This window comes from Pseudophryne corroboree, chromosome 9 (genome assembly GCF_028390025.1).
Source record: "Pseudophryne corroboree isolate aPseCor3 chromosome 9, aPseCor3.hap2, whole genome shotgun sequence".
NCBI classification, from domain to species: Eukaryota; Metazoa; Chordata; class Amphibia; order Anura; family Myobatrachidae; genus Pseudophryne; species Pseudophryne corroboree.
In genome coordinates, this window is record NC_086452.1 from 345,308,872 (window position 1) to 345,885,587 (window position 576,716).

Sequence of the window (576,716 nt, forward strand, 5' to 3'; positions counted from 1 at the left end):
GAAATTCCTCCGTGGGGGCCTTCCTGGCCTCACACCACGCAACATATTTTCTCCAAATGCGGTGATAATGTTGTGCAGTCACCTCCTTCCTGGCTTTTACCAGTGTAGGAATGACCTCTTCCGGAATGCCTTTTTCCCTTAGAATTCGGCGTTCAACCGCCATGCCGTCAAACGCAGCCGCGGTAAGTCTTGGAATAGACACGGTCCCTGCTGAAGCAGGTCCCGTCTTAGAGGTAGAGGCCACGGATCTTCCGTGAGCATCTCCTGAAGTTCCGGGTACCAAGTTCTTCTTGGCCAATCCGGAGCCACGAGTATCGTTCTTACTCCCCTTTGCCGTATAATTCTCAGTACTTTTGGTATGAGAGGCAGAGGAGGAAACACATACACTGACTGAAACACCCACGGCGTTACCAGAGCGTCCACAGCTATTGCCTGAGGGTCTCTTGACCTGGCGCAATACCTGTCCAGTTTTTTGTTGAGGCGAGACGCCATCATGTCCACCTTTGGTTTTTCCCAACGGTTCACAATCATGTGGAAGACTTCTGGATGAAGTCCCCACTCTCCCGGGTGTAGATCGTGTCTGCTGAGGAAGTCTGCTTCCCAGTTGTCCACTCCCGGAATGAACACTGCTGACAGTGCTATCACATGATCTTCCGCCCAGCGAAGAATCCTTGCAGCTTCTGCCATTGCTCTCCTGCTTCTTGTGCCGCCCTGTCTGTTTACGTGGGCGACTGCCGTGATGTTGTCCGACTGGATCAACACCGGCTGACCCTGAAGCAGGGGTTTTGCCAGGCTTAGAGCATTGTAAATCGCTCTTAGCTCCAGTATATTTATGTGAAGAGACATCTCCAGGTTTGACCATACTCCCTGGAAGTTTCTTCCCTGTGTGACCGCTCCCCAGCCTCTCAGACTGGCATCCGTGGTCACCAGGACCCAGTCCTGTATGCCGAATCTGCGGCCCTCTAACAGATGAGCACTCTGCAACCACCACAGAAGAGACACCCTTGTCCGTGGCGACAAGGTTATCCGCTGATGCATCTGCAGATGCGATCCGGACCATTTGTCCAGCAGATCCCACTGAAAAGTTCGTGCGTGGAATCTGCCGAATGGAATCGCTTCGTAAGAAGCCACCATCTTTCCCAGGACTCTTGTGCATTGATGTACAGACACTTTCCCTGGTTTTAGGAGGTTCCTGACAAGTTCGGATAACTCCTTGGCTTTCTCCTCCGGAAGAAACACCTTTTTCTGAACCGTGTCCAGAATCATTCCCAGGAACAGCAGACGTGTCGTCGGGGTCAATTGAGATTTTGGAAAATTCAGAATCCACCCGTGCTGTTGCAGCACTATTTGGGTTAGTGCTACTACGTCCCCCAGCTGTTCCCTGGACCTTGCCCTTATCAGGAGATCGTCCAAGTAAGGGATAATTAATACGCCTTTTCTTCGTAGAAGAAACATCATTTCGGCCATTACCTTGGTAAAGACCCGAGGTGCCGTGGACAATCCAAACGGCAGCGTCTGAAACTGATAATGACAGTTTTGCACCACGAACCTGAGGTACCCTTGATGTGAAGGGCAAATTGGGACATGCAGGTAAGCATCCTTGATGTCCAGGGACACCATAAAGTCCCCTTCTTCCAGATTCGCTATCACTGCTCTGAGTGACTCCATCTTGAACTTGAATTTTTTGTATGTACAGGTTCAAAGATTTCAGATTTAGAATAGGTCTTACCGAGCCGTCCGGCTTCGGTACCACAAATAGTGTGGAATAATACCCCTTTCCCTGTTGTAGGAGGGGTACCTTGACTATCACCTGCTGAGAATACAGCTTGTGAATGGCTTCCAATACCGTCGCCCTGTCTGAGGGAGACGTTGGCAGAGCAGACTTTAGGAACCGGCGAGGGGGAGACTTCTCGAATTCCAACCTGTAACCCTGAGATATTATCTGCAGGATCCAGGGGTCCACCTGTGAGTGAGCCCACTGTGCGCTGAAATTCTTGAGTCGACCCCCCACCGCCCCTGAGTCCGCTTGTAAAGCCCCAACGTCATGCTGAGGGCTTTGCAGAAGCCGTGGGGGGCTTCTGCACCTGGGAAGAAGTTGCTTGGTGCACTCTCTTACCCTTTCCTTTGCCTCGGGGCAAATATGACTGTCCTTTCGCCCGCTTGTTCCTATAGGAACGAAAGGACTGCGGCTGAAAAGACGGTGTCTTTTTCTGTTGGGAGGGGACCTGAGGTAAAAAGGTGGATTTCCCGGCTGTTGCCGTGGCCACCAAATCCGATAGACCGACCCCAAATAATTCCTCCCCCTTATACGGCAATACTTCCATATGCCGTTTGGAATCCGCATCACCTGACCATTGTCGCGTCCATAAACTTCTTCTGGCAGATATGGACATCGCACTTACTCTCGATGCCAGAGTGCAAATATCCCTCTGTGCATCTCGCATATATAGAAATGCATCCTTTAAATGCTCTATAGTCAGTAAAATACTGTCCCTATCCAGGGTATCAATATTTTCAGTCAGGGAATCAGACCAAACCACCCCAGCACTGCACATCCATGCAGAGGCGATGGCTGGTCGCAGTATAACACCAGTATGAGTGTATATACTTTTCAGGGTAGTTTCCAGCCTCCTATCTGCTGGATCCTTGAGGGCGGCCGTTTCAGGAGACGGTAACGCCACTTGTTTTGATAAGCGTGTGAGCGCCTTATCCACCCTAGGCGGTGTTTCCCAGCGCGCCCTAACCTCTGGCGGGAAAGGATATAATGCCAATAACTTCTTTGAAATTAGCAGTTTTCTATCGGGGTTAACCCACGCTTCATCACACACTTCATTCAATTCCTCTGATTCAGGAAAAACTACAGGTAGTTTTTTCAGACCCCACATAATACCCCTTTTTGTGGTACATGCAGTATCAGAGATATGTAAAGCCTCCTTCATTGCCGTGATCATATAACGTGTGGCCCTACTGGAAAATACGTTTGTTTCTTCACCGTCGACACTAGATTCGGTGTCCGTGTCTGGGTCTGTGTCGACCGACTGAGGTAAAGGGCGTTTTACAGCCCCTGACGGTGTCTGAGACGCCTGTACAGGTACTAACTGGTTTTCCGGCCGTCTCATGTCGTCAACAGATTTTTGTAATGTGCTGACATTATCACGTAATTCCATAAATAAAGCCATCCATTCCGGTGTCGACTCCCTAGGGGGTGACATCACCATTACCGGCAATTGCTCCGCCTCCACACCAACCTCGTCCTCATACATGTCGACACACACGTACCGACACACAGCAGACACACAGAGAATGCTCTTATCGAAGACAGGACCCCACTAGCCCTTTGGGGAGACAGAGGGAGAGTTTGCCAGCACACACCCAAGCGCTATAAATATATAGGAACAACCCTATAGAAGTGTTGTCTCCCTTATAGCAGCTTAATATATATCAAAAACGCCAAAAAAAGTGCCCCCCCCCCTCTCTTTTTTACCCTGTTTCTGTAGTGCAGTGCAGGGGAGAGTCCTGGGAGCCTTCCTCGCAGCGGAGCTGAGCAGGAAAATGGCGCTGTGTGCTGAGGAGATAGGCCCCGCCCCCCTATTTCGGCGGGCTCTTCTCCGGAGTTTGTGAGACCTGGCAGGGGTTAAATACATCCATATAGCCCCAAGGGCTATATGTGATGTATTTTTTAGCCAGAACAAGGTATTCTCATTGCTGCCCAGGGCGCCCCCTGCAGCGCCCTGCACCCTCCGTGACCGCTGGTGTGAAGTGTGTGACAACAATGGCGCACAGCTGCAGTGCTGTGCGCTACCTCATGAAGACTGAAAAGTCTTCTGCCGCCGGTTTCTGAACCTCTTCGCTTTTCGGCATCTGTAAGGGGGTCGGCGGCGCGGCTCCGGGACCGGACTCCATGGCTGGGCCTGTGTTCGATCCCTCTGGAGCTAATGGTGTCCAGTAGCCTAAGAAGCCAATCCATCCTGCACGCAGGTGAGTTCACTTCTTCTCCCCTAAGTCCCTCGTTGCAGTGAGCCTGTTGCCAGCAGGACTCACTGAAAATAAAAAACCTAAAAACTTTTTCTAAGCAGCTCTTTAGGAGAGCCACCTAGATTGCACCCTGCTCGGACGGGCACAAAAACCTAACTGAGGCTTGGAGGAGGGTCATAGGGGGAGGAGCCAGTGCACACCACCTGATCCTAAAGCTTTATTTTTGTGCCCTGTCTCCTGCGGAGCCGCTAATCCCCATGGTCCTGACGGAGTCCCCAGCATCCACTAGGACGTTAGAGAAATTAGGGAAAGATCAAGATCCACTTCCACCTCGTGCTGAAGCTGCTGCCACTAGTCATGGCCGAGACGATGAAATGCCAGCAACGTCGTCTGCCAAGGCCGATGCCCAATGTCATAGTACAGAGCATGTAAAATCCAAAACACCAAATATCAGTAAAAAAAGGACTCCAAAATCTAAAATAAAATTGTCGGAGGAGAAGCGTAAACTTGCCAATATGCCATTTACCACACGGAGTGGCAAGGAACGGCTGAGGCCCTGGCCTATGTTCATGGCTAGTGGTTCAGCTTCACATGAGGATGGAAGCACTCAGCCTCTCGCTAGAAAACTGAAAAGACTCAAGCTGGCAAAAGCACCGCAAAGAACTGTGCGTTCTTCGAAATCCCAAATCCACAAGGAGAGTCCAATTGTGTCGGTTGCGATGCCTGACCTTCCCAACACTGGACGTGAAGAGCATGCGCCTTCCACCATTTGCACGCCCCCTGCAAGTGCTGGAAGGAGCACCCGCAGTCCAGTTCCTGATAGTCAGATTGAAGATGTCAGTGTTGAAGTACACCAGGATGAGGAGGATATGGGTGTTGCTGGCGCTGGGGAGGAAATTGACAAGGAGGATTCTGATGGTGAGGTGGTTTGTTTAAGTCAGGCACCCGGGGAGACACCTGTTGTCCGTGGGAGGAATAGGGCCGTTGACATGCCTGGTGAAAATACCAAAAAAATCAGCTCTTCGGTGTGGAAGTATTTCACCAGAAATGCGGACAACATTTGTCAAGCCGTGTGTTGCCTTTGTCAAGCTGTAATAAGTAGGGGTAAGGACGTTAACCACCTCGGAACATCCTCCCTTATACGTTACCTGCAGCGCATTCATAATAAGTCAGTGACAAGTTCAAAAACTTTGGGCGACAGCGGAAGCAGTCCACTGACCAGTAAATCCCTTCCTCTTGTAACCAAGCTCACGCAAACCACCCCACCAACTCCCTCAGTGTCAATTTCCTCCTTCCCCAGGAATGCCAATAGTCCTGCATGCCATGTCACTGGCAATTCTGACGAGTCCTCTCCTGCCTGGGATTCCTCCGATGCATCCTTGCGTGTAACGCCTACTGCTGCTGGCGCTGCTGTTGTTGCTGCTGGGAGTCGATGGTCATCCCAGAGGGGAAGTCGTAAGCCCACTTTTACTACTTCCACCAAGCAATTGACTGTCCAACAGTCCTTTGCGAGGAAGATGAAATATCACAGCAGTCATCCTGTTGCAAAGCGGATAACTGAGGCCTTGACAACTATGTTGGTGTTAGACGTGCGTCCGGTATCCGCTGTTAGTTCACAGGGAACTAGACAATTTCTTGAGGCAGTGTGCCCCCGTTACCAAATACCATCTAGGTTCCACTTCTCTAGGCAGGCGATACCGAGAATGTACACGGACGTCAGAAAAAGACTCACCAGTGTCCTAAAAAATGCAGTTGTACCCAATGTCCACTTAACCACGGACATGTAGACAAGTGGAGCAGGGCAGGGTCAGGACTATATGACTGTGACAGCCCACTGGGTAGATGTATGGACTCCCGCCGCAAGAACAGCAGCGGCGGCACCAGTAGCAGCATCTCGCAAACGCCAACTCTTTCCTAGGCAGGCTACGCTTTGTATCACCGGTTTCCAGAATACGCACACAGCTGAAAACCTCTTACGGCAACTGAGGAAGATCATCGCGGAATGGCTTACCCCAATTGGAGTCTCCTGTGGATTTGTGGCATCGGACAACGCCAGCAATATTGTGTGTGCATTAAATATGGGCAAATTCCAGCACGTCCCATGTTTTGCACATACCTTGAATTTGGTGGTGCAGAATTTTTTAAAAAACGACAGGGGCGTGCAAGAGATGCTGTCGGTGGCCAGAAGAATTGCGGGACACTTTCGGCGTACAGGCACCACGTACAGAAGACTGGAGCACCACCAAAAACGCCTGAACCTGCCCTGCCATCATCTGAAGCAAGAAGTGGTAACGAGGTGGAATTCAACCCTCTATATGCTTCAGAGGTTGGAGGAGCAGCAAAAGGCCATTCAAGCCTATACAATTGAGCACGATATAGGAGGTGGAATGTACCTGTCTCAAGCGCAGTGGAGAATGATTTCAACGTTGTGCAAGGTTCTGCAACCTTTTGAACTTGCCACACGTGAAGTCAGTTCAGACACTGCCAGCCTGAGTCAGGTCATTCCCCTCATCAGGCTTTTGCAGAAGAAGCTGGAGGCATTGAAGGAGGAGCTAAAAGGGAGCGATTCCGCTAGGCATGTGGGACTTGTGGATGGAGCCCTTAATTCGCTTAACAAGGATTCACGGGTGGTCAATCTGTTGAAATCAGAGCACTACATTTTGGCCACCGTGCTCGATCCTAGATTTAAAAACTTCCTTGGATCTCTCTTTCCGGCAGACACAAGTCTGCTGGGGTTCAAAGACCTGCTGGTGGCAAAATTGACAAGTCAAGCGGAACGCGACCTGTCAACATCTCCTCCTTCACATTCTCCCGCAACTGGGGGTGCGAGGAAAAGGCTCAGAATTCCGAGCCCACCCGCTGGCGGTGATGCAGGGCAGTCTGGAGCGACTGCTGATGCTGACATCTGGTCCGGACTGAAGGACCTGACAACGATTACGGACATGTCGTCTACTGTCACTGCATATGATTCTCTCACCATTGAAAGAATGGTGGAGGATTATATGAGTGACCGCATCCAAGTAGGCACGTCAGACAGTCCGTACTTATACTGGCAGGAAAAAGAGGCAATTTGGAGGCCCTTGCACAAACTGGCTTTATTCTACCTAAGTTGCCCTCCCACAAGTGTGTACTCCGAAAGAGTGTTTAGTGCCGCCGCTCACCTTGTCAGCAATCTGCGTACGAGGTTACTTCCAGAAAATGTGGAGAAGATGATGTTCATTAAAATGAATTATAATCAATTCCTCCGTGGAGACATTGACCAGCAGCAATTGCCTCCACAAAGTACACAGGGAGCTGAGATGGTGGATTCCAGTGGGGACGAATTGATAATCTGTGAGGAGCGGGATGTACACGGTGATATATCGGAGGATGATGATGAGGTGGACATCTTGCCTCTGTAGAGCCAGTTTGTGCAAGGAGAGATTAATTGCTTCTTTTTTGGTGGGGGTCCAAACCAACCCGTCATTTCAGTCACAGTCGTGTGGCAGACCCTGTCACTGAAATGATGGGTTGGTTAAAGTGTGCATGTCCTGTTTATACAACATAAGGGTGGGTGGGAGGGCCCAAGGACAATTCCATCTTGCACCTCTTTTTTCTTTCATTTTTATTTGCGTCATGTGCTGTTTGGGGAGTGTTTTTTGGAAGGGCCATCCTGCGTGACACTGCAGTGCCACTCCTAGATGGGCCAGGTGTTTGTGTCGGCCACTAGGGTCGCTTATCTTACTCACACAGCTACCTCATTGCGCCTTTTTTTCTTCTTTGCGTCATGTGCTGTTTGGGGAGTGTTTTTTGGAAGGGCCATGCTGCGTGACACTGCAGTGCCACTCCTAGATGGGCCAGGTGTTTGTGTCGCCACTAGGGTCGCTTATCTTACTCACACAGCTACCTCATTGCGCCTCTTTTTTTCTTCTTTGCGTCATGTGCTGTTTGGGGAGTGTTTTTTGGAAGGGCCATCCTGCGTGACACTGCAGTGCCACTCCTAGATGGGCCAGGTGTTTGTGTCGGCCACTAGGGTCGCTTATCTTACTCACACAGCTACCTCATTGCGCCTCTTTTTTTCTTCTTTGCGTCATGTGCTGTTTGGGGAGTGTTTTTTGGAAGGGCCATCCTGCGTGACACTGCAGTGCCACTCCTAGATGGGCCAGGTGTTTGTGTCGGCCACTAGGGTCGCTTATCTTACTCACACAGCTACCTCATTGCGCCTCTTTTTTTCTTCTTTGCGTCATGTGCTGTTTGGGGAGTGTTTTTTGGAAGGGCCATCCTGCGTGACACTGCAGTGCCACTCCTAGATGGGCCAGGTGTTTGTGTCGGCCACTAGGGTCGCTTATCTTACTCACACAGCTACCTCATTGCGCCTCTTTTTTTCTTCTTTGCGTCATGTGCTGTTTGGGGAGTGTTTTTTGGAAGGGCCATCCTGCGTGACACTGCAGTGCCACTCCAAGATGGGCCAGGTGTTTGTGTCGGCCACTAGGGTCGCTTATCTTACTCACACAGCTACCTCATTGCGCCTCTTTTTTTCTTCTTTGCATCATGTGCTGTTTGGGGAGTGTTTTTTGGAAGGGCCATCCTGCGTGACACTGCAGTGCCACTCCTAGATGGGCCAGGTGTTTGTGTCGGCCACTAGGGTCGCTTATCTTACTCACACAGCTACCTCATTGCGCCTCTTTTTTTCTTCTTTGCGTCATGTGCTGTTTGGGGAGTGTTTTTTGGAAGGGCCATCCTGCGTGACACTGCAGTGCCACTCCTAGATGGGCCAGGTGTTTGTGTCGGCCACTAGGGTCGCTTATCTTACTCACACAGCTACCTCATTGCGCCTCTTTTTTTCTTCTTTGCGTCATGTGCTGTTTGGGGAGTGTTTTTTGGAAGGGCCATCCTGCGTGACACTGCAGTGCCACTCCTAGATGGGCCAGGTGTTTGTGTCGGCCACTAGGGTTGCTTATCTTACTCACACAGCTACCTCATTGCGCCTCTTTTTTTCTTCTTTGCGTCATGTGCTGTTTGGGGAGTGTTTTTTGGAAGGGCCATCCTGCGTGACACTGCAGTGCCACTCCTAGATGGGCCAGGTGTTTGTGTCGGCCACTAGGGTCGCTTATCTTACTCACACAGCTACCTCATTGCGCCTCTTTTTTTCTTCTTTGCGTCATGTGCTGTTTGGGGAGTGTTTTTTGGAAGGGCCATCCTGCGTGACACTGCAGTGCCACTCCTAGATGGGCCAGGTGTTTGTGTCGGCCACTAGGGTCGCTTAGCTTAGTCATCCAGCGACCTCGGTGCAAATTTTAGGACTAAAAATAATATTGTGAGGTGTGAGGTATTCAGAATAGACTGAAAATGAGTGGAAATTATGGTTTTTGAGGTTAATAATACTTTGGGATCAAAATGACCCCCAAATTCTATGATTTAAGCTGTTTTTTAGTGTTTTTTGAAAAAAACACCCGAATCCAAAACACACCCGAATCCGACAAAAAAAATTCGGTGAGGTTTTGCCAAAACGCGGTCGGACCCAAAACACGGCCGCGGAACCGAACCCAAAACCAAAACACAAAACCCGAAAAATTTCAAGTGCACATCCCTAGCTCCTACAGCCACCAGTCCCCGACGCAATCCACTCTCACCCCCTTTCTCTCATCCCTCTCTCCCTATCTATCCCTGACACACAATCCCTCTCTCTCTTTTGCTCTATTCCTGGCACATTCTCTCTCCCACCCCCCTCTCTATCCCGTGCAACCTCTCTCTCACCCCCCTCTCTTTCTATCCCTGACACCCTCACTCTCTAACCCCTCTCTCTATCAATGACACCCTCTCTCTCACCCCCCTCTCTCTCTATCCCTGACATCCTCTGTCACACTCTTTGTTCTCTATCAATGAAACCCTTTCTCTCTCACCCCCTCTCTTTCTATCCCTGACCCCCTCTCTCTCACCCTCTCTCTTTCTATCTAACCCTCACTTTCCCTGACATCCTCTCTCACCCTGACACTTTCTCGCTCTCCCCTTCTCATTTCCTCACTTTCTCTGTGCTTATTAGGTTTTAGCAGATTTCAATGCTCTCTCATAGAGGTGAATGTTATAGGCCGCGGGTTTCCGGAAAAATAAAATTGCTGGAACCCACGGAGAGTTTTTAGGGAATTTCAGTGGAATGTAACAGATTATAGAAGGTCAAAAGAAAACAAGAAGATTCCCTGTATTGGGCACACTCGGACTATAATGCTTTCATCAAGTCAAATATCTGTCATGATAGATGACCACAAATTCTAAAATATAACTTTTATTAGGATCTTTTAAAACATAAGCGAAATATGGTGCATGTGAATAAAGTTGTGAAAAATAATAATAAAGTGAATTAAAAAGCTTAGCCACTGTGATTACAGGTTGAGTATCCCTTATCCAAAATGCTTGGGACCAGAGGTATTTTGGATATCGGATTTTTCCGTATTTTGGAATAATTGCATACCATAATGAGATATCATGGTGATGGGACCTAAATCTAAGCACAGAATGCATTTATGTTACATATACACCTTATATACACACAGCCTTAAGGTAACTTTAGCCAATATGTTTTATAACTTTGTGCATTAAACAAAGTGTGTGTACAAACACACAATTAATTTATGTTTTATATACACCTTATACACACAGCCTGAAGGTCATTTAATACAATATTATTAATAACTTTGTGTATTAAACAAAGTTTGTGTACATTGAGCCATCAAAAAACAAAGGTTTCACTATCTCACTCTCACTCAAAAAAGTCCGTATTTCGGAATATTCCGTATTTCGGAATATATGGATATGGGATACTCAACCTGTATTGTGTTTCTTCACTGTCTCCAGTATCTATACAATGTTGAAATATCTGTGGCAATGCTAGTTGCCTTATGTCTGGTAATGATACCTTTGTATCTACAAGTAGATGGCTCCTGTTACGATTTCATTCCGCCACCATTATTTAAAGTTCTATTCCATGTCTGCAGTGTGCGCATCACTGACTAATCATGCTTAAGTGGTGACCCATCCTTATGAGTGTCTACTTTTATTTACTAGGGACTTATTATTCTTAGGAGAATTATTATCCTTGTGCTGCTGCTCTCTATATATGAGACATGTAATGTTCAGGGTGCTCTGTTCCATATGGCAGTATACCTTATTTTATGGTTCATGTATCGACACCCGCTATACACACATGTGACGTATTCGGAAGATGTATCACATTCCAAGTAAATTTTTCAGTGCACTTATTGACATTAGAGCAGTTGTTTTATTGTTAGAATTACAATGCTCTTATTCAATGTGGTTTTAATCCACATTTATTAATTTATATGTCCACACCAATCACATGCACATGTGTGAGATGTATTATGGGGTTTTATGACACATCCATATATATGTCCCATACAGCTTTTATTCGCTACAAGCAGTGGGATATTCGTTTGATTTAATAAACAATATATGTATTGTCTTGTTCTTATATAGTGTGGTACCCTGTATTCATGCTCACTTATAGCAGAGGCACATCCTCATTCCCATTCTATTCATCATATATGTCCTCAATACAGTACCGATCACTATAATTCATTCACACACTTTTTGTTTATGGGTGTATACCCAATTGTGGGACCCCCACACTTTCTGACTGCGAAAAGCAGCCCTATTATATCACAGCGTTCAGCTTTCCAACGCCGCGTGTATCAGCAGGAAGCCGCTGACCGCGGCTCTCCTGTATGGGAGCACCCGCGTGACTCGGTGCAATCAGAGGGCTATTCTCAGTGCGGTATACATGCAGCTATGCTCTGCGGTGAGGGCAGCACCTATTCCCACACATAGACACAAGTACACAGGTCCCTATCAGACCGGCAAGATGAACAGTGGCTAAACTAACTGATGGAAAGGACACATAATGGTTGTGTCCGATCCCCTCCTAACGATCGTTTCGCATCTGCTTAATCATAGGAAACCCGATTTCCGGGTTTGAGGGAACTATATCCCCTGTCTCAGTCACTCATTCGTCAGTCCTTTTGATTGACAGATCCAGTAGCCTATCAATGGTTTTTAATATAAAATACTCTATATTCTGGTTTTATTTTTATATTTGTTTTGCTTGCTGATTTTAATACCAGAGTTGCTAGAGCCTAATGGCTTCAGGCAGATCTTCTCTACCCTTATGGTAACTATCATCTATATTTTAATGATATAGCATTCCATATTATTTTATTATAAGGTTCTGGATATTACCATATTTCTAAGATACTCAGAGCAAATATAATATGGTGTGACAGAATTCCAAAAGGGCAATCCAAACAATCTAGAGTACAGTGTAGTTGACTAGGAGTGTATTAAATTGATCATCTTAGCTGGGGGTTATCCTAGTCTCCATTTATACATATTTTCTCATTTTGCACAGACCCTTATTATTAAAGATAATGTTATTTAGTGTAAGGTTTACTGTAGCTCAAACTTCGAAGAGAACCATAACTTACATCCCCTCTGTATATGATCACAGATCCCTTGTCCCAAATATGCCCTTTTAAATTGATTCTGACCAAGGAATATTTATGATCATATCTCTAATTTCTATCTAATTCTTATCTGGAGATCTCTTGTTGTTCCCCTCCTTCTATAATTAGTAAGCTTATTGTTGGGCATATATCCCTCGGAGAGCCTTACATTCCCATTCATAAGATCTTAATTAGTCAGTATTATTAGTCAGTTAGTCAATTAGTCAGTTATTAGTGAATAAAATCCTTAACATAAGTGCTATATGTATACCCTTATCAAATAAAAAAGAGGGTATTATTTCCATTGCTGTGACATATCCCTGATGATACTTGTGAAACTGTTACTTATTTCATTATGCCAATTTTCTCTTGGTGTGTCCAAATTATACTTCAAAAAAAGAGTGAACTAATGTGATAGTAAAATACAAACCATAATAAAGGTGACATTTCCAAAACATTATAAAAGTATGAGTATAACGCAGTCCTTTAACCTAACTCCGTGATCATTTTAAAGTGATCATCCCTACCACTCTATTTTTTGGGGAATGTCTCATCTTTTCTGCCCATTATCCATCAATCTGTGTTTTCTTACTAATTATTCTATCCTTCTAGGAAAGCTGAAAAATGTATGTGTTCGTTAAGTCCATTCGGTTGGAGACCATGCAATAGAAATGTCCACCGACTTTCTCTTTTGAGCAATTCTTGGGTCAAACTGCCTCCCCTGATCCCCAATTGGACTCGTTCAATTCCAAAGGCTCTTAGGTCTGTTATATTGCCCACATGTCTCTCATGGAAATGCTTGGCCACTGTTGTTAGTTGTTTAAATTTGTTATGATCTTTTTGGCAGTTTCTAATAGAGCCCACGTGTTCCAACACTCTCTGTTTCAGGGGTCTGGTCGTCATTCCGACATACTTTTTACCACAAGTGCAGGCGAGGCAGTATACTACCCCCATTGTCTTACAGATTATATAGTCTTTAATTACATGCACTTTGCCATATTTGTCCCTGACTTCAGTTGTCTTCACCATGAATTTGCATGCTTTGCACTCCCCACACCTATGTGATCCTATAGTCGCTCTCTCTCTTCTCATGGTTCTGTTCTTTAGGCTATAGTGGCTGTGAACTACTTTGTCTCTAAGATTATTTGCTCTCCTCCAACTCATAGATGGTTTTGGTCCTAATTCTTTAGCCAGATCAGGATCCAATTTCAGAATTGGCCAATGTTTATTCAGGATTCACTGTATTTCTTCCCACTCTGAACAGAAGTCCCTCACAAATCTGATCACTTCAGGTTTTTTGACCTCTTTACGATTTGGATAGAGGAGTTGGTTCCTATCCTGCTGTTTTGCCTGATATCTTGCTTTTTTAATCGCTCTTTTTGAGTATCCCCTTTTGAGAAGTCTGTCACTGAGTTCCGTCACTCTCTGATCAAAATCACTTGCTCCAGAACAGTTTCTTCTCATTCTCAGGAATTCCCCTTTGGGGATTCCTTTGAGTACCGGGGGAAAGTGTGCGCTGGATTTATGTAAGACACTATTGGTCGCTGTATGTTTTCTATACAGATCTGTGCCAATTCGACCATCTTCCATCTTCTTTATTCTTAAATCCTTCTTTATTCTTAAATTCTTAAACACAATCACAGTGGCTAAGCTTTTTAATTCACTTTATTATTATTTTTCACAACTTTATTCACATGCACCATATTTCGCTTATGTTTTAAAAGATCCTAATAAAAGTTATATTTTAGAATTTGTGGTCATCTATCATGACAGATATTTGACTTGATGAAAGCATTATAGTCCGAGTGTGCCCAATACAGGGAATCTTCTTGTTTTCTTTTGACCTTCTATAGTTACTATATTCCTTGGAGCACCTCCCAACATAAAAGGTATATACCTATGTTACTGAATAAAAGGGAAAGGACATAAAACAATACATGAATATAATTAGATTAAAATAAATGTCTGTGCGACCCCTTATCCTTCCTTGTAGAATGTAACAGATTGTAAGATAAAGGTTAACTCGGCAACCATTTAGCGATGTGTAGCAGGTGAAAAAAACGCAGCTCACTGACATTCTATCTTGTATGCCGCATGTCTAGGCTGGTATAGGAAAAGAAAGTGCATGAGGACCCTCTGGGTCCCACCTGCCATATTGCCAATAGCACTTGGACTCCTCTCCATACCCTGATGGTGGTGGCTACAGAGGTAATTGTGGTTGTCCATTGCCACCATGGCGTAGCAGCCTCGCTTAGTCCAGTATTTCACCTGTAAAAAAAATATTCATTCTAAATGTATCTATTATCTCTCTACCACCACCTGGGATACGGAGAAGACCATTAGGGTCGGTTGTACCGAGGGTGGGGAAGAAGGGGGGGACATTGTTTTTGCTGGCCCCACTGCCTTGGGAAAACTAGCCTTAAGGCCAGTATTCACAGCCCGATGCAGGAGAGATGTGTGCTGAGCGAACCGTTCAGCACACATCTCTCCCGGCGCTCAGCACAGCGCGATCTGTGCTGAGCGTGCAGGGGGAGACGGGGGGGTGCTTATTTCACCCAGCGGGTGAAGTGAGCGACCCGCTAGATTGGCCTGCATGCAGGCCAATCTAGCACCAGCGATAGCGATGCGCGGGGCTGCGCATTGCTATCGCTGTTAGGGCTACACACGGAGCGATCTTGCTTAAAATCTAAGCAATCTAGTCAGATTGCTTAGATTATCGCTCCGTGTGTACCCCCCTTTAGTGTCAACTGCCTAGGGCTAAATAGAATCATAGTGGGTGAGGGTCCACTAGTCCTCGCTGGCCCAGCCTAGTGCTGCTGAAGGAAAAATTGGAGGGCCCATGAACTCCCCCCCCCCCCCCCCCCCCCAATTTTTCCTATACCAGCCTGGGCACACTCATTAGTGCTGGTTAACCTTAGAGGTAGGGGACCAAGGGCAGTGGAGAGCCTGGCTGGGCCCAGGTACAATACTTTTCAGGGTGTGTGGCCTAATCACAGGAGGCATGGCCATGCACCATTAGAAAAGAATAGAGAAAAAACAATGTTTCAAGCAAATGGTCTGAGGAGAAAAGCTGCAGCTGCTGCTGCCAGGTAAGAAGGGGGGAGGGACTTGGGCCAGAACTGGGCCCATGCTAGGTAAGGAGAGGGGACATGGGCCTCCACTGGGACCATCCATCAGACCTGGGCCAGGGTAATTAGTACCCCCCCCCCTCCTTTCTGTGCAACTGGAGGGTCCCCAAGCATTTCTTCCTTTTATTTTTTACATTACGTAGACAAGGAGCACAGCAAGATAGCTGCATTAGTGTGTACGGTGACTTAAACCTTGCCCAAAACTTGCGAGCTTCTCAAACTTGGACCCTATTACATTCCCTCCATAATCTCTAGAACTGCCCTCGTATTGTTTGATGACTCTACTTTCTTCTCAATCTACCTTAATAGGATTCCACCGAAGTGTCACAGATGACAATATGCTGCTGAGTGCTGCGCACTGACTGTGCATGATGGCTGCAGCAGCAGGAAAGTGGTAGGCAGATGACACTACTATAGGTCAGGATGACACTCTCCCACAATGGATGGACCTACTGAACAGGAATTCCTCATCCCCTGACACCTTAACACAAACATGCAATGAAAACCACTGAGTCATTATAATGTTTTATCAAAAAATGCATAATACAAACAATGAAAACAACACAAAACTTTAGACCTTTTCCACTCTAGCAGCATCTAAAACTCCTTCAATTGCTGAACCTAAAGTTATCTAATATTCCATAGTAATTGTCATGTGGTGCAAATGTGGGTTCAGCACAAATAATAGTGCAGTTCAATTTGTAATATCTGTATGTTGCTAATATCTCTGTTATATCCCATTATGGAGCAGTTTTAGTGCTGCAAGTAGATTTCTGTCTTTTAAACACATTAAACCTATTGATGTATAAACATGTACCATTGGCAGAGAATACCGTTTACTTTTTGTATTTTATATTATACAGCTTATTACTTTACTAATCACAGGAGACTGCCACACAACATCACCAGGGTGGTAATGGTAATGGAGGTACTGTACCAATATTGACTTGGAACTAGCAGCCTGAGATATTGACTAGTTCTTAGCGTACTGATAAGCTGTAGTCTCATGAATGTGTTGTGCAAATTTATGCACTTTTGTGCTTCCTTGAATCCTCTGTTAGAAAAAGCTGAATATTAAGAGTAAAATATTTGAGATGGTAATCAAGCTGAATGTTGTGTTTCAGCCCCGTCTTTTCCATTATTGATATCATGGACTATAACTTTGCCTTAATTTGGCTTTAAGAGGGAAACGAATCCCTTACACAGAGGTTTAGCTTGTAGTATACATATAGGGGTTCATGTGCAGTTCTACATATGCGTGTTCATGCAAATGTGACCAAGGTATCCTGACATAGACGCAAATGTACCTGTCAGCAGGGCCAGATTAACGATGGGGCGGATGGAGCTCCAGCTCCTGGCCCCAGATAAGAATAGCCCATCACAATAACAGCGTGACGATGATTAGCTGGCCACATAGTTGTCATTAATCAGAAGAACTAAAAATGTATTTCTAATATCCTCACAATGAGAAGCCATTTTTCTATAATTACATATTTTGGGAGACATTGGGGCTTATAGAGTAAGGAATGTACATGCCCATATGTCACTGGCCACACCCACACATCACTGGCCACACCCACACATCACTGGCCACACCTCCCCCACTTCTCACAATAGGCCCTTTATCATTATCAGCCCCAGGCCCATGGGACCTTATTAAATATGTAAACCCACTGAATTACCACAGCAGCTGGAAGGGGTTTGTCAGACCCCAAAGGGGATACACAATAGAAATAAAAATTACCAGCGCTATGAGTTGTTTCTCTAAAATAATCAAACAAATGGATCAGTTGCCATATTTTGCTGGATGGACTGGATGAAAAGGAGGTTTTTAAAGTCCTTGGAAATCCAAGTGGAAAACAGGAAAAGTCCTTATCTGGATCAGTCTTTAATGGTGGGAAGGTTGGGGTTCCACAGCAGTAACCTTAACGCGTTTCTCTGAGCTAGGTCGCTCAGCTTCTTCAGAAGTAGTACTGCTGAAGTAGCAAAATATGGAAACCCTTTCAAATATCTACGCAGACGAGACAGCTACCATCTCGTGGAACTGTGTGTGAGGTATAACCAGGGTATTACCAGCTGACTGTGCATTTATTCAATATTTAAGGAGTAGTGAATTTCTATACACCAAGTCCGGGATCACTAATTAATGGTTTGGTTCCTATCAGCAGAGTGAAAATTCTTACTATCTCAGAGCCAGTGCAAATAATGTTACTTATATATTATTTATTTTGATATAGTCTTTGTATGAAATGTTGACTATTTAGTCATTAATGTGGTTTTATAAACTATTAACCTTTTATTATTAGAATAAAAATTTTGTGCAACTGATCCATTTGTTTGATTATTTTGGACAAGCAACTCATAGCGCTGGTAATTTTTATTTCTACCATGTGACCTTATCCAGCTCTGCCTGTCAGGAGGCGTTTCTCTAGCAGATGCAAAATACACACTGATGATGACATTCGTCAGCAGCTTCTGAATGGTTGATTGAATCTGGACTCGTCCCACTGTTATTAATTAAATCAATAGTGTGGCTGCTATATTATATGAAATCACGACCATCTATACAAATTGTTTAATGAATATTTACATTCAGACAGTGTTCTTAATAACATTGCCCAGACACCATTCTAATAACATTCTATGCACCTGTAGTCTCTTGCTGTGCACCTGGCACATATTCTACGGTTCCAAAGCTGGATGCATCTTATTTTTGGATGCATTTTACACAAAATGTGTCAAACTCTATATGAGCCCTATAATGTGCTTTTATTTGGCTGTGGACTGCGACAGAGAGCTGCTAGTTTGCGGGATGGTGTGTACATTGTAATGATAACAGTGATAGCATGCCTATTTACTATGTAACAGCAATATCAATCATGCAACGGTTGGTCGGGCTGAGACTATTTCTAGTGGCAAAGTACAAGACTTATGGTTGGTGGAAGATAGGTTACAGGTAAGTAGGTATATGTTTACTGGTCATCAGTTCGGGATTTTGGAAAGGCCACATCTTCTGGTTATTACATTGACCCCATAGTTTAGGTTAGAAGGATGAAAAGCTAAGACAAGTGAGAGTGGGCATGGGGTGACACTATGAGATGTCCAAAACATGTCACCCTGTGCCTGGTCAACTAGACATTTAAATTTTCAGTGTAGTTTGCCATGGGCAGTGTAGATATATGGGCAGTGATATAAAATACTGACAAAGGGGGGTTCCACATGCATGATGCACAGTAAATAGAGTTGCACTTCATTCTCCAGCTTTATACGTGTGCCTATCTCCTGTCATACCTGGCTGAATGTCCATTAGCTCACTGTGATCATTCCACCACCCCTTGCCACATCAATGTGCTTATATTGGCATGTCCTTCAAAAATACATATACTATCACTTTGATATTTATGTGCAAGAGCAACCAACAATTTGTAACAGTCATAAATAATAAATGAAGGCCACGTAAGATGATGTAGAGATAGTGGTTGATGTTCCTGTCCATTCAGGTTGAGCCACGCAAGAGAATGTTAAAAGAGAATTATTTTGGCTACTACAGATTTTGATGATGGAATAAGCAAGTTCTTGGTCATTATTTAGGAAATTGCCTTTCAGAGTTACTTGAAGAATTGGTTTAACATGTAGGACAAACAGCTTTCTCCACATATGCTGGGACTTTATTAGGAGTGCAGGGACTGTACTTTAACATTTTCCTCCTCTGGATGTTTCTCCTTTGATTCTGTGTATGCACCAATAAAGGAACCATCCTCATTGAAGTGACTGTGTTCTCCGTCACTGTACTGTACAAGGCTGTCCACACTGTCATAGGTTTTAATATCGAGGCTCAACGAGTCCATGCTTCCATTTATTGCTTTCTTATAACTGGAATAAAGAGAAAAATAGGATTTTAATTACCTACCGGTAAATCCTTTTCTCGTAGTCTGTAGAGGATACTGGGGTCCACATTAGTAATATGGGGTATGGATGGGTCCACTAGGAGCCTTGGGCACTTTAAGAAATCAATAGTGTGCACTGGCTCCTCCCTCTATGCCCCTCCCACCAGACTCAGTCTAGAAACTGTGCCCGAGGAGAAGGACATATCCTGAGGAAGGATGTAACAGAACAGTGGTGAGATTCAAATCAGCACACAAAAAATAAGAATTTACTTACCGATAATTCTATTTCTCGTAGTCCGTAGTGGATGCTGGGAACTCCGTAAGGACCATGGGGAATAGCGGCTCCGCAGGAGACTGGGCACAAAAGTAAAGCTTTAGGACTACCTGGTGTGCACTGGCTCCTCCCCCTATGACCCTCCTGTAAGCCTCAGTTAGGATACTGTGCCCGGACGAGCGTACACAATAAGGAAGGATTCATGAATCCCGGGTAAGACTCATACCAGCCACACCAATCACACCGTACAACTTGTGATATGAACCCAGTTAACAGCATGATAACAGAGGAGCCTCTGGAAAGATGGCTCACAATAACAATAACCCGAATTAGTTAACAATAACTATGTACAAGTATTGCAGACAATCCGCACTTGGGATGGGCGCCCAGCATCCACTACGGACTACGAGAAATAGACTTATCGGTAAGTAAATTCTTATTTTCTCTGACGTCCTAGTGGATGCTGGGAACTCCGTAAGGACCATGGGGATTATACCAAAGCTCCCAAACGGGCGGGAGAGTGCGGATGACTCTGCAGCACCGAATGAGAGAACTACAGGTCCTCCTCAGCCAGGGTATCAAATTTGTAGAATTTAGCAAACGTATTTGCCCCTGACCAAGTAGCTGCTCGGCAAAGTTGTAGAGCCGAGACCCCTCGGGCAGCCGCCCAAGAAGAGCCCACCTTCCGTGTGGAATGGGCTTTTACAGATTTTGGCTGTGGCAGGCCTGCCACAGAATGTGCAAGCTGAATTGTACTACAAATCCAACGAGCAATAGTCTGCTTAGAAGCAGGAGCACCAGCTTGTTGGGTGCATACAGAATAAACAGCGAGTCAGATTTTCTGACTCCAGCCGTCCTGGAAACATATATTTTCAGGGCCCTGACTACGTCCAGTAACTTGGAGTCCTCCAAGTCCCTAGTAGCCGCAGGTACCACAATAGGCTGGTTCAGGTGAAACGCTGAAACCACCTTAGGGAGAAATTGAGGACGAGTCCTCAATTCTGCCCTGTCCGTATGAAAAATCAGGTAAGGGCTTTTACAGGATAAAGCCGCCAATTCTGACACGCGCCTGGCCGAAGCCAAGGCCAACAACATGACCACTTTCCACGTGAGATATTTTAAGTCCACAGATTTAAGCGGTTCAAACCAATGTGTTTTTAGGAACCCCAAAACGACATTGAGATCCCAAGGTGCCACTGGAGGCACAAAAGGAGGCTGTATATGCAGCACCCCCTTGACAAATGTCTGAACTTCAGGCACTGAAGCCAGTTCTTTCTGGAAGAAAATCGACAGGGCCGAAATCTGAACCTTTATGGATCCCAATTTGAGGCCCATAGACACTCCTGTCTGCAGGAAATGTAGGAATCGACCCAGTTGAAATTCCTCCGTAGGGGCCTTCCTGGCCTCGCACCAAGCAACGTATTTCCGCCAAATGCGGTGATAATGCTTTATGGTTACATCCTTCCTGGCTTTGATCAGGGTAGGGATGACTTCCTCCGGAATGCCTTTTTCCTTCAGGATCCGGCGTTCAACCGCCATGCCGTCAAACGCAGCCGCGGTAAGTCTTGGAACAGACAGGGTCCTTGCTGGAGCAGGTCCCTTCTTAGAGGTAGAGGCCATGGGTCCTCTGTGAGCATCTCTTGAAGTTCCGGGTACCAAGTCCTTCTTGGCCAATCCGGAGCCACAAGTATAGTTCTCACTCCTCTCCGTCTTATAATTCTCAGTACCTTGGGTATGAGAGGCAGAGGAGGGAACACATACACTGACTGGTACACCCACGGTGTTACCAGAGCGTCCACAGCTATTGCCTGAGGGTCCCTTGACCTGGCGCAATACCTGTCCAGTTTTTTGTTGAGGCGGGACGCCATCATGTCCACCTTTTGGTTTTTCCCAACGGTTTACAATCATGTGGAAGACTTCTGGGTGAAGTCCCCACTCTCCCGGGTGGAGGTCGTGCCTGCTGAGGAAGTCTGCTTCCCAGTTGTCCACTCCCGGAATGAACACTGCTGACAGTGCTATCACATGATTTTCCGCCCAGCGAAGAATCCTTGCAACTTCTGCCATTGCCCTCCTGCTTCTTGTGCCGCCCTTTCTGTTTACGTGGGCGACTGCCGTGATGTTGTCCGACTGGATCAGTATCGGCAGACCTTGAAGCAGAGGTCTTGCTTGGCTTAGAGCATTGTAAATGGCTCTCAACTCCAGAATATTTATGTGAAGTGATGTCTCCAGGCTTGACCACAAGCCCTGGAAATTTCTTCCCTGTGTGACTGCTCCCCAGCCTCGCAGGCTGGCATCTGTGGTCACCAGGACCCAGTCCTGAATGCCGAATCTGCGGCCCTCGAGAAGATGAGCACTCTGCAACCACCACAGGAGAGACACCCTTGTCCTTGGAGACAGGGTTATCCGCTGATGCATCTGAAGATGCGATCCGGACCATTTGTCCAGCAGGTACCACTGGAATGTTCTTGCGTGGAATCTGCCGAACGGGATTGCTTCGTAGGAAGCTACCATTTTTCCCAGGACCCTTGTGCATTGATGCACTGATACTTGGCCTGGTTTTAGTAGGTTTCTGACTAGCTCGGATAACTCCCTGGCTTTCTCTTCCGGGAGAAACACCTTTTTCTGGACTGTGTCCAGGATCATTCCAAGGAATAGAAGACGTGTCGTCGGGATCAGCTGCGATTTTGGGATATTGAGAATCCAACCGTGTTGCCGCAGCACTACTTGAGATAGTGCTACTCCGACTACCAACTGTTCCCTGGATCTTGCCCTTATCAGGAGATCGTCCAAGTAAGGGATAATCAAAACTCCTTTCTTTCGAAGGAGTATCATCATTTCGGCCATTACTTTGGTAAAGACCCGGGGCGCCGTGGACAATCCAAACGGCAGCGTCTGAAACTGATAGTGGCAGTTTTGTACCACAAACCTGAGGTACCCTTGATGAGAACGGTAAATTGGGACATGGAGGTAAGCATCCTTGATGTCCAGAGACACCATATAATCCCCTTCTTCCAGGTTCGCGATCACTGCTCTGAGTGACTCCATCTTGAATTTGAACCTCTGTATGTAAGTGTTCAAAGATTTTAGATTTAAAATAGGTCTCACCGAGCCGTCCGGCTTCGGTACCACAAACAGTGTGGAATAATACCCCTTTCCCTGTTGCAGGAGGGGTACCTTGATTATCACCCGCTGGGAATACAGCTTGTGAATGGCTTCCAATACCGCCTCCCTGTCGGAGGGAGACGTCGGTAAAGCAGACTTTAGGAAACGGCGAGGGGGAGACGTCTCGAATTCCAATTTGTACCCCTGAGATACCACCTGAAGGATCCAGGGGTCCACTTGTGAGTGAGCCCACTGCGCGCTGAAATTCTTGAGACGGGCCCCTACCGTACCCGAGTCCGCTTGTAAAGCCCCAGCGTCATGCTGAGGACTTGGCAGAAGCGGGAGAGGGCTTCTGTTCCTGGGAACTGGCTGTCTGCTGCAGCCTTTTTCCTCTTCCTCTGCCACGGGGCAGAAAAGAGGAGCCTTTTGCCCTCTTACCCTTATGGAGCCGAAAGGACTGCGCCTGATAATACGGCGTCTTCTTATGTTGAGAGGCTACCTGGGGTAAAAATGTGAATTTCCCAGCAGTCGCCGTGGCCACCAGGTCTGATAGACCTACCCCAAATAACTCCTCCCCTTTGTAAGGTAATACTTCCATATGCCTTTTGGAATCCGCATCACCTGACCACTGCCGCGTCCATAACCCCCTTCTGGCAGAAATGGACAGCGCACTTACTCTTGATGCCAGTCGGCAAATATCCCTCTGTGCATCACGCATATATAAAAATGCATCTTTTAAATGCTCTATAGTCAGTAATATACTATCCCTATCCAGGGTATTAATATTGTCAGTCAGGGAATCCGACCAAGCCACCCCAGCACTGCACATCCAGGCTGAGGCGATTGCTGGTCGCAGTATCACACCAGTATGTGTGTATATACATTTTAGGATATTCTCCTGCTTTCTGTCAGCAGGTTCCTTAAGGGCGGCCGTATCAGGAGACGGTAGTGCCACTTGTTTTGACAAGCGTGTGAGCGCTTTATCCACCCTAGGGGGTGTTTCCCAACGTGCCCTATCCTCTGGCGGGAAAGGGTATGATGCCAATAACTTTTTAGGAATTATCAGTTTTTTATCGGGGGAAACCCACGCTTCATCACACACTTCATTTAATTCATCAGATGCAGGAAAAACTACGGGTAGTTTTTTCTCACCAAACATAATACCCTTTTTAGTGGTACTTGTACTATCAGAAATGTGTAAAACATCTTTCATTGCCTCAATCATGTAACGTGTGGCCCTACTGGAAGTCACATTTGTCTCTTCACCGTCGACACTGGAGTCTGTATCCGTGTCGGCGTCTGTATCTGCCATCTGAGGTAACGGGCGTCTTAGAGCCCCTGATGGCCTTTGAGACGCCTGGACAGGCACAAGCTGAGTAGCCGGCTGTCTCATGTCATCAACTGTCTTTTGTAAAGAGCTGACACTATCACGTAAGTCCTTCCATAAGTTCATCCACTCAGGTGTCGACTCCCTAGGGGGTGACATCACCATTACCGGCAATTGCTCCGCCTCCACATCATTTTCCTCCTCATACATGTCGACACAATCGTACCGACACACAGCCCACACACAGGGAATGCTCTGATAGAGGACAGGACCCCACTAGCCCTTTGGGGAGACAGAGGGAGAGTATGCCAGCACACACCAGAGCGCTATATATATATATATAGGGATAACCTTATATAAGTGTTTTTCCCCTTATAGCTGCTGTTATGTTAATACTGCGCCCAATTAGTGCCCCCCTCTCTTGTTTTACCCTTTTCTGTAGTGCAGGACTGCAGGGGAGAGTCAGGGAGACGTCCTTCCAGCGGAGCTGTGAGGGAAAATGGCGCCTGTGTGCTGAGGAGATAGGCTCCGCCCCCTTCTCGGTGGACTTTTCTCCCGCTTTTTGCTGTATTCTGGCAGGGGTTAAAATACATCCATATAGCCCTGGGGGCTATATGTGAGGTATTTTCGCCAGCCAAGGTGTTTTTATTGCTGCTCAGGGCGCCCCCCCAGCGCCCTGCACCCTCAGTGACCGGAGTGTGAAGTGTGCCTGAGGAGCAATGGCGCACAGCTGCAGTGCTGTGCGCTACCTTGGTGAAGACTGATGTCTTCTGCCGCCGATTTTCCGGACCTCTTCTTGCTTCTGGCTCTGTAAGGGGGCCGGCGGCGCGGCTCTGGGGCCGGACTCCGAGGCTGGGCCTGTGTTCGGTCCCTCTGGAGCTAATGGTGTCCAGTAGCCAAGAAGCCCAAGCTGGCTGCAAGCAGGCAGGTTCGCTTCTTCTCCCCTTAGTCCCTCGATGCAGTGAGCCTGTTGCCAGCAGGTCTCACTGAAAATAAGAAACCTAAAACTAAACTTTTTCTTAGAAACTCAGGAGAGTCCTAGAATGCACCCTTCTCGGCCGGGCACAAAAATCTAACTGGGGCTTGGAGGAGGGTCATAGGGGGAGGAGCCAGTGCACACCAGGTAGTCCTAAAGCTTTACTTTTGTGCCCAGTCTCCTGCGGAGCCGCTATTCCCCATGGTCCTTACGGAGTTCCCAGCATCCACTAGGACGTCAGAGAAAACAAGAGGAAAGCCATGCTAATCAAACTTGAACAGGAACAGCAACAGCTGAACCAACATTACTTAACAAAGGAACAGTGCAGGAAAAACGAAGCAATGGGCGGGCGCCCAGTATCCTCTACGGACTACGAGAAAAGGATTTACTGGTAGGTAATTAAAATCCTATTTTCTCTTACGTCCTAGAGGATACTGGGGTCCATTTAGTACCATGGGGATGTACCAAAGCTCCCAAACCGGGTTGGGGGTTCCAATTTTCTCTTACATCCTAGGGGATGTACCAAAGCTCCCAAACCGGGTGGGAGAGTGCTGAGGTTGACCAAACTGAAGGTCCTCAGAGGCCAAAGTATCGAACTTATAGAACTTGGCAAACGTATTCGAACCAGACCAAGTAGCTGTAAAGCCGAGACACCCCGAGCAGCCGCCCAGGAAGAACCAACCGACCTACAGTAGTAGAGTGGACCTGTACTTTAGGAACCGGCAATCCTGCTGATGAATAAGCATGTTGGATAGTAAGCCTGATCCAGCGAGCAATAGACTGCTTTAAAGCAGGACGCCCAGTCTTCTTGGGATCATAGAGAACAAACATTGAGTCAGATTTCATGTGAAGAGCTGTCTGTTTCACATAGATCTTCAAAGCCCTCACGACATCCAAGGACTTTGAGGTAGGAGAGGTATCAGTAAGCACTGGAACCACAATAGGTTGGTTGATATGAAATGCAGACACCACCTTAGGAAGAAATTGCTGACGAGTTCTGAGTTCAGCTCTATCTTCATGAAAAATCCAATAGGAGCTTTTGTGAGACAACGCCCCCAGTTCCGACACACACCTTGCAGAAGCTAAGGCCAACAGTGAAACGGTCTTCCACGTAAGAAACTTTACATCAACCTCCTGTAAAGGATCAAACATTTCCGACTGTAGGAACTACAACACCACATTAAGATCCCAAGGTGCAGTGGCAGGCACAAAGGGCGGTTGGATGTGCAGAACCCCCTTCAAGAACGTCTGAACCTCAGGGAGGGAAGCCAATTGTTTCTGGAAGAAAATGGATAAGGACAACATCTGGACCTTCAAGGAGCCCAAACATAGGTCCACATTCACACCCGACTGTAGAAAAAGGAGAAAACATCCCAGTTAAAATTCCACTGCAGGAAATTTCCTGTTTTCACACCACGAGACATATTTTTTCCAAATACGGTGGTAAGGTTTAGACGTTACCCCTTTCCTGGCTTGGATCAGGGTTGGAATAACCTTTTTCCGGAATGCCTTTCCGGGCTCAAAATTTGATGCTCAACTTCCATGCCATCAAACGTAGCCATGGTAAGTCTTGATAGATGAACGGCCCCTGTTGTAGAATATCCTCTCTTAGAGGGAGAAGCCACGGGTTCTCTAGAAGCATCTCCAGTAAATCTGCGTACCAGGCCCTTCTTGGCCAATCCGGTGCAATGCGAATTGCTTGAACCTTTTCCCTTTTTATTCTTTTGAGAATTCTTGGGATCAGTGGAAGAGGTGGAAACACGTAAACCATCTGGTAGACCCATTGAGTCACCAGAGCGTCCACCGCCACTGCTTGCGGGTCCCTCGACCTGGAACAATACCGCTTTAGCTTCTTGTTGAGACGAGAGGCCATCATGTCTATTTGTGGAATTTCCCACCGACGTGTTAAGGACTCGAACACCTGCGGGTGAAGGCCCCACTCTCCCGTGTGGAAGTAGTGTCTGCTGAGGAAGTCCATTTCCCAGTTGTCTACTCCCGGAATGAAGATTGCCGACAGTGCCACCGTGTGTCTTTCTGCTCAGAGGAAAATTCTTGTTACCTCTGACATTGCAGCTCTGCTCTTCGTTTCGCCCTGTCGGTTTATGTACGTTACTGCCATCCCATTGTCCGACTGAACCTGAATGGCTTGATCTTGAAGAAGATGAATAAGCCTGTAAAAGGGCGTTGTATATGGCCCTTAGTTCCAGAATGTTAATTTGAAGAATGGCTTCCTGACTTGACCATTTTCCTTGGAAGTGTTCCCCAAGGGTGACTGGTCCCCAACCTCTGAGGCTTGCATCTGTGGTTAGCAAAATCCAATTTTGAATCCTGAACCTTCGACCCTCGGTCAGGTGAGAAGTCTGAAGCCACCACAGAAGAGAAATCCTGGCTTTTGGCGACATGTGTATCCTCTGGTGCATGTGAAGATGCGATCCGGACCATTTGTCCATCAGATCCAGCTGGAAGGGCCTCGCATGAAACCTTCTGCACTGCAGAGCCTCATAAGAGGCGACCATCTTCCCCAGAAGGTGAATACATAAATGCACCGATATCCGGGCTGGTTTTAGAACATCCCGCACCATCGACTGGATTAAAAATGCCTTTTCCAATGGAAGGAATACCTTCTGTTCCTCCATATCCAGTATCATCCCCAGGAATGGAAGCCTCCGTGTTGGTTCCAGTTGGTACTTTGGTAGGTTCAGAATCCATCCGTGATCCTGAAGTAGTGGGGTTGAGAGGGCAATGCTGTCCAACAACCTCTCCCTGTAAGGCGCTTTTATCAGCAGGTCATCTAGGTAAGGTATTATGTTCACTCCTTGCTTGCGGAGGAGAAACATCATCTCTGCCATTACCTTGGTGAATACCCTCGGTGCCGTGGAGAGGCCAAATGGCAGGCCTGAAACTGGTAGTGACAGTCCTGTAGTGCAAACCGTAGATAAGCCAGATGAGGCGGCCAAATGAGAATATTAAGGTACACATCCTTGATGTCCAGAGACACCAGAAATTCCCCCTCCTCCAGACCTATTATCACCACTCTCAGAGACTCCATCTTGAACTTGAACACCCTTAAATACGGGATCATTGATTTGAGGTTTAAAATGGGCCTTACCAAACCGTCCGGTTTCGGTACCACAAATAGGTTGGAGTAATAACCCTTGTTGTGTAGTTGAAGTGGAACTGGGACAATGACCTGAGTCTGTACCAGTTTTTGAATTGCTGCCTCTAAAGTCGTACTTGCTTCCGGAGAAGCTGGTAAGCCTGATTTAAAGAATCTGTGAGGTGGGAGTTCCTGAAACTCCAGTCTGTATCCCTGGGTGATAAGGTCTGTGACCCAGGGGTCCTGGCAAGACGTTGCCCAAACGTGACTGAAATAACATAACTGAGCTCCCACTTGCCTGTCTTCCAGACAGTGCAGACCACCTTCATGCTGAAGACTTTGGGCTAAAACACACTACCCGGCTTTTGCCGGCCGGGAAAAAGCCGGACGGCTTTTTCCCGTGCCGGCATTGTAGTTAACAGTGTGAGGGGTAGGGTCCCTTCACACTGCACGGCCCCGGCCCGGCTGCCGGGTTGCAGCCGGGTCTCACCACTGGAAGGTCCGGCTGCCGGGCGGCCGCCGGGCCGTCTTTGCAGCCAGTGAACCGTGTGTGTGAAGGGCAGCTTTCACACACAACGTTTTTTTCTGAAGCCGTGTCTGATGCTGCGCATGCGCACAGCATCACACACGGCTCAAAGCCGTCCTGTGTGACAGACACTGACGGTTTCTCCCGGATGGCAAAAAGCCGGACAAAGTTTGTCCGGCTTTTTGCCATCCGGGAAAAACCGGAGTGTGTGTTACAGCCCTTTGAGGAAGCAGACCCGGAGGTCTGTTCCTGAGAAGCTGCATCTGCAGGTTTTCTGGGTAATACCTCTATTACCTTTGAAGGCTGTAGAAGAACCTTTGGATTTGCCTTTGAATTTCACTGTCCGAAAGGACTGCAGAGTTGGAGCAGAGTAGGTTTTCCTTACTGGGGGTGCTGCGGAAGGAAGGTACATAGACTTACCCGCCGTAGCCTTGGATATCCACTTATCCGGTTCATCTCCAAAAAGGGCCTCACCTTTCCTGGAATCCGCATCCGCAGCCCACTGGCGTAGCTACAGGCCCCTGCGTGCTGACACTGCCATTGCAGTGGTACATGCGCTGAGCAAACCAATTTCCTTTATGGCCTCCACCATAAAGTTAGCAGAGTCTTGAATATGCTGCAGGAGTAAAACTATCTCCCCTCTGGGTAAGGTATCCAATCCATCAATTAGGTTACCTGACCACTTTGCAATGGCTTTAGTGATCCATACACAAGCAATAGTGGGTCTCTGGGCCACCCCAGCAGTAGTGTATAATGATTTGAGAGTGTTCTCAATCTTGCGGTCAGCTGTGTCCTTTAAGGATGCTGCCCCAGGAACAGGTAAGACTATCTTACGTGACAACCTAGATACAGATGCGTCCACAATCGGCGGGTTTTCCCATTTCTTTATATCTTCTAGAAGAAAGGGAAAGGAAGTAATTAATCTTTTAGGGATCTGAATTTTTTTGTCAGGGTTAGCCCAAGTTTCTTCAAACAGGGCATTCAATTCCTTTGATACAGGAAAAGTAGCTGAGGATTTCTTTTTTACATTAAAATAAAATTCCTCCTCTACCTCCGCCGTCTTGTCAGGAATGTGCAGGACATTTCTGATAGCCTCTATCAGGGCCTGTATTCTTTGTGACAGGACCACATCCTCCTCACTCGCATCCACTTCACCTTCCTCTGGATCTGATGTATCGTCATCAGTATCATCCTGCATGAGCTGGGCCAGAGAACAATTTTGTGGGCAAATGGCGGGGATTTGAGACGCTGGTATGGGAACTGAATCTTTATTCATCAGGTCATCCATAGACTGTCTTAAAATCTGCGTCTCTTTCTCATTATAGGATAATTTAGTAGAAATATTAGATATCATCCCTTTAATGGAAGCTAACCGTGGGGGTTCTGCCCCACTAGCTTGAAAATGTGCACTATTACAGGGTAGTGAGTCTCCGAGGGAGGAAAGACATTCAGCTGTGCAGGAAACACAGTCCCAGGACATGGTAACGTGAAAGGTGAAAACACAGTTTAACCCACACAGAGCCCTCAGGGAGACACAGAAATTGGAGCCAGCCACACAGAGCCCCTGTAACCAAGTAAAACTTAGCTGGGTCGCTACACTAAGTCCCTCAATAGGGCTTAGTATACTACAACACTCCCCCCCTTCTAAGACCCCCTGGTACCGCTGAGGAGTCTTTGTGGAGGAGCTGCGCTTCCCTGTGATTCCTGTCAGAGTAAGCTGCAAATGCAAAATGGCGCTGGTGAGTTGCTGGATCCGCTCATAGTGAAGACTCGCCCCCTCACTGGCGCTCGGCTTCCTGCTTTTTTATACTGGCTTGAGGTAATTTTTATGCCTAACAGAGGGTTAAAACCCTTGTTAGGTATGTTAGCCAGTGTGGGTAGTCAGTGGTGGCTCAGCGCGCCCCTCACAGGGGGACACACTACCCTGTATGTCCTCCTGAGCCCCCTGGAGCGCAGCCTGCACTCAGAGCTGCGCTCCTACCCTTGTGCCGCCATTCCTGCCGGCAACCCGCTAACCGGGACGCCGGCGCTGTACTCACCACTCTTCTATCTTCTGGCTCTGTTAGGGGTGGCGGCGTGCTGCGGGAGGGTATGCTTGCCGTAGTGGGGCTTGTGAATGACTTCCTCAGGAGCTCAGTGTCCTGTCAGCGGAGAAACTGAACCATTAACTCTTTTTAGGAAGTTGGTCCGTTCTCCCGCCTAAGTACCACGAAGCAGGCAGTCTGGTGCCAACCAGACCTGCCTCAAAATAACAAACAGAAAATAAATGTAGAAAACTCTTCAGGAGCTTCCCTAAGTGTGACCTGCTCCTCCGGGCACATTTTCTAAACTGAGCCTGGTGGTAGGGGCATAGAGGGAGGAGCCAGTGCACACTATTGATTTCTTAAAGTGCCCAAGGCTCCTAGTGGACCAGTCTATACCCCATGGTACTAATGTGGACCCCAGTATCCTCTAGGACGTAAGAGAAATTATATTAAACTTAAAGCAGAGGTTGGACTTCACTGACTATGATCAGTATATTGATCTATTATTAATGTGTGTTATAGTGTCCACACACAGTGATGACACTACCCATGCCATACCTCCCAACTGTGCTGATTTCAGCAGTCCCACCTGATTTCAACAGTCCCACCTGCGGACACGGGGCATGTTGGAAGGGGCACTCTGTCACACATATCATCAGCACTGTGCCAGGAGAGTCTGGGGGTTACCCAGCACCTATTGTAGCACTGGGAAAGCCCCCATTGTTACAAGAGACAGGAACGTGACGTGCTCACTCCTCCAAAACATCATGCACCAGGAAACATGGTGACACGGGAAGGTCATGTCCCTTTTGCATGATACATTTTAAATGTTGGGAGATATTCCCATGCTGCAGAGCTGATAGTATGCAATGAAGTGCGATGCTGAGTTACAGATGTGTCCTCATACATCTAGCCTCAGTACGCCATGCATTGCAAGTTGCCTGGCGTGAGTGAGCCGCCAGGTCTTGTGCATCTCTGCTTCCATCATATTAGTCGCAATCTGATGGGGCTAGGACGTACCAGGAAACTGTACTGATTACTTTGATATACTTTGTATATCTGTGTGCGACTGAGTCTGTATAGGAAACACAATGGAGTTTGGCATAGGGGAAAAGCCACTGCCGCTGAATTGTAGCACTTTGTATACAGAATCAGAGACTTCAGTTACTTATCAAACGAATCAGCGTAGTCTCCTGGTGCATCCTAGTTGCATCACGTTGAGAATAAGACATATGGGTGGTCACTCCGAGTTGATCGCTCGTTGTTTTTTTTACGCAACGGAGCGATTAGTCGCTAATGCGCATGCGCAATGTCCGCAGTGCGACTGCGCCAAGTAAATTTGCTATGCAGTTAGGTATTTTACTCACGGCATTACGAGGTTTTTTCTTCGTTCTGGTGATCGTAATGTGATTGACAGGAAGTGGGTGTTTCTGGGCGGAAACTGGCCGTTTTATGGGAGTGTGTGAAGAAACGCTACCGTTTCTGGGAAAAACGCGGGAGTGGCTGGAGAAACGGAGGAGTGTCTGGGTGAACGCTGGGTGTGTTTGTGACGTCAAACCAGGAACAACAAGCACTGAACTGATCGCACTGGAAGAGTAAGTCTCGAGCTACTCAGAAACTGCACAGAGAAGTCTTTTCGCAATATTGCGAATCTTTCGTTCGCAATTTTGATAAGCTAAGATTCACTCCCAGTAGGCGGCGGCTTAGCGTGTGCAAAGCTGCTAAAAGCAGCTTGCGAGCGAACAACTCGGAATGACCACCATTATTGGCAAAAAAGACGCCTGATGCTAACAGAGTCTCATGGGACCTGGACGCCAAGAGGGGCTATGTGGCGTGACTGCAGCAATGATGGGTGTGGACACATCTGTATACGCAACTGCACTGCATCTAAACTTGCAGCTGATGGCGCGTAACTTGGTAATAACAAGGTGTTTGTAAGTAGGCTAAGATTGGCAAAAGCGCCAAGGGCACAAATAAGCCTGTTTTCAGACAGATTTCTTGAACCAATGTTAGTGCCATGCAAGTTCACACTGGTAATGATTATGGCTATCAAACAAAGCACACAGATAAGTGTGGTGCAGTCATAAGTCGCATAGTTGAGTAAAACTGCAGACAGATGAATATCCGCATTTAGGGCCCGATTCAGACCTGATCGCTGTGCTGCAAATTACACTGTCCTGCGATCAGATAGTTGCCACCCAGGGGGAGTGAAAATTCACCCAGTGCAAGTGTACGATTGCAAGTATATGCCGTGCGAAAATTCCCCTCAGTCAGCGGACAGCAGCAAAACCGCTCGCATCACACTCACCATCGAATGTTTTTCCCATTCTGTGCGTAACTCAATATTTACTCCTCCAGTGTGAAGAAATCAGGCTTATTTGGGGGTGAAGCTGACGTCACACACTCGCCCTGAAAACGCTTGGGAATGTCTGCATTTTTCCAGACACTCCCTGAAAACGGGCAGTTACCACCCACAAATGTCCTCTTCCTGTCAATCACCTTGCGAACGGATGTGCGATAGAAATTTTCGCACCATCCTGTCACTGTTTGGTGACGCGCCTGTGCATTGCGGTGCATATGCATACGCAGTAGTTCGATAATCGCCCGCGCAGCAGCGATCAGGTCTGAATCGGGCCCTTAGTTCTGTGCATATAATATGGGAGCAATTACAGCCACTTGCCTTCAACTCTGCATCGGGGTCAGTCACTCATTTTTTTTTACATTTCATATGATTCCTGACAGTAAGACATCATGTCAGTCTTTAGTTCAAGTGCAACTATTTCTATTTCCTTTCCTTATACACAGTATACTGTTTTACTTCTACATACATATGCAGCCTGCTCTGCTGCTAGCTCAGTTACTCCATAAAACGCTATAAAATATGTCCGCCTTTTTGCAGTGTCATTACCCACATCCAAGACCTTTGTGTGCTCTGCCACCGTTACAAGTTCTGTGATGGTGACAATATGGAGTTGTAGCTTTTTCTGCTCCTACTAGTTGAGATCGACTGGAGGTATCAATCAAAGATACTTCAAATAACTCTGGGTACTTAAAACCCACATATTCTACTAGTTCTCTAGCAATATCAGCCCCATGGACTATGATATGGAATGGAATTTAAAATAAGGGTCACTCATCACTTTTTGGAAAGACATGATAAATAGAAGGAGAACGAATTGACAGAATAGGAGAGGAGTGGGTTAAACCTCAGCTAGTCTGGGGGCAGGATGGTAAGGCATTATGGGAGTTTCATTGTTAGCCAATAGGAATGAATGTTGGGGGTAGGTGGAATGGGTTCTTAAGCATGAGAAAGGGGCTGGGTCAGCCTCTTCTGCTTTTGTCGTGGTAAGGGTGAGTGCTCTTCCCCCCTTTTTGTCTCTTGCTGTGCTGCTTGTAGTAGTAGTTCTCCATCTATATATTGGAGTGCTGCTGCTGTGACTTTGTGCTGCGTACTGCCCCCTCTGTCCCCATTACCTGGGTTTATATTGTGGCCTCCATGCCCCGTCCCCGCCGCTCCTCTGCCCCCCCTGCCCGCTACCTTGATTCGGCTCCTGCTCGGGAGCCGGCGTCCGATGCCACTGGCCGGAGCGCTCTGCTCTCGGCTGGGATGGGGCCTGCTGGCGCTGCTGCGGGCGCCCGCAACGGCGCGCCCGTCTGCTCCGTCGCCGACTAGGCCTGGAGCGGGCAACCGGCGGGAGGAGCCCGCTGGAGGGCCCGCTTGTGTGGATTCCCGCCGGCTGCTGCGGCGCGGGGACGCGCGTCCCCGGAGCCCTCCACTGCTGAGAGTCACCGGAGGCTCCCCGGAATATGAGGGGATGGCCTCTGTGGATGTGAGGCCCTCGGACGGCGGCTCGTACACCGGCCGTCCCGAAGGGCAGGTGCTTCCCTTATCACGGGCGCGCGCGCGCGCCCGTGGGGCTGCTGGACTCCCCATGCGCTCTCCCCGCTCTGGCGGGGGAGGCTCCCGGGGGCCTGTGGTAGTGTCGACACGGGGCCAGAGGGGGGGGGGGGTGATGTTTGGAGGCGGAGGTCAGCGGGTTCTCCCAGTGGGGGAGGGGCCAGTGGGGGCCGGGGCGGCACTTTGGCTCGCGGTGCACCGCAAGAGGGAACGGGGGTTCTTAGGGCGGCTAGTGCCGGTCCCCGGCGGGGCCGGCCTGGGCGGCGCGCCGGCGCTGTTGCACCCATCCCTGCTTCGGACCCGGGGGCCGGGGGGACCTCTGGAGCTACGACTGCGGCTCCGGGTCCCTCTGCCGTTTCGACGGCACTGTCGGCCATGACGGCGGCATTCGCGCCGCTTTTGTCGACTTTGTCCCCGGGTGGCGTTTCCTTGGTTCCCGCTTCGGTCGACGCGGCCGTTCTCCCGGGTGTTTCTGACCCCGCCATGGCGCAGTTCCTACAGGCGTGTCACAGTCTGGGCTCCGCCGCTGCGTTGCTGGGTAGCGCTACCCCTTCGCCCGCAGGGGCGTCTGCTTTCATTCCCGCCAAGGGTGCTTCGGCTCCAGGGGCGGTTGTCCCTTCTTTTTCAGGTGCGGATCCGGATAGCGATCAGGACGAGGAGCCGGTCGTATCCGAAGTTTCGCCTTCCGGAAGCGGGCCCGCCGGTGAGTGGGACGCCGATACTGTTGCTATGTTGCTGGGGTCCTCTTCTCCCTCGTGCGGCAGTACGTCGAGTAGATCTTCTTCCTCTTCTTCGTCGTGCGAGTCTGCGGTTAGTAGCACCGCTAAGGCTAGGAAAAGGGCTATCAAGTACGCGTGGCGTGAGGCGCGGCACCGGGATAAGCGGTCTCGGAAGAGTAGTAGCAGTTCTCGCCGGGAAAGGAGGAGGTGTAATTTGCCGGGCGTGGTTCCCTGCGAGTACACGGCAGTCTTGCGGGGATTGCGGGAGAGTTGCAGGAGGAAGATTAGACGGGGGGAATACGTCGACCTTTTTACGTTGACCAAGAGGGAAGGTAAGGAAGCGCTCGAGAAGGGCGGTATTGGGGCGGAGGCCTTCCGCTCATATGACAACTGGTTGGCGGGTTTCTGTGTCTTCGCGGCGTGCTACTTGGAGGATCGCCCTGATGAACACATGAACGTCATCAGGTATATTCACCTCGTGCATGACATGCAGCGTCAGTATAAGGACGATTCGTGGCTGCAGTACGACAAGCAGTTCCGTCAGAAGCACGATTGCCTACACGTCATTGACTTCGGATGCAAAGACGTGGAGGTATGGCTTAGGGTCACACGAGCGCAGGATGTGAAAATGGTGGCTAAGGGGGCGTCGGTGGCGCAGGCCGCAACGGCGAGTCAGTTTCAACCAGCGGTTGAGGGTCCGCCGCGCCGCCCTTGGACCGCGGCCCGTTCTCCACAGCAGACGCCGGCGAAGGGGAAGTGTTTCGCGTTCAACAATGCCACGTGCCCCCTTGGGCAACGGTGTCGTTTTCGACACCTTTGCTTGCGATGTAACGGATCCCACCCTGCTTCCAATTGCTTCCGCGGGGGGAGACCTGGTGCCAGGGCGGCCGCTGGCCCAACCGGAAAAGCAACGGGTGGGCTTGCCGCTAGTTAGGGCGCCTACCCCAGTGCGTTTGGGGGCCATGCTAAAATGGTTAGGATGGTACCCATACACAGACGACGCAAGATTTCTGCGGGAGGGTTTTGCGTCGGGTTTTCGTTTGCCTGTGGTGGGGGATGTTTTAGTTCGGGCCGTCAGGAACCTGCAGTCTGCCCGGGATTTCCCTGACGTGCTTCGAGGTAAAGTGGAACAGGAGGTTCGCCTAGGGAGAATGGCGGGCCCCTTTGCGCTGCCGCCTATCGAGGATTTGATTATCTCCCCGGTGGGGGTGGTGCCCAAAAAGGCTCCGGGTAAGTTTCGGCTCATTCAGCATTTGTCTTATCCATCCGGGTCCTCGGTGAATGATGCCATTTCGCCGGAATATTGTTCGGTGGTGTATCAGTCCTTTGAGGATGCTCTGGGCTTGGTCCGGGAGTGTGGCCCTGGGGCCCTCATGGCTAAGCTGGATGTTGAATCGGCTTTTCGCTTGCTCCCTTTGCACCCGGAGTCGTTTCGATTCATGGGTTTCCACGTCGGGGGGGAATACTTCATTGACAAGTGTCTGCCGATGGGGTGTTCCGTTTCGTGTGCCTTTTCCGAAAAGTTCAGCACCTTTTTGCATTGGTGTGTGGAGTTTTCTTGCGGAGGTAGCGGGATTGCACATTACCTGGATGATTTTTTGTGCATGGGGCCCGCGCATTCTCCTCGCTGTGGTTTCCTGCTGTTCTCGCTGCGTGCATTGCTTAGGCATTTTGGCGTCCCGGTGGCCGAGGATAAGACGGAGGGGCCCCTCTCCTGCTTGTCCTTTTTAGGTATCGAGATCGATACGGTCACGGGGGCGTGCCGGCTGCCTCAGGATAAGGTCGTGCAGCTGCGGGAGTCCATTGCGCAGTGCTCGGAACGAAGTAAGGTTACGTTGCGGGAGGCGCAATCCCTCTTAGGTCGGTTGAACTTTGCCTGTCGGGTGATCCCCATGGGCAGGGTTTTTTGCCGGAAGTTGGAACGGTCCACGGCCGGGGTGTCCAGGCCGCACCATTTTGTCCGTTTCTCGGCAGAGATTAGGCGGGACCTCGCTATGTGGGTTTCGTTCCTGGCAGATTTCAATGGTGTGCGGATCTGGATGGCCCCGCTCGTTGACAGTTTCGAATTGCAGTTGTTCACAGATGCGGCGGGCTCATCGGGGTTCGGTTGTTATCTTGACGGGGCTTGGTGCGTGGCCTCTTGGCCGGAGTCTTGGTCGAGGGAGGGGCTGACCGGCGACCTGTTGTTGCTGGAGCTCTTTCCCATCATGGTGGCCTTGGAGGTTTGGGGGGAGCGACTGCGCGATCGCAGTATTCTCTTCCGCTGCGATAACTTGGGGGTCGTGCACGCGGTTAAAAACCAAAAGGCTAAGGCCCTGCGGGTCCTCCGAGTGTTGTCACGGCTCGTGCTAACCTGTTTGCGCTGCAATATTCTGTTTCGGGCGCAACACGTCCCCGGGGTAGATAATGGGATCGCCGACGTTTTGTCCAGGGGGCAGTGGGATAGGTTCCGTTTGTTGGCCCCCGGAGGCTGATTCGGTAGGTTTGCCCTGCCCTTCTTATGTTTGGCAGGTCATCATGGCGGATTGGAAGGGCTAGCAGAGCTGTCTTTGGCTCCGTCCACTCTCGCTGGATACCGTCGGGCCAGGAAGGAGTGGGAAGACTTTTCCCGTGACCAAGGGCCTAGAGGTAAGAGGGGTCAGAGCTTGTTTCTAGACTTCGTTTGGCAACTCTTCGTAACGGGGAGATCGAGGGCCGTGGTTTCTCGGTACCTTGCCGGGATATCCTTTTATTCTAAATTGAAGGGTATGCCGGATTTTACGAAGGGTTTCCTACTGGCAAGGGCGCTTAGAGGTTGGGCGCGTTCGGCTCCGGTGCCTCCCGATGGCCGACGCCATATTGATGCGTCCCTGCTTTCTTCCCTCTTAGGGGTGGCGGCGGGGGTGGCGGACTCCCGTTTTGAAACGCTCCTGTTTCAGCTGGCCTTTGGCGTTCAATGGTGCATTCAGGGTTTCTGAGCTGGTTGCGGCTTCTAAGAAAACCGAGGCCTTTATGCGGCGCGCGGATGTTATTGTGGGTGGGGGGTCCGTGCTGTGCAGGCTGCGCCGCTCCAAAACTGATCAGATGGGTAGAGGTCATTGGCTCACTTTGACACCATCGGGTGGTGGGGACTGTTGTCCGGTGGCATTGGCTGGTCGGTATGCGGAGGTCAGGCCCTCGTCTGAGGGGTCTTGGCTCCTGCATTACGACGGGTCGCCATTGACGAAGTACCAATTTACATGGATGATGCGGCGCTGCCTGTCCAGTTTGGGCCTCTCGCCTAGGGACTTTGGTTCCCATTCCTTTAGAATCGGGGCCGCCACTTACGCAGCATCTGCAGGGCGCGCTGTGGACGAAATTAAGGCTTTGGGCCTGGAAGTCGGCGGCTTATAAGCGTTACATTCGGCCCGTTGTTGCGTAAGCGAGTTTGTTCTACTAACATGTTGTTTGTGTTACTGCGTTGTGTGTTTTAGTTCAGTGTGTTCGTACTGTATTGTTTGTCTCCCCTGTCCTCCCTACTCGGATGGCTAGCTACTCGCCACTGCTGGCAGTGGGGGTCTGGAGTGCTTCGCGATTTTTTGCCTGAACTGACGAACTGATTTGGCTTAATTTATTCAATTCGGCTAATTGGCATCTAATTACAGGTTCCTCAGCAGGTGTTTACGTTTCACCTCCAGCCGAGTTATTCTGTGTTCCCCCCAAACCCCCCCCTCCCACCCCCTCCCAGCTCTAACCTCCCCCCCCCCCCCCTTTTGTTATTTTGTTTTTTCCTTTTGTGTCTTTCTGTTGCTTCAATTGGCCTGAAGCTTGTTCAAGAGGAAAGTTATAGTCCTCTATTCAATTTTTTCTTTTTGGCAGATCCTCGTTCTGATAGTTGGTTCCAATCTGGGCTGGGTTTGGTTTTATCTCCCATATTCACATTTGTTTATCTGTTTTTTCCCCCTTTTAGGTTGGCGGGTGGATGTGTGTGATGTGTGGGTGATTGGCCATTCCTATGTTTATTGGGCAGCCAATTTTTTGGCTACGGAAGGGGCTCCTTGCTTTGTGGGTTCGGATGATGTGCGGTGGATAGGTGTGCGTGGTATGCTTTGGCATGACCTGAAAGCGAAGCTTATGGAGCAGGTTCGGCGGTTTGGCATCCCCAAACTGTTGGTGATTCACTTAGGAGGGAACAACCTAGGTAGGAGGAAGGCAGTGAATCTTCGATTGGCCATTATTCAGGATCTGCAAGTGATTTTGGGCGCTTGGCCAGGCTGTAGGCTTATCTGTTCTTGTATGGTGCCGCGGTTGTGTTGGCGTGGAGTGGTGGATTGTCGGGCGATCGATGTGGCTCGCCGGAAGGTGAATGCCGCGGTGGCTAAGTTTGTGGTGGCCCATGGCGGTGCTGTGGTTTGACATCAGCGGATCAAGTTTCGGTACTTCTACTTGTTTAGACCTGATGGTGTGCACTTGACAGGACAGGGACTATCTATGTTTTTGGAGGATCTGTTTTCGGTGGTTGGTTCGGTAGGTTAGGGGTATGGTGGCGGTGCGTAGTTTCTGTGGAACAGAACTTCGCTGTTGGCGGGAAAGAACGGCAGGTTAACATTTGTTGTATTAAAGAGTGGATTGGAGGTCGTTTGGTTGTTGATTTTTAGGTGCGCTCTCCTTCGCTGATTGGTTTTACATCTGCTGGACCGCCTTCACGGGTGGCAGCCTCATCACCTTCATGGGTGGGTAGTCAGGATGGAGGTTGAGCGGATACCTATTTGTTTGTTGGAAGGTTTACGTCAGTTCTTTTTTACAAGATAGTTATCTATGGGATAGGGTTGTTTAGCCGTTCTTTCTGGCCACCATACTTTAGTTTAATTATTCACAGTTAATTGTGTAACTTAAATAAATAGCTAACAATTTCTGCCAAATTCAAGTCTCCGTGTCTTTATTTATTATAATTAAGTGTTAAGATGTTATAGTTTATGTTACGGACAATCCTCAGACTATATGAGGTTTAGGAGAACGAACTGACAGAATAGGAGAGGAGTGGGTTAAACCTCAGCTAGTCTGGGGGCAGGACGGTAAGGCATTATGGGAGTTTTATTGTTAGCCAATAGGAATGAATGTTGGGGGTAGGTGGAATGGGTTCTTAAGCCTGAGAAAGGGGCTGGGTCATCCTCTTCTGCTTTTGTCGTCCCACCCTCCCTCCCTACTGGTGGTGTTTGATTTATGTTGTTGCGTTGGCTATTTTCGTGCTGTGGGTTGTCACGGTTTGGGTTGTGGCGGGAAAGAACGGCAGGTTAACATTTGTTGTATTAAAGAGTGGATTGGAGGTCGTTTGGTTGTTGATTTTTAGGTGCGCTCTCCTTCGCTGACTGGTTTTACATCTGCTGGACCGCCTTCACGGGTGGCAGCCTCATCACCTTCACGGGTGGGTAGTCAGGATGGAGGTTGAGCGGATACCTATTTGTTTGTTGGAAGGTTTACGTCAGTTCTTTTTTATAAGATAGTTATCTATGGGATAGGGTTGTTTAGCCGTTCTTTCTGGCCACCATACTTTAGTTTAATTATCCATAGTTAATGGTTCACTTAAATAAATAGCTAACAATTTCTGCCAAATTCAAGTCTCCGTGTCTTTATTTATTATAATTAAGTGTTAAGATGTTATAGTTTATGTTACGGACAATCCTCAGACTATATGAGGTTTATGTGTTTATATTACTTTTCTCTATGAGCCGTCATTTGTTTTATACACCACCTGTATGAACAGGCGCTGTGCTTCTCTTTAATGATTACCCAGACCCTTGGAGATATAAACCATTTAGTTTTTATATATACTGTAGCTGCTATAGATCTTTTGTCTTTTTTTTTTTTTTATATCCACAAGCCTTGATTACAGATTGATTGATATCAGCTTTGAGTAGCACATTGCTGGAGATACCCAAAAGATATGACATCATCTATGACACACTATTTTGAGCAGCCATACAAACAATAATTCTGGCACATACACATGTACCCGCCAATTAAAGTTCTGACTTTGACACTCTCTCCAGCCAGATCACTATATAACAGAATCGGAAAAATAATAAAATACCTGCTGTCATCAAAGAACGGCTGATCTTTCACAGAATGCACTTCAGCTTCAGGGTGTAGTTCCTCTTTTTCCTTTACTGTAATAAAGTGGAAAACATTAAATTAATAGGTACTGTAGAGGAAGACCCAAAATTTGCTTCAAAAGTTGCCCTCTTCTATTTCTTTGTCCAGGTTTCCCCATTTCTATTCCTCTCACTACTGATCTTTTATACCTGGTTGACATCAATGTACATTTATCATTGCCCCCAACCCCCCCCCCCCCCTCCTTCCCTGCACTATGGGGGCTATTCAGTTGGCAATGCTACTGAGATGCAATCGCATCTCCCTGCCATCCGCCGCTTTGCGCACGTCAAGTCCTGCATGTGCTGTTATGTAAATGCCTCTGCCTGATTGACAAGCAGACTCGTTCGTGGGGCGGTATGGGGCGGCGATGTGGCATTGCAGGGGTGGTGATGTCACACGCGGCTGCAGCAACCTGGAAAATGCCCGTCCTACACCTGCCTTCGCAGCCTGGCTGCGGAGGCAGGTGGGCATCCACAAATCAGTGATGCGTTTGCAATTTAATTGCAATTGCATCGCTTCTGGCCATTTGCATGCTGGGTGCCCTTACCCTGTGCTGGGTGGCCCCCAGCATGCGATCGCAGCCACTTGCAGTTTTGCTATTTTAGCAAAACTGAAACCGAAGCTGAATCAGGGCCAAAGTTTATTATGCACATAAACACACTCGAACTAGTGATGTGCACCGGAAATTTTTCGGGTTTTGGTTTTGGAGTCTGTTCCGCGGCCGTGTTTTGGATTCGGACGCGTTTTGGCAAAACCTCCCTGAAATTTTTTTGTCGGATTCGGGTGTGTTTTGGATTCGGGTGTTTTTTTTACAAAAACCCCTCAAAAACAGCTTAAATCATAGAATTTGGGGGTCATTTTGATCCCATAGTATCATTAACCTCAATAACCATAATTTCCACTCATTTTCAGTCTATTCTGAACACCTCACACCTCACAATATTATTTTTAGTCCTAAAATTTGCACCGAGGTCGCTGGATGACTAAGCTAAGCGACCCAAGTGGCCGACACAAACACCTGGCCCATCTAGGAGTGGCACTGCAGTGTCAGACAGGATGGCAATTCAAAAAAATAGTCCCCAAACAGCACGATGCAAAGAAAAAAAGAGGCTTAATGAGGTAGCTGTGTGACTAAGCTATGCGACCCAAGTGGCCGACACAAACACCTGGCCCATCTAGGAGTGGCACTGCAGTTTTCTAGCGAGAGAATGAGTGCTAGATGGCATATTGGCAAGTTTACGCTTCTCCTCAGACGCTTTTAATTTAGATTTTTGGGTCATTTTACTGAACTTTTGTGTTTTGGATTTTACATGCTCTCTACTATGACATTGGGCATCGGCCTTGGCAGACGACGTTGATGGCATTTCATCGTCTCGGCCATGACTAGTGGCAGCAGCTTCAGCACGAGGTGGAAGTGGATCTTGATCTTTCCCTATTTTACCCTCCATATTTTTGTTCTCCTTTTTTTAATGTGTGGAATTATATGCCAGTATCAATAGCAATGGCCTACTACTATATATACTACGCACAACTGAAATGCACCACAGGTATGGATGGATAGTATACTTGACGACACAGAGGTAGGTAGAGCAGTGGCCTACTGTACCGTACTGCTATATATTATATACTGGTGGTCAGCAAACTGTGCAAAACTGAAATGCACCACAGGTATGGATGGATAGTATACTTGACGACACAGAGGTAGGTAGAGCAGTGGCCTACTGTACCGTACTGCTATATATTATATACTGGTGGTCAGCAAACTGTGCAAAACTGAAATGCACCACAGGTATGGATGGATAGTATACTTGACGACACAGAGGTAGGTAGAGCAGTGGCCTTCTGTACCGTACTCCTATAAATTATATACTGGTGGTCAGCAAAATTATGCACTGTACTCCTACTATATACTACAATGCAGCACAGATATGGAGCATTTTTCAGGCAGAGAACGTATAATACTGGTGGTCACTGGTCAGCAAAACTCTGCACTGTACTCCTCCTATATAATACTGCTGGTCCCCAGTCCCCACAATAAAGCAGTGTGAGCATAGATATATGCAGCACACTGAGCACAGATATGGAGTGTTTTTCAGGCAGAGAACGTATAATACTGGTGGTCACTGGTCAGCAAAACTCTGCTCTGTACTCCTCCTATATAATACTGGTGGTCCCCAGTCCCCACAATAAAGCAGTGTGAGCACAGATATATGCAGCACACTGAGCACAGATATGGAGTGTTTTTCAGGCAGAGAACGTATAATACTGGTGGTCACTGGTCAGCAAAACTCTGCACTGTACTCCTCCTATATAATATACTGGTGGTCCCCAGTACCCACAATAAAGCAGTGTGAGCACAGATGTATGCAGCACACTGAGCACAGATATGGAGCGTTTTTCAGGCAGACAACGTATAATACTGGTGGTCACTGGTCAGCAAAACTCTGCACTGTACTCCTCCTATATGATATACTGGTGGTCCCCAGTACCCACAATAAAGCAGTGCGAGCACAGATATATGCAGCACACTGAGCACAGATATGGAGCGTTTTTCAGGCAGACAACGTATACTGGTGGTCACTGGTCAGCAAAACTCTGCACTGTACTCCTCCTATATAATACTGCTGGTCCCCAGTCCCCACAATAAAGCAGTGTGAGCACAGATATATGCAGCACACTGAGCACAGATATGGAGCGTTTTTCAGGCAGACAACGTATAATACTGGTGGTCACTGGTCAGCAAAACTCTGCACTGTACTCCTCCTATAATACTGCTGGTCCCCAGAATAAAGATATGCAGCCCCCTGAAACAAAGTGAGAGGACGCCAGCCACGTCCTCTCACTATCATTTCCAATGCACGAGTGAAAAATGGCGGCGACGTGCGGCTCCTTATATAGAATCCGAATCTCGCGAGAATCCGACAGCGGGATGATGACGTTCGGGCGCGCTCGGGTTAACCGAGTCATACAGGAGAATCCGAGTATGCCTCGGACCCGTGTAAAATGGGTGAAGTTCGGGGGGGTTCGGTTTCCGAGGAACCGAACCCGCTCATCTCTAACTCGAACCCTACCGGACTTCACCACCCGAGCCCGGATCAGAGTCAGGCTCGAGTTTTTCCGCCTGACTCGGAAACCAGAACGAGGCCAAACATCATAATCCTGCTGTCGGATTCTAGCGGGGTTTGGATTCCAAATAAGGAGCCGCGCGGTGCCGCCATTTTCACTCGGTATTGGAGAGTGTAGAGAGAGGACGTGTCTCCGTCCTCACTGTCCTCAGTGTCCGTGTCTTGTGCTGTATCTGTCCAGTCACAGTGGTTGTGTCCTCTGCTGCCATATGTCCAGTGCTGCTGTATAAGTACAGTCCAGTGGTGTTGTGTTGTACTGCATCAGTTCAGTGGGTTCCGGTATGAATGGTCGACCATTTTATGGTCAACAGTCATTAGGTCGACCACTATTGGTCGACATTGACATGGTTGACATGGAGACATGGTCGACACATGGCAGGTCGACATGGATTTTTGAACTGTTTTTAGTGTCATTTTTTACATAACATGACTAGGAACTCCAAATAGTGTACCGCGTCCCCTTGCATGGCTCGCGGCTGCGGGCAAGGTGCCTCGTTCTGCTACTGCTGCGCTCGGCACACGTTACTGTTCCCAATCGTAGTCCACGTGGAAGGTACAGTATGAAAAATGTAAATATCTATTTAAAAAAAAAAAAAAAAGCCATGTCGACCTTTTCATGTGTCGACCTGTCATGTATTGACCATTTTATCGTGTCGACCATGTGTCCATGTCGACCATCTCAATGTCGACCAATAGTGGTCGACCTAATGATTGTTGACCATAACATGGTCGACCATCCAAACGGATACCAGTCCATTGGTGGTGTGTTGTGCTGCATCAGTCCAATTACAGTGGTGGTGTCCTCTGCTGTCATATGTCCAGTGCTGCTGTATAAGTCCAGTCCATTGCAGTGGTGCTGTATTATCCTGCATCAGTCCTCTGGTGGTGTCCATGTGCTGCCATATATGTCCAGTGGTACTGCCGTATATGTACAGTGGTACTGCCGTATATGTCCAGCGGTACTGACGTATAATTCCACTGATCCTGCCGTATAAGTCCAGTGATCCTGCCGTATATGTCCATTGATACTGCCGGATATGTCCAGCGGTACTGCCGTATAAATCCAGTGATCCTGTCGTATAATTCCAGTGATCCTGCCGTGTAATTACAGTGGTACTGGCGTATAAATCCAGTCCAGTGAGACTGCCGTATATGTCCAGTGAAACTTCCGTATATGTCCATTGATACTGCCGTATATGTCCAGCGGTACTGCCGTATATGTCCAGCGGTACTGCCGTATATGTCCAGCGGTACTGCCGTATATGTCCAGCGATCCTGCCGTATAAGTCCAGTGCTCCTGCCGTATAACTGCAGTGCTCCTGCCGTATAAGTCCAGTGATCCTGCCATCTAATTCCAGTGGTACTGGCGTATAATTCCAGTGATCCTGTCGTATAATTGCAGTGATCCTGCTGTATAATTTCAGTGGTACTGGCGTATAAGTCCAGTCCAGTGATACTGCCATATATGTCCATTGATACTGCCGTATATGTCCAGCGGTACTGCCGTATAATTCCAGTGATCCTGCCATATAATTCCAGTGGTACTGGCATATAATTCCAGTGATCCTGCCGTATAATTCCAGTGATCCTGCCGTATATGTCCAGCGGTATTGCCATATATGTCCAGCGGTACTGCCGTATATATCCAGCGGTACTGCCGTATAATTCCAGTGGTACTGGCGTATAAGTCCAGTGATCCTACCATATAATTGCAGTGGTACTGGCGTATAAGTCCAGTCCAGTGATGCTGCCTTACATGTCCAGTGGTACTGCCGTATATGTCCAGTGGTACTGCTGTATAATTCCAGTGATCCTGCCGTATAATTCCAGTGATCCTGCCGTATAATTCCAGTGATCCTGCCGTATAATTCCAGTGATCCTGCCGTATAATTCCAGTGATCCTGCCGTATTATTCCATATAAGTCCATATAATTCCGTATAAGTGCAGTCCCGTGGTGCTGCCATATAAGTTCAGTGTTGCTGTCCTGTGCTGTATATTATTTATTCCAAATAAAGGGGTTATTAATATGTGTGGTGTAGAGGTACGCTCTCATGTACCACATATTGTTATATAACTCCAGAGAAATAATGGAGAACAAAAATTTGGAGAATAAAATAGGGAAAGATCAAGAACCACTTCCTCCTAGTGCTGAAGCTGCTGCCACTAGTCATGACATAGACGATGAAATCCCATCAACGTCGTATGCCAAGGACGATGCCCAATGTGATAGTAGAGGGCATGTAAAATCCAAAAAGCCAAAGTTCAATAAAAAGACCCCAAAAAAAAGAAGTCAGTGTCAGGTTGTGAAACTTTGGGTAATAGTGTAAGCAGTCCTCTGACACCTAAATCTCTTGTTCCTCTTGTACCCAAGCTCCTGCAAGCCACACCACCAACTCCCTCAACGTCAACTTCCTCCTCAGTCAGGAACATCAGTAGTCCTGCAGGCCATGTCACAGGAGAGGACTCCTCAGTCTTACCAAACCCGGGATGCCTCTGGAGGATCCTTGAGTGGTACGCCTGCTGTTGCTGCCGCTGCTGTTGTTGCTGCTGGGAGTCGATCGTCATCGATCGTCATCCCAGAGGTGAAGTCGGAAGACCACTTGTACTACTTTAACTAAGCAATTGACTGTCCAACAGTCCTTTGTGAGGAAGATGAAATATGACAGCAGCCATCCTTTTGCAAAGCGGATAACTGAGGCCTTGACAGCTATGTTGGTGTTAGACGTGCATCCGGTATCCACCATTAGTTCAGTGGGACTTAGAGAATTGTGTGAGGTACTGTGTCCTCAGTATCAAATCCCATCTAGATTCCACTTCACTAGGCAGGCGATACCGAGAATGCACATAAATTCTGTTTTGACCATAGCCAAGAGCACAAAGTGTGACTTTGTAGCTTTGTCATCATGTTCTGTACATTTTTATGCCGCAATAAATATTTTATTTACATCATACCACACAACACATATTAGACCTAATGTAGAGTTCCATACAAGATTTGGAGTTGTTGATGACGATTATAGTTATTGATCTTTGCAATGGACACATCTATAGCCTAGATTTAAGACTGTACTTATCTTGAGAACTCAAAACTCAGACTTGGACAAGCAAACTTGCAGAGATGGATCTGTGCTCATACACAAACAGGACATCTTTATCAGGCAGGGGTATCAGACGTGAGTATCAGATGTGAGTATCAGGCATGGTTATCAGACATGAGTATCAGACATCGGTATCTGGCATGTGTATTAGGCATGAGTATCAGGCACGGGTATCAGGTCTGAGTATCAGGCGTGGGTATCAGGCATGGGTATCAGATGTGAGTATCAGATGTGAGCATCAGGCACGGGTATCAGGTCTGAGTATCAGGCGTGGGTGTCAGGCATGGTTATCACTTATCAGACATGAGTATCAGGCAAGGGTATCAAACATCGCTATCTGGTATGTGTATCAGGCATGGGTTTAAGGCACGGGTATCAGGTCTGAGTATCAGGCGTGGGTATCAGACAAGAGTATCAGATGTGAGTATCAGGAATGAGTATCAGGCAGGGGTATTAGGCGTGGGTATCAGGCATGGATATCGGGAGGAGGAACATGCATGGGTATCAGTCAGACATGGGTATCAGTCATGGGTATCAGTCAGACATGGGTATCAAATATTTTTTTTTTTTCATAGCGCATATAACTTATGCACTTAGATGTAATATGCTTTCAATACTCCATCCTGCTCTAAATGGGCATCCCTAAGTGATATGATGGTGATTATACACAGGAGTGCTTAACTGACCAGTTTGCATGTATATCTGTGTACTAGCCAGCTGTAGTAGGCCTATATCTGTGTACTAGCCAGCTGTAGTAGGCCTATATCTGTGTACTAGCCAGCTCTAGTAGGCCTATATCTGTGTACTAGCCAGCTGTAGTAGGCGCCAACATTAATCTGACAGAGTGTGAGTAAGAAGGTTACACACACAGCATACTGTGGAGGCAGAGCGTGAGCAGAGGGTATGCCAGGATTTCTCACTGATACAGTGGAGGCCGCTGATATGCATTGTAATGAATCAGCACTATGCGAGGTAGAAAGGGGTCTCCATGTATTGAGTTAGACTAGACTTTGAAAGTCAGCAGACCATGTCCTTTAGTCAGTATTATGCCCAACAATACTGCAGATTACACAAACTATGAAGACCCCACAGGTGATGAATACCCCGATCCTTACCTGCATATTTTCCTCCTTTGTTTCTTTGCACAAAGCATGCTGTTAGCATTAATAACGTTAGAAGAGCTACTGCACACATCAGTCCAATGAACCATCCTTGAGTAGAGAGGCCTTGGGATGCATTCGTATACGCTGCAATTTTAAACACAAATAAATAGATCTCATTTCACATTATAGTGTCAAAAAATCTAGTGAGAGGATATACCACAGCTGATCTAAATCAGTACATGAAGTTTATGATGTTTTTTATTTATAATGAGCTGGCATATTACACTGCGCTATACGCTGAGGCGATCATGATACACACAAATGACATACAATTAGGTGAAAAGAAGGTTTAGATGCCCCAAAAGACCATTCCATAACCTAAAAGGTGTGTGTGTGGGATGGGGGGATGCACTCAATACGTAAAGTAGCAGAATAATAGTCATGCAATTGTAGAAAAAGAAATAGGGTAATGATACTAGCCATTTATTTTACCCTTATACTTACCATTTTCTACTACACATAAATACAACTTATTCTACTGCTTTGGGGCACATCAGTATATGGGTCCAGAGAAACCCACATCAGTATATGGGTCCAGAGAAACCCACATCAGTATATGAGTCCAAAGAAACCCACATCAGTATACGGGTCCAGAGAAACCAACATCAGTATATGGGTCCAGAGAAACCCACATCAGTATATGAGTCCAGAGAAACCCACATCAGTATACGGGTCCAGAGAAACCCACATCAGTATACAGGTCCAGAGAAACCTACATCAGTATACGGGTCCAGAGAAACCCACATCAGTATATGAGTCCAAAGAAACCCACATCAGTATACGGGTCCAGAGAAACCCATATCAGTATACGGGTCCAGAGAAACCTACATCAGTATACAGGTCCAGAGAAACCCATATCAGTATACGGGTCCAGAGAAACCTACATCAGTATACAGGTCCAGAGAAACCTACATCAGTATACGGGTCCAGAGAAACCCACATCAGTATATGAGTCCAAAGAAACCCACATCAGTATACGGGTCCAGAGAAACCCATATCAGTATACGGGTCCAGAGAAACCTACATCAGTATACAGGTCCAGAGAAACCTACATCAGTATACGGGTCCAGAGAAACCCACATCAGTATACGGGTCCAGAGAAACCCACATCAGTATATGGATCCAGAGAAACCCACATCAGTATGCGGGTCCAGAGAAACCTACATCAGTATATGGGTCCAGAGAAACCCACATCAGTATATGGGTCCAGAGAAACCCACATCAGTATATGGATCCAGAGAAACCCACATCAGTATACGAGTCCAGAGAAACCCACATCAGTATATCATACCTCCCAACTTTTGAAAACTGGGTAGCGGGACTTTGTTCGCGTGCAAATAATAGTGGGCGTGATCTCTGGTCCACTGAGGCCATGCCTGCGGTGCGTGGCATTTTGGGGCGTGACCATGGTGCGTGCAACGTCCCCATTTCTCATAATGCAGGAGACTAGCCCACACGCCCCCACCCTCTTCCTGCACTGCAGAACAGTGCTGACAGAGTGGTCCCACAACTTCTCCCCTACGTCCACGGGACACTGTGGCCGTGGTTTGGATAGCGAGACACTAGCTGAAAACCGGGACTGTCTCGCTGAAGTTGGGATGGTTGGGAGGTATTGTATGGGGGTCCAGAGAAACCCACATCAGTGTATGGGTCCAGAGAAACCCACATCAATATACAGGTAAAGAGAAACCCAATTCAGCTAAGAGCAAACTGAATCTATTTTGATTTATTCATGCAGCAATTTCTTGTCCATTTACAAGCCATACAGGAAATGTATATGTATAGTTCAGGCTACTTTGTCATTATGCCACTGCTTCAGCCCTATAAAGTAATATTCAGGGCTGTAACTTGTATATCTGTGTGCGACTGAGTCTCTGACTCTGCATACAATGTTCTACAAAGTAGCAGCTGCAGCTTTTTTCCAATACAAGTTCCGTTCTGCTCTGTATACAGACTCAGGGCCTAATTCAGACTTGATCGCAGCAGCAAAATATTCCACTAATGGTCAAAACCATGTGCACTGCAGGTGGGGCAGATATAACACGTGCAGAGAGAGTTAGATTTGGGTGGGTTATTTTGTTTCTGTGCGGGGTAAATACTGCCTGCTTTATTTTTACACTGCAATTTAGATTTCATTTTGAACACACCCCACCCAAATCTAACTCTCTCTGCACATGTTATATCTGCCGCACCTGCACTGCATATGGTTTTGCCCATTAGAGAAAAATGTTGCTGCTGCGATCAGGTCTGAATTAGGCTCTCAGTTATACACAATATACTAGTGTTGCATATCAAATGAATCAGCACAGTCTCCTGGTGTCTCCGTCCTGATCACATCATGCTGTGACTATGATGCATTTTCGGCAAAAAAGACGTCTAACACCAAGAGAGTTGCACGGGAACTTGCGGCTCACTCATGCCAGGCATCTCACGCTTTGTGGCGTATGGAGGCTAGATGTATGAGGACAAATCTGTATCTATAAAATCCTTGATGTTCAACAGTCCATGGTAAGACAAATCTACATATATAAAAGCCAAAAACCTCTGACTGACTCACTGACTTATCACAAAAGCTCCGGAACCATGAGGACTAGGAACTTGACATTTGGACAGTAGCTTCGTTTTGTGACGTAAGCACCCAATAAGAAGAGATGTGTCTAAATTCCACCCCCAATGTGGTGAAAAATTATAAAATTAAAATTTTTGCATACAAACGTTACCAAATTAAGTGCCTAAGTACCTGTTGTGCTGCGAGGGACACGTGCCGACGAGGTGAAGGCACACCTCAAGCCATACTACATATGGCCAAGAGTCAACGTCCTTTCCTTGAGGACAATATGTGAGTGCACCTTAAAGGCGACTTGAAAGCAGAGGAGTTTTCTGAATTACTTCTGAAAATAGGGAATGGCAATTTGTTGGAGGAGGGGAGAAGAGTCCGTATTCCGGAAAACCTCTGTGATTTAGTCTACGACTTGAACGCTTTGACTGAGAGGATCTACCCGGCCTTGAATGAGAATGGAGGTAAAAGCTACTCTTGGCTGAGGGAGAAGGCTTTTCTCACTCCAACAAATAACTCAGCAGTTAATATCAACAACACTCTGTTGAAGAAGCTAGCTACTAATTTGGCTAGGTACGAGTCGGTTGATTCCGTGGTGGAGGTCACTACTCATTGCCCTATAGTTTTTGCATACTCTGAACCCACCCGGAATACCATCTCCTGTACTCTATCAAAAGGGCAGCGCCCCCCATAATGCTTTTACGCAACTTCAATCCACCAAAACTGTGCAGTGGTACCAGGCTGCAGGTGAAGACTCTGCCCAAACATGTAATTGAAGCGTCAAAATTCACAGGCGTCGGCCACCTGAGTGCATTGAGACTTCTCTTTTTCTCCTATGAGCACTTTCTATATACAGTTGATGGCTTTTTAAGTATACAGTATATGTGTTTTTATTAATGCATTATATTTCTATGTATATTTATTGGTGCACCTGTTTTGGGTGGTCTTCAGTATGCCGACTATAGGGATCCCGGCGCACAGTATACCGGCGCCGGAATCCCGACAGCCGGCATACCAAGACTTTTTCTCCCTCGTGGGGGTCCACGACCCCCCTGGAGTGAGAATAAAATAGCGTGGCGCGCCACTGTGCCCGCAGCGTGGCGAGCGCAGCGAGCCTGCAAGGGGCTCATTTGCGCTCGCCACGCTGTCGGTATGCCGGCGGTTGGGCTCCCGGCGCCGGTATGCTGGTCGCCGGGAGCCCGGCCGCCGGCATACCATACTACACCCCCTGTTTTATATGATAGTGCCTTTGTTTAAATTACATTTTTTATTATATACCACTATACAGGTGTTATTTGTGCATAATTAAGTGCCACTTGAAATTTGTGCAAACCTCTTATTGCAGTGGCTGCTGATCTGCATATTTGCAGACTAATGATAATCTACACAGCGCCTGTTTACATTTTTTTTGTCGGCCAGGGAGAAACTGTCTTCATACCACTGATCCCATTAGACTGCAATCTCCAGTTCAAACGGCTGCAGTTCCTGGTAAAGGTCTGCTACGCCATTAACAAAGCTCAGGGGCACAGTTTGAGAGTGGCTGGTGTGGATCTGAGGAGTAACTGCTTCTCCCATGGCCAGTTGAATTGAATATTGCCTGTTCCCGAGTCAGCTCCTCTGACTGCCTGGCCATTCTCCGGCCTGAAGGAAAGACTAACAGGAAGTGCTTCAAAATTAAAGTTACACGCACAGAAATACTTGAAATTCTGTAGCGAAGGACAGGTATTCAGCTAGTTGTCTATAAAAAAGAATGTTCAGCACTGTTGCCACTATCCCTAGGAGTGGCCGTCCTGCAAAGATGAATGAATATTTACCGACATCTAAAATTTCCTCTCCGGAAGATGGCCGAAGAAGAAAAGTAGGTGGGTGGTGATGGGGGCGGGGCTATACTAATCACATGAACACTGCCGCCTCTCCCCCTCCCCCCTGTGAAGAAATTGACACGATTGGCACATATTTACACAGGGGGCAGGGCCGAATGACCAGATTGCCATAGAGATGACTCATTAGGCCCCGTCCCCTTCTTGGACTGCTGTACTATTCTCCACATTCTGCACACTTCTCTACAGGGGCGTAACTAGACTTTTGTGGGCCCCATAGCAAAATTTTGCAAGGGCTCTCCAGCATTCCGCAAGGACGAAAGGGGATTTGGATCTAAAAATCAGAGGGGGAGGGGTCTAACAGTGGAGGGCGGGACTAGACAGGATGGAGACTGAGGCATCAGTTATACTAATACAGGTTGAGTATCCCATATCCAAATATTCCGAAATACGGAATATTCCGAAATACGGACTTTTTTGAGTAAGAGTGAGATAGTGAAACCTTTGTTTTTTGATGACTCAATGTACACAAACTTTGTTCAATATACAAAGTTATTAAATGACCTTCAGGCTCTGTGTATAAGGTGTATATGAAACATAAATGAATTGTGTGAATGTAGACACACTTTGTTTAATGCAAAAAGTTATAAAAATATTGGCTAAAATGACCTTCAGGCTGTGTGTATAAGGTGTATATGAAACATAAATGCATTCTGTGCTTAGATTTAGGTCCCATCACCATGATATCTCATTATGGTATGCAATTATTCCAAAATACGGAAAAATCCCATATCCAAAATACCTTTGGTCCCAAGCATTTTGGATAAGGGATACTCAACCTGTATATGTGTGTGTGTATATATATATATATATATATATATATATATATTATATTGCAGTGGAGGAGAGAAGGGAATCCTGCTTGCTGAAGATCGTCTGTGATAAGCTTCTACTCAGGGCCGCCCAAGCCAAATTATTCTCGTTAGCGAATATATACTTTGGCACCCCTTAGTGGAATATATAGGGGCATGATCACAGAATAGTTCTTATTCACATTACACATTGTACCAGGTCCAGGGGCGCACTAGCACACACACACACACACACACATTGTACACACACACACACACACACACACACACACACACACACACACACACACACATTGTACACACACACACACACACACACACACACACACACACACACACACACACACATTGTACAGGGTCCAGGGGCACACTGACACACACACACACACACACACACACACACACACACACACACACACATTGTACAAGGTCCAGGGGCATACTGACACACACACACACACACACACACACACACACACACACACACACACACACACATTGTACAAGATCCAGGGGCACTCTGGCACACATGCACACACACACACACACACACACACACACACACACATTTTACAGGGTCCAGGGGCACACTGACACACACACACACACACACACACACACACACACACACACACACACACACACACACACATTGTACAGGGTCCAGGGGCACACTGACACACACACACACACACACACACACACACACACACACACACACACACACACTGTACAGGGTCCAGGGGCACACACACACACACACACACACACACACACACACACACACACACACACACACACACATTGTGCAGGGTCCAGGGGAACACTGACAGACACACACACACACACACACACAAACACACACACACACACACACACACATTGTACAGAGTCCAGGGGCACACTGACATAAACACACGTTGTACAGGGTCCAGGGGCACGCTGACACACACACATACATTGTACAGGGTCCAGAGGCACACTGACACACACACATATTGTACAAGCTCCAGGGGCACACACACACACACACACACACACACACACACACACACACACACACACACACACACACACACACATTGTACAGGGTCCAGGGGGGGGGGGCACACTGACACACACACACACACACACACACACACACATTGTCCAGGGGCACACTGATACACACACACACACACACACACACACACACACACACACACACACACACATTGTACAGGGTTCAGGGGCACACTAACACACACACATACACATATTGTACAAGCTCCAGGGGCACACTGTCTCTCACTCACACACACACACACACACACACACACACACACACACACACACACACACACACACACACACACACATTGTACAGGGTCTAGGGGCACACTGACACACACACACACACACACACACACATTGTACAGGGTCCATTGGCACACTGACACACACACACACACACACACACACACACACACACACACACACACACACACTGTACAGGGTCCAGGGGCACACTGACAGACACACACATTGTACAGGGGCACACTGACACACACATTGTACAGGGTCCAGGGGCACGCTGACAGACACACACACATACACACTGTCCCCCTCCCCCGTCTCCCCATACTGTATTTCCACCCTCACCCTCTGCCCTGCTGGTGTTTTTAAATGGGTCAGTGGGGCCCGGGAGCCAGCAGCGCCACATGTGATCCGGGCCGGTTTCAGGAGATGGCTCCCTTGTACCGCACTGGCACTGCAGCTCAGCGTCTGTTCCTAAATACAGCACTGAGATACAGTACACATGTGAGGGGCGCACACAACCCCCTCCCCCCATCCCTGAACGAATAGTACCTCTAGCCGGCTGCGGTTGTCCTTGCACCTTCATGCAGGCCACTGGGGCCCGGGAACCGGGAGGCAGCAGCGTCGGGTTGTGATGTGGCCGGTGGTAGGAGATGGCGCTCTTGAGGGAATAGCACTGTAAGCGACTGTGTACTTTACCTAATGGGTTGGCTGCCGAGTGACACCTCCACACACACACCTATAATGATGTAGCTGAGCGGCACATTCCGGCTCTGGGAAGGGGTAGTGGGATCAACAGCAGTGGAGCACAGCGACCGGCCAACAAGGCTGCCTGTACAGCAGCAGCTCCTCCTGCTCCCCGCGCACCACATAGGCATGTAGAGGAACAGGAGCTCTGTAGTGAAGCCGCGTAACTAACTTGGTGTAGGGGGAGCAGCGGGTCCCGGGCCCCTGTGACAGCCTGGGCCCCATAGCAGCCGCATCCCCTCACCTATGGTAGCTACTCCACTGCTTTCAAAAAAGTGGGCAGAATGTGGGAGGGGTGCCCACTCTTCCGTGGGACTACTCGAAAAATCAGGGGGGCTCCCACAGAAACCAGGAGAGTAGGCAAGTCTGGCATTCTGGCAATTGTGGTGTTCTAAGCGCCAGCATGCCCTGTCAACCCTTAAAACTAGACATGACAGGACTAGCTGGAACTTGTGTTTCACCAGTAAATGTATTAAATATTAAATCTATTAATAGCTCTTTGTTATTGACACTAAGGCTGATTATAACCAGGAAAGAGATTTTAAGTGGGCCCAACCCGCCTGGGGAAGCCGCTGATGCCAACTGGCGTAGCGCTGGCTGGAACCTTTCCTAGCTGAAAAAACCTAGTGCTGGTTAGTGGGAAATTAGAGTGACCCCAGGCTTTTTGTCCCACTGATTTCTTTACAACTAGCCTTGGTTTAAAGGCCTAGGGCTGGTTATCAATGTGGGGCATAAACCACACTTTTTTAAAAATAAATAAATATTATCAATGAGTAGCCCCAAATCTTTTTCCAACTCTGTTTCCCCTAGGCGTTCCCCATTTAATATGTAGGTTGCGAGTTTATTTTTAGTCCCGAAATGCATAACCTTGCATTTGTCTGTATTGAACCTCATTTTCCATTTAGACACCCAGAGTTCAAGTTTAGATAGATAATTCTGCAAGGACTCCACATCCAATTCTGAGTTAATTACCTTACACAGTTTAGTATCATCTGCAAAGATTGACACTGTGCTTTCCAGGCCTATTTCTAGGTCTTTGATAAATATGTTGAACAGTAGTGGTCCGAGTACGGACCCTTGTGGTATTCCGCTGACTACTGGGGACCAGGTTGAGGACTTCCCGTTGACCACTACTCGCTGTACCCTGCTATCCAACCAGTTGCTTATCCATGAGCAATAGTTTTTCCTAGGCCAATCTCCTTTAATTTTATCATCAGTCTCCTGTGAGAGACTGTATTGAAGGCTTTTGCAAAATCTAGGAAGACCACATCCACTGCTTTTCCTTGATCAAGATTATTGCTTGTAGAAGCTAATTAAGTTAGTCTGACATGACCTGTCCCTCACAAACCCATGCTGGTTCTTGCTAATAATCCTAGCGGACTGTAGATACTCCTATATGCTGTCCCTTAGAATTCCTTCCAATATTTTCCCCACTATAGATGTCAAACTAACTGGTCTGTAGTTTCCCGGAAGATTTTTGGATTCCTTTTTAAATAATGGCACTACCTCAGCTAAACGCCAATCCTTCAGTACCATGCCTGATCTAACTGAACTATTGAAAATCAAGTATAGGGGTCATGCTAGTTGTGAACTAAACTCCATAAGAACCCTTGGGTGAAGTCCATCAGTACCAGGTGATTTATTAATCTTAATTTTGCTTAGTCTCTCCCGGACTACTTCTTCGCTTAAACAAGTATCTAACCATGAATCATTACTGCCACAATTATTATGCTCTACTCCCACCATCAGTTCTTCTCTGGTGAAAACTGATGAAAAGAATTTGTTCAGTATTTCCGCTTTTATTTCGTCATCATTTATCAATTCTCCTAATTCATCTTTTAATGGACCTATATTCTCCTTTTTTAACCTTTTACCGTTTATGTATTTAAAAAACTTTTTAGGATTGGTTTTACTCTCTATAGCGATTTGCTTTTCATTTTCCATTTTAGCTGCATTTATTGCTTTTTTGCATTTCTTATTCCTTGTAATACTTGAAAGACTCCTCCTTTCCATTAGATTTAAATGCTTTGAAAGCCTGCTTTTTTTTATCCATTTCTGCCTTAACCTTCTTGTTAAGCCACATCGGTTTGAGTTTACTACTCCTGCGTTTACTGCCCATGGGAATAAATTTATGAATATTGCTATCCAGCAACCCTTTTAAAACATCCCACATTTCCGAAGTGTTCTTGTTATTAAACAGAACCTCCCACTCTATGTCGTTAAGTGCACATCTAAGCATACTGGAATTAGCCTTCCTAAAGTTAAAAGTTTTGGTGGAACCCCTGTATCAATGTTTCCTGAAACTGATGTCGAATGTGATCATATAGTGATCACTGTTACCCAAAGTCTCCCAAACTTTAGTGTTTGATATAATGTCCACATTATTAGTAATTACTAGATCCAGGGTAGTTTTACCCGTAGTTGGGTCCTCGACTAATTGAGACAAGTAGTGATCCTTTAACATATTTAAGAACCTGTTGCCCCTCACTTTAGCACATGAATCGTTACTCCAGTTTATATCCGGGTAATTAAAATCCCCAATCACAAGGATGTCCCCCAATCCCGCAGCCGTTTTAGCATTTTCTAACACTAGGGAAACTAGGAAATCTGTGTTATCTATGTTCTATTTAAAGGGTCTGTCAGGAATTATTTGACTGCCCCTCATTTAGCAAAATAAATGGGGTATGGAGGAGGGGAGATTGGGTACACTAAACCCAAGAACTGAATTCTGCTGTAGCGCACAGTGCAATGCTATATGGCTTCCAGGTTCAGGTAGCATGGTGGGTTTTATTATAAGGAATCTATCTTATTTGCTAGAACAAAAAGGGTTCCTGCCATAAAATTCTGGCAGTGGGGGTGAGCGCAACAAAGCCCATTGCAAGCTTGCTGCGCTCGCCATGCAGCGGGTTCGGTGGCTTGCTGCGCTCGCAACAAGTCCTATTCCCACTCTGTGGGTGTCGTGGACACCCAGGAGTGGGAATAGTCCATGTTAGTTGGCATGCCGACTGTCGGGCTTTTCCCCGTTCAGGATTCCGGTGGCGGCAGTACAGTATATAGTGACCGGCGGTCACATAACCACTTCCCGAACAAAACACACACATATATATAATATATATCTAGTAAGTCGATCATGCCCAACAGGCCTAGACTTCTTCATATAATATCTAACAATCTGGAGAGACTTCCACTAGATACAGGCTACCAGTGGAAACTTTAGTTCTAATTATATTTAAAATAAAATAGGTTAATTCAGCAAGTACAGGATCAGAAGAGAAGCAGATGAGTATAATAGCAATTCCTTGCAATCTAGCTGGCATTAAGCATTGTAAAGACAAAATCACGTCCTAGACACATAATAAGCGTAAGCACAAACCTATAGCAGGAACTTTGGCAGCGAGAACAGGAGTGTGAGCTGGGGAAGAAGAGATAGTAGAGAATTCTGAAAAAGAAAGGAAAGAATTTGCTTATATTCTTAACTAAGAACACACAGCGGCTTTCTCGTCACTGAAGTGGTTTCTCATATTCACATTAATATAACTGCTGCAGACAATGCTATGGTCTGCAAAATATAGTTTCATCTTATCAGAATATACAGCACAATAATTAATAATACCAGAGAATAATTCAATTATAAAGGCTATTGTAACTAGGAATGCCAATACTATTACTACCCCAATTTTGTAATCCCGGAGTTGAAAAAACTCAAAATTCCAGGATTGTCAAGATTGAACTGTACGCTGATGTCACTACCCCCCATCCCCCTTGCTGGTTTTCCTGTCCAGGACCCCATTGGCATCCCTCTACCCCCCCTTCTTTCACTTACCATGGTCACAAAGTGGTTGTCAGAAAGAGCTTCTTTTGTTGGCAGTGAGCGTTTTCCAGGCCTCTCCCAGGCTCAGCTTTAGTAGAAGAACGGGAGTCCTATGATGCAGATGCTCTTAGTCACTGGCTGGGAGAGTGGCGCACAGTGGTGATGTCACTGCGCAGTGCACTTCCAGCCTATCAGTGAGAGTAACTGCATCATGGGAGAGCCTGAGAGGACCAGATAAAGCGACCAGAACCAGGAAGGTAAGTGCACACAGCCCAATCCAAGGTGTGTTTTGAATCCCTTAACACCCAAGATTTAATTGTATTTTTGGGATTCGAAAACCTCTGGGATTGACTTGCTGAATTGTTAACTCATTCAGACATAAAATTCCATGGACGAAAATTCAAAACTGAGCACAGGCCAAGAATGCCTCTCCAGGGGGAAAATTTAACAAAAGATCAATTTTGATGTAAATTGATCACATTGATAAACATTGATGTTGAGTTTCAGTGTCATTTAATCACACATTTCATAAAATGTTTCATCTTGGTAGTAAATGTGCAATTTATACCTGGGAACACAACATCAATGTTGATTTATATAAATCAATGTTGATTTATTTAAATCAATCAACATCAGTCTTTAGTAAATTTCCCCCTTGGATGTGGACTAACACAACAATGGAGACAAGGGAAAAAATTGTGTAAGAAAGAATAGGCATAATAAGTACAGAAGCTGGAGAGGAGAATCACTTGAGAATAAAATGCCAGGGAGATAAGCTAGGGAAACCTGAAGCACATCTAGTCCCTAAACAGGCCTAGCAAGCAGATGATTTGGTCTGGTTTATTTTTAAACTCCTTCATTCCCTAAGCTAGGTCTTGTAGAGTAGTTGTATCTCAGTGAGGGCCATGGCCTAAACAAACTGTAGTAAGTAGACTTGTATGTGAACCCAAAGTGTAGCTAGGGATTGGTGCTGGCTAGATAAGAGGCAGACAGTATAAAGGGCCGGAATGATGAGCTGCACTACGGCAATACACAGGTCACTATATTCACTAAGCAATAGGTGACTAAATATGGCATTCCCAACCTCAGTCCTCAAGGCACACTAATAGACCACGGGTGAAATTTACTAAAGGTCGATTTTTGTCAATTTGCGTTTTTTTGTGTGAAATAGATGTGATTTTGCAAATCTCTAATTTACTAAGGATTAATTCACATGGAAGTTGAATATCAAATGCGACTTTATACTCCAAATAGCAGAAATTCACCAACGGTGCAAAAATCATCCAAATAACATTGGTATCATTGGAAATTGCAAATATACTAAGAATCGTTTTTGTCAAAATCACTCTACTTCACACCAAAATCGCAATAAAGTCGCGCCTCAATGCACTAAATCAATGCACTGTTTTTTTTTTGAGCATGTTCACATGGAACAACCATTTTTTTGCTTAAAACTAGAGATGAGCGGGTTCGGTTCTTAGAGAACCGAACCCTACCGTACTTCACCATTCGAGCCCAGATCCAAGTCAGGCTCGGGTTTTCCCACCTGACTCGGAAACCAGAACGAGGCAAAACGTCATCATCCCGGATTCTCAAGGGTTTGGATTCCATATAAGGAGCCGCACGTCGCCGCCATTTTCACTCTGGCATTGGAGAGTGTAGAGAGAGGACTGTCTCCGTTCTCTCAGTGTCTGTGTCTTGTGCTGTATTTGTCCAGTCACAGTGGTTGTGTCCTCTTGCTGCCATATGTCCAGTGCAGCTGTATAAGTCCGGTCCAGTGGTGCTGTGTTGTGCTGCATCCGTTCAGTGGTGGTGTATTGTGCTGCATCAGTACAGTGGTAGTGTCCTGTGCATCAGCCATCAGTCATTCCAGTGACCAGTCACAGTGGTATACTCTGCTGCTATATGTCCAGTGCTGCAGTATAATAGTTAATAACAAGTCCCTTACAGGGTTGCTGTGTTGTCCTGCATCAGACCAGTGGTAGTGTCCTGTGCATCAGCCATCAGTCATTCCAGTGACCAGGCAGTCCCAGTGGTATACTCTGCTGCCATATGTCCAGTGCTGCTGTATAATAATTAATAACAATTCCCTTACAGTGTTGCTGTGTTGTCCAGCATCAGACCAGTGGTAGTGTCCTGTGCATCAGTCAGTTCAGTGATCATTCACAGTGGTGGTGTCCTCTGCTGCCATATGCCCAGTGCTGCTGTATAATTAGCTGTGTTGTCCTGCATCAGACCAGTGGTAGTGTACTGTGCATCAGTCAGTCCAGTGACCATTCACAGTGGTGGTGTCCTCTGCTGCCATATGTCCAGTGCTGCTGTATAAATCCAGTCCATTGCAGTGGTGCTGTGTTGTCCTGCATCAGTCTAATGGCGCTGCCATATAAGTTCAGTGGTGCTGTCCTGTGCTGTATATTATTTACTCCAAATAAAGGGGTTATTAATATTTAATCCAAATAATTTTTACAGGGTTTGCCCTGTGAGGTGTAGGGGTACGCTCTCCTGTGCCGCATATTTTGTTATATAACTCCAGAAAAATAATGGAGAACAAACATTTAATAGGGAAAGATCAAGAACCACTTCCTCCTAGTGCTGAAGCTGCTGCTACTAGTCATGACATAGATGATGAAATGCCATCAACGTCGTCTGCCAAGGCTGATGCCCAATGTGATAGTAGAGGGCATGTAAAATTCAAAAAACCAAAGTTCAGTAAAAAAGACCCAAAAAAATAAATTTAAATGGTCTGAGGAGAAACGTAAACTTGCCAATATGCCATTTACGACACAGAGTGACAAGGAACGGCTTAGGCCCTGGCCTATGTTCATGACTAGTGGTTCAGCTTCACATGACGATGGAAGCCCTCAACCTCCATTTTACTATTTAATTCCAGTGATTTGGACGTATAATTCCAGTGATTTTGCCATTTAATTCCAGTGATTTGGACATATAATTCCAGTGATTTGGACGTATAATTCCAGTGATTTGGACGTATAATTCCAGTGATTTTGCAGTATAATTCCAGTGATTTGGACGTATAATTCCAGTGATTTTGAAGTATAATGCCAGTGATTTTGCGGTATAATTCCAGTGATTTTGACGTATAATTCCAGTGATTTTGACGTATAATTCCAGTGATTTTGACGTATAATTCCAGTGATTTGGACATATAATTCCAATGATTTGGACGTATAATTTCAGTAATTTTGCAGTATAATTCCAGTGATTTTGCAGTATAATTCCAGTGATTTTGCCATTTAATTCTAGTGATTTGGACGTATAATTCCAGTGATTTGGATGTATAATTCCAGTGATTTTGCAGTATAATTCCAGTGATTTTGCCATTTAATTCCAGTGATTTGGACGTATAATTCAAGTGATTTGCCATTTAATTCCAGTGATTTGGACGTATAATTCCAGTGATTTTGCCATTTAATTCCAGTGATTTGGATTTATAATTCCAGTGATTTGGACATATAATTCCAGTGGGAATTATTTGTTTCGCTTGGCTTAGTCATACAGCTACCTCATTGCACCTCTTCTACATCTTTGCATGAGGTGTTGTTTGGGGCCTAGTTTTTGAAAAGTGCCATCCTGTCTGACACTGCAGTGCCACTCCTAGATGGGTCAGGTGTTTGTGCCGCACACTTGTGTCGCTTAGCTTAGTCATCCAGCCACCTCAGTGCAACCTTTTGGCCTTAAAACAATATTGTGAGGTGCGAGGTGTTCAGAATAGACTGGAAATGAGTGGAAATTAATGTTATTGAGTTTAATAATACCGTAGGATCAAAATTACCCCCAAATTCAGTGATTTTAGCCATTTTTATGTTTTTTTCAAAAATCATCCAGATCCAAAACCAAAACACGAAAAGGGTGGTTTTGGCAAAACCAAGCCAAAACCAAAACACGTAAGAGGAATTAGAACCAAAACACGAAAAGTGCCAGCCGCACATATCTACTTAAAACCCATCAAAAGCGCCACCAAAAAATCACAAAAATCGCACAAAAAATGCACCTCAATGCACCACTTCCAAAAAAGCAACATGTGAAATCCACAGTAATTAACACAAAGCCAATCAAAATGCTAATAAAAGCCTACCAGCTCACCTGTAGCACTCTCTGCTCTCAGCCGTGGCACAGGCAGGTTATGGAGCCTGGAAGCAGGCAGTGATTTCACGTGCCCTGCACCAGCTTACTGAAAGGGTCCAGGAGCAAGAAACAGAACAGAGGAACCAGCAGGCTGGAATGTGCTGAGGTAATTAGTAGAGATGTGCACCGGAAATTTTTCGGGTTTTGTGTTTTGGTTTTGGGTTCGGTTCCGTGGCCGTGTTTTGGGTTCGAACGCGTTTTGGCAAAACCTCACCGAATTTTTTTTGTCGATTCGGGTGTGTTTTGGATTCGGGTGTTTTTTTTCAAAAAACCCTAAAAAACAGCTTAAATCATAGAATTTGGGGGTCATTTTGATCCCAAAGTATTATTAACCTCAATAACCATAATTTCCACTCATTTTCAGTCTATTCTGAACACCTCACACCTCACAATATTATTTTTAGTCCTAAAATTTGCACCGAGGTCGCTGGTTGACTAAGCTCAGCGACCCAAGTGGCCGACACAAACACCTGGCCCATCTAGGAGTGGCACTGCAGTGTCACGCAGGATGGCCCTTCCAAAAAACACTTCCCAAACAGCACATGACGCAAAGAAAAATGAAAGAAAAAAGAGGTGCAAGATGGAATTGTCCTTGGGCCCTCCCACCCACCCTTATGTTGTATAAACAGGACATGCACACTTTAACCAACCCCTCATTTCAGTGACAGGGTCTGCCACACGACTGTGACTGAAATGACGGTTTGGTTTGGACCCCCACCAAAAAAGAAGCAATTAATCTCTCCTTGCACAAACTGGCTCTACAGAGGCAAGATGTCCACCTCATCATCATCCTCCGATTCATCACCGTGTACATCCCCCTCCTCACAGATTATCAATTCGTCCCCACTGGAATCCACCATCACAGCTCCCTGTGTACTTTGTGGAGGCAATTGCTGCTGGTGAATGTCTCCACGGAGGAATTGATTATAATTCATTTTAATGAACATCATCTTCTCCACATTTTCTGGAAGTAACCTCGTACGCCGATTGCTGACAAGGTGAGCGGCGGCACTAAACACTCTTTCGGAGTACACACTTGTGGGAGGGCAACTTGGGTAGAATAAAGCCAGTTTGTGCAAGGGCCTCCAAATTGCCTCTTTTTCCTGCCAGTATACGTACGGACTGTCTGACGTGCCTACTTGGATGCGGTCACTCATATAATCCTCCACCATTCTTTCAATGGAGAGAGAATCATATGCAGTGCCAGTAGACGACATGTCCGTAATCGTTGGCAGGTCCTTCAGTCCGGACCAGATGTCAGCATCAGCAGTCGCTCCAGACTGCCCTGCATCACCGCCAGCGGGTGGGCTCGGAATTCTGAGCCTTTTCCTCGCACCCCCAGTTGCGGGAGAATGTGAAGGAGGAGATGTTGACAGGTCGCGTTCCGCTTGACTTGACAATTTTCTCACCAGCAGTTCTTTGAACCCCTGCAGACTTGTGTCTGCCGGAAAGAGAGATCCAAGGTAGGTTTTAAATCTAGGATCGAGCACGGTGGCCAAAATGTAGTGCTCTGATTTCAACAGATTGACCACCCGTGAATCCTTGTTAAGCGAATTAAGGGCTCCATCCACAAGTCCCACATGCCTAGCGGAATCGCTCAGTGTTAGCTCCTCCTTCAATGTCTCCAGCTTCTTCTGCAAAAGCCTGATGAGGGGAATGACCTGACTCAGGTTGGCAGTGTCTGAACTGACTTCACGTGTGGCAAGTTCAAAAGGTTGCAGAACCTTGCACAACGTTGAAATCATTCTCCACTGCGCTTGAGACAGGTGCATTCCACCTCCTATATCGTGGTCAGTTGTATAGGCTTGAATGGCCTTTTGCTGCTCCTCCAACCTCTGAAGCATATAGAGGGTTGAATTCCACCTCGTTACCACTTCTTGCTTCAGATGATGGCAGGGCAGGTTCAGGCGTTTTTGGTGTTGCTCCAGTCTTCTGTACGTGGTGCCTGTACGCCGAAAGTGTCCCGCAATTCTTATGGCCACCGACAGCATCTCTTGCACGCCCCTGTCGTTTTTTAAATAATTCTGCACCACCAAATTCAAGGTATGTGCAAAACATGGGACGTGCTGGAATTTGCCCAGATTTAATGCACACACAATATTGCTGGCGTTGTCCGATGCCACAAATCCACAGGAGAGTCCAATTGGGGTAAGCCATTCTGCGATGATCTTCCTCAGTTGCCGTAAGAGGTTTTCAGCTGTGTGCGTATTCTGGAAAGCGGTGATACAAAGCGTAGCCTGCCTAGGAAAGAGTTGGCGTTTGCGAGATGCTGCTACTGGTGCCGCCGCTGCTGTTCTTGCGGCGGGAGTCAATACATCTACCCAGTGGGCTGTCACAGTCATATAGTCCTGAGTCTGCCCTGCTCCACTTGTCCACATGTCCGTGGTTAAGTGGACATTGGGTACAACTGCATTTTTTAGGACACTGGTGAGTCTTTTTCTGAGGTCTGTGTACATTTTCGGTATCGCCTGCCTAGAGAAATGGAACCTAGATGGTATTTGGTACCGGGGACACAGTACCTCAAACAAGTCTATAGTTGGCTCTGCAATAATGATGGATACCGGAACCACGTTTCTCACCGCCCAGGATGCCAAGGCCTTAGTTATCCGCTTTGCAGCAGGATGACTGCTGTGATATTTCATCTTCCTCGCAAAGGACTGTTGGACAGTCAATTGCTTGGTGGAAGTAGTAAAAGTCGTCTTACGACTTCCCCTCTGGGATGACCATCGACTCCCAGCAGCAACAACAGCAGCGCCAGCAGCAGTAGGCGTTACACGCAAGGATGCATCGGAGGAATCCCAGGCAGGACAGGACTCGTCAGAATTGCCAGTGACATGGCCTGCAGGACTATTGGCATTCCTGGGGAAGGAGGAAATTGACACTGAGGGAGTTGGTGGGGTGGTTTGCGTGAGCTTGGTTACAAGAGGAAGGGATTTACTGGTCAGTGGACTGCTTCCGCTGTCGCCCAAAGTTTTTGAACTTGTCACTGACTTATGATGAATGCGCTGCAGGTGACGTATAAGGGAGGATGTTCCGAGGTGGTTAACGTCCTTACCCCTACTTATTACAGCTTGACAAAGGCAACACACGGCTTGACACCTGTTGTCCGCATTTCTGTTGAAATACTTCCACACCGAAGAGCTGATTTTTTTTGTATTTTCACCAGGCATGTCAATGGCCATATTCCTCCCACGGACAACAGGTGTCTCCCCGGGTGCCTGACTTAAACAAACCACCTCACCATCAGAATCCTCCTTGTCAATTTCCTCCCCAGCGCCAGCAACACCCATATCCTCCTCATCCTGGTGTACTTCAACACTGACATCTTCAATCTGACTATCAGGAACTGGACTGCGGGTGCTCCTTCCAGCACTTGCAGGGGGCGTGCAAATGGTGGAAGGCGCATGCTCTTCACGTCCAGTGTTGGGAAGGTCAGGCATCGCAACCGACACAATTGGACTCTCCTTGTGGATTTGTGATTTCGAAGAACGCACAGTTCTTTGCTGTGCTTTTGCCAGCTTAAGTCTTTTCATTTTTCTAGCGAGAGGCTGAGTGCTTCCATCCTCATGTGAAGCTGAACCACTAGCCATGAACATAGGCCAGGGCCTCAGCCGTTCCTTGCCACTCCGTGTGGTAAATGGCATATTGGCAAGTTTACGCTTCTCCGACGACGATTTTATTTTAGATTTTTGAGTCCTTTTTTTACTGATATTTTGTGTTTTGGATTTTACATGCTCTGTACTATGACATTGGGCATCGGCCTTGGCAGACGACGTTGATGGAATTTCATCGTCTCGGCCATGACTAGTGGCAGCAGCTTCAGCACGAGGTGGAAGTGGATCTTGATCTTTCCCTATTTTTGGAACCTCAACATTTTTGTTCTCCATATTTTAATAGGCACAACTAAAAGGCACCTCAGGTAAACAATGGAGATGGATGGATACTAGTATACTTATGGATGACGAGTGACTGACGACACAGAGGTAGCTACAGCCGTGGAATACCGTACTGCGTCTGCTAGTATAGAGATGATAATGATATAAAAAATATATATATATCACTACTGCAGGTATATATAATATAATGACGGACCTGCTGGACACTGTCTGCAGACTCCTAAACTACTAGTATGAAGAAGATAGAAAAAAAAACCCCACCACAGGTAGGTATACAATTATGGACGAGCACTGACGACACAGAGGTAGCTACAGCCGTGGACTACCGTACTGCGTCTGCTAGTATAGAGATGATAATGATATAAAAAATATATATATATCACTACTGCAGGTATATATAATATAATGACGGACCTGCTGGACACTGTCAGCAGACTCCTAAACTACTAGTATGAAGAAGATAGAAAAAAAAAACCCCACCACAGGTAGGTATACAATTATGGACGAGCACTGACGACACAGAGGTAGCTACAGCCGTGGACTACCGTACTGCGTCTGCTAGTATAGAGATGATAATGATATAAAAAATATATATATATCACTACTGCAGGTATATATAATATAATGACGGACCTGCTGGACACTGTCAGCAGACTCCTAAACTACTAGTATGAAGAAGATAGAAAAAAAAACCCCACCACAGGTAGGTATACAATTATGGACGAGCACTGACGACACAGAGGTAGCCACAGCCGTGGACTACCGTACTGCGTCTGCTAATATAGAGATGATAAAGATGATAGAGATGAACAAAAAAAATAAAACACTACTGCAGGTAAATATTTATATAATATAATGAATGACGGACCTGCTGGACACTGTCAGCAGAATGCGTTTATAGAATAAAATAAAAAAACACCACAGGAGTGTTTAACTTTTTCAGGCAGACAATATACTGGTGGTCACTGGTCAGTCACACTGGCAGCAAAAGTGTGCACTGTACTCCTGCTATAACTGCACCCCAGTCTCCCCCACAATTCAGCTGTGTGAGCAGTGAGCACTCAGCACAGTCAGATATACATAGATGATATTATCATGCAGCACACTGAGGCTGAGCACAGATATGGTATGTGACTGTGTATCGTTTTTTTTCAGGCAGAGAACGGATTATATTAAATAATAAATAAAACTGGTGGTGGTCACTAGTAACTATCAGCAAAACTCTGCACTCTGAGTACTCCTAATGCTCCCCAAAATTACTAAGTTAGTAGTAAATCAACTCAAGTGTCTCTATCTATTCTAACGGAGAGGACGCCAGCCACGTCCTCTCCCTATCAATCTCAATGCACGTGTGAAAATGGCGGCGACGCTCGGCTCCTTATATAGAATCCGAGTCTCGCGATAGAATACGAGCCTCGCGAGAATCCGACAGCGGGATGATGACGTTCGGGCGCGCTCGGGTTAACCGAGCAAGGCGGGAAGACCCGAGTCTGCCTCGGACCCGTGTAAAAAGGCTGAAGTTCGGGGGGGTTCGGATTCCGAGGAACCGAACCCGCTCATCTCTAGTAATTAGTCCCATTTTCGGCAACTTGTGACGTAAATTAAGGTGTGACTTGTGGTGGGATTTGAGGTGCGACTAATGGTGCAAATTGCGGCATGATTACATTTGTGCTGGAGTGCGACTTGTGACGCATGCTACTGCGACTTCTGCAGCAACTTCTCATACAAAAGCACTGTAATCGCCACAAAGCGTACACTCCACAAAGCATCTAAATACACCATCGAAAGACAAAGACAAAAGTAAAAACAATTGTTAGTAAATGTGCGCATTTTGTTCTGTCAATTAGGGGAGATAGGGGCTATTAAGGCTATATACTTTAGCACAGTTGGTTAAATCAAATTAACTGAGGTACTAATTAAGTTACCTGAGCTCAAGCATGGATATTAAAACCTGGACTGTTAGGGCAGTTTTCAATTCTTTCTGCCCCCTTCCACACCTGTTCTATTTCTGCTGACGGGCGTGGTATCACCATTTCATCTCGCTAACCCCGGGGTAGCGAGACGCCCAGCCCTTTATGCAGCTAAACCTGATTACTATGGGCGCTCCTTTAGAAAGGAGATTGGGCGTGATATCATTTGAATACCAGGAGATTGGGCGTGATATATCATTTGAATACCACCCAAAGTGTGCAGTGAGGACCGAGGTTGGGAATGACTAGAATAGAGGAAACAAGTCAGAAATATTGTCCAGGTAAAATAGTTAAAAAAATGCTACAAAATTCAGATCAGTATTAGAAGGACAGGCTGACAATGCTTACATCATAAGGACTGTAAATACAGCCTGTTTCTCAATTGGGTTGGGTTTGACATGCCGGCGGTCAGAATATCGATCGTGGCATCCCAATGATCAGAATCCTGACAGGAGAAGGTAAGTATACTTACCTTCTCCCACTGGCCCCTAACCCGCCCTTCTAGCAGTCTAAACCTAGCCCTCTTACCCCCGCAGCCTAACCCTTCCTGGTGGTGTCTAAACCTAACCTCTCCCCGCAGTCTAACCCTAACTCTCCTGTGAGAGCCTAAACCTAAGACCCCTACCCGCAGTCTAAACCTAACCCCCCAGGCTGCAGCCTAACCCTAACCCTCCCCCGAAGCCTAAACATAATCTCCCCAGTGCTTGAGCCTAACAGGGTAAGAGCATATAATATTTGCCTATAAAGGCATAACTATACAAAATGCACATAGCTACGTGCAACTAAAAAACATGCCTGTCAAAGCATTGTATTAAACGGGTTCACTACGATATGCCGGTGGTCGGGCTCCCAGCGACCAGCATACCGGCGCCGGGAGCCCGACCGCCGGCATACCGACAGTGTGGCGAGCGCAAATGAGCCCCTTGCGGGCTCGCTGCGCTCGCCACGCTACGGGCAAGGTGGCGCGCTACACTAATTGATTCTCCCTCCAGGGGGGTCACGGACCCCCATGAGGGAGAATAAGTGTCGGTATGCCGGCTGTCGGGATCCCAACGCCGGTATACTGAAGACCACACATCTTACACTGTTCCTGATATTGTTATTGATTCTTGCTCCATAAACAACTCTAGACTGACTTCATTCATTCATTCATATTTTGAATGCAATACAATCCTTGCCTCGGCCTAGGGGGACTCACCTTGGCAAGAGACAGACAGAAATTAAAGGCACTGACAGATCTTGCCTTTTATTCTTTTTTTTATCTCCTTAAACGGGTGTGGTATGGTATGCCGGCGGCCGGGCTCCCAGCATACCGGCGCCGGAAGCCCGACCGCCGGCATACCAACAGCGTGGCAAGTGCAAATGAGCCCCTTGCGGGCTCGCTGCGCTCACCACGCTGTGGGCACGGTGGCGCACTACGCGTGCCACGCTATTTATTCTCCCTGCAGGGGGGTCGTGGACCCCCATGAGGGAGAAAAACTGTCGGCATGCCGGCTGTCGGGATTCAGGCGCCGGTATACTGTGCGCCGGGATTCCGACAGTCGGCAACCTGAAGACCACCCCCTTAAACTGCTGTGTGACACCTACACATTTTAGTATCCTGAAATGAGCACAGATGAGTTATACTACCCCAAATACAATTGTGTAAAACTAGTCCACGTTAAGAACCCTGTCCCACAAATCATAGGTCAAGATAATGAATACTAATTCCTGCTGCCTTCTCCAGAACCTGATGTCCCAGTTTACCTTGGGGCGGTATCCAATTAACTGTGGTAATTTACTGCAGCTAATGGTTTTGGCCGGGGTTATTCAATTAGCTGCAATATGCGGCACTTATTGTGGATTACGGTTTGGTTGCCTTAGGCAACCGAAGCACAGTCTGTGATAAACAGCCCTCGGAGCCACAATAAAACATGGAATTGGGAAGTTATCCCAGATCCCATGTGTTATCGCATGATTGCGGCTCTTTTTCCAGACGATAAAAATGTCCTATAATTGGATTGCGCAATACTTATCATGGGTCAAAAACTGTGCTATCAGGCTGTTTTTATCAGCTTTTAGAATCTCATCTAATTGGATACCCCACTTGGTGTGCAATGTCCTAAAATCCTTGTACAAATGATGACTCCCTAGAGAGGACAGATTAGCCTGATTGTCTGGATTATTCATTATTTTTTATGTTCTATATATCAGCATCTCACTATTTGAGTGCATGCTCATTTATCACATTGATTACAGATTAGAAAGAAATGTAGATTCAGTCATCAGGAATAAGATATTTACAAGTAAAGCAGAAATACTAGTATCATCCAGCAGTACGACTTACTTGGTAGTGACAGTGCCAGTCCTTCCTCACTCACAGGCTTGCTGCAGCCCATGCGTGTACATGCCTGTAGGTAGAATTTGTACTTTGTACCAACTTCAAGACGGGGAACTTTATGGCTGACTGCGTCTGGGTTTGTTATGGTGATATTACTTACAATTCCAGATACATTGCCTTCATTAACTGAAAGACAGAAAAGCAAAATTTAACTGGAAGCTTCTAAATAATCCACATACAAAGTGCATGCTTAAGAAAAAATACATGTGATCATCTTAGTACATCTTGCATACATATGGATACATTCAGTTATTTGATTCAAGAGATAGAGGGGGAGGGGGGTCCTAAGTATGAAATTCCCAGACATATAGTTTAGGTGCAGCCCCCAAATCCCATCTGATTCCCCATGCTGATACCTCAATGACCTGCCTCCATACAGTGGGCCTGATTCAGAGATGTACACAATGTGGATTGTACGCAGTGTAAAAAGCGGCACTGTGCACATACAGCGATTCCTTAGTGATAGCACAGAGAATTCATTCATAAACATGTAGTTAGTGTTTAGCGGGGGTAACGGGAGGAGGACGGTTGTTGCTATAAAAATGCAGGCATGTTAGGAGCATTTTTGGGCTCTAAAATCAACCACTGCGAACGTCATCATTAGTATAGGCACATGCACCGGAACCATGCAGCCACTGCGAATGTCATCATTAGTATAGGCACTTGCACCGGTCCCATGCAGCCACTGCGAATGTCATCATTGGTATAGGCACTTGCACCGGACCCATGCTGCCACTGCGAATGTCATCATTAGTATAGGCACTTGCACCGGAACCATGCAGCCACTGCGAATGTCATCATTAGTATAGGCACTTGCACCGGACCCATGCAGCCACTGCGAATGTCATCATTAGTATAGGCACTTGCACCGGACCCATGCTGCCACTGCGAATGTCATAATTAATATAGGCACTTTCACCGGACCCATGCTGCCACTGCGAATGTCATCATTAGTATAGGCACTTTCACCGGACCCATGCTGCCACTGGGAATGTCATCATTAGTATAGGCACTTGCACTGGACCCATGCTGCCACTGCGAATGTCAACATTAGTATAGGCACTTACACCGGATCCATGCTGCCACTGCGAATGTCATCATTAGTATAGGCACTTGCACCGGACCCATGCAGCCACTGCGAATGTCATCATTAGTATAGGTACTTGCACCGGATCCATGCAGCCACTGCGAATGTCATCATTAGTATAGGCACTTGCACCGGACCCATGCAGCCACTGCGAATGTCATCATTAGTATAGGCACTTGCACCGGACCCATGCAGCCACTGCGAATGTCATCATTAGTATAGGCACTTGCACCGGACCCATGCTGCCACTGCGAATGTCATAATTAATATAGGCACTTTCACCGGACCCATGCTGCCACTGCGAATGTCATCATTAGTATAGGCACTTGCACCGGACCCATGCAGCCACTGCGAATGTCATCATTAGTATAGGCACTTGCACCGGACCCATGCAGCCACTGCGAATGTCATCATTAGTATAGGCACTTGCACCGGACCCATGCAGCCACTGCGAATGTCATCATTAGTATAGGCACTTGCACCGGACCCATGCTGCCACTGCGAATGTCATAATTAATATAGGCACTTTCACCGGACCCATGCTGCCACTGCGAATGTCATCATTAGTATAGGCACTTGCACCGGACCCATGCAGCCACTGCGAATGTCATCATTAGTATAGGTACTTGCACCGGATCCATGCAGCCACTGCGAATGTCATCATTAGTATAGGCACTTGCACCGGACCCGTGCAGCCACTGCGAATGTCATCATTAGTATAGGCACTTGCACCGGACCCATGCAGCCACTGCGAATGTCATCATTAGTATAGGTACTTGCACCGGATCCATGCAGCCACTGCGAATGTCATCATTAGTATAGGCACTTGCACCGGACCCATGCAGCCACTGCGAATGTCATCATTAGTATAGGCACTTGCACCGGACCCATGCAGCCACTGCGAATGTCATCATTAGTATAGGCACTTGCACCGGACTCATGCAGCCACTGTGAATGTCATCATTAGTATAGGCACTTGCACTGGACCCATGCTGCCACTGCGAATGTCAACATTAGTATAGGCACTTACACCGGATCCATGCTGCCACTGCGAATGTCATCATTAGTATAGGCACTTGCACCGGACCCATGCAGCCACTGCGAATGTCATCATTAGTATATAGGCACTTGCACCGGACCCATGCAACCACTGCGAATGTCATCATTAGTATAGGCACTTGCACCGGACCCATGCAGCCACTGCGAATGTCATCATTAGTAAAGGCACTTGCACCGGTCCCATGCAGCTATTGCGAATGTTATCATTAGTGTAGGCACTTGCACCGGAACCCATGCAACCACTGCGAATGTCATCATTAGTATAGGCACTTGCACCGGACCCATGCTGCCACTGCGAATGTCATCATTAGTATAGTAGGCACTTGCACCGGACCCATGCTAGATGCAAGTGACCTGTCAGAAACAGGGTTCCCTAACTGTATACACAACTCAGAATCACACTGAGCTTTTCATACACACCCACGACACTCCTACAATATAGGTTTAATTGTTGTTACTAACCATGGAAAGTCAGATTCGGCTATGTACTGTACAACTCAGAATAGGACTGACATGCAAAAATGCATAAACTCACATATTGCTGTGATGATGGGTCTATTATTATGTAGAGGCCCGGTGCTATAGCTCCATCCGCCCCATTGTTAATCTGTCCCCAATTTTGTGTACAGAATAGTTCACACAGGGGTCAATTTACTATGCATTGGAGGTAAAGTGGACGGAGACAAAGTCCCAGCCAACCAGCTCCTAACTGCTATGTCACATACTGCAGCCTCTGGAAGCTCCGGAGAAACACCAGTGAGTAGTAGACAGACAGGCCGTATTGCAATGCCAGCTCTGCCGCACTCAGTGCCCGCTCCTGGGTCAGCACTGCAGCAGCGTCCTCCGCAGCAGGATCTGCAGGCCCACGAAGACGGAGGGGTAGAAGACAAAGTGGAACGGCAGGTGGTTGTCTGGGAAGCTCTTCCTCTGCAGCCCTGGATGTATTGGAAATCCTGAAATCCATAGTGGGACCGTAATTCTTTGCTTCAGTGGACTTACTAATTTGATACTGGACTGAATGGGTATGAACTATTTTATAGGAACTCATACTGGGGCAGATGTATTAACCTGGAGAAGGGAAAAAGAAGTGATGAACCAGTGATAAGTAGAAGGTGATAACGCACCAGCCAATCATTACGGATCTGAAAAATGACAATTAGGAGCTGACTGGCTGGTGCATTATCAATATCACCATGCGCTTATTACTGCTTTATCACTTCTTTAGCCTTTCTCCAGGCTTAATACATCTGCCCCAACTGTTTTGAAGTCAAGCGCCCATTACTTGTTTTTTTATTGACAAGTATACGTTTTACAGGTGTTCCATAGTGACAACTATTTTCAAGTGGCCTCTAGTTTTCAATTGAGCGCCTTGGGACTTCACTCTTTTATTGTTTAATGTCACAGGCTGTGTTTAAAAAATGACACTTAGGAGCTGGTTGGCTGATACTCTGTCCACTTTACCACCATCCAAGGCTTGATAAATAGCAGGGTTGTAACTAGGTGTGTGCGGAGTGTGCTCCGCACATAGCGCTGCCGTGTAGTGGGTGCTGTTTGCAGCACTTTCAGTTATGAATTATCTAATTACATTAATTTGCAGTTTCCTCCCTTTTTGAAGTCCAGCATCTCCTGACTACTCTGTGTCCTACCCCCACCCCTTTTGTCACTAATACCTGTACAGCATTCCTGGACTTGTTTTGATAACTCTTTGTTGTTCAGTCACACTGTTCTTTATTACATTTCGGGATGCTGATGTTCCCGGAATTCAAACCCGATGCCTATGACATTGCAGTCTGACACTGTATTCATTGAGCTATCTTCCCTTGCATAGAAAGCTAGAGCATTCCAAGCTGGAGAGTTTTAACTATTTGAAGCTTACCTTGTACTTAGTGAAGGGGTGATCAGCTTTTCGGCTGGGCAGATCTATGTAGTGTGTGGTTGCAAGGGATTGGTTGTGTGGCTGCACACTGCATGGATCTGATAGATTATGGTGCTGGTTATTTTTTTTACGGGGTACAGGTAGCTTCATATAGTCACAAATCTCATTGTTTCTATGCTGGATCAAGTGGTTCGGTGGGTGGGGTGTTGTATCCTGTGTCCGACACTCAACCACAGCATTAGAAAAAAATAAGAATTTACTCACCGGTAATTCTATTTCTCGTAGTCCGTAGTGGATGCTGGGACTCCGTAAGGACCATGGGGAATAGCGGCTCCGCAGGAGACTGGGCACAACTAAAAGAAAGCTTTAGACTACTGGTGTGCACTGGCTCCTCCCACTATGACCCTCCTCCAGACTTCAGTTAGGATACTGTGCCCGGAAGAGCTGACACAATAAGGAAGGATTTTGAATCCCGGGTAAGACTCATACCAGCCACACCAATCACACCGTATAACTCGTGATACAATACCCAGTTAACAGTATGATAACAACTGAGCCTCTCAACAGATGGCTCAACAATAACCCTTTAGTTAAGCAATAACTATATACAAGTATTGCAGACAATCCGCACTTGGGATGGGCGCCCAGCATCCACTACGGACTACGAGAAATAGAATTACCGGTGAGTAGATTCTTATTTTCTCTGACGTCCTAAGTGGATGCTGGGACTCCGTAAGGACCATGGGGATTATACCAAAGCTCCCAAACGGGCGGGAGAGTGCGGATGACTCTGCAGCACCAAATGGGCAAACTCTAGGTCCTCCTCAGCCAGGGTGTCAAACTTGTAGAATTTAGCAAAAGTGTTTGACCCCGACCAAGTAGCTGCTCGGCAAAGTTGTAGAGCCGAGACCCCTCGGGCAGCCGCCCAAGAAGAGCCCACCTTCCTCGTGGAATGGGCTTTCACTGATTTAGGATGCGGCAGTCCAGCCGCAGAATGTGCAAGCTGAATCGTACTACAGATCCAGCGAGCAATAGTCTGCTTTGAAGCAGGTGCACCCAACTTGTTGGGCGCATACAGGATAAATAGCGAGTCAGTCTTTCTGACTCCAGCTGTCCTGGAAACATAAATTTTCAGGGCCCTGACTACGTCCAACAACTTGGAAGCCTCCAAATCTTTAGTAGCCGCAGGCACCACGATAGGTTGGTTCAGGTGAAAGGCTGATACCACCTTTGGGAGAAATTGGGGACGCGTCCTCAATTCTGCCCTATCCATATGGAAAATCAGATAAGGGCTTTTACATGACAAAGCCGCCAATTCTGATACACGCCTGGCCGAAGCCAAGGCCAACAACATGACCACTTTCCACGTGAGATACTTCAATTCCACGGTTTTAAGTGGCTCAAACCAATGTGACTTTAGGAAATCCAACACCACGTTGAGATCCCAAGGTGCCACTGGAGGCACAAAAGGGGGTTGAATATGCAGCACTCCCTTAACAAAAGTTTGAACTTCAGGTAGTGAAGCCAGTTCTCTCTGGAAGAAAATCGATAGAGCCGAAATCTGGACCTTAATGGAACCCAATTTTAGGCCCATAGTCACCCCTGACTGTAGGAAGTGCAGGAAACGGCCCAGCTGAAATTCCTCCGTTGGGGCCTTCCTGGCCTCACACCACGCAACATATTTTCGCCATATGCGGTGATAATGGTTTGCGGTTACTTCTTTCCTAGCTTTAATCAGCGTAGGAATGACTTCTTCCGGAATGCCCTTTTCCTTCAGGATCCGGTGTTCAACCGCCATGCCGTCAAACGCAGCAGCGGTAAGTCTTGGAACAGACAGGGCCCCTGCTGCAGCAGGTCCTGTCTGAGCGGCAGAGGCCATGGGTCCTCTGAGATCATTTCTTGAAGTTCCGGGTACCAAGCTCTTCTTGGCCAATCCGGAACAATGAGTATAGTTCTTACTCCTCTTCTCCTTATTATCCTCAGTACCTTTGGTATGAGAGGAAGAGGAGGGAACACATAAACCGACCGGTACACCCACGGTGTCACTAGAGCGTCCACAGCTATCGCCTGAGGGTCTCCCGACCTAGCGCAATATCTTTCTAGCTTTTTGTTTAGGCGGGACGCCATCATGTCCACCTGTGGCCTTTCCCAACGGTTTACAATCAGTTGGAAGACTTCTGGATGAAGTCCCCACTCTCCCGGGTGGAGGTCGTACCTGCTGAGGAAGTCTGCTTCCCAGTTGTCCACTCCCGGAATGAACACTGCTGACAGTGCTAACACGTGATTTTCCGCCCATCGGAGAATCCTTGTGGCTTCTGCCATCGCCGTCCTGCTTCTCGTGCCGCCCTGTCGGTTTACATGGGCGACCGCCGTGATGTTGTCTGACTGGATCAGAACCGGCTGGTTTTGAAGCAGGGGTTTTGCCTGACTTAGGGCATTGTAAATGGCCCTCAGTTCCAGAATATTTATGTGCAGGGAAGTCTCCTGACTTGACCATAGTCCTTGGAAGTTTCTTCCCTGTGTGACTGCCCCCCAGCCTCGAAGGCTTGCATCCGTGGTCACCAGGACCCAGTCCTGTATGCCGAATCTGCGGCCCTCTTGAAGATGAGCACTCTGCAGCCACCACAGCAGAGACACCCTGGTCCTTGGAGACAGGGTTATTAGCCGATGCATCTGAAGATGCGATCCGGACCACTTGTCCAACAGGTCCCACTGAAAAGTTCTTGCATGGAACCTGCCGAATGGAATTGCTTCGAAGGAAGCTACCATCTTTCCCAGGATCCGCGTGCAGTGATGCACCGACACCTGTTTTGGTTTTAGGAGGCATCTGACTAGAGATGACAGCTCCTTGGCCTTCTCCTCCGGGAGAAACACTTTTTTCTGTTCTGTGTCCAGAACCATCCCCAGGAACAGTAGACGTGTCGTAGGGACCAGCTGTGACTTTGGAATATTTAGAATCCAGCCGTGCTGTTGTAGCACCTCCCGAGATAGTGCTACCCCCGACCAACAACTGCTCCCTGGACCTCGCCTTTATCAGGAGATCGTCCAAGTACGGGATAATTAAAACTCCCTTCTTTCGAAGGAGTATCATCATTTCGGCCATTACCTTGGTAAAGACCCTCGGAGCCGTGGATAGACCGAACGGCAACGTCTGGAATTGGTAATGACAATCCTGTACCACAAATCTGAGGTACTCCTGGTGAGGATGGTAAATGGGGACATGCAGGTAAGCATCCTTGATGTCCAGTGATACCATGTAATCCTCCTCGTCCAGGCTTGCAATAACCGCCCTGAGCGATTCCATCTTGAACTTGAATTTTTTTATATACGTGTTCAAGGATTTCAAATTTAAAATGGGTCTCACCGAACCGTCCGGTTTCGGTACCACAAACATTGTGGAATAGTAACCCCGTCCTTGTTGAAGTAGGGGCACCTTTACTATCACCTGCTGGGAATACAGCTTGTGAATTGCCTCTAACACTGCCTCCCTGGCTGAGGGAGTTGTTGGCAAGGCAGATTTGAGGAAACGGCGGGGGGAGACGTCTCGAATTCCAGCTTTTACCCCTGAGATACTACTTGAAAGATCCAGGGATCCACCCGTGAGCGAGCCCACTGATCGCTGAAATTTTGGAGACGGGCCCCCACCGTACCTGGCTCCGCCTGTGGAGCCCCAGCGTCATGCTGTGGACTTAGAGGAAGCGGGGGAGGACTTTTGCTCCTGGGAACTGGCTGTATGCTGCAGCTTTTTCCCTCTACCTCTGCCTCTGGGCAGAAAGGACGCGCCTTTAACCCGCTTGCCCTTATTGGGCCGAAAGGACTGTACCTGATAATACGGTGCTTTCTTTGGCTGTGAGGGAATATGGGGTAAAAATGTAGACTTCCCAGCTGTTGCTGTGGAAACGAGGTCCGAGAGACCATCCCCGAACAACTCCTCACCCTTATAAGGCAAAACTTCCATGTGCCTTTTAGAATCTGCATCTCCTGTCCACTGCCGAGTTCATAACCCTCTCCTGGCAGAAATGGACATTGCACTTATTTTAGATGCCAGCCGGCAAATATCCCTCTGTGCATCCCTCATGTATAAGAGTGCGTCTTTAATATGCTCTACGTTTAGCAATATAGTGTCCCTGTCTAGGGTATCAATATTTTTCGACAGGGAATCTGACCACGCAGCTGCAGCACTGCACATCCATGCTGAAGCAATAGCTGGTCTCAGTATAACACCTGTGTGTGTATATATAGACTTCAGCATAGCCTCCTGCTTTCTATCAGCAGATTCCTTCAGGGCGGCCGTATCCGGAGACGGTAGTGCCACCTTCTTTGACAAGCGTGTGAGCGCTTTATCCACCCTAGGGGATGTTTCCCAACGTGACCTATCCTCTGGCGGGAAAGGGTACGCCATTAGTAACCTCTTAGAAATTACCAGTTTCTTATCGGGGGAAGCCCACGCTTCTTCACACACTTCATTTAATTCCTCAGATGGAGGAAAAACAACTGGTAGTTTTTTCTCTCCAAACATAATACCCTTTTTTGTGGTACCTGGGGTAACATCAGAAATATGCAACACATTTTTCATTGCCTCAATCATATAACGTGTGGCCCTATTGGAAGATACATTAGTCTCATCGTCGTCGACACTGGAGTCAGTATCCGTGTCGACATCTGTGTCTGCCATCTGAGGTAGCAGGCGTTTTAGAGCCCCTGATGGCTTTTGAGACGCCTGGGCAGGCACAGGCTGAGAAGCCGGCTGTCCCATATTTGGTATGTCGTCAAACCTTTTATGCAAGGAGTCGACACTGTCGCGTAATTCCTTCCACAGAACCATCCACTCAGGTGTCGACCCCGCAGGGGGTGACATCACATTTATCGGCATTTGCTCCGCCTCCACATAAGCCTCCTCATCAAACATGTCGACACAGCCGTACCGACACACCGCATACACACAGGGAATGCTCTGACAGAGGACAGGACCTCACAAAGCCCTTTGGGGAGACAGAGAGAGAGTATGCCAGCACACACCAGAGCGCTATATAACACAGGGATCCCACTATAAATGAGTGTTTTTTCCCTTATAGCTGCTTATATAATATATACTGCGCCTAAATTTAGTGCCCCCCCTCTCTTTTTTACCCTTATGTAGCTTGACACTGCAGGGGAGAGCCAGGGAGCGTCCTTCCAGCGGAGCTGTGAGGGAAAAATGGCGCCAGTGTGCTTAGGGAGATAGCCCCGCCCCTTCTCCCGCTTTTTCTGGAATTCTGGCAGGGGTATTTTTACACCTATATAGCCTTCCTGACTATATATGGTGTAGATTTGCCAGCCAAGGTGTATTATATTGCCCTCAGGGCGGCCCCCCCCAGCGCCCTGCACCCATCAGTGACCGGAGTGTGAGGTGTGCATGAGGAGCAATGGCGCACAGCTGCAGTGCTGTGCGCTACCTTGTTGAAGACAGAAGTCTTCTGCCGCCGATTTTCCTGAACACTTCTTGCTTCTGGCTCTGTAAGGGGGCCGGCGGCGCGGCTCCGGGACCGAACATCGAGGTCGGGTCCTGTGGTCGATCCCTCTGGAGCTAATGGTGTCCAGTAGCCTAAGAAGCCCAAGCTACCACCAGTTAGGTAGGTTCGCTTCTTCTCCCCTTAGTCCCTCGCTGCAGTGAGTCTGTTGCCAGCAGATCTCACTGTAAAATAAAAAACCTAAATATACTTTCTTTCTAGGAGCTCAGGAGAGCCCCTAGTGTGCATCCAGCTCAGCCGGGCACAAGATTCTAACTGAAGTCTGGAGGAGGGTCATAGTGGGAGGAGCCAGTGCACACCAGTAGTCTAAAGCTTTCTTTTAGTTGTGCCCAGTCTCCTGCGGAGCCGCTATTCCCCATGGTCCTTACGGAGTCCCAGCATCCACTTAGGACGTCAGAGAAACAATATATATATATATATATATATATATATATATAAATATATATATATATACACATACACCTTATGTCCCTATTGGGGGGAAAAAGGGAGGAGGGGAGCAATTCTCTTTCTGGCAGAGGGCACCACAAAGTCCAGTTACAGCTCTGGTAAATAGACCCCACAGTTTGCTTTGAAAAAGGAAATAATTGAATGGATTTCTGAAAACGTATTTTCACTAGAGCGTTTTTATTTACCCAATTTACTTGGGGATGAGGAAATCATATACATACTTATCTGGTGCTGTAGTATGTAGCTTGTCAGTATCCCATTTATCCTCTTTGGTGGGGCCCAGGACAGTGTGAAAGAGTCCATGTCAGAACTTTCAATCTGAAGGAGCTGTGGCTGTTCAGGAACTATGAAACAAGAGATATGAGCCTTACCACATAATACCAGGAAAACGTTGTAAGTAACCAAAATCTTATTCCCTGCTGAGTTACTTATTAGCTGGATAAGATAACAAAACTGTAATGCAACACTTACAACAGATGGGTAACAGCAAAGGGCATATTTAACAATAATATGATATCTCTAGCATCCATAAGGGATATTGGGGACAGATTAGTACGATGCGTATAGACGGGTCCAAAGGAGACAGTGCACTTTAAATTTCTTCAACTGGGTGTGCTGGCTCCTCCCCTCTATGCCTCCTCCTACAGCTCAGTTTAGAAAAAAGTGCCCTCAGGAGAGGATGCACACTCTGCAAGCTCCAGAGTTTTTCTTCAATTTCTTTTTTAAAAGTTTTATCTATTTCGGTATGCTGTTTGGGCAACAGCATACCTACATCGTGGGAGTTAGGGGGGGAGACGGTCACCGGCCTCTTGAGGTGTAGAGCCTCATCCCCGCTGTCGCAGCCGCAGCATGCCACACACCCCTAATGCTGCCTGAAAGTGATCATCGGTGGTGAGTACCAACCAAGGGCCCCGCTAGCGGGGTCCCCTCATTTTACTGTGCGTCTGAAAGTACGGGTGTGGCGTATGGGTCCTTCCTGGGGGGGACCCGCTATAGCCCCTGCGTGACACTGGCTAAATATAGTAAACCAAGCATTTATGTGAGGTTGTACATATTGGGAGACATGGCCAGTATAAATATACAGAAGTAGCTCCGGCGCCATGGTGGGGGGTGGAGCTACACGAGAGCGGGCTCAGCGGCATTTTGGCGCCTTCCTCTGCATAGCAGCAGCAGCCTCCACATCTCCTCCAAACAGTCCCTGGATCGCTGGTGCCGGGTGTAGAGGAGGAGAGCCACTATACTAGTGCACAATAACATCCCTCTGAGGGATTTGATCATATTACAGTCTCACTGTGTTTACACATAAAAACGCTGACAGCCTCACAGGAACTGTGCAACGCTGGGTGCGTTGGGGTCCTCTCTCCTGTGTCTCCTCTCACATGCAATAGGACAGGCTTGCAATATATCAATATCAGGCTGTGTTGTATGTGTATTATACCTGTTTTTCTGATTCACAATGGTAAAACAGAAGTCATGCAGTGTATGTAATGCTAGATTCTCTCCTAGTTCATCTGGCTCAATATCATGTGAGCAGTGTAGTCAGCCATCTCAGAATGCTGATTTCAATGTGGGGGAGAGTCCAGAGCCCTCCTGGTTGGGGGCTATAAAAAATATGATGTCTGTTTTCTTTTCCATACACGTTTGACTTTATTGACGTGTACACCCCCCCACCCTTTTTGCTGTGTCCCCCCCGTCCCTCCTTCCTATTCTTTTCTGTACCCCCCCCCACCTGTTACAAATGTTTCTGTACACCCCCCCACCTGTTACAAATTTCAATAAAAATTATTGATGTTAAAAAACATATGATGTCTGATATGTCATCTTAGCTCACTACAAATGCAAATAAGAACTGCAACAAGCAGTGGCAAGTCTAGCTGCTAAACATCCCCCCCCCCCCCCCCCCCCCGTCTACTACAGGTGCACAAAAACGTGCTTTACCTGCACTCCTATCAGATACTGATGATGATATACAGGATGATGGGGATGATGTGGACCCCATAAGTGGGGATTCCACCCCTACCCAAGGTATTGAACCCCTCATATTAGCTATTGGGATGTGTTAAAGCTCCCCCTGGAGGATGCTACTACTCAGCAGTAATTTTTCCTCCCACAAGACAAACTGACAGTCACATTTCCTGATTCCAAGGAATTGGATGACTTATTTAAAATAGCCTGGAAGACTCCAGGTAAGAAATATCAGGTGTCAAAATGTTTTTTACATACATTCCCCTTTGCCCCTGAAGGCAGGAAATTCTGGGAGGAGTCTCCAGCAGTAGACGTCTCTTGCCTTTCTAAAAAGTCCCTACTCCGGGCTCCTTTACGGTAAAAGACCCGGCAGATAGGAAACTTGTAACCACTCTGAAATCTATAAACATTGCTGCAGGTGTTGCTCAAAGGCCGGTCATTGCAGGTTGCTGGATAACACATGCAATTCATTCCTGGGCTTATCAAATTAAGGAAGGTCTTTCGGGTGATATGACCTTAGTTAATACTGTTACTTTCCTGGATCACATTCAGAACAAGGCAAGAGTCCTCTGTGACTCCCTTAAAGAGATTGGCAATATTAATGCTAGGACCACGGCTATGGCTGTGTCTGCGCGCAGAGCCATATGGTTGCGTTAGTGGATTATTGATGCTGACTACAAACATAATGTGGAATCTCTTCCCTTCACAGGTGAATGGATCTTTGGAGGTGAATTGGACGCATTGATTTCCAAAGTTACTGCTGGAAAATCCACGTTTCTCCCTTTGGGAGCTCTGCCTGCTAGACGTACCTACCCGGGACCGTCTTCTCAGTCCTTTCTATCCTCTAGATTTTGATCTAGGGCCAGAGGGGCCTCCAACGCAGTTAGAGGCTCCAGAGGTAAACCTAAGAAACCATCCATTGCCGGATCTCAGGACCAGAACACCAGCTCTGCTTCCACTAAGACTTCAGCATGACGGTGCCCACCTACCCCGAGGGGATCTCGTGGTGGGAGCTCGGTTACGTCACTACAGCCACATCTGGGACAGTTCCTGCCAAGATGCTTGGGTAAAGGACCTTATCTCTCAGGGTTACAAGCTGGAGTTCGACGGTACTCCCCCCCAACGATGTTTCAAATCAAGCTTACCAGCTTTAGAAAATATGCGTGGTACGCTACTGCTGGCCATCAACAAGTTGGTCCAGTCCCAGGTCATTGTTCCAGTACCCCTACTATAACGAGGAGGACAGGGTTAATACTACAGTCTGTTCGTAGTACCAAAACCAGACGGGTCTGTGAGACCCATTCTGAAAATGAAGTCCTTGAATCCTTACCTGAAGGTTTTCAAATTCAAGATGGACTCTTTGAGAGTAGTTATTACAGGCCTGGAACAACAGGAATTCCTTGTGTCCATGGATATCAAGGACGCTTACCTACAAATCCCAATTTGGCCTCCTCATCAGGCCTATCTGAGGTTTGCCCTGCTGAACGATCACTACCAGTTTCAGGCACTACCCTTCGGCCTGTCTACAGCTCCGAGGGTGTTCACGAAGGTGATGGCGGAAATGATGTTTCAACTCAGGGTCCAGGGGATCAATGTTATTCCATTCCTGGACGTTCTCCTGATAAGAGCGAGCTCCATGGAGCTTCTATTGCTCCATAAAGATTGCACTATCCAACTTCTGCCACCCCACGGGTGGATCCTCAATCTGCAGAAGTCCCACCTGGAACCGTCTCAATGGCTCATGTTTCTGGGGATGCTACTGGATACTGTAGCACTGAAAGTGTTCCTCCCAGAGGACAGAGTAAGAACACTTCAAGAAATGGTTTGCATGGTGCTCCAACCTGCTTGGGTCTCCATTCATCTTTGCATAAAATTGTTGGGAACGATGGTGGCCTCGTACGAGGCGATTCAATTCAGAAGCTAGTATGTTCATGCCAGACCGTTCCAATTGGACATCCTGAACAAGTGGTCTGGTTCCCATCTTCAGATGCACCGGATGATTCGGCTGTCACCTGAGGCCAGAATCTCCTGTGGTAGCTACAGTCTTCCAACCTGCTGGAAGGTCAACGCTTTGGGATTCAGGATTGGATCTTCCTCACGATGGATGCGAGTCTGAGAGGATGGGTAGCTTTGTCACCAAGGGGGCGCAGTTCCAGGGCAGGTGGTCTGCCCAAGAGGCCCTTCTTCCGATCAACATTCTGGAACTTCGGGCTATCTACAATGCTCTGATTCAGGCATCCCCTCTACTCCGGGATCAAGCAATCCAGGTGCAGTCGGACAACACCATGGCGGTGGCATACATGAATCGACAAGAAGGGACAAAAAGCACAGCCTGCATGCAAGAAGTGTCAAGAATACTCCTCTGGGTGGAAAAACATGCAAGAGCACTGTCCGCGATCTTTATTCTGGGGGTGGACAACTGGGAAGCGGACTTCCTAAGTCGCCACGACCTCCATCCGGGGAAGTGGGGACTACACCCTCAGATGTTTCAGCAAATCATCGACAGGTGGGGATGCCCATAGATCAACTTGATGGCCTCTCATCTCAACAAGAAGCTTCACTGCTATTGCTCACGAATCAAAGACCCATAGGCAGAGGCGGATTGGCCATAGGGTTTACAGGGAAGATTCTCGGTGGGCCGTCGCACCCATGGGGCCTGTTTTGTTTGAGGACATGTGGTAATTTTTATAGACATAATGAATAAGATGCAAAATAATTTGCATATATGAAAATGACTTTGCTACTTAGCCTGTGATTGCAGATGATCTAGTGTATGCTCTGTCTGCCTGCTTGGCTGACATATAAGATTGAGTGACTAGTGATTGGAATACAGTTGGTGTAATAAGCAAGAAAATATATCTTTCTAAAGAATGATATAGTTTCCTAAATTCTGAAGGTGTATCATATAATGTGCTCATAATATTTAATTTTATTTATTTTTAATTCCCCCTTGATGCTGGACATGCCCACTATCTGGAAAGTCTTGGGGGGAGGGTGCTGCTGCCATGGCCCATGGCTAGACCTTACACCTCTGGTGCTGCCCATGTGGGGCCACTAGTACAGATTTTTCCAAAACCGCTTTTTGTTCCCAATCCGCCCCTGCCCGCAGGCGAGTGCAGTGGTTGCGCTGACATCACCTTGGCCTTACCAGCTGGTCTACCTGTTTACTCCAATTCCGCTGATCCCAAGGGTGATCAACCAGATCAGACATCATAGAGTGGAAGCAATCTTTATTGCCCTGGATTGGCCCCGAAGAACGTGGTACACGGCTCTTCTGGACATGGCCGTAGAGGACCCTTGGCCTCTACCGCTAAGAAGGGATCTTCTTCAACAAGGACCATTCGCTTACCCGAACTTACGGCGGCTTCGTTTGATGGCATGGAAGTTGAGCGGAACATCCTAGCTTACAAAGGGCTTTCCAAAAAGGTAATTGCCACTATGGTGCAAGCTAGAAAACCTGTGACATCAAAACACTATAATCATATCTAGCGGAGATATGTCTCTTGGTGCGAGGAACGCACATATCCCTCTGCAGAATTCAACTTGGAAAGGTTCCTACGATTCCTGCAGGCTGGAGTGGATGAAGGTTTACTTCTGGGATCCATTAAGGTCCAGATTTCAGCTCTTTCCATCTTCTTCCAGATGGCTCTCTTGCCAGAATTTCAGACCATTTTACAATGGGTGCTTCACATACAACCTCCATTTATGCCGCCTACGGCACCTTGGGATCTGGATCTGTTGTTACATTTTCTACAGTCCTCCTGGTTTGAACCTCTGACGACAGTAGAAGATAAGTACCTCATGTGAAAAACGGTGATGTTACTGGCCCTGGCTTCTGCTCGGCGTGTCTCAGAATTGGGGGCCTTGTCGTGCAAAAGTCCATACTTGGACTTTTACGTGAACAGAGCGGAGCTCAGCACTAGACAGCAGTTCCTGCCACAGGTGGTCTCCGCGTTTCACTTGAATCAACCTATCGTGATTCCGTCCAGTTCTGACACTTCTACTCCTCTGGAGGAATTGGGTGCTGTGCGTGCCTTGAATATTTGTATCAAAAGGACAGCTTGGATCAGAAAGTCGGATTCCTTGTTCGTGCTCTATGATGCGCAGAAAAAGGGTTGCCCTGCTTCTAAGCAGTCTATTGCTCGTTGGATTGGGCTTACTATTTAACAGGCCTATTCGTCGGCAGCCTTACCGGTTCCGCAGTCTCTGAAGGCCCACTTCACAAGATCGGTGGGCTCTTCCTGGGCGGCTGCCCGTAGGGTCTCCGCCCTGCAACTATGCCAAGCTGCTACCTGGTCGGGGAAGAACACCTTTGTGAAGTTCTACAAGTTTGATACCCTGACCAAAGAAGATACACAGTTTGGGCAGGCGGTGCTGCAGATGTCTCCGCATGTTCCCGCACGTTCTGGAAGCTTTGGGACATCCCCATCGTACTAATCTGCCCTCAGTATCCCTTATAGATGCTAGAGAAAATAGGACTTTAAATACCTACCTGTAAATCCTTTTCTCATAGTCCATAAGGGATATTGGGCGCCCTCCTCTGTGCGGTGACTTTCTGCAGGTTCTCTGTTATGTGTTCCTGATCAGCTGTTGCTGTTAATGTTGCCAGATGTTGCTGGCTAAGTTATATATTGGTGTGCTGGTGTGAAAATCTCACCACACTTTTGGTTGTTAAGTTCCTTCTCTCAAGTATGTCATTCTCCTTCGGGCACTGTTTACCTATAACTGAGCTGTAGGAGGAGGCATAGAGGGGAGGAGCCAGCACACCCAGTTGAAGAAATTTAAAGTGCACTGGCTCCTTTGGACCCGTCTATACCCATCGTACTAATCTGTCCCCAATATCCCTTATGGACTACGAGAAAAGGATTTACCGGTAGGTATTTAAAATCCTATTTTTTCCCTACAGTAAATCTGGAGAAAGTGGGTGTTTTTGTTGGAGATAGGACTTCTCCTTATTTAAGGTGACCGATATATACAGTGTGCAGCATGAAATACAGATTGCTCTCCGATGCACTTGAACATTATATAGTACATAAATACGTAATAAGAGAACTGATGACAAATGACACAGTCTGTCTCCTCACCTCCTTCTGGAGTTTGGAACGTGACAGGGGAACTCTTTGGTCCATCTCCTCGGGTATTATAGGCCACAACAGACACCTGATAGTGACTAAATGGATGAAGTTTTGGAATTATACCCCAGTTTCTCCGACCAGGAAATGACAGAACATGCCGCTGAGTGTGGTGCATTTTTTCATTGTCTAGATTTTTCACTTTCCAGTAAATTATCTAGAAAACGCAACATAACAAACATTTAAAATGAGCATTCATTCAAATGGGACAAAATTTTCTGTACAATAGCACCATGGAATGACATCAGCGAGACATGCTTACACCAATGAGACACAATGGAGGACTAGCCCAAACTTCCCATTATTTTATACTATAGAGTTTGTGCAAGCCAAGACCAGCAATCTTAGAGTCAAATGTAAACCACCCACAGCACTATGTGCTGCATAGCTGATATAATACACAGCAAACTGAATGCATCACACCGGACAGAATGTACAGCAAGCTGATGATATATTATTTGGAAAACCGAATGCATCACACCTTATATAATATACAGCAAGTGCCTGCACAATAGCTCATATTATATACAGCAAAAGAGCTGCACCACAGCTGATATAATATACAGCAAGACAGGGGAGAAAAAAGAAAGCTCTTATGATTGCAGTGATCTCTATGTGTTTCAAATCTCTGTACAGGTGTATTGCTTTTGTATGCAGAAATATTTAATCATATACATAATCTATACCAATATCATTTAGAGCAATTCTGCACACTATATGAATTTAAAGTTCAGCTGCTACTCTGTGATATCATCATTTTGTGTGCACCTCCCGACCTTTGAACAGTCCAAATTGAATCAATATATGGCTGTATTACTATTGCATGCAACATAGTAATGAAAGAAAATTGTGTTTTCTTTTTCATTACTTTTTCTTCCGTGGACTCTCATTTATGATCCAGGGACACAATACCACCAATGTGGGATTTGATGTTCTCTGCCTAACATGAAAAGCAGATCCACACTTTATTCTTGTGACTATAATAGTCACCTTTCCCTTATATAGGTGCACTCTCATTGGAGTCTGACCCACCCTCTCTACTATCAAACTGCACTGCTAATGCCCGATCTCGTCCGATCTTGGAAGCGAAACAGTGTTGGGCTGGGTCAGTACCTGAGGAGGAGACTCGCAGGGAATACCCAGTGTTGTAGAGCATCAATCATATCATATGATGTGTGGTATGTGACTTCAACAGCAGTATCACCACTTGTTTCTTAAATTTTACCTACTTTTCTTTTAGGAGGGTGCATATCCTAGGTTGAAGAACCAATCATAGTTCTCCTAGCATATATACAGCCCGAGCCTACCAATTGAAGTTGAGCTAATAACAGCACAAATCCGATATTGTCCTGTCAATGACAATAATCTCTTTTGATTGTTTACAAATTCATCACTCTAATTGATCAAATAGATCTCATTAATACAGATTGCCTGTACTGGTCGGGTTGAAATGGGCGTATGACTTCGCAGTGTCTACACCCTTTCTTATCTCATCTCTCTGAGGCAGGACCAGAACATTTTATTACATTTTTCCTATGTGTGTAAAAAAGTTTACCTTGGATCGGGCAATTTCATTGATCTTAATGAATACCTTAATAAAATTATGTTTTATCAGTATTTCATATGATTAATTGGATAATCACGATAAGTGATTACAATTAGATAAGAGTGCGCCCACACAAGAGCTTTCTTTTTTCTCCCCTGCCTTATATATGTCCTCTCTAGCTCTGGGCGCACCACCAAGCTGGACACGGAATTTATGATTTACCAATCTAATTGTCCATTTTTTGGTACCTCTTGATTAAATGTGTATTATCTATATGACCAGTGCCGGGTCGCTCCTTTTCTTGTTCTAGTCTGTGTTCTATGCTGATGTGAACATCAGCCTCTGACCCATAGGCACGGTCCAGCATTAACTTCTCATTTTCTCACCTTCAAACTACATAGCCCATTGATCCAACTTTTAACAGTGCATTCTTGTGACCATATATACTTTGTTGCTAATTACAGTAATATTCATACCATCTGTCAATTATATTTCGCTATGACCACCTTTTCTCTAAAAAATGAATTAACAAGGCGCCAAAATCCAGAAAACTTCGGTGACCCATTCTCAGATACATCTGAACTAACCTCCCTCAATACTGACTGGCGAACTAGTTTTTCCAAATTACAGAAGAACCTACAGAGGAGAGTTCGTTTGTCTTGGGATGTGACCACTCTAGAGAACTACATAAAACATAAAATTGTTCCAAGAGGCCTAAGACCCAAGATTTTCCCGTCTTTCCCACTCGCCACGGATAACCTGAAAGCAGAGTGGGAAACAGCCCTACTTAAATGCTCCAATGAATTGCTACATATATTAATAAAACATGACACTTTAATAATAGATCAGGTAGAAAAAGAAATTGTAGACCTGAGGAAGACTTTGGAGACCTGGGAAAAAGACTCAGCCTTTCAAACAGCCTTTGAGAAATTTAAAAAAGAAATTGATAACTATGAACATAATATTGTAGATAGAAAACGATGCAAGTTCATGCGAGATAAGAAAGATTTTCTGAGAGGAGATATTTTTAGGTGGAATCCTCCACCTCCCAACAATAGGAATAAGAAAACTCGGGAGGATCCAACGCTGTCCGAATTTGAATCCTCTAATAGTGGTGATTCGGCCAGTGAGAATTTTGACCGGGAAGACAGTGAAGAATTCTCCCCACGTTTTTTAGACCGAGGCCAGAGAGGGAGAGGCCGTATCAAACCAAGAGGAAGACAAGGCGAGGGGGACAGAAGAGAAAATCCAAGAAATTCAGATTGGGATATTCCCAGGAATCCCAGGTACCCGGTGCGACAGAGAAAGACGACACGGTAGATTCAGTCTCAACATCACAATTACAAGTTATCAATCTATCTGATAAAATCTTATCTCCCGATCATATGGCTGTACTTACGAAAGGACTTTCTTTTTCACCATCGAGGTCTTTTGATCGTTTCCTTTGGGAAAAAGACCTTAGACTCTATGGGAGAAAACTTCTCCTTAAAAAATTCTTTTCTAAACAAACACTTCTGGCAACAACACCAGATCCCAATCTTTCTATGGAGGCTCTAAACGCTCTCAATATTTTAGAGGAACTACACATGGAATCTGTTGGTAATGAATCACCAATATCCAGACCCAAATGCAGATCCAAGTCTTCCTTCTTTCCCCCAGATCAAAATAGCCCTGAAATTCGAGTCTTTCTCAATATGGTTTCAAAAGAATTTGATAATATACATGTCCAGACTAGGAAGGGCTTACATCGTTTTCCTACCAACTTAAAATTCAATGAGAGACAGGCATTACGGGAACTCCAAGGCTGGAGGGATGTTATCATCAAACCCTCGGACAAGGGGGGTAACATTGTTATCTGGCCACAGGAAATGTATATTATGGAAGCTCGACGTCAACTACACAATACCACCTGCTACAGGAAGCTTCTAAATAACCCAACTTCTGTTTTCCTTCAGTCATATACTAAGATAATACAAGATGCTGCAGCACAAGGTACCATTACACAACAAGAATTGAAATATTTGACAGTCTTAAATCCTAAAACACCCACATTTTACTTATTACCTAAAGTACATAAGGATGCAGTACGACCCCCTGGAAGACCCATCATGTCAGGCAACGGGGGTCTTCTGGAGCAACCAAGTCGGTTTCTCGACCTACATCTTCAGGAATTTGTACTTTCATTACCTTCTTATTTACAGGACACTGCAGATCTCCTAAGAAAGATTCACGACATACATTTTGAAGAAGATTTTCTTTTGGTAACCCTTGACGTAGAGGCGCTATATACTAGCATTAGTCACCAGCACGGCCTCACAGCAGTCAAATTTTTTCTGGACCAGGGAGGAGAAAGTGATTTTTCCAACTTTCTCCAACATCTGCTTCATTTCGTCCTTTCTAAAAACTATTTTGTCTTCAAAGACCAATTTTTCCTACAAGTAAGAGGGACAGAAATGGGCGCAGCTTGTGCGCCCACATATGCTAATCTCTTTCTAGGATGGTGGGAGCATTTCTTTGTCTTCAATTCCGCTAATGAGAAATACACCACACATGTCATCATGTGGCTCCGATACATCGATGATATTTTTATCATTTGGAATGGGGAAAGAGAATTATTATTGGAATTCATTGAAATGCTGAACACCAATGATCTGAAAATTCAGCTCACACACACCATTAGCTCGGAAACTGTTCCATTTCTGGATTTGAATATCTACAAATCAGATACAGGCTATTTAGCTACTGAATTATACCGGATGGAGACAGCAACAAATAGCCTTCTTTATCAGACGAGTTCACATTTCCCCCCAATCATTGAAAATATTCCGAAGGGGGAATACCTGAGACTGAGAAGGAATTGTTCGGAAGATCCTGTGTTTAAGAAAAAAAGTTGGGAATTAACAAATCGCCTCCAAGCGAGGGGTTACAGTAAACGATCCCTCAAACGTGCCTATTCAGCCACCAAGAAGATCAAAAGAGAAGATCTCATTTTTGGAAAGAGAAAAGGGAAACCCGAACCAGATGACAATATCAGATTTATCGGCACCTTCTGCCCAGAATGGAAAATGCTGAGGAATGCCATATCCAAGCATTTACCGATACTACAATCGGATCCTGACCTTGCATCATTTGTAAAAACTCCAGTTCAGATGAGTTGGCGCAGGTCGAAGAACATCAAAGACCAATTGGTCCGTAGCCATTTTTTGACCACAACTCCCAAGAAACCCACAATAACTGGCTCTTTTCCGTGTGGTCACTGTAAACTGTGTCCACAAATTGTACAAAAGAAGACGGTCATAGACAGACACGGGGAATCAGTCAAAATACAACGTTTTTTCAACTGCAACTCACAGGCAGTAATTTACTGTCTAACTTGCAGCTGTGATTTAAAATACATAGGTATGACCACTCGGAAACTAAAAGAGAGGATTTTAGAACATATGGGCAATATTAGAAATGCCCAACAAGACATCACTCGAATGAAACAACTTACCTCTGTTGCCAGACACTTCCATTCGGTCCACAAAGGATCAGCAAAAGATCTGAAGGTCTTCGGTCTGGATCACATTAAGCTGGGAATTCGTGGAGGGGACATCACCCATGAATTATCAAAACGAGAAAGTGAATGGATCTTCAGATTGGGCAGTTTGAAACCACTTGGACTCAATGAGAACATAAATTATGGTGTCTTTTTATGATTTAATAAATGCCTTTTATTTCTTTTTCTTTTTCTAACTATTAAGAATTATTCAACCTTTACCTCATCCTTTTCCACTCTCACTTCTTCATACACAATCCTACCCTACCTTCCCTCTACATAATTTTGTGTCATTTTATCCACATAACACGCCAATAATTATTCTTTCTTTTTTCTTTTTCCCTTTCTCTTTTATTTCTCTCTTTCCTTTATCTCTCTCCAAACCTGTTTCCTCCTCTCGTATAATTCCCCTAATTATTCCTTTTCATCAAATCACCCTTTTCCATAATCACCACTTTTTCTTTTTTTCACCTTAATTAGTAATCTTCACTCACTCCAACATTTTATTTATAGTTTCATCACTCCTGCTCATATCACCCAATATCGTGCTATCATGATTTCATACAATCTTTGTAAACAATTCCTATCCCAGTATACTACCTTCCCCAATCGTCACTCTATAACAGTACACGTCCCCTTTAATACACATCAACCTCACCCATCATACATCTTCCCCATTCCCATGACCTCCCTCACCCTAATTACTTTTCAGTTTATCACCTTTTAACGCAACTTATACCATTTGCAATCAGCAATCACATTCAGTAACAATCCTCTATACCCCAATGGGTTTATATCATTTCAATTACAACAATTGCAATATCATCCGCTTTTGTATACCTTCCATTCTGCTTTATTTTTATTTTATACCTAATTATATTTATATTTCATTTCTCACCTTTTTAACAATTTTTTCTATCTCATTATTGCTCCTCATAGCTATGATAATTGTATGTACTAATTTTTCATAGTATTCATTCCTTATTAACAGGTACTATTTCGTTACTACCAGAATCTAATGTTAATCTGCCCACACCGGTACCCTTTTTCCTTATGGCCATACATATCCTCCCGCGAGAATAAGTACTTTCAGATCTACTCAACAGCAGCCGCTGACGTCAGCGGCTTCTAATTATGTACACTTCATTAATAAATATAATAGTAGGCAGGCTCATCCCTAACCTATAACCGTTCATTACTCATCTTTGAAATTAACCCGCCCGTTACTTTACCTGGCGCCGCGACTAGCTAATAACTATATATTTCTTTACTAAGGGCATAATTGCCCTTTTCCAATATGGCGCACCTGACTTCCGTCTTTCACATTGCCTCCAATCCCCGGACCTTATTACCGCTGACGTCAGCCGCATCCGGGGATATGTAGCGCAAGTGTTACACTCCGTAATTAGCAATTAGAACTCAGCAATGATTGGCCCAGACGCCCTAATCAGGCGTTTTTAAACCGCCCGGCTAGACACATACAGACCCAGGAAGTGAACAAGCCCTATGGGGTGAAACGCGTTTTCCAATTCAGTACCTTTGGGTCCCTTCTATTTGGTCACACAGGATTCCTGGTCCTTGCCTCAAATTCATATTACTGGCCTCAGCCGCTGCATTAGAAAACTGCATTCTATCCCTGAATATATTCAGGTCAGGTATTCCATTATGTGGCTATAATTATTTTTCTGACTCTAGCCACAGTTCATAATAGTGCATTTTTTCACTAAACATTTATTTGCATACAGCAGCAGTAACAACTTATAGCCTTTGTCATTTTTTTTTTTTTTATGTGACCATGGTTATTTCTTAGTGTATTTTACTGAGACTCTTATTTAGATCCAAATTGATATACCAGTATTAGTAATCTATACTATCGTCATTTTATATGACTACAGTGATTTCTTTGTGCTTCAAATTTCGGTACAAGCTCCTTTGTGCTTAAATGTAGAAATATTCCTTGGTGTATTTTTCCACGAAGATTCAACTTCATGTACCAGCATTAACAACCCACAACATTGTCTTTATATATGATTGCAGTGATCTCTATGTGTTTCAAATCTCTGTACAGGTGTATTGCTTTTGTATGCAGAAATATTTAATCATATACATAATCTATACCAATATCATTTAGAGCAATTCTGCACACTATATGAATTTAAAGTTCAGCTGCTACTCTGTGATATCATCATTTTGTGTGCACCTCCCGACCTTTGAACAGTCCAAATTGAATCAATATATGGCTGTATTACTATTGCATGCAACATAGTAATGAAAGAAAATTGTGTTCTCTCTTTCATTACTTTTTCTTCCGTGGACTCTCATTTATGATCCAGGGACACAATACCACCAATGTGGGATTTGATGTTCTCTGCCTAACATGAAAAGCAGATCCACACTTTATTCTTGTGACTATAATAGTCACCTTTCCCTTATATAGGTGCACTCTCATTGGAGTCTGACCCACCCTCTCTACTATCAAACCGCACTGCTAATGCCCGATCTCGTCCGATCTTGGAAGCGAAACAGTGTTGGGCTGGGTCAGTACCTGAGGAGGAGACTCGCAGGGAATACCCAGTGTTGTAGAGCATCAATCATATCATATGATGTGTGGTATGTGACTTCAACAGCAGTATCACCACTTGTTTCTTAAATTTTACCTACTTTTCTTTTAGGAGGGTGCATATCCTAGGTTGAAGAACCAATCATAGTTCTCCTAGCATATATACAGCCCGAGCCTACCAATTGAAGTTGAGCTAATAACAGCACAAATCCGATATTGTCCTGTCAATGACAATAATCTCTTTTGATTGTTTACAAATTCATCACTCTAATTGATCAAATAGATCTCATTAATACAGATTGCCTGTACTGGTCGGGTTGAAATGGGCGTATGACTTCGCAGTGTCTACACCCTTTCTTATCTCATCTCTCTGAGGCAGGACCAGAACATTTTATTACATTTTTCCTATGTGTGTAAAAAAGTTTACCTTGGATCGGGCAATTTCATTGATCTTAATGAATACCTAAATAAAATTATGTTTTATCAGTATTTCATATGATTAATTGGATAATCACGATAAGTGATTACAATTAGATAAGAGTGCGCCCACACAAGAGCTTTCTTTTTTCTCCCCTGCCTTATATATGTCCTCTCTAGCTCTGGGCGCACCACCAAGCTGGACACGGAATTTAGGATTTACCAATCTAATTGTCCATTTTTTGGTACCTCTTGATTAAATGTGTATTATCTATATGACCAGTGCCGGGTCGCTCCTTTTCTTGTTATAATATACAGCAAGCTAATGATATAATAATCGGAAAACTGTATGCATTGCAGCTCATATAACATACAGCAAGCTGCCTGCACAATATATCATATTGTATACAGCAAAAGGGCTGCACCACAGCTGATATGATCTACAGCAAGCTAGTGATATAATATTCAGAAAGCCGAATGCATCACAGCTCATATATTAAACAGCAAGCTGCCTGCACAATGGTGGTCATTTCGAGTTGTTCGCTCGTTGCCGTTTTTCGCAACGCAGCGATTAGGTGGAAAATGCGCATGCGCATGGTACACAGCGCGCATGCGCTTAGTAATTTAACACAAAACTTTGGAGATTTACACAAGCTCGAGCGACGTTTTTTCATCGCTCCAGTGATCGTAGTGTGATTGACAGGAAGTGTGTGTTTCTGGGCGGAAACTGGCCGTTTTCAGGGAGTGTGCTAAAAAACGCAGGCGTGCCAGGTAAAAACGCAGGAGTGGCTGGAGAAACGGGGGAGTGGCTGGCTGAATGCAGGGCATGTTTGTGACGTCAAACCAGGAACAATACAGACCGAGGTGATCGCAATCTAGGAGTAGGTCTGGAGCTACTCAGAAACTGCAAGGAATTATTTAGTAGCAGTTCTGCTAATCTTTCGTTCGCTATTCTGCTAAGCTAAGATACACTCCCAGAGGGAGGCGGCCTAGCGTGTGCAATGCTGCTAAAAGCAGCTAGCGAGCGAACAACTCGGAATGACCACCAATATCTCATATTACAGGTTGAGTATCCCATATCCAAATATTCCGAAATACGGAATATTCCAAAATACGGACTTTTTTGAGTGAGAGTGAGATAGTGAAATCTTTATTTATTGATGGCTCAATGTACACAAACTTTGTTTAATACACAAAGTTATTAATAATATTGTATTAAATGACCTTCAGACTGTGTGTATAAGGTGTATATGAAACATAAATGAATTGTGTGAATGTAGACACACTTTGTTTAATGCACAAAGTTATAAAAAATATTGGCTAAAATGCCCTTTAGGCTGTGTGTATAGTGTGTATATGTAACATAAATAAGTTCTGTGCTTAGATTTAGGTCCCATCACTATGATATCTCATTATGGTATGCAATTATTCCAAAATACGGAAAAATCCGATATCCAAAATACTTCTGGTCCCAAGCATTTTGGATAAGGGATACTCAACCTGTATATACAGCAAAAGAGCTGCACCATATATGATATAATATACAGCAAGCCGATGATATAATATTCGGGAAACCGAAAGCATCGCTGCTCATATAATATACCACAAGCTGCCTGTAAAATATCTCATATTATATACAGCAAAAGGGCTGCTCCACAGCTGATATAATATTCAGCAAGCTCATACCCTCCAACATTTTACACATAAAAATCTGTACAAATTAGAAAAGAGGCGTGGCCACGTCCCTTTTCCTATACTTTCAATGTAAGTTTGGAGAGTCAAAAATCGGTACAGACCATAAAAAAAAGGTACTGTACCTATTAAAAAGGTACAGTTGGAGGGTATGCAAGCTGATGGGATAATATTTGCAAAACTGAATGCACCACAGCTCATATAATATACAGCAAGCTGCCTGTACCCAGGGCCGGCTCTACCATTAGGCAGGTTTAGACAGCTGCCGAGGGCGTCGGGATCTGGGAGCGGGGTGGGGATGGGGGGCGCCACTGGGTCTGCCTATCATAAACTTGAGGGTGTCTCTGAAAGAAACATCCTTGTTGTACTTAATGATAGTGGTGGCTGTGGAACCTATAAGTCACACTTTCATCTAAAGGGCTGGGAAGTGTCTGTTGGTGGCTGTTGTGGGCAGTAGCCTGAAGTTTTGACTAGGGTGCCGAGAAACCTTGCACAGACCCTGCCTGCACCATATTTGATATTATATTCAGAAGAAGTGCTGCACCAGAAGTTTAGATTTGCATAATATACAGAAACCATGTATATAGGAGGTCATTCCGAGTTGTTCGCTCGCAAGCGGATTTTAGCAGATTTGCTCATGCTAAGCCGCCGCCTACTGGGAGTGAATCTTAGCATCTTAAAATTGCGAACGATGTATTCGCAATATTGCGATTACACACCTCGTAGCAGTTTCTGAGTAGCTTCAGACTTACTCGGCATCTGCGATCAGTTCAGTGCTTGTCGTTCCTGGTTTGACGTCACAAACACTCCCAGCGTTCGCCCAGACACTCCCCCGTTTCTCCGGCCACTCCTGCGTTTTTTCCGGAAACGGTAGCGTTTTTTCCCACACGCCCATAAAACGGCCTGTTTCCGCCCAGTAACACCCATTTCCTGTCAATCACATTACGATCGCCAGACCGATGAAAAAGCCGTGAGTAAAATTACTAAGTGCATAGCAAATTTACTTGGCGCAGTCGCAGTGCGGACATTGCACATGCGCATTAAGCGGAAAATCGCTGCGATGCGAAGATTTTTACCGAGCGAACAACTCGGAATGAGGGCCATAATGTAAAAGGTGAGGCAGACATTTTGGGTAATCAGCTTTATTCATCCTAACCACGGAGGAGAAACAGTAACTTTAGGCACACTGCTTATCTAGGATTACAATGGACAGAAAGGGCAATAAGTGGAAGTGATGACACATATTGGGGGAGATAATACTAGGCAAGATACATGGTCCTTACAAAATCATCAGAACCAGTGGTGGTTGCTGCCCGTGGACAGACCACACACAGCATAGGGGTGGGGCTGGTTAACACATATAAACATATATTATACTGCATGTAATATGTGTGATGGCTGCCTGACCCCGAGGATCGGCAGAGCTGTGTGTATCCCAGCTGCGGCTGCACTTGCAGCATTCATCTTTTACTTCCTGTATAAGCCCGTCCCCAGACCCCCATAAGCTAGTTTTACAGGAATCTGGGGGACGGGCTTATATAGGATGGCATAGGCAAACGCAGGGGTTGGGGGTTCCAGTTGCCCGGAAACCCCTCCTTCTCTTGGCAAGTGGCTCAAATTATGACAATAGCAATAATATATAATACAATTACTGGAGCTGCCACCATATCATGCAGTTTAAGAGACATGACCAGTGGCAGAACCTTCTTCTACCAAGTGTGCTGTTTGTGTGGATCTGAGTCCTCAATCAGTGCACTAGACCAGAGAGTAGCTACCAGGAAGAAGAAACAGGAGCCTTACTATGAGGTGGGAGAATGTGTGCTTAGAAAGTGCAGTATTCTGCATATATAGTGTTAAATATTACTGTTTTCTATACAGTATACAGTGTATAAAAAGACCAATGTTTACATTAATGTCCAGGGTCATTACTGGGTTCTTATACTGCTCCCCCAGACTCCCACACTTGCTCCAGTGTTCTACAGAGTAGGATATTATGGACTGCATTTGGAAACCCCCCTCTAGAAATCCTGCGTTCGCCACTGGATGGAGAGCTGAAGCTGAATGCTGCATCCTGAGTGCAGTGGTGGCTGTGAAACACACAGATCTGCTGATCCCCAGGTGAGGCAGCCATCACACATAGTACATCCAACTGTAAAGGTATGTTTATATGTGTTTTGTTCTCTCTATTCATCTAAAGATATACTATACCTTGTAACCTGACAGATGTCCTCTTACTCTGTCCTGAGAGATTTCTGTCCATGTCACATTTGCTATGGAATGGTTTACCAGGTCTACTGACACATAAGATGGAGTTGCGTCAGGAGCTGAAATGAAATAATAAGAATTTACTCACCGGTAATTCTATTTCTCGTAGTCCGTAGTGGATGCTGGGTACTCCGTAAGGACCATGGGGAATAGACGGCCTCGCAGGAGACTGGGCACTCTTAAAATAAAGATTAGGTACTATATCTGGTGTGCACTGGCTCCTCCCTCTATGCCCCTCCTCCAGACCTCAGTTAGGGAAACTGTGCCCGGAAGAGCTGACATTACTAGGAAAGGATTTGGAATCCAGGGTAAGACTCATACCAGCCACACCAATCACACCGTACAACTTGTGATAACTATACCCAGTTAACAGTATGAACAACAACTGAGCCTCATTCAACAGATGGCTCATAACAATAACCCTATAGTTAAGCAATAACTATATACATGTATTGCAGAAAGTCCGCACTTGGGATGGGCTCCCAGCATCCACTACAGACTACGAGAAATAGAATTACCGGTGAGTAAATTCTTATTTTCTCTGACATCCTAGTGGATGCTGGGTACTCCGTAAGGACCATGGGGATTATACCAAAGCTCCCAATCGGGCGGGAGAGTGCGGATGACTCTGCAGCACCGAATGAGCAAACTCAAGGTCCTCCTCAGCCAGGGTATCAAACTTGTAGAATTTTGCAAAAGTGTTTGATCCCGACCAAGTAGCAGCTCTGCAAAGTTGTATAGCCGAGACCCCTCGGGCAGCCGCCCAAGAAGAGCCCACCTTCCTCGTGGAATGGGCTTTTACTGATTTAGGATGCGGCAGTCCAGCCGCAGAATGTGCAAGTTGAATCGTGCTACAGATCCAGCGAGCAATAGTCTGCTTTGAAGCAGGAGCATCCAGCTTGTTGGGTGCATGCAGGATAAACAGCGAGTCAGTTTTTCTGACTCTAGCCGTCCTGGAAACATAGATTTTCAGGGCCCGGACTACGTCCAGCAACTGGGAATCCTCCAAGTCCCGAGTAGCCGCAGGCACCACAATAGGTTGGTTCAAATGAAACGCTGATACCACCTTTGGGAGAAATTGGGGACGAGTCCTCAATTCTGCCCTGTCCATATGGAAAATCAGATACGGGCTTTTACAGGACAAAGCCACCAATTCTGACACACGCCTAGCTGAGGCCAAGGCCAACAGCATGACTACCTTCCACGTGAGATACTTCAACCCCACGGTCTGAAGTGGCTCAAACCAATGTGATTTTAGGAAATCCAACACAACGTTGAGATCCCAAGGTGCCACTGGAGGCACAAAAGGGGGCTGAATATGCAGCACTCCCTTAACAAACGTCTGAACTTCAGGCAGTGAAGCCAGTTCTTTTTTAAAGAAAATAGACAGGGCCGAAATCTGGACTTTAATGGATCCCAATTTTAGGCCCATAGTCACTCCTGACTGTAGGAAGTGCAGAAATCGACCCAGCTGAAATTCCTCTGTTGGGGCCTTCCTGGCCTCACACCAAGCAACATATTTTCGCCATATGCGGTGATAATGTTTTGCTGTCACATCCTTCCTAGCTTTTATCAGCGTAGGAATGACTTCATCTGGAATGCCCTTTTCCATTAGGATCCGGCGTTCAACCGCCATGCCGTCAAACGCAGCCGCGGTAAGTCTTGGAACAGACAGGGCCCCTGCTGTAGCAGGTCCTGTCGGAACGGCAGAGGCCAAGGGTCCTCTGAGATCATTTCTTGTAGTTCCGGGTACCAAGTTCTTCTTGGCCAATCCGGAACGATGAGTATAGTTCTTACTCCTCTCTTTCTTATTATCCTCAGTACCTTTGGTATGAGAGGAAGAGGAGGGAACACATAAACCGACTGGTACACCCACGGTGTCACTAGAGCGTCCACAGCTATCGCCTGAGGGTCCCTTGACCTGGCGCAATATCTTTTTAGCTTTTTGTTGAGGCGGGACGCCATCATGTCCACCTGTGGCCTTTCCCAACGATTTACAATCAGCTTGAAGACTTCTGGATGAAGTCCCCACTCTCCCGGGTGGAGGTCGTGCCTGCTGAGGAAGTCTGCTTCCCAGTTGTCCACTCCCGGAATGAACACCGCTGACAGTGCTAGCACGTGATTCTCCGCCCATCGAAGAATCCTTGTGGCTTCTGCCATCGCCATCCTGCTTCTTGTGCCGCCCTGTCGGTTTACATGGGCGACCGCCGTGATGTTGTCTGACTGAATCAGCACCGGTTGGTTTTGAAGCAGGGGTTCTGCTTGACTCAGGGCATTGTAAATGGCCCTTAGTTCCAGAATATTTATGTGTAGGGAAGTCTCCTTACTCGACCACTGTCCTTGGAAGTTTCTTCCCTGAGTGACTGCCCCCCAACCTCGGAGGCTTGCATCCGTGGTCACCAGGACCCAGTCCTGAATGCCGAATCTGCGGCCCTCGAGAAGATGAGCACTCTGCAGCCACCACAGCAGAGACACCCTGGCCCTCGGGGACAGGGTGATCAACCGATGCATCTGAAGATGCGATCCGGACCACTTGTCTAAGAGATCCCACTGAAAGATCCTTGCATGGAACCTGCCGAAGGGAATTGCTTCGTAAGAAGTTACCATCTTTCCCAGGACTCGCGTGCAGTGATGCACCGACACCTGTTTTGGTTTCAGGAGGTCCCTGACCAGAGATGACAATTCCTGGGCCTTCTCCTCCGGGAGAAACACCTTCTTCTGTTCTGTGTCCAGAATCATGCCCAAGAACAGCAGACGCATCGTAGGAATCAGCTGCGACTTTGGGATATTCAGAATCCAGCCGTGCTGTTGTAGCACTTCCCGAGATAGTGCTACTCCGACTAACAACTGCTCCTTGGACCTTGCCTTTATAAGGAGATCGTCCAAGTACGGGATAATTATAACTCCCTTCTTTCGAAGGAGTATCATCATTTCGGCCATTACCTTGGTAAATACCCTCGGTGCCGTGGACAGACCAAACGGCAACGTCTGGAATTGGTAATGACAGTCCTGTACCACAAACCTGAGGTACTCCTGGTGAGGTGGGTAAATGGGGACATGTAGGTAAGCATCCTTGATGTCCAGTGACACCATAAAATCCCCCTCTTCCAGGCTTGCAATAACCGCCCTGAGCGATTCCATTTTGAACTTGAACTTCCTTATATAAGTGTTCAAGGATTTCAAATTTAGAATGGGTCTCACCGAACCGTCTGGATTCGGTACCACAAACATTGTGGAATAGTAACCCCGTCCCTGTTGAAGGAGGGGAACTTTGATTATCACCTGCTGAAGGTACAGCTTGTGAATTGCCGCCAGTACTACCTCCCTTTCCTTGGGAGCAGCTGGCAAGGCTGATTTGAGGTAACGGCGAGGGGGAGACACCTCGAACTCCAGCTTGTATCCCTGAGATACCACTTGTAGAACCCAGAGATCCACCTGTGAGCGAACCCACTGGTCGCTGAAGTTCCGGAGATGCGCCCCCACCGCACCTGGCTCCACCTGTGGAGCCCCAGCGTCATGCGGTGGACTTAGTGGAAGCAGGGGAGGATTTTTGTTCCTGGGAACTGGCTGTCTGGTGCAGCTTTTTCCCTCTACCCCTGCCTCTGGGCAGAAAGGACGCGCCTCTGACCCGCTTGCCTTTCTGAGGCCGAAAGGACTGTACTTGATAATATGGTGCTTTCTTAGGCTGTGAGGGAACCTGAGGTAAAAAAGTCGACTTCCCAGCTGTTGCTGTGGATACGAGGTCCGAGAGACCGTCCCCAAACAATTCCTCACCGTTATAAGGCAAAACCTCCATGTGCCTTTTAGAATCAGCATCACCTGTCCACTGCCGAGTCCATAATACTCTCCTGGCAGAAATGGACATTGCATTAATTCTAGATGCCAGCCGGCAAATGTCCCTCTGTGCATCCCTCATATATAAGACGACGTCTTTAATATGCTCTATGGTTAGCAAAATAGTATCCCTGTCAAGGGAATCAATTTTATCTGACAGGGAATCAGACCAAGCAGCTGCAGCACTACACATCCATGCTGAAGCAATTGCAGGTCTCAGTATAGTACCTGAGTGTGTATACACAGACTTCAGGATAGCCTCCTGCTTTCTATCTGCAGGCTCCTTTAAGGCGGCCGTATCCTGAGACGGCAGTGCCACCTTTTTTGATAAGCGTGTGAGCGCCTTGTCCACCCTAGGGGATGTTTCCCAACGTAACCTGTCCGTTGGCGGGAAAGGGTACGCCATTAGCAACCTCTTAGAAATCACTAATTTCTTATCTGGGGAACACCACGCTTCTTCACACAATTCATTTAACTCATCAGATGGGGGAAAAGTCACTGGCTGCTTTTTCTCCCAAAACATAATACCCTTTTTAGTGGTAACCGGGTTAATGTCAGAAATGTGCAACACATTTTTCATTGCCGTAATCATGCATCGGATGGCCCTTGTGGACTGTACATTTGTCTCATCCTCGTCTACACTGGAGTCAGACTCCGTGTCGACATCTGTGTCTGCCATCTGAGGTAGCGGGCGTTTTTGAGCCCCTGATGGCCTCTGAGACGCCTGGGCAGGCGCGGGCTGAGATGCCGGCTGTCCCAAAGCTGTTACGTCATCGAACCTTTTATGCAAGGAGTTGACACTGTCGGTTAATATCTTCCACATATCCATCCACTCTGGTGTCGGCCCCGCAGGGGGCGACATCACACTTATCGGCTCCTGCTCCGCCTCCACGTAAGCGTCCTCATCAAATATGTCGACACAGCCGTACCGACACACCGCACACACACAGGGAATGCTCTGACTGAGGACAGGACCCCACAAAGTCCTTTGGGGAGACAGAGAGAGAGTATGCCAGCACACACCAGAGCGCTATATAACAGAGGGATTTACAATAACACAAAGTGAATTTTCCCCCAATAGCTGCTTATATCACCTTTTGCGCCTAAATTTATGTGCCCCCCCTCTCTTTTTTACCCTTCTTGTAGTGTATACTGCAGGGGAGAGCCTGGGGAGCGTCCTTCCAGCGGAGCTGTGAAGAGAAAATGGCGCCGGTGTGCTGAGGGAGATAGCCCCGCCCCCTCCGCGGCGGGCTTCTCCCGCTTTTTTAATAATGTTAATGGCGGGGGATTAGGCACATATACAGTTTATAACTGTATTATGTGCACATTTGCCAAAAGGTATACTTATTGCAGCCCAGGGCGCCCCCCCCCCAGCGCCCTGCACCCACCAGTGACCGGAGCGTGTGGTGTGCTGTGGGAGCAATGGCGCACAGCTGCGGTGCTGTGCGCTACCTTATTGAAGACTGGAGTCTTCAGCCGCCGATTTTCTCCTGGTTCTTCCGTCTTCTGGCTCTGCAAGGGGGACGGCGGCGCGGCTCCGGGAACGGACGATCGAGGTCGGGCCCTGTGTTCGATCCCTCTGGAGCTAATGGTGTCCAGTAGCCTTAGAAGCACAAGCTAGCTGCAAGCAGGTAGGTTTGCTTCTCTCCCCTCAGTCCCTCGTAGCAGTGAGTCTGTTGCCAGCAGATTTCACTGAAAATAAAAAACCTAACAAATACTTTCTTTTCTAGTAAGCTCAGGAGAGCCCACTAGGTGCATCCAGCTCTGGCCGGGCACAGATTCTAACTGAGGTCTGGAGGAGGGGCATAGAGGGAGGAGCCAGTGAACACCAGATATACCGTAGTACCTAATCTTTCTTTTAAGAGTACCCAGTCTCCTGCGGAGCCCGTCTATTCCCCATGGTCCTTACGGAGTACCCAGCATCCACTAGGACGTCAGAGAAATAAGAGCTTTAGGCATCTTTTTGTTATAGTGCATCCATTTACTGTGCCATACAGTCAGGGAAAACTTACATAAGATAGAATAAAACAAATAAAGCATAAAGTAGATGAGTGTACAAATCACGTGAGAATAGTTGTCAGGACAGTACGTATTCTCAGTGCAGGTGTAATCATACAGTACTGAGCTCGTGCTCCAAATCCTATTCACTCACACTCCCCCCCCCCCCCCCCCCCCCCCCAATATAACTGCACCTGCCCAGTGACTATACTGCAGCAGTAGCCATCTTTACTCACTAATTTCCCCTTTCCCCTACATGATGCTACTTGATTGAAGGAGAACGAATGCATCAGAAGCTGTAGATAAGTGTCACAATCCTGACTGAATTTCTCATGTTTTGTGACTTACCTCTGCCATCTCTCCTGCAGTTCAGTCTATCCTCCATGCTAGGTTTTAGCTAGCACACCGGATTCAAGTACTTCCTGACCTGATTGCCTTCAGCATACAAACTGCAGTCTGTTTTACTCACTCCCTTGAACTGCCCATCAGCTTCCTACGGGCAGCAGGATCGCATACGATACATCATGTGCAGTCCTTTTGCATACAATGTATCGTATGCGATCCCAGCCAAGGCTGCCTAATCTGAGAAATCTATAGTGAAGCCCTTGCGATCTACAGGCTCCGATCTGATGAGCATGGGGCCGCACATTGGATCGGATTCACATGCAATTTGCCACTTTTCATCCGATTTCTCGGACCTATGCATCTGAATCGGATGAAAAGGGCCTAAATCGCACTAGTGTATGGACACCCTTAAGCCACCTGAGTAGGAATTCCTACCAATACCTGGTTAAAGCCTCCTCGCTTCATTCACACTCCCTCTGTTCTGGCCCCACCCACAGACGCCTGCCCAAGCCAAACCCAACCTCTCTGGCGTGACAATAAGAGGAATAGCCTCCCATCAGAGGTGGTAGAAACTAAGACAGTAGAGCAATTTAAACATGTTTGGGATTGGTATAAGGATATAATTACAAAACCTGATGATCAAATAGGGTTGAGGTTACCAAATGGTAAAACAGGGCAGACTAGATGGGCTAAGAGGTTTTTAACTACCGTCAAATTCTATGTTTCTATGTAAGAGCTGATTACATGACTGGTAGCACAAGTGGGATGACATTTAGGAAATCATGGGGCACAGCTAATGCATAGTGAGTCGCAGCTGCCGCATTACCTATTATACTACTACTGATGACAATCAATGGACGCTAAGACAAATACATTTTTCCTTTACTGCAATATTTTAAAACGGATTCTTTAGTGACTGTTCACTTTACCATTTCAGAAAATGATACTCACTGTCCTCTCCTGAATACATCATTTGTAGCTCTGGTTCTGGGCCACTTCCCATATCATTGACAGCCTGGACATGGATGTCATATGGAACATAGGCTGGCGTGTTTTTTATAGTGAATTGGGGATGTTTAACTTTTTTATGATGCCATTCTGTCTCCACGCCATGGAGGCGCCAGCTGACGCTGTACTCCAGTCCTGGGCCGTTGTGGTCATCCAAACTCAGAGGCTGAAATAAACAGTAAGAACAATGTACCGTAGACCTGTGGGAATGTACTGAACTATCTAACAGCACAACATTGTCACATTGAGGGTGAATTCCCTCCCTATAGTGATCACAGAAACATGGTAAATATATGTCTGTAGAATATTTCTGGGGATTGAAACACACAGTATATCTAGTATCATACACATACCTCCCAACTTTGAAGGGGGAGGAAGAGGGACACCTGCGCGGCGAAACCGTGTGCGACCCAAGCAGCTGGGCAGCCCCCTGCTCCCCTCCCAGCATTGAATAGATGCCGTGCGAACTATTCAGTGACTACCGTCTGCTTTGCAGAGCAAAGCAGAGGGTGATCAAAGCCTCCCCCAACTGCCCCCCCCCCCCGCCCGCGGGACACTGCGACCCGCGGGCGGGACAGTGTCCGAATAGCGGGACTGTCCGCTGAAATCGAGACAGTTGGGAGGTATGCATACATACAGCAAAGATGGTCTGATCTAGATTTATTTACACTAGGGAAGAGAATATACAGTAAAGGGGCAATACACACCTTAACGTACAGTATATGTGACTGTAGCACAACATTGCCAATTTTCCTGCAAACCTCTATGGGGTGCATAGCAAAGTTATAATTGGCAGCGATGGTTGCCGCTCTAAAAAAAATGGCCACTGACAGCGCAGCCAGGCTGCGCTGTCAGGTGTCAACCCTAGATCCGATGCATTCGCAATTAGATTGTGGACACATCGGGAGGCTGGACAAGCGCAGGACTCATTCTGCGCATGTGGAGACCCAGGTGCAGGACCTGTTCTGCACTATAGCCTTGCAAGGCCCCCTTACAAACTTTTGCCTTGGGGTATACAATACATCTAGTTATGCCAGTGGACCTGATTAGTGTAATGTAGTATAATATATATTGTTACATAATATGAAACTGGGCATTGTAATGTGGCATAACATGAAGTGAAAGCACTATAGTTTGGCATTATATGAACTGGGGCACGGTAATGTGGTATACAATGAACTGGGGACACTGTATGTCATAATGTGAACTGGGGGTGCTGTGTTGTATAATGTGTACTGGCAGTCCTACAATGTGACATAATGTGATCTAGGGCACTACTATGGTTCAGAAAATAAACTAGGGCACAATTATGGGGCATGACATTAACAACTGCTGCAGAGAGGTGTCTCTCTCTAGAAGCATTGGAACAGGGCCCCTTCAAAACGTTGCATGGGGCCCACTAGTACCCCTTTTCCACTAGCTCAAAAAACATGGGTAAATGCACGGGGGCGCGCATTTATTTACCCGTGTTTTTGGCAAGTGGAAAAGGGTCAACCCGGATCAAGTGACCCGTGAATCCTACCCGGCTATTTACCTGGGTAGGACACGGGAATGATCCGGGTAGGGTGTAGTGTAAACGGGAGCCGTGTCGATGCGACACGGCTCCCGTTTACACTGTATGGATGGGCGGCGCTGGGAGATCATGTGATCTCCCTGCGCCGCCCCTGCCGTGTAGCTAGAAGCGTCACCAACCCGGCATATGCCGGGTTGTGACTGCTGATGGGAAAGGGACCGAGCACGGGTCGCAGCAGGGGGCAGCTCCCGTGTCAGGCTCCCGGCTGCGACCCGTGCTCGTAGGTGTAAAAGGGGTAAAAGTAATGACTACACCCCAGGACCAAGATTATGCAGCACTGCCATACATACTAACCTCCCATCTCACTGTCATTTCATCAGGTCTGATTGCTTCACCGTGCACAGAAAGTGGGTTATAGTCAGGAGCTGTAACATAAAAAGCCAAATTGTAAAATGAAAGCAATGATGGGCATAATGTATTTCTTTTTAAAAAAAAAAACCCTTCTGCTGAACTTAGTTGATGGAATGTATATCCTGTATGTGGCAGACATGACTACTTCTCGCTGAGTTTTTGTACAAAGAAACATAGAAAATGAGTTCTGTAGTAGATATGATGCATTCTGGGACCAAATGATACATTTATCAAACTATTAAACTTTATTTGAATTGATTAAAAACACAAAGGTAAATGGCACAAAGCCACCCAATTGTAAAGTGCAACGGAATATGCTGCGCTATATAAGAAACTGTAAATAAATAAGATAGACAGATGGAGAGGAAGGAGTGTCACAGATTTGCAGCCACATTTATGAAGAGAGGGGGCAAAGGCACATTATATAGGGGGAGCAGAGACACAGACAAGGGGGGAGCAGAGATACAGATATGAGGGGGCAGAGACACAGATGTGAGGAAGGGGCACAGATATGAGGATGGGCAGGGATATAGATATGGTGCAGCAGAAACACAGATATGGGAATCAGACACACAGATGTGGGGAGGGGGCAGACACTGATTTGGGGAGGAGGCAGAGGCATGAAATGTACAGTGGGCAGTGGGACTGACTGTATAGGTGAGAAATGGCAAAGGCACCTTTGTGCAACGCAGCCACAATCTGACATTTGCACCTTCAGTGCAGTGCATACTAAGGGCCCGATTCTGATTGCTGTAGTGCGAAATCGCACAGCGGACGATTATCGAGCAACTGCCCATGCATATGCACCGCAATGCGCAGGAGTGAGGCCAAACAGCGACAGAATGGTGCAAAAAATTTGATCGCTAGGTGTACACAAGGTGATTGACAGGACGCAGACGTTTGTGGGTGGTAACTGGCCGTTTTCTGGGAGTTTCAGGAAAAACACAGACGTGCCCAAGCGTTTTCGGGGAGGGTGTGTGACGTCAGCTCCGGCCCCGATCAGCCTGTTCTCATCGCACTGTAGGAGTAAGTCCTGGGCTACGCACAGACTGGAGAGTTAACAAATGACTCATCGCACAATTTAGTTCTGTGATGAGTCGTTCATATCACTCTCTAGCCAGCTAGCAGTTGTCCTATGTGAGCATGATTTATTAGCAATTAACTCTGCCAGCAGACAGGGGCCCTTGGCTGTCAGTCCTAACATTCCCCTATGATTTCGGCCCTGCATATCGTCATCGGCAATCAAAACCCCAGCTCTGGCACTCCAAACAGACCCACTGCTTGCAAGGGTCAATGTAGAAACTCTGCCACCAAAGCTGACTTCATTATCTTCTAATTCATCCTATCTTCTTTCTATACAGTAGATTTCTCTTTCGCTCCAAGAAAATCTTCTTTAACTTACTAAACCCTGTCCAATGATGTTGCCCCATAGCCACCACCAATTCGATTTCTCTCCGCCCTCCCCAACCACCAATTCCCTCATTGCCCGTGATTTTGCCACCTACTTCAAAGGCATAATTGACACTATTTAACAAGAATTCCTCTCTCAACAGATCCACAACCCTCACTCACCCACTCTCTTGTACTCACCTATTCACCCTCTGAACATCCTGTCCAAGGTCTCCACTCACTTTGTCTCCCATTTTCCTGTCTTCTTCAAGCATGCTCTCATCTCATGTATTGCCATGAAATAATATGTTGGCTTAACTTTTCTCTCCAGCTACTGCACCATCTCTGCTCCCCTTTGCAACCAAACTATTTGAAAGTCTTGCCTACTACTGCCTCATGCACATCACTCTTTTCTTGGCCCTTTTTAAATAGCTTTCCACCCTCTACATTTCTCCCAGAATGCCCTCAATAAATTTACCAATGGACTACTCTTGGCTAAGTATGTATTACTAATGCTAATTAAGTTAAATTCATACTGCTGTCTAGTGTATTAGTGGTAAGAATGGTCACCATTAAGATCCAAATCCATTAGGAGTAACCGAACAAATTTGCTGTCAGATGTAGCATGAAACTAACATTCAGGAAATAACTTACCATCTACATCTACTTACATCTGTGAACTAATGTACAGAATACAGCTATGGTGTGGTTGCGCCAAACACCCCCTGCTTGACAAGCCAGATCCTGAGAGACTCACGTCTGGCTTCTTTGCTGAAAATGCTTCACAATGCAATGTGATTAGGACACACAAAGAGACTGTGCTGCGTAATTTGATATTTGACATTATATGACATTTGTATAGTCTCTGAGTCTGTACTCGAAGTGCTACAAGGTAGCAGCCGCATTTTTTCTCCAATACAAGTTCTGTTCTGCTCCATATACAGTGTTATATATCAAATTAATTAGCACAGGCTCCTTGTATGACCTAGTTGCGTTGCTAGTAAGGGGGTCTATTCAGAACCGAATGCAGCCACATGTCTATATGCAGTGGCGGCATTAAGCGGGTCTGCGCACATGTGCCGAGCACAGTGTATGTGCACAACCCTACACCTTGCAGCATCATCCTGGAAGGGGCGGCGACATGGCATTGCAGGATCATGGCAGGCAAAATAGGGGCATGTCAGGGGCATTTTCGGGCGGGCTGCGTGACATCACATGCTGCCGGAAAAGTGGCGCCGGACCACCTGCCAGTGCAGCCAGACTGCGCAGGCAGGGGTCAACCTCAGATCGATGCATCCGCAGTTAAATTGTGGATGCATTGTGAGGCAGCGCCACACACATCAGCGGGAAGCAAGATCTACATACATCTCCGACTAACCCCCTAAGACACATTTTTATCAAGAAGAAAAGATGACCGACGTTAGCAGAGTTGCACGGGACCTGCCAGCTCACTCACGCCAGGCATCTCGTGCTGCATGGCGCATTGAGGCTTGATGTATGAGGACGCATCTGTAGCCATAGTAATAATAAAGGGCCTAATTGGGAGCCGCACGCATACATGGATACATGCAACTCTGAATCAGGGCAAAAGCAATCAGCATATGTCTGGGGTATATCAACGTGTTCCAACTATCATGTACAGATGCAGCTTAATAAGGTGTGTACATGCCGTCAAAATATATTTGTTATATTAAATAGTATCCCTTGGGTAACACTAAACCAAATTATTACCATAATTTACTAAATCTTGCACCAGTTGACATTAATGGAGTTACCTGCAGGTGGTGTACTGTAAATCTTTGAATGGAGACTTGGGGAACTTTTCCCTATTCCATTTACAGCAAACACACGGAATTGGTAGTTAAAATAAGGATTGAGTTGTAACAGAACTTTGGTGACATTTCCGGAGACTCTAGTCAGTTCCTCCCACTCCCTTGGTTCCTTATTGTCCTTTATTGATTGAATGATAAATTCTGTGGAAGACAGATGATCCTAGTAATATGGTAGCTATAAATGCCACTTATAGGGGGAAATTCAAATGTATGAAAAGTCGGTTGGGTGTCTGTTTTTTCCTGTCTATTAGATAGGAAAAAACAGACACCCAACTGAATTTTCAAACAATTGAATCTCCCCCATAGAATATATAAAAATCTTCAAAAGGTTTTCCATTTTACACAACCTTTCTAAGCATTTGCACAATTAGTAAATTAAGTAATTATAACATACCTGAGATAGGGCTATTATGGCTGTCACCTGCTGCCCAAGACAACATAACACTACGGTCCTGCTCTTCTGAAAAATGGAGATCTTCAGGGGGCATTGGAACATCTAATGTAAAAGACAATTTAGTGCTTGAAGGGCGGCTATTGAAAAATGTACTTTTTTTTCCTACTTTCAGAGCATCGTATAATTGTATAGTGTGTACAATTTTCAAATGACTCCAGCACCTAGCAGCCATGTGCATATGAAACCCTATCACTGCCCCTAGCAGTGGTTAATGTACACCCAGGTGCACCAGGAGAAAGAAGGGGGGGGGGGGGAGCGGGGGACATGTACTACTTACCCAGGCCAAGGTCAGCTGGATTGGCCCAGATCAGTAGCACATTGGGCAGGGAGAGGAAACTGCTACTGCTCAATTCCCACCCTTAGGGGGAGATGTACTAAGAAGTGATAAAAGTGGAGAAGTAAGCATTGACGTAACATTTATAATTTGCATACTATAAAAGTATACAGAGCAGCTGATTGGTTGCCATGGGCAACTTCTCCACTGGCTTACATCCCAACTTTTCTCACTGCTTAGTATATGTCCCCCCTAGAGTGTTAAGTATACTAACTCAGACCCTTTACCCTTCTGCTTCATTGGGGTTGATTCAATTCCCGAATATAAGATTTCTTCTCGCACTCCTCCTGGGGTGCGAGGAGAAATCCGACAAAACTACTGGCGTGATGCTGTTTTCTGCCCTTAGCGTGGCGAAAACAGCATCGCACCAGGCACTTAAGTTGGAGAATGGTGGCTCTCGCGAATAAACACCATGTTTAAGGCACAAATTCTGGCATTCTCCAACATAACAGTGCGCTGAACTGAATAGCTCCGTAACCTTCCTGGCACTATTCACTTTTCATTGAATTGAATCGAGCCCATGGGGTTTTCCTGTATTATTGCTCATTATTGGAGATGAGCAGTTCAGATTGGACTCAGTTCTTTTCACCAACTTTTCGCATGTTTGTATCTGAAAATGAGGCATTGACGTTTTTGATCTCCCATGGAGGAAAGTTGACGTTTAGCCTCGTTTTCAGATCCAAACAAATTCAAATCAGAACCACTGCTCTCTACTCATTATATGTTAAATTTGTCTCCCATATTTTACATTACTATAGAATATGTTGGCATTATATAAAGGTTAATAATAACAATAATTGTGGTGATTTATACATTATAAAGTACATATATAGTACATACATACCCCTCACAGCCAGCTGTGTCTCAGCAATCATCGAGTCCAGTGAGGTGTTTCCAATGCAATAATAGGTACCTCCGTCTTCCCAGGTTACGTTGTATATTGATAAAATGTTTTTTCTCACATGTAGTCTGAATGAGGGATGTAATAAAAGGTGAACAAATAACAAGTTTGCTATATTGGGAGGTATGGAAAGGAGCTGAAATAACAATATAACAAATACACAGGGCGGTATCCTATTAGCTGATTGTCATTATCGCAGTATCCAATTAGAGGCCTTTTTCATCTTCTCTGACTGAGTGAACTGCTGTAACATCTTTTATATGCCATTTCCCCTGGCAACAGGGAAGAGTCTTTTTTAAGGCTGTAGCAATAAACATCCCTGCCTTAAGACGACAATTGCCTTTCCATCTTGTGACGACCAGGAATGCCTGAAAGCAGTCCCGCTCTCCAGCTCTCCAGGGTAAACCCAGCGTCTCCAAGTTCAGCTCTCTGCCAGGCTACCGTGCAGAAGCCTGGTTAGTGACCAGAGGAGGTCAGCAGTTGCTAATCGGATGGTGTGACAGCAGAGTGGCTATGCATACACAGCGTGCCAATGGTAGGAGCCTGAGCAGAAACGTGGTTCCAGGTGCCACCGAAATAAGGAGCCTGGTGGTGGCAGCATCATACCTGCCCACTGCGCAGTGGGTGGAGTCAGTAGCAGGCAGTTACTGACAGTAATTGGGAATCCCCTATGGGCCAGGTCCCGTGTGACCCAAACCCATTCTGTGATTACAGGACACAGCCAGTGAGGGCTGGAAGGCATCCGATCACAGAAATAGCTTTTTTTATCAGCCAAAATTGGACCCGTGACTGCGATAATACATAGGATCAGGAGTAAGTACCCGATCCCATGTGTTTTCACGGCTCCGGCGGCCTGTTACTGCGGATCGGGGCGTGTGTGTCACCCATTGGTAGCGTCTACTTTACCTTCGTGAAGAGGACCTTTCCCATAACCCCGTGGGTCCATGTTACAATCTATTTGGAATAGTAAAGTGTGGCGAGCGAAGCGAGACACCAAGCCCGAAGCGTGGCGAGCGTCCAATGCTGCATAGAAAAAAAAATGACTCCAGACGAACCGAGAACGAAGAAAACATTTACGTGCTGTAAGGGCGGAAGTTCTCTCCTGCCCTCTCGTTTTGTCACTTCCAGGTCATGAGCACGAAGGTAACATAGACACAACCGTCACCCATTGTGCTCCCTGTGTGACAGTATACTAGTGGAGTCCGGCCGGGGATTACGTATTTCCGGTTTGCGTTCCAGGCTCCTCTAGTTTCTGGAAGCGCGTATTCCACCTCCTGGCAGTAACGGAGATTATGAGCGCAGCTGCCGGACTTAGATACTTTTGCTACTCGGTAATGTGTTTTTCTGGTACAAATATAAGTTGGTCACTTTATCTTGTTATCTATAGCCCTATATATGACTCTTGTTGGCACTATAGGTATGCTTAATTATGGTTGCTAGGTAGCTTTGGAAAGCCATTGGTTGACTGGATAGGGGAGTGGCCATGCCATGGTAGTTATAACTCCACAGGGACAGCCCACACTGACTTTGATCTGGTTGGCTGTGTAACTGGTCTTAAAAAAAGGTCCGTGCTAGTTACGAAACGTCGACCTACATGATGTGCTATATGAGGTATCATTAAAAGCCTTTTTTCTACAAGCAAGTCTGGTGAGTGCTTACTATTATGAAAACCTAATATTATGAAGACCCTGCCGAAACGGGTGGTCTTCAGTATGCCGAATGTCGGGATCCCGCCGCACAGTATACTGGCGCCGGGATCCCGACACCCGGCATACTGACAGCTATTCTCTCTTGTGGGGGTCCACGACCCCCCTGGAGGGAGAATAAAATAGCGTGGCGCGTGTAGCGCGCCACCGTGCCCGCAGCGTGGCAAGCGCAGCGAGCCCGCATGGGGCTCCTTTGCACTCGCCACACTGTCGGTATGCCGGCGGTCGGGCTCCCGGCGCCGGTATGCTGGTCGCCGGGAGCCCGGCCGCCGGCATACCATACTACACCCGCCGAAACAACCGTGTTGTCTGGAATTATTTGCACCCCAGCAAATGATATGATTATGAATTGTGAGTGCGGCTTTTATGATGTATATACAATGTATATGTACCTATTTTTTCAAAGGCATTTCAGGGAAATTGTGAAAGTGACACCTACTGTATAAGCGTGGACGTGTACTGCTACATCTGAGAGGCGTGTCATAACAATGACCTCCATCCCAATGTAAATGAGCCCCAAAGCAGTTAGTAATATCTACTTGTTGAGAAAAAGACACTGACACTATTCAGCCCTTTCTCATGTACAGTATTGTGTTTTACAACTGGTACCATATACTGTAAGTGGCCAGGAGAAACTTTATTTTAAAATGCATGTAGCCATAGGGATCAGTATGCCTTATAACCAATGCAGGGAAATGGCGCTGATGTTCCCATTTGAATGTATATAACTCCGATTTATTTTTCCCCCTAAAAAATATAAAAGTTACATAATGGGGGTAAGGTGCAATCAGGGAGATTATTCAGGGAATCAGGGAGATTGCTGCTATTTCAGAGTCTCCCTGACAATCAGGCGAGTTGGCAAGTATAATATCAGTCATTGGAATTCAGAATCCTTCTGTCAATGGGTGATGGGTCCAATGGCCATAATGAGTGGTTCCTGCCCCATGATCAGTCCATGCTTTGCACTACTAAAAGCAGATATTTGTTAAGTACAGTTGTCATGTGACATACCAAGGATTTCTATGCAGAATAGAAAGACTCGTTCTGAAAATAAGAGGGAGCTACTGAAGTCTGGGGTTTCCTCAAGGTTATGAGGCATAAATAATGTCCATGTATGAACATGTACACATGCTGCTCATGCAACTCTAATGCAAGTTGTGTCTGTCTACAAATGTACATAATCTTATAAAGCACAAACGGAATTGCAGATTCTGTGGCGAGGCAACTCCTAATAGGAGAAACTGGGGGGATAGGGTAGTTTTGTACAACACTTTTCCATATACTGTACAGTAGTACCTGAGGTTAAGGTCACAGTTGTTGGATCTAGCATCCAGTAAATCTACTACACATTGCTTAGGGTTTGCTTTTGAAACCTCTTTTGAATCTTTATATCAGTTATATTGCTAAAACCTTCCATTTCTTTCTGTGCCATAATCCAACAATTCTCCAAAACCACAACTAATCTCTTGTGCATGCCATTATTACATGTAATTTAGATTACTGCATCCTCCAGATAACCGAATTACCTCTTTCTCACATCACCCTCTCTTGAGTCTCTTCTTTATTCTGCAGCTAGGATGGTCTTATTCACTCAGAATTCTTTTAAATTCACTAATTTACCGGCTTCTCCAGCCTTTCCTTCCTATCACCCATTGCATACTCCAACCTTCAAAGCACTATGGGGGTCATTCCGAGTTGTTCGCTTGCAAGCTGCTTTTAGCAGCTTTGCACACGATAAGCCGCCGCCTACTGGGAGTGAATCTTAGCTTATCAAAATTGCGAACGAAAGATTAGCAGAATTGCGAATAGACACTTCTTAGCAGTTTCTGAGTAGCTCCAGACTTACTCGGCATCTGCGATCAGTTCAGTCAGTTTCATTCCTGGTTTGACGTCACAAACACACCCAGCGTTCGCCCAGACACTCCTCCGTTTCTCCAGCCACTCCCGCGTTTTTCCCAGAAACGGTAGCGTTTTTTCGCACACACCCATAAAACGACCAGTTTCCGCCCAGAAACACCCACTTCCTGTCAATCACATTACGATCACCAGAACGAAGAAAAAACCTCGTAATGCCGTGAGTAAAAAACCTAACTGCATAGCAAATTTACTTGGCGCAGTCGCACTGCGGACATTGCGCATGCGCATTAGCGACTAATCGCTCCATTGCGAGAAAAAAATACAGAGCGAACAACTCGGAATGACCCCCTATATTCAGCTAAGTCTCTGCTTATTGGGTAAATTCAAGGTTGATTGCAAAACAGCATTTTCTGCTAATGGGCAAAACCATGCTGCACTGCAGGTGGGGCAGATATAACATGTGCAGAGAGAATTATGGCCCCTACACACATACCGATCTGCCGCCGAGCTGACAGACGGCGGATATGGCCGACGGGCGACCCGGCGGCGGGGGGCAGTTTCTTTACTACCCCCGTCACCCAGCTCCATAGAAGTGCATGCTATTGCTAATATGGACGAGATCGTCCATATTGGCCTGCATGCACAGGCGACGGGGCACCGACGATGAATGAGTGCAGGGCCGCGCATCGTTCATCGCTGGTGCCTCCACACTGAAAGATATGAACGGTATCTCGTTCATTAATGAACAAGATCATTCATATCTTTCACTAAAATTGCGCAGTGTGTAGGTCCCATAAGATTTGGGAGGGGTGTGTTCAAACTGAGATCTAAATTGCAGTGTAAAAATAAAGCAGCCAGTATTTACCCAGCATAGAAACAAAATAATCCACCCAAATCTAACTCTCTCTGCACATGTTACATATGCCCCACCTGCAGTGCACATGGGCCCTCATTCCAAGTCGTTCGCTCGGTAATTTTCTTCGCATCGCAGCGTTTTTCTGCTTAGTACGCATGCGCAATGTTCGCACTGCGACTGCGCCAAGTAATTTTGCTATGAAGATAGTTTTTTTACTCACGGCTTTTTCTTCGCTCCGGCGAACGTAATGTGATTGACAGGAAATGGGTGTTACTGGGCGGAAACACGGCGTTTTATGGGCGTGTGGATGAAAACGCTACCGTTTCCGAAAAAACGCAGGAGTGGCTGGAGAAACGGAGGAGTGTCTGGGCGAACGCTGGGTGTGTTTGTGACGTCAAACCAGGAACGACAAGCACTGAACTGATCGCAGATGCCGAGTAAGTCTGAAGCTACTCTGAAACTGCCAAGTAGTTTGTAATCGCAATATTGCGAATACATCGTTCGCAATTTTAAGAAGCTAAGATTCACTCCCAGTAGGCGGCGGCTTAGCGTGTGTAACTCTGCTAAAATCGCCTTGCGAGCGAACAACTCGGAATGAGGGCCATGGTTTTGCCTATTAGAGGAAAAAGTTGTTTTGCAATCAACCTTGAATTAGGCCCATTGTCTCTTATTTCTTTATTTAAATAGATAATGGACTCTGCCCACTTAAACCTGCCTGCTGTTCCATCTGTACACCTTTCCCTAGCACTGATAGCTCGTACTATATAACTGTACCACTGATTAATCCTAACATATGGCATTTAGGGGTATATTTACTAAGCAGTGATAAGAGCGGAGAAGTGAGCCAGTGGAGATACTGTATTTCCCCATCAACCAATCAGCAGCTCTGTATAATTTTATAGTGTGCAAATTCTAGATGTTACTTCAGTGCTGATTGGTTGCCATGGGCAACTTCTCCACTGGCTCACGTCTCCGCTCTTATCACTGCTTAGTAAATGTCCCCCTTTTAGTCTATGTTCAACTACAGCAAAACCTATCCATGTAACACTACACATCCAAGCTGAAACAGATCCTTATAAATTGGTAGCCTTGGTTTCATTTAACTATTTGGAATACTAGCACTTGTTAACAAGGCCGGATTAAGGCTAGTGGGGCCCAAATGGTAACGAAGTTGTGGGGGCCCCCACTGGTAAAAGTGATGGGAAACCCTCAGCATCCCCTGTGCACTGTTAAAACACACACACACACACACACACACACACACACACACACACACACACACTCGCTTACTAGATGCAGTTACCCTGGACGCTGCAGAATCGTCTGTCCACGCTCCACACCACCTGCACACACAGCCGTATTACAATCAGTGTCTCGGGGGAATTTACTTCCCTATCCCACAAGACTCACTAGAGACCCAGGAGCTCCTCAGTGGCTGCTGAAGCTGCCGGAGGGGGAATCCTCCACTTTATACAGCAGTGTGTGGAGCCCCTAATCTGCGTGGGCCCGGGACGACAGCCCCTGTCGCACCTCCCTTAATCTTGCCCTGCTTGTTAACTATATTCCAAATATTAGTTCTTGCTGTATTTTGTTCTTGTTTTTATCCCAACATTTAAATTGTCATCTAAAGATAATCTATGGCTTCTAAATACATCATTTTTGGTCAAACACGGCATTATGTGTTTGAACACAGGGTCTATTCATAATGATAAAAGAGAAGGTTTCTGGGTACAGTATAGAAATTGGCATTGAAGGGTTGGTCCTCATAGGAATTCCACATAGGAGTGCAAAGCATCTGAGACTGACAGTAGATATAAGGTGACTGTATGAAGCAATACCTTTGCTTGTTCTCTCTCAGCTTCCGTCCATCCTTCATCCATGTGATCTTCAGAGAAGAACAGAGGTGGCTATCGCAGGAAATATGACACGTCAAGGTCATAGAATGCCATCGCTTTGCCCATGGATTTTCAGGAGAAACATACCCTCTTGTAGGTTCTAATTAGAAAACATATATAAGCATCTGGTGTGTTATATAATATACAGTATTCCCACAGCAAATTTGCCAGTACCTCGAAGGGTAAGGTGTGCCATAATTGCGGTGTTGCCTTTAGTGTTTGACACCTTACAAATGTATGAGCCAACATCCTGAGGTTCTGCCTCTTGAATATGAAGGGTACCATTCTTGTCTATTCTGTAACGGCCACCTTCAGGATGAATTATTGTTTTTCCATGATACCTGAAAAAATGTATAATTTGTATTGACTTTATTCAATGGCAGTCGATTCTATAGGAATACTCATCTCTTAGTTATGCAAAGATGTACACTACTTGTTTGGTTTAAAGCTTTACAGCAAAATAAAATGACAATATGAGTACAGTGATATACACTGGCTCTCTTACAGAATGCTATTTACACTGTTCAGCCACCTACAAAGCCCTCAGTGATACTTTTCCTTCATACTGTACATCTGTACCCTGATCCCCAGATACACTACTGGCTGTCCTCTCCACTCAATCTCTGACTTAATCCTCTATTCACCCCTGATCATCCCACTCTTGCCTCCAAGACTTTACCAGCATGGTGTCCCACCTCTGGAATCCTGTTTACCAGACCATCCACCAACTTCAGTATATATATATATATATATATATATATATACATACATACACACACATAAAAAGAACCAGAGTACGCTAAGTATAGTCAGACGGGATTATATCCTGTTATCGAATATTCAAAATTGAATGTCCATATGCAGAGCAATTGATTCTATGAAGACAGCTGTTCGTTTTCTTCTGTCTGAGAGTAAAAGGAACAGTCCAATTTTGAATAAGAAGGGAATCCTGTGGAAATACCCTCTCACCAGGAGAATCACCCCAAAAAAAGCCAAATGGACAATCATTAAAAGATGCCATATATATATATTCTCAATAAAAAGAAAAAAATCAGTATTTAAAATACAATAATTGCTTACAAATAGAAGTGAAATCAGTGGGCCACAGCCAATACAGGATGGATGGTACAAAATTCCACCTCCACAGTATTCAGGAGTGAGCTCAAGGAGGAATCCTCACAGAACTGGACAGTGGACATTGGACTGATAAACCCAACGCATTTTATCCTGAGGACTTCTTCAGGGGTAGGTACCGAAGTACAACTATAAATATAGGCACAAGGTAACTTATGTTCGAGATAACTTTATCCAAAATTGGGTTTCATTCACCAAGATTATAGATAAAAAAGAGCCACAATTGGCACTATGGGATGTAATTCAATAAGTGTTGGAAAGACGGCAGCTTCCAACAGGTTTAGGTCGGAAGGTTCCGACCTATTCAATACTGGCTGTTTTTTTCCAAGTTGGGAATTCCCGACTTGTTGGAAAACACGTGGATTGTTGGATAAGCCGTGGATCCACATGTTCCGCGGCCAAACCCTACAGGTTTTGCCCCCCCCCGGTTCTGACAATGTCAATCCGACTTTTTTTTAAAATCGGATTGACATTGTTGGAACTGGGTAGATGAGACGCGTGAGGAGGCCGGAGGAGCAGCGAGTTAGGCGACCGGAGGAGCAGCGAGTTAGGCGACTGGAAGAGCAGCATGTGAGGAGGCCAGAGGTGCAGCCGGTGGAGCTGGGGACGGCGAGCATGTGAGGTGAAGAGAGGGGACGGGTGAGTATTGGCAGTGGCAGCAGCAGCACGGACTGGTGCTAGCAGCTCACTGACCGTTGTCGGGAGTGGCCAAATCCAACAGTCGGATTTGGCCGCACCATTGAATACTGTCAAAGTCGAAAAATATCGTGCTTTACATTGCCATATACTAACCCCATGCACATGCCCGCTGCTCGTGCATTTAGTCTGCTGTACGTGCACATGTCCGCAAATTGCGTACGCTCGCTCTGGCGATTACACGCGGTATATGCGTATTTACGGTAGAGTTTATGAGCTTGTAGCGGGCGACTCGTTTATAGCATAGTTAACCTTTATAGTGTGTTTTGTAGATATTAATCCCCTTAATAATGTCTGCAAGTATGTTTAGTGTAAATGGTTCGTGGACATAGGGATTCCTCTTTGCATGATACGAAGGGTCTGACAAAGGTTGAACAGTGGTGTCTAGTACCTAACTGAAGAGTATTTTATTAGAAACAATCCGGTGTTGGTTAGGAAGAGATTAGTCGCTCCTGCGTATAGTTATGTTTAAAAGAAGTTTATGGACATTTACAGTATTTGCAGTTCATTATCCATGCGGCGGGAATCCTGAGGATTCCTCCCACCTGAGCAGTTTGAAATAGTCACAGCCCACCTGTTCGAATCCACCTATGACCTTTGGTTGGGACAGAGGGACATTCCTGTGTCCAATGAACAATGAGATTGTAGGGCCCTTTGTAGTGTACAGTATGCTGTGTATATAAAGACCCCCATAGCCAGACCAGCTCTCACTTCTCTCCACAAGGTTTTCCCCGTGATGACTGAGAGCTGGTTTCCAGATAGCGCATGCGATTCATTCCCACGTGTGTAAGTTTTCTCTGTGGCCATTTCATTACTCTGTGTGTATGCAATTCGTTCTCATCTTGTTATCCTTTAAGTGTTTGCCATTTTATTCTCTTTGTGTTTATTATATGTATCTGTGTTACGATCGTTCGCTATTGTCTATATTTCTATTTAGTTATTCCGTTTAGTTATTAATGTTAGGTTTGTAGTGTATAAGCTGTGATCTGTATTCTTTTCCCTTTTACTTACTAAAAAAATCATCTGGTAAGGTGTTGGAACCTTAACAAGTGTTTGTGTGATTCACCATATAAATGCTAAGGGTTTCAGAGCATCTCAATTGCTCAAACAGCTTGCATACTCACAAAGGTTCAGTGTTACACCATTATAGTACCACGGTATTAAGGTTTACAGTGTAAGCATATTCTGTGTTTAAAGTTTATAAAGGTTACTGTCTGTGTGTACGCTCGCTGTGTGTATTCCGTACACCCAGCGCAGCGTGTGTACGTAACTTGCGTACCACGTGTGAGGTCTTTGTACGCAAATAGCGTACGAAGTGCGTAGCACGTGCACGTGGTTTAGCGGCCATTACGGCTACACGGTATTAGTAAATAGCTTATGTTAAAAGGTAAATAATTAGCTTTATCAATTGGGGGCAAGTCCGGTCCACCTCATATCCGCAGTCAGGCGAAAACACGCAGACTTTATCGATCAGCAAAGAGCGGATAGGTAGATAGGTAGTATCTTGTAGTGCTGATCGGATGTGCGTCTGTGTCTGCTTCTCTTGGTTTGCAGGGATGCTGGTGGAATCCGAGGAAGGTAAGAACATACAGCTATTGTTTTAAATCTGTTTTCTCTCTCTCTCTCTCTCTCTCTCTCTCTCTGTTTGGCGCCAATACAATACACGCACACACACCTGCATTCTCATTTTGTGTATTTTATGCATATCTCACCATCCTGTTTGCCATTTGCATTTGATAACGTACTGAGAAAATTTGCTGCTATTTTAGTTAAAAGTAAACAGTAATATTTAAGGGTGTAATTATAAACAGCACGCACGCAGCATAGCAGATACTGTGTGGTGGTCGGTAAGCGATTATAGCTAAATATCGTTTACATTTATAGAAGTTTGTTATTTGTGTCACTGCGGGCGTATCCAAGCTGTGTACACGTGTCTCTCACCGAGTGCGAGTCAAGCATACGCGACGCAAAAGCGTACACAAGGAGCGTATATTACGCAACTTGCGTACAGATACGCCCACTAGAAACAAATCACACGATAACATTGTTTTAGTGTGGGCGGTATAGTAGCCACGTGATAATAGCACAAGTTCTTTCAGTTCCCAAAACTAGTTTTAAAAGGTTCCTTCTATTGCTGCATCTCCTCTGGGATTAACCTGTGTTACCTGAATGCAAGTAATTTTCTGTACAGAAAAAAAAAAAAAAATCAAAGTATATATGAAGTGATAGAAGCGTGTGTATGAAAGTAAATTTTTCTTTGGGGTGAACCTTGAGAAAAGTCGAGATCTCGTGGAAGACACCCGTGGAGTGAACACGTGGTGGCGTGGGAGAAGGCCATCTCACGTTAAAAGTGATTTAAGGTAAAAGGAGCAATTAGTGTTAAAGCAGACCAGAAGGTCGCTAAGTTTAAAGACCCTGACTTAAGAAAGGTCAGAGGCAGTGGGCGCAACCCACAGAGAGGTTGGCGCAAAACCCATATAGGCCCGTGTTAAGAATAAAGCTCCGGCTGAAGGTTTCACAGCCTAAATAATCGATTCCGCTGGTCGTAAGGCGTATAAATAATAGTTATTTATACACAGTGCGACTGTACCGCACGTAATTGTGTGCATTAGTTTGTTACCTTGATACCCACTAAGATTTACTGTGGGATCATAAACACTACTTGTACATTCTAAGATAGGTTTTTTTTATTTTAAGGGAGGTTCGCTGATCACACAGGAATTCTCCAGCAACTAATATTTACTGGGGAGGGAAATTGCTCTGCGGATCACTCCCACACGCTCCAGTAAATAGAGGTTCAGGTTGCAGGGGCCCTAGGTTGAGTACGCCAGCGTTACGTCAGAACGCGTGGGCGTATTGGTCGACGTGGGCGAGAGTGGGTGAAGGCACTCGTTGAACTTTCACCGTCGCCTTACCTCTGGGAACTTGGTTGTTTTTGTAGGAAATTTGCTGAAAAAGAAATACCTGCAAAATAATGGGGGCCAGTTGCTCAAGTAAGGGGCGATCAACCAAGGTTCAGGTTGATTCAGTACCCCGACCTGCTGGGTCGGCCAGGTACATAATGTGTGAGAAATATGGTTCACACGCCGAGGTTTTATGCAATGAATGGGAACGTATGACTGTGAATGATGGGGAAAAGTTCCCCAGGGTGGGCAGTTTTAATCCAGAGGTGTTGCACAATTTAAGAAGAAGGATATGAAGAAGGATATGTCTAATAAAGTCCGGGAAGCGAAGAATTAGCGAAGAATTAGACATTATGATTACTTACAGTTATGGCAACAGGAAGGTGAAATTCAAAGAGGATTAGCTCAAGCAGCTGGTTCCAATCCTATCAGGAAACTGATAGCTACCGCACCACCACCACCATACATAACAGGAGAGAAAATGGCTGCAGAGAATGGCACACTGGTATATGATAAAAATGTACTTACTAAATGTGTTAGTGATAAGAGTAAAGTGGATAAGTGTATTGATACTAATGCTAACCCGTGCAAGTTGTATCCCATCTTAAACTTCCCCCAGGATTGCGAGCAGGAAGATGAACCTACCACAATATCGGCACTCTCTCTAGCAGCCACCATAGCAGAGACTACAGTGGGCACGGCCCAACCAGTAAGAGGAGTAGTAAAGGCCCCTAGTAGAGGGACAGGTGAGGTCGTGTCGGCAGGTAAGTACGGCACAATACACTACGCAGAAACAGTTACACCACATATTGTAGAATCAACCCAGAGGGATGTTATTGAACTTAATCCTGTCAGGGTAATTGCGGTCCCAAATGGGAAAACTGACGCTTCGGGAGTCACTCCCGTCAGAAACATTGCAATGCATTGCCCCTTTTCCCGGACAGAATTAAGAGCAATTATGTCTGAATTCCCTGACCCTAGGAAAGATCTAGTTGCATGTCAAAAGTTCATTAGAGAACTGGGTAACTCCTCAGAACCCAATAACAAAGATTGGCGAGCAGTGTTAAGGGCATGTTTGCCCCCCAACATTGATTCTGTGAGATTTATCACTGATTGTGGGTTGGATGAAGAGGTGCCCCTCACTGATGAGTACAATCAGGAGAATGTGAGACATATAAATCTGCAGTTAGGAGCATATTTCCCAGCTGTTGTCAAGTGGAACAAAATCTTCACCATAAGACAAAAAGAGGGAGAAATAGCTGCTGATTATTTCCATCGGGCACTGCAGGAAATGGCTAGGTATACAGGAATAGAAGACAATAAGACAAATGTGAATCATAGAGAGGTAGCAGTTTCTGTGTTAATGGATGGTTTAAAGGAAGTATTGAGGACGAGGGTACAGACCACCCAACCATGTTGGCGAGGTTTGTCGGTGGCTACTTTGAGAGAGGCCGCTATTGACCATGATCGGAACATCATGAGACACAGGGAGTCACAGGGCGATAAGCTGATGGCAGTGAGTATACAAGCCCTTACAACAAAGCCACCTCAGTATAGGCCCCAGACCCCTGTGGGTAAGTCAAATGTAATAACATATTACAACTGTCAGAAAGAGGGACATATTGCACGGAATTGTATGTATAAAGACACACACAAGGTATATCAACCCCCTAGACAACGACAAGACACACGAAATTGGGACCAGGGACCGCAGAGACGGAGTTATGAGCCACATGCAGGGGAAACAAAAAGGTACCCACCAAAAAGGGACTGGCAAGTCTCTGATAATTCCCAGTTGCCCCCTTCACATGTTGTAGCTGCCAACGCACTCCAGGGAGGTCACCACATACAATAGGGGTGGGGCCACACCTGTAGTCTGCAGCCAGTGAAATTAATTGCGAGCCTTGGCAGTGAACCCGAGGTCACAATTGATGTAGCTGGTAGATCTCCACCTTTCCTTGTAGATACGGGGGCGGCCAAGTCAGTGATAAATTCAACAGTGGGTATAAAGACCACTGGTAAGACAATTCCAGCCATGGGAGTAACAGGAGTAGTACAACACTACCCTTTAAGCAAACCAGCAGAGATTACGATAGGGCCTTTGCAGACCAAGCACTCCTTTCTGCTAGCTGCATCGGCTCCGACTAATCTACTTGGTAGAGATTTACTTTGCAAGATGGGATGTGTCATATATTGTACTCCTGGAGGTGTGTTCTTAGATATTCCCGAGAATCACGCTCAGGAAGTACAGGATATGCTAGATTTCCCACAAAGATTAATGACGCATACTGCTGTTACAGATAAGTGTCCGTCCAAGGTAGAGGAAATGATTTCCCAGATACCGGAATCACTTTGGACCAAGGATGGACAAGACACTGGATTGATGGCAAATGTAGCTCCTGTAGTAGTTCAAGTAAAAGATGGTAGGATAGCTCCAAAAATCCCACAGTATCCTCTGAAGCCAGAGGTGGAGTTAGGAGTTTACCCAGTAATAGAGCGATTGCTACAACAGGGCATTCTGGTTAGAACGTCCTGCACTGCCAATAGTCCCATCTTCCCTGTGAAAAAGAGTGGGGGGAGGGGTTACAGGTTAGTGCAGGATCTAAGGGGAATCAACAAAATAGTTGAGAGCCAATTCCCCGTAGTGCCAAATCCAGCTGTCATACTTATGCAGATCCCTCCCACTGCCAAATTTTTCACTGTAATTGACCTCTGCTCCGCCTTCTTCTCGGTACCTCTGCACCCTGACAGTCAATATTTGTTTGCATTTACATATAGAGGAGTACAGTACACCAGGACTCGTTTACCACAAGGTTTCATCGACAGCCCAAGTATTTTCTCGCAGGCTTTGCATGATTGTTTACAATCCTTTCAACCTGAGAGCGGATCAATATTAATACAGTATGTAGACGACTTACTGCTGTGTTCTGATTCACTCGAATCGTCCTTGAGAGATACGAAACAGCTTCTGTTTCATCTTTCTGATACAGGACACAAGGTTTCAAAGGACAAGTTACAATTATGCCAAACCAAGGTAAAATATTTGGGGCATTGTTTGACCCAAGGACTGAGACACTTCACTAGTGATTAAAAGCGAAGACATAGTGCTAGGACACAACCTCACAATCCATACACCTCATGCAGTGTCAGCATTATTAAATTCGGCCCAAACCAGACACGTCTCATCTGCACGGTTTACAAGGTGGGAGTTAGCACTAATGGCTCCTGTAAACATCACCATAAAGAGATGCAGTGCACTAAATCCAGCAACGTATCTCCCAGGTGTGCCTGGACAGGCACAAAGAGTGGAGGATGAGAAGGATGGAGAGGGAGGATTTAGTACAGACACTGACTCACATGATTGTATGGAATATTTGACCCAAAATTTCACGGCAAGGCCTGACATCAGTGACAATCCACTGGAAGATGTAGATTTTACTTTCTACACTGACGGTAGTTGTCACAGACAGACGGACTCGGGAGACTTGTGTACTGGATACGCAGTCGTAGATGACAAAGGTACCATAGAAGCGGAACCCCTGGGCCCACCTCACTCAGCACAAGTTGCTGAGCTGGTCGCCCTAACCAGAGCATGCGAATTGGCTAAAGGTAAGTCAGCCAATATTTACACAGATTCTAGGTACGCCTTTGGAGTAGTTCATGATTTCGGGGCCCTATGGCGCCTCAGAAATTTCATGACGGCAGCTGGCACACCCGTGGCACATGCAACCCACATCAAAAGACTTCTAACAGCGATACAGGAACCCGACAGAGTGGCTGTTATCAAGTGTAAAGCTCACACGTATAGCCAAGACCCGGTATCACTTGGTAACAGCCGAGCAGACGAAGCTGCTAAATCAGCAGCAAGTAACCCCATACAAACAGACAGTACACAACTGATGGTATTTAATACTGTAAACACACAGAAAATTGTGTGAAATGCAAAACTTGTGTTTCCCGCTGGAAAAGACAGTTTGGAGGTCAAAAGGATATGGCCAGGAGTCCTCAGGACTCTGGACAGATGGACAGGGTAAGCCAGTGGCACCCAGAGCATACCTTCCAAGTCTAGCGGAAGCGGCATATGGGCTGACTCATCTAGGTAAAGAAGGAATGTGTAAGTTGGTAAGAGCTTATTGGTGCGCACCAGGATTTTTTTCCCATGCGGGTAAAAGAGCAATGACATGTCTCACCTGCTTGAGGAAGAATATCGGAAAGGCAATACCAACAGAGCCATCCCATATCCCTCCTAGAGATGGTCCTTTCCAGGTAATACAAATTGATTTCATACAATTACCACCTTGTAGAAATTTAAAGTATGTACTGGTTTGTATTGATGTGTTTTTAAATTGGGTTGTAGCATTCCCCGCTGCCACAAATACCGCTACGTTTACCGCAAAGAAAATTGTGCAGGAATTTGTGTGTAGGTACGGTATCCCTAGGATAATTGAAAGCGATAGGGGTACCCATTTTACAGGTGAAGTCTTTCAGGTAATGTGTAAATTAATGGGAATTAATAGTAAGCTGCATACTCCGTATCGCCCCCAGGCGAGTGCGAAAGTGGAAAGAGTAAACAGCACTATTAAGAACAAATTGAGCAAGGTGATGGCTGACACAGGATTGTTGTGGCAGGAAGCTTTGCCACTTGTATTGTATAGCATTAGAACCACCCCCAGGTCCCCTCTTAATCTGTCTCCTTTTGAAATTCTTTTTGGTCGACAACCCCATGTAATGATTGACCCCCAGGATGATTTGAAATGTAACAATGAAGTAACTGTAAAGTATCTGGTTAAGATGAGTAAGCAGTTAAAGAATCAAAATGATAATCTAAAGCTAGTGATTCCTGATCTGCCAGATAGTAATTGTCATGACATTGAACCTGGGGATTATGTAATGATTCGAAACTTTCTACGCTCAGGTTGCCTTATTGACAGATGGGAAGGACCATATCAAGTCTTATTGACCAGCACGACAGCGTTAAAGGTTGCCGAGAGAGAGACTTGGGTTCATTCGTCTCACTGTAAGAAGGTCGCTGATCCAGAGAGGTCCCGTGACAAAGAACAGACGGTAGAGGAAATTGTATCGTTAGAGTGTCTGTTTCAGGAAGGTTGAGACGGCACCTGAGCACTGAAAGCAATAAGATCGGAGGCGGTTGTCGAGCCAAGATTTCATTTTCATTTTTTTTTCTTTTCATTTTTCCCCAGTTCCCATCTCCCTCCTATTCTCCTCCCCCCTTCTTAATCTTCTCCTTTCCCTCCTCTAAGATGGACTTGCCCCAAGAGACTGTGTTCCGGATTTTCCTGTTGACCCTGTTGTTGACCAGAGCAGTCTGTTTCGGCGAGAGTACCAGAGAGGCCAAAGAGGGATCTGGAATGGGATCTGATGATCAGGATGGAGGCGTAGAATTCCAAGAGCAACACAATCACCAAGAAAAGGCGAGTATCAGAAAACGATCTGGTAGCCATGTTAGTAATAGACATTGTGAAGGATTGTTAGCTGAAGAGAATTGTATCTGTAGGAATTGTGACAACATAGTTGAGGACGGTTGCATCAAGGAATGTCAGTCCCGTTTTAATATCAACATGGACCGGCATCCATTGAGTGACTATCACTCATTGGTGGGTAAAGTGTAAAATCAGACAGACTGTTGGGTGTGCTCACAAGTACCTCAAGGTCATAGAAAGTCAGGACTAGTGCCATATCCTTTAACGGTAGAAGAGGTACTTGAGTTAAAGGGTGGGAGACCGGTGGACAAGATATTTAATATTTCTAGTCCTCCTAGTTTGAAGCTCCAACAATACCACGTAGATAGGTCCCTAATATGTTTTAATATTTCCAATCCCCGAAAGCCGGGAAATTGGGAGGTGTCATGGAACAACCAAACCATGACATTTTCGCACAGAGCCGACAGAATGCCCATAGATTCAGAGCTTATACGCCACATAGCCAACAGTGGAAAATATTTCCAGTATAGGTACACTCTAGGAAGTAGGATCATGCGAGTTGGAGAAGTATCACCAGGATACTGTGCACATGTCATACAGCCTGATACGTGTACTAGACAAATGAGAGAGTTAGGGATAGGACTGTTTTCATGGAAGGTTTGTAATATGGTCATGTCCTTTTCTATCCCATATGTTCTCCCCGATGAGTCATATTTCATATGTGGGAGAAAGGCGTATAAGTGGCTTGCCCCAAACTCAGAGGGATTGTGTTACGTTGGAAAAGTACTGCCTGAAATAATGACCATTACCCATAACAAAATGAAAGACATTCACAGCAATGCTCAAGCTCCTTACACTCACACTCATTACGAACACATTGTTAAAAGACACCTTGTAGATAGAACAGAGCATGCAGCCTCTGATTTGATTCACGAATCCACCGGGATTCAAGTCCTTCTCGCGATAGATATCACCCGTACCGCCAGAGGAGTTATAAATTATAGGTATATTAATGCGCTGGCGAACCTGATAGATAATATCACCGAGATGTACGATGACACCTTTAGGTATACTGGAAGAGAGCTTCAAGCCTACAAAACAGAGCTGGTCCAGCATAGAATGGTTCTCAATTACCTCACAGCGGTAACAGGCGGGTATTGTGTCACCCTAGCGACTCAGTATGGCGTGAAATGTTGTACATACATCACTAACAGCACTGAGGACCCAACCGAGGTTATAGATCGAAAAATGGATGATATATTGCAATTAAAGCGGGAGTTTCGAAGGAGGCACAACCTTACACTCGCTGCTGTGGGAAATTAATTGACTGGCTGGGTGTCTTGGTTGAACCCACGAAATTGGTTCTCAGGTTTAGGTGAATGGGCTCAGGGAGTCATCATGGATGTAGGAAAGTTCCTCTTGTGTGTTTTGGGAGTTATCGTACTGATTGGTCTGGTATTCAGATGTGTTCGAATTCTAACAAATTGCAAGCGTAGTACCAAATTGATGAGTCTGAGGAGTGAAGGCATTGTAACAACAACTAATTTGATATATGACCCGTCAATCGAGACAATGTTGTGATAAAATGTGATTCCACGGTCCGTTTCTTTCACCCGTTTCTCCTTTGATTTTCCCCGAGGTATCAAGAGATCAGCCTGGAAGAAGAATTTGATGACCATTTATACAAGACCAATGATGAACTGTGTCACAGACACCTGATGAGCTTTTAGAGACTGAAATTTCTTTTTGACACCTGATGAGCTTTTTAGAGACTGTAATTCTTCTTATGGACACTTGAAGAAGCTTTTTGTTTGCCAATAAACCTCAAAGCTACAGTAAAGACCCGACGATCCCAACAAGACACCAGACAAGACATCAACAAGACCCCAATCGGCGACTGTATACTAAACCTCACATAGTTATATGACTGCATTTAAAACGCTTGTTTCTTATCTTCATCTCTACAACCTCCAGGTAGTATCCCACATAGTCGACAGGTGATTTTCACATATTAGCATTCACATATTCTCCCCCTTCATGTATCATCAACTAATGTGCACCCCATTTGTTGTAACCAAAAGCCGGAAAGAGCTCGGTAGAGTTTGACAGCCCATCCACAGACCCTTAATACGGGATAAGAAGGATTCAAATGTATACTTCGCAATACCTCGAAGCTTGATTTAAAACACGTACGGCACAATGATACATGACCCCTCAGACATGGATCTCATACACACATGCTTTTATTATCTCACTAGGTCATATCTTTCCCACCTTCTCCTCTCCTCCCTCTACCCAATCATAAAAAGGTATTTACATGATGACATATATTTTTCTGTTTGAATTGTTTAGGAAGTGGCAGTTATTGGTGACTGCCAAAGTCGAAAAATATCGTGCTTCACATTGCCATATACTAACCCCATGCACATGCCCGCTGCTCGTGCATTTAGTCTGCTGTACGTGCACATGTCCGCAAATTGCGTACGCTCGCTCCGGCGATTACGCGCGGTATATGCGTATTTACGGTAGAGTTTATGAGCTTGTAGCGGGCGACTCGTTTATAGCATAGTTAACCTTTATAGTGTGTTTTGTAGATATTAATCCCCTTAATAATGTCTGCAAGTATGTTTAGTGTAAATGGTTCGTGGACATAGGGATTCCTCTTTGCATGATACGAAGGGTCTGACAAAGGTTGAACAGTGGTGTCTAGTACCTAACTGAAGAGTATTTTATTAGAAACAATCCGGTGTTGGTTAGGAAGAGATTAGTCGCTCCTGCGTATAGTTATGTTTAAAAGAAGTTTATAGACATTTACAGTATTTGCAGTTCATTATCCATACGGCGGGAATCCTGAGGATTCCTCCCACCTGAGCAGTTTGAAATAGTCACAGCCCACCTGTTCGAATCCACCGATGACCTTTGGTTATAATGCAGAGGGACATTCCTGTGTCCAATGAACAATGAGATTGTAAGGCCCTTTGTAGTGTACAGTATGCTGTGTATATAAAGACCCCCACAGCCAGACCAGCTCTCACTTCTCTCCACAAGGTTTTCCCCGTGATGACTGAGAGCTGGTTTCCAGATAGCGCATGCGATTCATTCCCACGTGTGTAAGTTTTCTCTGTGGCCATTTCATTACTCTGTGTGTATGCAATTCGTTCTCATCTTGTTATCCTTTAAGTGTTTGCCATTTTATTCTCTTTGTGTTTATTATATGTATCTGTGTTACGATCGTTCGCTATTGTCTATATTTCTATTTAGTTATTCCGTTTAGTTATTAATGTTAGGTTTGTAGTGTATAAGCTGTGATCTGTATTCTTTTCCCTTTTACTTACTAAAAAAATCATCTGGTAAGGTGTTGGAACCTTAACAAGTGTTTGTGTGATTCACCATATAAGTGCTAAGGGTTTCAGAGCATCTCAATTGCTCAAACAGCTTGCATACTCACAAAGGTTCAGTGTTACACCATTATAGTACCACGGTATTAAGGTTTACAGTGTAAGCATATTCTGTGTTTAAAGTTTATAAAGGTTACTGTCTGTGTGTACGCTCGCTGTGTGTATTCCGTACACCCAGCGCAGCGTGTGTACGTAACTTGCGTACCACGTGTGAGGTCTTTGTACGCAAATAGCGTACGAAGTGCGTAGCACGTGCACGTGGTTTAGCGGCCATTACGGCTACACGGTATTAGTAAATAGCTTATGTTAAAAGGTAAATAATTAGCTTTATCAATACTCACCTGTTGGGTCCTTTCCGATGGAAAGGACCCGACAGGTATTGAATACACCCCTATATGGCCAAGATGCATCTATAATGATACAAAAAAAACAACAATGTTTATCCAATGACAGCTTTGTCCAATAGTATAGATGAGATAAAGCCCACACTGGACCCTATATAACTATGGGTCCCTTACTATGTGTATACCTCAAAGAAGTTCACTGGTCTCCAGCTACAAGGCCTTCTTTGCTGTATAGATATAGAAGTCCTCAGGACGAAATGCGTGAGATCTGAATTTGGCATTCATAAAGCATATGCATGACTCAAAAACATGGGTAACTTTGGCTACAAAACATACCCTGACACACCCCTGACATGGTTTTATTGTGTGCGTTCATATTGTGGCCACCCATTTAGTGTCCGAAAAGAAATGACTGTGGTCCGTACGTCAAAAAATCGATGGATTCAGTCTCATTCCAAGTTGCATGCTCTCAGAATCGGGCCCAGAATATGTACATTTTTGTTTTTAAGTTAGTAGCAGGTCAAAGGGACATTCACTCACCATATAACATCTGCAAGGGGGACAGCAAAGGTATCACAAAATAAGGAGATATTGTGCCCCAACACTGTGGTGTATGTTCTGTTATCAGTAGTCAGTACCAATGGTGGGATGTCTGTAGGGAGAATAAAAGAGCCTGGTTACTATATACAATAACTTATGATGGTTAAGTGAAACTCCAAAGCATACTGTTTATGTTTCGGCTACATTAGGGGGGTAATTCCAAGTTGATCGCAGTAGGAAATTTTTTAGCAGTTGGGCAAAACCATGTGCACTGCAGGGGGGGCAGATATAACATTTGCAGAGAGAGTTAGATTTGGGTGGGTTATTTTGTTTCTATGCAGGGTAAATACTGGCTGCTTTATCTTTACACTGCAATTTAGATTGCAGATTGAACTCACCACACCCAAATCTATCTCTCTCTGCACATGTTATATCTGCCCCCCCTGCAGTGCACATGGTTTTGCCCAACTGCTAAAAAAATTCCTGCTGCGATCAACTTGAAATTACCCCCTAGATCCAGAACTCACACTGGACGTTTTGTGAGGAACCACTGAGGAATATGAGGACATGATTAATAAGGATAGAATTAACATTTAAAAAATATATATATAAATATACGTCTCTAAATGATAGAATGAAGGGAATCAAAAGACAATTTGCTACTGCTATTATTTAACAGGAAATAAAATGGAAAAATTAACAGAGACACATAGGGTTTTGTAAATGGAACATTATTTAAGTGGCAACAAAACTATAATTCAAGTCAGCAATTTGAAAATGGAAAAATAGAAAATAAATGAATAAATGACAGACAAATAAAAGAATTACATGTATTAGAGCTTTATTGAAGGCCAGATACTGAATACATCAGCCCTGGCTGTTGTTGACCTCAGACAGCATGATGCAGAGGCCAACAATAGGAAAGGAATTTAAAACAAACAAGGTTTTTGATGCAAATGTCTATATGATGAATAATACTCTAATAAAACATTCTAGGAATAAAACACTTCTAAATGCTTCCGTTCTGGTGACTAATACATGCGTGGGCTGACCAACCCGGTGTGCATTCTGTACTGTATATGATATTCATAGTGTAGATCGGCAGCAGTATGCCGAGGCCAGTTTAATGTCAGAATGTAAATGCCAACACCCGTTAAATGCTTTGACTGCATTTAAACTTTGTTGGTATAATGTCGGCAATGCTTGTCGACATTATGAATCCCAGGCAAGCTGCTTCTGGCTGCTAGCCACACCCCATATGTAACATGCCGTGTCTTCATTGTGGCCCACATACTAGTTCATGGGCTTCTATCAATGCATTTCCTTCATGCTCTAGTCCAACACTGGTCATCAATGACAGACACTGGGACCAAAGCAAATCAAAAAAATTAACTGTACATCTTGGCAAAAATCATGTTGCACTGCAGGTGGAGCAGATTGAATGTGTGCAGAGAGATTTAGAGGTCTTTTTACTAAGCCTTGGTTGGAGATAAAGTGGACAGAGATAAAGTACCAGCCAATCAGCTTCTAATTGCCATGGCACAGATTAGGTTTGAAAAATTACAGTTAGGAGCTGATTGGCTGATACTTTCGGGATATCTAATAAGCCCCGAAGAGACATCGGGAGTAAAAAAACCCTAATGTTTCTTCGGGTGTTGGTCGGGCTAGTCGCTTAGCACGTCCGTTAAAAAGTGCTTTTACACCCGTAAACACATAGGTTCAGTGAAACCTGTGTGTTTTCGGGTGAAATAGCCCCGTTTTCGGATGAAAACAGGGCCGTTATCGGGGATTTTATTTCGCCTGCCGGAGGAAGGTGAAACTAAATCCCTGATAAGCCACAGCATGCGCCAGTTTAGATAGCCCCCCCAGCGATAATTTTACACCCGCAGACGCTGCGGATAATTGAACATCCCCCATAATCTCCATCCACTTTATTTCCGTCCAAGGCTTAGTAAATAGACCCCTTAGATTTGGAAGATGTGTGATCTTCCTGCTCATACTGTATCTAAAGTGCAGTGTCAAAGTAAAGCTGTCCAGTACGTGTATTCTACAGTCAAAGGCAGCCACATTTACCCTGTATGTAAAAAAATAACTGTATATCCTACCTGTCTTCTGAAAAAGAGAATCCTATTGGGTGTTCACATTAAATACACTGGTCCCCATTTTGTTTGCTGCTTTTACATTACAACCTTGAATGGTGAGCTGATTTGCAAGAAGAAATTATTCTCATCTTAAATATGGTTTAGCAAGTAGCGTCATTGTAATAAAGCTTTATTGTAATAAATATCTACTGTTCCTGGAGGCAGGAGCTAATTAATGAGCCTATAATCTTTTTGTAACTTTAGGGATCAATGTACTGATATATATATTTTTGGGTTTTATATGTTATTTTATTCAAATACCTTTTATATATATTTTTTTATTTTCATTAATTTTATTTGGGGGGTAATTCCAAGTTGATCGCAGCAGGACATTTTTTAGCAGTTGGGCAAAACCATGGGGGTAATTCTGAGTTGATCGCAGCAGGAATTTTGTTAGCAATTGGGCAAAACCATGTGCACTGCAGGGGAGGCAGATATAACATGTGCAGAGAGAGATAGATTTGGGTGGGGTGTGTTCAATCTGCAATCTAAATTGCATCGTAAAAATAAAGCAGCCAGTATTTACCCTGCACAGAAACAAAATAACCCACCCAAATCTAACTCTCTCTGCACATGTTATATCTGCCAACCCTGCAGTGCACATGGTTTTGCCCAATTTCTAACAAAATTCCTGCTGCGATCAACTCAGAATTACCCCCCATGTGCACTGCAGGGGGAGCAGATATAACATGTGCAGAGAGAGTTAGATTTGGGTGTGGTGTGTTCAATCTGCAATCTAATTTGCAGTGTAAAAATAAAGCAGCCAGTATTTACCCTGCACAGAAACAAAATAACCCACCCAAATCTAACTCTCTCTGCACATGTTATATCTGCCTCCCCTGCAGTGCACATGGTTTTGCCCAATTGCTAACTTTCTTGCTGCTGCGATCAACTCAGAATTACCCCCTTGATTTTTACAAATTGCTAACTGTGGCTGTTATCTTGATTGATGTTAACTAGGACACATCTATCCTCTGTAGCTAGAGGTAAACCAGATTCCCTGTTGAGAAGGGAGACCTACATCCCGAACCCTCACTATCTTGACGGTCGGCATGCTGACCAACAGGGACTATTCCCACGACACCCATAAAGTGGGAATAGAACCTGTGGCATGGTGAAACTGCAGCATGGCGAGCACAGTGAGTCCGCAAGGCGCTTTGTTGCGCTCGCCCCCTCCCACCCGCCAGGCATCTAAATGCCGGGATCCCGCCATCGGTATTGTGACCGGCGATCTCCTGGCCGCCAGTCACACATAACCAACCCGTTGAGACATACTATGCTGGCTGGCACACTTAACAGTGAAGTCATTATTGCACATGACTTACCTAGTACATTGATGTTAGCGCTGCTGAAAATGGTTCCATGCTTGTTTGTTGCCTCACATTGGTACACCGCACTGTCTGATTGCTGAAGTGAGTGAATAAATATCAAACTCTCTTTCATTTGATGATTTTGAGGAAGTGTCTCCCCTTAATAAAGAATAAATATAGTTATCAAATTGTTCCACTTTGACAGAGACAGAAGAATGATCCACCACAAGATAAAAAAAATCTTAAAACATCAGGACATGTAAACTATATCGCTAATTTTTCCCCTCCTGAGCGATATAGTTACTTATACTTGCCTACTCTCCCAGAAGTTGCAGGAGGCTCCTGATTTTTGGGGTAGTCCCCAGCACACCCAGAAGAGCAGGTAGATCTCCCGCATCCTGCCCGCACCCTAGTGAAGTGGGAAGGATGGAGAGATAATTGCCGGCATTCGTGGATCTGTGGGTGGGGGCGGGGCTACAATTTACGGAATTGCAACATTTTAGCCACGTCCTCTTCCTACGGACCTGCAATTCATGACATTTTCCGAGGTGGAGGCAGGGCTTGGATATGTCAGTGCCAAGCCCCGCCCCCCCCAAAGTTTCCTGCTGCATTTTCCCTCCAGGTTTCTCCTGGACAGGAGGCATCAAAAGTAGGTCAGTATGAATTCATTATATCTCCGAGTGTGTATGCAGCTGACGGTGAGCGTTGCGCGGTCCCGCAGGTTAACGACCCTCTGTCTCGGCTGTGCATGCAGCTCAATTTGGACTCATCGTCCAAAGCTGCATGCTCCGGCGATGTGTATTCCCACCGTTAGGCGGCCCGGGCCGGGAGAGGAAACACTAGGCGATGTCACTCACCGAGCACATCGCCTAGTGTGTAACCACCTTAAGGGCCTCACGGGCCTGGGGATAAAAATATTCAAGGGCCTATTATAAGAAGCAGCAACTTCTACTGCATTCCCATTATGCACTGCAGCTCCCACTCCTAGCAACACAGTGGGCTGCAAGAGGAGCGCAGCTGTTGTATGGCCTAGTATTGTAGTACATATAAGAGTTTGTTTATCAAGTGGAAATTTATCAAAATCTGAATTTTGCCAGGGGTTGTTAAAACGTCAGTTTTATTAAAGCCAACACTAAAGAGTATGGTGTTTGGAAATGTTATTTTAAAAACCACCAAAACAGTCACAGAAAATCAGAGATTCTCATGACTGGCTCTACTTGATTAATAAAGTCTACAGTATCGCAGGTTGTCACCTGTGTGTGGTACACTGGGAACCATAGTATCACCTGTGTGTGTCGTGCACTGGGAACCATAGTATCACCTGTTTGTGTCGTACACTGGGAACAACTTTTTGCAGTTTGCAATGACAGTATCACCAGAGTTAATTAGGGAATATCACTCATGACAGTGGTCTATACGAGCATGTCCACCATTAGAAGGGTCTTACTGGATAATGTCCCCCTATTACAAGGTTCCTCAGAGGAATGCCCAATGGTCAGTGACTAATCCAGGGATCAATTGAAGATTACCCCCATTAAAGTGGTCTACAGAAGAATTCTCCAGGACAGGCACTCAGAGAGTTCTCCCGCCCCGTTGCAAGGGTTAACAGGAGAATGTCCCTGTGCAGTTTATCACAGAATGGAAATACAGTACAGGGGTCCACTGGAGTATTCTCATCAGAGGGGGTCCATAGCTTCACATCCCACTAATCACTATTTGTGAAGATACGTGTTTGAACCACACTATTCTGAGACAACTACGGTTACATCACATCACCCCTGAGATGTCAGCAATCCCTGTGAGCTTCATATAAATATTTTATGCAATTCAGAATGAGTTTAACATCTTCTGAGTATCACATAATTAATATGGTATGGAGGTTCTACAGTATTTAGGTCGACATTCAATCAGTCGAATCCAAATGGTCGACATGCATTAGCTCAACAGGTATAAAAGGTCAACGGGGTAAAAGGTTTACATGACAATGGTCGACACAAGTTTTTATGTTATATGTTTGGAATTATGTCACCACTATCAGTACAAAATTATACCCTCGCAGGCACGCTTCACTCGCCACGCTTCAGGCAAGGTGGCTTACACCGCTATCGCCACAGGTTACTATTCCCAATCGTAGCCCACGTGTATTATAAATAAAGCAAATGCTGCAAAAACATGTAAAAAAGAAAACAAAAACGTGTTGATCATTTGTGTGTCGACCATTGTCATGGTGAACTTTTTAACCTGTCGACCTTTTGTGCCGGTCGACCTTAAGCACTGATGACTTTTCATCTGTTGACCTAATGCATGTTGACCAAATGTTGTCGATCTATACACTGTCATCCAAATACCAATTAATATAGCTTTTTTTATTATGTTTTTTTTTTCTTTCCATTTTTTGGTCAGATATTTCGTTATTGCATGTGAATGGAACCTCTGTCCTGGGAACGGAATTGCGCCCCACCAGAAGTGACGTCATCGCGACTTCCGGCTGCATGAGCGGTGCCAGCTGGGGATATAACCACAAAAGAAGAGTGACCAAGCGCCAGAAGAAAAGAAGGTAGGATAGGGCCAGGTAGCCAGGGATCCACCTCCTCATCCACTGACAACTGATCACAACTGTGGACCCCTGAAAGGCACCACCAGGCTCTTGCTACAATTTCTCTCAAAAGACCTTAAACATTTTGAACTAATTTTTTCCTTTTCAGCTTTGCACCCACACACTAATTACCACAACCAGCGCTCCATTCCCTGTTATAAATGAGGGGTTGCTATGTTATACAGATGTTAGTACAATAATAAGATTTTACTTGTCAGAGGAATTCCATTTCTTAGCCATCGGATTTCTGGTTCTGGCTTCCCGGAGGCTGAACAGTTCAGGATAACCTCAGAGCCCACTCCCTGTATAGAGCTTTCCAGTTGCTTATCCCATCGCGGGTGTGCTACAAGTGTAATAAGATTATGTTATATGTCTGTTATTGCTCACCTAGCACAAGTACAAATATGTTTTATTGCAAATGATCATCATATAAACACTTCATTAAGAATTAGCAGCATATTATGCTGTCGGAGTAGAGGGGGTTTAACTGTGGTTGGGTGGGGGGGGCATGTCCTAACTTAACTGTAAGTCACAATGTAAAATGAAGCTGTCCAATATGTATGTGCTAAATGCAACAGCAGGCAATATTTTCCTTATTTGCAAACACAAATTGCATTTGTACTGTTTGAAACGCCATAAGCAAATTTACACCTTTTGACTGTTGTGATTTTTCACACTGAGCACGCTTCCTAGCCAAGCATATTCATTACAGTATAAGTAATGATGCCTGATTCAATGCTATATGCCTCTCTGCTCAAAACTGAATGTGTATAACTGGAGGGAACAGGGTGTTTGTGCATAGGCTCAGGACCGGCTCTACCATTAGGCAGCTTTTGGCAGCTGCCTAGGGGCACCGGCCTCTAGATGGCGCCACTGAATTTATCTAGCAAAAAACTGAAGGATGTCTCTGTATGCGACCTCCTCTTTTTACCACAGCCCTTGCTGTGGGACTAATCAGGGGCAGCCGCCACTATCAGGCCACTATCACATAGTTCCTCAGCGCTTCCTCCATGTAGACACATGTAACAAAAAGTCATGTGAAGGCACATAGGAGGTGAATGTAAATATGGCTCCCAAGAGGCACCACCGCTGCCACTCCTCATAGCCCTGATGCACTTCCTCCAGGCCCCTGGATCCCGGCTCTCCAGCAGCAAGCAGCACCTGCAGTGTCGCTGTCATTCTGCTGCCGCCTGCAAGAGGCACCCTGACAATGCAGAGGGAAAACAATGAAGCAACTTTTAGGTAAGTAACCCGTAAGTTTTTATTTAAAGATGAGCGGGTTCGATTCCATGAGAACCGAACCTCCCCGAACTTCACTACCCGAGCCCGGCTCGGGTTTTCCCGCCTGATTCGGAAACCAAAACGAGGCAAAACGTCATCATCCCGCTGTTGGATTCTCGTGGGGTTTGGATTCCATATAAGGAGCCGTGCAACGCCGCCATTTTCACTCCAGTCCCGGAGAGTGTAACGAGAGGACGTGTCTCCGTCCTCAGTGTCTGTGCAGGAGGGAAAGTGGGGTGGCGATTCCAGTGCTGTCTTGTGCTGCATCAGTTCAGTGGTAGTGTCTTGTGCTGCATCAGACCAGTCACAGTGGTGGTGTCCTCTGCTGCCATATGTCCAGTGTAGCTGTATAAGTCCAGTGCAGTGGTACCGTGTTGTCCTGCATCAGTACAGTGGTAGTGTCTTGTGCTGTATCAGTCCAGTCACAGTGATGGTGTCCTCTGCTGCCATATGTCCAGTGCTGCTGTATAAGTCCAGTCCATTGCAGTGGTGCTGTGTTGTCCTGCATCAGTCCAGTGGTGGTGTCCCTGTGCTGCCGTATATGTCCAGTGGTACTGCCATATAATTCCAGTGATACTGCCATATATGTCCAGTGGTACTGCGGTATAAATCCAGTGGTACTGGCATATAAATCCAGTCCAGTGATACTGCCGTATATGTCCAGTGATACTGCCGTCTATTTCCAGTGGTACTGCCATATATGTCCAGTGGTACTGCCGTATATGTCCAATGGTACTGTCGTATAAATCCAGTGATAATGCAGTATATGTCCAGTGGTACTGTCGTATAAATCCAGTGATACTGCCGTATAAATCCAGTAGTACTGCCGTATATGTCCAATGGTACTGTCGTATAAATCCAGTGATAATGCAGTATATGTCCAGTGGTACTGTCGTATAAATCCAGTGATACTGCAATATATGTCCAGTGGTACTGCCAAATAATTCCAGTGATACTTCCGTATATGTCCAGTGGTACTGCTGTACAATTCCAGTGGTACTGCTGTACAATTCCAGTGGTACTGCCTTATAATTCCAGTGGTACTGCCGTATAATTCCAGTGGTACTGCCGTATAATTCCAGTGATACTGCCGTATAATTCCAGTGGTACTGCCGTATAATTCCAGTGGTACTGCCGTATAAGTCCAGTGGTACTTCCGTATAATTCCAGTGATACTGCTGTATAATTCCAGTGATACTGCCGTATAAATTCAGTCCACTGGTACTGCTGTATAATTCCAGTTGTACTGCCGTATAATTCCATTAGTACTGCCGTATAAGTCCAGTGGTACTGTCATATAATTCCAGTGGTACTGGCGTATAAATCCAGTGGTACTGGCGTATAAATCCAGTGGTACTGGCGTATAAATCCAGTGGTACTGCCGTATAATTCCAGTGATACTGCTGTATAAATCCAGTCCAGTGGTACTGCCGTATAAGTCCAGTATTACTGCCGTATAATTCCAGTGATACTGCCATATAAATCCAGTGATACTGCCATATAAATCCAGTCCAGTGGTACTGCCGTATAATCATGTGCGCCAACAAAGAGACATTCTTTCTCTTTTTTCTTCTGTACAATACAATTGGTCTCTGGTAGCACCCCCGAATATCCAGTAATAAGTGGACGATTCATTAATGGACATTAGTCAGGGTTCTCTTTTCAAGTTAATACTAATTATTCAGCTGGTGCAGAGCACATCCCGTTCCTCCATTCCTTTTATGTACTGCCGTATAAATCCAGTGATATTGCCATATAATTCCAGTGATACTGCCGTATAATTCTAGTGGTACTGGCGTATAATTCCAGTGGTACTGCCGTATAATTCCAGTGGTACTGTCCTGTGCTGTATATTATTTACTCCACTTAGAGGGGTTATTAATATGTAATTAAAATAATTTTTACAGGGTTTGCTCTGTGTGGTGTAGGGGTATGCTTGCCTGTACTGCATATTGTTATAATAGCGCCAAATAAAAGGTTTATTATTATCCAAATTAATTTTACAGGCTTTACCATGTGTGTGTGTGTGGATTAGAGTACCCTCTCCTGTGCCACCAATATTGTGCGTGTATTACATCTGGCCAAATTCCAGCACATCCCATGTTGTTTGTGTCGCTTAAATTAGTCATACAGTTACCTCATTGCATCTCTTTTACTTCTTCGTATGATGTGCTTTTTGGGGCCTAGTTTTTTTAAGTGCCATCCTGTCTGCAACTGCAGTGCCACTCCTAGATGGGCCAGGTGTTTGTGCCGCACGCTTGTGTCACTTAGCTTGGTCATATAGCTACCTCATTGCATCTCTTTTACTTCTTCACATGATGTGCTGTTTGGGGCCTATTTTTTAAATCTGCCATCCTGTCTGACACTGCAGTGTCACTCCTAGATGGGCCAGGTGTTTGTGCCGCATACCTGTGTCGCTTAGCTTAGTCATACAGTCACCTCGGTGCAACCTTTTGGCCTAAAAACAATATTGTGAGGTGTTCAGTGTTCAGAATAGACTGGAAATGAGTGGCACTTTTCGTGTTTTGGGGGTCATTTCGAGTTGATCGTAGCTGTGCTAAATTTAGCACAGCTACGATCATTCACACTGACATGCGGGGGGACGCCCAGCACAGGGCTAGTCCGCCCCGCATGTCAGTGCCGTTCCCCCCCTGCAGAAGTGCAAAGGCATCGCACAACGGCAAAGGCATCCCCTCAACGGTCCGGCCACGCCTGCGTTGGCCGGACCGCGCTTTCTAAACGGCGGCTTAATGCTGCTGTACAGCCCCCTCCCGCCCAGCGACCGCCTCTGCCTCAGAGGCGATCGCTAGGCAATGACGGATGGCCGGCGCATGCGCAGTTCCGACCCGATCGCTGCGCTACGAGAAACTACAGCGAGCGATCGGGTCGGAATGACACCCTTTGTGTTTTGGCTCTGGTTTCATGCTCGTGTTTTGGATCTGGATTGGTTTTGCCAAAACCACCCTATCGTGTTTTAGTTTTGGATCTGGATGATTTTTGAAAAAAACATAAAAACAGCTAAAATCACAATATTTAGGGGTAATTTTGATCCTACGGTATTATTAACCTCAATAACATTCATTTCCACTAATTTCCTGTCTATTCTGAACACCTCACAATATTGTTTTTAGGCCAAAAGGTTGCACCGAGGTGGCTGTATGACTAAGCTAAGCGACAGAAGTGTGCGGCACAAACACCTGGCCCATCTAGGAGTGGCACTGCAATGGCAGACAGGATGGCACTTATAAAAAAACTAGTCCCCAAACAGTACATCATGCAAAGAAGAAAAAGAGGTGCAATGAAGTACTGTAGATACACGTTCCTACTGTCTCTGTATGACACCTGCACAGTATCACTTCTCTAATTCTGTATGAACAGTGTAATTATACTGCAGATACATGTTCCTACTATCTGTATGTGACACCTGCACGGTATCACTTCTCTCATTCTGTATGATCAGCGTAATTATACTGCAGATACATGTTCCTACAATCTGTATGTGACACCTGCACAGTATAACTTCTCTCATTCTGTATGATCAGTGTAATTATATTGCAGATACACATTCCTACTATCTATATGTGACAGCTGCACAGTATCACTTCTCTCATTCTGTATGATTAGTGTAATTATACTGCAGATACATGTTCCTACTATCTGTATTTGACACCTGCACAGTATTACTTCTTTCATTCTGCACGATCAGTGTAATTATACTGCAGATACACATTCCTACTATATATATGTGACAGCTGCACAGTATAACGTCTCATTCTATATGATCAGTGTAATTATACTGCAGATACACATTCCTACTATCTGTATGTGACACCTGCACAGTATCACTTCTATTATTCTGTATGATCAATGCAATTATACTGTGCATATATACGTTCCTATATGTATGTGACACTGCACAGTATCACTTCTCTTATTCTGTATGATCAGTGTAATTATACTGCAGATACATGTTCCTACTATCTATATGTGACACCTGCACAGTATCACTTCTCTCATTCTGTATGATCAGTGTAGTCTTATGCGGCAGCACTGGACATATGGCAGCAGAGGACACCACCACTGTGACTGGACTGATGCAGCACAATACACCACCACTGAACTGATGCAGCACAACACAACACCACTGGACTGGACTTATACAGCAGCACTGGACATATGGTAACAGAGGACACCACCACTGTGATTGGACTGATGCAGCACAAGACACTACCACTGAACAGATGCAGGACACTGAGGACGGAGACACGTCCTCTCTCTACACTCTCCAATGCCGGAGTGAAAGTGGCGGCGACTTGCTGCTCCTTATATGGAATCCAAACCCCGCGAGAATCCGACTGCGGGATGATGATGTTTTGCCTCGTTCTAGTTTCCGAGTCAGGCGGGAAAACCCGAGCTGGTCTCGGATCCGGGCTTGGGTAGTGAAGTGCGGTAGGGTTCGGTTCTCAGGGAACCGAACCCGCTCATCTCTAATTAATATATATATATATATATATATATATATATATATATATATACACACATATATATACACACATATACATACACACACACTTAAGTAAATACCTCCACCAGACCACATATGCAGATGCAGTGTGTGTATATATATATATATATATATATATATATATATAAAATAAGATTTTAAACCTACCGGTAAATCTTTTTCTCGTAGTCCATAGAGGATGCTGGGACTCCGTAAAGGACCATGGGGATAGACGGGCTCCGCAGGAGACATGGGCACTTTAAGAAAGACTTTGACTCTGGGTGTGCACTGGCTCCTCCCTCTATGCCCCTCCTCCAGACCTCAGTTAGAGAAACTGTGCCCAGAGGAGACGGACAGTACGAGGAAAGGATTTTAGTAAATCTAAGGGCAAGATCCATACCAGCCACACCAATCACACCGTATAACTTGTGATATACTATCTAGTTAACAGTATGAAAAACAAACATAGCATCGGTCCAAAACCGATGACACTATAACATAACCCTTATGTAAGCATTAACTATATACAAGTCTTGCAAAGGTAGTCCGCACTTGGGACGGGCGCCCAGCATCCTCTACGGACTACGAGAAAAAGATTTACCGGTAGGTTTAAAATATTATTTTCTCTAACTTCCTAGAGGATGCTGGGACACCGTAAGGACCATGGGGATTATACCAAAGCTCCAAAACGGGCTGGAGAGTGCGGATGACTCTGCAGCACCGATTGAGCAAACAGGAGGTCCTCCCCAGCCAGGGTACCAAACTTATAGAACTTTGCAAAGGTGTTTGACCCCGACCAAGTAGCATCTCGGCACAGCTGTAGTGCCGACACCCCTCGGGCAGCCGCCCAAGACGAGCCAACCTTCCTAGTCGAATGGGCCTTAACCGATTTTGGTAACGGCAAGCCTGCCGTAGAATGCGCCTGCTGAATCGTGTTACAGATCCAGCGAGCAACAGCCTGCTTTGAAGCAGGGCCGCCAACCTTGTTGGTTGCATACAGGACAAAAAGTGCTTCTGTTTTTCTGATCCTAGACGTTCTGGCCACGTAAATTTTCAAAGCCCTGACCACATCAAGGGACTCGGAATCCTCCAAGTCACGTGTAGCCACAGGCACGACAATAGGTTGGTTCATATGAAAGGATGAGACCACCTTAGGTAGGAATTGAGGAAGAGTCCGCAACACCGCTCTATCCATATGGAAAACCAGATAGGGGCTTCTATGTGATAAAGCCGCCAATTCCGAAACTCGCCTAGCCGAAGCCAAGGCTAACAACATGACCACCTTCCAAGTGAGATATTTCAACTCCACTGTTTTAAGTGGTTCAAACCAATGTGATTTAAGGAAACTTAACACCACGTTAAGGTCCCAAGGCGCTACCGGAGGTACAAAAGGAGGCTGAATATGCAGTACTCCCTTCACAAAAGTCTGTACTTCAGGTAAAGAGGCCAATTTCTTTTGAAAGAATATGGATAAGGCCGAAATCTGAACTTTAATGGAGCCTAATTTTAGGCCCAAATTCACTCCAGCTTGTAGGAAGTGAAGAAAACGGCCTAGATGGAATTCTTCCATAGGAGCATTCCTGGCCTCACACCAAGAAACATATTTTCGCCATATTCGGTGATAATGTTTTGACGTCACGTCCTTCCTAGCCTTTATTAGCATAGGAATGACCTCCTCCGGAATACCTTTTTCCGCTAGGATCCGGCGTTCAACCGCCATGCCGTCAAACGCAGCTGCGGTAAGTCTTGGAACAGACAGGGACCTTGTTGTAACAGGTCCTCCCTTAGAGGAAGAGGCCACGGATCTTCTGTGAGCATTTCTTGCAGATTCGGAAACCATGTCCTTCATGGCCAATCCGGAACAATGAGAATTGTTCTCACTCCTCTTTTTCTTATTATCCTCAACACCTTGGGTATGAGACTATGAGGAGGAAACACATAGACCGACTGGAATGCCCACGGTGTCACTAGGGCGTCCACAGCTACCGCCTGAGGGTCTCTTGACCTGGCACAATACCTTTGTAGCTTCTTGTTGAGACGGGACGCCATCATGTCTATTTGGGGCAGTCCCCACCGACTTGCAATCTGTGCGAAGACTTCCTGATGAAGTCCCCACTCTCCCGGATGCAGGTCGTGTCTGCTGAGGAAGTCTGCTTCCCAGTTGTCCACTCCCGGAATGAACACTGCTGACAGAGCGCTTACATGATTCTCCGCCCAGCGAAGAATTCTGGTGGCTTCCGCCATCGCCACCCTGCTCCTTGTGCCGCCTTGGCGGTTTACATGAGCTACTGCGGTTACGTTGTCTGACTGGATCAGAACTGGTTGATCGCGAAGTAAGATCTCCGCTTGACGTAGGGCGTTGTATATGGCCCTTAGTTCCAGGATGTTGATGTGAAGACAAGCCTCTTGACTTGACCAAAGGCCTTGGAAATTTCTTCCCTGCGTGACTGCTCCCCAACCTCGGAGGCTCGCGTCTGTGGTCACCAGGATCCAGTCCTGAATGCCGAACCTGCGGCCCTCTAGAAGGTGAGCACTTTTCAGCCACCACAGGAGAGATACTCTGGCCCTGGGGGACAGGGTGATCCGCTGATGCATCTGCAGATGTGACCCGGACCATTTGTCCAATAGGTCCCATTGGAAAGTCCTTGCATGGAATCTGCCATAGGGAATGGCTTCGTATGTCGCCACCATTTTTCCCAGGACTTGAGTGCAATGATGTACTGACACTTGTTTTGGCTTCAACAGGTTCATGACTAGAGTCATGAGTTCCTGCGCTTTTTCCGTCGGAAGAAAAACCCTCTTCTGGTCTGTGTCCAGAATCATGCCCAAGAAGGGCAGACGAGTTGTAGGATTCAGCTGCGACTTTGGAATATTGAGAATCCAGCCGTGTCGCTGTAACACATTTAGTGAAAGTGATACACTGTTCAGCAACTTCTCTCGTGATCTCGCCTTTATGAGGAGATCGTCCAAGTACGGGATAATTGTGACACCCTGCTTGCACAGGAGCACCATCATTTCCGCCATTACCTTGGTGAAAATTCTCGGGGCCGTGGAAAGCCCAAACGGCAACGTCTGAAATTGGTAATGACAATCCTGTACCGCAAATATCAGGTACGCCTGATGAGGAGGATATATGGGAACATGCAGGTATGCATCCTTTATGTCCAGAGACACCATAAAATCTCCCCCTTCTAGGCTGGAGATGACCGCTCTGAGCGTTTCCATCTTGAACTTGAACCGTTTCAAGTAAAGGTTCAGGGATTTTAAATTCAAAATGGGTCTGACCGAACCGTCCGGTTTCTGGACCACAAACAGAGTTGAGTAGTACCCCTTCCCTCTTTGAAGCAGGGGAACCTCTACCACCACTTGTTGAAGACACAATTTGTGAATCGCATGCAACACTATCTCCCTTTCCAGGGGGGATTTCGGTAGGGCCGATTTGAAAAACCGGCGAGGAGGCACCTCTTCTAATTCCAACTTGTAACCCTGGGAAACAATTGCCTAGGGATCCACGTGTGAGTGAACCCAGATGTGGCTGAACAGTCGAAGACGTGCCCCCACTGGAGCGGACTCCATCAGGGGAGCCCCAGCGTCATGCGGTGGATTTTGTAGAGGCCGGGGAGGACTTCTGTTCCTGGGAACTGGCTGTGTTGTACAGCTTTTTCCCTCTGCCCTTACCTCTGGCCAGAAAGGACGATCCACGTACTCTCTTGCTTTTATTGTAACGAAAGGACTGAATTTGATAATGAGGCGCTTTCTTAGATTGTGAGGGAATATATGGTAAAAAATTTGATTTACCTGCCGTAGCCGTGGAGACGAGGTCCGAGAGGCCTTCTCCAAACAATTCCTCACCCTTGTTAGGAAACAACTCCATATGCCTCTTGGAGTCGGCATCACCTGTCCACTGTCGGGTCCATAAGACATGCCTAGCAGAAATAGACATAGCGTTTATCCTGGAACCCAGTAAAGTAATGTCTCTTTCAGCATCCCTCATATATAAGACAGCATCTTTTATATGCCCTAGCGTCATTAAAATGGTATCCTTATCAAGGGTCTCAATATCCGCTGATAAGGAATCTGTCCATGCTGCTACAGCACTACAAACCCAGGCCGTCGCAATCGCCAGTCTGAGTAACGTACCAGAATGTGTGTAAATGGACTTCAAGGTAACCTCCTGCTTGCGGTCAGCAGGATCCTTGAGGGTAGCCGTATCTTGGGATGGAAGCGCTATCTTTTTTGACAAGCGCGTCAAAGCTTTGTCTACCCTAGGGGAGGATTCCCACTGTATTCTGTCCTGCGACGGGAAAGGATACGCTATTAGAATCCTTTTGGGAATCTGCAGTTTTTTGTCTGGAGTTTCCCACGCTTTTTCGCATAATTCGTTCAGCTCATGTGAGGAGGGAAAGTTGACCTCAGGTTTCTTTCCCTTATACATGTGTACCCTCGTGTCAGGGACAGGGGGTTCCTCAGTGATATGCAAAACATCTTTTATTGCGATAATCATATATCGAATACATTTAGCCACCTGTGGCTGTAATTTTGCATCATCGTAGTCGACACTAGAGTCTGAATCCGTGTCGGTATCTGTGTCAACTATTTGGGATAGTGGGCGCTTCTGAGACCCCGAAGGTCCAGGCGACAATGGGACAGGCATGGGTTGACTCCCTGACTGTACCCCAGCTTTAGCTTTGTCTAATCTTTTGTGCAATAAATTAACATTAGCACTTAAAACATTCCACATATCCATACAGTCAGGTGTCGGCACTGCCGACGGAGACCTTACATTCATACACTCCCCCTCCTCCTTAGGTGAGCCTTCAATCTCAGACATGTCGACACACGCGTACCGACACACCACACACACAGGGAAGCTCTTTTCTGAAGACAGGTTCCCCACCAGGCCCTTTGGAGAGACAGAGAGAGAGTATGCCAGCACACACCCCAGCGCTATATGACCCAGGAAAAAACACAGTATGTTTACCCAGTAGCGATTTTGTTATGTATATGCGCCAATTATGTGCCCCCCCCCTCTACTTTAAGACCCTTCTTTCACCGTGTGTCAAGCAGGGGAGAGTACGGGGAGCTTCCTCTCAGCGGTGCTGTGGAGAAAAATGGCGCTGGTGAGTGCTGAGGGAGAAGCCCCGCCCCCTCGGCGGCGGGCTTCTGTCCCGCTCAAATTTTCCAATAACATGGCGGGGGCTCTTTATACACATGTACAGTGCCCAGCTGTACATGTATATATGTGTATTTGCCATAGTAGAGGTTTATATTGCTGCTCAGGGCGCCCCCCCTGCGCCCTGCACCCTTACAGTGACCGAGGTGTGTGAGGTGAATGGGAGCAATGGCGCACAGCTGCAGTGCTGTTTGTTACCTCAATGAAGATCAAGGTGTCTTCTGCCGCCTCAGATGTCTGTTCCTCAATACTCACCCGGCTTCTATCTTCCGGCTCTGCGAGGAGGACGGCGGCGCGGCTCTGGGACGGACGGCGAGGGTGAGACCTGCGTACCGATCCCTCTGGAGCTAATGGTGTCCAGTAGCCTAAGAAACAGAGCCCTGAAACTCAGAGAAGTGGGTCTGTTTCTCTCTCCTCAGTCCCTCGATGCAGGGAGTCTGGTGCCAGCAGGCTCCCTGAAAATAAAAAACCTAACTAAAATGCTTTCTTTACAGGAAACTCAGGAGAGCTCCTGAAATGCACCCAGTCTCCACTGGGCACAGTATCAAACTGAGGTCTGGAGGAGGGGCATAGAGGGAGGAGCCAGTGCACATCCAGAGTCAAAGTCTTTCTTAAAGTGCCCATGTCTCCTGCCGAGCCCGTCTATCCCCATGGTCCTTACGGAGTCCCAGCATCCTCTAGGACGTTAGAGAAATATATATATATATATATATATATTGGGCAGTGGAAGTATGGCGCCACAGGTGTGTGTGAGATAGATAAATATGACAGAATCAGACACTCCTTACATAATTCAAGGCGTCAGCTAACCCTCAAGTATTAGGCAGGGATAAACTGCCTAGGTTAAATTGTATAAAAAAAAGGGGGGATGAGGGTTTCAGCGACCAACGGTGTCTAGTAAACTATAATAAATATGAAGAGACTAGCTGGATACTTAAAAAATAGTAGTATATTTATTAATACAAAAAATAAAACCAAGGTATAAAACCAATTATAATAAATGTCGCAGTGGGTTTAAAGGCCGGAGGGTATATGCTAAAAATTAATACCAACTAAAAGGATAGCTAAAACAATAAGACAAATAATATAAAGGCAATGATGATAAAATATCCAAAAAAAGAGAGAATGCTGCTTATCTTTTTAAGGTGGAGAGTCAATGGAGGTACACCCAACGCGTTTCGTCACTCTGACTTCATCAAGGGGTATGGGACTACTGAACAGGTACTCTTATTTATAGCACATGTAATTAGAAATGGATAGTTGTGACATCACTTCCTGTCTGGACTAATATTATTAACTTATGTGAGTTTTTTAACACTGGTATAACGGTAGCTTAGTGTATTAAAAAACAACCTCATAAAACTTTTCATACATGAAAAACGAGTATTAAATAGTATAAAACTTCATTAAAACAGTCCGGGGACGGGGCCGACGTCACTTCCGCCCCACTTCCTTTGTAGGAGAACTCGTATTGCGCATGCGCACAAGCGCCCCACTTCCGGTCAGTGAATAAGTCTGTTTATGTTTCTCGGTCTGTTCTTCCGTTATCGCCGTCGCGTCACTTCCGGTCGCGGGCGGGATCTTCATCTATAGGCTAGGCAGCTTGTCAGTCATCGCGGCGGCCATTTTGTGGATGATTTTGATTTCTGAAGCTTACATCAGTGCCGAGTCTCTCTCTTTGACAATAGTAGTTGTCCTTCATTTATGTGGCCATTTTGTTGGAGTTTCTGACATCCAGTGAATACAACAGTGCAGAATTCCGTTTTGGAAGCAGCGAAAAATAAAAATAAAAAGATGTATATGTTAGTGTCTATTCTATTATAGAATTTTCAATTATCATAATGTGATCTGAGACTTTTAATTGGGGGAGTTTTGAGAATGTAAATAACAATTGTTGCAAAAAAGTGATGTTTCTTGTTCAAACAGCGAGGTGGACAGAACATAGAATTAAACCATAGACCATATTTATACTAGTCAATTTGTGGCATAAAAAAGTTTTGAATACATTTTTTGACCTTAGAGGAGTAATAGATAACCTTGTATACATGGTATAGGCATAGGAATAATTTCAGAATGGTGATAGTCAGTGAGGAGATAAAAATATAAATATAAACTAGTTTCTGATATCAATTATGTGCATATGTGCTAGACAGCGTGGAAACATTTAGGATACGTTAGTATATTAATATAATATTACTCAGTCATATACTAGTTTCTGGTGGTATATATAGAAAAATAGTGCATATGTGTATGACTGGTTGTGAGAGTTGGTGATGTGTTAAATTGATTATTGCTACCAAGAACCTGTGCAATGGTGATTTAGCCGTCTATTAGTATTATTTTTGAGCCTGACAAGGCTCGCTCTTCTACAGTACCCAATATTCGCAAGTAGTTACCCACTTGTTACTGATTGGGCCCAACACTGCTTAGCTTCCAAGATCGGACGGGATTGGGCGTAGAACCAGTGCGGTATGACTGTAGCATATAATGGAATGAGTCAGGCATACACTATAAAAGATTTTTATTAAGATAATTAGTGACTATATACAGTGTTTTACAAATGGTGGTGATCGGAAAGTAAGTATGATGATGTGAACCAAGCTTGAAAAGAAGAGAATTGGCTTATCTGTATCCAGAAGATTTTGGAGGGGGGTACTTCTCTCATAGAAATGGAGCGATTTCATATCCCTCATTGAAGCCCATGGGGTGTGCAGTTTTTAGTTGGAATATCCAAAACATCTCTCTTTGAGAGAGTTTCTTGGCAAGGTCTCCACCCCTTTCGCCACTGGTCACGTGTTCGATGGCTTTGAAAGTCATCTCTTCTGGATTAGAATTGTGTTCCAGTTTAAAATGTCTGTACAGTAAGTGAGTCTCTACTTTGTTTTTGATACTTCGTACATGTTCTTGTACTCTAATTTTCAAGGTTCTTTTTGTTTTACCTACATATTTTTTGTGGCATGTACATTCCAACAAATAGATTACAGATGTAATATTACAGTTCATGAATTCTTTGATTTTGAATTCTTGTGTGCCGTCTGTATTGCAGAAGGTTTTTCTGTTGGGATTAAGAAATTTGCAGATGTTGCAGTGTCCACACTTGTAAGATCCGATACATTTGGGGAGAGAGTTGGAATTTCCCTCTAATGGTATTTCTTTTAGCATGCTGGGCGCGAGGATGTCTTTCAAATTACGTGATTTTCGGAATACTAGTTCTGGTTGTGGTGGAAGGATCTTCTTTAAGATGGGGTCCATTAAAAGTATGTCCCAGTGGGTTCTTAGTGAAGTCCTGATGGTTTGTTCATGAGAACTGTAAGTAGTAACGAAGGAAATGGACTCCTTTTGTGTCGTGTTTTCCTTATAGGTCAGCAAATTTTCTCTCTCCAAATTTCTTGTCTTGGTAACAGCTTTGTCTAGTATAGTTTTTGGATATAATTTATATATATATTGAAAAGATAACTGAGGCACTCAGGGTCTTGAAATGGACAAAATGTATTGAAGGTTCACAAAGAAACACCAACGTTTCGGGGTGTCTAACCCCTTTGTCAAGATGTGAGAGTCATCTTGACAAAGGGGTTAGGCACCCCGAAACGTTGGTGTTTTCTTTGTGAACCTTCAATACATTTTGTCCATTTCAAGACCCTGAGTGCCGCAGTTATCTTTTCAACATAGCCACCGTTCTCACTGAAGGCACCGGGGCATCTGCAGTTACGGAGGGGTGCCGGGCTTTGTCTGTTCTATATATATATATATATGTATAGCGAACAAAAAATCTGCAGCACTCAGGGACTTGTGAAAAAATGGGTTGTATTAGGACATCAAAGTGGTATCCATCAACGTTTCGGGGAATTAAACCCCTTTGTCAAGATGTGTTAGAGTATATATATATATATATATATATATATATATTCACACACACACACACACACACACACACACACACACACACACACACACACACACACACAATTCCTACCATGCCAGCTAGTGTGTATACATGCAGTGTGTCTCAATGAGCACAACAAACCATAGAGACCAGAGAGCAACTGCCAGCAAGACAACATGCTTCTTATTAGGTGGGATAATGTGTGTTTAGTATGGTAGTTTCTGCCTCCTACCAGTTATATTATATATGTACATTCTATAGTGTTAATTATTATTACTGTACACATATCTACACAGTGTATAAGGAAAAGACTATATACATGTACTGTATGTCCAATGCCAGTTCTAGGTTCTTTTACAACTCCCCCAGACTCCCAGACTCGACCCAATACTTTGCAGAGTAGGGGACATGGATTGTGAAATGGTGCCCATATCCAGAAAAAACATTAAGCTTGGGCCTGCCGACCCTACTGCTGCATCATTATTGTGATCGCTGGCCCTGTAATGTCTGGTGTATTACATACACTGCACTTTGTATGAGGCAGACTATAGCTTTGTTATGTAATAATTATGCCCTTATTCTAAAGTCAAGCATTGGGTAAACACTGTATCCTACTGTAGCATTTAGTATGCAGATATAGGCGCTGTCACATACAGAATATAGGCATGCCGCATAAGATTTGATCAACAAAAGCTGCTTGTGTGTCCTTTTTGCATAATTTTGCTAATAAAATGCATTTTAATGGAAAAAGTTGTGCGAAAGACGCTCTGCACTGCCCAGTCACGGTATGGCATGATTAGAAGGGCTGTTTAACGTGCAGGGAGGCTAAGTAGACACATCTGTACTATTTATGGCTATTTGATCTGCATTTCCTTAACCTGTGGCTGTATGTGCAGTATGTATGGGAGGATGTGAAAGCATGACAAAATTATTATTTTTTAGCAAATAATATTTCTACAGAGCATCTACAGATGTCTACATTTCTACAGAATTTTAAATTCTAAATACCTTCTACAAGAACATGAAAACTGCGCTGATCAGAGCCCAACTCATTTCTGGCTGCACAGTGGTATATCCCATGATCCTTTTCAGTAACATTTGTAATCTTCAGTACTTTTCCATAACTCTCGAACACCACATGATGCCTTAAGGAATTATCTTCTTCCTTTTTCCATTCAATTGTAGGTGATGGTCTAAAAACATTTCAGTGTGTTAGTAAGTGTAAAAAAACCTAAAGGTTTATTTTCTAAAGGCTGATGTTCATCTATTTTTAACAAATTCAAAATAATCTCAATCAATGTTGTGTTTCAGGGGCTGAGACTGATATTTACTAAAAGGTGATTTTTGATATTCATTTTTAAATATTAGTGAATGTGTGTTTAAGCTCTGGAAGTACAACATTGCTTTAGAACAATTTCCATTGATTTTAAAATCGGTGAAAAGCATCCTTTAGAAACATACTCCTAAATGTACTGTAACCTTGCAATTTGATTTACAATAGTGTGCTGGAAGATGTAGCAATCCCAAGGCTTGACATGGAAATTATATGAAGTCTTATATTTTCTACATAATCTAGCATACACAGCAAATCAAGGCAGATATAATATAACACAGTATTTATGGGAACACACATTTGAATCACAGAACTCAAGGACAAAAATGAAACAATTAGGCAATTTAGGAATTTAGCTTTGCTCGGGGTGGAGACAAAACAGATTGTTAAGCCTTCATCGACTTTACATGGTCTCTGTGCATCTTTCTGGTTGCGTTTTATCAGTTAATTCATACACACTCTTCATGGGTCTTAGACATTGTAGGAGTATTATACAATCATTTGATCAAGACAACTAAAGGTGGGTACACACTGATAGATATATCTGCCGATCAATTGATCGGCAGATATATCTATGGATGGATCGGGCAGTGTGCTGTGCATACACACTGCCCAATCTGTCCGGGACTGACGTCATGAACAGGGCGGGCGTGTACACACGCCCTCCCTGTTCAGCTATCAATCACCGCCGGCTGCCGCAGTATGTGTACGGGCGGTCGACTGGGCGCCCGTACACACACAGCGACGCGCCAATATATCGGTAGATATATTGGCCGTCGGCTGTGCTGCAGGGCCGATGCGATATCTGTGAACAACGGAGTTCACAGACATATCGCCCGTACACACTGGCCGACGGACCCGCGATATATCGGCCGTTCAAGAGGACGGCCGATATATCGGCCAGTGTGTACCCACCTTAAGACTTCAACACTAAACAATAAGATTGAAGCTACACTTGATTAGTGCCAAAATCTTCATTTGATTTACTGTAAATATTGTACCTTGATACTGAAATATTGTATATCCAGATCTTCTAGGTGACCTAGGTGGTCAAACAGGAAACACATAATGTACACCTCTAAATTAGCAGCATGAGAATATAGATTGTACACTCCACTGGGGCAGGAGCTGATCAGGGGCCTATTTATTAACATAATTTTTACTAAAATAATGTGAAAAGGGTGTTTTTACACCCTTTTCACATAAACCTCATATAGTCTGAGGATTGTCTGTAAACTTAAACCATAACAACTTAACACTTAACTATAATAAATAAAGACACAGAGACTTGAATTTGGCAGAAAATGTTAGCTATTTATTTAAATGAACCATTAACTGATGAATAATTAAACTAAAGTATGGTGGCCAGAAAGAACGGCTAAAACAACCCTATCTCATGAACAAAAAACCTATAGGTACAATAGGTATCCGCTCAACCTCCATCTTGACTACCCACCCGTGAAGGTGATGAGGCTGCCCCCGTGAAGGTGGTCCAGCAGATGTAATACCAGTCAACGAAGGAGAGCGCACCTAAAAAACCAACCACCAAACGACCTCAAATCAACTCCTTTAATACAACCAAAGTTAACTTGCCATTCTTTCCCGTCACAACAAAAACCGTGACAACCCAGACCACGGAAATAGCCAACTCATACAATACAAGAAAACAAACACAACCAGTAGGGAGGGAGGGTGGGACGATTACAGCAGAAGAGGATGACCCAGCCCCTTTACCTGGCTTAAAAACCCTTTCCACCTACCCCCAATGTTCACTCCTATTGGCTAACAATAAACTCCCATAATGCCTTACCGTCCTGCCCCCAGACTAGCTGAGGTTTAACCCACTCCTCTCCTATTCTGTTAATTCGTTCTCCTAAACCTCATATAGTCTGAGGACTGTCCGTAAACTTAAACCATAACAACTTAACACTTAACTATAATAAATAAAGACACGGAGACTTGAATTTGGCAGAAAATGTTAGCTATTTATTTAAATGAACCATTAACTGATGAATAATTAAACTAAAGTATGGTGGCCAGAAAGAACGGCTAAACAACCCTATCCCATGAACAAAAAACCTCTTATAAAAAACTGACGTAAACCTTCCAACAAACAATAGGTATCCGCTCAACCTCCATCTTGACTACCCCCCCGTGAAGGTGATGAGGCTGCCCCCGTGAAGGTGGTCCAGCAGATGTAATACCAGTCAACGAAGGAGCGCACCTAAAAAACCAACCACCAAACAACCTCCAATCAACTCCTTTAATACAACCAAAGTTAACTTGCCGTTCTTTCCCGCCAACAGCGAAGTTCTGCCCAACAGCAACTACGCTCCGCCACCATACCCCTAACCCAAAAAACCAACCACCGAAAACAGATCCTCAAGGAAAATACCTAGTCCCTGCCTAGTCAAATGAACCCCATCCGGTCAAACAAGTAGAAGAACCGAAACTTGATCCGCTGGTGCCACACCACAGCACCGCCAAGAGCCACCACAAACTTAGCAACTGCGGAATTGACCTTCCGCCGAGAGGCATCGATCGCCCAACAGTCCGCAACTCCACGCCAACACAACCGCGGCACTATGCAGGACCAGACAAGGCGACAGCCCGGCCAAGCACCCGCAATCGCCTGTAAGTCATGAACCTAGGTCGTTGCCACCTAAGTGTATCACCAACAATCTGGGCAGCCCAAAACGCTTAGCCTGCTCCAAAAGGGTAACCTTCAGATCCTGCCACAACATCCCCCTAACTGCTATCCACCTCACGTTATCCGACCCAACAAAGCCAGGAGCCCCCTCCGAAGCCACCAACTCGGCTGCCCAAAAAACATAGGCGTGACCAATCACCCAAACACTAAACTCATCCTCTCGCCAACCTATAAGGGAAAAAGACAGACAAACAATCGTGAATATACAAAGGAAAGCAAAAAACTCCAGACCAGAACAGAAACCAACTACAAGAACGAGGATCTGCCAAAAAGAAAAATTGAATAGAGGACTATGAAATTTCCTCTCGGACAAGCTTCAGGCCAATCAAAGCAACAAAAAGAAACGGAAGGAAAACTTAAAATAAGAAAAAGGGGAATTGGGGGGGGGATTGTTAGGGAGTGGAGGGGGGGAGTATGGGGTCACACAGAATAACTCGGCTTGAGGTGAAACATAAAAACCTGCTGAGGAACTTGTAATTAGAAGTCAATTAGCCGAATTGAATGAATGAAGCTAAATCAGCTCGTCAGTTCAGGCAAAAAATCGCAAAGCACTCCAGACCCCCACTGCCAGCAGTGGTGAGTAGCTAGCCATCCGAGTAGGGAGGACAGGGGAGACAAACAATACAAACGAATAAACTGCACCGAAACGTAGAAACAGTAAACGAACAAAATGTTAGTAGAACAAACAACTCGCTCATGCAACAACGGGCCGAATGCAACGCTTATAAGCCGCCGACTTCCAGCGGCCCAAAGCCTTAATTTCGTCCACTGCTCGCTCTGTAGCTGCTGCGGAAGTGGCGGCCCCAATTCTAAATGAATGCGAACCAAAATCCCGAGGGGAGAGGCCCAAACTGGACAGGCAGCGCTGCATCATCCAAGTAAAGTGGTATTTCGTCAATGGCAACCCATCATAGTGCAGAAGCCAAGACCCTTCTAACAAGGGCCTGAACTCCGCATACCGATTAGCCAACGCCACCGGACAACAAGCCCCATTACCTGAAGGTGCCAAAGTGATCCAATGACCTCTACCCATCTGATCAGTATTGGAGCGGCGCAGCCTGCACAGCACAGACCCCACACGCACGACAACATCCGCGTGCCGCATAATGGCATCCGACTTTTTAGAACCCGCAACCAACTCAGAGACCCTAAACGCTCCATGGAAAGCCATGGAAAAAGCCAACTGAAATAAAGCGTTTCAAGATTGGAGTCCGCCCTCACCGCCACCGCCCCCATGAGGGAAAAAAGCAGGGACGCATCGATAGGGCGCCGACTATCAGGAGGCACCGGCGCAGAGCGCGCCCAACCTTTAAGCGCCTTCATCAGAAGGAAACTCTTCGTAAAATCCGGAACACCCTTCAACTTTGAATAAAAGGATATTCCAGTGAGGTATCGAGACACCACGGCTCTCGACCTACCCGTCACGAAGAGTTGCCAAACGAAGTCCAGAAACAATCCCTGACCCCTCTTACCTCTAGGCCCTTGGTCACGGGAAAAATCTTCCCATTCCTTCCAGGCCTGACGGTATCCCGTGAGAGTGGATGGAGCCAAAGATAGCTCGGCTAGCCCTTCCAATCCGCCATGATGACCTGCCAAACATAAGAAGGGCAGGGCAAACCCGCTGAATCAGCCTCCGGGGCCAATAAACGGAACCTATCCCATTGCTCCCTGGACAATGCCTCGGCGATCCCATTATCAACCCCGGGGACGTGCTGAGCCCGAAACAGAATATTACATCACATACAAGTCAGCACGAGTCGCGACAACACCTGGAGGACCCGCAGGGCCTTAGCCCTTTGGTTGTTAACCACGTGCACGACCCCTAAATTATCGCAGTGAAAAAAAATACTGCGATCGCGAAGGTGCTCCCCCCAAACCTCCAAGGCCACCATGATGGGAAAGAGCTCCAGCAACAACAGGTCGCTGGTCAGCCCCTCCTGCGACCAAGACTCGGGCCACGAAGCCGCGCACCAAGCCCCATCGAGATAACAACCGAACCCCGACGAGCCCACCACGTCCGTGAACAACTGCAGGTCGAAATTGTCAATGAGCGGGGCCATCCAGATCAGCACACCATTGAAGTCCGCCAGAAACTAAATCCACACAGCGAGGTCTCTCCTAATCTCAGCCGAGAAACGGACAAAATGGTGCGGCCTGGACACCCCAGCCGTGGACCGCTCCAACTTCCGACAAAAAACCCTGCCCATAGGAATCACCCGACAGGCAAAGTTCAACAGCCCGAAGAGGAATTGAGCCTCCAGCACCGTCACCTTGTGCCGCTCCAAGCACCGCGCTATGGACTCCTGAAGCCTCGCAACCTTGTCCCGAGGCAGCCGGCAAGCACCTGCGACAGTATCAATCTCGATACCCAAAAAGGACAAACAGGAGAGAGGCCCCTCCGTTTTGTCCTCGGCCACAGGAACACCAAAATGCCCCAACAAGGCACGCAGCAAAAACAATGGGAAACCACAGCGAGGAGAATGCGCGGGCCCCATACACAAAAAGTCGTCAAGGTAATGCGCAATACCGCTACCTCCGCAAGAAAACTCCACACACCAATGTAAAAAGGTGCTGAACTTTTCGAAAAAGGCACACGAAACGGAACACCCCATAAGCAGACACTTGTCTACAAAGTATTCCTTCCCGACTCGGAAACCCATGAATCGAAACTACTCCGTGTGCAAAGGGAGCAAGCGAAAGGCCGATTCAACATCAAGCTTAGCCATGAGGGCCCCAGGGCCGCAGCCCCGTACCATGCCCAGGGCATCCTCGAAAGACTACCGAACAACACTCCGGTGGAATTGCATCGTTAACCGAGGACCCCGATGGATAAAACAAATGCTGAATGATCCGGAACTTACACGGGGCCTTTTTGGGCACGACCCCCACCGGGGAAATAATCAAATCCTCGATAGGCGGCAGCGCAAAGGGGCCCGCCATTCTCCCCAGGCGAACCTCCTGCTCGACCTTTTCCCGAAGCACGTCGGGGAAATCCCGAGCAGACTGCAGGTTCCTGGCGGCCCGAACTAAAACTTCCCCCTCCACTGGCAAACGAAAACTCGACGCAAAACCATCATTCAGAAATTTAGCGTCGTCTCTGTTTGGGTACCACCCCAAACGAACCGGGGACTGCGCCCTAACTAGCGGCAACCCCCCCCAGCTGGTTTTCCGGCTGCGCACCCGGCTGCCTTAGCTCCCGGCCACCCCGCGCGAAAGCAAGTGGATGCCGGGTTTGATCCATTACATCGCAAGCAAAGGTGTCGAAAACGACACCGTTGACCGAGGGGGCACGCGGAATTGTTGAACGCGAAGCACTTCCCCTTTGCCGGCGCCTGCTGCGCAGAACGGGCCGCGCTCCAAGGGCGGCGCGGCGGAGCCTCAAAGGCGGGCCGGGACTGATTTGCCACTGCGGTCTGAGCCACGGACCCCCCTTTCGCCACCATTTTCATATCCTGCGCCCGTGTGACCCGAAGCCATACCTCCACATCTTTGCACCCGAAGTCAATGATGTGCAGGTCATCGTGCTTCTGACGGAACTGCTTGTCATAATGCAGCCACGTATCGTCCTCAGACTGACGCTGCATGTCAGCAGTAGGTGAATGTACCTGATGACGTTGATGTGCTCATCAGGGCGATCCTCCAAGTAGCATGCCGCGAACACGCAGAAACCCGCCAACCAATTGCCATACGAGCGAAAGGCCTCCACCCCAATACCGCCCTTCGCAAGCGCTTCCTTACCTTCCCTCTTGGTGTCCTCCGTCAATGTGAAAAGGTCGACGTATTCCCCCCGCCTAATCTTCTTCCTGCAACTCTCACGCAACCCCTGCAACACCGCCGTGTAATCGCAGCGAACTACACCTGGCAAATTACGCCGCCTCCGTTCCCTACGGGAACTACTACCGCTCTTCCTAGACCGCTTATTCCGGTGCCGCGCCTCGCGCCGCGCGTACTTGCAAGCCCTCTTTTTAGCCTTCGTGGAGCTACTAGCTGCCGACTGCAACGAGGAAGAAGAGGAAGAAGACCTACTGGACCTACTGCTGGAAGAGGAAGAAGAGGACCCACGAGACACAGTAACTGTATCGGTGTCCCACTCACCGGTCTGCCCGCTTCCTGAAGGCGAAACGTCCGCCACGACCGGCTCCTCTTCCCGATCGCCACCCGCATCCGAATCTGAAAAAGAAGGGAAAGCCGCCTCGGATGCCGAAGCCCCCCCCCCCGGCAGGAATGAAAGCAGACGCCCCTGCGGGCGACAGGGCCACCCAGCAACGCAGCGGCGGAGCCCATAGTGCGACATGCCTGGAGAAACTGCGCCATGGCGGTGCCAGAAGCACCAGGGAGAACGGCTGCGTCGACCGAAGCGGGAGCCACGGACACGACACCCGGGGACAAAGCCGCCATCATTGCCGACATCGCTGCCGCCACGGCAGAGGGATCCGGAGACGCAGCCGTAGCCCCAACGGTCCCCCCGCTCCCCAAGTCCGCAGCATGGACTGCCCTCTCGTCGCCGCCGCGCTGACCCGGGCGGCCCTGACTGGGACCGGCACCAGACGGCCTCCGCAGACCCGCAAACACCTGCGATGCGCCAGCCGCCCCGTCCCCCACTGGCCCCACCCACCTGGGGAACCTGATGGCCACCGATCCCAGATCGCACCTCCCCTCTCCGGCCCCACACTGTGAGGACAGAAGAATCCGGGGAGCCCCGCCCGCTGGAGAGGGGAGAGCTCCCAGGAAGCACGAGCGCCAGCCGCAGGCGTGCGCACGCGAAACAGGAGCCGTCTGGAAGAGGCGGCCTGTGAATGAGCTCATCCACTGGCCGCAACCCTAAACACAACCCCCTCATCATCTGGGGACACCGGAGCGACTTTCAGCGGTGGAGGGCGCGGGGACCATGCGCGCGCGCGTCCCTGAGCCGCCGCAGCTGGAGAGGGATTCCCGCCAGCGGGCACCCCTGCTGGCTCTCCCCTCCGACCACCCAATCTCCTCCTCCGCCGCCCAGCGCCCCGCCCCTCACCAGCCGCCGCTGCGCCGGGAGAATCCCCCGGCGCCCGCGGCTCAGCCAGCGCGGGAGCGGACGCACGCGCCTGCGGACGGGAACCCGCAGCGGCGCCAGGAGACTGAGCCCCGGCCGTGACCGCAGCGCTCAGGCCCGGGGCCCGAGAGGGGGGAGCAGCAGCATAACGTGCAGGGGCACCAGCAGAGCGGCGGGGACGGGACATGGCGGCCAGCACGAAAAACCAGGAGGCAATGGGCAACAGAAAGGGGGACACAAGGTGGGCACAATATAAAATGCACCCAGGCAAAAGAAATAAGGGGCAAGCAGCACAAACACAGGAGAAAGGGGGGTGAAGAGCACTCACCCTTACCACGATTACAGCAGAAGAGGCTGACCCAGCCCCTTTACCAGGCTTAAAAACCCTTTCCACCTACCCCCAACGTTCACTCCTATTGGCTAACAATAAACTCCCATAATGCCTTACCGTCCTGCCCCCCAGACTAGCTGAGGTTTAACCCACTCCTCTCCTATTCTGTCAATTCGTTCTCCTCATTTTAGTATCACCTGAATGTATTAAAGGGCATTTAATTGTAATTTTTTTTTTAGTAACCCACATCACATTCCCCATTCTTATAATGTGAAATGTGATGTGGCCGAATTTACAAAAAAATTTTTTTTTTTTAAATACCGTAGTGAGCCCTGTGATAATTTCGCCAGCTCAGGCTGGCGAGATCACAGGGCAGCACTGTGATGTGCACCCTTTGCCCAGCTTTTTCTGCCCCCTGGAAGAGAAAGCTGTGCGGGGACCAGGCTCCAGTGATCAGCTATGTCCGATGCAGTAACAGTGTAAAAAAGTAAAAAAAAAAAAGTAAAAAAACCCCCAAAACAGTCAAGGGAGCCGATGTCCGCTGCTCCGGTGAGTGCTGCCGGGCACCAGATCCTCCATATGCTGCGCTGTGACCCCAGTGCAGTAAAGTGATGCTGCAAAATGGCAGTGCACTATACAGCACTGGGGGTCACACCGCAAAAGAAGGACCCGGCGCAGGAAGCATCCTGGAGCAGCGGACACCGGCTCCTGGTCTAAAATCCGGGGTGGACTTTATGCGTTGCGGGGGTAGTAGCGATGGGGGGGAACCTGGCGGCAGCATTAGCGACGAGCGGCAGGGCATGCGCAGCAGGACATTAGGGTATTTTTTAAGAAAAATGCCCGCTGATGCTGCAGAGAGGCATTACAGGGACAGAGCTTGCGAGAATTGATACATCCATGCGACGTACTCAATTATCGCAGTGCGAGTTTGGTCTAGTTTATCACCTGTCACCTGCATCATCAGATGCGGATGGTGATAAATAGACCTCTAAGTAGTATCTGTAACGCACTGTATAATAGGTGTGCTGCTATATAAATAACTGTTAAATACAAAAATGGTTTGCATATGCAACTTGGGGGCCAAACGACCTGATGTGTTTCTGTCATTACATTTCTTGCTGTGCTAGAATCTTGGAGTTGTTTATAAATTATTTAAGCAAAGATGACAGCGTGCTATAGGGGTCAGATTGAAGAGATGCTTAATTACATACAGTAGGCACATTTACTGAGCCTAATGCAACGCACAAGCACACAACAAGTATATATAAATTATATATAGAAGGTGATTGGCATACTTGAAAGTGTATCTCATTGCCAAGGGAAGTTTTATTCATGGTTAAAGGTGTAACCAGGAGGAGGCATCTAGTTATGAAAGCCTTATTAGTTTAGCGCATATACGTCTTAGCATCAGATAAAACACACTGGGTCTGATTCAGAGATGAACATTGCAATGTCAGTGTTGTAGACAGTGGAGCGATTGTTTGCCACTAGGGAGGCCAATCCCGGGCCATTTTTTCAATCCCGGGCATCGGGATTGTAAAATGGTCAATCCCGGGATACCCGGGATAGGCTTTTCCCTATGTGGCCTTCCCCTTCGCCCCGCCCCTCACACATTACTCACCATACACCGAGGACGGGCGGGTGGAAGACATCCTCTTCTCTCTCTCGGCGGCGGTCAGCAGCAGGTGATGGCGCAGTGTGACCTGTGACTGCACGTCATGCTGTGCGGGGGGAGCCGGGCAGCGTCTGAGCGTCTTGAGGACGCTCAACGTTGATCCCTCAATCCCCGGGATTGGAGCCTCCAATCCCGGGATTGAATCCCTGCCATTTTGGGCCTGGATCCCGCCGATCCCGGGATTGGCCTCCCTATTTGCCACTGTGTATGCATACAGTACAAGCCGCGCTGCACATGTGCCACGATGTCTGGCGATGGCAGTTGCAGTAAGGATACCAGGAAGAGTTTGTGGGAGGTAAAGGGTGAGGGGCAACTCATAGGAAGACGCATTGCAACTGTTTCGGGGGGTATGTTGGCATCTTTCTTCTGACTGCCATGCTGCGCATCCATAGAGTTATGCAGAAAACCGATAACTGACCGATGTGCATCCGATCGTTATGTCTTTGTACACAACAACGGATCTGAGACACCTCCAGCGGGCGTCTTAATACTATTTCCAGCAGCTGTGTAATTTTCATATTTGCATACAGCCGCTGCATACGGAGTAATAGATAACTCTTAACTTTCCTTTATAAAGACCCATATTGAGGAAGTGAGACACTTGCATGGGGAATACTCTCACAGAGGTCAATTTATTAAAATGCGTCAATAAGGCTAATTTTATATTGGCACTTATCACGACAATAGAAAGTCACCTATAACTGAAATTAACCACTAAAATCTCGCTAAGCCAGCTGAGTGTTACCGGCCTGGAAAAGTAAGGGTTAACTTACTGGTTGGCATGGCCATTATACAGGTATCTTTATTACTCAGTGGAACGGAAAATGCAGACTTTGGCTTTCAGTTCCACTTGGAGACTAGACATTATATAATTATAGATATATAGTCCCCGTGATCAAGTCCTAATACCGTGGATGGACAAAACGCGTTGAGGGATTCCTCCAGTTGGAATGTTTCCGTGATTTCTTGCTGTCATGCCAGCTACATACAGATAAGCTTCATATTTTAAACTTAAATGTATGCTTTGATATGCACTTAATAAATTATGTTTTTAATATTACCTAATTTTATGAGACCAGGATCTGCTATGAAAAACACTCTAAAAGTTGTGTTGTTTATTCACCATGGAGACTGTATTTATTGCTCTAGGAGGAGCTTTTTTCTTGTCACTTATTTATTTTATATATATATATATATATATATATATATATATATATATACATATAATCATCCGGAAATGGTGAAAGGATAAGGATTGCATCAAAGCAATCCATCTTATATAACCTTTGCATGGTGACACAATTTCTGGCAAGACTTGGAGAAACTTATCACTGGCAGGGTCACCATTTGTGATAGTAGACCTTTCATTGGCAGCACCACTTTGTATTGGACAAAGGCCAATCACTAGTGTAAACACCAATTTTTTTAAAAATGTTAATACAAAATGTAATCATTATGGGGTGTATTCAATTGATGTCGGATCCGACATTTCAGTAATCAATTAGCGACAATGCCATTCTGACTTTTTTTAAAGTCAGATTGACATTGTCGGAAATGGGACTAAAATTTGGCTGCAAATCCGACAAAACACGTGGATCCGCGACTCATCCGCCAATCCACGTGCTTTCCGACAAGTCGGATTATCTGACTTGTCGGATAAACGAGTTTAACTGAATACGTCGAATCTGGATTCGACCTAAAACTCCCATTTATCCGACAAGTAGTAGTAGGGTAGTGGATAAGTGGAATAGTCTCCCATCAGAGGTGGTAGAGGCTAAGACTGTAAAGCAATTTAAACATGCTTGGGATAGGCATATGAATATCCTTACAAAGAATTAAGGTTCAAAAAGGTTTGAGATTGCCTAAAGGATAAAAAAAAGGGGCAGACTAGATGGGCCAAGTGCTTCTTATCTGCCGTCAAATTCTATGTTTCTATAAGTCGGGAAATCCGACTTGAATTGAATACACCTGTATATGTGTGTAAATAAAAAACAAATTTTTATTTAATCTTAAGTTATTTTACAGTACAGTATACTCTTTTTATTTAACTCTTTACGTGTGCATACAGAAAAGCTATAGCTGTAAAGAAGCCTGTCCCTTTACTTACATTAATAACAAAATTAAGATGAAATAAGCAGATGCCATAATAATTTATTTGTAATGAAAATAGTCTGTGCTACTCCTGTTTGCAGTACTTACAATTCCCCCCTCCCCCCAAAGACCCCCCTTCCCCCCCAAAAAAACAACTTGGACGAAAGAGTTTCTGTTCACATAAAAGCGGCATGTTATACATGCTAACTACAGCGTTGAAAGAACTGCAAAATACCCAAAAGAGTCAATAATTGCCCAACACCCAAAGATCCAACAATTGCTCTACATCCAAGAAATCATATAAACACAAAGGATCAAGAATTCCTCTATACCCAAATTACCAAGAATGCTCTACAACAGCACATAAAAGAATTACACTGCAACCAAATATCCAATAATTCCTCTTCAAAGATTCAAGAATCCCTCAACATTCAAGGATCACTTTATACTCAAAGAACAAATAATTCTTCCATACACAAATAACCAAGAATTTCTATATACCCAAAGAACCAAAAATTAATCTATACCCAAAGAGCCGAGAACTATACTACGTTTTAAGTTGTTGCTGAAAGTGCTAAAATGATTTGTGCATGAAACTTACAATCCTTCAGCGATACACTCTAGCATCAGGACTTCTCCTTTCAGTGCTGTGATAGGCTTATCCATTCCTCCTTGAGTTGTTAATATTTTTGGCGCTCGGTTTTTGATTGAATCGCCTAAAAACACACACACAAATAATTACATAACAATATAAAAAAATAGTTTCTATTGTAGTACTACTACATTACTTGTTTATCAATAATGATAGCTATTGTAGACTTTAAAACATAGGCCCTCATTCCGAGTTGTTCGCTCGCTGCTGTTTTTAGCAGCATTGCGATCAGGCTAAAAATGGTCTGTTCTGCGCATGCGTATGGGCCGCAGGGCGCACGCGCTAAGTTCTTTTTCACAAAAAACTATGCAATTTTACACATGGCCGAGCGACGCTTTTCAGTCACTCTGCTGATCGGGGAGTGATTGACAGGAAAGGGGCGTTTCTGGGTGGTAACTGAGCGTTTTCCGGGAGTGTGCAAAAAAACACAGGCGTGTCAGGTAAAAACACAGGCGTGCTGGGAGAAACGGGGGAGTGGCTGGCCCAACGCAGGGCGTGTTTGTGACGTCAAACCAGGAACCAAACAGTCTGCAGTGATCGCAATCTAGGAGTAGGTCTGGAGCTACTCAGAAACTGCAGGGAAATATTTAATAGCAGAACTGCTAACCTTTCGTTAGCAATTCTGCAAAGCTAAGATACACTCCCAGAGGGCGGCGGCCTAGCTTGTGCATTGCTGCTAAAAGCAGCTAGCGAGCGATCAACTCGGAATGAAGGCTATAGGGACTTATTCTGAGATAGGAGCAAAGGAAAAAAGCAAGTAACTTTGCATATATAACAGACCAAGTTTCAATACAAGGGATGCACAGCACGCATTCAAGAGTATTTGTAAGCAGACAACATCCATCATATATTTGTGCATCTAAGCTTTAGGCAGCAACTTAAATGTGCAGTGTGAAAACAAACATTTTCAAAAGCTCTAATTGGAACGTGGTCACCAAAAAGAATCCACCTCCGCGATGAGTTGGAATATGAATGACAGCTTGTACTTCCTAATTAGGATCCAAAGCGCATCCAGTACGTGTCTTCGGCCTGCACATGAGTCAGTGAAGGCCAACGGAGAGGCATCCAGAAGATCTCCCTCCGTAAGGATCTGTGATATAGTAGTATAGTATCTTCAGATGGCATTATCGGAATTGGCTAAGCTGCTTAGTAAATCTGACAGTTCAGCAGTCCCCACAGAATCAGCCAAGGAGAAAGTAGGGGCTGTCAACTGTGGCAAAAGGGATTAATCAGTTTATCTGGACAGCCAAGGACATTTATCACAGCCCCCTCCTCCCTCACTGTTGTAGCCTCAGTCACAGGTACTGATCCCAGCTTCCATGCACAGTACCAGCGTTCCCTACATCATGTTCTTGCTCATAACTCTTGGATGTTCACTTCCATAGATGTCAGATCACCTGTGAGCACTCCTCTGTTTCATGCTCTAAATGCGTAGTCATAGTATATATATTGAGTTAGACCTTCTTGTCCAATCCACAGACCTCATTCCCAAATCTTCCAGAGCATGACATTTATGACAGACAGTGTTAATAGTGTGCAATATAGGAGGCTCTTGCTTTTCATTTACCCCTTCACAATGTAAAACCTTTAGAGCTCAATTTTTATTTTCTGTGGACCCCTAGCCATACGTTACCTCATGGTGTGTCTAACTAAACAATATAGACAACTCTTTCAACCTATTTATAGCCTTTTACTGAAAGTCACTAAAGAACATTTAGCTTGGTGTGACGCTCTCTGTATCTATTGGTTTGGTCGAATTAATTCAGTAAAAATTAACAACTTATAGCGCTTGCTATATATATTCTTAACATTTCCAATCACATTTCCATTACATTACCTTTGTTCCCTTCAGGCTCTCTATGGCAAGTTCAACTGGCAGGAGAAGAGATGGAGAAATAACAGGGCATGTCTTTGCAAAGCCTACCTCAAACGGTGGTCTGCGCTATATTAACATGCCACTAAACTCAGTTTACCATTCTTGATATTCAGGATTTGCAACCCAAAAAATGGGTCAAAATATAACACTCCATTGTAAAGGATCTAATTGTCTTTGGTAGTTGTTTTTCAGTCTATTAAATTCATCTTAGATTTATGGGACCAGCTGAACGTTAAACTTATCTGTCTATTTACTTTGACCCCATGGAGCTCGCTTTGGAGACATCTGCATTTATCGCATGGATGTACCGTAAGTCTATCTACATGTGCCCCTGAGTCAACTAAGGTATAAATGTCACTATCTCTTGGGCTACTTTGCACCTGTTCTAACCTGTGTTATACCTGTGTAATACTGTCATTGATCTTAGCTCTCAGCCTATATGATTGATATCACAAAAAACTCCTTGCCGGTCCTTCTTTGCCAACATTAGACCCTTTTAACACTCACACAGACCAACTTTTGGTACACATTCTCGATGATCGATAAACTTTTGATTGCCACCTAATGGAAGATACAGTCCTCCTCATCAACACAAATTTTGTGTGTGACCTCTATGGAATACATAACAAATCTTTTTCACAACAATTTTTTTGTAGTCAAAGGTTTTTCAGCTGACTCCTTGGGCCCTTCCCCTCAGGTATCTACTTAGGTCTCATTAGATTTATTGTACCATGCAACCAGTGAAGAGGGTCTACTGGAACATGACAAGTGCATTAAAAAGTGCACAATTAATATCAGAAATTCTTTTACAGGAACCAGAACAGCATAGACACTAAGGGTGGAATTCAAATGATATATCACGCCCAATCTCCGGTCTAAAATGATCCCCGTTATCATGCATATCGCGCCCATAGTAGTCAGGTTTAGCCGTGTAAAGGGTGGGTGCCTCGCTACTCCAAGGGCACCAAGCTGAAATAATGATACCATGCCCCCAAAGGCAGAAACAGAACGGGTGTAGAAAGGGGTGAAAAGAATTGAATCCCGCCCTAAATATGAAACTGAGGAACTTCAAAATATCCAGTAGCCAGTGTAGCCACTTTCACTGCTAAACTATCACCATCTGTTGCCTGGGGTAGCACAAACTGCATTTATATGACAAAAATATGTAAAAGTGACTTTGTTGTTGCAGCCATGTATTGAAATCTATACACTATTACCTGCACTTAATGACATGTACTTGTGAATGACAACAATCTAGTTTTATACATTTCAAAGATAATTAACTATGTGAAACTTACTGTGGCTCAAACCCTGACTGTCTAAATGTGATAATGGGACTATAAGATTAAATTACAGAGTCTAGAGTTAAAAACAAAAACTCCTTACCACGAGCAATATTGAGAGTCACTGGTGTCCTCTGTGCCATGTGTCTGATTTTGGAATATACAGCAACACAACAATACTCTATCTTGCTGTCCGTGTAAGTTACATGCGAAAAATATAATTTTCCGTCTAGTCCAACAGATACGCGTTTGCTCTGAGCAATCTGATGTAGATCTGAAATAAAACAGTTATGTGATAACCACAATTGGAGTACTGAACGGTATATATTAGAAAATATGGTGCCACACTTCCAAGGAGAACTCTAACCCATAAGGATATCTTCTGGCTAAACATGTGCCAAGGACATTTCATCAAGTGACCTGTACTTGACTTTTTATGTAACTTTTCAATGGCCATTAATATTAATTACGGCGTAACAGTCTTCTCTGACTGGAGAGCTGACCAACTTGGGTATAATAAGGGCATACAATGGGTCCACCTTAGTGTTATAAAGATACCTTTATAACACTAAGGTGGAGGGGCATTGCAATGGGTAGAGTTTTTACCGAGAGAAGTCTTCTGTTAACTGCACAGCACTTACAACAGTCACATTATATAACATTATAATTTGTTTATGATGATCAAACACCCTCCATACCAGTTTATTAGAGTATGATATATGTATGGACTAGTTTCCCACGCTACTTTAAACTGGACAGAGTTTTTATACTGGTCACAGAAATCCCACTTTTAATATTTAAAATAATTTATGCTACTGATTTACTTGTTTCTGAAATACCCAAGTCCACCTGATGACATCGTAACTCGGTATATATACAGATAGTAATTACAGTATAGTAGCTTATACATGCATTAACATCATTAGTAGTGTATTATAAAGGAATACACATTGTGAGAGATAAATACTGTACACTGTGTATGATGCAGAGGTGAATGCAAGTTATAACATCTGAATTTGGTAGGAGGCCATCTTTGCCAATTATGGTTTCTGTTCACTGTTTGATCGCCTTTTAAGTGCATTCAACTCACTAGATTTTGGATATTATATGATTGAAAAGGAGGATTTTGGTACTTACTGATAAATCCCTTTTTCGGAAGTCATAGGGGACACTGGCACAACTTCAAGACCGTGGGGTGATGATGGTGGCTTTACAGGGAGATGGCACTTTAAATAATCTAAGAAGTGAAACCAGCTCCTCCCCCTCTATCCCCCATCATCCCTCAGTTATGAATTAGTCAAGAGGAGACGGGAACAGGATAACAAAACTATACGATGAAAGAGAGCACATAACAATTAAACACAACAGAACAACAATGAAGGCAAGAGAACAGCAACGGGTGCACTGCCAGTGTCCCCTATGGATTCTGAGTAAGGGATTAATCGGTAAGTACCAAAATCCTCCTTTTTCTGTCAGCCACTAGGGGACACTGGCATAACTTCAAGACTGTGGGGACGTTTCAAAGTTTCCACTCTGGGCGGGAGATCGCTGTGGAACTAGTAAAACAAGACGGCCAAACAGTGAAGATGAATCCGCAAAAGCATCGAACTTGTAGAATTTAGTAAATGTATGAATACTGGATTAAGTGGCTGCTCGACAGAGCTGAGACATGGTAGCCCCCCTACTAGTGGCCCACAAAGACCCAACTGAGCATGTAGAGTGGGCAGCAATGGATAATGGAGGTCGTCTAGACTGGTGGATATAGGCCTGACGAATTGTCAACCAAATCCAGCGGGCCATGGTCTGATTAGTAGGAGGCCACCCCCGACATGGGAAATCATAAAGTACGAATAGAGCATCAGACTTCCGTAAAGATGCTGTACGATCTATATAAATCTTCAAAGTTCTCACTACATCCAGAGTAGAAGGAGTTCCAGAAATTTCCCGTAAGGATGGTACCACAATAGGATAATATGAAAAACCCACACGACCTTAGGAAGAAAGGAAGCATGTGTTCATAACTCTGCCCTATCAGAATGAAAAATCAAGCAGGGAGGTTTGAAATACAAGGCGCTCAATTCAGATACCCCCCGGGCTGAAGCTATGGCTAGTAGAAAAAAGTTTTCCAAGTAACATATTTAATGTCTGCTTCATCCAGGACTCACAATAGGATGACTGAAGAAAATCCAGCACCAGATTTAAATCCCAAAGAGCTGTAGGTGGAACAAACGGAGGCTGTACCCACAAAACAGCTTGTAGAAAAGTTTGCACATCTGAAACATTCAAAATAAAATTGATAAAGCAGATACCTGAACTTTCAGGGATCCTAGACAGAGTTCGGAATCCAAACCTGCTTGAAGAAATAGCAAGAACCGTGAGAGACGAGAGGAATCCAATGGAAACCCCTTTCGGTCACAGAAAGAGATATAAGATTGCCAGATGTGATGATAGTGGGCTGCTGTCACTGGTTTTCGTGCCCGAAACATCATGGGAATCACACCCTCTGGAACCCCTTTGCATTTTAGGATGTCTGCCTCCATAGCCATCCCGTTAAATGCAGTTGTGGTAATTCTGGATGCACGAAGGGTCGTTGTTGCAGTAGATCCGGACGCAGAGGAAGAGGCTAAGGATCGTCCGCCAGAAGAGAGCGTGGGTCTGAAAACCAATTCCTTCTTTCTGGTGCCACCAGGATCATAAGTGGCTCTCATTTGATTGTCTTGATGATCCAAGACAAAAGAGGGAACAGAGGAAACACGTATACTAGGTCGTACGGCCAAGGCACGGCCAGAGCGTCCACAGCTTCTACTTGAGGATCCTGTTTTCCGGAAATGTATCAAGGAAGCTGATGATTGAGTCGGGATGCCATGAGATCCACCTCTGGACATCTCCAGCATTGTATCAGGGCTTCAAACACCACTGGGTGAAGTACTCATTCTCCTGCATGGAGATCCTGCCGGCTGAGATAGTCGGCTTCCCAATTGTCCACTCCTGTAATGAACACTGCAGAGTGAATGACTGCCTTATATTCTGCCCACTGGCGAATGCGTGTCACCTCTAGCATCGCCATGCGATTGCGAGTTCTGCATTGTTTGTTTACGTACGCTACAGCAACCAATGGATTGAAGAATGTGTGCGGCTTGTAATAATGCATAGTAGATTGCTCTCAGTTCCAACACATTTATTGGCAACAGTGATTCTTGTGGAGCCCAGTGGCGCTGAAGATGGAAGTCCAACACAACCGCACCGCATCCTCTGAGGCTGGTGTCCGTCATTAGAAGCGTCCAGTCCCATATACCGAACCGCCTGTCTGCAGTGAGATTGTGCAGTTGGAGCCACCAACGAAGCGATATTCGTGTCTCTGGTTTTAGACGAACCAATAATTGAAGGCGCAGATTCGACCCCGACCATTAATGTAATAGGTCCAGCTGGAAGGGACGTGAATGGAAACGGCTGAACTCCAGAGTTTCAAAGGCCGCTACCCTTTTCCCCAGCATATGAATGTATAAATGGACTGATACCAGCCGTGGCTTGAGAACAGTCTGGACTAATCTTTGTATACTCAGAGCTTTGTCTTGCAGTAAGAAGACTCCTTGTAAGTTGGTGTTTAAGATCACACCGGGAAACTGGATACGTTTTGACGGCTGAAGGTCAGATTTCTGAAAATTAATTGTCCATCCGTGCTCTACCAACACATTGGATGTTAATAGAGCATGCTCCTGTAGAATGTGATCGGATGGATCTTTGTAGAGGTATAGTATTATTGTGACTCCCAATGATCTGAGGTGAGCAATCATCACTGACATGACCTTGGTAAATACTCTGGGTGCTGTGGACAGTCCGAATGGTAAGGCTCTGAACTGAAATAGATTTTGTAGAATCGCGAACCTGAGAAACACTTGGTGAGGATCCCAGATCTGAATGTGGAGATATGCATCCTTGATGTCTGAGATATCATAAATTCCTTGCATTCCAGGCTCGAAATCACTGAGTTGAGCGAATCCATTTTGAACCGGTAATAAGTCAGAAACTGAATTAATAATTGGAACAGTAACCCTTCTTTCGGCGAAGCAGTGGTTCAGGCATTAACACTGCCGATTCCACTAAGGTCTGTATTGCACCTTGAAAGGCTACGTTTGTCCAGAAGAATTGGAAGACACATTGTAAAATATTACTTTGGCGGCAAAGCTTCGAAACCTTGCTTGAACCCTAGGGAGGAAATTCTGAACCAGGCATCTTGAAATTTTTGAAGCCATGATCCAACCGTACTTGGGCCCTGAAGGGAAGGGAGACCGTCATGCCACGATCCTTCCTGTAGACTTTGGGTCTTGACGACAAGAAACGTCTAGTTGCTTCACGCCACCTCTACATCAGAAGTGTGTAGGTCTTCCGCGTTCTCTAAAAGGTTGAGTGGAACGAAAGGACCTAAAGGAAGTTCCAGCATAAGAGCGTTTAGGATGTGGTGGAAAGTAGATTTACCACCCGTAGCATGTAAAATTAACGTGTCTAGTTCTTTTCCAAAAAGAAGGTCACCTGTAAACGTAAGTGCTTCCGCTGCTCTCTTAAGGGCCCCATACTCTAGACCGAAAATGCCAGATTTCAGCCCAATTCGGGCATTCAGCCCGATATATTGGGTGAAATCGGGCATTTTTGGTGTGCTTTACCCCCGATCCGATGCGTGTTCCCGTGTGCATCGGATCGGATCCCCCTAAATCCGACATATCACGAGTGCTGCACTCGTAATATGTCGGATTCCGCAGTAAATGGATGGGAAAGTAAAAATAAGATTTTACTCACCGGTAAATCTATTTCTCGTAGTCCGTAGTGGATGCTGGGTACTCCGTAAGGACCATGGGGAATAGACGGGCTCCGCAGGAGACTGGGCACTCTAAAGAAAGATTTAGGTCTACCTGGTGTGCACTGGCTCCTCCCCCTATGACCCTCCTCCAAGCCTCAGTTAGGACACTGTGCCCGGAAGAGCTGACACAATAAGGAAGGATTTTGAATCCCGGGTAAGACTCATACCAGCCACACCAATCACACCATATAACTCGTGATAGGAACCCCGGTTAACAGTATGATAACAATGGAGCCTCTGAACAGATGGCTCACAATAACAACCTGATTTTTGTAACAATAACTATTTACAAGTATTGCAGACAATCCGCACTTGGGATGGGCGCCCAGCATCCACTACGGACTACGAGAAATAGATTTACCGGTGAGTAAAATCTTATTTTCTCTGACGTCCTAGTGGATGCTGGGTACTCCGTAAGGACCATGGGGATTATACCAAAGCTCCCAAACGGGCGGGAGAGTGCGGATGACTCTGCAGCACCGAATGAGAGAACTCCAGGTCCTCCTCAGCCAGGGTATCAAATTTATAAAATTTTGCAAACGTGTTTGCCCCTGACCAAGTAGCAGCTCGGCAAAGTTGTAAAGCCGAGACCCCTCGGGCAGCCGCCCAAGATGAGCCCACCTTCCTCGTGGAATGGGCTTTTACAGATTTAGGCTGCGGTAGTCCCACCGCAGAATGCGCCAGCTGAATAGTGCTACAAATCTAGCGCGTGATAGTCTGCTTAGAAGCAGGTGCACCCAGCTTGTTGGGTGCATATAAAATAAACAGCGAGTCAGTTTTCCTGACTCCAGCCATCCTGGAAATATAAATTTTCAGGGCCCTGACTACGTCCAGAAAACTTGGAATCCTCCAAGTCCCTAGTAGCCGCAGGCACCACAATAGGTTGGTTCAAGTGAAAAGCTGATACCACCTTCGGGAGAAACTGAGGACGAGTCCTCAACTCTGCCCTATCCATATGGAAAATCAGATAGGGACTTTTACAGGACAAAGCCGCCAATTCTGACACACGTCTGGCCGAAGCCAGAGCCAACAACATAACCACTTTCCACGTGAGATATTTTAAATCCACAGTCTTAAGTGGCTCAAACCAATGTGATTTCAGAAACTCCCAAAACCACATTGAGATCCCAAGGTGCCACTGGGGGCACAAAAGGAGGCTGAATATGCAGAACTCCCTTGACAAAAGTCTGAACTTCAGGCAGTGAAGCCAGTTCTTTCTGGAAGAAAATCGACAGGGCCGAGATCTGGACCTTAATGGACCCCAATTTGAGGCCCAACGTCACACCTGCTTGCAGGAAATGCAGGAATCGACCCAGTTGAAATTCTTCCGTTGGGCCTTCTTGGCCTCACACCAAGCAACATATTTTCGCCAAATGCGGTGATAATGTTTTGCGGTGACATCCTTCCTGGCCTTGATCAGGGTAGGGATGACTTCCTCCGGAATGCCTTTTTCCTTTAGGATCCGGCGTTCAACCGCCATGCCGTCAAACGCAGCCGCGGTAAGTCTTGGAACAGACAGGGTCCCTGCTGCAGCAGGTCTTGTCTGAGCGGCAGAGGCCAAGGGTCCTCTGCAAGCATCTCTTGAAGCTCCGGGTACCAAGCCCTTCTTGGCCAATCCGGAGCCACGAGAATAGTTCTCACTCCTCGCTTTCTTATTATTCTCAGTACTTTGGGTATGAGAGGTAGAGGAGGAAACACATAAACCGACTGGTACACCCACGGTGTCACTAGAGCGTCCACAGCGATCGCCTGAGGGTCCCTTGACCTGGCGCAATATCTTTTTAGCTTTTTGTTGAGGCGGGACGCCATCATGTCCTCCTGTGGTTTTTCCCAACGGTTTACCAGCATCTGGAAGACTTCTGGATGAAGTCCCCATTCTCCCGGGTGGAGGTCGTGCCTGCTGAGGAAGTCTGCTTCCCAGTTGTCCACTCCCGGAATGAACACTGCTGTCAGTGCTAACACATGATTCTCTGCCCATCGGAGAATCCTTGTGACTTCTGTCATTGCCCTCCTGCTTCTTGTGCCGCCCTGTCTGTTTACATGGGCGACCGCCGTGATGTTGTCTGATTGGATCAGTACCGGCCAGTTCTGAAGCAGGGGTCTTGCTTGGCTTAGGGCATTGTAAATGGCCCTTAGCTCCAGAATATTTATGTGAAGCGAAATCTCCTGATTTGACCACAGTCCTTGGAAATTTCCTCCCTGTGTGACTGCACCCCAGCCCCGAAGGCTGGCATCCGTGGTCACCAGGACCCAGTCCTGTATTCCGAATCTGCGGCCCTCTAGTAGATGAGCCCTCTGCAGCCACCACAGCAGCGACACCCTGGTCCTTGCCGACAGGGTTATTCGCTGTTGCATCTGGAGATGGGACCCGGACCATTTGTCCCACTAGAAAGTCCTTGCGTGGAACCTTCCGAATGGAATCGCCTCGTACGAAGCTACCATTTTTCCCAGGACTCGTGTGCATTGATGTACCGACACCTGTCCCGGTTTTAGGATGTCACTGACTAGAGATGACAACTCCTCGGCTTTTTCCATTGGAAGAAACACTGTTTTCTGGTCTGTTTCCAGAATCATTCCCAGGAACAGAAGACGTGACCAGCTGTGACTTTGGAATTGAGAATCCAGTCCTGCTGTTGCAGCACTTCCGGAGAAAGTGCTACCCCCTTACCAACTGTTCCTTGGACCTCGCCTGTATCAGGAGATCGTCCAAGTACGGGATAATTAAAACTCCCTTCTTGCGAAGGAGTATCATCATTTCGGTCATTACCCATGGTAAAGACCCTCGGTGCCGTGGATAATCCAAACGGCAGCGTCTGGAACTGATAGTGACAGTCCGGTAACACAATCTTGAGGTACTCCTGGTGAGGAGGGTAAATGGGGACATGCAGGTAAGTATCCTTGATGTCCAGAGAGACCCTGTAATCCCCCTCGTCCAGGATCGCAATAATCGCCCTGAGCGATTCCATCTTGAACTTGAATCTTTGTTATATGTGTTCAAGGATTTTAAATTTAAGATGGGTCTCACCGAACCGTCCGGTTTCGGTACCACAAACATTGTGGAAAAGTAACCCTTTTCCTGTTGAAGGAGGGGTACCTTGATAATCACTTGCTGTGAATACAGTTTTTTGGATAGCCACCAACACTGCCTCCCTGGCAGAGGGAGTTGCCGGTAAGGCAGATTTTAGGAAACGGCGGGGGGGAGACGTCTCGAATTCCAGCCTGTACCTCTGAGATACTGTTTGAAGAACCCAGGGATCCACCTGTGAGAGAGCCCACTGTGCGCTGAAATTTCTGAGACGGGCCCCCACCGTACCCGGGTCCGCCTGAGCAGCCCCAGCGTCATGCTGTAGACTTACCGGACGCAGGGGAGGACTTCTGCTCCCGGGAACTAGCTGTGTGCTGCAGCTTTTTCCCTCTACCTTTTCCTCTTGGCAGAAAAGATGAGCCTCTAGCCCTCTACTTTTCTGGGGCCGAAGGGACTGTACCTGATAATACAGTGCTTACTTTTGCTGTGGGGTAGCTTGTGGCAAAAGTTTTGATTTCCCAGCCGTAGCTGTGGAAACGAGGTCTGAAAGACATCCCCAAACAGTTCCACCCCCTTCTAGGGCAAACTTCCATGTGCCGTTTTGAATCGGCATCGCCCGACCATTGCGGAGTCCATAACCCCCGTCTGGCGGCAATGGTTTTACATAGCGCTTATTAGTGATGCCAGTCGGCAAATATCCCTCTGTGCATCACGCATGTATAAGACAGCGTCTTTTATATGCTCTATTTTCAGCAAAATATTGTCCCTATCTATAGTATAAATATTATCCGACAGGGAATCTGACCACGCAGCTGCCGCACTGCACATCCATGCCGAGGCAATAGCAGGTCTCAATATAATGCCCGTGTTTGTGTATATAGCTTTAAGGGTAGTTTTCTGCTTTCTATCAGCAGGTCCTTCAGGGCGGCCGTAGCCGTGACGGTAGTGCCACCTTTTTTAATAAGCGTGTAACCGCTTTATCTACCCTAGGGGTTATTTCCCAACGTGACCTATCCTCTGGCGGAAAAGGGTACGCTGCTTAGAAATTATCAATTTCTTATCGGGGGAAGTCCACGCTTCCTCACACACCTCATATCAATTCCTCAGATGCAGGAAAACTACTGGTAGTTTTCTGTCACCAAACATAATACCCTTTTTTTTTTTTTGTGGTATCTGGGGTATTATCAGAAATATGTAATACATTTTTCATTGCCTCAATCATGTAACGGGTGGCCCTATTGGAAGGTACACTAGTCTCATCGTCGTCGACACTGGAGTCGGTATCCGTGTCAACATCTGTGTCTGCCATCTGAGGTAGCGGGCGTTTTAGAGCCCCTGATGACATGTGAGACGCTTGGACAGGCACAAGCTGAGCAGCCGGCTGTCCTATGTCGTCAAACCTTATATGTAAGGAGTTGACACTGTCACGTAATTCCTTCCATAAGTCCATCCACACCGGTGTCGACCCCGCAGGGGGTGACATCCCATTCACAGGCATTTGCTCCGCCTCCACATCATTATCCTCATCATACATGTCGACACAGCAGTACCGACACACATCACACACACAGGGAATGCTCTGACAGAGGACAGGACCCCACAAAGCCCTTTGGGGAGACAGAGGGAGAGTATGCCAGCACACACCAGAGCGCTATATATCACAGGGATATCACATATAGAGAGTGTTTTCCCTTATAGCTGCATAATATATATATACTGCGCCTAATTTGTGCCCCCCCTCTCTTTTGAACCCTTTTCTGTAGTGCAGGACTGCAGGGGAGAGCCAGGGAGCGATCCCTCCAGCAGAGCTTTTTCGGCGGGCTTTCTCCCGCTATTGTAAAAGTTCTGGCAGGGGTTAATAAACACCTATATAGCCCCTGGGGCTATATATGGTGTCAGTTCGCCAGCCAAGGTGTTAATATTGCTGCTCTGGGCGCCCCCCCCCCCCCCAGCGCCCTGCACCCATCAGTGACCGCAGTGTGTGGTGTGCATGAGGAGCAATGGCGCACAGCTGCAGTGCTGTGCGCTACCTTGGAGAAGACAGAAGTCTTCAGCAGCCGATTTTCCGGACCACCTTCTTGCTTCTGGCTCTGTAAGGGGGACGGCGGCGCGGCTCCGGGAACGGACGACGAGGTCGGGTCATGTGTTCGATCCCTCTGGAGCTAATGGTGTCCAGTAGCCTAAGAAGCCCAAGCTACCACCACTTAGGTAAGTTTGCTTCTTCTCCCCTTAGTCCCTCGGTGCAGTGAGCCTGTTGCCAGCAGGTCTCACTGAAAATAAAAAAACTAACATATACTTTCTTCCTAGGAGCTCAGGAGAGCCCCTAGTGTGCATCCAGCTCAGCCGGGCACAGAAATCTAACTGAGGCTTGGAGGAGGGTCATAGGGGGAGGAGCCAGTGCACACCAGGTAGACCTAAATCTTTCTTTAGAGTGCCCAGTCTCCTGCGGAGCCCGTCTATTCCCCATGGTCCTTACGGAGTACCCAGCATCCACTAGGACGTCAGAGAAAGATACATCGTATGCAAAAAAAACTGCCTACGATATATCCAATACTATCCTGCCAACGAGGCTGCCGGGAGGTTGGAGGAAATCTTATATGACATGACGGACCATCATGTCGTATAAGTGTATGGGGCCCTTACGACTTCGTGTCTACCAGCCATGACCTTGGCCAAAGGGCTCTTCTGGCCGCAAAAGTCGATGCTGAGATCCTCAAATTCACATGGCTGATATCTCTAGCCGCTTCCCCGAAATATATAACCGATTCCTTAATATGTTCTGCTAGGATCACTACCTCTTCTAACAGAACACTATCTTGTAAGTCCTTCCAAAGCTGGTCTCAGTGAAACACCTGCAGCTGAATAAATGGATTTTTAGCATGGTGTCCAATTTCTGATCCGGCGGGTCTTTCAAGGAAGTTGCACCCGGAACAGGTAATGCTGTCTTCTTTGACAGCCTGGAGAGAGAAGTCCACTCGAGGTGACTTTCCCCATTTTGCCGTCATACTCGAAGGAAATGGATAAATACTTAGGAATCTCTTAGGCATCTAAAACAGTTTGTCTGGGTTTTTCCAGGCCTCCGACAGCTGATCATCCAGCTTGTTTGAAAAGGAATAAGTGACCGATGACCAATGTTTTCTGCCAAATAAGGCAATATCTGGCTAATCCGTGTAGTTTTAGAAATATTTAAAACTCATCTTATTGTCAAATAAGAGGTTCAACCCCCTGAGAAGATTCTGGAGAAACTTAGTCCTCTGTGTCAGTGATTTTGCCCGGGTTCACTACGGCTGGCCGGCGGTCGGGCTCCCGGCGACCAGCATCCCGGCGCCGGGAGCCCGACCGCCGGCTTACCGACAGCTTGGCGAGCGCAAATGAGCCCCTTGCGGGCTCGCTGCGCTCGCCACGCTACGGGCACGGTGGCGCGCTACGCGTGCCACACTATTTTATTCTCCCTCTATGGGGGTCGTGGACCCCCACGAGGGAAAATAAGTGTCGGTATGCCGGCTGTCGGGCTCCCGGCGCCGGTATACTGAGCGCCGGGAGCCCGACCGCCGGCAAACAGAAGACTACCCATTTTGCCCCACTCACGACCATCCCCTTCAGCTCCATCTCTCGATTCATCTGACTGAAGATTTGGTGGTACAGGACGTTCTTTACTCTTATAAACTGTCTGTGGTGCTTAGTGGACATACCCAAACGTTTTGTGAGACCCTTAACTGACTTGGTTAGTCCTGCTACCCAATATGTTTTGTAGAAATAGAAAGGGGAGTTAAATCATTTTGAGGGCTCTCCCTCACAGTCTCGTGAGTCCTTTGTAAGCAGCCACCTCAGTATATACAGTAATTGTGAAATGGTTCCTGTGGCTCTGCCACCTAGGGGGGAAAAATACCATCTTGGGACGGGTTAATTGAGACAACCTCCTAAACGCATGCTTCAACCAGGGAGGAATCAACTGTGTGAGGTTTTTTTATTTTTTATATTTCACACAGATAATCATTTTTGTGACGCCTTATACACTGGTCCCTTGCCTGCCATTGTGACGGACAGAAGAGACACATACAATTCACACGGGCATTCACAATAGTACAAACAGAGAGAGAAAGAGAGAGAGAAATATTAGAAGGATAGAGGGAGGTAATTCTAAACCTTCTCAGCCACCAGCCTGTATTTTATGTGCAGGCTTTCAAGTTTCTGACAGTGTGGAGGAATGTGCACCAGTCTTGTAAACAATGCTGATTCCTGAGGAAATATATAACAATGTTACCACTTACCAGTTAAAAATCTGCCTAGCTGAGAAAGGCACATTATGAAGTGATTGACAGGCTGAAAATCCCACCAACTCCACCCCCTCCATGTACTGGCGCCCAAGCTCAACTAGGTCTATAAACACCATCTTGAGTGGGTGCCTGAAAACTTTTAATGAGCTGTTCCTGTGTTTTGAGCTTAGCGTGTATATTGAAGCTCAGCAGCATTGCGCCTCCGCCGCTGCCAGCTGTACTGCAGTATCCAAACCCCCGCTGTGTTCCCCGTAACTGCGATCGCGCTATCAATGCTGTATATGGTAGAGCGGTAGTGGAGGATTTTGCGCCGCCACGACTGTGTGTACACCCGTGTGTGGACCCTCCAGTGAGCCTGTGGGCGCCAGTGTCCAGGAACCTGATGTCTATAGCAGCACTACTGAATACTGCAAGGCAGGAGGTGGGGTGTGCTGGCCGCTGTACCCAGGACGCGGGCACTGTGTAGGAGAGTGGATACTGCAAGGCGGTAGGGAGGGGGGCTGGCCGCTGTGTGGGAGAGTGATCACACTCACCTGTCTTCTGGAGCCTCAGGAGGATGCGGCTACTGTGGAAGGACAGTGCTTCTCCATTAAGTGCTGTACTCCTATGCAGCGCAAAGCTGCTGCTGGAAAACCCGGACCCCACTTCTCAAATTTAAGTGGCGAAGGGTCTCCTGAGGCTGAGGGAAACTAAGGGGGTCATTCCGACCTGATCGCACGCTGCTGTTTTTCGCAGCGCTGCGATCGGGTCACTACTGCGCATGCGTATGCACCGCAATGCGCAGGCGCGTTGTACGGGTACAAAGCGGATCGTTGCTGGGTGATGGATTTTATGAAGAATCCATTCACACAGCCGATCGCAGAAGATTTACAGGGAGAAGGCGTTTATGGGTGTCAACTGACAGTTTTCAGGGAGTGGTTGGAAAAACGCAGGCGTGTCCAAGCGTTTGCAGGGCGGGTGTCTGACGTCAATTCCGGGACCGAACAGGCTGAAGTGATCGCAGCGGCTGAGTAAGTTCAGACCTACTCAGAAACTGCACAAACTATTTTTGTAGTGCTCAGCTGCACAGGCATTTGCACACTTGCAAAGCTAAAATACACTCCCCAGTGGGCGGCGACTATGCGTTTGCGAGGCTGCAAAAAGTACCTAGCGAGAGATCAACTCGGAATGACCCCCTAAGTCCCTTATAGAAGAAAATCAGGAAATTAAAATAAAGAAAGGAAAGGTGATACTGAGCCGGAGCTCAGTCAGCAGTGACCGGCTCCCTCGGCACAAATTCAAAACTGAGGGATGATGGGGGATAGAGGGGGAGGAGCCGGTTTCACTTCTTAGATTATTTAAAGTGTAAAGCCACCATCATCACCCCACGGTCTTGAAGTTGTGCCAGTGTCCCCTAGTGGCTGACAGAAAAATAAAGATGGAAAGAAATTCCAATACTAGTTGATGGACGGTGTCTCATATACCTGTAAATCTGGTGACATTATACTCAATGAACTTAGTTATAACAGGTAAAGTAGACTACTACTCTTCTGATGAAGCAGGCTACAGGCCTGCCAAATGCACATCAAGCATCTCTACTCCATGGAGAATCATCTGACACTCTTCTGCTGATTTAAGGATATTTGTTCAAAGGATTTATCAATCTTATATTCTAAAGGATAAGAATGGATTCAAGCCATTGCTAATAATGTTTGCTTGTCCTTCAGCATTGTTGGTGCAAATTGTATAAGTTTCATTCTATGTTTTAAGTCCTGGAGAGAGATAAAGTGGAGTAGTTGTCCAAAGCAAATAATCATATTCTAACTGATAGAAGCTTTTGGCAACTTATCCACTTTATCTCTCTCCAATGCTTGATACATCTTCCCCTATGTCTGCTGGACTGCCAGTATTATACTGTTTTTTTCCCAACAATAAATAAAAAATCCAAGAAATGATCAAGTCTAGGAAAAGTTATTTATACCACAAATTTATCACCAAAATTAGGTAAGAACAATTTCATCTATATTTTTGTTAATGCTGAACTGATATAAACTAACTTACACATGTTTCAACTCTTTGATTTTACAAAGAATATGTCACTGCGTCTGGAGACCGATGGAAACCAAGAGAACTTGAATGAGATAACATGTATTTCATTTATAACCATTATCACGTGCCCTATAGGTGAGTAGTATATCTTTCCAATTTTAACTTTTCATTATTAGTTCATAAAGTATACAGTGTTGCCCAGATTTATCAAGCCTTGGAGAGTGAAAAACCGCACGGTGATAAATTACCAACCAACCAACCCCTAACTGCCATGTTACAGGCTGGGTTTGAAAAATGACAGGAGCTGATTGGTTGGTACTTTATCACCTTGCTATGGGCCAGATGTACTAAGTAGAGATGTGCACTTGAAATTTTTCGGGTTTTGTGTTTTGGTTTTGGGTTCGGTTCCGCGGCCGTGTTTTGGGTTCGACCGCGTTTTGGCAAAACCTCACCGAATTTTTTTTGTCGGATTCGGGTGTGTTTTGGATTCGGGTGTTTTTTCAAAAAACACTAAAAAACAGCTTAAATCATAGAATTTGGGGGTCATTTTGATCCCAAAGTATTATTAACCTCAAAAACCATAATTTCCACTCATTTTCAGTCTATTCTGAATACCTCACACCTCACAATATTATTTTTAGTCCTAAAATTTGCACCGAGGTCGCTGGATGACTAAGCTAAGCGACCCTAGTGGCCGACACAAACACCTGGCCCATCTAGGAGTGGCACTGCAGTGTCACGCAGGATGTCCCTTCCAAAAAACCCTCCCCAAACAGCACATGACGCAAAGAAAAAAAGAGGCGCAATGAGGTAGCTGTGTGAGTAAGATAAGCGACCCTAGTGGCCGACACAAACACCGGGCCCATCTAGGAGTGGCACTGCAGTGTCACGCAGGATGTCCCTTCCAAAAAACCCTCCCCAAACAGCACATGACGCAAAGAAAAAAAGAGGCGCAATGAGGTAGCTGTGTGAGTAAGATAAGCGACCCTAGTGGCCGACACAAACACCGGGCCCATCTAGGAGTGGCACTGCAGTGTCACGCAGGATGTCTCTTCCAAAAAACCCTCCCCAAACAGCACATGACGCAAAGAAAAAAAGAGGCGCAATGAGGTAGCTGTGTGAGTAAGATAAGCGACCCTAGTGGCCGACACAAACACCGGGCCCATCTAGGAGTGGCACTGCAGTGTCACGCAGGATGTCCCTTCCAAAAAACCCTCCCCAAACAGCACATGACGCAAAGAAAAAAAGAGGCGCAATGAGGTAGCTGTGTGAGTAAGATAAGCGACCCTAGTGGCCGACACAAACACCGGGCCCATCTAGGAGTGGCACTGCAGTGTCACGCAGGATGTCCCTTCCAAAAAACCCTCCCCAAACAGCACATGACGCAAAGAAAAAAAGAGGCGCAATGAGGTAGCTGTGTGAGTAAGATAAGCGACCCTAGTGGCCGACACAAACACCTGGCCCATCTAGGAGTGGCACTGCAGTGTCACGCAGGATGGCCCTTCCAAAAAACCCTCCCCAAACAGCACATGACGCAAAGAAAAAAAGAGGCGCAATGAGGTAGCTGTGTGAGTAAGATAAGCGACCCTAGTGGCCGACACAAACACCGGGCCCATCTAGGAGTGGCACTGCAGTGTCACGCAGGATGGCCCTTCCAAAAAACCCTCCCCAAACAGCACATGACGCAAAGAAAAAAAGAGGCGCAATGAGGTAGCTGTGTGAGTAAGATAAGCGACCCTAGTGGCCGACACAAACACCGGGCCCATCTAGGAGTGGCACTGCAGTGTCACGCAGGATGGCCCTTCCAAAAAACACTCCCCAAACAGCACATGACGCAAATAAAAATGAAAGAAAAAAGAGGTGCAAGATGGAATTGTCCTTGGGCCCTCCCACCCACCCTTATGTTGTATAAACAGGACATGCACACTTTAACCAACCCATCATTTCAGTGACAGGGTCTGCCACACGACTGTGACTGAAATGACGGGTTGGTTTGGACCCCCACCTAAAAAGAAGCAATTAATCTCTCCTTGCACAAACTGGCTCTACAGAGGCAAGATGTCCACCTCATCATCATCCTCCGATATATCACCGTGTACATCCCCCTCCTCACAGATTATCAATTCGTCCCCACTGGAATCCACCATCTCAGCTCCCTGTGTACTTTGTGGAGGCAATTGCTGCTGGTCAATGTCTCCACGGAGGAATTGATTATAATTCATTTTAATGAACATCATCTTCTCCACATTTTCTGGATGTAACCTCGTACGCCGATTGCTGACAAGGTGAGCGGCGGCACTAAACACTCTTTCGGAGTACACACTTGTGGGAGGGCAACTTAGGTAGAATAAAGCCAGTTTGTGCAAGGGCCTCCAAATTGCCTCTTTTTCCTGCCAGTATAAGTACGGACTGTGTGACGTGCCTACTTGGATGCGGTCACTCATATAATCCTCCACCATTCTTTCAATGGTGAGAGAATCATATGCAGTGACAGTAGACGACATGTCCGGAATCGTTGTCGGGTCCTTCAGTCCGGACCAGATGTCAGCATCAGCAGTCGCTCCAGACTGCCCTGCATCACCGCCAGCGGGTGGGCTCGGAATTCTGAGCCTTTTCCTCGCACCCCCAGTTGCGGGAGAATGTGAAGGAGGAGATGTTGACAGGTCGCGTTCCGCTTGACTTGACAATTTTCTCACCAGCAGGTCTTTGAACCCCAGCAGACTTGTGTCTGCCGGAAAGAGAGATCCAAGGTAGGCTTTAAATCTAGGATCGAGCATGGTGGCCAAAATGTAGTGCTCTGATTTCAACAGATTGACCACCCGTGAATCCTTGTTAAGCGAATTAAGGGCTCCATCCACAAGTCCCACATGCCTAGCGGAATCAATCCGTGTTAGCTCCTCCTTCAATGTCTCCAGCTTCTTCTGCAAAAGCCTGATGAGGGGAATGACCTGACTCAGGCTGGCAGTGTCTGAACTGACTTCACGTGTGGCAAGTTCAAAGGGCATCAGAACCTTGCACAATGTTGAAATCATTCTCCACTGCGCTTGAGACAGGTGCATTCCACCTCCTATATCGTGCTGAATTGTATAGGCTTGAATGGCCTTTTGCTGCTCCTCCAACCTCAGAAGCATATAGAGGGTTGAATTCCACCTCGTTACCACTTCTTGCTTCAGATGATGGCAGGGCAGGTTCAGTTGTTTTTGGTGGTGCTCCAGTCTTCTGTACGTGGTGCCTGTACGCCGAAAGTGTCCCGCAATTCTTCTGGCCACCGACAGCATCTCTTGCACACCCCTGTCGTTTTTTAAAAAATTCTGCACCACCAAATTCAAGGTATGTGCAAAACATGGGACGTGCTGGAATTTGCCCATATTTAATGCACACACAATATTGCTGGCGTTGTCCGATGCCACAAATCCACAGGAGAGTCCAATTGGGGTAAGCCATTCCGCGATGATCTTCCTCAGTTGCCGTAAGAGGTTTTCAGCTGTGTGCGTATTCTGGAAAGCGGTGATACAAAGCGTAGCCTGCCTAGGAAAGAGTTGGCGTTTGCGAGATGCTGCTACTGGTGCCGCCGCTGCTGTTCTTGCGGCGGGAGTCCATACATCTACCCAGTGGGCTGTCACAGTCATATAGTCCTGACCCTGCCCTGCTCCACTTGTCCACATGTCCGTGGTTAAGTGGACATTGGGTACAACTGCATTTTTTAGGACACTGGTGAGTCTTTTTCTGACGTCCGTGTACATTCTCGGTATCGCCTGCCTAGAGAAGTGGAACCTAGATGGTATTTGGTAACGGGGGCACACTGCCTCAATAAATTGTCTAGTTCCCTGTGAACTAACGGCGGATACCGGACGCACGTCTAACACCAACATAGTTGTCAAGGCCTCAGTTATCCGCTTTGCAGCAGGATGACTGCTGTGATATTTCATCTTCCTCGCAAAGGACTGTTGGACAGTCAATTGCTTACTGGAAGTAGTACAAGTGGTCTTCCGACTTCCCCTCTGGGATGACGATCGACTCCCAGCAGCAACAACAGCAGCGCCAGCAGCAGTAGGCATTACACTCAAGGATGCATCGGAGGAATCCCAGGCAGGAGAGGACTCGTCAGAATTGCCAGTGACATGGCCTGCAGGACTATTGGCATTCCTGGGTAAGGAGGAAATTGACACTGAGGGAGTTGGTGGGGTGGTTTGCGTGAGCTTGGTTACAAGAGGAAGGGATTTACTGGTCAGTGGACTGCTTCCGCTGTCACCCAAAGTTTTTGAACTTGTCACTGACTTATTATGAATGCGCTGCAGGTGACGTATAAGGGAGGATGTTCCGAGGTGGTTAACGTCCTTACCCCTACTTATTACAGCTTGACAAAGGCAACACACGGCTTGACACCTGTTGTCCGCATTTCTGTTGAAATACTTCCACACCGAAGAGCAGATTTTTTTGGTATTTTCACCAGGCATGTCAACGGCCATATTCCTCCCACGGACAACAGGTGTCTCCCCGGGTGCCTGACTTAAACAAACCACCTCACCATCAGAATCCTCCTGGTCAATTTCCTCCCCAGCGCCAGCAACACCCATATCCTCCTCATCCTGGTGTACTTCAACACTGACATCTTCAATCTGACTATCAGGAACTGGACTGCGGGTGCTCCTTCCAGCACTTGCAGGGGGCGTGCAAATGGTGGAAGGCGCATGCTCTTCACGTCCAGTGTTGGGAAGGTCAGGCATCGCAACCGACACAATTGGACTCCCCTTGTGGATTTGGGATTTCGAAAAACGCACAGTTCTTTGTGGTGCTTTTGCCAGCTTGAGTCTTTTCATTTTTCTAGCGAGAGGCTGAGTGCTTCCATCCTCATGTGAAGCTGAACCACTAGCCATGAACATAGGCCAGGGCCTCAGCCGTTCCTTGCCACTCCGTGTGGTAAATGGCATATTGGCAAGTTTACGCTTCTCCTCCGACAATTTTATTTTAGGTTTTGGAGTCCTTTTTTTACTGATATTTGGTGTTTTGGATTTTACATGCTCTGTACTATGACATTGGGCATCGGCCTTGGCAGACGACGTTGCTGGCATTTCATCGTCTCGGCCATGACTAGTGGCAGCAGCTTCAGCACGAGGTGGAAGTGGATCTTGATCTTTCCCTAATTTTGGAACCTCAACATTTTTGTTCTCCATATTTTAATAGGCACAACTAAAAGGCACCTCAGGTAAACAATGGAGATGGATGGATACTAGTATACTTATGGATGGACTGCCGAGTGCCGACACAGAGGTAGCTACAGCCGTGGACTACCGTACTGTGTCTGCTGCTAATATAGACTGGATGATAATGAGATGAAATCAATATATATGTATAAATAATATCACTAGTACTGCAGCCGGACAGGTATATATTATATATTTATTATGTAATGACTGATGACGGACCTGCTGGACACTGTCAGCTCAGCAGCACCGCAGACTGCTACAGTAAGCTACTATAGTAGTATGTATAAAGAAGAAAGAAAAAAAAAACAACCACGGGTAGGTGGTATACAATTATGGATGGACTGCCGAGTGCCGACACAGAGGTAGCTACAGCTGTGGACTAACGTACTGTGTCTGCTGATAATATAGACTGGATGATAATGAGATGAAATCAATATATATGTATATATAATATCACTAGTACTGCAGCCGGACAGGTATATATATTTATTATGTAATGACTGATGACGGACCTGCTGGACACTGTCAGCTCAGCAGCACCGCAGACTGCTACAGTAAGCTACTATAGTAGTATGTATAAAGAAGAAAGAAAAAAAAAACAACCACGGGTAGGTGGTATACAATTATGGATGGACTGCCGAGTGCCGACACAGAGGTAGCTACAGCCGTGGACTACCGTACTGTGTCTGCTGATAATATAGACTGGATGATAATGAGATGAAATCAATATATATGTATATATAATATCACTAGTACTGCAGCCGGACAGGTATATATATTTATTATGTAATGACTGATGACGGACCTGCTGGACACTGTCAGCTCAGCAGCACCGCAGACTGCTACAGTAAGCTACTATAGTAGTATGTATAAAGAAGAAAGAAAAAAACAACAACCACGGGTAGGTGGTATACAATTATGGATGGACTGCCGAGTGCCGACACAGAGGTAGCTACAGCCGTGGACTACCGTACTGTGTCTGCTGATAATATAGACTGGATGATAATGAGATGAAATCAATATATATGTATATATAATATCACTAGTACTGCAGCCGGACAGGTATATATATTTATTATGTAATGACTGATGACGGACCTGCTGGACACTGTCAGCTCAGCAGCACCGCAGACTGCTACAGTAAGCTACTATAGTAGTATGTATAAAGAAGAAAGAAAAAAAAAAACAACCACGGGTAGGTGGTATACAATTATGGATGGACTGCCGAGTGCCGACACAGAGGTAGCTACAGCCGTGGACTACCGTACTGTGTCTGCTGATAATATAGACTGGATGATAATGAGATGAAATCAATATATATGTATATATAATATCACTAGTACTGCAGCCGGACAGGTATATATTATATATTTATTATGTAATGATTGATGACGGACCTGCTGGACACTGTCAGCTCAGCAGCACCGCAGACTGCTACAGTAAGCTACTATAGTAGTATGTATAAAGAAGAAAGAAAAAAAAAAAACCACGGGTAGGTGGTATACAATTATGGATGGACTGCCGAGTGCCGACACAGAGGTAGCTACAGCCGTGGACTAACGTACTGTGTCTGCTGATAATATAGACTGGATGATAATGAGATGAAATCAATATATATGTATATATAATATCACTAGTACTGCAGCCGGACAGGTATATATATTATATATTTATTATGTAATGATTGATGACGGACCTGCTGGACACTGTCAGCTCAGCAGCACCGCAGACTGCTACAGTAAGCTACTATAGTAGTATGTATAAAGAAGAAAAAAAAAAAAACAACCACGGGTAGGTGGTATACAATTATGGATGGACTGCCGAGTGCCGACACAGAGGTAGCTACAGCCGTGGACTAACGTACTGTGTCTGCTGATAATATAGACTGGATGATAATGAGATGAAATCAATATATATGTATATATAATATGGAGAAATGAAGAAGCCGGCGCTCGGGTGGTATAAGCGGTACTAATTTTTAAAAAAAATTTTTTACAACGAGCACCTAATTTTTAACCTATAACACGTCTCAATATTTCTTTGAGTGGCAGCTTATGAAACAGAAATTAGTGTTTGTTAGACACATAAAGGTAAATATAAGAAGAGGAGAACACAAGCGCCAAAATGTGTTATTTCAAAATTATATAAAAGGTGAACACGGATAGGTAAGGTGATAGGTTTGACTTGATCACTTATCTGGTTTATATGTGCAATGATCTGTCATCCACCAGTTTGTATTCAGTACATGGAAATAGAGACAAAGCAAAACATAGTGTGTACCATTCATAAAACATGTCATATATACACTGTCTGGGTCAGAGCGGCATAATTAGGGATTTTAGCAATTTCCCATTAATAAATATTTCTTTAGCCACAACAGTGTAAATTTAAAAACATAGATTTAATACAATAATATAAAAAAATGGCTGAATGACACACGTACAAGAAATAAAATCATATAAAGCTTATCTGTCCATAAATTGGATCTCTGCAAAGCGTCCCAACGCGTTTCGTCCGTCAGTAGTTGGACTTCATCATGCCGCTCTGACCCAGACAGTGTATATATGACATGTTTTATGAATGGTACACACTATGTTTTGCTTTGTCTCTATTTCCATGTACTGAATACAAACTGGTGGATGACAGATCATTGCACATATAAACCAGATAAGTGATCAAGTCAAACCTATCACCTTACCTATCCGTGTTCACCTTTTATATAATTTTGAAATAACACATTTTGGCGCTTGTGTTCTCCTCTTCTTTCATATGTATATATAATATCACTAGTACTGCAGCCGGACAGGTATATATATTATATATTTATTATGTAATGACTGATGACGGACCTGCTGGACACTGTCAGCTCAGCAGCACCGCAGACTGCTACAGTAAGCTACTATAGTATGTATCAAGAAGAAAGAAAAAAAAAAAACACGGGTAGGTGGTATACAATTATATATATATACAATTATATATATATATTAAACTGGTGGTGATTAATTAAACTGGTGGTCAGGTCACTGGTCACACTATCAGCAACTTGCAAGTAGTACTCCTAAGCAGACAATCACAATATACTGGTGGTCAGTGTGGTCACAATGGCAGTGTGGCTGGCACTCTGGCAGCAAAAGTGTGCACTGTACGTTAAAATATGTACTCCTGCTTTCAGACTCTAACTGCTCCCCACTGTCTCCCCCACAAGTCAGATATACATATACAGTCACACTACATACTATAGTAGTATGTATAAAGAAGAAAGAAAAAAAGAAAAAAACACGGGTAGGTGCTAGGTGGTATACAATATTATATATATATTATATACAATTATATATATATATATATATAATATATATTAAACTAATAAACTGGTGGTGATTATTAAACTGGTGGTCAGGTCACTGGTCACACTATCGGCAACTTGCAAGTAGTACTCCTGAGTCCTAAGCAGACAATCACAATATATATTATACTGGTGGTCAGTGTGGTCACAAACAATGGCAGTGTGGCTGGCACTCTGGCAGCAAAAGTGTGCACTGTACGTTATATGTACTCATGAGTCCTGAGTCCTGCTCTCAGACTCTAACTGCTCCCCACTGTCAGTGTCTCCCCCACAAGTCAGATAATACAGTCACACTATCTCTCTCTATCACTTCAGCAAGTACTAGTAGTAGTAGTACTCCTCCTAATGCTCCCCAAATTACTACTGTGTCTCTCTCTGTCTCACTCTCTTCTCGAATCTCTATAAACGGAGAGGACGCCAGCCACGTCCTCTCCCTATGAATCTCAATGCACGTGTGAAAAATGGCGGCGACGCGCGGCTCCTTATATAGAATCCGAGTCTCGCGATAGAATCCGAGCCTCGCGAGAATCCGACAGCGTGATGATGACGTTCGGGCGCGCTCGGGTTAACCGAGCAAGGCGGGAAGATCCGAGTCGCTCGGACCCGTGTAAAAAAACCTGAAGTTCGGGCGGGTTCGGATTCCGAGGAACCGAACCCGCTCATCTCTAGTACTAAGCCTTGAAAAGTGATAAATATCACAGTGATAAAGTACCAGCCAATCGGCTCCTAACTGTCATTTTTCAAACACAGCCAGTGACATGGTAGTTAGGAGCTGATTGGCTGGTAATTTATCACTGTGAAATGTATCACTTTTCAGGCTTAGTACATCTCCCCCTATGTATCACTCTCCAAGCTTTGATAAATCTGGGCATAAATTTCTTATTTTTCACAGTATAGCTATGCAAATGGAGACTTTGTTTCTCATTTGCCGTCTTTATAGGTTAGCTGGACAAACTTCTCCTTTTAAGACTGCAAGCAGGAACTGGGATCATATAATATACTGACTCCTGTAGGTGGTGAGTCACGTATCTTATTTCTTTCACATTCCTTACTGGACCTCGCCTATGTGAGAACAGCCAGTGAGGCCTCTTCAGCCATAAAGTGGAGGTGTGCTTGGTTTACCAACTACTCTGCATCCTCTGCAGTAGCATACACTTGAACTTGTATTGAACTCCGCACCAGCCGACAACAGCTGCTCAAGAGGAATTTACAAGATAAAAAAAAAATCGACATTATAAACAAAAACATATTCATGTTCTTCTGTGCACTCTTACCAGGCGTCATCCAATGTATACTGACTGGATTAATACCAGATGGGGGTTCACAAGTTAAAACCAAAGGGTCCCCCTCTTCTAATTCCACAGGTGGGATATCTTCCTTGGGAAATATGGGATCTCCTAAAGAATAAGGAAAAATTATTGAACCTCATTTCAACTTCTTAATAGTCAAATGACCAATTTTAGCACCTTTTAATATTGCACGTAGTATTGTTATATTTCTTGTGCAACGCTACAGATATTTAGTGGCATCAGCGCTACTATCAGGGGAGTACAAGAAGTACACTTGTAAGTGGCCTAGGCTGTCAATGGGCCACAGAGATGATGATCCCATCCAAGACGCCAATGAGAGTTTCCTACAGTACTTCAATCACCACTTGGTGAACAATTGTACCATCAGTTTGTCCACAAGATGGAAGCCATAGAGGTCTTAGAGCATTTTTGATCTCCAAAAAAATGGCTGCCACTAGGGGTTAGGGGGGCCCAGCATGTATAATTTTCACTAGACATTACAATTTTGTTGGTGATTGGGTAGTGCCATATAAATAAAAAACACCTTATTCAGAGTCACAAGTGTAAGTTGAGACTTTTTTCAGTCTCAACTTGCATTTTACTTTTATTGTGCATGCAGATCTTTTTACAATCTGTTTATTTTTTTCTGCATGCGACTGACTTGAGACTCTAGGCTGGGACCAGGGCTGGAATATGTGTGGATTCATGAAAAATAGGTGTGAATGCAACTAAAGTGAGTATGCAGTCACACGTAAACTACAGTAAGTGAGTAAGGGAATATTTGCAAACTGAGAAACTCTCAAACGTACCATCTTGAAGGGCTCGGACTTATGTGTGCTCTGACCTTTGTGAAGTGTAAAGTTGATAATGACGATTGTGTCTGATTGGTCACAAGTGGTGAAATCATACCCATTAATTTTATAACCCCTAAAACTAATCCATCAATTTTTAAAAGTGAGTTTACACTGTAGAGCGCATTTGTTTATCACAAATAAAGAATGTTTCACACTCAGTTGGGGAAGGTGGAAGCCTACACATATATTTTGAAGTGTTGCCTTAAAAAAAAAAAAATGTATTTATGTCTGTTTCTCTTCAAATTTTACAAGTTCCAATCCACTTGAAAAACTCTTAACGGTTCTATCTAGCCATTAATAATCCTTTAACATCACCAAAATAACCCAGTATATTGCCGGATTGACCCAGTCAAGGTGCAGAGTGAAAGGGGTATGTAACAATTTCCCGGGTCGAATGACCTGGTATTTCAACCCAGGAATGAAACATGGTTATTCCCGGGCTGAAGTGCAGTGTGAACGGGTTGCCAGGTTGTTGCGACCCGGGACCCGTTCACACTATAGGGGGAGGTGGCACTTGAAGAGGATCTGATCTGCAGGTGCCGCCTCCACACACGTAACCACTGATGTCACCAACCTGCCAATATGCCGGGTTGGTGCCGCCAGTCTAAAAGGGGTCTCAAGCAGGTCGGACCCAGGAAGGAGCCGTGCACAAGTCCCGAGTGCGACCCGCTATTGTGATGCGAAAGGGGTATAACTGTAATGTGTGTCTATGTACAACTTTCTTTTAGATGTACAGTATTTGGGAGTTTGTGCCCAACTCTGTATAAGGTCTGCAGGCGCATGCACAGCGCCCATCCTGATTGACAGGAACAGGCGATCACATTTTCTGCGCCCCACCCCCCCCTCCCGCAGAAAGTGTGGGCGCATGCACAGGAGGCTGTCGTGGGGCTGGGGGCAGGAGGCTGTAGTGGGGCGGGGGCAGCAACGCTCTGTTTCCAGGGCGGAGACGGAGCGTTGCAGGGGTGGTGCGGTGCGAATGGAGGGCAGAGGCGGCCAAACGGGGGCGTGATCACGGTGGCTGCATGACTTCACATGGAGCCGTGATCGAGAACATGGCGGCGGGTCCCCTGCGGGCGCAGCCAAGCTGCGCCGGCAGGTGCCATCCTCAGTTTCTGCTAACAAGCAGAAATTGCGATGCATTCGCGATTTCTGCTTGTTGAACTGAGGCAGGCGCTGGTCAGCATGCTGGGCGGCCTTGCCCAGCGATGGGTGGCAACCAGCATGCGATCCAAAGGATTGCAAATTCTGCTAAGTAGCAGAATTTGCAATCCTTACTGAATTAGGCCCATTGTGTCTGTTAAAAATGCTGCAGTTTTTTTTTTAATGTACATAAGGAGAATCTGTGCTGTAACATACCTGGGACAATGAAGGATGTCTCCTCTGAAATGGCTGTGCCTAATTTGTTTGAGGCGTAACAGCGATATGTTCCATTATAAGCTGAAATCCTGCCATCGTTATGGATGGTAAATGTGCCAGAATCATCCATGGCCTTTACATTCTGGTCAGTAAATGGGTTGTATTGCGCTCCATCCTTTGTCCAGTGATAACTGAGAGAAAATAAGAATTTACTTACCGATAATTCTATTTCTCGGAGTCCGTAGTGGATGCTGGGGTTCCTGAAAGGACCATGGGGAATAGCGGCTCCGCAGGAGACAGGGCACAAAAAAGTAAAGCTTTACTAGGTCAGGTGGTGTGCACTGGCTCCTCCCCCTATGACCCTCCTCCAGACTCCAGTTAGGTACTGTGCCCGGACGAGCATACACAATAAGGGAGGCATTTTGAATCCCGGGTAAGACTCATACCAGCCACACCAATCACACCGTACAACTTGTGATCTAAACCCAGTTAACAGTATGATAACAGAAAGGGCCTCTTAAAGATGGCTCCTTAACAATAACCCGAATTAGTTAACAATAACTATGTACAAGTATTGCAGATAATCCGCACTTGGGATGGGCGCCCAGCATCCACTACGGACTCCGAGAAATAGAATTATCGGTAAGTAAATTCTTATTTTCTCTATCGTCCTAAGTGGATGCTGGGGTTCCTGAAAGGACCATGGGGATTATACCAAAGCTCCCAAACGGGCGGGAGAGTGCGGATGACTCTGCAGCACCGAATGAGAGAACTCCAGGTCCTCCTTTGCCAGGGTATCAAATTTGTAAAATTTTACAAACGTGTTCTCCCCCGACCACGTAGCTGCTCGGCAGAGTTGTAATGCCGAGACCCCTCGGGCAGCCGCCCAAGATGAGCCCACCTTCCTTGTGGAGTGGGCTTTTACAGTTTTAGGCTGTGGCAGGCCTGCCACAGAATGTGCAAGTTGAATTGTGTTACAAATCCAACGAGCAATCGACTGCTTAGAAGCAGGTGCGCCCAACTTGTTGGGTGCATACAATATAAACAGCGAGTCAGATTTTCTGACTCCAGCCGTCCTTGAAATGTATATTTTTAAGGCTCTGACAACGTCCAACAACTTGGAGTCCTCCAAGTCGCTAGTGGCCGCAGGCACCACAATAGGTTGGTTCAGATGAAATGCTGATACCACTTTAGGGAGAAAATGCGGACGAGTCCGCAGTTCTGCCCTATCCGAATGGAAGATTAGATAAGGACTTTTATAAGATAAAGCCGCCAATTCAGATACTCTCCTGGCAGAGGCCAGGGCTAGTAACATAGTCACTTTCAATGTGAGATATTTCAAATCCACCTTTTTCAATGGTTCAAACCAATGGGATTTGAGGAAATCTAAAACTACATTTAGATCCCACGGTGCCACCGGAGGCACCACAGGAGGCTGTATATGCAGTACTCCCTTGACAAAAGTCTGGACCTCAGGGACAGAGGCCAATTCTTTTTGGAAGAATATTGACAGGGCCGAAATTTGAACCTTAATGGATCCCAATTTGAGACCCATAGATAATCCTGATTGCAGGAAATGTAGGAAACGACCCAGTTGGAATTCCTCCGTCGGAACACTCCGATCCTCGCACCACGCTACATATTTTCGCCAAATGCGGTGATAATGTTTCACGGTGACTTCCTTCCGTGCCTTAATCAAGGTAGGAATGACTTCTTCTGGAATGCCTTTCCCTTTTAGGATCTGGCGTTCAACCGCCATGCCGTCAAACGCAGCCGCGGTAAGTCTTGAAAAAGACAGGGACCCTGCTGTAGCAGGTCCCTTCTCAGAGGTAGAGGCCACGGTTCGTCCGTGAGCATCTCTTGAAGTTCCGGATACCAAGTCCTTCTCGGCCAATCCGGAACCACTAGTATTGTTCTTACTCTTCTTTGCCGTATGATCTTCAATACCTTTGGTATGAGCGGCAGAGGAGGAAACACATACACTGACTGGTACACCCAAAGAGTTACCAGTGCGTCCACAGCTATTGCCTGTGGATCTCTTGACCTGGCGCAATATTTGTCCAGTTTCTTGTTGAGGCGAGACGCCATCATGTCTACAATTGGTCTTTCCCAACGGTCTATTAACATGTTGAAGACTTCTGGATGTAGACCCCACTCTCCCGGATGAAGATCGTGTCTGCTGAGGAAGTCTGCTTCCCAGTTGTCCACGCCCGGGATGAACACTGCTGACAGTGCTATCACGTGATTCTCCGCCCAGCGAAGAATCTTGGCAGCTTCTGCCATTGCACTCCTGCTTCTTGTGCCGCCCTGCCTGTTTACATGGGCGACCGCCGTGATGTTGTCCGACTGAATCAACACCGGCTTTCCTTTCAGGAGAAGTTCCGCCTGGCTTAGAGCATTGTAGATTGCTCTTAGTTCCAGAATGTTTATGTGAAGAGACTTTTCCAGACTCGTCCATACTCCCTGGAAGTTTCTTCCTTGTGTGACTGCTCCCCAGCCTCTCAGGCTGGCGTCCGTGGTCACCAGGATCCAATCCTGAATGCCGAATCTGCGGCCTTCTAATAGGTGAGCCTTCTGCAACCACTACAGAAGTGACACCCTTGTCTTTGGTGACAGGGTTATTCGCAGGTGCATCTGCAGATGCGACCCTGACCATTTGTCCAACAGATCCCTTTGGAATATTCTTGCATGGAATCTGCCGAATGGAATTGCTTCGTAAGAAGCCACCATTTTTCCCAGGACTCTTGTGCATTGATGTACTGACACCTTTCCTGGTTTTAGGAGGTTCCTGACCAGATCGGATAACTCCTTGGCTTTTTCCTCTGGAAGGAAAACCTTTTTCTGAACCGTGTCCAGAATCATTCCTAGGAACAGCAGACGAGTTGTCGGGATTAAATGGGATTTTGGAATATTCAGAATCCACCCGTGTTGTCTTAGCACCTCTTGAGATAGTGCTAAAGCTGTCTCCAGCTGTTCTCTGGACCTTGCCCTTATTAGGAGATCGTCCAAGTATGGGATAACTAATACGCCTTTTCTTCGAAGAAGAATCATCATCTCGGCCATTACCTTGGTAAAGACCCGAGGCGCCGTGGACAATCCGAACGGCAGCGTCTGAAACTGATAGTGACAGTTTTGAACAATGAACCTGAGGTACCCCTGGTGTGCGGGGTAAATCGGAACGTGTAGATACGCATCCTTGATGTCCAAGGATACCATAAAGTCCCCTTCTTCCAGGTTCGCTATCACTGCTCTGAGTGACTCCATCTTGAACTTGAACTTTTTTATGTAGAGGTTCAAGGACTTCAGATTTAGAATAGGCCTTACCGAGCCATCCGGCTTCGGTACCACAAATAGAGTGGAATAATACCCCTTTCCTTGTTGTAATAGGGGTACTTTGACTATCACCTGCTGAGCGTACAGCTTGTGAATGGCTTCCAACACCCTCTCCCTTTCGGAAGAGACGGTTGGTAAAGCAGACTTCAGGAAACGATGAGGAGGATCCGTCTCTAATTCCAACCTGTACCCCTGAGATATTATCTGCAGGATCCAGGGGTCTACCTGCGAGTGAGCCCACTGCGCGCTGTAATATTTGAGACGGCCGCCCACTGTCCCCGAGTCCGCTTGAGAGGCCCCAGCGTCATGCTGAGGTTTTTGCAGGAGCCGGGGAGGGCTTCTGTTCCTGGGAAGGAGCTGCCTGTTGGTGTCTCTTCCCTCTTCCTCTGCCTCGTGGCAGGTACGACAAACCCTTTGCTCTCTTATTTTTGTAGGAGCGAAAAGGCTGCGGTTGAAAGGTCGGTGCCTTTCTCTGTTGGGGAGTGACTTGAGGTAAAAAAGTGGATTTCCCGGCAGTAGCCGTGGCCACCAAGTCTGATAGACCAACTCCAAATAACTCCTCCCCTTTATACGGCAAAACCTCCATGTGACGTTTTGAATCCGCATCGCCTGTCCACTGTCGTGTCCATAAGGCTCTTCTGGCTGAAATGGACATAGCACTCACCCGAGATGCCAGTGTGCAAATATCCCTCTGTGCATCACGCATATAGATAAATGCATCCTTTATTTGTTCTAACGACAGTAAAACATTGTCCCTATCTAGGGTATCAATATTTTCAATCAGGGATTCTGACCAAACTACTCCAGCACTGCACATCCAGGCAGTTGCTATAGCTGGTCGTAGTATAACACCTGCATGTGTGTATATATTCTTTTGAATAACTTCCATCTTTCTATCTGATGGGTCCTTAAGTGCGGCCGTCTCAGGAGAGGGTAACGCCACTTGTTTAGATAAGCGTGTGAGCGCCTTGTCCACCTTAGGGGGTGTTTCCCAGCGCGCCCTAACCTCTGGCGGGAAAGGGTATAATGCCAATAACTTTTTTGAAATTATCAACTTTTTATCAGGAGCAACCCACGCTTCATCACACACGTCATTTAATTCTTCTGATTCAGGAAAAACTGTTTGTAGTTTTTTCACACCATACATAATACCCCGTTTTACGGTATCTGTAGTATCAGCTAAATGTAACGTCTCCTTCATTGCCAAAATCATATAACGTGTGGCCCTACTGGAAAATACGTTTGAATTTCTACCGTCGTCACTGGAATCAGTGCCTGTGTCTGGGTCTGTGTCGACCGACTGAGGCAAAGGGCGTTTTACAGCCCCTGACGGTGTTTGAGGCGCCTGGACAGGCATTAATTGATTGTCCGGCCGCCTCATGTCCTCAACTGACTGTTTAAGGGAAGATAAACCATCACGTAATTCCACAAATAAAGGCATCCATTCTGGTGTCGACCCCCTGGGGGGTGACATCTGCATATTTGGCAATTGCTCCGCCTCCACACCAATATCGTCCTCATACATGTCGACACCCCGTACCGACACACACCGCAAACTCACAGGGAATGCTCTAATGAAGACAGGACCCACTAGCCCTTTTGGGGAGACAGAGGGAGAGTCTGCCAGCACACACCACAAAGCGCTATATATACAAGGGATATCCTTATATTAAGTGCTCCCTTATAGCTGCTTTAATATATAATATATATATATATAGCCATTAATGTGCCCCCCCTCTCTGTTTTACCCTGTTTCTGTAGTGCAGTGCAGGGGAGAGACCTGGGAGCCGTCCTGACCAGCGGAGCTGTGACAGAAAATGGCGCCGTGTGCTGAGGAGATAGGCCCCGCCCCTTTTTCGGCGGGTTCTTCTCCCGCTATTTTTCCAGTCAGGCAGGGGTTAAATATCTCCATATAGCCCCTATGGGCTATATGTGAGGTATTTTTAGCCTTGTATAAGGTTTATATTTGCCTCTCAGAGCGCCCCCCCCCAGCGCTCTGCACCCTCAGTGACTGCCCAGTGAAGTGTGCTGAGAGGAAAATGGCGCACAGCTGCAGTGCTGTGCGCTACCTTATGAAGACTGAGGAGTCTTCAGCCGCCGGTTTCCGGACCTCTTCACGCTTCAGCATCTGCAAGGGGGTCGGCGGCGCGGCTCCGGGACCGGACTCCACGGCTGGGCCTGTGTTCGATCCCTCTGGAGCTAATGGTGTCCAGTAGCCAAGCAGCAAATCCACTCTGCATGCAGGTGAGTTTACTACTTTCCCCCTAAGTCCCACGTTGCAGTGATCCTGTTGCCAGCAGGACTCACTGTAAAGAAAAAAACCTAAACTAAACTTTCTCTAAGCAGCTCTTTAGGAGAGCCACCTAGATTGCACCCTTCTCGTTCGGGCACAAAATCTAACTGGAGTCTGGAGGAGGGTCATAGGGGGAGGAGCCAGTGCACACCACCTGACCTAGTAAAGCTTTACTTTTTTGTGCCCTGTCTCCTGCGGAGCCGCTATTCCCCATGGTCCTTTCAGGAACCCCAGCATCCACTTAGGACGATAGAGAAAAAGTAAATGAATATGTTTTAAATGTACATCACATATTGAAGTTCATTGTAAATTGGACTCACTCCTTGTAACCCCCATAAAACATATATATTCATACTTCGCATGCGCATCAAAATGCATTACCTGTATTTGTATTAAACCTTTGCATATCCCTGTCTTTAAAATAACCTGACTCTTAAATATCTCCAGAGGCTGCAGGTACCTCCAGGGTAGCGCTACAGTTGTGTTACTGTGGCTTTGCCTCCTGTTGTTCAGAGCCAAAATTTGCTGCATTTTACATCAGCCATGATGATGTGATTCATTAGGAAACGAGCCATCACACCCTCAGTCCACCCACTTCACTCCAGGAGAAACACCTAAAGCACCCCTTCCACTACCAAAATTTTGGATCTCCAGGACATTACTGAACAGTTGGTAACCATGAGGGACGTGCAGGAGTAGGCAGAGTAAAGAGAAAACATCTTCATGTAGTTATTGCAAGGTTATTACAAGTTGAAGTGGATCTTTTAAGTGAGATTGTGTACCCTTCCACTGGTACAGCTATTGTTGCTCTCAAATATTTCCATTTCACAATATGAGCATTAACAACTGCCCGGAGATAAGTCTAGGACAGAAAACTGCCAAAAGGATTTGTTAGTAAAAATGCCTTTGACAGTTCCATGCTAAAAGTCACCAAGCTCTTCAGTATTCCCCAACATCCATAGATTCAAGCGCTCCCTCAAAACCCATTCACCCTAGCCTACCGGAACTTTGCCTGAGCTGGCAGACTAAATGGGCCAAGAGGTTCTTATCTGTCGTCAAATTATTTGTTTCTGTGTTTACTGGATCTCTGCCTGACCTGGATTTCCCTCCACCATCTCTTACCCATTGGTTCTCCCATATACCCCCACTACTACTACTACTACTACTACTACTCTTTTTTTACAATATAAGCTCTTGCGAGCAGGGCCCTCTCTCCTCTGGTTTCATCGGACAACTATCTCGGTCAATATGCATATGATACAGGTACTGTATGTCTACATTTGTATTTATGTAAATATGTAACTTTTTTGCCTCGTTTACCCTGTTATGCAATTATACTATGTAAAGCGCTGTGTAAATTTGTTGTACTTTATAAATAATAATACAAATAAGATGACTTATTCTTTTGCTAATGTTTGACTAAGGATATTGCAGGATTGTATTCTTTATGCACTCATCATAAATGGGTGTGGCTCAAATGGGCAAAAACGCTAATTAGAAGGCGTGTCCACATACTTTGGCCATGTAGTAAATCTGCAACTCAAAATAAAACGTAAATGCTCCATTGTTGTCATTGTGTATCTTAAGTCTGTATTTTGTTATGCAAATGCTCCCACTGTAAATAAGCATATTATAGTCAAATACGTACAATTCTTATTTTACAGATGACAAAAAAATAAAATGAGGTAAAGAAATGCACAACATGCTCTCAAAAGTTAAAACAGTGAAAAGATATATGTACATTTATTTATATGATGTTGAACATAATTGTTAATTTAATATACACCAAAATCTCCTTTTATTTTCGCATTGGCCATAAGAACAAATGAGACCAGTCAATGTCGAAATAACACAAGTTCACAGTCAATTAGAAATTTTTATATGCACATGATTATGACTAATAATGAGTAATTATTTTAATGAGTAATAGTTTTGAGTAATAATTTTTGAATATGAACAAAAAGTCTACACACCCTTATTGAAAACGTTTTTCTATGTTAATCCTGAAATCAAGATACATCATGTCCGACCTCTTTCCAAACCAACAAAAGTCAAAAGAAAAAATAAGAATTTACTTACCGATAATTCTATTTCTCGGAGTCCGTAGTGGATGCTGGGGTTCCTGAAAGGACCATGAGGAATAGCGGCTCCGCAGGAGACAGGGCACAAAAGTAAAGCTTTCCGATCAGGTGGTGTGCACTGGCTCCTCCCCCTATGACCCTCCTCCAAGCCAGTTAGGTACTGTGCCCGGACGAGCGTACACAATAAGGGAGGAATTTTGAATCCCGGGTAAGACTCATACCAGCCACACCAATCACACCGTACAACTTGTGATCTAAACCCAGTTAACAGTATGATAACAGCGGAGCCTCTGAAAAGATGGCTCACAACAATAATAACCCGATTTTTGTAACTATGTACAAGTATTGCAGATAATCCGCACTTGGGATGGGCGCCCAGCATCCACTACGGACTCCGAGAAATAGAATTATCGGTAAGTAAATTCTTATTTTCTCTATCGTCCTAGTGGATGCTGGGGTTCCTGAAAGGACCATGGGGATTATACCAAAGCTCCCAAACGGGCGGGAGAGTGCGGATGACTCTGCAGCACCGAATGAGAGAACTCCAGGTCCTCCTTAGCCAGAGTATCAAATTTGTAGAATTTAGCAAACGTGTTTGCCCCTGACCAAGTAGCTGCTCGGCAAAGTTGTAAAGCCGAGACCCCTCGGGCAGCCGCCCAAGATGAGCCCACCTTCCTTGTGGAATGGGCATTTACATATTTTGGCTGTGGCAGGCCTGCCACAGAATGTGCAAGCTGAATTGTATTACACATCCAACTAGCAATAGTCTGCTTAGAAGCAAGAGCACCCAGTTTGTTGGGTGCATACAGGATAACAGCAAGTCAGTTTTCCTGACTCCAGCCGTCCTGGAACATATTTTCAGGGCCCTGACAACATCTAGCAACTTGGAGTCCTCCAAGTCCCTAGTAGGTGCAAGGCACCACAATAAGCTGGTTCAGGTGAAACACTGACACCACCTTAGGGAGAGAACTGGGGACGAGTCCGCAGCTCTGCCCTGTCCGAATGGACAAACAGATATGGGCTTTTTTGAGAAAAAACCACCAATTTGACACTCGCCTGGTCCAGGCCAGGGCCAAGAGCATGGTCACTTTTCATGTGAGATGCTTCAAATCCACAGATTTGACTGGTTTTAAACCAATGTGATTTGAGGAATCCCAGAACTACGTTGAGATCCCACAGTGCCACTGGAGGCACAAAAGGGGGTTGTATATGCAATACTCCCTTGACAAACTTCTGGACTTCAGGAACTGAAGCCAATTCTTTCTGGAAGAAAATCGACAGGGCCGAAATTTGAACCTTAATGGACCCCAATTTGAGGCCCATAGACACTCCTGTTTGCAGGAAATGCAGGAAACGACCGAGTTGAAATCTCTTTGTGGGGCCTTCTTGGCCTCACACCACGCAACATATTTTCGCCACATGTGGTGATAATGTTGTGCGGTCACCTCCTTTCTGGCTTTGACCAGGGTAGGAATGACCTCTTCCGGAATGCCTTTTTCCTTTAGGATCCGGCTTTCCACCGCCATGCCGACAAACGCAGCTGCGGTAAGTCTTGGAACAGACATGGTACTTGCTGAAGCAAGTCCCTTCTTAGCGGCAGAGGCCATAAGACCTCTGTAAGCATCTCTTGAAGTTCCGGGTACCAAGTCCTTCTTGGCCAATCCGGAGCCATGAGTATAGTTCTTATAATTCTCAGCACCTTAGGTATGAGAAGCAGAGGAGGGAACACATACACCGACTGGTACACCCACGGTGTTACCAGAACGTCCACAGCTATTGCCTGAGGGTCTCTTGACCTGGCGCAATACCTGTCCCGTTTTTTGTTCAGACGGGACGCCATCATGTCCACCTTTGGTATTTCCCAACGGTTTACAATCATGTGGAAAAAACTTCCCGATGAAGTTTCCACTCTCCCGGGTGGAGGTCGTGCCTGCTGAGGAAGTCTGCTTCCCAGTTTCCATTCCCGGGATGAAACACTGCTGACAGTGCTATCACATGATTTTCCGCCCAGCGAAAAGTCCTTGCAGTTTTTGCCATTGCCCTCCTGCTTCTTGTGTCGCCCTGTCTGTTTACGTGGGCGACTGCCGTGATGTTTTTCCCACTGGATCAATACCGGCTGACCTTGAAGCAGAGGTCTTGCTAAGCTTAGAGCATTATAAATTTACCCTTAGCTCCAGTATATTTATGTGGAGAAAAGTCTCCAGACTTGATCACACTCCCTGGAAATTTTTTCCTTGTGTGACTGCTCCCCAGCCTCTCGGGCTGGGCTCCGTGGTCACCAGCATCCAATCCTGAATGCCGAATCTGCGGCCCTCTAGAAGATGAGCACTCTATAACCACCACAGGAGAGACACCCTTGTCCTTGGATATAGGGTTATCCGCTGATGCATCTGAAGATGCGATCCGGACCATTTGTCCAGCAGATCCCACTGAAAAGTTCTTGCGTGAAATCTGCCGAATGGAATTGCTTCGTAGGAAGCCACCATTTTTACCAGGACCCTTGTGCAATGATGCACTGTTTTTAGGAGGTTCCTGACTAGCTCGGATAACTCCCTGGCTTTCTCTTCCGGGAGAAACACCTTTTTCTGGACTGTGTCCAGAATCATCCCTAGGCACAGCAGACGTGTCGTCGGGATCAGCTGCGATTTTGGAATATTTAGAATCCACCCGTGCTGTTGTAGCAGTATCCGAGATAGTGCTACTCCGACCTCCAACTGTTCCCTGGACTATGCCCTTATCAGGAGATCGTCCAAGTAAGGGATAATGAAGACGCCTTTTCTTCGAAGAAGAATCATCATTTCGGCAATTACCTTTGTAAAGACCCGGGGTGCCGTGGACAATCCAAACGGCAGCGTCTGAAACTGATAGTGACAGTTCTGCACCACGAACCTGAGGTACCCTTAGTGAGAAGGGCAAATTTGGGACATAGAGGTAAGCATCCCTGATGTCCCGGGACACTATATAGTCCCCTTCTTCCTGGTTCGTTATCACTGCTCTGAGTGACTCCATCTTGATTTGAACCTTTGTAAGTGTTCAAAAAAAATTTTTTAGAATAAGTCTCACCTAGCCTTCTGGCTTCAGTACCACAATATAGTGTGGAATAATACCCCTTTTCTTGTAGTAGGAGGGGTAATTTAATTATCACCTGCTGGGAATACAGCTTGTGAATTTTTTTCCCATACTGCCTCCTTGTCGGAGGGAGACCTTGGTAAAGCAGACTTCAGGAGCCTGCGAAGGGGAAACGTCTCGACATTCCAATCTGTACCCCTGGGATACTACTTGTAGGATCCAGGGGTCCTGTACGGTCTCAGCGCCATGCTGAGAACTTGTCAGAAGCGGTGGAACGCTTCTGTTCCTGGGAATGGGCTGCCTGCTGCAGTCTTCTTCCCTTTCCTCTATCCCTGGGCAGATATGATCTTATAGGGACGAAAGGACTGAGGCTGAAAAGACGGTGTCTTTTTCTGCAGAGATGTGACTTAGGGTAAAAAACGGTGGATTTTCCAGCAGTTGCCGTGGCCACCAGGTCCGATGGACCGACCCCAAATAACTCCTCTTCCTTTATACGGCAATACACCTTTGTGCCGTTTGGAATCTGCATCACCTGACCACTGTCGTGTCCATAACATCTTCTGGCAGTTATGGACATCGCATTTACTCATGATGCCAGAGTGCAAATATCCCTCTGTGCATCTCGCATATATAGAAATGCATCCTTTAAATGCTCTATAGTCAATAAAATACTGTCCCTGTCAAGGGTATCAATATTTTTAGTCAGGGAATCCGACCAAGCCACCCCAGCTCTGCACATCCAGGCTGAGGCGATCGCTGGTCGCAGTATAACACCAGTATGTGTGTATATACTTTTTATGATATTTTCCAGCCTCCTGTCAGCTGGTCCTTGAGGACGGCCCTATCTATAGACGGTACCGCCACTTGTTTTGATAAGCGTGTGAGCGCCTTATCCACCCTAAGGGGTGTTTCCCAACGCGCCCTAACTTCTGGCGGGAAAGGGTATACCGCCCATAATTTTCTATCGGGGGGAACCCACGCATCATCACACACTTTATTTAATTTATCTGATTCAGGAAAAACTATGGTAGTTTTTTCACATCCCACATAATACCCTCTTTTGTGGTACTTGTAGTATCAGAAATATGTAACACCTCCTTCATTGCCTTTAACGTGTGGCCCTAATAAGGAATACGTTTGTTTATTCACCGTCGACACTGGATTCAGTGTCCCTGTCTGTGTCTGTGTCGACCGACTAAAGTAAACGGGCGTTTTAAAACCCCTGACGGTGTTTTTGAGACGTCTGGACCGGTACTAATTGTTTGTCGGCCGTCTCATGTCGTCAACCGACCTTGCAGCGTGTTGACATTATCACGTAATTCCCTAAATAAGCCATCCATTCCGGTGTCGACTCCCTAGAGAGTGACATCACCATTACAGGCAATTGCTCCGCCTCCTCACCAACATCGTCCTCCTACATGTCGACACACACGTACCGACACACAGCACACACACAGGGAATGCTCTGATAGAGGACAGGACCCACTAGCCCTTTGGAGAGACAGAGGGAGAGTTTGCCAGCACACACCAAAAACGCTATAATTATATAGGGACAACCTTATATAAGTGTTTTCCCTTATAGCATCTTTTTTATATATTTCTAACGCCAAATTAGTGCCCCCCCTCTCTGTTTTAACCCTGTTTCTGTAGTGCAGTGCAGGGGAGAGCCTGGGAGCCTTCCCTCCAGCCTTTCTGTGAGGGAAAATGGCGCTGTGTGCTGAGGAGATAGGCCCCGCCCCTTTTTCGGCGGCCTCGTCTCCCGCTCTTAACGGATTCTGGCAGGGGTTAAATATCTCCATATAGCCTCCGGAGGCTATATGTGAGGTATTTTTAGCCAAAATAGGTATTCATTTGCCTCCCAGGGCGCCCCCCTCCCAGCGCCCTGCACCCTCAGTGACTGCCGTGTGAAGTGTGCTGAGAGGAAAATGGCGCACAGCTGCAGTGCTGTGCGCTACCTTTAGAAGACTGAGGAGTCTTCTGCCGCCGATTCTGGACCTCTTCTCACTTCAGCATCTGCAAGGGGGCCGGCGGCAAGGCTCCGGTGACCATCCAGGCTGTACCTGTGATCGTCCCTCTGGAGCTGATGTCCAGTAGCCAAGAAGCCAATCCATCCTGCACGCAGGTGAGTTCACTTCTTCTCCCCTAAGTCCCTCGTTGCAGTGATCCTGTTGCCAGCAGGACTCACTGTAAAATAAAAAACCTAAGCTAAACTTTTCTAAGCAGCTCTTTAGGAGAGCCACCTAGATTGCACCCTTCTCGGCCGGGCACAAAAATCTAACTGGCTTGGAGGAAGGTCATAGGGGGAGGAGCCAGTGCACACCACCTGATCGGAAAGCTTTACTTTTGTGCCCTGTCTCCTGCGGAGCCGCTATTCCCCATGGTCCTTTCAGGAACCCCAGCATCCACTAGGACGATAGAGAAATAATTTTATATTTCTCATACGTCCTAGAGGATGCTGGGGACATTTCAAGAACCATGGGGTATAGACGGGATCCGCAGGAGACATGGGCACTTTAAGACTTGTCTTTGAAGGGGTGTGAACTGGCTCCTCCCTCTATGCCCCTCCTCCAGACTCCAGTTTTAGAATTGTGCCCAGGCAGACTGGATGCACTTGGAGGAGCTCTAGTGAGTTTCTCTGAAAAGACTTTATGTTAGGTTTTTTATTTTCAGGGAGGACTGCTGGCAACAGTCTCCCTGCATCGTGGGACTTAGGGGAGAGAAGTCAGACCTACTTCTAGTGAGTTCAAAGGCTCTGCTTCTTGGCTACAGGACACCATTAGCTCCTGATGGTTTAAAACACTAGGTACGCCTAGGGGTTCACTCCCAGATCCCGCCGTCACACCCTTGCAGAGCCAGAAGTCAGAAGACAGGTGAGTAGAAGAAGATAGAAGACTTCAGTGACAGCTTCTGAGGTTCCGCACAGCGATCGCGCTGCGTGCCAAGCTCCCAAACACAGCGGCACAAAAGGGTGCAGGGCGCGCGGGGGGGGGGGGGGGGGGGGGGCGCCCTGGGCAGCATAAAAACTCCTCATTAAGGCTGGCAAAGTGGATAATAAGTGCCTGGGCACAAAATCCTAACCCCTGCCAGTGTAATTATATTAAAAAATAGCGGGGCTGATGCGCGCCATTAAGGGGGCGGGGCTTAGCCCTCACAGCTCTCATCAGCGCCATTTTCTCTTCACAGAGCTGCAGAGACGCTGGTCCTTCCTCAACACTGCTGTACAAGTAACAGGGTGCAAAATGGGGGGGGGGGCACAGTTAATTTGGTGGAAATATCAGTATTATAACAGCGCTACAGGTCTGAGGCTTTGTATTAACGTTTCAGAACCGGGTTTGAGCGCTGGGTTGTGAGCTGGCAAACTCCCTCTGTATTTCTCCGACAGGCTTTACTGTGGGTCTGTCCCCTTTTTGCCCAGAGTGTCTGTGGGTGTCGGTACGCGTGTGTCGGCATATCTGAGGCGGAGTGCTCTTCCCAGGAGGAGACTGTGTTAGGGACAGAAACGGCTGTGGGAGTGACCCTGTCGGCACCGCCGACTCTTGATTGGGTAAATGTGTTGAATGCCTTGAATGCTAATGTGGCTCTTATTAATAAGAGATTAGATAGATCTGAATCTCAGAACCAGGCATAGAAGAAATCTGTGGAGGATGTGTTATCACTGGTCCAGACCCCCTTGGGGTCACAGAAACGTTCGTTTGCTCAGTTGGCAGACACAGATACCGACACGGACACTGACGACAGTGTCGACTATAGTGATGCCAGATTAGACCCAAAATTGGCAAAGAACATTCAGTACATGATTGTGGCAATAAAAGACGTGTTACATATCACTGAATGCGCTTCAACACAGACAAGTGTAAAGTAATGCACTGTGGTAACAAGAACAAAAATTACACCTACCTACTAAATGGGGTAAAATTAGGGGATTCTGTACTGGAAAAGGACTTAGGTGTCCTCATAGATAGCAAGCTAAGCAGTAGTACCCAAAGTAGGACTGCAGCAAAGAAGGCTAATAAGATATTAGCATGCATAAAACGGGGTATTGATGCTAGGGACGAGAGTATTATACTCCCGTTATATAAATCACTAGTGAGGCCACACCTTGAATACTGTGTACAATTCTGGGCACCGTACTACAAAAAGGATATCCTGGAGCTTGAAAAGGTACAGAGGAGGGCGACCAAACTAATTAAGGGCATGGAGACGATGGAATACAAGGAAAGGCTTGAAAGACTAGGCATGTTTACACTGGAAAAGCGGAGACTAAGAGGGGATATGATCAACATCTACAAATATATAAGGGGACAATACACAGAGCTTGCGCGGGACCTGTTTTTGGTTAGATCAACACAGAGGACTCGTGGACACTCGCTCAGGTTAGAGGAGAGGAGATTCCGCACAATACGGCGTAAAGGCTTTTTCGCGGTAAGGACAATACGTGTTTGGAATTCCCTGCCCGAGGGAGTTGTAATGGCGGAATCTGTCAACACCTTTAAGAATGGGTTAGATAAATTCCTATTGGATAAGGATATCCAGGGGTATGGTGCATAGTCATGCATTATAGTTACTATAAATAGGGATAAAATGCAATGGCTGACAGCAGCATCAGTCAGAAATTTTAGTCAAATCATCATGCATAGGACACCACAAATAGGTTGAACTCGATGGACAATTGTCTTTTTTCAACCTCAGATACTATGTTACTATGTTACTGAAGACCCTGCGGTTCCTGATACTAGGGTCTGTATGTATAAGGGAAAGAAGCCGGAGATAACGTTTACTCCCTCTCATGAACTGAATGCTCTTTTCGAAAAAATGTGGGAAAATCCTGACAAAAAGTTTCTGATTCCCAAAAGGATTCAGGTGGCGTATCCGTTCCCCTCTGGGGATAGAGAAAAGTGGGAGTCATCCCCCATTGTGGACAAGGCTCTATCTTGGTTGTCTAAAAAGGTGGCTTTACCGTCTCCTGACACGGCAGCCCTTAAGGATCCTGCAGATCGTAGACAGGAAAATACATTAAAATCCATTTACGTCACCACGGGTACACTGCTCAGACCAACCATCGCATCTGCGTGGGTGAGTAGTGCTATCGAAAAGTGGGCAGAGAACTTGTCATCTGCTATAGATACCCTAGATAGGGATAGCATCCTGTTAACTCTGGGTTATATCAGGGATGCTGCGGCCTACCTAAAGGAGGCGGCGAGAGATATTGCATTTTGGGATCAAAAGCCAATGCCATGGCGATTTCAGCTAGGAGGGCATTGTGGATTCATCAATGGAATGCTGATGCTGACTCTAAGAAAGCTATGGAGTCTCTCCCATATAAAGGTAGTGTCTTGTTTGGTGATGGTCTCACTGATTTGGTATCTATGGCTACTGTGCGTAAGTCGTCATTTTTGCCTTATGTTCCTCCACAACAAAAGAAAGCTCACCACTTACAGATGCAGTCCTTTCGGCCAAATAAATACAAAAAAGGCCGAGGTTATTCCTTCCTTGCTAATAGGGGAAGAGGAAAAGGTAAAAGATCTCCGGCCGTGGCAGGTTCCCAGGAGCAGAAGTCCTCCCCGGCTTCTGCCAAGTCCACCGCATGACGCTGGGGCTCCTCTGCGGGAGTCCGCACCGGTGGGGGCACGTCTCAAGCTTTTCAGTCAATTCTGGGCTCGTTCGGCCCTGGACTCATGGGTTTTAGAAATAGTGTCCCAGGGGTACAAACTGGAGTTTCAAGACGTTCCCCCTCACCGATTTTTCAAATCGGCCTTACCAGCTGCTCTTCCGGACAGGAAGGTTGTATGCGATGCAATACAAAGGTTGTGTCTAAATCAAGTCATTTCAGGGTTCCCCCGTCTCAACATGGAGAAGGCTTTTATTCAAGCCTGTTTGTGGTCCCAAAGCCGGACGGTTCAGTCAGACCAATTCTGAACCTAAAGTCCCTCAATCTTTACCTAAGAAAATTCAAATTCAAGATGGAATCTCTCCGAGCAGTGATCTCCAGTCTGGAGGAAGGGGATTTCATGGTGTCGGTCTACATAAAGGATGCCTACTTACACATTTCCATATTTCCTCCGCATCAGGCTTACCTGAGGTTTGCTATTCAGGATTGTCATTACCAATTTCAGACGTTGCCGTTTGGTCTGTCCACGGTTCCGAGGATTTTCACCAAGGTAATGGCGGAAATGATGGTTCTCCTTCGCAAGCAAGGAGTCACAATTATCCCTTACTTGGATGATCTCCTGATAAAGGCAAGATCCAAAGACAAGCTGGTGCAGGACATTACACTCTCCCTGACAGTTCTACAACAACATGGTTGGATCATAAACTTGCCGAAGTCACAGTTGAATCCGACGAAACGGCTGTCGTTTTTGGGAATATATTTTGGACACAGAATTACAGAGAGTGTTTCTTCCAGAAGAGAAGGCTCTGGAAATTCAGAGTTTGGTCAAACAAATTCTAAAACCGGCGACAGTGTCAATCCATCAATGCACTCGATTGCTGGGAAAGATGGTGGCGGCCTACAAGGCCATTCAATTTGGCAGATTCCATGCCAGAGTGTTTCAGTGGGACCTGTTGGACAAGTGGTCCGGATCCCATCTGCACATGCACCGGAAAATAATCCTGTCCTCCAAGACCAGAATCTCACTCCTGTGGTGGCTACACAGCTCTCACCTCCTAGAGGGACGCAGGTTCGGGATCCAGGACTGGATCCTAGTGACCACGGATGCGAGTCTCCGAGGCTGGGGAGCAGTCACACAGGGGGAAACTTCCAGGGAAGATGGTCAAGCCAGGAAGTTTGTCTACACATAAACGTTCTGGAGTTAAGAGCCATTTACAACGGCCTTCTTCAAGCGGAACGTCTCCATCGCAACCTACCCGTACCGATCCAGTCGGACAATATAACAGCAGTAGCACACATAAACCGCCAGGGCGGAACAAAAAGCAGAGTGGCAATGGCAGAGGCCACAAAAGTTCTCCGCTGGGCGGAAAGACGTACAAGCGCTGTCAGCAATCTTCATTCCAGGAGTAGACAACTGGGAAGCAGACTTCCTCAGCAGACACGATCTCCATCCAGGAGAGTGGGGTCTTCATCAAGAGGTCTTTGCAGAAGTGACAAGTCTTTAGGGAATTCCTCAAATAGACATGATGGCATCTCGCTTCAACAAGAAACTTCAGAGATATTGTTCCAGGTCAAGGGAGCCTCAAGCAATAGCGGTGGACGCGCTAGTGACACCGTGGGTGTTTCAGTCGGTGTATGTGTTCCCTCCACTTCCGCTCATTCCAAAGATGCTAAAGATCATAAGAAGAACAAGGGTTCAGGCGATCCTCATTGTTCCGGACTGGCCAAGGAGGGCTTGGTATCCAGATCTTCAGGAATTACTCATAGGAGATCCCTGGCCTCTTCCTCTACGAGAGGATCTGTTACTGCAGGGGCCGTGCGTATATCACGACTTACCGCGGCTACGTTTGATGGCTTGGCGGTTGAACGCCGGATCCTAGCCCCGAAAGGGTATTCCCAGTGAAGTCATTTCCACACTTCTTCAAGCTAGGAAAGGAGTAACGTCAAAATATTACCACCGTATTTGGAGAAAATATGTGTCTTGGTGTGAATCCAAGAAGGCTCCTATGGAAGAATTTCAGCTAGGGCGTTGTTTCTCCATTTTCTGCAAGCAGGTGTGGATGCGGGCCTAAAGTTAGGCTCGATTAAAGTACAAATTTCGGCCTTATCGGTTTTCTTTCAAAAGCAATTGGCCGCCCTTCCAGAGGTCCAGACTTTCGTGAAAGGCGTTTTGCACATCCAACCTCCATTTGTGCCCCCAGTGGCACCATGGGATCTTAATGTGGTGTTGCAATTCCTTCAATCACATTGGTTTGAACCTTTACAGAAGGTAAGAGTTGAAATTTCTCACTTGGAAAGTGGTCATGTTATTGGCCTTAGCATACGCAAGGCAGGTGTCTGAGTTAGCTGCTTTGTCTCACAAGAGTCCTTATTTAATCTTCCATGAAGATAGAGCAGAGTTGAGGACTCATCAACAATTTCTGCCGAAGGTGGTTTCATCGTTCCACATGAACCAGCCTATTGTGGTGCCGGTGGCTACTGACGCCTTTGCTGAGTCAAAATCTCTCGATGTTGTCAGGGCTTTAAAGATTTATGTCACCAGAACGGCTCCACTTCGGAAAACAGAAGCTCTGTTTGTCCTGTATGCTTCCAACAAGATTGGAAATCCTGCTTCCAAGCAGACTATTGCGTTCTGGATCTGTCATACGATTCAGCAGGCTCATTCTACGGCTGGATTGCCGTTACCGAAATCAGTGAAGGCCCACTCTACCAGAAAGGTGGGCTCATCCTGGGCGGATGCTCGGGAGGTCTCGGCATTAAAACTCTGCCGAGCAGCTACTTGGTCGGGTTCAAACACTTTTGCGAAATTTTACAAGTTTGATACCCTGGCTGATGAGGACCTCATGTTTGGTCAATCGGTGGTGCAGAGTCATCCGCACTCTCCCGCCCGTTCTAGAGCTTTGGTATAAACCTCATGGTTCTTGAAGTGTCCCCAGCATCCTCTAGGACGTATGAGTAAATAGGATTTTAATACCTACCGGTAAATCCTTTTCTCTTAGTCCGTAGAGGATGCTGGGCGCCCGTCCCAGTGCGGAATCTATCTGCAGTTATTAGTTATGTTTACACACAGGTTGTGTTTCTGTTATAGTCAGCCTGTTGCTCACATTGTTCATGCCATTGACTGGAGTTCTGTTAAATACCATGTTGTACGGCGTGTTTGTGGTGTGAGCTGGTATGTATCTCACCTTAGTTTAACAATAAATCCTTTTCCTCGAAATGTCCGTCTCCCTGGGAACAGTTCCTATAACTGGAGTCTGGAGGAGGGGCATAGAGGGAGGAGCCAGTTCACACCCCTTCAAAGTCTTAAAGTGCCCATGTCTCCTGCGGATCCCGTCTATACCCCATGGTTCTTGAAGTGTCCCCAGCATCCTCTACGGACTAAGAGAAAAGGATTTACCGGTAGGTATTAAAATCCTATTTTTTTAGAAGAAAAAGTGAAATTCAAAACCTACAGTAATCTGGTTGCACAAGTGCACACACCATTTTCTAAAGCAACTCTAACTGTGTTTAGAGTTAATCACATACAAAATTATGTTCAAAGTTAATTAGCATAAATCCGCAAGCAATAAAAGTGTTATTGATTAATCCCAAATAAAAACCCACTGTTCCTGTAGGATATCCTTGCAGTCTGCTTGGGAGCATCCTACTGGAACAGGCATGGTCCCCACTCCTCAAGGAGCTCTCAAATCATCTATGGGATCTCATTGTTCAAAGGTACCAATTAAGGGGTAAATTTACTAAGATGGGAGTTCTATTTAAGCAACCAATCAGCTTCTACTTCTCATTTATCTAGCACCTTCTAGAAGATAATACCTGAAATCCGATTGGTTGCTATGGGTAACATCCCATCTTAAATAGAACTCCAATTCTAGTAAATTTACCTCTAAGAGAGGTGTATTAAAAGAAGGAATTACAGGTACAGATGGATCTCCCCTTAGCTTTGCCATTTCTCTGCCTAAATGGAGGTTAAGTCGCACCTAGGCGACAGCTTAGGTTGCTGAGTTTATGCACGGACAGGCGCGTTGAGGCACGACTACATACTCAGCATGCAATACACATCTCCACCACTGGTTGGCTAATGCTCCACTAATCCAGTATTTTAGAGCGAACAGCGGCGGATTGATCTACAAGCTCTGGCAAATGGTCAGTGACGACTGTAATGTTACTGTATGTGAGCGTTCAAGTCCTGTAGACAAAGCAATTGTATACAGACGTAACTAATGTGTTAAAGCAATAATGTAGTTCATTGGCCTTAAAGTATGTACAGTATACTGTACTATGGGGGTCATTCCGAGTTGATCGCTAGCTGCATTTGTTTGCAGCGCAGCGATCAGGATAAAAAATTGCATTTCTGCGCATGCGTATGCGGCGCAATGTGCATGAGCGTCGTACGGGTAAAACAAACAATGTCGTTTTGCACAGGGTCTAGCAAAGCATTTCAGTCGCACTGGTGGCCGCAGAGTGATTGACATGAAGTGGGCGTTTCTGGGTGTCAACTGACCGTTTTCAGGGAGTGTTCGGAGAAACGCAGGCGTGCCAGGAAAAACGCAGGCGTGGCTGGAAGAACGCTGGGTGGGTTTGTGACCTCACAACAGGAACTGAACAGTCTGAAGTGATCGCAAGCGCTGAGTAGGTTTTAAGCTACTCTGAAACTGCACAAAAAAACTTTGTAGCCGCTCTGTGATACATTCGTGCGCACTTCTGCTATACTAAAATACACTCCCAGTTGGCGGTGGCATAGCGTTTGCATGGCTGCTAAAAACTGCTAGCGAGCGATCAACTCGGTATGACCCCCAATATGTTTTGTACAATATGAGCGTCCAAGTCCCGTAACGGCATCAACAAACACCAATGGGAAGGGATCACTGCTTACAGTACATTTACACATGAGCTTGTTTATCTATCATGAGGCGTCGTGCCCAAGTGGTGAAGTGTGCCGCTTCCCATGCTAAGAGTCCCGGGTTCGATTCCCACTGTGCGTGTGCATGGTTGTTTTTTCCTGACACTTTATTCATTTTACCAATATATATGTCATTTTCTATTATTTAAGCCCTCAGCTATGGAGCGAGCGACAATGGTTTTGCAAGAATCAGGGTAATGCTGAAGGAGTATCTCAATACCCTGGTTATATTACACAGGAATAATAGGGATAAGCGAGCTCTATGCACATTACGATACACCAGACTCAATCGCATAACAAGTTGACAAAGTGGCTGCCACCCATGACCCTGCGCCTCTTGGAAGCCCTGAGCTATGGAGCCAGCAACAGCATCAGTTTTGCAAGAGTCAGGGCAATGCTGAAGGAGCATCTCAATACCCTACTTAAAATACACAGCGGCAATGAGGTCCCGTAGAATAAGCAATTAATTTAATATAGTGTATTCAGATGCAAAACAACATGTTTAAACTACAGTTTGGTCCATTGAAGTTAGGGATACATTACAGTATTGTATGTGAGCGGCCATGTCCCGACTGCAGAAATTATTCATTCATTCACCCCAAAAAAATGAACCAATAAATGAATCAATTTTAATAGTCAAATGGTCAGTGACGAGTACTGTATACTGTACACACAGACTAAGACACAGGAGCATCTCGTTCTCCTATCTAAAATACACAGCTGCAATGAAGACCCGTAGACATATCAATAAATATAAATAATGTGTACTGACGCAACTAACTGTTCGAGCAACACAGTGCTGTACTGTAGTTAATCGACATTAAGAATCTGTGTTGTATTGTATGAGAAGGGATCACTGCTACCATTTACACAAGACATTGTGTCTCTATCAAACCGACTGTAGTTCTCTATCTGATCTTCATTTACATATGATATACTGTGTTGTACATTTATTGTAACCTGACCTCCCTTCCTGGCTATGAAATGAGCAGACTCCCAGGGGGAAAGTGGGATGGGGGGAGGTGGTGGCTAAATACCGTGTTCTGCAATGTTCTGCAATATGAGCGTCCAAGTCCCGTAACGGCATACACAAACACCAATGGGAAGGGGTCACTGCTTACAGTACATTTACACATGAGCTTGTGTATCTTTCGTGAAGCATCGTGGGCAAACAGTGAAGTCTTCCGCATCCCATGCTTAAAGTCCCGGGTTTGATTCCCAAAGTGCGGGTGCATGTTTATGTTTTCTGACACTTTATTATTTTTTTTATTTTTTATTTATTGTAATATAGCTTCACATGCAACATGTCAACTTGCTACTGTATGCAATCTGGTGTATTGTAATGTGCATAGAGCTCGCTCGCTTATCCCTATCATCCCTGTGTATTTTAGCTAGGGTATTAAGATGCTCCTTCAGCATTTCCCTGACTTTTGCAAAATATATGCCATCGCTCGCTCCATAGCTGAAGGCTTCCAAGAGGCGCAGGGTCACGGGCGACATCCATTTTGTCAACTTGCTACTGTATGTGATCGAGTCTGGTGTATTGTAATGTGCATAGAGCTCCCTCGCTTATCCCTATCACTCCTGGGTATTTTAGTTAGGGTATTGAGACGCTCCTTCAGCATTGCCCTGACTTTTGCAAAATATATGCCTTTGCTCGCTTCATAGCTGAGGGCTTTTAAGAGGCGCAGGGTCACGAGTGGTAGCCATGTCAATCGAGTCTGGCCTGCTACAGTATTGTATGTGTACCGTACGGTGCCTAAAGCTCACTTATCCTCATAACTGCTGTGTATTTTATATATGCTCCTGCAGCTTTGCCCTGCTTTATTTAAAACTTGTGTGCACACTTCTACTGAATGTGAAGGTATAGTACAATAGATACAAAAATAAAAAATTAATACAGTGTCAGGTAAAAATTAACACTTCACCACTCGGACACACTTCACCACTCGGACACTTCACCATTCGGACACGCATGACAGATGCATAAGCCCATTGATTTTGATTATGCCGTAATGGCTACGGGATTTGGACGCTCACATATCCCTAACATCAATAGACCATACACGTTCGTGTGCGTCTGTATACACTACTATTTTTATTTGTTGTTTTCGGGACTTGGACACTCACATATTCCTAACGTCAATTGACTATACTGTGGCTTTATCACATTTGTTTGCATCTGTATATACTGTACTATTTGCATCTGTACTGTATATACTGTAATATACTGTATGACATACAGCATATTGTAGCATAATGAGACGCACCAGTATAGTAGTTCTTACACTGTAGTTCGGTACTGTATTTTAAAGGAGACCACACGCATGTGCAATGGTGATTTTAAAAAGTGACATCTGCTGGATGATCGCAGGTACTACACTCAAAGGTAACTCCAAACGCTCTGTGCGCCTCGCTACGACAAGGCAAGCCTCCTTGCGCCCAGGCATGCTGCGTATGCCTGATTGCGACTAACGTCTCAGCCAGCAAAGATAACGGAGGCTCCATCTGTACCAAGAGACAACACTGTAAGACTCTCTTAGTGGAGAACATGGGGCACAACTATAAGATTGCCAATATCAGGATGTCCCTCCAGAATAAATGAAAGGGCATGGAGAAAACACATCAGGGAGGCTACCAACATTATAGGTGCTGCTGGAATTTCTGTAGGGTATTGCATGTGACAAAAATCTACTATACTCTGCACAAGTCTATGCTATGGTGTATAGTGTGAAGATGGAAGCCATTTTGCAACAACTACATTCAGTCACCCAAACCATGTGGGAAAATAAATTATGGTCAGACGAAACAAAGTTTGAACTTTTTGCCCCTAAGTCTAAAAGATACTGTATGTTTGCCGGAAAGACAACACAACTCATTCTCCATAGAACATTATAACCACTGTGAGTTTGGTGGTGGCAACATTGTGCTTTGCAGCTGCTTCTATCTTTGGCACAAAGGCTGATAGCCCCTGCCAGAAAGCTGAAGATGAAGAGGTAATTCTCCTTACAACATGATAATAATCCAAAGCAAACATCCAAATCAACAAAGGAAGAGGAATATCAAAGTCTAGGAATGGTCCAGTCAGAGATCAGACTTCAATCCACTGAGAACCTGTGGAATGACCCAAAGAGGGCTGTGCACAGGAGATTCCCTCAATTTCATTGAATTTGCTTGACATTTTGTGAAGGGCAGAGTGGGAATGGATTGCTAAATCCAGGTGTACGAACTTGATAGCGACATTCAAAAAGACTCACTACTGTAATAAAAGCAGAAGGTGCTTCCAGAAAGTATTACCTTAGGCGTGTGCACACTTATGTGAAAAATAGTCAAAAATAAGTGATTTAGCAGTTTATAATACAATATATAATTGCTGGTTAAAAACCGACTATATATGCCAAATGCCCTTGCGTGATGCAGAGGTATTCAGACATTGAAATCACATGGATGCTGGGCACCGAGCAGATAGTGCTGGGATCACATTGCACAGGTGGCAGTGACATTATCTATCAGAGACAAGTAACTGACAATCGTTTCACATCAAATCTGGACATATTATTTTATAATGAGAAGAGTTTGCTTTGAATTGACTCATAAATCACGTTGCTTGATATAGAATAAATAAACTTGATTCACTATTGGGAGTTATTTATCAAAGGTTGGAGAGAATTGTTGAGAGAGAGATAAAGTATTAGCCAATCAGCTTTTGTCATTTTACAGGCTGTGTTTGAAATATATCAGTTAGGAGCTAATTGGTTGGTAGATTATATCTCTCCACTTTATTTCTCTCCAAGCTTTGATAAATATTCCCTTTGGTTTGTTAAGTGCAAGTTGTGGCTATTTTTCCTCCTTTTTTTTTTTTTTTTTTAATAGAATCAATGTTTATTGACACTAATAAGTAGACAGAAGCAATAAAAAATAAGATTTTACTCACCGGTAAATCTATTTCTCGTAGTCCGCAGTGGATGCTGGGACTCCGTAAGGACCATGGGGATTAGCGGCTCCGCAGGAGACTGGGCACAACTAAAGAAAGCTTTAGGACTACCTGGTGTGCACTGGCTCCTCCCACTAAGACCCTCCTCCAGACCTCAGTTAGGATACTGTGCCCGGAAGAGCTGACACAATAAGGAAGGATTTGGAATCCCGGGTAAGACTCATACCAGCCACACCAATCACACCGTATAACTCGTGATACTATACCCAGTTAACAGTATGAAATATAACTGAGCCTCTCAACAGATGGCTCAACAATAACCCTTTAGTTAGGCAATAACTATAAACAAGTATTGCAGACAATCCGCACTTGGGATGGGCGCCCAGCATCCACTACGGACTACGAGAAATAGATTTACCGGTGAGTAAAATCTTATTTTCTCTGACGTCCTAAGTGGATGCTGGGACTCCGTAAGGACCATGGGGATTATACCAAAGCTCCCAAACGGGCGGGAGAGTGCGGATGACTCTGCAGCACCGAATGAGCAAACTCTAGGTCCTCCTCAGCCAGGGTATCAAACTTGTAGACTCTTACAAAAATGTTTAACCCGACCAAGTAACAGCTCGGCAAAGTTGTAAAGCCGAGACCCCTCGGGCAGCCGCCCAAGAAGAGCCCACTTTCCTCGTGGAATGGGCTTTTACAGATTTAGGGTGCGGCAGTCCAGCCGCAGAATGTGCAAGTTGAATCGTGCTACAGATCCAGCGAGCAATCGTCTGCTTAGAAGCAGGAGCACCCAGCTTGTTGGGTGCATACAGGAGAAATAGCGAGTCAGTTTTCCTGACTCCAGCTGTCCTGGAAACATATACTTTTCAGGGCCCTGACTACGTCCAGTAACTTGGAATCCTCCAAGTCCCAAGTAGCCGCAGGCACCACAATAGGTTGGTTCACATGAAAAACTGATACCACCTTAGGAAGGAATTGGGAACGAGTCCTCAATTCCGCCTTATCCATATAAAATACAGATAAGGGCTTTTGTATGACAAAGCCGCCAATTCTGATACCTGCCTGGCCGACGCCAAGGCCCACAGAATGACCACTTTCCACGTGAGGTATTATAGCTCCACGGATTTAAGTGGCTCAACCCAATGCGACTTCAGGAAATCCAACACCACGTTGATATCCCACGGTGCCACTGGAGGCACCAACGGGGGCTGACTAAGCAGCACTCCCTTAACAAAAGTCTGAACTTCAGGCAGTGAAGCCAGTTCAATTTTGGAAGAAAATCGATAGAGCCGAAATCTGGACCTTAATGGAACCCAATTGTAGGCCCATAGTCACCTCTGACTGTAGGAAGTGCAGAAATCGACCTAGCTGAAATTTCTCCTTTGGGGCCTTCCTGGCCTCACAGTACGCAACATATTTCCGCCATATGCGGTGATAATGGTTTGCGTTCACTTCTTTCCTAGCTTTAAATAGCGTAGGGATAACTTCCTCCGGAATTCCCTTTTCCTTCAGGATCCGGCGTTCAATCGCCATGCCGTCAAACGCAGCCGCGGTACGTCTTGGAACAGACAGGCCCCCTGCTGCAGCAGGTCCTGTCTGAGCGGCAGAGGCCATGGGTCCTCTGAGATCATTTCTTGGAGTTCTGGTTACCAAGCTCTTCTTGGCCAACCCGGAACAATGAGTATAGTTCTTACTCCTCTCCTTCTTATTATTCTCATTACCTTGGGTAAGAGAGGCAGAGAAGGGAACACATACACCGACTGGTACACCCACGGTGTTACCAGAGCGTCCACAGCTATCGCCTGAGGGTCCTTGACCTGGCGCAATATCTTTGTAACTTTTAGTTGAGGCGGGACGCCATCATGTCCACCTGTGGCCTTTCCCAACGGTGTACAATCATTTGGAAGACTTCTGGATGAAGTCCCCACTCTCCCGGGTGGAGGTCGTGTCTTTTGAGAAAGTCTGCTACTCAGTTGTCCACTCCGGGAATGAACACTGCTGACAGTGCTAACACATGATTTTCCGCCCACCGGAGAATCCTTGTGGCTTCTGCCATCGCCATCCTGCTTCTTGTGCCGCCCTGTCGGTTTACATGAGCGACCGCCGTGATGTTGTCTGACTGGATCAGCACCGGCCCGTGTTGAAGCAGGGTCTAGCCTGACTTAGGGCATTGTAAATGGCCCTTAGTTCCAGAATATTTATGTGTAGGGAATTCTCCTGACTTTTCCATAGCCTTGGAAGTTTCTTCCCTGTGTGACTGCCCCCCAGCCTCGAAGGCTGGCATCCATGGTCACCAGGACCCAGTCCTGTATGCCGAATCTGCGGCCCCCTAGAAGATGAGCACTCTGCAGCCACCACAACAGCGACACCCTGGCCCTTGGAGACAGGGTTATCCTCCGATGCATCTGAAGATGCGACCCGGACCACTTGTCCAACAGATCCCACTGGAAAATCCTTGCATGGGACCTGGCGAATGGAATTTCTTTGTAAGAAGCTACCATCTTTCCCAGGGCTCGCGTGCATTGATGCACCGACACCTGTATACGTATTAGGAGGTCTCTGTCTAGAGACGACAACTCCTTGGACTTCTCCTCCGGGAGAAACCCTTTTTATCCTGTTCTGTGTCCAGAACCATACCCAGGAACAGTAGACGCATCGTAGGAACCAGCTGCGACTTTGGAATATTCAGAATCCAGCCGTGCTGTTGTAGCACTTCCCGAGATAGTGCTAATCAGACGAACAACTGCTCCCTGGACCTCGCCTTTATAAGGAGATCGTCCAAGTACGGGACAATTATTTCGGCCATTACCTTGGTAAATACCTCGGTGCCGGGGACAGACCAACGGCAACGTCTTGGAATTGGTAATGACAATCCTGTACCACAATTTTGAGGTACTCCTGGTGAAAAGGGTAAATAGGGACATGCAGGTAAGCATCCTTGATGTCCAGTGATACCATGAAATTCTCCAGGCTTGCAATAATCGCCCTGAGCGATTCCATTTTGAACTTGAACCTTCGTATATAAGTGTTCAAGGCTTTCAATTTTAGAATGGGTCTCACCGAACCGTCTAGTTTCGGTACCACAACATTTTGGTATAGTAACCCCGGCCTTGTTGAAGGAGGGGTACCTTGATTTCACCTGCTGGAAGTACAGCTTGTGAATTGCCGCCAGTACTACCTTTCTCCGAGGGCAGCAGGCAAGGCTGATGTGAGGTAACGGCGAGGGGGAGTCGCCTCGAACTCCAGCCTGTATCCCTGTGATACTATTTGCAGAACCTAGGGATCCACCTGTGGGCAAGCCCACTGGTCCCTGAAGTTCCCGAGACGCGCCCCTACCGCACCTGTCTCCACCTGTGGAGCCCCAGCGTCTTGCGGTGGACTCAGAGGAAGCGGGGGAAGATTTTTGATCCTGGGAACTGGCTGCTGGTGCAGCTTTTTCCTTCTTCCCTTGTTTCTGTGCAGAAAGGAAGCGCTTTGACCCGCTTGCTTTTCTGAAGCCGAAAGGACTGTACCTGAAAATACGGTGCTTTCTTAGGCTGTGAGGAAACCTGAGGTAAAAAATTTTCTTCCCAGCTGTTGCTGTGGATACGAGGTCCCAGAGACCATCCCCAAACAATTCCTCACCCTTATAAGGCAGAATCTCCATGTGCCTTTTACAGGCAGCATCACCTGTCCACTGCCGGGTTTCTAATACCCTCCTGGCAGAATGGACATTGCATTAATTCTGGATGCCAGCCGGCAAATATCCCTCTGTGCATCCTTTATATATAAGACGACGTCTTTAATATGCTCTAGGTTAGCAAAATATTATCCCTGTCTTAGAGTATTAATATTATCTGACAGGGTATCAGACCACGCTGCAGCAGCACTATTTATGCTGAGGCAATTGCAGGTCTCAGTATATAACCTGAGTGTGTATATACAGACTTCAGGATAGCCTCCTGCTTTTTATCAACAGGCTCCTTCAAGGTGGCCGTATCCTAAGACGGCAGTGCCACCTTTTTTGACAAACGTGTGAGCGCCTTATCCACCCTAAGGGATATCTCCCAACGTGACCTATCCTCTGGCGGGAAAGGGTACGCCATCAGTAACTTTTCAGAAATTACCAGTTTCTTATCGGGGGAACCCACGCTTCTTTACACACTTCATTCATTCATCTGATGGGGGAACAAAACACTGGCTGCTTTTTCTCCCCAATAAATAAAACCCCTTTTATGTGGTACTTGGGTTCATGTCAGAAATGCGTAACACATTTTTCGTTGCCGAGATCATGTAACGGATGTTCCTAGTGGATTGTGTATATGTCTCTACCTCGTCGACACTGGAGTCAGACTCCGTGTCGACATCTGTGTCTGCCATCTGAGGTAACGGGCGTTTTTTGAGCCCCTGATGGCCTTTGAGACGCCTGGGCAGGCGCGGGCTGAGAAGCCGGCTGTCCCACAGCTGTTACGTCATCCAGCCTTTTATGTAAGGAGATGACATTGTCGGTTAATACCTTCCACCTATCCATCCACTCTGGTGTCGGCCCCACAGGGGGCGACATCCCATTTATCGGCCTCTGCTCCGCCTCCACGTAACCTTCCTCATCCAACATGTCGACACAGCCGTACCGACACCCCGCACACACACAGGGAATGCTCTGACTGAGGACAGGACCCCACAAAGTCCTTTGGAGAGACAGAGAGAGAGTATGCCAGCACACACCAGAGCGCTATATAATGCAGGGATTAACACTATAACTGAGTGATTTTTCCCCCAATAGCTGCTTGTACACATATATTGCGCCTAATTTAGTGCCCCCCCTCTCTTTTTAACCCTTTGAGCCTGAAAACTACAGGGGAGAGCCTGGGGAGCTGTCTTCCAGCTGCACTGTGAAGAAAAAATGGCGCCAGTGTGCTGAGGGAGAAGCCCCGCCCTTTTTTCGGCTGACTGTTCTCCCGCTTTTTTATGGATTCTGGCAGGGGTAATTTATCACATATATAGCCTCTGGGACTATATATTGTGATGATTTGCCAGCCAAGGTGTCTTATATTGCCCTCAGGGCGCCCCCCCCCCCCCCCAGCGCCCTGCCCCCATCAGCGCCCGGAGTGTGAGGTGTACATGAGGAGCAATGGCGCACAGCTGCAGTGCTGTGCGCTACCTTGGTGAAGACCGAAGTCTTCTGCTGCCGATTTTCCGGACTCTTCATGCTTCTGGCTCTGTAAGGGGGCCGGCGGCGCGGCTCCGGGACCGAACATCAATGGCCGGTTCCATGCGGTCGATCCCTCTGGAGCTAATGGTGTCCAGTAGCCTAAGAAGCCCAAACTACCACCAGTTAGGTAGGTTCGCTTCTTCTCCCCTTAGTCCCTCGCTGCAGTGAGCCTGTTGCCAGCAGATCTCACTGTAAAATAAAAAACCTAAAATATACTTTCTTTCTAGGAGCTCAGGAGAGCCCCTAGTGTGCATCCAGCTCAGCCGGGCACAAGAATCTAACTGAGGTCTGGAGGGGGGTCTTAGTGGGAGGAGCCAGTGCACACCAGGTAGTCCTAAAGCTTTCTTTAGTTGTGCCCAGTCTCCTGCGGAGCCGCTAATCCCCATGGTCCTTACGGAGTCCCAGCATCCACTTAGGACGTCAGAGAAACATAATCCATTCAAACATAGTGTGAATGCAGATTTAACTTATCAACTAACGGAGAAACACAAAAGAGAAAGATAGAGGAAATATCTAAATGAAACAAAAAAAAAGAAAGGGGGAAGAAAACAGGAGAGCAGATTGGCATAGAACAGGCAAAGAAGGGAAGGAAGTGAAGGTTGATGTGAGATGGTCGGATGTGAACAAAGCTGATACTGGCCTAGGATCTGGACCTGAGGTCTACAGGAAGGTGTAAAGAGTGCATCCGGTCACCCTGTCTCACCACTTGGGAGACAGTACTAGAAAGAAAGGGCAAGATCTTCCATATCCATGTACATATCAAGCCTCTGAAAACAAGCAGATGTAGGAGGCAGTTGCGGGGCCTTCCAGAAGAATGGAATGACTGCTTTTGCAGAATTAATAATATGCGTAAGTAGAGACTCTTTATACTTAGAGATGGAAATATCTTCTAGATTAAACAACCAGAAGGTGTTTCCTCTTCCACCATGGTCTTGGTGATCCGTATAACTGTGTCCAAGAACTTGCGAATCTTACACTCAGCAAATATGGGGGAGGGGGGGGGAGATAGCGGTGCCTGTCCACAGCGCCAGCAGGAGTTAGGTAGGCCTGGAAACATTTTGCTGATAAAATTTAGGCACTAATACCACGGTGTAATTCATTTAAAATTATTTAATAAATAAATAAATCTCAACTACCGAGCCAGTTTCTGAAGAAACTTGTGTATAGAAAAATAATTGTTTCAACTGCCCATCTGAGATAGTGCATCCCAGTTCCTTATGCCAAATAGGGGTAAAAGAAGAGAGAGTGCCCAACTGTATCTTGGCCAGCAGTTTATAAATGTCAGAAAGGGCATGCCTAGGTGACATTGAAGCAGTACATTATAATTCAAAAGGGGTGAGAGCCAGTGCAGGATTAAGCCTTAAGGGGGATTGGGTCACTTCAAACAGGGTGGTCCGCCACACTCCTCCAGAAGTCCACATCTTGTCAGTACTGCCCCAGTCGTCATCTTGCCTATCCCCACTATGGGACTGCACAGAGCAAGTGCAACAGTGTGCTCTGTTGGTGGTGGTGGTGGTGGTTGGGGTGTGTATACTATAGTAGATTGTGTACATTACATTTAAACCAAACAAAAACAGTTTAAACACCCTCAAAATACACATAGTAAAATAAAATAATAAGATTTTACTTACCGATAAATCTATTTCTCGGAGTCCGTAGTGGATGCTGGGGTTCCTGAAAGGACCATGGGGAATAGCGGCTCCGCAGGAGACAGGGCACAAAAAGTAAAGCTTTTTCAGATCAGGTGGTGTGCACTGGCTCCTCCCCCTATGACCCTCCTCCAGACTCCAGTTAGGTACTGTGCCCGGACGAGCGTACACAATAAGGGAGGATTTTGAATCCCGGGTAAGACTCATACCAGCCACACCAATCACACCGTACAACCTGTGATCTAAACCCAGTTAACAGTATGATAACAGCGGAGCCTCCGAAAGATGGCTTCCTTCAACAATAACCCGAATTAGTTAACAATAACTATGTACAATTTATGCAGATAATCCGCACTTGGGATGGGCGCCCAGCATCCACTACGGACTCCGAGAAATAGATTTATCGGTAAGTAAAATCTTATTTTCTCTATCGTCCTAGTGGATGCTGGGGTTCCTGAAAGGACCATGGGGATTATACCAAAGCTCCCAAACGGGCGGGAGAGTGCGGATGACTCTGCAGCACCGAATGAGAGAACTCCAGGTCCTCGTTAGCCAAAGTATCAAATTTGTAAAATTTTACAAACGTGTTCTCCCCTGACCACGTAGCTGCTCGGCAAAGTTGTAATGCCGAGACCCCTCGGGCAGCCGCCCAAGATGAGCCCACCTTCCTTGTGGAGTGGGCCTTTACAGATTTAGGCTGTGGCAGGCCTGCCACAGAATGTGCAAGTTGGATTGTGCTACAGATCCAACGAGCAATCGTCTGCTTAGACGCAGGAGCACCCATCTTGTTGGGTGCATACAATATAAACAACGAGTCAGATTTTCTGACTCCAGCTGTCCTTGCAATATATATTTTTAATGCTCTGACAACGTCCAGTAACTTGGAGTCCTCCAAGTCACTTGTAGCCGCAGGCACTACAATAGGCTGGTTCAGATGAAATGCTGACACCACCTTAGGGAGAAAATGCGGACGAGTCCGCAGTTCTGCCCTGTCCGAATGGAAAATCAGATATGGGCTTTTGTAAGATAAAGCTGCCAATTCTGATACTCTCCTGGCAGAAGCCAGGGCTAGAAGCATGGTCACTTTCCAAGTGAGATATTTCAAATCCACCTTATTTAGTGGTTCAAACCAATGAGATTTTAGAAAGTCCAAAACCACATTGAGATCCCACGGTGCCACTGGAGGCACCACAGGAGGCTGTATATGCAGCACTCCCTTAACAAAGGTCTGGACTTCAGGGACTGAAGCCAATTCTTTTTGAAAGAAAATCGACAGGGCCGAAATTTGAACCTTAATAGATCCCAATTTGAGACCCATAGACAATCCTGATTGCAGGAAATGTAGGAATCGACCCAGTTGAAATTCCTCCGTCGGAGCACTCCGATCTTCGCACCACGCAACATATTTTCGCCAAATTCGGTGATAATGTTGCACGGTTACTTCCTTCCTTGCTTTAATCAAAGTAGGAATGACTTCTTCCGGCATGCCTTTTTCCTTTAGGATCCGGCGTTCAACCGCCATGCCGTCAAACGCAGCCGCGGTAAGTCTTGAAACAGACAGGGACCCTGCTGAAGCAAGTCCCTCCTTAGAGGTAGAGGCCACGGATCTTCCGTGATCATCTCTTGAAGTTCCGGGTACCAAGTCCTTCTTGGCCAATCCGGAACCACTAGTATCGTTCTTACGCCTCTTTGCCGTATAATTCTCAATACTTTTGGTATGAGAGGCAGAGGAGGAAACACATACACCGACTGGTACACCCAAGGCGTTACCAGCGCGTCCACAGCTATTGCCTGCGGATCTCTTGACCTGGCGCAATACCTGTCCAGTTTTTTGTTGAGGCGAGACGCCATCATGTCCACCATTGGTCTTTCCCAACGGGTTACCAGCATGTGGAAGACTTCTGGATGAAGTCCCCACTCTCCCGGGTGAAGATCGTGTCTGCTGAGGAAGTCTGCTTCCCAGTTGTCCACTCCCGGGATGAACACTGCTGACAGTGCTATCACATGATTCTCTGCCCAGCGAAGAATCCTTGCAGCTTCTGCCATTGCACTCCTGCTTCTTGTGCCGCCCTGTCTGTTCACATGGGCGACTGCCGTGATGTTGTCCGACTGGATCAACACCGGTTTTCCCTGAAGCAGAGGTTCTGCCTGGCTTAGAGCATTGTATATTGCTCTTAGTTCCAGAATGTTTATGTGAAGAGACGTTTCCAGGCTCGTCCATACTCCCTGGAAGTTTCTTCCTTGTGTGACTGCTCCCCAGCCTCTCAGGCTGGCGTCCGTGGTCACCAGGATCCAATCCTGTATGCCGAATCTGCGGCCCTCCAATAGATGAGGACTCTGCAACCACCACAGAAGAGACACCCTTGTCCTTGGAGACAGGGTTATCCGTAGGTGCATCTGAAGATGCGACCCTGACCATTTGTCCAACAGATCCCTTTGGAAAATTCTTGCGTGGAATCTGCCGAATGGAATTGCTTCGTAAGAAGCCACCATTTTTCCCAGGACTCTTGTGCATTGATGTACAGACACCTTTCCTGGTTTTAGGAGGTTCCTGACAAGGTCGGATAACTCCTTGGCTTTTTCCTCCGGGAGAAAAACCTTTTTCTGAACCGTGTCCAGAATCATCCCTAGGAACAGCAGACGAGTTGTCGGCATTAACTGGGATTTTGGAATATTCAGAATCCACCCGTGCTGTTTTAGCACTTCTTGAGACAGTGCTAATCCCATCTCTAGCTGTTCTCTGGACCTCGCCCTTATTAGGAGATCGTCCAAGTATGGGATAATTAATATGCCTTTTCTTCGAAGAAGAATCATCATCTCGGCCATTACCTTTGTAAAGATCCGAGGTGCCGTGGACAATCCGAACGGCAGCGTCTGAAACTGATAGTGACAGTTTTGTACAACGAACCTGAGGTACCCCTGGTGTGAGGGGTAAATTGGAACGTGGAGATACGCATCCTTGATGTCCAAGGATACCATAAAGTCCCCCTCTTCCAGGTTCGCTATCACTGCTCTGAGTGACTCCATCTTGAACTTGAACTTCTTTATGTACAGGTTCAAGGACTTCAGATTTAGAATAGGCCTTACCGAGCCATCCGGCTTCGGTACCACAAAAAGAGTGGAATAATACCCCTTCCCTTGTTGTAGAAGAGGTACCTTGACTATCACCTGCTGAGAGTACAGCTTGTGAATGGCTTCCAAAACCGTCTCCCTTTCGGAGGGGGACGTTGGTAAAGCAGACTTCAGGAAACGGCGAGGTGGATCTGTCTCTAATTCCAACCTGTACCCTTGAGATATTATCTGCAGGATCCAGGGATCTACCTGCGAGTGAGCCCACTGCGCGCTGTAATTTTTGAGACGACCGCCCACCGTCCCCGAGTCCGCTTGAGAAGCCCCAGCGTCATGCTGAGGCTTTTGTAGAAGCCGGGGAGGGCTTCTGTTCCTGGGAAGGAGCTGCGTGTTGCTGTCTCTTCCCTCGACCTCTGCCTCGTGGCAGATATGAATAGCCCTTTGCTCTCTTATTTTTAAAGGAACGAAAGGGCTGCGGTTGAAAAGTCGGTGCCTTTTTCTGTTGGGGAGTGACTTGAGGTAGAAAGGTGGATTTCCCGGCTGTAGCCGTGGCCACCAAATCTGATAGACCGACTCCAAATAACTCCTCCCCTTTATACGGCAAAACTTCCATATGCCGTTTTGAATCCGCATCGCCTGACCACTGTCGCGTCCATAAAGCTCTTCTGGCCGAAATGGACATAGCACTTACCCGTGATGCCAGTGTGCAGATATCCCTCTGTGCATCACGCATATAAAGAAATGCATCCTTTATTTGTTCTAACGACAGTAAAATATTGTCCCTGTCCAGGGTATCAATATTTTCAATCAGGGACTCTGACCAAACTACCCCAGCACTGCCCATCCAGGCAGTCGCTACAGCTGGTCGTAGTATAACACCTGCATGTGTGTATATACTTTTTTGGATATTTTCCATCCGCCTATCTGATGGATCTTTAAGTGCGGCCGTCTCAGGAGAGGGTAACGCCACTTGTTTAGATAAGCGTGTTAGCGCCTTGTCCACCCTAGGAGGTGTTTCCCAGCGCTCCCTAACCTCTGGCGGGAAAGGGTATAATGCCAATAATTTCTTTGAAATTATCAGCTTTTTATCAGGGGCAACCCAGGCTTCATTACACACGTCATTTAATTCTTCTGATTCAGGAAAAACTATAGGTAGTTTTTTCATACCCCACATAATACCCTGTTTAGTGGTACCTGTAGTATCAGCTAAATGTAACGCCTCCTTCATTGCCAAAATAATATAACGTGTGGCCCTACTGGAAAATACGGTTGAATCGTCACCGTCACCACTTCCATAAATAAAGGCATCCATTCTGGTGTCGACTCCCTAGGGGGTGACATCCTCATATTTGGCAATTGCTCCGCCTCCACACCAATATCGTCCTCATACATGTCGACACACACGTACCGACACACAGCAGACACACAGGGAATGCTCCTAACGAAGACAGGACCCACTAGCCCTTTGGGGAGACAGAGGGAGAGTTTGCCAGCACACACCAAAAGCGCTATATATATATCAGGGATAGCCTTATAATAAGTGCTCCCTTATAGCTGCTTTGTTATATCAAAATATCGCCATAAATTTGCCCCCCCCTCTCTGTTTTACCCTGTTTCTGTAGTGCAGTGCAGGGGAGAGACTTGGGAGCCGTCCTGACCAGCGGAGCTGTGAGAGGAAATGGCGCCGTGTGCTGAGGAGATAGGCCCCGCCCCTTTTCTGGCGGGCTCGTCTCCCGCTATTTAGAAAAATCAGGCAGGGGTTAAATATCTCCATATAGCCTCTAGGGGCTATATGTGAGGTATTTTTAGCCTTTATAGGTATTCATTTGCCTCCCAGGGCGCCCCCCTCCCAGCGCCCTGCACCCTCAGTGACTGCCGTGTGAAGTGTGCTGAGAGGAAAATGGCGCACAGCTGCAGTGCTGTGCGCTACCTTTAGAAGACTGCAGGAGTCTTCAGCCGCCGATTCTGGACCTCTTCTGACTTCAGCATCTGCAAGGGGGCCGGCGGCGCGGCTCCGGTGACCATCCAGGCTGTACCTGTGATCGTCCCTCTGGAGCTTGATGTCCAGTAGCCAAGAAGCCAATCCATCCTGCACGCAGGTGAGTTGACTCCTTCTCCCCTCAGTCCCTCGCTGCAGTGATCCTGTTGCCAGCAGGAATCACTGTAAAATAAAAAACCTAGCTAAACTTTGTCTAAGCAGCTCTTTAGGAGAGCCACCTAGATTGCACCCTTCTCGGCCGGGCACAAAAATCTAACTGGAGTCTGGAGGAGGGTCATAGGGGGAGGAGCCAGTGCACACCACCTGATCTGAAAAAGCTTTACTTTTTGTGCCCTGTCTCCTGCGGAGCCGCTATTCCCCATGGTCCTTTCAGGAACCCCAGCATCCACTAGGACGATAGAGAAATATAATTTATCTTGTAACATGCAAGAATAGTAGCAGCCTCTGTACAACTTACACACTGGGACAAGACCCCATTAATATAGCCTGATGTGTATGGGAGGGAGGGGGTAGAAGCTGGGATTGTTAGGTCACTTACAGCCGTCTCCCCCCTCATATCTTTCCTCTGCTTGGGAAGCTCACGTAAACAAAGCACCATGTTGTGAACATGGGCCCTCATTCCGAGTTGACCGCTCGTTATTTTTCATCGCATCGCAGTGAAATTTCGCTTAGTGCGCATGCGCAATAGTCGCACTGCGACTGCGCCAAGTAACTTTGCTATGAAGATAGGATTTTTACTCACGGCTTTTTCTTCGCTCCGGCGATCGTAGTGTGATTGACAGGAAATGGGTGTTACTGGGCGGAAACACGGCGTTTTAGGGGCGTGTGGATGAAAACGCTACCGTTTCCGGAAAAAACGCAGGAGTGGCCGGAGAAACGGGGGAGTGTCTGAGCGAACGCTGGGTGTGTTTCTGACGTCAATCCAGGAACGACAAGCACTGAACTGATCGCACAGGCAGAGTAAGTGTGGAGCTACTCTAAAACTGCTAAGTAGTTTTTGATCGCAATAATGCGAATACATCGGTCGCAATTTTAGGATGCTAAGATACACTCCCAGTAGGCGTAGGCTTAGCGTGTGTAACTCTGCTAAATTCGCCTTGCGACCGATCAACTCGGAATGAGGGCCATGGTTTCCATAACAGGTGATAAAAACAAAACATGAAAACTACATATGTCTCAAAAAAGTCCAAAACATAATACAGAAACAGCAGCAACAAAAGACAATAGTCACAGAAGGAAATTGACAATATAATATAACCATGTATAAATTTAAACATGGCGTACTGCAAAAGCAAATGAAAAACATAACATGAAAGGAAAGAAAGCAATAAAAGAAATAAAAGGAAAGGAAAAACAGCTACAGTAATAGAAGAGGAAAGAGGGCAAGGAAGGAATGGGACCCAATGTCCAAGAGGCAAGCGTCAAATCAGAAAGGAGATGTAGGAATAATGATGCTCCCATCAGGGATTTGTAACGCGCAGACTGAAAGAATTCTAACCAATAAAACCACACAAGAGGACTGATCACCAGAGGACATTACAGTATCATTCATTGAACAATACAGTTCTATCCTCTGGAACAAGGGTCAGGGGGAAATTAGATTCCATTGCATGGGGATAACGGCCTTAGCAGCACTGTTAAGATATTTAAAAATACATTTTTGTATACACAGAGAGGCATAGCGATTTTATTCAAGAGCCAACACTCAAGCCCATCGGGTACATACTGGCCCAAAATTCCCTGTGCGATTCAGATCACTACATCCCAGGAGGGTCTAAGAACTGCACATGACCACCATGTGTGAACGTGATTACACAAGCCCTTACCACATCTCCAGCAACATGCTGATACATTTTAGACAAAGCTGATGGGCATCGATACCAGCGAGAAATGACCTTGAAGTGCATATCAATTATTATTATTCTTTATTTATATGGCGCCACAATGGTTCCGCAGCGCCAAATTACAGAGTACATAAGCAAATAATCAAAACAGGAAAACAGTGACTTACAGTTGAAGACAATATAGGACAAGTACAGGATAACTAAACATAGCTACATCAGTAGACGACACTGAGATAAGTATCTAGGTGGCCGAAAACCGCAGGATTTTGGGCAGGCAAGGATTATTAAAGTAAGAAAAGGATAAGCACATGAGGGAAGAGGGCCCTGCTCTTGAGTAGTTAATATGTTGGTGGAACTACTCCATAACTTCTCAAAAATAGACGCCCATTGGGCATCACTAATAACTGCACCAATAGTTTATAAATAGTGGATACAATATGAGTTGGGTAGGCTGTATAACACCAAGTGTTCAAAGGGTAATAAACTACACTGCAAAGAGAAGGGTCCTAGATTGGAATAAATGTTTGATCTGGAGATAACTCCAGATCTCATTATTGGGTAACTGCACTGGCGTATCTATAATCGGTGCAGTGTGTGGGTGCACACGGGCCCCTGGGTTCAGAGGGGGCCCATACTGCACACACAGCACCCATTTCTTCTATATACCTTTCTGGTTTTCCGTGTTTGGGTCCCTTCTTCTCCCGAGTCCCGTTGCCAGCAGCCGCAGCAGCGCTGTTAGTGCTCTGTCTGAGCACTAGAGACTCTGGCACAGTGCCAGAGTCTACAACGCATGCGCAGGTCTCCGAAAAAATGGTCGCCGCGCCAGAGATGTGCCAGAGTCTTTAGTGCTCAGACAGAGCGCTAACAGCGCTGTTGCTGGCTACGGGACGGGAGAGGAGGGGCCCACACCCGGACACTGCACACGGGTCCCCTCCTCTCTAGATACGCCCCTGGATAACTGCTATCATGCTTGGATATGGTAAAAATACTTCACTCCCAAAGTACCCAGAGACTGTCCAATCCTAGATATCCCTGCCCATGACCAACATTTAAAAGCCAACATGCAGACCCCAGGCTTATCAAATAAGGCATATAGTGAGGATTGAGCCAAAGAAATATTACCCATACCCTTAAGACATTTCCAAGTCCCCAATGTGGGCCTTATATTAGGATGTAGTATGTTAGGTAACTGAAACTGCCAGGGCAAACAGGCAAGGGTGATTGTCGGAAGGAGCCCACAATAGTTACCCACTGCTTAACAGAACTGCCCCTGGTTTAGTCTAAGATTATACTAAGCATAACTGCAGTAGCGGATCTTGCCACGGGCAAGCAGGACTTTTGCCTGGGGCGCCGCCTTCCGGAGGGCGCCGGCGCCATCCAGAGGGCGCCGCACCATGGCAAGATCCCCCCGCTGTGAAGGGAACTAGTAGACGCTACGCGTCTAGTTTCCCTTCGTAGAGGGGACCTTTGCTGTGCGGTGCGCGATGACGTCATTGCGCACCGCACAGCATTGTGGGACTGACACAGATGCTAGGGGTCATATTTGACTTCTAGTGTCTGTCTATGCTGCGCTATGGGAGAGACGTCATGACGTCTCTCCCATAGATCTGAGGAGAGGAGCGGCGCAGGCGGAGGTCTGCAGCGGTTGGGAATCAGGAGTGGGGATTGTAAGTATTATTTTTTTTGTGTGTGTAAGTGGCGCTACTCTACAGGGGGCACAAATGGGGGCACAACTCTACAGGGGGCGTAACTGACCATGCCCCCTGTACGAAGCCACGCCCTTATTTCCCCCCGGGGCGCCAAAAGGGCTAGAACGGCTCTGCATAACTGCATCATAATGAGTATTAAAATATAGAAGCTATTAACCACCCAAGCGACAGCTTCTATTCAAAACTTCATGCTTGAACCTAGGGGTTCTCCCACCCCACACAAAGTTTTCCACCACTCGATGGAGATCTATAAACCACCCATGTGGAATCAGTACTGACAAAGCTTGTAAGAGATAGAGAACATGAAGTAATACTGTATGTTCATCTTTATTACAGTACATTAATCCTCCCAATCGATGAGATGCCTCTATGTGTCCACAAAAGTAAGCACCTGTCAAATAAGTATAGGAACAAAATTAAGTGAGTTAAGTGGGTTTGCCCGAATGGCGTACACCAAAGCTTCCATGCATAACACAAATACCAATGGACACCAATGGTTACAAATTGGAACTGGGCTATAGAAATCCCCGTTCACTTTAATTCTGTCTGAGGTCCCTCAATACAATGCTAATATTCTATGTAGCAACATTGGTCTTAGTCGCATATGCACAAACAGACTTCACATAAATGCTCAATTAATACAGTTGAAAGCCTTCTCGGCATCAGTTGACAAAAGCATCTAAGCCACTGGTGATTGGGCCGCTAAGTGAATTAAATTAAGCATTTTTGTCATGTTGTCTCGTGCCTCATGGCCCAAGACAAAACCCTTCGCTCCGTATGGATCACTGAGTGTAATATTAGTTTTAATCAATTCTCAATGAGCTTTGCGTAAAGTTTCAAGTCCACGTTAAGGAGGGAAATAGGCCAACAACTAGGGCAATGGGGAGAGTCCTTTCCCTTCTTAGGGATGATGGTGATGTGGGCCTCCAAAGATTGAGCAGAAAAGTGGTCTACATCAGAGACTGCATTAAATGCATGAAGCATCAGAGGCACTAAAATGTCATGGATGGTTTTATAATATGAAATCAGGAATCAGTCAGCACCAGAGAAGATTTAATCGCCTTGTCAAGTCCCTCTAATGTAAAGGGGCTCTCCAGAGCAAGTGCATCTTCTTCAGATAAAGTGGGAAAATCAAAGATAAACTTTAATCTTATCAGGTCCAGTCCCATTAGCTGTCTGCGAGAAGTCTTCAGCCAGAATATAAAGCCTAAATTAGTATGAATGGAAAGCATCTGTGATCTCCGATGTCAACCGGCAATCCCAGCCAGAGTCTATGGACTGGATATGCTTGTTGTGCCCACAAAGCATGGGCCAACATCTTACTAGGTTTATTCCCACACTGGAAAAAATGGCTTCTACATTTATGGTAGTTCAGTTTAAGTGTATCCAACATGAGCTTGTATGAAGACAGTCTAGCAACAGCAAGTACTGCAAGAACATCATTGGACAGGGAGGACTTATGGAGCGACTGTAATACCTGCATCTACTGCAACAGCTTAAACTTCTGTGCCTCCCTCTGTTTTTATCATATAAGAACAAGCTGAATCAGCTTACTTATAATTACACCTTTATGAGCTTCCCACACTGAGATTTTGGACATATCAGGAGTATCAGTATTAGAAATACAGTCAGTAATACATTGTGTCAGTTGGTCCTTACAATAGGAGTTCTGTAGGAGAAGCTCATTAAGACAGTATGCGCTCTGGCGGTGCTGTCCCCTGCTGCTTCGGGGACAGCGCCGCCAGAACAGGGGGTTAGCGCCGGTGTCCTGGGGTATCGGTGGTGTCTGGCGGCATAGCACTACATAGTTGAGCATCTCTAACTAAAACTACAGCTCCCAGCAGCCATTGCTGTCGGAAGCAAGGGATGCTGGGAGCTGTAGTTTTATTTAGAGCTCCTCCACTGTAGTGCGGTGCCGCTGGACACTGGGTGCTGTACGTGTCTCTGCAAGTAAGTGTGTGTGTGTGTGTGTGTGTGTGTGTGTGTGTGTGTGTGTGTGTGTGTCGGGGGCGGGGCTTTGCCAGCAACTCTACTGGTGGGGGCCCCCACAACCTCCGTTGCCCTGGGCCCCCACCAACCATAATCTTTTACTCTTTTTCATATGTTACTATAGTTTTTTCCCCCAGTGCTTTTTTTTTTTACTATGAACTGAATTCTAAGGAGGAGCTGAATAATGGACGATGTTCAACTGAAATATCAGAAGTGCAGTAATATTAATTTGCAAAGCATATGATCAGAAAGTAAGAATTGCAATTAAAATCATTAGCAAATAGCTTACTCTGGAGCTGGGTTTCCTTTTGCTTCACATTTCAAGGTGAAATCTTCTCCCACAGGAAAAGCAACTTGGACTCCTTGGGTGGCTTCAATAATTGTGGGTAACTGCTCCACTGTAAGGTATGAAGGTGTAGCAAGTTAAAATAACATAAAATTATGAAACATTAGATATGTATTAAAATAATATACTCATTCTAGAAGGGATTTACAGTTGCACTCTATGAAGCAATGAAAAACAGACAAATTTCTGGTGAAACTGAAACACAAGGACAGTGCCGTAACTATACATTTTAGCACTGTGTGCGCGAAACAGCATCAGCGCCCCTCCCCCCATATACAAAACAGGGCCAGTGCGCGAAAATATAGGGGGTGTGGCCACATAACTCCTTTTTCCACATTATGGCAGGTAGAGTACCCAGGGCCGTCTTAACAGCAGCGTGGGCCCCTGGGCACAGCAATGCACTGGGGCCTCTACCCATCCTCCAGCAGTAGTGGTGTGGAGTGCTATCAGCGGCAGCTTTGATGTCCCATGGGCAGTAGGTGGTGTTCTATCTTCCGCTCAGCATGTAGGACCTGGAGCAGTAATTTCTGCTAATTACTCCTTTACTACACAGATGGGGTGGGAGGGAGAACACTAAACTGTAGAAGGGGCATTAGGCTGAATGAAGGGGCCCCGGTACATGACTTCCAGGGTGGTATGGGGTGTTCAATACGTAGGGGAGGGGTGGATAGTGGAGTGGGCTTAATATTCATCATTTTCTGATGGGAGGGCAGCTTGCTTGACTGCAGATATCTCAAGTTCCTGGAAAAAGATTTCTTAGCTTTGAATGGGATAAAAAATTAGAGAGTGTCACCTTTCAGGAGGTACTGGGGACACCTTTCAGGAGGTACTGGGGACACCTTTCAGGAGGTACTGAGGACTTGGAGATCAGAGTTCAGGAGCCAGAGCAATCCACCAACGAAAATATAAAACTGCATCCCAGGCGTGTGGAGCTGGAGCAGGAACCAGCTGTTGGAAGACGGATATCTCTGGTTCTGGGCAGAGTAGAGACAAGCTGCCAGTGTCCACCAAAAGTGGAGAGTCCCAGCTTTTGGAGAATACCCTCAGAAAAACTCAGACATAACCTGAGAGATCTGGCTGGGAAGAGCAATTAACAGGCTTGGATGGGGACCACTGCTTTGAAGTCAGATATCTCTGGTTCCCTATGGCCGATTTTCTAAAATCTGGTACCCCTGGAAAGAGGTGACCCTCAGCTATTAATCTAGGGCCCTTATACTCCTGGGGCCCTTGGGCAAGTGCCCATAGAGCCCATATGAAAAGACGCCATGAGAGTACCCCTTTTCACACATTGCGGCAGACAGAGTCCCCTTTTTACACATTAGGCAGGCAGGCAGAGCCCCCCTTTTAAACATCACGGCAGCAGTTCCCTTTTTTACACATTACGGCAGGCAGAGTCCCCTTTTTACACGTAACAATAGCTAAGGCCCCCTTTTTTCACATTAGGCAGGCGGAGTTCCCCTTTTTTACACATTACAGCAGCAGAGTCCCTCTTTTTACACATTAGGCAGGTAGGCAGAGTCCCCCTTATACACATTACGGAAGCAGTCCCCCTTTTTACACATTACGCAGGCAAAGTCCCCTTTTTACACATTACGACAGGCAGAGTGCCCCTTTTTACACATTACGGCAGGCAGAGTCCCTCTTTTAGCACATTAGGCAAGCAGAGTCCCCCTTTTTACATATTAAGCAGCCAGGGCCCCCCTTTTTACACATTAGGCAGGCAGAGTCAGAGAGAGAGAGAGAAAGAGAGGGAGCAAGCAGTTCAAGGCTGGTGACATCCACAGAGAAATGCATTATGTACTAATATAATGTACAAAATACCAATAATTTTAAACCAAAGCAACAATACAACACTTGTCCCCCACACACTCTCCAAATGCCCATGATATGAGTGTGTGATTTTTCACCTTGCAGGATCATGTTTCCCCGTAGGAGGAGGAGGTGGTGATGAGCTGCCTGAGGAGGAGGCAGCGCTGATCAGTGAGCCGGGGAAGGGGGGCGGAGTATGTGCCCATGCTGCAGCGCCTCCCCGCTAATGTCACCTGCGGAGTGCGGGGTAATGTATGTAGTGGTGTGCCCAGCAGACATGGAGCTGAGCGCACTGCTACATACATTACCAGCGCATTCAAACAAAGACAGACAGTGCGGCCCTGCGGGTGCTGCCGGACGGTCCTGCGCCTACAGTGCACATGCGCTGTGGGCAAGGCACCGCCGGCACACACCTAGTTACGGCCCTGCATAGGGACACAAGGATTAAATCACTGGCAGTAACCGCCATCCCCATAGATCGTATGGTAATGGTGGCTTAACTGTATTTCCTCTACTAGGTGATGTCATCTACATATAGCATTATGATTCAATGTCCCATTGCCAGCCTTTCTGGCTTTGATGGATCCCGCCAGGTTGAAGAGCTATGTGAATGTTTGCCCAGCTGTCATGCATGCGCATTCCACATCTACCCTAAGACCAGGTGAACATAAGGATGATCTCGGCACAAAATATTGTTTGCGGTCAAATTGGAAGAATATATCGTCCGGATCGTACAGTGTGTATGCTCGATTGCGCTCTGCCGCAGGTCGTACATGATATCTTCTGGTTGGCCGTGCTGCACGGCCAACCAGAAGATATAATTTATGATGCTATGCTGCTGAATGCAGCATGACATGGTACATCGCGCCGTCGTACCACTGTGTGCGGAAACAGCAGGAGAGGGAATGTAAGCATTCTGTGCTGTGAGTAGAGCTGGTTTATTGTCCAATCTGGCTGGTTGGAAAGAAAATCTGGTAATGGATGAGAGCACATGACAAATGACTATTTGCTCACAAACACTGGAAACCAGACAAAAATGGTCTATCAGACAAATTGCTTAAATCCATGTGAATAAAGTTTATCTGAATGACCGTTTTTGGCAGTTTTACGCCATTTTGGAGCAAATGGTCAATTGTCATTTGCTGCATATATTACCAGATTTTTGTTCCAACCAGCCAGATCTGACAATAAGGGCGGAATGTATTAGGGTGTGAGAATCAGAAAGTGAGAGATTTGGGGAGAGTTTTCCTGTTTTTTTTTAAAGTTGCAATCATTTACATGGGAGAATTCTCCCCAAATCTTTCACTTTCTGATTTTCACACCCTATTTACAGTGATAAGGAACCTTTGGCACTCCAGTTGTTGTTGAACTACACATCCCAGCATGTCCTGCTACAGTTTTAGCATGGCCAAATAGCAAAACTGTAGCAGGGCATGCTGGGATGTGCAGTTCAACAACAGCTAGAGTGCCAAAGGTTCCCTATCACTGCATTACATTCCCCCCTAAATCTTTAGGTGTATGTCCAGCTTTTGCCTCCATAGGCTTAACAAGATTTGAAGATATGAAGATGGTGTAAACCAGGTAAACTCGTGGCCCCCCAGCTGTTGGGAAACTACAAGTCCCAGCATGCTTTGCCAGCATACCTTCCACTGATCAGCTGGTAAAGCATGCTGGGACTTGTAGTTTCACAACAGCTGGATGACCATGAGTTTGACATGCCTGGTGTAAACTAACGAGGCCAAACTCTGAAAACTTAACTTTTTGGAGTTTGTTGCATAAAGGTCAGGTCTGTGAAATCTGCTGCATATGGCTGTTACTTCATAGCAACAAAGACCACATCAAGACTCCTATGGCCTGATGTGAGCTTTCTGAAAATGTGAATGGCTTAAGCTTCTTCTATGCCCACAAGCTTTAAATCTGGGGTACTCCGACAAGCAGGAAATGAATCATGATAATAACAGTAATTATTACACTATAAATCACTGAGACCTTCTATAAGCATATCATTAAGGATGCAGGTTTTTACACTGGTCATGAACCCCCAAGGTGATGTCTAATATTTGAAACAATTTACAGTGCACAGTTTTTTAATGAATGCTGAACATTTATTATAAGTGATGACATCAGAATGAACCATTGATATAAATATTATTTGCAGGAGTTTCTAGGTATATTATAATCACTCCTGTATTATTAAACGGCTGAGCAATCACAGTTGTGTATAACAAAATTATACACTGCTGATTAAAATGCAAAATCCAAATAATTATGGTTGTTTCTGGACAGAGTCTATACAACAGTACACTACAAGGACCTTGGAAAACACTGAACTATCTCTTCTAACAAGCACCCATACCGCCAAATAAGAGATCCAGCGATTTTTTCAGAATGAAGGTGTCTGGTTAGGACTTGTCAGATATGGTATCACCTTGGAAATGGCTCAAATGTAAATATACACTGTACAAAACATGTAGCTTGTAAGAACACACATAGCCATTATACCTTGTGTGCTCTGGCAGACTAATTCACTTTGCTTTGTACCATGTTACCACAAGTTTATTTCATTTAGAAAACTATAGCAACCAAAAGGAAAAGGCATAGCTTTTAGCTTAGTAACTATCTAGCGTAGTAGCCTACAGCTGTATTCCACAGCTTTGAGGTTGATGGCATAATCTACTATGGGAATTAATAATTCCGCACTTTATCAATTATCTTTACACATGCTGTATTATTAATGGGGGAATCAATATCACTTTCTAAGAACTGCAGATATGCAGCTGCCCGGTCCTATCACAAAGGGATATACATATTAGAACATATTTAAGCCTAGTTAATGGTTTGGTGCCTTCTTCTTTTGCCATATTTCTTAACATTTCCCAAAGCACAAAAATAGGATTTTAATTACCTACCGGTAAATCCTTTTATCGTAGTAGAGGATACTGGGAATCAATTTAGTACCATGGGGTATAGACGGGTCCACTAGGAGCCTTGGGCACTTTAAGAATTTGATAGTGTGCGCTGGCTCCTCCCTTTATGCCCCTCCTATCAGACTCAGTCTAGGAAACTGTGCCCGAGGAGACGGGCATACTTTGAGAGAAGGATAGATAAGGAAAGTTGTGAGATTACGAACCAGCATACACAGAACAATAGGAAAGCCAAGCTAACCAAACCTGAAACATGAACAGCAACAGCTGAACAAACGAGAATACTTAAGCAAGTAACAGTGCAGGAAAAACGAAGCACCGGGCAGGCGCCCAGTATCCTCTACAGACTACGAGAAAAGGATTTACCAGTAGGTAATTAAAATCCTATTTTCTCTTACGTCCTAAGGGATACTGGGAATCCATTTAATACCATGGGGAAGTACCACAGCTCCCAAACGGAGAGGGAGAGTGCTGAGGTTCCTGCAGAACTGATTGACCACACTGAAGGTCCTCAGAGGCCAAAGTATCGAACTTGTAAAACTTTGCAAACGTGTTCAAACCTGACCAAGTAGCTGCTCTGCAGAGCTGTAAAGCCGAGACACCCCGGGCAGCTGCCCAAGAAGAACCCACCGACCTAGTAGAGTGGGCCTGTACAGATTTTGGAACCGGCAATCCTGCCGTGGAATAAGCATGCTGGATAGTGAGCCTAATTCAGCGTGCGATAGACTGCTTTGAGTCTATGGGGGTAATTCTGAGTTGATCGCAGCAGGAACTTTGTTAGCAGTTGGGCAAAACCATGTGCACTGCAGGGGAGGCAGATATAACGTGCAGAGATAGTTAGATTTGGGTGGGGTGTGTTCAATCTGCAATCTAAATTGCAGTGTAAAAATAAAGCAACCAGTATTTACCCTGCACAGAAACAAAATAACCCACCAAATCTAACTCTCTCTGCACATGTTATATCTGCCTCCCCTGCAGTGCACATGGTTTTGCCCATTAGCTAACAAAGTTCCTGCTGCGATAAACTCAGAATTACCCCCTATGACCCCTATCTTTTATAGGGGTCATAGAAAACGAACAGCGAGTCGTATTTTCTGTGACGAGCTGTTCTCTTTACATACACCTTCAAAGCCCTCACAACATCCAAAGACTTTGAAGTAGCAGAGGTGTCCGTCACAGCCGGAACCACAATAGGTTGGTTGATGTGAAAGCGGACACCACCTTAGGAAGAAATTGCTGACCAGTTCTGAGTTCAGCTCTGTCCTCATGGAAAATTAAGTAGGACTCTTGTGAGACAATGCCCCTAGCTCCGGCACACGTCTCACCGAGGCCAAATCCAACAGTGTGACAGTCTTCCACGTAAGGTACTTTACGTCAACCTCCTGTAACGTTTCAAACCAGTCCGATTGGAAGAACTGCAGCACCAAATTGAGATCCCAAGGTGCCGTGGGAGGCACAAAGGGAGGTTGGATGTGTAGAACACCTTTCAAGAACATCTGGACCTCAGGGAGAGAAGCCAACTGTTTCTGAAAGAAAATAGACAAAGCCGAAATCTGTACTTTAATAGAGCTTAGGCGTAGGCCCACATCCACTCCTGACTGCAGAAAAAGCAGGAAACATCCCAGATGAAATTCCACAGCGGAACATTGTCTGCTCTCACACCAAGAGACGTACTTCTTCCATATACGTTGGTAATGTGTTTACGTTACCCCTTTCCTGGATTGGATCATAGTCGGGATGACCTTGTCAGGAATCCCTCTTTTGGCTAGAATCAGCCGTTCAACTTCCATGCCATTAAACATAGCCGCGGTAAGTCTTGATAGACAAACGGGCCCTGTTGCAGAAGAATCTCGCGAAGAGGTAGAGGCCACAAATCTTCTATCAGCATCTCGAGAAGATCCGCGTATCAGGCCCTTCGAGGCCAGTCCAGAGCAATGAGGATTGCTTGAACCTTTTCCCTTTCCATTCTTTTTAGAATTCTTGGGATCAGAGGAAATGGAGGAAACACGTACACCATTTGGTAGACCCACGGAATTGTCAGAGCATCTACCGCCACTGCTTGTGGGTCTCTCGACCTGGAACAATACCGCTTGAGCTTCTTGTTGAGTCGAAAGGCCATCATGTAGTTCTGTGGATATCCCCACTGACGTATCAACCACTGGAACACTTCAGAGTGGAGACCCCACTCCCCCGGGTGCAGGTCGTGTCTGTTGAGGAAGTCTGCTTCCCAGTTGTCTACTCCCGGAATGAAGACCGCCGACAATGCCACGGCGTGTTTTTCCACCCAGAGGAGAATTTTTTACACCTCTGACATTGCTGCTCTGCTTTTCGTTCCGCCCTGTCAGTTTATGTACGTTACTGCCGTTACATTGTCCGACTGGACCTGAATGGCCTGATTCTGAAGTAGAAATGATGCCTGCAGAAGGGCGTTGTAGATTGACCTGAGTTCCAATATGTTTATTGGAAGGACGACTTCCCAACATGACCATCTTCCTTGAAACTGCACCCCCTGGGTGACTGCTCCCCAACCTCTGAGGCTTGCGTCTGTGGTTAGCATAATCCAATTCTGAATCACGAACCTCCGACCCTCGACTAGGGGAGAAGTCTGTATCCACCACAGAAGGGAGATTCTGGCTCTTGGTGACAGACAGATCCTCTGGTGCATGTGAAGATGTGATCCGGACCATTTGTCCAACAGATCCAGCTGGAAGGGCTTTGCATGAAACCTGCCGTACTGAAGCACCTCGTAGACGAAAGCACAGATGCACCGAGATCCGGGTTGGCTTCAGGACAGCCCAAACCATCGACTGGATTTCCATAGCCTTTTGCAAGGGAAGGAACACTCTCTAAAACTCTGTGTCCAGTATCATTCCCAGGACGGAGAGCCTCTGCGTCGGTTCCAGGTGAGGTTTTGGTAAGTTCAGAATCCACCCATGATCCAGGAGTAGTCTGGCTGAGAGGCCAATGCTGTCCAACAACTGCTCCCTGGGCGGTGCCTTTATCAGAAGATCTTCCAGGTCCGGAATTATGTTCACTCCTTCTTTGCGGAGTAGAAACATCATCTCTGCCATCACCGTGGTGAACACTCTGGGTGCCGTTGAGAGATCATATGGGAGGGCCTGGAACTGGTAGTGGCAGTCCTGCAGTGCAAACCGTAGATAAGCCTGATAAGGCGGCTAGATCGGAATGTGAAGGTATGCATCCTTGATATCCATCAAAATTGAATTTGAACACTCGTAAGTACGGGTTCAACGACTTGAGGTTCAAAATCGTTCTTACCGAACCGTCCGGTTTCGGTACTACAAACAAGTAGTGTACTTAGACTCAGTTCTCTCCCTCATAAGCGGTACGTTTGCACTGTGTCTGGAGACTCCGTCGCCACCATAGAAGCTGTGCGTCTCTGTACCCACATGCCGTCATAATGGGCGGCGACCCACTAAGCAAACGCCGGCGTTGTACTCACCACTCTTCTATCTTCTGGCTCTGTTAGGGGTGGCGGCGTGCTGCGGGAATGTACGCTTGCCATGGTGGGGCGTACGAATAGTTCCCTCAGCAGCTAGTGTCCTGTCAGCGAGGAACGGGACCATTAACCCTTCAAGAGGTTGGGCCGTTCCCCCCACCTAAGTCCCATGAAGAAGGCAGGCTGGTGCCATCCAGTCATGCCTGAAAATAACAAACAGATAAAATGAATGCAGAAAACTCTTCAGGAGCTTCCATACGACGTGACCGGCTCCTTGTGGCACATTTTCTAAACTGGTAGGAGGGGCATAGTGGGAGGAGCCAGCGCACACTATCAAATTCTTCAAGTGCCCAAGGCTCCTAGTGGACCCGTCTATACCCCATGGTACTAAATGGATTCCCAGTATCCTCTATGTAAGAGAAATAGTCACTACCACTTTCTCTCTCGAACCATACCAGGGTCCACTAAAACGATACCCACATGTGCCAAAACTATGGCTGCCATTTATCAAGCCTTGGAGAGTGGTAAATTCACGGTGATAAAGTACCAACCAACCAGCTCCGAACTGCCACGTTACAGGCTGTGTTTGAAAAATGACAGTTATGAGCTGATTGGTTGGTACTTTATCACCATGCTATTTCTCACTCTCCAAGGCTTGATAAAAGACAGGCCACACCCCTTTTGGTGACACAGAAAATATCAACTGCTACCTAATATTCAGTATGAAATCTAAGAGACTGAATGGGAATATGAATATAATATTTTGTCATTAACAAAACAGGTTAAAAATCAGTTACTTGGGAAGTCATTGTTTGTTATTTTTTTTGTTCAAAAAGGCTCATTTACAAACATGTTGCTGAGCAACCCTGCAATGCAGTTATGAGATCACACACCGACATCATTGTAAATTAACCATTGACAGATTAATATATGAATTACCAGGCCAAGATAGATGAGTCTAGTAAGGTGCAAAAGTTTAGCTCCATTGAAAAATTATTTAAATGAGATAAATTAATGTGATTATTAGGTGTTTTTATGCATTTGTTAAAATACTTGTGTAACCAGGAGCAGATAGGTTATAGACCTTACTGGGACATTTTCCATAGGCCAATAGGGCTATGGCCTTATAGGGACACTCAATGCCTTTTTTTTATTGTTTTTATGGTCATTCCATTTTATTTACATTTTTTTCTTAAATACACGCTATGTTTTTCCATCTGGTACAGATATAATTCTCAAATCAGGCGCTCTGGACAAAAATAATATCAAATGGGTCACCTTTATAGATTATAGTAATACAGGTTGAGTATCCCTTATCCAAAATGCTTGGGACCAGAGGTATTTTGGATATCGGATTTTTCCGTATTTTGGAATAATTGCATACCATAATGAGATATCATGGTGATGGGACCTAAATCTAAGCACAGAATGCATTTATGTTACATATACACCTAATACACACAGCCTGAAGGTCATTTTAGCCAATATTTTTAATAACTTTGTGCATTTAATAAAGTTTGTGTACATTCACACAATTCATTTATGTTTCATATACACCTGGGCCCTCATTCCGAGTTGTTCGCTCTGTAAAAATCTTCGCATCGCAGCGATTTTCCGCTTAATGCGCATGCGCAATGTCCGCACTGCGACTGCGCCAAGTAAATTTGCTATGTAGTTAGGAATTTTACTCACGGCTTTTTCATCGTTCTGGCGATCGTAATGTGATTGACAGGAAATGGGTGTTACTGGGCGGAAACAGGCCGTTTTATGGGCGTGTGGGAAAAAACGCTACCGTTTCCGGAAAAAACGCAGGAGTGGCCGGAGGAACGGAGGAGTGTCTGGGCGAACGCTGGGTGTGTTTGTGACGTCAAACCAGGAACGACAAGCACTGAACTGATCGCAGATGCCGAGTAAGTCTGGAGCTACTCAGAAACTGCTACGAGGTGTGTAATCGCAATATTGCGAATACATCGTTCGCAATTTTAAGATGCTAAGATTCACTCCCAGTAGGCGGCGGCTTAGCTTGAGCAAATCTGCTAAAATCCGCTTGCGAGCGAACAACTCGGAATGAGGGCCCTTATACACACAGCCTGAAGGTCATTTAATACAATATATTTAATAACTTTGTGTATTAAATACAGTTTGTGTACATTGAGTCATCAGAAAACAAAGGTTTCACTATCTCACTCTCACTCAAAAAAGTCCGTATTTCGGAATATTCCGTATTTCGGAAAATTTGGATATGGGATACTCAACCTGTATAATGCAGCTCCCATAGAGCATACTTGCCTACTTTTGAAAACTAGTTTCAGGGAGATTCCAGGTGGCAGCAGAACACGCAGCGCTTTCCGTTGGGGGGGAGAGGGGTTAAGCTCCGTCCAAAGGGTGTGTCTAGGTCCACCTATAAGGGGATTTATTGCCACTCAGGGGTGTGTCCTGATGAAAACTTTAGTACTAAAACCAGCCAAAATCAAAAAGAGTAATAATATAGGTACACTAGAGTAATAATAGGTGCACTATATATTACGGTAGTGTGTACTGTACACTGGTGAGAAGAGACGGACGAACAGAAAACCTAAAGTACATACTCTGGTGTGCGATTGTGTGTTTTTTATATATATATATATATATATATATATATAGCACCATAATGCATTACATTATATACACAGCTAGAGCCGTAAGTAGACATTTTGGTGCCCTGTGCCAGAAATAGAAATGGTGCCCCCCACCGAAACGTAAAATAGGGCCTGCGCGCCGAAGGCGCACCCAAAAAAATATAGGGGCATGGTTCCATGGGAAAGTGGTATGACCACATAATTCACATTACATACCCTATACAGTAGTGTACATTTGTCACATAACATCACACAGCAGTACCCCTTATACACATTACGTGTGACAGCCCCTTATATACACCATACGCCAGGTAGCCTCTTACGCACATCATGCCAGGTAGCCTCTTACACACATTAGCCCAGGTAGAGTCCTTTATGCACACTACGCCAGGTGGAGCCCCTATACCTGAGAGAGAGAGAGCGAGAGAGACTGTGTGTGTGTGTGTGTGTGTGTGTGTGTGTGTGTGTGTGTGTGTGTGTGTGTGTCACACCATGATAGACAGGAGCGCTTCAGCAAGACCGACAGCTCCATGTCTCACCCGCCTCTGCGAGCAGCTCTGGGACCCGCTGCTCCATGTCCCCTCATATTACCACAGTAACACATTACATTACATTTTACATAGCCCCCCTCTACATATTACACACACATTACATTACACACACCCATATTACACGCAGTAACACATTACATTACACCCCCCCATATTACACGCAGTAGCACATTACATTACACTCCCCATATTACACGCAGTAGCACATTACATTACACACACACCCATATTACACGCAGTAGCACATTACACTACACCCCCCATATTACACGCAGTAGTACATTACATTACACCCCCCATATTACACACAGTAGCACATTACATTACACACACACACCCATATTACACGCAGTAGCACATTACATTACATCCCTCCATATTACACACAGTAGCACATTACATTACACACACACCCATATTACACGCAGCAGCACATTACATTACACCCCCCCATATTACACGCAGTAGCACATTACATTACACCCCCCATATTACACACAGTAGCACATTACATTACACCCCCCCATATTACATGCAGTAGCACATTACACTATACCCACCCATATTAGGGGAGGTAGCACAGGGCAGACACAACCAGGAGCAGGAAGGCTGGGCTCTGTCATGCTGCCTACTGTACTGTTAGTGTGGTGGGCGGGGCCAGCCACCGAGATGCAGAGGTCATGTGCTCCTCTGTAAACTACGGGTGGCTGCTGTGCACAGTCATCACATCCTGCTGCAGCACAGAGCTCTCACAGGACAGTCTGCCTCTCCCCTGCTGGCCGCGCCCCCCGCATTTCCGGACTTGCGCATGCGCAGTCCGAATTTACGGGACGGAGACTTGAAAATCGGGAGGACTGACAAGGTATGCGGGGCAGCGGGAGGCTCATGCAAAAATCGGGAGCCTCCCGCTGAATGCGGGAGGGTAGGCAAGCCTGATGCCATAGAATACTGCAGTACTCTGGTTTAAATAGAAAGCAAGTGGATATAAAATATCAATAGGAAGCGCTTAAATAAAAATATATTGGCAAAAGACTATTTAGTCAAATAGCAAAATATATAAAGCAGTTATAAACATTGATTAACACTACCTCGTTACACATATATTTACCACAGCAATCAGCAGATGTAATGTCCACATATAGGGGGTGATTCAGACCTTATCGCATGCTAGCTTTTTTCTCTGCGCTGCGATCAGGTCAGAACTACACATGCGTGTGCACCGCAATGTGCAGGTGTGTCGCTCAGGTACAAAGTAGAGATGAGCGGGTTCGGTTCTCAGAGAACCGAACCCTACCGGACTTTGCCTTCTGAGTTTGGTTCCAAGCCAGGCTCAGGTTTTCCTGCCTGACTCGGAAACCCGAACGCGGCAAAACATTTTCATCCTGCTATCGGATTCTCGCGGGATTTGGATTCCATATAAGGAGCCGAGCGTCGCAGCCATTTTCACTCCAGTCTCGGAGAGTGTATTGAGAGGACGTGTCCTCAGTGTTCAGTGTCTGTGTAGGGGCGGGAAAGTGGGGTGGCGAGTCTTCTGCTGTGTTGTGCTGTCCAGTGTAGCCAGTGTATTATGCTGCATCAGTCCAGCCAGTCACATTGTTGGGGTCCTCTGCTGCCAAATATCCAGTGTAGCTGTATAAAGTGGTGCTGTGTGTGCTGTCCAGTCCAGTGTAGTCAGTGTATTATGCTGCATCAGTCCAGCCAGTCACAGAGTTGGTGTCCTCTGCTGCCATATATCCAGTGTAGCTGTATAAAGTGGTGCTGTGTTGTGCTGTTCAGTCCAGTGTAGTCAGTGTATTGTGCTGCATCAGTCCAGCCAGTCACAGTGTTGGTGTCCTCTGCTGCCATATATCCAGTGTAGCTGTATAAAGTGGTGCTGTGTTGTACTGTCCAGTCCAGTGTAGCCAGTGTATTGTGCTGCATCAGTCCAGCCAGTCACAGTGTTGGTGTCCTCTGCTGCCAAATATCCAGTGTAGCTGTATAAAGTGGTGTTGTGTTGTGCTGCATGAGACCAGTGGTAGTGTCCTGTCCATCAGTCATTCCAGTGACGATATACGCTGCTGCTATATGTCCACTGCTACAGTATTATAATAATTATAACAACAACCACAAGTCCCTTACAGTGTTGTTGTGTTGTGCTGCATCAGACCAGTAGTAGTGACCTCTCCATCAGTCATTCCAGTGATGATATACGCTGCTGCTATATGTCCGCTGCTACAGTATTATTATTATAATAATAATAACAACAACAACAACAACAACCACAAGTCCCTTGCAGTGTTGTTATGTTTTGCTGCATCACACCAGTGGTAGTGTCCTGTCCATCAGTCATTCCAGTGACGATATACGCTGCTGCTATATGTCCACTGCTACAGTATTATAATAATTATAACAACAACCACAAGTCCCTTACAGTGTTGTTGTGTTGTGCTTCATCAGACCAGTGGTAGTGTCCTGTCCATCAGTCATTCCAGTGCCGCATATTGTCTTATATAACTCCCAAAAAATAATGGAAAACAAAAATTTGGAGGATAAAATAGGGAAAGATCAAGAACCACTTCCTCCTAGTGCTGAAGCTGCTGCCACGAGCCATGACATAAACAATGAAATGCCATCAACGTCGTCTGCCAAGGCCGATGTCCAATGTGATAGAAGAGGGCATGTAAAATCCAAAAAGCCAAAGTTCAGTAAAAAGACCCCCCCAAAAATATTTAAATGGTCTGAGGAGAAACGTAAACTTGCCAATATGCCATTTGCGACACGGAGTGGCAAGAAACGGCTGAGGCCCTGGCCTATGTTCATGGCTTGTGGTTCAGCTTCACATGACGATGGAAGCGCTCATCCTCCCGCTAGAAAAATTAAAAGAGTTAAGCTGGAAAGAGCATAGAAAAGAACTGTGCGTTCTGAGATGGTATCACAAATCCCCAAGGAGAGTCCAAATGTGTCGGCGGTTGCGATGCTTGACCTTCCCAACACTGGATGGGAAGAGGAGGCTCCTTCCACCCTGCAAGTGCTGGAAGGAGCACCCACAATTGAAATTGAAGATGTCACTGTTGAAGTACACCAGGATGAGGATATGGGTGTTGCTGGTGCTGAGGAGGAAGTTAACGATGAGGATTCTAATGGTGATGTGGTTTGTTTAAGTCAGGCACCGGGGGAGACACCTGTTGTCCATGGGATGAAGTAGCCCATTGTGATGCCTGGGCAAACTACCAAAAAAGCCACCTCTTCGGTGTGGAATTATTTCTCCACAAATCCGGACAACAGGTGTCAAGCCATCTGTTGCCTCTGTCAATCTGTAATAAGTAGGAGTAAGAATGTTAACCACCTAGGAACATCTTCCCTTATACATCACCTGCTGTGCATTCATCAGAAGTCAGTGTGAAGTTTTGAAACTTTGGGTAAGAGCGTAAGCAGTCCACTGACACCTAAATCCCTTCTTCCTCCTGTACCCAAGCTCCTACAAGCCACACCATCAACTCCCTCAACTTCAACTTCCTCCTCAGTCAGGAACGTCAGTAGTCATGCAGGCCATGTCACTGTCAAGACTGAGGAGTCCTCTCCTAACCGGGATTCCTCCGTAGGATCCTTGAGTGGTACCCCTGCTGTTGCTGCCGCTGCTGTTGTTGCTGCTGGGAGTCGATCGTCATCCCAGAGGGGATGTCAGAAGACCACTTGTACTACTTCCAGTAAGCAATTGACTGTCCAACAGTCCTTTGTGAGGAAGATGAAATATGACAGCAGTCATCCTTTTGCAAAGTGGATAACTGAGGCCGTGACAGCTATGTTGGTGTTAGACGTACGTCCGGTATCCGCCATTAGTTCAGTGGGACTTAGAGAATTGTTTGAGGTACTGTGTCCCCGGTATCAAATCTCATCTACTTTCCACTTCTCTAGGCAGGCGATACCGAGAATGTACACAGACGTCAGAAAAAGACTCACCAGTGTCTTACAAAATGCGGTTGTATCCAGTGTCCACTTAACCACAGACATGTGGACAAGTGGAACAGGGCAGACTAAGGACTATATGACTGTAACAGCCCACTGGGTAGATGTATGTCCTCCCGCAGCAACAACAGCAGCGGCACAAGTAGCAGCATCTCGCAAACGCCAACTCGTTCCTAGGTAGGCTACGCTATGTATTACCGCTTTCCGTAAGAGGCACACAGCTGACAACCTCTTATGGAAACTGAGGAACATCATTGCAGAATGGCTTACCCCAATTGGACTCTCCTGGGGATTTGTGATATCGGAAAACGTCACCAATATTGTGCGTGCATTACATCTGGGCAAATTCCAGCACGTCCCATGTTTTGCACATACAATTCATTTGGTGGTGCAGAATGTTTTGAAAAATGACGGGTGTGCAGGAGATGCTGTCGGTGGCCCGAAAAATTGTGGGCCACTTTCGGCATTCAGCCACTGCATGCCGAAGACTGGAGCACCAGCAAACACGCCTGAACCTGCTCTGCCAGCAACTGAAGCAAGAGGTGGTAATGAGGTGGAATTCAACACTCTATGCTACAGAGGATGGAGGAGCAGCAAAAGGCCTTTCAAGCCTATACATCCACCTACGATAGGCAAAGGAGGGGTAATGCACCTGACTCAAGCGCAGTGGAGAATGATTTCCGTCTTGGGCAAGGTTCTCCAACCTTTCGAACTTGCCACACGTGAAGTCAGTTCAGACACTGCCAGCTTGAGTCAGGTCATTCCCCTCATCAGGCTTTTGCAGAATCAGCTGGAGAAATTGAATGAGGACCTAAGACGGAGCGATTCTGCAAATTATGTGGGACTTGTGGATGGAGCCCTTAATTCGCTTTGCCAGGATTCAAGGGTGGTCAATCTGTTGAAATCAGAGCACTACATTTTGTCCACCGTGCTCGATCCTAGGTTTTAAGCCCACGTTGTATCTCTCTGTCCAGCAGACACAAGTGTGCAGAGGTGCAAAGACCTGCTGGTTAGTAAATTGCCAACTCAAGCGGAACGTGACCCTTCAACAGCTCATCCTTCAATTTCTCCCGCCACTGGGGCTGCAAAGAAAAGGATAAGATTTCCTAGCCCACCCACTGGCAGTGATGCAGGGCAGTCAGGAGCGAGAGCTGACATCTGGTCCGGACTGAAGGACCTGCCAATGATTACTGACATGTCTACTGTCACTGCATGTGATTCTGTCACCATTGAAAGAATGGTGGAGGATTATATAAGTGACAGCATCCAAGTAGGCATGTCAGACAGTCCGTACATATACTGGCAGGAAAAAGAGACAATTTGGATGCCCTTGCACAAACTGGCTTTATTTTACCTAAGTTGCCCCCCCCCCACCCCCCCCCCTCCAGTGTGTACTCCGAAAGAGTGTTTAGTGCAGCCAGTAACCTTGTCAGCGATCGGCGTAGGAGGTTACTTCCACTAAATGTGGAGAAGATGATATTCATCAAAATGAATTATAAATTCCTCCGGGGAGACCTTTACCAGCAATTGCCTCCAGAAAGTTCACAGGGACCTGTGATGGTGGATTCCAGTGGGGACGAATGAATACTCTGTGAGGAGGATGTACACAGTGAAAGGGGTGAGGAATCGGAGGATGAGGTCGACATCTTGCCTCTGTAGAGCCAGTTTGTGCAAGGAGAGATTGATTGCTTCTTTTTTGGTTGGGGCCCAAACAAACCAGTCATTTCAGCCACAGTCGTGTGGCAGACCATGTCGCTGAAATGATGGGTTTATTAAAGTGTGCATGACCTGATTATTCAACATAAGGGTGGGTGGGAGGGCCCAAGGACAATTCCATCTTGCACCTCTTTTTCTTCTTTGCATCATGTGCTGTTTGGGGACTAGTTTTTTAAGTGCCATCCTGTCTGACACTGCAGACTGCAGTGCCACTCCTAGATGGGCCAGGTGTTTGTGCCGCACACTTGTGTCGCTTAGCTTAGTCATACAGCTACCTCATTGCGCCTCTTTTTCTTCTTTGCATCATGTGCTGTTTGGGGCCTATTTTTTAAATCTGCCATCCTGTCTGACACTGCAGTGCCACTCCTAGATGGGCCAGGTACTTGTGTCGCTTAGCTCAGTCATACAGCCACCTCGGTGCAACCTTTTGGCCTAAAAACAATATTGTGAGGTGTGAGGTGTTCAGAATAGACTGGAAATGAGTGGAAATGAATGTTATTGAGGTTAATAATACCGTAGGATCAAAATTACCCCCAAATTCTGTGATTTTAGCTGTTTTTATGGTTTTTTCAAAAATAATCCAGATCCAAAACCAAAACCAAAACACGAAAGTGGAATTAGATCCAAAACACAAAACATGAAAAGTGCCAGCTGCACATCTCTAGTACAAAGTGGATCATTGCTGTGCGATGGGTTTTACGAAGAATCCATTCGCACAGCCGATCGCAAGGAGATTGACAGTTTTGTGGGTGGCAACTGACCGTTTTCAGGGAGTGGTTGGAAAAACGCAAGCGTGTCCAAGCGTTTGCAGGGCGGGTGTCTGACGTCAACTCCGGTCCTGGACAGGCTGAAGTGATCGCAGCAGAGTAATCCTGGGCTACTCAGAAACTGCAAAAGATGTTTTTGTACCGCTCGGCTGCACATGCGTTCTCACACTTGCACAGCTAAAATACACTCCCCTGTAGGCGGCGACTATCTGATCGCAGCGCTGCAAAAAACTGGTAACAAGCGATCAGGTCTGAATTAGACCCATAATTCAAATACTTTTCATGTGTGGCTCCACAAATTAAGATGTTGGTAAGTAGCTTGGAGGTAATTTCCACAATACTGTAGTTCCAGAATGGTTATCGGGTAGTAGTAAGCATTGTATGAACGTTATAAGTTCTAAGTGTTGCCCGCAGAGGGTGCACTATGCTACCAACTCCCCGCCGCCACAGCTATGCTCACCACTCGTGCTGGTAAAGTCCCTGCGTTTACAAGCCGTCAGTAAGCTGGTCCAATATTTCAGAGTTGGAGCGGCGGTAGATAAAATGTCCCCAGGGAGGGAGAGTTATATCACATATCTACTTGCTTTCTATTTAAGCCAGGGATGCTGCCTGCCGTTGCAGATTGAGGTCTCACCAGTGGTGCAAGTAGAAAGTAGAAATTTTCTCTTAGTGGTACTGATAGTAAAAATAGGTGTAGTCACACAAAACTAGGGAGTGGCTACATGACAATAGGGGCATGGCCACATTATGCCACACGGTATGAGCCGAAATTCACATTATAGCACACGGTATGAGCCAAAATTCACATTATAGCACACAGAATGAGCCAAAATTCACATTATAGCACACAGAATGAGCCGAAATTCACATAACAGCACACGTAATGAGCCGAAATTCACATTATAGCACATAGAATGAGCCGAAATTCACATTATAGCACACGGTATGAACCGAAATTCACATTATAGCACACTGTGAAAAATAAGAGAATCGCTCTGGTGCGCAGAGCAGCCTATACAGTAATTGCACTGAAAAGGGTGACTCCCACACCCCCAAGACAAGCAAAAAAAGAAGAGATTGTGCAATAGACTATAAGTGGCGCTAGGGTTTATCTCAATGTCTGTTACAATAAATATCAGTAACAATGCTGCTTTTAATTACGTTCCTGTGGTAAATTCAACATCCAGCGTATAATCTCGTCTTTCAAATGTCACAATTCTTCCTAGGAATTTTCTGGGATGCCAATGTCTCAGTCTTAGTAATCATAAAAAGACAGAAAGAGAACAGTATCTAGTGTAATACGTTCTTTTTTTTATTTTAAAATACAGACTGGACAACACTTATAACATAAAAAGAAGATATGGTCCCCAATGTGGAACCAGTGTATGAGCACACTGAACGTCAGATGATATCCCAAACAGGTAATAGAAGAAATAATTACCGGACAGTTTGAGAACTTTTTCAGGTTTATGATTACTACGACTGAGACATTGGCATCCCAGAAAATTCCTAGGAAGAATTGTGACATTTAAAAGACGAGATTATACGCTGGATGTTGAATTTACCACAGGAACGTAATTAAAAGCAGCATTGTTACTGATATTTATTGTAACAGACATTGAGATAAACCCTAGCGCCACTTATAGTCTATTGCACAATCTCTTGTTTTTTTACATTATAGCACACTGTATGAGCTGAAATTCACATTATAGCACACGGTATGAGTTGAAATTCACATTATAGCACACAGAATGAGCCATAATTCATATTATAGCACACAGTATGAGCCAAAATTAATTTTAGAGCACACGGTATGAGCCAAAATTCACATTATAGCACATGGTATGAGACAAAATTCATATTATAGCACATGGTATGAGCAGATATTCACATTATAGCACACAGTATGAGCCAAAGTTCACATTATAGCACATACAATTACCCGAAATTCACATAATAGCACACAGAATGAGCCAAAATTCACATAATTGCACACAGAATGAGCCAAAATTCACATTATAGCACACAGTATGAGCCAAAATTCACTTTATAGCACACGTTATGAGCGAAAATTCACATTATGGCCCTCATTCCGAGTTGTTCGCTCGCTAGCTGCTTTTAGCAGCATTGCACACGCTAGGCCGCCGCCCTCTGGGAGTGTATCTTCGCTTAGCAGAATTGCGAATGAAAGATTAGCAGAATTGCGAATAGAAAATTCTTAGCAGATTCTGAGTAGCTCGAGACTTACTCCTACACTGCGATCAGCTCAGCCCGTTTCGTTCCTGGTTTGACGTCACAAACACGCCCTGCGTTTGGCCAGCCACTCCCCCATTTCTCCAGACACTCCCGCGTTTTTCCCTGACACGCCTGCGTTTTTTAGCCAACGTCGGGAAAACGCTGAGTTGCCGCCCAGAAACGCCCCTTTCCTGTCAATCATTTACCGAACACCAGTGCGACTAAAAAGCGCCGCAGATGCTACAGCAAAACAGCTACGTTTTGTGTATGCGCAGTTAGCGACTAATCGCATTATAGCGAAAATCTGCAACGAGCGAACAACTCGGAATGACCCCCTATAGCACATGGTATCAGCTAAAATTCACATTATAGCACACGGTATGAGCCGATATTCACATTATAGCACACAGAATGAGCTGAAATTCACATAATAGCACACAGTTTGAGTCGAAATTCAAATTATAGCACATAGAATGAGCCGGAATTCACATTAAGCCACATGGAATGAGACAAAATTCAGAGAGAGTGACAGCAGGGACATAGGGACAGGGAGAGTGACAGAGGGACAGGGAAAGTGACAGAAGGGACATAGGCAGGGGTTAAAGTGAGCCATAACGGGGCGGAACTGCGTTCCGTTAGTTGCACTTGGAGACGGAACGCATCCGCCTCCCCCGGCTCACCTAACCCGATGTCCCAGCGCTGCAGGGAGATGCCGGGCGCCGGCTCTCCCCGCACAGCAGCAGCCGGAGGCAGAAGCTCACTGCTGAGCTCCTGCTTCCGGCTCTGTCAGTACGCGCTATGGGAGAGACGTCACGACGCCTCTACCATAGTGCCGAGGAGCGGACGCCGAGAGGACTGCGACGGGAGCGGGGCTTGGTAAGTATGGTGCCTCCCCCCCCCCCCCCCCCTCCCATATGTGTACTAGTAGCGGCGCTGTTACTGGGGGGCTATACTACTGGGGGCAAACTACTGGGGGAGCTTTACTACTGGGGCAAACTACAGAGGGGCAAACTACTGGGGGCTTTAATACTGGGGGCAAACTACAAAGGGGCAAACTACTGGGGAGCTTTACTGCTGGGGCAAACTACAAGGGGGCAAGTTACAAAGGGGCAAACTACTGGGGGTATTACTACAAGAGGGCAAACTACAGGGGGGCTAAACTACTGGCAGCATTACTACTGGGGGCTAAACTACAAAGGGGCATAACTACAGGAGCTAAACTACTGGGGGTATAACTACAGGGGGGCATTACTACAAGGGGGCAAACTACAGGGGGGCTAAACTACTGCCAGCATTACTACTAGGGGCTAAACTACTGGAGGTATTACTACAGGGGGGCATTACTACAAGGGGGCAACTACTGGGGACATTAATAACGGGTGATAAACTACAGGGGGCACAACTGCAGGGGCAGTACCATTGGGGGCTAAACTACATGGGGCAAAGTACATGAGGGCAAAACTACTGGGGGCATTACCATTGGAAGGCTAAACTAAAGGGGGGGGGGGAGTAAATTACTGGGGTCATAACTGCAGGGGCATTACCAGTGGGGGCATGACTACTGGGGCTAAACTACAGGGGGCTAAACGACTGGGGGCATTACTACAGGCAACTTTACTACTGGGGGCAATACTACACAGGGGCATTACCATTAAGCAGAGGTGTAGCTAAGGTTTTTGGAGCCCAGGGCAAGATGGAAAATGGCACCCCCCCAAAAAAAAAAAAAAACAGCAAAAGAAGCATGTGCGCGCGCCGAAGGGGTGTGGCCACACACCAGAAGGGGTGTGGCCACTGAAAATGGCCCACGGTGCCAGTTACATTGCCACACAGTGCCAGATACAATGCCTCACAGTGCCAGATACATGCCCCACAGTGCCAGATACATTGCCCCACAGTGCCAGTTACATTGCCAGATACATTGCCCCACAGTGCCAGTTACATTGCCAGATACATTGCCCCACAGTGCCAGTTACATTGCCCCACAGTGCCAGATACATTGCCCCACAGTGCCAGATACATTGCCCCACAGTGCCAGATACATGCCCCACAGTGCCAGTTACATTGCCCCACAATGCCAGATACATTGCCCCACAGTGCCAGATACATGCCCCACTGTGCCAGATACATTGCCCCACAGTGCCAGATACATGCCTCACTGTGCCAGATACATGCCCCACTGTGCCAGATACATTGCCCCACAGTGCCAGATACATGCCCCACAGTGCCAGTTACATTGCCCCACAGTGCCAGTTACATTGCCCCACTGTGCCAGATACATAGCCCCACTGTGCCAGGTAAATTGCCCCACTGTGCCAGATACACGCCCCACTGTGCCAGATACACGCCCCACTGTGCCAGATACATTGCCCCACAGTGCCAGATACATGCCCCACAGTGCCAGTTACATTGCCCCACAGTGCCAGTTACATTGCCCCACAGTGCCAGATACATTGCCCCACTGTGCCAGATACATGCCCCACTGTGCCAGATACATGCCCCACTGTGCCCCACTTTGCCAGATACATGCCCCACTGTGCCAGATACATGCCCCACTGTGCCAGATACATGCCCCACTGTGCGGGCCCCCCCCCGGTCACTCACCGCCTGTCGTGTCTGTGAGGGGAGGAGAGCGCAGCGCCTCTCCTTCCCCTCACCGCTCCCAGTCTCCGGCAGCTGTGTGGCGCCGGTTCGCCAGCCAATCAGAGCTCGCAGACCGGCAGCCAATCAGGAGCCGGTCCGCAAGCTCTGATTGGCTAACGCCGGAGACCGGACACACGCAGCGCTACTGGCAGCGCTGCTAGTGCTCTGGCGGCGGTGAGGGGAGGGAGAGACGCTGCGCTCTCCTCCCCTCACATTTCAGCGTGATGGGGGAGAGTGGGGCATAATGCCCTGGCCGCCGGCGGCGCCCCCCTCTCCTGGGCCTGCCAAGGCGCCCAGGGCACGTGCCCCACTCGCCCTACCCTTGTTACGCCTCTGCCATTAAGGGCATTACTGATGGGGTGCACTGCTAATGAGGGCATTGTAAAGGGGACACTTCATAAGGAGCACCACTCCTGGGGACATAAGGGGCTCTACTATTGCGGGCAGTGCATAAGGGGCACTACTACTGTGGGCATAGTATAAGGGGTGCTACTGCTGTGGGCATTACTGTATGGGCCGACAAAGAAGCTGAGCTCCCGGTCCGCCCTCCGTAGCTCCGCCCCTACCATCACCGCTGCACTGGAAGACCTGGTTCCAGACTCCCAGCTGCAGCGGATCTGGGACCAGGCCGGCTTTATTATCCCTGCCGCTGCATCGAGCTCCTGTGACCTCAGCGCTACTAGTTCAAATCTGTCGCTGATTGGATGCCGGTCCGCAGCAGTTTTGAAATATTAGCCTAGTGGTAACAGGAGCTCGATGCGGCGGCAGGGATAATAAAGCCAGCCTGGTTCCAGATCCACTGCAGCCGCCCTCAGCCTCCTCTGCCGCCCCGCCCTCGGACCTCTGCATGCCCACAGCCTCCTCCTCCGCACTATCTCCGAGGCCCACTGCCTCCTCCACTCCACGCCTACCACAGCCTACTCATCCACCGCACCGCAGACCACTGACGCTGCTAAACAGGTAATCTTACCCTGCTGCCTTTCTCTCTCCCTAGTCCTTACTGTATGCCCCTGCTGTCACTTTCCATGTCCCTGCTGTCATTTTCCATGTCCCTGCTGTCACTCTCCCTGTCACTCTGTCACTTTATAATGTGACTTTTGGCTCATTCTGTGTGCTGTAATGTGAATTCCGGCTCATACCGTGTGCTATAATGTGAATTTCGGCTCATACCGTGTGCTATAATGTGAATTTCGGCTCATATTGTGTGATATAATGTGAATTTTGGCTCATACTGTGTGCTATAATGTGAAAGGGGTCCTATTATTGTGGTGCATAATGTGTATAAGGGGTATATGGTGTGGTAAACTACACTGAAGGGCACGCCCCCTTTTGCGTGGCCATACCCCCTTTTCAGGAGCACGCGCGCCATCGGCGCGCACATAATTAAAACCTTCACTTTTCCATACCCCCACTTCAAAATTTACACTTGGGTGCTACTACTGTGGGCATTATTACGATTGTGTGACCACGCCCCTTTCTTTTTGAAACCACACCCCTTTTTTGCAGCGCGCGCCTACGATGCGCACAATACCTTTATTGCATGGGCACTGTGGGGAGGGGGGTGAGTTCCACCACCTCTCTAGGACCACTTTAAGCACTCGACATAGGGACCTGGAGAGTGACAGGGAAAGTGACAGCAGGGACATAGTGACAGGGAGAGTGACAGAGGGACAGGGAAAGTGACAGCAGGGACATAGGGACCCGGAGAGTGACAGGGAAAGTGACAGCAGGGACCAGGAGCAGATTGGGATCGAAAACCAGCCTGGGAAATATATGGAAGCAACCCTAATAGGAGTGAGGTCTGTTGAGGAGGTGGAGTCTGTCCAGTGGGCGGGATTACTGCTCACAAGGCCTTATTAAATACAGGGATGAAAAGTGCGCACCTGAGGCGCACAGCATCATTTTAGGGGTGTGGCTTCATGGGGAAGGGGCATGGCCACATAATAGTGCCAATTCACATTACACCACACAGTAGTGCCGCTTATACACATTGCACCAGGTAGAACCTCCTATACACACTGTGCAAGGTAGAGCATGTTATAAATATTGCGCCTTCTACACTTTGCGCCAGGTAGAGCACGGTATACACTTTGCGCCAGGCAGAGCACATTATACACATTGCACCAGTAAAGCACATTATACACTTTGTGCCAGGCAGAGCCCATTTTACACATTGCACCAGTAAAGCACGTTATGCACATTGCCAATCTGCCGCTGCACAGGCAGATAAAATGCCTATCAGATTGGCAGGCATTTTATCTGACGTTGCAGGGTGAGGGTGAGGGTCAGGGTTAGGCTCCGGGAAGGGTCAGGGTTAGGCTGAGGGGGGAAGGTTAGGGTTAGGCTGCAGGGGAGGAGGTTAGGGTTAGGCTGTGGGAGGGGGAGGTTAGCGTTAGGCTGCAGGAGAGGAGGTTAGGCTGTGGGGGGGGGTTAGGGTTAGGCTGCGGGGGGAGGGTTAGGCTGTGGGTGGGGACAGTTAGGGTAAGGGACTAGACTAAATTGCACACACAGTAGTAATAATGCCTTTTAGATACAGTATATTGCACACACAGTAGTAACATCCCATGCACATTTAGCAGCACTGCCGCTGTGCCACACAGTAGTGCCCTGTCACTCCCTTCCTATCAACGCATATGCTGCAGCAGCAGCACTCACCCACTCAGAGCCGTCAGTAATGTTGCTTGTTGCCTCTCATTGGCTGTCCGTCACCACCCCCCATGCAGGCCGCCATGCACAGCAGCTCCGACTGCGGCCATTTTTTAAATGGTTCACTGAGTTTCTGCACATGCTCAGAGGCTTCAGTTACCGTTGCCTCGATCGCGGCTGGCCGCGGCGGCCTGCATAGGGGGATGACGGCCAGCCATAGAGGGGACGACTGGACCGGCTAAACGGAATCCGGTCCAAAGTCCCAGCATACAGGCAGAGCCGGATTAAGTCGCTGGGGGGCCCGGGGTACTTAAAACAGTGGGGCCCCTATTCAAGAGAGGAGGACCGGGGGGGGGGGGGAGATGTCACTCACATACCATCCAGTGAGCGAATTGCGCTCCCGTCCCCGCCAACCGCACAGACAGCAGAGCGACGGATCAGCTCTCCAATCATGTATGAATGAAGCAGCCTGCCGCTCAGCCATTGGGGCAGCCTACTTCACTCATACGTTATTGGACAGCTGAGCCGTCGCTCAGCTGTCCTGTTTGTACGGCCGCCGCTGCAGTGCGGACGGGAGCACAACACCACAGATCGGATCGGAAGAGAGATCCGATCTGTGGTGTGCAGTGGCGGAACTAGAAAATGGTGGGCCCAGGTGCAACAATACGCATTGGGCCCCCCTCCCATATTAAAAAATTAAGAATTTACTTACCGATAATTCTATTTCTCATAGTCCGTAGTGGATGCTGGGGACTCCGTCAGGACCATGGGGAATAGCGGCTCCGCAGGAGACAGGGCACAAAAGCAAGCTTTTAGGATCACATGGTGTGTACTGGCTCCTCCCCCTATGACCCTCCTCCAAGCCTCAGTTAGGTACTGTGCCCGGACGAGCGTACACAATAAGGAAGGATCTTGAATCCCGGGTAAGACTCATACCAGCCACACCAATCACACCGTACAACTTGTGATCTGAACCCAGTTAACAGTATGATAACAAAGAAGTAGCCTCTAAAAAAAGATGGCTCACAACAATAATAACCCGATTTTTGTAACAATAACTATGTACAAGTATTGCAGACAATCCGCACTTGGGATGGGCGCCCAGCATCCACTACGGACTATGAGAAATAGAATTATCGGTAAGTAAATTCTTATTTTCTCTAACGTCCTAGTGGATGCTGGGGACTCCGTCAGGACCATGGGGATTATACCAAAGCTCCCAAACGGGCGGGAGAGTGCGGATGACTCTGCAGCACCGAATGAGAGAACTCCAAGTCCTCTTTAGCCAGAGTATCAAATTTGTAAAATTTTACAAACGTGTTCTCCCCTGACAACGTAGCTGCTCGGCAAAGTTGTAATGCCGAGACCCCCTCGGGCAGCCGCCCAAGATGAGCCCACCTTCCTTGTGGAGTGGGCTTTAACAGTTTTAGGCTGTGGCAGGCCTGCCACAGAATGTATAAACAAAAGGGAGAAAGAAGAAGGCTCTTGTGTGGGCGCACTCATTAATGGTAGTTAAATAACTAGAATGAATAACACTAGGTTGATTAGTCAGCAGATAAAACAAAATTTATTTGGAAATATTAAGAATATAATTGCCCCTGGTTGAGGAGATGTGAATGATCCCAGATAAAAATGTTCTGGTCCTGCCTCAGGAAATGAGATGGAGAGAGGTAGAGACACTGCAAGTCATAAACCCTTTCTCACCCGGCCAGTACAGATGATCTGTATTAATGAGATCAATTAAGTCAATTGATTTTAGATTCTGTCATAATCCTAATGAAGAAATAACAGCTATTATGGCTCAGGAAGTGAGCAAGCCCCACAGGGGTGAAACATGTTTTCCATTCCAATGGGTCCTGTTTTGTCCAACTGCAAGTGATTCACTCCTAGCCTCAGGTCAGATCATTCCATCCTGCCATTCTGGGCTAATTTTTGCCCAGCTGTCATAGAAATTGTATCTATATCCGTGCAGCTTCATTTATGCCTTTTTCCAGGCTTATGCATCTTAGTTTATTGCATCAGGATTAAAAACTGCATTTTATAGGAAAGAAATACTGCATTCTTCTTTGACTTTCCTCCTGCAGATCCTGTTGTCATATTGCTGCATGGGTTATATGAGAATTTCATGTCTATTTCCCTATATCCTAATGATTATAACAGCTCCAATTCACACAAAGTGTTTCTAATGACACCCATGTCACTAGTGATTATTTCATTGCATATACCAGTACTATTTATTTGTATCTACAATTATCTTTGACATATTTTCTGTTCCTTACACCAGTACCAATGTACACATATATATAAAATAAAATAAAAAAAATAAAAATTCTTGATCCGTGTTTCTTTATCCATTTGTATCTATACGGACGGGTAATTTTTATCACCCGTTCCTAATAACTACAGCCTAATTGATCTCCATTATCCTTTCTAGGGTTTTTTTCATAAATCTATATATCTTCGTTTTTTTCATAAATCTATATATCTTCCTTTTTCGTGGACTCTCATTTGTGATCCAGGGACACAATACCACCGGTGTGGGACTTGATGTCTCCTGCCTAACACAAAAAGCAGATCCACACTGTATCTATAAGACCCAGCTAATTATCCCCCCCTATATAGGTGCACTCTCATTGGACGTCTGACCAAATCCTTCTACTATCAAACCACACTGCTAATGCCCGATCTCGTCCGATCTTGGAAGCGAAACAGTGTGGGCTGAGTTAGTACCTGAGGTGGAGACTCACAGGGAATACTCAGTGTTGTAGAACATCAATCATTGCATATGATGTGTGGTATGTGACTCCAACAGCAGCATCACCATTTGTTCCTATCCTTTTCTTTCTTTACCCTGGTATATCCTTTGATTTGTTTCTATCATTACTTATTGCCATAATAGCTGTTATTTCTTCATTAGGATTATGACAGAATCTAAAATCAATTGACTTAATTGATCTCATTAATACAGATCATCTGTACTGGCCGGGTGAGAAAGGGTTTATGACTTGCAGTGTCTCTACCCCTCTCCATCTCATTTCCTGAGGCAGGACCAGAACATTTTTATCTGGGATCATTCACATCTCCTCAACCAGGGGCAATTATATTCTTAATATTTCCAAATAAATTTTGTTTTATCTGCTGACTAATCAACCTAGTGTTATTCATTCTAGTTATTTAACTACCATTAATGAGTGCGCCCACACAAGAGCCTTCTTCTTTCTCCCTTTTGTTTATGCATATGTCACTGGCTCTGGGCGCACCCCCAAACTGGACATTATATTAAAGATTTTACTTGAAAATTGTCCAAATTTGGTTTTTCTGTAATCAAAAACTATTTTTAGACCGGTGCCGGGTCGCCCCCTTTGTGTAACTGCCACAGAATGTGCAAGTTGGATTGTGCTACAGATCCAACGAGCAATCGTCTGCTTAGACGCAGGAGCACCCATCTTGTTGGGTGCATACAAGATAAACAACGAGTCAGATTTTCTGACTCCAGCTGTCCTTGAAATATATATTTTCAATGCTCTGACAACGTCCAGTAACTTGGAGTCCTCCAAGTCGCTAGTAGCCGCAGGCACCACAATAGGCTGGTTCAAGTGAAAAGCCGAAACCACCTTAGGGAGAAAATGAGGACGTGTCCGCAGTTCTGCCCTGTCCGAATGGAAAATCAGATATGGGCTTTTGTACGATAAAGCCGCCAACTCTGAAACTCTCCTGGCTGAAGCCAGGGCCAGTAGCATGGTTACTTTCCATGTAAGATACTTCAAATCTACCGATTTGAGAGGCTCAAACCAATGAGATTTGAGAAAATCCAAAACTACGTTTAGATCCCACGGTGCCACTGGAGGCACAATTGGGGGCTGTATATGTAGTACACCCTTGACAAAAGTTTGTACTTCAGGCACTGAAGCCAATTCTTTCTGGAAGAAGATTGATAAGGCCGAAATTTGAACTTTAATAGACCCCAATTTTAGGCCCATAGACAATCCTGCCTGCAGGAAATGTAGGAATCGACCCAATTGAAATTCTTCCGTTGGGGCCTTCTTGGCTTCACACCACGCAACATATTTTCTCCAAATGCGGTGATAATGTTGTGCGGTCACTTCCTTCCTAGCTTTAATCAAGGTAGGAATAACTTCCTCTGGAATGCCCTTTTCTTTTAGAATCCGGCGTTCAACCGCCATGCCGTCAAACGCAGTCGCGGTAAGTCTTGGAACATACAAGGTCCCTGCTGAAGCAGATCCCTTCTTAGAGGTAGAGGCCACGGATCTTCCGTGAGCATCTCTTGAAGTTCCGGGTACCAAGTTCTTCTTGGCCAATCCGGAGCCACTAGTATTGTTCTTACTCCCCTTTTCCGTATAATTCTCAGTACCTTTGGTATGAGAGGCAGAGGAGGGAACACATACACTGACTGGTACACCCACGGTATTACCAGAGCGTCCACAGCTATTGCCTGAGGGTCTCTTGACCTGGCGCAATATCTGTCCAGTTTTTTGTTGAGGCGAGACGCCATCATGTCCACCTTTGGTTTTTCCCAATGGTTCACAATCATGTGGAAAACTTCCGGATGAAGTCCCCACTCTCCCGGGTGCAGGTCGTGTCTGCTGAGGAAGTCTGCTTCCCAGTTGTCCACTCCCGGGATGAACACTGCTGACAGTGCTATGACATGATTTTCCGCCCAGCGAAGAATCCTTGCAGCTTCTGTCATTGCTCTTCTGCTTCTCGTGCCGCCTTGTCTGTTTACGTGGGCGACTGCCGTGATGTTGTCCGACTGGATCAACACCGGCTGACCCTGAAGCAGCGGTTTCGCCAGGCTTAGAGCATTGTAGATCGCTCTTAGCTCCAGTATATTTATGTGAAGAGACGTCTCCAGGTTTGACCATACACCCTGGAAGTTTCTTCCCTGTGTGACTGCTCCCCAGCCTCGTAGGCTGGCATCCGTAGTCACCAGGACCCAGTCCTGTATGCCGAACCTGCGGCCCTCTAACAGATGGGCACTCTGCAACCACCACAGGAGAGACAACCTTGTTCTTGGTGACAGTGTTATCCGCTGATGCATGTGCAGATGCGATCCGGACCATTTGTCCAGCAGATCCCACTGAAATATTCGTGCGTGGAATCTGCCGAATGGAATTGCTTCGTAAGAAGCCACCATCTTTCCCAGGACTCTTGTGCATTGATGTACTGACACATTTCCTGGTTTTAGGAGGTTCCTGACAAGTTCGGATAACTCCCTTGCTTTCTCCTCCGGGAGAAACACCTTTTTCTGAACAGTGTCCAGAATCATTCCCAGGAACAGCAGACGTGTTGTCGGTGTCAATTGAGATTTTGGAAGATTCAGAATCCACCCGTGTTGTTGAAGCACTACTTGGGTTAGTGCTACACCGACTTCCAGCTGTTCTCTGGACCTTGCCCTTATCAGGAGATCGTCCAAGTAAGGGATAATTAATACGCCTTTTCTTCGTAGAAGAACCATCATTTCGGTCATTACCTTGGTAAAGACCCGAGGTGCCGTGGACAAACCAAACGGCAGCGTTTGAAACTGATAATGACAGTCTTGTATCACGAACCTGAGATACCCTTGGTGTGAGGGGTAAATTGGGACATGCAGATAAGCATCTTTTATGTCCAGGGACACCATGAAGTCCCCTTCTTCCAGATTCGCTATCACTGCTCTTAGTGACTCCATCTTGAACTTGAATTTCTGTATGTACAGGTTCAAGGATTTCAGATTTAGAATAGGTCTTACCGAACCGTCCGGCTTCGGTACCACAAATAGTGTGGAATAATACCCCTTTCCCTGTTGTAGGAGGGGTACCTTGATTATCACCTGCTGAGAATACAGCTTGTGAATGGCTTCCAATACCGTCGCCCTTTCTAAGGGAGACGTTGGTAAAGCAGACTTTAGGAACCGGCGAGGGGGAGACCTTTCGAATTCCAACATGTAACCCTGAGATACTATCTGCAGGATCCACGGGTCCACCTGTGAGCGAGCCCACTGATTGCTGAAAATCTTTAGTCGACCCCCCACCGCTCCTGAGTCCGCTTGTAAAGCCCCAGCGTCATGCTGATGGCTTTGTAGAACCCGGGGCGGGCTTCTGTTCCTGGGCAGGGGCTGCTTGCTGCCCTCTCTTACCCTTTCCTCTGCCTCGGGGCAGATAAGACTGTCCTTTTGCCCGCTTGTTTTTATAGGAGCGAAAGGACTGCGGCTGAAAAGACGGTGTCTTTTTCTGTTGGGAGGGGGTCTGAGGTAAAAAAGTGGATTTGCCGGCAGTTGCCGTGGCCACCAGATCCGATAGACCGACCCCAAATAATTCCTCTCCTTTATATGGCAATACTTCCATATGCCTTTTGGAATCCGCATCACCTGACCACTGTCGCGTCCATAAACTTCTTCTGGCAGATATGGACATCGCACTTACTCTCGATGCCAGAGTGCAAATATCCCTCTGAGCATCTCGCATATAAAGAAACGCATCCTTTAATTGCTCTAAAGTCAATAAAATACTGTCCCTATCCAGGGTATCAATATTTTCAGTCAGGGAATCCAACCACACTACCCCAGCACTGCACATCCAGGCTGAGGCTATTGCTGGTCGGAGTATAACACCAGTATGTGTGTATATACTCTTCAGTGTAGTTTCCAGCCTCCTATCTGCTGGATCCTTGAGGGCGGCCGTATCAGGAGACGGCAACGCCACTTGTTTTGATAAACGTGTGAGCGCTTTATCCACCCTAGGGGGTGTTTCCCAGCGCGCCCTAACCTCTGGTGGGAAAGGGTATAATGCCAATAACTTCTTTGAAATTAGCAGTTTTCTATCGGGGTTAACCCACGCTTCATCACACACGTCATTCAATTCCTCTGATTCTGGAAAAGCTACAGGTAGTTTTTTCACCCCCCACATAATACCCCTTTTTGAGGTACCTGCAGTATCAGAGATCTGCAAAGCCTCCTTCATTGCCGTGATCATATAACGTGTGGCCCTATTGGAAAATACGTTTGTTTCTTCACCGTCGACACTAGATTCATCTGTGTCGGTACCTGTGTCGACTGACTGAGGTAAGGGACGTTTTACAGCCCCTGACGGTGTCTGAGACGCCTGAGCAGGTACCAACTGGTTTTCCGGCCGTCTCATTTCGTCAACTGACTTTTGTAATGTACTAACATTATCACGTAATTCCATAATTAAAGCCATCCATTCCGGTGTCGACTCCCTAGGGGGTGACATCACCATTACCGGCAATTGCTCCGCCTCCATACCAACATCGTCCTCATACATGTCGACACACACGTACCGACACACAGCAGACACACAGGGAATGCTCTTATCGAAGACAGGACCCCACTAGCCCTTTGGGGAGACAGAGGGAGAGTTTGCCAGCACACACCAAAAGCGCTATAAAATGTATATAAACAACCCTAAAAGGTGTTGTTTCTGTTATATGCGCTTTAAAATATATAAATATCGCCAAAATATGCCCCCCTTCTCTTTGTTACCCTGTTTCTGTAGTGCAGTGCAGGGGAGAGTCCTGGGAGCCTTCCTCACAGCGGAGCTGAGCAGGAAAATGGCGCTGTGTGCTGAGGAGAATAAGCCCCGCCCCCTTTTCGGCGGGCTTTTCTCCCGGGTTTTGAGATATCTGGCCTGGGTTAAATACATACATATAGCCTCAATGGCTATATGTGATGTATTCCTTTGCCATAAAAGGTATTAAATATTGCTGCCCAGGGCGCCCCCAGCAGCGCCCTGCACCCTCCGTGACCGTTCAGTGTGAAGTGTGTAGCAACAATGGCGCACAGCTGCAGTGCTGTGCGCTACCTTCATGAAGACTGAAGAGCCTTCTGCCGCCTGTTTCCGGACCCTCGATCTTCAGCATCTGTAAGGGGGATCGGCGGCGCGGCTCCGGGACGAACCCCAGGGTGACCTGTGTTCCGACTCCCTCTGGAGCTATGTCCAGTAGCCTAAGACTCCAATCCATCCTGCACGCAGGTGAGTTGAAAATCTCTCCCCTAAGTCCCTCGATGCAGTGAGCCTGTTGCCAGCAGGACTCACTGAAAATAAAAAACCTAAAAACTTTTTCTAAGCAGCTCTTTAGGAGAGCCACCTAGATTGCACCCTGCTCAGACGGGCACAAAAACCTAACAGAGGCTTGGAGGAGGGTCATAGGGGGAGGAGCCAGTACACACCATGTGATCCTAAAAGCTTGCTTTTGTGCCCTGTCTCCTGCGGAGCCGCTATTCCCCATGGTCCTGACGGAGTCCCCAGTATCCACTAGGACGTTAGAGAAAAGGGAAAGCGCGTCACCCAAAAAATTGTGTTTTATCTCACTGAAAAGGGGTGTCGCCACACAATAGTACTCCCAATTTACGTTACGCCACACAGTAGAGAGCCTTATACATGGTACGTCACACAGAAGAGAGCCTTATACACCTTACGCCAGGATTTGGTATGATATACCGATGGACGGGATGCCGTCGGTCATAATACAGACAACGGCATCCCAACCATCAGAATACCGACAGCCCCCCAGAAAGTACTCTAACCCTCCCCTGCCCCCTACTCTAACCCTCCCCGGTGGTGCCTAACCCTAACCCTTCCTGCTTGGTGCCTAACCCTAACCCTTCCTGCTTGGTGCCTAACCCTAAGCCCCCCCCTTCCCGGTACCTAACCATCCCTTTGCCGTCCCTGCACCCTAAACCCCCTTGTAATGCCTAAACTTAATCTCCCACCCACCGCGGCAGGAGGCGAGCGCGTCCCTCTAGAAGAACGTTCAAGATTCCAGGCATTGGTATTTTAACGCCGGAATCCTGAGCTCCGTCAGTATTTTGATGCCGGCATTATGTCGCCTTTCGGGATTCCGAAAGGCGACATAATGCCGTATACACGTTACGCCACACAGCAGAGAGCTGTATACACGTTACGCCACACAGCAGAGAGCCTTATACACGTTATGCCACACAGCAGAGAGCCTTATACACGGTACACCAGACAGCAGAGAGCCGTATACACGTTCCCTCACACAGTAGAGACCCTTATACATGGTATGCTGGTGTCTACCTTATGTGCATACCAACATTTACTACCAGGAATGTGAGATAGATAGATAGATAGATAGATAGATAGATAGATAGATAGATAGATAGATAGATAGATAGATAGATATTGATGTAGCCAGCCTCATCTTTGCTGCGATGTGTAAGGCATGGGCGAACGCATCGCGGCAAGCTGCAGTAAATGCCGTGCTGTGGCTAGTTGCACCCGTTTGCTCCATAGAAGTCTAAGGGGGGTGTTCAATTAGTGCCGATTTTTTAAACTAGTCGAAAAAGCGGCAGTTTCCGCCCGTATGTAGGTCGAATTCACATTCGACCTATTCAAAGCACGTTCCGATTTTCGACTTGTCAAAAAATCTGCCTGGTCGAAAACCACGTGGATCAGCGAATTAGCCGCCAACATTAAACCCGAATTAGCTAATTAGCCGCCACATGAAACACGTGGATTTCAACAAAATCCACGTGTTTTGTCGAATTTCCGTGCATTTCACAGTTTTTTGGTCTATTCGACCCCCCAAAAAAAGGCATGGAGAAATTGGCTACCAAACGGTCGAATTAGTGCAGATTTTCCGACTGTCGGAAAACTCGGCACTAATTGAATATCCCCCTATGCCTCAGACATGGGCGCACTAGTCATGAGCATGGCTATATCTGTAGATATTGATATATGTACTGTATACACACACATAGTAAAACACACACATTAGAATACATATATATACACACACACACCCATAGAGAAAAAACACCCACACCTACAGCTAAACACACATAGCAAAACACATATATACACACAAACACACACCCATAGGAAAACACATACACACACTAAACACCAATAGCAAAACACATACACACACACCCATAGGAAAACAGATATACACATACACACCCATAGCAAAACAAACACACAAACAGCTAAACACACACACACACACACCCTTGTATTTACAGTACATGTGTTTTCTTTATCCACAACTTACTTTGCTGCACCTCCTGGCTCTGGCTCCCTGGTTCCGGCAAGGCTCTTCAATGCAGGGGGTGAGTGCTGACGTCTCCAGTGCACACACTGCTGCCCTGTCAGTGACTCTCCCTCCTCTCTCCCGCCCTCCCCCTTCTCCCAGCATGCAGTCACAGACAGTGGACAACACAGAGCCAGCAGGAAACTGATAGCTGCTGCAGCAGCGCGGTGCCGAGTTGAAGGGTGATGAGATCACCCTTCTCACTCACTGGCGCCGTGTCCTGTGTGCAGACTACCTTCTTTGTCAGGGCCCACGGCGCAGCGGCAGGCAGCGTGTAATGAGTCAGGCTGACTCATTACATTGCTGCCGGATGTGGGCCCCTTCATAGCGCTGGGCCTCTGTGCATTGCACTGACTACCCTGGCGCAAGTTCCGCCGCTGGTGGTGTGGCAGGGGGCCCTTTTGGGAAGGGGGGCCCGGGGGTACATATACCCGGGACATCCCCCTTAATCCGGCTCTGCATACAGGGAGAGTGACAGAGGGACAGGGAAAGTGACAGCAGGGACATAGGGACAGGTAGAATGACAGATAGAGGCACAGCAAGGGCATACAGTAGGGACTAGGGAGACAGAGAGGCAGCAGGGTAAGATTACCTATTTAGCAGCTGCTGAGGATGCTGTGGTGTGCGGTGGATGAGGAGGCTGTGGTCCGGTCGGCAAAGTGCGGACGGCTGAGGGTGGCAGCGGTGTAGCAAAAGAGGAGGCAGAGGGCAGCGGCGGTGCAAGGAGGAGAGGAGGCTGTGGTCCGGATGGGCATGGTGCGGACAGCTGAGGGCGGCGGTGCAAGGAGGTGAGGAGGCTGTGGTCCGGATGGGCATGGTGCGGACAGCTGAGGGCGGCGGTGCAAGGAGGTGAGGAGGCTGTGGTCCGGATGGGCATGGTGCGGACAGTTGAGGACGGCGGTGCAAGGAGGAGAGGAGGCTGTGGTCGGTGGCACTGCGGCTACGGTGGCACTGTGCTACTATTTCAAATCTGCCGCGAACCGGCAGCCAATCAGGAGCAGCAGCGCTCCTGATTGGCTGTCGGTCCGCGGCAGGTTTGAAATAGTAGCGCCGCGGTCAGGAGCGAAAGGCGAGCTCAATGCGGCGGCAGCAGGGGACTTCAGCGGTCAGTGATCGAAAAAGTGCCGGTATGCCATACCGTTGTATACCGGCCTGCTTCGGGCACTGCCATTAAGGAGATATTTGGCCAGGCGTGGCTTTGGGAGGCAATATATTATAGAACACTGTCCTAATTCTCTGCACTGCCGGAGCTATCAGTGTACCCAGCAATATAAAGGCATAACATGACAACTTTATCCTCTGGAACAGGATCCCCACTGGCACTTTTTTGTCCTTGTTTATTAGCTCAGTTCATACAAATATCAATATTTTATAATACAGATAAAACATGTGCTCCAAAAAAAACAGGACTTGTATTATTTCTGCCAGATTAAAATATTCCAGAAATATTTTGCAGTCCATGTGAAAATGATGTTATTTTTGCATCTTTCACACAGAGGACCTCATTTCATAGTCAGAATCAGAATCAGTTTATTGCAAAGTATATCAGTACATAAATACACAATACACAAGGAATTGGTTTCTGATAGCTACAGCTCCCATACAGCATATGAAATACAGTAAAAAACAGGAAGAAGAACATGTGACGTATGACTAGAATATACTGTACAAGTAGGGATCTGAATATGAGAGTAATGCTAAGCGAGTGTCGAGTTGAACAATTTTTGATTGACTTAATGAGAAGCAATGTGCCCCAGCACTGCATTATATCAGTCATATGTTCTGCACCTTCTTCTATGGGGTTGCTGACCCTCCTCTGATAAAACGACCGGTCCTAGAGGTCGAGAAACGCGTTAGTTTCTTGTTCATGACCTCATTCCTCCTGTTACTTGCCTCCTTGTCGTACCACTGAGGTTATTTTGTGAAACAATATCGGAGAGCACCGGACGGCCACCCGTACCATTTTATTTCACTGTGGAGCTACAGTACATGACAACAGTGAGTGGACCTAGCGGGAGAAACACTCGGTCAGCACAACGGAGCATTGCGGCTGTACCGAGACCTGACTGCAGAGCGGCATTAAAAGACAGTGAGCCGCTCCGTGAACAGACCTGTCAGGGAATCACACGGGCAGCTCAACACTGCCACACGGCTATGTGCTATTAAGGCTGCAATCCCTACCTGTGATGAACTATTAAAGACTTTACAAATCATATGAAGGCTGGACAGCTAATGGAAAACTCCAGGGGGTAAATTTACTAAGATGGGAGTTCTATTTAAGATGGGATGTTGCCCATAGCAACCTATCAGATTCCAGATATTATCTTCTAGAAGGTGCTAGATAAATGAGAAGTAGAATCTGATTGGTTGCTATGGGCTACATCACATCTTAAATAGAACTCCAGTCTTAGTAAATTTACCCCCATGTCACAGTAAGGTACCCATTAATTGTTTTAAGTTACAATACCAGTTACAAGGAATGCTATTGGATTTTTGATTATCTATAATCCCACATTGTTCGGACAAATAGCAACCACCGCACTGGCATTTTAAAGGAACTTGGCAACAATTATTATTATTCCTATCAAGGACAAGTTCACTTTGAAATATTCATTCCGTACTGCAGACGGACTCGAGGAACCTTTTGAGGTTTTTTCAGGAACAAATAGGGTTTTGTTCAGTTGTGTATTTTTATATAGTCTTGGTTTGGCATTCTGTTATATTGAACACATATTATTTATAACTGAGGTTTTCACCTATTTTTTAATATATCTATCATTTGATGATAGAGTGTGAATTTATCTAATAAATGTATATGTATTGGCAACCTTTTGCGCTCCCCTCACAATTTTTTCCATTTCTGTGCATTATTGAGGGTTGGCAATCCCTCCTAACCTGAAGGTGAGCTGCATTAGGTTTTCCCTGGTACATCAGGTTCTGGGCGCTTTTTTTTCCTGCAGGGTTGCTGGTCTGGCTGGAAAGATTATAAAGGGGCTTATTCAGGTTGGATCTCAATAAGCGATCCAACCGCAATTTATGAGAAAAAGATGCGGGCGCAAGCACCCCCATTTTCTGCATGGGGGGCACAGAAAATGCGTTCGCCCCTGCCTGTCAATCAGGGGTGGGCAACGCTCTGTTTCCAGGGCGGAGGTGGGCGAACCGGGCGCCGTGCAAACAGGGGCGTGTCAGAGGCGTAATCGCGGCGGCTGTGTGACATCATGGGTAAGATGGCGCCGGGTCTCCTGCGGCCACAGCTAGGCTGCGCCAGCTGGAGGCATCAATAATTTTTACGATGGAGCAGAAATTGCGAGGCGATCGTAATTTCTGCTTCATCAAAGGGGAAAGGCGCCGGTCAGCATGCTGGGCGGCCTTGCCCAGCGATGGGCGGCCCCCAGCATGCGATCCAAAGGATAGCAAATTCTGCTGATTAGCAGAATTTGCTATCCTTACTGAATTAGCCCCAAGTGTCATTTCACAGTCCTACAGTACATGGTACTTTCTTCTCCCCAATACTGTAGTACTTGTTCCAGTCTTATATATTTCTGATTTTATCAAGAGTGACGGAATGCTGGCACTGTCTTTATTAAATCTAAATGTTGTTTTTTTCAGATGGTAAAATGTACATATAGTACAGTAGAAAACTATGTTCCCATATAAAGTGAAAAAGATGTCCCAGTGAAAATATACAGTAGTTTGATGCCTGGATGCCAACTCCAAGGAGGTATATAAAATAAAAAAATGTATGGAAAAAAGCCTGCGTGGCCCGGCAGAGGCTACACACCAATTAGATGCCCCCTGCACCCTTTGAATCTTCTTTAAATAACCAAAATGAAATCTTGTTTTTGAATGTTCTCCATCCACAGTTCCTTACTCCATGGGCGTATCTACAGTATAATCAGGGCCATTACTAGGGGTGTATCACACAGAGCACGGTGCTCTGAGGCTGGCACCCTCGCTGCCCCATGGCCCTTGCTACTGGCTAGTGGAGTTCCTGGAACAGCACCCTGTAGCCGGTATTGTTACTGTAGTGTCTCGCACAGCATCATTTGGTTGCTCCAGACAGGCACCCTGCAGTCTTTGCAGTTGCATGGAGGGTCCTCAGGAAGCTCCGGGTAGAGCTGCACGTCCTGGCGTTGGCCACCCTGCCCGTTCTGTATGATGTCCTGTGCATAGGGAGCCAGGCCAACATGAGGAGCTCCAGAGCTCGGATATGCCATTTTCTATAAAAGGGGCACCGCACACCCTTCACCCATACTTACCTCTGTGCCAAGCACTGCAGAAATCACTCTTGAAGAATCCCAGACTAACAATGCCTTTGTTTTCTCAGTTGTGCATTAAATGCGTCCGCCATTGCCGTGACTTTGCTTACCATTGTGTGTTGCACTGGCCTCGTCTGCCACCAATGTGGCTAGAGATAATGGTGTGCTCACCCTACCAACTTTGTGTTGATTCCAACCACGCTTGTTTTGTTTCCACTTATGTAAGGCCACTTTTATTAATTGTTTCCAGGGTCACTTTAAGTTCCCTATCTGCCTCTGGGTCCCTGCTTGCAACTGAAGGCATTTTGTACCTCCCAGTACCTTACAGAAAAGCATTTTAAATCATCTTACCTACAAATGGTATCTCTACAGCCTGGCAGCATTTCACAAAGAGGAGAAGAAAGACAGCGACTTGTCTCCAGAGACACAGCATTTTCCTTATGTAGCGGCTGTTTGGTGGCAGTAACCTTTCCCTTCTGCCTGTCAATCATCAAGCACACTGGGCATCACTGCACCTGCAGACTGAGACAACAGCGTTATTATTCAACATGAAAGGACAAACAATACAAAAGAACCACAGTCCAACAAATACTACGCAAACAAATGAATGGGATAAAGCGCTTCTACATACTGATAATATCGCATTGTTGCTCATGTATTCAGTTTTGAATTCAGTTTTGTGTTAGGGCAGCTGTTTAAATGATTGAACTGAAACAAACGGTACACCTGAGCAGATTTGTCATATCCCTGTATACGGGACTATTTTCTATTCATTTGTGTATGTCTTACTAAGATGGAAAGACCATTTGGAGTTAAACTTATTTTGTAAATAACAATCTTTTGTGTAGTGTGGTAACACTTGTAGCTCTGCTGTCAATGAAGGGGGCTGCCTGTAATATCGAGCGATAACCATCATACATATCTAGCCAGGGTCGTAAATAGGGCTGCTGCACAGCATTCAAGGATCTGGGGGCAGCATTGTTGCTGTCCTACAGCACCTGCATTTCGCTCCTCGGGTATGGGGAACACCATTAGTATTGCTACAGCCATTAGAAATGCTGCAGAGCCACTTGGAGCATTCAAGGGATGCTCCAGGCAGGCACCATACAGCATGTGGAGCCACCCAGAGCTTCCATAGGATGCTCCAGTCAGTGCACCATTTCCTAGAGTTGGCATCCCTGCCCACTAGGCATGACATCTTAAGGTCATGAATTTAGGGGTCGGACACGTGGCAGCACAGAGCTCTGTCCTGGCACTATATATAGCTTTTAAGGCTAGATAAACCCTCTTGTGTAGTATCTCAAACAGATTAAAAAAAACATGTACATATACATTTCTTAGCTGTTCCTAGGCTCCAGTCGATTCTCTCTCAGTTATCTGCTGCGCTCACCATGCTGCGGGCTCCATGGGTGTCGTGGACACCCACGAGTGGAAATAGTCCCTGTTAGTCGGCATGCCAACTGTCGGGACTGTAAGGGGGTGGGATTCCGGCATCGGTTTTGTGACCGGTGGTCACGTAACTGCCTCCTGTATACACTGTGTAATAATAAGACCTGGCAGCATAGAATTGGCTATTCTGTCTGATTATTACACAGTGTGTACTCAGCTTTAGGCTTAGGCACTGAAACACTGATTCCAGAGAGGCAAGTTGTCCCTTTGCTAGGAATTTTGTTATAGAAGGCTGTTATGAGGACAATTCCCAGGACCGTCAAGAGCTTGGACAGTCCCAGTTACTAGTGTGTGCAGGGGAGAAATTCATGCGGCATACCAGTGCCCCCTCCAATTTTTTTTTAAAATACAATGCGCAGTACCGCATGATGCAAAGCGGGCAGCAGTTTCTCCCTGCCCAATGTGCTGCAACCAGGACTGAGAAAGGGCTGGACTTGGATGATGCTCCGGAGGTGTAAGCAACTTGAAAGATGGTCTGTATTTGGGCAGTGTCGGAGTCGAGGATGACACAAAGACAGTGGACTGGGGGACAAAAGCGAGGTTGATGTTATCAACATAAAAAAAAAGGAGGTGAAAATGGGGGAAAGACATTAAGTTTGGTCTATGTTAAGTTTCAGGAAGTGCTCCAGGAGGAGATACTGAAGGCCAAAAAGCTGATGATATTTTCAAGGGATGAAGTGTATATGGAGTACAGAAGGAGATCGAAGTGTAGACGGAGTACAGAAGGGGACTGAGAATGGTCCCTTGGAGTATACCTAAAGGTCAAGAGGGGGCAGCAGAGACAGCAAAGGAACCCTGAGAATTGTGGAGGCCAATGGTGTGGAGAGTAAAGAGGAGGAGAGTGGTTGACAAGATGCAAGACAGCAGATATATCGAGGAGGATGATGAGAAAGAAGTGGCATTTGGATTTGACCATGAGAAGGACACTGGTAACCTTGGTGAGGACAGTTTCAGCAGATTGGAGGGGATGTAAGTGAGTGGGTGGAAAGGAAGAAATGAGGTGAGGTGGAAATAGACAATCCTCTGAAGGAGCTTGGAGGCATATGGGAAGAGAGACAGGGGGGAAGTTAGACAGAGATTCTGGGTCAAGTTAAGGTTCCCTAAGGATGGGTAAAATTAGAGAGTACTTGTAGGAAGAGGGTACAGAGCCAGAGGAGAGTTACAGGTACACACACAGTACACACAGTACAAAACATATTTTAGTTACACATAATTTGTCTCTCTTCTAAATTGTCATGCAGAGCCAATACAATAAAGCCTAATAATGCCACAACAAAGCCTATTGTGATGTTATTAATAGTTAGCAAATCTATTACTCTGATTGGTGTAAACCTGGACTGCACAAGCTGGTACATTATGTGGAATAACAGGGTTGTATTTTGCGTGGAGGCACAGGATGCCATGTTGTGAGGGGGTGCAGAGTGGTATTTTGTGTGGAGGGACAAGACAGTATATTGTAGGGGAAGACATGATGATACATTTTACAAGGGCAGGTGTGTGTGTGTGTGTGTGTGTGTGTGTGTGTGTGTGTGTGTGTGTGTGTGTGTGTGTGTGTGTGTGTGCGTGTGGGAAGGGGGTTGTCTGTTATGTATGGGGACAAGACAGTATGTTATGTGTTGGGAAATGACGGTATGTTGTGTGGGGCGGATCTGGGTGTTATATTGTCTGTGGTAACAGAATAGTCTGCTGTGTGGGAGGGGGCATGGTTGTACAGTATGTTGTGTGGAGGCACAAGCTAGTATGTTATATAGACGTAGGAAATCAATTAAGTAACCAATAATAAACTGACAGGCTGGAGGAGAAGGTGTAACCCAGGAGCTCTGGCTAGGAAAATTCATCTCACCTATAGTTTATTTGTCTAAAGGCTAAAAAATTTCATCTTTGCTTTGGGTGCCCAAATACTTTGCCATGTCATGCTATCATTACATTAATCTCAAAAACACTCCCTCACCAGCAGTTAAAATTAAGTTTTGATGGTATACTTCTAAGTGATTGTCTGCTCTAGAATATAACAATAAACAAAGCCACTGTGGATGCAGCAAACAGTAAGAACAACATGGTGTGTCAGTATGCACTGCAACAGAAGATTTGCACGCATGTGATGTTTTGTTAGTAAATATAAAAACATTGGAATCTAGCCAATACAAATCACAGAGGACATGGCTTAATACCGTACAAAGGGGGTAATTCCAAGTTGATCGCAGCAGGAATTCTGTTAGCAATTGGGCAAAACCATGGCCCTCATTCCGAGTTGTTCGCTCTGTAATTTTCTTCGCATCGCAGCGATTTTCCGCTATTTGCGCATGCGCAATGTTCGCACTGCGAATGCGCCAAGTAAATTTGCTAAGAAGTTTGGTATTTTACTCACGGCATTACGAGGTTTTTTCTTCGTTCTGGTGATCATTGTGTGATTGACAGGAAGTGGGTGTTTCTGGGCGGAAACTGGCCATTTTATGGGAGTGTGTGAAAAAACGCTGCCGTTTCTGGGAAAAACGCGGGAGTGGCTGGAGAAACGGGGGAGTGTCTGGGCGAACGCTGGGTGCGTTTGTGACGTCAAACCAGGAACGCAACTGACTGAACTGATCGCAGTGGCAGAGTAAGTGTCGAGCTACTCAGAAACTGCTTAGAAATTTCTATTCGCAATTTTGAGAATCTTTCGTTCGCAATTTTGCTAAGCTAAGATTCACTCCCAGTAGGCGGCGGCTTAGCGTGTGCAATGCTGCTAAAAGCAGCTTGCGAGCGAACAACTCGGAATGAGGGCCTATGTGCACTGCAGGGGAGGCAGATATCACATGTGCAGAGAGAGCTAGATTTGGGTGGGGTGTGTTCAATCCATACTTGCCTACTCTCCCGGAATGGCCAGGAGGCTCCCGAAAATCGGGTGACCCTCCAGGCCCCCCGGAAAAGCAGGCAAGTCTCCCGATCCCTGCGCTCCCCCCTGCCCAGCCGCCCACTTAGTAAGTAAAGTGGGCGGTCCGGGCAGTCGATGACGCGATTCTTGTTGAATCGCGTCATCATAGCCACGCCCCCTACAGTATAATGCCTATAATAGCGGCATTATGCGGTGGGGGCGTGGCTTAAATGACTAAATACCTCTGCCACACACCCACCCCGCCTCGACCACGCCCCCATTCCACCTCTGCTCCGCCCCCTCTCTTCGTCACTACCCTTCCTTGCCCCCTGCTGCACAGACCTGGCTGCTCTCTCCCGGAGAGAGCAGCAGAAGAGTCGGTAAGTATGGTTCAATCTGCAATCTAATTTGCAGTGTAAAAATAAAACAGCCAGTATTTACCCTGCACAGAAATAAAATAACCCACCCACATCTAAGGGGCCCTACTCATTTGACGATGCGCCGCCGAGGTGCCCGACGGCCGAAACGGCCGACGAGCGACCCGGCGGCGGGGGGGCAGTGACGGGGGGAGTGAAGTTTCTTCACTCCCCCCGTCACGCGGCTGCATTGAAGTGCAGGCAAATATGGACGAGATCGTCCATATTGGCCTGCATGCACAGCCGACGGGAGACCAGCGATGAACGAGCGCGGGGCCGCGCATCGTATCGCTGGAGTCTCCACACTGAAAGATATGAACAAGTTCTCGTTCATTTATGAACGAGATCGTTCATATCTTTCAGAAAATCGGCCAGTGTGTAGGGCCTATAACTCTCTCTGCAAATGTTATATCTGCCACACCTGCAGAGCACATAGGCCCTCATTCCGAGTTGTTCGCTCGCAAGGCGATTTTAGCAGAGTTACACACGCTAAGCCGCCGCCTACTGGGAGTGAATCTTAGCTTCTTAAAATTGCGAACGATGTATTCGCAATATTGCGATTACAAACTACTTAGCAGTTTCAGAGTAGCTTCAGACTTACTCGGCATCTGCGATCAGTTCAGTGCTTGTCGTTCCTGGTTTGACGTCACAAACACACCCAGCGTTCGCCCAGACACTCCTCCGTTTCTCCAGCCACTCCTGCGTTTTTTCCGGAAACGGTAGCGTTTTCATCCACACGCCCATAAAACGCTGTGTTTCCGCCCAGTAACACCCATTTCCTGTCAATCACATTACGTTCGCCGAAGCGAAGAAAAAGCCGTGAGTAAAAAAACTATCTTCATAGCAAAATTACTTGGCGCAGTCGCAGTGCGAACATTGCGCATGCGTACTAAGCAGAAAAACGCTGCGATGCGAAGAAAATTACCGAGCGAACGACTCGGAATGAGGGCCATGGTTTTGCCCAACTGCTAAAAAATTTCCTGCTGCGATCAACTTGGAATTACCCCCAATGCTCAGTGGCCCTCATTCCGAGTCGTTCGCTCGGTAATTTTCTTCGCATCGCAGCGTTTTTCTGCTTAGTACGCATGCGCAATGTTCGCACTGCGACTGCGCCAAGTAATTTTGCTATGAAGATAGTTTTTTTACTCACGGCTTTTTCTTCGCTCCGGCGAACGTAATGTGATTGACAGGAAATGGGTGTTACTGGGCGGAAACACGGCGTTTTATGGGCGTGTGGATGAAAACGCTACCGTTTCCGGAAAAAACGCAGGAGTGGCTGGAGAAACGGAGGAGTGTCTGGGCGAACGCTGGGTGTGTTTGTGACGTCAAACCAGGAACGACAAGCACTGAACTGATCGCAGATGCCGAGTAAGTCTGAAGCTACTCTGAAACTGCTAAGTAGTTTGTAATCGCAATATTGCGAATACATCGTTCGCAATTTTAAGAAGCTAAGATTCACTCCCAGTAGGCGGCGGCTTAGCGTGTGTAACTCTGCTAAAATCGCCTTGCGAGCGAACAACTCGGAATGAGGGCCAGTAATTCTGCCAGTATTTCCTTAAATTAGAGATCATGCTGAATGTTTTGCATTGTTGCAGTTAGTGAAAGCTTAAGGTTAAATACCTAACACGTTAGCACTTGCATGCATAAACCTCACACGTCAGATGCATCCACGCGCCACTCAAGCACACTTATCTTATAAAATAAAGACACAACAACTGTAATTGGCGTGAAAGGGGTCAGCTTTTATTTTTCTGACTGATAGGGAGGCCTATTAAATACTAAGACTAAAATGCAGACTTCCCTCTCTAACTAAGGTGGCGGGGAGAAGAACGGTTAAGCATGATAAACGTAACATGGGTGATCAATGTTATAATACAGAAAAACAAGCAATAAAAAACATATGTATGAGGGACCCTTCTGCCCCAGATGTTCCGGGATCGGCCTCCTGCCTCCATCCCAGACATCGAAAATCAAAAATCCAAGGACAGGGGTCGGCCTTCTGCCACTACCCCTGCCCACCAACAGTTGCAGGGACAGAGGTACGCTCCGCCCCTACATGGTAAAAATTGGGCCACCGGCCCCGCCATCCACATATGTTTATACCAGTTATATGGACCCACTTGGTAAAGCGATGCCCGTAAACTAATTATAAAACTATAAAATTTACCTAAAAGTACACCCAAACTTACTAACCTTGAACTCATAATTAAAATTAAGTAACCGTTCAGAAACCGGCCACCAAAAGCCGACACAATGAACCCGACTGTAGAACAAAAATAAAATAAAAACCAAAACCAAGTCCCCAGGGCGGGAGGGCGGGTCATGAGAAGAGCTGAAAAGAGGGAGGAAGTACCATGTCAGCAGCCTATATGTATGACAGGCCAGCCCCTATACATGATCCAGCCAATCAGCCCCTCGGACCCTCTCTCCACGTTCCTCCCACCACAAAACATTAACCCCTTCCAAGCCAAGGTGAATGCACTGAGTGGCGCTGAGGAAGCCCCGACGGTTCGTTTATGCTGCTATGGTCACAGTATGTTCCCTACGCAGTCTTAAACCTCACACGTCAGATGCATCCACGCGCCACTCAAGCACACTTATCTTATAAAATAAAGACACAACAACTGTAATTGGCGTGAAAGGGGTCAGCTTTTATTTTTCTGACTGATAGGGAGGCCTATTAAATACTAAGACTAAAATGCAGACTTCCCTCTCTAACTAAGGTGGCGGGGAGAAGAACGGTTAAGCATGATAAACGTAACATGGGTGATCAATGTTATAATACAGAAAAACAAGCAATAAAAAACATATGTATGAGGGAGCCTTCTGCCCCAGATGTTCCGGGATCGGCCTCCTGCCTCCATCCCAGACATCGAAAATCAAAAATCCAAGGACAGGGGTCGGCCTTCTGCCACTACCCCTGCCCACCAACAGTTGCAGGGACGGAGGTACGCTCCGCCCCTACATGGTAAAAATTGGGCCACCGGCCCCGCCATCCACATATGTTTATACCAGTTATATGGACCCACTTGGTAAAGCGATGCCCGTAAACTAATTATAAAACTATAAAATTTACCTAAAAGTACACCCAAACTTACTAACCTTGAACTCATAATTAAAATTAAGTAACCGTTCAGAAACCGGCCAACTGCCAGGTTACCAACCTGCCACCGCCACCTACTCCGAAAAGACTAACTAAAGGGACCTAAAAAGCAGAACAAAACTAACTAAAGAGACATAAAAGTAGAATACGGACTAATGCAACGAAACCCAAGAAAACTACCTAAAGGTACCTAAGAATGTGAATAAGGTCCCCCAAGAAGATCAGTATACCAGCCGGCCGCGGGTGCCGCCCGGAGTCAGTCCCGCAGGCCGTCCCCAGCGGAGGCCTCTACGCCCCCACCAGCGCACAGACCGCAGCTTTGGCCGGGCCAGCCCAGACACGAACAGCCCGTAGATGTATGAATGGCCGTCAAATCATATAAAGTGCGGACCTAACCGCCGTCCTGCAAAAGAAGGGTGTAACGCAGGTTAAAAAGCAAAATAAATATAGTATGAGTAGTAGATGGGCAACCTAACTGCGTCCCTAACGGGGAGGGGGTTTTGGGGGGAAGGGTCGCCCAATTTGACTTGAGGCAAAAACACAAAACTTCGTTAGCCGGCAAAAGCCGTAATTAAAACCAACGATAAAACAAAAATTCCTCAAGGCCCCCGCAATCGCAAAGTGCAACTGCGGCGAGCGGCTAGTCCTCAAAGGGGCGCACTGGGAGGAAAAGGCCTGATATAGCGTATGACTGCACCAGACCTCCACCTACCCAGTGCCCGGACTTCGACTTCGGACCAACCCGCCGCAGCGGCTGCTGGCGCAGCGCCGATGCGGAAAGAGTGAGTCCCAGTGTCGGCCGGAGATAGACCCAGGTACAAAAAACAACGTTCCAAAACCGACCGGGAGTGATATCTGGACAACCGGGAACCGTCACGATGGACGAGCTACCCGGTGGGCATGGAGGCCGAAGGGACGAATAAGCCCGGGCCGCGGGCACTGGACAATTGCCCCGCGCATGAGCCTGACCCATTCGAACCCACAGCCCCCTGCCGACTACGTCCGTCTTGGAGCGCTGAATCCGACACCACAAACCGTCGGGGCATACGACGACGCAGGCCGCCAGCACGGGCGAGGCTGAAGTCCGAGAGACGGACCCCAGCTCACCCATCCTGAGCGTACCGTGGAAAGGACATCGTAAAGGCCGCCACGAAGAGGCGAACCCGTATCCCCAATATCGTATCCCCGTATCGTGAGCGCTGAATCCAAAACCCCAAACCTTCGGGGTGTGCGTCGACGGCCTTTATTGACTGAACGGAAGGCCTATTAAATCTAAACTTGTATTAAAAAACTCCCTGTCCAACTAAGGGACGGTTGAAAATAGTTATCACACATAGCAGAAAGCAGACAGCACAGGAAAATAAAATATCTCAAAATCATAGTTGAAATAATAACCTAAATGTTGGAGGGCCTTCTGCCCCGATGTTCTGGGATCGGCCTTCTGCCACCATCCCTAAGGGCCTGTTACCCAGATGTTATGGGATCGGCCTTCTGCCACCATCCCTGAGGGCCTGCTACCCAGATGTTATGGGCCACATAGCAGACGGCAGACATCTCCGGAAAATAAGATATCTCAAAATTATAATTGAAATAATAACCTAAATGTTGGAGGGCCATCTGCCCCGATGTTCTGGGATCGGCCTTCTGCTACCATCCCTAAGGGCCTGCTACCCCCGATGTTCTGGGATCGGCCTTCTGCTACCATCCCTAAGGGTCTGCTACCCCGATGTTATGGGATCGGCCTTCTGCCACCATCCCTGAGGGCCTGCTACCCAGATGTTATGGGATCGGCCTTCTGCCACCATCCCTGAGGGCATGCTACCCAGATGTTATGGGATCGGCCTTCTGCCACTATCCCTGAGGGCCTGCTACCCAGATGTTATGGGATCGGCCTTTTGCCACTATCCCTGAGAGCCAGCTATCCAGATGTTATGGGATCGGCCTTCTGCCACCATCCCAGCCATCCCGAATCCAAAGCAACTATGGGCCATCTGCCTTGTGAGGGGTCTTACCCACTATGGCCCCTCTCCAGAAGGTAGCGATTCGGCCAGATAGGCCGTAAAAGTTGCAGGAGCCAAAGACTTGTGGGCTAAATCCTCCAATCCGCACACAGAAGCAGGACAGAAGTCCCCTTGGATTAGAGTTGCAGGAGCTAACTGCCGAAACCACTGCCAGTCGCCGCGAGAAAGGGTATCATCAATTTCGTTGCGCTCGGCCGGGACATGCTTGTCTCGCAACGTAATGTTGTTCACCCAGCATAGCAAGACTATCTGTGCGAAGACCCGCAGTCCAGCAAGGATGTGGACTCCTGCCTAATGATGGCAAAAAACCACGGCCAAATTGTCGCCCCAGAAGACCACCTGTCTGTTATGCAGGGCATAGCGCCCGAGCGCCCAGTATGGGAAAAAACATCCAGCAACAGCAAGAATCGCAAGCACCAGAGGCGTCCGTGAAAAGCTCCAGAGAGAAGGTGAAACGAACTAGAAATCCGTCCAAATACGTAAATCCCTCGAGTGCTAAACTAAGAAAATGATGAGGGTGTCTAATCCAAACTGTCGCCCATTCCAATTTCCCACAGCAAAACTCTACCCATTGGGATAACGTTCCAAGCAAAAAGAAACAGGGCCAAGAAGGATTGGGCCTGTAGTAGAGTAAGCTTGTCCACGGTGAGCTCATAGAGGAAACCATCGGGAAGACGCAACACCGTGTCCCCAAGGAGCCTTCAGAGACCACCGACCGTATCCCTCTGAATCCCGAGGTAAACGGAGGTACCCTGCCAACGGCCACCGCAGCAAGATGACGCAGCGAACAGAGCCAGGTGGGCCGAGCAAAATAAATCATCCAGGTAGTGCGACATACCCCGCTCGCCCGTCGCTTGCTGCGGACCCCAGTGGAGGAAAGAACTGCACCTTGCAAAGTCAGCGCACGAGAGAGAAAAAACCCCACAGGGAGGCAGCGATGGATGTATTAGCCATCATCCAGTTGAAAACCCATAATCGAAAGGCGAAAGGGTGCAGCGGAAGGAGCGAAATGCTGACGCGATGTCCAATTACACATAGCCGCCCCCAGACCAAACGACCGAATGGCATCTATGGTCGAATCAAACTTACAGATAGGTAAACGACCCTACCTGATAATAGGGATAGCCTTATTAACCGATGACCCGAGAGGACAGGAAAGATGGATGAGAAAGCCTATCATCCCAGCCAACGACAATGCGGCCGCAACCTTCTGCCGGAGCACGGCCGGAAATTACCGAGCCGAATGCAAGTTCGTACTAGCCCCGTGATCCGCCAGACCATGTATCGGCAAGAGGCAACTAGGTGCGAAAACCCGAGGTAAGAATAGGGCGTCCACCGGCCGCGTGAGCCGTCACAGGCAGGGTATGAGCGCTCGAAGTCTAATTGGGGAGGGGGCTGTGGCCAACGCTTGGGGCCGCAGGAGCGCGGCTCTGCGGGCCGGAATTACCCCTGTGCGTGTACTGGGGCAGTCCTTGATCCCGTGGCCTACGCCACAGCTGATGCAGGAGTGACGAATGCGACACCGCCGCCCCAAACCGCATTGGGTAGGATTGAAAGTGAAGAATTAACCATTCCCCCGCGCGCCATGAACCACCGCAAAAGCTGGCAGAATGAGAGGCCGGTCGTGGAACCCGTCGCTCCTGCTGTACCGGCTGGCTCTGCGGCAGCTCCGAGCACAATCCCACATCCTTGTTACCGAAGGTATAGATCTGCCGCCCATGCTGTTTGCCCCGGAAGTTCCAGTAGTAACGCCGCCAAGTATGGTACAGCACGTGTATAAGGAATTGAAGGCGCACGATGTGTTCGACCGGGCGCGACTCTGAGTAACACGCCGCCAAGATGAACATGCACCTAACTCAAGTCGTGTAGGAGCGCAAAGCGTCCTCGCTGTCCCGGCCCTTTTGCTTAGCCGAAAGCAAGGCTATACGAGCATCACTAGTAAGAGCAAAATATAAGCAGATAGGCCCTTACGGATCCGGTCTCAGACCGGGGCCGGAGACCACGGTGCACTGACGTGTTGGCGCAGTGAACGATGTACTACTCCCCCGACACTTGCGAGGCGGAATAGGTTGAATGCCGTAGCTCGCAGCGTTTTTTGACCCTGGACTCTGTGCAAACTGTCGCAGGAAGGGGACACACCCTCCGAGGACATGGAGGCAAGGGAAGAGTCCGTGCCACTGCGCCTATCGCGCTTGCCGGTACCCCTATGCGCACTGTTGCCGCTGCGAGAGGAGCGGGACTGAGTACTAGATCCCCCCCCCCCCACTACGGGGGTAACTGCGCTCCTGTCGGACCAGTCAGGGCCCGATGAAGACTCACCAGTAAGAGGGGGAACTCCGTCTGTCCCAGCAGCCGCCGTACGACTTGTAGATGCGTCGACTGACTCCATTCCTGGCCCGACGTCTACGGCTGGGGAAACAAAAGCGACAATGTTCCCCCGTTCCCCAAACGGACCCGCAGCCGCGGGGAGTGGGGCAGGCGGGGCGACTGTCACGCCAGAGGACAGGAGAGATTGCGCATTGTTATCCGCCAAAAAAGCGGCGGCCCATCCCGGTGTCCCGGGTACGGAGGATAACAAGGGAGCTACCGTCGACACGGCAGCAGCACAAATAGCGGACAAGGTGGTGGCGTTCACCACGGGATCAGCCGCCGTGACAGGGGCTCTAAGATCAGACGCGTCACGCGATTAGCGCGCCCCACAGGAGGTACGCAAACCTCCCGTCGGGAGAAAGGCCCCTGGAGGCGAAGCCGGAGAGTCGCCAGAACTAGAAAGAGGCGGCTCAACGTCGGCTGAGTGCTGTCCGCTGCAGCTACGGAAGCAGACATCTGGACGCGTGGAGGGACTGATCGCTCGCCTACTGTCATCGCCCGCCGCCCCCGTATGAAACCGGTAGGGCTGCACGTTGACGGCTGGCGGCAGTACAAAGTGGGCCACTAGCCGCCGGGAGGGGCCGGCATCACGGGTCCAACCACGGCAGGAGAGGCCAGGAGGGCTGCAGAACGCCCTCTTCTAACCGGCCCTGCCCTATCCGCAACTGGCAACGGGGGATGTGAAACCGCAGAGCGGGGGCGACACCCCGCTCTGTCGGGGGAGGGCGCAGCCTGGACCTGACCGGCCGAAGGGGGGGAGGGGTGGGGCGGCCAGATGGGTCTGGCCTCATCGGGCCCCCCAGCCGGCAGTATGAGAAGCCGCACGCAGACGCTGCCTAAACTGCATGTGTCTGGCAGCCACGCGACCCCTCGCCCGCCCAGTAACCCCAGTAGTGGAGGTTCGTGGCCGCCTTTTTTTTTTTTTTTTTTTTAATTATTATTATTATTATTTATTTATATTTTATATTTTATTTATTTTTTATTTTATTTTATTTATTTTATGTAAAATAAACATTTTGGGCACAGTAGCGCCCCCTGGTGGCAGCAAGCAGCCGATCCACGGGCCGGGAGCTCCGTCCTGGCCCCACGTGATCGGAGCTGCTGCTGCTGGTGGCGCCTAGCGACGGGCTCAGGGACGGCAGAGCACCGTCCCTGGCAAGCCGCCGTGTGCGCCCTCTATCCCCCGCGCTCCGTCCCCCGCCGCGGCTAGCAGCGGGGACGGAGAGCGCACTCGCGGGGGAGCACGGGCGGGCAGCTGAGGCCGGCCGCACGCGCCCAGAACCTCTCCGGCAGCCGCAGCAGACACTCCCCGGGCTGGCTGGACCTCAGGGCGTCCAGGAGCCGGGCGGGGGGCAGCGGTGCGAGCTAAAATTTCTGGTGGCCATAGGGGAGGCACAGAGCATTTTTTTTGGCAAGGTAAGAATAGAAGGGTAAAGAGACCAGGAGAAGTGGGAATATAGAAAGTAAAAGAACAGAGGAGAGGGAGTGAAAGAAGAAGAAAGGGATATTTTAGAAGTATGAGAGAGAATAAGGGTGTAGGATATATTAAATGAGATCAATACTTGCAGTCATGAGAAGAGCTGAAAAGAGGGAGGAAGTACCATGTCAGCAGCCTATATGTATGACAGGCCAGCCCCTATACATGATCCAGCCAATCAGCCCCTCGGACCCTCTCTCCACGTTCCTCCCACCACAAAACATTAACCCCTTCCAAGCCAAGGTGAATGCACTGAGTGGCGCTGAGGAAGCCCCGACGGTTCGTTTATGCTGCTATGGTCACAGTATGTTCCCTACGCAGTCTTTCAGCTTGTATAGAATCCTTTGAGGTAAACACAAACTTTACAGTATCACTAAACCCACAATAAAAAATTAACAGACATAATAACTTTCATCAATATATATAAGTCTTGAGAGCTCATCAGGACAGCTGTTGTGTGATAATTCATTGTGAGAGAAAGAGTTTCATAAGGGCTTATTCACATGGACGCAAGCAGGAAAACTATCACGTTTGATGTGTTTTGTTGATGCAGTTTAACATGTTTGTTGTGCATTGTACTGTACCAAATATAGGGGGTCATTCCGAGTTGTTCGCTCGCTAGCAGATTTTAGCAGCATTGCACACGCTAGGCCTCCGCCCTCTGGGAGTGTATCTTAGCTTAGCAGAATTGAGAACGAAAGATTAGCAGAATTGCGAATAGAAAATTCTTAGCAGTTTCTGAGTAGCTCCACACTTACTCCTACACTGCGATCAGCTCAGCCCGTTTCGTTCCTGGTTTGACGTCACAAACACGCCCTGCGTTCGGCCAGCCACTCCCCCGTTGCTCCAGACACTCCCGCGTTTTATCCTGGCACGCCTGCGTTTTTCCGCACACTCCCAGAAAACGGCCAGTTTCCGCCCAGAAACACCCACTTCCTGTCAATCACACTCCGATCACTTCAACAATGGAAATTCTTTGGCCCTCAATCCGAGGGCCCTGCGTTCGCCCTGCATGTCAGGCCCTACCCTCCACCGCACAGGTACAAAAGCATCGCACGGCGGCGATGCTTTTGTAATTGACAAGTAGCTCCCTGCCAGCGCAGCTCCTGCACGCTGGCAGGGGGCTAACCGCCGCGGCCCGTCCCCCAAACGATCTAGACACGCCTCCTTTGTCCAGACTGCGCCCCACCAACGGCGTACTAACGCTGTTGGCACGCCCCCTCCCACCCCGCAACCGCCTCTGCCTATCAATCAGGCAGAGGCGATTGCACCAGTGAAATGCTTTCGCATCTCACTGGATGCACATGCGGAGTGTGCCGCCGCGCGTGCGTAATGTGCATAGTAATTCAGACTGCAGCCGCTGCAGCAATGCAGTCTGAATTACCCCCATAGTGAAGTAGATAACAAAGTTACAAACAAATGGATAAATGTAATAGTCTGCGAGTAGCAGATATCTGCTAATATTTGGTGATTTTGGGGTCTATTTACTAAACCTTGGATGGAGATAAAGTGGATGGAAATAAAGTACCAACCAATCAGATCCTAACTGCCATGTCACAGACTGGTTTTGAAAAATGACAGATAGGAGCCGATTGGCTCCGTCCACGTTATCTCCATCCAAGGTTTAGTAAATAGACCCCTTAGACACTAGATTTAAAGCGGGAATAAATTAAAAAGGCAATACTACAGGTAGGTTGGTTTTGCCTCTTAAACTATTGCAGCTTTAAATGGCCAAAAACTTGTGGGTGCCTGTAACTCTCAGGCTATGACATTTGTTACTAAAGATCATTAATCAAGACTGAAAATAAGGAGATATACAACAAAAATTATTTTGTGCATTACATCTTTTTTTACTAGTCAATGATAGGGTTATAGGAGAACAGAGTTTTGTTCCTTCTAGCAGGAGGTGCTTGACGAAGCAGGAGCTGAATAAGCGTTAACTGCAATAATGTACCCGAATCTCCAAACACAAAACAAGATATTCTAATGAACTGAAATGGGTACACACATGTACAGTGCACTGGAAGCTTCAAGCTGGAATTTCAGTTGTACTTTAATAAAAATATGTAAAACTACAAAAAAGTGAAAAAGTAAAATAATGATAATATATTTAACTGCAGAACAAAATCTTTATATCAATAATAAAACATTTTTTCCAGTAATTATGCCCTGGATAATCTGCATCCTAGGATGGAGATTGTGATATGAGGGCAGTCGGGGGTAGGGAAGCCAATCCCGGGCCATTTTTACAATCCCGGGTATCGGTATTGAAAAATGGACAATCCCAGGATTCCCAGGATATCCGGGATTGGCTTTAAGCGTGTGGCCGTCCCCTCGCCCCACCCCGCCCCGCACACATTACTAACCGCATACCGAGGGAGGGCGGGTGGGGATCTCCTCCTGCACCCCCTCAGTACTCGGCTGACGGCTCAGCGTGACTTCATGCTGTGCCGGGGGAGCCGGAAGGAGGAAGCCGGGCAGCGTCTGAGCGTCCTCTGGACGCTCAATGCTGATCCCTCAATCCCCGGGATTGGACCTTCCAATCCCGGGATTGAATCCGGGACGTTTTTGACCCGGGATCCCGCCAATCCCGATCCTGGGATTGGCCACCATAGTCGGGGGGAATGCCATCCTTGTTATATAGGCTTCTCCATGCTTTGATAGTGAAGCCTTCTCCGGAGAACCCCATCAAAAGCTGCCAATGATGATTCCCGGCAATCCTATCACTGGCTCAGGAACAAGGAAAAGCCCTTCTCCCTTTCAGAAATAGAAGCAACAATGAGGTTTCCAATGTTTAGTTGTTAGATACCCAAAGAGCCATTTTGACATCTTTTAATGAAGCACTTTTTGCAGAATATGCAATGTATCTAGGATAGAGAAAATAACAGATAAGCCAACATAACCTACATAGACCTTTTACCTGTACAGGACTGCATATACTGTACATAGTATTTCTCTAACGTCCTAGTGGATGCTGGGAACTCCGTAAGGACCATGGGGAATAGCGGGCTCCGAAGGAGGCTGGGCACTCTAGAAAGATCTTAGACTACCTGGTGTGCACTGGCTCCTCCCACTATGACCCTCCTCCAAGCCTCAGTTAGATTTCGTGCCCGGCCGAGGTTGGATGCACACTAGGGGCTCTCCTGAGCTCTTAGAAAGTTATAGTCTTAGAATTTGTTATTTTCAGTGAGACCTGCTGGCAACAGGCTCACTGCAGCGAGGGACTAAGGGGAGAAGAAGCGAACTCGCCTGCTTGCAGCCGGATTGGGCTTCTTAGGCTACTGGACACCATTAGCTCCAGAGGGATCGACCGCAGGCCCAGCCTTGATGTTCGGTCCCGGAGCCGCGCCGCCGTCCCCCTTACAGAGCCAGAAGCAAGAAGATGGTCCGGAAAATCGGCGGCATGAAGACTCTGTCTTCACCAAGGTAGCGCACAGCACTGCAGCTGTGCGCCATTGCTCCTCTCACACACTTCACACTCCGGTCACTGAGGGTGCAGGGCGCTGGGGGGGGCGCCCTGAGGCAGCAATAAAAACACCTTGGCTGGCTAAAATACCTCAATATATGGCCCCAGGGGCTATATATGAGGTAAATACCCCTGCCAGAATTCCATAAAAAACGGGAGAATAGGCCGCGAAAAAGGGGCGGAGCCTATCTCCTCAGCACACTGGCGCCATTTTTCCCTCACAGCTCGGCTGGAAGGAAGCTCCCTGGCTCTTCCCTGCAATTACTACAGTACAGTAAGAGGGAAAAGAGAGGGGGGGCATTAAAATTGGCACTGTATACAGTATATTATATAAAAAGCAGCTATTAGGGACATAACTCAGTTAGTCCCTGTATATATATAGCGCTCTGGTGTGTGCTGGCATACTCTTACTCTGTCCCCCCAAAGGGCTTTTGTGGGTCCTGTCCTCGTTTAGAGCATTCCCTGTGTGTCTGCGGGGTGTCGGTACGGCTGTGTCGACATGTTGAATGAGGAGGCTTATATGGTGACAGAACAGAGGCCGATATATGTGATGTCGCCCCCTGTGGGGCCGACACCAGAGTGGATGGATAGGTGAAAGGTATTAACCGACAGTGTCAACTTCTTACATAAAAGGGTGGATGACGTAACAGCTGTGGGACAGCCGGCTTCGCAGCCCGCGCCTGCCCAGGCGTCTCAAAGGCCATCAGGGGCTCAAAAACGCCCGCTCTCTCAGATGGCAGACACAGATGTCGACACGGAGTCTGACTCCAGTGTCGACAAGGTGGAGACATATACACAATCCACTAGGAACATCCGTGACGTGATCCCGGCAATAAAAAATGTGTTATACATTTCTGACTTTAACCCAAGCACCTCTAAAAATGGGTTTTAGGTTTGGGGAGAAAAAACAGGCAGTGTTTTGTTCCCCCATCAGATGAATAAATGAAGTGTGTGAAAGCGTGGGTTCCCCCGTTAAGAAACTGGTAATTTATAAAAAGTTACTGATGGCGTACCCTTTCCCGCCAGGTGGATAAGTTACGCTGGGAGATATCCCCTAGGGTGGATAAGGCGCTCACACGTTTGTCAAAAAAAGGTGGCACTGCCGTCTTAGGATACGGCCACTTTAATAGGTGCCTGTTGATAAAAAACAGGAGGCTATCCTGAAGTCTGTATTTACACACTCAGGTACTAGACTGAGACCTGCAGATAGTGCTGCTGCAGCGTGGTCGGTGACCCTGTCAAACAGGGATACTAGTTGGCAAACATAAAAACATATTAAAGACGTCGTCTTATATATGGGGGATGCACAGAGGGATATTTTGCCGGCTGGCATCCAAAATAAATGTAATGTCCATTCTGTCAGGAGGGTATTAGAGACCTGTCACTGGACAGGTGATGCTGACTTAAAAAGCGCATAGAGAGCCTTATAAGGGTGAGGAATTATTTGGGGATGGTCTCTGGGACCTCGTATCCACAGCAACTGCTGGGAAGAAATAATTTTACCTCAGGTTTCCTCACAGACAAAGGTACAGTCCTTTCGGCTTCAGAAAAGCAAGCGGGTCAAATGGCGCTTCCTTTCTGTACAGAGACAAGGGGAAAAAAGCTGCACCAGTCAGCCTGTTCCCAGAATCAAGATTCTTCCCCCGCCTCCTGTGAGGCCACACCATGACGCGGGTGCTCCACAGGTGTAGCCAGGTACGGTGGGGGGCCGTCTAAAAAATTTCAGCAATTAGTGGGCTCGCTCACAGGTGGATCCCTGTTTCTTTCAAGTAGTATTTCAGGGGTACAAGCTGGAATTCGAGATGTCTCCCCCCAGCCGTTTCCTAAAATATGCCTTGCTGACAACTCCCTCAGGCAGGGAGGCTGTGCTAGAGGCAATTAATAAGCGGTATTCCCAGCAGGTAATACTCAAGGTGCCCCTACTTCAACAAGGACGGGGTTACTATTCCACACGGGTTGGGGTACCGAAACCGCATGGTTCGGTGTGACCCATTTTATATTTAAAATCCTTGAACACAAAAATTCAAGTTCAAGATGGAATCGCTCAGGGCGGTTATTCCAAGCCTGGACGAGGGGGATTACATGGTATCCTGGGACATCAAGGATGCTTACCTGCATGTCCCCATTTACCATCCTCGCCAGGAGTACCTCAGATTTGTGGTACAGGATTACCATTACCAAGTCCAGACACTGCCGTTTGGACTGTACATGGCACCGAGGGTGTTTTATCAAGGTAATGGCCGAGATGTTGATACTCCTTCAAAAAAAGGGAGTTGTAATTATCCCGTACTTGGACAATCTCGTTATAAGGGCGAGGTCCAAGGAGCAGTTGGTAGTCGGGGTAGCACTATTTTGGAAAGTGCTACAACAGCATGGTTGGATTCTAAACAGTCCAAAGTCACAGCTGGTTCCTATGACACGTCTACTGTTCCTGGGGATGGTTCTGGACATAAACCAGAAATAGTGTTTCTCCCGGAGGAGAAAGCCAAGGAGTTGTCATCTCTAGTCAGAGACCTCCTGAAGCCAAAATAGGTAGCGGTGCATCATTGCACGCGAGTCCTGGGAAAAATGGTAGCTTCCTACGAAGCAATCCCATTAGGCAGGTTCCATACAAGAACTTTTCAGAGGGACCTGTTGGACAAGTGGTCCGGATCGCATCTTCCGATGCATAGGCTGATAACCCTGTCTCCAAGGACCAGGGTATCTCTACTGTGGTGGCTGCAGAGTGCCCATCTTCAAGAGGGCCGCAGGTTCGGCATACAGGACTAGGTCCTAGTGACCATGGATTCCAGCCTTTGAGGCTGGGAGGCAGTCACACAGGGAAGAAATTTCCAGGGACTTTGGTCAAGTCAGGTTATTTCCCTACACATAAATATTCTGGACCTGAGGGCCATTTACAATGCCCTGAGGCCGGCAAGGCCTCTGCTTCAAAACCAGCCGGTACTGATCCAATCAGACAACATCACGGCAGTCGCCCATGTAAACCAACAGGGCGGCACAAGAAGCAGGATGGCGATGGCAGAAGCCACAAGGATTCTCCGATAGGCGGAAAATCATGTGTTAGCACTGTCAGCAGTGTTCATTCCCGGAGTGGACAACTGGGAAGCAGATCTTCTCAACAGACACGACCTCCACCCGGGAGAATGGGGACTTCCTCCAGAAGTCTTCCAATAGGATTGTACACCATTGGGAAAGGCCACCGGTGGACATGATGGCGTCCCGCCTCAACAAAAAGCTATAAAAGATATTGCACCGGGTCAAGGGACCCTCAGGCGATAGCTATGGACGCTCTGGTAACACCGTGGGTGTACCAGTCGGTTTATGTGTTCTCCCCTCTGCCTCTCATACCAAAGGTACTGAGAATAATAAGAAGGCGAGGAGTAAGAACGATACTCGTGGATGGCCAAGAAGAGCTTGGTACCCAGAACTTCAAGAATTTATATCAGAGGACCCATGGCCTCTGCCACTCAGACAGGACCTGCGGCAGCAGGGGCCCTGTCTGTTCCAAGACTTACCGCAGCTGCGTTTGTCGGCATGGCGGTTGAACGCCGGATCCTGAAGGAAAAGGGCATTCCGGAGGAAGTCATTCCTACGCTTACTAAAGCCAGGAAAGAGGTTACAGCAACTCATTATCACCGCATATGGCGAAAATATGTTGCATGGTGTGAGGCCGAAAGGGCCCCAACAGAGGAATTTCAACTAGGTCGATTTCTGCATTTCCTGCAAGCAGGAGTGACTATGGGCCTTAAATTGGGTTCCATTAAGGTACAGATCTCGGCTCTGTCGATTTTCTTTCAAAAAGAACTAGCTTCAGTACCTGAAGTTCAGACATTTATAAAAGGAGTGCTGCAGAGTCAGCCCCCGTTTGTGCCTCCTGTGGCACCTTGGGATCTCAACGTGGTGTTGAGTTTCTTAAAATCACATCGGTTTGAACCACTAAAAACCGTGGATCTGAAATATCTCACGTGGAAGGTGGTTATGTTATTGGCCTTGGCTTCTGCCAGGCGAGTATCAAAGTTGGCGGCTTTGTCTTGTAAAAGCCCTTATTTGATTTTCCATATGGATAGGGCAGAATTGAGGACTCGTCCCCAGTTTCTCCCAAAGGTGGTGTCAGCGTTTCACCTGAACCAGCCTATTGTGGTGCCTAGGCTACTAGGGACTTGGAGGACTCCAAGTTGCTAGACGTTGTCAGGGCACTGAAAATATGTTTCCAGAACGGCTAGAGTCAGAAAATCTGACTCGCTGTTTATCCTATATGCACCTAATAAGCTGGGTGCTCCTGCTTCTAAGCAGACTATTGCTCGTTGGATTTGTAGTACAATTCAGCTTGCACACACTGTGGCAGGCCTGCCACAGCCAAAATCTGTCAATGCCCATTCCACAAGGAAGGTGGGCTCATCTTGGGCGGCTGCCCGAGGGGTCTCGGCTTTACAACTTTGCCGAGCAGCTACTTGGTCAGGGGCAAACACGTTTGCAAAATTCTACAAATTTGATACCCTGGCTGAGGTGGACCTGGAGTTCTCTCATTCAGTGCTGCAGAGTCATCCGCACTCTCCCGCCCGTTTGGGAGCTTTGGTATAATCCCCATGGTCCTTACGGAGTTCCCAGCATCCACTAGGACGTTAGAGAAAATAAGAATTTACTCACCGGTAATTCTATTTCTCGTAGTCCGTAGTGGATGCTGGGCGCCCATCCCAAGTGCGGTTTATCTGCAATACTTGTACATAGTTATTGTTAACTAAATCGGGTTATTGTTGAGCCATCTGTTGAGAGGCTCTATTGTTTCATACTGTTAACTGTGTTTCATATCACGAGTTGTACGGTGTGATTGGTGTGGCTGGTATGAGTCTTACCCGGGATTCAAAATCCTTCCTTATTGTGTACGCTCGTCCGGGCACAGTACCTAACTGAGGCTTGGAGGAGGGTCATAGTGGGAGGAGCCAGTGCACACCAGGTAGTCTAAGCTCTTTCTAGAGTGCCCAGCCTCCTTCGGAGCCCGCTATTCCCCATGGTCCTTACGGAGTTCCCAGCATCCACTACGGACTACGAGAAATAGAATTACCGGTGAGTAAATTCTTATTATTATGTATATTACATTTACTGTGTTTTGCAACTGTACAATTTCTTCTACCTCCACCTTTAAATATATGTATAATCTAGGCAGATATAAATATCAGTATTAATAAGAGTGGAAACTGGAATACACAGGGAACAGAGACAGTAATAGGGAAGTCACTTGGGGATCCAGATGTATAAAAGATTGGGGATCCCATGTGGGGGAAGGGGGGGGGGGGGGGATCAGCCATTTTCCCAAGACTAAGGACAATAAACTACGAAGAAGGGCCATAGTATTTTGGGACCCATGTACAGGAATACAGTAGTGGAAGAATCCTGTTTGTACAACTGAAGGTCAGTGTTGGAGCTCCTAGGAAGAGTAAAGGCAAGACGCCAACAAAAATACAAGTGGGTGAGTGCCTGATGTAGCACCGTATATAAGAACATCTGTTGGCTAGACCCCTGAGTATATAACAGTATGTAATAATTGCTGTATATAGAAAGGAGGGAGAATCCTATCTAGTGACACCATATTGGAAGAGGGAGGCCCTGGTTTTGCCTTTTAAAATATTACCACTTTAAAAATATATCCTAACTTGTCGGAATCTCGCCTATGCCTGCATCTTTCAGACTATTACATAAGGCCAAGAGACTCAAACTGGTTTGATAATTTGTCAAGACCATGTGAAGTGACTGAGATTTGCCTTCAGCCTGTTACATCTAGCGAATTTTGTTTGGGAACATACAGTATCGATTTTAGGCGGTTGAGATATTAAACCCCATGTAAGCTTGATTGGTTGTTTTAATATCCAAAGATATTTTTTCCCAAACACTGCAATAATCAATAATGAGAAATGGGCGCTCTGTCAACATGAAGTGTAGATTTGGTTTTCTATGTCTGAACTCGGAATAAATCGTTTTTGGATAGCGGATTCCTGCAGTCTCATATTGGATTTCTTCTATAGATGTAAAATCCAGGCTTGCCAGAGCTGCTGAAATATATATTCCTCTAGCTGCATTTGCTGCACTAATACTGGTGCTAAAAGTTCTGCTTATTAAGGAATTATTAGCATGGAAATACTGACTATACTAATTCATTTTCACTTAAACTTGAGATATACAGTAGTTACACTAAGGGGTATATTTTCCATTTCTTGCGAATTGGCCTCCATTATAATTTATCACCACATATCATGGCAATAAGGGGGGTCAATCCGACCCGATCGCTCGCTGCAGTTGTCCGCAGTGCAGCGATCGAGTCGGAACTGCGCATGCGCCGGCGTCGCAGTGCGCCGGCGCATGCCGGACAGCCGAAGGCCATCGTTTCCCTAGCAATCGTCTCTGCCTGTTTGACAGGCAGAGGCAGTCGCTGGGCGGGAGGGGGCGGCACGGCAGAGTTTGGCCCTTCTTGGCCAGTCCGGAGCAATGAGTATTGCTTGAACCTTTTCCCTTTTTATTCTTTTTAGAATTTTTGGGATCAGAGGAAGTGGAGGAAACAAGTACACCATCTGGTAGACCCACGGAGTTGTCAGAGCACCTACCACCACTGCTTGTGGGTCTCTCGACCTGGAACAATACCGCTTGAGCTTCTTGTTGAGACGAGAGGCCATCATGTCGATTTGTGGATATCCCCACCTACGTGTAAAGCACCTGAAAACTTCTGGGTGAAGCATGTCTGCTGAGGAAGTCTGCTTCCCAATTGTCTACTCCCGGAATGAAGGCTGACAACAATGCTACAGCGTGTTTTTCCGCCCAGAGGAGACTTCTTGACACCTCTGACATTGCTGCTCTGCTTTTCGTTCCGACCTGTCGGTTTATGTATGTTACCCCCGTTACATTGTCCGACTGCACTTGAATGGCCTGATTCCGAAGTAGAGATGAGGCCTGCAGAAGGGCGTTGTAGATAGCCCTGAGTTCCAGGATGTTTATTGGAAGGACGACTTCCTGTTTTGACCATTTTCCTTGAAACTGCACCACCTGGATGACTGCTCCCCGGCTTGCATCTGCAGTTATCAGAATCCAATTCTGAATCCCGAACCTCCAACCCTCGACTAGGTGAGAAGTCTGTATCCACCACAGAAGGGAGATCCTTGCTCTTGGCGACAGACAGATCCTCTGGTGCATGTGAAGATGTGATCCGGACCATTTGTCCAATAGATCTAGCTGGAAGGGCCTCGCATGAAACCTTCCATACTGAAGCGCCTTGTAAGAGGCCACCATTTTCCGCAGAAGGCGAATGCACCATGCACCGAGATCTGGGTTGGCTTCAGGACAGCCCGAACCATCGAGTGGATTTCCATAGCCTTCTCCACAGGAAGGAACACTCTCTGAGATTCTGTGTACAGTATCATTCCCAGAAAGGAAAGTCTCTGCGTTGGTTCCAGGTGAGATTTTGGTAAATTTAGAATCCACCCGTGATCTAAGAGTAGTGTGGTTGAGAGGCGAATACTGTCCATCAACTGTTCCCTGGATGGTGTCTTTATCAGAAGATCATCCAGGTATGGAATTATGTTCACTCCCTGTTTGCAGAGAAGAAACATAATCTCTGCCATCACCTTGGTGAACTCTTTCGGTGCCGTAGAAAGACCACATGGCAGGGCCTAGAACTGGTAGTGGCAGTCCTGCAGTGCGAACCATAGATAAGTCTGATGAGGTGGCCAGAGCGGAATGTGAAGGTACGCATCCTTGATATCCAGAGACACTAGAAATTCCCCCTCCTCCAGACCTGAGATCACCACTCTCAGAGACTCCATCTTGAATTTGAACACTTGTAAGTACGGGTTCAATGACTTGAGGTTCAAAATCCGCCTTACTGATCTGTCCGGTTTCAGTACTACAAACAGGTTGGAATAATATCCACTGTTTTGCAGATGAGGTGGAACTGGAACAATGACCTGAGTCTGGACCAGTTTTTGAAAGGCGTCCTCTAAGGTTATACTTGCTTCCTGTGAAACTGGTAAGCCTGATTTGAATAATCTGTGAGGTGGGAGCTCCTGAATCTCCAGTCTGTACCCCTGGGAAATAAGATCTATGACCCAGGGATCCTGGCATGATGTTGTTCAGATGTGACTGAAAAATTTTAGTGGGGCTCCCACCTGCCGGTCTTCCAGGCATCGCGGTCCACCGTCATCCTGAAGGCTTTGAGGAAGCAGAACTTGAGCTCTGTTTCTGTGAACCTGCAGTTGCTGGTTTTCGTGGTTTACCTCTAGCACCTCTGGTGGCTGTAGAAGAACCTCTGGTTTTGCCCTTCAACATGGCCGTCCGAAAGGACTGTAAATTAGGTCCCGCGTAAGCCTTCCTGGCTGGGGGAGCTGCGGAAGGAAGATACGTGGACTTACCCACAGTAGCTTTGGAGATCCATTTGTCTAGTTCATCTCCAAATAAGGCCTCTCCTGTAAAGGGAAGGCCTTCCACGCCTTTCCTGGAGTCTGCGTCCGCATTCCACTGGCGTAGCCATAAGCCTCTGCGTGTTGACACTGCCATAGCAGTGGTGCGTGCATTAAGCAAGCCTATTTCTTTTATGGCTTCTACCATAAAATTTGCAGAGTCCTGTATATGTTGCAGGAGTATAATAATCTCCGCCTTAGGCAAGGTACCTAACCCCTCAATTAGGTTACCCAACCATTTTTGCAATGGCCTTAGTAATCCACCCACATGCTATAGTGGGTCTCTGTGCCACCCCAGCAGGGATATGCAGAACCTCTCTAATAGCTTCTATGAGAGCCTCTATTCCCTGTGACAGAGTAGCCTCCCCCACGTCTGCATCCACCTCCCCCTCTTCTATGTCTGACCCGTCATCATCAGAGTCAGACTGCAGGATATGGGCCAAAGGACGTTTTTGCGGACAAATGGCAGGGGACTGAGACGTTGGTTTGGGTACTGAGTCTCTGTTCATAAACTCAGTCATCGATTGTCTTAAGTATTGCGTCTCTTTCTCATTGCGGGACAATTTAGTGGAAATATTGGAGATCATTCCCCTAATGGAATCAAGTCAAGTTGGTTCTGCCCCGCTAGCCTGGGAGGGTGCACTGCACTGAGTATACTGTAGTGAACCCCCTGGAAAGAGGAACACTGTGCCTTAAATGAAACACACTCTTTGTCTGACGTACTGTGACAGTGACAGCACACACACACAGGAACAGGTTAAAAGCACAATTAACCCACAAAGAGCCCTTCAAGAGAGACACAGAGATAGCCTGGAGCCAGCACACAGCACCCTTACTGCTAATGCCAAGCTTAGCCGGGTCGCAGACTAAGTACCCACATTGAGGACTTAGTACACTAGTAAGCGCTCCCCCCCCCCCCTGCTATGACCCCCTGGTACCGCTGAGGTAATCTGGAGTCTCTCCAGAGGAGCTGCGTGTCCCTGTCAGTCAGTCAATGGCGCTGGTGAGCTGCTGGATCCGCTCATAGTGAAGCCCCGCCCCTTCAATGGCGCGTGGTCTTCCCGCTTTTTTATACTGGCTGAGGTAATTTTTAGTGTTTAAAATGGAGTCAGTCGCCTTTTAAGTCCGTAATGCCAATCTGGGTACTGTTTACACCAGTAGGGTACTTAGACTCAGTTTGTTCCTTCAGAAGCGGTGCGTCCGCACTGTGTACTGAGTTCTGAGACTCCGCCGCCCCCATAGAAGCCATGTGTCTCTGTACCCTCATGCCACCATAATGGCCGGCGACCCACTAACCGGGACGCCGGCTTAGTACTCACCACTCTTCTTTCTTCTGGCTCTGTTAAGGGTGGCGGCATGCTGCGGGAATGTACGCTTGCCGTGGTGGGGCGTGCAAATAGTTCCCTCAGGAACTAGTGTCCAGTCAGCAGGGAACGAGACCTTTAACCCTTCAAAAGGCTGGGCAGTTCTCCCCCCTAAGTCCCACGAAGCAGGCAGGCTGGTGCCATCCAGTCCTGCCTGAAAATAACAAACAGAAAATAAATGCAGAAAACTGTTCAGGAGCTTTCAGCGACGTGACCTGCTCCTCCGGGCACGTTTTCTAAACTGAGTCTGGTAGGAAGGGCACACTATCAAATTCTTAAAGTGCCCAAGGCTCCTAGTAGACCCATCTATACCCCATGGTACTAAATGGATTCCCAGTATCCTCTAGGATGTAAGAGAAAAGTAAAGTTATCACTTATATTATCACTTAACTGTCAGGTTTGGCCCAGAGCGAGCTGCAGTACTGTGCGTCCTGCTCAGGTTTGTGGAATGTAGCCTATAGGCTTCGATGGTTAACTCCACTTTGCCCAAACTGAGAAAGTCTCTGCGATAAACACCCATTAACCATACTTGCCTACCTGACCCTCTCCATGAGGGAGAAAATGCTCTGTTCCTGGACTTTCCTGGTAATGTATGATTGCCATCACCTGTGGTGAAACACCTTTCTTATCAATTACCTAGCTCACCACAGGTGATGGCAATCATACATTACCAGGAAAGTCCAGGAACAGAGCATTTTCTCCCTCATGGAGAGGGTCTGGTAGGCAAGTATGCTATTAACCCTTTCCTGCTCTTAGCATTTTGAAAGTGATCACATCAGCTGAGATTTTGGCTACCCCCACAATGGCGCACCCAGGGGGGGTTCCGAGCACCCAGAAACCCCCCTCCACAAATTTTTCTTTTCTTTTTGCTGCATGAGTATTATTAATGGCTGTCTAGCGTCCTCTGCAGCCTGCTGTCTTCCTGGTGGCAATTGTAAGTGCTTAATAAAAGTTTCCTTTATTTTAATGATAGTACATATATATCCATGTGCATACATATATACACAGGTATATACATACATACATATAAACACACACATATATGATATATATACATGTGTGTATATATACGTGTACTGCAGTGGTTCTCAAACTCGGTCCTCAGGACCCCACACAGTGCATGTTTTGCAGGTAACCCAGCAAGTGCACAGGTGTATTAATTACTCACTGACACATTTTAAAAGGTCTGCAGGTGGAGCTAATTATGTCACTTGTGATTCTGTGAGGAGACCTGCAAAACATGCACCGTGTGGGGTCCTGAGGACCGAGTTTGAGAACCTGTGGTGTACTGTATATATATATATATATATATATATGTATGCATGTTTAATATGCTATGTATATGTGTATATGTATGTGTGTGTGCGTATGTATATATATATTTATATATAGAGGTGTATATATATATATATATAGGTGTATATACGGTGTATATATATATATATATATGTGTAGATATGTATACATGTTTAATATGCTATGTATATGTGTATATGTATATGTGTGTGTGTGTGTGTGTGTGTGTATATATATATATAGAGAGAGAGAGAGAGGTGTATATATATATATATATATATATATATATAGGTGTATATACGGTGTATATATATATATATATATATGTGCAGATATGTATACATATATATATATATAATTCCAAAGTCATACCGGCACTCCTAATAGGGTAAACGGATTCCTTTGCTGCGGTGCCCTCCAGGTCAACAGGTGACAAACATAGAGAGTGGAAATTGGTGGCACTCAAGCAGGCTTAATCAATGTGAAGATAAAATTTCCTTTATTCGCCTACATGTTTCGGGGAAAATCACCCCTGAGCCCTGAGGACGGGGTGATTTTCCCCGAAACATGTAGGCGAATAAAGGAAATTTTATCTTCACATTGATTAAGCCTGCTTGAGTGCCACCAATTTCCACTCTCTCTCTCTATATATATATATATATATATATATACACACAGACACACTAGTTTTACTGACCCAGCATATACTGGGTCACCTCAGTCCCCATCCCCGTGATTGGCTCCACCCAGTTCTGGAAACCCCCCCATGCAAATCCTGCGTTTGCCACTGCCCCAGCCAAGATCTGATATGAGTATTTGGTTTATATAAATGCAGGACAGCCAGGGCCGCTGCAAGGTCTCTATGCACCCTAAGCAAAACTTCAACCTGGTGCCCCCTAACCTGCAACCCCCCTGCAGGAGGTGCATCAGGGCTATGAGGAGTGGATGTGGGTGTGCCCCTCGGGAGCCATAGTTACATCGGTCTCCTATGTGCCTTCACATAACTTGATGTTACATGTGTCAGCACAGAGGAAGCGCTGAGGCACTATGTGGTACAGCCTGATAGTGGTAGCTGCACCTGATTAGACCCACAGCAGCGGCCAGCGCAGTGTAAGGGAGGAGGTCGCATACAGAGACATCCTTCAGTTATTTGCTTGATGAATTCAGTGGCGCCCTCCAGGAGCTGGCGCCCCTAGGCAGCCGCCTAAAGCTGCCTAATGGTAGAGCCAGCCCTGAGGACAGCTTGTTTCCAACAAGTTAATGAGAAATATGATCCTTAACAGTCTACCTTTCTTTCACTGATCATGACTGTATTAGTTACTACTATAATTATATAGATAGATTATGTACTAAAATAACAATCTATAAACTTTTTTAGTACCTGAATTTCATACAGCCACAGGGCCGTCTTTTCTTATAGGCCAAATGGGCACTTGCCCAAGGGCCCCAGAAGTATAAGGGCCCTAGGCTGATAGCTGAGGTTCCCCTCTTTCCTGGGGGTACCAGATTTTTGAAAATCAGCCCTGGGGAACCAGAGTTAACGGACTTCAAAGCAGTGGTCCCCATCCAAGCCTGTTAATTGCTCTTCCCAGCCAGATATTTTGGATTCTGTCTGACTTAGAGTTTTTCTGAGGGTAAACTCCAAGAGCTGAGACTCTCTCCTTTTGGTGGACACTGGCAGCTTGTCTCTACTGTTGCCAGACCCAGAGATATCAGCCTTCCAGTAGCTGGTCCTTGCACCAGCTGCACATGCCTAACATGCAGTTTTATATTTTCATTGGTGGATTGCTTTGGCTCCTGAACTCTGATCCCCAAGTCCCCAGTACCTTTTGAAAGGTGGGACTCTCTAGTTTGTTATCCCATTCAAAACTAAGAAATCTATTTCCAGGAACTTAAGATATCTGCGGTCAAGCAAGCTGCCCCCCCACCAGAAAATAATGAATATTAAGCCCACTCCACTATCCACCCCTCCCCTACGTATTCAACACCCCCTACCCCCTGAAAATTCGTGTACCGGGGCCCCTTCATTCAGCCCAATGCCCCCTTCTGTAGTTTAGTGTTCCCCCTCCCGCCCCATCTGTACAGTAAAGGAGTAATTAGCAGAAATTACTGCTCCAGGTCCTACATGCTGAGCAGAAGATAGAACACTCCCCTGATAGCTCCCCCCACCCAAACCACTGGAATATGGGTAGGGGCCCCATTGCATTGCTGTGCCCAGGGGCCTACACTGCTGTTAAGCCGGCCCTGTACAGCCAATCAGCTTTTTTTACCTATTACATCAGGGTCCTTTACTAGTGATGTCACTAAATGCTTGTTGTAAAAGAATGCAACTCTTTAAATACAATTCGGCTCATGAAAACTTAATAAGCCTGATGGTGATATATGTATTGCTTAAACTCACACTTCGTAATGCTCCGGAACTGGGATAAGACAAGTACAGGGGTGTGGTATGAGTTGCCTGCGGCCAGGTTCTGGCGCCCAGCATACCGGTGCCGGGATCCCGATTGCCGGCTTGCCGACAGCAGGGCGAGCGCAAATGAGCCTATCTATTCAGATTGCTTAGAAAATGGGCAAAAATCGCTCCGTGTACATGTTATATCTGCACCCCCTCCCCCCCCCCCCCTGCAGTTCACATAGTTTTGCCCATTAGAGGAAGATTTTGCTTTTGCAATCAACCTTGAATTAGGCCCTCAGTATGCTATTAGGGAGCCATCATTCACCAGGTCACTTGGTTGCCAGTATTGCAGATCGTTTTTTGCCCCATCTCTCTCTCTCTCTCTCTCTCTCTCTTCACCCATCTTATCCCCTTTCTGTCACTCATTATGCACCCCCCCCCCCCCCCCTTTGTGATTTTACCTATGTCTCTCTCTCTCTCTCTCTCTTGCCCCGATCTGTGTTTCTTCTTTGTCTCACACTCTGGGGTATATTCAATAAGAGTCGGGTCCATTCCGACATGCAGTTGTCACAATGGACCCGACAATCCCTATTCAAAGAGCGGCCAAATCCGATTGTCGGATGTGGCCGTTCCCTGTGTCTTGTCCTGACGGGTGCGCTGACAGCAGCGGCGGGGGGAACAGTGAACGGCGGACGGCGGGGTAGCTGAGATCAGCGGCCAGAGCTGGCAGCGGGGGTGATGTCTGCGGCGGCGGGGGAGGCACTGCAGGGAGAGAGGTGCCCGGCCAGGGGACGGCCGTCAAGGTACCTCTCACCCCTGATCCCTGTAGCCCGCCGCACCGCTCCCCGTCTGTCTCCTCACCTCAATCCGACTTGTTTTCAAGTCGGATTGAGTTTGACCCCCGTTGACCCCGTTTCCGACAGCAGCAGGCGGATCGGCTGGTATTCCACCGATCCACCTGCTTTCCTAGAGCATTCCCACAAGGGGTGGTATTCATGTGACCGGCGGTCGGGTGACCGACAGTCACATGACCTCCTCCACCATGCCGAGCGCTCACTATCCCGATGGTCGGCATGCCGACCAACAGGGACTATTTCCACTCGTGGGTGTCCACGACACCCATAGAGTGGGGATAGAACCCGTGGCGACCGCAGGTCGCCACCGAGCCCGCAGGTCGCCACCGAGCCCGCAGCGTGGCGAGCACAGCGAGCCCGCAAGGGGCTTGCTGCACTCGCCCCTCCCCGCCGGGATCCCGGCGTCGGTAAGCTGACCGGCGGTCAGGAGACCGCCGGTCAGCCGTACTACACCCCTCACAAGTGAGCCAGTGAGAGCTGTGAAAGGAAGTGATAGTGGAAAATACTTTAGACCCATTATATAAAAGACTTTGGGGTACATTTACTAAGCAGTGATAAGAGCGGAGAAGTGAGCCAGTGGAGAAGTTGCCCATGGCAACCAATCAGCACTGAAGTAACATCTATAATTTGCATACTATAAAATTATACAGAGCTGCTGATTGGTTGATGGGGAAACTTCTCCACTGGCTCACTTCTCCGCTCTTATCACTGCTTAGTAAATGTAACCCTAAAATACAGGAAGACACACTGTTACTTAAGAAAAAGCTGATGACTTACTAGTAAAAATGTTTTGTCACAGGTTTGCATATGCAGATAGTCATACAAATGAAAACAAATGGCAAACTGGTTTAATAAGCTACAGTAGTTATTGCGATAAAACTGATAATAAAGTGCTCATATATAAAGAAATATAAAATACAGCTTATCTCCATCTCAGCAGGTGGCTCTGTCTCTGTTCCAGACATGTAGGACCCAGGACTCCAATTAGTGGAGATGCAAACAGGATAAAAATCCATGTGATACTATTTTTCTATGGATTTTCTTTTATAGGAGGATGAACATGAACCTGTGGAAGATATTTTGGATAGTCCAGAGGGATATTATTATTAACACGGTAAAGATGATGCAGTCTGCAGATGAGCCTTTTTTCTCCTATCCAAGGTTTTATCTTAAGCCTGGATATACTGGATATTAACTAAAGTAGCTAAAACAAGCTACACTATTGCACTACGGGCAAGCTACACTATGTTAAGCAAACAAAAAACAAGTAACTTTGTGTCTGGAAAAAACCATGTTGCATACCTGCCGACTTTTTAAGCAGGCCGGCTTAACAGAGGGCGGAGCTATGGAAACGAGGGCGGTCCAGGGGCATAGAGACGCAACCATGTCATCACGTCATCCAGTCCACAGCCACCTACGGTTGTGGGAGGCTGCCGGGGAGGGGTGTGTGTGTGTGCGTGTGTGCGTGCGTGTGTGTGTGTGTGTGTGTGTGTGTGTGTGTGTGAGGCTGGCTCCGGGAGATGTGCCTACCTTTCCGGCGGGCTGGGAGTGCCACGCAATTTTTGGGAGCCTACCAGCCAATCTGACAATCCGGGTGAGTAGGTAAGTATGCCATTGTGAAACCCAGTGTGGGTATCCCTGCTGCATGTCATGCAGCCCTAATGACAGCCAGAACTACCTGAGAGACTTTTAGGAAAGGACGCTGATAGGGTTAAAACCTATTATCTTCAGTGCCTGGTGAATAGCTATGGCATCGGGACCCAGGACCCTCTGCTGTATGTCAGAAAGCAGGAGGTCCGAGATCCCATCTGATTGGCTGGACAGCGTGCGGGAAGAGGAAGGAGGACCAGAGATAAAAGAGGAGGCGGGATGGCGTGAGAAGCAGGCGGGCGGACCCATTGACTGATGACCGGAGCCGGAGGAGAGCGCGCTGCAGGGTGAGGATCTGCACTGTGGAGACCCACTGATCACCGCCGCGCACTGGGGAGAGATCACCGCCGGGAGGAGAGATCAGCCGCTGCCCCAGCCGCCGGGAGCAGAGGACGGACCAGCTGCCGCTGACCGCTGCACAGCTAAGGGGAGCCGCCAGCCGCAGCAGCCCACAGAGCCGGCACCCGCCGCTGGGGAGAGCTGCGGCTGTGACCAGAGGGCCTAAACCACGGGGGCAGGCTGTGTGTCAGCGCGGTACAGAGAAAGGCCGCGACCCGGAGCGGGTGGAGAGGAATTCACAAGGAAGGAGCCCAGAGTCATTACCGCTGCCAGAACAAAGGAGCCAGGTACTATTAAAGTTGACTTAAATCAGTACAGTATCTATGGCCATGGGAGCCCTCTAACCTGCAGGCCCTGTGTTGGAGACTTATTGGTGCTTTTGCATGCCACAAGAGCCCCATTTAGGGACAGTCTTCCGAATCCCACACAGTCTTTAGCCTCAATAGGTTGATTATACTTCGGTAGCCCTACACAGCTCTAGCAGGAACCAAGCTATTTACCAAGCTGTAGGAACCACTTATTTATGTCCCTAAGCTGTCTATACCGCAATAGCCCTTACGCAGCTAGATCAAGAACTGAGTTATTCGCAAAGCTGCAAGAACTATCCCTCTGCAGCTGGGTTCTATATACTAGGCAACTTTTATACTCCGCCTAAACCATTACTTACAGACTTCTCCGGACTGTGTATCACGTTAAAAACTTTCTTTTATTTAAGTTCCTATCGCCATCTAGTGGCGCATTAGTATACCATTGGAACATTCCTGCACCCTCCTGGTTAAAAGGACATTTGGGTTTTCTTCCGAGTTCTAAAGAGCACTTATGCTTATTATGCAAATGAATGTGATAACGTTTATGCTCATTATGCAAATGATATGTGATAACGTTTATGCTTATTATGCAAATGATATGTGATGACACTTATGCTTATGATACGTGATATTCCACCCCGTGCCTCTGAGGTAGAGTTGACTTGTTAGTCGTCATTTGAGTATAGTGGGGGTCATTCCGAGTTCGCTCGCTAGCAGATTTTAGCAGCATTGCACACGCTAGGCCGCCGCCCTCTGGGAGTGTATCTTAGCTTAGCAGAATTGAGAACGAAAGATTAGCAGAATTGCGAATAGAAAATTCTTTACAGTTTCTGAGTAGCTCGAGACTTACTCCTACACTGCGATCAGCTCAGCCCGTTTCGTTCCTGTTTCGACGTCACAAACACGCCCTGCGTTCGGCCAGCCACTCCCCCATTTCTCCAGGCACTCCCGCGTTTTATCCGGGCACGCCTGTGTTTTTCCGCACACTCCCAGAAAACGGGCAGTTTTCGCACAGAAACAACCACTTCCTGTCAATCACACTCCGATCACTTCAACAATGGAAATTCTTCAGTCAGACGTGAGTAAATCTACTAAGTTTTGAGCTAAAATACTTAGCGCATGCGCACTGCGTACCATGCACATGCGGATTTTCGCCTTAATCGCTCCGTTGCAAAAATCGGCAACGAGCGAACAACTCAGAATGACCCCCATTGGCCGGTGACATTTCTCTCCCCTGATTTAATAAACGTGTTGTCACCACCCATTTGCATTTCCTTTATCCATGGGGTCCTCCTTGGGGTGATTACTCTTGTGCCACAGGCTCCTGAGGAAGAAGTCGGGAGAGGTCTCAAAGCTGCAAGCGTCGCCTGAAGAAAGCAGGTACAATTTCACTCACACACAGGGGTACCATTACACCATGTTATCATGAAAGGGGAACAAATACAAGAAATCTGAATCAAATCAATATTTGGTGTGACCACTCTTTGCCATCAAAACAGCACCAATTCTTCTAGGTACACTTGCATAAAGTCAGAGATTTTGTAGGGCTATAGCCAGGTGTATGATTAACCAGTCATACCAAACAGGTGATAATGATCATCATTTTTATATGTAGGTTGAAACGCAGTCATTAACTGAAAAAGCTGTGTAGGATGCTTAAAACTGAGCGAGGAACATCCAAACTCTGCTACAAAAGTGAGGTTGTGATAGATGGTTTCATGTCGCAGGTCATACACCATGGCAAGGCTGAGCACACACAACAAGACACAAGGTAGTTATACTGCATCAGCAAGGTCTCTCCCAGGCAAAGATTTCAAAGCAGAATGGGGTTCTCAGATGTGCTGTTCAAGCTCTTTAAAAGAAGCACACAGAAACGGGCAACGTTGAGGACTGTAGACGCAGTGGCCGTCCAAGGAACCTTAGTGTGCCAGATTAAAGATACATTATGCTTACTTCTCTTCAAGATCGGAAGATATTAATCAGTGCCATCAGCTCAGAACTGGCAGAAACCAGTGGGACCCAGGTACACCCATCTACTATAGGAACTGGGGTGCAGAAAAATGGCAGTAGTTTCTCTAGACTGATGGGTCAAAATGTTTAATGTTTGGCTGTAACAGAAGGCAGTTTGTTTGCGGAAGAGCGGACTGAAAAGCGGTACAATAATGAGTGTCTGCAGGCTACAGTGAAGAATAGTTGAGGTTCCTTGCAAGTTTGGGGCTGCATTTTGGCAAATGGAGTTGGGGATTTGGTCAGGATGAATTGTATCCTCAATGCTGAGAAATACAGGCAGGTACTTATCCATCATGCAGTATCATCAGGGAGGCGTCTGATTGGCTTCAAATTTATTCTGCAGCAGGACAACAACCCCAAACACACAGGCAATGTCACAGAAAGAGTAGTGGACAAGTGGAATAGCCTTCCATCAGAGGTGGTAGAGGCTAAGACAGTAGAGCAATTTAAACATGCATGGGATAGACATACGGATATCCTTACAAAGAAATAAGGATCAAATAAGGTTTGAGATAAAAATATGGTAAAAAAAAAAAAAGGGGGGCAGACTAGATGGGCCAAGTGGTTCCTATCTGCCGTCAAATTCTATGTTTATTAAGAACTCTTTAGTGCAAAGAACAAGGAGTCCTGGAAGTGATGATGCAGTATGTCCCCCACAGAGCTATGATTCAACATCTTTGAGTCTTTCTGGGATTACATGAAGAGACAGAAGGATTTGAGCAAGGCTACATCCACATAAGATCTGTGGTTAGTCCTCCAAGATGTTTTGAACAAAATACTTGCCAATGCCTTCAAAAACTGTGTGCAAGTGTACCTAGAAGAATTGATGCTGTTTTGAAGGCAAAGGGTGGTCACACCAAATACTGATTTGATTTAGACAAATATTGATTTGATTTAGATTTCTCTCCAATTCATTCACTTTGCATTTTGTTAATTGATAAAAATAAACTATTAACACTTCTATTTTTGAAAGGATTCTTACTTTGCAGCATTTTTTCCACACATGCCTAAAACTTTTGCACAGTACTGTACATTTATATCTTTGTTCTGCGCAGGATAAATACTGGCTGTTTCTGCATGTTCCGAGTTGATCGCTAGCTGAAAATGTTCGCTGCACAGCGATGATGTAAAAAAAAAGGCACTTCTGCGCGTGCGTATGCGGCGCAATGCGCACGTGACGTGCGACGTACATTCACAACGGCCGATGTAGTTTCACACAAGGTCTAGTGATGCTTTTCAGTCGCAATGGCCGCCGCAGAGTGATTGACATGAAGTGGGCGTTTCTGGGTGTCAACTGACTGTTTTCAAGGAGTGTTCGGAAAAACGCAGGCGTGGCTGGCTGAACGCAGGGCGTGTTTGTGACGTCAAAACAGGAACTGGACAGTCTGAAGTGATCGCAAGCGCTGAGTAGGTCTGGAGCTACTCTAAAACTGCACAAATTTTTTTTTGTAGCCATTTTGCGATGGAAGCAATTGCACTATTGAAAAGTTAACATACACTCCCAGAGGGCGTCGGCCTAGCGTTTGCACGGCAGTGAAAAACTGCTAGCAAGCGACCAACTCGGAATAATCCCCGTAGTCCACAAATGTTTGACAGCTTTATTTTTAAACTGTAATTTAGATTTAATTTTGAACACACCCCACCCAAATCTAACTCATTCTACACATATTATATCTGTCCCACCTGCACTGCACATGGTTTTGCCCAGTTGCTTAGTTTTTTTGCTTTACTTACAGTTACAAACATGAATCAGGATTTTTATTCTCCTCTCTGAGCAATTATAGAAGTAAAAAGCCTTTTCCCACCATATTTATAAGAGAAGTGACTGAATTTCCGATTAGAAATTGTCCTTTGGAAGGAAAAGATAACTTATGCTACCTTTTGGAAAATCTCTGTGAACATATTATACTATATATTTTATTTTTATATTTGAAGATAGCATACCTCCCAACTTTGTCCTGGCTGGAAGAGGGAGACACGCGCGGCGAAGCCGCATGCGCTCCCGAAAAGGGGGCGTTGCCTATGAAAGGGGCGTGGCTTCACGGAGGGCCGCAACTGAGCCACGCCCCCATTTTCGTCACTGACATGCCCCCTCTACCTCTGACTGCAGTGAATAGACGCTGTGCGCATACGCACAGCATCTATTCACCGCTGCTCTGCTAAGCACGGCAGCGAGAGACAGAGCCTCCCAACTGCCACCCCCCCACCGCAGGACACTGCGGCCCGCGGGTGGGACAGCGGGACAGTCCCCAAAAAACGGGACTGTACCACGAAAATCGGGACAGTTGGGAGGTATGAGGTAGCCAAGACCCAAAACTATTAGATGTACAGTACTTTGGGGGTAATTCAGACCTGATCGTAGCAGCAAATTTGTTAGCATTTGGGCAAAACCATGTGCACTGCAGTGGGGGGCAGATATAACATTTGCAGAGTTAGATTTTTGGTGGGTTATTTTGTTTCTCTGCAGAGTAAATACTACCTGCTTTATTTTTACACTGCAATTTAGATTTCAGTTTGAACACACACCACCCAAATCTACTCTCTGTGCACATGTTATATCTGCCCCCCCCCCCCCCCCCCCCTGCAGTGCACATGGTTTTGCCCAACTGTTAACAATCAGGACTGAATTACTCCCTTTGTACTTCACCTGACCTAAGAATGCAGGAAAATACTCTACAAGTGATATGCAAAATAACTTCTTCTTTTTTTCCCCACAGATATGTTTATTTATTATTACACTGTTTACCTGTGTTTTGCTGTTTTTGTTTTATGCGTGTACTGGAACAATTACACATCTAGGGAGGATGTAGTCAGGATCCCAGCAGGACACAGACAGTGGAATCCCGATGGATCCTGATGGAAGTACTGGGATTAGGGTTAGGCTGTGGGGGGAGCAGGTAATGTTAGGGAGGGTACAAAAATAAAGAAAATAAAGAAAAACTTGAGTTTCAAATCAGCAGTGCTGCAACAATTTGCTGAGGTGGTCGCTATCACCTCCAAACACTTCAGTAATAAAGGTTAGATACTTGCAGTATCCTGGACCGTTTTTCGGGGGGCGACTGCGTGACATCACATGCAGCCGCTCAGTTTTAAAAAATGGCGCACGAATGCCTGCGCAGCCAGGGGTCAACCTTAGTTCTTAGTTCCAATGCGTCTGCAATCTAATTGCGGACACATCGGAGGTGGCCTCACATATGCTGGGCTGACCCCAGCATGTCAGGCGATGGACACAGATCTGGCTGCGTTTGTAGTGATCTGTGTCCATCTCTGAATGAGCTCCTTTATCGCTAGCTGTGTTTAGAAGAAAGATTTGGACAGAACTGTTAGGTTCTAGATTGAGTAAGACCTACAATGGACCTAATATGTCTAGGTATCCTCTCTTAGATTTATGCCACAGAAGGACGTTCACTGCTACAAGATCTTGGATTAGCTTTTGACTTAGTGATAGGGTTAGGGTTAATCTACTTATCAGAATCCATTATGATTTTAGGGCGGTGGTTGATAGACAGTCGACAGGTTGACAGGGTCAAAAGTTCAACGGGTTCAAAAGGTCAACAGGGTCGACACCTGTTGTTGTTTTCTCCATGTTTTTACGACTTTTGCTGCATTTACTATCCATGTCACAAACCTTTAGTAACCTTGTGGTGAGTGAAGCAAACCACCGAGCCCGAATTGTTGCGAGCGGACGCATTTCACCAAATTTGCTATCCTTGGCACAAACTATTACCATTAGTAACCTTGTGGCGAACGAAGCAAGCCACCGAACCTGATGCGTGGTGAGCACGCAAGGGGATGCATTTCAACAAATTTGGGTAAAAAAAGTTTAAAAACAAAACGACACACCATAATTTTTGTTGCGTCGACATTTTGCCTTGACCTTTGGACCCCGTCAACCTTTTGACTGTCGACATTTTTACTGTTGATCTTTTGACTGTTGACCCTTTGACCCATCGACCTTTTAACTGTCAACCTTTTGACTACGTCAATCTTTTGACCCTGTCGACCTTTTGACTGTCAACTCTATGGTGTAGCCCTAATGACTGCCTATCTTTTTAATGTCTATCTTCTGTATCATACCCGGGACTGTGCCTGGAGGGATTATGTACCCAATCTGTCTAGGGTAGGCTCACTAATAATAGTACTTAATGCAAAGGTTCCGAAACTCGGTGCTCAAGGCACCCCAACGGTCCTGGTTTTAAATGTATCCATGCCTGGCCACAGGGGACTTGATTAGCACCCTAGTCAATTTGATTTAACCATCTGTGCTGAGCCATGGATATACCTAAAACCTAAACTGTTGGGGTGCCTTGAGGACCGCGTTTGAGAACCTCTGACTTAATGTGATTTTGAGTGCTATTTTCACTTTAACATTTCTCTTGTTTTAGGTGGCTGCAACATGATTATGTCATAATAATGGACATCGCAAACACAGAAACAAAAACAGAACAGGAACGTGTAGTATTTAGTGCAGTTTTTAGAAATCACTTGGATCTGTATTAGCTTCATGTTTTGGATCTGTATTGTTTTCAAATATTTCTTAAAACAGCTAGAATAGCATACATTTTTTTGGTTCCTACAGCATTAGTAACTTCAGTAACATTAATTTCCAGCTATTTTCAGTCAATTTTGACCACTTCACAGCTCAAAGTATTATTCATCAACATAGGCCAAAGGTTGGCTGGCTAAATGTAGCAGCAGAGCAGCGGCACAAACACACGGCAGTAATGTCTGTTTAAAAATGTGTTGCAAATGAATAATATATTTGTGATAACCAATCGAGCCAACTCGCAAGTATTTTCAAAAGAAAATGATACAACGCAGAAATTTACTAAGAATTGTGTGTTAAATATTAGAGATGAGCGGATTCGGTTTTACTCGGTTTTACTCGGTTCTCAAAACCGAATCTTATTGGCTATCCAAAACACGTGACATCCGTGAGCCAATAAGATTCGGTTTTGAGAACCGAGTAAAACCGAGTAAAACCGAATCCGCTCATCTCTATTAAATATCATTGCTCAAAAATAGTAGTATCTAACAAACAGCAAATTAATAAAACCCTAAACCATGTGTAAAATAGCAAAAGCAGACATGGATGTCCTCTACACAAGTGCACATGCCCCTGGCACATGCCTATTCTCAGTGCCCAATCTGTACCTCCCTTTTGGGGAGCCCTGGGCCACTGATGACTGGCACTCTGTGCCCATGTAAAGCCCCAATCAATCAACATTTTTGTTGAGCAGCTCCCCAAAATTTCTCCAAACATAAAAACAGTGTTCTGTACCTGCTGGATACAGTGTAGGGTAAAGTGAGGAATATTTTGGGACACACAGTTAAACAATGAGTGGATTACAGTGTGGACACACAGTGTGGGTCGGATACAGTGCAGGATACAGTGTGGGTTGGCTAAAGTGCAGGTCAGATACAGTGCAGTTTACAGTGCAAGTCAGATACAGTGCAGATTGGATACAGTGCGGGTAGATATGCCAGCTGTAGTAGTGTAGTAGGGCATTTACTGTAACAGCAGGTAGGAGGGTCCCCTCGATGGTATATGCCCCCAGTCGGTATTGTGTCCGTCGGTAAATCAACTGCTACCCCTGATTTCAACAGGACTTGATGCCCGAATCTAAAACCCATGAGATCTGAGAACTAACACTGGGAAGATGACATAAACTGCATATATATATATATATATATACACACACACACACACACAATTAACAATGTATAGAGTGTACAGTATTCCTGATTTATTTAATGTTATCTTCATTGAAAAAAACAGCGCTTTTCTAAGTGACCCCAAATTTTTGAACGCTAGTGTGTGTGTACACACTAGCGTTCAAAAATTTGGGGTCACTTAGAAAAGCGCTGTTTTTTTCAATGAAGATAACATTAAATAAATCAGGAATACTGTACACTCTATACATTGTTAATGTGGTAAATGGCTACACTAGCTGCAAACGTCTGGTTTTTGAAGGAGTATCTACATAGGTGTATAGAGGCCCATTTCCAGCAACCATCACTCCAATGTTCTAATGGTACATTGTGTTTGCTAATCGCGGTAGAAGGCTAATGGATGATTAGAAAACCCTTGAAAACCCTTGTGCAATTATGTTAGCACAGCTGAAAATGTGTTTGCTCGTTAGAGAAGCTATAAAACTGGCCTTCCTTTGAGCTAGTTGAATATCTGGAGCATCACATTTGTGGGTTCGATTATACTCTCAAAATGGCAAGAAAAATAGAACTTTCATGTGAAACTAGACAGTCTAATCTTGTTCTTAGAAATGAAGGCTATTCCATGCGAGAAATTGCCAAGAAACTGAACATTTCCTACAACGGTGTGTACTACTCCCTTCAGAGAACAGCACAAACTGGCTCTAACCAGAGTAGAAAGAGAAGTGGGAGGCCCTAGTGCACAACTAAGCAAGAAGACAAGTACATTAGAGTCTCTAGTTTGAGAAATAGACACCTCACAGGTCTTCAATTGGCAGCTTCATTAAATGGTATCCGCAAAACGCCAGTGTCAACATCTACAGTGAAGAGGTGACTAAGGGATGCTGGCCTTCTAGGCAGAGTGCTAAAGAAAAAGTCATATCTGAGACTGGCCAATAGAAGGAAAAGATTAATATTGGCAAAAGAACACAGACATTGGACAGAGGAAGATTGGAAAAAAGTGTTATGGACAGACGAATCGAAGTTTGAGGTGTTTGGATCACACAGAAGAACATTTGAGATGCAGAACAAGTGAAAAGATGCTGGAAGGGTGCCTGACGCCATCTGTCAAGTATGGTGGAGGTAATGTGATGGTCTGGGTATGTGGACCGTGCTTGATTGGAGCCAATTTCCTCCTACAACAGGACAATGACTCAAAGCACACCTCCAAATTATGCAAGAACTATTTAGGGAAGAAGCAGGCAGCTGGCATTCTGTCTGTAATGAAGTGGAGAGCGCACCAGGACACACATATACATAGCAGCATAAGTTTATAAGCAAACACGATTTAAATCAGCTGTTCGCCGCACTCCCGGTAATACCGGAAATGCGTCATTTGCATTCCTCTGGCTGTCCTGTGTGTCCTATATTGGTCAGTTGCAAGCTCATGTCATATATGTTAAGTGATTTGTGGATATTGGATATTGAAAGGCAGTGTGTGTATCTGTATTCAACTTCCGGTAATTAGGTAATTATAATTAACTAATTACACAGTGCTATTTAAGGGGGCCTGGTAGGCAGTGTCAGTATGCTTGCATCTGGCATGCTGACTGGATGTCTCTTATGGCTGTCTTGAGAAAGGCCCGCTGGGCCGAAACATCGACACTACGTTGGTGACGCTGATGTGAAAATAAAATCTTTATATGGTTTACTGGACTGGTGAGTGCACTCTGTTAGGATCTCAGGATCTTATACAAACCTGGTATATATGAAGCCCTTCTAGGCTATCTTGAGGAGCACCCCACTGTTGACAAATTATTCAGATGGGAGTGCGGACAGTTTATCTGTAATATATATATATATATATATATATAAATAAAGATAGATACCTTAGATACGCTAATATATTGTATTGTCGGTATAAGTGTTTATTAATATACCTTTTGCAAATGGTCACTCGATGTTACAATATAATAAAATAATGAGGAAACTGGGGGGCATGGCCTGGACGGGCATGGTGTAGGAGCCTGATCTCTCAGCTCCCAGGCACATTACTCCGTTTTTACTATCCTGTTTCTCCTGCCCGGTCCCTGGATGCAGTGGTGGTTTGCATACTTACCTCTCCACGTTCCGGAAGCCCCGCGACCTGCCTGTGCTTTTTGGCTGCTGGTTTGGGTGAAGTTGTTTGTTCTCCTCTGTGGCGTCTCCGGACCGCGGGCGCCATCTTGGATATCATCGGTGGCGGCTCCTTGCTCCAGCGCTGTGCTCCTGGTGCTCCTCGTTGCAGTCTCTGTCTGGTGCAGCGGTGGAGGTTGTTGCTGGCTCCCGCGGGCTCCCTGAGCAGCAGGCTCTTCGTGATCGTTGACTCCGGCTGCCGCTTTCACCTGAGGGATAACCAGAGTGGAGAAAGTCTGTCTTACAGTCCAACCTGTGCTGGTAATCTTCTTCTGTAGGCCCCTGCGTCTCTCTCCCTTCACTTCCTTCTGCTTTATAGCTGATATTACAGAGAGACTGTGTGTTGCGGAGTGGGGGCTCTGTCTTACAACGGTATATTTTGCTGCCTCTATACATTGTGCCTGCTGACTTTATCCTGTGATATCCAGCTTTATTTGAACTTTCAGTTTGAATATACTATGGAGCAAATCCTTCAAGCTATTGCTGTATCCGGTGAGAGGCTTTTGGCTCAACTGGTAAACCTGCATGCTGAATTGTCTCTCTCCTGCAATGACTTACCATTGTTGCAGGCTGAATCTCCTGAAAATACTCCGCAAGGCTCCGATGCTCGTGATGTGGGACAGTTGGCTTCTTTTCAATCCTGGAAGAAGCTTTATTCAAGTCCATTTGCTAATATTGCTGGAAGCTTTGATACCATTTTTTCTCCTTTCTCTGTTGGCGAAAGTGCCCTATGTATATTTTCTTCTACCCTGGAGGATTGTAATATTTCTGCTGTGGATCAGCTGCTTCCCTCGGAGTTCTGCTGGATGATTTCTCCGGATAACTTAGCCATCCTTCTTTGCAGATTTGTTTCCTGTTCACTACGTCTTCAGTTTGCCAGTGACCGAACCAGCTGCATGTCTCCATATTCTCCTCCGCTGGGCGGTTATTTGGGATCTTCTACCAAGCAGCTTCTCAAATCTATGGATTTTATTTCTGTACACCTTGCCGGGACTGGGGGATTTAAGATTTATCTGGTTGCTTTATGGGCTTTTGGGTGGGATGACCCTCCTTAAATATTGGTGTTTTAATCTGTTTAGATATCCTGATTATCCGTATATACTAACGTTATATTGTGTGCTTTGAGCATTTGTTGGTTGTTTCTTTCTATTTATCCTGGGCTCTATGCACCATGCCCGAGGGGTTCATGGGGTTGACTGCCTCCAAGTTTTGGTAGAATAGGTGGGTGGGGTATTTTGGGATCCAGGTAGGCCATAAATTGGGGGGTTGGTTCTACAGGGTGGGGGGATTTGAGGGGTGGTGTTTGTCTGGTCCATATTTTGGAGGTGTTGGGTTGGCACCCTTTTGTTCTTAAAACTAACCCTGATGACATTGCAATGCTTAAGTTTGGTGTTGAGATTTTGGTATATTTTATGTGCATATGTGTCATAATGCTACCTATTGTATTTATGATTTTGGTGGTGTTGGGGTCCGAATGGCGCCTTTGGGTTCCGACATCACTTTTTCTGAATAATATGATGTTAACTAATTTTGCTATACTGGTTTGCTATGTCTTGTTCCTATAATACTGTATGCTGACCCTGTATCTCATTTTTATATTGGCATTTTGGGTGTAACTGTTGAAAAAATATTAAAACGCAATAAAAAAAAAAAAATGAGGAAACTAGCATCACATTGGATACCTGAAAATGTGTTCCTGGTATAAAAACAAAGGTATTAAAAACAGGATTTTGATACCTACCGGTAAATCCTTTTCTCCTAGTCCGTAGAGGATGCTGGGGTCCACTTCATGACCATGGGGTATAGACGGTTCCGCAGGAGCCATGGGCACTCTTAAGACTTTTCATTGGGTTTGAACTGGCTCCTCCCTCTAAGCCCCTCCTCCAGACCTCAGTTATAGGAACTGTGCCCAGGGAGACGGACATTTCGAGGAAAGGATTTACTTTAAACTAGTGGTGAGATACATACCAGCTCACACCTCAACCATGCCGCACAACATGGCATTCAACAGAACACACGCCAACAGGCATGAATCAGTTACAGCAAAATGCTGAAACTAATATAACACAACTTGTATATCTAATAACAAAAAACTGCAGGTAAAGTACGCACTGGGGCGGGCGCCCAGCATCCTCTACGGACTAGGAGAAAAGGATTTACCGGTAGGTATCAAAATCCTGTTTTCTCATACGTCCTAGAGGATGCTGGGGTCCACTTCATGACCATGGGGTTTATACCAAAGCTCCAATACGGGCGGGAGAGTGCGGATGACCCTGCAGCACCGACTGACCGAACTTGAGGTCTTCATCGGCCAAACTTGTAGAATTTTGCAAATGTGTTTGACCCCGACCAAGTAGCTGCTCGGCAAAGTTGCAATGCCGAGACCCCCCCGGGCAGCCGCCCAGGATGAGCCCCCCTTCCTAGTGGAATGGGCCTTCACCGACGTCGGTAACGGCAATCCAGCCATAGTATGGGTGTGCTGAATCGTACTTCTGATCCAACGCGCAATAGTCTGCTTGGAAGCAGCACACCCAATCTTGTTGGGAGCATACAGGACAAACAAAGACTCTGTTTTCTGTATTCGAGCTGTTCTAGTGACATAAATCTTCAAAGCTCTAACCACATCTAGAGACTTTGACTCAGTGAACGTGTCAGTAACTACTGGCACCACAATAGGTTGGTTTATGTGGAAAGATAAAACCACCTTTGGAAGAAAATGTTGACGAGTTCTCTACTCTATCTTCATGGAAGATCAGGTAAGGGCTCTTGTGAGACAAGGCCCCCAACTCAGACACCCGCCGTGCGGATGCCAATGCTAAAAGCATCACCACTTTCCAAGTGAGAAACTTCAACTCTATCTCTTGTAGAGGCTCAAACCAATTTGATTGAAGAAACTGCAACACCACATTAAGGTACCATGGTGCCACTGGAGGCACAAATTGAGGCTGGATGTGCAGAACCCCTTTCACGAAGGTCTGAACCTCTGGAAGAGAGGCCAATTGTTTTTGGAAGAACACTGACAAGGCCAAAATCTGGACCTTGATTGACCCCAATCGGAGGCCCGCCTCCACACCAGCCTGCAGAAAATGGAGAAAACATCCCAACTGAAACTCTTCCGTAGGAGCTTTCTTGGATTCACACCAAGACACATATTTTCTCCAAATACGGTGGTAATGTTTCGACGTTACTCCTTTCCTGGCCTGAACAAGGGTGGGGATGACTTCCTTGGGAATACCCTTACGGGCTAGGATCCAGTGCTCAACAGCCATGCTGTCAAACGTAGCCGCGGTAAGTCTTGATACACGCACGGCCCCTGCTGCAGCAGGTCCTCGTGAAGAGGAAGAGGCCGAGGATCTTCTATGAGCAACTCCTGAAGATCTGGGTACAAAGCCCTCCTTGGCCAGTCTGGAGCAATGAAGATTGCTCGAATTCTTGTTCTCCTTATGATCCTGAGCACCTTTGTTTGGGATCAGCGGAAGTGGAGGGAAGACATACATCGACCGGAACACCCACTGGGCCACTAGCGCATCCACTGCTACTGCTTAAGGGTCTCTCGACCTGGAACAATATTTCTGAAGCTTCTTGTTGAGACGAGATGCCATCATGTCTACTTGAGGAACTCCCCAAAGACTTGTCACCTCTGCAAAGAATTCTTGGTGGAGGCCCCACTCTCCTGGATGGAGATCCTGTCTGCTGAGGAAGTCTTTTTCCCAGTTGTCTACTCCTGGAATGAAAATTGCTGACAGAGCATTTACATGTCTTTTTGCCCAGAGGAGGATCTTCGTCACCTCTGCCATTGCCGCTCTGCTTTTCGTTCCGCCCTGCCTGTTTATGTACGCGACTGCTGTTACATTGTCCGACTGGATCTGCACGGAATGATCTTGAAGAAGATGTAGTGCTTGTTGAAGGCCGTTGTAAATGGCTCTCAATTCCAGCATGTTTATGTGAAGGCAGGCTTCCTGACTTGACCATTTTCCTTGGAAGCTTTCCCCCTGAGTGACAGCTCCCCAGCCTCAGAGACTTGCATCCGTGGTTACCAGGACCCAGTCCTGAATCCCGAACCTGCGTCCCTCTAGTAGTTGAGAACTGTGTAGCCACCACAGGAGCGAAATCCTGGCTTTTGACGACAGGATTATCTTCTGGTGCATCTGTAGGTGGGATCCCGACCACTTGTCCAACAGGTCCCACTGGAATACCCTGGCATGGAACCTGCCAAACTGTATGGCCTCGTAGGCCGCCACCATCTTCCCCAACAACCGAATGCACTGATGGATCGACACACTCGATGGTTTCAATATCTGTTTTACCATTTTCTGGATTTCTAGAGCCTTTTCCACCGGAAGAGATACTCTCTGAACTTCTGTGTCCAGAATCATCCTGAGAAAAGACAATCTTGTCGTCGGTTCCAACTGTGACTTTGGATAATTTATGATCCAACCGTGTTGTTGGAGTATTGACAGGGAGAGTGTGATGTTTTGTAACAACTGCTACCTGGATCTCGCCTTTATCAGGAGATCGTCTAGATAAGGAATTATATTGACTCCTTTTTGACGCAGGAGAACCATCATCTCCACCATCACCTTGGTGAATACCCTCGGCGTCGTGGAGAGACCGAAAGGTAACGTCTGGAATTGGTAATGGCAATCCTGAACTGCGAATCTCAGATAAGCCTGGTGAGGAGGATAAATGGGAACATGCAGGTAATCATCTTTTATGTCTACAGACACCATGTAGTCCCCCTCCTCCAGACTGGAAATCACTGCCCTCAGTGATTCCATTTTGAACTTGAATCATTTCAAGTAGAGATTCAGATTTTCAGGTTTAGGATCGGTCTGACCGAGCCATCTGGCTTCGGAACTACAAAAAGGCTTGAATAAAACGCCTCCCCTTGTTGTGACAAAGGTACCAGGACTATGACCTGATCCTGACAAAATTTTTGGATTGCCGCTGTTACTGCCTCTCTTTTCTGGAAGAGAAGCTGGCAAGGTCGATTTGAAAAATTGGCATGGGGGGCATCTTGAAATTCTAGTTTGTACCCATTGGACACTATTTGTAAGACTCATGGGTCCAGGCCAGATTGAATCCAGATTTAACTGAAAAGTTTCAGACGTGCTCCCACCCGAGCGGACTCCCGCAAGCGAGCCCCAGCGTCATGCTGCAGATTTAGCAGAAGCAGGGGTGGACTTCTGCTCCTGCGATTCGGGAGACGCTGTTGATTTCTTTCCTTTTCCCCTTCCTCTACCTGCAAAAAAGGGGGAACCTTTGGCCTTTTTGTATTTGTTGGGCAGAAAGGACTGCATGTGCGGGTGATATGTCTTTTTTGCCGGTGCAGGCGCAGAGGGCAAAAATGTCGACTTACCTGCGGTAGCCGGCGAGACTAACGCATCCAGTCCATCGCCAAATAAGGCCTCACCTGTATATGGGAGAGCCTCCATATTTCTTTTGGAATCTGCATCCGCGTTCCACTGGCGAATCCACAACGCCCGCCGAGCCGATACTGCAATAGTAGCGGCTTGTGAACTCGAGTCCAATATCTTTCATCGCTTCTAGCATGTATGCGGCATCGTCTTTGATATTCCCTAACTTAAGGAGTATCTCATCTTTATCAATCGTGTCAATTTCTGATGACACGCTTTCTGACCATTTTTCAATAGCGCGACTCACCCACGCGCAAGCAATTGTGGGCCTGAGCAGCGTACCATTGGCAACAAAAATGGATTTCAATGTAGTTTCCATCTTTCGGTTTTAGTGAAGCCGTGCCAAGTGCAGGGAGAATTACCTTCTTTGTCAACCTGGACAGTGCACTGTCTAACACAGGGGGTGACTCCCATTTTTTCCTGTCCTCCACGGGAAAGGATAAGCTATCTGAATTCTCTTGGGAATACGAAATTTCTTTTCGGGATTCACCCACATCCCTACAAAGAGTGTATTAAGCTTGTGGGAAGGAGGGAAAGTGACCTTAGATTTCTTTTCTTTATAGAAATAAGCATTCTCCTGAGGTACAGGAGTGGCTTCCATGACTTCCAGAACTTCCCTTATAGCCACAATCATATACTGTATATTTTTGCCAATTTATAATCTATTTCTCTGGAGTCACTATCGTCGACACAAGAATCAGTGTCCGTGTCGGTATCAGTATTCACAATATTCGCAAATAGTCTCTTATGTGACCCAGAGGGGTCGCCTGCGGATGGAAGAACAGAGCCCTGAAAAATCACATCCTCCACAGATTTTCTCCAGCACTCAGCATGAGATTCAGACTTATCTAATCTCCTATTGATATGACGCATACTATCACGTATTTCTTTCACCCATGCAGGCTCTTGGTGTGCCGGCAGTGCCACCACATTACACTTCTGTGTCCCTAAAATGGTTTCCTCTGGGGAGGAACTCCCTGCCTCTGACATGTCTTACACACGTGTACAACACACACAGAGACACACTGGGACTTATAGGGGACAGACCCACAGTAAAATCTGTCAGAGGGACACAGTTTAGGAGCAGCCAGTTCACAACCCCAGCGCCAGTATCTAATGCCTGTGAACACAGAATGCCCACTGGCATGCAGCGCTTTTTACACAGTAAAACACACTTGTAAAGCACCAAATTCGCTTGTGCTCCCTCCTGTTTTGCACCCTGATACTTGTAGTCAGAAGTGAAGGCGGACCAGCGATATCTCTGCAGCCTGAGGAGAAAGAAAATGTCACTGAGCAGTGTGCTGGCTGCCTGAGGAAGAAGCTCCGCCCTTTTTACCTCAGAAACTTTTCATAATATTTATACTGGCGGGGGAAGGGCTGTGCCTGGGCATCTTATGCCCCCTTTTTGCCAGTTTATAGAGGTGTTTTTGCTGCCCAGGGCACCCCCCCCCCCGCGCCCTGCTCCCTGCAGTGCCTGTGTGTGTGGGCAGCAATGGCGCGCTGCGCTCCCGCCAGCCGCACTGTACCTCAGCCGTCACTTTTCTTGATAGAAGATCTGTCTTCTTCTACTCACCTGTCTTCTGACTTCTGGCTCTGTGAGGGGGGTGACGACTTGCTGTGGGAGTGAGCATCTAGACATGGCTAGCGTTCAGTACCCTTCAGGAGCTAATGGTGTCCTGTCAGCCAGAAGCAGAGCCATGAAACTCTTCAGGAAGTTGGTTCCTACTTCTGCCCCCTCAGTCCCACGAAGCAGGGAGACTGTTGCCAGCAGTTCTCCCTGAAAATAAAAAACCTAACATAAGTCTTTTCAGAGAAACTCAGTAGAGCTCCCCTGGAGTGCGACCAGTCTGCCTGGGCACATTTTCTAACCTGAAGTCTGGAGGAGGGGCATAGAAACAGGAGCCAGTTCACACCCAATGAAAATTCTTAAGAGTGCCCATGGCTCCTGCGGAACAGTCTATACCCCATGGTCATGAAGTGGACCCCAGCATCCTCTAGGACGTATGAAAAATGTGTTTAAAACATGATACAAATAATACATGTCATTCTACGAACACAGTAACATTATAACCTGTCTTGTATCAAAAAGGTGTGTTGTTAGGCTATCACCTCACCCTTGCGGGTGTGAGCTCTTTAGGTGAAATTTGCTTTTGAAGATACAATTGATCCGAGAACAACCCTACACATTTCGTCCCTTCGGGACTTCATCAGGGGTATGGTTCAAAATGGTCTGTTAGATATACTGTACTCTCAACAAAGATTTGTAATCTCAGAAAAGGTTGGATCCACAAATGTACTTTAATAAGCCGGTTTGGTCTTCCTGGGACAAATAACCATAAATATAGGTCATAAAAAGATACAACTGGTGAAAACAGACTAAATCACTTGTGCTGTGTGTATCTCCCTCTGAACACGTGCTACCTCCAGACAAATCAAACAAGGGACATCATACATGGAGTATTGATTATATGGGTCACGCTTGAAGGTACAGTAGATGATATAACATGTTGAAATATGTAATTGTCTCATCAAAATTTAAAATCATCAATACGTTGTTTATTATACAAGTAGATTGTCACATGTCAGCTGTGTACACTGCAGCATTGAAACTAAGATCGGTGTGTCAGTGTTATTTTACTTAAAGACTGCACCCTGTGGACATAGTAACATAGTAACATAGTATCTGAGGTTGAAAAAAGACAATTGTCCATCGAGTTCAACCTATTTGTGGTCTCCTATGCATGATGATTTGACTAAAATTTCTGACTGATGCTGCTGTCAGCCGTTGCATTTTATCCCTATTTATAGTAACTATAATGCATGACTATGCACCATACCCCTGGATATCCTTATCCATTAGGAATTTATCTAACCCATTCTTAACGGTGTTGACAGATTCCGCCATTACAACTCCCTCGGGCAGGGAATTCCAAACATGTATTGTCCGTACCGTGAAAAAGCCTTTACGCCGTATTGTGCAGAATCTCCTCTCCTCTAACCTGAGCGAGTGTCCACGAGTCCTCTGTGTTGATCTAACCAAAAACAGGTCCCGCGCAAGCTCTGTGTATTGTCCCCTTATATATTTGTAGATGTTGATCATATCCCCTCTTAGTCTCCGCTTTTCCAATGTAAACATGCCTAGTCTTTCAAGTCAATGTGTGGTTAACCAATTATAACATACTCCCACATCACAGCAGATGCAAAAAAACGATTTGAATGGGCAAATAGTCTCTGTAAAGAGCTGCGGAATATGTGTGCGCTATATAAATAACTGGTAATAAATAAATAAATAAAAAAGGAAAATAGTAATTGTGTAGTCTAGCATTGAATTACCCAACTGAAAAAGCTGACAGACTTTATCTGCATTTTTGCATTTAGTTGATGTGTTGAATTAGCAAAAGGGCTGTTAGTTGCCATTTGCACATCCGGATCTCAGGAATTCCATGCAGTATTGTGTAAAAACGCAACTAGCTGAAATGGACAATATATTATAGAATATACTGTATATTGCAAGCAAAATATTTCCTTGGAAACATGGGGGTATCCAATTAGCGGCGATAACATGGATTTGCGATAATTATCGCATTTGTGATAACTTGGTATCCAATTAGCTGTGAAAAATTATCTGCAAAAAGTCTCCATAGAGAATATCGCAAATTTCTCTTCACTATCTGTGAGTAGGTGCTAAGTAGTGCAAAATTTATTTTAAGCTAAAAATATGGGGATTTGGTTCAGAACCCCTCCCCCCCCCCCCCTCCCCTCCCCATGAATAATTATGCACTTAGATGTTTGGAATTATTTTTACTAAATATATACTTCTACCCATTTTTAACCCCAAAATTTAACAAGAGCACTTATTTTGTTGAAGAAAAAAATGCATTCTATCATTCACATTTTTTTTTAAATGCATATTTGACCCAATTTAATTACACCAAATAGTTTTATTATGGCCACTAACAGACTTCTATAATGTTTTCCTATATTATTTTGGCTTTTTTGGGGTACAGTCAGATTTCCCCATTTTCTCCAATACTTATCTCTGGTTTTGCCGGCTAGAATTATCATGCGAATCCCATTATTGCCATTTTGGAATAGGATAGGTGTGAAAATGGGAGCTCCCAGTCTGTGATAAGATGATGTTTCGTGAGATAGGTGCAATAACTTTAGCCCTGATCGGGGATCGCGTTATCATGGCTAATTGGATACCCCCCATTGAATTCCACAATGAAACACAAAAACAAAACAAAAAAACAAAACAGTTGCTTAATCCTAGTGTATTATCCATTCAGATTACTTTCCTTAAAAGGCAAATTTATAGCTAAAGAGCTGATAATACCCTGGGTTCTGAAAGCTGTTTGGCTGATTACAGGACTATATTGTACTGGGAATCCCTGAAATTTTGGCAGCCAGCCAAGAGCATTGCAACGGCAAGAACAATTCTATAGTGTCAGTCACAGGGAAGGGATGGCAACTTTTATCTTGGAGGCAAAGCACAAGCAAGTGGCCCAGGCTCATCTACTAGCATGCTGCAACAAAACATGTGTGATGAAAAGTGCATAGGGGTAGTTTGTTTAATTTGGTTGCGGATTTAAATTACCAATAGATAATATGAAAACTTACTATGTCAAAGATCTATAACCAAAGATAATAGATCAATCTGAAAAAAAAATTAAAAAATGTTGACTATTGTAGTGACCTGTATACCAGGAACGTGCGGTGAGCTAAATTGCTCAGGAGGCACGGGCTAGCACCAGAGCCAGATTACTATACAAGACAGAGAGCATTTTACTGACCTCCATTCAATACAAAGAACATTCTACTGACAAACAAAATGCATAAAGCATTCTAGTAATCAATACGCAATGCAAAGTAAACCCTAGTACAGTAACTGACACACAGTGTTTAGGGCATGCTAGTGATTGATGTACAAAACATTGTGTATCTTAGTAACTGATATACAGTGCAGGGAGCGTCCTAATGATGGATATACAATACAGAGGTAATAGTAAATATCAGTATACAATGCAGTGATCATTAATAAAGCAGGCAGAACACATTCTAGTGCCCTCTATACAATACATGGAGCATTCCTATAACCACTACTCAGAACATGATGTATACCAGTGACTACTTTTCAATACAGACCCCTAAGGTGGTTGTTTTACAGTGCGAATCCCGCAAGTATCTGGTGACTTTATAGTTCAGTCTCTAGAAGCAGAGCAACCAAAATCTCTAGTGGCTTTACTACATTGACTTCAAATCTATGGTGGCTTCAGCATACAGACCTAATAGCTATGATGGCTATAGCATAGAGACCCTAGAAATATGGTGCTTTTACTAACCATATACATCCCAGACCTATAGTGCCTTTACTATATAGACTTCAGACCTATGGTGCATTTACTATACAGCTAACTGACCTATGGCGGCTTTAGTATAGAGACTACATAGCTTTTTAATACAGACCCTCTAATGTCTATTGGTCACAAAATTTCCGACTCACATTACTGAACAGCTGTCTCGCACACTTCACAGTATCACTGATTAGCTCTTCCTCTGTGCGTCTGTAAAAGCATCTATATAATATTAATAAGAAATGTATTACAAACCCCCTGCAGTAGCATTAGTAGCAGACACACACCTCACAGTATCACTGAGCAGCTGTCTCCTGCAGGACTCCTCAGCAGCTTTCTTCCAAGAATAAAATGAGAAACAAATACAGTAGTCCCACCTCTTAAAGTTACAGTCACATGCACAAAAAAGGGCTCTAACTCAGGTATAGTTATAAGAATTGAAAATATATAATTTGACTTGATTTTAATAATAGTGTATCTCACTGTATGTGTAGTACAGCACTACAGAACCCTCACAGAGCCCCCCCTTTTATCCAATTTGTAACACACCTCATGCAGCAATCATATAATAAATGAGACCAGTAAAAGCTGAATTCGGCATGTGAAAAGTTACATTATAAGTTCAATACAATTTGATAACGAATATTAAAAGCACCAATAAACTGGAAAGGTAACGTATGTATATATATATATATATATATCTTTTATAGCTGCAATTAGTCAAACAAACTAACCTTATAGAAGCAAATCAAAGGTAACTTACAGCTAATATACCAATATGCATTTGCAATAAGAATTTAAAAAAACCAACTTCAAAATCTTTAAACATTGATAATGCTATATATTATTTCTGTTATTGCCACCCTGAGATATGATAAAAGAATAAGTACTGTGGCAGTACATGTACCATACTATCACAATGCTTCTTACACCCCTTTCAGATTAAAAAAAAAAAAAACGGGTCACACCCGGGATTTTGTACACGGTTCTAACCCCTTTCAGACTGGTGGCTGGACCCGGCAAGGTGATGTCACCACACAGAGGTGCAGTGTCGGCGCTTGGGGATGAGATGAGTGCCGGCTCTTTCTATGCTGTAAACGGATCCTGGATGACCTGGTTACCCATTTACACTGGATGACCTGGTTACCCATTTACACTGAGCTGTTTCAACTGACAAAATTCCTAGGTCCGCGTGCAGTAACGCAGGATTTTTATGTCAGTGGAAAAAGAGGTATTAGATAATCTAAAGGTGTGTACACACGGTGAGATTTTTTCTTCCGATTCTGACTATATAGTCAAAATCGGAAGAAAAGTTAGTGCAGATCGCAAGGTGACAGTCACCTTGCGATGCCGATTCGATGCCGATGCGCGGTCCCGCACGGTCGGCATCGAAAGAAAAGATAGACTGTGCAGGCAAGTCAATTTTGACTATCTCTATAGAAGAGATAGTCAAAATTGACACTTAGCCAAAATCGCACATAGCCAGTATCGCAAGCACACTCATTATGTGCTTGCGATACTGACTATGTGCCGACCCAGGCCCCTGTCGCTGAGTGAGAATCGGGCATAGCCATTTATTTGACAAGTCGGATTTTCTGATTTTTCGGATTAGCCGCGAATCCACGTGTTTTGTCGGATTGGTGGCTAAATCCGACAGGTGTTTTGCCCCGTTTATGACGATGTCAATCCGACTTTAAAAAAAAGTCGTATTGGCATTGTCGGGAACGGACAAAACCTGTCGGATTTGGCCGCTAATTGAATACTGAAATGTCGGATCCTTTCCGTCGGAAAGGATTCGACATCAATTGAATACACCCCTTATAGTTGTAATATGAGGGTAAAATAACAATCAAACTAAACTTAAAAAGGAAGCTGAAAAGAGCAGGGGAAAAACAACTGAAAAGCTAAAAGTAGATTCAATATTTTATATGTATACACAAATCTAATATTAATGCATTTCTATATACATTAAAGCTTCTGCAAAGCCAGAATAATACATTTGCACATTGGCGTTTTCTTACTATGGCAACTTGTAGCTATTGATGACCAATTTCGCATACAAAACGTTTAAAATACACAAATAAAATGATTCATATATTTTCAGGATCCTCCTACCTGTTTTCTGTACTGTTCTCAGGGGCTGCCAGAGCAACTGTCACAGGTGCCCATTTCCCTGCAAACAAAAAGTACAGTAATTAGCTCATTTCGACCATTAACAAATAAACATCTCTGTGTAGAATCTACAAACAAAATAGTAATATAACAAATGTCAGAGCAAATGCCACAATCCTGAACACTACAGAGGAACAGCAAAAGTCCACTTGCAACGGTTTATGTGCAGCTTTAGATGCCTTTAATTAACTGAAATCAATCTTACACGCTCCACGCAGTTTAGTATCCTAATAGTAATAATATAACATTTGACTAAAACTAAAAGAAAATGAAAAATGTAACTAGTATATTAAAAATAAAATGTCACCTTTTTCGTTGTGGCTATAGGAAGGGAAATAATACAGATGCAGAGAAATGAAACACTATGTAATATTCTGGATGCAGTGGATGTATTAAACCACACCCATGACTGTATAACAATGTCAGTGACATCAAATCTGCCAGTCACAGATACACATTGACAGACCTATAATTGCATAGTACACAGCACTGTACTCACCATGTAATGATTCTGATATCCTGATTGTAATTATCTTCCTAGTCGTTAATACTCTAGTACAGTACAATGTCGATTGTTACAATTACCTGTCAGGACAAGATCTCAATTAGTGCATTTTATATCCATGTACAGTACACTATATTTAAGCTGTTGCTTAACACTTAGTCCTTCCCGGGAGTATGCAACTAGTCACAGCATGTTTTGGGCCCGGCCTCTGTCAAATAACTATAACGCAATACCAAAAAAAAAAACATAACTGGAAAATTCTATCATTTTTTTTTTTTTAAAGTGGACAAGTATTATTTATTAGGACCTATTTTATCCAACTCTTTTTAGTAATCAAAGCAGAAATACTCCCACTGTGATATGACCATACTGTTTTGGATACACAAAAATGTGCATCTGTATTTTAATGGGGTAGATTTACAAAAGCTTCTAAAACAGATGAGTGGTGGTGTTTCCCGTAGTAACCAATTAGATTTCTGTCTTATAACAGACAGAATATGATTGGTTGCTATGGGCAACACACCACTTGTCTGTCTTAGAAACTGTAAAAAAGCTATGCCATGGTATGATAAATGCAATTTGAAATATAGTGTACAGATATATAGCATGCATATACCATTTGAAGGGTGGGAATGCAGTTAAGATACCAGCTGTCAGGATCCCAGCATTCAGGAGGCCGACGCCAGAATCCCGACAGCCGGAGAAATACAGACGGTCGTAATCCCGACCACCGTTGGGTATTCCTACTTGGTTGGTGGGTCCACGCCACCACCAACCAAGCGTGACTATAACCTGTGGCAAGCACAGTGAGTCACCAGACATAAAGCTTGGCGAGCGCAGTGAGTCTGTGACGGGACTCACTGCTTTGCTGCTAAGATTCCGACAGACCGGATGTTGCTATTGGTATACTGACAGCAGGCATCCCATCTGGCGGTATACCATACCGAATCCGAAAGGTGCATGTTTTGCACATTCTTTTATGTGTGCACTAAAATTGTGCTTCATAAGTAACATATTTAAAGATAGGTATAAACCACAATACTGAGAAACCTCAAATAGCATTATTGAAATGCATTCCTCACTCTTACTTTATACCCTGATCACCTTCTCTAAGCACAAATGGCTGCAAACATTGGCGTTTCTATAATGGGTGCAATGTATGTGATGCACATGGACGTCTGTGTCCACGGAGGCCCACACCGCACACATTGCACCCCATGCTTACCGACATTCTGGCTGCTCTCTGCGGGAGAGAGCAGCCAGGTCGGCTCAGAGGGCGGGCAGGGGAGGCTGTGATGTAGAGGAGGGGGTGGACCGGAGGCGGGACGGGGGTGGAGCAAGGGTGGGGTCGCTGTGACACCTCATTTAAGCCACGCCCCCACTCTGTAATGCCGCGATCACCGGCATTACACTGCAGGGGGCGTGGCTATGATGACGCGATTCAGCAAGAATCGCATCATCAAGTGCCCGGACCGCCCACTTTACACACTAAGTGGGTGGACGGGCAGGGGGGACCCCGCAAATCGGGAGACTTCCCTGCTCTTCCGGGGGGCCGGGAGGGTCACCCGATTTTCGGGAGCCTCCCGGCCATTCCGGGAGAGTAGGCAAGTATGTTGCACTCATGTTTTAATACCTTCCTGGAGCTTCATGTCCGCAGCAAAAATCACTGCCAAAATGGCCGCCACACATCTCCAGTAGTAATTAGTCTCTGGAACATGGCGGGCGCCATGTTTCCTGTGACCTGTGCATGCACAGTAGCTTCCAGCACAAAATTTGTTTTAAAAAAGTGAAGTATGTGTGTGCGAGAGGGGATGAAAGTGAGAGGACATTGAGGTTACCTTTATATTAGCTGTCAAATAGATAAACTTTTCACACGGGTGGATATGTGTCTAATTCTGCTTATTCAATGGGGGTAATTCAGATCTGATTGTAGATGTGCTAAATTTAGCACATCTACGATCACTTACTCAGACATGTCGGGGTCCGCTCTGTCCACCCCCCTTGTATAATCAGGCTTTCTTTCAAATAACATATATGCAAGAAGATATATTTCACCCCTACAATTCATTTTCATCAGAGTGGTTAATCCCATTTCCTCACCAAATGTTCTGCTACTGCTGCTCCGCTCTGATAGTCATTACATTAGTTACCTATAAAAATAAAATACTTTACCTAACTGTTGAGGAAATGATTGATTCCGAGAAAGAAAATCCCTCCAAAGAATACTGATACTTTTTTAGTCACAGATTGATGGAGACAGTATCCACACAGAAACTGAACAGGGTGCAGCTGTTAATATTATTCTATAGAGTTAGCCTGAATTCTCATTTACAGAACACCCCTGTATTTTACACAACACACTAAGGTCACATTTTCAACTGTAAGACACCTAAAATACTGTAAGGACCTAAAATACTGTAACACCGAGGTGGCCAAAAGGTAGCTCGCGGAGCATCCGCCGGTAGATCGCAACAGACTTAACATAAAATAACTGTAAGGAGCCTGCCGCCGCTGCTTCTTTTCACAGTTCCCAGGTATGCAGTGTGCGCGTGTGACATAATGATGTCACCCGCGATGTGAGGAGCCTTGGCGCTAGTTGGATCAAGTTTGCTCCAGCAGGCGGTGGAGACGACAGGAGAAGCAGCCAATGGGAGGCCATGCAGCGTGAAAGCGGGAGCGTGACTGCGGGGAGAGGGAGGACTGAAGCTAGGCCGCGTGACAACTTGTCAGGTAAGTTATGCAAAGGAGGGTTTCTTCACAAGGGAAGGAACAATCTGCAAAGGGGGGATCTGCACAGAGCGTGGTATCTTCACGTGGTAAAGGTTTTTTCTTTTTACACAAGGGGGATCTGCAAAGGGTGGGGGATCTGCACATAAGGGATTACTGTACAGGGGGCTATTATGCAGGGGACTGGGAGGTGGGTATCTGCAAAGTGGGGGATTTTCACAGAGGAGGGTATTGTACAGGGGGCTGTTATGCCGGGGAGTGGAAGGGGGGTATCTGCACAAGGGGGGATCTACAAAGGGGAAGATTTGCAAATTTGATGTCATTCGTAATACTGTTTTTAATGTGCACATTATTATGGGTGCTGTTATTTGATGTAATCATTATTAATGCTATTTTGAAATGTAAGCGTTATTATTGGTGTTATTTGATGCCAGTAGATCACCGGTAAGTAAGTAAACAAAAAGTAGATCACTGGTCCCAAAAGTCCGTCCACCCCTGCTGTAAGGACTGATAGTACATTCCAGTGCCGCAACATTTTGGTGCACTGTGCCAAAAAGAGCAATGGTGCGCTCCGCCCCCCCCCAATATTATAAAAAGGGACAGCACGCATGCCAAAAAAGGGCGTGGTCTCATAGTGAAGAAGTGTGGTCACACAATTTGCACTCCCAATTCAAATTACTCCACACAATAGTGCAACCTTATTCATGTTACGCCACACAGTAGTACCCCTCATACTTGAGGAGGTCCCAAGGCATTGTGGGACGAAACGCGTTGACGCTATACTCCTGAAGTAACGTTGCACTGGCATACCATTACGGGAAATAGAACATTGAATCTCCGCTTGCCACCATCCCGCTGCTGTATCCATAGAGTGAGGTGCTGTGCCCTTGCAGCCGCAGACCATCACATCACTGTCGTGATCGGGCTGCTAACAAACGGAGCGAACGGAGCCCTCCTGGTGAGCGCACCATACATGTGATTCACCTCACCCCTCTGGATATTACATCCCGGTACACATCACCCGGGGCGGTGACAGCCTCACCACCAGGTGAGAAGGGATAAAGACGTTATCTCAGCAAGAGGGAACAGCGGTAACTATACAGCAGCGTTTTTATTACCTGTTTGAAATTTATACATTGTAGCCGGGACGCCGGTATACAAAGTAACCATACCCTGTGTGGACCCAGTGCAAAGGACATATTGCTACAGTTGCTATACACTGCCTATCAAGGACTTTAGCAACCTAATTGTTGCACATGCATTCAGATAATAAATTAATAATATATCTATTCACATGCTGATTAGGGAAATTCCCTTTTTCTTGATTTATGAAAACTATGTATGCATATTAGATTAGGATTTTAGGTTTTGCTTTAACAGGTATTTTGAAATAAATATATTTATGTGATAACTGCGGAAGTCTCCTGACCTCATCACTGATATATATACAGCCATTTTTATATTCTTTTTATATATTTATATACATATAGATTGGTTATATTTGTTTTGTTGAAATAACAAATAAATACTCCACAACGCGGTGTCTTTAATAACCCATTGTACCCCTCATACGTTATGCCACAGTAGTAAGCCTGGGCATGGCTCATTAGGTCGACAGGCATTATGTCGACAGGCATTATGTCGACATGCATTATGTCGACATGAACAAGGTCAACATGGAAAAAGGTCAACATGAGTTTTTGTACTTGGTGACGTTTTCTTTGTAAAGTGACAGGGAACCCCAATTAGTGCACTGTGTTTCCTCACATGGCTCGCTTCGCTCGCCATGCTTCGGACAAGGTTACCGTTCCCAATCGTAGTCCATGTGGATCGTAAAGTATGTAAAAGTTAAAAAAAAAATGTGAAAAACTCATGTTGACCTTTTTCCATGTCAACCTTGTTCATATCGACCTAGTAACCATGTCGACCTTTTGACCATATCGACCTAATGCATTTTAACCAATAGTGGTCGACCTAATGACTGTCGACCTAAGTCTTGTCGACCTAATGACCGTAAGCCTTATACACAGTATTCCACACAGCAGTACACCCTTTATACACAGTATGCCACACAGCAGTACACCCCTTATACACAGCATACCACACAGCAGTATACCCCTTATACACAATATGCCACACAGCAGTACACCCCTTATACACAGCATACCACACAGCAGTACACCCCTTATACACAGTATGCCACACAGCAGTACACCCCTTATACACAGCATGCCACACAGCAGTACACCCCTTATACACAGTATGCCACAAAATTAAATTTATGAATTGGTTTAGAAGTGTGTGTAAACTGAATATATACACAAGCATTATTTTATCCAATAGCTGTATCAGTATGCTGGGACTTGTAGTTTCACAGCATGCCAGGCACTTTATTTAAAAACCAATAACAATGTACATGTAAATATGTGACATATAGCAGCACGCATGGAGCAACAACAGTGTGACTGAAGGCAGGTGTGCTCTAAGCAGATAGGTAGAGATACTGTGTATATATATATATATATATAGTAGCTACACTGTGTGTGTTTAATTACCTTCTCCACCTGTATTCTGGGCCAGCATGCTGGTGTTAATCCGGACCCTGGTGAGTGTCCTCTAACCTCGCCATGCACAGACACCAGAGTCGATCACACAGCTGCACGTTGCCACACAATAGTGTACAGCTGCCAATACCCACAACAGAAAATCAGCAGCAGATGTGCAAGTCAGTGTCCCTGGGAGCAATGCAAGGGGATCACAGGTGCCGAGTAGATGTGGAGGCGGCTGACTGGTTCTCCGCCCGCAGGACATATGCTCTGTGGGCAGAGCTCCATCGGCACATCGCTAGTTACAGCCCTGGTACATTCATTATAAGGTGTACGTGTGTGTGTATGTATATTAGTGATGTGCACCGGCCATTTTTTGGGTTTTGTGTTTTGGTTTTGGATTTGGTTCTGCGGCCGTGTTTTGGATTCGGACGCGTTTTGGCAAAACCTCCCTTAAAAAATTTTTGGTCGGATTCGGGTGTGTTTTGGATTCGGGTGTTTTTTTTCAAAAACCCCTCAAAAACAGCTTAAATCATAGAATTTGGGGGTAATTTTGATCCCATACTATTATTAACCTCAATAACCATAATTTCCACTCATTTCCAGTCTATTCTGAACACCTCACACCTCACAATATTATTTTTAGTCCTAAAATTTGCACCAAGGTCGCTGGATGACTAAGCTAAGCGACCCAAGTGGCCGGCACAAACACCTGGCCCATCTAGGAGTGGCACTGCAGTATCAGACAGGATGGTACTTAAAAAAATTGGACCCAAACATCACATGATGCAAAGATAAATAAAAAAAAAGAGGTGCAAGATGGAATTGTCCTTGGGCCCGCCCACCCACCCTTATGTTGTATAAACAGGACATGCACACTTTAACAAACCCATCATTTCAGCGAAAGGGTCTGCCACACGACTGTGGCTGAAATGACTGGTTGGTTTGGGCCCCCACCAAAAAAGAAGCAATCAATCTCTCCTTGCACAAACTGGCTCTACAGAGGCAAGATGTCCACCTCCTCCTCATCGTCCGATTCCTCACCCCTTTCACTGTGTTTATCCCCCTCCTCACAGAGTATTAAGTCGTCCCCACTGGAATCCACCATCACAGGTCCCTGTGTACCTTCTGGAGGCAATTGCTGGTAAATGTCTCCACGGAGGAATTGATTATAATTCATTTTGATGAACATCATCTTCTCCACATTTTCTGGAAGTAACCTCCTACGCCGATCGCTGACAAGGTTACCGGCTACACTAAACACTCTTTCGGAGTACACACTGGAGGGGGGGCAACTTAGGTAAAATAAAGCCAGTTTGTGCAAGGGCCTCCAAATTGGGTGTAGTACGGTCTGCCGGCGGTCGGGCTCCCACCGACCAGCATACCGGCACCGGGAGCCCGACCGCCAGCTTACCGACAGTGTGGCGAGCGCAAATTATCCCCTTGCGGGCTCGCTGCGCTCACCACGCTGCGGGCACGCCGGCATACTGAAGACCACCCCTCCAAATTGAAAATCAAGCAGCCACCTCTTCCCATCCAGTGTTGAGAAGGTCAGGCATCACAACCGACACAATTGGACTCTCCTTTGGGATTTGGGATTTAGAAGAACGCACAGTTCTTTGCTGTGCTTTTGCCAGCTTAACTCTTTTCATTTTTCTAGCGCGAGGATGAGTGCTTCCATCCTCATGTGAAGCTGACCCACTAGTCATGAGGAACATAGGAGAGGGCCTCAGCCGTTCCTTGCCACTCCGTGTCGTAAATGGCATATTGGCAAGTTTACACTTCTCCTCAGACGCTTTTAATTTAGATTTTTGGGTCATTTTATTGAACTTTTGCTTTTTGGATTTTACATGCTCTCTACTATGACATTGGGCATCGGCCTTGGCAGACGACGTTGATGGCATTTCATCGTCTCTGCCATGACTAGTGGCAGCAGCTTCAGCACTAGGTGGAAGTGGATCTTGATCTTTCCCTATTTTACCCTCCACATTTTTGTTCTCCATTTTTTAATGAGTGGAATTATATGCCAGTAATATATCTGGAATTAGACGGCAGTAATGTCTGGAATTAGATACCACTAGATAGATACCAGATACCACTGTGACTGGAATAATGATGACCTATGCACAGTGACAGGACACTACACCAGCACCCTACAGCAGTAAGATGCAGCACAAGACACTGGACTTTTAGTCACCACAATGCAGCACTGACACTGAGCACAGATATTAAGCACTGTTCAGGATACTAGAAGTGACACAGAGCAGCAAGATACAGCAATGGCCTACTGTACTGTACTACTATATACTGGTGGTCACCACAATGCAGCACTGTACTACTATATACTGGTCACTACAATGCAGCACAGATATTGAGCACTGATCAGGAGAATAGAACTGAGTTTGACACGGTGCTGCAAGATACAGCAATGGACTACTGTACTGTACTACTATATACTGGTGGTCACCACAATGCAGCACACTGAGCACAGATATTGAGCTTTTCAGGCAGAGAACGTAGCCACGTCCTCTCCGCTCAATCGACAATGCACGAGTGAAAATTGCGGCGACGAGTGGCTCTTTATATGGAATCCGAATCTCGCGAGAATCCGACAGCGGGATGATGACGTTTTCCTCCGTTCGGGTTTTGCGTGTTAGGCGGGAAGAACCGAGGCTGCCTCGAACCCGTGTAAACCACGTGAAGTTCGGGGGGGTTCGGATCTCGACGAACCGAACCCGCTCATCTCTAATGTATATATGGTGTATGTATATATGGTATATATGGTGATCATTTATTCTTGATAGTCCTACACTGGTGAAAGGGAGAGAGACACTCTGCACTTTACTGGAGTGTCTCTCCATCTACTTATTCCTATTTGAGACCCTGTGGACCTGGGAGGCGTGGTCTAAGTTGTGAGATATGTATTTTCTTCTTTAATAGATGTTTGACATTTTGTATCGCTACCATTTAATATCTTTAATGTTGACATTAAGCCTGTCTTGAGAAAGATCCCCTGGTGGATCGAAACGTCGCCTGTATTGGCAATATTGAAAACTTGCGAACAATAAAAATTAACTTTTAAACTTAGATTGTTTATTAGTGAGTGCCCCTTTTCCACATTGATGGAAACAGCCATATATTGAAGTGGACCCACTGGGAGCACCCTTTCGTTACTAGGTTACAGATGAGAGTGCGGGACTCTTCTGGAATATATATATATATATACATATATATATATATATATATATATATATATATACACACACACATGTACTGTGTGTATATATATATATATATATATATATATATACACACACATAGTGTGTATATATACATAGATATTAATGGATATGTATAATTATTTTAATTTCCATGTGTGATGTGTGAGCCCTCTTTCTGCTCTGACCACACTATAAACCAAAGCGGCTGCCCAAAGGCCTATGACTGTGATTGAATGAGTGGCAATGGCTCTCCTGTCCTTCATATTTGCCTTAATGCATTAACAGCTAAGTTTATATACTTTGAGCAGATGCTATAAATTCTTGGGATACAATCTTGTCTATGGTGAAAAACTACAGTTAGGATTCCCATTAACAGGTAAGTTTTTATTGGAATATGTAATTGCATAATAATAAGTAGGATTTCTATGCTGCATAAATACCTCCTCTTGACCACTGTCTAGAAGCCGTTGTGATAAGGGATTGAACAGTTTATTTTAATTATCAGTGCCCATTCACCAGTGTGAGTAGGGCCCTTTTCATCCGATTCCGATGCGATGCGCGATCCTGTGCACATCGGATCCGGAGATCGCAAGGGCTGCACTATAGATTTATCTGAAACGATAGCCTTCGGCAGTCTTGACTGGGGTCGCATATGATACATCATATGCAAAAGGACTGCAAATGGGGCAGATGTATTAAGCCTGGAGAATTGAAAAAGCAGTGATAAGTGCAAGGTGATAACGGACCAGCCAGCTCCTAACTGTCAATTTGCATATTGGAGCTGATTGGCTGGTGCGTTATCACCTAGGATGAGTGCTACATATTGCATATTGGCCCATCCAGATTGCAGAGGTTCTTGGTGGGCTGTATGAACCAGTCACACGGGAATGTTGGCCTGGGATCGGTTGGATATGAAATTGAAGAAAAAGTGGAATGTATAGAGGGGATGTAATTGGGTAGGATAGCATACAGATAGCATACAGATTTTGTGGGTGGTTCTGGAATTTGTTAAGCTTGTCTGAAGAGGTGAACACTCAGGAAACACTTGAAGGTTTAGAGACTAGAGGAAAATCTTATTGTGAATGGGAGGGCATTCTGCAGAGTGGGTGCAGCTCAAAAACAGTCATGTAATTGTGAATGGGAGCGAGTAATGCATGTGGCTGAGAGACTGAGATTCTGTGCAGAGCGGAGAGGTCAGGTTGGGAGATATTTTGAGATAAGCAAAGATAAATATTTTGGTGTGGTTTGGTTAATGGCCTTATGTGTATTTTATATTGAGTACGGTAGACTACAGGTAACCAATGGAAGGACTGGCAGAGCAATTAGCAGACTATGAACAGTTGTCGAGGAAGATCAGCCTCGCAGCTGCATTCAGAATGGATTGTAGTGATGAACATCTGTTTTGGGGAAGACCAGTAAGAAGACTATTGCAATAGTCAATGTGGGAAATAATGAGTGCATGGATTACAGTTTTTGCGTCTTGTGTACGATATAGGCATATTCTGGATGTGTTTTTTTTATATGTACAGTATGTAACAGGATTTGGAAACCGATTGTATATGAGGAACAAAGGACAGTTCACAGTCAAGGATGACACCTAGGTAGCGAGCTTGAGGGTTAGGGATGATTGTTGAGTTATCAACAGTGATAGAGATATCAGGTCGGTTACTGCTATTGTCTTGCGGAATTTGAGAGGTATTCTGAGTTATTTGCATGCACTAATCCATCTGATTTCAGATGGAAATCTTACACCAAGGACAATGCCAACAAAAATGCTCAATGGCAGTGATGGCAGCTACCTTCACAAGCTGATTTACAGGGACAGTGCGACCAGATTCTATTCTGACTACTTTCTGACAGCTTTCACTGTTGAGCCTTAATTGTAAAATATTCTAAAAATGTTTCATTTATTTCACAGTGTTTCTGTACTACTCTACTGAGACATTTTATGTTCTCTTAAATTATTGAATTATTAAAAGTATACTTGCAAATATTTTTTTTTGCTTCTTTGGTTTATTTTCCAATCACTTTACAGATGCCTTGTCAAAGATTGCTTTATAAACCAACATATTAATGCATAAAACATTGCACAGAGCGATACAGAAAACAAAATACATCCAATCCTTATACTAATTACATGCAGAAGCTTAATAGAGTGTGCCAGGGGCGTAGCCAGAACTTTGTGGGCCCCATAGCAACATTTTGAAGGGCCCCCGTCCCAATGCTTCTAGAAAGCACTTTTCTGCAGCAGTTGTTAATTTTATGCCCTACAATAGTGTTCTAGTTCATTTTCTGAACCATAGTAGAGCCTAATTTAATGTTATGCTCCATAGTCGTGCCCTAGTTTCTTTTATGAATCGTATTAGTGCTTAAGTTCACCCTATGTCACATTTCAGAGCTGCCAGTACACATTATGCTACACAGTACCCCCAATTCACATTATGATATATAGTGCTCCCCGTTCATATTGTGCCTCATTGCAGTGCCCCGGTTCTTATTATATAACATTAAAATGCCCTCCAGTTCATTTTATACCACACTACAATGAGCAGGTCCAGGGCATTGGCGTATCTATAATGGGTGCAGTGTGTGCGAGGCACACGGGCCCCCAGGGTCCAGGGGGGCCCACCCTGCACACACTGCACCCATTTGTTAAATACTTACCTCTCTGGAGTCCCCCGTCGGAGCCATCCCTTCTCAGCAGCATAATAGTGTTTGAATACTAGGGGGAACAAACTCTATTGCGCCTGCTGAAAAATAGGGAAAGATGGCACAGCGGCCATTTTTCCGGAGTTCACGCATGCGCATTAGCAAAATCTTCGTGAAAATGGCCACCGCGCCGTGTTCACGGAGGTTTGCGCATGCGCAATAGAGTCTGTTCTCTGGGACTGCCGGGGGACTCCGGAGAGGTAAGTATTAAATCCTGTGCATCAGTCAGAGAGGAGGGGGCCCCTGAAGCAGAAGGCTGCACATGGGCCTCCTCCTCTCTTAAAACGCCCCTGGTCCAGGGGCATATCTAGATATATTGCAGGCCCCAAGGAAAAAGTTTGAAAGGACCCCTACGTACCACCCAATAGCGAAAAATGTATATAACACATGTAACTGACAGGGAAGTGGGCCCCTCCCAGCTATGGGCCCCATAGCAGCTGCACTGCCTGCACCTATGATAGCTACGCCCTTGGAGTGTGCCCATTGACAAAGCATCATATAGACTGGCTTCTTCCCGCACTGTGTGCAGAAAAGTGAATGCACAGAGCTGGTATGCAGCATAGTCCCCATCTCTGTGAGCAGATGGCCCTATTCATTTTCTTGGTGTGATACCCATCATCTTTATCAGTATTCACTTGCATCAGCTCTAGGATCAAAAGGTACATCTGAAATCAGGTGTATTTATGCATATGCACAACTCAGCATAGCCTGTCATTCCATCAACATGCCCTCACTGAACTTAGTCCAGTTACCACATAGTTATGCCCCTTGAGTTACAAGTGTAGATACAGCCGACTTGCATACATACGACTCTGCATGTACTTGTTTTAATAAAAAAAAAATGGTTTCACGAAAGAAAAACAAATAAATACAAAGGCCCAGTTTATAATACGCCCCCCCCCCCCAGTAGTGTTTCAGTTTATAATATATATGCCCCTACAGTAAAGTAACATAGAATTTGAAGGCAGAGAAGGACCTCTTGGCCCATCTAGTCTGCCCCTTATTCTTTTATTCTTTTTGTAATTTAAACCCTATTTGTTACTTAGGTGTTTGTATTATCCCAATTAATAATACACCCCCACAGTGTCATGAAACAGGCTCTCACCGCCTCGGGTCCCAGGATCCCGTGGCTGATTGCGGTGCTGTGTGGCCGCATGGGTACACAGCGTGGTCAGCGGTGGAAGTGACGCGGCTTCCGGAAGCCAGGAGTGAGTACCTAGTGGCCTGCAGCACTCCTGTGTGTCTGCAGCATAAGGGGGTGGCCATGTTGGAGACCAAGTGCAGCACCAATGAGCATCTATGCATGAGTGTCAGCCAATCCTGTTTCCTTGCTGCCTATAAGTAGGCTGGGATTTTTATATTCTGTGCCAGTCCTTACTCTGTACTCTAGCTCTGTGCTCCCGCAGATTGTTCTGTGCGTCTCCAGGTGTTCTGGTCCCATCTCTGCTCTCCGAGTTGTCTGTAGTCTCTTGCTGCATGGTACCCGTCAGCCGTCCAGAGCATGGTCACGGTTAATCGTTTACCCGTCGGTACCTTCGGATTTTCTGGAGGTAACGTCTTCGCATCATCCAGTGAACATTCTTCACAGTTCTTCATTCATGTCTTCACATCATCCAGTGGACATTCTTCACAGTTCTTCATTCACATCTTTGCATCACCCAGGGGACATTCTTCACAGTTCTTCATTAACGTCTTCGCATCATCCAGCGGACATTCTTCACAGTTCTTCATTCACGTCTTCACATCATTCAGTGGACATTCTTTATAGTTCTTCATTCACGCCTTCATACCATCCAGCAACCAATTCTTCACAGTTCTTCATTTACGCTTCCACGTCATCCAGCAAACTTCTTCACAGTTCTTCAGTCACGCCTCCTCATCATCCAACAAGCAACTCTTCTCTGTATTCTCCAACTTCGTTCTTCAGGAGTCCAGTAACCTTAATATCTACAGTTCTTCAACCTAAAACTCGTTAGTCACTGACTTTTTGGCCAGCTACATTTAGATCTGTTGTCGTTAATTAAGTATATGAAGAGGAATTATCTTCATCCTCCTTGTTTCCTGCATACAGGAGCATCAACTCCTTCGGTTAGTCTGAGTTCAACGGATTCACAAAACAGCCTGCCTTGACACACAGCAGTGAACCAGTTAATAATATACCCTCACAGTAATGCTCCAGAAAACAATATACCCCCACATTAGTGCTTCAGTTAATAATATGCCCCCACATTAGTGCTCCAGTTTATAATATGCCCCCACATTAGTGCCCCAGTTAATAATATACCCACGCAGTAGTGCTCCAGTTTATAATATGCCCCCACATTAGTGCCCCAGTTAATAATATGCCCCCACATTAGTGCTTCAGTTAATAAAATCCATCTACAGTATTGTCTCAGTTACTATTATACTCTTATTACCAGAACCTCTCACCGTGCTGTAATACTCTACCTTTTAATTTAAATTCAAACAACAAAGCAATCAAGTACTATTAAAGTACTGTAGCTACAGTGAAAATCAAAAGGCTTCATGCTTGCAGCGTGACAGTACAGAGACATTACACTGGCAGATAGGGAATGATGACACCATTAAGTCATGTGAGACACACAACTTCACACTGAGTTCATCTTGGAAGAAGATACTTGTCAGCTTTCTCATCCGCCAATATTTCCCCCCTGCACCCAGGCCAGGGCTGATACTGCATGAAGTAAATAGGTGGGTCAGGGTCTGGTGATGCTTGATGTGAAGGGGTGGACACTCAACCAATGGGGCCCACTAGCCCATACTGACCACTCCCCCTAGCTTTGAAACTGCATCCGACGATGGATGTATAACCGTATACTGCTGGGTGCCTCAGAGTTGGTCAGTGTTGAGTGTGCGTCCCCTTTGCTGTAGTGCCATTGTGTCACTGCACTAGTTGTTATTACATAAATACTGTAGGTATATCATAAGTCATTTACACTTCATCCAGTTCATTTAAATATTTGGTCTAATATATAGAAATCTCTTTTTTGTCTATCTGATGTACATTTTTATACTTAGCCTCACGCAGAAAAAAATGACTGTATCCGCTTACCCCGATCCACCTATAGAGGGCCCAAGATCCATCTTTAGACACGACTGCATTCCTGTGTGTAGCACTATATCATAATGTTATATTTGTGTATGTGCTGCAGGTATGCATCATAAATGACATGCTTCTCAATACTACAGTTAAAAAGTAATATTTTGAATGACGTACCTTCTATTAATAATAGGGCAGCACAATATACTGTATTTCTTGCAGATAGATTATTTATTGTGTGACGTTGGTTCTAGTAAAATATATTTGCACCGAGCGCTGAAAAGATTAAATATATATATAAAGATTTCTAAAAAGCTTATGAAAAAAACTTTGTAAAAAAACTTGTAAGAAACGTGTAAAAAATGTAAAAGACAGTGGCACCTGTGAAGAAAAAAGGGTTAATATAGCGGTGTTTACAGCTCCTTTTGGAGAATTTTTGAGCTAAGTTCGTCCCGGTTCACAAAATGTGAAAGATCTACCTCTCCCTAACTACTGACCGGTGTTCGTGCAGGGCTCCAAGATGTAATATGGTACGTCCTCTTCTCCCGTACCGCTGCGTCCAGCGGTCTGGGATCGCGGTCAGTTGTCCAGTCGCGGCCCGATGACGTCACACTGCGGCTCGGCGTCGGGGAGCACAGAGCTACAGTCGACCATCTGACCGGCCCGAACTCCCCGACGCCGAGCCGCAGTGTGACGTCATCGGGCCGCGACTGGACAACTGACCGCGATCCCAGACCGCTGGACGCAGCGGTACGGGAGAAGAGGACGTACCATATTACATCTTGGAGCCCTGCACGAACACCGGTCAGTAGTTAGGGAGAGGTAGATCTTTCACATTTTGTGAACCGGGACGAACTTAGCTCAAAAATTCTCCAAAAGGAGCTGTAAACACCGCTATATTAACCCTTTTTTCTTCACAGGTGCCACTGTCTTTTACATTTTTTACACGTTTCTTACAAGTTTTTTTACAAAGTTTTTTCATAAGCTTTTTAGAAATCTTTATATATATATATTTAATCTTTTCAGCGCTCGGTGCAAATATATTTTACTAGTGTTCAATTAAACAGAGCTGCTTAGACACACACAGCGCAGTTTTTTTCTAAAATTTGACGTTGGTTCTAAATGAATTCAGTAATACCCCTTTTACCTCGCACAAATAACCCGGTATTGACCCAGTATATTGGTCGCTGTGCAGTGTGAAAGTGTCACTCCCGAATTACTGAATCGCCTGAACCAGTACTTCAACCCACAAATAAAGAAGGGTTATTCCTAGGTCAGGTGCAGTGAGAACGGGTTGCTGGATTGAGGCGACCCGGGACCCGTTCACAGTATAGGCAGAGGTGGCGTGGAGATGATCTCATCTCCCAACGCCACCTCCGCACCCGATGCCGCCTCCGCCCCCATCGGCACCCTGACTCTGCATAATGCCGGGTTGGGAAGCCAGTTGAAAAGGGTCCAATGCCGGGTCGCACCCTACAAGGGTCCATTTTCAATTCCCGGGTGCAACCCGGTATTTGCGATGTGAAGGCGGTATCAATAATGTATTTATAGGCTCATTTATCAATGAGTGATAAATTTCACTGTGAGTGATAAATTGCACCAGCCAATCAGCTCATAACTGTCATTTTTCAAACACGGTCTGTAACATGGCAGTTAAGAGCTGATTGGCTGGTGCAATTTACCACTCACAGTGAAATTTATCACTCATTGATAAATGAGCCTATTAATTGAATTGCTCTGGTGCGGCAATTCATTGAATACCCCCCTTTAACTCTGTATTTATGAGTAGTGTTGAGACCCCACATGGGATAATGGTAATAAGCTGCATAGCTACAATGTAGTTAATTATTACATTTTATCGTTGAACTATACTGTAGGAAATACAGATCTGAAAAACATTTAATACAAATATAAACAGATGACTCTTTAGTGGAGAGTGGTTTTGAAATAGTTAAATGCCCACACACAAAGATTCAAATTGCCAGAGTCAATAGACCATACCTTTTATTGAGAGAAGGTTAAATGAACAGAGGTTTATTACTTAGATGAAACTTGGTGGACATCCAGATTCCACTACTTCCTCTATACAGTTTACTGTACATTGTTATTCATTTATAGTTAACAAAATAAATGGCTAAAATATTCCTATATGCTCACCCTATCTGTTTTATTATCACTATAACAAGGTAGCAATATAAGGTTGCGTTTCCTGGGTAGCTGTCATTCCCCCCTTTTACACATACATGCTCATTAACAACATGTAAATGTAATAGGGTCTCGGTTGCCAGAGGTGTGGGATTTCAGGCGAGAATGCCCATATTTTTAAAGCGGCAGTCATTTATAAGGCAAAACCAAGTTAGTTTAGCCTTGTAAAATGATTGCCACTTTAAAAATACGGGCAATCTCGCCCGTAGTCCCGCACCTACGGCAACTCAGACCCTATTACATTTACCCCATGGTGTTGTTTACAGATTGTGTAGTCTAATTTATTAAATAACACAATGTGAGAAAAAAAACTTGCTGATATTCACAATATGATATTATCTGCATTTAAATCATCATAAATATTTATATAATACATACAGTAGATCCATTTTCTAAACGGCTCTACATATAAATTGCATAGTTATTTAACATCAATTAAAATTATAGCTATTAATACATTTTACCTAATTCAATTGACATTGCAAGCTATGTTTAATGCAGAAAGTCAAGACTAAATGCATATACCACTCTTGATCGATACATTTTAATAAAGAGAACATTACACATTTGCCAACAATACCTTCTATGAAAAACATTTGTTTGTTAATGTGAGCTGTATTCGGAATGCACTACTGCAATATTACAATGCTGCAATGTATCCATTATGAATATTTAAAGCTCAGGCTGTCAATTGTTGTTAGCTCAGAGCCCAGCAAAAAGAGTAAAAAGAAAAATGAGCCCCAAGATGACGGGCAAATTACAGTGTTTATTTGCTTGCAAGCAGGGTCCTTTTACTTCTAGGTCTGTTAATACCCAGGGCTATATTTACTAAAATTCGTAATTTTCAGAATGAGGATAAAGTTCAAACACGAATGACATCGAATGTGTGAAATTGCAACTTTTTGAATTTATTACGACTAATTTACTATGCTGTCGTATTCTGCATTTTCGTGTTTTCCGATGTCGATGTCATTCGTATTTTTTGGCAGTGTTTTACGGGAGTGAATAGTAAAACACTGCCGACATTAACACAATGAATCTCGGCCGGATCTGTGAGATCCGTGCAGGGCTTCATTGTGCACCTTTCGTAAAAAAAATAAAGTGTTAAAAATAAAAAATAAAAAATGCGTGGGGTCCCCCCTCCTAAGCAAAACCAGCCTCGGGCTCTTTGAGCCGGTCCTGGTTGTCAAAATATGGGGAAAAAATGACAGGGGTTCCCCCATATTTCATCAACCAGCACCGGGCTCTGCGCCTGGTCCTGGTGCAAAAAATACAGGGGACAAAAAGCGTAGGGGTCCCCCGTATTTTTTGAACCAGCACCGGGCTCCACTAGCCAGGTACATAATGCCACAGCCGGGGGACACTTTTATTGTGGTCCTGGCGGCCCTGGCATTACATCCCCAACTAGTCACCCCTGGCCGGGGTACCCTGGAGGAGTGGGAACCCCTTAAATCAAGGGGTCCCCCCCTCCAGCCACCCAAGGGCCAGGGGTGAAGCCCGAGGCTGTCCCCCCCATCCAAGGGCGGCGGATTGAGGGCTGATAACCAAGTGTAAAAAATCAGAATATTGTTTTTAGTAGCAGTACTACAAGTCCCAGCAAGCCTCCCCGCAAGCTGGTACTTGGAGAACCACAAGTACCAGCATGCGGTGGAAAACCGGGCCCGCTGGTACCTGTAGTAGTACTACTACTAAAAAAATACCCAACAAAAAACAGGACACACACACCGTGACAGTAAAAGTTTATTACATACATGCACACCTCCATACATACATACTAACCTATGTTCACACGAGGCTTGGTCCTCTTCTCCATGTAGAATCCTCGGGGTACCTGTGAAAAAATTATACTCACATAATCCAGTGTATCTTCTGTTCTTTGTATAATCCACGTACTTGGCAAAAAAAAAAACCGGAAACCCGACTACGCACTGAAAGGGGTCCCATGTTTACACATGGGACCCCTATCCCCCGACAGCCAGGACCCCCCCTGACTCCTGTCAAAGAGGGTCCCTTCAGCCAATCAGGGAGCGCCACGTCGTGGCACTCTCCTGATTGGCTGTGCGCTCCTGTAGTGTCAGTGAGGCTGCACACGGCAGAGATACAATGTTGCGCCTATGCGCTCCATTGTATCCAATGGTGGGAACTTTGCGGTCAGTGGTGAGGTTACTTTCGGTCAACCGGTGCTGGTTGATGAAATATGGGGGAACCCTTCATTTTTCCCCCCATATTTTGACAACCAGGACCGGCTCAAAGAGCCAGAGGCTGGTTTTGCTTAGGAGGGGGGACCCCACGCATTTTTTCTTACATTTAACACTTTCCCACCCCTTACCACTGACAAACTCTCATGGATCCGTGCATGCCTATCAGAACACGGTAAAAAAAAAGCAGGTCTATTTTAAAACTGCTTTTTTTTACGATTTGTATTTATTCACGGCAGTGTTTGGCTATTGCCGGCAGTGTTTGTGAAATACAAATTTTAGTAAATTACAGAGTTCAAGCAAATAACAGGCGTATTTGACCGATGGTGTATTCATTCGTAATTTTTTTCTTTGACTTCAACAAAAATACAAATGCCCTCATCACTGCCGTGATTTGAGTTTAGTAAATTCCCGAGATGACACTTTGAAGAAAAAAACACCAACTCGGTCAAAATCGGGAGCTTAGTAAATATACCCCTCAGATGTTATTTTAAGTACTGATAATTTAATATAAAAGTTTTTTTACTGCGCATGCGGGATTTGACTTTGTGTGGATAGAAACAACCTGGCTTGGAGTCCCTGGTCCCCAACCTTGCTGTGTACCAGGGTTAGTCTCGAGTTCCGACCCGGGTAGCCTATAGTGTGACTTTATCCAATCTGGGCTTTTTAGACCCGGATTGGATGTGTGGTGCACCACCGATTACCCTAAGCCTGCTTAGTGACTCCCTGTCTCTCTCTGCGCTGATGTTGCCACCATACACTACTGACCGTGACGTCGGGTGGAGCTAGTGTGCGGACGCATCTGGCTTTTAATCCTTCCCATGCTGCTATTGTTTCTTCCAGATTCTTCTCCTTCTGGACTTGAAGCTGAGGGTCATGCCCCAGAAGAGTGGGCAAGTCTCCCGGCTAACGGTACCTGCCTGCACCTCCCTCACAGCTGCACACAAGATCCAGCAGGCAGAGGGGGAAATTACATGATTTGCGGTAAATTGCAGCATCGTGGCCCTCGCCACATGCCTCACAATGCCTGTAATCTCGGCATTGTGAAGCGGGGGCGGGTTCCACAATGATGCAATTTTACTGACACGCCCTACTCCGCCCCTACCCAGCATCCCCCCCCTCTATCACGCCCCCAGTATGCTGAGCCACACACCCTGCCAGGCCAAGCAGGCTGCTTCCTCTGGAGGAGGCAGACAGAATATCGGCAAGTATGCCTATGATGCATCAGGAAGAGTCTCGGGGCGGTACCGGAGCAGAGAGTCTCTAGAGGTCGCATGTGCAGTCTGGGAGCCTCAAAGAGCAGGTTCTTAGCAGGGACATGCAGATAGGATAGGCAGGGAGGCAGATAATCCCCTGTCATACTCCCTGTCAAATTCCTGAGATTTTATATAAAAACTATTAGAATAATACAAAGAAGATATTTATAACATAAACATCTTCTTTGTTTATTATAATCCTTTTTATAGCTAACACTCACCAGTTTTGTGGAGTTCATTGGAGCTGGATGAGAGATGAGGCAGCAACAGCTCTGCCTCGGTTCTACAGTCAGACACTGCTTAGCAGAGCTGGGGGTGGGGCCACACCACGGGCAGTAAAGCTGCATAGAAAGGTAGCTGATAAAGGCATGCTTTTGAGTGTGGGGTTGGGCCTTGTGCACTGATGGACACTTAGATGCGTCATGTGACCAGGAAGTGCACTGTAGTCGGTGCTCAGTCAGCAGCAGCAAAAGAAGACACAGGGAAGCAAGTAGGATACTCAATGGACACTGTAGCTTATTGTAGTGAGGAGAGAGTTACAATGAATAGGTAGTGCGACAGGCTCCCAGCATTCAGACCCATCCTCATGTGTGCCTCCCCAGCCATTCCCCTCCCCGCACGTCACTGGTTCTTAGCCCACAATAGCTTTCTGTAAAAGGCTAAAAAAAAAAAATCCAGGTAGCTGGAGGGGGTGAATTTTTGCCAGAATCAAAGGGGTGGGGTATGGGATGGAGCAGACACACAATAATTTTGTGCCTAGGAGCAGCCTGACAAACTAAATATTCGACTGGATATCTTGATACACATGTGACAATATTTGACATAGCAAGGTAAGCTTACAGGTATACACTACAATAATCAGACAAGGGTAATAGCCCAGTACTTCCTCTGACTCCTGACAGGTGTCAGGTCGAGTGTCTGCCTACTTATGTTAAAATTGTTCAGTTGAAAAATGATTATCACCTAACTAGTAGGAAGAAATCAAAGATGTTTGATTTCTCCTGCTAGTTAGAATGACCATTATCGGCCATTTTCCACTGTGGGGGCAAATGCCAATTATTAGTTGCTCCCACACACCAGCAGATTATTATTCCAACCAGCCAACTAGTTGGCTGATTGGGACAATAATCTTTTAGTTAATGGCCAGCTTACCTCAGGGTTGAGTGTGAGAGGATGTCATTTTCTAACCATATATTTAAGTTTCTATATTCAATACAGATATCGAAAAACCCATTTATTGTAGGTTGCAAAATCTTGTTAGCTAAATCCTGCCTCAGGTATTCCTAGAGAACCTTTAATTATGGTTAAGAGAATAAATACTGTATGATTGAAAGGAATCTCATGTCCAGTCCAGGCAAGTATAATCAGATGAGTCTGGTAATATCAAATCTGAATCATTATCTGTGAGAATCACACTTTAACACAGATTTGTTAATGGTATCACACTATTTGCACCTTCTTGTCCTTCTTTAAACAATTGTTAATTTTGCTTGGCACTAGGTCGAACAAGTGACAAGACTTGGCTGCCTATCAAATTCATTTTAACAATCTGAAAAGATGTTATTGGAACCTATTTTGGTTTATGACTGGTTTATTGTTTTTAGTATATATGCACCACATTTTCCCATAAGTAAGCCAATTCTTGTCAGCCAATTCCCCAGGTGCCCAGTAATTATTAATTAATAATTACTGAGTGAGGTTTTGCCTTTTTAAGCCTATGAGCTAGCAGACCTAAACCCATGTTAAAAGCATAGTTTGTGTATAAACCTGGTGGCAAAGTGTGCAGAGCAGTTCTCATGGTTCTGTGCAGTGGCGTAAGTTCATCACAGTCGCCCGGAGGCAAGATAAATATTGGTGCCTCCCTATTTCCTATATTAAGATAAATATATGTATGCGTGTGTGTGTGTATATATATATATATATATATATATATATATATATAGTTAGTGATGTGCACCGGACATTTTTCGGGTTTTGGTTTTAAATTCGGTTCCGCGGCCGTGTTTTGGATTCGGACGCGTTTTGGCAAAACCTCACCGAAATTTTTTTGTCGGATTCGGGTGTGTTTTGGATTCAGGTGTTTTTTACAAAAAACCCTAAAAAACAGCTTCCTCACCCCTTTCACTGTGTACATCCCCCTCCTCACAGATTATTAATTCGTCCCCACTGGAATCCACCATCTCAGGTACCTGTGTACTTTGTGGAGGCAATTGCTGCTGGTGAATGTCTCCACGGAGGAATTGATTATAATTCATTTTGATGAACATCATCTTCTCCACATTTTCTGGCAGTAACCTCGTACGCCGATTGCTGACAAGGTGAGCGGCTGCACTAATCACTCTTTCGGAGTACACACTGGAGGGAGGGCAACTTAGGTAGAATAAAGCCAGTTTGTGCAAGGGCCTCCAAATGGCCTCTTTTTCCTGCCAGTATACGTACGGACTGTCTGACGTGCCTACTTGGATGCGGTCACTCATATAATCCTCCACCATTCCTTTCAATGGTGAGAGAATCATATGAAGTGACAGTAGACGACATGTCAGTAATCGTTGGCAGGTCCTTCAGTCCGGACCAGATGTCAGCACTCGCTCCAGACTGCCCTGCATCACCGCCAGCGGGTGGGCTCAGAATTCTTAGCCTTTTCCTCGCACCCCCAGTTGCGGGAGTATGTGAAGGAGGAGATGTTGACGGGTCACATTCCGCTTGACTTGACAATTTTCTCACCAGCAGGTCTTTGAACCTTTGCAGACTTGTGTCTGCCGAAAAGAGAGATACAACGTAGGTTTTAAATCTAGGATCGAGCACGGTGGCCAAAATGTAGTGCTCTGATTTCAACAGATTGACCACCCGTGAATCCTGGTTAAGCGAATTAAGGGCTCCATCCACAAGTCCCACATGCCTAGCGGAATCGCTCTGTTTTAGCTCCTCCTTCAATGTCTCCAGCTTCTTCTGCAAAAGCCTGATGAGGGGAATGACCTGACTCAGGCTGGCAGTGTTTGAACTGACTTCACGTGTGGCAAGTTCAAAGGGTTGCAGAACCTTGCACAACGTTGAAATCATTCTCCACTGCACTTGAGTCAGGTGCATTCCCCCTCCTTTGCCTTTATCGTGGGCAGATGTATAGGCTTGAATGGCCTTTTGCTGCTCCTCCATCCTCTGAAGCATATAGAGGGTTGAATTCCACCTCGTTACCACCTCTTGCTTCAGATGATGGCAGGGCAGGTTCAGGACTGTTTGGTGGTGCTCCAGCCTTCTGTACGCGGTGGCTGAATGCCGAAAGTGGCCCGCAATTCTTCAGGCCACCGACAGCATCTCTTGCACGCCCCTGTCGTTTTTTAAATAATTCTGCACCACCAAATTCAATGTATGTGCAAAACATGGGACGTGATGGAATTTGCCCAGATGTAATGCACGCACAATATTGCTGGCATTGTCCGATGTCACAAATCCCCAGGAGAGTCCAATTGGGGTAAGCCATTCTGCGATGATCTTCCTCAGTTTCCGTAAGAGGTTGTCAGCTGTGTGCCTCTTCTGGAAAGCGGTGATACAAAGCGTAGCCTGCCTAGGAACGAGTTGGCGTTTGCGAGATGCTGCTACTGGTACCGCCGCTGCTGTTCTTGCTGCGGGAGGCAATACATCTACCCAGTGGGCTGTCACAGTCATATAGTCCTGAGTCTGCCCTGCTCCACTTGTCCACATGTCCGTGGTTAAGTGGACATTGGGTACAACTGCATTTTTTAGGACACTGGTGAGTCTTTTTCTGAGGTCTGTGTACATTTTCGGTATCGCCTGCCTAGAGAAATGGAACCTAGATGGTATTTGGTACCGGGGACACAGTACCTCAATCAAGTCTCTAGTTGCCTCTGAATTAACGGTGGATACCGGAACCACGTTTCTCACCGCCCAGGCTGCCAAGGCCTGAGTTATCTGCTTTGCAGCAGGATGACTGCTGTGATATTTCATCTTCCTCGCAAAGGACTGTTGGACAGTCAATTGCTTACTGGAAGTAGTACAAGTGGTCTTCCGACTTCCCCTCTGGGATGACGATCGACTCCCAGCAGCTACAACAGCAGCGCCAGCAGCAGTAGGCGTTACACTCAAGGATGCATCGGAGGAATCCCAGGCAGGAGAGGACTCGTAAGACTTGCCAGTGACATGGCTTGCAGGACTATTGGCTTTCCTGGGTAAGGAGGAAATTGACACTGAGGGAGTTGGTGGTGTGGTTTGTAGGAGCTTGGTTACAAGAGGAAGGGATTTAGTGGTCAGTGGACTGCTTCCGCTGTCACCCAAAGTTTTTGAACTTGTCACTGACTTATGATGAATGCGCTGCAGGTGACGTATAAGGGAGGATGTTCCGAGGTGGTTAACGTCCTTACCCCTACTTATTACAGCTTGACAAAGGCAACACACGGCTTGACACCTGTTGTCCGCATTTGTGTTGAAATAATTCCACACCGAAGAGCTGATTTTTTTTGTATTTTGACCAGGCATGTCAATGGCCATATTCGTCCCACGGACAACAGGTGTCTCCCCGGGTGCCTGACTTAAACAAACCACCTCACCATCAGAATCCTCCTTGTCAATTTCCTCCCCAGCGCCAGCAACACCCATATCCTCATCCTGGTGTACTTCGAACAGTGACATCTTCAATTTGACTATCAGGAACTGGACTGCGGGTGCTCCTTCCAGCACTTGCAGGTGGCGTGCAAATGGTGGAAGGCGCAAGCTCTTCCCGTCCAGTGTTGGGAAGGTCAGGCATCGCAACCGACACAATTGGACTCTCCTTGGGTATTTGTGATTTAGAAGAATGCACAGTTCTTTGCTGTGCTTTTGCCAGCTTAAGTCTTTTCATTTTTCTAGCGAGAGGATGAGTGCTTCCATCCTCATGTCAAGCTGAACCACTAGCCATGAACATAGGCCAGGGCCTCAGCCGTTCCTTGCCACTCCGTGTCGTAAATGGCATATTGGCAAGTTTACGCTTCTCCTCAGACGCTTTTAATTTTGATTTTTGGGTAATTTTACTGAACTTTTGTTTTTTGGATTTTACATGCTCTCTACTATGACATTGGGCATCGGCCTTGGCAGATGACGTTGATGGCATTTCATCGTCTCGGCCATGACTAGTGGCAGCAGCTTCAGAACGAGGTGGAAGTGGATCTTGATCTTTCCTATTTTAACCTCCACATTTTTGTTCTCCATTTTTTAATGTGTGGAATTATATGCCAGTAACTATCAATAGCAATGGCCTACTACTATATATGCTGCGCACAACTGAAATGCACCACAGGTATGGATGGATAGTATACTTGACGACACAGAGGTAGGTAGAGCAGTGGCCTTCCGTACCGTACTGCTATATATACTGGTGGTCACTGTCAGCAAACTGCAAAACTAAAATGCACCACAGGTATAGAATGTAGATGGATAGTATACTTAATGACGACACAGAGGTAGGTACAGCAGTGGCCTTCCGTACCGTACTGCTATATATAGTATACTGGTGGTCACTGTGTCAGCAGTGGCCTTCCGTACCGTACTGCTACATATAGTATACTGGTGGTCACTGTGTCAGCAAACTGCAAAACTAAAATGCACCACAGGTATAGAATGTAGATGGATAGTATACTTAATGACGACACAGAGGTAGGTACAGCAGTGGCCTTCCGTACCGTACTGCTATATATACTGGTGGTCACTGTGTCAGCAAACTGCACAACTGAAATGCACCACAGGTATAGAATCTAGATGGATAGTATACTTAATGACGACACAGAGGTAGGTACAGCAGTGGCCTACTGTACCGTAATGCTATATATTATATACTGGTGGTCACTGGTCAGCAAAACTCTGCACTGTACTCCTCCTATATAATATTATACTGGTGGTCCCCAGTCCCCACAATAAAGCAGCACACTGAGCACAGATATGGAGTGTTTTTCAGGCAGACAACGTATACTGGTGGTCACTGTCAGCAAAACTCTGCACTGTACTCCTGCTATATAATACAGCTGCTCCCCAGTCCCCACAATTAAGCAGTGTGAGCACAGATATATGCAGCACACTGAGCACAGATATGGAGCGTTTTTTTAAGGCAGAGAACGGATAACTGGTGGTCACTGATCAGCAAAAGTCTGCACTGTACTCCTTCTATAGTATACAGCTGCTCCCCAGCCCTCCCCACAATCAAGCAATAGTGCACAATCAAGTTCAACAATAACGGAGAGGACGCCAGCCACGTCCTCTCCCTAACATTTCCAATGCACGAGTGAAAATGGCGGCGACGCGCGGCTGCTTATATAGAATCCGAATCTCGCGAGAATCCGACAGCGGGATGATGACGTTCGGGCGCGCTCGGGTTACCCGAGCCATACGGGAGAATCCGAGTATGGCTCAGACCCGTGTAAAAAGGGTGAAGTTCGGGGGGGTTCGGTTTCCGAGAAACCGAACCCGCTCATCACTAATATATGTGTGTGTGTGTGTGTGTGTGTGTGTGTGGAGTGTTCTGAAAACAATTTATATACTGTATTTATACATTTAATTGTATTTTATTTTAAATCACACATTTCTTAGCAGTTATACCCAGAATTAGAACCCATGACCTGTTACACTGACAGCAGATACTTTACTGATGGAGCTATTTGCTCCTGTATGGGAAGCATGAGAATTCTAACTATATGAAGTTACATGTAATTGTCAGAGAAGAATCTTCATATAGTTAAAATTCTCATATTTCCTATACAGGAGCAAATAGCTTCATCAGTAAGGTGTCTGCTTCCAGTGTAATAGGTCGTGGTTTCTAATCCTGGATATGACACTTGTAAAATGAGTATATTCAGTATAATAAAGAGTGTGTCATTTGTAAGGTGCAGGGACCAGTGAGGAAGTCGGCCACTGAAAAAACAGCGACAGCTATCAATTAACTTAATTCAATGGTGTCACAGAATGGGAGGAGAGGTGCCCCCCTTCAGAGCAGGAGCCCGGTGGCAGATGACTCTGTTGCCTCCCAGAGTTCCGCCTCTGGTTCTGTGAGTCAGTGTATGGACTGGCCAGAAGGGAAGACTTTGTTGTACTTGCAATACTTTGGACAGGGCCAAAACAAGGTTTTTTTGTCACCCCAGGCAAGGTTGCAATTTGGCGCTCCCTCCCCATTTAATTACTAGGTATCTGGTAATTAAAATTCAGTAATACACAAAGATGTCACCAATAATTCAAGCAAATTCTTCCAAGAGGTAAGTCATTTATGACGCATCTATAGTCAAATAAAGCAGGTAAATAAATAATTTTTCATGTGAAATGCCTGAATAGCCTGAGTATAAGGTATACAGTCCCGAGACTTGCAATCCTTAAATGAAGTTGAGCCTAACTGGCAACACAATATGAAATCACCATTTGCCTGTACACACAAATTATATCCTAATGTTTGTGCTGCAGAGGTTTATATAATGGGATCGTTCCTCAGTAGCACAGGATATTAAATAGCACCATGTTTTAAAAGGTGAGGTAGATGTTGGAGTCTTAATCGCTATTACTGCAGTCCACCAGAGTGAAAATATACAGTCTCGAATAGCTTGGTATGTCACTCGCCAAGCATGCCATCCATGATGTATAGATTATGTATTAACTTTCACACTAGTTTCTTGGCGGATCTATGTCTCCCCTTCTCTTCCCCACATACTGTGGTCCGATGTCCCTGGTGAAGAGGAACACTCCGCTGTACAAGAAACACTCTTTGCCTGACATAATGTAAATGTGATAGCAAACACACACAGGAAAAGGTTAAGCACAAGTAACCCACAAAGAGCCCTTCAGGGAGACACAGAGTTGTTTGGAGCCAGCCCCCACCGCGCCCTTACGGCTAATGCTAAGCTTAGCCGGGTCACAAACTAAGTACCCTGATAGTGGACTTAGGCCCTCATTCCGAGTTGATCGGTCGCAAGGCGAATTTAGCAGAGTTACACACGCTAAGCCGCCGCCTACTGGGAGTGTATCTTAGCATCTTAAAATTGCGACCGATGTATTCGCAATATTGCGATCACAAACTACTTAGCAGTTTTAGAGTAGCTCCAGACTTACTCTGCCTGTGCGATCAGTTCAGTGCTTGTCGTTCCTGGTTTGACGTCACAAACACACCCAGCGTTCGCCCAACCACTCCCCCGTTTCCCCGGCCACTCCTGCGTTTTTCCCGGAAACGGTAGCGTTTTCAGCCACACGCCCATAAAACGGCCTGTTTCCGCCCAGTAACACCCATTTCCTGTCAATCACATTACGTTCGCCGGAGCGATGAAAAAGCCGTGAGTAAAAATACTATCTTCATAGCAAAGATACTTGGCGCAGTCGCAGTGCGAATATTGCGCATGCGCACTAAGTGGAATTTCACTGCGATGCGATGAAAAATACCGAGCGAACGACTCGGAATGAGGGCCTTAGTACACTAATAGTCGCTCCCCCCTGCTATGACCCCCTGGTACCGCTGATGTAATTTGGAGCCACACCGGAGGAGCTGTGCATCCCTATCAGTCAGCGTCTGCAGAGGGAAAATGGCGCTGGTGAGCTGCTGGATCCTCTCATGGTGAAGCCCCGCCCCTTCAATGGCGCTCGGTCTTTCTGCGTTTTTTTTACTGGCTGAGGTAATTTTTGTGCTTAAAATGGAGCAGAACCGTTTTAAGGCTGTGTTTGTTAGTTTGTGTACAGTGTACTGAGACGCAATTGTGTACTGTGTCTGGAGACACATTCCACCCCGTTTAGAAGCCGTGCATCTCCGTACTCTCGTGCCGCCATAATGGGCGGTGCCCCACTAACTGGGATGCCGGCTCAGTGCTCACCACTCTTCATTCTTTTGGCTCTGTTAGGGGTGGCGGCGTACTGCGGGAATGTACGCTCGCCGTGGTTGGGCTTGCAAATAGTTCCCTCAGGAGCTCAGTGTCCTGTCAGCAGGGAACGGGACCATTAACCCTTCAAGTGGTTGGGCCGGTCTCCCCCCTAAGTACCACGAAGCAGGCAGGCTGTTGCCAACCAGCCCTGCCTGAAAATAACAAACATAGAAAATAAATGCAGAAAACTCTTCAGGAGCTTCCTTCAGCGTGACCGGCTCTTCCGGGCACATTTTCTAAACTGAGTCTGGTAGAAGGAGTATAGAGGGAGGAGCCAGCCCACACTATCAAATTCTTAAAGTGCCCATGGCTCCTAGTGGACCCGTCTATACCCCATGGTACTAAATGGACCCCAGTACCTTCTAGGACGTAAGAGAAATTATATATTTAATTTGACAGCACCTATAATTTGTTTTTGTTTTGTTTTTCTTCTCAGAACATGCACTATGGAAATGCTTTGAAATTATAAGGCTCTATGGTATGCACTAGAGAAGTCCCCAATGAGTTCTGTATAACTTCCGTTAGGCCCACCCTCATTTGTAGGATAATTTATACTTCCTAACCATTCCTTAGTCTTAACAAACTGTCCTACAATTACTCGCCCAATTTCACCAGGATTGGGGTGGGGTTGAAGGTCTTGCAGTGCTGCATGCTGTGGAAGCAGGTATCTTAACTAAGTGCAGCATTAAAACTTTATTATTAGGGTTATTTATGAAAAAAAAAAAGTCAATATCTCTGGCAGGTTATACAATATACAGTACTAAGGCAGTGCCGGATTTCCCACTAGGCATGTGAGGCATGTGCCTATGGGCAGAGCAGTCGAGATCCGGGCTGTCCCCAGGTACGTTTCAAGAGGCGTGGCCTAATCACAGGTGTGATCATGTACCCTAAGAAAAATTACTGAAAAAAAGGTGATTTATGGTAAGAACTTACCCTTGTTAAATCTCTTTCTGCGAGGTACACTGGATTCCACTGGGAATGACATTGGGGTGTAGAGTAGGCTCTTGATCCGAGGCACCTACAGGCTAAAAGCTTTGACTGTTCCCAAGATGTTCAGCGCCGCCTCCTCTATAACCCCGCCTCCGTGCACAGGAGCTCAGTTTCGTTAACCAGTCCAGTGCATTAGCAGGCAAAAGATATGACAGCCGTTAGTAGCCACGTACACCACATTCTCACGACAGGAGAAGGTATCAAAGGCTAATGCCATACCAACCCAAAGAAGCTACGTGCGTCAAGGTGGGCGCCCTGTGGAATCCAGTGTACCTCGCAGAAAGAGATTTAACAAGGGTAAGTTCTTACCATAAATCTCCTTTTCTGCAGTGGGGTACACTGGTATTCCACAGGGAATAACATCGGGGATGTCCTAAAGCAGTTCCTTATGGGATGGGACGCACTGTAGTGGGCACAAGAACCCGGCGTCCAAAGGAAGCATCCTGGAAGGTGAAAGTATCGAATGGGCTTTGATGGTGGCAGGAGCTGGAAGGCCAGCCTGTACATAAGCATGTGCAATCACCATTCTAATTCATCTGGCCAAGGTCTGCTTGTTAGCAGGCTAGCCACGTTTGTGAAAACCAAACAGTACAAAGAGAGAATCAGACTTCCTAACGGATGCTGTCCTCTTCACATAGATACGGAGAGCTCGTACCACATCCAAAGACCGCTCTTTGGAGGATAAATCCGGAGAGACAAAGGCCGGAACCACAATCTCCTGGCTAAGGTGGAAAGAATACACCAACTTAGGTAGATAACCAGGGCGCGTTCGAAGAACCACCCAGTCACAGTGAAAAATCAGATAGGGGGACCTACAAGACAAGGCACCCAAATATGATACCCGTCTAGCAGAGGTAATAGCCAGCAGAAACAAGACCTTGAGGGAAAACCACTTAAGGTCCGCAGATTCAAGATGTTCAAACGGAGACTCTTGCACAGCCTCCAGAACCACCAACAAATCCCAAGGAGCCACAGGTAAAACACCCTGAGTGAAGGTATGAACATCAGGCAGAGTCGCAATTTTTCTCTGAAACCATACCGACAAGGCAGAAATATGAACCTTGAGAGAGGCCAGCTGAAGGCCCAAGTCCAGGCCCTGTTGTAGGAAGGCCAAAAGTTTGACCGTACTAAACTTGTAAATGTCATGATTGTTACATGCGCACCAAGCAAAGTAAGAATTCCAATCCCTATGGTAAATCCGAGCAGAAGCCGGCTTACGGGCCTTCAACATGGTTTGAATGACCGCCTCAAAAAATCCTTTGGCCCTTAGTATGGAAGCGTCAAGAGCCACGCCATCAAAGCCAGTCGGCCCAGATCCTGGTAGACACAAGGGCCCTGAACGAGGAGGTCTGGTCATTGTGGAAGCAGAAGAGGACGCTCTAGCGAGAGACCCTGTAGGTCTGAGAACCAATGTCGTCTGAGCCACGCTGGAGCTATTAGAAGAAGGATTCCTCCTTCTTGCTTGAACTTCCTCACTACTCTGGGCAGGAGTGCCACTGGAGGGAACACGTACGGCAGCCGAAATTTCCATAGAATTGCCAGTGCGTCCACGAACGCTGCTTGAGGATCACATGTTCTTGCTCCGAAGACAAGAACCTTGTGATTTTGTGTCGAGACGCCATCAGGTCTACATCTGGTAGGCCCCACCTGTCCACTAGGAGTTGAAATACTTCTGGATGAAGGCTCCACTCTCTGGCGTGTACGTCCTGACAACTGATGAAGTCCGCTTCCAAGTTGAGGACCACCGGAATGGACACTGCCGATATGGCTGGCAGATGGCGTTCCGCCATTGAAGAATCTTTGTCACTTCCAACATTGCCATGCGGCTTCGAGTGCCGCCTTGATGATTTATGTACGCCACCATGGTGGCGTTGTCTGACTGTACTTGAACAGGCCTGTTCAGTACCAGATGCCGGGCCAGTTTCAGAGCATTGAACACTGCTCGCAATTCCAGAATGTTTATCGGGAAGAGAGACTCCTTCCTGGTCCACCGACCCTGAAGAGAGTGTAGCTCCAACACCGCGCCCCAACCCCTCAGACTGGCATCTGTCGTCAGAAGGACCCAGTTGGAGATCCAGAAGGGACGACCCCTGCTCAATCAATGGTCCTGCAGCCACCAGGTCAGTGACAGACGGACCTCCGGAGACAAGGAGATCATTTGAGACCTGATCCGCTGAGGCAGGCCGTCCCACTTGGCAAGAATCAGTTTCTGCAGAGGGCGGGAATGAAATTGAGCATACTCCACCATGTCGAAAGCCGACACCATGAGGCCTAGTACTTGCATCACCGAATGTATCGACATACGCGGACGAGAGAGGAAGCAACGTATCTTGTCCTGAAGCTTCAGGACTTTCTCATGTGAGAAAAACAACCTCTGGTTGTGTGTGTCCAACAACGCCCCCAGATGCACCATGCTGTGGGCAGGGACCAGGGATGATTTCTTCCAGTTGAAGAGCCACCGGTGGGCTTACAGAAACTGGACCGTCAGAACCAAATGACGAAGGAGAACTTCTGGGGAATTGGCCAGGATCAGCAGATCGTCCAGATACGGCAGGATCCGGATGTGCCGACGGCGGAGTGAACTGCTATGACCTCGGAGCCGTGGTCAGACTAAACGGTAAGGCCCGGAATTGGTAATGGAGATTGCCAATAGCAAACCGCAGGTATTGCTGATGTGACATGGCAATAGGGATATGCAGGTAAGCATCCTGTATATCCAGGGATACCATATAATCCCCTGGTTCCAAAGCCAGGACAATAGAGTGAAGGGTCTCCATACGAAACTTGGAGACCCTCACAAACTTGTTCAAAGATTTGAGTTTGAGGAATGGGCCGGTAGGAACCATTCGGTTTGGGGACTAGGAACAGCGTTGAATAGTACCCCTTGCCACTCTGAGCCAGAGGCACAGGTACTACCACTCCGGTGTCCAGGAGGGATTGTACCACTAAACGGAGAGTCGTTGCAACAGTGAGGAGGGGGACGTGTCTTGAAAGATATAGCGTATCCGTGAGAGACGACTTCCCGCACCCAAGCGTCTGAAGTGGTCTTCAACCATACCTGGGTGAACTGTAGAAGTCGGCCTCCCACCCTGGGTTCCCCCAGGGGGAGGGCCGCCCCATCATTCTGCAGGCTTGTCAGATTTGGAAGCCGGCTAATGGGCAGCCCAGGCACGTTTAGGCTTGGGCTTGGTGGTTTTGGAAGTGTGAGACTGTTTCGGGTATGCCTTATCCTTTGCTTTACCCGGACGGCAAAAGGAGCGAAAGGAAGTACTCTTAGCCTTCGGGGCTGAAGGAGTAGTACTAGGTAGACATGCAGTCTTAGCAGACGCCGAGTGAGCGACAATCTTGTTGAGATCTTCACCAAAGAGGATGTTTCCTTTAAACGGGAGCACCTCCAGGGTTTTCTTAGAGTCCAAGTCCACCGACCAGGGCCGCAACCAGAGAATACGGCAAGCCAAAATGGATGTCGTAGCAGCCTTGGCCACCAGAACACCTGCATCTGAAGCTGCTTCTTTAATGTAATGAGATGCCATGACAATATAAGAGAGACATTGGCTGGCATGTTCAGAAAAATTGGACGGAAACTCAACCTCTATTTCCTGAGCCCACGCCTCAATAGCTTCTGCGGCCCATGTAGCCGCAATGGTGGGCCTATGCGCAGCTCCTGCAAGGGTATAGATAGCTTTTAAGCAGCCCTCCACACGCTTATCCGTCGGCTCCTTGAGAGAAGTGACGGTAGTGACAGGCAGAGCAGATGACACCACCAGCCGTGCGATTTGCGAATCCACCGGCGGTGGCGTTTCCCAATTTTTACTCAATTCTGCCACAAGGGGATAGCGGGCTAGCATCTTCTCGTGCGGGGTGAATTTCTTTCCTGGGTTCTCCCAGGATTCCTGACGTATGTCAACCAAGTGGTCAGAATGAGGTAAAACCAATTTAGTAACCATCTGACGTTTAAACCTGTCCGGTTTCTTAGATGTAGTAGCAGGCTCAGGCTCATCATCAATCTGAAGAATGAGCCTGATAGCTTCTAATAGATCAGGAACATCCACCTGTGAAACAGATTACCCATCAGAAACGTCATGATCAGAGTCTGTGGGGTCAGTATACACGTCATCTTCATCGGAAGAGGTATACGGAACATGCGTGGATTGGTAGGAAGTAACAGCCCGCTTAGAGGACTTCCTAGGTTTAGTCTTAGGCGGGAGAGAGTCAGGAATACATTTCTCCAAAGAGTTATTCAATTGCTGTAACTGAGTGGACATAGCATCTGTCCATTGCGGATTAACCGCAGGGACCATATAAGGCTGATAAAGCACAGGAGGTCCCATAGGGGGCTGAGTCTAGTTACCAGCGTAGTCAGTAAATTAGAAAAGGCAGCCCAAGGCGGGCCCTGATGTGCCCCCATTGTTACAAACTGACTGGGGGTACAGAACCCCCAAAACCTGAACCCTCCGCAGCCATGTTATCCTCAAATGCATCTGGGACATCATAGCTGCGCACGGCGGAATCAGCCCCAGACCCATCGCCCCCTGTAGCTGACATGATATGAAAGCGTAAACCACGGGCGACACAGTACAATATCAGCAGATAAAATACCTAACACAAACCCCCTGTGCAGTGTGACGGCACAAACAGAGGATTTCTGAGGTAAAATGTGACTGAAAAACAGAGAAAAATACAAAATACGTATATCCTGTGAAATACCTATATTATCTAATAACCCTGACGCACAGAGGGTGTAATTCCAAGTTGATCGCAGCAGGATTCTTCTTAGCAATTGGGCAAAACCATGGGGGTCATTCCGAGTTGTTCGCTTGTTATTTTTTTCTCGCAACGGAGCGATTAGTCGCTAATGCGCATGCGCAATGTCCGCAGTGCGACTGCGCCAAGTAAATTTGCTATGCAGTTAGGTATTTTACTCACGGCATTACGAGGTTTTTTCTTCGTTCTGGTAATCGTAATGTGATTGACAGGAAGTGGGTGTTTCTGGGCGGAAACTGGCCGTTTTATGGGTGTGTGCGAAAAAACGCTACCGTTTCTGGGAAAAACGCGGGAGTGGCTGGAGAAACGGAGGAGTGTCTGGGCGAACGCTGGGTGTGTTTGTGACGTCAAACCAGGAACGACAGGCACTGAACTGATCGCAGATGCCGAGTAAGTGTGGAGCTACTCAGAAACTGCTAAGAAGTGTCTATTCGCAATTTTGCTAATCTTTCGTTCGCAATTTTGATTAGCTAAGATTCACTCCCAGTAGGCGGCGGCTTAGCATGTGCAAAGCTGCTAAAAGCAGCTTGCGAGCGAACAACTCGGAATGAGGGCCCATGTGCAGTGCAGGGGGAGGCAGATATAACATGTGCAGAGAGAGTTAGATTTGGGTGGGGTGTGTTCAATCTGCAATCTTAATTGCAGTGTAATAATAAAGCAGCCAGTATTTACCCTGCACAGAAATAAAATAACCCACCCAAATCTAACTCTCTCTGCACATGTTATATCTGCCTCCCCTGCAGTGCACATGGTTTTGCCCAATTGCTATCAAAAATTCTGCTGCGATCAACTTGGAATTACCCCCAGAGCCTACACACACACACACACACACACACACACACACACACACACACACACACACACACACTGTTCACTTGTTCTTAACTAACACTGTCTAAATGACATGTAGAATACTTAAGTGTCCTGTAAATGCACAGAGCTGATGATGCAGGCGGCTTTACAGAGGAGACATTGCCCAGCAGTCCCAGAATCAGTGCAGCTGTGTGTAATTGCACCCAAACGCTGACAGGGAGTGAGGGAGACAGAGAGATGCAGCTCCAGGGTGGGAACATCTACTCTAAATGGCACCCAGGGGCTGGGGGAGAGGCTACAGAACAGAGCCTTATTCCCTTGCTGTACTTCACCACCGGGTACTGCGGACCTTAATAAAATGGATTATAGCCTAATCTGACCTGTGCCCTTGCCCTGGTGGTCTAGTTGGGTCCCTGTACTGCCACAGTGTCCACGCCAGCGCATGCGGCCCACCTCCTAATGGCTGCGGCGGATCGCGATTTCCAGCAGGTCCCGCCTGGGGGACCCTCTTACCTCCTCCCTGAGTGCGGCCACGCAATCCCGGAGAACTTCGGTTAGTGTGTGTGCCCTGGGTGAAGAACTGGAGCCTCTGCTGTAAGTACCCGGCAACCAGGGACGCGGGAGTATACAGCGCCGTTGTGGGAGGTGATGGAGCTGCAGCAGGAGATATCAGAATGATATCTAGCACTAGAGTGCCTCTGTTGCAGCCCTTGAAGTCTTCTATCTTCTTTAAAATAGCTCTTCTTAGGGCTGCTGGAGCAGCCCTGCCTGTTAGCTTCCTGCACTGCAGGCACCAACTTACAAACTGAGCTCCTGTGCACGGAGGCGGGGTTATAGAGGAGGCGGCGCTGAGCATCTTGGAAACAGTCAAAGCTTTTAGCCTGTTGGTGCCTCGGCTCAAGATCCTACTCTACACCCCGATGTTATTCCCTGTGGAATACCAGTGTACCCCGCTGCAGAAATAGCATTTTAAGCACCTCCATGTACACACTGCACCCAGTACACAGACAAGTATGCTGGAATGAGGAGTAGAGCTGCAGCTTCCAGGTGAGGGGTGGGGGGGCCTGGGCCCCTTCTGGACCCTCATTGGGCCCCTCCATCAGACCTGGGCCCATGTAATTTGTACCCTCTTCCCTCTCTCTCAGCACCACTGCCTAGGGGCGGCACCTGCTGGGGGCGGCACGGCATTCCCACCCCCTATCAGGGAAACTGATGATCGGGAGTAGCGGCAGGTCAGAGGCGGAACTTCAGTGCACCAAGGCCCACGGCCTTCAAGGGGCCCGTAGCCGCCACCTGGCATCAGCAGTACTAGTAATGAGTCATACTGACTCATTACAGTATGTCACGGATGGCCACGGCCCCAAAGAAGAAGGAGGAGGCAGACCAGCTGGAGAAGAGCAGAGGGGGCACCGACCACTCCATTTCCCTCCTCCTCTCTCACCTCCAGCTGTCTATTCTCGATCTGTCCCTGACCCCCAGCATGAAAGTAGAAAGCAACGCAGCGGTCCAGCACAGCTACTGGGGGCACAGCTACAGGGGGCACGTCTACCGGTGGCAAATCTACAGGGGGCATAACTACTGGGTCCATATCTACAGGGGGCATAACTGTGGCCACACCGCTTCCCTATGAAGTCACGCTCCTATTTTGTGATGCGCGCCTTCGGCGTGTGGGGGCGCCAAACGAAACTTTCACCCTGGATGCCAGAAGGTCGAGAACCGGCCCTGGTGGCCTTGCCCCCAATTCACTACAGGAGAGGGGGGTGCTTAAACATACCTTGCTCCAGGCACCATGACACCTTGCTACACCACTGCACAACAAGTCCCCCATCCCTCTTTCCATACTCTGCACACAGTCTGACTCGAGCCCCCCTCCACTTCCTCTCCTGCTCAGTGCTCTGCACAGCAAGTCCCCCTTCGTTCCCTCTCTCCTGCTTCTGCACACAGCCTGACGTGAGCCAGACACCCCCCCATTCCTCTCCTCCCCTGCACAGCAAGTTCTCCTCCATCTCTCCTGCTCTGCCTGGCCTGTACTGACTCTTCCCGGGTCCTAGTCTGGATGCTGCTGCAGCTGATGTATGAGGAAACACAGAGCCTCCTGCAATGCTGCAAACAGAGGTAAGTACCTGAGGAGGGCTGTGTACTTATTTAAGTTATGTAGGAGAAGTGTTGTGTGTATATTTACATTACTTGGGGGGTAAGGTGGGTTGAGGGATGTAATGTATCTTGGGGACGAGGTGTTTTTGGGGGGTATAGCAATTTATCGGTGGTTTTATACGTAGAGAGAGAAATTGGTTGTAGGGTGTAATTTATCTGTGTGGTTGTTATATTATCTAGTAGGATATCTGGTCTCCTTACCGCCGGGATCCCGACCTCCGTGATCTCATACTGATCCCCTATCTAATATCCTTACTGTCCCATGCCCACTATATACATCCTGTGCCCACTATCTGGTCTCCGTGGTTTAGTATGAATTCCCGCCAGACAGTATACGGGCGATGAGAATACGGACGCTGGCATACCGATAGTTAAAATCCTGACAGGTAAGACTATTCCCCCCTCTCCACTTCCCCGCTAACTCTAACCCTCCGCCCTTATTGCCTGACCCTAACTTGCCCCCAGTGATGCCTAAAACTAACCCCTCCTGCCCTGCAGCCTAACGCTTACCCTGAACCCTTAGTGCCTAAACCTAACCTCCCCCCAGTGGTTCCTAACTCCCTCCCCGTGACCATGGAGACTGTAAATGATGGAAGGGGGGGGGGGGGGGGGGGGGGCTGCCAATATTATTATGCCTAGGGGCGGCCTGACCCCAAAATCCACCTCTCTACTAAGGCTGTGGTTCCTAAACTGTGTGCCTAGGCACCCTGGGGTGCCACAAGAATCTTGCAGGGGTGTCTTGGGTTGGTGGTCCAGGACCAAATCAAATCATTTATGGTCAAAGTGATATGCAAAAACCAGTGCTAGTGGCTGCCACACATAAATCATGAGGCCAATCAGTAGTGCACCTGTACACCAGCACCACATACTGTAACTGACCGTAAGGGCGACAGGTAGGCACAGTTTAGTTCATTTAATATTGTTCTCCAAATTTATTTTTCAAAAACTTTTATCTTAGGGGTGCCGCAAAAAATTGCTGATATTCTAGGGTGCAGTGATTCACGAAAGTTTGGGAACCACTGTGCTAAGGTTTCAAAATTATACTTTACTATATTATATTATATCACATCCAATAAAACTCTTAACCTTTCATTATAAGAGTACAGTATATGTTTAGTACATTTGTGCTATATCTGTACTTTTGGACCTTACACTCACATGACCAAGAAGAGACAACTGCCAACTTCAAAGCCCTTAGACTTGTTCTGTCTCCCGTTCCCTGTGGCTTTGAACAAGAAGGGCAATTAGTGCATTTTCTATAGTCTCTACTAGAGATGAGCGGGTTCGGTTCCTCGGAATCCGAACCCGCCCGAACTTCATGTTTTTTTTCACGGGTCCGAGCGACTCGGATCTTCCCGCCTTGCTCGGTTAACCCGAGCGCGCCCGAACGTCATCATGACGCTGTCGGATTCTCGCGAGGCTCGGATTCTATCGCGAGACTCGGATTCTATATAAGGAGCCGCAAGTCGCCGCCATTTTCACTCGTGCATTGAGATTGATAGGGAGAGGACGTGTCTGGCGTCCTCTCCATTAGAATAGAGATAGATTAGATAGAGAGAGAGAGATTGTGCAGAGTCGCAGACAGAGTTAGTTTACCACAGTCAGTGACCAGTGCAGTTGCTAGTTAACTTTTATTTAATATAATATATCCGTTCACTTCTCTCTGCTATATCCGTTCTCTGCCTGAAAAAAAAAACGATACACAGCACAGTCAGTCACACAGTGTGACTCAGTCTGTGTGCACTCAGCTCAGCCCAGTGTGCTGCACAGTCATCAATGTATAAATTAAAAGCTTATAATTAATTGTGGGGGAGACTGGGGAGCACTGCAGGTTGTTAGCAGGAGCCAGGAGTACAATTATATTAATTAACAGTGCACACTTTTGCTGCAGGAGTGGTGACCAGTGCCTGACCACCAGTATAGTATTGTTGTATACTACTAATATCTCTTTAAATATCAACCAGTCTATATTAGCAGCAGACACAGTACAGTGCGGTAGTTCACGGCTGTGGCTACCTCTGTGTCGGCACACGGCAGGCAGTCCGTCCGACCAGAATTGTATTATTTATTATTATATACCTACCACCTAACCGTGGTTTTTTTTTCATTCTTTATACCGTCATAGTGTCATCCTAATTGTTACGAGTATACTACTATCTCTTTATCAACCAGTGTACAGTGCGGTAGTTCACGGCTGTGGCTACCTCTGTGTCGGCACACGGCAGGCAGTCCGTCCGACCAGAATTGTATTATTTATTATTATATACCTACCACCTAACCGTGGTTTTTTTTTTCATTCTTTATACCGTCATAGTGTCATCCTAATTGTTACGAGTATACTACTATCTCTTTATCAACCAGTGTACAGTGCGGTAGTTCACGGCTGTGGCTACCTCTGTGGCGGCACACGGCAGGCAGTCCGTCCGACCAGAATTGTATTATTTATTATTATATACCTACCACCTAACCGTGGTTTTTTTTTTCATTCTTTATACCGTCATAGTGTCATCCTAATTGTTACGAGTATACTACTATCTCTTTATCAACCAGTGTACAGTGCGGTAGTTCACGGCTGTGGCTACCTCTGTGTCGGCACACGGCAGGCAGTCCGTCCGACCAGAATTGTATTATTTATTATTATATACCTACCACCTAACCGTGGTTTTTTTTTCATTCTTTATACCGTCATAGTGTCATCCTAATTGTTACGAGTATACTACTATCTCTTTATCAACCAGTGTACAGTGCGGTAGTTCACGGCTGTGGCTACCTCTGTGTCGGCACACGGCAGGCAGTCCGTCCGACCAGAATTGTATTATTTATTATTATATACCTACCACCTAACCGTGGTTTTTTTTTCATTCTTTATACCGTCATAGTGTCATCCTAATTGTTACGAGTATACTACTATCTCTTTATCAACCAGTGTACAGTGCGGTAGTTCACGGCTGTGGCTACCTCTGTGTCGGCACACGGCAGGCAGTCCGTCCGACCAGAATTGTATTATTTATTATTATATACCTACCACCTAACCGTGGTTTTTTTTTTCATTCTTTATACCGTCATAGTGTCATCCTAATTGTTACGAGTATACTACTATCTCTTTATCAACCAGTGTACAGTGCGGTAGTTCACGGCTGTGGCTACCTCTGTGTCGGCACACGGCAGGCAGTCCGTCCGACCAGAATTGTATTATTTATTATTATATACCTACCACCTAACCGTGGTTTTTTTTTTCATTCTTTATACCGTCATAGTGTCATCCTAATTGTTACGAGTATACTACTATCTCTTTATCAACCAGTGTACAGTGCGGTAGTTCACGGCTGTGGCTACCTCTGTGTCGGCACACGGCAGGCAGTCCGTCCGACCAGAATTGTATTATTTATTATTATATACCTACCACCTAACCGTGGTTTTTTTTTTCATTCTTTATACCGTCATAGTGTCATCCTAATTGTTACGAGTATACTACTATCTCTTTATCAACCAGTGTACAGTGCGGTAGTTCACGGCTGTGGCTACCTCTGTGTCGGCACACGGCAGGCAGTCCGTCCGACCAGAATTGTATTATTTATTATTATATACCTACCACCTAACCGTGGTTTTTTTTTTCATTCTTTATACCGTCATAGTGTCATCCTAATTGTTACGAGTATACTACTATCTCTTTATCAACCAGTGTACAGTGCGGTAGTTCACGGCTGTGGCTACCTCTGTGTCGGCAGTCGGCAGGCAGTCCGTCCATCCATAATTGTATTATTATTATAATATATACCACCTAACCGTGGTTTTTTTTTCATTCTTTATACCGTCGTCATAGTGTCATACTAGTTGTTACGAGTATACTACTATCTCTTTATCAACCAGTGTACAGTGCGGTAGTTCACGGCTGTGGCTACCTCTGTGTCGGCAGTCGGCAGGCAGTCCGTCCATCCATAATTGTATTATTATTATAATATATACCACCTAACCGTGGTTTTTTTTTCATTCTTTATACCGTCGTCATAGTGTCATACTAGTTGTTACGAGTATACTACTATCTCTTTATCAACCAGTGTACAGTGCGGTAGTTCACGGCTGTGGCTACCTCTGTGTCGGCAGTCGGCAGGCAGTCCGTCCATCCATAATTGTATTATTATTATAATATATACCACCTAACCGTGGTTTTTTTTCCATTCTTTATACCGTCGTCATAGTGTCATACTAGTTGTTACGAGTATACTACTATCTCTTTATCAACCAGTGTACAGTGCGGTAGTTCACGGCTGTGGCTACCTCTGTGTCGGCAGTCGGCAGGCAGTCCGTCCATCCATAATTGTATTATTATTATAATATATACCACCTAACCGTGGTTTTTTTATACCACCTAACTGTGGCAGTCCGTCCATAATTGTATACTAGTATCCAATCCATCCATCTCCATTGTTTACCTGAGGTGCCTTTTAGTTCTGCCTATAAAATATGGAGAACAAAAAAGTTGAGGTTCCAAAATTAGGGAAAGATCAAGATCCACTTCCACCTCGTGCTGAAGCTGCTGCCACTAGTCATGGCCGAGACGATGAAATGCCAGCAACGTCGTCTGCCAAGGCCGATGCCCAATGTCATAGTACAGAGCATGTCAAATCCAAAACACCAAATATCAGAAAAAAAAGGACTCCAAAACCTAAAATAAAATTGTCGGAGGAGAAGCGTAAACTTGCCAATATGCCATTTACCACACGGAGTGGCAAGGAACGGCTGAGGCCCTGGCCTATGTTCATGGCTAGTGGTTCAGCTTCACATGAGGATGGAAGCACTCAGCCTCTCGCTAGAAAACTGAAAAGACTCAAGCTGGCAAAAGCACCGCAAAGAACTGTGCGTTCTTTGAAATCCCAAATCCACAAGGAGAGTCCAATTGTGTCGTTTGCGATGCCTGACCTTCCCAACACTGGACGTGAAGAGCATGCGCCTTCCACTATTTGCATGCCCCCTGCAAGTGCTGGAAGGAGCACCCGCAGTCCAGTTCCTGATAGTCAGATTGAAGATGTCAGTGTTGAAGTACACCAGGATGAGGAGGATATGGGTGTTGCTGGCGCTGGGGAGGAAATTGACCAGGAGGATTCTGATGGTGAGGTGGTTTGTTTAAGTCAGGCACCCGGGGAGACACCTGTTGTCCGTGGGAGGAATATGGCCGTTGACATGCCAGGTGAAAATACCAAAAAAATCAGCTCTTCGGTGTGGAGGTATTTCACCAGAAATGCGGACAACAGGTGTCAAGCCGTGTGTTCCCTTTGTCAAGCTGTAATAAGTAGGGGTAAGGACGTTAACCACCTCGGAACATCCTCCCTTATACGTCACCTGCAGCGCATTCATAATAAGTCAGTGACAAGTTCAAAAACTTTGGGTGACAGCGGAAGCAGTCCACTGACCAGTAAATCCCTTCCTCTTGTAACCAAGCTCACGCAAACCACCCCACCAACTCCCTCAGTGTCAATTTCCTCCTTCCCCAGGAATGCCAATAGTCCTGCAGGCCATGTCACTGGCAAGTCTGACGAGTCCTTTCCTGCCTGGGATTCCTCCGATGCATCCTTGCGTGTAACGCCTACTGCTGCTGGCGCTGCTGTTGTTGCCGCTGGGAGTCGATGGTCATCCCAGAGGGGAAGTCGTAAGCCCACTTGTACTACTTCCAGTAAGCAATTGACTGTTCAACAGTCCTTTGCGAGGAAGATGAAATATCACAGCAGTCATCCTACTGCAAAGCGGATAACTGAGTCCTTGACAACTATGTTGGTGTTAGACGTGCGTCCGGTATCCGCCGTTAGTTCACAGGGAACTAGACAATTTATTGAGGCAGTGTGCCCCCGTTACCAAATACCATCTAGGTTCCACTTCTCTAGGCAGGCGATACCGAGAATGTACACGGACGTCAGAAAAAGACTCACCAGTGTCCTAAAAAATGCAGTTGTACCCAATGTCCACTTAACCACGGACATGTGGACAAGTGGAGCAGGGCAGGGTCAGGACTATATGACTGTGACAGCCCACTGGGTAGATGTATGGACTCCCGCCGCAAGAACAGCAGCGGCGGCACCAGTAGCAGCATCTCGCAAACGCCAACTCTTTCCTAGGCAGGCTACGCTTTGTATCACCGCTTTCCAGAATACGCACACAGCTGAAAACCTCTTACGGCAACTGAGGAAGATCATCGCGGAATGGCTTACCCCAATTGGACTCTCCTGTGGATTTGTGGCATCGGACAACGCCAGCAATATTGTGTGTGCATTAAATATGGGCAAATTCCAGCACGTCCCATGTTTTGCACATACCTTGAATTTGGTGGTGCAGAATTTTTTAAAAAACGACAGGGGCGTGCAAGAGATGCTGTCGGTGGCCAGAAAAATTGCGGGACACTTTCGGCGTACAGGCACCACGTACAGAAGACTGGAGCACCACCAAAAACTACTGAACCTGCCCTGCCATCATCTGAAGCAAGAAGTGGTAACGAGGTGGAATTCAACCCTCTATATGCTTCAGAGGTTGGAGGAGCAGCAAAAGGCCATTCAAGCCTATACAATTGAGCACGATATAGGAGATGGAATGCACCTGTCTCAAGTGCAGTGGAGAATGATTTCAACGTTGTGCAAGGTTCTGATGCCCTTTGAACTTGCCACACGTGAAGTCAGTTCAGACACTGCCAGCCTGAGTCAGGTCATTCCCCTCATCAGGCTTTTGCAGAAGAAGCTGGAGGCATTGAAGAAGGAGCTAACACGGAGCGATTCCGCTAGGCATGTGGGACTTGTGGATGCAGCCCTTAATTCGCTTAACAAGGATTCACGGGTGGTCAATCTGTTGAAATCAGAGCACTACATTTTGGCCACCGTGCTCGATCCTAGATTTAAAGCCTACCTTGGATCTCTCTTTCCGGCAGACACAGGTCTGCTGGGGTTGAAAGACCTGCTGGTGACAAAATTGTCAAGTCAAGCGGAACGCGACCTGTCAACATCTCCTCCTTCACATTCTCCCGCAACTGGGGGTGCGAGGAAAAGGCTCAGAATTCCGAGCCCACCCGCTGGCGGTGATGCAGGGCAGTCTGGAGCGACTGCTGATGCTGACATCTGGTCCGGACTGAAGGACCTGACAACGATTACGGACATGTCGTCTACTGTCACTGCATATGATTCTCTCAACATTGATAGAATGGTGGAGGATTATATGAGTGACCGCATCCAAGTAGGCACGTCACACAGTCCGTACTTATACTGGCAGGAAAAAGAGGCAATTTGGAGGCCCTTGCACAAACTGGCTTTATTCTACCTAAGTTGCCCTCCCACAAGTGTGTACTCCGAAAGAGTGTTTAGTGCCGCCGCTCACCTTGTCAGCAATCGGCGTACGAGGTTACATCCAGAAAATGTGGAGAAGATGATGTTCATTAAAATGAATTATAATCAATTCCTCCGCGGAGACATTGACCAGCAGCAATTGCCTCCACAAAGTACACAGGGAGCTGAGATGGTGGATTCCAGTGGGGACGAATTGATAATCTGTGAGGAGGGGGATGTACACGGTGATATATCGGAGGGTGAAGATGAGGTGGACATCTTGCCTCTGTAGAGCCAGTTTGTGCAAGGAGAGATTAATTGCTTCTTTTTTGGGGGGGGTCCAAACCAACCCGTCATATCAGTCACAGTCGTGTGGCAGACCCTGTCACTGAAATGATGGGTTGGTTAAAGTGTGCATGTCCTGTTTTGTTTATACAACATAAGGGTGGGTGGGAGGGCCCAAGGATAATTCCATCTTGCACCTCTTTTTTCTTTTCTTTTTCTTTGCATCATGTGCTGATTGGGGAGGGTTTTTTGGAAGGGACATCCTGCGTGACACTGCAGTGCCACTCCTAGATGGGCCCGGTGTTTGTGTCGGCCACTAGGGTCGCTAATCTTACTCACACAGTCAGCTACCTCATTGCGCCTCTTTTTTTCTTTGCGTCATGTGCTGTTTGGGGAGGGTTTTTTGGAAGGGACATCCTGCGTGACACTGCAGTGCCACTCCTAGATGGGCCCGGTGTTTGTGTCGGCCACTAGGGTCGCTAATCTTACTCACACAGTCAGCTACCTCATTGCGCCTCTTTTTTTCTTTGCGTCATGTGCTGTTTGGGGAGGGTTTTTTGGAAGGGACATCCTGCGTGACACTGCAGTGCCACTCCTAGATGTGCCCGGTGTTTGTGTCGGCCACTAGGGTCGCTAATCTTACTCACACAGTCAGCTACCTCATTGCGCCTCTTTTTTTCTTTGCGTCATGTGCTGTTTGGGGAGGGTTTTTTGGAAGGGCCATCCTGCGTGACACTGCAGTGCCACTCCTAGATGGGCCCGGTGTTTGTGTCGGCCACTAGGGTCGCTTATCTTACTCACACAGCGACCTCGGTGCAAATTTTAGGACTAAAAATAATATTGTGAGGTGTGATGTGTTCAGAATAGGCTGAAAATGAGTGTAAATTATGTTTTTTGAGGTTAATAATACTTTGGGATCAAAATTACCCCCAAATTCTATGATTTAAGCTGTTTTTTAGGGTTTTTTGAAAAAAACACCCGAATCCAAAACACACCCGAATCCGACAAAAAAAATTCGGTGAGGTTTTGCCAAAACGCGGTCGAACCCAAAACACGGCCGCGGAACCGAACCCAAAACCAAAACACAAAACCCGAAAAATTTCAGGCGCTCATCTCTAGTCTCTACAGGAACTCAGTGACTACCAGATCAAATGGCAATAACAGGGCAAAGCCATGAATAGGGAAGGCACATAATCCTTCTTCTTATTCCTGTGCAAATGGCAGTGCCCCCTGGTGACAGAATAAATCTTGTGCCTGTATTTGACAGTTTTTCATGCCTGTCAGTGTACAAGAATGGTAATCAGTGCCTGTCTCATATTCTAGATAGCATTACATAATGTGTTTCTATTTCTATTACATATTACATATTTGTTACTTATATAAAAAAGTTACTAATACATACACTAAATACACTGGCGTAACAATATGGTTCAGTATTATAAATAAAATACTTTTAATTACCAGTTTGAAATATTTCCAATTTATTTCAATTTTTTTGTGTGGATAAAATATTTTTCTTTTTCCCCCGATGTTATTCTGGCCATGCATATGTCTAATTATGTCACAAAGAAAAGTTGATGGCAAGACACACATTATTAAAAACATCAGAAAGGTAATAATTACCGACACTACTAAATAGATAAAAGGTAACAAGAATACAGAGGATGTGGTAAGTCCAAGAAAAAAGTTACTAAATACTGTAATAGAAGAGAAATTTTAGATTTGTGCAGGCATACAGTATATTATTACACACTGTGACATATTATTAGATTAGAGACTCACATTTGCTATAAATATTATATGAATTTAATAATACAAGAACTCACTGTAGAAACTTTGTTTCATAGCAAATGCTAAAGTCAGAATGTTATGGCTAGTCTATATTCACTTTTGCAGTCAATAAGGATATAAAAATGTTTAGTCATAAAAAGTATTTCCAGAACCTCATAGACCAGAAACCTACTGCAATGACTAGAGCCACTGAGAGGGAGGTGGAGAGGGCGGGCACTAATTACCCGGGCCCATGTTTGTTGGAGGGACCCACTGGGGCCTGGCCTGGGCCAGCTGCTGAAGGGGAGTGGGGCCACTGGCACCCTCCATGCATCTGCAGCAGCGCCAGGAAAACTTTTTTGGGGGGGTTTGACCACACCTCACCATATCTGGCCATAACCCCCCCCCCCCCTCCTCAGTACCCAACCTGTTGCTGCGCTAGGTGGCCCAGGCAATGACCAGCTGACATAGTAGGTAGAGATGTGCACCGGAAATTTTTCGGGTTTTGTGTTTTGGTTTTGGATTCGGTTCCTCGGCCGTGTTTTGGATTCGGACGCGTTTTGGCAAAACCTCCCTTAAAATTTTTTTGTCGGTTTCGTTTTTTTTTAAAAAACCGCTCAAAAACAGCTTAAATCATAGAATTTGGGGGTAATTTTGATCCAATAGTATTATTAACCTCAACAACCATAATTTCCACTCATTTTCCAGTCAATTCTGAACATCTCACAATATTATTTTTAGTCCTAAAATTTGCACTGAGGTCACTGGATGACTAAGCTAAGCGACCCAAGTGGCCGGCACAAACACCTAGCCCATCTAGGAGTGGCACTGCAGTGGCAGACAGGATGGCACTTAAAAAAATTGGCCCCAAACAGCACATGATGCAAAGATAAAAAAAAAAAAAAAAAAAAAAGAGGTGCAAGATGGAATAGTCCATGGGCCCTCCCACCCACCCTTATGTTGTATAAACAGGACATGCACACATTGACAAACCCATCATTTCAGCCACAGGGTCTGCCACACGACTGTGGCTGAAATGACTGGTTGGTTTGGGCCCCCACCAAAAAAAGAAGCAATCAATCTCTCCTTGCTCAAACTGGCTCTACAGAGGCAAGATGTCCACCTCATCATCATCATCCTCCGATTCCTCACCCCTTTCACTGTGTACATCCCCCTCCTCACAGACTATTAATTCGTCCCCACTGGAATCCACCATCTCAGGTCCCTGTGTACTTTCTGGAGGCAATTGCTGGTGAATGTCTCCACGGAGGAATTGATTATAATTCATGTTGATGAACATCATCTTCTCCACATTTTGTGGAAGTAACCTCGTACGCCGATCGCTGACAAGGTGACTGGCTGCACTAAACACTCTTTCGGAGTACACACTGGAGGGGGGGCAACTTGGGTAAAATAAAGCTAGTTTGTGCAAGGGCCTCCAAATTGCCTCTTTTTCCTGCCAGTATACGTACGGACTGTCTGACGTGACTGCTTGGATGTGGTCACTCATATAATCCTCCACCATTCTTTCAATGGTGACAGAATCATATGCAGTGACAGTAGACGACATGTCAGTAATCGTTGGTAGGTCCTTCAGTCCGGACCAGATGTCAGTTTTCGCTCCTGACTGCCCTGCATCACCGCCAGCGGGTGGTTTTGGAAATTTGATCCTTTTCCTGGAAGCTCCAGTGGCGGTAGAAAATGAAGGAGGAGCTGTTGGCGGATCACGTTCCGCTTGACTTGACAAGTGTCTCACCAGCAGGTCTTTGAACATCTGCAGACTTGTGTCTGCCGGAAAGAGAGATACAATGTAGGCTTTAAACCTAGGATTGAGCACGGTGGCCAAAATGTAGTGCTCTGATTTCAACAGGGCTCCATCCACAAGTCCCACATGCCTAGCGGAATCACTCCGTTTTAGCTCCTCCTTCAATCTCTCCAGCTGCTTTGTAAAAGCCTGATGAGGGGAATCACCTGACTCAGGCTGGCAGTGTCTGAACTGACTTCACGTGTGGCAAGTTCAAAGGGTTGCAGAACCTTGCACAACGTTGAAATCATTCTCCACTGCACTTGAGTCAGGTGCATTCCCCCTCCTTTGCCTATATCGTAGGCAGATGTATAGGCTTGAATGGCCTTTTGCTGCGCCTCCATCCTCTGAAGCATATAGAGGGTTGAATTCCACCTCATTACCACCTCTTGCTTCAGCTGATGGCGGGGCAAGTTCAGGAGTGTTTGCTGGTGCCCCAGTCTTCTGTACGCGGTGGCTGAATGCCGAAAGTGGCCCACAATTCTTCGGCCACCGACAGCATCTCTTGCACGCCCCTGTTATTTTTTTAAAAATTCTGCACCACCAAATTCAATGTATGTGCAAAACATGGGACGTGCTGGAATTTGTCCACATGTAATGCACGCACAATATTGGTGGCGTTGTCTGATGTCACAAATCCCCAGGAGAGTCCAATTGGGGTAAGCCAATCTGCAATGATGTTCCCTAGTTTCCGTAAGAGGTTGTCAGCTGTGTGCCTCTTATGGAAAGCAGTGATACACAGCGTAGCCTGCCTAGGAACGAGTTGGCGTTTGCGAGATGCTGCTACTGGTGCCGCCGCTGCTGTTCTTGCTGTGGGAGGCAATACATCTACCCAGTGGGCTGTCACAGTCATATAGTCCTGAGTCTGCCCTGCTCCACTTGTGCACATGTCCGTGGTTAAGTGGACATTGGGTACAACTGCATTTTTTAGGACACTGGTGAGTCTTTTTCTGAGGTCTGTGTACATTCTCGGTATCGCCTGCCTAGAGAAGTGGAACCTAGATGGTATTTGGTACCAGGGACACACTACCTCAAGAAATTCTCTAAGTCCTTGTGAACTAACGCCGGATACCGGACGCACGTCTAACACCAACACAGCTGCCAAGGCCTGAGTTATCCGCTTTGCAGCAGGATGACTGCTGTGATATTTCATCTTCCTCGCAAAGGACTGTTGGACAGTCAATTGCTTACTGGAAGTAGTACAAGTAGTCTTCCGACTTCCCCTCTGGGATGATGATCGACTACCAGCAGCAACAACAGCAGCGCCAGCAGCAGTAGACGTTACACTCAAGGATCCATCAGAGGAATCCCAGTCAGGAGAGGACTCGTCAGACTTGCCAGTGACATGGCCTGCAGGACTATTGGCTATTCTGTCTAAGGAGGAAATAAACAATGAGGGAGTTGGTGGTGTGGTTTGCAGGAGCTTGGGTACAAGAGGTAAGGATTTAGTTGTCAGTGGACTGCTTCCGCAGTCACCCAAAGTTTTTGAACTTGTCAATGACTTCTGATGAATGCGCTCCAGGTGACGTATAAGGGAGGATGTTCCTAGGTGGTTAACGTCCTTACCCCTACTTATTACAGCTTGACAAAGGCAACACACGGCTTGACACCAGTTGTCCACATTTTTGTTGAAATAATTCCACACCGAAGAGGTGATTTTTTTGGTATTTTGACCAGGCATGTCAATGGCCTTATTCATCCTACGGACAACAGGTGTCTCCCCGGGTGCCTGACTTAAACAAACCACCTCACCATCAGATTCCTCCTTGTCAATTTCCTCCTCAGCGCCAGCAACACCCATATCCTCATCCTGGTGTACTTCAACAGTGACATCTTCAATTTGACTATCAGGAACTGGACTGTGGGTGCTCCTTCCAGTACTTGCAGGGGGCGTGCAAATGGTGGAAGGAGCCACCTCTTCCCGTCCAGTGTTGGGAAGGTCAGGCATCGCAACCGACACAATTGGACTGTCCTTGGGGATTTGTGATTTAGAAGAACGCACAGTTCTTTGCTGTACTTTTGCCAGCTTAACTCTTTTATTTTTTCTAGCAGAAGGATGAGTGCTTTCATCCTCATGTGAAGCTGAACCACTAGCCATGAACGCAGGCCAGGGCCTCAGCCGTTCCTTGCCACTCCGTGTCGTAAATGGCACATTGGCAAGTTTACGCTTCTCAGTTGCTTTTAATTTAGATTTTTGGGTCATCATTTTACTGAACTTTTGCTTTTTGGATTTTACACGCTCTCTACTATGACATTGGGCATCGCCCTTGGCAGACAACGTTGATGGCATTTCATCATCTCTGCCATGGCTAGTGGCAGCAGCTTCAGCACTAGGTGGAAGTGAATCTTGATCTTTCCCTATTTTACCCTCCACATTTTTGTTCTCCATTTTTTACTGTGTGGAATTATATGCCAGTAATATTATTATATCAATAGCAATGGCCTACTGTACTGTACTACTATATATACTGCTCACAACAATGCAGCACAGATATGGATACTTGCAGTGACACAGAGCTGCAAGATACAGCAACGGCCTACTGTACTGTACAAATATATACTGTTGGTCACCAAAATGCTGCACTGTACTACTATATATACTGCTCACAACAATGCTGCACAGATATGAATACTTGAAGTGACACGGAGCTGCAAGATACAGCAATGGCCTACTGTACTGTACAACTATATACTGTTGGTCACCAAAATGCTGCACTGTACTACTATATATACTGCTCACAACAATGCTGCACAGATATTGATACTTGCAGTGACACAGAGCTGCAAGATACAGCAATGGCCTACTGTACTGTACAACTATATACTGTTGGTCACCAAAATGCTTCACTGTACTACTATATATACTGCTCACAACAATGCAGCACAGATATGGATACTTGCAGTGACACGGAGCTGCAAAATACAGCAATGGCCTACTGTACTGTACAACTATATACTGTTGGTCACCAAAATGCTGCACTGTACTACTATATATACTGCTCACAACAATGCAGCACAGATATGGAATGGATACTTGAAGTGACACGGAGCTGCAAGATACAGCAATGGCCTACTGTACTGTACTATACTGGTGGTCACCAAAATGCTGCACTGTACTACTATATAGTATACTGGTCACACAATAATGCAGCATATATTGAGCACTGATCAGGATACTGTCTAGAACCGAGTCTGACACGGAGCTGTAAGATACAGCAATGGCCTACTGTAATGTACACTATTATATACTGGTGGTCCCCACAATGCAGCACATTGAGCACAGATATTTTCAGCACACTGAGCACAGATATGGAGCTTTTCAGGGAGAGAACGTAACCACGTCCTCTCCGTTCAATCTCCAATGCACGAGTGAAAATGGCGGCGACGCCATATGGAATACGAATCTCGCGAGAATCCGACAGCGGGATGATGACGTTCGGCCTTGTTCGGATTAACCGAGCAAGGCGGGAAGATCTAAGGCTGCCTCGGACCCGTGAAAAACATGTGACGGTCGGGGGGGGGGGGTTCGGATCTCGACGAACCGTACCCGCTCATCTTTAATAGTAGGTGAACCAGACCATATATGCTTACATTTTCATAGAGTCTATTAGGTGATCCTAGAGTGGGAGGTTCTGGTGGGGGTGGTTGGAGCGGATTGGGGGCAAGGTCACGATTTTGCAGCTCACCATAATTTTCATGTTCACGAGCCACTTGGACATTTTGGGAGAGTAAGTGTAACAGGGGCTGGCTGGCAACTTTTAGCCTGGGGGGCAAGTCCAGAGCACTGGCCCATAAGTAATGGCGCCATCTTAAATGGAGTTTTTTTTGTTTAAAAAATATTTATTAATAAAAAAAAATTAGGCCTGGTGTAAATTATATCAAAGATACTTTATTATAGAAATGTCAGTGTGGCCGCGGCTTCAGCAGAGCTGTGTAGTGCAGGGGTGGCCAACCAGTCAGCGGCAAAGAGCCAGAAAAGATCTGTAGTCAAGGGCAAGAGCCACATCATGCGCGCAAGCAAAAATGGGGGCGTGGCATAGTTGTCACAAAGCCACACCCCATTTTTATGCGCACACCTTTCGGTTTGACGTTTGTAGGAGCATGACCATGTGTCATAATCCCATTTTTAGTCATGTTGTACAGTGCCATATACAAATAAAGCCCCTGTACAGTGCCACATACTGTACATATAAAAACACCAAAAAATGGGTGCCTCCACAGTGCCAAATACATATATACCCCCCCAGTGCCAGATACATATATGTCCCCACAGTGCCAGATACATATATGTACCCACAGTGCCAGATACATATATTCCTCCAGAGTGCCAGATACATATATTCCTCCACAGTGCCAGATACATATATACCCCCACAGTGCCAGATACATATATGTCCCCATAGTGCCAGATATGCCCCCACTGCCAGATACACATCTCCCCAGTGCCAGATATCCCCCCACTGCCAGATACACATCTCCCCAGTGCCAGATATGCCCCCAGTGTAAGATACACATGTCCCCCCAGTGCAAGATATGCCCCCAGTGCCAGATACACAAGTCCCCCCAGTGCCAGATATGCCCACAGTGCCAGATATGCCCCAGTGCCAAATATGCCCTCACTCAGAGGCGGATTTAGACCTCATGGGGCCCTAAGCAAAATACCGATTTGGGGCCCCCCTACCGCAAACAATCCATAGCACTATGTTTTTGTTCTGACTTATGCCCCCTTACATTACAGATGGAGTTCCGTCTGTGCTTGGGCCTATCACCGCGCCTGGGGTGCGCACGTGTCCGTGACACGCACACGCCCCATTCACTAGAATGAGAACGTCTATGTGCACTCCTGGCGGGGCTAAGCAGCGACCAATCAGACAGAGAGTGCCCCATAGAGGTACTGTGTGCGCGCGCTGAAGGCGCGCGCGCGCCAAAAAAAGGGTGTGGACAATTAAAATGGGACGTGATACACAGACATATGCCCCCAATAGTGCAGTGCCAGATCCACAATTGCCCCCCCAGTGCCAGATATACAAATGCCCCCACAGTGCCAGATATACAAATGCCCCCACAGTGCCAGGTATACAAATGCCCCCACAGTGCCAGATCCACAAATGCCCCCACAGTGCCAGATCCACAATTGCCCCCACAGTGTCACTGTGGGGGCAATTGTGGATCTGGCACTGTGGGGGCAATTGTATACCTGACAGGTATACAAATGCCCCCACAGTGCCAGGTATACAAATGCCCCCACAGTGCCAGATAAACAATTGCCCTCACAGTGCCAGGTATACAAATGCCCCACAGTGCCAGCCAATTGCCCCCACAGTGCCAGGTATACAAATGCCCCATAGTGCCAGCCAATTGCCCCCACAGTGCCAGGTACACAAATGCCCCACAGTGCCAGCCAATTGCCCCCACAATGCCAGGTATACAAATGCCCCACAGTGCCAGCCAATTGCCCCCACAGTGCCAGGTATACAAATGCCCCATAGTGCCAGCCAATTGCCCCCACAGTGCCAGGTACACAAATGCCCCACAGTGCCAGCCAATTGCCCCCACAGTGCCAGCTATACAAATGCCCCACAGTGCCAGCCAATTGCCCCCACAGTGCCAGGTCTAGAAATACCCCCACAGCTGTGCTGCAGCTACTTACCGCTGCTGCGCTGCTGCTGGGGCTGAAGCTGCTCAGAACGCGGGCGCGTGGCTATGTCTGGCGGCGTGTAGGGACTTCAAACTAGCCGCCGGTTCGTGAGCCTGATTGGCTGCCGGTCCGTGAGCTCTGATTGGCTCACGAACCGGCGGCTGGTTTGAAGTCCCTACACGCCGCCAGACTTAGCCGCGCGCCCACGTTCTCCTCTCATGATAGCTGAGACATGCTGCCGCTGGACTGAGCGGCAGCGTGTCTCAGTGACACAAGCGGGGGGCCCGCTTCGGGCCCCTTGCGACCTGCCGGGCCATAGGCAACCGCTTAGGTTGCCTAGTGGCAAATCCGCCACTGCCCTCACTGTCAGCTGAACATCTCCCCAGTGCCAGATACACATCTCCCCCAGTGCCAGATATGCCCCCAGTGCCAGAAACACATGTCCCCCCAGTGCCAGATACGCCCCCAGTGCCAGATACATGTCCCCCATTGCCAGATATTCCCCCAGTGCAAGAAACACATGTCCCCCCAGTACCAGATACACGTCCCCCCAGTGCCAGATATGCCCCCAATGTAAGATACACATGTCCCCACACTGCGCCCCCCCCAAGTGCTGCTCACCGCCGCGCTGCTGCTCTGCTCAGTCTGCTGCTTGTGAGGGGAGGAGAGCGCAGCGTGCGCCTCTCCAGCCCCTCAGTCTCCAATCTCCGGCGGCGTTGATTCTCTCATGGACCGGTGCCGGTCCATGAGCCAATCAGAGTTTGCGGACCGGCAGCTAAGACTCCTGATTGGCTGCCAGTCCGCGAGCTCTGATTGGCTCACGGGCCGGCGCCGGGCATGGCAGACTAGGGCAGCGGGAGGCGCCGCGGGAGCTTACGAGCCGCATGCGAAGATAGAAAGAGCCCCATGCGGCTCGAGAGCCGCGGGTTGGCCACCACTAATGTAGTGGAAGGTGGCGGCCGGCCCATGACCCTTGGCAGTCGCGTGGCCGGGGGGCACATGACACCCTGCCCCCCGGGCCAGCCCGCCTCTGAAGTGTAATGTGATTTTTCAGAATGGTACACATTAAATGCTAGGAGCACACCAGGTGACAAAACTCATTACCTTAAGTCCAGTGCCATTTTCTTCAAAATATACAGTCCATGCTTTATTGCTACAGACCGATTGCAAATGTCACAGAAATAACATGGAAAGATAAAATCAGCCACATAACTATAGTTCTAGCATTAGTGGGAGGGATTCAGATGCATCTATCTATCTATCTATCTATCTATCTATCTATCTATCTATCTATCTATCTATCTATCTATCTATCTATCTTTGTTATTATTATCATCAGATTGCATTTTGCATCAGGGAGCGAGCAGCTGCAAGTAATCCACCCCCAGTCTTTCTTGTGCTCAGCACACAACACATTTTGTTATTCATATACAATATACTGTCAGTGTAAAGTGTATTTTTCCACTAGCCCAAATATATATATATATATATATATACACATACACACATGGTCATAATTAGGGTTTCCCTATACAAAACTATAACTTACAGTATAAGTGAGATGCCACCAATGGTGCTTTACATCAATACATAGCAGCACAGTTGTGACCTCCCCTTCACTTTACACCCCAATATGGTCATTGGTAAGTGAGGAGACAGAGTTTGGGGGGTTGATGGAGATATGATGATATCAGTGGGGGGAAACTGGATGGAATATTATATGGAGTGAACTAGGGGTGACATCATAAGGAGAGGGGGTATTAGGGACAAGACATGTCCCTAGGGGTGCTACACAAACCCCTTAGTTTGTAGTCATCTCTGGACTTCCCTGGGTGCACCCCCACATGAAATGTGCTGCCCAAGCCAATGGTGCCAGGTTTGCATAAAACAGAGGAAACATTCTATATGGTCCACTTGAGTCTCTCACATTTTATAACAATGTTTCTGTGTGCAGATTTGACACATTGGTATCACTGTAAATAATATATTATATTTGTTTGAAAGAATGATGAATGTTTAATTAACTGATGATATTCATACTTTTAATCTCACATTTCCCCTATCTGCAGTGTAGAGATGAAGGTAGGATCGATCCATCATTACCACAAGCTAAAGAAAATTGCATTTTACTTTCATTTCACAAGTCAATTCATAAATCATATATGTTACGAATATATTACTAAGAGATCTTGGCCCATTAGTAAAAATTATAACTGTTATGTGATCTAATATCCGGGAACCCAAAATGTATTTTCAAGAATGCTGGAATTTTGTAATTATAGCTTGTGCAAATGTCAGCCACACTGACTTATTGCAGGAAGGATTTCAGTATGTGATAAGTATGGAAAGCATGCAAAGCAACCTAGAGAAACTATGGGGGTCATTCCGAGTTGATCGCTCGCTGGCAGTTTTTAGCAGTCATGCAAACACTATGCCGCCGCCCTCTGGGAGTGTATGTTAGCTTAGCAGAAGTGCGACCGAAAGGATTGCAGAGCGGCTACAAAAAAAAATTGTGCAGTTTTAGAGTAGCTCCAGACCTACTCAGCGCTTGCGATCTCTTCAGACCATTCAGTTCCGGATTTGACGTCACAAACACGCCCTGCGTTCGGCCAGCCATGCCTGCGTTTTTCTTGCCACGCCTGCTTTTTTTCAAGCACTCCCTGAAAACGGTCAGTTGACACCCAGAAACGCCCTCTTCCTGTCAATCACTCTGCGGCTGCCATTGCGACCTTGTGTAAAAATACATTGCTCATTGTGAAAGTACATTGCGCATGCGCAGAAGTGCCACTTTTTCACTTAATCGCTGCGCTGCGAACATTTTTCACTAGCGATCAACTTGGAATGACCCCCTATATGACTCTATTGCTGTTTTCTCTGGAGGAGACCGTTGCCATTAACCACTTAACTGACGATTTCCCCCCCAAAAAAGCTCAGAAATTGTCGGTTTTCTTATGAGTGAATTAGTTGAAGAACCAGAATTTAACCCTATCCAAAATGATTTTAGTTAAAAAAAATAAAAATAAATATATTTTTTTAATTTCTTTAATACCCCCCAAACATCAAAACATCGAGCGGGAACATCGTGACCATCGGAAACATCGAGACCACCGCAGCTTTAATTTTGAAAGCTGGGATAGCCTCCAGGTATACAGGGGGGTCTGGGGGTGGTTTGGGGAGGGGGGGGGGGGGGGGGGGTTAATTTATACTCCCAGTGGCTGTCATTGTCTGCAGCCGCTGGACAGGGGGGTGTTGCCATGCTGATCGATCAGCAGTGTTCGGCAGCACGGCAATCAGTAGGGGAGAGTGCAGGGAGGCAGAGGGACCTTCTGGTCCCTCTGACAGCAGCAGCGGAGGGAAGTTTCACTTCCCTACCACTGCTAACACTGTTTATCTGACTGGTCGCATCCTGTCAGATAAAGCACTTGCAGGCATGGTCTATTCATGAAGCAGTGAAAAGTGTGGAGCAGTGAGCCAGTGGAAAACCAATCAGCATTAAAGTAACATTTGTAATTTGCTTACTATAAAATTATACAGAGTAGCTGGATCACTTCTCCACTCTTTTCACTGATTCTTGAAGAGACCCCTGTATTACATGGCAGACGCCGATCTAGAGTTGCACATGAATCCATAAGCGCCTCAGCCATGTCTCCACTTTAGCTAAGCAGCAATGGGGCGCTCACACGTAGGCTGTGCATTCTTTTGAGAGCACGTAGGCGCAATTGCAAGCTATTCAGTGTTCAAGCTATTGCAAGCTATTCAGTGTTCAGATTACTCATAGATCCTTCTGATTCTGGATGGATCTCTAACAGCAGGTATAGAAATAGTGTAAATGCGCGCTGATAGTGATGACAGCTACTGTCACAAGTGGATGGATAGGGGCGGCTGTATAGATGAGGCCAACACTGACTACAAGCAAAGATCTGCATTTAAGACCGTACAGTGTGGCTGACTTGCATGCGACTTTGAATCAGCTGCTTAGGGAGTAGATTATCATATTAAATACAACAGTGATCAGATAACATCAGGTGTCTTCAGACAGATCAGTAAAGTACACAGCACATGTATTCTGAAAATGTCTGCCGCAGAAACACGTTGGATATTTTTGATTAATTAAAAAAAAACTCTGGGATTAAAAATTGAAGTAGAAATATTTGCTTTCAACTAGTTAGTGGCGGTGGGATAAAGAAAATGGTGTGAATATTATGAATTGCAACCCTAAATGACGCTCATTAAGCTTAAATGAACTCATTGACTGCAGCTGTGTGGGTACTCCCTTACATCCTTTCTCATGCCTTGATGGAGCACAGAGCACTTGAGTCACACAGGTGATCAGAGAGCACACAGTGACATCATTATCCTGTAGTGACACCCAGGGCCGAAACTAGGATTTTTGTCACCCGGGGCAAGGTAGTCATTTGACACCCCCCCCCCCCCCCCCCCCGGCAAAAAATAAATAAATTATTTTACAATAAATAAATAAAAATAATAATAATAAAAATTAAAATAAATAAATACATGAATAAAAATATTATATATATATATATATATATATCTCTTTCAGAACTTTTTTACCTGAAAAATTGCCTTTTCTAACATGAATTTCATATCCAGGAAAAAGTGTCCCCATTTTACACAGTACGACAGGCAAGTGTCCCCATTCCCCATTTTACACATTGCGGCAGACAGGTGACCCCATTTTACACATTGCGGCAGACAGGTGTCCCCATTTTACACATTGCGGCAGGAAAAAGTGTCCCCATTTTACACATTGCGGCAGACAGGTGACCCCATTTTACACATTGCGGCAGACAGGTGTCCCCATTTTACACATTGCGGCAGGAAAAAGTGTCCCCATTTTACACATTGCGGCAGGCACGTGTCCCCATTTTACACAGTACGCTGGCAAGTGTCCCCATTTTACACATTGCGGCAGGAAAAAGTGTCCCCATTTGACACATTGCGGCAGGCACGTGTCCCCATTTTACACAGTACGCTGGCAAGTGTCCCCATTTTACACATTGCGGCAGGAAAGTGTCCCCATTTTACACATTGCGGCAGGAAAAAGTGTCACCATTTTACACATTGCGGCAGGAAAAAGTGTCCCCATTTTACACATTGCGGCAGGCACAGGTCCCCATTTTACACATTGCGGCAGGAAAAAGTGTCCCCATTTTACACATTGCGGCAGGCACAGGTCCCCATTTTACACATTGCGGCAGGAAAAAGTGTCCCCATTTTACACATTGCGGCAGGCACAGGTCCCCATTTTACACAGTACGCTGGCAAGTGTCCCCATTTTACACATTGCGGCAGGCACAGGTCCCCATTTTACACAGTACGCTGGCAAGTGTCCCCATTTTACACATTGCGGCAGGCACAGGTCCCCATTTCACACAGTACGCTGGCAAGTGTCCCCATTTTACACATTGCGGCAGGCACAGGTCCCCATTTTACACAGTACGCTGGCAAGTGTCCCCATTTTACACATTGTGGCAGGAAAAAGTGTCCCCATTTTACACATTGAGGCAGGCACAGGTCCCCATTTTACACAGTACGCTGGCAAGTGTCCCCATTTTACACATTGTGGCAGGAAAAAGTGTCCCCATTTTACACATTGAGGCAGGCACAGGTCCCCATTTTACACATTGCGGCAGGCACAGGTCCCCATTTTACACATTGCGGCAGGACGGTGGTGGAGGGAGAGAGAGAGAGAGGAAGGGAGAGGGGCTGACTTACATTTGAAGCGGTTCTCGACGCTCTTCAGCCGCCTCTCCCTCCTCGTCCGGTCTGCGCGGCTCCCCCTTCTCCCTCCTCCGGCGGGGTTTCGTGGAATGACGTGTTTGCGCCGTGACGTCACGACGCAATCGCGTCATTCCGCGAAACCCCGCCCCCCGAGCTGGGCACTCGGGAGAAGGGGGTTTCAACGTTATAAAAGTGCCGCGGCGGGTGTTAGGGGGTCTCGGCGCCCCCTCCAATCCGGCGCCCAGGTCGCCTGCCCCCCTAGCCCCCCCCTAGTTTCGGCCCTGGTGACACCTGAGCTTTGCTTTGGATTTGGTCATTGGGGAGTAGGAATTGTATGTAGCTCTCTTTACACAGAACCACAAGCGCTGACGTATTTATAATGCAGTGTGTGCAGTGTACACGGGCCTCCAGGGTCAACGGGGTCCACACCACAAACCATGCACCCATTATTTTTAATACTTTCCCCCTGGAGTTCTACGGTACAGCGCCCTTTTCCCGATGTTTCGCGCATGCGCAGTAGGAAAATCACTGGGAAAATGGTAGCCACACCATTTTCATGGAGATCTGCACATGCGCTTTAGGCTCTGGGACAGTGTTAGAGTCCCCTAGGGACCCTAGTGCCCAGATCTACAGCACTGCCGGCTAGAGAGGAGTGGGCCCAGACGGTGCCTGCAAACGGGCCTCCTCCTCTCTAGATGGTTCCGGTATGAAAGATAGATAGTGTCTAGTTAGACAGTCAATAGATAGACATCATATGTTAGACAGACATTAGGTCAAAAGGTCGACATGAAAAAGGTCGACAGGGTCAAAAGGTTGACATGAAAATGGTCACATGAAAAAGGTAGACACCATGTTTTTTGCATTTTTGTGATTTGTGTGGATAGTTTTGTCATCTGGGACCCCCAATTGTAGAAAGGCATACCCTCGCGGGGCTCGCTTTGCTCGCCACACTTCGGGCATGGTGGCTCGCTGCGCTCGCCACAAGGTTTATGACCAACTCTATGCCGACATGGATAGGGAAAGTATGAAATAGTCCAAAAATATGTTGTATAAAAAAAAAAATTGTCTATCTTTTTGTCGACCATTTTCATGTCGACCTTTTGACCATGTTGACCTTTTGACCTGTCGACCATTTGTACTGTCTACCTTTTTCATGTCGACCTTTTGACCCCGTCGACCTTTTGACCCTGTCGACCTAATGTCTGTCTAACATATGGGCCAGTATTTACTAATATTCGTGTTTGAGTCGGTTTGTGTTGTGTTTAAACTCGTTTTGTATCGGGTGCATTTTCATGCAACTTTTTGAATCCATATACGCAAAGTTATGAAGCAGTCGACTTTATGGTTGTCGTGTTTTCCGATGTCAATGGCAGTCGTTTTTTTTTGGCACATTTACGGACGTCATTGTCGTTTGCGTACGTGTTTTTGTTGTATTTGCTGTTTTTTTTCCTAAGTTTTTTTTTTTCCGCGGCCGCATTTTCACTTTCAATTTCGATTTTCATCCCCGTTCGTGATTGGTTGTGTTTCAGATGGTAGGAGTGTCTGTGCGCAACCATATAAATACGCCCCAAACCGTCCGCACCTCGTGGGTTTAGTTAGTGGTGAGGAGGAGGAAGGTTGTGCTGTGGAGGTAGGTGAATTTGTGGTTTGGTGAGGAGTGTTGGTAGCGATTTCTGAGTGTGGTATTGTGTTTGAAAGTCATCTTGTCATTCTTGTTGTCTTGCATTTTGTGGTTTTGTCTCATTTTTAGTCCAAGTTATTTTTCTTTATAGTCCCTTGTCAGTGTTTGTGTGTGTGTGGGTGTGTGTGTGTGAGTTGTGTAGTGGTAGTGGAGGAGTGTGTTTTTTTTTTTCTTTTTCCTGTGTTAACTGTTTAGACACACAATTATGTGTGACTCAGAGGTGGGTGAGGTGGAGGGTGTGAGTGAGGGGGAGGAGGTTGGTCAGGTGGAGGAGGTGAGTGTTAGTGAGGTTAGTGAGGTGGAGGAGGTGGGTGAGGTTGCTGCAGCAGCCTCAAGTGATAGTGACAGTCAGAGTGCTCCACAGCCACGCACCACTACTAAGACTGGGCGGAATGTAAAGTTTAGTTTTGCTGAAAATGTGGCATTGGTGCATGAGCTGATGAAGTATCAGAGGCAGCTATTTGGCTCTGAGTCCGCCAAGGTGCCAACACGGAGGAAGATGGTGTTGTGGGCGAAAGTAGTTGCTGCTGTCAATAGTGAGGGGGTGGTCAAGCGGACGGAGGACACGTGCCGCAAACGGTACTATGACATAAAGCGACGTATCAAGTCCAAAATGGCCAAGGAGGCCAAGTCGGCTCAGAAAACCGGTGGCGGGCAGCCCTATATTGCAAGTTATCTTGAGTATGAGGAGCCCATGCGGATTGTAATACCTCCAGAAGTTGTCTCTGCAACCCATGTCCGGGATTCAGATAGGCCCAGGAAGAATGGTGAGCATGTGTATTTGCATTTACATTCTATGCTTTTTTTTTTTTTTCTTTAAATGTGTGTCATGTGACGTTGCATATTACTCCCATCTTCAAGTGTGTGTCAGCAAATGCATTGTTTTGGTTAATGTTTTATACAAAAGCCAATGTAACATCTTACTTTATTGTATGTCATGTGTTTTTCTGACAGATATTTTGCATGTGTAGTTTGGACTTGGTGTGTCTCTGAATTGTCCTGCAATAATGTTTTCCTTTTGGCCGTTTTTTAATGTAAAATTGTGACTATGTTTTATATTTAAGTGATCCATGTGCAATGTTTTAAAAACAGTGGTTGTCATGTTAGAGGCTGGAGTACTGGAAAGTGGTTTGGAAACCACTTACATGTGTAATGTCATTATTAGATAATGTTAATTATTTAATTAAAATAACAATATTTTTTTTTTTGCTTGTATTTGTACCGTGACACCACACTGCAGTATAATTTTTATTAAAATTGCTACATTTTGTTTTGGCTCATATAGTGGTAATGTGTCTTTGGAGTGCCACATCACAGAGCAATTTATATATTGCATCTGTAATATTTATCCTTTCAATACAAAATGAAGTTGTGTGTGTTTTTTTTCTTTTTCTTTAACTTGTGGCCTATGTCAGTGTCCTGTACATGTTTTCCTGTGTTGATGTTGCCATAGTGCATATGTGTTTTGGTCAATGTTTTTTGTTTCTTATTTTTGTATTTCTGGTCCTTATGTTTTTTATAAATAAAAACCAAGCATTTCTAAAAGAATAAATGTTTATAAGCATAATGGGTGGATGTATACAAAATAGCATGATAAATTTTTTATTATTAATTTTATACAGTGTTAGAAAAAAGCAGTACTACTCGTCGGCCAGTAACTCCTATCACATCTGATGATGATGACGCTGCGGAAGCAGGTAAAGTGTCCATTGTAGTATAGGGTATGCTTGTAAAGGAATGGCCATAACAAAATTGCACTTTCATTAAAAGGTCCATCAAAAGAAGTATGGAGCAGCAGAAGTGGCACTTCTGTAAGACATCACCACAAAAAACCTGTGGCCGAAAAGAAAGCAAGGTCGTATGTCCCGGCCCAAACACAGCAGGCTACCCCGCCACGAAGATTATCATCCGTATGTTCTGTACCCCCACTCCAAATCTTGGACACACCTCCAAGACGTCATCCACACTCCCCTCATCTTGATTGTGAGTATCAAACTGAAATAAATGTGTAAAATTTCAGAACGTAATCAAAATATTTCATAACCGCATTAAGTCAAAACACATCAAAAACTTAAATACTTACCGCAGTAAGTAAAAGCTGAAATGGAATCCAAGCTAAATGGCCTTGTCCACATCCAGTAAAGATATGTATGTCCACTTGAGCCATACAGTATGACATTGTGTGTAAGATGCTGCAACAAAAAAGCATGTTGGTTTTTTTGCAAAAAGTAAGGTTGTTTTTCAATATTTAACATGTGTGTTTGAGGTAACATTGCAAAATACATATAAAAACATTACTATGTTTGTTTGAACAAAGCTATAAGGTAACACATTATGTATTCCAATGTGTTTTTATGGCGGAGTATGTGTGAAATACAATAAAACTAAAGTGTTTGCTTTCACAATTAAGTTACCAGACACATTTGCCACAAACAGGCATATGTATGTATTTAAGCTATGAGTGATGATGTTGCTAGGCAGAATAGTTGAAAGCAACAGTGAATGACATGTGTTCCATGTGTAGTGATTTGTTTACATTTCTCAAACATATGGATAGCTAACGGAGATTTGTTTAACATTTCAGCTTCGAGTCCTGGGAACAGCATCCCTCCGCAACAACAGCAACACAGTGACATGGAGGAGACAAACATCTTAGAAATGCAGCCATTAATGCAAGGAATGAGCCCCCCAGCACCTGTGAGTACACCACCACAGCAAAGCACACCACCACCACAACAACACAGCCCAACAACACCAGGAACACAAGGCCCTGATCTGGTGTTTTGGTCTATTTGGGCTAGACAGCAGGCCACTAATGAAGATTGCCTGCGTAAGCAGACACAAATGTTTGCAAGCCTACCATCTCACCTCAGAAGAATATCAAGAAATCTGAGTAGACAAAATGAACAAACAACCAGAATAGGCAATACCATGGAACTCATGCGTACAGACATTACACAGGTCATGGGCAACTTACAGCGCATAATGGAAGAACAGCACAGACAACAGCAAAGTTATATGAGCATTTTTCAAAACAATCAAAAGATTAATGAAAGTTTATTCCGAATAGTAGACAATCAAAATGCTGCCACACGTGAACTCAATGCCACCCTCACTAACCTGAATGAAACACTCAGATGCATGCACCAACAGCAAACAAGCAGCAGTTCTGGTACGACTACTCCAAATATCACGCCAGTCTCATCACCACCAAGACGCTCTACCAGAGCACGACAACATGACAGTGCTAAAGGCAAAGGGCAGGACAAGCAGCCACCCAAAAAAACGTGAAAAAAATACAAGTTAGACATTTGTGATAAGTAACTCAAAATAGTTAGTAAGTGTATTTTTTGCCAAAAATATATATAACACTTAGCTCCTTGACACTTTTTTCAACATCATTAATTATAAGTGGTACAAAAAAAAAAAATTGTACGCACATTTATTCTTTACCATTTTTTTTGGTATTTGAGGAGGGAAATGTTGATGGAGCCACACATACATGTTAGCAGGAAGTAAACTGACCACTTGATTTTTTTCTAATCATTACTCTTTCTAGATTCCAATCATTCTCTTTTCCTGCAGACAATCCAAATTACAATGTTATTGATACATATTTTAGCTTTCTTCTCTATACAACATTACAAGAAAAACACAATTGAGTTGCGTAAAAAGCTTGTAATATGTTGGCTTTGTTTTGTTTTAAAAACATTGTCAAAATGAATGTCAATATTGTTGGGACATGTTTGTGTGTGTTAAAAATTAGTAAGAATGTTTTTACACATGATGCTGAAACAAACAAATATGTACTTTTACTACAAAAATCAAATAATGTGTATAATAATGTATATGTGTGGCAAACTGTGTATTTACTTACACATCATCAAGTTTACAGCATCAAACATTAGGAAATAAATTATTCCTGATTACAGTAAGTTTGTGTGTCTTAAATATGATGGTGCATCACACATAGGGACACATGTATTCCTCAAGGCTAACATATTATATGTTGAGGAGTGTTTTTTGGGAACACAGGTTCTCAAACTCGGCCCTCAGGAACCCACACAGTGCATGTTTTGCAGGTCTCCTCATAGAATCACAAGTGACATAATTAGCTCCACCTGTGAACCTTTTAACATATGTCTGTGAGAAATTCATACACCTGTGCTTCTACTGGGTTACGTGAAAAACATGCACTGTGTGTGGTCCTGAGGGCAGAATTTGTGAACCTGTGCATTAGGACGTTACACACAATGATAATAAAGTGAAATACTAAATGGATTATGTGGGCTTGTAAGAAATTAGCACTGCAAGTTTACGATCACTTATCCAGACTTAATGCATGCCACTCATAATCTGTTGTTTTGTGTTTAAAAATACACACAATACACATGCGACATTTGTTTTTCATAAAGCGAGGGTATGTTTGTATGTGTCAAGGAGACAGACACATTCTGAGTAATGGTTTTGTGAAAAAAAAGCAAAACATCTATTTATGATTACACAACAAATGAAATAAGCAAACCAAACTTACCTTAGAAATAGCGATTGATGATCTCTTGCCTAACCTGCCTCCCTACATCTGTACTCCAAGTATCACCAGATGTCTCTAATTCCTCTGCTTGCTGGCTGCTTTCTTCCTCCTCCTCCTCCTCAACATGTGGCAGATGTTGTTGCAAACACATGTTATGAAGAAAGCAGCAGCAGAACACAATTTGAGTCACCTTGGAGGGACTATACAACAAAAGGCCACCAGACTTATCCAGACACCGAAACCTAGATTTCAGCACACCAAAACATCTTTCTATCACATTCCGCGTGGACTTATGTGCATGATTGTAATTGTGTTCAGCAGGGGTATCAGGTCGGGACAATGGAGTTAGAAGCCAAGAGAAACAGCCATATCCTCCATCACCTAAAAGACAGATATAGTAACGTGATTCATGTTAAGATACAGCAAAACATAAGTAACACACTGTGGGGCAGATGTATTAACCTGTAGAAGGCATAAGGAAGTGAAAAAATAAGAATTTACTCACCGGTAATTCTATTTCTCGTAGTACGTAGTGGATGCTGGGAACTCCGTAAGGACCATGGGGAATAGCGGGCTCCAAAGGAGACTGGGCACTCTAAGAAAGAATTAGGACTACCTGGTGTGCACTGGCTCCTCCCTCTATGCCCCTCCTCCAGACCTCAGTTAAGGAAACTGTGCCGGAAGAGCTGACACAATAAGGAAGGGATTTGGAATCCCAGGTAAGACTCATACCTGCCACACCAATCACACCGTACAACTCGTGATACTATATACAGTTAACAGTATGAACAACAACTGAGCCTCACGAACAGATGGCTCATAACAATAACCCGTTAGTTAGGCAATAACTATATACAAGTATTGCAGACAATCCGCACTTGGGATGGGCGCCCAGCATCCACTACGGACTACGAGAAATAGAATTACCGGTGAGTAAATTCTTATTTTCTCTGACGTCCTAGTGGATGCTGGGAACTCCGTAAGGACCATGGGGATTATACCAAAGCTCCCAAACGGGCGGGAGAGTGCGGATGACTCTGCAGCACCGAATGAGCAAACTCAAGGTCCTCCTCAGCCAGGGTATCAAACTTGTAGAATTTTGCAAACGTGTATGAACCCGACCAAGTAGCAGCTCGGCAAAGTTGTAAAGCCGAGACCCCTCGGGCAGCCACCCAAGAAGAGCCCACTTCCCTCGTGGAATGGGCTTTTACAGATTTAGGATGCGGCAGTCCAGCCGCAGAATGTGCAAGTTGAATCGTGCTACAGATCCAGCGAGCAATAGTCTGCTTAGAAGCAGGAGCACCAAGCTTGTTGGGTGCATACAGGATAAAAAGCGAGTCAGTTTTCCTGACTCCAGCCGTCCTGGAAACATATATTTTCAGGGCCCTGACTACGTCCAGTAACTTGGAATCCTCCAAGACCCGAGTAGCCGCCGGCACCACAATAGGTTGGTTCACATGAAAAGCTGAAACCACCTTAGGAAGGAATTGGGAACGAGTCCTCAATTCCGCCCTATCCATATGAAAAATCATATAAGGGCTTTTACAAGACAAAGCCGCCAATTCTGATACATGCCTGGCCGACGCCAAGGCCAACAGCATGACCACTTTCCACGTGAGGTATTTTAGCTCCACGGTTTTAAGTGGCTCAAACCAATGCGACTTTAGGAAATCCAACACCACGTTGAGATCCCACGGTGCCACTGGAGGCACAAAAGGGGGCTGAATATGCAGCACTCCTTTTACAAAAGTCTGAACTTCAGGCAGTGAAGCCAGTTCTTTTTGGAAGAAAATCGACAGAGCCGAGATCTGGACCTTAATGGAACCCAATTTTAGGCCCATAGTCACTCCTGACTGTAGGAAGTGCAGAAATCGACCGAGCTGAAATTCCTCCATTGGGGCCTTCCTGGCCTCACACCAAGCAAGATATTTTCGCCATATGCGGTGATAATGTCTTACGGTCACATCTTTCCTAGCCTTAATCAGCGTAGGAATGACTTCCTCCGGAATGCCCTTTTCTTTTAGGATCCGGTGTTCAACCGCCATGCCGTCAAACGCAGCCGCGGTAAGTCTTGGAACAGACAGGGCCCCTGCTGCAGCAGGTCCTGTCTGAGCGGCAGAGGCCATGGGTCCTCTAAGATCATTTCTTGTGTAAACTGTTTTTATTAGTCAAAGCAGCAGACAAAACACTACAGCAATACATTTCAAAAACAAAAGAAGGGAGAACAAAAACATCACGTAACATATATTCAGCAGTACGCTACACATAGAGCGCCCTTAGTAGAAAAATGGTTTGTCTGCATCATTGACAATGTTGAAATTTATAAAAGAGGAGCATATTAACAAAAACTGCTTAGAAAATGGGAAAGAAAGACAAAGAAGAGAAAAAGGAGAGAGGAGAAGCAAGGGGAAATTAGGATGGGTAGAGTCAGGTGTGAGAGTCTGCGCAGTAGGGGCAGACCAATTGGGGAACAGAGGGGTATCACCTTCCAGTTATGAGTCTGAGCCATATTATAGAGACGACATTGTCAGAATATGAATATGGTTATGTGTATTGATACAGGTATAAATGTGAGCATGTTTATAATTATGAGAGGGGTTATATCGTCGTGTAGGACCGATACAACGGTGTGTCCTTAAAGTCGTACCAGGGAAACCAAACAGCTATAAAATTAACTGTTTTCCCGGAAGAGAAGGAGACTAGGTCTTCCATGTCTAAAAGGTAGTCTACCTTTGTGAACCACAATTTAATCGAGGGTGGAGAGGTGGATCTCCAAAGGATTGGAACCACCGCTTTAGCTGCGTTGCTAAGGTGTCTTAACAGGGAATGTTTGTAGGAGTGTGATCCTTCAGGGGTATGGTTAAGGAGCCAGAAACCTGGGTCTTTCGGGATCTCATCTCCCACTATCTGTTCGGTGCATTTAAATACCTCTGCCCAGAATGGAATTATAAGAGGGCAATCCCACCAAATATGTATGAAACTCCCTGGGGCTCTCTTGCATCTCCAACACAGATTCGAAAGAGAGGGGAACATTTTATTGCGGACACGAGGAGTCCTGTACCACCTATATATAAGTCTATAAAGGGTCTCTAGTGTCGAGATGCATAAAGAACTCGCCTGGGCGTTCTTAAATACGGAGACCCAGTTGATCTGCGTAGGTAACCCCGACAATTCCTTCCCCCAGGAAGCCAGGAAGGTAGGAGGTTGTGGGAAAAAGTTTTCCATAATCATCGTATAAATTTGTGAGATAGTATGCGTGGGTGAACTGGGAGAGGTGCATAGTTTTTCAAACCCGGTGAGGTCCCTAGTTATGTCAGAGAGGTTCTTAGAAGATGATATGAAATGGTGAACCTGCATGAACCTCCAAAACTCAGCACTATGCAGGTTCCAAGAGGACTGTACATCTGAAAAGGAGCGTACCCTGCCCGAGCTCACCAGCCGACCAACTCTAAAAATCCCGGCTTCTGCCCATGAGGCGAAAGCAGTCCCTCGAAAGCCAGGGGCAAATTCGGAGTTACAGAGAAAGGAGCTTAAGGGGGACCATTTTGAGGATATGTGACTCTGGGATCTCAGCTTGGCCCATAGTTTGAGCGTGGGGGAGACCGTGGGGTGTGAAACCTTCGGGAGGGTGGGAAGCCAAGGTGCAATTTCAATATAATGTGGGAGACAGCCCTCCTCTAGGAGGACCCATTGTTTGCGGTCTTTGGCATGCGTCCATTCCAGAATCCTATTCAAGTGCACCGCGTGGTAGTAGTTGGGAATATGTGGGAGTTGTTGCCCCCCTTGATGTTTTCTCCTGAACAAAATATCATGTTTAAACCTGGGTGTTTTACTACCCCATACAAACGCGCGAATAAGACTCTGGACGTCTCGGAGCCAAAGCAGGGGGATGTGTATCGGAAGGGTCTGGAGGAAGAATAAAATCCTAGGGAGAGCATTCATTTTGACCACGTTAATCCTTCCGAACCAGGATAGTCTTAGTTTCCTCCATTTCAGGAAGTCTAAGCGAAGCCTAGTCAGTAAGGGTTTAAAATTTAGGGAGAACAATTTGGATAAGTCGTTGGTCAGTAACACCCCCAAGTATTTTAGTTTATGATCGTGCCAGGTGAAAGGGAAGTCTTGTTTCAGGCTTTCTACTATAGCAGGAGGAGTAGTTAAATTCATGGCAATAGATTTGGAATAATTTATTTTGAAGTTAGAGAGGGCTCCAAACCTCTCAAATTCTGCCATCAGGTTTGGCAAGGAGGTGACCGGATTCGTGATTATGGCGAGTAGGTCATCGGCATATAATGCCAATTTGTATTCGGTCCCCCTTACCAACAAGCCCGAAATGTTTGGGTTAGCCCTAATACTTCGAGCTAATGTTTCCATGCAAAGGACGAAGAGCAATGGGGATAACGGGCATCCCTGTCGTGTGCCGTTGGAGATTGAAAAGGAGTCAGAAAGGGAGCCGTTAATCCTAATTTTAGCGGACGGGGAGGTATAGAGGGATAGGATTCTATGAAGACAGACGCTGCCCAGTCCCAGATGCTTCAATATACCGGCCAGAAAGTCCCAGTCCACTCTGTCAAAAGCTTTTTCGGCATCGGTCGACAGTAGGATTGATGGGGATGAAAACCGGCCGGCATAGTGAATCATGCTAAGCACTTTAGAGGTATTATCCCTAGCTTCTCGGCCTAAAAAAAATCCAGCTTGATCACCGAGTATCAAGCCAGGTAATAATAGTTTAAGGCGGTTTGCAATCAGTTTGGCGAAAAGTTTTATATCTATATTTAATAGTGAGATTGGCCGGTAACTAGAGCAAAGACTGGGATCTTTACCCTCCTTAGGTAGAACTGCAATATGGGCTTCAAGAGATTGTGGGGAGAAAGACGATTGATCTGATATGGTGTTAAAGGCTCTTGTGAGTATAGGTATTAATTTCTCTTTAAAGGCTTTATAGTAGGCAATAGTATATCCATCAGGGCCGGGACTCTTACCATTAGGAGAGGATTCAATAACTTTCTGAACCTCCTCAGTAGAAAACGGGGCATCTAGGTCTTCTACTTCTGTTGCTGTTAGTGTGGGGAAATGTAAGGCCCGTAAGTAGTCAGCTATGGCCGTTTGATGGGTTGACCTATCAATTCTTCCGGTTGGGCCAGAGAGGTTATACAGAGTGGAATAGTATGTCCTGAAGGCCCTGGCTATGTGGGATGTCTGGTGTTGGGATTGGCCATGACTATTTTTAATAGTATGAATAAAAGTAAAAGCACGTTGTTCTCTAAGTGCTTTGGCTAGTAGTTTGCCAGGCTTATTGCCCCACTGGTAGTACCTGCTACGGCACTTCCGATAAGAAAACTTGACTCTATCAGTGAGTAACTTATTCAGGTCCGCCCTAGCTGTTTCGAGATCAGCATAGTGTTGTGGAGTTTGGGATTTTTTGTGTAGAAGCTCGAGAGATTGTATTTTAGACAGTAAATCACCTCGGAGTTTCTCTCTCTGCTTTTTGCGGAAGTATCCTATTTGAACACAAACCCCCCTGATGACACATTTGTGAGCTTCCCAGACTGAGACTTTGGAAATATCATCTAAGTCGTTGGTACAAATGTAAGAGTCTAAAGCGTTGTCAATTCGGGACTTACAGTCTGCGTCCTGCAGGAAAGTGTCGTTAAAACGCCAGGACCATTGGCGATGTGTGTTGGGAGGTAAGCGTATGGTGAGGTTAACTGGGGCATGGTCTGACCATACAATCTGTCCTATAGAGGCATCAGACAGGAGGTGTAAATATCGATGACTCAAAAATAAATAATCAATTCTGGAATAAGTCTGGTGTGGGTGTGAGAAATAGGAGTAGTCTATATCAGTAGGGTGTGTCAATCTCCATGTATCGATCAGCTGGTGGTCAAGCAGGGCACGTCTCACTCCCCTATGCTCCCTCTCTGGCCTACAGGAAATCTTTTTAGAATTGTCCTGGCGGGGATCCAGGGTCCAATTCAGATCGCCTCTCATCACAACCACCCCCTCCAAAAGAGGTTCCGCATCTTCTAGAACTGAGGATATAAAGGAAGGTTGTTTAGCGTTAGGAGCATATATATTCAAGAAAGAGAAACGTTGACCATGTATATCGCATTTCACCAGCAACCCCCTACCTTCAGCTATTCTGTGGGAGGCAACATTGAGGACAGGCAGACGGCGAGCTAATAATATGGCTACGCCTAGTGTCTTACCAGCAGAGTTATTAGACAGGAACACATGCGGATAATAGTGACATTTTAGGGACGGTACGTGTCCTATCTTGAAGTGTGTTTCCTGAATAAATGCAACGTCAATTTTCTCATCTCTAAGCCATTTGAGAAGTTTAGATTTTTTTTCCGGAACATTCAGCCCTTTGACGTTAAGAGTAGTTACATGTAGATCATTCACCCCCATTATCAAACGAATTTAATCGCTTCACCTTAGTCTTCTCTACGGCAGACCCTGGGAGAGGTGAGGAAGGAACAGCGAGGGAGGGGGATAAGAAAAAAGAGAAAGCAAGGAAAGGGAAAGAAAAAGATGCGGCGTGGGAAACCCCGCCAAAAAGTACTTTGACAATAAACAAAAATGATACTAATACAAAAAGGACTGCTGCAAAAAGGACAGGAGCGGAATCCTGCCGACTCCCGATCCAAAGGAACAAGGGATGCAGCATAGTGGGGTTTTATGGGGGGCTCAGGACAGCGACCACCCCCAAGATAGAAACTAGATAAATATTTGATATTACCGAGGTGTGCACTAGGCACATGTGAAATAAAATAAAATATATTTTTTTTTTTTTTAAAGAAAAATAAGGTATAGAAATATATAAGTATATATGCTTGTATAAAAGCGTACAGACAATCCTTAAATTATCAAACCAGGATTCATGACACCATAGCATCTGCACACTATTGTCCAATTACAAAAAACAAAAAGCAAAACAAAAGGACCAAAAAACAAAAACCGATCTCACGTGTGAGCTACATATAGCACTATTAAGAGAGAAAAAAACTCAATGTATAACATATGTGGCAAATAATTTTACGTCCATTCAGGACGATACTTCTCATTCAGGGAGGCTTCGAAAGTCGTGGACCAGGAGTGGCACCCCGCGTCCGTGGGGAGCGAACATGCTGCCACGCGTCCTCTGGAGGGAGTACAATAGGCAAGTCCGGCAGGTGGTGAAAAGCTTCCCAATCTGGCACCGGAACCGGGGGGATTCCCAGGATCGTGAAAAAGGCCTGTAAATCTGAAGGTCTGGTGAGACTTGCGGTTTTACCGCCATGGGAGACCTGGAGGGAGAAAGGGAAGCCCCATCGATATTTCAGCTCGAGTTTCCTGAGAGAATCTGTAAGAGGTTTCAAGGCACGACGTTGTTGTAAGGTCGACCAGGCAAGGTCAGGAAATATCTGAATCTTGTCGCCTTGAAAGTCAATGCTGTCCAGCTGACGGGCCGACCTCATTATTTCCTCTTTTTGGGCGTAGTAATGGAGCCTACAGATAACGTCTCGTGGTCTGTCGGAGGGTAGGCCCCGAGGACGGAGGGCTCTGTGAGCTCTATCGAATGTAATGTCCGTGTTCGGATCTAGGTCAATAAGTTCCCCAAATATCTTAGATAAGGCGGCTACCAGGTCTGTTTGTTGGACATTCTCAGGCAGGCCCCTGACTCTAATATTATTCCGCCGGCCGCGATTATCCATGTCCTCAATGCGTGATTTTAAGAAGGAGATATCATCCCGTTGGTGAGATAGCACATCCCGAAATTTAGTCAAAGAGTCCATAGTAGACGATTCATGGCGTTCCAGGACATCAACTCGAGTCGCGATTTGAGACATATCTTGTCGGAGCGCTGTCACTTCCTGAGTGATGGTGGATAGTAGACGAGTCTCCAAGGCTGAGAAGTCCTGTTTCGTAGGAAGTGACCTTACATGAGACAATATTTCACTTATCTCCGTAGACAGAGAGAGGGCCTGTGGGGGCTCCGGAGTCCAAGGGGAGGCCATGTCGTCCACCGGGTTGCGTAAACTCGGGGAGGTCGGGACGTTAGAAGGAGCAGCGGGGGTTGAGGTTGGAGAAGTTAGGAACTGACGTAGATCTGATGAGCGTCGATTCGCGGGGGATGGAATCGCGTCCGGCTTGGTCTTGGCCTTTTTTTTTTTCTTTATCCCCTTCACCATGAGATCGGTCTTTAAATAAAGCGGTTTAAAATTACACTTTCACATATCCTCGGCACTGCGAAGGTTGAGGGCCGTCGCTGTGCAAAAGCCCCCACGTGGTCTTAGGGTAGCATCAGGCAGGCATGTGTAAGGCTAGGGGCCCATTCGTCCACTTGCAGTGGTGGGACACCTGATATAACCCGATGGGGGTGTGGCTGCGGGACCTCCGCCAACGCCTACACAGAATTAATAGATGGATGGATGGATGGATAAACGTGTGAATGGGTGAGGGGAGCACTGTGACCAGTTTTATAGTTCACCAAGGCCTATATGTCCTAGCCCTGTGGGTCTCCTCCCCCTCTCATACACCCAGGTGCCTCAGAGTATCTGTCCAGGGATCGCAGTCCCGCTCAGCAGTTTAACTGCAGAGAGAGCTCAGTACCTGTGGGTTGTTATAAGATGGCCGCCGAGCGTCTTCCAGCGCCGGCCCGTTCGTCGGGTTGCCGGGTCCCCGCCGGGCGGATAAACATCAGTAGGAGCCGGGGACAGGGAGACACATTTAGCCGCGGCTGGCGGCCGGCGGTAGCAGAAAGGACGGAGCTCCGTACAATGTCCACGGCACGAGCAGCGGGTCCCGGAGCCGTCCCTGGCCTAATGCCCAACTCGAGGCCCCGGCTTCTCCCAGCCCCGTAAGCCGCAATCCGCGGGAGCAGTTAAAACTGCTCCCCGATTCCGCGGCACTTCAGGGGTCCCAGCCGGGGGGCACAGGGAGGGCAGTAAAAGAAGCAGGGCGGCTTAGGAGGTTCAGAAGTCAGGATTTTGGGCAGTTTGGTCTATGGGTCTCGGGAGCTCTCGTCAGACACTTCTGCCTCCTTCAGCACCCAGACCACGCCCCCCTAAGATCATTTCTTGAAGTTCTGGGTACCAAGCTCTTCTTGGCCAATCCGGAACCACAAGTATAGTTCTTACTCCTCTCCTTCTTATTATTCCCAGTACCTTGGGTATGAGAGGCAGAGGAGGGAACACATAAACCGACTGGTACACCCACGGTGTCACTAGAGCGTCCACAGCTATCGCCTGAGGGTCCCTTGACCTGGCGCAATATCTTTTTAGCTTTTTGTTGAGGCGGGACGCCATCATGTCCACCTGTGGCCTTTCCCAACGGTGTACAATCATTTGGAAGACTTCTGGATGAAGTCCCCACTCTCCCGGGTGGAGGTCGTGCCTGCTGAGGAAGTCTGCTTCCCAGTTGTCCACTCCCGGAATGAACACTGCTGACAGTGCTAACACATGATTTTCCGCCCATCGGAGAATCCTTGTGGCTTCTGCCATCGCCATCCTGCTTCTTGTGCCGCCCTGACGGTTTTCATGGGCGACCGCCGTGATGTTGTCTGACTGGATCAGCACCGGCTGGTGTTGAAGCAGGGGTCTTGCCTGACTTAGGGCATTGTAAATGGCCCTTAGTTCCAGAATATTTATGTGTAGGGAAGTCTCCTGACTCGTCCATAGTCCTTGGAAGTTTCTTCCCTGTGTGACTGCCCCCCAACCTCGAAGGCTGGCATCCGTGGTCACCAGGACCCAGTCCTGTATGCCGAATCTGCGGCCCTCTAGAAGATGAGCACTCTGCAGCCACCACAACAGCGACACCCTGGTCCTTGGAGACAGGGTTATCAGCCGATGCATCTGAAGATGCGATCCGGACCACTTGTCCAACAGATCCCACTGAAAGATCCTTGCATGGAACCTTCCGAATGGAATTGCTTCGTAAGAAGCTACCATCTTTCCCAGGACTCGTGTGCAGTGGTACACCGACACCTGTTTTGGTTTTAGGAGGTCTCTGACTAGAGATGACAATTCCTTGGCCTTCTCCTCCGGGAGAAACACCTTTTTCTGTTCTGTGTCCAGAACCATCCCCAGGAACAGTAGACGCGTTGTAGGAACCAGCTGCGACTTTGGAATATTCAGGATCCAGCCGTGCTGTTGTAGCACTTCCCGAGCTAGTGCTACTCCGATCAACAACTGTTCCCACGACCTCGCCTTTATAAGGAGATCGTCCAAGTACGGGATAATTATAACTCCCTTTTTTCGAAGGAGTATCATCATTTCGGCCATTACCTTGGTAAATACCCTCGGTGCCGTAGACAGACCAAACGGCAACGTCTGGAATTGGTAATGACAGTCCTGTACCACAAATCTGAGGTACTCCTGGTGAGGAGGGTAAATGGGGACATGCAGGTAAGCATCCTTGATGCCCAGTGATACCATGTAATCCCCTTCGCCCTGAGCGATTCCATTTTGAACTTGAACCTTCTTATATAAGTGTTCAAGGATTTCAAATTTAAAATGGGTCTCACCGAACCGTCCGGTTTCGGTACCACAAACATTGTGGAATAGTAACCCCGCCCCTGTTGAAGGAGGGGTACTTTGGTTATCACCTGCTGGGAGTACAGCTTGTGAATCGCCTCCAGCACCGCCTACCTGTCTGGGGGAGTAGTTGGCAAGGCTGATTTGAGGAAACGGCGAGGGGGAGACGTCTCGAATTCCAGCTTGTACCCCTGAGATACCACTTGTAGAATCCAGGGATCCACCCGTGAGCGAACCCACTGGTCGCTGAAGTTCCGGAGACGGGCCCCCACCGCACCTGGCTCCACCTGTGGAGCCCCAGCGTCATGCGGTGGACTTAAAGGAAGCGGGAGAGGACTTTTGTTCCTGGGAACTTGCTGTTTGGTGCAGCTTTTCCCCCCTACCTCTGCCTCTGGGCAGAAAGGACGCGCCATTAACCCGCTTGCCTTTCTGGGGCCGAAAGGACTGTACCTGATAATACGGTGCTTTCTTTGGCTGTGAGGGAACATGGGGTAAAAATGTCGACTTCCCAGCCGTCGCTGTGGAAACGAGGTCCGAGAGACCATGCCCAAACAATTCCTCACCCTTGTAAGGCAAAACCTCCATGTGCCTTTTAGAATCCGCATCACCTGTCCACTGCCGAGTCCATAATACTCTCCTGGCAGAAATGGACATTGCATTTATTCTAGATGCCAGTTGGCAAATATCCCTCTGTGCATCTCTCATGTATAAGACTACGTCTTTAATATGCTCTACAGTTAGCAATATAGTGTCCCTGTCAAGGGTATCAATGTTATCAGACAGGGAATCTGACCACGCAGCTGCAGCACTGCACATAAATGCTGAAGCAATAGCCGGTCTCAGTATAATACCTGAGTGTGTATATACAGACTTCAGGATAGCCTCCTGCTTTCTATCCACAGGCTCCTTTAGGGCGGCCGTCTCCGGAGACGGTAGTGCCACCTTCTTTGACAAGCGTGTGAGCACTTTATCCACCCTAGGGGATGTCTCCCAACGTATCCTATCCTCTGGCGGGAAAGGGTACGCCCTTAGTAACTTTTTGGAAATTACCAGTTTCTTATCGGGGGAAACCCACGCTTCATCACACACTTCATTTAACTCTTCAGAAGGGGGAAAAACCACAGGTTGCTTTATCTCCCCAAACATAATACCCTTTTTTGTGGTACCAGGGTTAATGTCAGAAATGTGCAACACATTTTTCATTGCCGTAATCATGTAACAGATGGCCCTATTGGAATGTACACTAGTCTCATCGTCGTCGACACTGGAGTCAGTATCCGTGTCGACATCTGTGTCTGCCATCTGAGGTAGCGGGCGTTTTTGAGCCCCTGATGGCTTTTGAGACGCCTGGGCAGGCACGGACTGAGAAGCTGGCTGTCCCACATCTGCTATGTCATCAAACCTCTTATGTAAGGAGTTGACACTGTCACATAATTCCTTCCACATATCCATCCACACAGGTGTCGACCCCGCAGGGGGAGACATCACATTTATCGGCACCTGCTCCGCCTCCACATAAGCCTCCTCATCAAACATGTCGACACCGCCGTACCGACACTCCGCACACACAATGGGAATGCTCTGACTGAGGACAGGACCCCATAAAGTCCTTTGGTGAGACAGAGAGAGAGTATGCCAGCACACACCACAGCGCTATAAATCACAGGGATGTACACTATAATGAGTGATTTTACCCTATAGCAACTATATATATAGTATTTGCGCCTAAATTTAGTGCCCCCCCTCTCTTTTTTACCCTATTGAGCCTGGAAACTGCAGGGGAGAGCCTGGGGAGCATCCTTCCAGCGGAGCTGTGAGAGGAAATGGCGCCAGTGTGCTGAGGGAGATAGCCCCGCCCCCTTCATGGCGGACTTCTCCCGCTTTTTTAATGGATATATGGCAGGGGATTCTACACATATATAGTCTTAATGACTATATTATGTGTATTTTTTTGCCAATGTAAGGTAATCTTATTGCAGCCCAGGGCGCCCCCCCCCCCCAGCGCCCTGCACCCATCAGTGACCGGAGTGTGAGGTGTGCATGGGGAGCAATGGCGCACAGCTGCAGTGCTGTGCGCTACCTTAATGAAGACCGGAGTCTTCAGCCGCCGATTTCCTGGACGTTCTTCTTGCTTCTGGCTCTGCAAGGGGGACGGCGGCGCGGCTCCGGGACCGGACGACCGAGGCTGGGCCTGTGTTCGATCCCTCTGGAGCTAATGGTGTCCAGTAGCCTAGAAGCCCAAGCTAGCTGCAAGCAGGTAGGTTCGCTTCTCTCCCCTAAGTCCCTCGTAGCAGTGAGTCTGTTGCCAGCAGATCTCACTGAAAATAAAAAACCTAAATATACTTTCTTTTCTAGAAGCTCAGGAGAGCCCCTAGTGTGCATCCAGCTCGAGCCGGGCACAGATTCTAACTGAGGTCTGGAGGAGGGGCATAGAGGGAGGAGCCAGTGCACACCAGGTAGTCCTAATTCTTTCTTAGAGAGCCCAGTCTCCTTCGGAGACCGCTATTCCCCATGGTCCTTACGGAGTTCCCAGCATCCACTAGGACTTCAGAGAAACCAGTGATATGTGCAAGGTAATAAAGGCAGCAGACAATCTGTTCCTAAATGTTCATTTACATATTGGAGCTGATTGGCTGGTGCCTTTATCACCTTGCACATATCACTGGTTTCTCACTTCCTTATGCCTTCTACAGGTTAATACATCTGCACCTGTATTTGGACAAAGTATACGCAGGCCTACACATATCAAATTACATACCCAGCAGCCATCCATCTGGCATTTGTCCGTCCTCAAACTTATCAAAGAGGGATGACTGACTGAGGATGAAGGAGTCATGGCAGCCCCCAGGGTAACCAGCAACAACACTCATTATTTTGAGATTTGCATCACAAACCACCTGCACATTTGTGGAGTGTTCGAAATGGCGGTTTGTATATATGTGCTGCCTGCCCCTAGGTAGTCTCAGCTGAATGTGTGTGCAATCTATGGCTCCAAGCACATTGGGCATGCCAGCCAGCTCATAGAAATCTACCCTGACGGCATGCCACTGAGACTCCTGGGTAGGGAAGCAGATTGAGGCCTCGATGTGGGGCTGCAAAACAGCCAACACCTGTGTGTATATTTTAAAGAACAATAAACATGAGATTTTAGGACAGAACTGGCCACCAAGAAATTAAAACAAACACAAAACAGAAGAGGTAGTTAGGTATACATCACCTGTGTTAAGATTCTGGAAAATGAGGGCTGTGAGATTCCTATGACATCCCCAGACACAGCCTGAAAGCTGCCAGTAGCCAGAAAGTGCAACACAGCCAGGAGTTTGTGCAGGCCTGAGACAGAGTGAGAGCGTGCTGTCTCAGGGTCTAGGCCCAGTTTGACAAGGTCATACAGACGGAAAATGTTGTTACGATTTAGACGGAACATCTGTATGAACTTATCATCGGACAATGCGTTCAAGTTTAAACGCCCCCTAAAAAAACGAGGCCTGCGCAGCCTCCGCGGAACCTGTACAACCTGCTGACCATGTTCAGTTTCTTGGCCCTGGGTACTTACAGGCTGATGTCTGAGTCTGAGGAATCCCACAGCACACAAAAGATCACTGGCCCACAGTCCTGCTGCCATTTCTGAGTGTAGGTGTATTGAAATGGGCCTAACATCCTTTTATAGGCATCCTAATTCAGGTGTGAGTGATTTTTTATTTGCAACACATGTAAACACGACTGAAAAAAGCAGGTCTATTTTTTTTGCCGCTTTTTTTTACGAATTGCAAAAAAATACGACCGCATTTGAGCACTCAGAGACTAACACCCAAACACGAATGAATAGTGAATTCCCGTATTCTATGTAATAACAGCAGCCGCGTTTGACCGATGGTCTATTCATTCGTATTTGTGAACGTTGTCATTCAAACCATTACGAATAGTCCAAACACTGCCGAGATTGGTGCTTAGTGAATTCCCGGATTGGGACTTAGGAAAAAAAAACACAAATCGGACAAACTCGGATTCTTAGTAAATACTGGCCGTGGTGTCTATCTATTGACTATCTAACTAGACACTGTGTATCTATCAAACGGATACCGCTCTAGATACGCCTCAGACCACAAGCCATCCAAAGACATGCCATAGAGTAGCTGGGAGCTGGCTGAGTGAGTGCCATCTCTGCAGTTCACCTTGTCTCAAAGGGCCTGATCCAGATATGGACGCAGATCGTTCAGCAGCTGCATCTTTGGACGCAGCTGCTGTGCGATAATATGCTAATGATGCAGGAGGTGTCTTGTGTCATTAGATGCATCCTGCCACTCCTGTCATCTGTTGCTGCATCCCAAGACGCAACATTGGCTCACGCTGCGGGAGCAACAGTCATCCGAATAACCCTTAAGCTACTCAGGATAGTTGGTGCTTTCATGCAACTTGGAAAAGTGAAGCTGTGTTATAAGTTGCAGACACAGGCCTAGTGTTGCCTTGAAAATGGTGCCAACATGCCCCCCATTTTCCAGAGTGCTCTCCATAACCACCCCCAAACAGCCACAGGCTGCAGATTAGGGGCACTACATTTGTCAACACAGGACCCAATCTGTACATGCCCTGAATGGGCAGTAATAAAAGCATTATTCTTTTTTTAATTGTATTGGTATTACAGATACATATGCTTATATTAAGGGATGGATGAATAATGAGATTGTTAGCTAACCTCAGTTGTGTTCATACAGTAAGTAAGGCAGAACATAGACCCTATGCCTTTGTCTCCAATTTCTAACACTTATTTGCTCCCAAAGTCTTCTTGTGCAATAAGTCTCCAACGATAAAACAGGTACAGAGGATCAGTGGGAAACACAGGCTTTCTAGAGGGGGACAGTCCACAATCTCCCGCTCTACCGAAAATTGGAGCAAGTGCTGGAGTCTGGGAGAGCAGTAGAAGAGCCTAATAATGATCCTGGACATTAATGTACACATTAGTCTTTGTATAGACTGGATACAGTATGAAATACAATATTAATATTTAACACTATAGATGGTCTATAGTATAGGCTGTATCAAACATTGAAATAATATACTGTATATATTATACACATACATTTATAGAACACTACAAGTAAATGGATTTGGACACAAATCATCTTTATACCACATTAATACACTCAAGCCAAGAGCTTGCCACCATTCATTCAGCCACAATACCCCGCATAAAATAACACATTTCAATATGCTGCCACACCCAGGACTCAAACCCACAACCTGCTGCATCCCAGCCAAACACCCTTCCCACCGAGCCACTTGATCCCACACAAAAACTATGAGATTTCAAAGTATATGAAGCTACCTGTACCCCGTAAAAAAATAACCAGCACCATAATCAAGCAGATCCATACAATGTAAAGCCACAAATCCAATCCCTTGCAGCCACTCACTACATCGATCTGCTCAGCTGCAAAGCTGATCACCCCACAAAGTACAAGGTAAGCTTCAAATAGTTAAAATTCTCCAGCTTGGAATTCTCTAGATTTCTATGCAAGGGCAGATAGCTCAATGAATAAAGTGTCCGACTGCAATGTCATAGGCAATGGGTTTGAATCCCGGGCATATCAGCATCCCGAAATGTAATAAAAGACAGTGCGACTGAACTACAAAGAGCTATTCCGTCCGAAATCACAAACAACCACAAGTGTGACTCTATCTTCTCATACTGACCTAAACATACTTGTGGGCGCACTTATTATTTGCTGGTGTTTATAAGCTAATGACTAAAACATTACACAAACAGAATCAAAGATGTAGTGGGGAGGGAGAGGGGCACCTAATGCCCTGATCTCCCCATCTTGTGTCAAATTATCACAGGTTCCCTCAAATAATAAAGTAGGGTTTCTAGTTAAAAAAATGTCATGCCTATTGGGCTACCTTTTTAGTTGTAAAGATTGCAAGAATCATAGGATTTTCTGAAAATGCAGTTTCTGAAAAAATAAAAAATAAGAATGAGCTCAGCATTGAGGTAACACCTCAGCAGCGAAACACTGAAGGCCCGTACACACTATGCGATATCATACACAATATTGCAAATTTTCAGCCTTCTGAGCGATATTGTGTGTGATATTGCCCAGTGTGTATGCTACAGACGATGGGAGTAATTCCAAGTTGATCGCAGCAGGAATTTTGTTAGCAGTTGGGCAAAACCATGTGCACTGCAGGGGAGGCAGATATAACATGTGCAGAAAGAGTTAGATTTGGGTGGGTTATTTTATTTATGTGCAGGGTAAATACTGGCTGCTTTATTTTTACACTGCAAATTAGATTGAACACACCACACCCAAATCTAACTCTCTCTGCACATGTTAAATCTGCCTCCCCTGCAGTGCACATGGTTTTGCCCAACTGCTAACAAAATTCCTGCTGCGATCAACTTGGAATTACCCCCGATGAACGATGTGTGGTCCAGCGCAACATTATCGTTCCCCTCCGTCAACTGTTAATGCAGCTCAATTTGGACATATTGTTCAAAACTGCATGACGTCATTGTACGATATCGCTTACGATATCGTAAGTGTAGCTAGAAGGGGTGTGGTGTCGCACAAGACTAAGAATTCAGATATTCCGCTTTTTAGGTTTCTCTGAGAAGACCAAACATATGCTGATATAACCCTGAAATAGGTATTTAATAATTGTTGTGTTAGTGGGAGTCAGTATAGTCAATAAAAAAAGGGGAAAGAAAAGAAAGACTCTATGGGGTAAATTTACTAAGATGGGAGTTCTATTTAAGATGGGATGTTGCCCATAGCAACCAAGAAAGGTTGATGATTCCGCACCAGTCATACACAATTACATGTGTGTTTCTGAACCAGTATTGATATTATACAGAGAAAATCTCTAATTAACGCCTGGTGGTGCACCCAGAGTCAGAAAAGAGCTCAAGCAAAAAATAAATTAAAGTAGACTCTTGTTTGGGTGCACTCTTGTTACAGTTATACTGTTATTATCGTATTAAAACATAACATTTATTGTATTTCCTTAAAATAAATTTAGTATCCACTCACTCTCCCCATGGAGTTAGTGCAAAGCAAAACAAAACAAAGCAAAAAAGAGAAGAAGTACACAAGCAGACTTAACATATCAATAAGGTAAAAATTATTGGTGTGTTCTGGTTTGGTCTATACCCATTATAGACTGACATAGAGATGTAGGTACAGTCGTCATACATCTACTTTATGCCTTACCAGCACAAGCAGTGCTTGTTTTAATGGGTCCTGAGCAGGCCATGCGTAAATTGGTTCCTAATGCATCAGAAATATCTATTCCATCTCTTGGCTATCAAGTCTCAGCTTCTATTATCTGGGATGCTTTATTGACAATTATGCTTCAGTCACTATCACGGATAAGTATATGACTTTAAAGTATGTCTATGTATCACTTTGGTTAGCAGAATTCTTGCTTAGATTCCTGCCTCAAATGAATCAGAATAGGTAAAAGTTAGAAAGAAGAAACAGTGGTGATCCTGCTGTTGGTATTAAGTTTGAAAAGAACAACCTCAAATTACTACACTGGGTATTCTCTGAGGGTCACCCCACAGATACTAACCCAGCCCATCACCGTTTTGCTTCCAAGATCAATCGAGATTGGGCTCTTGCGGTGAGGTATGATAATAAAACGCAATAAGGTGTTCCACTCACCAATGAGAGTGCACCTAAAAATTAGGTTTCAAAGAAAAAAGTGTAGATCTGCTGTCTACGTTAGACCCAGGATTACTCCTAGGAATCATAGATCAGAGTCTACGAAGTAAGATAAAGATGAGAAGAAACAAGAGAAAAATTTTTTTGAGTCAAGAAGAAAAGATATACAGATTAACCCAGTTTCACATACAGATTTGTATTTGATTATGTGGGTTAGGTCTTGCCCATTGGATATCTCTACAAGGATTTAGTATATTTAGAATGTCCCGTATAGGATCTCAATTAGCGTATTATATCAAATTATGTCAAACGGAAAATCCCCGTTCAAATTTCATGCAAAATTGTGTGTAAAGAGACAATGACATAGCTATTTGAGACTTTATACCAATAAGTCAGAGAAGGAAAAAACATATGAACCCTTTTTCTTGTGTGAAAATGACCGTGTATCCTTTTTGTACAGCCATACCCTCAATATTTCACAACATATGCAGTGATGATACCCAAAAATAGTGTTGTTATGAGAGAATGTTATACTTTCTCATGCATATGCAATCATCATCATGGTCTAAAAAGACATAATTGGTGATAGTATTTTACATATATCTATCTTCCCATATCATAAGTATAAGGGATCATTACAGAATCAATAACAGTGAACTTATTTCCATAAGCATCTGGGGAACAATCAATTCTGAAGAATATATTATGTGATATTCACTATATCACCCGTTTACCCCAGGTGCTATAATAGCTCTACTCGCGTTGATTGAAATTCAAATGCCCTTACACAGATAGGTAATAAAACATTTAAATAGATTTAAATACCAAATACCGCCCAGGTCCCTGGGTCAGTTAAAGAGAGAGTATGTACTGCTGGTATGATCCCACAATTAGGTCCTATTGCATGGCTTGCTGGAAAATTCAAGGTCCTCCTGATGCATTCTTAGATAGGAAAACGTGTTTCACCCGTCTTGCGGGCTTGCTCACTTCCAATACACTTTTTTCTTTGAAACCTAATTTTTAGGTGCACTCTCATTGGTGAGTGGAACACCTTATTGTTATGAGCCACGGCTGTGGCTCATTTCCATTTTTGCATTTTGGTTATGTATTTTATGTTATACTTCTGTTCATGTTCCCCGTGCGTGTCATGGGGTGCTCGGAGCTCACCCTTAAGGAGGGGATACTGTTATGAACCACAGGTAGTGGTTCATTCCTATTTTATGTTTATAAAGTTGTCTTGCATGCCAGGATTTCCTGTTGCTCTGTTTTAGAATACTCTTGTCTGCTGCCGCTGGTGAGTCTTGTCTGCTGCAGCTTGTTCCCATGTGTTCAGCCTCACCTGGCTGCTAATTGCATCTTGTCAGTTTGGAGTCATGCAACAGGGCAGCTGCATGAGATTATTAATTAGGCCTCTGTTATATGCTGGCTTACTGCAATTCACAGATGCCGGTGATATTTCTGGGTATCCAGTCTGCTTGAGTTCTGAGCTTGGTTCCTGCTAGTTCCTGAGCTTCCTGTGTCGATTCCTGTGTCAGTCCCTGTGTCGATTCCTATGTCTGATCCCGTGTCCTGCTGTGAGGCGTTCCTGTCCTGAGGTCCAGTGCCTTTGCCTGTGCCTGGTCAAGTTTCTGGCTTCTTGGTGTCCACCGGTCTTTCGTTTGGGATTCTGCCTGTCCTCCAGTTCTTAGAGTCTGTGTCAGCAGCATTGGGAGTTCCTGTCCGTTTGCCAGTATTCGTACCGGTTCCGTGAGTAGCGGCTCTGCCGCGTCCATCGGCCTAGGCCGCTGTATTCCATTATTATTTCTGTCACTGGTGTTTTGCAGAGGGTTCTGCTTATGCTGTCACCGCCGGTACACAAAAGTATTGTGTGGGCGTGTGGTCAGCATTTCCTTTGTTGTTCTTTTCCTTTGGCGGCAAACCGCACATACATTTAGTTTTAGGCTAGTTAGTAGCCCCTGGCTTTTGGTTGTTTCAGTAAGAGGGCCCCTTGTTATCACCCTGTCTCGGTACACTCTTTGTCTCTCATTAAGACCTGAGGGGGCATCGAAGTTGGGCAGACGTAATCCGCCCTTCAAACGCGGCTGCCATGGGCTCAAGCAACCATAGTCTCGCAAGAGTGTACTGACAGCACGGGCGAGACAACGGAGATAGGGCGCCAGGGGCTATTCCCTTTCCATTCCCCTTTCCCAGCATTACGTTCCAGTGCTCCGGTCCTTGCAATAAGATCTCCTCAGACCAGAGTGCTGGAATCATAACACTTATTGCGTTTTACTATCATACCTCACCGCAAGAGCCCAATCTCGATTGATCTTGGAAGCAAAACGGTGATGGGCTGGGTTAGTATCTGTGGGGTGACCCTCAGAGAACACCCAGTGTAGTAATTTGAGGTTGTTCTTTTCAAACTTAATACCAACAGCAGGATCACCACTGTTTCTTCTTTCTAACTTTTACCTATTCTGATTCATTTGAGGCAGGAATCTAAGCAAGAATTCTGCTAACCAAAGTGATACATAGACATACTTTAAAGTCATATACTTATCCGTGATAGTGACTGAAGCATAATTGGCAATAAAGCATCCCAGATAATAGAAGCTGAGACTTGATAGCCAAGAGATGGAATAGATATTTCTGTTGCATTAGGAACCAATTTACGCATGGCCTGCTCAGGTCCCATTAAAACAAGCACTGCTTGTGCTGGTAAGGCATAAAGTAGATGTATGACGACTGTACCTACATCTCTATGTCAGTCTATAATGGGTATAGACCAAACCAGAACACACCAATAATTTTTATCTTATTGATATGTTAAGTCTGCTTGTGTACTTCTTCTCTTTTTTGCTTTGCACTAACTCCATGGGGAGAGTGAGTGGATACTAAATTTATTTTAAGGAAATACAATAAACAGTATGTTTTAATACGATAATAACAGTATAACTATAACAAGAGTGCACCCAAACAAGAGTCTTCTTTAATTTATTTTTTGCTTGAGCCCATAGCAACCAATCAGATTCCAGGTATTATCTTCTAGAAGGTGCTAGATAAATGAGAAGTAGAATCTGATTGGTTGCTATAGGCAACATCCCATCTTAAATAGAACTCCCATCTTATTAAATTTACCCCTATGTTGGGGCACACTTGAACAAAAAATAGATTGACACACAGGTTAGTGTAACATAGAACTCCACCTCAAGGAGGGCAAGGTTTAATTAGTGTTAACTATGTGTGGGTTTCAATAAACCCTAGTTAACCCCTAGCCTTGCCTTTGTGATATCACATAAATGTGAATGCACCTTAGGTGAAAATATTTAAAAACAAAGATATCTGTAATATCTAAGACTTAGGAGCACAAATGGTTTATAATCAAGACTAAGGGGTCTATTTATTAACATTGGGCCAAATTCAGAGTTGGGGGGTCATTCCGACCCGATCGCAGTGTGCTATCGTTCACACAGCTGCGACTGGGTCACTACTGCACACGTGCGGGGGCCGTAATGCGCATGCGCGTCGTTGCCCCGGCGGCGGACAACGAAACTGACTATGAAGAAGGCGGTCGCAGCGACGACCGCAAGAAGATTGACTGCAGGAAGGCGTTCCGGGGCGACAACTAACCGTTTGGAGCCGTTTTCGGGGAGTGGGAAGGAAAATGCGGGCGTGTCCAGGCGAACGGAGGACGGATGTCTGACGTCAAAGCCGTGCCCATCATCGCTGGATCCGTCGCACAGGGTAAGTATGTCCAGGGCTGGTCTTGTTTTGCAGGAAACTTTTTTAGCATAGCAGGGCTGCACAAGTGATCGCATACACTCCCCCATAGGCGGCGATTAGTTGATCGCACCAGCAGCAAAAAGTTGCTTGGTGCGATCAACTCGGTATGAGGGCCTTGATCACAGCAGCAAATTTGTTAGCAGGTGGGCAAAACCATGTGCTCTCCAAGGGGGGGGGGGGGGGGTAAGGCGGGGGCAGATATAACATGTGCAGAGAGAGTTAGATTTGGGTGGGGTGTGTTCAAACTGAAATCTAAATTACAGTGTAAAAATAAAGCAGCCAAAATTTACCCTGCACAGAAACAAAATAACCCAACCAAATCCAACTCTCTCTGCAAATGTTATATCTGCCACACCTGCAGTGCACATGGGGGATCATTCCTACCAGATCGCTCGCTGCAGTTTATCGCAGCACAGCGATTGGGTTGGACCTGTGCATGCGCCGGCGCATACTGGACGGCCGAAGGCCGTTGTTCTGTAGCGATCGCCTCTGCCTGATTGACAGGCAGAGGCGGTTGTTGGGCGGGGGCTGGCGGCGTTAAGCCGCCGTTTAGGGGGCACGATCCGGCCAACGCAGGCGTGGCTGGATCGCTGGGGGGGGGGCGGTCCGCGGCGGCTGCGTGACGTCACGCGCAGCTGCTGCGAACCGGGCAGCTAAAAGGTTCTCCCGGCCAGCCGCAGGAGCTGCGCTGGCCGGGAGTTACTCCTCAAATGCAAAATCATCGCCGCTGTGCGATGCTTCTGCATTTCTCCGGGGGGGGGGGGGGGGGGAAACGGCACTGACATGCGGGGCGGACTAGCCCTATGTTAGGCATTTCCCCGCATGTCTGAGTGCCTGATTGTAGCTGTGCTAAATTTAGCACAGCTACGATCAACTCGGAATGACCCCCATGGTTTTGCCCAACTGCTAACAAATTTGCTGCTGCAATCAACTCTGAATTACTCCCATTTTTTTAACCAAAATAATGTGGAAAAGAGTGTTTTCACACCCTTTTCAAATTATTTTAGTATCACCTGAATGTATTAAAGGGCATTTGGAGCAGTTTTCATGAAAAACTGTTCCTAACCCTTTAATTCACTTTTTTTAGTAACACACATCACATTCCTCATACTTATAATGGGAAATGTGATGTGGCCAAATTTACTAAAAAAAAAATGTGAAAAAGTACCGCAGTGTGCCCTGTGATAATCTCGCCATCACAGCGCAGCACTACAAAGAGACTAGTGGCTCATCATGAATGAGTGAGTCCCCTCCCCCAGAAACTAGATAACACATTGCTGACCACACAGGAAGTCAGTTGCTTTTTGGTACCAGAGGATGAAGCAGTTGCTGACAGACCAGTTCCTGCATTTATTTACAGAGAGAGAGAGAGTGATATGGAAAGACAAATTTATATAACTTAAGGATAATGGCATTGTATGCTGGCCTGTAACTGTATGTAACTGTAACTGTATGTAACTGTATGTTTTAACTGCTTACTGTGTGAGTGTAACCATGTAACTATAGATATACTGTACTTTGTAATATATTGAATCCATATCCTTTTAATAACAAATATATACATCAATGAGCTTGGGAAGTCAGATAATGTGTGGGTGTACTGTTTTCTCTTATGGGATGCAGTGTTTTGCGATGTAAAGCGCACTTTTATCGTATATGGTAATAAGAGGTGTAGGCGTTTACAATATATAATAGAGCGGGCATTTTAAATATTTGTGAGAAAGCAATTTGGCATTCACAGATGGGGGCTCTTTACGGGATATCAGGGTCTTAATGATGCACTGTACATTACAAATGCGGATGTAATCGACCGGCTCCGATGGACGCATCGCAACGCTGATGAAAATAACAACCACGTGTATTGTTGTGATATCAGTAAGCCAATGATATGAAATTTCAAGGGACAATACGTTTCTCATAATATTTAAGATGCTAAAGTATTTTTATTGTTGCAAAACAAAGTTCAAATAAGTCATATTGTGTTTGATTTAGATTGGATTGTGTATCTGTTAAGTAGGGTTAAAAGTACATTTAAAAGTTGCTGCATAGCCTTGATATAGTTTTTTTTTAACTCAGGCCTAAAATAACTTCAGGTGCTTGTATAATGTGTGATTTCTTTGTGACAAAGGAAGCCGCATGGTCTGTCCTCCATTTTGGACTAACCACATGGCCTGTCCACCGTTTTGTGTAAACCTCATGGATGTGGAAGGGGGAGGAGCAGTGGTCATTTTAGGAAGGTCATTTTCTAAATAGCTGATTTTCACTCTGCTCAGAACAATCAGCTTTCCTTGATCACATCAAGCACCATTTATGAGTTACCAATGCATTTTTTTAACCCATGCCATAGTCAATTACAAATAGTTTCAATTGGGCCTAGTGAGAGTAAATGGTAAGATAAATGCTTGGCTTGGGGTAAAAAAATTGCACAGATAGAAAAAGGAAAGAAAGGGTTTTTTTTTCTCTTTTTCCTTCCAATACTTGTAGAATCTGCTTGCTATAAGATAGCCATTGAAATGCAAATTAACCTGTGTAACTGCTTTTTCTTAGCAGTGGAAAAGCAAATAGCTTTGATATGCAAATAAGAGGTAAGATGTCTCATAGGAGACCAGTGAATGGTACATATATATAATATTATTATAATTATGTGTATATTTATATCAGTGTATGTTCTGCAAGATAGCTATCCAATCTGAATCATATCATTTAAATTATTGATTATTGCCAGAGTCATTATAGATCTGTGTGAAATAGGATACATTTGTTGCTAGATAGGTAAATTTGAAATAACAGTATTTTAAGGAAGTAAGTGTAAAGACACAAACGCAGGTCTGCATAAAAGTTTATACAGAACAAGTTGTGTCTAGTGGGCAATAGTAATTAGTATTGTTCACATTTATAGAGCAGGGTGATTTGTTTTATTGCGGACGCATGGTTTTGTACACGTGTCTCGGACAAAGTAAAGGACTGCGCACGCAGCGTAAGAGACACGCACGGTACGCTAAGTACAAATTATACAATAGTGTCGTTTAGTTCAAAGGTGGGATAGTAGACATTTAATACAATAGCACAAAACTACCCGGTTTCTAAAGCAAATTAGTATAAAACTTTTGTTTAAACTGTATTGCCTCTGGGGTAAAGCTGCCTATCTGAATGAATTGTAATTTTCTGTACAGAAAAACCAAAGTGCATTCGAGTGAGCGAACGTGGGAGTGAGTGGATTTGAACCCCGGAAATCGGGTCCCGTGGTACACCAAGTAAGTGGAGGCTTGGTGGCGTGAGGCGGCTGACTCACGTTAATATAGATTGAAATACGCAAATCGTGAGGAGATTTGCAGAGGAGCGTAATAGGGAATTGTACATTGTGTAGTATTGAAGTAAAAAGGTTTTTTGTTACGCTCCGAGCTGAGGGTCGCAGTTTGTACATCGACCCGTGGTTGTACGGCAGATAGGTAACAAGTACCTATACGCTGTGCGATTGGACCGCGCGTTTGTGGGTGCGATATATAGCTCAACTTGATACCCCTTTTACGAGCTTTTTGCGTAGAATCGCGGTATCATTAGCGCTGTATAGAGCATACGCAAGCGTGATTTGTGTATAAGTGTATAGGGAGTTTTCGCTGGTCTCTCTCAGGAAAATCTCCAGCGGCAGATATTTACTGGAAAAGCTAAGTCACTCCTAACACTTCCAGTAAATAGAAACTAGATAGGGCCTCACTGGGTACGCGGTGTTCACTATTGGAGTGAGTCGTGGTACTCAGCGGAGAAGGAGCAAGTGAAAGCGCTAGGTGTCTTTCACCGTCTATCTGCGGTGTGCATTGGGGATTGCGTTTATTGGCAAAAAGTCCGCGATGGGATCCAATTGCACAAGCAGTGGGCGTTTGGTAGCTAGGGTTCAGGCTGAAGAAGAGTTGGGACTAGAAAGTCAGACTCGGGACCGAGAAGGTCAGAATTGCGACCGAGAGGGTCAGCAAGGTTTATTATGTGTGAAAAGTATGGTTCACACACGGAGGCTTTTTGCAATGAATGGTTATGTATGACTGACAAAGATAGGGTACCATTCCCTAAGGTGAGCAGCTTTGAACCAGTGGTATTGCAGAATTTAAGGATGTCTGATAAAATCCCGAAAACAAAGGGTCAGACATACAAAGTGTTTAAACCTGTGGCAGCAAGAGGGGTTGGTGAGCTTGATCCTAAGGTATTGCAAGTGGTATGTCTAACCAAAGTCATGTAAGACAAAAATGAAAATATAAGAACTGTTTGAACTTGTAGCAACAATAAACAAGTAGGAAGAAAAAAAGAGAATGCAAGTACACCGACATATGTAGATGTGGAAGCAGCTACGGCCAGCATACAAACTATAGAAAATAATAAAAATAATAAAAATATGACTGTAACCTATATATGTACTAATGAATGTTGAAGTTTATTTAGGAGGAGAAGGTGACCTGATTGTTTTCAGCCATTTCTCATGCACCCAGAGGAGTATCCAACCGGTAAAAGAAGAGCAGTAGCTTGTGGGGGAAGTGGCTGAGACCAGTGGAACAGGTAAGTATGGTATCATTTGTGTACATATATAGTAAAACCCAAAAATAAAACAAAAAAATCAAGAAAGTAACGTCAGAAATGGAGAAAAAACCTGTCCGCACATTAGTATTTGCCAGTAGGAAAGCGGACAGAGACAAGGTAACCCCAGGGTATTTCTTTCAGTTACCATATAAGAAGTATTCATTCCTAGTAATGCCCCTAGTCAAGATGAACTCGGAAATGTTTGTTGGACCATGTACCCTTAATACGGGATGAGAAGGATTGAATGAAATACTTCGCATAACCTAGAAGCTTGTTACACTTTTTTTTTTTTGTCTCTTGCAGTAATAAAAAACTCTCCATCTGGATAAGACCACTGGTAAACACTAATTCGGCAAATGGGAGGTAGCTGTCTCTGTGCAAATGGACGGGCTCAATAAGGCATTGAGTGTCAGGGTGTAGACTTCTTTGCAAAATTGGAAAGGGGTCACAGTAGCTAATCTTATATAGTGTGCTATTGAACATCACAAGAATAGTGCTAGGCACAGAGAACAACAGGTGGAGAGGTTGAGGACGGTAAGTATACTGGCACATACAGAAAAGACCCATCAGTCCAAACCCCAGATCCCTAATGGTCAATAATATGTTACACTTGTAGGAAGGAAGGGCATTTTGCCAGAGATTGTAGGAGTAGTAGGACACATAGTCAATATAGATACCCTAGACAGAAAACACAAGCCACATTATTAAACACATAGACGGGACCAAGGGACATTTAGTAAGGAATCATAAGCCATATAGAAAACACAGATTCGGCTAATGGGAAGAACAAAATAAATGCAACATTACCCTTTGACAAAACTTGAAGACTAATGTCGCATTCTACTGTTCTAGATGCATGTCCATCACAGGTAGAGGAAATTATCTCACAGATACCGGGTTCCCTATGAATTTAGGATGGACAGGACACTGGATTGATGGCTGGGATAGTCCCAATAGCGATACGACAAACATAGAATTTTTTTTAAGGGGAGTAGACCAAGTAGAGAATCACTTCCCCGTAGTGCCCAATCCAGTTGTCAAATTTTTATAAAATCTTCACCTCTACAAACTCATCTGTCACCAACCTATATTCTGTTTCTCTACAGTTTCCTCTTCATCTTTTGCGTTCACACAGGGTGGTACAATACATGGACCCAATTACAGTTCAAACTCCACATGCCTAGGTCCTTCAGAGTCCTGCCCGAACCCAGTATATCTCAACAGCACGATGACACCAGTATTACTGCAGTGTGCCTTGCATGCACAAAGGGTGGAGAATGGGAATACTGGTGAAGGGAAATTTTGTATAGACACTGATATGCCTGTTGGTGAATGGCAGACCTGACATTTTCTTTTTCATTTTCTTCTTCTTTCTCTCCTCTAGAGATGTTTCTTTTTTCTTTTCTTTTTTTGAGTTATGCTCATGGTACTCTACTTTGCAAACACACAATAGTTAAATTAAGATACAAAAAATTTGTGTTCCCTACAGTAAAAGGCAGTCTGGAGGACAAAGGGGTATGGCCAGGAGTCCTCAGGACTGTGGGCAGGTGGACACGGTAAGCCAGTAGCCCCCAGAGCATACCTTCCAAGTCTAGCTGAGGTGGCACACGGTCTGATTCATCTAGGCAAAGAGGGTAGGTGCAGGCTGATGAGAGCCTACTGGTGTGCGCCAGGATTCTATTCTCATGCAGGTAAGAGAGCAATGACCTGTCTTGCTTGCTTGAGGAAGAATATTGGTAAAGCAATACCAACAGAGCCATCCCATATCCCTCCTGCAGAAGGATCTTTTCAGGAAATACAAATCGACTTCGTACAGTTAACACCCTTTAGGAATTATTGTTATGTATTGGTGTGCACTGATGTTGTCTCAAACTGGGTAGAGGCATTTCCTGCCGCCACGGATGCTGCTGTGTTTACCGCAAAGAAAAATTGCGCAGAAATTTGTGTGTAGATAATGGTACCCCTAGAAGTAGGAGCAAAGCTTGAAATTGTACCATTGTGATCATAGATACTGCCACTAGTATTATGTAGTATCGGAGCCACTCCCAGATCTTCACTCAACGAATCACCCTCTTCGAAATTTGTTTTGGTTTTGGTATTTGTGTCTTTTTGGGTTGTTTTTGGAAGACAACCTCATGTCATGATTGATACGCACAATGATCAGAAATACACCAATGAGGTGACAGTACAGTACCTTATTGAGATGAGCCAGCATTTGAGAACTTGACAAAAGAACTTGAAACTGTAGATTGCTGGTATGCCAAATACTAACTGTTTTGATTGTGAACCAAGAGACTGTGTGATTGTTCTTACGCTCAGGTTGCCTAATAGACAGGTGGGAAGGACCATACCAAGGTTTGTTGACAGCACTATCCCAGTGAAAGTAGCCGAGAGAGAGACTTGGGTCCACGATTCCCATTGCAGGAAAGTCGGTAGTCCGGAAGGAACTCGTAAATGGAGTGAGATTGCAAAAGTATCACCAGAGACTCTGTTCCGTGAAGACTGAGAGGCGGCACTGTTGAACACTACCTGAGCGTACTAAAGGATTGCAGAAAGACCAGTCATTGTAATTGATTTGTTATGAACAAGAGTTGTTTTGTTCTATTTCTCTTTTCTCTCTTTCCCGCTGACATTTTCTTTCAGGATATTCTATTTTTGCGAGGATTTTTTATGAGGAGTCGAGTGTGGGACTGGAACTGGTTCTGGAGGAAGGAGTGATTTCCTTATAGGATCCCAGGATTAGCCGATCAGTTTGTTAAAGTCAGTGAAAAATCAAAGGTCTAGTAGTTATGAAGTTCAGAGGTAGGGGGTGGTTCCAAGTTGATCGCAGCGGGAGGTTTTTTGGCGGTTGGGCGGGGCCATGTGCACTGCAGGGGGGGGCAGATGTGGCATGTGCAGAGAGAGTTGGATTTGGGTGTGGTGAGTTCAATCTGCAATCTAAATTGCAGTGTAAAAATAAAGCAGCCAGTATTTACCCGGCACAGAAACAAAATAACCCACCCAAATCTAACTCTCTCTGCAAGTGTTGTGTCTGCCCCCCCTGCAGTGCACATGGTTTTGCCCAGCTGTTGGAAGGTGTCCTGCTGCGATCAACTTGGAATTACCCCCGTAATCAGGAACAATCAGACAATGGCTATTCACACATTGCAGATAAAGAGCTCATTAATATATGTGGATGAAAGGTTTATGAGTGGCTCTCCCCGAACTCTGAAGGTTTATGTTATTTAGGAAGGACACTACTTATAACCCTTGTTCAATGATTAAACAGACCTAGCATACGTTCCAGAAATGGAAACAATGTTCAGAAAATGATAGGAATATGTAGATCATGAAAATGTTATATGTCACTTTCACGATTTGTGTCTTCTTCATCTACCCAGCAGAACCTCAATCGAATCCAAACATCAGTGTACAAAGACGTAGGTACATGTATGTGTGAAATGTTCGTCGCAAATCAGACATTATAGGCCAAAGCACTGTCCCAGCATACTCTATAGGTTGAATGTTGTCCCACACCCAACCAGTGGTCCCATGACCGCCGAGTGCATATAGAGGATGTCTCATCCTCCTCCCTGTCCTCCCCAAATATAGTCAAGTGTCTGATTTGCGAAATGCATACATACTTGTGTCTAGGTCACCGATTATTGTATGAAATATATATATTTTTTAATGTTAATAATTGATGGCAGTTATTGTTTGCTGCCAAAGGGTGGACTGTCGAAGTCAAAAATATTACATAAAAAGAACATACAAACTACACACATATGAGTCGCTATACTTGCAAATACGCGCAGCGAGCACAGCAATATATGGTAACACATGCATTTACACGGACATGCCACAGAGATGGATTCTACACTTATTTCATACAGTACATAACTATTATAATATCAAGCGCTAGACATCATGATGATTTAAAATTATATAATGAAGTAATGTCATGTATGTGTATTATTTGAACGAAGCAAGATAGACCTGTCATATTTACTATTAAAGCAACCAGATTAATGTGTAGATTCATTTGATACTTGTTATAAAGTTGTAGCACATTGCAACAAATAATTATGATTAAATGTATGTAAGCTAAAATCACTTTTATTAGAACAATAGATATTCCAAACAGGTAGTGGACAGGAAGCTCAGGCCAGCCCCTTTGGACGTCCACAAGGCTGAACCTGTTCAGCATATACAAAGAGACTAGTGACTCATCATGAATGAGTGAGTCCCCTCCCCCAGAAACAAGATAACACATTGCTGACCACACAGGAAGTCAGTTGCTTTTTGGTACCAGAGGATGAAGGAGTTGCTGGCAGACCAGTTCCTGCATTTATGTACAGAGAGAGAGTGATATGGAAAGACGAATTTATATAACTTAAGGATAATGGTATTGTATGCTGGCCTGTAACTGTATGTAACTGTAGCTGTATGTTTTAACTGCTTACTGTGTGAGTGTAACCATGTAACTATAGGTATACTGTACTTTGTAATATATTGAATCCATATCCTTTTAATAACAAATAGATACATCAATGAGCTTTGGAACTCAGATAATGTGTGGGTGTATTGTTTTCTCTTATGGGATGCAGTGTTTTGCGATGTACAGCGCACTTTTATCGTATATGGTAATAAGAGGTGTAGGTGTTTACAATATATATTAGAGCGGGCATTTTAAATATTTGTGAGAAAGCAATTTGGCATTCACAACAGCAGCGGGGGTCACCGCAGCGCACAGGATCCGGAGCCGCCAGCCCAGCAGAAGCAGCGCGGACAGGCTCACTGGACAGGTGAGTATATTATCCTGCTGGGGGGGGGGGGGGTCCGTGGCACGCGGGGGTAGTCGTGACGGGGTGGGGTCGACCGGGCGCTGGTGGTAGCAGCGATGTTGGCAGGGGCGGCGCATGCGCAGCACGACATCGGGGTATTATTTACGAAACATAACCCGATGATGCTGCGTAGTGTCATCGCAGGGACAGAGCTTGACCGCAAGCTCTGTCCCTGCATGTGATAATTGATACATCACTGTGATGTAATCAATTATACCAGTGCGAGTTGGGGCGATTTTATCACCCGTCATCCGCATCCTGGATGCGAATGGTGATAAATTAAATAGGCCCCTAAGAGATTAGTCATTTGTAGTGTGCTCCAGTAGTGAAAGCTCTCTGGGTAACCACTGATGATTATACCTTCTGGTATCGCTCTTTACTGTTGATGGAGAGAGGTAAAGTTTTGCCTCTTTTAGCTACTGGTAAATATAAGATAGTGCAGAGAGGGGGAAAAATACCTCTGATTTGGTCTAATTGTGTCTTGCATGTAAGTAGCTATTAAATGACTGCTAGGCCCTCGTGCCAGACTGATCTAGAGAGAGATAAAGTTGGTGGAATGGTGACATGAGCCACAGGTTTCTCCACTACTTCTGCTTTTTGTTGATTGTGATATATACATATATATATATATATATATATATATATATATATATATATATTTATATATAATCCAACATATAAAATAATAAAATAATGCACATATATCTTTTATATGTTGGATATTCTGAGGATAATAAAGTCGGGACTTTGCTGTGCTGGGATTTGTATATGGACTCTCCAGTGTTGCCTTACAATGAAATGCCGGTCTGTATGGCCAGGGGACACATAGGATTGCGGTGGAATGCAAATACATGAACTTTCGGCGGTTGGAACGCAAGTGAACTGCACGAAGGACTTCCGCTTCCGGTCTCAGGACTCAGTGCGCAAGTGCAACACTGGGGAAATGCCGATTAGCGGCGATGCAGCCCAGCTATTCTTCATTGCTGATAGGCTTTAAATATTGAGAATCTGAGCCACTACAACCACGCTTCTGACGAAGGACCACCCGTCCAAAACGCGTTAAGCGTGGCTCACTTTTGTGGACTCCTGGACTTATCCATCCTTATGAGGAGCATTCTTTCCTGCGTGGAACTGAGCATCCGGAGCTCAGTAACCCACTCATCTACTGACCATCTGGTGATCCAGGAATCCGCCAGAGAAAACGCATGAATGGTGACATGTCCTATGGAGCTATTGTGATATGCTGTTTTTATTTATGTTCTCGGAAAGGAGACACGTATCTTGCAGGTTCTCCAGAAAACATCAGAGGCACAAAGCAGACTTGCTGTTTGGGGTGAAATCTGAAAGGGAGGATTTCTTGTTATATTTTTGGCTAGAACATGTTCAAGGGAAACATAAAGAGATCTGCCTTTTCCAATGGTGAATCAGTTTCCTGATTGCATATGTTACACAATGGTGCCTTGTATTTAAATGTGGTATTTGGAGAGCGCTACTACTGATGCACATTATATACTATTACACATCTGTCTTTTAAGTGTGTTTTTGGATGCACACTCTATGTGCATTGGGGTCATTCCGAGTTGATCGCTAGCTGCCGTTGTTCGCAGCGCAGCGATCAGGCTAAAAATCGGCATTTCTGCTCATGCATATGCACCGCAATGCGCAGGCACGTCGTACAGGTGCAATGAGCATTGTGGGTTTGCACATGCCTGTCGCACGGCCGAACGCAGGAAGATTGACATGATGTGGGCGTTTCTGGGTGGCAACTGACCGTTTTCAGGGAGTGTTTGGAAAAACTAAGGCGTGGCAGAAAAAACGCAGGCGTGTATGGGCGTACGCTGGGTGGGTGTGTACGTCAAAAGCTATCCCTCCGTCGTTAGAATCAACGCACACGAAGAGTAACTACAGGCCTGGTCTGGTTTTGCACAAAAAGATTTTGCAGGCGCTCTGCTGCACAAGCATCGCACTTCTGCAAAGCGAAAATACACTCCCCAGTGGGCGGCGACAATGCGTTTGCACGGCTGCTAAAAACTGCTAGTGAGCGATCAACTCGGAATGACCCCCATTGTGTAGCTGCAACCCATGTTTTATTGCACACTTTTTCTAAAGTATCTGTTGTCTTGATTTGTTCCTTTTCGATATCGTAAGTGTGTATGCACTATGGGGGTCATTCCGACCCGATTGCATGCTGCGTTTCGTCGCAGCTATGCGATCGGGTTGGAACTGCGTGTGCGCTGCAGCCACATTGTGCAGGCGCACCATTGCCCGGTGACGGCTGTCACCGGGCAGCGATGCCACTAGCGAAGAAAGCGGTCGCAGCGGCGACCGCAAGAAGATTGACAGGAGGAAGGCATTCCGGGTGTCAACTGACCATTTTCTGGGAGTGGTGTGGCGTTTGGAGGGCGGATGCCTGACGTCAATTCCGGGACCATCAACGCTGGATTAATCGCACAGGGTAAGTAACTCATGCCCTGGTCTTGTTCTGCGCAAAACTTTTTTTGCATAGCAGGGCTGCACAAGCGATCGCAGCCTTGCTATGCAAAAAACACTCCCCCATAGGCGGCTTCTAGTTGATCGCACATGCTGTAAAAAGTTGCAGTGTGCGATTAACTCGGAATGACCCCCTATGTCGTAGGCCGGCCTGGGAGGGGAAACACTACACGATTTCGCTCATGGAGCGAATTATCTAGTGTGTACTGACCTTAACTTTAAAAAAAAAAATGAAACACACTTTGAAAAGTGCACATGGGAAAGCCTAGAAGACAACTCACACATATGCTCGTTGACATCGAAATGCCCAGGCTTTGATAAAAATATTCTTACTACTCCTGGGCAGTGTCCATGGAAAGGTGAGCATCTCTCTCTGCTGCCTTGGTGACCTGTTCGTTACATATTGGCAAAAATAAATGATTTCACGGCTGCTCACAACAAAACAAAGACCTTCGTTTTGGTGGGTTCTTAAATAGACCCTAAGGGGGGCATTCAATTGTTTTAAAATTCAGTTGAGTGTCTTTTTTTTCCTATCTAATAGACAGGAAAAACCAGACACCCAGCCAACTTTTCAAACAATTGAATTCCACCCTATATGTCCTTCTCTACAGTGGCAGGGGACCATCGCTATTTTGCAAACCCTGCATACAGTAGGGATTCTTTCTCTGTCTTCTGCAGCACCTTGATTAATAAATATATCAGGTGGAAGATTAGTGTCTGGATGAAACACACCTTTCTTTTTGTGCAAATAATAATAATATTAGTAACAAAATGCTTTGTAAATATTTTATAACACCGCCACCACTGTTTCCAGTTTAGAAAATATCCCAGAATAATAAATAGTTGCTTAGCAACAGAGGATACTTGCTGGGTATTTTTGTAATGTTTTCATACAATGTATCTCTGGGAAAGAAGACTCAGGCCTTTTTTTCTGTTTCTTTTTCCATGGTCAGTTTCAGAAGAATATGATATTTTATAATATTTTACGATAAGAAAGTCACAATGAACGTACAGATTACAGAAGTTTACAATTCTTCAGATTTCTATAAAAATGAGAAAACATAGGTGGTCATTCCGAGTTGTTCGCTCGCTAGCTGCTTTTAGCAGCATTGCACACGCTAAGCCGCCGCCCTCTGGGAGTGTATCTTAGCTTAGCAGAATTGCGAATGAAAGATTCGCAGAATTGCGAATAGAAATTTCTTAGCAGTTTCTGAGTAGCTCCAGACTTACTCAGCCATTGCGATCAGTTCAGTCAGTTTCGTTCCTGGTTTGACGTCACAAACACACCCAGCGTTCGCCCAGACACTCCCCCGTTTCTTCAGACACTCCCGCGTTTTTCCCACAAACGCCAGCGTTTTTTCACACACGCCCAGAAAACGGCCAGTTTCCACCCAGAAACACCCACTTCCTGTCAATCACACTACGATCACCAGAACGAAGAAAAATCCTTGTTATACCGTGAGTAAAATACCTAACTTTTGTGTAAAATAACTAACCGCATGCGCTCTGCGAACCTTGCGCATGCGCAGTAAGCGACTAATCGCAGTATAGCGAAAATCGGCAATGAGCGAACAACTCGGAATGACCACCATAGTGTCTGCCTAAACATCTAAGTTACCATGGAGTTAGATTTCAGAAGAATAGTGTATTGGCTGTGGGCCAGCTAACTCAATGATTTTCAATTATACCATGTCTGGAGTCTTAAAAAGGGCACAAATTGTTCAGAAATCACTCCTTTCAGACTTAATTGCTGTAGCCAGATTCAGTGAATAATGAGTGATCCTGAATGGGCCAGTTCACACAAATGGCTGGTAATACAATAGGATTTCTCACATACCCCTGGACACTGTGTTTAAGCTATTACCATTTGAATCACAAGAAAAATGTCCTGCATCAGTTTGACCCCCACTAGTGTGCCTGGTTACTGACCTCATAGACCTGTAGCTGTAAATTATGATGTAATATGAAAGTACACAAAAAGATGACAGATACATACTTAAAAAGTACTTAGGGCCTAATTCAGCATGGATTGTTATTCTGAGAAATTGCTGCTGTTTGCAAGCAGAAAGGCGCCGTCCCGACGGGAAGAAAAAATGCCCTGTGCAAAATTGCGAAACCATCAAAGATCGCTATCTACTCACAGATGCATGCGCAACTTGCGGAACATCGAACAATCTTTGCCATCTGAGCAAATGTGAGTAGGTCTGAGGCTGCCAGTAATCTGCAACTGATACGGCCTGGAAGTGGTCTGCACTGACATCAGAGACCCTCCCCAAAAATTCCTGGGCACGCCTGCCTTTTTTCTTACACACCCCAAAAACAGCAGGTTACGGCCCAGAAAGGCTTGATTCCTGTCAGTCAAACAGCGGCTACATTGCAATTATGATCTGTACGCAATTTCTGTTGCTGTTGCCCCTCACATGTGCGCAATGCAAATGCTACGCGCATTCAATCGTTTGATAATTGCTCAATTTGCGATTTTCTCTGAATAGTGATCCATGCTGAATTAGGCCCTTAGCTCGCTATTAAAAAAATATAAAAAATAAAAACATCCTTCTGTGGGACTGGTCTCTAACTGCTCGTTCCATGTACTGTATCTGCTTATTCCTCTTCTCACTATCAGAGTCCCTGAAGGCTCTGACTGGGAACAGCTGCTTTTTGCTCTCAACACCTTTGGGGTAAATTTACAAAAGGTTAATTTTAATAAAAAAATTTATTGATCTAAATCAATGTTTTGCTTCAGGGGCTGGGACACACATTTACTGTACTTGTAGATGATTTTTGATATTGACTTTTAAATGTTAGTATATGTGTGAGTTAGCCCCTGAAACACAACATCAATTTTAAATCGATATGGATATAGAAAAATCAACATTTAGAATTACCTCCTCCTCTCTTGGCTTGGCTGTATTCACAGCATTGTAGGCCCTGGGGAAAGAAATGCACTGGGGCACCCCCCCCCCCCCCCCATTCACGGGAATAAATAAAAAATAAAACAAATTACCCCTCCTGCGGTTCTGTGCTGTCTCTCCACATGATTCCATACAGTGAATGGCTGTCAGCACTCTGATTCGTTAATAGATCTAGCCATCCACCAGTAAGCATGCTGACAGCCATTCACTGTCCAGCTGCAGGCTGGGAGGCTGGTATAAAATGCTGCCCGGCCACTCTGATTGGGTGTAATTCACAATCAGATTGGCAGGCAGCATTCTCTACCTGACTCCCAAGAAGCTCCAGAGGCATCAGCCCACCCCTGCCCAAAGGCCCCTTGAATCGCAGGGCCCTGTGTGTCCATACATTAAGATAGCCCTGTCTCTTGGCAAATTTATAAAGTAAGCTCCTTTGGCCTTCATTACCACCTTTACCCAGATGGCACCCAAATAATGTATATCATTCCCTCCCAAACCTCTCTCTATCTTTACTACAGTACCTTGTATGTTCAACTTCTTCTTTGCTGTCTGCATATGGCTGGATTAATGCTTTCTCAAACTTAACACATCCAAGCCTTAGATCATTATATATTTCCTCATGGCTACAGTAAGTACACTCTCACTTGCTCCCCATGCCAGCTTCCTAGGTATCACTCATGACTCCACCTTTAACACTCACATCAGTCCCTATTGCTGTTTACCATTTTTGACCACTATGCTCCACGTCTATCACTTCTCTCAAAACCTTCTCCCACTCCCATCTGCAAGACTTCCTCAGTTCTGTTGCCTACCTAGGGAATGTCTTACCTCATACAACCAGACTCTCATCCAACTTACAGTACAATCCATCAAATGCTCCCTCCTCACGCTTGCCTCCCCTCCTACTGCCTAGACCCTCATGCCCACTCCCTCTATTTTCGCCATCCACTACATCCATTCAGTCACATTTACTCCTACTGTCTCTTATCACTTCACTCACTCACAGTGTCCTCTCTGCCTTGTTTTTCTCTTCTAGAGAGACACCTCTCTGCAGCAGTTGTTAATTTTATGCCGTATAATAGTGGCCTAGGTCATTTTCTGAACCATAGTAGAACCTTATTTAATGTTATGCCCCATAGTTGTGCCCTAGATTCTTTTATGAATCAGAGTAGTGCTTAAGTTCACCCTATGTCACATTTCAGAGCTACCAGTACACATTATGCCACACAGTACCCCCAATTCACATTATGACATATAGTGCTCTCCGTTTATGTTATGCCTCATTACAGTGCCCTGGTTCATATTGTATAACATTAAAATGCACTACAGTTCATTTTATACCATACTACAATAAGCAGGTCCATGGGCATACCTACAAATAAGAAAAAGTTAGAAAGTACCTAGTGATGAGCACCGGAAATTTTTCGGGTTTTGTGTTTTGGTTTTGGGTTCGGTTCCGCGGCCGTGTTTTGGGTTCGAACGCGTTTTGGCAAAACCTCACCGATTTTTTTTTGTCGGATTCGGGTGTGTTTTGGATTCGGGTGTTTTTTTCAAAAAACACTAAAAAACAGCTTAAATCATAGAATTTGGGGGTCATTTTGATCCCAAAGTATTATTAACCTCAATAACCATAATTTCCACTCATTTTCAGTCTATTCTGAACACCTCACACCTCACAATATTATTTTTAGTCCTAAAATTTGCACCGAGGTCGCTGGATGGCTAAGCTAAGCGACCCAAGTGGCCGACACAAACACCTGGCCCATCTAGGAGTGGCACTGCAGTGTCACGCAGGATGGCCCTTCCAAAAAACACTCCCCAAACAGCACATGACGCAAAGAAAAAAAGAGGCGCAATGAGGTAGCTGTGTGAGTAAGCTAAGCGACCCTAGTGGCCGACACAAACACCTGGCCCATCTAGGAGTGGCACTGCAGTGTCACGCAGGATGGCCCTTCCAAAAAACACCCCCCAAACAGCACATGATGCAAAGAAAAATGAAAGAAAAAAGAGGTGCAAGATGGAATTGTCCTTGGGCCCTCCCACCCACCCTTATGTTGTATAAACAGGACATGCACACTTTAACCAACCCATCATTTTAGTGACAGTGTCTGCCACACGACTGTGACTGAAATGACGGGTTGGTTTGGACCCCCACCAAAAAAGAAGCAATTAATCTCTCCTTGCACAAACTGGCTCTACAGAGGCAAGATGTCCACCTCATCATCATCCTCCGATATATCACCGTGTACATCCTCCTCCTCACAGATTATCAATTCGTCCCCACTGGAATCCACCATCTCAGCTCCCTGTGTACTACTTTGTGGAGGCAATTGCTGCTGGTCAATGTCTCCACGGAGGAATTGATTATAATTCATTTTAATGAACATCATCTTCTCCACATTTTCTGGATGTAACCTCGTACGCCGATTGCTGACAAGGTGAGCGGCGGCACTAAACACTCTTTCGGAGTACACACTTGTGGGAGGGCAACTTAGGTAGAATAAAGCCAGTTTGTGCAAGGGCCTCCAAATTGCCTCTTTTTCCTGCCAGTATAAGTACGGACTGTCTGACGTGCCTACTTGGATGCGGTCACTCATATAATCCTCCACCATTCTTTCAATGGGGAGAGAATCATATGCAGTGACAGTAGACGACATGTCCGTAATCGTTGTCAGGTCCTTCAGTCCGGACCAGATGTCAGCATCAGCAGTCGCTCCAGACTGCCCTGCATCACCGCCAGCGGGTGGGCTCGGAATTCTGAGCCTTTTCCTCGCACCCCCAGTTGCGGGAGAATGTGAAGGAGGAGATGTTGACAGGTCGCGTTCCGCTTGACTTGACAATTTTGTCACCAGCAGTTCTTTGAACCCCAGCAGACTTGTGTCTGCCGGAAAGAGAGATCCAAGGTAGGTTTTAAATCTAGGATCGAGCACGGTGGCCAAAATGTAGTGCTCTGATTTCAACAGATTGACCACCCGTGAATCCTTGTTAAGCGAATTAAGGGCTCCATCCACAAGTCCCACATGCCTAGCGGAATCGCTCTGTGTTAGCTCCTCCTTCAAAGTCTCCAGCTTCTTCTGCAAAAGCCTGATGAGGGGAATGACCTGACTCAGGCTGGCAGTGTCTGAACTGACTTCACGTGTGGCAAGTTCAAAAGGTTGCAGAACCTTGCACAACGTTGAAATCATTCTCCACTGCGCTTGAGACAGGTGCATTCCACCTCCTATATCGTGCTCAGTTGTATAGGCTTGAATGGCCTTTTGCTGCTCCTCCAACCTCTGAAGCATATAGAGGGTTGAATTCCCCCTCGTTACCACTTCTTGCTTCAGATGATGGCAGGGCAGGTTCAGGCGTTTTTGGTGGTGCTCCAGTCTTCTGTACGTGGTGCCTGTACGCCGAAAGTGTCCCGCAATTCATCTGGCCACCGACAGCATCTCTTGCACTCCCCTCTCGTTTTTAAATAATTCTGCACCACCAAATTCAAGGTATGTGCAAAACATGGGACGTGCTGGAATTTGCCCATATTTAATGCACACACAATATTGCTGGCGTTGTCCGATGCCACAAATCCACAGGAGAGTCCAATTGGGGTAAGCCATTCTGCGATGATCTTCCTCAGTTGCCGTAAGAGGTTTTTAGCTGTGTGCGTATTCTGGAAAGCGGTGATACAAAGCGTAGCCTGCCTAGGAAAGAGTTGGCGTTTGCGAGATGCTGCTACTGGTGCCGCCGCTGCTGTTCTTGCGGCGGGAGTCCATACATCTACCCAGTGGGCTGTCACAGTCATATAGTCCTGAGCCTTCCCTGCTCCACTTGTCCACATGTCCGTGGTTAAGTGGACATTGGGTACAACTGCATTTTTTAGGACACTGGTGAGTCTTTTTCTGAGGTCTGTGTACATTTTCGGTATCGCCTGCCTAGAGAAATGGAACCTAGATGGTATTTGGTACCGGGGACACAGTACCTCCAACAAGTCTCTAGTTGCCTCTGCAGTAATGATGGATACCGGAACCACGTTTCTCACCGCCCAGGATGCCAAGGCCTCAGTTATCCGCTTTGCAGCAGGATGACTGCTGTGATATTTCATCTTCCTCGCAAAGGACTGTTGGACAGTCAATTGCTTGGTGGAAGTAGTAAAAGTGGGCTTACGAGTATGACTTCCCCTCTGGGATGACCATCGACTCCCAGCAGCAACAACAGCAGCGCCAGCAGCAGTAAGCGTTACACGCAAGGATGCATCGGAGGAATCCCAGGCAGGAGAGGACTCGTCATAATTGCCAGTGACATGGCCTGCAGGACTATTGGCATTCCTGGGGAAGGAGGAAATTGACACTGAGGGAGTTGGTGGGGTGGTTTGCGTGAGCTTGGTTACAAGAGGAAGGGATTTACTGGTCAGTGGACTGCTTCCGCTGTCGCCCAAAGTTTTTTAACTTGTCACTGACTTATGATGAATGCGCTACAGGTGACGTATAAGGGAGGATGTTCCGAGGTGGTTAACGTCCTTACCCCTACTTATTACAGCTTGACAAAGGCAACACACGGCTTGACAAATGTTGTCCGCATTTCTGTTGAAATACTTCCACACCGAAGAGCTGATTTTTTTGGTATTTTCACCAGGCATGTCAATGGCCCTATTCCTCCCACGGACAACAGGTGTCTCCCCGGGTGCCTGACTTAAACAAACCACCTCACCTTCAGAATCCTCCTGGTCAATTTCCTCCCCAGCGCCAGCAACACCCATATCCTCCTCATCCTGGTGTACTTCAACACTGACATCTTCAATCTGACTATCAGGAACTGGACTGCGGGTGCTCCTTCCAGCACTTGCAGGGGGCGTGCAAATGGTGGAAGGCGCATGCTCTTCACGTCCAGTGTTGGGAAGGTCAGGCATCGCAAACGACACAATTGGACTCTCCTTGTGGATTTGTGATTTCGAAGAACGCACAGTTCTTTGCTGTGCTTTTGCCAGCTTGAGTCTTTTCATTTTTCTAGCGAGAGGCTGAGTGCTTCCATCCTCATGTGAAGCTGAACCACTAGCCATGAACATAGGCCAGGGCCTCAGCCGTTCCTTGCCACTCCGTGTGGTAAATGGCATATTGGCAAGTTTACGCTTCTCCTCCGACAATTTTATTTTAGATTTTTGAGTCCTTTTTTTACTGATATTTGGTGTTTTGGATTTTACATGCTCTGTACTATGACATTGGGCATCGGCCTTGGCAGACGACATTGCTGGCATTTCATCGTCTCGGCCATGACTAGTGGCAGCAGCTTCAGCACGAGGTGGAAGTCGATCTTGATCTTTCCCTATTTTTGGAACCTCAACATTTTTGTTCTCCATATTTTATTAGGCACAACTAAAAGGCACCACAGGTAAACAATGGATATGGATGGATACTAGTATACTTATGGATGGACTAGCGACTGCCGACACAGAGGTAGCTACAGCCGTGGACTACCGTACTGCGTCTGCTGCTAATATAGACTGGATGATAATGATATAAAAAATATATATATATATCACTACTGCAGCCGGACAGGTATATATTATATAATGACGGACCTGCTGGACACTGTCAGCTCAGCACTGCAGACTCCTAAAGTAAGCTACTAGTAGTATCAAGAAGATAGAAAAAAAAAAAACCACCACAGGTAGGTGGTATACAATTATGGATGGACGAGCGACTGCCGACACAGAGGTAGCTACAGCCGTGGACTACCGTACTGCGTCTGCTGCTAATATAGACTGGATGATAATGATATAAAAAAAATATATATATATATATATCACTACTGCAGCTGGACAGGTATATATTATATAATGACGGACCTGCTGGACACTGTCAGCTCAGCACTGCAGACTCCTAAAGTAAGCTACTAGTAGTATCAAGAAGATAGAAAAAAAAAACACCACAGGTAGGTGGTATACAATTATGGATGGACGAGCGACTGCCGACACAGAGGTAGCTACAGCCGTGGACTACCGTACTGCGTCTGCTGCTAATATAGACTGGATGGTAATGATATAAAAAATATATATATATATATCACAACTGCAGCCGGACAGGTATATATTATATAATGACGGACCTGCTGGACACTGTCAGCTCAGCACTGCAGACTCCTAAAGTAAGCTACTAGTATCAAGAAGATAGAAAAAAAAAAAAACACCACGGGTAGGTGGTATACAATTATGGATGGACGAGCGACTGCCGACACAGAGGTAGCTACAGCCGTGGACTACCGTACTGCGTCTGCTGCTAATATAGACTGGATGATAATGATATAAAAAATATATATATATCACTACTGCAGCCGGACAGGTATATATTATATAATGACGGACCTGCTGGACACTGTCAGCAGAATGCGTTTATAGAATAAAAACACCACACGACGAGTGTTTAACTTTTTCAGGCAGACAATCACAATATACTGGTGGTCAGTGGTCACTGGTCAGTCACACTGGCACTGGCAGTGGCACTCTGGCAGCAAAAGTGTGCACTGTTAAAATATGTACTCCTGCTATAACTGCTCCCCAGTCTCCCCCACAATTAAGCTGTGTGAGCAGTGAGCACTCAGCACAGTCAGATATACAGTATTACATAGATGATGCAGCACACTGAGGGCACACTGAGGCTGAGCACAGATATGGTATGTGACTGTGTCACACTGTGTATCGTTTTTTTTCAGGCAGAGAACGGATTAATTAAACTGGTGGTCACTGGTCACACTATCAGCAAGTAGTAGTGGTCACTGGTCAGTCACACTGGCACTGGCAGTGGCACTCTGGCAGCAAAAGTGTGCACTGTTAAAATATGTACTCCTGCTATAACTGCTCCCCAGTCTCCCCCACAATTAAGCTGTGTGAGCAGTAAGCACTCAGCACAGTCAGATATACAGTATTACATAGTAGAGATGAGCGCCTGAAATTTTTCGGGTTTTGTGTTTTGGTTTTGGGTTCGGTTCCGCGGCCGTGTTTTGGGTTCGACCGCGTTTTGGCAAAACCTCACCGAATTTTTTTTGTCGGATTCGGGTGTGTTTTGGATTCGGGTGTTTTTTTCAAAAAACACTAAAAAACAGCTTAAATCATAGAATTTGGGGGTCATTTTGATCCCAAAGTATTATTAACCTCAAAAACCATAATTTACACTCATTTTCAGTCTATTCTGAATACCTCACACCTCACAATATTATTTTTAGTCCTAAAATTTGCACCGAGGTCGCTGTGTGAGTAAGATAAGCGACCCTAGTGGCCGACACAAACACCGGGCCCATCTAGGAGTGGCACTGCAGTGTCACGCAGGATGTCCCTTCCAAAAAACCCTCCCCAAACAGCACATGACGCAAAGAAAAAAAGAGGCGCAATGAGGTAGCTGTGTGAGTAAGATTAGCGACCCTAGTGGCCGACACAAACACCGGGCCCATCTAGGAGTGGCACTGCAGTGTCACGCAGGATGGCCCTTCCAAAAAACCCTCCCCAAACAGCACATGACGCAAAGAAAAAAAGAGGCGCAATGAGGTAGCTGTGTGAGTAAGATTAGCGACCCTAGTGGCCGACACAAACACCGGGCCCATCTAGGAGTGGCACTGCAGTGTCACGCAGGATGGCCCTTCCAAAAAACCCTCCCCAAACAGCACATGACGCAAAGAAAAAAAGAGGCGCAATGAGGTAGCTGTGTGAGTAAGATTAGCGACCCTAGTGGCCGACACAAACACCGGGCCCATCTAGGAGTGGCACTGCAGTGTCACGCAGGATGTCCCTTCCAAAAAACCCTCCCCAAACAGCACATGACGCAAAGAAAAAAAGAGGCGCAATGAGGTAGCTGTGTGAGTAAGATTAGCGACCCTAGTGGCCGACACAAACACCGGGCCCATCTAGGAGTGGCACTGCAGTGTCACGCAGGATGTCCCTTCCAAAAAACCCTCCCCAAACAGCACATGACGCAAAGAAAAAAAGAGGCGCAATGAGGTAGCTGTGTGAGTAAGATTAGCGACCCTAGTGGCCGACACAAACACCGGGCCCATCTAGGAGTGGCACTGCAGTGTCACGCAGGATGTCCCTTCCAAAAAACCCTCCCCAAACAGCACATGACGCAAAGAAAAAAAGAGGCGCAATGAGGTAGCTGACTGTGTGAGTAAGATTAGCGACCCTAGTGGCCGACACAAACACCGGGCCCATCTAGGAGTGGCACTGCAGTGTCACGCAGGATGTCCCTTCCAAAAAAAACCCTCCCCAATCAGCACATGATGCAAAGAAAAAGAAAAGAAAAAAGAGGTGCAAGATGGAATTGTCCTTGGGCCCTCCCACCCACCCTTATGTTGTATAAACAAAACAGGACATGCACACTTTAACCAACCCATCATTTCAGTGACAGGGTCTGCCACACGACTGTGACTGATATGACGGGTTGGTTTGGACCCCCCCCAAAAAAGAAGCAATTAATCTCTCCTTGCACAAACTGGCTCTACAGAGGCAAGATGTCCACCTCATCTTCACCCTCCGATATATCACCGTGTACATCCCCCTCCTCACAGATTATCAATTCGTCCCCACTGGAATCCACCATCTCAGCTCCCTGTGTACTTTGTGGAGGCAATTGCTGCTGGTCAATGTCTCCGCGGAGGAATTGATTATAATTCATTTTAATGAACATCATCTTCTCCACATTTTCTGGATGTAACCTCGTACGCCGATTGCTGACAAGGTGAGCGGCGGCACTAAACACTCTTTCGGAGTACACACTTGTGGGAGGGCAACTTAGGTAGAATAAAGCCAGTTTGTGCAAGGGCCTCCAAATTGCCTCTTTTTCCTGCCAGTATAAGTACGGACTGTCTGACGTGCCTACTTGGATGCGGTCACTCATATAATCCTCCACCATTCTATCAATGTTGAGAGAATCATATGCAGTGACAGTAGACGACATGTCCGTAATCGTTGTCAGGTCCTTCAGTCCGGACCAGATGTCAGCATCAGCAGTCGCTCCAGACTGCCCTGCATCACCGCCAGCGGGTGGGCTCGGAATTCTGAGCCTTTTCCTCGCACCCCCAGTTGCGGGAGAATGTGAAGGAGGAGATGTTGACAGGTCGCGTTCCGCTTGACTTGACAATTTTGTCACCAGCAGGTCTTTCAACCCCAGCAGACCTGTGTCTGCCGGAAAGAGAGATCCAAGGTAGGCTTTAAATCTAGGATCGAGCACGGTGGCCAAAATGTAGTGCTCTGATTTCAACAGATTGACCACCCGTGAATCCTTGTTAAGCGAATTAAGGGCTGCATCCACAAGTCCCACATGCCTAGCGGAATCGCTCCCTTTTAGCTCCTTCTTCAATGCCTCCAGCTTCTTCTGCAAAAGCCTGATGAGGGGAATGACCTGACTCAGGCTGGCAGTGTCTGAACTGACTTCACGTGTGGCAAGTTCAAAGGGCATCAGAACCTTGCACAACGTTGAAATCATTCTCCACTGCACTTGAGACAGGTGCATTCCATCTCCTATATCGTGCTCAATTGTATAGGCTTGAAAGGCCTTTTGCTGCTCCTCCAACCTCTGAAGCATATAGAGGGTTGAATTCCACCTCGTTACCACTTCTTGCTTCAGATGATGGCAGGGCAGGTTCAGTAGTTTTTGGTGGTGCTCCAGTCTTCTGTACGTGGTGCCTGTACGCCGAAAGTGTCCCGCAATTTTTCTGGCCACCGACAGCATCTCTTGCACGCCCCTGTCGTTTTTTAAAAAATTCTGCACCACCAAATTCAAGGTATGTGCAAAACATGGGACGTGCTGGAATTTGCCCATATTTAATGCACACACAATATTGCTGGCGTTGTCCGATGCCACAAATCCACAGGAGAGTCCAATTGGGGTAAGCCATTCCGCGATGATCTTCCTCAGTTGCCGTAAGAGGTTTTCAGCTGTGTGCGTATTCTGGAAAGCGGTGATACAAAGCGTAGCCTGCCTAGGAAAGAGTTGGCGTTTGCGAGATGCTGCTACTGGTGCCGCCGCTGCTGTTCTTGCGGCGGGAGTCCATACATCTACCCAGTGGGCTGTCACAGTCATATAGTCCGGACCCTGCCCTGCTCCACTTGTCCACATGTCCGTGGTTAAGTGGACATTGGGTACAACTGCATTTTTTAGGACACTGGTGAGTCTTTTTCTGACGTCCGTGTACATTCTCGGTATCGCCTGCCTAGAGAAGTGGAACCTAGATGGTATTTGGTAACGGGGGCACACTGCCTCAATAAATTGTCTAGTTCCCTGTGAACTAACGGCGGATACCGGACGCACGTCTAACACCAACATAGTTGTCAAGGACTCAGTTATCCGCTTTGCAGTAGGATGACTGCTGTGATATTTCATCTTCCTCGCAAAGGACTGTTGAACAGTCAATTGCTTACTGGAAGTAGTACAAGTGGGCTTACGACTTCCCCTCTGGGATGACCATCGACTCCCAGCGGCAACAACAGCAGCGCCAGCAGCAGTAGGCGTTACACGCAAGGATGCATCGGAGGAATCCCAGGCAGGAGAGGACTCGTCAGAATTGCCAGTGACATGGCCTGCAGGACTATTGGCATTCCTGGGGAAGGAGGAAATTGACACTGAGGGAGTTGGTGGGGTGGTTTGCGTGAGCTTGGTTACAAGAGGAAGGGATTTACTGGTCAGTGGACTGCTTCCGCTGTCACCCAAAGTTTTTGAACTTGTCACTGACTTATTATGAATGCGCTGCAGGTGATGTATAAGGGAGGATGTTCCGAGGTGGTTAACGTCCTTACCCCTACTTATTACAGCTTGACAAAGGGAACACACGGCTTGACACCTGTTGTCCGCATTTCTGGTGAAATACCTCCACACCGAAGAGCTGATTTTTTTGGTATTTTCACCTGGCATGTCAACGGCCATATTCCTCCCACGGACAACAGGTGTCTCCCCGGGTGCCTGACTTAAACAAACCACCTCACCATCAGAATCCTCCTGGTCAATTTCCTCCCCAGCGCCAGCAACACCCATATCCTCCTCATCCTGGTGTACTTCAACACTGACATCTTCAATCTGACTATCAGGAACTGGACTGCGGGTGCTCCTTCCAGCACTTGCAGGGGGCGTGCAAATGGTGGAAGGCGCATGCTCTTCACGTCCAGTGTTGGGAAGGTCAGGCATCGCAACCGACACAATTGGACTCTCCTTGTGGATTTGGGATTTCAAAGAACGCACAGTTCTTTGCGGTGCTTTTGCCAGCTTGAGTCTTTTCAGTTTTCTAGCGAGAGGCTGAGTGCTTCCATCCTCATGTGAAGCTGAACCACTAGCCATGAACATAGGCCAGGGCCTCAGCCGTTCCTTGCCACTCCGTGTGGTAAATGGCATATTGGCAAGTTTACGCTTCTCCTCCGACAATTTTATTTTAGGTTTTGGAGTCCTTTTTTTACTGATATTTGGTGTTTTGGATTTTACATGCTCTGTACTATGACATTGGGCATCGGCCTTGGCAGACGACATTGCTGGCATTTCATCGTCTCGGCCATGACTAGTGGCAGCAGCTTCAGCACGAGGTGGAAGTCGATCTTGATCTTTCCCTATTTTTGGAACCTCAACATTTTTGTTCTCCATATTTTATTAGGCACAACTAAAAGGCACCACAGGTAAACAATGGATATGGATGGATACTAGTATACTTATGGATGGACTAGCGACTGCCGACACAGAGGTAGCTACAGCCGTGGACTACCGTACTGCGTCTGCTGCTAATATAGACTGGATGATAATGATATAAAAAATATATATATATATCACTACTGCAGCCGGACAGGTATATATTATATAATGACGGACCTGCTGGACACTGTCAGCTCAGCACTGCAGACTCCTAAAGTAAGCTACTAGTAGTATCAAGAAGATAGAAAAAAAAAAACCACCACAGGTAGGTGGTATACAATTATGGATGGACGAGCGACTGCCGACACAGAGGTAGCTACAGCCGTGGACTACCGTACTGCGTCTGCTGCTAATATAGACTGGATGATAATGATATAAAAAAAATATATATATATATATATCACTACTGCAGCCGGACAGGTATATATTATATAATGACGGACCTGCTGGACACTGTCAGCTCAGCACTGCAGACTCCTAAAGTAAGCTACTAGTAGTATCAAGAAGATAGAAAAAAAAAACACCACAGGTAGGTGGTATACAATTATGGATGGACGAGCGACTGCCGACACAGAGGTAGCTACAGCCGTGGACTACCGTACTGCGTCTGCTGCTAATATAGACTGGATGGTAATGATATAAAAAATATATATATATATATCACAACTGCAGCCGGACAGGTATATATTATATAATGACGGACCTGCTGGACACTGTCAGCTCAGCACTGCAGACTCCTAAAGTAAGCTACTAGTATCAAGAAGATAGAAAAAAAAAAAAACACCACGGGTAGGTGGTATACAATTATGGATGGACGAGCGACTGCCGACACAGAGGTAGCTACAGCCGTGGACTACCGTACTGCGTCTGCTGCTAATATAGACTGGATGATAATGATATAAAAAATATATATATATCACTACTGCAGCCGGACAGGTATATATTATATAATGACGGACCTGCTGGACACTGTCAGCAGAATGCGTTTATAGAATAAAAACACCACACGACGAGTGTTTAACTTTTTCAGGCAGACAATCACAATATACTGGTGGTCAGTGGTCACTGGTCAGTCACACTGGCACTGGCAGTGGCACTCTGGCAGCAAAAGTGTGCACTGTTAAAATATGTACTCCTGCTATAACTGCTCCCCAGTCTCCCCCACAATTAAGCTGTGTGAGCAGTGAGCACTCAGCACAGTCAGATATACAGTATTACATAGATGATGCAGCACACTGAGGGCACACTGAGGCTGAGCACAGATATGGTATGTGACTGTGTCACACTGTGTATCGTTTTTTTTCAGGCAGAGAACGGATTAATTAAACTGGTGGTCACTGGTCACACTATCAGCAAGTAGTAGTGGTCACTGGTCAGTCACACTGGCACTGGCAGTGGCACTCTGGCAGCAAAAGTGTGCACTGTTAAAATATGTACTCCTGCTATAACTGCTCCCCAGTCTCCCCCACAATTAAGCTGTGTGAGCAGTAAGCACTCAGCACAGTCAGATATACAGTATTACATAGTAGAGATGAGCGCCTGAAATTTTTCGGGTTTTGTGTTTTGGTTTTGGGTTCGGTTCCGCGGCCGTGTTTTGGGTTCGACCGCGTTTTGGCAAAACCTCACCGAATTTTTTTTGTCGGATTCGGGTGTGTTTTGGATTCGGGTGTTTTTTTCAAAAAACACTAAAAAACAGCTTAAATCATAGAATTTGGGGGTCATTTTGATCCCAAAGTATTATTAACCTCAAAAACCATAATTTACACTCATTTTCAGTCTATTCTGAATACCTCACACCTCACAATATTATTTTTAGTCCTAAAATTTGCACCGAGGTCGCTGTGTGAGTAAGATAAGCGACCCTAGTGGCCGACACAAACACCGGGCCCATCTAGGAGTGGCACTGCAGTGTCACGCAGGATGTCCCTTCCAAAAAACCCTCCCCAAACAGCACATGACGCAAAGAAAAAAAGAGGCGCAATGAGGTAGCTGTGTGAGTAAGATTAGCGACCCTAGTGGCCGACACAAACACCGGGCCCATCTAGGAGTGGCACTGCAGTGTCACGCAGGATGGCCCTTCCAAAAAACCCTCCCCAAACAGCACATGACGCAAAGAAAAAAAGAGGCGCAATGAGGTAGCTGTGTGAGTAAGATTAGCGACCCTAGTGGCCGACACAAACACCGGGCCCATCTAGGAGTGGCACTGCAGTGTCACGCAGGATGGCCCTTCCAAAAAACCCTCCCCAAACAGCACATGACGCAAAGAAAAAAAGAGGCGCAATGAGGTAGCTGTGTGAGTAAGATTAGCGACCCTAGTGGCCGACACAAACACCGGGCCCATCTAGGAGTGGCACTGCAGTGTCACGCAGGATGTCCCTTCCAAAAAACCCTCCCCAAACAGCACATGACGCAAAGAAAAAAAGAGGCGCAATGAGGTAGCTGTGTGAGTAAGATTAGCGACCCTAGTGGCCGACACAAACACCGGGCCCATCTAGGAGTGGCACTGCAGTGTCACGCAGGATGTCCCTTCCAAAAAACCCTCCCCAAACAGCACATGACGCAAAGAAAAAAAGAGGCGCAATGAGGTAGCTGTGTGAGTAAGATTAGCGACCCTAGTGGCCGACACAAACACCGGGCCCATCTAGGAGTGGCACTGCAGTGTCACGCAGGATGTCCCTTCCAAAAAACCCTCCCCAAACAGCACATGACGCAAAGAAAAAAAGAGGCGCAATGAGGTAGCTGACTGTGTGAGTAAGATTAGCGACCCTAGTGGCCGACACAAACACCGGGCCCATCTAGGAGTGGCACTGCAGTGTCACGCAGGATGTCCCTTCCAAAAAAACCCTCCCCAATCAGCACATGATGCAAAGAAAAAGAAAAGAAAAAAGAGGTGCAAGATGGAATTGTCCTTGGGCCCTCCCACCCACCCTTATGTTGTATAAACAAAACAGGACATGCACACTTTAACCAACCCATCATTTCAGTGACAGGGTCTGCCACACGACTGTGACTGATATGACGGGTTGGTTTGGACCCCCCCCAAAAAAGAAGCAATTAATCTCTCCTTGCACAAACTGGCTCTACAGAGGCAAGATGTCCACCTCATCTTCACCCTCCGATATATCACCGTGTACATCCCCCTCCTCACAGATTATCAATTCGTCCCCACTGGAATCCACCATCTCAGCTCCCTGTGTACTTTGTGGAGGCAATTGCTGCTGGTCAATGTCTCCGCGGAGGAATTGATTATAATTCATTTTAATGAACATCATCTTCTCCACATTTTCTGGATGTAACCTCGTACGCCGATTGCTGACAAGGTGAGCGGCGGCACTAAACACTCTTTCGGAGTACACACTTGTGGGAGGGCAACTTAGGTAGAATAAAGCCAGTTTGTGCAAGGGCCTCCAAATTGCCTCTTTTTCCTGCCAGTATAAGTACGGACTGTCTGACGTGCCTACTTGGATGCGGTCACTCATATAATCCTCCACCATTCTATCAATGTTGAGAGAATCATATGCAGTGACAGTAGACGACATGTCCGTAATCGTTGTCAGGTCCTTCAGTCCGGACCAGATGTCAGCATCAGCAGTCGCTCCAGACTGCCCTGCATCACCGCCAGCGGGTGGGCTCGGAATTCTGAGCCTTTTCCTCGCACCCCCAGTTGCGGGAGAATGTGAAGGAGGAGATGTTGACAGGTCGCGTTCCGCTTGACTTGACAATTTTGTCACCAGCAGGTCTTTCAACCCCAGCAGACCTGTGTCTGCCGGAAAGAGAGATCCAAGGTAGGCTTTAAATCTAGGATCGAGCACGGTGGCCAAAATGTAGTGCTCTGATTTCAACAGATTGACCACCCGTGAATCCTTGTTAAGCGAATTAAGGGCTGCATCCACAAGTCCCACATGCCTAGCGGAATCGCTCCCTTTTAGCTCCTTCTTCAATGCCTCCAGCTTCTTCTGCAAAAGCCTGATGAGGGGAATGACCTGACTCAGGCTGGCAGTGTCTGAACTGACTTCACGTGTGGCAAGTTCAAAGGGCATCAGAACCTTGCACAACGTTGAAATCATTCTCCACTGCACTTGAGACAGGTGCATTCCATCTCCTATATCGTGCTCAATTGTATAGGCTTGAAAGGCCTTTTGCTGCTCCTCCAACCTCTGAAGCATATAGAGGGTTGAATTCCACCTCGTTACCACTTCTTGCTTCAGATGATGGCAGGGCAGGTTCAGTAGTTTTTGGTGGTGCTCCAGTCTTCTGTACGTGGTGCCTGTACGCCGAAAGTGTCCCGCAATTTTTCTGGCCACCGACAGCATCTCTTGCACGCCCCTGTCGTTTTTTAAAAAATTCTGCACCACCAAATTCAAGGTATGTGCAAAACATGGGACGTGCTGGAATTTGCCCATATTTAATGCACACACAATATTGCTGGCGTTGTCCGATGCCACAAATCCACAGGAGAGTCCAATTGGGGTAAGCCATTCCGCGATGATCTTCCTCAGTTGCCGTAAGAGGTTTTCAGCTGTGTGCGTATTCTGGAAAGCGGTGATACAAAGCGTAGCCTGCCTAGGAAAGAGTTGGCGTTTGCGAGATGCTGCTACTGGTGCCGCCGCTGCTGTTCTTGCGGCGGGAGTCCATACATCTACCCAGTGGGCTGTCACAGTCATATAGTCCGGACCCTGCCCTGCTCCACTTGTCCACATGTCCGTGGTTAAGTGGACATTGGGTACAACTGCATTTTTTAGGACACTGGTGAGTCTTTTTCTGACGTCCGTGTACATTCTCGGTATCGCCTGCCTAGAGAAGTGGAACCTAGATGGTATTTGGTAACGGGGGCACACTGCCTCAATAAATTGTCTAGTTCCCTGTGAACTAACGGCGGATACCGGACGCACGTCTAACACCAACATAGTTGTCAAGGACTCAGTTATCCGCTTTGCAGTAGGATGACTGCTGTGATATTTCATCTTCCTCGCAAAGGACTGTTGAACAGTCAATTGCTTACTGGAAGTAGTACAAGTGGGCTTACGACTTCCCCTCTGGGATGACCATCGACTCCCAGCGGCAACAACAGCAGCGCCAGCAGCAGTAGGCGTTACACGCAAGGATGCATCGGAGGAATCCCAGGCAGGAGAGGACTCGTCAGAATTGCCAGTGACATGGCCTGCAGGACTATTGGCATTCCTGGGGAAGGAGGAAATTGACACTGAGGGAGTTGGTGGGGTGGTTTGCGTGAGCTTGGTTACAAGAGGAAGGGATTTACTGGTCAGTGGACTGCTTCCGCTGTCACCCAAAGTTTTTGAACTTGTCACTGACTTATTATGAATGCGCTGCAGGTGATGTATAAGGGAGGATGTTCCGAGGTGGTTAACGTCCTTACCCCTACTTATTACAGCTTGACAAAGGGAACACACGGCTTGACACCTGTTGTCCGCATTTCTGGTGAAATACCTCCACACCGAAGAGCTGATTTTTTTGGTATTTTCACCTGGCATGTCAACGGCCATATTCCTCCCACGGACAACAGGTGTCTCCCCGGGTGCCTGACTTAAACAAACCACCTCACCATCAGAATCCTCCTGGTCAATTTCCTCCCCAGCGCCAGCAACACCCATATCCTCCTCATCCTGGTGTACTTCAACACTGACATCTTCAATCTGACTATCAGGAACTGGACTGCGGGTGCTCCTTCCAGCACTTGCAGGGGGCGTGCAAATGGTGGAAGGCGCATGCTCTTCACGTCCAGTGTTGGGAAGGTCAGGCATCGCAACCGACACAATTGGACTCTCCTTGTGGATTTGGGATTTCAAAGAACGCACAGTTCTTTGCGGTGCTTTTGCCAGCTTGAGTCTTTTCAGTTTTCTAGCGAGAGGCTGAGTGCTTCCATCCTCATGTGAAGCTGAACCACTAGCCATGAACATAGGCCAGGGCCTCAGCCGTTCCTTGCCACTCCGTGTGGTAAATGGCATATTGGCAAGTTTACGCTTCTCCTCCGACAATTTTATTTTAGGTTTTGGAGTCCTTTTTTTACTGATATTTGGTGTTTTGGTTTTGACATGCTCTGTACTATGCCATTGGGCATCGGCCTTGGCAGACGACGTTGCTGGCATTTCATCGTCTCGGCCATGACTAGTGGCAGCAGCTTCAGCACGAGGTGGAAGTGGATCTTGATCTTTCCCTAATTTTGGAACCTCAACATTTTTGTTCTCCATATTTTATTAGGCACAACTAAAAGGCACCTCAGGTAAACAATGGAGATGGATGGATTGGATACTAGTATACAATTATGGACGGGCTGCCGAGTGCCGACACAGAGGTAGCCACAGCCGTGAACTACCGCACTGTACTGTGTCTGCTGCTAATATATAGACTGGTTGATAAAGAGATAGTATACTCGTAACTAGTATGTATGTATAAAGAAAGAAAAAAAAACCACGGTTAGGTGGTATATACAATTATGGACGGGCTGCCGAGTGCCGACACAGAGGTAGCCACAGCCGTGAACTACCGCACTGTACTGTGTCTGCTGCTAATATATAGACTGGTTGATAAAGAGATAGTATACTCGTAACTAGTATGTATGTATAAAGAAAGAAAAAAAAACCACGGTTAGGTGGTATATACAATTATGGACGGGCTGCCGAGTGCCGACACAGAGGTAGCCACAGCCGTGAACTACCGCACTGTACTGTGTCTGCTGCTAATATATAGACTGGTTGATAAAGAGATAGTATACTCGTAACTAGTATGTATGTATAAAGAAAGAAAAAAAAACCACGGTTAGGTGGTATATACAATTATGGACGGGCTGCCGAGTGCCGACACAGAGGTAGCCACAGCCGTGAACTACCGCACTGTACTGTGTCTGCTGCTAATATAGACTGGTTGATAAAGAGATAGTATACTCGTAACTAGTATGTATGTATAAAGAAAGAAAAAAAAACCACGGTTAGGTGGTATATACAATTATGGACGGGCTGCCGAGTGCCGACACAGAGGTAGCCACAGCCGTGAACTACCGCACTGTACTGTGTCTGCTGCTAATATATAGACTGGTTGATAAAGAGATAGTATACTCGTAACTAGTATGTATGTATAAAGAAAGAAAAAAAAACCACGGTTAGGTGGTATATACAATTATGGACGGGCTGCCGAGTGCCGACACAGAGGTAGCCACAGCCGTGAACTACCGCACTGTACTGTGTCTGCTGCTAATATATAGACTGGTTGATAAAGAGATAGTATACTCGTAACTAGTATGTATGTATAAAGAAAGAAAAAAAAACCACGGTTAGGTGGTATATACAATTATGGACGGGCTGCCGAGTGCCGACACAGAGGTAGCCACAGCCGTGAACTACCGCACTGTACTGTGTCTGCTGCTAATATATAGACTGGTTGATAAAGAGATAGTATACTCGTAACTAGTATGTATGTATAAAGAAAGAAAAAAAAACCACGGTTAGGTGGTATATACAATTATGGACGGGCTGCCGAGTGCCGACACAGAGGTAGCCACAGCCGTGAACTACCGCACTGTACTGTGTCTGCTGCTAATATAGACTGGTTGATAAAGAGATAGTATACTACTAATATTATATACTGGTGGTCAGGTCACTGGTCACTAGTCACACTGGCAGTGGCACTCCTGCAGCAAAAGTGTGCACTGTTTAATTTTAATATAATATTATGTACTCCTGGCTCCTGCTATAACCTATAACTGGCACTGCAGTAGTGCTCCCCAGTCTCCCCCACAATTATAAGCTGTGTGAGCTGAGCAGTCAGACAGATATATAATATATAGATGATGCAGCACACTGGCCTGAGCCTGAGCAGTGCACACAGATATGGTATGTGACTGACTGAGTCACTGTGTGTATCGCTTTTTTCAGGCAGAGAACGGATATATTAAATAAACTGCACTGTGTGTCTGGTGGTCACTCACTATATAATATATTATGTACTCCTGGCTCCTGCTATAACCTATAACTGGCACTGCAGTAGTGCTCCCCAGTCTCCCCCACAATTATAAGCTGTGTGAGCTGAGCAGTCAGACAGATATATATAATATTATATATAGATAATAGATGATGCAGCACACTGGCCTGAGCCTGAGCAGTGCACACAGATATGGTATGTGACTGAGTCACTGTGTGCTGTGTATCGCTTTTTTCAGGCAGAGAACGGATTATAAATAAAAGTGGTGGTCACTGGTCACTATCAGCAAAACTCTGCACTGTACACTACTGAGTACTCCTAATGCTCCCCAAAATTAGTAAATCAAGTGTCTCTCTAATCTATTCTAATTCTAAACGGAGAGGACGCCAGCCACGTCCTCTCCCTATCAATCTCAATGCACGTGTGAAAATGGCGGCGACGCGCGGCTCCTTATATAGAATCCGAGTCTCGCGATAGAATCCGAGCCTCGCGAGAATCCGACAGCGTCATGATGACGTTCGGGCGCGCTCGGGTTAACCGAGCAAGGCGGGAAGATCCGAGTCTGCCTCGGACCCGTGTAAAAAGGCTGAAGTTCGGGGGGGTTCGGTTTCCGAGAAACCGAACCCGCTCATCTCTACGTACCACCCAATTTAGAAAAATGTATATAACACATGTATCTGTGACAGGGAAGGTGGCCCCTCTTAGCTCTGGGCCCCATAGCAGCTGCACTCCTTGCACCTATGGTAGCTACACCCTGTATATAACACATGTAACTGTGATAGGGAAGGTGGCCCCTCTCAGCTCTGAATCCGAGCCTCGCGAGAATCCGACAGCGTCATGATGACGTTCGGGCGCGCTCGGGTTAACCGAGCAAGGCGGGAAGATCCGAGTCGCTCGGACCCGTGAAAAAAAACATGAAGTTCTGGCGGGTTCGGATTCAGAGAAACCGAACCCGCTCATCTCTATTACATAGATGATGCAGCACACTGAGGGCACACTGAGGCTGAGCACAGATATGGTATGTGACTGTGTCACACTGTGTATCGTTTTTTTTCAGGCAGAGAACGGATTAATTAAACTGGTGGTCACTGGTCACACTATCAGCAAGTAGTAGTGGTCACTGGTCAGTCACACTGGCACTGGCAGTGGCACTCTGGCAGCAAAAGTGTGCACTGTTAAAAATATGTACTCCTGCTATAACTGCTCCCCAGTCTCCCCCACAATTAAGCTGTGTGAGCAGTGAGCACTCAGCACAGTCAGATATACAGTATTACATAGATGATGCAGCACACTGAGGCTGAGCACAGATATGGTATGTGACTGTGTCACACTGCTGTGTATCGTTTTTTTTCAGGCAGAGAACGGATTAAATTGGTGGTCACTGGTCACACTATCAGCAAGTAGTACTCCGTCCTAATATGCTCCCCAAAATTAGTAAATCAAGTGTCACTCTCTACTCTCTCTCTAGTCTACAGTCTAAACGGAGAGGACGCCAGCCGCGTCCTCTCCCTATCAATCTCAATGCACGTGTGAAAATGGCGGCGACGCGCGGCTCCTTATATGGAATCCGAGTCTCGCGATAGAATACGAGCCTCGCGAGAATCCGACAGCGGGATGATGACGTTCGGGCGCGCTCGGGTTAGCCGAGCAAGGCGGGAAGATCCGAGTCTGCCTCGGACCCGTGTAAAAAGGCTGAAGTTCGGGGGGGTTCGGTTTCCGAGAAACCGAACCCGCTCATCTCTACGTACCACCCAATTTAGAAAAATGTATATAACACATGTATCTGTGACAGGGAAGGTGGCCCCTCTTAGCTCTGGGCCCCATAGCAGCTGCACTCCTTGCACCTATGGTAGCTACACCCTGTATATAACACATGTAACTGTGATAGGGAAGGTGGCCCCTCTCCGCTCTGGGCCCCATAGTAGCTGCACACCCTGCACCCATGGCAGCTACACCATGTATATAACACATGTAACTGTGACAGGGAAGGTGGCCCCTCTAAGCTCTGGGTCCCATAGCATCTGTACTCCCAGCACCTATGGCCAGGGTCGGACTGGCCCACATGGGTACCAGGGAAAACACCGGTAGGCCCCACTGTCCGAGGGCCCACTCCTTCCTCTAGGGATCAGGTTCCAGACTGTGCACTTGTATTATACATGGTAGATATGTTGCATTACACTGCACTAAACTATTGTGTATTTCAAGCCTCTGTGGAGGCTGGCCACACTCCCTTTGTAGGCTGGCCACACCCCTAAGTATGGGCCCCTATAACGGCATTTCCCCGGTGGGCCCTTCATGCCCCAGTCCGACACTGCCTATGGCAGTTACACCCTGTATATAACACATGTAACTGTGATAGGGAAGGTGGCCCCTCTTAGCTCTGGGTTCCATAGCATCTGTACTCCCAGCACCTATGGCAGCTACACCCTGTATATAACACATGTAACTGTGATAGGGAAGGTGGCCCCTCTTAGCTCTGGGTTCCATAGCATCTGTACTCCCAGCACCTATGGCAGCTACGCCCTTGCTTATATGTATTCATGCCTCTGTGTATACTTGTTGTATTTACTGTATGTATGTTTTATCTGTTTGATGATAGTCCAGCACTACAGAACCTGTGGCTCCCTATGAGTAACAGTGCTGGCTCCCTATAATGACAAGTGTTATATTAGTTCCATTAGAATGAAAGTGTTCTATTTATGTTTTCTCTAATGCGCCATCATTGGCAATAGTCCAGGGACTGGAAGAATAAAGCGCTGAAGGGAATTGTCTCTTGATTAGACAGATTTACAAGATTTTTGTGTGCCTGCTCCAATCTAAACTCGTTAGTGTCTCATTTTGATACAAATTGAAATAACATTTAATTGCATCTTGTCAGACATTTGATCTCAGTAACTTAAATCACAGAATCTGTGAAATAGTTGTGGAATTGCCTGTCTATGTTTAAAAAATATTCAGGAATATTCCTCTTATATATTTATTTGCAAATAATAAACTGTTAACATTTTGGATAATGAGAACTGGTCTGATCTCACAGCTGGGACATTACTGCTTTATGATCTGCCTTGGTATGATAACTTAGCAGGCGCTAGAGGGCCAAAGGGAACCTCTCCCGTATCAGGTGAACGTGTCTATGGAGACAGATGGAAAGCCCTGCACCGTTCTCCAGGCAGCAATGCAGACTTGGAGATATAAAATAAGGGCAGAATGTATTATGGAGAAGGATTAGTGTTTCTTTCATCCTTCCAGCCCAAAAGACCAGACACAAACATTCTTGCTCACCCTCACAGCAGACTGATACTGTATGCCCTGATGCAGACTTAAAGAAAAAGTAACCATGGAGCTTCGCAATATATTTACATTGCCCTTAGCAGCTGGTCAAATAGAAAACCTGTACCTTCCAAAAATGTCTGAACAAATAGCAAGTTTTCAGGCTATCCCTTGTCCTATGCCAGTGGTTCCCAAACTTTTTTGAATTACGGCGCCTTAGAATATCAAAATTCTGGTCAATTCTGTGTTTGGAAGATTTCCACAATATAGACTACTGTATCACAAGGGGGAAAGCAGCGGATATCAGAGGACTCTTGCTGAAGTTCCCCTCTTAACTCTTGCAGCAGTAGCTCCCATAGCTGTGTATAGGGACTGCAGTGATGCTTTATTTACCAAGCCCTGAGGAGCTTCTTGGAAATTGGCTCCTTTAGCTAATGGCCTCTTTAGATGTTGTCAGCCATTGTATCCTACAGACTACACTATAGCATTTTTATTTCAAGACGGATAATTCTATAACTACTACTTGTGCGACCACGACAGGCTGGGCTTTCCCTGACATGGCTGCTTCTGATGCGACCAGTCAGAAACGCCCACTGACGGAACATAGTCATCCAGCCACCAATCTCAGAAATACTTTCCCGACACCCCCGGCACCCATGGCTGGGACACTGGCCACAGTGGTCGGGCAGTCCAGTGTCAACCCCTCCCGGTGGCAGAACAGCCTCGGTTCACAGTAGCCACGGCTTCTCTCCCAGGGGCAGATGTACTGCGCATTGTCTGCTCCCACCCCCTCTTATCACCGCTCCACCCCCTGCTCTGAGTGTTACACCTGGTCATCCTGTTCCTCCCCCCCTACCCCACTGATGCATCCTGATCCACCCACGCTCCTCACTGTCCCCCAGCCACCTTCCCCTCTGTCCAACCCATCATCCCCAACTACATTTAACATGTACATTTTCATCAGGTATATATAATGTATGTGTAAATATATTAAAGTTGATAAAGTAAAAAAGTTTGTTTTTTTAACTATTAAAAAAAAAAGTCCCCAAAATTGCCAATTATTATCATATTACATAAAAAGTAGCAATTTAAACTTGATACTGAAAATGATACTGAATCAGATTTAAATAGCTGTTATTTACCTAATATGAGATTAAGAACATTTTTGGAAAAATATAATAAGCCAGTTAAATGGTTAAAGAAGTCGGGTCTGAATCCAGAAGTAAAATGATAACCAGAGAAGCTGTGTCCAAAGATGCGGCCACTGGCTTCAGCACACTCGGAAAATAGGCCGACACATCCTTGTTTACTGCAACACTGCCTGATGCCACCCCCCAAACTCCAGTAGCATCAGCAGCATGTCCCTCAAGCTGTGAGCGACATCGCAGCCCCGGATGTGCTCAGGCGCAGTGTCGATCCTGCGCATACACAGATCCAAAATCACAGGAGATGTACAGTATGTAAACATCGAGTTTGCGTACATCTCTGAGCTAGGCCCTATGTGTTGTGCCTCCGTCCCATCCTGTACTAGAGGCGCTGAGCCTGCTGATCAAACAATTCTATTAAAAAAGGAATATAAAATCATCTATACATGGAAAACTCCCCTATACAAAGCTGGCATGTGATCAGTATCATGGCATACAAACTCAGAGTATAGTCATCACCAGACACTTCAAATATATTACTTGGCCCCGTTAATCACAGGCTTTGATATATAAATTAATGGGCTAAGATAACTTTACTTGATCTTTAGGTCATACTTACCTACTTTTGAAAATGCATTTCAGGGAGATTGTGAAAGTAACAGCTATCAGCACGGACATGTACTGTGACATCTGAGAGGCGGGGCATAAAAATGACTTACATCCAAATGTAAATGAGCCCCACAGTTAGCAAGGTCTACTTGTTGAAGAAAAGATGCTGATATTTTTCAGGATTTGTGTGTTGTGTTTTACAAGAGGTTCCATATACTGTAAGTGGACACGAGAAACCTTTTTTAAAAAGCATGTAGCCATAGGGATTACTGTGCCTTATAACCAATGCAGGGAAATGGCACTGATGTTCCCATTTTAATGTATGCATCTCTGATTTCTTATTCCCCCAATAATGTAACAGCTACATAATAGGGGTAAGGTGCAATCAGGGAGATTGATGGGCTATTCAGGGAGACAGGGAGATTGCTGCTATTTCAGGGAGTCTCCTGCAGAATGCAGGAGGGTAGGCAGCTATGCTTTAGGTGCAGCTTTTCCACCAGACATACACAGATATATGAAAGGCTATGACTGGCAAAGCGTCCTGTTATAAAATGAGGGATATGACAGAAGAACAAATATGACCATGGGAATGGAAGACCTTAGAAATCAAAGCAAATTGTAATTCATCAAATACTGGATATCGTGGTATCCGTGGCTAAAGGAATTCTGAGTTACTAGTGTGTTTTTTAACACAGAGCAACGCACCTCTATGCAGTCTATCATTTGGTAACTCAGATTGCAGTCAGATTCTGCACACGGAGCAGACCATACCAACAAAGGGCCTAATTCAGATCTGATCGCTGGGCTGTGTTATTTGCTGCCCTGCGATCAGATAGTCGCCGCCTACAGGGGGAGGGGAAAACGCTGTACAAGTATGCAATCGCTTCGTTAGCAGAGCTGCACAAAAATCAGTTTGTGCAGTCTCTGCGCAGCCCAGGACTTACTTAGCCGCTGCGACTGAATCCTCCTGATCGGGACCGGAGCTGACGTCAGACACCCTCCCTCAAAACGCCCGAGCCCGCCTGCGTTTTTCTGGATACTCCCGGAAAACGGTCAGTTGCCACCCACAAATGGCCTCTTCCTGTCAATCTCCTTGCGAACGCCCGTGCGATTGGATCCTTCGCACCATCCCGTCACAGGGAGCCGGTCACCGTAGCAGCTGTCCATCGCACCGGCGCAGTGCGGCTCAGATGCTTGTGCAGTTCAGATATGATCACACGCTGTGCGAAAACACATAGAAGCGATCAGATCTGAATTAACCCCAAACTTCTGGTGATTGCTAAAGCATTTTAAGAGACACTTTAAACATGATCATAAAGTATCATGCTGACATGGCTAATAAGCTTTCACTAACATTACAACTGTGTCAGCGTGATGCCGTCAGCATTTTACTGTCCCCATATGAGCATCTGGTTGGCAGCAAGAACCGCCTCAGTGGTTTTATAGGTGACTTTATCTCACTCCCCTCCCCCCCATTCATGCAGTATTAATTCTTTATGAGTTTATGCTTATTTGTAGAACTGACAGAGAAAAAACTTAGTAAAGAGAATTTAGAAAAATGTGGAATACAATTAAGAAGATGTGTCCCCTAATTTTTATCAATAGTGTGGCCTCAATATTCCTTTTCCCTGTTTGACACCTGGGGGTAGATAAAAAAAAAGTTTCTGTAAATGAAAAGTGGAGCTGTTGCCCTAGCAACCAATCAGATTCTAGTTATCAAATCTCTATTGCATTCTAGAAAATGATAGATCGAATCTGACTGGTATGGACAACGCTGCCACTTGTTTGTTTTAGAAGCTTTAATAAATGTATCCCTGGTTGCCTGTTGCATCATAACTTCGGTATCCGTTCACATGGTCGACCATGTTATGGTCGACAGTCATTAGGTCGACAGCTATTGGTCGACATTGACATGGTCGACATGGACACATGGTCGACACATGAAAGGTCGACACATGAAAAGGTCGACATGAGTTTTTTAACTTTTTTTTCTTTTGGGGAACTTTTCCATACTTTACGATCCAAGTGGACTACGATTGGAACGGTAATCTGTGCCGAGCGAAGCAGTAGCGGAGCGAAGGCACCATGCCCGAAGCATGGTGAGCGAAGCGAGCCAGGCGAGGGGACGCGGTGCACTAATTGGGGTTCCCAGTCACTTTACGCAAAAAACGACACAAAAAAAGGTTACAAAACTCATGTCGACCTTTTCATGCGTCGACCATTTTCATGCGTCGACCATGTGTCCATGTCGACCATGTCAATGTCGACCAATAGTGGTCGGCCTAATGACTGTCGACCATAACATGGTCGACCATTCATACCGGAACCCATAACTTCTACCCTCCCAATACTACTGCGATTGTAAGGAAAACAGCTTCTAATCCCCTCCCCCGCACACACACACACATGATGATACAAATCATTGTTCAAAAATTCTGCATAGTTTGTTATTTATTCATTTACCAGCAAATGCTTAATTGATATCTTTATCCTGTGAAGTGTGCAACAAAATGTCCTAAAATACAGTACACTAGATGAGCATCCTTTTTTACCAAGTATCTTTTGCTACTGAAGTGTATTTCTATTCATGTGGTAACCTGTACGTAAGACACCTGTGGAATTGTAAAATGTGGCTGTGAATGAAACATTGCCCTATAGTCCTGCGCAGTAATGTATATCAGTGGAGGCAACGTGATGTTTTTTTTAATGGCCTCACAATTATCTCTTGGAAGGAGAATTATGATATTATGTATTATTTGGTTCCGGTATGAATGGTCGACAATGTTAAGGTCGACAGTCATTAGGTTGACTACTATTAAGAAGGAATATTAATTTTCGGGTGCTGGGCGCATAATATGTATAAAACAATACGGTATCCATTCAGATGGTCGACATTGTTAAGGTCGACACTCATTAGGTTGACCATTATTGGTCGAAATGGACATGGTCGACATGGACAGATTGTCAACACATGAAAATGGTCGACGCATGAAAGGTCGACACATGAAAAGGTCGAAATGGATTTTTTAACTGTTTTTTGGTGTATTTTTTTTCCGTAACATGACCAGGAACCCCAATTATTGTACCGTGTCCCCTTGCATGGCTCACTTCACTCGCCATGCAGGTTACTGTTCCCAGTCGTACTCCACGTGGATGGTAAAGTATGAAAATTTTAAAAATCTATATAAAAAAAGATATTTTTTTGACGTGTCGACCATTTTTCACCATTTTTCACGTGTCGACCATTTGTCCATGTCGACCATGTCAATGGGCGACCTAATGAGTGTCAACCTTAACACTGTCGACCATCTAAACGGATACAGTATTATTTTATACATATTATGCGCCCAGCACCCGAAAATTAATATTCCTTATTAGAATAACATATTCTGGTCATCACTTTACTTTCGGGTCTCTGACCTTTCTGCACTACTGAGCATGCCTGTCTACCCAGCTGTGCAAGCGCAAATATAAACAAGTAGCAATGGATCTCTTCCAGCCCACCGGAGTAATCCGCATACAAGGTCCTACAAGCTGTGATTCTTGGATCTTGATAAATACTGTCCCCATGGTACACTATGTTAATGGCTGCTGCAAGGGCTGGCAGCTGTAAAGCAGGACTAGATACAATATCTACTGCTTTCTATGTTAGTATATACTAGTGACACTTAATTTTCCCCTTAAACATGCAGAAACAGCAGTGCTTGATAAATACTTAAATAGGTTCTGTCATAAACTGGCTACAGACTGTGTGAATGCAGCAGGTCTCATTTATTAAGCAAAAATTGTCAAAGGGCACAGTGCAAAATCCTACTTGGTAATGTTACGCACCTCAAGTGCTTGCCAAGCTGCAGTGGTTTGCATATCAAGGTGGTTGCGTAACGCGTTGGAGGTAGAGCAAAAGCTTGCACCGGCTAATGAGAGTAATAATGTTGAGAGACATGTTTCTTAAATATGGAGTTGGTACTGTAATCATTCCAGGTTATCAGACAAATGAAATTAGATTTAATGGACAGAAAATAGCAAATTAAATGCAAAACACTTGTGGGCATATTTAGCAAACTTATTTTTACTAAAATAATGTGAGAAGGGATGTTTTCATACCCGTTTCACATTATTTTAATATCACCTGTATGTAATAATGGGTGATTGGAGAAGAATTTGCAAAATTGATTGTGAGCTCGTTGGAGCAGGGCCCTCTTCCCTCCTGTTCCCACAACCCTCTTCTCTCACAGATACCTATCTATACCTGCATCTCCTCTTGCTCATTACTGTTTATCTCATCCAGTGGCTGCCTGCGCCCATTAGTATGACGACTACTCCTTTGCTTCCTTTCATCTCGGCAGTAGCGTGTACTGAAAACTGTGTTGCTAATTGTTACCTGTGCTCTATTTTAGTTTTTCTGTTACTGTAATGTTAAATTCTGTGTACCCTGTATTGTTCTAATGTGTGCCATATGTACGAAACACTTGTGGCACCCTATAAATAAAATGTAATAATAATAATTACATTTTCCTTCATGCCCTTAAATCCGCATTTTGTTAGTAACCAGATCTCATTTCCCATATTTGTAATAGGAAATTTGATTTGCCAGAATCTACTATAAAAAGTTGTAAAAAAAAATACTGGAAGGAGCCTTGTGATAATAACACTATCTTGAGATAGTGTTATCCAGGCTTCCCTCTGGTTCCCCTACTGGCAGTGAAGGCTGAGCTTCTATCTGGCCCCTGTGATCAGCCATGTGTGTCTGATAGATGTACAGGCTGATCACTGTGTGAAACCCCCCCCCCCACACAACCCCCCCCCCCCAAAAAAAAAAAGTTAAGGGGGGTACTCACGGAGAGATCCATGCTCGTGTGCAGTGCCGTAACTAGGCATTTTAGCGCTGTGTGCAAGAAACGACATTGGCACCCCCCCATGCAAGAAAAATATATAGGGGTGTGGCTTCATGGGGAAGGGGCATAGCCACAAAATAATAGCAATTCATACTATGGTACACAGTAGTCTCCATTATTCAAATTACCCTGCACAGTAGCACCACTTCACCAGGTAGAGCCCCTTTTTTACATTACAGCAGACAGCGTCCCCCTTTTTACACATTACAGCAGACAGTCCCCCTTTTTACACATTACGGCAGACAGCGTCCCCTTTTTTACACATTACGGCAGACAGCATCCCCTTTTTTACACATTACGGCAGACAGCATCCCCCTTTTTTACACATTACAGCAGACAGCGTCCCCTTTTTACACATTACGGCAGACAGCGTCCCCCTTGTTACACATTACAGCAGACAGCGTCCCCTTTTTACACATTACGGCAGACAGCGTCCCCATTTTTACACATTACGGCAGACAGCATCCCCCTTTTTACACATTACAGCAGACAGCGTCCCCTTTTTACACATTACAGCAGACAGCGTCCCCGTTTTTACACATTACGGCAGACGGTGTCCCCCTTTATACACATTGCAGCAGCCAGCGTCCCCCTTTTTCCACATTGCAGCAGCCAGTCCCCCTTTTTACACATTGCGGCAGCCAGGCCCCCTTTTTACATATTACGGCAGACGGTGTCCCCCTTTTTACACATTGCGGCAGCCAGTCCCCCTTTTTACACATTATGGCAGCCAGTTCCCCTGAGAGAGAGAGAGAGAGAGAGAGAGATACTTACCATCTCCCCGCTGACAGGCTCCTCATGCTGGCATCTCCCTCGGTGCAGGCATCGCACAAGGAGGAGGAGGGAGGGGGACTGGAGCCGCAGCAGCGCTATTTCATTGGTAGTAAGCGCCGCTGCAGCTGTCCCCTCTCCTTCCGTACAGGCTGCCCGGCGCTGCTGTGGATGCTGGGATGGAGGAACCGCATCCCAGTATCCACAGCAGCGCCGGGCAGCCAATACGGAAGGAGAGGGGACATCTGCAGCGGCGATTACTACCAATGAAATAGCGCTGCTGCGGCTCCAGTCTCCTCCCTCCTCCTCCTTCTCTGCTGTCCGGCGCTGCTCTCTCCTCCACAGCGCGGAGGCGGCGCAGACAGCAGAGGCGGCATGTAATGAGTCAATTTGGCTCATTACATGCCGCTGGCCGTGCGCCCTCAGGGCAACAGCGCTGTGTGCCAGTCCCACCTGGCACACACGTAGTTACGGCCCTGCTCGTGTGTACCCCCCACAGTGATAGCGATATATCGCCGGTGCTGGATTGAGCCTGCATGCAGGCCAATCTAGCACGTCACTCATTTCACCCGCTGGGTGAAATGAGCGGCCCCCCGTCCTCCCCCACATCGCGCTGTGCTGAATGGCGGGAGAGATGTGTGCTGAGCAGTTCGCTCAGCACACATCTCTGTCGTGTATACCAGCCTTTAGACAAAAAAGTAATTCTAAAGCCCCGTACACACGGGGTAGATTTCCCCAGAGATGTGTGCTAAGCGATCTAGCATTAACGCTCAGCACACATCTCTCCCCCGCTCAGCACACAGCGCAATGTGTGTTGAGTGAGGGGGGATGACGACGGGGGGGCCCTCATTTCAGATTGTGCCTGCATGCAGACCAATCTAGTACCGGCGATAGCGACGCATGGGGCCGCGCATCCCTATCGCTGTGGGGCATACACATGGAGAGATCCGTGCTTACATTCTAAGCAATCTAGTCAGATTGCTTAGAATTTAAGCACAGATCTCTCCGTGTGTACCCCCCTTTACCTGCAAACAAGGACCTATGATCAGTGATCTGGTGAGAGTAGCCGGTCATCTGATTGCTGTGGATCAGATGACCAGCTGCCCTCCTGGATCCCTTATCACCAGTCCTGGCTGTAGGTAAGTGTAATCAGAGGAGGAGTAGGGAGTCGCGGGGATTAGATGGCGTCGACAGCAGCGCATGCCCAGACACAATTTCAGGGTATTTTTCATTAAAAAGAGCATTCACAGGGACAGGGCTTTCTCACAAGCTCTGTTACTGTATGCAATAATTGATAAATCACTGCAATGTAATCAATTATAGCAATGCAAATTTGGGTGAATTTATCACATCACAGCTGCATCTTAAATGTGGATTATACTAAATATGCCCCTTGACCCAGCTCAGAACTTCCTGAGGTTGGGTCTCCTTCTCTTTGTGCCTTCCAACGTTCAATGAAAATAAACTTAAAACACAGAAGAGTAACACACAGTAAAGAAAGACTATGGGGGTAATCCAGAGTTGATCGCAGCAGCAAGTTTGTTAGCAGTTGGGCAAAACCATGGGCCTCATTCTGAGTTGATCGCTCGCTAGCTACTTTTTGCAGCCATGCAAACGTATAGTCGCCGCCCACGGGGGAGTGTATTTTCGCTTTGCAAGTGTGCGATCGCATGTGCAGCCGAGCATGGCGAAAAAGTATTTTGCAGTTTCAGAGTAGGTCTGAACTTACTCATCCCTTGCGATCACTTCAGCCTGCGCGGTCCCAGAATTGACGTCAGACACCCACCCTGCAAACGCCTGGACACGCCTGCGTTTTCCCTACCACTCCCAGAAAACGGTCAGTTGACACCCATAAACGCCCTCTTTCTGTCAATCTCCTTGCAAACGGCTGTGCGAATGGAATCGTCGCTAGAAGCATTGCACAGCAACAATGCTGTTTGTACCCGTACGATGCACGTGCGCATTGCGGTGCATACGCATGCGCAGTAGTAACCTGATCGCTGCGCTGCGAAAATCGGCAGCGTGCGATCAACTCGGAATGAGGGCCCATGTGCAGATATAATGGCCCTCATTCCGAGTTGTTCGCTCGCAAGGCGAATGTAGCAGAGTTACACACGCTAAGCCGCCGCCTACTGGGAGTGAATCTTAGCTTCTTAAAATTGCGACCGACGTACGCGCAATATTGCGATTACAAACGAGTTAGCAGTTTCAGAGTAGCTCCAGACTTACTCTGCCTGTGCGATCATTTCAGTGCTTGTCGTTCCTGGTTGACGTCACAAACACACCCAGCGTTCGCCCAGGCACTCCCACCGTTTCCCCGGCCACTCCTGCGTTTTTTCCGGAAACGGTAGCGTTTTCAGCCACACGCCCCTGAAACGCCGTGTATCCGCCCAGTAACACCCATTTCCTGTCAATCACATTACGATCGCCGGAGCGAAGAAAAAGCCGTGAGTAAAAATACTTTCTTCATAGTAAAGTTACTTGGCGCAGTCGCAGTGCGAACATTGCGCATGCGTACTAAGCGGATTTTCACTGCGATGCGATGAAAAATACCGAGCAAACAACTCGGAATGAGGGCCAATATGTGCAGAGAGAGTTAGATTTGGGTGGTTTATATTGTTTCTGTGCAGGGTAAATACTGGCTGCTTTATTTTTACACTGCAATTTAGATTGCAGTTTGAACACACCCCACCCAAATCTAACTCTCTCTGCACATGTTATATCTGCCCCCCCTTGCAGTGCACATGGTTTTGCCCGACTGCTAACAAATTTGCTGCTGCGATCAACTCTGAATTAGGGGGGTCATTTCGAGTTGATTGCTCGATAGCTACTTTTTGCAGCCGCGCAAACGCATAGTTGCCGCCCACTGGGGAGTGTATTTTAGCTCTGCAAGTGTGCAAACGCCTGTGCAGCCAAGCACTGTTTGTGCAAATTCTAAGTAGGTCTGAACTTACTCAGCCGCTGCGATCACTTCAGCCTGTCCGGTCCCGGAATTGACATCAGACACCCGCCCTGCAAACGCTTGGACACGTCTGCGTTTTTCCAACCACTCCCTGAAAACGGTCAGTTGACACCTATAAACGCCTTCTTCCTGTCAATCTTCTTGCGATCGGCTGTGCAAATGGATTCTTCATTAAATCCATTGCCCAGTAACGATCCGCTTTGTACCCGTACAACGCGCCTGCGCATTGCGGTGCATACGCATGCACAGTAGTGACTGCTGATTGCTGCGCTGCGAAAAACGACAGCGTGCGATTAGGTCGGAATGACCCCCTATATTCCCACAAGTGTGAGCAACAATGAGAGATGTTCTTCACTTTAGCCACACTAATGCACATTTTCCTCCCACATCTCAAACCAGTGGAAAGATGGAGGAGAGACCACAAGAGGCCCCCCCGGAGAGGTGGGTATCATTTTTTTTTCTCACACGCTGCGGGGTTTCATTGCTGAAAACCCCTCAACCCCTTTTTTGAAATTGGATGCCGCGGGTGTCGGAAGCGACTTACCCGTGGTAATCCAAAATTGGGAACGATGTAAGCATTGTTTTTTTCCTCGCTAAACCTCACGCCCAATTGAATTACCCCCTTAATATTTAAGATATGAGTCCAATTTAGACATCCTATCTGGAATCTGCATTTTTGCGCTTGGTCTGTTTGGCTAAATCATATGTAGTAGGGACTCTCATGGGGGTAAATTTACCAAGATGGGAGTTCTATTTAAGATGGGATGTTGCCCATAGCAACCAATCAGATTCCAGGTATTATCTTCTAAAAGGGTCTACATAAATGAGAAGTAGAATCTGATTGGTTGCTATGGGCAACATCCCATCTTAAATAGAACTCCCATCTTAGTAAATTTACCCCATGGTTTTTACATGATACTTGTCGATACTCCTGAAAAGATCATTTGAAAACAGTGTGCGATCATCTGAATTCCTGAGAGAATCTCTAAATCTTCCTGATATTGGGTCAGAGATGGTGTGTGGTATTCAGGGTGATGAGGTTTGCATCATCACATGATTTTCATCATCATGCTCCATCCATTATGGTGGGATCAGTAGCATTTGTGTGTTATCTGTATGTTCTTCCCATATTTGATTCGGAAGTAGTTGGTCCTGGATGCAAGGTCTGTGTGCAGGCCCAACTGGTCCCATGTGCAATGCACACCCACTACCATACTTGCCTACAGTGGCTCTGAGAAGGGGGAGGGGGGGGGAGCGGGTACTAATTATCCAGGCCTGGGCTGCTGGTCGGACCCGTCCGGTGCTCCTCCCCAATCCCTCCCTTCCTCCGGGTATACCTGTAAAGGCCCAAGCCATCTTCAAAGTGATATCTTTGGGAAGATGGCGCCCACACATTGAAAGCAAAGACTCTTCTTTGGTCTCTAGTGCACATGCGCCATCTTCCTAAATATCACTGGGAAGATGTTGCCGACTGAGGAGGAGGAACCAGTTTCCACAAACAATTATTTTTAGGGGGCATGAACACAACCCTTTTTAGGGGATCATTATGGTATCCCGGCGGTCAGGAGATAATCCCCCTCGGATGGTGGCGATGGACCTCCACCCGAGTGGGAATACTGGGCTTGAGTCGGGTTTCTGACCGTCGGCATGTCCCCGGATGTCCGGATTCCGGCATTGGTATCCTGACTGTTGGGATCCCGACAGCCGGTAATTTAACTGCATCCCCTTTTTAGGCCACACTCATATTAATTACCGGTGCCTGGCGTGACTTTCTACACCCCTGCTTGTCTACAGATGTGCCCATGCTCATCGCAGTTATGACTATTAGTGGGTGTGACTGTATTGGCGCAATTAGCATGCCCGTAAATGGGCAGGTGCGGGTAGTCACACCCGCGATCCCTAGCATTGTACAATTACGGGTGCGACTATTCGCACCTGATCACGGGTAGTCACTGCCATGATGTGTGGGTACATCTATCCGCAGAGATGAGCACGGTCTCATCTGTACATTGGCAAGTTCCTCTCTAAAACAGGGTGTTCCAGTTAGGCAGGTTGGGGGAACAGCATTTTTGTCAATACATCGCTGGGGGCGAGGTGGCGATGACATGATTCCTAGTAAATCGCATCACCATAGTAGAAAAAGAGTTTATGTTCCAACTTCCAAGAAGTGTGATTAAGTCCCACCCACCACCGATTAACACAACTACCGTCAACATCTCTCTGAGGAGAGTTTCAAAAATATAGCAGTTATAATTTATATAGGCCCTCATTCCGAGTTGGTCGGTCGCAAGGCGAATTTAGCAGAGTTGCTCACGCTAAGCCGCCGCCTACTGGGAGTGAATCTTAGCTTCTTAAAATTGCGACCGATGTATTCGCAATATTGCTATTACAAACTACTTCGCAGTTTCAGAGTAGCTCCAGACTTACTCTGCCTGTGCGATCAGTTCAGTGCTTGTCGTTCCTGGTTGACGTCACAAACACACCCAGCGTTCGCCCAGGCACTCCCACCGTTTCTCCAGCCACTCCTGCGTTTTTTCCGGAAACGGTAGCGTTTTCAGCCACACGCCCCTAAAACGCCGTGTTTCCGCCCAGTAACACCCATTTCCTGTCAATCACATTACGATCGCCGGAGCGAAGAAAAAGCCGTGAGTAAAAATACTTTCTTCATAGTAAAGTTACTTGGCGCAGTCGCAGTGCGAACTTTGCGCATGCGTACTAAGCGGATTTTCACTGCGATGCGATGAAAAGGAACGAGCGAACAACTCGGAATGAGGGCCATAGTGTATAGCTGGGTACACACATGTTGACAGTGTGACCTCATGACACAATGTAACGATGCATTGCACCACCCTACACTCTGTATAATCCGCTGAATGATGGTGTGATGTATTGTTACATGATGCATGTAACAACATTGCATCGTCCATGGAATCGCCCCATTGGTCGTACATCACATTCAGTGACATGATGAGACCAACCAATTAATCAAACAACAAATTGGGTAGATTTCAGAGTACACACTATACTGTACAATGGTCTTTGCGATCCATCTTGGATCTCAACATTGTCTGATATATCATATAGTGTGTACCCAGCATTAATGTTTTCATTTGTGTGTTTGGTTTCACTTAGTGTCCTGGTGAAAGAAATCAACCTTAAATATATATTTTTTTTATCTATAATTACACTTAAACTACTCAAGCTGTGGATGACTGACAAATTCAAGATTATTCACCTTATGATATTGACATTTATGAGATTATCCATACAATACAAAAGTGAGTCGCAGCTGTACATGTGTGTATATATATATATGTGTGTGTGTGTGTGTGTGTTTGTGTGTGTGTGTGTGTGTATATCTCTATATATCTATGTATATAATTTTATCTATCTATCTATCTATCTATCTATCTATCTATCTATCTATCTATCTATCTATCTATCTATCTATCTATCTATCTATCAATCAATCAATCAGACTTTCCCTCAGTACAGGTGTGTGCCTTAACAATGGGTTCATATTGTAAAATCTGAAACCCCAGGAAACGCTTGAGTATTTTACATCCACACTCAGAATGTCAGATCATTTCTGTTAGTTTAAGGGTATTTTCACACATGTATTTCTCACACGTCTCATTCTCCTGCTGCAATTCTGTCCTGCAAGCCCCAATAAATAATTTGTATCCATACATATTTTTAATTGCAAAGAGGCACACAATCCAAATGCTGCAAGAAAGTAGGATTAAAGAGATTTCTACCAATAGAACCATCTGAAGCTTTGTCTGATGACCTATAAATGCTTGGCAATTTACGACTATTAAACTGTCATGGTACTATACATCCCAGCATGCCTGTTATTCTATAGATGCCAGGACATGCTGAGACTTATAATTCTACCAAACACTCAGAGCCATGGCTTGCCAATCTCTGATGGAAAACACCCAACATGATACACGGGCTCCAGTTGTACTTCACCAACAGCTGTAAAGCCACATGTTGCTGAAGCCTGAGTCTATAACTAATTTTATTATGGATTATACAGGACAGGGCTATCTGACAGTCATTGCCTGGCCACCAGAGAGAGAGAGAGAGAGAGTCTTGAGACTTGTAGTTCAACCACCGATGAAGAGCTGCACTTCGCTGGTAATTGATCTACAATAAGTTGAAGAACAACTTGACAAAATATAAGATAGTTGCACAAGCACATAAAACCACACAGGGACCCATCCGCCTGCTAATTAGCATTACTGAACATTAAAGTCACAGAGCAGCTCATTAAATGGTTTACAACTTACATGGTGAAACACAACTACAGTAAACTCATTATATTTTCTACGCTCCTGTTTAATAAGCCTGAGATGATGTATAAGTGCACCCCTGCTGTGGTACAATCGTGTACTTACCTCTCACGGTGCCTCTGGTTCATCACAAGTACCTGATGCTAGCAAGCAGTATTCCCTGCCTGAAGTGGAGTGCGGTACAACCTCATCCTACCCCAATCCTCCCCGTCCTGCTTCCCTAATCAATCAGACTCCACACAAAGCAGCGAGGAGGATCGTGACCAGAATCCAGATGTCGCTCAGCACATCCAGGCGTCATAGCAACTGCTGCAACACTGCGACTATGTGGGCATAAGGGAGACCCTCTCGCTCCGGCTTCTTTAAACAGACTGGGGAGGGGGTGAGAAAGACAAAATAAAAGCATTACTCAGGAGAGTGACAGCAATGAGCAATGAAGGGTTAATGAATAGAGAGTGGTGAGGGAATGAATAAAGCCAGAGGGGCTACAGGAGAACCAAGTGGTCCATCAGGTGGTGATTGCAACTGTGGGTTAATAAAGTGACGGAGAAAGTGTTTATCCTGGGAATGCAGGAGTCTCCTATAGGGCTCATTCACCATAGGGGCTCATTCACCAGATTGCATGGACTTTTCCTGCATGTAAAACTGATGTAAACCTAATCAAAATAAAAATAAGAAAAAGGCAGTGGGTGTATTCTGCATGATACACTGTGCACCAAGCACTTGTGACACCCTGTGTATTATTCCTGTGGGGAAAAGAATTCACAGACATCAGCATGGAAACTATGTATAATCTATATAAAAACACTTTTGCTGGGTTCTTCCTACAGTTGCTGGGAATGAAAAATAAGCATAACAAACACAAATCCTCAGAGCTTGTTTACAGCATGCTCTGTACCTGTGCTGCAACTGTGTAGGTGACTGCATGGATTCCGCCTGGAAAACACAGCTGCCCATAGGCAAATATCATTCTCATCACACCTATTCAATATGCGTTCTGCACACATTGGATTTTTACAAGCGTTCATCTAGAACTGGAGTAGGGGTTCTAAATTCACCCGAGTCGCCCACAGACAAGTTAGAGTTTGGCACCCCATAAAAGGGGGAAACAATATATATATATTGGTTATACATAGGGATGAGCGGGTTTGGTTACCTGAGAACCGAACCCTACCGAACATCACGTCCCAAGCCCGGATCCGAGTCCGGCTTGGGTATTCCCGCCAGACTCGGAACCCAGAACGAGGAAAAACGTCATCATCCCACTGTCAGATTCTCGTGGGTTTTTGATTCCATATAAGGAGCTGAATGTTGCCGCCATTTTCACTCCAGTCCTGGAGAGTGTAGCGAGAGGACGTGTCTCCTCAGTGTCTGTGCGGGAAACTGGGGTGGTGACCTGATCTTTTGTGTCATTCCACTGCAGTCTTGTGCTGCATCAGTCAAGTGGTGGTGTCTTGTGCTGCATCAGTCTAGTCACAGTGGTGGTGTCCTGTGCTGCCATAAGTCCAGTGCTCCTGTATAAGTCCAGTCCAGTGCAGTGGTGCTGTTTCTGCTGCATTAGTCCAGTGGTGGTGCATTGTGCTGCCATAAGTCCAGTGGTGGTGTCCTGTGCTGCCATAAGTCCAGTGGTGCTGCTGTATAAGTCCAGTTCAGTGGCAGTGTGTTGTGCTGCAACAGTCCAGTGGTGGTGTCCTATGCTGCCATAAGTACAGTGGTACTTCCATATAAGTCCAGTCCCGTGGTAATGCCATATAAGTCCAGTGGTACTGCCGTATAAGCCCAGGGGTACTGCCGTATCAGTCCAGGGGTACTGCCGTATAAGTCCAGTGGTACTGCCGTATAAGTCCAGCGGTCCTGCAGTATAAGTCCAGTGGTACTGCCGTATAAGTAGAGTGGTACTGCCGTATAAGTCCAGTCCAGTGGTACTGCCGTATAAGTCCAGCGGTACTGCCGTATAAGTCCAGAGGTACTGACGTATAAGTCTAGTCCAGTGGTACTGCCGTATAAGTCCAGTGGTACTGCCGTATAAGTCCAGGGGTACTGCCGTATAAGTCCATTAAGTCCAGTCCAGTGGTGCTGCCGTATAAATCCAGTCCAATGGTACTGATGTATAAATCCAGTCCAGTGGTGCTGCCGTATAAGTCCAGTGGTACTACCGTATAAGTCCAGTCCAGTGGTACTGCCGTATAAGTCCAGTGGTACTGCCGTATAAGTCCAGGGGTATTGCTGTTTAAGTCCAGTGGTACTGCCGTATAAATCTAGTCCAGTGATAGTGATGTATAAATCCAGTCCAAAGGTACTGCCATATAAGTCAAGGGGTATTGCTGTTTAAGTCCAGTGGTACTGCCGTATAAATCCAGTCCAGTCGTACTGATGTATAAATCCAGTCCAGTGGTACTGCCATATAAGTCCAGTGGTGCTGCCGTATAAGTCCAGTGGTACTACCGTATAAGTCCAGTCCAGTGGTACTGCAGTATAAGTCAGTGGTGCTGCCTTGTGCTGCATCAGTCCAGTGGTGGTGTCCTGTGCTGCCATAAATCCAGTGGTGGTGTCCTGTGCTGCCATAAGTCCAGTGCTGCTGCCATATAAATCCAGGGGTACTGCCGTATAAGTCCAGCGGTACTGCTGTATAATTCCAGCTGCAATGCCATAGAAGTCCAGGGGTCCTGCAGTATAAGTACAGTGGTACTGCCGTATAAGTCGAGTGGTACTGCCGTATAAGTCCAGTCCAGTGGTACTGCCGTATAAGTCCAGTCCAGTGGTACTGCCGTAAAAGTCCAGTGGTACTGCCGTATAAGTCCAGGGGTAATGCTGTTTAAGTGCAGTGGTACAGCCGTATAAGTCCAGTCCAGTGGTACTGCCATATAAATCCATTCCAGTGGTACTGCCGTAAAAGTCCAGGGGTACTGTCGTATAAGTCCAGCGGTACTGCCATATAAGTACAGGGTACTGCCATATAAGTCCAGGGGTACTGCCGTATAAGTCTAGACCAGTGGTGCTGTCTTATGCTGCATGAGTCCAGTGGTGGTATCCTGTGCTGCCAATAAGTCCAGTGGTGGTGTCCTGTGCTACCATAAGTCCAGTGCTGCTGCCATATAAGTTCAGGGGTACTGCCGTATAAGTCCAGCGGTATTGCTGTATAAGTCCAGCAGTAGTGCCGTATAAGTCCAGGGGTACTGCCGTATAACAACAATGGTACTGCCATTTAAGTCCAGTCCAGTGGTACTGCCGTATAAGTTCAGTCCAGTTGTACTGCCGTATAAGTCCAGGGGTACTGCTGCTTAAGTGCAGTGGTACTGCCATATAAGTCCAGTCCAGTGGTACTGCCATATAAGTCCATTCCAGTGGTACTGCCGTATAAGTCCAGGGGTACTGTCGTAGAAGTCCAGCGGTACTGCCGTATAAGTACAGGGTACTGCCATATACGTCCAAGGGTATTGCCGTATAAGTCCAGCGGTACTACCATATAAGTCCAGTGCTGCTGTATAAGTCCAGTCCAGTGGTGCTGTCTTGTGCGGCTTCAGTCCAGTGGTGGTGTCCTGTGCTGCCAATAAGTCCAGTTGGGGTGTCCTGTGCTGCTGCCATATAAGTTCAGGGGTACAGCCGTATAAGTCCAGCGGTACTGCTGTATAAGTCCAGCAGTACTGCTGTATAAGTCCAGGGGTACTGCCGTATAAATCCAGTGGTACTGCCATATAAGTCCAGTCCAGTGATACTGCTGTATAAGTCCAGTGACACTACCGTATAAGTCCAGCGGTACTGCCGTATAAGTCCAGTGGTACTGCCGTAGATATCCAGTCCAGTGGTACTGCCGTATAAGTCCAGTCCAGTGATACTGCCGTATAAGTCCAGTGGTACTGCCAGATAAGTCCAGTGGTACTGCCGTATAACTCCAGGGGTACTTCCATATAAGTCCAGTGGTACGTCCATATAAGTCCAGTCCAGTGGTACTGCCGTATTAGTCCAGTGGTACTGCCATATAAGTCCAGGGCTACTGCTGTTTAAGTCCAGTGGTACTGCCGTATAAGTCCAGTCCACTGGTACTTCCATATAAATCCAGTCCAGTGGTACTGCCATATAAGTCCAGGGATACTTCCGTATAAGTCCAGCGGTACTGCCGTATAAGTCCAGGATACTGCCTTATAAGTCCAGGGGTACTGCCGTATAAGTCCAGCGGTACTGCCGTATAAGTCATGGGTTAGTGCCGTATAAGTCCAGTGGTACTGCCATATAAGTCCAGTGATGCTGTGTAAGTCCAGTCCAGTGGTGTTGTCTTGTGCTGCATCAATCCAGTGGTGGTGTCCTGTACTGCCAATAAATCCAGTGGTGGTGTCCTGTGCTGCCATAAGTCCAGTGCTGCTGCCATATAAGTTCAGGGGTACTGCATTATAAGTCCAGCGGTACTGCTGTATAAGTCCAGCAGTACTGCCGTATAAGCCCAGGGGTACTGCAGTATAAGTCAAGTGGTACTGCCATATAAGTCCAGTCCAGTGGTACTGCCGTATAAGTACAGTCCAGTGGTACTGCCATATAAGTCCAGGGGTACTTCCGTATAAGTCCAGTGGTACTGCCGTGTAAGTCCAGTCCAGTGATACTGCCGTATAAGTCCAGTGGTACTGCCAAATGAGTCCAGCGGTACTGCTGTTTAAGTGCAGTGGTACTGCCATATAAGTCCAGTCCAGTGGTACTGCCGTATAAATCCATTCCAGTGATACTGCTGTTTAAGTCCAGGGGTACTACCGTATAAGTCCAGCGGTTCTGCCGTATAAGTACAGGGGTACTGCCGTATAAATACAGCGGTACTGCTATATAAGTCCAGTGCTGCTGTATAAGTCCAGTCCAGTGGTGCTGTCTTGTGCTGCATCAGTCCAGTGGTGGTGTCATGTGCTGCCAGCAAGTCCAGTGGGGGTGTCCTGTGCTGCCATAAGTCCAGTGCTGCTGCCATATAAGTTTGCAGGGTACTGCCGTATAAGTCCAGGGGTACTGCCGTATAAGTCCAGGGGTACTGCTGTATAAGTGCAGCGGTACTACTGTATAAGTCAAGGGGTACTGCCGTATAAGTTCATGGGTACTGCTGTATAAGTTCAGTGCTGCTGTATAAGTCCAGTACAGTGGTGCTGTCTTGTGCTGCCATAAGTCCAGTGGTGGTGTCCTGTGCTGCCATAAGTCCAGTGCTGCTGCTGTATAAGTCCAAGGGTGTTGCCATATAAGTCCAGCGGTACTGCCGTATAAGTCCAGTGGTACTGCCGTATAAGTCCAGTGGTACTGCCGTATAAGTCCAGTGTTACTGCCGTATAAGTCCAGTGCTGCTGTATAAGTCCAGTCCAGTGGTGCTGTCTTGTGCTGCATCAGTCCAGTGGTGGTATCCTGTGCTGCCATAAATCCAGTGGTGGTGTCCTGTGCTGCCATATAAGTCCAGAAATACTGCTGTATAAGTCCAGCAGTACCGCCGTAGAAGTCCAGTTCAGTGGTGCTGCTGTATAAGACCAGTGGTGCTGTCCTGTGCTGTATATTATTTACTCCAAATGAAGGGGTTATTAATATTTACTCCAAATAATTTTTACAGGGTTTGCCCTGTGTGGTGTAGAGGTATGCTCTCCTGTGCTGCATTTTGTTATATAACTCCCAAAAAATAATGGAGAACAAAAATTTGGAGGATAAAATAGGGAAAGATCAAGAACCACTTCCTCCTACTGCCGCTGCTGCCGCTGCTGTTGTTTGCCGCTGGGAGGAGTCTATTGTCATCCCAGAGGGGAAGTCGGAAGACCACTTGTACTACTTCAACTAAGCAATTGACTGTCCAACAGTCCTTTGCGAGGCAGATGAAATATGACAGCAGTCATCCTGTTGCAAAGCGAATAGCTGAGGCCTTGACAGCTATGCTATTGTTAGATGTGCATCCGGTATCTGCCATTAGTGCAGTGGGATTTCGACAATTGTTGGAGATAGTGTGTCCCGCGTACCAAATCCCATCTAGATTCCACTTCACTAGGAAAGCGATTCCTGGACTGTAAAGGGACATTAAGAAAAGTGTCCTCAGTGTCCTAAAACATGCGATTGTACCCAGTGTCCACTTAACTACGGACATGCGGACAAGTGGAGCAGGGCAAACTAAGGACTACATGACTGTGACAGCCCAATGGGTAGATGTATTGTCTCCCGCAGCAAAAACAGGAGCGGCACCAGTAGCAGCATCTCACAAACGCCAGCTCGTTCCTAGACAGGCTACGCTGTGTATCACCGGTTTCCGTAAGAGGCACACAGCTGACAACCTCTTTCAGAAACTGAGGGATATCATCGCACAATGCTTACCCAACTTAAAGGGGGTCATTCTGACCCGATCGCATGCTGCAGTTTTTTGCAGCGTAGCGATCGGGTCAGAACCGCGACTGCGCCGGTGCAAGGCCGCCCATCGCAGTGCTATGATCGCCTCACCCTGATTGACAGGCAGAGGCGGTTAATGGGCGGGAGGGGGCGAAACGTCGGCGTTTGGCCGCCGTTTCGTGGGCGCGGTCCGGCCAACGCAGGCGGGGAGTGACCAGCAGCGACTGCATGGCGCTGCGAGCTGGGGAGCGAAAAGTAGCTCCCGGCCAGCACGCTAAAGCTGTGCGATGCCTTTGCACTTCTGCGGGGGGAAGGGGGGGGGGGGCACTGACATGTGGGGTGGACTAGCCCTGTGCTGGGCATCCCCCCGCATGTCTGAGTTCATGATCGTAGCTGTGCTAAATTTAGCACAGCTACGATCAACTCGGAATGACCCCCTTAGACTCTCCTGGGGATATCAGACAATGCCATCAATATTGTGCGTCATTACATCTGGGCAAATTTCAGCACGTCCCATGTTTTGCACATACAATTAATTAGGTGGTGCAGAATTTTGTTGAAAAATGACAGGGGCATGCAGGGGATGCTGTCAGTGGTCCGAAAAATTGCGGGACACTTTCGACATTCAGCCACTGCGTGCCAATCCTAGATGGGTCCAGAGGCGTAGCGTGGAGACATGACACCCGGAGCAGGGTCATGTCATGGCGCCTTCACCCACCACCACACACACATACATACATACATACATTCACACACACACACACACACACACACACACACACACACACACACACACACACACACACACACACACACACACACACACACACACACACACATTTAGGCACAGACATACATAAACACACAAATACAATATGGATAGATAGACAGACAGACAGACAGACAGACACACACACACACACACACACACACACACACACACACACAACACACAAATATACACAGACATACACATATACACGCAGACATACATAAACACACACATATACTCACACATACTGTATACAAAGATATATATACACAAATATACATGTATACACATTAGAACAGACATACACACACACACACATTTACACACAAACACAGACATATACACATAAACACACAGTATACACAGACATAAACACACAGTAATTCTCACCAAGAGGCCAGCAGCAGAGCAGCTCCTCGTTCCAGCCTGGATGGGCAGAGGTTCTATGTGATTGACAGGCTGGACCTCCATGGGTAGAAGGAAAGGACTGAGGAAAGGGAAGGGGTGGCCACCACACTGCCTGCATGTTCCTGATCACTGAATGCAGATACCTGACAGCCAGGAAAGTTCTTCTGAAAAGCCTTCAAACCTCCCCAATCCCTAACAACACACATAGGCGTGCACAGGGAGGGTGCCTGGTGCGCACAGGCACCCCCTAATGTCCGGCAATCCGGTCTCACATGCCTGATGCAGCGATCGCCGAGCAGGCTGATTACTGTCCCTTCTGCCTTGCACCCTGTCAGGACAGCATTACTGACTGGACGCCTGGGTTAATCAAGGGTGATATGACGTGATGACATCATGCTGCTCGCACGCCCCCCCGTCACACACCCACCTCTCTCCTTCTATTCTATGCCAATGCCAGCCACCGATGAGGAGCAGCATGCAGCCAGCGTTCCTCTTAGGGAGACAAATTCAATACTGGCAGGCGGTCGGCAGCAGCATTGACACGTAACACGTTTTTCCATCAGCAGCAGTAACTAGTCTGCGACTGTCAGTGTCAGTGAGTGACTGCTGCTTGCAGGGGAAAGAGAGGGGGAGCCAGACCAGTCTGAGGAGAAGCAGTGTAATTGCACTGAGTGCCATCAGGGGTGTTTGTTTGGTGCACACTACAACATCTGACAATGCATCTGAATTATTAGGATTGGTACAAGGGTGGGTATATTATATTACGTTGACCGTCAATAGATGGTGCTAGACACACCCAAAAGGCGGTGCTAGACACACCCCTCCAACAGTGCACCCCCTAATAAAATGTGCTGCGCACGCCTATGACAACACACCACACTGCACTGCACTGGACTCTCTGCATTGTGCAATCAGTGATCTGCAACATGCAGGCAGTGTGGTGGTCACGCCTTCCCTCTCTTCTAGTCATTTCCTCCTACCCCTGCTCGAGATTCCGGCTCTCAGCTGTGCAGTGAGCCGGCGCCTTCTGTCCCCAGCGGCGCCTGGAGCTGGAGCTCCCCTTGTTCCACCCTCCCTACGCCCCTGGATGGGCCAGGTGTTTGTGCCGCACGCTTGTGTCGCTTAGATTAGTCATCAAGCAACCTCATGGCACCTCTTTTTCTTCTTTGCATCATGTGCTGTTTGTGACCTAGTTTTTAAAATGCTATCCTGTCTGCCACTGCATTGCCATTCCTAGATGGGTCAGGTGTTTGTGCCGCCCACTTGGGTCGCTTAGCTTAGTCATCCAGCAACCTCATTGCACCTCATTTTTTCTTTGCACCACGTGCTGTCTGGGGCCTAGTTTTTATAAGTGCCATCCTGACTGACACTACAGTGCCACTCCCAGGTATTTGTGCCGCACACTTGTATCGCTTAGCTTAGTAATCCAGCTACCACATTGCACCACTTTTTCTTCTTTGCATGATGTGCTGTTTGGGGCCTAGTTTTTCAAAGTGCCATCCTGCCTTACACTGCAGTGCCAATCCTAGATGGGCCAGGTGTCTGTGCCGCACACTTGTGTTGTTTAGCTTAGTCATCCAGCGACTTAGGTGCAACCTTTTGGCCTAAAAACAATATTGTGAGGTGTGAGGTGCTCAGAATAGACTGGAAATCAGTGGAAATTAATGTTATTGAGGTTAATAATACCGTATGATCAAAATTACCCCCAAATTCTGTGATTTTAGCAGTTTTTATGTTTTTTTCCAAAATCATCCAGATCCAAAACCAAAACCCGAAAGGGTGATTTTGGCAAAACCAATCCAGATCCAAAACATGTGCGGGGATCCAGATCCACAAACAAAAAACAAAACACGAAAAGTGCCCGCCGCACATCTCTATTTATATACAGTATATATACAGCAGGCTGGCGGCACTCAGCAAATAAAGCACTCCAAACAGTGGCTCATAATATCAATCTTTACTCAGGGTGTTCCCTGCGAAACTGTATATTCTGCATTGAAATATTGGTATTTGGAGTCACTGTCTCATGTCCTTTATTTGCTGATTGTGAATGTATTATCCAGACTTTTTTTCTGGACATTGGAAGATATATCTATATACAGTATATATATCTATATATAGATATGTATCTCTAACCATCTATGTATCTATCTATCTCTATGTATATATATATATATATATATATATATATATATATATATACGTATAGACAGATGCAGGTGTCCCTATATGAAAGGAACAGGCGGCACTCCTCCGGACTTAATACAAAAGTAAAGCTGGTGCTTTATTCAGACGACGTTTCAAGGCCTTTTCATCAGGTGCAATAAGAATAAAAGAAACTGAACATACCTTTTATAAGAGGACGCTGGGTCCAGCAGTGTGTCTTTCCCGCCCCAGATCAGGTGGCGCCGGCACAGCGACGTAATGGACGCTCTAAACCTGACGTCGGAGTGAGCACCATTGCATGTTGGGTACGTAACCAAGGACATCAGCGGGCGGTAACTAAGGAGGCCGTGCTGAAGCATGCCGGGCCGGTAGTTAAGGACGCCGGCGGCTGGTTGCTGTATCTGACAAATAGCGCTGTAGGCGGGCAACGGGGGAGAAATACGTACACAGTATCCGGCGGCACCTGGAATGGGGGGAAAGAGAAAAAGTGAAACAATGTGTTAGTGTAAATACAATGATCAATAAAGAATTATACAAGTTAAATGACATAACAGTGTGATTAAAAAACTAAATGTCATGGATTTTACTGAAAATGAAATATAGTGAATAAACATGATGAAGTATACTGTAAAAATAAAGGTGAGTACTCTACTATAAGGAAACATATATGAGATGGGCAGTCACAAAAAAATACTCCATACTACTTTTTCATTGAGTCCTTTAGGATGTACAGTTTCCAGTAAATGAATCCACTTTGATTCTTTTTGTTGCAATTTACGACTTCTGTCCCCACCTCTGATGGACGGAGGAACATGGTCGATGATCTTGTAGCGTAAGTGGGACAGTTGGTGGCCTGCTACCTTATAATGTCTGGCCACAGGCTGATCGGCTGATTTACCTGCTAGTGCCTGTTTGATAGAGGACTTGTGCATGGCTATACGTTCTTTAAACATACTAGTTGTTTGGCCTATATAGCATAACCCACACGGGCATGTAATCATATACACAACGTATCGAGTGGTGCAGGTAAGGACATAGTTGATCTTGTATGTTTGGCCTGTATGCGGGTGGTTAAAGGAGGGGCCATCATCCAGATAATTGCAGAACACACAAGAGACACATTTGTAACACCCCGGTTTCTTGTAAGTGGTGTTTGGTTTTTTTTGCAGCATGGCAGTAATATTGGTTTTAACCACAAAGTTCTTTATATTGCGGCCCCTGCGATAACTGATTAGAGGTTTGTGTTTATTAAGTCCCGGTAGTGCCTTATCTGTAGTTATAATAGGCCACAGAGCTTTTGTTGCTTTTTAAATCACTGGGCTGGCTAAAGTATATTCTGTCACAAATGGAAGAAGGTTGTCTGTGGGGGTACGATTGGTGGATGAGAGCAGTTGTTCTCTGGTATATTTCATGACTTCCGCCTTTTGTTGTAGAAGTATTCTACTATCGTAGCCCCTCTGGAGAAATTTGACCAGGATTTTGTCTATTTCTGATTTAACTAGTGTAGAATCGCTGGTGATGCGTGCGACCCGCATCATTTGTGATTTGGCCAGACCCTTTTTGAGTGCAGGTGGATGAAAGCTATTGGCACGAAGTAATGTGTTACGGTCTGTGTCCTTAGTGTAAACTGCAGTAGTGATGTTGTTATTGGAAATGGTAATTTGTACATCCAAAAAGTGTATGGTAAAGGCTTGAATATCATATGTAAATTTAATTGCGGATTCTGAACCATTGATGTTATTTATAATGGTTTGAAGAGTGTCGGCATTCCCCTTCCATATGATGAATAAATCATCTATACAGCGGGTGCAAAAGATGATATTATCATAAATATCAGGATTAGTGAAGAAGAATTTGTTTTCCTGATTAAACATATAGATATTCGCGAAGGCCGGGGAAACATTAGATCCCATAGAGCAACCACTTTTTTGTAAGAAGAAAGAGCCATTGTGTAAGAAATAGTTGCGTTTAAGAGTAAGTTCCAACAGATTCATAAAGAGATCCAAGTTAAATTCCAAAAACTGGTTGTCGAGGAGGAAAGTCCTTACCATTTGTAGACCTTCTTCGTGAGGGATGACAGTATACAGACTGTGCACATCCAGTGTGCACAGTATGGCATTGTCAGGGAGTGAACCCAATTCCTGGAGTTTTTTAAGAAAGGTAGTAGTGTCTTTTAAATAGTGATGAGCGGGTTCGGTTTCTCGGAAACCGAACCCCCCCGAACTTCACCCATTTTACACGGGTCCGAGGCATACTCGGATTCTCCTGTATGGCTCGGTTAACCCGAGCGCGCCCGAACGTCATCATCCCGCTGTCGGATTCTCGCGAGATTCGGATTCTATATAAGCAGCCGTGCGTCGCCGCCATTTTCACTCGTGCATTGGAAATGTTAGGGAGAGGACGTGGCTGGCGTCCTCTCCGTTTATGTTGATGCATTGCAAATATTTTGTGCTTGCTTATTACTTAATTGTGGGGACTGGGGAGCAGCTGTATATAGGAGGAGTACAGTGCAGAGTTTTGCTGACAGTGACCACCAGTAATACGTTGTCTGCCGGCAAACAGAAGACCACCCCTGTGCTCAGTGTGCTGCATATATCTGTGCTCACACTGCTTAATTGTGGGGACTGGGGAGCAGCTGTATTATATAGCAGGAGTACAGTGCAGAGTTTTGCTGACAGTGACCACCAGTATACGTTGTCTGCCTGAAAAACACTCCATATCTGTGCTCAGTGTGCTGCTTTATTGTAGGGACTGTGGACCACCAGTATAATATTATACAGGAGGAGTACAGTGCAGAGTTTTGCTGACCAGTGACCACCAGTATATAATATATAGCATTACGGTACAGTAGGCCACTGCTGTACCTACCTCTGTGCCGTCCTTAAGTATACTATCCATCTAGATTCTATACCTGTGGTGCATTTCAGTTGTGCAGTTTGCTGACACAGTGACCACCAGTATACTATATATAGCAGTACGGTACGGAAGGCCACTGCTGTACCTACCTCTGTGTCGTCATTAAGTATACTATCCATCTACATTCTATACCTGTGATGCATTTTAGTTTTGCAGTTTGCTGACACAGTGACCACCAGTATACTATATATAGCAGTACGGTACGGAAGGCCACTGCTGTACCTACCTCTGTGTCGTCATTAAGTATACTATCCATCTACATTCTATACCTGTGGTGCATTTTAGTTTTACAGTTTGCTGACACAGTGACCACCAGTATACTATATATAGCAGTATGGTACGGAAGGCCACTGCTGTACCTACCTCTGTGTCGTCATTAAGTATACTATCCATCTACATTCTATACCTGTGGTGCATTTTAGTTTTGCAGTTTGCTGACACAGTGACCACCAGTATACTATATAGAGCAGTACGGTACGGAAGGCCACTGCTGTACCTACCTCTGTGTCGTCATTAAGTATACTATCCATCTACATTCTATACCTGTGGTGCATTTTAGTTTTGCAGTTTGCTGACACAGTGACCACCAGTATACTATATATAGCAGTACGGTACGGAAGGCCACTGCTGTACCTACCTCTGTGTCGTCATTAAGTATACTATCCATCTACATTCAATACCTGTGGTGCATTTTAGTTTTGCAGTTTGCTGACAAAGTGACCACCAGTATACTATATATAGCAGTACGGTATGGAAGGCCACTGCTGTACCTACCTCTGTGTCGTCATTAAGTATACTATCCATCTACATTCTATACCTGTGGTGCGCCTCTTTTTTTCTTTGCATCATGTGCTGTTTGGGGACAATTTTTTTGAAGTGCCATCCTGTCTGACACTGCAGTGCCACTCCTAGATGAGCCAGGTGTTTGTGTCGGCCACTTGTGTCGCTTATCTTAGTCACACAGCGACCTTGGTGCGCCTCTTTTTTTCTTTGCATCATGTACTGTTTGGGGACAATTTTTTTGAAGTGCCATCCTGTCTGACACTGCAGTGCCACTCCTAGATGGGCCAGGTGTTTGTGTCGGCCACTTGTGTCGCTTAGCTTAGTCACACAGCGACCTTTATGCGCTTCTTTTTTTCTTTGCATCATGTGCTGTTTGGGGACAATTTTTTTGAAGTGCCATCCTGTCTGACACTGCAGTGCCACTCCTAGATGGGCCAGGTGTTTGTGTCGGCCACTTGTGTCGCTTAGCTTAGCCATCCAGCGACCTCGGTGCAAATTTTAGGACTAAAAATAATATTGTGAGGTGTGAGCTGTTCAGAATAGACTGGAAATGAGTGGAAATTATGGTTATTGAGGTTAATAATACTATGGGATCAAAATGACCCCCAAATTCTATGATTTAAGCTGTTTTTTAGGGTTTTTTGAAAAAAACACCCGAATCCAAAACACACCCGAATCCGCCGAAAAATTTTCGGGGAGGTTTTGCCAAAATGCGTCCGAATCCAAAACACGGCCGCGGAACCGAATCCAAAACCAAAACACAAAACCCGAAAAATTGCCGGTGCACATCACTACTTTTAAATAGGTTGTTTGTTGTACTACCAAGGGTTGTAATAAACAGTCTAATAGTTTTGCTATGGGTTGATATAGTGAATTATTGGCTGAAATTATAGGCCTACCGGGGGGGTGTTCAATATTCTTGTGAATTTTAGGGACGGTATAAATGACCGGAACACTTGGCGATGTTTGCTGTAATTTTTTAATCAGATGTGAGTCTAAGGTCCCCTCATGTACTGCTGTGGACAAGATGTCGTACAATTCTTGTTTGTATAAGTCAGTGGGGTCGCTTTGTAATTTTTCATATGTCGACACATCCGCTAATAATTCATCCAATTGTTGTTTATAATCATGAATATTCTGAATGACTATTGCCCCGCCTTTATCGGCGGGGCGGACGATTATATCATTATAATTTGATAGAGCCTTTAATGCTGTTTGTTTTGGAATTGTGAGATTGTGAAAGATACGTGGAGATGCAGCATTAAATCTATGGGGGTCATTCCGAGTTGTTCGCTCGTTATTTTTCTGTTGCAACGGAGCGATTAGTCGCTAATGCGCATGCGCAATGTCCGCAGTGCGACTGCGCCAAGTAAATTTGCTATGCAGTTAGGTATTTTACTCACGGCATTACGAGGTTTTTTCTTCGTTCTGGTGATCGTAATGTGATTGACAGGAAGTGGGTGTTTCTGGGCGGAAACAGGCCGTTTTATGGGAGTGTGTGAAAAAACGCTACTGTTTCTGGGAAAAACGCGGGAGTGGCTGGAGAAACGGAGGAGTGTCTGGGCGAACGCTGGGTGTGTTTGTGACGTCAAACCAGGAACGACAAGCACTGAACTGATCGCAGATGCCGAGTAAGTCTGAAGCTACTCAGAAACTGCTAAGAGGTGTGTAGTCGCAATTTTGAGAATCTTTCGTTCGCAATTTTACTATGTTAAGATTCACTCCCAGTAGGCTGCGGCTTAGCGTGTGCAAAGCTGCTAAAAGCAGCTTGCGAGCGAACAACTCGGAATGACCACCTATGTACAGAGTCATTCATTAGTCTTGAAAAAGTTTTGATGGATGGATTGTGTGATACTGGATCAAACTTTGACGTGCCAATGGTGGTTCTAAAAGAGAGTGGTTTTGCACGCTCCTCAGGGGGTTTGTGTTGGAAATACTCCTTCAGCCGCAGGGATCTAGCAAATTTATAATTTTCCACTTTCCTCTCAAAATCATGATGTTTATTGGTGGGGATGAAGGATAAACCTTTAGACAATACTTTGGTTTCTTGTTCAGTGAGATTTCTTGAGGACAGGTTGTATGTATATATACATACCAAATACTAGCCCGTGAAAATTACGGAACCACATAACAGCAATGTCAGTACACACATGGACGGCTCACATGGTCAAACACATTGCTTAAAGTGGTCCTAGAGAGGTGGTGGAACTTCCCCCCCATGCAATAAACGTATTGCACGCGCCGCAGACGCGCGCCCCCCAAAAGGGGCATGGCCTTAAAAAGAAAGGGGCGTGGTCACACAATAGTAATAATGCCCACAGTAGTAGCATTCCTAATACACATAATGCCAACAGTAGTAGCGCCCCTTTTACAATGCCCACAGTAGTAGTGCTCCTTATGCAATGTCCACTGTACTGGTAGTGCCCACAGTGGTAGTGCTCCTTATATAGAGCCCATAGTAGTGGTGCCCCTTATGCAATGCCCCCAGTAGTAGTGCTCCTTATGTCCCCAGTAGTAATGCCCCTTATGAAGTGTCACCTTTACAATGCCCTCATTAGTAGTGCCCCCATTAGTAATGCCCCTGTGTAGTATTGCTCCCAGCAGTAATGTCGCCTGTAGTAATGCCCCCAGTCATTTAGCCCATGTAGTTATGCCCCCAGTGGTAATGTCACCCTGTAGTTTAGCCCCCCTGTAGTAAGGCCCCCAATAGTTTAGCCCCCAGTAGTAAAGCGCCCCTGTAGTTATGCCCCCAGTAGTAATGCCCCCAGTAGTAATGCACCCCTGTAGTAATGCGCCCCTTTAGTTATGCCCCCAGTAGTAATGCGCCCCTGTAGTAATCCGCGCCTGTAGTAATACGCCCCTGTAGTTATGCCTCCAGTAGTAATGCGCCCCTGTAGTTTGCCCCCAGTAGTAATGCCCCCAATAGTTTAGCCCCCAGTAGTAATGCGCCCCTGTAGTTGTGCCCTCAGTAGTAATACGTCCCTGTCGTTTGCCCCCAGTGGTTAGCCCCTGTAGTTTAGCCCCATGTAGTTTGCCCCAAGTAGTAATGCCCCCTTGTAGTTTGCCCCCTTGTAGTATAGCCCCCAGTAGATTGCCCCCAGTAGCTTGCTCCCAGTAGATTGCCCCTGTGGTTATCCCCCTGTAGCTTGCCCCCTGTGATTATCCCCCTGTAGCTTGCCCACAGTAGCCATGCTGCAAATAGTCACACATTTTGAAAAAAAAAATTCCACCATACTTACCAAGTCCCGCTCCCGCGTCCGCGTCTGACCGCTGTGATCTCCTGGCGTCCGGCTGCCCAGCACTATGAGAGAGACGTCAATATGTCTCTCTCATAGCGCGCGAGTTGGGAGCCGGAAGCTGGAGTTCAGTACTGGGTTCCTGCCGCCGACTTCCGCTATGCAGGGAGAGCAGTCTCAGTGGGCACCCAGCATCTCCCTATGCGGCGCCGGCACACATCGGGTAAGAAACTGAGGTATGTATAATCACTACGTGACATCAGGAAGAGGAGCAATAAATGAAAAAACAGACGCTGGACACTCGGCGTACTGAAAGAAGGTGTTCCTATCATGCTTCTGAGGAACTTGACTCCACCCAAGTTACCCGCCTTAAAGTGACTGCTCTGCAGATGAACCTAATTGAGGTAGAGATTATAACAGGATGTGGTGCAGGTGAGACTATGTTTATACCACATATGTGTATACAGTGGTGCTTGAAAGCTTTGTGAACCCTTCAGAATTTTCCATATCTCTGCTGAAATTTGGCCTAAAACTACCTCAGACTTTCACACAAGTCCTAAAAGTAGATAAACAAATCAGAAGTGCTCATTTTTTTTATTTGGAAAATAATCCAATATCCCATATCTGTGAGTGTCAAAAGCATGTGAACCTTTTCTTTCAATATCTGGTATGACCCTCTTGTGCAGCAATAACTGCTTGTAAATGTTTCCGGTAATTGATTAGTCCTGAACATCGGCTTGGAGGATTTTTACCCCATTCCCAGTGTAAAACAGCTTCAACTCTGTTATGTTGGTGGGTTTCCTTAAATGAACTGCTCGCTTCAGGTCCATCCGCAAGATTTCAATTAGATTAAGGTCAGGACTGTGACTGGGCCATTCCAAAACTTTACATTTATTCTTCTTTAACCAATGACTTGTGTGGTTTTGGGTCGAATGACTTCTGTGGTTTGGGTCGTTATCTTGCTGCATGACCCACGTTCTCTTGAGATGCAGCCCATGGACAGATGTCCTGACATTTTCCTTTAGAATCTTCTGGTATAATTCAAAATTCGTTGTCCCATCAATGACGGCAAGTCGTCCTGGGCCAGATGCAGCAAAACAGGCCCAATCCATGATACCACGTCCACTACCACCACCGTGTTTCATAGATGGTATGAGGATTTTATGCTGGAATGCAGTGTTCTCCTTTCTCCAAACATAATGCTTCTCATTTAATCCAAAAAGCTCTATTTTGAACTCAGGGCAGCAATGTTTATATGGAGAGCAGCGGCTTTCTCCTTACAATCCAGCCATGCACACCATTGTTGTTCAGTTTCCTCCCTATGGTGAACATTAACATTAGCAAATGTGAGAAAGGCCTTCAGTTGCGTAGAGGTTATGTTGTTTTCCTTTGTGGCCTTGCAAACTACTAGTTGCCTTACTGTTGGTGTGATCGTTGTTGATCGACCACTCTTGGGGAGGGTAATAATGGTCTAGGATTTATTTCATTTGTACACAATCTGTCTGACTGTTAATTGGTGGAGTCTAAACTCTTTAGAGATGATTTTGTAACCTTTTCCAGCCTGATGAACATCAACAACTCTTCTTCTGAGGTCCTCAGAAATCTCCTTTGATCATGGCATAATACACTTACATAAACATATGTTGTGAACATCAGACTTTGAAAGACAGGTTTTCCACTCACACCTGATTGTCATCCCATAGATTGAAAATACCTGACTGTAATTTCACCATCAAAATATCTGCTAAGCCTAAAGGTTTGAAAAAAAGGCATTTGTTTCCCCCAGCACCCTGAATGATAACAGTAACCAGATTTAAATCCCACACAATATTAGAATTCAGAGATCTTGGTTACATATATTTGCGCAAATGTATGAATAAGCCCCAAAGCCGCGTCAAGGCCTTTCTGTATATTTGGGGTCCCTAGCGCTACATCTAGGTGCAGGGTGTGGCACCCCTAAAAACCAGCATAAGCCAGAAAGTCCAGGGCAGCATATCAGTGAAAAAACTATAGTGTTAATAAATTAGTGTTAGGAAGCCGAAGCTATAAAGAAAGTGATACAAAAATGAGATGTAATTAAAATGGAGAAATAGTGTTAAAGAAATTGGTAAGTGATATAAGCCTAAAGGTTTGCATACATTTGCCACTCACAGATATGTGATATTGTATTATTTTCCTCACTAAAAAAAAAAGTAATTCTAATTTTTTTATTTCATTTGTTTGATTTTGTTCTCCTTGGGGTGTATTCAATAATTGTCGGAAGCTGCCGTCTTGTCGGAAAGAGGGCAGCTTCTGACAGGTTTAGGTCGGAAGGGGTTCCGACCTATTCAATAGGAGGCTTGTCGGAAAGCTGTCGGAAGGCGCTTCAGCCGCCGATCTGCGTGTATTGTCGGAAGCGCGGCCAAACCCGACAGGTTTTAGCCCCGTTTCCGACAATGTCAATCCAACTTTAAAAAAAGTTGGATTGACACTGTTGGGAACGGGCCAAACCTGTCGGGTTTGGCCCGGCATTGAATACTAACCTGTCAGATCCTTTCTGTTGGAAAGGATCCACAAGATATTGAATGCACCCTATAATCTAGTTTTAGGACTTGTGTGAAAATCTGAGGTAGCTTTAGTCCAAATTTCAGCAGAAATATAGAAAATTCTGAAGGGCTCACAAACTTTCAAGCACCACTGTACCTCTTATCCCCAACAAATTTCCTTTTCAAATCAAGTGCCTGCAGTTAACTGTAAGTGTCTGATTCGCTATGAAGTCATAGGGGCAAACGCTCAGGACCAGCTACTTCTCTCATGGGCAGTTTTACGTGGCTTGCTCACAAGTTAGTAGCCCCAAGAAAGAAAAACAGCAAATATTATTTAATAAGAAATTTTGTGATCAATGTGCACAATATAAAATATAGGGGGTAATTCCAAGTTGATCGCAGCAGGAATTTAGTTAGCAATTGGGCAAAACCATGTGCACTGCAGGGGAGGCAGATTTAACATGTGCAGAGAGAGTTAGATTTGGGTGGGTTATTTTATTTCTGTGCAGGGTAAATACTGGCTGCTTTATTTTTACACTGCAAATTAGATTGCAGATTGAACACACCCCACCCAAATCTAACTCTCTCTGCACATGTAAAATCTGCCTCCCCTGCAGTGCACATGGTTTTGCCCAGTTGCTAACTAAATTCCTGCTGCGATCAACTTGGAATTACCCCCATAGATGACAATATTAGATGGCACTACTGTCTATGAAAAATTAGTTTCGCTGAGCAATAACAGACATCCACACATGTGAAAGCCAAGGGGAAACGCTAGTATATACAGTAAAAAGTTTTTGTTGCTGAAAAAATGCACACTTACACACACACATAAAATATTTATTTATTTATGTATTTATTTAGTGCCCCCCCCCAACCTCTCTCTTACCTGCTCTTTTTTTCTTTATATCTTTTCCTGTTTTCTCTCTGTGCTGCTGTGCTTCTTTCTTCTTGCTTGCTGGTTCAGGCTGCTGTCCTTTCTGGGTGTGAGACATCATAATGTCTCATAGCCCTGTGTCAGCGCCACCCACAGGAGGAGAGGACCCTGGCCAGGGACAGTTTGCCACAGGCTGGGCACGAGGCTGGGTTTGGAGCGGTGGGGAACAAACATGGGCTATGCTGCCCCCAGAGACATTGGCGCAATGGAGGAGGTGGCTTTTCAGAGCTGTAGCCCAGAGGTGGGTGCCTCAATTGTCTCCGGCTGTTCCACCCTTGACTGGAGCAATTGTAAGAAACAACAGTTATTAAAGGTAAATTTATGAAAGATTAAAATGTGCAGGGGTCCACCTGGAAGAGGGGTCTCGAGCTCAAGTATCTGTAAGAGCCACGCAAGGAAACTACATTTGGCCAAGGGCCACAACATTTTGAAACTTTTTGTTCCATTTTTCCTCCACTCTCCCTTATTTGTATTGAACTTTTAGTGGTTATGTCTCCTCCACATTCCCATATATACATATTTTTAATGATTCGGTCCCATGTTCTCTTCTCTACCTAACTACAGTATATACTGCAGGGGCGGAACTCCCGGAGGCAGCGGAGTCAGTTGCCGCCGGGCTCCAGTGCTGAAGGGGGCACCTAGATCCAGCCTCCTCCATTGCATCCTGACCGCAGGGCCTTAACGAGGGTAGTGCGGATGGTATTCAGACTAGAGATGAGCGGGTTCGGTTTCTCTGAATCCGAACCCGCACGAACTTCATGTTTTTTTCACGGGTCCGAGCAGACTCGGATCCTCCCGCCTTGCTCGGTTAACCCGAGCGCGCCCGAACGTCATCATGACGCTGTCGGATTCTCGCGAGACTCGGATTCTATATAAGGAGCCGCGCGTCGCCGCCATTTTCACACGTGCATTGAGATTGATAGGGAGAGGACGTGGCTGGCGTCCTCTCCATTAGAAATTAGATTAGAAGAGAGAGAGAGATTGTGCAGAGTCAGACAGAGTTTACCACAGTGACCAGTGCAGTTGTTGTTAGTTAACTTTTATTTATTTTAATATATATCCGTTCTCTGCTATATCCGTTCTCTGCCTGAAAAAAAACGATACACAGCAGCAGCCAGTCACACAGTGTGACTCAGTCTGTGTGCACTCAGCTCAGCCCAGTGTGCTGCACATCAATGTATAAAAGGCAAAGCTTATAATAATTGTGGGGGAGACTGGGGAGCACTGCAGGTTGTTATAGCAGGAGCCCCCAGGAGTACATAATATTATATTAATTTAAAATTAAACAGTGCACACTTTTGCTGCAGGAGTGCCACTGCCAGTGTGACTAGTGGTGACCAGTGCCTGACCACCAGTATAGTAGTATATTGTTGTATGTATTGTATACTATCTCTTTATCAACCAGTCTATATTAGCAGCAGACACAGTACAGTGCGGTAGTTCACGGCTGTGGCTACCTCTGTGTCGGCAGTCGGAACTCGGCAGGCAGTCCGTCCATCCATAATTGTATTACAATATATACCACCTAACCGTGGTATTTTTTTTTCTTTCTTTATACCGTCATAGTGTCATACTAGTTGTTACGAGTATACTACTATCTCTTTATCAACCAGTGTACAGTGCGGTAGTTCACGGCTGTGGCTACCTCTGTGTCGGCAGTCGGCAGGCAGTCCGTCCATCCATAATTGTATTATTATTATAATATATACCACCTAACCGTGGTTTTTTTTCCATTCTTTAATCTTTATACCGTCGTCATAGTGTCATACTAGTTGTTACGAGTATACTACTATCTCTTTATCAACCAGTGTACAGTGCGGTAGTTCACGGCTGTGGCTACCTCTGTGTCGGCAGTCGGCAGGCAGTCCGTCCATCCATAATTGTATTATTATTATAATATATACCACCTAACCGTGGTTTTTTTTTCATTCTTTATACCGTCATAGTGTCATACTAGTTGTTACGAGTATACTACTATCTCTTTATCAACCAGTGTACAGTGCGGTAGTTCACGGCTGTGGCTACCTCTGTGTCGGCAGTCGGCAGGCAGTCCGTCCATCCATAATTGTATTATTATTATAATATATACCACCTAACCGTGGTTTTTTTTTCATTCTTTATACCGTCGTCATAGTGTCATACTAGTTGTTACGAGTATACTACTATCTCTTTATCAACCAGTGTACAGTGCGGTAGTTCACGGCTGTGGCTACCTCTGTGTCGGCAGTCGGCAGGCAGTCCGTCCATCCATAATTGTATTATTATTATAATATATACCACCTAACCGTGGTTTTTTTTTCATTCTTTATACCGTCGTCATAGTGTCATACTAGTTGTTACGAGTATACTACTATCTCTTTATCAACCAGTGTACAGTGCGGTAGTTCACGGCTGTGGCTACCTCTGTGTCGGCAGTCGGCAGGCAGTCCGTCCATCCATAATTGTATTATTATTATAATATATACCACCTAACCGTGGTTTTTTTTTCATTCTTTATACCGTCGTCATAGTGTCATACTAGTTGTTACGAGTATACTACTATCTCTTTATCAACCAGTGTACAGTGCGGTAGTTCACGGCTGTGGCTACCTCTGTGTCGGCAGTCGGCAGGCAGTCCGTCCATCCATAATTGTATTATAATATATACCACCTAACCGTGGTTTTTTTTTCATTCTTTATACCGTCGTCATAGTGTCATACTAGTTGTTACGAGTATACTACTATCTCTTTATCAACCAGTGTACAGTGCGGTAGTTCACGGCTGTGGCTACCTCTGTGTCGGCAGTCGGCAGGCAGTCCGTCCATCCATAATTGTATTATTATTATAATATATACCACCTAACCGTGGTTTTTTTTTCATTCTTTATACCGTCGTCATAGTGTCATACTAGTTGTTACGAGTATACTACTATCTCTTTATCAACCAGTGTACAGTGCGGTAGTTCACGGCTGTGGCTACCTCTGTGTCGGCAGTCGGCAGGCAGTCCGTCCATCCATAATTGTATTATTATTATAATATATACCACCTAACCGTGGTTTTTTTTCCATTCTTTATACCGTCGTCATAGTGTCATACTAGTTGTTACGAGTATACTACTATCTCTTTATCAACCAGTGTACAGTGCGGTAGTTCACGGCTGTGGCTACCTCTGTGTCGGCAGTCGGCAGGCAGTCCGTCCATCCATAATTGTATTATTATTATAATATATACCACCTAACCGTGGTTTTTTTTTCATTCTTTATACCGTCGTCATAGTGTCATACTAGTTGTTACGAGTATACTACTATCTCTTTATCAACCAGTGTACAGTGCGGTAGTTCACGGCTGTGGCTACCTCTGTGTCGGCAGTCGGCAGGCAGTCCGTCCATCCATAATTGTATTATTATTATAATATATACCACCTAACCGTGGTTTTTTTATACCACCTAACCGTGGCAGTCCGTCCATAATTGTATACTAGTAAACTATCCAATCCATCCATCTCCATTGTTTACCTGAGGTGCCTTTTAGTTCTGCCTATAAAATATGGAGAACAAAAAAGTTGAGGTTCCAAAATTAGGGAAAGATCAAGATCCACTTCCACCTCGTGCTGAAGCTGCTGCCACTAGTCATGGCCGAGACGATGAAATGCCAGCAACGTCGTCTGCCAAGGCCGATGCCCAATGTCATAGTACAGAGCATGTCAAATCCAAAACACCAAATATCAGAAAAAAAAGGACTCCAAAACCTAAAATAAAATTGTCGGAGGAGAAGCGTAAACTTGCCAATATGCCATTTACCACACGGAGTGGCAAGGAACGGCTGAGGCCCTGGCCTATGTTCATGGCTAGTGGTTCAGCTTCACATGAGGATGGAAGCACTCAGCCTCTCGCTAGAAAACTGAAAAGACTCAAGCTGGCAAAAGCACCGCAAAGAACTGTGCGTTCTTTGAAATCCCAAATCCACAAGGAGAGTCCAATTGTGTCGTTTGCGATGCCTGACCTTCCCAACACTGGACGTGAAGAGCATGCGCCTTCCACTATTTGCATGCCCCCTGCAAGTGCTGGAAGGAGCACCCGCAGTCCAGTTCCTGATAGTCAGATTGAAGATGTCAGTGTTGAAGTACACCAGGATGAGGAGGATATGGGTGTTGCTGGCGCTGGGGAGGAAATTGACCAGGAGGATTCTGATGGTGAGGTGGTTTGTTTAAGTCAGGCACCCGGGGAGACACCTGTTGTCCGTGGGAGGAATATGGCCGTTGACATGCCAGGTGAAAATACCAAAAAAATCAGCTCTTCGGTGTGGAGGTATTTCACCAGAAATGCGGACAACAGGTGTCAAGCCGTGTGTTCCCTTTGTCAAGCTGTAATAAGTAGGGGTAAGGACGTTAACCACCTCGGAACATCCTCCCTTATACGTCACCTGCAGCGCATTCATAATAAGTCAGTGACAAGTTCAAAAACTTTGGGTGACAGCGGAAGCAGTCCACTGACCAGTAAGTCCCTTCCTCTTGTAACCAAGCTCACGCAAACCACCCCACCAACTCCCTCAGTGTCAATTTCCTCCTTCCCCAGGAATGCCAATAGTCCTGCAGGCCATGTCACTGGCAAGTCTGACGAGTCCTTTCCTGCCTGGGATTCCTCCGATGCATCCTTGCGTGTAACGCCTACTGCTGCTGGCGCTGCTGTTGTTGCCGCTGGGAGTCGATGGTCATCCCAGAGGGGAAGTCGTAAGCCCACTTGTACTACTTCCAGTAAGCAATTGACTGTTCAACAGTCCTTTGCGAGGAAGATGAAATATCACAGCAGTCATCCTACTGCAAAGCGGATAACTGAGTCCTTGACAACTATGTTGGTGTTAGACGTGCGTCCGGTATCCGCCGTTAGTTCACAGGGAACTAGACAATTTATTGAGGCAGTGTGCCCCCGTTACCAAATACCATCTAGGTTCCACTTCTCTAGGCAGGCGATACCGAGAATGTACACGGACGTCAGAAAAAGACTCACCAGTGTCCTAAAAAATGCAGTTGTACCCAATGTCCACTTAACCACGGACATGTGGACAAGTGGAGCAGGGCAGGGTCAGGACTATATGACTGTGACAGCCCACTGGGTAGATGTATGGACTCCCGCCGCAAGAACAGCAGCGGCGGCACCAGTAGCAGCATCTCGCAAACGCCAACTATTTCCTAGGCAGGCTACGCTTTGTATCACCGCTTTCCAGAATACGCACACAGCTGAAAACCTCTTACGGCAACTGAGGAAGATCATCGCGGAATGGCTTACCCCAATTGGACTCTCCTGTGGATTTGTGGCATCGGACAACGCCAGCAATATTGTGTGTGCATTAAATATGGGCAAATTCCAGCACGTCCCATGTTTTGCACATACCTTGAATTTGGTGGTGCAGAATTTTTTAAAAAACGACAGGGGCGTGCAAGAGATGCTGTCGGTGGCCAGAAAAATTGCGGGACACTTTCGGCGTACAGGCACCACGTACAGAAGACTGGAGCACCACCAAAAACTACTGAACCTGCCCTGCCATCATCTGAAGCAAGAAGTGGTAACGAGGTGGAATTCAACCCTCTATATGCTTCAGAGGTTGGAGGAGCAGCAAAAGGCCATTCAAGCCTATACAATTGAGCACGATATAGGAGATGGAATGCACCTGTCTCAAGTGCAGTGGAGAATGATTTCAACGTTGTGCAAGGTTCTGATGCCCTTTGAACTTGCCACACGTGAAGTCAGTTCAGACACTGCCAGCCTGAGTCAGGTCATTCCCCTCATCAGGCTTTTGCAGAAGAAGCTGGAGGCATTGAAGAAGGAGCTAACACGGAGCGATTCCGCTAGGCATGTGGGACTTGTGGATGCAGCCCTTAATTCGCTTAACAAGGATTCACGGGTGGTCAATCTGTTGAAATCAGAGCACTACATTTTGGCCACCGTGCTCGATCCTAGATTTAAAGCCTACCTTGGATCTCTCTTTCCGGCAGACACAGGTCTGCTGGGGTTGAAAGACCTGCTGGTGACAAAATTGTCAAGTCAAGCGGAACGCGACCTGTCAACATCTCCTCCTTCACATTCTCCCGCAACTGGGGGTGCGAGGAAAAGGCTCAGAATTCCGAGCCCACCCGCTGGCGGTGATGCAGGGCAGTCTGGAGCGACTGCTGATGCTGACATCTGGTCCGGACTGAAGGACCTGACAACGATTACGGACATGTCGTCTACTGTCACTGCATATGATTCTCTCAACATTGATAGAATGGTGGAGGATTATATGAGTGACCGCATCCAAGTAGGCACGTCACACAGTCCGTACTTATACTGGCAGGAAAAAGAGGCAATTTGGAGGCCCTTGCACAAACTGGCTTTATTCTACCTAAGTTGCCCTCCCACAAGTGTGTACTCCGAAAGAGTGTTTAGTGCCGCCGCTCACCTTGTCAGCAATCGGCGTACGAGGTTACATCCAGAAAATGTGGAGAAGATGATGTTCATTAAAATGAATTATAATCAATTCCTCCGCGGAGACATTGACCAGCAGCAATTGCCTCCACAAAGTACACAGGGAGCTGAGATGGTGGATTCCAGTGGGGACGAATTGATAATCTGTGAGGAGGGGGATGTACACGGTGATATATCGGAGGGTGAAGATGAGGTGGACATCTTGCCTCTGTAGAGCCAGTTTGTGCAAGGAGAGATTAATTGCTTCTTTTTTGGGGGGGGTCCAAACCAACCCGTCATATCAGTCACAGTCGTGTGGCAGACCCTGTCACTGAAATGATGGGTTGGTTAAAGTGTGCATGTCCTGTTTTGTTTATACAACATAAGGGTGGGTGGGAGGGCCCAAGGATAATTCCATCTTGCACCTCTTTTTTCTTTTCTTTTTCTTTGCATCATGTGCTGATTGGGGAGGGTTTTTTGGAAGGGACATCCTGCGTGACACTGCAGTGCCACTCCTAGATGGGCCCGGTGTTTGTGTCGGCCACTAGGGTCGCTAATCTTACTCACACAGCTACCTCATTGCGCCTCTTTTTTTCTTTGCGTCATGTGCTGTTTGGGGAGGGTTTTTTGGAAGGGACATCCTGCGTGACACTGCAGTGCCACTCCTAGATGTGCCCGGTGTTTGTGTCGGCCACTAGGGTCGCTAATCTTACTCACACAGCTACCTCATTGCGCCTCTTTTTTTCTTTGCGTCATGTGCTGTTTGGGGAGGGTTTTTTGGAAGGGCCATCCTGCGTGACACTGCAGTGCCACTCCTAGATGGGCCCGGTGTTTGTGTCGGCCACTAGGGTCGCTAATCTTACTCACACAGCTACCTCATTGCGCCTCTTTTTTTCTTTGCGTCATGTGCTGTTTGGGGAGGGTTTTTTGGAAGGGACATCCTGCGTGACACTGCAGTGCCACTCCTAGATGGGCCCGGTGTTTGTGTCGGCCACTAGGGTCGCTTATCTTTCTCACACAGCTACCTCATTGCGCCTCTTTTTTTCTTTGCGTCATGTGCTGTTTGGGGAGGGTTTTTTGGAAGGGACATCCTGCGTGACACTGCAGTGCCACTCCTAGATGGGCCCGGTGTTTGTGTCGGCCACTAGGGTCGCTTATCTTTCTCACACAGTCAGCTACCTCATTGCGCCTCTTTTTTTCTTTGCGTCATGTGCTGTTTGGGGAGGGTTTTTTGGAAGGGACATCCTGCGTGACACTGCAGTGCCACTCCTAGATGGGCCCGGTGTTTGTGTCGGCCACTAGGGTCGCTTATCTTACTCACACAGCGACCTCGGTGCAAATTTTAGGACTAAAAATAATATTGTGAGGTGTGATGTGTTCAGAATAGGCTGAAAATGAGTGTAAATTATGTTTTTTGAGGTTAATAATACTTTGGGATCAAAATGACCCCCAAATTCTATGATTTAAGCTGTTTTTTAGGGTTTTTTGAAAAAAACACCCGAATCCAAAACACACCCGAATCCGACAAAAATAATTCGGTGAGGTTTTGCCAAAACGCGTTCGAACCCAAAACACGGCCGCGGAACCGAACCCAAAACCAAAACACAAAACCCGAAAAATTTCAGGCGCTCATCTCTAATTCAGACCACATTTGCCCTGTGGGCACACCATCCGCAGGCACCCGCCGATGCATGCGGTACCACGGTAATGCCAGTCTACTGTCCTCCCTCCCACCTCCTCCCCCCGGCCAGTCAACTCAATCTGCAATCTTCCATCAAACCACGCCCCCTTGTGACAATCGTGGAAGTTCTTCCCCGGCACACTGAAACAGGACACTGTGTCAGGTAGCTGGATCATCTTGGTGTCCACACCGCACAGGTCAGCAAAGAGCTCCAGGAGTCTGTCCCACTACCTCCCGTCCTTCCCCCTACCCTTTCCCACTCTCTCCCTTATCCGTCTCTACAGAGCTGTGCTAGGCTGCAGTGTTTATAGGGAGTCTGCTGCCGGAGAGCATCAGCCTCAGTCTGCCTGTGCAGGGGAGGAATAGTGGGTGATCACACTGATCATGCTTCTCCCACTCTCCCTGGATTTGATCCTTTCTTAGTGGTTTTCATGGCGGCACCCCATTCATCAATATATTGTTATATTACATAAAGGGGCGTAGCCTCGCGGGCCGCGATTAGGCCACGCCCCCAAAAGTGCCCGTTCACGCTCTAGCACACTCTGACAAGTCTTCTCTTGGACCTCTTCTCCTATCCCCCTCCCACTATTCCGATGCTGTCTGCAGCAATACTGATGCTGGCATCATAATGGTGATGAACCCAACAGAGGTGAGGTAAGTATTATACCTTGCCCCCCTACCCCTTGCCCTCTGGTACTGCAACCTAACCCTATACCTCCCCCCTTAGTGCTTAAACCTACGCCCCCCCCCCCCCAGTAGTGCCTAAAACCCCCTCCATGCAGCCTAACCTGGCATATTGTGCAGTGTAAAGGGTTAGGCGGCTTATTTTAGAATAAAAGCAGTGTTAAACTGATTATTCTACATTACTGTCTTGAAAAATTTTTTCTGTACAAATCTAAGGTTACTCTTATCTGCTGTCTTTAACTCCTCAACTAAATTTAAGACTGTTGCCTAATAAGCGGCTCTACTGTGGTGCAACATGTATAAGGGACTAACGGACGATACTGTCAAAGTCGAAAAATATTGTAATGCATATGCCTTGTACTAACCCCATGCACATACCCGCTGCGCGTGCACTCAGTCCGCCGTGCGTGCGCATATCTGCAATTTGCGTAACGGAGCTTTTCACGGCCATGCGCCTTAGCGCGTGGTATGCGCATTTACGGTAGAGTTTGTGAACGCATAGAGGGTTATTAGAACATTACATATTTAACCCAAATAGTGTACATTTTATATATAGTTCCCCTAGATCATGTCAGCGAGTATTAATAGTTTAAACAATTCCTGGACAGAGGGATTCGCCTTTGCATGATAGGAAGGGTCAGGTAAAGGTTGGAAGGTGATGTCTAGTATCCAGCTGTAGGGTATTTTGAGGGTAACATTCCGGTGTTAGTTAGAGAAAGATCGCATGTTCCAGCGTATAGTTATGTACAAAAGTAGAATATGAACATTAACTGTATTTACTGTATTTTATGTATGCGGCGGGAATCCAGAAGATACCACCCACAAAACCAGTAGGGGAAAGATATCGCCCACCTATTCAAATCCACCTATGACCTCTTCTGTAATTTAAAGACACATCCCTGTGTCCAATGGACAATGAGATTACAGTGACCATTGTATTGTGTATGCATGTTGTGTATAAAAAGACCATTGTTGCCTGGCCGGCAAAAAGACTCTGAACGCTATCTGTATGACCAGCGGAGGACCGAGCCGGGTTGCGCTTGCGAACATTCTCACGTATGTACATTCTCTGTAGCCATTATTCTGTTTAGATTTACTTGTTAGCCTGTAGTGTATGATTTGTATTGTTTTACCTTTTGGAATTAATCCACTGAGGCCTTAGAACCCTGTGGTTGCAACTACAAATCAGTGTTGTGTTTTGACTTTCCTGCATGGGCTTTATAGTGTATTAATCTGTTTAAGGTGTATAATCATTGTTAAGGTGTACGCACTGCGGGTACATTGTACCGCCAGCGCTACTTAAGGTTTAAAGGTATTACATCATTACAGTACTTTGCTGTTAAGGGTTTAAAGTGTAAGCATATCATTACATTGTATCATTAACAAGGTTTAAAGGTTATCCATTGAGTGTGCGCTCGCTGTGTGTACCCTGTACACTCAGCGTGGCGTGTGTACGCCAAGTGCGTACCACGTGCAGGACTCTGTACGCAAATAGTGTACAAAGTGCGTAGTACGTGCATTTAGTCTAGCGGCCATAACGGCTCAACGGTAAAAGTGTAATTAGAGGTATAGCTTTGCGGTCTAAGATAATATCGACATTATCAATTGGGAGCTCGTCCGGTTCCTTCTCATACCCGCAGCCTAGCAGAGTTTTCGCAGACTTTATCTATCAGCAAAGGGCGGAAGTTATCCCCGGAAGCCTTCTCTTGGTTGGTGGATACACTAGTGCTGATTAGATAAGCGTCTGCCCTGCATGGTTTGAAGGGATGCTGGAGGGATCCGTAAGGTAAGAACACAAAAGCTATTTTTAAAATCTGCAAATTTCTGTTTTGGCGCCAAATGCGCACGCAACACACGCATACACCTGTATTTTGTACTTTGCATATCTGCTCGCATGTTTGCCATAAGCCACTAGATTCATTTTGACCTGTACTGAGAAAATTTGTTGCTATTTAGTTAAAACATAAAGTTAACAGTTAAGGAAGTAAGTGTAAGACGCACACGCAGCCTGGCCTAGTTGTAAAGGTTTATACAGTAGAAACTGTGTGGTGTGTTAAGTAAGTGATTATAGTTAAATATCGCTTACATTTATAGAAGTGTGGGATTTGTAGTACTGCGGACGTACGGCCTTTGTACACGTGTCTCGGACAACGTTCGGGACTGCGTACGCAATGTAAAGGCCTACACACGTGGCGTGTTTACGCAACGTACGTACAGGTACGCCCACTAAATACAAATCACACAATAGCATTGTTTCAGTTTAGGCGATACGGTAGCCACGCGATAATAGCACAAATTGATCAGTTTCCAATATATAGTTTAAATACCTTTCTTACTGTATCACCTCTGGAATTATTCTGTTTTATCTGAATGAAAGTTAATTTTCTGTACAGAAAAACCAAAGTGTATATGAGTGAACGAGCGTGAGTGTGCAAACAATAAAGGTTTTGTGGACCCAGGGAATTCGGGATCCCATAGGAGACCACATCAGGTGAGTGGACACTTGGTGGCGTGAGATTGGCTTTCTCACGTTAACATTGATTAAGGTATAAAGGAGCAATTAGTATATCAGCAGACCAAGAGGTCAGCGAAGTCAGAAAACTGCTGACAAAGTCACGCCAAGCTCTGAATACCGCGGCCTAAAAGGGCCGCGGGGTTTTGAGTAGAGAGCGCAGCCCCGGGGGTTGGCGTAGTACCCATATAGGCCCGTTCAGATACGCTCCGGCTGAGGTTTCGCAGCCTGAAAAACGATTTGATTGGTCGTACGGCGGATAAGTAACAGTTACCTATACGCTGTGCGATTGTACAGCGCGTTCGTGAGTGCAATATTTAGCCCACCGCGATACCCTTTTACGAGTTGTGCATAAAAACGCGGGCTCATTGGCGCTAAGTGTAGTACACGCAACGTGATTTGTGTAACAATTTTTTTTGTTTTAAGGGAGTTTCGCTGGTCACTCAGGAAATCTCCAACAACCAATATTTACTGGGAAGGGTAACTCACTCCCACACACTCTCAGTAAATAGAGGTTACACAGGGGCCTGAGGTTGGGTACGACCGGCACTGACAACAGTGTTTAGGTGTATTGGCCAACGTGGGCGTGAGTGGGTGAGAGCGCTCGGAGAACTTTCACCGTTGCCTTACCACTGAGTATTTTGTTTTTTTGTAGGAATTAGCTGAGAAGGCAATACCTGCAAAAGATGGGGGCCAGTTGCTCAAGTAGGGGACAATCAACCAGGGTTCAGGTTGATATTCCGCGGCCCAAGGGGTCGGCGAGGTACATAATGTGTGAGAAATATGGCTCACACACAGAGGTTTTATGCAATGAATGGGAACGTATGACTGCGGAAGACAGGGAACCATTCCCCAAGGTAGGCAGTTTTAATCCAGAGGTGTTGCAGAATTTAAGAATTAGGATATGTCTATTAAAATCCCGAAAAGAAAGGATCAGACATGCAAACTGTTTACATTTATGGCAACGAGAGAGTGATATGCAAAGGGAACTAGCTCAAATAGCTAGTTCCAACCCTAGCAGGAAACTGATTGCAACTGCACCACCACCACCGTATATTACAGGGAAGAAAGTGGCTACAGAGAATGGCATACTAATATATGATAAGAGTGAACTTGATAAATGTATTAATGCTAACCCGTGCAAGTTGTATCCCATCTTAAACTTCCCTCAGGACTGCGACCAAGAAGATGAGCCTAGCACGATATCGGCACTCTCTCTGGCAGCCACCATACAAGACACACAAGTGGGCATGGCCCAACCAGTAAGAGCAGTAGCAAAGGCCCCTAGCGGAGGGACAGGTGAGGTCGTGTCCACAGGTAAGTACGGTACAGTACATTATGCAGAGACAATTGCACCTCACATTGTAGAAGCAACCCAGAACGATGTAATTGAACTAAATCCTGTCAGGGTGATCGCAGTCCCCAATGGGAAGACTGACGCTCAGGGAATCACTCCCGTCAGGAACATTGCTATGCATTGTCCCTGGTCCCGGACAGAATTGAGGACAATTATGTCTGAATTTCCCAATCCCAGAAAAGATCTAGCCGCATGTCAGAGGTTTATTAGAGAACTAGGTAACGCCACCGAACCCACAAACAAAGATTGGCGTACAGTGCTACGGGCATGTTTTCCCTCCAATATTGACCCTGCGAAATTCATTGCTGATTGTAAATTAGACGCAGAAGTACCTCTCACTGATGAATACACTCAGGAGAATGTACGACAGATCAATCTGCAATTAGGAGTATATTTCCCAACTGTTGTCAAGTGGAATAAAATCTTCTCCATTAGACAAAAAAGAAGGTGAAGCTGCTTCTGAATATTTCCATCGAGCATTGCAGGAAATGGCTAGATACACTGGGGTCAAGGATATTAAGGAAAATGTACACCATAGAGAGGTAGCTGTGTCCGTATTAATGGACGGTTTAAAAGAAACGTTGAGAACAAGGGTACAAACCACTCAACCAAATTGGAGAGGTATTTCGATGGCTGCATTAAGAGAGTCCGCTATTGAGCACGATCGGAACATCATTAATCACAGGGAGTCACAGGGGGATAAGCTGATGACCGTAAGTATCAAAGCCCTGACAACGAAGCCACATCAGCCTAAACCCCAGACCCCTGATGGTAAGTCGTATGTAGTGAAATGTTATAAGTGCCAGAGAGAAGGACATTACGCATGGAACTGTAATTTTAACAGCAATGTATATCGACCCCCTAGACCAATACATGACTCACAGCATAACACACGTAATTGGGATCAGGAACCGCATAGGAGGAATTACGAGCCACATGCAGGGGAAACAAGGAGGTACCCACCTAGGAGGGACTGGCAGACCTCTGGAAATTCTCAGCTACCCCCCTCACATATAGTAGCTGCCAGCGCGCTGCGGGAGGGTCACAACATACAATAGGGGTTAGGCCACACTTGTAGTTTGCAGCCAGTGAAGTTGATTGCTAGCCTTGGAAATGAACCCGAGGTTACAGTTGATGTAGCTGGTAGATCACTACCTTTCCTTGTAGATACAGGGGCAGCCAGGTCAGTGTTAAATTCAACGGTAGGTATGAGAACAACGGGTAAAACAATTTCAGCAATGGGGGTAACAGGAGTAGTGCAACACTATCCTTTAAGTAGACCAGCAGAGATTACGATAGGGCCTTTGCAGACCAAGCACTCCTTTTTGCTAGCTGCATCGGCTCCGACTAATCTACTTGGGAGAGATTTATTGTGCAAGATGAGGTGTGTCATATATTGTACTCCTGAGGGTGTCTTCTTAGATATACCCGAGAATCACGTTCAGGAAGTGCAGGATATGTTAGACACCCCACAAAGGTTGATGTCACACTCTGCTGTTATAGACAGGTGTCCATCCAAGGTAGAGGAAATGATCTCCCAGATACCGGAATCCCTCTGGACCAAAGATGGACAAGACACTGGATTGATGGCAAATGTAGCTCCTGTAGTTATGCAAGTAAAAGATGGTAAGATAGCTCTAAAAATCCCACAGTATCCTCTGAAGCCAGAGGTGGAATTAGGAGTGTACCCAGTCATAGAGCGCTTGCTACAACAGGGCATCCTAGTTAGGACGTCCAGCACTGCCAATAGTCCCATCTTCCCTGTGAAAAAGAGTGGGGGGAGGAGTTACAGGCTAGTGCAGGATCTAAGGGGGATAAACAAGATAGTTGAGAGACAATTCCCCATAGTGCCAAATCCAGCTGTCATCCTCATGCAAATTCCCCCTACTGCGAAATTTTTCACTGTCATTGACCTCTGTTCTGCTTTCTTTTCGGTCCCTCTGCACCCTGACAGCCAATATTTGTTTGCATTTACATACAGGGGAGTACAGTACACTTGGACTCATCTCCCCCAAGGTTTCATTGACAGCCCAAGTATTTTCTCCCAGGCTTTGCATGACTGTTTACAATCCTTTCAACCTGAGAGCGGATCAGTATTAATACAGTATGTAGATGACTTACTGCTGTGTTCTGACTCACTCGAATCATCCTTGAAAGACACAAAACAGCTTCTGTTTCACCTTTCTGATACGGGACACAAGGTTTCAAAGGATAAGTTACAGTTGTGCCAGACCAAGGTGAAATATTTGGGACATTGCTTAACACAAGGACTGAGACACCTCACCGCTGATAGAATACAGGCGATTCGCGACATGACTCTGCCACAAACCCAGCAGCAGATAAGCACTTTCCTTGGAATGTGTGGGTACTGCCGAAACTGGATCCCAGGGTTCTCCATACTGGCTTTACCTTTGCAAGAGATGGTCTCTTCAAACAAACCAGATTGGATTTCGCATACAGATGAGTCCGAGCTGGCATTTGAGAGACTCAAACAGTGCCTATCACAGGCACCTGCATTAGGTATGCCAGATTATGGGAAACCCTTTGAATTGTACGGTACAGAGAGTGCTGGGTGTGCGGCAGGTGTCCTAACCCAGAGACATGGTGATGCCAGCAGGCCGGTAGCCTACTACAGTGCACAGTTGGACACCGTAGCACGGTCTCTCCCCACATGCTTGCGAAGTGTTGCAGCGATAGCATTGCTAGTGAGTAAAAGTGAAGATGTAGTGTTGGGACACAACCTGACCATCCATACACCTCATGCAGTATCAGCCTTACTGAACTCTACCCAAACCAGACATGTCTCATCAGCACGGTTTACAAGGTGGGAATTAGCACTAATGGCCCCTGTAAACATCACCATAAAGAGATGCAGCGCACTAAATCCTGCAACTTACCTCCCGGGTATGCCTGGACAGGCACAAAGGGTGGAGGATGAGAGTGATGGTGAAGGAGGATTTAGTATAGACACTGACACACATGATTGTATGGAATATCTGAACCAAAGTTTCACGGCAAGACCCGACATTAGTGACAACCCACTGGAAAGCGTAGATTTTACTTTTTACACTGACGGTAGTTGCCATAGACAGACGGACTCGGGAGACTTGTGTACTGGATACGCAGTCGTAGATGACAAAGGTATCATAGAAGCTGAACGCCTGGGCCCACCGCACTCAGCACAAGTTGCTGAGCTGGTCGCCCTAACCAGAGCGTGGGAATTGGCTAAGGGTAAGTCAGCCAATATTTATACAGATTCTAGGTGTGCCTTTGGAGTAGTGCATGATTTTGGGGCCCTATGGCGCCTCAGAAATTTCATGACGGCAGCTGGCACACCTGTAGCGCATGCATCCCATATAAAAAGGCTTCTAACAGCGATACAGGAACCTGACAGAGTGGCTGTTATCAAGTGTAAAGCCCACACATACAGCCAAGACCCAGTGTCACTTGGTAACAGCCGGGCAGACGAAGCTGCTAAATCAGCAGCCAGCACCCCAATACAGACAGGCATCACACAACTGATGGTATTCAATACCGTCAACACACAAAAATTAAGTGAAATGCAAAATTTGTGTTCTACACAGGAAAAGGCAGTCTGGAGGTCAAAAAGATATGGCCAGGAGTCCTCAGGACTCTGGACAGATGGACAAGGTAAGCCAGTAGCCCCCCAGAGCATATCTTCCAAGTTTAGCTGATGCGGCACACGGTCTGACTCATCTGGGCAAAGAGGGTATGTGTAAGCTGGTGAGAGCCTACTGGTGTGCGCCAGGATTCTCTTCTCATGCGGGTAAGAGAGCAATGACGTCTTATCTGCTTGAGGAAGAATATTGGAAAGTCAATACCGACAGAACCATCCCATATCCCGCCAACAGACGGCCCTTTTCAGGTAATACAAATTGATTTCATACAGTTGCCACCCTGCAGAAATAAGTATGTGTTAGTTTGTATTGACGTGTTTTCAAATTGGGTAGAAGCATTCCCCGCTGCCACAAATATTGCTACGTTTACTGCAAAGAAAATTGTGCAGGAATTTGTGTGCAGATATGGTATCCCTAGGATAATTGAAAGTGATAGGGGTACCCATTTTACAGAAGAAGTCTTTCAGGTAATGTGCAAACTGGTGGGAATTAATAGTAAGCTGCATACTCCGTACCGCCCACAGGCGAGTGCGAAAGTGGAAAGAGTAAACAGCACTATTAAGAACAAGCTGAGCAAAGAGATGGCTGAAACTGGATTGTTGTGGCCAGAAGCTTTGCCACTTGTATTGTACAGCATCAGAACCACTCCCAGGTCCCCCCTTAACCTATCACCCTTTGAAATTCTTTTTGGTCGACAACCCCATGTAATGATTGACCCCCAGGATGATTTGAAATGCAATAACGAAGTGACTGTAAAATATTTGGTTAAGATGAGCAAGCAGTTAAGGAATCAAAACAGAAACTTAAAGCTGGTGATTCCTGACCTACCAGACAGTAATTGTCATGACATTGAACCTGGGGATTATGTAATGATTCGAAATTTTCTACGCTCAGGTTGCCTTATTGACCGGTGGGAAGGACCATACCAAGTCTTACTAACCAGCACAACAGCATTAAAGGTTGCCGAGAGAGAGACTTGGGTCCACTCGTCCCACTGTAAGAAGGTCGCTGACCCAGAGAAAGCCTGTGACAAAGAGCAGTGTAGAGGAAATCGTATCACTGGAGTGCCTGTTCCGGGAAGGTTGAGAGGCAGGACTGTTGTCACGGCACCTGAGCACAGAGAACTACAAGACCAGAGGCGGTTGTCGCACCAAATTTCTTCTTCCTTTTTATTATTTTCTTCATCTCCCATTACCCTCCTTTCCCCCCTTCCTTGCTCCTTTTTCTCTCCCCTTAGCAAGATGGACTTACCCCAAGAGACTGCATTCCGGGTTTTCCTGTTGACCCTGTTGTTGACCAGAGCAGTCTATTTCGGTGAGAGTACCAGAGAGGTCGAGAAAGGATCTGGAATGGGTTCTGATGGCAAGGACGGATTTGTAGAATTCTAAGAGCAACACATCCACCGAGCAAAGGCGAGTATCAGAAAACGATCTGGTAGTCAAGAAACTAGGAGGCACTGTGAAGGGTTATTGGCTGAGGAAAATTGTATTTGTAGAAACTGTGAAAACATAGTTGAGGACGGGTGCATCCAGAGATGTCAGTCCAGCCTTAATATCAACATGGACCATCATCCATTGAGCGATTATCACTCATTAGTGGGTAAGGTTTTAAACCAAACAGAATGCTGGGTGTGCTCACAAGTACCTCAAGGTCAGAGCAAGTCAGGACTAGTACCGTATCCCTTAACAATAGATGAGGTACTTGAATTAAGGGGTGGGAGACCGGTGGACAAGAAATTTAATATTTCTAGGCCCCCTAGTTTGAAGCTCCACCAATATCATGTGGATAGATCCTTAGTATGTTTCAACATTTCCAATCCCCGAAAGCCTGGAAATTGGGAAGTGACATGGAATAACCAAACCATGGCATTTTCACACAGAGCCGACAGAATGCCCGTAGACACTGAACTTATACGCCAAATAGCCGACGGTGGGAGGTATTTCCGGTACAGGTATACGCTAGGAAGTAGGACCATGCGGGTTGGAGAAGTATCTCCAGGGTACTGTGCGCATATCATACAGCCTGATACGTGTACTGAACAGATGAGAGAGTTAGGGATAGGATTTTTCACTTGGAAAATGTGCAATATGGTAATGTCATATTCTGTCCCATATGTTCTTCCCGATGATGCATATTTCATATGCGGGAGGAAGGCGTATAAGTGGCTTGCCCCAAACTCAGAGGGATTGTGTTACATTGGAAGAGTGTTGCCAGAAGTTATGACCATAACCCATAATAAGATGAAAGACGTTCACCGCAATGTTCAAGCTCCTAACACTCACACTCACTATGAACACATCGTTAAGAGACACCTTATAGATAGAACAGAGCACGCAGCCTCTGATTTGATCCACGAATCCACCGGGATTCAATTCCTACTCGCGTTAGATATCACCCGTACCGCCAGAGGAATTATAAATTATAGGTATATTCATGCGCTAGCGAACCTGTTAGATAATATCACCGAGATGTATGATGACACCTTCAGGTATACAGGGAGGGAGTTGCAAGCTTACAAAACGGAACTGATCCAGCAAAGGATGGTTCTCAATTATATCACAGCAGTGACAGGCGGGTACTGTGTCACCTTGGCAACTCAGTATGGTGTAAAGTGTTGCACGTACATTACAAGCAGCACTGATGACCCAACCGAGGTCATAGATCAAAAGATGGATGATATATTGCAGTTGAAATGGGAGTTCCGAAGGAGACACAACCTTACCCTTACTGCTGTGAGTAATGAACTGACCGGCTGGGTATCATGGTTGAACCCACGCAATTGGTTCTCAGGTTTAGGAGAATGGGCTCAAAATGTTATCGTGAGTGTAGGAAAGTTTCTCCTTTGTATCCTGGGAGTTGTCATAATGATTGGTTTGATATTCAGGTGTGTTCGAATTTTAATGCGGTGCAAGCGCGGTACCAAAGTGATGAGTTTGAGGAGCGGGGGCATTGTTACAACAACTGATTTAATTTATGACCCATCAATCGAGACAATGTTGTGATAAGACGTGATTCCACGGTCCGTTTCTTTCACCCGTTTCTCCTTTGTTTTCCCTCAAGCAAAAATACATCCATTCGGAAGAAACTTTGATGAACTATAGATTCATTCGGAAAAGACTTTGGTGGACACTCTAAAGACTTTGATGGACACTCTAAAGACTTTGATTAACACGTTCAGCAAAGATACACCCATCCGGACAAGACTTCAACCAACACCCAAGAACGATTGCACAAATGTTATGTGAATGTATTTTTGATATGTTTCTTATCTTCATCTCTACAACCTTCAGGTAGTGACACACATAGTTGACAGGTGATATATATATATACACATATTAGCATTCACATGTATTCCCCCTCCATGTATCATCAACTAAATGTGCACCCCATTTGTTGGAACAAGAAGCCGAAAAGAGCTCGGTAGTGTTTGTTGGCCCACTTACAGACCCTTAATACGGGATAAGAAGGATTTAATGTATACTTCGCAATACCTCGAAGCTTATCTAGAACATGTACGGCACGATGACACATGCCCCTCAGACATGGACTTCATACATACATGCTTTCACTATCCCACTAGGTCATACATTTCCCGCCTACTCCTCTCCTCCTACCATCCAATTATTTTTATAGATATTGTATTGTATATTTTTCTGTTTAATGTTTAGATAGTGGCAGTTATTGTTGACTGCCAAAGGGTGGACTGTCAAAGTCGAAAAATATTGTAATGCATATGCCTTGTACTAACCCCATGCACATACCCGCTGCGCGTGCACTCAGTCCGCTGTGCATGCGCATATCCGCAATTTGCGTAACGGAGCTTTTCACGTCCATGCGCCTTAGCGCGTGGTATGCGCATTTACGGTAGAGTTTGTGAACGCATAGAGGGTTATTAGAACATTACATATTTAACCCAAATAGTGTACATTTTAGATATAGTTCCCCTAGACCATGTCAGTGAGTATTAATAGTTTAAACAATTCCTGGACAGAGGGATTCGCCTTTGCATGATAGGAAGGGTCAGGTAAAGGTTGGAAGGTGATGTCTAGTATCCAGCTGTAGGGTATTTTGAGGGTAACATTCCGGTGTTAGTTAGAGAAAGATCGCATGTTCCAGCGTATAGTTATGTACAAAAGTAGAATATGAACATTAACTGTATTTACTGTATTTTATGTATGCGGCGGGAATCCAGAGGATACCACCCACAAGAGCAGTTGGGGAAAGACATCGCCCACCTATTCAAATCCACCTATGACCTCTTCTGTAATGTAAAGACACATCCCTGTGTCCAATGGACAATGAGATTACAGTGACCATTGTATTGTGTATGCATGTTGTGTATAAAAAGACCATTGTTGCCTGGCCGGTAAAAAGACTCTGAACGCTATCTGTATGACCAGCGGAGGACCGAGCCGGGTTGCGCTTGCGAACATTCTCACGTATGTACATTCTCTGTAGCCATTATTCTGTTTAGATTTACTTGTTAGCCTGTAGTGTATGATTTGTATTGTTTTACCTTTTGGAATTAATCCACTGAGGCCTTAGAACCCTGTGGTTGCAACTACAAATCAGTGTTGTGTTTTCACTTTCCTGCATGGGCTTTATAGTGTATTAATCTGTTTAAGGTGTATAAGCATTGTTAAGGTGTACGCACTGCGGGTACATTGTACCGCCAGCGCTACTTAAGGTTTAAAGGTATTACATCATTACAGTACTTTGCTAAGGGTTTAAAGTGTAAGCATCATCATTACATTTTATCATTAACAAGGTTTAAAGGTTATCCATTGAGTGTGCGCTCGCTGTGTGTACCCTGTACACTCAGCGCGGCGTGTGTACGCCATGTGCGTACCACGTGCAGGACTCTGTACGCAAATAGCGTACAAAGTGCGTAGTACGTGCATTTAGTCTAGCGGCCATAACGGCTCAATGGTAAAAGTGTATTTAGAGGTATAGCTTTGCGGTCTAAGATAATATCGACATTATCAATACTGTGTGGTGCAATGTGAGTAACGGACACTACTGTGAGGTGTAATGTGACTAACGGACGCTACTGTGCGGTGCAATGTAAATAACGGACACTACTGTGCGGTGCAATGTGAGTAACGGACACTACTGTGAGGTGTAATGTGACTAACGGATGCTACTGTGCGGTGCAATGTGAGTAACTGACACTACTGTGCGGTGCAATGTGAGTAACGGACGCTACTGTGAGGTGTAATTTGACTAACGGACGCTACTGTGCGGTGCAATGTGAGTAACGGACGCTACTGTGCGGTGCAATGTGAGTAACGGACACTACTGTGAGGTGTAATGTGACTAACGGACACTACTGTGCGGTGCAATGTGAGTAACGGACGCTACTTGCGGTGTAATGTGAGTAACGGACACTACTGTGAGGTGCAATGTGAGTAACGGACACTACTGTGCGGTGTAATGTGAGTAACAGACACTACTGTGCGGTATAATGTGAGTAACGGACACTACTGTGCGGTGCAATGTGAGTAACGGACACTACTGTGCGGTGCAATGTGAGTAACGGACACTACTGTGCGGTGTAATGTGAGTAACGGACACTACTGTGCGGTGCAATGTGAGTAACGGACACTACTGTGCGGTGCATTGTGAGTAACGGACACTACTGTGTGGTGCAATGTGAGTAACGGACACTACTGTGAGGTGTAATGTGACTAACGGACACTACTGTGCGGTGCAATGTGAGTAACGGACACTACTGTGCGGTGTAATGCGAATAGTGGACGCTACTGTACAGCGTAATACGAATAATGTCTGCTACTGTATGGTGTAATGCGAATAATGGATGCTACTGTGCGGTGTAATGTGAGTAACGGATGCTACCGTGCTGTGTAATTAAAATAATGGACACTGATTTAGTCAGTGATTTAGTGTAGGGTATAGAGGTGTCAGTGATTTAGTGTAGGGTATAGAGATGTCAGTGATTTAGTGTAGGGTATAGAGAGACGGGGTCAGTGATGTAGTGGCGGGTATAGAAGGGTAAGTTAAAATACTAATCATTTTTTGTGGGGAGGGGGGCACACAACATTTATCTTGCCTCCGGGCAACTGAGATGAAGTTACGCCACTGATATACTGTATATATTTCTAATAATTTTGCCCAGTTTTCTATACTCCATCTCCACTTATATATATTTTAGATGATTTTCATGCAATCCACCCCGACCCCCCACCCACCACAATATTAGAGATGAGCTTTACCACTCCTCCACAAGGAAGTCCACCAGAGCCGTTCCCACCAGATTCTGATCCCATGTCGAGGGAGAATCTCATTCTGCCGGCGTTGGATTCTCACAGGACTTCTATCTAAAATATAGATAAATCTATTGTTTATACTGTTTGGTGCGTTTTACCCTGATAGCCCTGTGGATCCACACAGTTTGAACCGAGCTGCGAGGTCAAAAATTAAAATAAAAAAAATACAATAGATCTATTGTTTGCCCTGTTCTGTACACCGTACCCCAGTACACTGGGGCAAGGTTTCATTGATGTGCTATAAACTGTTGTGTGTTTGTGCCACTGCTCTGTCGCTTAGTAACCAGCCAGCTCGCTGCAGTCTTTGGCCAATATTGGTGAAAAAAACATTGTGAACTATGAGGTTGTCAAAATTGACTGGAAATTACTGGAAATTAAGGCTATTGAGGTTAATAATACTATATGAACAAAAAAAAAAAGGCCCAAATTGTGTGATTTTAGTATTTATTTGTCAATTAAAAAAATGCAAATCCTAATCCAAATACTTGAATGGCCTACACAGAGACCTGAACTGTGAGCAATTCCTTATGGCCCAACATCAGTGGCAAACTTCACTAATGCTTTGGGGTATATTTACTAAGATTCGTAATTTCCGAAAATAGGTCAAAGTTCAATCACGAATGACATCGACAGTGTAAAACTGCAACTTTTTGAATTGATTACGATGGATTTACTAAGCTGTCGTATTCGTATTTTTCTTTGCTTCCGATGTCGATGTCATTCGTTTTTTTTTACCTATTTTTACGGCAGTGATTAGCAAAACACTGCCGTTTTTTTTTACAATCAATCTCGGCCGGATCTGTGTGATCCGTGCTGGGGTTCTTATTTTTTTTTTTTTGAATTAAACAATGTAAAATCCCAAAAAAAAATGCGTGGGGTCCCCCCTTCTAAGCATAACCAGCCTCGGGCTCTTTGAGCCGATCCTGGTTGCAGAAATATGGGAAAAAAAATGACAGGGGTTCCCCCATATTTAAGCAACCAGCATCGGGCTCTGCGCCTGGTCCTGGTCCCAAAAATACGGGGGACAAAAAGAGTAGGGGTCCCCCGTATTTTTAAAACCAGCACCGGGCTCCACTAGCTGGACAGATAATGCCACAGCCGGGGGTCACTTTTATATAGTGCCCTGCGGCCGTGGCATCAAAAATCCAACTAGTCACCCCTGGCCGGGGTACCCTGGGGGAGTGGGAACCCCTTCAATCAAGGGGTCCCCCCCCCCCAGCCACCCAAGGGCCAGGGGTGAAGCCCGAGGCTGTCCCCCCCCATCCAATGGGCTGCGGATGGGAGGGCTGATAGCCTTTGTTGTAAAATAAAAGATATTGTTTTTAGTAGCAGTACTACAAGTCCCAGCAAGCCTCCCCCGCATGCTGGTACTTGGAGAACCACAAGTACCAGCATGCGGCGGAAAAACGGGCCCGCTGGTACCTGTAGTACTACCACTAAAAAAATACCCAAAAAAACACAAGACACACACACCGTGAAAGTATAATTTTATTACATACATACACACATACATACATACTTACCTTAAGTTCCCACGCAGGTCGGTCCTCTTCTCCAGTAGAATCCAAGGGGTACCTGTTGAATAAATTCTACTCACGAGATCCAGGGGTCCAGGCTCCTCGGCAAATCCAGGGATAATCCACGTACTTGAATAAAACAAAAAAACGGTTGCCCGACCACGAACTGAAAGGTGACCCATGTTTGCACATGGGTCACCTTCCCACGAATGCCAGAAACCCACTTTGCCTTCTGGCTAAGTGGGTTTCTTCAGCCAATCAGGGAGTGCCACGTTGTAGCACTCTCCTGATCAGCTGTGTGCTGCTGTCCTCACTGACAGGCAGCACGCGGCAGTGTTACAATGTAGCGCCTATGCGCTACATTGTAACCAATGATGGGAACTTTCTGCTCAGCGGTGACGTCACTTTAGGTCAACCGCAGGGCAGAAAGTTCCCATCATTGGTTACAATGTAGCGCATAGGCGCTACATTGTAACGCTGCCGTGTGCCGCCTGTCAGTGAGGACAGGAGCACACAGCTGATCAGGAGAGTGCTACAACGTGGCACTCCCTGATTGGCTGAAGAAACCCACTTAGCCAGAAGGCAAAGTGGGTTTCTGGCATTCATGGAAAGGTGACCCATGTGCAAACATGGGTCACCTTTCAGTTCGTGGTCGGGCAACCGTTTTTTTGTTTTATTCAAGTACGTGGATTATCCCTGGATTTGCCGAGGAGCCTGGACCACTGGATCTGGTGAGTAGAATTTCTTCAACAGGTACCCCTTGGATTCTACTGGAGAAGAGGACCGACCTGCGTGGGAACATAAGGTAAGTATGTATGTATGTGTGTATGTATGTAATAAAATTATACTTTCACGGTGTGTGTGTCTTGTGTTTTTTTGGGTATTTTTTTAGTGGTAGTACTACAGGTACCAGCGGGCCCGTTTTTCCGCCGCATGCTGGTACTTGTGGTTCTCCAAGTACCAGCATGCGGGGGAGGCTTGCTGGGACTTGTAGTACTGCTACTAAAAACAATATATTTTATTTTACAACAAAGGCTATCAGCCCTCCCATCCGCAGCCCATTGGATGGGGGGGACAGCCTCGGGCTTCACCCCTGGCCCTTGGGTGGCTGGGGGGGGGGACCCCCTTGATTGAAGGGGTTCCCACTCCCCCAGGGTACCCCGGCCAGGGGTGACTAGTTGGATTTTTGATGCCACGGCCGCAGGGCGCTGTATAAAAGTGACCCCCGGCTGTGGCATTATCTGTCCAGCTAGTGGAGCCCGGTGCTGGTTTTAAAAATACGGGGGACCCCTACTCTTTTTGTCCCCCGTATTTTTGGGACCAGGACCAGGCGCAGAGCCCGATGCTGGTTGCTTAAATATGGGGGAACCCCTGTCATTTTTTTCACCATATTTCTGCAACCAGGATCGGCTCAAAGAGCCCGAGGCTGGTTATGCTTAGGAGGGGGGACCCCACGCAATTTTTTTTTAAAAAATAAGCACTTTCCCACCCCTTCCCACTGATATACATGCACGGATCTCATGGATCCGTGCATGCCTATCCAATCACGAATAAAAAAAAAAAGGTCTGTTTTTTTTTAGCACTTTTTTACGAGTTGTAATTTTTCACGGCAGTGTTTGTTCTTTTTTGGCTTTGCACTTCTTAGTAAATGACCGAGATTCATACTTAAACAGCCGCGTTTTGACCGATGGTGTATTCATTCGTAATTTTTTACCTGAACTTGCAAAAAATTACGAATGCCCTCATCACTGCCGTGATTAGTGTTTAGTAAATGACCGAGATTAACCGAGATGACACTTTGAAGAAAAAACGGCATCTCGGTCAAAATCGGGAGCTTAGTAAATATACCCCTTTGTGTCTGAAACTAGAGATGTGCACTTGAAATTTTTCGGGTTTTGTGTTTTGGTTTTGGGTTCGGTTCCGCGGCCGTGTTTTGGGTTCGACCGCGTTTTGGCAAAACCTCACCGAATTTTTTTTGTCGGATTCGGGTGTGTTTTGGATTCGGGAGTTTTTTTCAAAAAACCCTAAAAAACAGCTTAAATCATAGAATTTGGGGGTCATTTTGATCCCAAAGTATTATTAACCTCAAAAACCATAATTTCCACTCATTTTCAGTCTATTCTGAATACCTCACACCTCACAATATTATTTTTAGTCCTAAAATTTGCACCGAGGTAGCTGTGTGAGTAAGATAAGCGACCCTAGTGGCCGACACAAACACCGGGCCCATCTAGGAGTGGCACTGCAGTGTCACGCAGGATCGCCCTTCCAAAAAACACTCCCCAAACAGCACATGACGCAAAGAAAAAAAGAGGCGCAATGTGGTAGCTGTGTGAGTAAGATAAGCGACCCTAGTGGCCGACACAAACACCTGGCCCATCTAGGAGTGGCACTGCAGTGTCACGCAGGATGGCCCTTCCAAAAAACACTCCCCAAACAGCACATGACGCAAAGAAAAAAAGAGGCGCAATGAGGTAGCTGTGTGAGTAAGATAAGCGACCCTAGTGGCCGACACAAACACCGGGCCCATCTAGGAGTGGCACTGCAGTGTCACGCAGGATGGCCCTTCCAAAAAACACTCCCCAAACAGCACATGACGCAAAGAAAAAAAGAGGCGCAATGAGGTAGCTGTGTGAGTAAGATAAGCGACCCTAGTGGCCGACACAAACACCGGGCCCATCTAGGAGTGGCACTGCAGTGTCACGCAGGATGGCCCTTCCAAAAAACACTCCCCAAACAGCACATGACGCAAAGAAAAAAAGAGGCGCAATGAGGTAGCTGTGTGAGTAAGATAAGCGACCCTAGTGGGCGACACAAACACCGGGCCCATCTAGGAGTGGCACTGCAGTGTCACGCAGGATGGCCCTTCCAAAAAACACTCCCCAAACAGCACATGACGCAAAGAAAAAAAGAGGCGCAATGAGGTAGCTGTGTGAGTAAGATAAGCGACCCTAGTGGCCGACACAAACACCGGGCCCATCTAGGAGTGGCACTGCAGTGTCACGCAGGATGGCCCTTCCAAAAAACACTCCCCAAACAGCACATGACGCAAAGAAAAAAAGAGGCGCAATGAGGTAGCTGTGTGAGTAAGATAAGCGACCCTAGTGGCTGACACAAACACCGGGCCCATCTAGGAGTGGCACTGCAGTGTCACGCAGGATGGCCCTTCCAAAAAGCACTCCCCAAACAGCACATGACGCAAAGAAAAAAAGAGGCGCAATGAGGTAGCTGTGTGAGTAAGATAAGCGACCCTAGTGGCCGACACAAACACCGGGCCCATCTAGGAGTGGCACTGCAGTGTCACGCAGGATGGCCCTTCCAAAAAACACTCCCCAAACAGCACATGACGCAAAGAAAAATTAAAGAAAAAAGAGGTGCAAGATGGAATTGTCCTTGGGCCCTCCCACCCACCCTTATGTTGTATAAACAGGACATGCACACTTTAACCAACCCATCATTTCAGTGACAGGGTCTGCCACACGACTGTGACTGAAATGACGGGTTGGTTTGGACCCCCACCGAAAAAGAAGCAATTAATCTCTCCTTGCACAAACTGGCTCTACAGAGGCAAGATGTCCACCTCATCATCATCCTCCGATATATCACCGTGTACATCCCCCTCCTCACAGATTATCAATTCGTCCCCACTGGAATCCACCATCTCAGCTCCCTGTGTACTTTGTGGTGGCAATTGCTGCTGGTCAATGTCTCCACGGAGGAATTGATTATAATTCATTTTAATGAACATCATCTTCTCCACATTTTCTGGAAGTAACCTCGTACGCCGATTGCTGACAAGGTGAGCGGCGGCACTAAACACTCTTTCGGAGTACACACTTGTGGGAGGGCAACTTAGGTAGAATAAAGCCAGTTTGTGCAAGGGCCTCCAAATTGCCTCTTTTTCCTGCCAGTATATGTACGGACTGTGTGACGTGCCTACTTGGATGCGGTCACTCATATAATCCTCCACCATTCTTTCAATGGGGAGAGAATCATATGCAGTGACAGTAGACGACATGTCCGTAATCGTTGACAGGTCCTTCAGTCCGGACCAGATGTCAGCATCAGCAGTCGCTCCAGACTGCCCTGCATCACCGCCAGCGGGTGGGCTCGGAATTCTGAGCCTTTTCCTCGCACCCCCAGTTGCGGGAGAATGTGAAGGAGGAGATGTTGACAGGTCGCGTTGCGCTTGACTTGACAATTTTCTCACCAGCAGGTCTTTGAACCCCAGCAGACTTGTGTCTGCCGGAAAGAGAGATCCAAGGTAGGTTTTAAATCTAGGATCGAGCACGGTGGCCAAAATGTAGTGCTCTGATTTCAACAGATTGACCACCCGTGAATCCTTGTTAAGCGAATTAAGGGCTCCATCCACAAGTCCCACATGCCTAGCGGAATCGCTCCGTGTTAGCTCCTTCTTCAATGTGTCCAGCTTCTTCTGCAAAAGCCTGATGAGCGGAATGACCTGACTCAGGCTGGCAGTGTCTGAACTGACTTCACGTGTGGCAAGTTCAAAGGGCAGCAGAACCTTGCACAACGTTGAAATCATTCTCCACTGCGCTTGAGACAGGTGCATTCCACCTCCTATATCGTGCTGAATTGTATAGGCTTGAATGGCCTTTTGCTGCTCCTCCAACCTCTGAAGCATATATAGGGTTGAATTCCACCTCGTTACCACTTCTTGCTTCAGATGATGGCAGGGCAGGTTCAGGCGTTTTTGGTGTTGCTCCAGTCTTCTGTACGTTTTGCCTGTACGCCGAAAGTGTCCCGCAATTCTTCTGGCCACCGACAGCATCTTTTGCACGCCCCTGTCGTTTTTTAAAAAATTCTGCACCACCAAATTCAAGGTATGTGCAAAACATGGGACGTGCTGGAATTTGCCCAGATTTAATGCACACACAATATTGCTGGCGTTGTCCGATGCCACAAATCCACAGGAGAGTCCAATTGGGGTAAGCCATTCCGCGATGATCTTCCTCAGTTGCCGTAAGAGGTTTTCAGCTGTGTGCGTATTCTGGAAACCGGTGATACAAAGCGTATCCTGCCTAGGAAAGAGTTGGCGTTTGCGAGATGCTGCTACTGGTGCCGCCGCTGCTGTTCTTGCGGCGGGAGTCCATACATCTACCCAGTGGGCTGTCACAGTCATATAGTCCTGACCCTGCCCTGCTCCACTTGTCCACATGTCCGTGGTTAAGTGGACATTGGGTACAGCTGCATTTTTTAGGACACTGGTGACTCTTTTTCTGAGGTCTGTGTACATTTTCGGTATCGCCTGCCTAGAGAAATGGAACCTAGATGGTATTTGGTACCGGGGACACAGTACCTCCAACAAGTCTCTAGTTGGCTCTGCAGTAATGATGGATACCGGAACCACGTTTCTCACCACCCAGGATGCCAAGGCCTCAGTTATCCGCTTTGCAGCAGGATGACTGCTGTGATATTTCATCTTCCTCGCAAAGGACTGTTGGACAGTCAATTGCTTGGTGGAAGTAGTAAAAGCTGTCTTACGATTTCCCCTCTGGGATGACCATCGACTCCCAGCAGCAACAACAGCAGCGCCAGCAGCAGTAGGCGTTACACGCTAGGATGCATCGGAGGAATCCCAGGCAGGAGAGGAATCGTCAGAATTGCCAGTGACATGGCCTGCAGGACTATTGGCATTCCTGAGGAAGGAGGAAATTGACACTGAGGGAGTTGGTGGGGTGGTTTGCGTGAGCTTGGTTACAAGAGGAAGGGATTTACTGGTCAGTGGACTGCTTCCGCTGTCGCCCAAAGTTTTTGAACTTGTCACTGACTTATTATGAATGCGCTGCAGGTGACGTATAAGGGAGGATGTTCCGAGGTGGTTAACGTCCTTACCCCTACTTATTACAGCTTGACAAAGGCAACACACGGCTTGACAAATGTTGTCCGCATTTCTGTTGAAATACTTCCACACCGAAGAGCTGATTTTTTTGGTATTTTCACCAGGCATGTCAACGGCCATATTCCTCCCACGGACAACAGGTGTCTCCCCGGGTGCCTGACTTAAACAAACCACCTCACCATCAGAATCCTCCTTGTCAATTTCCTCCCCAGCGCCAGCAACACCCATATCCTCCTCATCCTGGTGTACTTCAACACTGACATCTTCAATCTGACTATCAGGAACTGGACTGCGGGTGCTCCTTCCAGCACTTGCAGGGGGCGTGCAAATGGTGGAAGGCGCATGCTCTTCACGTCCAGTGTTGGGAAGGTCAGGCATCGCAACCGACACAATTGGACTCTCCTTGTGGATTTGGGATTTCGAAGAACGCACAGTTCTTTGCGGTGCTTTTGCCAGCTTGAGTCTTTTCATTTTTCTAGCGAGAGGCTGAGTGCTTCCATCCTCATGTGAAGCTGAACCACTAGCCATGAACATAGGCCAGGGCCTCAGCCGTTCCTTGCCACTCCGTGTGGTAAATGGCATATTGGCAAGTTTACGCTTCTCCTCCGACAATTTTATTTTAGATTTTGGAGTCCTTTTTTTACTGATATTTGGTGTTTTGGATTTTACATGCTCTGTACTATGACATTGGGCATCGGCCTTGGCAGACGACGTTGCTGGCATTTCATCGTCTCGGCCATGACTAGTGGCAGCAGCTTCAGCACGAGGTGGAAGTGGATCTTGATCTTTCCCTAATTTTGGAACCTCAACATTTTTGTTCTCCATATTTTAATAGGCACAACTAAAAGGCACCTCAGGTAAACAATGGAGATGGATGGATACTAGTATACTTATGGATGGACGAGCGACTGCCGACACAGAGGTAGCTACAGCCGTGGACTACCATACTGTGTCTGCTGCTAATATAGACTGGATGATAATGAGATGAAATCAATATATATTATATCACACTAGTACTGCAGCCGGACAGGTAGATATATTTATTATGTAATGACTGATGACGGACCTGCTGGACACTGTCAGCTCAGCAGCACCGCAGACTGCTACAGTAAGCTACTATAGTAGTATGTATAAAGAAGAAAGAAAAAAAAAAAACCACGGGTAGGTGGTATACAATTATGAATGGACGAGCGACTGCCGACACAGAGGTAGCTACAGCCGTGGACTACCATACTGTGTCTGCTGCTAATATAGACTGGATGATAATGAGATGAAATCAATATATATTATATCACACTAGTACTGCAGCCGGACAGGTAGATATATTTATTATGTAATGACTGATGACGGACCTGCTGGACACAGTCAGCTCAGCAGCACCGCAGACTGCTACAGTAAGCTACTATAGTAGTATGTATAAAGAAGAAAGAAAAAAAAAACCACGGGTAGGTGGTATACAATTATGGATGGACGAGCGACTGCCGACACAGAGGTAGCTACAGCCGTGGACTACCGTACTGTGTCTGCTGCTAATATAGACTGGATGATAATGAGATGAAATCAATATATATTATATCACACTAGTACTGCAGCCGGACAGGTAGATATATTTATTATGTAATGACTGATGACGGACCTGCTGGACACTGTCAGCTCAGCAGCACCGCAGACTGCTACAGTAAGCTACTATAGTAGTATGTATAAAGAAGAAAAAAAAAAAAAAAACACGGGTAGGTGGTATACAATTATGGATGGACGAGCGACTGCCGACACAGAGGTAGCTACAGCCGTGGACTACCGTACTGTGTCTGCTGCTAATATAGACTGGATGATAATGAGATGAAATCAATATATATTATATCACACTAGTACTGCAGCCGGACAGGTAGATATATTTATTATGTAATGACTGATGACGGACCTGCTGGACACAGTCAGCTCAGCAGCACCGCAGACTGCTACAGTAAGCTACTATAGTAGTATGTATAAAGAAGAAAGAAAAAGAAAAAAACCACAGGTAGGTGGTATACAATTATGGATGGACGAGCGACTGCCGACACAGAGGTAGCTACAGCCGTGGACTACCGTACTGTGTCTGCTGCTAATATAGACTGGATGATAATGAGATGAAATCAATATATATATATATATATAATATCACTAGTACTGCAGCCGGACAGGTATATATATTTATTATGTAATGACTGATGACGGACCTGCTGGACACTGTCAGCTCAGCATCACCGCAGACTGCTACAGTAAGCTACTATAGTAGTATGTATAAAGAAGAAAGAAAAAAAAAAACCACGGGTAGGTGGTATACAATTATGGATGGACGAGCGACTGCCGACACAGAGGTAGCTACAGCCGTGGACTACCGTACTGTGTCTGCTGCTAATATAGACTGGATGATAATGAGATGAAATCAATATATATATATATATCACTAGTACTGCAGCCGGACAGGTATATATATTTATTATGTAATGACTGATGACGGACCTGCTGGACACAGTCAGCTCAGCAGCACCGCAGACTGCTACAGTAAGCTACTATAGTAGTATGTATAAAGAAGAAAGAAAAAAAAAACCACGGGTAGGTGGTATACAATTATGGATGGACGAGCGACTGCCGACACAGAGGTAGCTACAGCCGTGGACTACCGTACTGTGTCTGCTGCTAATATAGACTGGATGATAATGAGATGAAATCAATATATATATATATATATATATATATAATATCACTAGTACTGCAGCCGGACAGGTATATATATTTATTATGTAATGACTGATGACGGACCTGCTGGACACTGTCAGCTCAGCAGCACCGCAGACTGCTACAGTAAGCTGCTATAGTAGTATGTATAAAGAAGAAAGAAAAAAAAAACCACGGGTAGGTGGTATACAATTATGGATGGACGAGCGACTGCCGACACAGAGGTAGCTACAGCCGTGGACTACCGTACTGTGTCTGCTGCTAATATAGACTGGATGATAATGAGATGAAATCAATATATATATATATATAATATCACTAGTACTGCAGCCGGACAGGTATATATATTTATTATGTAATGACTGATGACGGACCTGCTGGACACAGTCAGCTCAGCAGCACCGCAGACTGCTACAGTAAGCTACTATAGTAGTATGTATAAAGAAGAAAGAAAAAAAAAAAAACCACGGGTAGGTGGTATACAATATTATATATATATTATATACAATTATATATATATATATATATATATATATATTAAACTGGTGGTGACTGGTGGTCAGGTCACTGGTCACACTATCAGCAACTTGCAAGTAGTACTCCTAAGCAGACAATCACAATATATATTATACTGGTGGTCAGTGTGGTCACAATGGCAGTGCGGCACTCTGGCAGCAAAAGTGTGCACTGTACGTTATATGTACTCCTGAGTCCTGCTCTCAGACTCTAACTGCTCCCCACTGTCAGTGTCTCCCCCACAAGTCAGATAATATACAGTCACACTATCTATCACTTCAGCAAGTAACTAGTACTCCTCCTAATGCTCCCCAAAATTACTACTGTGTCTCTCTCTACTGTCTCACTCTCTTCTCTATAAACGGAGAGGACGCCAGCCACGTCCTCTCCCTATGAATCTCAATGCACGTGTGAAAATGGCGGCGACGCACGGCTCCTTATATAGAATCCGAGTCTCGCGATAGAATCCGAGCCTCGCGAGAATCCGACAGCGGGATGATGACGTTCGGGCGCGCTCGGGTTAACCGAGCAAGGCGGGAAGATCCGAGTCACTCGGACCCGTGTAAAAAAACATGAAGTTCGGGCGGGTTCGGATTCCGAGGAACCGAACCCGCTCATCCCTATCTGAAACTGGATTCCCCATAGCCATGTTCCATAATATAGTGGAAAACCTCAGAAGGTTGGAGGCTCTTTTAGCAGTAGAGGAGGAACAGCTCCATATTAACTAGAGATGAGCAGGTTCGTTTCTCTGAAAACCGAACCCTACCGAACATCACGTCCCAAGCCCGGCTCCGGCTCGGGACTTCCCACCAGACTCGGAAACCAGAGCGAGGCAAAACGTCATCATCCCACTGTCAGATTCTCGCAGGTTTTGGATTCAATATAAGGAACTGCGCGTCACCGCCATTTTCACTCCAGTCCTGGAGAGTGTAGCGAGAGGACGAGTCTCTCTCCTCAATGTCTGTCTGTGCAGGAAAGTGGTGTGGCAACCTGCTCTGTCTTATGTGTGTCATTGCAGTGCTGTCTGGTGCTGCATCAGTCCAGTGGTGGTGTCTTGTGCTGCATCAGTCCAGTCACAGTGGTTGTGTCCTCTGCTGCCATATGTCCAGTGCTGCTGTATAAGTCCAGTCCAGTGGTGCTGTGTTGTGCTGCATCAGTCCAGTGGTGGTGTCTTGTGCTGCATCAGTCCAGTCACAGTAGTGGTGTCCTCTGCTGTCATATGTCCAGTGCTGCTGTATAAGTCCAGTCCATTGCAGTGGTGCAGTCAGTGCCGTAACTAGGCATTTTAGCGATGTGTGCAAGAAACGACAGTGGCGCCCCCCCATGTAAGATAGGGGCAGTGCGCGCCTACGGCGCGCAAAAAAATTATAGGGGCGTGGCTTCACGGGGAAGGGGCGTGGCCACAAAATAATAGCAATTCATACTACGGTGCACAGTAGTCTACATTATTCAAATTACGCTGCACAGTAGCGCCACTACACCAGGTAGAGCCCCTTTTATACATTACAGCAGACAGCGTCCCCCTTTTTACACAATACAGCAGACAGTCTCCCTTTTTACACATTGCGGCACCCAGTCCCCCTTTTTACACATTGCGGCAGCCAGTCCCCTTTTTACACATTACGGCAGCCAGTCCCCCTTTTTACACATTGCGGCAGCCAGTCCCCCTTTTTACACATTGCGGCAGCCAGGCCCCCTCTTTACACATTGCGGCAGCCAGGACCCCTTTTTACACATTGCGGCAGCCAGGCCCCCTCTTTACACATTGCGGCAGCCAGGCCCCCTTTTTACACATTGCGGCAGCCAGGACCCCATTTTACACATTGCGGCAGCCAGGCCCCCTTTTTACACATTGCGGCAGCCAGGACCCCTTTTTACACATTGCGGCAGCCAGGACCCCTTTTTACACATTGCGGCAGCCAGGCCCCCTCTTTACACATTGCGGCAGCCAGGCCCCCTTTTTACACATTGCGGCAGCCAGGACCCCATTTTACACATTGCGGCAGCCAGGACCCCTTTTTACACATTCCGGCAGCCAGACCCCCTTTTTACACATTACGGCAGCCAGTCCCCCTTTTTACACATTACGGCAGCCAGTCCCCCTTTTTACACATTACGGCAGCCAGTCCCCCTTTTTACACATTGCGGCAGCCAGGACCCCTTTTTACACATTGCGGCAGCCATCCCCCTTTTTACACATAGCGGCAGCCAGTCCCCCTTTTTACACATTGCGGCAGCCAGGACCCCTTTTTACACATTGCGGCAGCCAGGCACCCTCTTTACACATTGCGGCAGCCAGGCCCCCTTTTTACACATTGCGGCAGCCAGGACCCCATTTTACACATTGCGGCAGCCAGGACCCCCTTTTTATACATTGCGGCAGCCAGGACCCCTTTTTACACATTGCGGCAGCCAGACCCCCTTTTTATACATTGCGGCAGCCAGGACCCCTTTTTACACATTGCGGCAGACGGTGTCCCCCTGAGAGTGAGAGAGAGAAAGAGAGAGAGAAAGAAAGAAAGAAAGAGAGAGAGAAAGAAAGAAAGAGAGAGAGGGATATACTTACCTTCTCCCCGCTGACAGGCTCCTCGTGCTGGCATCTCCCTCTCGGTGCAGGCAGTGAGATGAGAAGGAGGAGGAGGGAGGGGGAGCAGGGAGCCGCAGCAGCGCTATTTGATTGGTAGTAAGCGCCGCTGCAGCATCCCCCTCTCCTTCTGTATTGGCTGCCCGGCGCTGCTATGGATGCTGGGATGAAGGAACCGCATCCCAGCATCCATAGCAGCGCCGGGCAGCCAATACAGAAGGAGAGGGGGATGCTGCAGCGGCGCTTACTACCAATCAAATAGCGCTGCTGCGGCTCCCTGCTCCCCCTCCCTCCTCCTCCTTGAACCCGGCGCTGGTCTCCTCTCCCTCCAGCCGCGCACGGCGCACACAGAGGCGGCATGTAATGAGTCAATTTGACTCATTACATGCCGCTGGCCGTTGCGCCCTCAGGGCAACTGCGCTGTGTGCCAAGCCCCCTTGGCACACACGTAGTTACGGCGCTGGGTGCAGTGTTGTCCTGCATCAGTCCAGTGATACTGCCGAATAAGTCAGTGATACTGCCGTATATGTCCAGTGGTACTGCCGTATAAGTCCAGTGATACTGCGGTATAAGTCCAGTGGTACTGCGGTATAAGTCCAGTGGTAATGCCATATAAATCCAGTCCATTGGTACTACCGTATAAGTCCAGTGATACTGCCGTATAAATCCAGTCCAGTGGTACTGCGGTATAAGTCCAGTGGTACTGCGGTATAAGTCCAGTTATACTGCCGTATAAATCCAGTCCAGTGGTACTGCCGTATAAGTCCAGTGATACTGCCGTATAAATCCAGTTCAGTGGTACTGCCGTATAAGTCCAGTGATACTGCCGTATTTGTCCAATGGTACTGCTGTATAATTCCAGTGATACTGCCGTATAAATTCAGTCCACTGGTACTGCTGTATAATTCCAGTTGTACTGCCGTATAATTCCATTAGTACTGCCGTATAAGTCCAGTGAAACTGCCGTATAAGTCCAGAGATACTGCCGTAAAAGTCCAGTGATACTGCCGTATAAGTCCAGAGATACTGCCGTATATGTCAATTGGTACTGCCGTATATGTCAATTGGTACTGCCGTATAAGTCCAATGATATTGCCATATATATATATACAGTGGAACTGCCATCTAAATCCAGTGATACTGCCGTATATGTCCAGTAGTACTGCCGTATAAATCCAGTGATACTGCTGTATAAATCCAGTCCAGTGATACTGCTGTATATGTCCAGTGGTACTGCCATATAAGTCCAGTGATACTGCCGCATAAATCCAGTCCAGTGGTACTGCCGTATATGTCCAGTGTTACTGCCATATAAGTCCAGTGATACTGCCGTATAAGTCCAGTGGTACTGTCATTTAAATCCAGTGGTACTGCCGTATAAGTCCAGTGATACTGCTGTATAAATCCAGTCCAGTGATACTGCCGTATATGTCCAGTGGTACTGCTGTATAAGTCCAGTGTTACTACCATATAAATCCAGTCCAGTGGTACTGTCGTATAAGTCCAGTGATACTGCCGTATATATTCAGTGGTACTGCCATATAAGTCTAGTGATACTGCCATATATATCCAGTGGTACTGCCGTATAAGTCCAGTGATACTGCCATATAAATCCAGTCTGGTGGTACTGCCGTATAAGTCCAGTGATACTGCCGTATATGTCCAGTGATACTGCCATATAAATCCAGTCCAGTGTTACTGTCGTATAAGTCCAGTGTTACTGCCGTATAAATCCAGTCCTGTGGCACTGCTGTATAAGTCCAGTGATACTGCCGTATATGTCCAGTGGTACTGCCGTATAAGTCCAGTGTTACTGCAGTATAAATCCAGTCCAGTGGTACTGCCGCATAAGTCCAGTGATACTGCCATATATGTCCAGTGGTACTGCCGTATAAGTCCAGTGTTACTGCCGTATAAATCCAGTCCAGTGGTACTGCCGTATAAGTCCAGTGATACTGCCATATAAGTCCAGTGATACTGCAGTATAAATCCAGTCCAGTGGTACTGCCGTATAAGTCCAGTGATACTGCCGTATGTGTCCAGTGGTACTGCCGTATAAGTCCAGTGATACTGCCGTATGTGTCCAGTGGTACTGCCGTATAAGTCCAGTGATACTGCCATATAAGTCCAGTGATACTGCCGTATAAATCCAGTCCAGTGGTACTGCTGTATAAGTCCAGTTCAGTGGTGCTGCCATATAAGTTCAGTGGTGCTGTCCTGTGCTGTATATTATTTACTCCAAATAAAGGGGTTATTAATATTTAATCCATATAATTTTTACAGGGTTTGCCCTGTGTGGTGTAGAGGTACGCTCTCCTTTGCTGCATATTGTTATATAACTCCAGAAAAATAATGGATAACAATAATTTGGAGGAAAAAATAGGGAAAGATCAAGAACCACTTCCTCCTACTGCTGCTGCTGCCGCTGCTACTGCTGGGAGTCGATCGTCATCCCAGAGGGGTAGTCGGAAGGCCACTTGTAGTACTTCAACTAAGCAATTGACTGTCCAACAGTCCTTTGCGAGGAAATATGATAGCATCTTCTTGTTGCAGAGCAGATAACTGAGACCTTGACAGCTATGTTAGTGTTAGACGTGCGTCCGGTATCCGCCATTAGTGCAGTGGGATTTAGACAATTGATGGAGGTAGTGTGTCCCCGGTACCAAATCCCATCTAGATTCCACTTCTCTAGGAAAGCGATTCCTGGACTGTAAAGGGACATTAAGAAAAGTGTACTCAGTGTCCTGAAAAATGCGGTTGTACCCACTGTCCACTTAACCACGGACATGTGGACAAGTGGAGCAGGTCAAACTAAGGACTACATGACTGTGACAGCCCACTGGGTAGATGTATTGCCTCCCGCAGCAACAACAGCAGCTGCACCAGTAGCAGCATCCAGTGGCGTGCGGTGAGGTCAGTGGCTGGTGAAGCACTGGCTGGTGTGTGAACAAAATGTGTAGGGGTTACCGTGGGTGCGGCGCTATTGATTTAATGGAAGATCTGGACAACAAAATAGCCATGGTGTTGTGTGTAACTAAACACTTACATGCCTTGAAATTCTGGGGCTGCCTGGCAACTTTTAGCCTGTGGGATAAACACAAACATGTGGCCTCTGTTTTTCTACCAGTAAATTGCAACGGAAAAATTTGTGCAACAAAACGTTTGCAGCAGTGGTTTATCTAATGGGGGTGTGGTTTAAGAAACCATTTAAATATATTTAAAAAATCCTTTGTCAAAAAGCTATAAACTAATACAAAGCCTACTAGCATAATAGTGACCTCTATACAATATATTTAAAATTAGACTCCAAATCCACGATATAGGGACAATGGGGGTGATTCAATTCAGCGCAATAGAGGATTTCTTCTCTCACCCTCCCTGAGGTGCCAGCAGAAATGCAACTAAACTAGTGCCGTGATGCAGTTTTCTGTCTTAGCACGTGTGCAACCAGCCGACATTTAAGTCAGAGAATTCCGATTTCTGGGACTAAATACACGGCTTAAGGCTTGTTAACTGGCATCCTCCAACTAAGGGACTAATTTAGACTTGATCGCAGCAGCAAAATCTTTCTCTAATAAGCAAAACCATGCTGCACTGCAGGGGGGGGGGGGCAGATATAACATTTGCAGAGAAAGTAAAGGGCCCTACACATTGAGCGATCCGCCGCCGAACTGCCTGACGGCGGATACATCCGACGGGCAACCCGGCGGCGGGGGGCAGTGACGGGGGAGGGAAGTTTCTTCACTCCCCCAGTCACCCGGCTCCATAGAAGTGCATGCAAATATGGACACGATCGTCCATATTGGCCTGCATGCACAGGCGACGGGGCACCAGCGATGAACGAGCGCGGGGCCACGCATCGTTCATCGCTGAAGTCTCCACACTCAAAGATATGAACGATATCTCGTTCACTAATGAACGAGATCATTCATATCTTTGAATATTATCGCCCAGTGTGTAGGGTCTGTTATATTTGGGTGGGTTATATTGTTTCTGTGCAGGGTAAATACAGGCTGCTTTATTTTTACACTGCAATTTAAATTTCAGTTTGAACACACCCCACCCAAATCTAACTCTCTCGGCATGGGTGTGGTATGCGTGACCGGTGGTCAGGAGACAGACAGTCAGCATACCAATCCCGGTATTCCAGCAGCATAATGCCGGCGTAGGGGGGCCTTCAACGCAACAAGCCCCTTGCGGTTGAGCTGCGCTTGCCACGTTGCAGGCTCTGTGGTGACATGCCATCGCCACGGGATCTATTCCCACTCTATGGGTGGACACCCACGAATGGGAATAGTCCCTGTTGGTTGGCATGCTGACCATTGGGATTGTGAGGGGGCGGGTTGTAGGGGGAGGTAATGTGACTGGGGAGAGAGGGAGAAAGGGATAGAGAGAGTGAGAGAGACAGGGGCTCCTAACCTCAGCAAGCAGCCTAAAATACCCTATCTAAGAATTAATAAAGCACAAGGGTATCCCTGGCACTGTAACTGAGTGCCCAGGTAAAATAAAATAATAATAATTATATATATATATATATGAAAAAAGGGGGGATGAAGGATATATAGCGACCAAGGTGTCAGTATAATAAGTATATAGTTGTCAATTTTGTTAAATTAAAAGATATTTATTCACGTACAATTACAAATAAAAGAAACATCTAAAAAATGGGACAATAATAAAAACACAACTGAACTAAAAGCACTTAAATGAATAGTATAAAACTACAATAAAAACAAGTAAGAATTTTTCCTTATCTTAGATGAGGTAGGTGAATGTTCCCAACGCGTTTCGTCTGATAAGACTTCTTCAAATGGTAAGGGTACAATGGACCTGCAAGTCTATTTATAGCAGTTATAGCATGGTGGGAGGGTCCTAGCTTAACAGGGAGTCATGTGATACAATCATATGTGGAATACATTTAATCTACTTTGTCAAAGTCAGAAAAATATCACGCTGCACGTTGCCATATATGCACTTCATGTGTGTGTGCACGCTGCATATTTAATCAAAATAATGTATTTTATAAGTTAATATTCCCCTGAGTTCAGCAAAGTATGGTATATTTAAGATGGCTCTTTGACCTTAGAGATCCCCCTTTGCATGTTGGGAGGGCTTCACATGTTCTTATGCATAGTTAAGCACAGGAATAGTAATTGAAGATTAATTGTATTCCGAATAAATTACACCTAAGAATAGTCAGTTTCTGTCCCGCAGACGGAGTACAATAGCCTTTAATTAAGACGGAGTACAATAGCCTTTAACTAAGCTTTGAGACTCAATGAGGAGGGCCAACACCTGTGTTTACGAATGGGGCTGGTTTTTGTCTCCAGAAGAATGATTGCTGAGATGTCATTGTCTCAACTGAAAGTGGACAGTGTGACAGTATTCGCCAAACAATAGCTTTCCACAAGACAGGAATGTGTTAGTCATCACCCAACGTTTTGCATAACCAAGGCCACTGATACAGCTAGCTCACATGCTGTGAAACTCACACACTTCCTGTGGTTGACACACCCCCACAGCTGGAATGGCAGGCTGATACTTACTGGAAATCACAGGGCACACTCACTCACACAGCTACCTAGCACCCAGCAGCATGGCTGGTTCATCCCCAGGACTGACCTCTTTACGAAGGCTAAGTATTGAATTCACATGGCTAGATAAGGAAATATAGACAGATGGCTTTAAGGTCAATGGAGCTGGTTTAATTAGGATATTGTAACTTGTTTGGGAATCTGTGATGGTAGCTGGGACATTAGACAACCTGTAGCATAGCATTTGTGGTATTTGTTTGCCTATGGTGATTTAAAATAGATTGTGCTGGTTTGTTATAATATATCTTGTCAATCATGAATACCGCCATGCAGTTACTTGTGAATATGGGTTTTGTAGCAATGGCATGCTGGGATGTGTGGTTACATTGTGATCTGGTCTTGTGATGATTCATATAGCATTGCCAGCATACCATATGCTCTGGTTATTGAGATACTGAGTTTGTTTGGAATGTGAAATTGAATAAGATGGTTCTAGGAAGTTGGATTGGAATGTGGAATATAATTAGTTGGATTGGAATGTGGAATAAGATTAGTTGGTTTGTAGAAAATGGCTGCTGCTGGGTGTTTTCTCCTCCCCCTTTGAACCATGTGTTGCAGTCTTTGGAATCATGGGAGTTTTCCCAAAATGGAGTCTAGCTTCTGTCCCATGCGGTATTGTAGGGTTGTGTATATAGGGACAGCCAGTATGGGTAAGCTCAAGTATTCTCTCCACAAAGATTCTCAGCATTGACTAACTGCGCAGTGATTGTTTCTCACATGTGTAAGTTTCTCTGCAACCATGTTGCCTTTATTGTTATTGTAAGCCATTCTCTCTCTCTCTCTCTCCTTCCCCTTAAACGTACTTGTGTCTTTATTGTATTATATGTTAGTTACTTGGTTAGATATTTTATGTTATTTTGGTAGTGTATAGCTTGTATTGTATTATTCTTTTTGAACGTTCATTCTCTCACTAAAGGCGTTAGAACCTTACACCGGTATTTGGTTGATTATTGTATTACTAAGGGGTTCTCAGAGCGTCATAGTCGCTCATACAGTTTTTAAGCTAACAAAGTTACACTGCATTACATCTACACATTATCACTGCACAAATGTTTACAGTATAAGTACATTCCTTAAGGTATAGTTAAGGGCGTACCCTTGCGGTACTTTTTGCGCCAATTGCGTACTGTGTTCTTTAACCTTTAACGTGTTTTTAATAGGACAAATATTATAGACATTGTCAACTTATATAATGCAGTCTGAAAGATATTAATCTATTAGGAATACAAAGTCAGTAAAAACGATTTAATCTCAGCAGTTTTGGTGAAGTAAATACTGTTAAAAAGTCTGTTTAAAGCATAAACGTGGCACTTCCGCCACACTTCCGGTGACGGAGGCCGCGATACGTCACTTCCGCCCTATTTCCGCTGCCGTCCGCAGATGCGCCCGCGGCGGCGCGATGTCATTCAATGCAGCCTTAGAGTATCAGCCAGGGAATAGAAAGTCTTATGATCTGTCCTCTCCCGGTGGCCATATTTGATAGGACTTTGTCCATAGTTATCAGGCATTCGTGTCCATTTTCTTGTGGTGTATCTAGCCCAGCTTAGATCCGGTAACCATGGTGATCGTTCCACATAAAAAATAAAGATATATAGCATCAGGGATGTACTTTATCAGTTCATAATCATACAATAATATCTTCCAAGCGGTGGTCTCATAATGTGTCATATTATTAGGACAAGTGCAAAATCAATGAATCAGTATTGAACAAGAAAATGGAGCATACTGAGGCAGAGGTGATCAAAGGAAAAGAAAAAAAGTTCCAAAGGGACAAAAATGACTATGAACAAGGGAGAGTAAAGAATTGGAGTAGGTTCAACTCCAACAGACAGTCGGACCAAAGGACGGACAGAGGAAATTGGAAGACCGTCATTTCAAGGACTAACGCCACACAAAACAACAATAGAAACACTCCTAATAGCAGTCTGAAAACATCCAACAGATTTTCCATCTTACAGAGACATGGCTCAAGTAGCGACCAGGATTTTTTATCCCAAAGAACAGGTGCAAGACCAAAGCACAACATAAGGAATACGATGAGAGAAGATATACATCATGCATCGCCCCTCAAAAGAAGGTATACAGAAGAAGAGGATCCCGAGGAGGTAGGAGGGAGGGAACACAAAAAAAGAACAGTCTAACAACCAATCCAAGCGAAAAGGGTATATTCAACCTTTCCCAACATGTTCTAACAGAACCAGAAGTTTCCTTACTAGTCAAAGGACTATCATTTGCACCAACAGAAGGCCTAAATAAATTCGACACATTCATAGATCTGAACAAATATGTCAGGAAATTAACGCTGAAAAGACACTTCCTAAAAAAAGAGGATGCAGTCATAGCAAATTATGAGAGCCGCTCCAAATCAGGCCTGAAACCAACCTCCAAGTTCTACCCCTTAGAGTCTAAGGGTAGTAATATCAGTATGTTTTACGAATTGGTGAAAAAGGACCTGTGTGACATGGACCAGGGAGAAATCAAAGAGAAGAATCTTAATAACAGAGAAAGTGAGGCCCTGAAAAATTTACAGAAAAAGAAAGGGATAATTATAAAACAAGCTGACAAAGGGGGGGGGGGGGGGGCCTGGTCATCATGGATCAGATAAAATACATTGCAGAAGCGGAAACACTTTTATCAGATGAAGAGTCATATAAAAAGCTTCCTAAAGATCCGAAGGATGATTACATTGAAGAATTGAGGACACTTTTATTGCATGGTTTTAGAACAGGAATTATTACTAAAGATGAGTACCAATTCTTAATGAGATCAGACCCCACTACCCCCATCTTTTACTTTTTACCAAAAATTCATAAAAGCTTGGACAACTCGCCAGGAAGACCGATAGTGGCGGGTATAGACTCACTTACCTCTAATTTATCTGAATACGCTGATGTCTTTTTAAAACCTTATGTAAAGGATCTCCCATCTTACCTCAAAGATACCACATCAGTACTGAGCCTTCTGAAGGATATCGAGTGGGAGGATTCATACATGTGGGTCACAATAGATGTACAATCTTTATACACATGTATTGAACATGAGAAGGGAGTTTTAGCCTGTAAAGAATTCTTGGACAAAGATGACACACTAACAACTGATCACAAAAATGTTATTTGCGACATCATGTGTTTTATTCTTTGACACAATTATTTTAAATTCCTGGATCAGTTTTACCTACAGCAGTGCGGCACTGCAATGGGTACTATTTTTGCGCACAGCTTTGCAAATCTTTTTATGGGATGTTGGGAAAAAGTTTTTATATATGATCATCAGGATTTTAAGAGTCATTTAATTTTTTATCGAAGATATATTGACGATATTTTAATTATCTGGGATGGTGACATGGAACATTTTAACCGATTTTTTACACATATTTGTACCAACGAAATGAATCTTGTTTTTACATCCAACGTGAACAAAGAGCACATCGAGTTTCTGGATTTGATTCTCACAGGGGAAAATGGAAGAATTACCACTAAAAATTACATTAAACACGTGGACACCAATAGTTATCTCCACTATAAGAGCAATCATCTGAAGAGTTGGAAGAATAACATCCCTTTTTCCCAATTTAGTAGAATCAAAAGGAATTGCAGCAAACCAGAGGACTGTCAGACACAGTTGGAATTATATACCAACAGATTCAAACAAAAAGAATACCCGGACACAATCCTAAAAGAAGCCATCACCAGAACCAACATGGTTGAAAGACCCCAATTGCTGGAATATAAAACAAGAGAGAAAAAGAAAGACTCCACGGCTTTCATAACCACTTTCAATCGACATGAAAAATCCATTAGAGAGTCTTTCAGGAACCATTGGAGAATACTGCTCATGGATCCCATCCTCAAGGAAATCCTCCCTCCTCACCCAGAGATAGTTCTTAAAAAATCACGAAACCTGAAGGACATTCTAGCCCCAAGCACGTTGAATACTGACCAAGACAGAGATCACACCTGGCCCAAATGCGAGGGCTCCTATAAGTGCGGGCGATGCAATGTATGCAGATATCTACACCCCAACAGAAAAACCTTTACGGACACGGAGAAGAAAAAGGAATACAGGATCAAGGAATACATAAACTGCAATACCCAATCTGTCATATATCTCCTGGAGTGTGATTGTGGTAAACAGTACATCGGAAAGACCAAGAGGCCACTAAAACTGAGGATACAGGAACACGTGAGGAATATTAAAAATAAAGTGGAGAGTCACGCTGTCTCCCAACATTTTACCTCAACACACAACTCCAATCCAGAAGCCCTTACGTTTAAGGCCATAGAACTTGTGAAATTAGGAGAAAGAGGAGGAGCTCTCGCCAATAAATTGTCACGCAGAGAGATGTTCTGGATATTCCAACTACAGACATCACAGCCAAAAGGATTGAATGACAATTATGAGATCGCCCCTTTCTTATAAAACACGGTATTATCTTTTTATTCATCCGCTATCCTTGTATTCCCTTTCAGAATTGGAACATCCACACCCCTACCCCCACATACTTCTTCCCCTGTCCCTCCCTTCCAACCCCCCCCAACCCCTTCCCACCCCCAACCCCCCAACCTCTCCGCCCCCCCCTTCCACCCCCCACCCCCACCTACTTCACTTGCCACTTCAAATTACTTAAGATATGTATTAAATTAATATATTAAATGTCACAAAGTGAAGAGTGTGGATCCATAAGGCACAACGTAGCTACAGTCATACCACGCTGGAAATGCCCAAACACGCCTGATCTTGGAAGCCAAGCAGCACTGGGCCTGATCAGTACCAGTAGGGGAGACCATCTGGGAAGATCAGGTACTGTATGATACAGTAATTCATAGTGACCTGAGAAAGGTACACACTCTATCTATATTAAGTACATAATATCACGAACCATATAAACACTGGTATATACTGCACTTATTAATAACTGCACTATGCACTTTATAATTAACACTGCCAAATTAATTCCTAAATATCTCTGCACACTGTCAACATTAGAGCCATCTCTGTTAACGAGCACTTGCACATTTAATGCACAAGCACTTTAAATGTAAATCTCATTATTGCTAGTCATAATTAAGAATTTGTTTAAATAAGCACTTGCACTTGTCCTAATAATATGACACATTATGAGACCACCGCTTGGAAGATATTATTGTATGATTATGAACTGATAAAGTACATCCCTGATGCTATATATCTTTATTTTTTATGTGGAACGATCACCATGGTTACCGGATCTAAGCTGGGCTAGATACACCACAAGAAAATGGACACGAATGCCTGATAACTATGGACAAAGTCCTATCAAATATGGCCGCCGGGAGAGGACAGATCATAAGACTTTCTATTCTATTCTATTTCTGATACTCTAAGGCTGCATTGAATGAGGCACTGCCTCCCCTGCCTCCACGTCCCTGGCAGCATCTCACAAATGCCAGCTCGTTCCTAGGCAGGCTACACTGTGTATCACACGTTTCCGTAAGAGGCACACCACTGACAACCTCTTACGGAAACTGAGGGACACCATTGCACGATGGCTTACCCCACTTAGACTCTCCTGGGGATTTGTGATATCGGACAACGCCACCAATATTGTGCGTGCATTACATCTAGGGAAATTCCAGCACGTCCCATGTTTTGCACATACAATTCATTTGGTGGTGCAGATTTTTTTTGAGAAATGACAGGGGCATGCAGGAGATGCTGTCAGTGGCCCGAAAAAATTGCTGGCCACTTTCAACATTCAGCCACTGCGTGCCACTCCTGGATGGGCCAGGTGTTTGTGCCGCACACTTGTGTCGCTTAGCTTAGCCATACAGCAACCTCGGGTGACCTCTTTTTTTCTTTGCATCATGTGATGTTTGGGGACTAGTTTTTTTTAAGTGCCATCCTGTCTGCCACTGCAGTGCCACTCCTAGATGGGCCAGGTGTTTGTGCCACACACTTGTGTCACTTAGCTTAGTCATACAGCGACCTTGGTGCAACTTTTAGCCTAAAAACAATATTGTGAGGTGTGAGGTGTTTAGAAGGAGAGAGAATTGACTGCATAGGAAAGGAATGAGTTAAACATCTTGTGAGGGGTGGACCTAGCTGTGAGGAAAGTACAGCCTTTGGAAAAAGGGGAGGGTTTAATATATATAGGGAAGGCTAGGCCATTTTGCTCTCTCTTGTTGGTGAATTGCCTTGTGAGTGGGTGAGTGCTGCATAGCAGAGCTCCCCATTTTTTGATTGTGAGTTCTCAGTTATTTATATTTGTGAGCTCTCCCCTGCATTCCCCTTTATTGCAAGATGACTTCCCGCCCTCGACGTTCCGCCGGGACCCCAGCTCGGTACCGCGCTTCTGGCGGTGGAGCTGGACCCGAGGAAGGGGTGGCTGGCCTGGGGGACGGGGCTCCGTCCCCTGGGGCCTCCACAGGCTCGGGCAGGGACGCAGAGTGGCGGACCAGGTCAGCCTCGCCGCTGGGGGCGGCGGGGTAGGCCGGAGGTCCGGTCAGGCCGCCCGGAGGTGGAAGGGCAGCAGCCCTCACCTCCGAGCGCGGCGGAAGGAGCAGCGGTGTCGGGCGCCCACGCGCCGCGGTGGGCGCCCGTCGGAGGAGCCGCACTCGGCTCCTATCACTTCCCCCTTGCCAAGGCCGAGTGGAGGTGCCAGGCGGGGGGGTGGCGGGCGGGGGACGGCTGTTAGCCGCGCGAGGCTTGTCGCAGGGCCTCGCGTGGCAGTTGATCAGGGGAATGCGGCCGGGAGCTTGCTGGCGGGAAGCAGTGGGACGCGCGTACGAGGTGCGCGCGCGCCCATGCTCGCCTCCGGCGGCGCCGTTCGCGCACGTGTGCGCGCAGCGGCGCCGCTAGCCTCCTAGTCTCCCCAGCTCACTCCCCGGCAGCCGGAGTCCGGCGGGGGGCGGGGGGGGGGAGGAGAGGCAGTCCACAGATAGGAGGCAGCAGGGCTGCACAGCAGGATACAGGATCTGCACTCGGGGGTTTAGCAGCGCGAAGAGACGGGGCGCGCGCACGAGGTGCGCGTGAGCCCGTGCTCACTACAGGTGGCGCCGTTCGCGCAAGTGCGCGCGCAGCGGCGCCGCATGTCTCTCTGTCTCCCCAGCTCACTCCCCTGGAACCCAGCGGCATGCGGGGGAGGAGGGGGGACAGGGAATGGGTTAGTGGCCGCAGGGCTGCTACACGCGCTAACCGGTCTCGCCGCAGCTCCCTCCCAGCGGCCGGAGATAGCTCCGGTCTGCAGGGGAAGGGGCGAGCGTAGATTTCGAAAGCGAGGGCAGCGCTGGCACCGATGGCCAGTCCCCCGGTAGAGGCGGAGTTTGGTGAGGGACTGGTTCGCAGTTGGTCAGGGGCGCCCCCTTTTTCCCCGCCGGGGCAGCGGGCATCGGGTTCCCGGTAGACGCCTGTCGGGTGTCGAGCGGGTAGTCACGCGCGGGCCCCGGCTGGGGGTCCCTCGGGGTCCAACGCCGCGTTTTGGGGCAGTCAGGACCCCTCCGGAACGCTGGTGTCGGCCCTGGCCACGGTGGTGGCGGCATTAGGGCCGCTGGCCGCGGCTGCATCCCCGGGGGTAGCTGCAAGTTCCAGCACGCCTGCGGTGGCAGGTGGGTCTGGTGGGCGGATGGTGCCGGGAGCTCGGGGCGGCCGCCGCGGAACTGGATCATTGTCCGGGACAGGACGGGCAGGGACGTGCGGCGGAGACGCCCCCCTCACGAGTTGCTCGGCATGCGCCGCGATTGCTTTCTGGGTCCTTCGCTCCTTTCTCTTCTACAGGGGATCGCGGTGAAGTGGAAATGGCGGAGTCCGAGGAGGAAGACGTCGGTTTTGCCACACCGGAGAATTCCGTGTCGGGGCATTCGACGACATCAGGTGAGGTGGTACAGTCGGTATCGGGCTCCTCCACGAGCTCTAGTTCTCGCAGCTTTTCCTCTTCCTCCTCTTTCTCTTCTCTGTCGTCGCCGACGTCCGAAGTCAGTAGTACGACTAGGGCGAAGAAGCGTGCGACGAAATTCGCCAAGAGGGCGGCGGGTCAGCAGAAGAGGCGGAAGAGGCGCAAGCGGCTTAGCGAGGAAGCTCGCAGGGCCAAGAAGCGCCGCGATTTGCTTGGGGTTATTCGCTGCGACTACACTGCCGTAATGCGGGGGCTGAGGGATAGCTGCCGTAGGAAGATTCGCAGGGGGGACTTCGTTGATGTGTTCGTCTTGACAAAGGACGCGAAGAAGGAGTATAAGTTGGCGGCAGCAAAGAAGGGCATTGGGGTCGAGGCCTTCCGTACTTCGACAACTGGCTGGCCGGCTTTTGGGTCTTTGCGGCTTGTTACCTGGAAGATAGGCCGAACGAGCACATGAACATCATTCGGTACCTGCATCTCATTCACGACATGCAGCGCACATCGTCGGGCTCTGAGTGGCATAGGTATGACCAGGAATTCAGGGAGAAGCAGGACGGGTTACAGGTCATGGACTTTGGGTGCAAGGACGTCGAAGTCTGGCTCAAAGTCACTCGGGCTTCGTAACAGGCTAAGGAGCCCCGGAACGCGGGGGCGGACAGGCACCGCGCAGGGTCGTCCGCCCAAGGGTCCGGCGCGGACGGCGGATCGGCCAAGCCAGGTAGGTCGGCCGTCCGTGCAGGGGGGCAAGCCGCCACAAAAGGAAAATGTTTCGCGTTTAACAACGCGGCCTGTTCCTTCGGCAAGCAGTGTCGTTTTCGACACTTGTGCTTGCAATGTGGCGGATCCCACCCAGCCTCCTCCTGCTTCAAAGGCAGTCGTCAGGGTGCCCGGGGTAAGCAAACTTACCCAAGACAGGCCGCGGGCGGGAGCGCTCCGCAGAGCTCCAACGCCAATTAATTTGGATACGATGGGCAAGTGGTTGGATTGGTATCCAAATAGGGAGGATGCGAAATTTCTGTTTTCCGGTTTTCGTTTTGGTTTTCGCTTGCCTGTTACGAGCGAGGTGTCGGTTCGGGCCCAGCGGAACCTCCAGTCTGCCCGAGCCTTGCCGTCGGTGCTGAGGGAGAAAGTGGATAAGGAGGTCAGGTTGGGCAGGATGGAGGGACCGTTTATTTCACCCCCGGTGGATGGTTTGGTCATCTCTCCAGTGGGGGTGGTTCCCAAGAAGACTCCAGGCGCTTTTCGGCTCATTCAGCATCTTTCTTACCCGTCGGGGGCGTCGGTCAATGACGCGATACCGCCGGCTCATTGCTCGGTGGTGTATCAGTCGTTTGACGAGGCGTTGGAGCTGGTCCGCAGTTACGGAACTGGGGCCCTCATGGCTAAGATTGATGTTGAGTCCGCTTTTCGGTTGCTGCCGTTACATCCGGACTCATTCCGTTTTATGGGTTTTCGGATTGGAGCGGAGTATTTCATCGACAAATGTTTGCCGATGGGATGTTCCGTTTCATGCTCATTTTTCGAACGGTTTAGCACGTTTCTACATTGGTGCGTGGAGTCTTCGTCAGGGGGTCACTGGGTCGCCCATTACCTCGATGACTTCCTGTGTGCGGGTCCGGCAAATTCACCGCGGTGCGGCGACTTGCTTTTCAGCATCCGAGCTCTGTTTTTCCATTTCGGCGTTCCCGTGGCCGAGGATAAAACAGAGGGACCGGCCTCCTGTTTGTCATTTTTGGGGATTGAGATTGACACGATGGCGGGATCGTGTCGACTGCCTCGGGACAAGGTGGTGAAGCTCCGCAACGTTATTTGCCGGTTCGAGGGGTCGCGTAAAGTCATGCTGCGGCAGGCGCAGTCCTTGCTGGGCATGTTGAACTTTGCTTGTCGGGTAATACCGATGGGCAGGGTTTTCTGCCGGAAGCTAGAAAGGGCGACTGCGGGGTGTGCCAGACCACACCATTTCGTGCGCCTGTCCTCCAAGATTAAGAGGGATTTGGCCGTATGGGCCTCGTTCCTGGAGGACTTCAACGGGGTGTGTATATGGCAGGACCCAACGGTCGACAGCGCTAGGTTGCAGCTGTTCACCGACGCAGCGGGTGCCTCTGGATTCGGTTGCTATCTGGAGGGATCTTGGTGCGCGGCCTCGTGGCCGGCGGAATGGCATCGCGAGGTCTTAACTAAGGACCTTTTGCTTTTTGAGCTTTTCCCCATTATGGTGGCGCTGGAGGTCTGGGGCGATCGGCTGGCTCATCGCAGCATCTTGTTTAGATGTGACAATCTGGGCGTGGTGCATGCGATAAATAACCAGAGGGCGAAGTCGCTGGTGGTTCTGCGGGTGCTGTAGGAACATGTGGTTCCGCGCGCAGCATGTGCCTGGTCTGGAGAACGGAAGTGCCGACGCATTGTCACGAGGGCAGTGGGAAAGGTTTTGTTTGTTGGCTCCCGAGGCCGACGAGCATGGTTTTCATTGCCCCGGTTATGTCTGGCAGGTGATCGGGCCGGACTGGAGGGTATAGCGTTGCGGTCAGTCGCGCCAACCACGCTGAAGGCTTACGGACAGGCTTGGAACGAGTGGGAGGAGTTTGTTCGAGGGAGAAATCAACAAGGTAAGAGCGGGCATCGGATGATGCTCTCTTTCATTTGGCAGCTGTATGTTTCGGGTAGGTCCAGAGCGGTGGTATCCCGGTACTTGGCTGGTATTTCGTTTTTCAGCAAAATCAAGGGCGTCCCCGACGTGACGAAAAGTGGGATTCTGCTGAAGGTGATGAAAGGATGGGCGCGCGTTGCGCCGCCGCCGCCTGACAAGAGGCGGCCCATTGATGCGGCCTTGCTGCCGGCTGTCATCAGGGCGGTCGGAGGTATCGCGTCGTCCATGTTTGAGTCACTGTTGTTCAGTTTGGCGTTCTCAATGGCTTACCACGGGGCCTTTCGGGTTTCGGAATTGGTAGCGCCTTCTAAGTGAGCAGATTCGCGCATGCTTGTCGGGGATGTGGTGGTGGGTGAGAGGTCCTTGCTCTGCAGATTGCCTCGCTCTAAGACGGACCAAGTGGGGAGAGGTCGATGGGTCACCTTGGTTCCGGCACTTGAGGAGAGCATTTGCCCGGTGAAGTTGGCAGCTCAATATGCGGCTGTACGGCCCGACGGTGGGGGGTCATGGCTGCTGCATTATGACGGGCTGCCAGTGACGAAATATCAATTTCGTTGGATGCTGGGTCGCTGTCTGGCGAGCTTGGGCCTTCCGCCCGCTGCTTTCGGGACACATTCCTTCCGCATAGGGGCTGCGACGTCGGCTGCGTCGGCGGGATTTTCCATGGCTGAAGTCCAGGCGGTGGGGCGATGGAAGTCGTCAAGTTACAGACGATATATTCGCCCCGTTGCATGAGATGTTGGCTTGCGCGTGGTTTTGTTTAATGATTGTTGTTATAATCATGTTGTTATAATCATATTGTTACAGTTCAGTTCGTTCTTGTGTTGTGCGTTTGTTTGTTTTCCCGTTTTATCCTACTCAGGGATTAGCCACTCGTCGCTGCTGGCATGAGTCGGCAGCGGGGGTCTGGAGTTCTTTTGCGATTTTTTGCCTGACTTGACGGACTGAATTCTAATCCACAATTCAGCTGATCAGTTCTAATCAAAGTCCCTCAGCAGGTTTTTACGCTTTCACCTCCAGCTGAGTTCTTACATGTTTTTCCCTTTTATACTCCCCCCCCCCCCTCCACCCGTTTAATTTCTTAATTTAATTAGAATTTTCCCATTGTGTGTTTATGTACGCTTCAAATTGGCTAGAAGCTTGTGCAGATCGGCTAGGCCGTGACTTCTGCAATAAACGAAAACTCAATTTTTTCTTTTGGCAGATCCTTCAGGTTAAATGCATTTAATAAATAATAGATAAATAATTAGTAACCAATTTTACCCCTTTTCCTCCTCTTCAGGCTGGTTTGAAGATGACTTGACTATTTGGGTGGTTGGCCACTCTTATGTCTATTGGGCCGCCAAGTTTTTGGCCTCGGAGGGGGCTCAGATGTTCCCTAGGGCTCAGGGAGTTCGTTGGCGAGGAATGATGTGGAAAGATCTGAAGAGTAGACTAGTCAGTCAGGCCAGCAAGCATGGAGTCCCTAGGGTGCTGGTTGTCCATCTAGGTGGCAACGACCTGGGGAAGAGGACATCTTTGGAGTTGCGGTGGGCCATGATACAGGATCTGGCAAGTGTGGCCGCAGCATGGACCAATTGCGTATTGGTGTTCTCCTTGATGGTGCCAAGGTTGAGTTGGCGAGGTGTGGCGGACGGTCGCCTGATTGATGAGGCCAGAAAGAAGGTGAATGGGGCGGTGGCGAAGTGGGTGCTGTCCCACGGAGGCGAGGTAGTTCGCCACCCTAGGATTCGGTTCCGAGACAGTCACCTTTTTCGGCCTGATGGTGTGCATCTATCCAATGAGGGGATGATGCTTTTCCTGGAGGATCTGTGTCTAGTGTTGCAGGAGTTAGGGTGAGGTTATGGTGGTGGTGCGAAGACTCTGGGGAAGAGTCTTTCGCTGTTGGCGGAAAAGAACGGCAGTTTGTAGTTGTATGGTAAGCTGTAGTGATTTACAGTATGGTGTGGTTTAGGTGCACTCACCTCCATCGACTTATTGGCCACTCGACTACCCGTCCGGGAGGCAGCGGCAGGGCACCCATCAGGGTGGGTAGTCACTGTGGGGGTTGAGTTGTCACCTATTACCGATTTTGATAGTTTGTAGTTAAATTAGGATGTTTTCGAATTTTAGCATTTTAAGGTTAGCGTTAGTTTAATAGAGCCGTTCTTTTTTCTGCCACCATATGCCGGCTGAATCGGCATCTTAGCAAAGTTTTTATTTACAGGTTTGCTATGGTTTTGGTCAAATAAATAGCTAGCAATTTTTCTGCCAAATTCAAGTCTCCGTGTCTTTATTTCTTGGTATTAGAGGTAACGAATGCTTTACTTTGAATGAAGGGGTCCACCAAATATCACTAGGATGTTTAGGAGAGAGAATTGACTGCATAGGAAAGGAATGAGTTAAACATCTTGTGAGGGGTGGACCTAGCTGTGGGGAAAGTACAGCCTTTGGAAAAAGGGGAGGGTTTAATATATATAGGGAAGGCTAGGCCATTTTGCTCTCTCTTGTTGGTGAATTGCCTTCCCGCCCTCCCGCCCTGTTGGTAGACGTTCTGGCACGGAGTGCCTTGGCGTTGAATTGTTGGCTGGGTTTATTGTTGGCTATTTATTGGCGGAAAAGAACGGCAGTTTGTAGTTGTATGGTAAGCTGTAGTGATTTACAGTTTGGTGTGGTTTAGGTGCACTCACCTCCATCGACTTATTGGCCGCTTGACCACCCGTCCGGGAGGCAGCGGCAGGGCACCCATCAGGGTGGGTAGTCACTGTGGGGGTTGAGTTGTCACCTATTACCGATTTTGATAGTTTGTAGTTAAATTAGGATGTTTTCGAATTTTAGCATTTTAAGGTTAGCGTTAGTTTAATAGAGCCGTTCTTTTTTCTGCCACCATATGCCGGCTGAATCGGCATGTTAACAAAGTTTTCATTTACAGGTTTGCTATGGTTAGGGTCAAATAAATAGCTAGCAATTATTCTGCCAAATTCAAGTCTCCGTGTCTTTATTTCTTGGTATTAGAGGTAACGAATGCTTTACTTTGAATGAAGGGGTCGACCAAATATCACTAGGATGTTTATAGACTGGAAATGAATGGAAATGAATGTTATTGAGGTTAATAATACCGTAGGATCAAAATTACCCCCAAATTCTGTGATTTTACCTATTTTTATGTTTTTTTCAAAAATCATCCAGATCCAAAACCAAAACCCAAAAGGTTGGTTTTGGCAAAACCTATCCAGATCCACAACACGAGCATGGAACCAGAACCAAAACCAAAACACAAAACACGAAAAGTGCCCGCCGCACATCTCTAATATTAACACCTATAATTTTGGTATGAGATGTTTGACAAGCACAGGACATTATTTAGAGATGTACTTAAAATGTGATTTTTTTTTTTTTGATCAGTGTATGTGCAAGATCCGCACTGCCCATGTTGAGATCTGTGGCTGCAATGTTAATCATAGTGCCCAATAAACCACAGAACGATTGACATGCTGCTGCCATTTGAGGGTGGAGACGGTCTGATGGGTTGTGTTCTGAAAAACAAGGAGGGAACCAGTTCGAGGAGTGCTGAGGCCAGTGTCTGGGTCTTCCGATGTAGATTTACCTGCCTTGGCAGCGTAGACGAGGCAGCCATCCGAGTAGCCTCAGATTCTCTCAGATGGCCATTGCTGCGACTGATTGTCACAATGGTGATCTCATACTGAGGGGTCTATTTACTAAGCTTTGGATGGAGATAAAGTCGCTGGAGATAAAGTACCACCCAATTGGCTCCTAACTCATTTTTCAAACACAGCCTGTGGCATGACAGTTAGGAGCTGATTGGCTGATACTTTATCTCCAGCGACTTATCTCCATCCAAGGCTTATAGGCCCTACACACTGGCCGTTTTTTTGAAAGATATGAACGATCTCGTTCATAAATGAACGAGAACTCGTTCATATCTTTCAGTGTGGAGGCTCCAGCGATGAACGATGCGCGGTCCCGCGCTCGTTCATCGCTGGTCCCCCGTCGGCTGTGCATGCAGGCCAATATGGACGATCTCGTCCATATTTGCCTGCAGTTCTATGGAGCCGCGTGACGGGGGGAGTGAAGAAACTTCACTCCCCCCGTCACTGCCCCCCCGCCGCTGGGTCGCTCGCCGGCCGTATCCGCCGTCGGGCAGCTCGGCGGCGGGTCGGCCAGTGTGTAGGGCCCCTTAGTAAATAGATCCCTGAGGGGCAGATTTATTAAGCTTGGTGAAGTGATAAATTGGAAGGCGATAAAGCACCAGCCAGTCAGCTCCTGACATTTTTTAAACCCAGCCTGTGACATGGTAGTTAGGATCTGATTGGCTGGTCCTTTATCACCTTCCACTTTATCACTTCACTGAGCTTAATATATCTGTCCCTTAGTCTTTTACGCAGCACTTGGATTTGAGATGTCAGCAGTGGGAGTCTTTTGACTTTAGATAGAAGTAAATACTGGCGCCGGCTGAATCTCAGAATAAAGAACGTATACAATTGTATCAATTTAAAAAACACACATTTATTAAAAATAGGACTAAAAAGTGTATAGATGACACATGTATTTGCAGAGAGATATTAATAAATAATAAAGAATAAAATATAAAAAAATGGAGAGTCTCTCAGATTGGCTGTAGACCACTTCGATATTGAATAGGGCAATAATCACTGATAATCTGGCTGGAACTCAGTCTTATGCTCCTGAGGAAGCTGGCGGTGATATAGACCAGCGAAACGCGTTGAGCCACCCTTCTTATCTGACCACGGGCACCACATTGGCTTTCACTTGGAATTCTCTGGCAATTTTGGGACTTTTGGAATCCTCAAGAATCACCTCCTACGGTATTGCTTGGAATCTCTGCTTATTCCCCTGCTGCTATTGGACCTCGATCTGCAATTGAGAACCAAGGGGACCCTCTTCTGAGATCATGGTAATATTTATAACCACAAATCTATGAGGATAACTTGGAGGACTGAGTTCCAGCCAGATTATCAGTGATTATTGCCCTATTCAATATCGAAGTGGTCTACAGCCAATCTGAGAGACTCTCCATTTTTTTATATTTTATTCTTTATTTTTTATTAATATCTCTCTGCAAATACATGTGTCATCTATACACTTTTTAGTCCTATTTTTAATAAATGTGTGTTTTTTAAATTGATACAATTGTATACGTTCTTTATTCTGAGATTCAGCCGGCGCCAGTATTTACTTCTCTCTACCTTGTTCTTTAACCTTTTGGGACTAACCATCCCTATACAGGCTGCCGTTGACAGCGCACTCACTAATTTTCTTGTTATCTTTTTTGACTTTAGATGCCTACTGCAACATATTTTTGCACAGCAGCTGCGTGTTTCCTCCACACTGGCTTGACTCTCCCAGCGTTTGGCTCTGGTCAACGCTCACTCAGCTCCTCCACAGCACCCGGCTCCATGTGGCCCTCAGATATCAGCACAAATTCACAAGGGTGCTCATGCTCCACACATTGCCCACATTTAGCAGCATGTCAGCAGCAGTGTCTCTCCTTTTCTGCCCTATAGCGTTCTATCTGAACTTTTTCTGCAGCACACACACATAGCTCTCTATACAGCCACGGCTTTCCTCTGTTTGCTGCATAGCTCTGCTCACTTCAGCCACAGCTTTCTTCACTGCAGCACCCTATCATTCATAACATATCTGCCCTGCTTAGATTCTCTAGCCCATAGGTTCTCAAACTCGGTCCTCAGGACCCCACACAGTGCATGGTAACCCAGCAGGTACACAGGTGAATTAATTACTCACTGACACATTTTTAAAGGTCCACAGGTGGAGTTAATTATTTCACTTGTCATTCTGTGAGGAGACCAGCAAAACATGCACTGTGTGGGGTCCTGAGGACCGAGTTTGAGAACCTGTGCTCTAGTCTATCCCTGGCTTTTTTTTAGCTTCGCCCAAAACAAGTCTTTGTCTTTTCCTGCTTTAGACTGCAGGACTGCAGGGTGTCCACAGGGTCCTAACTCCCGCCCATTAACTCCTCAGATTCCACGGTATCACATTGGTTGTTTCTATCTCCCTTTCAGTGAAGGTAGCCTCAGACAGAATCAGACCGTGTGAACCATGGGACATACCATATGAAATACGACAGCAGGGGGAGGAGCAAGTTTCAAAACATGGGACCCAAAGTGTATCCTCGATGGCTTGCTTTGTTTGCCACACTTCACCAACCACAGGTTACTAAAGGGAATAGGACAGAAAAACTACTAGTCCACCGACCTTGTTGTTCCCCCTGCTGTTGCATGTCACCTGGCATGTTCCATGGTTCACGTGGTCTGATGACATCAAAAGCTAATTTCACTAAAGGGGTTCTAGCTGATAGCGTATCACATAACTATTGCATAATCAGTATTTTTAGGTCCTGCTAGAAGATATTGCATTTGCAGTTCTCTGCTTGTTTTATCAGGATGTAGTTATGTAACCGGCGGTCAGGAAACCGCCGGTCACAACACCTCCCTCTACATCCCGCCCCCTGAGAATCCCGATAGTCGGCGTGCCGACTAGCAGGGATTATTCCCACCACAGGTCGCCACCGAGCCCTGCAAGGGGCTTGTTGCACCTGCCACCCCCCGCCGACAGGATACTGGCAGAGGTATGCTGAGGCTGCCGGTCACACACCCAACCCGTTTTATCATAGGCACCAACAATGTGCATACTGCTCCCAACTGAAAGAAGTTATCATCAGCAAAGGGATGGTGTACAAGTATAGGGCTAGATTAATACCCCTTTTACACTCGCAGAAAAATCCCGGGATATTGCACGTGAACGCGCATCATCCCGGGATTCTTCTCAGTGTAAATGGGTACAGGGACAATTTCCCGGGACGAGCATCCCGGGATTTCATCCCAGGTCAAAAGCAGGGTTGAACCCGGGACCGTCCCGGGAAGCTGCCAGTGTAAACGGGTATACCGGGTCAAGGCGACCCGGCACCCGTTCTCTTCATAGGAGGAGGCGGTGCTTGGAGAAGATTATCTCCAAGCACCGCCTCTGGGAGACTCGGCGGTGACGTCACTGACCCGGCAATATGCCGGGTCAGCCCGCTAATGTGAAAGGGTCATTCCCGGGAATGTGTCCCGGCAAATATACCGGGACACATTCCCGGGAATGAACTTTCCTGCGAGTGTAAAAGTGGTATAAGTAACACTGCTTTTTGGCTGGGTGTGCCCTTGAAATTTAGAGTGTCAGTACTATTAAGTGCAGAACACGCTGCATTTTGCACTTATTAGTGTCAATTTCAAGAACAAATCTGCTGAAAAACAGCAGCTTGGAAGAGCCACAGCTTAGTAACTCTAGCTTGTGATCTTTTTACATGATGAAAGGTTCTGCTGTTATGCCCGAATAAAGGAACCACTCCAATTATGCCCTATTTCCAAGTAAAATTTTATAAGGAACAGCGCGGTACATCTATCACATATAGTTAAAAAAAATGGAAAGGCATCACTTTCCAATGTAAACCTGTACAGCAGTACAAAGCCTAGTTCAAAGGTTGTAAAGCCAGTTGCTTGATCTCACAAATGTGGAAAAGGAGCTTTTGTACTTGTTCTTGCTGCTGCTACTATTCTATTCCATTCAATGCAGGATGGAATCACTTGTTTTATGTCATACCTTTGTTTGTCTTCCCTATAGCCAGTGGCTTACAAACGGCTGAGATTTATTTTCGTCTGCCAGAAAAGAAACAACCACAAAGTGCAATGCTGAATACAAGGCAATACTCAGAGGGCAATGTTAATCCCAATGGCAGATTGTAACAATATTAGACAATAAAAATAAAATGATGGTGCACCTTAGTAATTAACTAATAACAGTGTCATGGTGCGGAGGCCCATATATATAATATACTAACTGAATACCTATGCTTCGCTATGGAATTTCAAGTATTTCCGTGCGTGTAACTTTAATTGTGAAGGACTTCCTGGTAAACAACATTTTTAGTCTTTCCTTCAGGCTGGAGAATGGCCAGGCTGTCAGAGGAACTGACTCCGGAACAGGCAACATACAACTGGCCTTGGGAGAAGCAGTCACTCCTCAGATCCACACCAGACACTTTAAAACTCTGCCCCTGAGATTTGTTGATGGTCATGGCATAGCAGACCTTTACCGGAACTGCAGCCGTTTGAACTGGAAATGGGAGTCTGATGGGATAAAAGGAATTCTCGGAATGAAGACAGTTTCAGGTGGATGCTAAAAAAGCCCCTAACAATCTACCAATTTAAAATGAAACAAAGATCGACAGATTGTCGGTAAAAGAATCATTAAAAAATTATTGTTTGAAGGCTTCTGGTGGGTGGACCCGACTGAGTGTCCGCGTTTTACACAGCTCTCCATCCTGGCCATGGACCAAGCCTCTTACCATTGGCAGTGACAGGGACCAGGATCCCTGCAACACCATCAGCAGGGATCGGAGATACTGTAGGATGAAGCAACGCTGATTCCCGGCTCGCCCCTGCCCGCTGTACCCCATCGGAGTCAGCACACGCTATGTGCCTCTGACGGCGGTAGCCATCTTGCCTCTGTGCTTGCAATCTTACAACAGGAGGACATGCTCCCACAGCGGGTACCGCACCGGCCGCTGCCCGCTCCTCTAACCAGCAGCTTGCGGGGTAAGAGGATTTCTGTTTTCCTCCACGACTCTACACAGCCTCAGCCAAGGATATGCTGCCCTTGCTTTTGGGCTACATTAAGGCTGCTGCTGCAGCATTGTGTGTCCCTACTCCCCTTCTCCTATGTTACTTCCGGTTCCCCATACCCAACACAAGCCCTGCAATCACCACAGTACCTTTTTCTATATTATCACTCCAAGTAACTTTTCTTCTGCGCTTTTTGTGTCATCTTACCAATACATCCAGCCCTGTTATTCTGCAGATACACAGCACTGCCTCAGAATAATGTGTGATTACTAACACACCACCTTTCCTGACATCCACCACTCTGTATATTATCAGTTTAACAACTTCCACCTGTGACGACATCACTAAAGTGTCCTATTTTACTACATTGACCTATTCTATTATGGAGAAATATGTGGCTAAAACACCCAAGAACCCTAAAGGCTCTCAGTCTCAGAAACAGAAAGAAAAGCTTCCTGTGGTCACATTGTCTCTTCTCTCAGCCTCTCCCGCCAGGGATGATTCCACGGCTTTGCCTGACCCTACTACCATTAGTTCTACCTCTGCAAAGAGGGCCAAAGAAATATCACATATTCTCTCCCCCTACTCAATGCCAAACTGGCCCCTCTGACTGAGGCCGTGACCTCAGCGACTGTGCTTCTGAAACAACACATCTCCCACTTAACTGATGCCGAGGATAGGATCTCAGCTTTAGAGGATGAGTTAACAGAGGCAAAGAATTTACTGTATACCCAGGATACTAGCTTGATGGCGTTCCAAGACAAATTAGAGGAACTTGAAAACCGGAATCGCCGGAACAATCTGCGCCTCATCGGTTTGCCGGAATCAGTGCGCCCTAAGGAATTGCTTTATCTAGTGTCTTCCTGGCTACCCGAAGTGCTGGGTCTGTCGACATCTGCCAGGCCACTCCAAGTGGAAAGAACGCATCGTATCGGCCCAGACCGATGCGACAATCACAGCATCCTCGTCCAGTCATATTTAGCCTTTTCAACTATCTTGACAAGGTATTGATAATGGATGCCTATCAAAAGCTGAAAAATCTCAAATATGAGGACACTCGAATCCTATTGTTCCAGGACTTCTCCTTTCAGGTTTCAGCTAAATGCCGGGAGTTCTCTCCAGTGTGCACCAAGATGTTTTCCAAGGGCATCCGTTTTGCACTGCTATACCCTGCTAAACTTCGAGTGCATCACAACGGTACAACCTCCTTCCTTGAACCCCGCAAGGTGCACTGAACTTTCTATCCTCTTTGAACACCACCTCTCCAAGATCTTCTTTGGCTGATACAGACTGATGTTTATGTCTGATAAGTATTGGAACTAATACTGCTTATATAAGTTGTTAAAAGTGTTTTCACCTAGTTATGTGATGTCAGGAAGGTCCTGCTTCTGCTGCAGCGGACCACACTTGCTCTGCCCATTTGGCAGGGTGGGGGCCAAGCACTCCCTTTCTTTTTATATATCTTTTTTCATTCTCCTCCATTTTTTTCATCCTTTTTTCTCTAACGTCCTAGTGGATGCTGGGGACTCCGTAAGGACCATGGGGATAGACGGGCTCCGCAGGAGACATGGGCACTTTAAGAAAGAATTTAGGTTCTGGTGTGCTCTGGCTCCTCCCTCTATGTCCCTCCTCCAGACCTCAGTTTGATACTGTGCCCAGAGCGAGCTGGGTGCTTTTCAGTGAGCTCTCCTGAGTTTGCTGAGAGAAAGTATTTTGTTAGGTTTTTTATTTTCAGGGAGCTCTGCTGGCAACAGACTCCCTACATCGTGGGACTGAGGGGAGAGAAGCAGCCCTACTCTCTAAAGCTAGGTCCTGCTTCTTAGGCTACTGGACACCATTAGCTCCAGAGGGATCGTACGCAGGCTCTCACCCTCGCCGTCCGATCCCAGAGCTGCACTGCCGTCCCCCTCGCAGAGCCGGAAGACAGAAGCCGGGTGAGTATGAGAAGCAAGAAGATTTCGAAATCGGCGGCAGAAGACTCCGTTCTTCACTGAGGTAACGCACAGCACTGCAGCTGTGCGCCATTGCTCCCACACACCTCACATACTCCGGTCACTGTAAGGGTGCATGGCGCGGGGGGGGGGGGAACGCCCTGGGCAGCATTTGGCAAAAGTAAACATATATACAGTTGGGCACTGTATATATGTATGAGCCCCCGCCAAGAAAATTTATATTTAAGCGGGACAGAAGCCCGCCGTCGAGGGGGCGGGGCTTCTTCCTCAGCACTCACCAGCGCCATGTTTTTTCTCCACAGCACCGCTGAGAGGAAGCTCCCCGGTCTCTCCCCTACTTATACCACGGTAGAAGAGAGGGTTTTAAAGAAGAGGGGGGGCACATAATTCGGCGCAGATAATAACAGCGCTACTGGGTAAACATTAAATTGCTGTGTTTTTTCCTGGGTCATATAGCGCTGGGGTGTGTGCTGGCATACTCTCTCTCTGTCTCTCCAAAGGGCCTTGTTGGGGAATTATCTTCAGATGAGCATTCCCTGAATGTGTGGTGTGTCGGTACGTGTGTGTCGACATGTCTGAGGTAAAAGGCTCTCCTAAGGAGGTGATGGAGCAAATGTGTGTGTGTGTGTGTGGTGTCTCTGTCGACAACGCCGACACCTGATTGGATATGTGAATTTAAGTGCTGAGGTAAATTTATTGCACAAAAGATTAGAGAACAGACAGGGAATCTACCCATGTCTGTCCCTATGTCGCAGAGACATTCAGAGTCTCACAACGCTCACTATCCAAAATAATAGACACTGATATCGACACGGAGTCTGACTCCAGTGTCGACTACGATAATGCAAAGTTACAGCCAAAATGGCAGGAAAGTATTCAATATATGATTATTGTAATGAAAGATGTTTTGCATATCACTGATGACTCATCTGTCCCTGACACAAGGGTACACATGTTTAAGGGGAAGAAAGCTGAGGTAAATTTCCCTCCTCTCATGAAGAAAAAGAGCGGGAATCTCCAGACAAGAAGCTGCAGCTTCCCACAAAGAATTCTCAGGGAGTATCCTTTCCCTACTAGGGCCAGGATACGATGGGAATCTTCCCCTAGGGTGGACAAAGCATTGACACGTTTACCCAAAAGGTAGCGCTGACTTAACAGCTATCCTCAGGGACAGAGGCGTATCTAGCATGGGGCGAGCAGGGCACGTGCCCTGGGCGCCGTGGCAGCCCCAACAGAGGGGGGCGCCACCGGCACCTGCATGGCCCGCTCGCCCCATCGGACAGGGATTCCGCCGGCGCTACCCGCGGCGCTCTCCCTGTCTCCCCGGCTGCTGTGCCTGTCACACTGGACAGGCAGCGGCAGCCAGGAGCCCTACTCCACCCCCTGCATAGTGTAAATTGCGCGATCGCGCGTGCGCGTTCGCAGAGGTACACGCGCGCGTGCGCGACCACGGGGGTGCGAGGCCTCAGAAGTGCAGGTGAGTGCCGAGCGGGGTTTATACTTTCCTGTCTGGAGAGGAGAGGGGAGGGCAGGGGAGGGGGATGCGGGACAGTGTGTGTGTGTGTGTTAATTGTGTGTGTGTGGGACTGTGTGTGTGTTAATTGTGTGTGTGTGGGACAGTTTGAGTGTGTGTTAATTGTGTGTGTGTGTGGGACAGTGTGCATGTGTGTTAATTGTGTGTGTGTGGGACAGTGTGAGTGTGTGTTAATTGTGTTTGTGTGTTAATTGTGTGTGTGGGACAGTGTGCGTGTGTGTTAATTGTGTGTGTGGGACAGTGTGAGTGTGTGTTAATTGTGTGTCGGACAGTGTGCGTGTGTGTTAATTGTGTGTGTGCGTCTTAATTGTGTGTGTGTGTGGGACAGTGTGCGTGTGTGTTAATTGTGTGTGTGGGACAGTGTGCGTGTGTGTGTGTGTGTGTGTGGGACAGTGTGCGTGGGTGTTAATTGTGTGTGTGTGGGAAAGTGTTAATGTGTGTTAATTGTGTGTGTGTGGGACAGTGTGCGTGTGTGTTATTTGTGTGTGTGTGTGGGACAGTGTGCGTGTGTGTTAATTGTGTGTGTGTGTGTGTGTGTGTGTGTGTGGGACAGTGTGCGTGTGTGTCAATTGTGTGTGTGTGGGACAGTGTGCGTGTGTGTTAATTGTGTGTGACAGTGTGCGTGTGTGTTAATTGTGTGTGTGTGTTTGTGTGTGGGAGGGACAGTGTGCGTGTGTGTTAATTGTGTGTGTGTGAGACAGTGCGAGTGTGTGTTAATTGTGTGTGTGTGTGTGTGTGTGTGTGTGTGTGGGGGGGGACAGTGTATGTGTGTTAATTGTGTGTGTGTGGGACAGTGTGCGTGTGTGTTAATTATGTGTGTGTGTTAATTGTGTGTGTGTGTGGGACAGTGTGCGTGTGTGTTAATTGTGTGTGTGTGGGACAGTGCGAGTGTGTGTTAATTGTGTGTATGTGTGTTAATTGTGTGTGTGTGTGTGTGGGACAGTGTGAGTGTGTGTGTGGGACAGTGCATGTGTGTTAATTGTGTGTGTGTGGGACAGTATGCGTGTGTGTTAATTGTGTGTGTGTGGGACAGTGTGCGTGTGTGTTAATTGACAGGGACACCACTGACAGGGACACCACCCCCATGTCAGCGAGGCACCTGTAATTGGACAGCGGATCCAGTGCTGGATCCGCTTGTCCAATCACCCACACGCGGCGCTGGAGGAGACGGGTCCCGGCGGTGAGTGGCGTCTGCAGTGTGCGCCCCATCCTCCTCCGCTGCTGACAGGAGCGGTGTTGTGCGGCTCTCCCCTTCCTCCGCCGGCTCCGTCCTCCCGCTGACAGGAGCGGCGGTGTGCGGCTCTCCCCCTCCTCCGCCGGCTCCGTCCTCCCGGCGTGGCCCTGCAGTGTGTGCGGCTCTCCCCAGCAGCAGCAGGTTAGTCTCTCTCTCTCTCTCTACCTCCCTCCTCTCTCTCTCTCTCTCCTCCTGTGGATTGAAGTTTGTAAGTATAATTTTCATTTTTACAGGTGCCCCTATTGGATTCTACTGGACAAGTGGACGTGACCGGCGTGGGATGTAGGTAAGTAATCTGTCTCTCATTTTTACAGGTACCCCTATTGGATTCTACTGGACAAGTGGACGTGACCGGCGTGGGATATAGGTAAGTATGTGTGAGTGTGTAAGTGTGTTTTAATAAATTTTTACTGTGACGGTGTGTGAGTTGTGTTTTTATTTGGGTATTTTTTCTGTTGTAGAACTACAGGTACCAGCGGGCCCGTTATTTCCCCGCATGCTGGTACTTAAGGTTCTCCAACAAAAAACAATATTCTTTTTTTTACACACATGGCTATCAGCCTCCCATCCACCGCCCACGGATGGGGGGGGGGGGGTAGCCTCGGGCTTCACCCCTGGCCCTTGGGTGCCTGGAGGGGGGGTGACCCCTTGATTTAAGGGGTCCCCACTCCTCCAGGGAACCCCGGCCAGTGGTGACTAGTTGGGGGGGTAATGCCACGGCCGCAGGGACCTACATAAATGTGTCCCCCGGCTGTGGCATTATGTCCCTGGCTAGTGGAGCCCGGTGCTGGTTTTAAAAATACGGGGGACCCCTACATCTTTTGTCCCCCGTATTTTTGGAACCAGGACCGGACTAAGAGCCCGCTGCTGGTTGTCTAAATACAGGGAACCCCTGTCCAATTTTTTCCCAATATTTAAACAACCAGGACCCTTCTCCATTAAGGTAATGGAAGCCCTGGACAACAAAATAGCATTCATGTCCTCCTCCCACTCCCTTCCAGTCCCAAACACTAATTATTATTTTTTTCAATAAAAATGTACAATATATCACAAGTATGATGAGCAGGCAGGCAGCGGGCATTGGCGGCATCGGACTGAGATACAAATTAGTGGCGGAGGGCTGGGTCAGTTGATGGTGGGCGAGTTTGTAAGCCATTGGTGGTGGCAGCGGGCATTGGCTCAGAGGCAGTAACGGGCATTGGCTCGGTGGCGGTAGGGGTCATCGGCAGGATTCGGCGGACATTATGGCTGTAGTGCCTCACCAGCCACTGACCTCACCGCACGCCACTGACAGCAGCAGCACTGACGGTGACAGCAGCATACAGGTCACTGTCAGTGCTGCTGCTGCTGCCCAATCACTGTGACAGGGGCGTGCTTTCATGGCTGAAAGCACGTCCCTGCTGCACTGCGGCACCTCTATAGGTGCCGCTTCTAATGCTTTTTTTAATGGGCTTTTACAGCCCTCTGCATGGCCACGCCCCCTGCCCGCCCCCCTGCTTCCGGCAATTTACAATTAGTAGCGAGAGGCTCCATTCAAGGTGCCTCTGCAATCGTTTTTTTTATGCTAAAACACATTAGGTTACTATAAGAAGATACTTATGACACAGAACATGTCATAAGTATCTTCTCTATATTTTTTTAATCCCTTTAATGACAGGGGAGGCACTGCCTCCCCTGCCTCCCCTGACTGCACGTCCCTGGCTGCTGTTACAGGGAGAGAGGAGAGAGTGCCAGCCAGTGTCTTATGCTGCAGTTAGTGGCAGACAGTGCATGTAAGTGTTTAGTTTACACACACTGTCACACCACTGATTTATTTCCGATGTCCACTGTCCAGGTCTTTCATTAACTTATTAGCGCCACAATCGCGGCACTGCTAAGTTAATGAAATCCCTGAACATTACCACACACAGTCAGTAGTACATTAATTCCCCTGCCCCCCCCCCCGCCTTCCCCACTCGAATTACAACTTGTTTTTATTAATTTCAGCGGCGGGCAGCGGGACTTATGCGGCGGCGGAGCCGGGACTTATGCGGCGGTGGGCGGCCGCAGCGGGGCTTGTGTGGCGGAGCTGGGAGTTATGCAGCGGCGGAGGCGGGCAGCGGGACTTCAGCGGCGGCGAGCAGCGGGACTTCTGCGGCGGGCGGCGGAACTCAGCGGGCATTGTGGCTGCAAGTCTGGATCATGGATCCAGTCCCTGCAGCCATTAAGGCAACTTGCTTGAGGGTCCTTCCACTAACAAAAATGGCGCTGCTGTGCAGAGCCATTTTTGGAAAGCAAGATGGCCGCCGCGAGCCAATCACGGCTCGCCGCGTCATCGCCCCGCCCACCCAGGGCTGGCTTATAAAAGCCAGCACGAGCCCGGAGCAGGCAGTTCGTCGGCGGTGTAGGAGCAGAGAAGAGCTCCAGAAGAAAGAAGTCCTGGTGGGCGGTGGCCATGTAAGAGCTTACAGGCTGTTGCCACCCAGACGAAGTCTGCGGAAGCCCTGGTGTGTCGGCGGCCGCGCAAAAGAGCTATATGGCTGCCGACCCGCCAGGCGAAGAGGGCGGAAGCCCTGGTGGGCGCTGTCCCGCCAGGTGAAGACGGCGAAAGCCATGGTGGGTCGGCGGCCGCGCAAAAGAGCTATATGGCCGCTGACCCGCCAGGCGAAGGCGGCGGAAGCCCTGGTGGGCGCTGTCCCGCCAGGTGAAGATGGCGAAAGCCCTGGTGGGTCGGCGGCCGCGCAAAAGAGCTATATGGCCGCCGACCCACCAGACGAAGGCGGCAGAAGCCCTGGTGGGCGCTGTCCCGCCAGGTGAAGACGGCGAAAGCTCTGGTGGGTCGGCGGCCGCGCAAAAGAGCTATATGGCCACCGACCTGCCAGGCGAAGGCGGCGGAAGCCTTGGTGGGCGCTGTCCCACCAGGTGAAGACAGCGAAATCCCTGGTGGGTCGGCGGCCGCGCAAAAGAGCTATATGGCCGCCGACCCGCCAGGCAAAGGCGGCGGAAGCCCTGGTGGGCGCTGTCCCACCAGGTGAAGACGGCGAAAGCCCTGGTGGGTCGGCGGCCGTGCAAAAGAGCCATATGGCCGCCGACCCGCCATGCGAAGGCGGCGGAAGCCCTGGTGGGCGCTGTCCCGCCAGGTGAAGATGGCGAAAGCCCTGGTGGGTCGGCGGCTGCGCAAAAGAGCTATTTGGCCGCCGACCGGAAGCCCTGGTGGGCGCTGTCCCGCCAGGTGAAGACAGCAAAAGCCCTGGTGGGTCGGTGGCCGCGCAAAAGAGCTATATGGCCGCCGACCCGCCAGGCGAAGGCGGCGGAAGCCCTGGTGGGCGCTGTCCCACCAGGTGAAGACGGCGAAAGCCCTGGTGGGTCGGCGGCCGCGCAAAAGAGCTATATGGCCGCCGACCCGCCAGGCAAAGCTGCAGATAAATAAAATACTTTAAAAAGACAGTGTTTTGCTTTTTATTTTAATATTTCCATTACAGGGGGACTATAGGTACCAGCGGGCCTTTAATGCCTTGCATGCTGGTACTTGTGGTTCTCCAAGTACCAGCATGAGTGGCAGGCTTGCTGGGACTTGTAGTCCCATTGTAAAGGACAATATTGCTTTTACATAAGCTATCAACCCTGCACCCACCGCCCAGGGGTGTGGGGGATAGCACCGGGCTTCAGCAAAGGCCTAGGGTACCCTGGAGAGGGGGACTCCTGTATTGGGGGTCCCTATTTCTCTAGGAACCTGTGGCCTTTGCTGACTAGTTAGGGGGGCCTGAATGCTTTGGCCACGGGACCCCGTAAAGTGTGTCCCCTGGCTGTGGCATTACCCGCCCTTACTGGAGGAGCCTGGTGCTGGTTCTAAAAATATGGGGGATCCATACAATTTCCCCCCCCCATATTTTTTAGAATCAGGCTTGCTCCTTGGGCCCTGTGCTGGTCCATTAAATAGGGGGGACCCCTACATATTTTTTTTCCCCTTTAATTTAGTTTTCACCTGGACAGTGTGCATAGCAGCGGCACTCTCAGGTGGTCATTCCGAGTTGTTCGCTCGCTAGCTGCTATTAGCAGCATTGCACACGCTAAGCCGCCGCCTACTGGGAGTGTATCTTAGCATAGCAGAATTGCGAATGAACGCTTCGCTAATTTTCTTGTAACGAATACCACGCAGTTTCTGAGTAGCTCCAGACTTACTCAGCCATTGCGACCAGCTCAGTCCTTTTTGTTCCTGGTTTGACGTCGCAAACACACCCAGCGTTCGCCCAGACACTCCCCCGTTTCTTCAGAGACTCACTGCCGCGTTTTTCCCAGAAACGCCAGCGTTTTTTCGCACCCCCCCAGAAAACGGCCAGTTTCCGCCCAGAAACACCCACTTCCTGTCAATCACAGTACGATCACCAGAACGATGAAAAAGCTTTGTTATGCCGTGAGTAAAATACCTAACTTTTGTGTAAATTAACTAAGCACATGTGCTCTGCGAATATTGCGCATGCGCAGTTAGCGGATAATTGCAGTATAGCGAAAATCGGCAACGAGCGAACAACTCGGAATGACCACCTCAGGTCATTATCATACAAGTGAACCACTAACGACCCACTGATGCAACAGTTTTGTTTTATTTCAACTGTCGTCAGGCTCAAAAATGCCTGACGATGGTTGAAATAAACCAAAACGTTGCATCAATGAGACGTTAGCCAGTTCACTTGTATGATAATGACCTGAGAGTGCCGCTGCTATGTACACCGAATATAAAATTATATGTATATGTACAAAAGAACCAACACTCATCCCTCAAGTACAGTTTGCTCCAGTGCACTCTGATATTAACAGAATTCCATTCGCACAAAACAGCGGCACTCGGAGACGTCCATAAGTGAAAACAGTATATATGAACCGAAAACTAAAGTTTCGGGGGTCTCTGGCCCATTTGTCAAGGTGAATAAGAACAATTAAAACATTTACATACCTTTCTGTAAAGAAGAAGCCAGCCAGTGTCTTGCGTCAATCTGTCAGTGCAGCCGCCCGTGCGACCGGAAATGGAACGGGCTGCTGCACTGACGGATGGACACAAGACACTGGTTGGCTTCTTCTTTACAGAAAGGTATGTAAATGTTTTAATTGTTCTTATTCACCTTGACAAATGGGCCAGAGACCACCGAAACGTTGGTTTTCGGTTCATAACTATATACCATTTTCACTTCTGGACGTCTCAGAGTGCCGCTGTTTTGTGCGAGTGGAATTGTGTGTGTGTATGTATATATATACTGTATATACATATACACACATGCTGTATGTATATATATATATATATATATATATATGCATACACACATACTGTAGATTCATTTTCCAATGTCTTCAACAACAGATATATCCGCAGATTGATCTGCAGATATATCTTTAGGTGTATATCCACCTTAACAATTTTATATCATAAAACGTGCATCCACCCACTGCCATCCAGGTGTGCGGGGCATAGCACAGGACTTAAAGGTTATTGCTTGGGAGGTGGGGCTCCTATGTTGAGTCCCCGCTTTTCCAGGAAACTCCAGCCCTTGCAACTAGTTTGGGTCTGGTTAATGTAATAGCAAGGGACGTCTATGCTGTGTGTTCCCACTGAAATGGCATTATCAACATGGCTGGTTCATTAGGAAAAATTGGATACTCCCCCCATCCCCCCCCCCACACACACACACACACACACACACACACACACACACACACACACACACACACACACACACACACACACACACACTTTCCTTTGCTGACTGACTTAGTAGTATTCAAAATCATACCGTTTTTGTTAAAACCGGATAGGGGTCCAATCCAATTAGGCGCAAGTCTGCAAATAATTTTCAGCTTTCACTTGAATATATGCTCACCTGCAGCTCGGGTTTGCAAACTATGCCAAATGCGATGTGAGAAAAGTGGGGAGACTTTCATAGACCCCAAAAAGGTGGAATCATAGAGAAGGCTTTAAGTGGGGATAAGGAAAGTACTGGATACTTTTAAAAGGTGTCAAATGTGTAGGTTTTTGCATTTGTTTCTTTAAATTAAAGAAATCTAACACAAATTAATTTCATTTAAATATAATGGAATTATATGGAAATGCCAAAAGAAAAGGAAAAAAGGTAGTTTGAGGTGACTTTAAAAGGTTTTTTTCTATTTCTTTTATTTAATACTTTTCATGAAATTGTGGGTGCATGATTTAACGAATAAGGGTTTGAGGCCATGTTATTATTCTAAAAAATGTCATGTTATTATTGGCTCAGTTAAGCTAATTTAAACATTTCCAAAATGCCTAACTAGTCATGGGGATAGAGGGGTGTCAAAGAGGTCCAGACATTTTTAACATCAAATAAAGATTTTACACCTCAGGGTAGTGGACAAAAAAAATGTGAGTTTACTCTGATTAAGTGCGAAGTTCCTAATTGGATTGCAAAATTAATTTTCAGTGCAAATTTTCAGAGAAAGTCGCACTCATACAATGCTACTTGCACGTACTTGGATTGACCCCATAGATGTATGTGTGCGTACATGTCATTTTTTCATATTATTTATTTTTTTGGTCAGGATATATTGTATATTTTTTATTTATATAACTTTCTAGTAAATCATGTGTCCTACACCAGTGCTCTCTCTTTTTTGTTAGATTTGATAGCTGACTTCAAGCTAGTTTGAAAAAATGGAAAACGACATCATAGCAAACCTTAAACAGTTTTCCAAGTTGGACTTTCAGGCAAAGAGGGGACTGATAACTAATGGAAGACCAATGCCTGAGCTTAAGGGCCTTCTTCAAACGGCAGGACGGAAGAAAATTACACGGACGTTCCAAGTGGAGTGGTACCAGCGAAAAGACTGGTTGTGTGGCTGTGCTACGAGGAATCGCCTGTACTGCTTTCCCTGCCTTCTGTTTACCACCGTCGACAATGTTTGGACTAACACAGGATTTCGTGACTTGAAAAATCTGCCAAGGAGCCTCAGCAAGCATGAAAAGTCAGTAATTCATATCCAAAGCCAAATTACTTTAAAGACTTTTGGAATCACAAGGATAGATCTGGCTTTGAGTGAACAGCGGAGATTAAATATCAGCATGCATAATGCTAAGGTAAAGGAAAACCGGGAGATTTTAAAATCCCTTATTAATGCCACTTGTTTCCTAGCGAAACAGGAGTTAGCATTTCGTGGAAACGATGAGAGTGCAAGCTCTTCTAATCGTGGCAACTATGTGGAGCTAGTATATGCTTTTGCTGAGGAAAATGAGAAGTTAGCTAAGCATTTGGAGACATCCACCGTGTTTTCTGGCTTATCAAACAGAATCCAGAATGATTTAATTGAAGCAATTGGTGATGTGATCCGAAATGATATGAAAGAGGAGATTAATGCCGCCCCATTTGTAGCAGTTGAAGTAGACGAGACAACAGATGTCACAAGCAAAGCCCAGCTCTCTGTGATTTTGCGTTATGTTGCTAAAAGTGAGGTGAAGGAGGCATTTTTGGGTTTCGATGATGTGAGTGAAGATAGACGAGCACCAGCAATTGCTGAATATCTTATGGGAGTGTTAGAGAAATACAACTGTGTTAAAAAGCTGGTATCTCAGACTTATGATGGATCCTCTGTGATGGCATCAGATCTCAATGGGGAGCAGGCCAAGATTAAAGAGAAGATACCTGAAGCTATGTTTATCCATTGTTATGCGCACAAATTAAATCTGGTTCTCTTGCATTCAGCAAAATGTATGCCTCAGTGTAACACTTTTTTTAAAACACTTGAGGGACTGGAGGACTTCCGGTTCCGGTCTCATGCTGTGAAGACTCTCCACAGCAGAGCTCCGATAATTCCCGACACCGGCACCGTTATAACAACTGTTTTTACAGTCTCCATGAGCCTGCCACCTTGCTAAAGCCTCAGCAGTGCCATCCCGCAAGACCCCTCCGGCATCAGCCGTCCACGTCAAGCAGTTCCTCCGTCGCAGGAGACCCCTGCCACCCAGCGCGTCACTGCGGCTGCTCTCACGGAGCTACCAACGGGACAAGCTGAATGCAAAGGTCTACAGCATTCCTTCCTGCCGCGTGGGTCGCCGCCAGCAACGCTACGATCACGCACAGTCAGGGTAACCACCGAAGATGGTCACGGTGTCCCGCACTCACAGGACCAGGCGCGATCGCCAAAATCACCTCAGCGGTGCCAACCCGTGAGACTCCTCCGGCGTCAAACATCCACGCAGAGCCGCCTCGCTATCACAGGAGGCATCCGCCAATCAGCGTGTCACTACGGCTGCTCTCCCGGAGCTAACAGCAGAGAATCTGTGCGTCACGATCAGCGGCCTTTCTCCCAGCCACGCGGGTCACCACCAGTAACGCTACAGGTACACATAATCTGAGGAAGTTCTCGGTGTGCCGCATTCACTAGGCTGGATCCATAGCAACCGACCAAGTCACCCCACCTCAGAACGGATAGATGGTGTACTCAGTTATTCCCTGTGATACTGCACGCTAAAGGTACAGTTTTTGCTATACTCTGACGCTTCAAAGCATTAATCTAGCCTTTACCAAAAGGCCCTCTTCACACGTCACCCAGTTTTTCCTCATTACACTGATTGCAGTGATATATTAACTGTTCTTAAGCCTCCTGTTTCCTCCTCACCTCCCATTACTGATGGACCGTTTCCTGTCCCCCAATTCTGCAGCTAAGGTCCCAGTTTCCTCCCTCCCTGTTAGACAGGAAAAAAGGAGGGCCAATTCAACCATGGCTCCAGGCATTACTACCCCCCCCTTCGTCTCCAGCTCCTAAAAAATTAATTGCATCGCAGCCTCTCTCATGTACCCCACCAACTGACCGATCTCCTGATTCACCTATTACATATGCGGATCTGACGGAGGCCATAACGCAAGCCGTATCTCCACTGCTGTCAAAGGCAGTGTCAGATATCTCACTTCAACTGCAACACCTCTCACATAAAGTTTCTGTTAACGAGAACAGAATTGGAGGTCTTTGTCATGATATGGCTGATGTTCAGGGCTGTGTTAAACGTCTTGAAAAATAAAATTACCAGCTTTGGATGAAGCTAGACGACGCAGAAAATAGGTCTATAAGAAATAATTTTAGGCTGGTCGGCCTACTGGAATCGGTGAAAGGAGATGGTCTCACTCAATTTGTTCAAGTAACACTCCCTACCCTCCTTGGTATTACTGACGTCTGCAAGGACCTAGTAATTGAACGCGCCCATCGTGTAGGGCCTCTGCCTCGCTCCCCTGAGGGTCGACCTCGGGTCACCTTGTTCAGATGCCTCAATTATCTTCACAAAGTTGCCATATGGTCTGCGTCTAGGAAGAATCGGTCTCTACAGTGGGAGAACAACAGACTGTTCATTTTTCAAGACTTTTCGGCCGAATTGTCAAGAGCTCTGAAGGCTTTTAACCCCATCTGTACGAAATTAGTTTACGCCAAACGCAAATTCTCCTTACTTTATCCAGCTAAACTTCGAATTTATGATGGAGACAAACACCTGGATTTCACAGCTCCAGAGGATGCAGCGTCTTACCTTCAAGAGGGATCTGCGGATGACCATTCCGACATCACAGATGTCAGCCCCATCACAAACACTTGATTCTCAGGTTCTACACAGAAATCTTTAGTTTAAGGGTTATCCCTCTCTTTTTGTTTGGTTCTCATACATAAGATAAGTTTAAATAAGATAAGTTTAAATTTGGTATGATCTTATGATACCACTCAATATGATGGACTACGTCCTAAATAGTTTCATTTAAGTTTTATCCATCTGCACGTCACTTAAACAAAGTGTCTTTATCAGCATAGGCCCTCGTTTGCAGGTTATTCTGTACCTCATGTGTGATTTTAACAAACATTTATACTTAAGAGATGCGTTTCTTTAAAGATAGTATATTTCTTAACATGTCCTACACCTATTGTTTACATTTCTTGGTTTCGCTCTATTATATTATATGGTTCAATTTTACCCAGATGCCGTTGTCGGGAAGTTATCTGGGGCAATGTTCCGGCCTAGAAGTAATGTTTAGACTAATTTCAGTTCTCCTACTGTATTTTTGGCCCGGAAGTGTGTTTGCTTGTCAAACATTAACCGCATTTTCTTGTATGTATTTGCATTTCCCCTATGCCTCTCCCCTCCCTATCCCCATTTCCTATTTCCTCTTTCTGATCCATACTTCTGATATAAGGTTGCTCTTTTACTTTTTCTACCCTCCTTCGACATTCAAATGAATGACCTTAAAATTGGTACACTAAATGTTGGTGGAATTAACTCCCCGGCTAAACGCCGTAAAATTGTTATGTATTTATACAAGACGAATATTAATATTGCGTTTCTTCAGGAAACTCATCTAACACAACAGAAATCCATAAAATTGCAGATGTCACACTGGTCCCTTATAGCGGCAGCCCCATATAACTCTAAATCATGGGGTGTTGTTCTCTTAGCAAAACGTAACCTTAATATTAGTGTGTTATCCTCTGATATAGATCCTAATGGCAGATTTTTACTCACTAAACTCTCTATTGATTCACGTGTTCTTGTCCTGTGCAATATTTACGCTCCCACCACATATAAAAAATCTTTCTTCCAGATGTTAGTAGCTAAATTGACTCCATTCTCCAATGATAATCTTATTGTTTGTGGCGATTTCAATTTAATTTCTTCTACTTATTTAGATCGCTCCAATACTTTTAGGACTCCCCAACACCTCCCTAAACTTGGAATACCTCACTTCTCTGAAACTTTGCAATTAAC

At 46.3% G+C, this 576,716-nt stretch overlaps 1 protein-coding gene and 4 pseudogenes across 8 annotated transcripts; 3 read left to right on the plus strand and 2 right to left on the minus strand.

Annotated features, from left to right (window-relative positions):
- Window positions 1-16,104: 16,104 nt before the first annotated feature.
- On the minus strand, window positions 16,105-480,891 carry CHL1 (cell adhesion molecule L1 like). Of its 8 annotated transcripts, XM_063940638.1 has the most exons (28): window positions 480,764-480,891; window positions 340,141-340,226; window positions 339,585-339,642; window positions 283,416-283,586; window positions 243,367-243,475; window positions 200,407-200,597; window positions 198,182-198,304; window positions 174,276-174,446; window positions 170,963-171,077; window positions 158,201-158,385; window positions 142,563-142,694; window positions 139,771-139,914; window positions 136,305-136,416; window positions 122,023-122,189; window positions 121,792-121,948; window positions 115,478-115,602; window positions 114,240-114,341; window positions 113,789-113,986; window positions 110,568-110,638; window positions 108,644-108,866; window positions 101,459-101,574; window positions 89,450-89,654; window positions 82,622-82,744; window positions 72,365-72,544; window positions 59,589-59,654; window positions 48,876-49,007; window positions 41,475-41,550; window positions 16,105-19,468 (listed from the first exon to the last, which is right to left on the minus strand). In XM_063940638.1, exons 4-28 carry the CDS (start codon window positions 283,495-283,497, stop codon window positions 19,267-19,269), a joined length of 3,507 nt encoding a protein of 1,168 aa, XP_063796708.1. In that variant the 5' UTR covers window positions 283,498-283,586; window positions 339,585-339,642; window positions 340,141-340,226; window positions 480,764-480,891; the 3' UTR covers window positions 16,105-19,266. The 8 variants fall into 8 exon arrangements, with proteins under 8 accessions (XP_063796708.1, XP_063796710.1, XP_063796713.1 ...); XM_063940640.1 differs by lacking the exon at window positions 340,141-340,226; XM_063940643.1 differs by lacking the exon at window positions 59,589-59,654 and having other exon boundaries at window positions 480,764-480,890.
- LOC134964597 (5S ribosomal RNA) lies at window positions 90,533-90,651 on the plus strand (annotated as a pseudogene).
- LOC134964050 (5S ribosomal RNA) lies at window positions 97,049-97,167 on the plus strand (annotated as a pseudogene).
- Window positions 155,673-155,792, minus strand: LOC134964407 (5S ribosomal RNA; annotated as a pseudogene).
- A 65,898-nt stretch (window positions 480,892-546,789) lies between the features above and the next one.
- On the plus strand, window positions 546,790-546,908 carry LOC134964684 (5S ribosomal RNA; annotated as a pseudogene).
- Window positions 546,909-576,716: the final 29,808 nt, after the last annotated feature.

Excerpts from the sequence above, each read along its gene's own strand:
- CHL1 (XM_063940640.1), bottom strand. The coding sequence starts at position 283,497 with ATGCTGTGTCTCTGGAGACAAGTCGCTGTCTTTCTTCTCCTCTTTGTG. Across the intron at positions 174,447-198,181 it reads TATACATTGGATGACGCCTG|ATCTACATCAGATTGCTCAG; the intron begins GTAAGAGTGCAC and ends GTTTTATTTCAG. Across the intron at positions 49,008-59,588 it reads TGCCAAAGTTCCTGCTATAG|CGTATACGAATGCATCCCAA; the intron begins GTTTGTGCTTAC and ends TTAAAATTGCAG.